General features: G+C 40.3%; 6 protein-coding genes and 1 non-coding gene across 17 annotated transcripts; 4 read left to right on the forward strand and 3 right to left on the reverse strand.

The window, feature by feature from the left end:
• Positions 1 to 6,203: 6,203 nt before the first annotated feature.
• Positions 6,204 to 61,590, forward strand: TTC23L (tetratricopeptide repeat domain 23 like). 3 transcript variants are annotated; one of them, XM_059173764.1, is made up of 13 exons: positions 6,204 to 6,339; positions 7,771 to 7,845; positions 11,302 to 11,482; positions 13,409 to 13,532; positions 24,526 to 24,682; positions 26,179 to 26,304; positions 28,707 to 28,884; positions 30,797 to 30,905; positions 40,254 to 40,381; positions 40,694 to 40,843; positions 42,582 to 42,664; positions 56,776 to 56,882; positions 59,056 to 61,589. In XM_059173764.1, the coding sequence occupies exons 2-12, from the start codon at positions 7,778 to 7,780 to the stop codon at positions 56,855 to 56,857; spliced, it is 1,386 nt and encodes a 461-aa protein (XP_059029747.1). In that variant the 5' UTR covers positions 6,204 to 6,339; positions 7,771 to 7,777; the 3' UTR covers positions 56,858 to 56,882; positions 59,056 to 61,589. The 3 variants fall into 3 exon arrangements, with proteins under 3 accessions (XP_059029747.1, XP_059029749.1, XP_059029748.1); XM_059173765.1 differs by lacking the exon at positions 6,204 to 6,339 and adding an exon at positions 6,347 to 6,931; XM_059173766.1 differs by lacking the exon at positions 40,694 to 40,843 and having other exon boundaries at positions 59,056 to 61,590.
• Positions 61,591 to 62,210: 620 nt separating this feature from the next.
• Positions 62,211 to 70,498, reverse strand: RAD1 (RAD1 checkpoint DNA exonuclease). Of its 3 annotated transcripts, none has more exons than XM_059173770.1 (6): positions 70,298 to 70,498; positions 69,576 to 69,818; positions 68,442 to 68,550; positions 66,876 to 67,134; positions 64,875 to 64,973; positions 62,211 to 64,424 (listed from the first exon to the last, which is right to left on the reverse strand). In XM_059173770.1, exons 2-6 carry the CDS (start codon positions 69,768 to 69,770, stop codon positions 64,418 to 64,420), a joined length of 669 nt encoding a protein of 222 aa, XP_059029753.1. In that variant the 5' UTR covers positions 69,771 to 69,818; positions 70,298 to 70,498; the 3' UTR covers positions 62,211 to 64,417. The 3 variants fall into 3 exon arrangements, with proteins under 3 accessions (XP_059029753.1, XP_059029751.1, XP_059029752.1); XM_059173768.1 differs by having other exon boundaries at positions 62,211 to 64,521; XM_059173769.1 differs by having other exon boundaries at positions 62,211 to 64,521; positions 69,576 to 69,839.
• Positions 70,499 to 70,564: 66 nt separating this feature from the next.
• BRIX1 (biogenesis of ribosomes BRX1) lies at positions 70,565 to 82,147 on the forward strand. The gene is made up of 10 exons (XM_059173767.1): positions 70,565 to 70,770; positions 73,840 to 73,951; positions 75,141 to 75,184; positions 77,122 to 77,192; positions 77,473 to 77,522; positions 77,630 to 77,703; positions 77,843 to 77,893; positions 78,038 to 78,139; positions 79,449 to 79,577; positions 79,813 to 82,147. Exons 1-10 carry the CDS (start codon positions 70,612 to 70,614, stop codon positions 80,080 to 80,082), a joined length of 1,062 nt encoding a protein of 353 aa, XP_059029750.1. The 5' UTR covers positions 70,565 to 70,611; the 3' UTR covers positions 80,083 to 82,147.
• Positions 82,148 to 83,479: 1,332 nt separating this feature from the next.
• On the forward strand, positions 83,480 to 104,120 carry DNAJC21 (DnaJ heat shock protein family (Hsp40) member C21). The gene is made up of 12 exons (XM_059173763.1): positions 83,480 to 83,758; positions 89,365 to 89,458; positions 91,347 to 91,470; positions 91,761 to 91,883; positions 92,267 to 92,571; positions 93,368 to 93,519; positions 95,497 to 95,584; positions 98,209 to 98,367; positions 98,789 to 98,831; positions 101,827 to 101,999; positions 103,077 to 103,152; positions 103,634 to 104,120. Exons 1-12 carry the CDS (start codon positions 83,662 to 83,664, stop codon positions 103,796 to 103,798), a joined length of 1,599 nt encoding a protein of 532 aa, XP_059029746.1. The 5' UTR covers positions 83,480 to 83,661; the 3' UTR covers positions 103,799 to 104,120.
• Positions 104,121 to 125,182: 21,062 nt separating this feature from the next.
• On the reverse strand, positions 125,183 to 160,025 carry AGXT2 (alanine--glyoxylate aminotransferase 2). Of its 2 annotated transcripts, XM_059173771.1 has the most exons (14): positions 159,878 to 160,025; positions 153,544 to 153,629; positions 151,861 to 152,045; positions 148,977 to 149,100; positions 147,649 to 147,743; positions 146,089 to 146,182; positions 145,326 to 145,419; positions 141,395 to 141,495; positions 140,737 to 140,829; positions 138,286 to 138,418; positions 135,984 to 136,075; positions 134,318 to 134,467; positions 129,540 to 129,638; positions 125,183 to 126,482 (listed from the first exon to the last, which is right to left on the reverse strand). In XM_059173771.1, exons 1-14 carry the CDS (start codon positions 159,963 to 159,965, stop codon positions 126,366 to 126,368), a joined length of 1,551 nt encoding a protein of 516 aa, XP_059029754.1. In that variant the 5' UTR covers positions 159,966 to 160,025; the 3' UTR covers positions 125,183 to 126,365. The 2 variants fall into 2 exon arrangements, with proteins under 2 accessions (XP_059029754.1, XP_059029756.1); XM_059173773.1 differs by lacking the exon at positions 153,544 to 153,629 and having other exon boundaries at positions 159,878 to 159,954.
• Positions 160,026 to 172,170: 12,145 nt separating this feature from the next.
• Positions 172,171 to 344,213, reverse strand: PRLR (prolactin receptor). 6 transcript variants are annotated; one of them, XM_059173776.1, is made up of 12 exons: positions 311,455 to 311,554; positions 306,597 to 306,681; positions 214,341 to 214,403; positions 194,534 to 194,646; positions 191,637 to 191,769; positions 190,097 to 190,266; positions 186,350 to 186,519; positions 184,109 to 184,250; positions 182,752 to 182,851; positions 182,179 to 182,248; positions 179,402 to 180,374; positions 172,171 to 179,305 (listed from the first exon to the last, which is right to left on the reverse strand). In XM_059173776.1, the coding sequence occupies exons 4-12, from the start codon at positions 194,601 to 194,603 to the stop codon at positions 179,226 to 179,228; spliced, it is 1,908 nt and encodes a 635-aa protein (XP_059029759.1). In that variant the 5' UTR covers positions 194,604 to 194,646; positions 214,341 to 214,403; positions 306,597 to 306,681; positions 311,455 to 311,554; the 3' UTR covers positions 172,171 to 179,225. The 6 variants fall into 6 exon arrangements, with proteins under 6 accessions (XP_059029759.1, XP_059029757.1, XP_059029758.1 ...); XM_059173774.1 differs by lacking the exons at positions 306,597 to 306,681; positions 311,455 to 311,554 and adding an exon at positions 343,577 to 344,207; XM_059173775.1 differs by lacking the exons at positions 306,597 to 306,681; positions 311,455 to 311,554 and adding an exon at positions 303,635 to 303,760.
• A 13,550-nt stretch (positions 344,214 to 357,763) lies between these two features.
• LOC131832858 (U6 spliceosomal RNA) lies at positions 357,764 to 357,873 on the forward strand. Its single transcript, XR_009354216.1, has one exon. It is a non-coding gene; the product is annotated as a U6 spliceosomal RNA (small nuclear RNA).
• Positions 357,874 to 576,716: the final 218,843 nt, after the last annotated feature.

Raw genomic sequence — 576,716 nt, forward strand, 5'->3', positions numbered from 1 at the left:
GTGCACAGCTGTCTCATGGCTCTTCAGTTCAAAACTGCCTCTCGGGTGTCTGCAGTCTTTGTAATCATTCAAAAGCTTCTGCTAGATTGTTTTTTTTCTCTTCTTTCCTTTTCCTTTTTGGAAAAGGCAATACATACACATGCTAAAAAAAAAAAAAAAAAAAAAAAAAAAAGCCAAATACCTGCTATCAACTATCACAAGGATAATTCATTTCTTAGAGAACTCTTTAGGGTGAATTCTCACAGGTTGAGTCATAATTAAAACAGCAAATGATGGGGCATCTGACTCCGGTTTTGGCTCAGTTCATGATCTCATGGGTTGTGGGATGGAGCCCTACAGCAGGCTCTCTGCTCAGCGGGCAGTCTGCTTGAGAGATTTTCTCCCTCTGTCTCTCCCCCACTCTAAAAATAGATAAATAAATCTTAAAAAAACAAAACCCAAATGACAATGAAATGGGTGCAATTATTTAAGCAGATAATGTTCTTTATCATAATACAGTGGGCCATCCCCCTTCCCTCACAACACGGTTCTCCCACACTGACTTCAGCTCTCGTCACTACACACCGTACATGCTTCATTGGACCTCGAATGCCCCCCACCACCACGAAAAGACAAAAGAATTCCATGAAAACAATGCCAATGGCACATGAAGTTATTCACTATTTTATGTGTACCCAGTGCATGCACCCTGTGAGAACTTACTTCAACGGAGACCGCTGTTCAACTCAGATGATTTCTTGGAGAAACACAACTCAGCTGGGCACTTAACCACACTATACCCAAACGAGTCTTTTTTTTTTTTTTTTTTTAAATTTATTTGACAGAGGAAAAGCACAAGCAAAGGGAGATGCAGGCAGAGGGACAGGGAGAAGCAGGCTTCTCGTTGAGCAGGGAGCTTGATCCCAGGACCCCCAGATCATGACCTGAGCCGAAGGCAGCCACTTAACCGACTGAACTGCCCAGGCACCCCCAAACCTGTCTTCTTAAATAGAAAGAAATGCTTCATACTGAAGCTGGGGTATGAAAAGAAACTCCCAAGGCTTGATGACTAGATGTCAACAGAAATACACTGAAAATAAATCTTTCTTCTCCCAATCCTTGGTTCACCTCTCCAGGGACAACAGCTGTTCCGTTTCTTGGATGACCTGAGACATTGCATGTCTGTCTGTACCTGTAGGCAGGTATTTAGTGTTGCCCTTTAAATATGGAAGTATACTTTATACACTCTTCTGGACAATACTTCAAAAGATAATTAAGGGGTCCCTGGCTGGCTCAGTTGGTACAGCATGTGGTTCTTGGGGGTGGTGAGTTCAAGACCCGTGTTGCGGGAAGAGCTTATGTAAAAAACAAACAAACAAAGAAATGGTTGTTCTCCGTCGGCACACACACCTAATTCTGCAATAATATCCATCATGTGGTACAAGGATGCAAAGAAAAAAAGGGGAGAAAAGTGCCTGCGTCATCACAGTGTGTGAGAAAGACTGGCCCTTTTCATCACATTGGTGGAATAAGACTCATCTATTTGTTTTCCTTAAATAAACTTGAAGACAGACTGCAAAGCCTTTAATAATTAAACCCACCCATCTTCTGATAAACACATGACATGCTGTGTGGGGGGGAAATGCTCGCAGAACATGTCAGCACAACCCCATGCAACGTGGCAGAGCTGGAATGCAGGGTGCTGACAGCAGCACAGACTCTGCAGCAAAGACTGGGGTGCTGCTTTGTGAGCAAAGTTAAAAGGTCAACTGCAAGGCAAAGAGAGGGTTGCTGGGCAAAGCAACAGACCAAGGCATTCGGAGGAGCAATTTATGCTCCGCTCAGGGCCAAGAACTCAAGCATGAGAGTTGCCCATCTGTGAAACAGTCCAAGGACAGGAGCTCATCGGTAATGGTTGTGGGAAGTAGGCCACTAGAGCCCCTGCGTTGAGAGAGCAATTGATGGGGGTTCCAGCAGATGGAGAGGCTCCTCTGAAGAGTTAGTCCCCAAGAGAAAGAGGTGAGTGGAGGGAAGACACTCCCACACGTTCATTATAAACCAAGTCCCCAGATGGGAAGAAACAGGATATTCAAGTACTGAGAGGGGATGTACTGGATTACAAATGGGAATGTGTATGGGAGAGAAAGGAGCGAGACCCCGCCAAATAATGGGAGCTTCTGAACAGAAGGATAGATAGGAAGTGCTCCCTACGTCACTTCCGGATGTTTTTAAACCTAAGGAAATCAAGTCAGGTTAAATACACTGAAAGGCGGTGTTAACAGTGTATTTATCTGTTAAAGCAAGAGGAGTCAAGAGACTTAAAGATGCCACACTGCTAGATCTGAAGATGGAAAATGAGGCCACAAAGCAAGAACGCACGTGGTCTCGAAGCCAGAAAAGGCAAGAAAACAACCCCCTTCCCACCCCGAAAGCCTCTAGAAAGAATCAGCCTTGCCCACATCTTGTCTCTGGCCCAGGGACAGCCATCACAGACTTCCGACCTCCAGAACTAGGACATAGTAAACTTGTGTTGTTTTAAGCCACAGAAGTTTGTGGTCATTGGTTATGACAGCAACTCCTGTTTCCTAACAGATAGACACACTAAGGGGCCAGATTCTCTGCTACTGGAGCGTTCCTGAAGATGGTTGCAAGTTTCTTAAGTGTTAGTGAACATTGATAATAAGCCAGACACTGTGCTGAATGCTAAAATCTCAAGGGTAAATCATAACCACTACCGCCCACAAGGAGTTCACAACTGATCAGACACGGCCCACTACCCAGTAGGTATTCAGTCTTCATGGGTGGGTGGGTGGATATTTAGATGAAGGGATTGCCTATAGAGCCCTGCACACTTTGCTGTTTTGCTGACCCATTCTTCTGTCTCCTCATTCTTAATTGCCCCTTTTGCTTTTCCTTGAACCCACCAAACTTGCTCCTGTCTCACAGCCTTTGTACTTGCTGTTATCTTAGAATGCTCTTAAACCTGACATTTGTATTGGTTGCTCCTTTTATTTACTCAATACCAACTTGTCAGAGAAGACTTCCTTAACTACACTGTAGAAGCTAGCATACCCTATACTTTCTAGATCCTTTATCTGGCTTTGTTTTTCTCCATATAATTTGTTACTTCCAAATAAGGTGGTTTACCCCGCTGAGAAAGTCCTAAAAGGGAGTCCTAAAACCCAGCCCACCCTCTGTTCCCATAGCTTTACTGCTTAGCAGGGGGCCTGGGTCTGGCTAGAGGAAGAGGGTCACCTTTTTTTTTTCTAATTCACACAAAGTTGTTGCCTATTTCCCAAGCTCTGTGCCTTTTTCTAACTTGGAGAGACATCAGACTATTTACTAGTAGTCCTGTCTTTCTTCACCTAGAATAGAAGCTCCAGAAGAGCAAAATGTTTGTCTGTTCACTATTGCTTCCCTAACACTTAGAACAGTACTGGGCAAGTAGCAGGTCTTCTTCAACGTGCATTTTTCCAGGATGGAAGGACAGATGCATGGGGAGTGTGGGAAACTCACAGAGAAGGTGCCTGGGGTGGCTCAGTCATTAAGCATCTGCTTCCAGCTCAGGTCATGATCCCCAGGTCCTGGGATCAAGCCCCCCCCCCCCCCATTGCATCGGGCTTCCTGCCCAGCAGGAAGCCTGCTTCTTCCTTTCCCGCTCCCCTTGCTTGTATTCCCTCTCTCACTGTCTCTGTCAAGTAAATAAAATATTAAAAAAAGAAAAACTTTTTTTTTTAAAGTTTATAATTGTGACCATCAAGATGAGATTGTGCAGGTGGTAGTATGGGAACTCAGAAGTAAGGTATCTAACCTTGTCTTAAGAGGACAGAAAATGTGTTTTAAGAAATTATATAGTCCAAAGTAAAGTTTATTTGGTTTCCTTGTCCTTAAGTTTCACAGTTCTTGGAGTTAAAATAATTTGGAGTTAATCACAGTTTATTTGGGGATGGAAGAATCTAGAAGTACCCTGTACGCATGCTTCCCCTATGCGATTCTGCAACAGCAGTGCTTGCCTTCTTCTACCTCAGGATCAAGTGAGGAATTGTGAGGGAACACACTATAAAGGCAATGTCCACCCAGATTACCAGCATCCCATTCCAGAGTTACTGAACAAACCTAGAGCACATTTACCTGTAACTAAGGTTTGTATCTGGGGACAGGGTGAAGACGGCAAGGCAAGGAAAAAAAACAGCACACAGGTTTGGAACTCTAAGAGTTTAACTTTTTTTTTTTTTTAATCTGACTTCTAATTTTACAGGTGAATTGCTTCTGGTCAAAGCTAATTATTATTATTTTTTAAAGATTTTATTTATTTATTTGAGAGAGGGAGTGAGCACGAGAGGGAGGAGGGTCAGAGGGAGACGATGACTTCCCACTGAGCAGGGAGCCTGAAGTGGGGCTCGAACCCTGGACTCTGTCAAGGGCAAACGCCAACTGAGCTACCCAGGTTCCCCAAGGTCAAAGCTAATTAAATGGAGGTGAAACCAGACTCATTTTTAGAATGGGAATTCAGGGCTTGTCCTGTTACCTCACTTCGCAGTGATGGGTAGAAGCTGGTGTTCAGGAACCAAAAGTTACGTTTCATATACTTAGAAAAAAACCTCCTAGCCAATTCCTAAAATGAGAACATTAAAACTTTTCAGTGTGATGAAGACCAACTTAACAAGGTTAAGGGGGAATCAGTGTTAGGGAAAAGGAAACCAGCTCTTCCTTTTTATCCCCATATGTGTTAAATACCGTTCATACTCACAAAAATCTGCGGTTTGCCGCACAGAATCCTGGGGACTGGGAGGGGTTGGGGAAAACAAGTGGTAACAAACACTCTCATTGTCTGGGCAAGAAAACTGAGACTCCAGAGCTGTGATTTGGCCCAGGCCACATGGAGTCAAAACCAGAGCCCTGCAATCTTGAAGTGGAGCTCATGGCTCTCACCTTTGTTCCACGCTGGGAGTTCTCTTAGGAAACAAAATAAAGAGGGCGGGATCTTTCTAAAATTTTGGTGCAGGATCTTGAGGGTACAGATTTAAACTATAAGTTACAATGCCCTTCAGGTTTCACTTGAGAGATATTTAAACAAACTCATTTAAATAGCTCTTCCAACCTAACTGCAGAAAATCTATCTTGGCAGTCTTGGATCAAGAGCAATTAAACTTCAACCTGGAACTGAAAAGAACAAACAACAAATGTAAACACCACCTTTCAAGTTCTTAGCAAATATTTTCCTTCTCTCTCTACCGAGCCTACTTTTTTTTTTTTTTTCCTTTTAACAAGGGCATACCATCTTCAATTTGACTTGTCAAAGGGCCCTCGTTCACTGTAGGGTTTGTGATAACACCCTTGGGCTGGTACTGTTGGTTTGGTACTGCTGCAGAGCTGGTACTGTTGGTTTGGGTACTGGCCCCAACGGCCCTGCACCCGTCAGATTTGAATTATCATCATGGTGTATTTCAGGCTGCTGAAGAGGAATGGTCTAAGAATACATGCTGCAAAAATTAGGGCTATCTGTTGTTTGCCCAATGTGCCCCACCCCCCGAGAATATTGCTGGAACTGCTAATCAGCAGCTGAATTAGGGGCCCACTGCTCAAACCATTCATTTCCTGCACTCCACTTTCCTGATCAAGCATCGTTCAGATCTTACCAGGAGAGGCAACATAGACGGTGCTGACACCATCAACAGTTACCTCGGGGCCTTTCCTCTCCAGTCTGGAGAGCCAGAGCACCTGGGGGGACTTCGGGGATGCAGAGTGCGCGAAGGGGCGCCGAAAGGGGCGCCCATTTAGTCCCGTACGCAGCAGCTTTACGTAAGCGGGGTCGTGGAGCCCAGCGCCCTCTTCTATCTTGAGACGGGATTTCGCTCCTCTTCTTGCATCTTCGTGCCTGAAAGCTAAAGTCCCTTTCAGAAAAACAGCAGCGGACGACGCAACCGCAGCAAAAGGAAGCTTGGGGACGAGCTCCACGGTGCGCGCCTCCCGCTCGCGGAGACCGTAAAGCCTAGGGTGCGGCGGAAGTGCCCGGGAGCGGCCCGGAATTTTCCGGTCCGGAAGTGCCCCGCGTCGCCATGGCTACTGGCGCCGACGCTCCCGACTCTGCCGGCGGCGTTCCGTTCCCATGGCAACCCCATTGTCTCCCGAGCCGGAACCTGGGCTGCCGGCGCGCCAGGCCTACCGCGCAGAGAGCCTCGCTTCCGCCACGCACCTGTGCGGCGGCGCCCTGAACGAAGGACGCTGAAGCCAGGACGCGGACGCCGCGCGAGGAAGCCGAGCTCTCGGCTGAGGGGGACGGAAGGCTAGTTCCGGGGCGTGGCTTCTCTGCCCTCGGCCACGGGGGCGGCCCACCGGATGCGTCGCTGCTCCCCGCGGGTGCGTTTCCAGTTGGACCCTCTGTGGCGAAGGCACCACCCTCAAGACAGAAGCCTCGGGATGCTCGCCTGGGGCTCAGCATGTGGCGTCTGGGTTTACGAAGTTGCGGGGAAAGGAAGAAGGAAGCGATGTGCATTTGAGAGAGGGGCCAGAGTTTGTTGTTATAATTTATTCAGGGCCATATGGCATGTTATAGAACAGAATTTAGGAGATTGAGAACGCAAAACTACTAGCCCTGGCCATAGGTTTTTTTGTTTTGTTTTGTTTTGTTTTAAAGATTTTATTTATTTGACAGAGAGATCACAAGTAGGCGGAGAGAGAAGGAAGCAGGCTCCCCGCTGAGCAGAGAGCCTGATGCGGGGGGCTGGATCCCAGGACCCTGAGATTATGACCTTAGCCAAAGGCAGAGGCTTAGCCCACTGAGCCACCCAGGCATCCCTGGCCATAATTTTTAAAGTAGAGATTAGAAAGAGAAATTAATCTTCTGGTGTTTGGATTGTGGATGTTCTGGAGCCTGTGTAAGAGCTACTGAGCGCTCAGGTGGAAATGATTCTGCAGGGTGAGATGAAGAGCGACTTGGTGGGTGTTGATGGTCAGTACATAACTATGCATTTGGTTTAAATTTGATTTAAGTGATAGGGAGAGCTGTGAGAACTGAATTTCGCAAATAATTATAAATAAGATTTTTGTCCTGAGGTTTCAGTCATTTCCCCCATCAGCTATGGACAATACCCAAATAGACGCATGTATGTTCCTTAACTAGGACTTCTTATTAATAGTGGGATGGCCCTAGGGACAGGGAGAATTTACTGATATCGTTCATTTGATGCTTCGAACTGGTTGCTTTCCTTGGTTCTATCTGGCAGAAACAATATCCGACTTGAGTAGGAGAACGTATCCCCCCCCCCCCAAAGATCTCATTTATTCATCTGGCAGACAGGTCACAAGTAGGCAGAGAGGCAGGCAAAGAGAGGAGGAAGCAGGCTCCCCGCTGAGCAGAGAGCCTGATGCCAGGCTCCATCCCAGGACCCCGAGATCATGACCTGAGCCAAAGGCAGAGGTTTTAACCCACTGAGCCACCCAGATGCCCCAGGAGAACATAGTCTTGATGAATCGGGATTTGTAAATATAGTGGCTTTCAGGGGGTAAAAAACAACAACAACAACAACAACAGCAAAAAGTCAAGGATTTTGGAGGTACAGGAATAGGAATTAGGAGAAAGAAATTTAATTCAGACTTTTAATATGACAAATGCCTTTAATTTCTGCCTTCTAGGTATCTCTGTACATGAGTGGAAAGTCTGTTTATTTATTTCAGATGGGTTATATATTTGGGCAGTTTCAATTTAATGTTAATAGCCTCCTACAGAGAGAAAATAGACTTCTAAGTCTTTTTTTCCCTAAAGCCACTCTGACTTGTGGTTCTTGGCAGTAAGAAGATGAAAGCCAGCCCCATCCGCATTCCAACTGTCAGCAATGACACCGACTGGGACTTCTGCTTCCACCTGTAAGTACCACAGAAGCTTGACATCACCCACAGTTACTGGCCTGGAATACTAGGACCTCCCACTTAAGGCAAACCTGGGCTACGGAGCTTTGCATGCATATTACATTGAAGAGGAATTTGAGCTTCTGTGGTGTGGTTTAATTAACAATTCTGCTATGTGATCCATTTGTACTCATGCAAGCCATGCAAGAAGGAACATAATTGTTTTTCCCAGCCGAAGGGAATTTTTATTTTTTATAGATAGGTTAATTATAACAAGAATGATGAAGTCATGGAGAATTAACTACAATAAAGATAATGAGGAAATTAAAATTGTTTCATGAAATAGGCGATAATAAACTGAAACTTTCACATAATAGCTATTACTTACTTACTGAGCAAATACTATGTGCCCAGCACTGTTCAAAGTACTGACGTATTAAGTTATCTAATTGCCCCAATTTCTCTGTACCGGTAGTACTATTATACTATTATAATTTTGTAAATAAGGAGTATGAATCAGAAAAAGGTTAAGTAATTGACCCCAAATCCCACAGCTAGTGATTCAAACTGCATACCCGGATTGCAGAGTCAATTCTTTAACCATTTTTCTATACCCGGGTTTTTTCTATACCAACCTTGGCACTGTTGACATTTTCGGTTGGCTAACTCTTTGTTGTAGAAAGCTGATGTATGTATTGTCGGATGCTTAGCAGCATTTCTGGTCTCTACCCAGTAGATGCCAGTAGCACTGTCCCAGTAATGACAAACTAAGATGTCTCCAGACATTGCCAAATGCCCCCTGGGGGCAATATCACCCTTGGTTGAGAATGATTGATCTATACCAGTGTTATCAAATAGAAATATAATGCAAGTCACAAATGCGAGCCACATATGTAATTTAAGTTTTCCAGGAGCCATAGTAAAAAATAAAAAAGAAATAGGTAGATTGAATTTTAATACTATATTTATCTTGAAATATCTGTAATATTTTATAAAACAAGTAGTGAAATATTTATTTTTTTCTTCTTCTAAGTCTTTGAAATTCAGTATGTATTTTATACTTATAGCATATCTCATTTCAGATTAGCCGCATTTCATGTGCGTAATAGCCACGTGTGACTAGTGGTTACGTTTTAGTAATTTTGTACCACCTCATAAAATATCCTGAGGTTAAGAAGTGGTGTTCATGTAGGGTATCTTATAAGTAATCGGATAATTCATACTTGATATTACTAGTCTGAATTCATATTTATGATGGCATTATAAGAATAAGTTATAAACCTGGCAAGACAGACCTTCATTCAACCTGCCTATTCTTTTTATTCTATTATTTTATCTTTCACGTGAGCTGACTGGTCAGTATTCTCCAGTTACCTTTCTTATCTTTCATGACAAGAGGTTCAAAGCTAGTTTAGGGCTTTGCATTCTCAAGTCAGTAGTCAAGACCTCAATGTTTCTCCTTCTTTCGAGGTTGCTGCTGTTGAAGCTCCTGCCTTTGGAGTCAGCTTAATTTATCGAAGCCTGAACTTAAAATATTTAGGGCTTATAATTTTTAAGATCCATGATTGGCAGTCCTTGGTGATCCCAGGAGATTGAACTTCTGTTTCAGGTCTATGAAATATGAAGCCTAGGCAAAATCTTCTATTGAGGGACTCAAGTTTGTGTTAGTTTTCTTGACTCAGGATCTGTTGCCACAGATTCCCTCTATCTTCAGTATTTTTCAAGTGTTCTAAAGACTGTGTTTTCTTTTTTCATTCATCTGTGCATTTAATGAGCCATTATTTATTTTTATGGTAAGGCAGATATCAGGGTTTCAGGAACAAATGAGATTTAGTCCCAGCCCTAGTAGAGATTATTTTCCAGAGTCAAGGATGACTCAGAAACAAAACGAATGAATTTTGAACATGTGACTATAACGTGATTTGCACTGTAGTAGAAGTTTGGAGGACATTTCTGCAAGTCCTTTGCAGGGTGTCTCTACTTTGCTACTCTAGTACGGGACTCCAGCAGAGGTGACATCTGAGTTGGGAGCATGGAATTCGCCAGGTGGAAAGGAGGCAAGCTTAGCACCCACCTTCTGATTGCCTTGCATCCGCCATGTTCTCTGGCTTTTCCACTGAGTTTGCATGTCTTCTGAAAGCACACTTCTGTTTGTGGGCAGGTTTCTGGGCCTGGAGAAGTGTTGCTTCCCTTCCATGTGACCCAGTTTGCTCATGTGCCTCTGGGTAGGTTATTTAGAACAGGAACTCTGAATGGATATTAACATGTCATTTTTCAAACCTAGCGTAAAAGATTACACTTGACATTTGTTTTTCTGCTTCTTTTTTTTTTTCTTTTTACAGTAAACATCTATTACTTATCTAATCAGTGGAAAAGGGAAATAAATATTATTCTTAAAACTATGTAGTGGTTGAACTTTTAAAAGTCGTATAACTTTTAAAATTGTGTATACAAAGGTGATTCATTTGGAAGACTTGTTTATAATTAATTAAACATTCTGTTGCCACTCTTTAAGATTTCAGAATTCTATTTTTTCGGGATCACTTTGATTTTTCTGGTGATGTTAAGACATGGTTATGCCTTTTTTTCTGTAAGATTACCTCCTTTGACTTTTATCTTTGCCAGTTCCAATTACCCGTTCATAGTCATGTTCAGCATCAAAGTCAGAGATCTACATTGTGTATGTGAGACAGGAGAGGGGGCAGGAAGGAGAGAGGGGAGGGGGATGAGGGGGTGGGAGGGAAGGAGAGAGGTAGGAGGGAGGGAAACAAGTGTGTGTGGGGGTAGATTTTCAGCCACTCAGCTCTTTTTCAATACATTTATTTCTAATACAGATGGGAAGGCCATTTTGCTTTGGAATCTATTCTTGACCTGTGGGGTTCCCTCTCCTCTCCTTGTTGGGACCATATCCTCTTTAGTTAGCCACTACTTATAAGAAACATGAAAGATGACAGTGAAGTCTAGCCTCAAACTATTAATTCCCTTCCCATTATTTCATTATATTGATTTTCTTTCCTGGATTGGATCAGAATTTTAGAATGTAAAAGATCTTTGAGATCTTCCAATTCAACACCTTTGTTTTGTAGAAGAAGAAACCCAGTCATGGAGCTAATAAAATAAAAGTGCTAATATTAAAATAGTACCTACTAAATAGCTAAGTGATTTATGAGTATCATCTGATTTAATCCAGTCACCTTCTCTGATTGACCTTATTTTACAAAGAAACAAATAATAACTTGCTTAGGGTCATGTGGTTAGTAAGTAGCAGAGCTGGGACTCTGAGGGAAGTGGGTGGTTTAACAAATGTTTCATCTGAATCACACATTGCTGTCCTGATTCTGAGCTTCAAAGGGGAACGTGAACTTATCTCCAGACTTTATTCCTTCAAGTTTCTGTTAGAGCACATATCCCTACCCCCCTGCTTTGAGATACTCAGAGGTCAAATCTGAATCCACATCTCTCTGGTATCTACAGGTCCCAGCAAGCCAAGATCCCAGCATACCAGCAAAGAGACGAATTGTGTTCCTCTAGCGGGTCTGGAGAGAGTGAAGAAGACACTACAGCCGAGGCGAACGCTGTAGGCTGCATGTCTCTTCCTAAAGAGAAATTAGCCCAATCCCAGAAGAAAATAGCTCAGCTGATTAAGAAAAAGATGGTAAAACAAAAACCCCACGAGGTTTTAGTTTCCTTTTAAAAATATGTCCACGAAGACAGAAGCTCTGCCTTCAGTGAACATTGAAGGACTCAAAGTAAGGGAAGTTATTGTATTTCTTTGTAAGTGGAAGGGAACAAGGCAGAGCATAGTGGGGGAGCCCCCCTGCCCTTGGGTTCCACACCTGGCTCACTCTGCTTTCTTCCATGGAGGGTTTGTGCTCCTGGCTTTAAACTGAAAATGTATATTTTGTTTTTTGTGTTGATGTTTGATTACCTTTCATTTTTTAAAAGAGATTTTATTTGTTTTTCGGACAGAGAGAGAGACAGTGAGAAAGAGAACACAAGCAGGAGGAGTGGGTGAGGGGGAAGCAGGCTTCCCGCTGACCGGGGAGCCTGACATGGGGTTTGATCCCAGGACCAGGGAATCATGACCTGAGCCAAAGGCAGACGCCCTATGTACCTGAGCCACCCAGGCACCCCTTGATTACCTTTAATTAAAAAAACTTTAAAAAAAAATTTCTCCTGAGAGGCTTCAGAATGAGATTTTTGGGGTAACAGGAAGGCCAGGATAGTGAGGCAGGAGACTGAAAACAAGGGCAGCCAAGCTGAGGCCCAGGCTTGGATGCCAGGGGTTCAGTGGACTCCTAAGCAAACTAAACCACCGGAAAGGGGATGTAGCAGCAGAGGTCCAGGGGTGCATTTCTTAGAGTGAGGCAGAGACTTGGTAACTTGGACCTCAGAGCAAGTGCTCTTAACTCTGTACAGAAGAACAAGATCAGAATGTTCAAAATCCAGGAGCCTGAGACAGGATGACAGTGGCCATCATTTTTAGAACACAGGCACCAACACGCTCCCGGAGCGTGATTCATCCACTGAGGAATTCATACACTGACTTCCTGGCCAGGGGAAAATGAGCTTAAAGTCAGGTGTGGAGAAAAGGTGTGTAGATGGCTTTGGGAAAGTCCAGGAGACACCTCACAGGCAGATGATAGAAGCTGATACCCCTCTTGGGTAGATCTACCCTGTTGGGTAGATCTATAAATGTACTTTTGTAAATCGTCCAGAGGCCTTGAGAAGACAGTTGTCTTGGCCTGTACCCATTCATATTTCACAGAGCCAGGCTAGAACGTTTGCTTTTAGAAACAGAGAAGTACCATCTGCCATAGAGGACAACTGAGCGTTTTTAAGGCTTGACAAGTCCTCGGCCAGTTTGAATAATGACTAGATGGAGGTGGAACCTACAGATGGAAAAGGATTCAGGAGACTGATGTCAGTGCAGGGACAGGTGGACTGTAAAAAAAAAAAAATTATGAGGTAATTATTAGACTTATGAGAGTAGATACTGAACATGACAGAATTATTGTTAGTATTTGGTGAGAGTGGTTTTCCAGTTATAAGGCTAAGTCCATGTCTTTGGGAGACACTTATGGGATATGAAATGATTTGATATCTGATTTGTCTTCAAAATAATAGAGAGGGTGGGTAGATGAGGAGGGTAGATAGGAAACAAAATTGACCATGAGTGGATACCTCATGAAACTAAGGGAGCCCTTCTTCATGCTATTTTTGTATATTCCTAAAGTTTTTCACAATAAAAGGTTAAAAGAAGTCCCCGTGGCTATGAGGTTGAGTAGACTGGGGGAGGGGCAAGAGTGGGAGCAGTTGGGAACGGCCGTTTTGGTCAGCCCTGTGGAAGGTAGGGCGCTCTGAACCATGTACTCGTGGCAGAAGCGAGGAGCAGAGCTTAGTGTGAGGGCCTGGGAATAAGGGACAGCCACCAGGCCTTGCTGGATGGGTCAAGGGATGGGAAGGGGAGAGAAGAGAAAATGACAAAAGGTCAATTCAGTCCTATATTCCCGTGAGAAGAGCCTGGGCTAGAGCTTTCTTTCCTTTCCAAAAAGCATAATGATGTCTTTGCTCTCTGCAGAATACCCAAGCAAACAAGGAGCTGATACGCTGTGTCATCCTTTCTCGGATTATTTTTGGGGAAGAACACTGGAAATGTGCACAGGCCGTGGCCAGCCTGGCTTATGGCTACCTGACACTGAGAGGTACGTGGTTCCCCCCGCTGGGTGTGGTGGACCAGGCCTCGAGAGCCAGACTGCCCAACCTACAAGCATGGTGGGGTGGGGATGGCAGGGGCGGGAGACGTAGGGGAGAGCCCTTCCTGCCCCCAACTCACGCCTCAGCAAAAGGCGGGAAAGTCCGTGGATGAGGCAGGCAGTGTGGCAGGGATCTTAGAAATAAAGGTAATGGTGATAGGTGATTTATTGAGTACTTAGCCTGTTCCAAGCCAGTCTCATTTAGTCCTTATAATATCCCATGGAGGAAGATAATGTTATTGTCCATAGTGTACATGTGTACATGAGGCCACAGAGACACAGTGGGCTAGGGACGATATCAGAAGTTCCAGCCCCAGGTCCACAGGGAAAGGACAGGCAGGTGTGGACACTCAGCATCAAGGTGAGTGCCTGTATCAGGACCTGAGTGCCCCAGTAACAGGACCTGAATTCCGTGGACAGAACTCAAGTTCCTGGAAGGTCTAGCTGAGGAAAAGAGCAAGCCCTCTTCCTAGAGAAATGGTGCTTTCTGGAAGGTACACTGTACGGAAGAACAAGATGGGGATGCATTTGCTAAAACAGACCCAAGTGTAAGATCCACGAGGGCAGGAACATGGCAGTAGAGGCTCCATAAGTACTTGTTCAGACTGATAGAGGCACGAACATGTTTTGGAGCCAAGGACAGGGTCAGCACAGGGCTTTGTGCCCCGTGGCCAGCCATGCCATCCCACACGGACTGCATACCCTCCTACCACAGATCTCTTTGTACACATTCATATCTGCTTTGTTTACATGTTTGTGTCTCTGAAACAGAAGCTCCCTGGGAGCAGGGACTAGGTCTTCCCGATAGCGAACACAGTCTCTGGTGCACAGTATGGATCAGCAGGTGTCACTGCTTGACAGAACTGAGCCACTGGCCTGGGACTTTTTCAAGTATCCCTTGGACCTGGGTCTTCAGGTGGGGCCTAGCTTACCTAACAAGGAAGTAATTTAAGGGCTGAGATGGTTTTGAGGGCTACGGGAAGAGAACCAGTGTACCTAGGCCATCAGGAGCCTAGATAGCCGAAATTGGAGCTTTTGAAAAAGTTAAAATGGAATTCAATTTATTGTTAATTAAATCTGTTAACTTCAGAATGTGTGTTCTTGCTTAGGGCTCCTTGGGACCTTTTGAGCTCATGTTTCTAATGAAATTTTAGATTCATTTGGCTATTGAGCCCATGAGTGGTTGACGTTGGGGACGGTGAAGCAGTGGGCCACAGGGAGGTCACAGCGGGGCTCTTTCAGGCCTTAAGAACACATCTGTTGTATTCTGAGAGAAGGCTGACATGGCTAAGGGGAGGAGAGAGTCCTCCCTTCCTGGCGGAACAGGCAACCACTTATCTGTGAGACTTAAGGGACGTCAGGAAGGCCTTCAGCAAAAGAAAACCTTTGAATGGAGCTACGTTATTCTTCATTTGGAATTTCTCTGTTTCAAACTTGCTGCCTTCATAAGAGTACAAATTTAGCTTTGTGCCATTGGAGCACTTCGAGAGCTCCTATGAGAAGTCTGGTGGCACAGTGCTGGACACTCGTGATGTGTGAGTGAGCACTACCAGTCCCTGCCCTCTGGAGACACGGGATCCTGTAGTAGGCAGGGACAGATGATCGTAGAGGCAGGAACACAATTCTGGGGAAGCAAATGAGGCGGATCAGGGCTTCTGCCACTGTCAGGGAAGGCTGCAGAGAGATGGTAACGTGTCTTGTCTTTGAAACGTGAAGATGAGTTTACCAAGTAGATTTCAAGGGGAATGGTAGAGAACCCTGCGCTGGGCCTCCACATGCATTGATCTGAGGACTGGGAGCTGAGAGGGCCTCTGTGAGACTCCTCACAGAACACTATAGTTTCCCTTTGGACCCATGAGGTTAGGGTTGGACAGAAGGCACCTCAGGACAGACTGGTCTTGCCTGGTAATGGGATTGGAAGGTTAATCTGGGCCCAGGTATCCAGGAATTTTGGGAGTTATTAGAAGGTTTTAAGTGAGGTGGTGACATACTCTGATGTTGTGAAGGAGAAACACAGGAGGACGGGTTGGACTGATAGACTAAAGGTGCCAAGCACTCAGGCCGTTATCCTGCCAGACAAGAGGCGCTGAGGGCATTGGCCATGGTGGTTGGAATGTGGCAGAAATGACACGCAGAACTGGTGACCTGTAGTGGAGAATGGAGTGAGAAGCTGAGGGAAGGGATGAAGTGAATAGGGCATGGCCTGGAAGGGTAGCTGAAGTAGGGAGCTAAGAGGAAGAGCAGCTGACAGGGGAAGGGAGGAGAAGCTGCTGAGTTTGGGCTCAGAAGACAGGCCGGATCATTGCCTGCGGGAGGTGGCCACGAGCGTCACGGTGAGGTACTCGGCAGCCAGCTGGGAAGTGGAGCCCGAGCTCGGGAAAACAGCCAGTTTGGGAGGATCCACATACACAGGGGCAAACTGAGGCTGCAGCAGTAGATGCACTTGATCAGAAAAAGTAGAAAGAGAGGGAAAGAGGGCAGAGGAGGGAAGAGGGAGAATGAGAGCATCGGGCAGCCCGTGGAAGCAGAGCCAACGAAGGAAATCGGAGAATCGGGCGGGGCTGTGTCAGGACAGCTAAGGGGAGAGAAAGGATTTCAAAAAGAAGTGCGGTGTGGTTCCAGCAGTTTCAGAGAGAGGTCAGATGGCGTGAAGGCTGAACGGAGAAGTGGGTTTGGCAGTTGGCAAATCATGGCTACTTGATTTGGCACAGACAAGTATACTCCTTCGGCCCCAGGAGAGCCCGGATTCAGCGAGACCATCTAGGGGATTTTTGCTTAACTTGAGCCTTGCAGTGACGGCAGCTTGAACTGGAGAGGACGGCGCCACCACTGTTTGAGGGGGACATCTGCCTGAGCCTGGGCCGGGCCAGAGGCTGCCTCCCTGTGTTGAGAGAGATGATTATGGTAGGTCTGTGGAAGGAAGTGGCGTGGTAGCTTGGCCCTCATCTTCTGAAATCAGTCCATTCCATGAACAGTCATACCCGGACTCCGAGTTTTACTTTTCCAATTAGATTCCAGGTTGGATCCAGAGAGGCGATCAGGTCATAGCACATCCTCTTCTCCCTGAGCCACAGCTGTTCCTGCCACACAAATGGAGAACCCCATTTGGGTGGTATATTGGAGGCGGAAAAAAGCTTTCCTTTTACAGGAAGATTTGTTTGTTTTTTCTAGATGGGAGAAACAACATCCTCATGAGACAGGACCTACATCATAGAACAGTATTTTTGTACAAAGAGATACCCCTGGATTCTTGTTTCTCTCTTTTTTTTTCACTTTTTTCTTTATTTTTAAGAATTTTATTTACTTATTTGAGAGAGAGCATGAGAGGGGAAAAGGTCAGAGGGAGAAGCAGACTCCCCATGGAGCTGGAAGCCCAATCGGGACTCAATCCTGGGACTCCAGGATCATGACCTGAGCTGAAGGCAGTCGCTTAACCAACTGAGCCACCCAGGAACCCCACAATACCCCTGGATTCTTGTGAAATAAATTTTTTTGAGGAAGTGAAGTAACTTTATTTTTTTAAAGATTTTTATTTATTTATTTGACAGAGAGGTAGAGAGAGATAGAGAGCACAAGCCAGAGGAATGGGCTAAGGAGAGGGAGAAGCAGGCTCTCCATTGAGCAGGGAGCCCGATGTGGGGCTCAATCCCTAGGCTCTGGGACCATGACCTCAGCTGAAGGCAGATGCTTAATAACTGAGCCACCCAGGTGCCCCTAATTCTAGACTTTCTGAAACCTAACATAGAGTTTTTCCAGAGTAGATTATGATCATGACCTTTTCTTGAGAATAACCTCTTTATTAATTTATTTGATTTATTTTTTTTTAGGATTTCTCTGTTGTTTTTATTTTCAGTTTTTATTGTATTAGGTTAGTCACCATACAGTACATCATTAGTTTTTGATGTAGTGTTCCAAGATTCATTGTTTATGTATAACACCTAATCCTCCAAGCAATCCGTGCCCTCCTTAATACCCACCACCAGGCTCACCCATCCCCCCACTCCCCTCCCCTCTAAAACCCTCAGTTTGTTTCTCAGAGTCCATAGTCTCTCGTGGTTTGTCTCCCCCTCCGATTTCCCCCAACTCACTTCTCTCCCATCTCCCATTGTCCTCCGTGTTATTCCTTATGCTTTATAGGTAAGGGAAACCTCGTATTTCAGTTAGAAGACTTATCCAGTCTTTCCCTGTAAGTTTTTTTTTAAAGTCTTTGGTCCATAGAATAAAACAACCCAAGCTTTGAAAAATCACAAACCTCCACAAGGGATGAAGTGCTTGCCGAATTCCACTTAGTTTTTTTGTCATTGATCCTCAACTGCTTTAAAACTTGCAGAACTTAGGAGCCAGCCTTCTGCGTAGACGGATGCATGCATCTGTGCGTGTTGCTGCCTCCTCGTGCGTATGTGTGTTTTGTGGCCACCAGACCTCCTTGCCTCATTTCCTTGTGAGCCTCTGCCAGCCCTGGGGAGTGCGAGTCAAGCCAAAAGGCTGCTTTCTCTCAATAACCACTCTTCCGTGAGTTTTACTGAGGGACTTTGGGAAATAGAGCGTACAGAGGCACAGTCTTTGCCTTCAGAGAAGTCACAGCCTCGGGTGGGAGGTGAGCTACATACAGACAGAAGGCACAATGAGGCAAATGCCATGTGATTGATTTAAATACAGGACGTTCCGGAAGTTGGGTGGAATTATTTCTCGCTGAGGTGGCAAGTGATAGACTCAGGAGGGAAGTGCCATTCAAGAGGGCCTTTAAAGAAGGAGCAGGGTTTGGGTAGACAGAAGGGGTGAGCACCTCTGGTGAAGAACAAGGCCTGGAGGGATGAGAGCACAATGCGTATCTAGAAAGCAGTGGGCGGGCTGTCTGGCCAAGGACAGGACTCTTAAGAGGAACCCGGAAAGGAGGGTAGGTTGGCAGACCATGGTGGGTCTTACATACAAGCTAAGCAGTTTGTGATTTAGTTGTTAGGCAAGGAGGTTGACTGGCGATTTTCCAGCAGACAGATGAATACATCCAAGCGTGCTTTCGGAAAGGTGAATTTGCAACGATAGCTGGAAGGGAAGCTATCTGGTGATCTAGATGTGACAGGGCTGATCACAAATGGAATGGGTGAGAAGCTAAGGATTTAAGCGTCTTGGAAGGACAGATATGTTCATCCTTTATCTTTCTGGGAGTTTTTCTTAAGTACACACTTACAAAATAACCAGGATAAGATCATTCTTTGCAGCATTGTTTATGACCAGTGTCCCCATCACCAGAGGACTAATAACCCACAGCAGACTTTATGCAGCTTTAACAAGGGCATGGGAAAGCACCATATACTAGTATGGGAAAAACTCCGGAATGCATTGTCAGGCAAAAGAGAATATACAATACGTATGGGGTTTAATATGCCTTATTTTATGTAAGAAAGAAGGGGAGAGAATTTATGTTTATATTGACATAAAGAAACACTGAAGGATACATAAGACGGAAGTAAAACCAGTTATCTAGTGGGGCCTTTCAGTGGAAGGGAACAAGAGAGGACATGAGACCCTTCAACATTGACCTTGTCATATAATTTTAAGTTTTGAACCATGGAAATGTATTACCTATTTACAAATAACCTTTTATAGAAAAGACTGTGAAGGAAGAATTGGCAGGACCTGATGTTCGATTTGAGGTTAAGGAGAAGTGAGGCCCAACAATGACCATGAAGGTCATGCCCCCTGCGGGTGCCATAGAGACACTGGTTAGGAAGGTGGGAGGGCACGGGGGAGAGGAATGGCGGGCGCAGGTTTTGGTGACTTTGAATTGCAATAGAGAAATCCACTAGCACGTTTTTACTCCGTGCTTGGAAATTTGGGACTAGAACTTTGGGACTAGGAGGAGTGTCACAAGCATGGAGTAATATTCGAGAGCAGAACTGGGGAGGGGAAATGGAAGATTACAAGCATGGAAGCTAAGGTGGGCATGCTAGGGATTGTTAGAACTTCTGAGAGGGAAAGAGAGGAGAAAAGGAAGAAATGGAAAGTCAGACCCTTGGAACCCTCGGAGTTAAAGAACCCTCGGAAAGAGTTAGCAAAGAAGCAATGCGAGAAGGTTCAGAAAGGAGAACCGAGTTGGTGTAGTGTCGTCGGAGCCAAGAGGAGAAGCCAAGCAGGCCAGGGCATCTGCCTGAGAAGCTGTGACTGAGTGTATTTAGTAGGAGGCCTCTGGGGGCCTCAGCAGAAGAGTTTGTGCGGAGCGGAGGGAGCAGAAGCCAGATCCCAGGCGTGAAGGAGGGGAGCTGAGGCCAGGAGGCCAGACTGCGTGCGCTACTTACTGTGCATTGAAGAGCGAGGGAGAATAGGGTCACTGGCAAATACAGAAAAGTCACGTGAAGATAATTTTAGAAGAGAGAGAGGCTGAGACAGTTTCAGGAGTGAGGAAGGAGCCCTTTCAAGAGAAAGTTTGGCAGTTTGAAGAAATAGAACAATTGTTGGAATGGGGTTCAGGAGTCAATAACACAAGAGAACATGGGGCCTTTGCAAAGCAGGGCGTAAAGGCTGCTGGTTGGCGAACTAGAGGAAGGCACCAGAAGTGGGACTCAGTGGCTCGAATGAGCCCAGTGCTTCAGTGGCCGAGCAAGGGCAGCTACAGAAACAGTAAGGTGTTTTGTCACCTTGTGCCGGACTGTTGTCCACGAGTCCAGGAAGGACAGAATAGTGACACGGACAAGCAGTCTCCTGGTCTGTGGCTTATTATTAATGAAGCAGTAAATGAGTCAGCCTGTTATTACTGGGAACTTTCTAGGGATCCTGGGCTCTATTCTCAGTGTTGCAAAAGCATAAGAATCCTATGTTCTCTGTCCAGTTGGTTGAAAAGGACAAAATTGGTGCAGGAATTATAGGGAATGATTACACCTGGGTGATCTGACCTGCAGGAAACCATTCATGCTTGCCAGCAAGGAGGTTGTGTGTGAGAACTCGGCCTTTTGTGGAGATTCTAAGCAGCTCGATGACAAAGGTCCAGAGTCAGGGTAAATATGATAAATTGCTTCAGAGAATGGACCCTAGTGGTGGTAGTAGTAGTAGTAATGATGATGATGATATCATGATGGCTGATATCTACTCAAACTCCTTTCATTCCTGTGAAAATTCCGGCACACAGGAATGAAAGAATTTTCACAAATTAATTTTCACGAATTAATTAAATTAATCCTTATCAACAACCTACAGGGAAGAAAAGTATTTTCATTACCATTGTACTGGTGACTAAACGGTGGCACGGATAGATGAAGTAACTTGCTCAAGGCCACAGGTAGGAAGCGGCTAAGGCAAGATCGGTATCTGGGAAATCAGGCTCTAGGCCCTGCTTTTAATCGCTGTCTACGTGAACTTCTTAAAAATAGTTGATGATCAAAGGTGACAGCAGCATCTCCAAAAACTGGGTGGGTATCTCCGAGCAGATTCTTTCTGGCCTGAGACAGAGTGACAGATGTCAGTGGTGGGATCATATCTGAAACTAAAGCAAAATGATTTGATATGTTTGGTGGATGATACCAGCGCCCAGTTTCCAGTTCATCCCTGTCATTTCTGAACCTCAGGCTCCAGACATCCAGACTAGGGCCTGATTTTGACCTCTGTGCTTGGTGCACTCTTGGTGCTGGGAGAAGGTGTCCTTGGCTTGGGCGAAGGGCAAGTCAAGGGAAATGACTTGGCCTCTCCGAGTTGACACTGGAGCTGGGGAAGTGGGACTTGGAGTTAGGGAATGAGAGCACAGATCTATGGGCTTCTTCTAGAGACAGTTAGTGTGTGTCTCATGTGTATACATATTTGCAGTGTTATCCTTACATGAGAAGAGCATGTTCTTACAAATCTATTTCAAATGATTACTGATACTGATTCACACTACTGTCTGTCCTCATGAATTTTCTCATGTAGGAAATGCCATAAAAATATCACAAAGTAAGGAGTTTTTTGGAAACATAAAAAGAGCTCTCTCTTGTAAAGGTTGGGAAACATTGTCCAGAGCACTGATCTCTAAACCCTTGAGAATTAGCTCCCTCGTCACTTCAGATAATTTGAGCAAACTCCATAAATGTGCATTTATTATAAATTATGTCAGTGGTACTAATCTATTATATAATATTATAACTATTCATAAAAATAGAAGATAAAAATTGAAATGTTTGTCTTTTCTTTCCTACACCATTCCGGCATCTTGCGTGATGTAAGGGGCTACATGCCCCCCACTTTGAAGACAAGAGTGGATTCTGGGAGCAGTAGTGGAATGGCTTTTTTCCCTTAGGCCTGACTTTGAAGTTTAATGAGCCATTTTCAGTCAAGAGCCTAGTTCTGTTTGCTCAAGCCCAAGGGTCACCAGCTCAGCTTTTTCACCAGAAGGACCAAAGTGTGGGACGTGATAAAGCAGAGACAAGGAACCCTATAATTCATTAGCTGCTGAGCTTAGGGTAGAAGTGTTTAACGGGGGGGTCTCACAGCCCAGCACTGGGCACTTGGGGGGTACATGGTAGGCAGACTGGCAAAGCCTCAGGACAGCTTTCTCATTTGTTTTCCACTCAGGAGTCCAGAAGCAACATTGTGCTGACTCAGGGGAGGTTTTCAGTGGCTCAGCCAGTTTCACTTTTCTCCTTCCTACAGACTGATAGAAGCATCTAGATTGGACTCCTATACTTCTTTCTGACACTCTCCCAGGGGCCCACCTCGTTGTGGGAAACAGCCTGTTGGCTAAAAAGTCTTTCTCAGTTTCCTGTCTTATTTTCTTGGTCTGATGTCCTTGGCAACTTCAGTTGCTGCTCCCTTCCTCAAGACCTATAAAGACTCCCCATTACCTAACATGGAATCCAACCTCCTCATTTGGCATCCAGGACTCCATCTTACTTTATTTTTAAAGATTTTATTTATTCATTGGAGAGAGAGAAAGAGAGCACGAGCTGGGAGTCGGCGGGGGTGGCAGAGGGAGGAGGAAAAGCAGTCCCCCGCTGCTGAGCACAGTGCCCTGCACGGGGCTGCATCCCAGGACCCCAAGATCATGACCTGAATTGAAGGCAGATACTTAACTGACTGAGCCATCCAGGCTCCCCCAAGACTCCATTTGACCCATCCAATTCTAACCTTACGTGTCTTTACATGTAAACCTCTCCTTCAGCCAGGCTGATCTCCTTATGCCTTGACACTCCTACATACCCCACTCCATCCCACCAGTGTGTGTGTGTGTGCGTGTGTGCGCACGTGCATGCAAGTGTGTGCACACACACAGGGTTTTTGCTTATTCTGTCATTATGGCCTCAGGCTGATTACCCCAAGTGGACATCCTTCCTCATCCTTCTCCATCAGTCAAACTACCTGCTCTTCAAAAATAAGATGAGATCTTCCTCTTGTATAGAGATTTTACCGAATGCTTCTCCACATGTGGTCCTTAGACGGCCCGCATCATGTCATCCCCTAGAATGGTGGTTAGGAATGTGAATCCTCCGTTCTCACCTCAGAACCTATGAACCACAACAGGAAGCAAGCCCAGGAATCTGCATTTTATGAGGGTGTTTCTGGTGTGCAGGGCAGTCTGAGGGCTGCTGTTACCTGGTAACGTGGGGCACAGCCCTCTCTTTTGCCACAGACCTGCATTTTTCTCTTGAGTTAAGACCTATGGACAGGCACGTCTGAGTGTTCTACAGTGACTTCCTGGCTTTCAGGTCATTTGTAGGCCTCTCCCAGGGAAGCTCTGTTCTTCCTCCCACCTTCCCCTCCCTACCCTGGCCCTTGTGGCAGCTCATTAAGGAGCTCCTGCACATCCGGAATGTATGAGGGCTGGAGGCCTGAAGACTTCAAGTCATCTTGATGGCCATTGACCATACCTGCACTGAGAAACCGGGCTCGAACGGCTGAAGGAAGGACAGACTGAGGGCTGGGAGTGTGAAGTGGGAATTAGGGGCACAGCGGGTCTCCCTGATAGGACTGAATATGTTTCCCAGCCTGCAGAGAGGAGAGCTGAACGGGAACACCAGCCATGCTTGTCTGCAGTAGAGTGGAGAACTCCTAGGATCATGAGCTCTCGGCTGACCTTCCTCTTTTCTCCAGGCTTTCTCTTGTCCCATCAGGGGTCCCTGGACATGAGCTAAGTTGGAAGATGAAGACTGAGGTCTAGAAATTGAGTGTTGTCAAGTCTACCTCTGTCAGCCAACTGGACAAATAGCAATTCCAGTGGGTGCCCAGAAACTCTAGCCTCTAGTCAGGAAACAAGGGGAAGCATACTGAAAGTTCTGTCTGGCTGGAGTTTGGCGTTACCTTTGTCGTCTTAGCGAGGGGCCTCACTGCATTCAGGAATTGGATTCTGTGCGTGCGTGTGTGACCAATTAGTATAACCAGCCTCATCTTGGATTCAAAAAAAATCCCCAGATGGAAGTAATTGTATTCATAAGCCCTTGTATTTTTAGAATGCCTTTTCCAGAAAGCTCAAAGCATAGCAAACACTCTGTGGCATAACCTAGTTTGTTTCTGGACCATCTCCAGGTATTTGGTAAAGGAGCAGCTTCTATAATTACTGTCATTTTACATTTGGCGGATGGAGAATCTTTGTGGGTTGAAAAGGTCACATGGCATTAGGGGCAGAACTGGGAACAGGACACTCAGCTTCTACTCCTGTCTCGATCATTGATTTCCAAACAGAGGCCCACAGATTCCTGCTGTGATGGCTGCTTAAGAAGCACGTGTGGAATTAATTAAAAATATAGATTCCTAGACTTCCTTTCTCTAAAGATTCCAACTCAGTAGGTCTGGGGTGGGACCCAGGAATCTATATTCTCTACCAGTATTCCAGATGATTCTGATGCACCGCCAGCTCTGGAAACTAGTACTCCGGACCATATGCCAGCCACACTACCCACGTATTTCCCCCTAGAAAGGTCTTTGACTGAAACATGCCTTTTTCATGTTTTTCGTCTTGCCACCCACCCTCCAACTCCCCCAGGCCTCCCAGCTCAGGCCAAGAAACACGCTGAGTCCGCCAGGAACACGCTGCTGACCTGGAAGGACAGCACGACCTCAAACAAGGAGAAGAAGGAGATCCTGGACGCTCTGGTCATGCTGTACTATACCCTGGGGGTGGCCTGGCTCCTGCAGAACCGATATCCTTCCTTTCCTAGTGGGGGTCTGGTGATCCGGGCCCGGGGCCCCCTGCGCCTGCCAGACGGGCTGTCTCACCCAGGAGTCAGGGAGATCGAACCAGGCTCCATGGCTCTGTCCCAACAGCCAGCCGCCTCCTCCCTCGCTAGCCTCTTGTCTCCATCCAGATAGGTAGGGATGTCCCTCCTCTGTCTGTTCATGTGAACTTGGAGTTGAGCCGTGGGAGGGATCTCACTGGTGACACATTCCCTAGCCAGGTGAAAAGTTTTCGGCATCTGTCCTACCTTTCATTGAGCACCAAGAGGATCAGTGTTGGCAGTGAAGACGCAGGCGATGGTGGTGGGAGGAATGTCAGGAAGAGGGAGAATGGGTGGTAATTTACAGCACTGCGGGTCATGCAATCCCCTGGATCCCCTGAGGAGCTTTAAAAAGTATTGCTGTTTGGGTCGCACCCCAGAGATTGTGACTTAGGAGGTCTGGGGTGCATCCGTTTTTTGAAATTTTTAAAAAGTCCCCCAGGCGATTGTAACATGTAGCCAGAAACCTCTGATTTAATGGACTCTTGATCATTTTAGTTTTTCTGAAATGCTGTCAAGAATACTACCCGGGAAGCTGGAAGCCAAGCAAAATAGCAAAAAAAAAAAAAAATTGTTCTCTATATCCCAGGGCGAAACTGTTACTCTGCCAAAAGTTTGTGATTTTGACAGCCTTTTGGTACCATCTCTTATTGAGAACCGTTAAGGGTGTTTCATGTTCATGTAAACCACAGTTGGAATCGTACAGAGATGAGCGTGGCCTCTGCGGGGTGGGGGGGGTGCCACACACATTTGTAAAACATTCCTTATTTTTAAAAAAAATTAATGATGAGTCGTCTTTGAGACCATGTGCCCCTAGTCTCCCCTCTACACATCCTTGTCTCGCTACTCTTTTGGTCTTGATACTCAGCTTGCAAAAACTGATCTCTGACCTTCCTCTGTTATGCCCTTAGAAGGGGCTACTGAAAATGCGGCAAATAGAAGGATGTTTGGGAATTGAGGGGACTTCCTGTTGTTTGCTTCTTGCCAAAAACCTGCTTTGCTTGGACTTTCTAAATGATCCAGAAAGTCCCTTTCAGCAGACTTTGTTCCTTTCTTTTATCATTCATAGGAACCAACGGAACCAACGGGGGGGGGGGGGGGGGGGAGGGGGACTGCATGGCTCTTGCCCACGGGGGATGCCTGCGCAGGAAACATAGCCAAGGGTACAGTTTCTGTTCACACCTCCCATGCTCACCACCCACCCCAGCGCTGGATTCAGGCTATAGCATAGGAAACCCGGGGCTCTGTTCATTTTCTAAAGAATTCTTGACGACATACCATAAGGAAAATAAAGAACACAGTAAAGTGCCCATTTTCAAATTCTGCTTTGTTTTCCCAAAGGGCCCTTTTATTTGCTTGTCACCTGCTGTCCCTGGCAATGGGGGAGTTGGTGTGCCTGGCCTTTTCCTTGACTGTGTCACTGGCAGAGAGGCTTATTTCAACCTGCAGAAGGCAGAGAGAAACATGAAGGAGCTGAGAGAATTATTTAAGGGAGGTGTACGCAAATCCCAAGTCTCAGAGAAAGACCTGACCATTGCTTTGGGCAGGTAAGATCTGGGCTTTGAGAAGGAGGCCTGGAATTACATGATGGTTCTGTGTTCTCTCTGTAGAATGGGAGAAACATACTCAGGGTGAAAAAAAACCTAGAGCCTCAAACGTGGTAAAAGAGGCTTGTGTTTCTCAAAAGTACACCCCATGGTCCGAGCTTTGTGGGCAGTGCCCTTTAATCCTAAAATACCACGAGGTCCGGTCCAGCACAGTCACGATCTCAGTAGACAGAGGGCAGGCTGAGAGTAAACATACTGTCCACGGTGATGAGCTTTAAGTGTTGGACCCATGGTCTGAACTCAGGGACACCATGGGATTTGTTTAAGTCAGAACCAGACTTCGCTGTTTTGCAGCTGAGTTAGGTATCCTCAGAGATAATCATGATATTTACATAGGAGAGTGGGCCCATCAGATTAGCAGAAGAAAAGACTAAAAGGCTTACAACTCCCTATACAAATCTATTCCCTAGATTTCAAAAATATCTTCACACCCTTGAAAGCAATCTGTTTCCAAAACTGTAAGCGCTTGGCATGGTAGGGAAGGTGACTGAAGGGTAAGTAAGTGAAATACCTGAGTCACGTCTGCCTGCTCTAACCATGAATCTAGAAATCAAATGGAAAGTGGAGGGGAGGTGTTGGAATGCCCAGAGCTAATCTAACAAGGAATGTAAGTCCACAAGGCCATAAATTAGAGTGCAGTGAATGTCTGCTGCCATCACATGGGTCAGTGGCTAAGGTTTTTGTGCCTCATGGGAAAGATAGCTGTGTTCCTTTTTCAGAGTAAATTCTAGTGCATAGTTCATTCATTCATTCTGCAATATTTACCTAGTATCTATTTTGTACTTGCACTGTTCTAAGTGTTGGAACATTTACTAGGTATAACTGTATCCAAGACACTAGTCTTTTGAGTGCTTCACATAATTTATTTACTTCAATCCTCTACTATAAGCCCGTGAGGTAGATATTTTTATTTTCATTTCACAGATAAGAAAATTAAGGCACAGAAAGAGTAAATAGAGGAGCCGGCATGTAGATGGGGCCTCTGAATCCATAGCTCACCTTCTGCACTGCATCTAATTATGTTTTAGAGTGAACAAATCTGTACTAAATCCCTCCTCATTTTAAAGGTAGGGAAAATAAAGTGTGACTGTACAGGCCAGACATCTGGGCTAATATCTCCCTACAAGCTCTTGGTGAGAGGCATTTTTCATTCTGTAACTTCTGCTCTTATGGTCTGATTCATAAAATATTTTGGTAAAGAATTATCAGATAACAGGCCAGTACTCTTTTGATGGTTAAATTATAAATTGCAGAATGCCTTACCTAAAATAATTTAATACACACACATTTTTTTTTTTCAATTTGGAAATATAAAGATAGAAGCAAAATGTGAGGGGGAGGAAAATTGATTGTGTATCTGCTATATATTAAGTGATTTCATGTATAAATTTTAACTTAATCTTGGGTATTCTTAGCCTTGTTTTATTTGGAAGAAAATATAGGCTAGTGGAGTTTGACTGTTAAGCCAATAACTATTGAGAAACAACTTTGAACTACCATGTTCTCCTTGTATCTTACTGTGTCTAGAGGGATAAACCTGAATGGGATGCTATTTTATTCTCATTTTTAAAAATTCTATTTTGTTTTGGAAGCTTTGAAAATACAGATATGAAAAAGAAAATAAAAGTTAGTTTTAATTTCACCCCCTAAACATAACTGCTATGGGCATTTTAGTTAGATATAGATATAGATAGATATACATTTTAGTTAGAGATAGGTATATAGATAGATAGAAATATATATCAAGGTCAATTTCTAGGATAATCACATCACTTTTTTATAACTTAGCACACTTGATTTTTGCCCATATTACTTAGTCTAAAAAAGAGGCATGATTTTTAAAGTCTGAAGTATTTTATTGTATCACATGTCATAATTTATTTAACCCACTGCCTTTTGGAAGGGATATTTATGTTGTTTTCTCTTTCCTTTCTCATTTTTAACTGAGGAGGGCTAAACTAAACTAAATCAAACAAGACAAAGCATTAATTTTGCATTGGTTTGAAAGAGAGGGAGCGAGAAGTAATCAAATTTTATTTTGATTTTAGAAAATCTGTGTTTATGAGTAAATCATCCCACCTTTGTGAATTGCTGGAAGCCATTTTTTCCATTTGTTTTTTTATAAAATTAGACTACAGCATGCTATATGCATGGAAGCGAATGGTAGTCAGTGGAATCTGGTTGGCGAAATGCAGATTAATAGGAGTTTGTTTCTGCACGACTGGATTTTTAGCTAGCCACTGAGATGATTGGCCTATGAAGGCCAAATTGTTTTGTTCTTAGAATCAGTTCCTTTTGTGTCTGGACAACTCTCTGACTTTGCATCTTTGTCCCTCTTATAGGGCCTCCTTGGCCATCCACAGATTGAACCTTGCTCTGGCATACTTTGAAAAGGCAATTGGCAATGTTATTGCTGCGGAGGGCAGTAGGACATTGGATCTGGTCAGTCTCTATGAGGAGATCGCTCAGATTGAGCAGCTGAGGAGGAACCATGATCAGGCCATCCAGTACTTGCAGCAGGTTAGTAAGTTGGCTGGACCCCCAGCCCAGAGGCTGTGTTTGGCCCCAGGCCCTAGTCTCAGGGCCAGGGAAGCTTGGGCTTCTCAGAAGAACAAGGGGGTGGGATGGATTTCCTGGCAGATCCACAAGAGCCCTTCCTCAACCTTAAACTACAGGGTCAGAGGTCACTGACTCAAGGGTGGGTGTATCTGCTCTTTGACCTGATCTGAGACCAGATTTCCCATCCCAGGCCTCACCTCAATTCTGTGGGTACTAGGAACAGGTAACCAAGTGAGTCTGCTCCAGGGAAAAAAGCCATAGGGGCAACCAAACTTAAGTCTTTAGCAAACACAAAGGGCTTTTTTTAAATGAAAAAAATCATGATATTTTGGTGTAATGGTGTCATTTGTCCTCTAGGCTAGTCTAGCTGTTTGTATCAACAGGTCTAAACTTAAACTGACAAAAAGGTTTTTCACTTGGAGGTCACTAATTTGACAAATGCCCAGGGGAAAACAAAACAGAACCGGAAGGAATGTTGAATATATTATAATGAAAACAGTGTAAGGCATTTTTACCTGTCATGTACTTGAAACTTGCCTTGAAACTGCTTGTTGAACTCACCTTTTCTCTCCTCAAATGGGAATCTGGCCTGTGGCTTCAGGTATCTCCCAAAGTCAAAAGTGGATCAAAATATCTGATTTTCTGTATCATAGAAAATGTCCAATACAATTCAATGGAATATATGAAAACAGGCTGACATTGTAGCAAAGGCATTGCAGGTAATCCCACAATCCAAAGTTACTAGTATCATACAGTGGAGAAATGTTAGGGAATGCAGCTCTGTAAACATTGGTCAGATCAGAATAGACAAAACAATGTATAATCAGTGTTTCCCAGCAAAAAGTAATAGTTAACATCTATGGAATGCCTTTACTATGTGCACTTGAGGATGTAGCTTTTTAGTCCATGCAGTAACCCTGTGCTGTGGAGGCACTATTATCTTTTTTACGGGTGAGGAAACTGAAGCATAAAGAGTCATAGCTAATTCAGCTGAAGTTGTGTGTCTAACAAGTAGGAGAGCAGGGATTTGAACTTAAGAAATCTGAGCCCTCAGAACCTATACTCTTAACAGCTCTGAACTGTCTTAGCTCCATAGTGTTGTCTGATAATCACCGGAGCTCCTGAAATACCTTGTGGTGTTCACCCTGTGAACTGTGAAGCTTGGGTGGTTTTTGTCTTGCTGGTGGAAGCGGACCAGATGGTTTCTCTCTTCTTTTTCCTTCCATTTTAGTATGAATGATAATAGTAATAAAATCGCCACTTCTCTCATGCTTATGACATTCCAGGTGGTATTCTAAACACTTCACATATATTAATTCATTTAATTTTTTCAGCGACTTTTTGCAAGAGTCATTTGCGAAATTCCTATTTTATATTTGAAGACGTTAGTGACTTGCCCGATGTCATAAGCGGCTCAAGTGTGAAAGGAACCCAGGCAGGATGGCTTTCCGATCCACATTCAACTCCCCTGCACTTCCTTTGATAACAAGCCTTTGAGAGGCGGAACTAAAGTTGTAATTGTAATTTTGCTTTGAAACTTAATAAGAAATAATAATAGCTAATGTTTATCAAGAACTTACCATGTGATGGTACTATGTACGCCCAGCGCTTTGCATGTGCCGTCTCATTTAGTCTTTTCCAAACCCTAGTTGATGGAAGCTGTATATTTCTTCTACGTGTGAAGGTGAAGTTACTTGTTCAAGACTCACAGCTCACGGTGAGGAAGTAGCTGGGATTCAAACTCATCTCTCTTGTAACTCCATGGTTGGGTACATGCAGCTCTCAACTAGCAATTTCATGAGAGCTATTAGAAAATCCTCAGTAAAACACTGTTGTTTGGGTACTTCCTTGATCATGATTTTCTCTATTCCAGGCCCATTCTATCTGTGTTTCTTTGTTCACTGAAGTCAGCCCCCAAACTGCAGAGGCAAGCGCGTTACTAGCCAAGGCTCATGCCATGTCTGGAGAGGCCCAACACCGGGGTAGGTGGAGGGTGTAGTTGGCAGTTATCCTCATTTCCCTTGGGAGGGAAGCACACTGGCAATGGTCTATCTATCAATATTGACAGGTTATAATCAGCTATTCATGACTGTGATGGAAAAATTAGACTGGATGCCATTTTGTATGAAATCATTTACACATGGATTTAGGCACAATATCTCCACACATTAGTTGGAACATCAAAACCAATAAAATCATCTGATTTCTATTTCCTTTATTCCCTTAGAATCTCAGCAGAATTCACCTGCGTAAAGAGTAGAGAGATCATACATGCTATGAATGTGACCTGTGGCATATCAGTTGATGAGGAAATCCAGTGATAAAAGACAAAAACATGGGCTCCTTCTCCCTCCTCCTCCATTCTCAGCCTCCTTGACTCTTTCCCTCTGGCTGACAAGAGAAAATGTTTGTAGCAGCTAGAATTTTCATGACCTATATTCAAAAGTGAGGTGCTGGGGGTTCTGGAGGAAAACTACGCCATGAATTCACCCATTGGCAGTAGTCCTTTCTCAGGCAAGGTCATCCTTTGGAAAGTTAATAGCTTTGGGAAAGACACAAAAGAACTGGTGAGGAAGGACTGCAGCCCTGCTCAGAGGAGGTGACTGGGTCAGATTAATGATGCTAATGGATTCAGTGGCCCATTAGGAGAAATTTGGGATTTCTGAAGAATATGTGAAGAACATTTAAAAATGTTGATTTTTCTCTGCTTATCAAAGGAATCCATTTAGGTGTACATTATTTTCTAGTTGTGTATGAAAAAGAAACAATTATAGGAAAAGTTTTTCATCCTACTTTTTTCTATTCTTTATATTTCCCCATGCATTAAACAATTTTGTTCAATTTTCAGAAGTTACTTGATATTTTGGTTATTCTTTTCTTTTACATAAGTGTTCATTGAAGACTTTCTGATTCTGTGTTTTCTAGCTAATCATCTTCCTTCTTTAAACAATTTTCTTGTATATACTAACAGTATTTGTACTCCATCTATATGTTTGAATTTTTTTAAATAGTCTTCGTGGTTAAAAACACATTTAGTCTCTATTTGAATATTGAGTAAAAATTGATGAGTAAAAATTTTGTTGAAATAAGAAAATTTTATGCTTCTCGAGTTGGGAGATTCTAAGGCCGCCTTATTATTTTCTTGTATACTGATTTTTAACTTTAAAGAAGATTTGGATCTTCACCTCCTATCATTCACTAAATTCCGAATGGGTCCCATTTTAACATCAAAACTGAAAATGTTAATTATCCAGAAGGAAACACAGTATTGAAATCAAAATTCCTAAAACTAAAAACTGGAAAAAACTGTCTGAGCACATGAAGTTATACTAGGAAAGAGGTTGGTAGCTTTAATTATAAAAAGATCTAAAACTTGTGTCTGTCACAAAATACCACAAATAAAATGAAAACAACATAATCCAAGATGAACAGAAAACTCGAATAGGCCCTTACTTATTAAAAAAAAGAATCTGTAGTTAACTTTCTGAGAAAGAAATATCAACGTCCATATGATGTCACTGGGTAATTCTACTTAACATTTAAAGAAGGATTAACATCCATCCTATAAAATCTTTTCCAGAAAATTGAATAGGAAGGAACATTTCCCAGCTCATTTAATGAGGCTAACAGTACCCTAATACCAAAACTGGGTAAAGACACTACAAGAAAAAATGAGAACACAACTATAAATACCTTCATGCACATAAATGCAAAAAATCCTCAAGAAAATATATAGCAACGTATAAAAAAGAATAATATACCATGATCAAGGGGAGCTTTTTTCTTGAGGATATCAGGCTGGTTCAGTATTTAAACCTGAATGAATGTACTCTATCGTATTAACAGTCCAAAGATGAAAAGCATATAATCTTATCAGCTGATGCAGAAGAAGCATGTGACAAAATGCAACATCCTTTCATGATGGAAGGGGAACTTTCTCAATCTGATAAAAGGCATGTGCAAAAAACCTACAGCTAACATCATGCTTAATGGTGAAAGAGTGAGTTTTTTGCTCATAAGATTGGGAACAAGGCAAGGATATTCATTCTCATTTCTTTTAGTTAACATAATACTGGATGTCCTAGCCAGTGCGATAGGCAAGAAAAAGACATACAGCTTGATTGATCTTAAAAATTTTTAAGTTTATTTAAATGTGGGGATTGAACTCATGACCCCAAGATCAAGAGTCCCATGCTCTACTGACTGAGCCAGGGAAGTACCCCTGAGACATATAGCTTAAAATAAATAAAATGGTCCTCATTTGCAACAATACAGCTGTTTCTGTTGAAAATTCCATGAAATCTGCAAAACTCCTAGAACTAAAAACTGAGTTTAAGGTTAGCAAGATCACAGGATATAATAAGGTCAACACACAGAACCCAGTCATATTTCTATATATTGGCAATGTACAACTGGAAACTGAAATTTTTGGAAACAATAGCCACCTCCTCCCAATGGAACAGTTAGATGTAAATCTAACAAAATATGTATAGTATATGAATGCGAAAACTACAAAACCCTCATCAAAGAAACCAGAGATGACTTAAATAAATGGAGATATAATATATTCATAGATGGGTGACATACAGTAAAGTTGTTATTTGTATAAAAATTGGAGTATTGATTTAACATAATCAAAATCCCAGCAGGAATTTTTGTAAATATAGACAAGCTGAGTCTAAAATTTATACAGAAATGCAAAGAAATTAGAACAATTGAAACAATTTTGAAAAATAATAAAATTGGAGGACATACTACTTGATTTAAGGTTTACTATAAAGCAACGGTAATCAAGAGAGTTTGGTATTGATGAAGGGACAGAGTTCAGAGTCACTGGAACACAACAGAGAGTCTAGAAATAGACTGAATAAGTATGGCCAATTAATTTTTGACAAAGATGCTAAGTTCAGTGTGGAAAGTGTATTTTCAACAATGGTATTGGAACAGTTGAAACAATGGTATTCACATGCCAAAAGAAAAAAGAAAAGAAAACCCACTTTCATAAACATATACAAACATTAACTCAAAATGGATCATTGTCCTAAATGTAAGAGGTAAAATTTGCATTTATTTTACAATAGAAAAATAGAGGAAAAAATAAGACCAAACATTACATAAAGAAAACAAATGGCCGATTAATCACATGAAAAGTTTCAATCATAGTAATAATGAAGAAACAGCAAGGATACAAGTTTCTATCAGATTGTCACCACTGCAAAAAATGATAACATTTAGGATTGATGAGAGCAATTTGACACAAACTCTCAAGTATAATTTGACAGAATGTTACACATCTTAAAATGATACATATCTTTAAAATCAAGTTTTCACCCATCCTTTGTAAAAAAATTTTAAATATGAAAATGTCTATTGTGGGAAAACAGGTCTGTTCATTCACAGATGGTGGGAGTGATAGTATAAATTGATAGGAAATTTGCAATACAACCTGATAATACCTAGTAAAATCAAAAGGAAACCTATATAAGGATGTTCACTGTGGCACTGTAATTATTTAAAAAAAAAACTGGAAACAACCTAAATGTTTATCAGTGAGTAAAAGGAATATTGGGTATGTTAGTGAGATGGAATTCTATAGTCTTTAAGAGGATTAGACTTTATAAATAAAAAGGGTTAGAAACAACAACATTAAGGAGAAAATACCTTGCATTTGTAGGACATATATGTGGATATATATAAACATGACATGCCTACTTCAGATTAGGCAAAACTGCATCAAAATGTACATCACAATGGTAGAGACTTTGGGCTCTGCCTTCACAAAGAGGTCTGTGAATCCTTTCAACACACACACACACATTGAATAAAATGGTCAAAAACAGTCATTTGAGGGCACTGGAAATAAATAAGCAGACGACAAATGGCAAAGCATTCTTGAAAAACTGCTAGAGCTTTGGGTAAAGAAAGACTCTTCTTGGCCTTTCTGCCTGAGGCTGCTCGCACCCACCCACTGCACCCCTGCTCCCCCAACCCCACCCCCAGTCCATGAGAAGAGCTGGCTGAGAAAACCAGCAGCTTTGTGGCAGAGACCTCGGACTCAGTTCAGAGCAAGGGGCAAACAGATTCATCATCAAAGCCTGAGTATTTGGTAGCCCAAAGTTGCTGTCCTGGTTTTTTAGGAATTAGAGGCCACTCAGAAATGTTAACAGGAAAACCTGAAAATGAGAGCCAAGAAAAGGCCACATAAGCCCTGAGTCCACTGGAAAATGACATTATATGGGCAGAGGAGATGTGGAAAATCATGAGTGAAGGAGACTTGAAATGCAGCAGAGCTTTGAATGCACACCTCAGTCTACATACAGATCAATTGATAGAGAATAGAAGACAAACACTGTAAAGGTTTTTGAGCACAACCTCTTTCCGAGTCAGTCACTTGGATCAACTCTAAACTTAGCAGGCAGAGGGGTAATCCCAGGAATCCAGATCAAAATTAAAAAAAATAAGCATTAAAACACAAGCAAAGATTCTAGTCTGGCATGTAGGAGCTTGGAAGCTGTCGCTCCATCCTAACAAAAAGTAAAAAGCTGAACAAACTGGAAAACCAACCACTCTTCTTAGATCTGGCAGAGAGGTGAGGTCACAGGGCAAACTACTGCCCCTAAAACTAGAGAGACCAAAGCATCCAGAGAACCCCAGTTTGCCTGAGCGGATGCCTATCTCTACTGCAACCAGTACTGAGGTAGGAATACCTGACCTGTAACTGATAAATTTCTGGAAGCTCAGTGTGCACAAGACGGAGAGTTAAAAATTCCAAGTACCTGGTCATAGAGGAGGACTCCACACATTTGTGAAATTTACTTCCAGAAGCTTGACCAGGTTCTCAAAGTGAAAATGGAGAGAAATGCCCCCTTGCTTCCAACAGGGAGAGGGGATAAGTAACCAATTAAAAATATGCTAGAGCTTGCTTCTCAAGAAGGCCTGTCCTTAAGACACTATTTCACCAGAGTCTAAAGTATTGGGCAGGTTTTTCAGAGCCAAACGAGACTGGGGGAAGGAAATACCCAACTTCAGCCTCCTCTAGCCATCCTATCCTACCCAAAGGAAAAAGGGACTGAGAGGCACTTGTGAAGTTCACAGTTCAGAAGCAGAGGCTCACTGAAAGACTGAGAGCTAATCGTAGGACTATAGAATGCTTTCTCGCCTCTGCCCTCCAGCCCCAAATCTTACCACCAATTACTGGAGGCCTATTTGGAACAGTTTGTTTTACCCAGCACATCATGTCCACCTATTAAGAACAATTATAAGTCATGGTAAACAAAAACAAAAACAAAAAAAATCCCAAAACAAACAAAAAAACAAACCTAAAAAAGCACACAGTTTGAAGAGACACAGCAAGCATCAGAACCACACTCAGATATAGTAGGGATATTTGAATGATCAGACTGGGAATTTAAAACAAGGATGTGATGTCCAAAGGCAGGAGATAGGCATCCAAGCTCAAGATTAGGGAGAGAGACTTCACCCTTCTACCTTTTTTTGGTTTCTTTTTAAATTCTGTTTGAACCCTCAATGGATAGAATGATGGCCACTCATACTGGTGAGGGCAGATCTTCTTTACTCAGTCTATGGATTCAGATGCTGATTTCTCTTGGAGACACCCTCCCAGATGCACTCCAGAAATAATGTTTTATCAGCTATTTGGGGATCCCTTAGCATGGTCAAGTTGACACAAAATGAAACATGGCAGGTCTACTCCTTGTCAGCTTGATCCTTACAAGCATCTCCTCAAACATACTTAATTTTCAGATAGAGATATAATTGTGTTTAATATGCTGTAACTACCCTGGGTACTACTGGAAATGTACTAGTTACCCTTTCCCAGAAGAGATAAAGTCCTTCAATGATGTTTACTCTTCTGATATCCATAACTTGAAAACTATGATTAAAATGAATAATACTTAAATAGTGATATAATATCACTATGTCTTCTGTTCCATGAAAAGGGAATAAAAGAAGAAAAATAAGATATTTGCTTAAATGGGCATATGTACACACAAGCGTATTTATAACAAAATGAGGAAATACGACAGTTACAGTCCTCAGTTCTCTAAGTGGTCATCTGGTTGTAACTGCTGTAACTACCTTTTTGTACCACCTATCCTGTGTTCTCTTTGCCTTTAACAACCTCCTCACCTGGTAATGACTTTTTACTTTGGTGGGATGACCGAAGAAGCCTTCATTCCTGAAGTGAGTTCCTTGATCCAAAGCAATGCTGTGGAAAATACCATGATGGTGGGTGAGGCATTTGTGGGTTATGGATGGTAGTTTTGGTGGAAGCATTGCATACAGGGAAGGCAAATTTATATCCAGAGTAGATACCTCTTCTACTTAAGGACCATGAAGAAAATGGTTCAGTATAATCAGCTTGCTACCAGGTAGCTGGCTAATCACCTTAGGTAATGGTGCAAAAACAGAGGCTCAGTGTTGCTCTCTGCTGCTGGCTGATTGGGTACTCAGCCATGGATTTGGCAAACAAATGTCTTTGTTTTCAAGCTTGCTCCTGGTATCAAAATCTGTATTAGTCAGGGTTCTCCAGAGAAATATAACCAATAGAAGTAAAGGGAACACTGGTAAGTCTTAGAGTCCAAAGGCCCAAGAACCAGGAGCTTCAATATTTGAAGGCAGGAAAAGAGAGGTTTCCAGCTGAAGAAGAAAATTCACCTTCCTTTGCCCCCCCCCCCTTTTTTTTCAAATTGTTGAGGACAGATCTTTACTCAGTACTAATTCAGTTGTTCATCTCTTCCAGAAACCCCTTCACAGACACACCCAGAAATTGTTTTGGCAGCTGTTTGTATGTGGGCAAGGACATATGGGAAATCACTGTACCTGCCACTCAGTTTTTCTGTGAATGCAAAACTGCCTTAAAAAATAAAGTCTACTTTAAAGAAATCAAACATCTGAGCAAAGACATTAACATTCAGACACCTCCTAACATAGGAGGAGGTAGACTATAGTTAAGTCTAGGCAACTCATTAAAACCAAACCAAACAGGGGCACCTGGGTGGCTCAGTGGGTTAAGCTGCTGCCTTCGGCTCAGGTTATGATCTCAGGGTCCTGGGATCGAGTCCTGCATCGGGCTCTCTGCTCAGCAGGGAGCCTGCTTCCCTTCCTCTCTCTCTGCCTGCCTCTCTGCTTGCTTGTGATCTTTCTCTGTCAAATGAATAAATAAAATCTTTAAAACAAAACAAAAAACCTCACAAAAATATATCAGAATCTGTAGTTGCTACTATATAATGTCTAAAATGTATAGTTTCAACAAAAGAGAAGCATACAAAGAAAACAACCCATGGTTACATCCAGAAAAAGAATAGTCAATATGTCTTGACTTTGAGTGGGCTACATGTTGGATTTAGCAAACACTTAAGAGGAGCTATAAAATATCTTCAAAGGATTAAAAGAAACTGCCCAAAAAATTAAAAGAAAATGCAATGAAACTAGGAAGTCTCAACAGAGAAATAGAAACTATTTAGGATAAAAACAACCAAATGGAAATTCTAGAGTTGTAATATACAGCAACTGAATGAAAATTCATTAAATGATCTCAACATCAGATTTGAGATGGCAGAGGAGAGAATGAGATAGCTCAAAGGTATGGCACTGGAGATGATCTCCAAAGAGCAGAGAAAAAAGGTATTGATTTAGAAAAATGAACAAAGCATAAGGGATCTGTGGGACAATGCCTGGTGTATCAACAGACATGTAAGAGCCTCAGAAGGCAGAATGAGGCAGCAAATTATCTGAAGAAATAATGACCCCTAACTTCCCGGGTTTGTTATCTACAGATCCAGAATTCTCAATGCCAAGTAAGATAAGCACAAAGAGAATCACAACTAGGCACATAGTCAAACTGCTGAATGATGAGAAAATCTTGAAAACAGCAGTGGAAAAGCAGCTCTGTTCAGGGAAACAATGATATGATTAATGGCTGATTTCCCCTCAGAATAATGGAGGCTAGAAAGTAATGGGAAACATTCAAAATATTGGAACAAAATTCAATTAAGAACTGTATATTCAGGAAAAACTGCCCTTTGAAAATGAAGGTGAGACTGACTGGCTGACTGACTCAGCCACTCTGGCTCACTGACTGGCTCAGTCAGAAGAGCATGTGACTCTTGATCCTGGGGTTGTGAGTTTGAGCCCCAAATGGTGGAGAGATTGCCTCAATAATACTTTACAAAAAGAAAAGAAAATGAAGGTGAGATCAATATTTCCTGATAAAAAAGATTTGTTGGTAGCAGTCTTGGCCTAAAATAAATACTAAAGGAAGCCCTTAGGCCGAAAGAAAATGGGAGCACGTGTTAACTCAAATCCACAGAAAGGAACAAAGAGAACTGGAACTGATATGTGGATAATAGGGTATAAACACAACCACAAATATTTATCAACTTGTGAATGGTAAACAAAATGTGTATCTACTCCGCAGAAGGAGGAATAAAGTACTAATTCACGCAAGAACATAGATGAACCTTAAAAACAGCATGATGCATGAAAGAATCACAAAAGACTACATGTTATATGAATCCAATTATATGAAATTTCCAGAAGAGGCAAGAACAGAGATAGAACAAAGATCAGTGATTGCCAGACAGATGAGAGCAGGCGTTGCTTGCAACCAGCCATGAAGACACATTTTGGGGGTGATGGGTATCTTTTAAAACTGGATTTGGATCATGAGTATGTAACTACAAATTTGCTAAAACAGCATCAGACTGTGTACTTACAATGGTTAAATGTGTGGTATGCCAATTATATCTTAATACAGTGGCAAAAAATGTTAACAGTGCCTGCTTCTGAGTAGTGTGCATGAAGATGATTGTCATTTTTTTTTTGCTTCTATTGTATTTTCTAGACTGATTACATAAACATGTTATGTTTGGAATAAAAGACAACATTAAAAGTAAATTTTTAAACAATAACAACTCTATTTAAAATACTTTTTGAAACAAAAAAACACACACACACCGTTAGCAGGAATCCGAGTAAACAATATTCTCAGTCAGAGTTTAATTTAGCTAAATATATAGTCTTTCATTGCCTTGGAGGTTTAATATGGTAGTTATTTGGGGTCTTAGGATAAGGCTATTCAGACATGGCTTTCTTTTCCTACAGAAAAATCCATACCCTTCATCAATAGAATAAAATTACATCAACTGATACCATCAAATTATATCTCAGACTTTTCAAGGGTCTTTATGAGACCTGGAACGAAAACAGGCAATGACTTTAAGTATGAAATGTCTAATTGAGCCAAAGCTGTATTACCTACTTGTAAAAGCTAGCGGCCTGCCTTCAATGTTCTCCTTTTTTGGCAGATGCTGTTGAGATATATTTTATAAAGAGTATCAATGCATATCAAGCAACATTGGGCCCAACGGATTATGAAACAGTGACAACCATTGAAGAATTCTGCAAATGGCTTGTCCAGAATGGGGAAAAACAGGTAAATCTGAACAGGTAAATCAACAAGAAGCAGTGCAATCTTGAGCCAGGGCCTTAGATTTTATTTGTGTCCATTCCTTCATCTGTAAAACAAATATGATAGGCATGCATGAATTAACTGTTATTATTAAATGTAAGCTCAGAATGCTAATTCTTCACAGAAACACATGGATCACAGTCACAACATCCTGATCCTGGTGAATCACGTCAGTGTGGCGTAGAATGCCTGCTCCATAGAGTTAATGGACTAGAACTGGCATACTCCTTCAGAATTACCAGGATGATTATAGAACTCTTTTCTTTAACTCCCCAGGAGGCTTATAGACTGCTAAAGGCTGCACTGAAGTCTCAGGTCATCAGCTATGGTGACTGTAGTGAAAAGGTGGCTGAAACTTTTTACAACATGGGCAGGATCTGCTTTGCCAAAGGACAGCTCAGAAAGGCGATTCAGCTGTTAAGGAAGGTGAATTCTGGCTGCCTTTTACATTTTCTCCCAGACCCCTAAGCACAACGTGAGGAGTGATGTGCACGTGCACGCAGTGTGTGTGCGCGCATGTGTGTGTGTGTGTGTGTGCACGTGCGCACACGCGTGTATTTTCATGCCCCTCCCCTCCCTCCTGCTTCCCTTTGCCTCCCTCCCTCCCTTTCTTTCTTTCCTTCCTTCTTTTTTCCTTTCTTCTCTATTCCTTTTTAATTTTTAAGTAAACTAAAAATTCACTTTCTTAGATGTGCTAAGGGAGAACATCCTACAGAAACTTTTGTTGTGCCCATGCCTGGACCAGAGTCTTTTATATTTATTTTATTTTATTTGACAAATAAAGACACAGTGAGAGAAGGAACGCAAACAGGGGGAGCAGGAGAGGGAGAAGCGGGCTCCCCGCTGAGCAGGGACCCCCAACATGGGGCTTAATCCCAGCAGGACCCTCGGATCATGACCTGAGCCAAAGGCAGCTGCTTAAACACTGAGCCACCCAGGCACCCCTGATTTGGGTCTTTTAAAGAAAATATGTTTTTCATGTCCCCACTTAATTTTTCTAATACATGATTAAAGTTACAATAACAGTTTTAATATATTTCTCTGCTAATTCTAACATCTGTATCAGTTTGGGGTTGATTTTGGTAGATTTCTCTCACTATACTATCTCATGTGAAACACACTTTCCTGCTGCTTTACGTGCCTTGCTATCCTTGTTTGGATGCCAGACATTGTATATTTGACCTTATTCGTGCTGGATATTTTTGTATTCCTGTAAGTATTTTTGAACTTTTTCTAGAAGTCATTTGATTTATAGTTTGGTCCTTTTAGGTCTTGTTTTTTAAGACTGAGTAGATGAGACGAGAGCAGCACTTAGCCAAGGGCTAGTATCCCTCCTTCCTGAGGCAAAAGACTTCTGAGTACACCACCCAAAGGCCTGTGAAAGATGAGGCTTTCCAGATTGGCTGGTTGGAAGAAAGCACTGCACCAAGCCCTGTTCCCTCCAGGCCCTTCAGCTGATTGTTACCCCAGTGTTGGCAGTTTTCTCACATGGATGTGCTCATCAGGACTCTGCTGAATAGTTAAGGGGGACCCACTGCAGATATTCCTGGATCTTGTTCTATGCAGCGGTCTCTTCTCTTTTACTGTGTTCTGAAAGTCTCTTGGGACTCCCAGCTCCTTCTCCTCTGTTTGTGGAGTCTGCTGAGCCTCACTTTTTTCCTTTCCCTGCATCATGGCCTGGAAAGGCTCTCAAAGCAATAATCTGGGGGCAGTCGTTGGCTTTATCTCACTGGTTGCCCTCTCTCAGGGACCACTGTTCTTTGTTGGCTGATGTTCAGCATCTTGAAGATGCAATGCAAATTTAGGACCCTACACAAATCTCATTTATGTCCATCCACTTGGTCATAGCTATTTGGAAAATCCTCAGGGAAACCATACTGCAGCCATATTTTGGCCCTGTCACTTTGGTGATCCATAGCCACATATGGCAGAGGGAGGTGCAATGAAGTAGAATGATACACATAGAGCATGGAAGTGTGCACAGCCTTCAATATAGGCTCTTTTTCCTCCATGGTTGGGAACCAGGAGGAGATGCTGTGCAGAAATTTGAAATGTAAACTTGTGATATCTCAATTCTACTAGTGCTCTCCTGAGTTTGGTTTATCATGAAGGTACTTGTCTCCTGATACTCTTTAACCTGCTATGTTTCTCAACTTACCTACAGTGTCTGATGATTCAAATCCTCTTATATGGAAGTGAGCACAGTAAAAGCAGAGACACAAGAGACCTCCTTACCCTATTGCAAAGGTGAGTTGTGACTCTGGTCATCTACCAGGTCATCTGTGTGGGTATGTGGGTAGTATGGCCTGATTCATTCAGTAGGGGCGATCACCCTTTTTGTTGTTGCTAGTAAGGCAAAATGCCAACTTGTACTATGGATTTGGCTAAATCCTTTGGAGGTAACCAGTTGAATTCTAGTAGTGCCTCAGGAACCAGTGTTATGGGGGTCTGCTGCAATAATACTTGGTATTTATAATATCTCTTTCAACGCTGAGCCTTGGAACCAAATCCCACAAGGTAGTGTCTCAGCTGACAACTTGTGACAGATCCAATATTGACATATACAAAGTAAATGAATACATTAAACTTGTTTTTTTCTTGCTGAACATACAAAATCTAGGTCCTTTGATATAAGGCAAGTTTTTTGGCAGGGGAGATTTATCTCCAGAGTCAGTAATAAAATAGTGTTTTGTGTAGACTTGCCCCCTTCTTTATCTTTGGCATATCATTGCTTTTTGTTCATCTCAGAATAATGTTGACCTTGAACTATTCTTTTCAAAGAAGGAAGATAATTAAAATTTGTTGGGTGTAAGCACCTATAACTGAGCTAGGTCATAGTCATGAAGTACTTAATCCTCACAAACCCCTAGTATGATAGCTCTCATCTGACAGGATGGAGCCCAATGTTCTGCAAAGGAACTTGCCTGCATTCACTTAGTCTTAGATGTTTGGGCCTAGGCAAGTGTGGCTCTAAAGGCCATTTGCTTTTCTCTTAGCACCCTCTAATAAGGAGGGGCATTGCTATGGAGTAAGAGTCAGGACCCTGACTGTAGTTCACTGGAGATGGCTCACAATGAATATATTTCTCACCAGGCTGGACTGGTGAGGGACAAGATGAGCAGAGAGAACACAGTCAGTCCATCCTATCCCCACCCATGAGTTAGAGCCACACTTCAACTAGGCCCAACAGAAGACGGTGCCCTGCTCTATTAGTATCCAGAGGAGGGTTCTCTAGCCTCTCTAGTAATGCCCATGTGAGGACGGTATATGGGGAACTTTGCCCCCTTCCTGCTAGTGGGTATGAAAGTATATTTTCCTGGTCAAGAACCATAACTATATATATATATATATATATATATATATATAGAGAGAGAGAGAGAGAGAGAGAGAGAGTTATATGTATTTATATAGTTCATTTCAGAAATGACCTTTCAGAAAATAATTAGTTATATATAGTTATATAAATATTTAAATATATAAGGTTCAGAAGTGAACTTTCAGAAGTTCATATGTGTGTGTGTGTGTGTGTGTGTGTGTATAGTATATATATATATTTTTAGGAGGGGGAAGGGGCAGAGAGAGAGAGAAAGAATCCCAAGCAGGCTCTGCACCCAGGATAGAGCCTGACTTGGGGCTTGATCTCACAACCCTGAGATCATGACCTGAGCTGAAATCAAGAGTCAGATGCTTAAGACTGAGCCACCCAGGTGCCCCCATAACAAAATAATAGGTGTCATATAGAACTCTTTCCAATTCCCTGGCATTATAAAATATATATACTGTTTCTAACCCTCAAATAATCCTGTTAGGTAGGTGTTTTATCTCCCATGTTCAGGTGATAGAAACAGAGTCAGAAAGTTTGAGTATCTTGTTTAAATCACCTAGCTGGTAAGTGTATTAAGATTTGAACGCACATTTATCATAGTTCAAAATGCACTTCTTTTTACTACGGGATAGGGATTCTGACTTTGATGCATTTGAGAATACATATGGAGACACCTGGTTAGCAGTAAGTCTCCAGAAGTGCATTTTACATGAGGAGAAACTGAGGACTGGTATTTTCCTAGGAAGAGGCAGAGCTGGGATTTTGAAACTCTAACAGCGGAATGTGCTCTTTGTAGGCTATGTAGCTTACTGTCTGAAGGCAGACTGTTTGGATTTAAAACTCGTGCCCCAACCTCACCTCTCCGACCTGGGTGAAGTTATTAAGCCTTTCTCGGCCTCTGTTTATTTATTAAGAAAATAATAGTATCTTGCTCAAAAGGTGGCTTTTCTGAGAGTAAGTTTATATATAATATAGCATACTTAGATCAAGTCTTGGCAGGCCTTAAATTCACAGTGGATAATAATTATGATGGTGATAATCTTTCTGAGATGCTGGAGGTAATAGGTCTGAATATTTAAGTGAGAAGCTTTTGTATGTCATGCAATTATTATTATTTTATTTTATAAGTAGTGAGTAAGGAGTATATATTAGTGGATTCATCCCTATCAGCTTAACCTGCCTCTGCCGCTTACTAGGTATGTAGCCTGGGGGGAATCACTTAACCTCCTTAAGTCTTGGTTTCCTCATCATTAAAATATAGATAATGATATACCACATCCAGTTGTTGTGAATTTTTGATAAAATAATGTGTAGAACTTGCATAGGATGGTGCCTGGCAGAGTCTATGCTCAGTCAGTGTCTGCAAAACAGCCTCCCCTGACCCCTTCTCCCTCAAAACTGGAGCTAAAGTTCTACTCAGCTTGTATTTAACAAGAGAAACTTCCAAGTAGCTGAAGTGACTGTACTTCCTCAGTAGTCTCAGGTCTTCCTTCCGGTCTCTCACTGTTCCTTGTTCCTTGTCTGTGGTTTGAAAAAAACAAGAGGAGAAGGAGAAATTAGGAGGGATTGGTCTAACCTAATTCAGACCCCAGGTAGTATGAATTTCTTCAGGTGCATGGAGACTGATCCTCTCTGTAGATGACAGTGAGACCAGGACCTGCCAAGAAAATCCATTAAAGAGGAAAAGTCTTTTGAAGGATCCTGCTGTAGGAGAAATGGAGTCAGTGGAGGTTTTTCTTCCACAGAAACAAGCCCATATCTCATTCCTCAACAACTGCTGAGCAAAGCCATAGGAGTAGCTGCCAAAGTCCAGATGTCAAAAAAAAAACCAGTACCAAAATTGTTCTCTTTGCTCGAGCCTCTTGCTGGAATAATTAATCCCAGATGTCCTGGAACTCTGCTCATTCTCCAGTGTGCTCTTGTGCTTTCTACCCCACCTCCTCCGGAAACCCCATGACAACATTCACTGAACGTTTATTGCCAGGAGCCCAAATTCTTGGCTTTTAAAGTCTCTGCAAAGAAGTGAAAGCAGACATGGCCCCTTGAAGTAGGAGTTAACTCTAAGATTAAAAATGATAGTTGCAAGCCTCAAGTAAGATTTTAGTGTCTTAAAAAGGCAAAGAACATCTCAGATTTGGGAGTAAACTTTTACCTAAATCACAAATGTACTTCAGTTTTAATTATTTACACATCAGGCTCCTCCTAAGCACTAAAAATACTTATATGTTTCAGATAGAGTCCTTTCAGAAAAAGAGACACACATGCCTAGATGACTAGTCTGTAGTAAAACATGAATAGAAATATAAATAAAGAGGACAAGTAATAAATTGGGAGACCAGAAATATGGGTGGAAACTGTGCACACCGGGGGTAGGCTGCTGGGTTTTCAAAGCATAGTAAAATATCAGCAGGTAGCAGAGAAGTCAGAGGACGGCATTTAGGTAGCATGAATAAAAGCAGGGGCATGGAGATATCTGATATTTCTGAGGAAACACAAGTGACTGAGGGTGGTTGTGGTTTAAGGTACATGAGTAAGAAAATGCTGGAGATGAGTTTGGAAAGATCAATTAGGGTCAGATTATGTGATTTTTCTGTGCCATGCTAAGGAGTTTAGAACGTATTTAGTAGTTAGAAGGATTTGAGCAAGATGTGACATCATCAGTTATTGGCTCTACAACATTAACTCTAACAGCAATGGAAGAAGAGATGGGACCTAGCGGGATGTTAGAAGTAGGGAGATCAGTTAGGAGGCAGATAGAACAGTTCAAGGGGGAGGTAGTGGTGGGAACTTAATTATCTAAAGCCATAGTAGGAGGAAGTTGGGGAGGAAGGATTGAAAAGCAATTTATGATCTGTTCTAACAAGACCTTAGCACCAATTAGATATGATGTGTGATGGAGGCAGGAGTCACAGAAGGCTTTGAAGTTTCTAGTGTGGACCATTGGATGAGTGGCAATGCTACTAAATGAGATAGTGCTGACAAGTGGAGATCATCTGGAGGATGTCTGGAGGGTCTGAGGAAGATGATGATTTCGATTCTGGATATGTTAAATCTGAGGTACCCACACTGCATCCACTTGGCAATGTCTGGTCCAGGAGCTCAAGAAGATAGATTCTGAAGTGAAGAGAATGGGTAAGAAACCCATGGAATATGTATATGTGAAATGAAAGGGCTTGGGAGGGAACACTTACACTTATTTTAGAGATAATATATGCACTGTGATTTAGAATCAAAACAGGACTCAAATTTGAGCTTTCCCACTTGCAGTGAGACTTCCTGTGTCTTCCTTTCTTCATCTGAAAAAAAAAAAAAAAAAAAACTGAAGGGGCACCTGGCTGGCTCAGTTGGTAGAACCTATGACTCTTGGTTTGGGCGTTGTGAGTTTGAGTCCCATGTTGGGTATGGAGTTTACTTTAAAAAAAGTTAAAAATTAAAAAATAATCTTAAAAATGTGAATAAAAAGAGCACTCTATTTAAAGTGCTTTACTTAATGTTTGGCACTGTGAAATGTTTGGCTTCTGTGAAATGTTAATTGTTGTCATGACTAGTATTATTTTGGAGTCATACAGAAGGAAGACCTTCTGTCTTCTTTGGAGATTTTACTTTTAAGATTTTGTTTATTTATTTATTTATTTAGAGCTTAGGGGAAAGTGGGGACAAGCAGAAAGAGAGGGACAAGCAGACTCCGTGCTGAGCAGTGAGCCCAATGCAGGGCTTCATCTCATGGACCTGAGATATGACTTGAGCTGAAATCAAGAGTCAGAGGCTAAACCGGCTGAGCCACCCAGGTGCCCCTAGTTTTTTTCAATGATAACAAAACAGTAGGAAAATCTCAAATGTCCACCAGTAGAAACACTAGTACATGTTTATGGTCAATATAATGAGGTCCATGTTTATGATCATATAATATGGTCATTCAGAAACATGAAGTAGAGCTTTGAAGAGTTGTAGAAAAATATTGTAGATATATTATTGGGGTAAAAAAAATATTGTAGATATATTATTGGGGTAAAAACATTGGAGTATTATATGTAGTATCACCCATAAATATATATAAATATGTATTAGTAAAGGTAACAGTAGTTATCTCTGGAGATAAGATTATGGGGAACTTTCAACTTCTATATTATATATTTGTGTTACTTGACTTTTTCTTTTTTTAACAACAAATATGTATTATGTGATAAAAAGATATATTTTGAGGTCGCATGGGTGGCTCAGTGAGTTACTCTGCCTTCAGCTCAGGTCATGATCTAAGGGTCCTGGAATTAAGCCCCGCATCGGGTTCTCTGCTCAGCAGAGGGCCTGCTTCCCCCTCTCTCTCTGCCTGCCTCTCTGCCTACCTGTGGTCTCTGTCAAATAAATAAATAAAATCTTTTAAAAAAAGATAAATTTTTATTTTTTAGAGATTTTATTTATTTGACTTTGAGAGTGAGTACAAGCAGAGCAGAGGGAGAGGGAGAAGCAGACTTCTGCTGACCAGAGAGCCCAATGTGGGACTCGATCCCAGGACCTGGGATCATGACCTGAGATGAAGGCAGATACCCAACCGACTGAGCCACCCAGGTGCCCCTAAAAAAGATAAATTTTTAAAGTGTACGGCATGTGTGTCAAATATTAAGAGACAAGATAATGTCGTGTTGAGAGAATGGACTACAGTCAGATGCGTGGGTCATAGTCCCAGCTCTGTTATTTATTAGTTGTCTGACCCTGGACACGTCACTTTACTTCTCAGTTTCCTTATCTATAAAAATCTATAAAATGTGGGGGGGAGGAGTCAAGATGGCGGAGAAGTAGCAAGCTGAGACTGCTTCAGCTAGCCGGAGATCAGCTAGATAGCTTATCTAAAGATTGCAAACACCTGAAAATCCATCGGCAGATCGAAGAGAAGAAGAACAGCAATTCTGGAAACAGAAAAACAACCACTTTCTGAAAGGTAGGACCGGCGGAGAAGTGAATCCAAAGCGACGGGAAGATAGACCCCGGGGGGAGGGGCCGGCTCCCGGCAAGCGGCGGAGCAACCGCGCACAAAATCAGGACTTTTAAAAGTCTGTTCCGCTGAGGGACATCGCTCCAGAGGCTAAACCGGGGCGAAGCCCACGCGGGGTCAGCGTGGCCTCAGGTCCCGCAGGGTCACAGAAGGATCGGGGGTGTCTGAGTGTCGCAGAGCTTGCGGGTATTGGAACGGGAAAGCCGGCTGCAGAGACAGAGCTGACAGTAAGCTCGCAGCTCCGTGTTACCTTGAACCGGTCGCAGGCTCGGTGAGCTCGGAACGCGGCCGGAGGTCAGGCAGACGGGAGTAACTGGGCGCGGTTCTCTGAGGGCGCACTGAGGAGTGGGGCCCTGGGCTCTCGGCTCCTCCGGGCCGGAGACCAGGAGGCCGCCATTTGTATTCCCGTCCTCTGGAACTCTACGGAAAGCGCTCAGGGAACAAAAGCTCCTGAAAGCAAACCCGAGCGGATTACTCACCCCGGCCCCGGGTAAGGGCGGTGTAATTCCGCCTGGGGCAAAGACACTTGAGAATCACTACAACAGGCCCCTCCCCCAGAAGATTAACAAGAAATCCAGCCGAGACCAAGTTCACCTACCAAGGAGTGCGGTTTCAATACCAAGGAGAGCAGCAGAATTCCAGAGGAGGAGAAAGCCAAGCACGGAACTCATGGCTTTTTTCCTGTGATTTTTTTTAGTCTTGCAGTTAATTTAATTTTTTCTTTTTCATTTTTTTTTTTTTCTCGCCTTCGGGTAAAATTTTTTTTTTAACTGTTACCTTTTTCTTTTTTAACGACTTTTTACTAGTTTATCTAATATATATATATTTTTTTTTACATTTTTCTTAGGTGTTTTCTTTTTTTAAAAATTCTTTTCTTTTCTTTTCTTTTTTTTTCTTTTTCTTTTCTTTTTGTTTTTTTTTTCTTTCTTCCTTTTTGAACCTCTTTTTATCCCCTTTCTCCCCACTCACGATTTTGGATCTCTTCTAATTTGGTTAAAGCATATTTTCCTGGGGTTGTTGCCACCCTTTTAGTATTTTACTTGCCCCTTCATTTACTCTTATCTGGACAAAATGACAAGACGTAAAAATTCAACACAAAAAAAAGAACAAGAGGCAGTACCGAAGGCTAGGGACCTAATCAATACAGACATCGGTAATATGTCAGATCTAGAGTTCAGAATGACAATTCTCAAGGTTCTAGCCGGGCTCGAAAAAGGCATGGAAGATATTAGAGAAACCCTCTCGAGAGATATAAAAGCCCTTTCTGGAGAAATAAAAGAACTAAAATCTAACCAAGGTGAAATCAAAAAAGCTATTAATGAGGTGCAATCAAAAATGGAGGCTCTAACTGCTAGGATAAATGAGGCAGAAGAAAGAATTAGTGATATAGAAGACCAAATGACAGAGAATAAAGAAGCTGAGCAAAAGAGGGACAAACAGCTACTGGACCACGAGGGGAGAATTCGAGAGATAAGTGACACCATAAGACGAAACAACATTAGAATAATTGGGATTCCAGAAGAAGAAGAAAGTGAGAGGGGAGCAGAAGGTATACTGGAGAGAATTATTGGGGAGAATTTCCCCAATATGGCAAAGGGAACGAGCATCAAAATTCAGGAGGTTCAGAGAATGCCCCTCAAAATCAATAAGAATAGGCCCACACCCCGTCACCTAATAGTAAAATTTACAAGTCTCAATGACAAAGAGAAAATCCTGAAAGCAGCCCGGGAAAAGAAGTCTGTAACATACAATGGTAAAAATATTAGATTGGCAGCTGACTTATCCACAGAGACCTGGCAGGCCAGAAAGAGCTGGCATGATATTTTCAGAGCACTAAACGAGAAAAACATGCAGCCAAGAATACTATATCCAGCTAGGCTATCATTGAAAATAGAAGGAGAGATTAAAACCTTCCAGGACAAACAACAACTGAAAGAATTTGCAAATACCAAACCAGCTCTACAGGAAATCTTGAAAGGGGTCCTCTAAGCAAAGAGAGAGCCTACAAGTGGTAGATCAGAAAGGAAGAGAGACCATATACAGTAACAGTCACCTTACAGGCAATACAATGGCACTAAATTCATATCTCTCAATAGTTACCCTGAATGTGAATGGGCTAAATGCCCCTGTCAAAAGACACAGGGTATCAGAATGGATAAAAAAACAAAACCCATCTATATGTTGCCTCCAAGAAACACATTTTAAGCCCGAAGACACCTCCAGATTTAAAGTGAGGGGGTGGAAAAGAATTTACCATGCTAATGGACATCAGAAGAAAGCAGGAGTGGCAATCCTTATATCAGATCAATTAGATTTTAAGCCAAAGACTATAATAAGAGATGAGGAAGGACACTATATCATACTCAAAGGGTCTGTCCAACAAGAAGATTTAACAATTTTAAATATCTATGCCCCCAATGTGGGAGCAGCCAACTATATAAACCAATTAATAACAAAATCAAAGAAACACATCAACAATAATACAATAATAGTAGGGGACTTTAACACTCCCCTCACTGAAATGGACAGGTCATCCAAGCAAAAGATCAGCAAGGAAATAAAGGCCTTAAACGACACACTGGACCAGATGGACATCACAGATATATTCAGAATATTTCATCCCAAAGCAACAGAATACACATTCTTCTCTAGTGCACATGGAACATTCTCCAGAATAGATCACATCCTCGGTCCTAAATCAGGACTCAACCGGTATCAAAAGATTGGGATCATTCCCTGCATATTTTCAGACCACAATGCTCTAAAGCTAGAACTCAACCACAAAAGGAAGTTTGGAAAGAACCCAAATACATGGAGACTAAACAGTATCCTTCTAAAGAATGAATGGGTCAACCGGGAAATTAAAGAAGAATTGAAAAAAATCATGGAAACAAATGATAATGAAAATACAACGGTTCAAAATCTGTGGGACACAACAAAGGCAGTCCTGAGAGGAAAATATATAGCGGTACAAGCCTTTCTCAAGAAACAAGAAAGGTCTCAGGTACACAACCTAACCCTACACCTAAAGGAGCTGGAGAAAGAACAAGAAAGAAACCCTAAGCCCAGCAGGAGAAGAGAAATCATAAAGATCAGAGCAGAAATCAATGAAATAGAAACCAAAAAAACAATAGAACAAATCAACGAAACTAGGAGCTGGTTCTTTGAAAGAATTAATAAAATTGATAAACCCCTGGCCCGACTTATCAAAAAGAAAAGAGAAAGGACCCAAATAAATAAAATCATGAATGAAAGAGGAGAGATCACAACTAACACCAAAGAAATACAAACTATTATAAGAACATACTATGAGCAACTCTACGGCAATAAATTTGACAATCTGGAAGAAATGGATGCATTCCTAGAAACATATAAACTACCACAACTGAACCAGGAAGAAATAGAAAGCCTGAACAGACCCATAACCAGTAAGGAGATTGAAACAGTCATTAAAAATCTCCAAACAAACAAAAGCCCAGGGCCAGACGGCTTCCCGGGGGAATTCTACCAAACATTTAAAGAAGAACTAATTCCTATTCTCCTGAAACTGTTCCAAAAAATAGAAATGGAAGGAAAACTTCCAAACTCATTTTATGAGGCCAGCATCACCTTGATCCCAAAACCAGACAAGGATCTCACCAAAAAAGAGAGCTATAGACCGATATCCTTGATGAACACAGATGCGAAAATACTCAACAAAATACTAGCCAATAGGATTCAACAGTACATTAAAAAGATTATTCACCACGACCAAGTGGGATTTATTCCAGGGCTGCAAGGTTGGTTCAACATCCGCAAATCAGTCAATGTGATACAACACATCAATAAAAGAAAGAACAAGAACCATATGATACTCTCAATAGATGCTGAAAAAGCATTTGACAAAGTACAACATCCCTTCCTGATCAAAACTCTTCAAAGTGTAGGGATAGAGGGCACATACCTCAATATCATCAAAGCCATCTATGAAAAACCCACCGCAAATATCATTCTCAATGGAGAAAAACTGAAAGCTTTTCCGCTAAGGTCAGGAACACGGCAGGGATGTCCATTATCACCACTGCTATTCAACATCGTACTAGAGGTCCTAGCCTCAGCAATCAGACAACAAAAGGAAATTAAAGGCATCCAAATCGGCAAAGAAGAAGTCAAATTATCACTCTTCGCAGATGATATGATACTATATGTGGAAAACCCAAAAGACTCCACTCCAAAACTGCTAGAACTTATACAGGAATTCAGTAAAGTGTCAGGATATAAAATCAATGCACAGAAATCAGTTGCATTTCTCTACACCAACAGCAAGACAGAAGAAAGAGATATCAAGGAGTCAATCCCATTTACAATTGCATCCAAAACCATAAGATACCTAGGAATAAACCTAACCAAAGAGACACAGAATCTATACTCAGAAAACTATAAAGTACTCATGAAAGAAATTGAGGAAGACACAAAGAAATGGAAAAATGTTCCATGCTCCTGGATTGGAAGAATAAATATTGTGAAAATGTCTATGCTACCTAAAGCAATCTACACATTTAATGCAATTCCTATCAAAGTACCATCCATCTTTTTCAAAGAAATGGAACAAATAATTCTAAAATTTATATGGAACCAGAAAAGACCTCGAATAGCCAAAGGGATATTGAAAAAGAAAGCCAACGTTGGTGGCATCACAATTCCGGACTTCAAGCTCTATTACAAAGCTGTCATCATCAAGACAGCATGGTACTGGCACAAAAACAGACACATAGATCAATGGAGCAGAATAGAGAGCCCAGAAATAGACCCTCAAATCTATGGTCAACTAATCTTCGACAAAGCAGGAAAGAATGTCCAATGGAAAAAAGACAGCCTTTTCAATAAATGGTGCTGGGAAAATTGGACAGCCACATGCAGAAAAATGAAATTGGACCATTTCCTTACACCACACACAAAAATAGACTCAAAATGGATGAAGGACCTCAATGTACGAAAGGAATCCATCAAAATCCTTGAGGAGAACACGGGCAGCAACCTCTTCGACCTCTGCCGCAGCAACATCTTCCTAGGAACAACGCAAAAGGCAAGGGAAGCAAGGGAAAAAATGAACTACTGGGATTTCATCAAGATCAAAAGCTTTTGCACAGCAAAGGAAACAGTTAACAAAATCAAAAGACAACTGACAGAATGGGAGAAGATATTTGCAAACGACATATCAGATAAAGGACTAGTGTCCAGAATCTATAAAGAACTTAGCAAACTCAACACCCAAAGAACAAATAATCCAATCAAGAAATGGGCAGAAGACATGAACAGACATTTCTGCAAAGAAGACATCCAGATGGCGAACAGACACATGAAAAAGTGCTCCATATCACTCGGCATCAGGGAAATACAAATCAAAACCACAATGAGATATCACCTCACACCAGTCAGAATGGCTAAAATCAACAAGTCAGGAAATGACAGATGCTGGCTAGGATGCGGAGAAAGGGGAACCCTCCTACACTGTTGGTGGGAATGCAAGCTGGTGCAGCCACTCTGGAAAACAGCATGGAGGTTCCTCAAAATGTTGAAAATAGAACTGCCCTATGACCCAGCAATTGCACTATTGGGTATTTACCCTAAAGATACAAATGTAGTGATCCAAAGGGACACATGCACCCGAATGTTTATAGCAGCAATGTCCACAATAGCCAAACTATGGAAAGAACCTAGATGTCCATCAACAGATGAATGGATCAAGAAGATGTGGTATATATACACAATGGAGTACTATGCAGCCATCAAAAGAAATGAAATCTTGCCATTTGCAACAACATGGATGGAACTAGAGCGTATCATGCTTAGCGAAATAAGTCAAGCAGAGAAAGACAACTATCATATGATCTCCCTGATATGAGGAAGTGGTGATGCAACATGGAGGCTTAAGTGGGTAGAAGAAGAATAAATGAAACAAGATGGGATTGGGAGGGAGACAAACCATAAGTGACTCTTAATCTCACAAAACAAACTGAGGGTTGCCGGGGGGAGGGGGTTTGGGAGAAGGGGGTGGGATTATGGACATTGGGGAGGGTATGTGATTTAGTGAGTGCTGTGAAGTGTGTAAACCTGGTGATTCACAGACCTGTACCCCTGGGGATAAAAATATATGTTTATAAAAAATAAAAAATTAAAAAAAAAAAAATCTATAAAATGTGACTAAAAAAATTAATGTAAGTAAAACTGCTCAAAAAGAGGCCTGACAGAGTATGTGCTGATTAGAGGTGATGATGAAGATGATGATGATGCTAAGAGAATGAGGACTAATAAGAAGCCATTAAGCTGGCAGATAGAGAATCACTAGTGTGATTAGAGCAAGCTATCCTAGTAGAGCAGATTTTTGAGATTACCCCAGTAATCCAGTTCTAATTGTATAACAGCCAAGGTCATGGACTTTAGAATTAGACCTATCTTAGAATCCAGGCTCTGCCATTCGAAGTGTCGTTCTATGTGCCATTCTATGTGTCATTAGGCATGTTATCCTAAGTCTCAGTTTCCTCCAGTGAGGACTAGAACAGTATCTATAATATGGAAACGTAATGAAGAACAAATGAGATTTTACATAACACACTTAGCACAGTATCTGGCTCATGGTTAATAAATACTAGCTCGATAAATAAATAGTCAATAAATACTAGCCACTTTTACAACTCAAGCTCGTCATCCAGACATATTGGAAGGATGAGACTATGGTGCACCAATTTCATTTTTGTTATTTTTAAATGTTTCTAGGACAGCCACATGGCAAAAAGCTATTTCAGGATTACTTTTGAAGGGTCTTAAGATGTAGAAGCCAGGAGAAGCAGCAGGGAGGGCCATCCTTTTCTCTTCACAAGAGGGGAAAGAAGGGATGCTCACTGATGGATTAGTGGTCTGCTGTCCTCTTGGCCATATGACCAGACCAGAACAGCCTCTTCTGGGCTGAGGGGCTAGGGAGGGAAAGCCAAGGAAAGTAGGGTTTGGGGAGATTATCTCCAGAGAGAAGTGCAGCAAGACAGAGAATAGCTCATGTGCTGTGTCAGCCAGACCCGCCTTGGTCAGGACTTTCATGATGAACTTTATGCTGCACCTGCTGGTTTCCTGGCCACTGCATTCCTATTCTTTTCCTATCATTTATCAATAAATGTTCCAACACTGCCCCTACAAAATTAGGGGGCAAATATTTGGGCAAACCTTGGTGTATGAATGGGTGGGAGGCAAATCTCCTCTTGCATCCTGGTGCCAAGGAGCAGCAGCTTGTTTAAATCAGGGTGCTGGGAATATCTGGGGGCATTGGGGCCGATGGGGAAGTGAGCTTATAGCTCCTCACCTCAGGGCCTTCCTGAAGAGGAACAGAGGCTGCTAAGTAACAGAGCGCTAGTTTGGGGAACCTTGTCTGTAGCAAAGCGGGGGAAGAATTCTACAATCTACAGCCTTCTGCCACGTCTACAAGTATGGATTGATAGGAAGATACAGTGTGGAATAGGGCAAGGAGATCAAATATTTTTCATCTCACGGGCCCACTCTCTCAGTCCTAGAGTGATGCTTGAGGTTCCCAACCAAAAGGCTGGGTTTGGTGAAGCTGATTTATCAGTATTGTCACTGTGTATGGGCAGGAGAATGGCTGACCCAATGTCACACCTTTGCTATTTGGGCATAACGACAAGAGCAGGATACTCTGAGTGAGGGGCATCTCATGTGTGAGGACCAGCTCGGCTGTGAAAGAGCCACGTGATCTTTGGCTCCCTGAACATTCTGAGTCTCTTTCCTCCTCTTCATTCATTCCTTCAACAAACACCTCGTGAGCACCTGTGAAGTGTGAGGTGCGGTTGAGATGAGGGCACTAATAACGATAAATAAAACACGGTCATTACTCTTGAGACAATAATCAAGTAGGAGAGGCAACCATGAGAAATAATGACAATATGAGAGAGTCCCCTAGTAGAAATCTCAGTACAGTGCAAGTGGAAAAGAGAGACAATCTAGGAAAGCTGGAAAAAGACTTCACTGAGAGGGTTACATCTGAGTTGTTTCTTGAAGGGCGAGTAACAGTTCATCCAGGTGGAGAAGAGAAACCATTCCAGGAAGAAGGAACTGTATATGCAAAGGCCCTGAGGTGTGACAGAGGACAGTGTTTGGAAGCAGTGGTAAGTTCTTTGTGGCTGCCATACAAGGTAGTATTTCCTGGAGGGTCTCGCAGGGACTGTTGATTGTAAGGGATGAGTCAGGCAGTGGCTTTGAGGGGGAGGGAGGAAGACTCTGGGGCAGATCAGTTTAGGAAAAAACAAAGTAGGGTAAACAAAGTAACAAATGTTCATTTCCTGGACTTCTCAAAACTTTTAATATGCTAAGGTTCCCTACTGGCATGTTGAGAACAAATTAACTTAAAAAAAAAAAAAAAAAACAATATTCATACCTACTGAAATGGTCAGTGACTTAAATTTTGACAAATAAAACACAGTCTCTAGAACCAAAGTAGTGAAACTATCTAAAATTTGGTTTTATTATTTTTTATTTATTTTTTAAAGATTTTATCTATTTATTTGACAGACAGAGCTCACAAGTAGGCAGGGAGGCAGGCAGAGAGAGTGGGGGAAGCAGGCTTCCTGCTGAACAGAGAGCCGGATGGGGGGCTCGATCCCAGGAGCCTGGGATCATGACCTGAGCCAAAGGCAGAGGCTTTGACCCACTGAGCCACCCAGACACCTCTAAGATTTGGTTTTATTTTAAAGCAAGGGTACGTGTAGCACATGCTTGAACCGAGGGTACAAGAATGCTTTTGTAGTTACGAATTTGGGCCCCACTTCAGGACATAGTAAAGTCTGTGAACACGGCTACCTCACCAATGAACTATTTTATCTGACGACAGAAACATGACCTCAATACGTCCCTATGAACTAATTTTCCTTTATGATTCATGGTGGTTGAGAGCTGGGTCTGGAGACAGACAAGCCTGTGTTCAGACCCCAGAACCACCACTTTCTAGCTGTAGGTCACCCTGGTATCCTCATCCACAGAATGGAGATGAGAGTAGTGCCTGTCTCTTAGTGTAGCAGTGAAAATAAAATGTATGTGAAGTGGTGGTCAGGGTGGCCCGCCCTTCAGTATTCATGTAATAATAACTACTTTTACTATGACCGAAGCCTGGGCTTTGAGTTTATTACCTTCCGGTTACACCATTGATGCATGGCGCACAACGAGAAAGTTAATAACTGTTGTTGGTGAAAAGCTACCACCTTTTCTGGAGTGGGAAACATTTTGCTGGTTAACATCTCAAAAATGAGCTGGAGCTTATGAGCCCTTGGAAACAGACAGTCTGACACCATTACTTAAACCCAAAGAAGATAACGTGTATCCTGTGGATGAAGTCCTGTCCTTTCAGTGACCTGGAGATTTCAGGCAAGGAGAATCCTGCCACCCTGTGGCGGGAGGGGAGCAGGCCCAGGCCGACTTCTAGTTCCTATCACCAGCAGAGGTCTCTCAGATTTTGGCCCGCCTCGGAGTTTATGAGACCCTAGGCCATTGACTTAATTTGCGCCTAGTTCTTCTTCAGATTTGCAATCACATTATCTCGTGGTTTACTGAGAAGGAAGTTAAAGTGCCAGATAGCTTTCTGTATTTTATGCAGTCAGTAGTAGACAGATAATGAATCTGTCTTTAGTGGAACTTGCATGTAAGAAAAGTCTCATAAAATTTTGCATCTCATGTTTCTGTGGAACAAATACTTTTTTTTCAGGCAAATAGTGGTTATGAAAACCACACTTTGCAGGCTTGAGGTCTAAATAGAAGATGACTGAAGAACACTTAATAGAAACCAGGTTTCTGGACCAGATTTCTTTTGGACCAGATTACTTCTAACTCCAGCCCGACTTCTTCAGTATTAGGAAATCAGAGTGTGGGAATCTTAATGGCTGGAAATGGGGAAGAAAGATCCTCTTTGTAGCACTTAACAGGGCTTCTGAGCTCTAAGATCTGTGTATTCATAGGAAGAGAGCACCTGAAAATTATGAACAATATAAAAGACCCTAAATTCTACAAATTTTTCAGCTGTGATTAAAAGCGATCCAGATATCTAAGATATCCTTGGCTGCTATCTGAACTGAAGGAAGAGCTCTGCTCTTTAGGGAGAAAAACCAAGACTCTAGAATCATTTTAGAGGCCTATTAGAAGAGTCAGCGTTTTAGGGGGATGGGCACATGGTGAAATCGTCCATTGCCTCAGACTCAGTCTAGCCTTCTAGCTTAATAAATTAGTGATCTGGGTCTGGAAGAGATGGCAAAAACAAAGAAAATGCACAAATGCTTTCCTCCTTTCCTTTAGGTCTTCTGTTATCGTTAAGAGAAAAACCTCTATACTAAGATAGCCAACAATAAAGCCAACTGTTGATAACAAAAATTCTGGACCACAAGATATATTTATTAACACGGATAGCAATGGCAGACCAAAGGTGGAACTAAGGACTGTAAAGAAAAAAACCCAAAAAACAAAAAACGGTCTACCGAGCAGCAGCATTACAGGTAAAACACCCAGGGCCCGTTAGAACACATGGTCCTGATCGAGAACTTGGGGTGGGGAGGTAGGAGTCAGAAATCTTTTTCAGCCTGATGCTTTTAGTTTCTTAGTGACTGGGATTCCAATACTCTTCTTACCTTTTATAGCTCAAATTTCATTCTTTTTAGTTCTGGCTTTTAAAGAAGATATCTAAGTTGTTGGTGGATATTTTAATATACTGTTTGGAAGTAGTTTTAGTCATAACCTGTTTTAGGTCACTAAAACTGCCCTGTGAAGAAACATTTGATCTTCTGGAAACATTTGCCCTGGTTTCATGCCACGTGAAGGGTCAGAGTTTTTTTGTTTTGCTTTTTAAATATTTTATTTATTTATTTATTTATTTGTCAGAGAGAGAGACAGACAGACAGACAGTGCACAAGCAGGCAGAGGCAGAGAGAGAAGCAGGCTCCCCACCGAGAAACCCGATGTGGGACTCGATCCCAGGACCCTGGGATCATGACCTGAGCCGAAAGCAGTGGCTTAACCCACTGAGCCACCCAGGTATCCCCAGAGGGGGTGTTTTGATTCTTATTATAAATGAAGAAACTAGGGATAAGAGAGACTGATTTGTTCAAGGTCAGCCTGGTGATTATAAAGCTGACTTCCTGAATCATAGATGATTACATCTTCCATCTTACTCTGCTGCCCTCAACCCCAAACTGGATTTAAAGAGAAGGAATGTTCAAGGTGCTTAAAAATAAAAATCCTTACCCCCTGAACAAATGTGTATCCAGGAAAAGAAATCAGCAATCTCAGATTATATTCTTTACTGTCTTCTTCACCTACTTAGGGAGAAAAATCAGATTCCTGTGAGTTTACAATATAAGAAACATTTTCCCCTTTCATCGATTCTTGGTTATGTTGGCAGATTTAATGGAGCTCAAAGACTGTCTTTGGGGATCCAAGTGTCTTCTAACAACATCTCTCCTTCACTCAGTGCTTACAAGAACATTTTGATTGTTCATTCAGAAAATAATTATTTTTAAATTTCAGTCCTTTGTTCAGTCTGACCTCATGATCAACCAGAACCCCGAGCAAGGTATAGTGGTGAGTAGTGTGCTACGGCCTAAGCACACATATAGCAGTTGATCCAATGACTTGTCTATAGACTGGTAGTCTCCCTCCTGCAGCTGTGTCCTCCCTTAGCTGATTCCCAGAGAGCTTTCAGTTTGGCACTCAGTTCTAAGGTCTCAGACTTAGCCCTGGCTGGAGATGGCTATGGCCCACTGACCTTTACTGCAGCGCTTGTGAACTGGTCACACAATCTGTCCTTGCTAATTTTAGTCCTGTCTGGAGACGGGCCTGCTGTTCTGACCCAGAATATTCTGGACTAAAGTTGCCTTAGATGAGTCGCTTCCATTTTTACATATCCAGATGAAAATGGGTTTACAACAATGACTGTGATAAAAAACAAAAGTACCAGACAGAAGTGGCAATTTGGACTCCATTTTGCATGTCACTAAAATTTTTAGAATTAATATCTTGGGAGACCCCAACGTCTTAAGATTCGACTGACACACCTGTATCAATAAAACATTAGCATGAAGTGTAACACTGCAAAATAAAATGTTATGGTGCAATCCTGTTATTGCGTTCGAAATTAGTTTTAAATACTTAAGTATTTCCAGTGTTTACTGTCAGTGTAAAGTTGCTAGTAGTCCATTTTGTGAGATTTTGATGTTAAAATGTTTAATTAAATGGTGGTGATAATGACTGGTAGCTATAGTTTTAATTCGCAACTTTTAGATTCTTTTAAAATTAGCTAACAGGCACTGAAATTTTTGAGGTGGTTGGGGGTTAGCTATTTCCCTACAATCTCTGCAACAAATTAGAAAAGGAAAAAAAATCAAGCCCAGATCAAACTGCCCCACATACAGATTTTAATAAACATTTGCCAACATACATGCAACCTATTCCTTGAGGTCAGTAAAGCCCCACTTCTCTCTTTTGGTAGCTCACCCACCAGTTTCCATGAAAGGCCCATGTAAGACAAACTTGACAATATTTCAGAGGTGAGACTATCCTAATCCAGTCAGCAACAAGCAGCCAGAAGTGTTTGGACAAGATGTCAGGAAGCAAGACCCTTTAGGGTCAAGCCTTAGGCACCAAGCCTAAACGTACAGGCTACAAGCCTCACTCGATTCTTATGTGCTTTCCATGCACACATTTAATCATTCCACACTTCCTGGATATCTCTAGTTTTGCCAATGAGAGCCACTACTATTATCTATTATGTTGATCAACAAGCTATTAATTTCAAAAGTAATACCAACTTGAAACATTTACTAATCATCAAAATCTCTGGTGGGGACTGTGCTGTGGATAGCACAAGCACATGGAACAGCTGCCTAAGGCATCTCTGAGCAGGACACTAGCTGTCACTGCTGGAGACGGAAATGCACGTGAGAGCTGTCTGCTGCCACCGGCTGTGCGTGGAGCCCGACCTGTGTGTGCAAATGCTACCCATGACAGAATTAGGAGAAGAAAGAATATACCATTTCCCCAGTTTTTCTGGATCCAGTAGATTTTGTTTCACATGGGGAGAAGGGGAAGTCAGTGTGATGACATGGAAGGGAAGAAGGGAGAACATTGTTCAGAAAGATTCCCCAGCCTAAACTGTGAACACCTGCCAGACGCCGCCCTCTCAGCAACTGTAACGAATTCTTACCAGCACTACCTGATACACTACAAAAACTCTGTGGCTTCTTATACAAGTGATTGTGTTACAAAATCTATTTTTATTAGAAAAGTAGAATTTTAAAACTCCTTTTGTTTTTATTTTGAATCATTTCATCAATTCTGGGTGGAAGCACACCATCATCAAACAGGAAAAAACATTAAAAATGGAGAAAAAGATTAACTACTCATTCCTGTAGTAAGCACAATTTAATAAGAAAATGAGATAAACTTCAAAAAGGCAGAACTAAAGGTCTTAAAAATAAGATTTTATTTTTCTGTGTGTGTGACACATGAAATGAATGTGCCATCACCAACGCGTCCTGGTCGGGCTGCAAAAGCACTCCCCCTAGCGGACCATCATAGGAATTTGAACAAGTTAAACTAGTAAATTCCTAGGTCAGAGGGAACACACTAAATAGGAAATTGTTAGATCAGTACCTTTCCGTTAGGGTGAGAAAAACTTACATTCCTTAGCTTATGAATTCTAAAGAGCTAAAGAAATGTGCAGCTAAAATGATGGTCTTCAATGTGCAAAAAGTCAATCTTTCCCTATTAAGCCAATATATATTTTAAATCCTTCACAGGTCTTTTAAAATATGTTGGATTAAAATCAATTCAAGGCTAAATAGCTGAAATGACAGTGACTAATAAGATGCTAAAAGATAATCTGAAATGGAGGTTCTTTCATCTAACAAGTATTTGTTGAATAGGTTACATACAAGGCACTGTTGTAGGTACAGAACATACCAGTGAACAAAACCCAAAAATAACTGCCCTGTTTTAAAGGAAAATTATAGTCCTTGAAATTGACTGATTAATTATTTCATAACTAGGTTTTTTAATTTGTCCTGTTCTTGATGTTCATCTAAAAAAATGTGTGCACAACATTTAGTAGATTCATCCATTTTCTTCTTGAACATGTACCACACTTTATAAAACTCCCAACTCTTCTTGCACCTGCCGGCATCCTGAGATGACTTGGGGGGCTCAGAAATTATCAGGGAGTCGCTCTGGGCTCAAAACCCAGAACTGTCCATGTGCCGGAGAGCAGAGCCCACAACTGTTCTGGGGGTGTGTTTTCCTGAAGTGCTTTGCTGAACTACTCTCCAAACCAATCTCCTCTCGTGCCATGTTGCCTATTTTAAGGTTGGGCATTCCAAATATACCCCTTGATGAATGTTTTCGATGAATATTATTCAATGGTTCTTAACCATCAATAGCGGGGGTGGGGATCACAGGTCCCAAGGATTGGCATTAGTGGGCATGGGCCAGGGAGGCTAAATAAATCCTGCAATGGGGTGAATTTTTTCCCCATGAAGAACTGTCCCACCCACAAAGGCCAACAGCGCCTGCCCAACACTGAGTGAGCTGTATCACACGGTACAGGACCTTTATTTATGTAATTTTTTTCTACTAGAAAATAAGCCAGATAATTTTAGTATTTCATTTTATTAAATATCTACATGCCATAAAAACTGATGGAAAACTACCCAAGAAAGTGCAAAATCAATTATTCACTGGTTTTCTCCATGTTGGTTTGGATGAGAAACTTTTATAAGCAAACAGAAGATATCTAATAAGTACTTACTACAGTACTTACTGCACTGAACAGTAGCAGAGAACAAGAAGAAATCCTCTAACTCTGAAGACTGTTTTATATCTTGTTCATTGATTTCTTGAAAATGTGTACTTTAAATCATATAATTACTCAGACTTGTTTGGCAAAGCCTAAACTTCAGAATATCACAGAAGAAATCACATGTAAAAGTAATCACTTCAGTGCAATTAAATACTATTAAAACAAACAAAAAATGCATCCTTCAAAACAGTTGTTGAAACATTAGCATGCATCAGAATTTCCTGCGGTAAAGTTTTCTTAGGCTACAGATTGTTGCCCCACCTCCAGAGTTTCTGACAAGCTTCCAGGTAATGCTGAATGCTGTTGATCTAGGTGCCACACCTTGAGAACCACGTTTACAATATATTCTTCGGAATTCAAACTAATAAGCAATGCCCATACGTTGATGCTTTTTCTAATAGTAAATAAATAAAAGTATATTTCCAGTATGGATTCATCAAACTTTAAATTTTTAGACTCTTGAAATGTCTCACTTAAATAGATTGTTCATCTTGGCTCATGATGAGGAGTTCAAAAGACAACCCCAGGACAGTCCAGTAGTGTGTAATCTATGATTACATGAAAACATTTACTTAACAAATACACAGCAACTCTTAGAGTACATGAACCTTATTCCCATCTCCTTCATGCTTCTTTCCTTTAGAAAACCCAGTCTCCTGGAGATGCTATATACCCAGAATGAGAAAGTGACCTATCATGAATGTTTGGGTGGAGGTTACAGGGAAGACCATACTTAAGACTCTGATTCTGGAACTTCCTCGTCAGGGCAGCAGTAATATTCCACAAAACAGATCTGTCCGTCTTCATTTCTAATCATATACTGTAATGAGAGGAATCCTCGGTTATCTGTTCGAATAGATACCTTACAAGACAGGACTAAGGCCTTTGTAGAAGGTTTCAGTAAAGAAATCTTGTATCTGTAGAGGAGCAAATAAAAAGCAGTTCTTATTCGGACATGTTTGAAGCAGTGCTCATAACTCCAAGTAAAGGACAAAAATTAGCCAAAAACTACCAAGTAACAAACCTAAGGATAAAATCAAATACTTATCCAATTTGCTAATATCTTTTGTTTATAAAATTTCAATCACTGTCACGACCCCAAGTACCCAAGTAAACCCAGTACTTGGGTTTACTTATAAAGATACTATCATATAAAGATACTATTTATATCTTTAGGATGCTTTACCTTTAGCAATGGATTGAAAGTTTTACGTTTAATAGATATGTGATATTCAACCTCACCTTCACCACCAATATATTAAGAACTGACCTGTTGACCTGGGTCTGGTTACAATGAAATGATTCCATCAAATCAGAATCTTTGGGATAATCAAGGTGGGAGCTTCCCGCATTCCCAAAAGTAGATAATCTATAGTTAAAAAAAAAAAAAAAGCAATTCATTTATTCATTGGTCCAACAATAAGCCACATTAGGATCTCAGTAAAGAAGATGCTTCCTTAAGAAGCTCATTCTGGTGAATGAAAGAGATACATAAACAAATGCTCACAATACACTACCAATTATAGTAATAAAGAGTCTCGCAGGATGCTGTGGAATTCAGAAGATCTAGCAACTAATAAACAGCTTTGGAAAAAACCAACCACCAAAGGAATCCAGGGGTGTTTGCCTCAGTTTCATTAGCTTAATTCTACTCTTTACACTCAACGTTTCTTCACCCTTAAATCAGAAATACGTAAAAGGAGAGAGAGTTTGAGGAGTGACGGCAGACCCTGAGTGGAATCACCAGCAAGCCTGGGGTCCTGTTCGCCGTCCTCACCACCACACCCCAGAATTCTGGCTCTTCTGTATCTTACACTGCTCTTTAGGCTGTTGCATGCTTTTCCTTGCGTGGCAGGATCAGCAGTTTGTGTTTAGCAATTTGTTAATGTTTATGTTTGTTTAATCTGCAAGAATTTTTCGATCATTTGTTATGGGGTTAACACATTGGTAAGTACTGTGTGAGCACAGTGACAGAGGGCCTCGGTGCTGGTCTTCCTCAGGTTCCACCTTTTCTCTCCTCTAACTAACCTCTTCTCTGAGCCATCTTGTCCATAGCCAGCTTGGATGATGCTCTCACATCTCAACTGCCATTCTAGACTGACATCCTGAACTCTATGTCCAAGTACTCCCTAGGGTCTGAGACACCTCAAATTTAACAAATTCAGAAAAAAAATGTCAACTCCTAGTTCCCCACCACCAAATCATTTCCCATACGGGAGATGAAAGATATCAAGATCTACCTAGTTGCCTATGTGGAGAGATCCCTTAGGTGGGCATCTCTGAAATATACTGTTTAAGTGCCCGGAATTTTAATTCCCATCAATGCTTAAGTAGAATTTCCATTTTGGTTAATATTTTAACCAAATTTTGAGCCAAATTTTTAACTGCCGCATGATAAGGGCCTGCTGTTTTTCTAGAGTAGATGTAAAAAGAACACACCTCTCATCCCTTATGTATTTTTAGCTCCTTTATTCTTATTCTTTATTTTTTAATATTCTGATGTAATTCAAAAGAAAACTATTTAAATCCCCTTTCCAAATTGATTCTAATCCTGAAAATTTCATAATTTGTTGGTTCAAAACATTAGGAGCAACTTGAGAGTTTCTGACATTGTATTTCTGCTGAAAATTGCCCTCCCTTAGGAAGCTTGTAGCGATTAATTCCCCCCTCAGTACTCAGTACTGTTCTCTAAGCGTCTGTGTGCATTATTTTGGTACTTAGTGGCACACAATTCTGTTCCTTCTATGCTGTTTCACTTATATTTTCTTCACCTTGATTTTAAGCCATTCCTTTCCAAAGTGCTTAAAAAGGTAGCTATGCACACAGCAGGTGACTAATAGTGAATGAACCATGTATAAAAAACATTGGCTTCCTTTTGCATCCTATACTAACTTGAAAGGGAAGAAAAAGATACCACATGATACAAACATCTTTGCCAAAAGTTTAACCCCAAATTTTCCTCGTGACGTCAATCTATAAGCAGTAAGCGGTAAGCAGTACAATGAAAAGACCACTAGTTTATGAAGTAGGAGACAGGGCTATTCACCTACCAACCAACACTACCTAACTATGAAGCTTTAAATACTGAGTGATTCTTCCTGGACTGCAGGTTTCCTGATCTATAAAAGTATGAAGTAAGAGTAAAAGCTCTCTAAAGATCTGAAAACTCTAAGAACCTGGAGAATGAAAGTTCTGCATCCTAAGCAAATGTGTAAGCAGGGAAAGAAAGTAAGACTACAGTATTAATTTTCATTGCCCTGTGTTCAAGTACCTGAAATAAGGCTTGTCGGGAGACATGGTGATCTGTAGCACCTCACTTGTCATATCCAATTCAGAAAATGCTTCACGGAGCCCCTCTGACTGCAGAATAATCTTATTGATAACATTGGTGCTGCAGAAATCAAAATCCAGAGTCTCCTCAGGCTCCTGAGTATTGATTTTACAGACTGTCACCACTCCTCCTTCTTCCAGAAATAGCATCAAAGGGTAACCATAACCTTGGTAACACATCCGAAGTGCAGTTAAAGTCCCTGCAATGAAAATAAATCATATGTTGGGCTCAGCTTTATAATGCAGGTTCCACTTCTCCTTAAATGATACATAAAACTCCTGAAGATTATTTTACTCTGCCCAATTTCTAGCACATATGTATGCATCTCTTTCTAAAAAGGGATCATATTTTCCCTGATAACAGTTACATGTAGGCAATTCAAACGATAACTAATAAAACTGGCAAAGGAAACAAAACATAACTCTTTGAAATCATTTTCCAGCTTGCCAAAACACCTCAGAAATAGCTTACTGATTTTATATATGTATAATTTCCAGGATGGAGATTTTACATGGACCAATACTGCAAGTAACAGAATTACTGCAGAACAAGCTATGCTCTTTCTCAAAGGTGCAAGGTGTGCAACAGTGGACTACTTTGATATTGTCAGTACGATAATATCAGTGTATTCATTGAGATAAGGATCCTTCCAACCTTTCCTTTTGGGAGATAGTATGTACATTTCCTCAAACTAGGAGAAAAAGGGTAGTTAATGGTGGTGTGGGTTTTAACACTATAAACCACTAGAGAGAAGGAGGAATAGGACTAGACATTCTAGCTCCTTTTCTCCTTCTGGATGGAGAGCCACCATGAGGAATGAGGGAAAGCAGATGCTTTTATGAAAAACCAGCTAGGGAATGCTGCATTAGGAAAAATATATGATAATAATGGAATTTTCAGTACAAAATTAAAATATATTTTCTAAAGAACCACACTGAGCTTTCCCTAGCTAATCTCTAGATTCCTGAGAAATAAAATCATTCTTTGGGGGATTCCTTGTAATTTTATATCCATAGCAACAGAATTCACTAGTCCTAAAAAAATATATATATTTTAAACATTTCAGGAGATAGACAATTTATAAACAGGATTAAAGAAATAACAGCAAGCCCATTTTGAACACAGTAAACTAGGTGTGAGGAGAATTGGTTTCTCTCTTTCTTGGCCACTAAACCGTAATCCTGAACAGGTTAGAAAAAAAAAAAGCATTTAATACATATTTTGCAATGTTCAAGTTAATTAACACATATTCAAAGTCTTCTCTTGGTCAGTCCAAATTTAAAACCCCCGAACTTCGTAAATTAAAAAATTACTATAAATACTTTTGTAAATAGGAAAAGAACTATAGTTTCTACTATACTTTCTATTAATGTAAAAAGTTAGAATCCATGATTGTGACTAGTGAGAAATGAATTTGCAATTTCCAAGATATGTTTCTTACTTCTAATAACCTTTCCTGTATTTTTCTGAGCATTTTCTTTTTGTCATTATAATAAAATGGCTCACCTGGCATAGGACTTGATCCGAAAATTGATAAACAGTCTAAAAGGACAGTTAAATTTATTCGAAAAGTAACAGATTCTTCCTGAACTATAAACTCTTGAAATATTCCAGCCTGTGAAGAAAAGTAAACATGAAAGTGCATATATATTAATGAAAACTCACAGACAAGGTTCTAGATTTCTGTATTTTAAAAATAATATTGTGCTGATCCCATGAAAATAATTTCTGATTACCCATCAAAACATCTTCAGCTTTTTTTTTTTTTTAAAGATTTTTTTTTTTATTTATCTGACAGAGATCACAAGTAGGCAGAGAGGCAAGCAGAGAGAGAGGAGGAAGCAGGCTCCCTGCAGAGCAGAGAGCCCGATGTGGGGCTCGATCCCAGGACCCTGGGATCATGACCTGAGCCGAAGGCAGAGGCTTAACCCACTGAGCCACCCAGGTGCCCCACATCTTCAGCTTTTTCAACTATTACCATTAGAATGCTACTACTCAGTAATTAAAGGTGTAACTGACTTCAGTACCATGCACAACTTTATGAAAGGTCTTTGACCTAGCTTCTTAATCTAAACTATTGCCCACAGGACTTTCCCTTTTCTCATCTTTTGCCTGTCAACAGTGCTAAAGTCATCTGGAAAATAGCCAAACAATTTGATAATGCATGAGTGATAGCAGTTTTCAATTTCTTTTGAGGACGGGAACCATGTCTTATCTATCCCTCTATATAAATGTTGGATTAGGGGCGACTGGGTGGCTCAGTTACTAGTGGCTGCCTTTGGCTCAGGTAATGATTCCAGGGTCCTGGGATTGAACGCCCCCATGGCATCTGTCTCCCAGCTTAGCAGGGAGCCTGCTTCTCCCTCTCCCTCTGCCTGTCACTCTACTGCTCTTGTGTTCTCTCTCTCTCTCTATATATATATATCAAAAAATAAAATCTTAAAAAATTTTTGGATTAAATCTGAAATCCTATCTGAACTATACATATATTGCTTTGTAAGGGCACATTATAACCAATAAAATGGAAATACTGGTCAAGAGCATATACTGGAAACAAATGTTTGGGTTCTTATCCCAACTCAACCACTTGCCCACTGTGGGACTGTTGGCAAATCACTTAAAAGATGCCTATTTCCATACCTGAATGAAAGCATTTGCTTGCACACACTTTGCATTTTCCACTGTAACCTTGATTCCGTTTTTAGTAGCGAAGCACGTAGCATGCTCTCGGAAATGAATAGCCTTCAAGATAGTGGAGAGATTCCTAACGTTGTCAAGGCTGGCCACTAAGCTGTAGTCATTCTCGTCTTGGATCTGTGGGGTTAGGAGGGGCATCGTCCACTGCACATTGGTCCCAAGGGATGTTCCCGGAGCCAACACTTGCTGCCGAGGAACACGAAACACCTGATGAGATTCGACAATCAAGCTCCGGTCAATGCGGGCAAGGCCCGCGATGTCAACCCTCGCTGAGGCGAGGCCTGGGCATCGAACTCCGCCGGTGGCACCCCATTTCTGCCTCTTCGACTCTCTGTAACTTTGGGGGAAATTACTCTTCACTCTAAGCTACGATTTCCTCGCCTTTAGTAAGGGGCCAGTAACACAGAAAAAGTAGTGAACAATGAGAACAGGTAACTAACGAGGTAGCTCTACTGGGGGGCGGTCCCCCCAAACTTGGATTACGTGGCCCCGCTGAGTCGGGTTTGAGCTGTCCGGCACCCCTAACCTTGCCCCTAACAGAACAGGCGGCGGAGGGCGGCCCCCATTCTTCGGGAGATCCTGGAGTCCCACACAACCCCATTCCCCAACCCGTCAAGAGACGGCATCTATTTCGTGACCCCGGGATCCGGGCACGGAAACCTTACCTTTCCAGCGGGATCCGGACGCCCGAGAGCCCTTCGCAGCCAGGTCACCGAAGAAGCCAGCCGCGCCTCTCAGGTAGCTTGGGGAGAAAATGCAGCGGATCCCGCCACTCTTTTCAGACCAGACAGCCACCTCGGCCACCGTCACCACAGAGATAGAGGCGGCCTAGAGAGCCGCGCATGCGCCATCAGAAACCGGAAAAAAGTACCATCGAGCCGGGGGACTGCGAAGCCGAGCGCTCTGTACCATAGAGATCGGAAAGGGGAGCGAGCGGCAGAGCCGGAAGGAAAGCCGAGACCTGAGGCGTTCAGGCAAGATGGCGGCGACCAAGAGGAAGCGGCGTGGAGGCTTGGCGGTTCAGGCGAAAAAACCAAAAAGGGATGAAAAAGCTGCCAAGCAGCCAGCTAAGCTGCGCGACATGGCAGAAGAGGTGGAAGAAGAAGAGAGAGACCGTATCCCAGGCCCCGTTTGCAAGGTAGAGCTTACATCCAGGTTACACCTGCAGCTCTACACGCCTTCCCTGGGACTACCTCCCTGATAAGTGCTTTGGTAATTTCCGAGTAGCCTGTTACCGGAGCTCGGTTTCCGCTCTCGTCCGGGTCAGACAGGCTACCGCGCTTAGAGCTAGCTCTCATGCACGTGGCCGTCTTCTGGAGGCAGCGGCCGAGGAAGCGCGCTGGCTTCCGAACGGTTCACAGGGAAGCAACCTTTGGGGTATTCAGTCCCAGTGTTGTGTCTTCTGATTACTCCATTTCCCCCATTTGGGGTGGTATTACTTTTCCTTAAAGTTAGTTCTCGCTATTGAGTATATATCTTCCAATGGCTACTAGTCCCCTTATTCCGCCATAGTTAGTTTCTGTCATTCTGGGATCCTGAAGCTTGTCAGGCGGTCCTTTTTAAAAAATTGCTGCCCTTGGGATAATGGCTTTGACTTGTCTGATCAGGTTTTTAACTCTTAAGGGTTGATGAAAGCTAGACGAGGTAGAATGAACTTTTCTTGTATTCAAATATTTTTATATACGTCAGGTACTGTCCGAAGTTAGGTTTCCTCTGGCTTTGGGATTCTAAACTAGAATAGGACTTTCTTTCTGAAGTGTTGGGAGATTAGAAGAAAACTTAGGAACGCATGTAAGTTCATGGTTTGTATTCAGAAGAAGGTGAACACAAGTTGTTGGGCCTAACTTCCATTCCGTAAGCTAGATCCAGTACTTTGGAGACAGAGGTGGTCTTTGATTTGTTTCTGCTTTTGATTCTGTTTCTACTTTCCTGCCCCTTAGCATTGTACTCTAGCAGGTAGTAGGTGATAAATGACCATCTGTGGTGGAAAGCACTAGGAAAGGAGTTAGCTCTGAGGAATGAAAGATGAGTTTAAATTCTAGCTCTACTGATAGTTAATGTCCATGTTTTGAGCTCTTTTGTCATCTGCAAATTAAGAGGAAGAAAATGTGCTTTACTTTTTGTGAAGAATAAGCTGGACTGCTAGAGGATTTTCAGTAAATGTTAGTGCTCCCACTCTTCCCTTAACCTGGAAGGAAATACAATAGTATCTATGACCTGAGTCATTGTATGAAAAATTCTCTGGAAGTACAGAATATAGAAATTACTTTTACCCTTGGACAGTCATGTAAGGGATCATGAAGGATTTATTCCTTGAGTGGATTTCAAAGTAGGGGCACATTTCCAGTATTCAGTATTCAAAAATGAGAGGGAACTGTATGAGGGCAAAGAAGAAAAAGTGATCAAAGGCATTGATGTGGAGGAAAAATGCTGAAAATCTAAAAAATAGAGTCAGATTAGCTAAAAGGGTTAATTTAGAGCAATAGTGAGGTAGAAATAGAAATATATTTCAGAATCCAGTGTTAAAGCTATGTCATATTGGAATTTGTTTAGAAAATCCTGGTGGGTTAAGGATGTGATTGAAACAGTGCTTTAAAAAGACTAAGCTGGGGCGCCTGGGTGGCTCAGTGGGTTGGGCCGCTGCCTTCGGCTCAGGTCATGATCTCAGGGTCCTGGGATCGTGTTCCGCATCGGGCTCTCTGCTCAGCAGGGAGACTGTTTCCTCCTCTCTCTCTGCCTGCCTCTCTGCCTACTTGTGATCTCTCTCTGTCAAATAAATAAATAAAATCTTTAAAGAAAAAAAAATGCTCTAGGTAGTATTTAAAAGAAAAAAAGACTAAGCTGGTGCTAGTCCACCAGACCTTTTGGAGAAACTCTTGTCCGGGAAGGCTAGCCATTTTAGGAGATTTAAGATAATAAGAATCTGAATGCGGGCACTGTGAATAGGAAGGCATTAAGAGAAATTGAAAGAGAAATTGACAGCATTTAGTAGTGCCTATGATATAGGAGAAACAGGCAAATAGATAATTCAAAGCCAGGGGGATAGAAATGATGGTTGCATCATTAGAAAAACAGGAAACTTACTAGATTTAAGATTTAGTATTCTAGAGTTGAATTTGAGGTATTAAGTCAAATACTTGGATTATTAGGAGTGGAGAGAGTTCCTTACCTTTCTATAGATTTGACAATTGAATTTATGGAATGATTATGAGAACTCTGTAGTGAGAGACCTGAAACCAAAAGAGGACTAGGAAAGAGTTTTTCAAGTCAGGAGGAGGAATCGGAGAGGTGGAAGAAGAAAGACCAAAAATGAAGAAAGTCAAGGAAGGTATTTCTGGGAGGGAGCCGTGGTCAGTAAATACCACTGAGAGATTGTCAGAATTGTTTAGCCTGTTACCTGGAAGTTTTTAATGAATATTATTGTGTCTCTACATACTTACATACAAGGAGTTAACTTTTCATTGGCTGTGTTATTTTATCAGAACCAGGGGCTATCTTTAGCTTGTTTTTTAGGTAGGGGATCTAAATTTTGAATATTAAGATAAAATGGGGACTTTTCAAGTTTACTTTTTTGCATCATCACATGTTGCCATGATGCTTTACCATTTCTATCCTATCCTATATGACAGATATGTTGTGTTATCTGTCATATAGAATAGAAATGGCAAAGCATCTCAGTAAGGGTTTTATGCTGTTCTTGCCTTTGTGTCTTTATTGATTTGCTTGCTTGTTGACTATCTTCCCACATAAGAACAGTGGCTGACTTCATTAGAAAAACAGGAAACTTACTAGATTTAAGATTTAGTATTCTAGAGTTGAATTTGAGGTATTAAGTCAAATACTTGGATTTGACTAGTAAATATTAAATTAAATATTAAATTAAATATTAAATTAGTAAATATTAAATATTTAGGATTGCAGTAAATATTAGTAAATATTAAATTAAATTAATATTAAAGTTTTCTTTTGAAAGGAATATTGACTGAGGAGTTTGTTCTGGGTTCAGGCGTGGAAGGATTCTATGTATAGTGAAACATCTCAGTTCTCTGAATTACACATATGGGAGAGAGGCAGAATTAAGGATGTAGTCTTGATACATTAGAGGGTGTGGCGTATTTAAGAACTAGGTACTTCTAAAACTATCTTTAAAAAAAAAACAAGGTATGAGTATGAGATTTAAAAATCTTAACATTTTCTTTTTCTTTAGGGCAAGTGGAAAAATAAGGAACGGATTCTTATCTTCTCTTCTAGAGGAATAAATTTCAGAACGAGACATTTAATGCAAGACTTGAGAATGTTGATGCCTCATTCTAAAGCAGGTGCCTTTATATCATACGCTTTTAATATTCTTATTTATAAACTTGTCTCTATATTCTCACTTTAAGTCATTATTTAACCTTGTCACTTGTTCAGCCTAATCAGGTAAAGAACTCTTTTGCCTTAGAACAATGACAAGATTTTTTTAATTAATATTTTGTTAGATATACTTTATTCACTAAACATTCCCTTCACTTTCTTAGATATCCTAGTTATCAAAACATTTCCTGAAGGTCCAGGAATGCCTTAATTGTAATGTTCTCAGAGGTCATGATCTGGTTGTTGTTCTAAATAATTGAGGACTTCGTGTAACTGCATTTTTTTTTTTTTTAAGTTGGCTCCATGCCCAGCATGGAGTCCAGTGCAGGGCTTGAACTCAAAGCCCCAAGATCAAAACCTGAGCTGAGATTGAGTGTCAGATGCTTAACCACTGAGCCACCAAGCACCCCACTATCTGGCATTAAAAACAAACAGAAAAACCTGTTCGTATTAAAAAGTTAATGGGCTGGAGTGGGATTTCAAGCACCTTTAATTTGGGGCTCAACCTACGTCTAAATGCCAATATATTCTCTTTAGCAGTGGTGTATCTTGCAGGCAAGTGAAGTTTCAAATTTAGAACTGTGGCAGTACCCTCACACAGCTGTTTTTGTGCCTGTGTTGGGAGGAGTTTTGGCTTTCATTCTAGGTTATAGCTTTGTTCCTTAGACCACTATTTCTCAAACTGGGGTCTGCTCTTATATCTTCATATCTCTGAAACTCAGAAAAGATTTAACTTATATTGTTGCTTTTTTTTTTCTGTGATAATCTGAAAAAGTTTTTTCAATCCATTTCCTTCGGTTCAAATTTTGGTTTCTTCAGTGAGTGTTCCTTAAACTGCAATCCTAAAACATAGTTCAGTTTGTGAAAATGTTTCCATATGTGAAAGGGACCTACACAATATGTAAAGTTGATGAGAAACACTGCTTAGATCATACTTTATGATTCTCAAGAACTATTCTCTAGTCATTTTTATAAAAAATGAACAAGATTTTTAAAGAGGTCATGTGTTTTTAGGTCTAATAATTTTGAAAATTAAATCTCTTTTAAATTGAAGATTGTAAAAACATTTAAAATACTTTTTTAGAAAGCATGTGTGATATGTTTGAAGTAGCTTTGAAATTTTTTATTTACTTTCTTTCTTTCTCTTTATAGATACAAAAATGGATCGTAAAGACAAGTTATTTGTCATTAATGAGGTAATTTTAGATAGTAATTGAAGTAAAATATTCTAGGAACTCTACTTAGGAATAAAATATTTTGGAATACTAAAGATTGTTCATTTAAACAATAAGTTAGTTATTCAGTGACTGTTTTTTCCCTAATATTTTTATTTATTTATTTGACAGACAGAGATCACAAGTAGGCAGAGAGGCAGGCACAGAGAGAGAGAGAGAGGGAAGCCGTCTCCCCGCTGAGCAGAGAGCCCGATGTGGGGCTCGATCCCAGGGACCCTGGGATCATGACCTGAGCCGAAGGCAGAGGCTTAACCCACTGAGCCACTCAGGCGCCCCTATTCAGTGACTTTTAAATTGTTTTGTAAAAGGTAACTCAGATTTTTCCTGACTCCAGTAATCTGCCTTATAAATTTTTATATACTCTCTATATCTTACAGTTTGAATACTGTCTGTTTCTCACTATCTGAGTCTCATAGTGATTCAGAATATGTTATTTCTTGATCATTCTTGTATTTGTCTTATTTCACCAAACATTGAAATTTCTGGAAGACAAGGATTATATATTTTTTTCTCATTATATATAATACAGTGCTAAATTTATAATGGGTACTTAATATATTTTTCAAAGATTTTTTTTATTTGACACAGAGAGAGAGCACAGGTAGTCAGAGAAGCAGGCAGAGAGAGACGGGGAAGCAGGCTCCCTTCTGAGTAGAGAGCCTTATGCGGGGCTTTATCCCAGGACCCTGAGATCATGACTTGAGCCGAAGGCAGAGGCTTAACCCACTGAGCCACCCAGGTGCCCCTATAATGGGTACTTAATAAAAACTATCAACTTGTACAAAATAAATAAAATGTTCATTAAATATTTTTAAAACCACACATTTTAGAAAGTATTTTGCTAGTATTAAAGGTGAAACACGTGGTAATTGCTCTTAAGACACTACAAGTTATTAATAGGTTAATTTTTGAAGGGTTGTTGAAGATACTAAATTTATATTTTAAAGCTAACTTTTAAAAATTTAGAAGAATTGTGTTTTAAGATCATTTTCTTTCGTGATTAGCAAGGCTTCTTTTATTCATTTAGCATGGATTTTTGAACTTCTGTTATAAATGGCCTTATTCTACTGCTGCGGAAACTGTTTAACAGAATAATGCCCCCTTTCATCCAGTGGAGCTTACATACTAATGGGGGATTCAGTCCGTGAACAAGTATAATTTCAAGTGAAGATAGGTGAAAAAAAGTTATGAGTTTCTAGCAGTTGAAGCTTGACTAGGAAACAATCAACTTAGTGTTGTTGTTTGTTCTAAGACCAATAAGAAACAAAAATATTGGACCTAAGAGTTTTTAAAGCTGTTAGGTTTAAAGTCTCAAGTAGTTGAGGTTGATGAGTACTATATTAGGTAGTTTATGAATGTTAAAGTAGTATAAGCCTTCAAGATGTTGAAGTTTAATTCAACTTGAAATATGTTTTGAATGCTTCTGCCTTTCACCAGTCCCTTAGTGATTTCACAGAATGGAAATCACAGAAATGATAATACAGATTAGGAAGAAAAATCTTAAATTTCTTGAGCTTAAAATCAAAATGCTAAAGAGTTAAAAATAAAAATAATCATTATATTGGATGTAGTTGGCTCTTGAAGGACTGTATTTTCCTAAGATTGATAAGGCTAATTTTAGTGTGCCTTACCCCTCAGGTATCTTTTTTTGCTCTTTGGGGATTGTATGTGGGAGTATGGTTGAAGATAGAGGCTCCCAGTAAGCAGAAGAGAGACCAGAGTATCTAGTTTACTTTAGTATACCTAAGGGAAACTTTAAATGTTTCTTTTTGTGAAATTACCTAGATTTAGACCTTTGTAGCCTATTAACCTGTTTAAGTACTTTTGGAGGAATATAGGTATTAATTGCTTTTGTTCTCATTTTTACTATCTACTTCATTTTTTCATACTTTGTTTAGGTTTGTGAAATGAAAAACTGCAATAAATGTATCTATTTTGAAGCTAAGAAAAAACAGGATCTCTATATGTGGTAAGATAATGTGTTAAGGAAGATTTAGGTGGAACTGTTCTTGTAAATGGACTTATTCTTTTTAAATCTCTTAGGGTATAGACTCCTTTTAGTCTTTTACATAAAAAGAAGGGGCCAGGGGATGAAGCAAATTCATTTGGTTTCACAAAAGTTGAAACCTTTAAAGAAAGTTAAATGTGTGGATGTTACAAACATGGTATGGTGTCTTTTATTAAACTGAGGTAGTAAGAATTTACTACATTCTAAATTCTAATTAGTTGAAAAATTTCATATTTTTTAGGCTTTCAAATTCACCTCATGGGCCATCTGCTAAATTCCTCGTTCAAAACAGTAAGTTGACTCAGTTTAAGACTTTTTTTAATGACAAAATTGAAAATGCTCTTTTGAGACAATTGTGCTAAAGTTATAACTACTTTTATTGGTGTATTTTTTTCTAGTCCATACCCTAGCTGAACTAAAGATGACCGGAAACTGTTTGAAAGGTTCTCGGCCCCTTTTGTCTTTTGACCCCGTAAGTTTCTCATTAGTGTATGAGGTCTAATTTTCTTACTCTTTAGTGAATATGGTTTGTAATTCAATTTATCAAAAAGTCCACAATTTTAAACAAAACACTGCTGTTGTCAAATAATATGTTCACTTTATCTTTATAGGCTTTTGATGAATCACCACACTATACTTTGTTAAAAGAACTCTTAATTCAGGTAAATATCTTTTCTAGAAAGTATTTTCAGTAATATAAATGTGTGTCTCCTTTGGACTTTTTGTTAATTTAGCTATCTAAAACATACATGATATGCGCTAGAATAAGACATTAACTTTTCTTTTTTCTTTTTTTTTTAAACTAGATCTTTAGTACACCACGATATCATCCCAAAAGCCAACCGTTTGTGGACCATGTATTTACTTTTACCATTCTGGATAATAGGATATGGTTTCGGAACTTTCAGGTTAGCTTTAATTGATTTTTAATTATACTTTGAAATGAAGTGGGGTATATAGCATCTGTAAAAGATGCAAATAATAAGTTCTTTTGTTTTAAATAGTTCTTTGCCCTCACAGACTTGTAGCAGTTAACTGCTGTCTCATACTTTTCCTACTTCTCTACTTAGTTTTTTCCAATGGCTATCAGTTGGTTTTGGAGTAAGGGTTTGGTAACAAGCAACTATATATTCAGTAAGATATAAATTTATCTCTAAAAAGGTTAGAATCTGTAGGTGGAGGTTGTTAAGACTTAGAAGAACATGATCTCTGTAGAATGCATTCAATGAGAACTGTGAGATAAGTCATACAGTGACTTGTTTAGGAGGAGAGGTGATTCTGGAAAATTGAAGGAGGAGTTTGGCAGAATAAGAAGTCAGAAAGGTAGAGAGGCGTGCTCGCTTCGGCAGCACATACACTAAAGAAAGAGAGGTGGAAGGAGCAGCTTGTGAAGTAATCTGGGCTCTTTCCTGCATGTGTTATGTTGGATACCCTGCAGTGTGACTTAAACATAGCCCCGCAGCCTCTGAGGGCAGACATACCTGAACCAACAGTGTTGTGTTTGTATTTGTAGCTCAGAAGTTGCCTCTTAATTCCACAATCAGAAGCCATTCAAAAGTAAATTTGGCCATATATCCTTTTATATACCCTTTAATCTAATTTGAATTAGACATATAAATACAATTTGAGAGGGGTGCCTGGGTGGCTCAGTCCTTAAGCATCTGCCTTTGGCTCAAGTCACTGATCCCAGAGTCCTGGGATCAAGCCCCGCATCAGGCTCTCTGCTTCTGGGAAAGCCTTCTGCTTCCTCTCCCACTCCCTCTGTTTGTATTCCCTTTCTCTCTGTGTCTCTACCAAATAAATAAATAAAATCTTTAAAATAAATAAAGAAATACAATTTAGGAATTGACTTACATTTCGAAAGGGTTATCCATAGGGTACTTTAATGCAATTTGTTACAGTGGTAGCAGTTTTAAAAACTCATTTAACCACAGTTTTTCAAGAATATGTGTGCTGTGAGAAGCAAGATAAGGACCAAGTTGAAATTACTAAATTTTGAGAGAACACCCTGGAAAAAAGTTAGTATTTTCTTGTGACAACTACCTGTAACTAGTAATATATTTCAGAAAATACTGAGAATTTGGCACTTGCCAAGTTTCACTTCCACCTTAATTTAATTGGTTCTAACTTCTTTTAGGCATATTTGTAATAAGGTTATAGCCAGTGTAACTTTGACGAATAGTATATCCAAACTAAAATGTTTCCCTTTTATTAAAGATAATAGAAGAAGATGCTGCTCTTGTAGAAATAGGACCTCGCTTTGTCTTAAATCTCATAAAGATTTTCCAGGGAAGTTTTGGAGGACCAACTTTATATGAAAATCCTCACTACCAGTCACCAAACATGGTAAGCTAATTTTGTTGTTCAGTGGTCCCTTGACGCCCAGAACTTGCTGGCCAAAGTGATTCTGTCAAGTGATTTCTGTTAACTGTGAAACTAATTTTTTTTTTTGCTGCATACTGTCTTGCAAATTAGTTTTCTTTTTAATGACAAGAGTGAAGGGAAAATAAGTCTCACAAGTGAATGTCCATATGTAGTATGTTTTTATTTTGAAAGCATCTGATATTTTTGTTGTCTTTAGCATCGGCGTATTGTAAGAAGCATCACAGCTGCAAAATACAAAGAGAAACAACAAGTGAAGGATGCGCAGAAAATGAAAAAGAAAGAACCAAAGACTATTCTTCCACATGATCCCACTGCAGATGTTTTTGTTACACCAGCTGAGGAGAAGCCAATAGAAATACAGTGGGTAAAGCCAGAGCCCAAAGTCGATTTGAAAGCAAGAAAGAAAAGGATTTATAAAAGGCAAAGAAAAATGAAACAGAAGATGAACAGTGGGAATGCAAAATGAATCAGTGGATAACTAACTTTTCAGTAATTTTATATTTATTTTGTATTCAGTGTGTAAATACATTTTATTATCCAGGACTACCTTATATCTTACTAGTGTGGCAATTTAGACAAAGAGATACCAAATTAAAATTTGTGGCTTCAGTGGTGTGTATGTTTTTCTGAATGTCACCAAAACTCATCAGTTCATTTCTGTTTTTCTTTTCAAAGCTTGTTTGGTATTACTGAAAATTCAGCACACTTCAGGTTTAGGCTTGCTTTCTTGGATTAAAATTTTGGATTTAGCGAAGCTGAAATTCAAACAGATTTATTGGGTCATTATTACTTGTAAAACAATGAATTAGGTACTTAGTTTCGGATGATAAAGTGCAGATAGATTGGTAGAAAAAGCATCTTACTGAGAGTCCCTGAGTCCCAATGAATGAGGCCTTGGAAAAGCCAATCCTTGATCTTGATTTCTCACCTCAAGAAAGTACAGTAGGATGTCTGGGTGGCTCAGTCAGTGAAGCGTCCGCCTTCAGCTCAGGTCATGATCCCAGGGTCCGTCCATGGAGTCAGGCATCATTGGGCTCCCTGCCCAGCAGGGAGTCTGCTTTTCTCTGTGCTGCCCCCTAGAGTAGGTGTGCGCTCTCCCTCCCTCTCACAAAAATAAATACAATCTTAAAAAAAATTTTACAATAAATTTTAGGTTCTGAGAATCAAATGAGTTAATACGTGTTTGGAAGTATTTGTAGATTATAGATTTAATTTAGAAGCAGTGGGTATAAATGATAATTTAATAGTAAAAGGAAGAAAAGTGGAACAGTAGTTGGAGGGCACTAGAATATTGAGTTGATATTTGAGTTGCTCCCCTAATGAAAGAACTGAGGTGAAGAGCACTGGGCTTACCCTTCTAGAGGTCAGTTAGTAGGAGGGAAAGACAAGATTCTGGGTGCTAGTGGCTGTGGACAGGTAGGTGGCCGCTGAAGAGACTGAGAGATGTGCACATGTGTATATCATGTGTTTGGTGTTCTGTGACCCACTTATTTTTATATCCTATTAATCACTTCCTCATGTCTTTATTATACATGACTAATAATTGCATCGTATTCTACTCTGCTATACTGTACTATCTGTCCCTTATGGGATATTACAGTATTTCAGGTATGGATGCTTATGGCAAACATTTCTTGACATAAATTATTTTGTACCACCTTGTGGTTTCCTGTAAGTGGAACTCGAGTGAAAAGATGCCCCCCTAAATATTGTACTTCACCAGAGGTCAGTGTTCATCTATTTACTTGTACCCTTGTATAGTGAAATAACTTTTGTCAGTTTGGTAGGTTAAAAAAAGAATACCCTTTTTTGGGTAGATACTGGTTTTTCTTTTGTGACTAATCTTGTTTTTGTGTGGTAGTTATCTTTTACTAATTTGTAAGAACTCTTCTATGGCAGGATTACTCTAGGTATCTTTCCTAGTTCCTCAGTTGTGTTTTAATTTTGTTTATTTGGAATCTGTAGGCAGAACAATCAATTTTCCATTATATTTCATTTTTTCTTAATTTCAAAGAAAGGTCTTGAATGTAAAATTAGGCCACATTATTCTGAAATAGTCTAAATTAGGCTACTTACCTTGAAATCTATACTAATCAGGTAATTCAGTTCAGAAGTTCACTTTAAGTACTTGTGCATAGCTAGTGAAGGCCAATTTCGGTAAGTGCAGGGGGAGAACAAGCTTGTTTATTTAAGCAATTGAAAATAGCCTGGGATGAAAAGAAGCTGTATTCAGGATTTGTATTTAAACACCCACATCCCAAGAAGTTAATTATAGGTTATAAAATAGACTGGCTCAACAAGTTGTTTGAATGAAGACCCAAACTTTTAAGATTTTCTGAGGTGTGTGTCGTAGAGTTTTAGTGGCATTTCTTTAACAATTTTGATGATCAGTTTCTACATATTTTCCTGTCCCAAATTACTTCCCTTTCACGATCATATGTGTAGCTCATTTGAATGAGAATTCCTTTTTTTTCAACTCCTGTTCATTGAGAAGTCAACTTGTTCAATAAAGGTAATCCCTTAAACTGAAATTCATATCCAGTGTAATTGTCTCTATATTTCTTTAACTGTTAACAGGCAGAAACAATTTCCTCTTCTCTCAGGAGGAAAAATGCAAGTGACTCGGGTTGTAAGCAAAACCAGATGCAGTTGGAGGAAGAAAGATTCTATTGTTTGTCACTTTTTATCCTCCTACCCCTAGCCCCATTCTCAAATGGGGAAAGTTTCCATTTTCACCTTTATTCAAACTTCTCAGTCCCTATCCATTGTCAATTTACAAACTAAGATGGTGTATAGTATCTTCCTTCTTTGAAAAAGAGGCAGGTGTGTGAGTAGGAGTTGGTTGAACAGTGGTGTGTGGAGAAACTTGATGAGGTTTGGGGTTGGTTTTGATTGTGCAGTGGGCAGGGTATTAGGGAAGCAAGGAACCACCTTGTACAATAAGACGTTAGCAATAGAGCCAACCCTTTACATGTGGTTGATAAAACCTACACCTAACAACTGACCTATGTAAACATTCCACATTACAGTGAAATATATTGGTGTATCTATTAAACCAATGTATTTTAAGGACAGTTAGGATACTATTTTGACACCTTATCAAATTGGAACAGTTGTACGGATCTCCCATGCTGTAATAACGGTGTGTCGGTTCGATCAACAAAAACTGGTTAAATACTATACCCTAACAGCATTCTTAACAATCTAGGAAATGCAGGCTTAGAAGCCAGAAAGTGTTAGTGGATGGGTCAGCACAATTTTATTCATACTGGTGGTAAAACATTTGGTATGTTATTTTTAAATATGTTGATGGTCTCTCAAAATTTTCCACTTTAAGGCATCCTATTTACTGTCACTTCATTGCCTATTAGTCAGAATGAGCAGTATTAGAGATCGCGATAAGTGGCAGCTGAAGAGAATTGAAGTTAAATCCTGCATTTGGTTCACCTGAATCCTGCCATTGGTCAGTTGGGGAGGCCAGAGCAAAACACTCGACTACTTCGAGCCTAAGTCGCCTCACCCGGAAAAACGGGGGTCCACTGAGAAATCGTCTTCAGAAGACACGGTGCTTTCCGGAACCTTCTATCAGACTCCTATCAGCCCTCCGGTGGCCAGCCCAGTTAGTGCTCCTTACACAGACGGCTACTGTGCCCCTCACAATGACTCCCGCCGTGGCCCCGCCTCCCACCTGTCGGGGCCCCGCCTTCATCCCGCCGCGGCCCCGCCCCCCACCCACCGAGGCCCCGCCTTCCTCCCGCGCCGCTTTTTCCGGAACCGAGCCCTCCCCCAGCCCATGAGAAGCCGCGGCCTCCGGCACCGCCCCCTCCGCGCGCCCGCGTGCCGCAGCCCGCGCCGCCTGTCGCCGCCGCGCGCTTCCGCCACCCCGCGCCGCTGCCGCCGCCGCCGCGCTCGCTGGCTGGCCGGGTGTGGGCGCCGGACTCCCGCTGCCGAAGAGGACCAGCAGCGCCGCCGCCACCCCTTCGGCCCGGGCCCGGGCCCCGGCCCCGCCCCGGGCCCCGGCCCCAGCCCCTTGCCCGGCCGGGCGATGAAGTGTCACTACGAAGCGCTGGGGGTGCGGCGCGACGCCAGCGAGGAGGAGCTCAAGAAGGCCTATCGGAAGCTGGCCCTGAAATGGCACCCGGGTAACTACTCCGCAACCGTCGCAGCCCTTGCAAAAGCCGGGCCCCCGCCACCCTTCGCCCCCCTCTTCCCGGAATAACTCCGGGACCCTGGCCAGTCTCAACCCGCCCGCCCTGTGACTCGCCTCGCCCTGGGAGCCCCGTTCGGGTCCCCGGCCAGGTGCCTCTGCGCAGTGCTCTTCCCGCCGGGCGTCCTTCCCGCCCGCATCGCTCACCCCAGGCTTCCCTAGAGCCCCGGGCAGCCCGTCCCTTCCCAGACGTCCCCCCGGCCCACCCACCAACCCCGGCGCTACCCGCAGTGGCACTTGCTGGGGAGGACACATTCTAGCGACTTCAGCGGCTCCTCCCACCCCTAAGCAGACAGGAGCCGGAGCCGGAGACCTGGGCTCTCGAGTTTGGCCCTTGCTTGAGTTTCTGCCGCTCAGCTACCCTAACTTCATCACGGAATCCCAGCTACCCAAGTGTAATTTATGGCCCTTTATTGAAATTAAGGCAAAGAAGCTGGTAAACTGTCTTATATAGCCGTGCTCCCCGCCCTTTCCCAGTAAGCTGTTGAAATACGGACCCTGTACTCCACTTCAGATGTTTTGCAGATGGAGAGTTTTAATTAGGTGTCTTCCCTAGTGAAGTTCGTATGTATACTTAGAAGTATGCTTCCTTTGGATGTTTGATTTGTTGTAGTTCAGGCCTGTGTGACTTCTATGAAGTAATCTGATCTTTCAGACTGGGAAACTAAGGCTGTAGTTGAATATCAGCTTTCTGAGTTTGTAAGAGGTTTACATATTAGCACTAATCAATAACAATCAATTGTTTCTAGAATCTCCAGTATATGCAAGTCACCATAGTAAGATTCTGAAATGCTAAGATATCCCTTGGAAAACATGCTGTAAACCATGGAAAGTTCAACACAAGCGCAAACAAAATAGCACAACATACATAATTGGTAGTTGGATTAACAGAACAAGTAATAAATGCCCCAGGAAGCCAGGGGAGGGAGTTCTCACTATGTCATGAGAAGCAGTGAGGTTTCTCTTTGGCAGAAGATCCTAGATTTTTAGCTGGATCTTAGGGAAATGGAATTGGGAAAAGTGAGCTGAAGAGTAGACGGAAGAGCATCATGGTGGACAAAAGGTGGTCCAGGGGACGGTTTGACTGACGGCAGTATTTATTGGAAATCTGAAAATATGGTTTGAGAGAAGAGCTGAAGGAAGGGCCTACGACCCAAAGTCAAAAGGTAATGTCTGTAGTTGGTGGAACAAGAAATAAAGGTATGGGTTTGTTACTTAAAATGGTAGCGATTACCAACAGAGGAACTAAACAAATATATATATTGGAAAGGAAGAAGCAAGGTAAACATTCATCAGAAATTGAGTTAGGAATTAGAACAAAGTTGGGAATTTCTTGACTCTTCTGGGCTGGAAAAGTGTGAGGAAGAGGATTAATGCTTGTGACCAAATGCATATATAATTTTGATGATAATATGTATTTGAGTGTAGTTTTTAGATTAGATCATAAAGGGTCTTGAATGGTAGGCTAAGGACTGTGAAATTTGTTTTTTCCAGTAAGAGAGGGTTGAAGCTGGTTTTATTAAGCTGTCTTGAGGCGGTGCTGTGAGGGTGTCTGAGTGCATTGAAGAGGGACGGGGACAGAAGTCAGGTAGCATCCACTATGGCAAGGAAGGGCTCACACCAGGATGGGGGTTAGTGGGAGGGAAGGGCAAGGCCTGGTAGAAGAGATGCTGTGAAGGAGAAATGATCAGACTTGGTGATTAACTGGAAATCAGTGCAGAGAAGGAAGAAAAAAGTAGGCAAAAGTTACTAAAACATCAGTTAAGTATTTTGAAACCAAACCGGTTAGAAACAAAGTGTTTTCTCTGAATGTCATCATAATCATAGCATCCTAAATATCTTTTGTTTGAACATGCCTATACATTTAAAGGATACATACTTTCCAGGTAACACATGATTTTGATATATTTTGCCGTGCTGACTTGTTAATTTAAGTCTGTCAGTCAGCAGATGTTCAATTCAATCTCTGTGTAAGGTCCTGTGTTAGGTGTTTCTGAGGTTAACATTTGGGCTTTGCTTCAAAGAATAATTTGTACTTCAAGAAGAAAGGCTGTTCATTTTTCATTGTTAAAGGTATTTCTTTGTGTTTTTGTTTTTTTGTTTTGTTTTGTTTTGTTTTAAATTGAGCAACTGAAAATAGTTTTCAGTAGGGTCAATGTTACTTCCTAGTGAGATCACTCCTCTTGAGGGGAAGGCTTTTATTTGATGACTGCTGCGAGCACTTGACTGTGTGAATGAGGCTGGAATGGTCCTTGCTCTGCAGGCAGGTAGAGTCATCAGGGAGTCCCAGGGAAACAGACAGTTTCAGTCTGGCAAGAGAAGGGTGGTCTGAAGGCTTATGAGCATACGTGCCTGACCTGGACTGGGTTTCTGTGTGGTGGGACAGATGTGTATCCCTGAAGAAGTGACCTCTAGGGCGAGACTGAAAGCCAGAAAGCAGGGAATACAGGGGGAGGAAGGCCAGACAAAGCATGGCAGAGTACAGGAAGGGCAAAGAGCAGGGTATGGCCAGGTAAGCAGCAGCCAGGTCTTAGAGGTTGGGGTCAACCGAACGAGGTAGATTGATTTTAACCTAAGGGCAGTGGGAAGCAGGGGAAAAGGTAGGTTTGTGTTTGTCAAGTTTGGAGAGAGCAGATTAGAGCAGGCAGTTTGGGAGGAGGGCGACCGGGAGGTCAGAGTACATTGAAGTCACCCATGGTGACCATAAGACCCGGGAATGGAAACTCTGAGCCAAGGGCTGGAATTCTTAGTAAGTTAAGGGGGAGTGGTTGAGTGATATGTGGACAGTAAGAAGGGGAAGAAGGTGGGGTTGGCCAGTGGTTTGAATCTGGATGCAATGCTAGTGTGCCCTTGGGGATGAGGAAAGGACCAGCAGCCAGGAGGATGCCAGCTCTAGCACCAGCCCTGCCGCATGAGGGCTGTGACTGAAGGAGCCCAAGAAGGAAGTCCTGCAGGGAAGCCGTGTTCTCGGGGAGCCTGGTTTCAGTCAAGGCAGGACTTAAAAGGCTCAGTCCATGGAATTTTCCAGAAGGTGGTGTAAAAAAGTTTGGGAGGGAGTAGAAGAGTGTGAGTGAATGGAGAGAAAAGCTCAGAGAGTAGTGTGAGAATGCCTCTTAAACTTTGATGACTGGCTTTGCAGTACCTGCGGCCTTTGGGTGTGGCTGATAATAAATATGGGCTTTTTCTTTATTATTGCTTTTGAACTTACTGCATTTATGTGCTTAGATCTCAGGTTAACATTATAGTCAGCCAGTTCAGGTATATTTAAGTGAAATAAGTCATATGACAGACTGAAAAAAATTAAAGACTTAAAGACGTGTTAGTAAGTAAGAGGCGAGATCTTTTCAGCGGGTACATTGATGGACTTTCTGTGTTTCAAAGCTTGAGCCTTCTCCAAGCTTCTTTGGGGGAGGAAGGAAGGGTGTGGGAAGAAACAGGACAACGAAGTACAGAACTGATTAAAAGGTGAAGAAGAACCACCCACGTACCTCCCCCAGTCACCTTTTTTGATTTATGTGGGAAGATTTATTTGCTGGCGTTTTCTGCCATTCTTCTTTAATTGGGACTGTGCTGTTTTGTTTATGACAGAAAGTTTATGAATGGTTTGATGAAGATGTAGAAATCATGAGTATTTTTGAATCATGAAAGATACAGAAATCATGATTCTTACCTTGAAGGCTTAGCTGGCTGTGTTCAGAGCTGCATGTGACAGGAAGGTGGCGACAGTAACTCAAGTGAAGAGTTTTGTTTTTCATACCTAGCAAGAAATCCAGGGGACACCCGTCTTGGTAGCTCCAACTCTTGACGAAGCCCTCAAAGACCTGCTCCATTTTCCTGATCCCGAGGCTTGAGTGCTTGCACCTAGTGTAAGCGATTAAGCCTCAGAGGGAAAAGTTTCTTGCTGTCCCATGTTGTGGTGCAGAGACAGGCAGGTGAGCCACCATGGAGCAGTTCTCCCCAGCACCTCTCAGGTGGGCCCTCACTTACTGTCCAGGGCGGCCTGTGGCCCAGGAGGGGGAGAGAGACTGTGAATGGTTGGCTTCTTGATTATTGGTGCCTACAGTCTTTGGCTGTATTTGAAGTAGAGGATTACGACGTGCCATGAGAGATGGGAGTATTTAGTCCCGGGAGAAGGAGGACTCGGAGATAACCATTGGCCGTCTTCAGAGGGGCTGCACTGCGGAAGGGCATTTAGACCGGCATTCGGTCGCTTGCCACTTACAGCTAGGCTGCGGGGGTGGACGGTTTTTTCAAGTTAGAGTTACCATGATTCTAAAATAATATCGAAAGCTTTTTCTGTGAAAGCATCTCAGCAAAGAAGGGCTATGGCCAATGACTGCACTTGAGCAAGTATTGTCCGTGATAGTGGTTGAACAGAAAACTCCCTGAAGGACTGGACATCCCGCATGATGGTACCTAGAAAGAGGCGGCAGGATGCCCTCGAGGGTCTTGTTCTAAGGCTGCAAAGTTATTCCTAGGAAGTATGTTTCTGGCCTATTTTTCCTCTGGCCTCTTAGAGGGCAAATACTGAGTTGTAGCTTACAGAATTTTGGTATGCTCCAGAGTGGTCCGAAAATATTTCACTTTCTGAGTATAGTAGTTATCTATTGCTACGTAACAAATTACCAAACACTTAGGACTGAAAACAATAAACACAGCAGACATCCATTATATGGACTCAGTTTCTGAGGACAGAGGGTGGGGATGGCTTAGCTGGGTGGTTTTGGCCCAGGGTTTCTCGTGAGGTGGTATCCTCATTGGGAAAACCCGCTTTTCAGTCTCCCTCCCATCGTATCAGGCCTGTTTCCTTGCTGGCTGTGGGCCAGAGGCCTCCGTTCTCCATGTGGGCCACCCGAGTGTCTTCTCGCAGTGGCAGCTGGCTACTCCCAGAGCAATCCAAGAGAGCGAGAGCCCGAGGTGGAAACTGCAGCCTTCTATAAACTAATCTCAGAAGTAACTTAGCGTGCCATCACCATTTTTGCTGCCTTGCTGTTGGCCACACAGACCAACCCTGGTGACCTGTGAGGGGGCTCCACAGGGTGTGAATGCCAGCAGGTGGGGAGCCTTGGAGGCCATCTTAGAAGCTGCCTGATGCTCTCTGAATTCATAGTTACAAGAAAAATAATTAGTATATATTTTTAAAGCTTTACAAGATTGTGGGGTGTGTGTTGATAAGAAAGAAAAAACATAAAGTCTGTACTAAATAATAACATTCCTTCCATGACTGATTTTACATATATATTTTGCTTTTTCAAAAAATAAAATGTGTGCTACTCAAGGTTTTCCGTTTGTGGATATCCAGATTGAGTACTCAGTGACGCACCAAGGCTTAGGGGAAAGCATACAGTTTCTTCTCAAGTAGATACTTCTCGCATATCCTTATTATCAACTCTCACTAGGACCTCTTTGCTTTTTCCTGATTGTTTTTCTTTGTTTTGCGAACTCCTCATCTATTTATGGCATTTGTGGCGGAAGAGGTCCCTTTTAGATTCTGTCCTCTACTTGTTTGAAGACTGACTATCTGGAACTTTATTTTAACAGATAAAAATCTGGATAATGCCGCAGAAGCAGCTGAACAATTTAAATTAATCCAAGCAGCCTATGACGTGTTGAGTGACCCTCAGGAACGAGCATGGTGAGCATCACGCCGTCCCTCCTACCGTAGTGTATTTTGTCGGGAAGAATTATCAATAGAAAATTTTAAAAAGTGGATATTTGTCAAATGTTTCGGTGTGTTCTGAGGCATCTGTCCCCTATTCGTTATAGAAAATGCAGTATTAGAGTTGGAAGAAAGCTTAGAGGTGAATACTCCAATTATTTCATTTTAGAGGAGGTAGAATAAAGCTTGGCAATATTAGATAGATTGAACCTTGACCCTTGGGAAGTAACTTCTTATTAAACGGGATCTCTTTGGTGTATGACAAGTTTACATGGTTAGGAATGCTGACGTACCCTTAAAACAGTGTTTCAGAGCTAGAATTGCAGGATTTACCCAAGAACTACTTTATATGAAGAAATGGAGTTAAGCTTCTATGTCTATGACAGATACTTTTAGGTATGATGACCTGATAATTTAGTAGCAATTTCAGACAAAAAATTCTTTTTTTAAAAAAGATTTTATTTATTAGAGAGAGAGAGCATGAGCAGGGGAAGGGGCAAAGCAAGAAGCCAACTCCCTGCTGAGCAAAGAGCCCGATGAGGGGCTTGATTCTGGGACCCTGGTATCATGACCTGAGCCAAGGGCAGATGCTTAAAGGACTAAGCCACCCAGTCACCCCCAGACAAAAATTTCTATGTCTAAATTTAAGTTCTCAGATTTTTTTTGAAGATTTTATTTATTTATTTGATTAAGAGAGATCACAGGTAGGCAGAGAAGCAGGCGGGGGTGGGGGGAGCAGGCTCTCCGCTGAGCAGAGAGCCCGATTCGGGGCTTGATCCCAGGACCCACTGAGCCACCTGGGCACTCCGAGTTTTCAGATTCTTGATGAACTTTTTGCTACCAAGGAGTAAGTTTTGAGCCCTGACATGTCTGTGCAAGAGCCTGCTGTTACAAAGAGCAGGTGGGTATGCAGGGCTGCTGCTCGAGTCTTGTGTGTGTCAAACAGCATAAAACACGGCAGGCTCTCAAGCGAGAAAGGCTGTAAGAAAAAAAAAAAATCTTTAAAAATTGTCCTTTAGGTGAAAATCAGAGAGAGAATCCTACATTTTTCTCCTCCTGAAAAATTTGGAGATCTGCACTTAGGAATGCTTTTGCTTTCCTTTAGGAACTTTGAAATTCTTTCCTGCCTCCCTTGGCTCTGTGCCCTTCTCCAGATCTCAAGTGGCCTTCTTGTTCGAAGGGCTCTCTTGTCCTTTTGTGTGAAGGCCCTGCTGTTGACTCTCGTGTTGCCTGCAGGGCAGACTGCACAGTTACTAGGAGTATGGTCCTTCTAGTGCAGGAGGAGGCCTCGTTTGGAATTCTAGCTCTGCTGCTTACCGGGTTTGTGATTATGGATAAATTATTTAGTATCGCTGAGAGTCAGTTTCCCATTACATCTTTGGGGTAAGAACTGACGTTACAGAGTTATTACAGGGAGTAATTGTGTGTATGTGAAACTTGTAGATTGTTTATATAAACCTAGGAAGACCAGTTTTGGTGTTTGTTGGTAAATCTGATCACAAATATATAATCTTAGTCTGTGGAGTAGATTAAGTCCCATGCTGACCAATTCAGTAGTATTTCTTACCTGTAAAAATGCAGCTACCTTTCTGGAGGAGTCATGGAAATTCCCTGGCTTGTTAAGTTCACTGTTCATGTGGGCGAGTAGTGTACAGTGCCTGCCTCATCCTTGAAGTTGCAGTCATAGTTTTAATCAGCTCTGTGAAGGATTATCAAGTCTTTTCAGGTTGATATTTTAAAAAAATTTGAGTGTGGGTTGGACATATTAAAATGTCTAATAATATTTTGGCTGTTTCAGATTCAAGAGTCCTTCTGAATTCTCATTTATTCAGCGATCACTAATGACGCTAATTTGTTTGTTTAGGTATGATAATCATAGAGAGGCTCTCCTTAAAGGTGGGCTTGATGGGGAATATCAGGACGACAGCTTAGATTTGCTTCACTACTTCACTGTGACCTGTTACTCTGGTTATGGAGATGATGAAAAGGTAAATGAACTCACTCTTAATTTCCTATCAAGCACGAGACTTTCAAACACAAAGAGAAATCATGTTATTATTGGTGAAAGCAATGTTCGAAAACTGAAAAAATACTGCCTTTGTATTTAAACTGCTGGCATAAGAAAACTGCAGTTTTCAGAAACCTGCATGTTCTGTCATGACAGAGCTTGGGCCTGTAATTCTTTAACATTAAAGTTTTTCATGTACGTTTTAAAATTGTATTCTGTGATCAGCGTATAAAAGTATTAAGAATTTGTTTTCCTACTGATGTTTTTTAGGGCTTTTATACAGTTTATCGTAACGTATTTGAGATGATTGCGAAGGAGGAGCTAGAATCTGTGTTAGAAGAGGAGATGGAGGCTTTCCCCACTTTCGGAGACTCCCAGAGCGACTATGATACGGTAGAAGAAAATTGCATTGCCATTTTATAATTTGCATTTACCAGTGTGTTTTCTCCCCATTTTTTAATTTGAGGAGAGTGGACCCTGGTTCTTGGTCCCGCACTGTAACCAACCCTGCCCCAGTCTCCCTTCCTGGAGGGGCTTGTGGCGCCCTCGGAGTGGTCTCCTTTACTTTTCCAGGTCCCACCCCATTCAGCGCCCCACTCGGTTTGTTCTTGAGGGCGATTCATTCTGTAAAGCCCTGAAGGACTGTCTTTTCCGTTGATGAGTAGTGATGTGATGTGTGTGAAAACAGAGATGTGTTGCATCACTGATAATTTGCTGCCTTGCTGGAGAAAAAGAATCTTAAACCTCAGCATGTTACTGGTTTTCTTGGTCTCTAGGTCGTCCATCCTTTCTATGCCTATTGGCAGAGTTTCTGCACTCAGAAGAACTTTGCATGGAAGGAAGAATATGATACGCGACAAGCTTCGAACCGCTGGGAGAAACGAGCCATGGAAAAAGAAAACAAAAAGATTCGCGACAAAGCGAGGAAGGAGAAGAACGAGCTGGTGCGCCAGCTGGTCGCGTTCATCCGCAAGAGAGACAGGAGGGTGCAGGCGCACCGGAAGCTCGTGGAGGAGCAGAACGCCGAGAAGGCCAGGAAGGCGGAGGAGATGAGGCGGCAGCAGAAGCTGAAGCAGGCCAAGTACGGGAGGCGCGGCCGGGCCCCTGGCTCTGAAGAGGTGTGGGGCCCTGGGACCGGGCCTGACGGGGGGGCAACCCCCCGTGTTCTGGCTTCATCAGCCACCCTTGCACTGCATGTTTGCCTTCAGAGGCCCTCAATACTTGAGATCCTTTCCAGACTCTTCTGAGACATAATAATAATGACCGCCCATTGATCTCCTCTGGACGAGGCCCTGTTCCAAGCACTTTTGTCCTAGCAGTTCTGTGAAGTAAGTTCTGGCTTTTTTCCTCGTCCTTCTGAGGAAGCCAGGCAGGCAGGCCCAAGATCCCAGAGCTGGGAAGTGGCAGACGTGGGCTTCGGCCCGAGATGGCGTGCAGTGTGCCCACTGTGCCCCACCTCGCGGTCCCTCCTCTTTGATGGCACACTCCAGGGCTTTGGTTCATTTTTATGCCTTTAAAGCTTTGTCTCTCGGAGTTAGTGTAAAAGCATTGTGTCCAGAGCACTGTAGCATTCTTTTAAAGATGATTCACTTCTTCTAAATTCTACTCACCCACCCTTCATTTTCGGAAAATTGGCACTCTACTTGCCACTTAGGACTTAAAAATGCCTCAAGACTTTTTACTAACTTGCTAGGAGGTCTAGGTTTCAAAACCTAGTTTTCTAATAGGGGGGTTAAAACCACCCACATGACAGATAAGCCACTGGCCCCCACTTGAACTCCGCCCTGACAGTGCAGGGGGAGCAGTTCTCCAGGGCCGGGCTGGAGGCCTGCGGGGTAAGCAGGACCGGCGTCAGTGGGGCTGTGCTGTGTGTCTAGACTGGCCGAGCAGTACAAAGAGCAGAGCTGGATGACCGTGGCCGACCTGGAGAAGGAGCTCAAGGAGATGGAGGCGCGCTATGAGAAGGAGTTTGGAGATGGATCAGATGAAGATGAGATGGAGGAATCTGAGCTCAAAGATGGGCACGATGGTAACTACCTTCATTGGGAAACTTGAGAAAGGGAATGCCGTGCTCCGATGTCATGCACTCAGGATGCTTGCAGGTGGCAGGCAGGGGTGGCGCGTGGGGGGCAGGGACGTGGCTGCATCCTGGGGACTCCTGTGCTCCCTCGCTTCCTCCACTGCTGCCAGGACTGTGTTGCCAGGGTGTTCCTGTCCGTTTGCCTTCTAAGCAGAGCTGGAAATCTGGATTTTTATGGGACGTCTTCCGGTTTTGAAATGTGGCAGACAATTAAAATGAAAAACAATATTTATAGGCCAAGCAAAGGTAGTCCATTGATGTTGATTAAACCCTAGATGATCAGAATAAGAAATAAGAGTTTATCTGATTAATAACCTCTTTTCTGAGCGTGCTTTAAAGAGTCTGGGCTTCTGCCTGCATAAATAAGTTGGCCGGTGGGTATATTGACTGTTGGTTACTTAAAAACCTGTGATGAAGCCCAGGAGGTCAAGTTTCTATAGCTTTTTCCAGAAAAGCTGATATTGTACAGGAGTCTGTGTGGTGTATATAAATTCTTCCTCTCATTTCTGAGAGTTTCCTCCCACTGTGCTGGGAAGTGTCCTTTCTGTGCGTCTCTTGTGAGAGCACAAGGCCTGTGACTACCTGAACACGGAGGAGTAGGCATTGTGGAGAATAACCTGACCTTCCGCGTAGTCTCTAGCTGTCGCGTGAGGGATAATGTGGAAGGATCAGTTCACCTTATCTATAAATGTGTGGCTGTAGACTAGTTGGCGAATGATAGAATGGTGGACTTTTATTTACTCAAAATGATTATGAAATGAAATTTTTAGAAGTAGTATGTGTGAAAGTCTTGAAAATTATAATGCATTCTGGAAACATGAGGTGACATAATTAGAGTTTTATATAAAATTTATGAAGTGCTTTCACATTCAAGAAAGAGCTTGCTCGCCCCTCACACAATACCCCGTAAATTTATATTTTGCTCATAGAATTAATTTCCTTTTACTGAAGAGGAAAATATGACTCTGAGAAGCTTTGGCATGTAGACCTGCCATATGACCATTTTTAGATCCAGATTTTGACTTCAAAGCTAACATTCTTTATTAACTATTTGATGAAGTGTTTATATATAATGGAAGGGTACAGGTAATTGCATACTAATACCATTTATTAAACATTAATACTAGGTAGAATGAGTTTTGATCATTTGTAATTTCAGTGAGAAAGTGTCTTTCGAAATTATGTTAATGTGACTTACAAAGAACCAAAATGTAGACTAGAAGAGATAGCTTGGGATCCTTATTAATCTAATTGCATGATCCCTTTTATTGATCTCTATGGCAGTTTACCTGTTTATTTCTTAAGAAGACAGATGGGATTTTACAAGGACTTTCAGTTCAGCATTTTAGTTGCTTAGATTTTGTGGACTATATTGATAGTAATTATTTCATTGTAACAAAGTCCCAAGCTTATTTAAAAAACAAGGGTGTAAAGGCATGTTAAAGTTTATATATAATAGGTTCTTTTGTGACCACCCTGTCAAATAATGATGGAGTATTTCAGGCTATGTTTATTTAAGCATTTAAGAGTAGATTACAGTTACAAATGTGTTTGCATCGAATCTTGCTCAAGGGGTCAACTGAAAAATCTGTTGAAAAAGCTGCTTTGTGGTAGAACTGTGAAAGTGGCATCTGATTTTCTGGACTTAGCTCACACTGAGAACTTTGAGAGACTTTGAGTCTTCTCAGTAGACTTAGGAGAAGAACTGCAAAGATAAAGTAGTGATTTGGAAGCCTACCTTTATAATTCAGGACTGCTTTTGAAAGGTCAGCTCAAACCCTGGTAACCTTATTTGGTTTTTGTAAGGAAATACAATTTCTACGTTGTGTGCGAAATTTGTTTGTTACTAAAGACATGTAATTTGCTAACACATTTCAGATTTGGGTTCTTATTGTCGGGTTTTTACTGTTGGCTTCCTTCTCGTAGGCAAAGACAGTGAAGAAGCTGAGGATGCTGAGCTGTACGACGGCCTTTACTGCCCAGCGTGTGACAAATCTTTCAAGACAGAAAAGGCGTAAGTTTAAGATCTTTGAACTCCCCTTTTCTTCGGAGGTGAACCAGAACACTGCAAGTCCTAAAAGGGAAGTGCTCATAGCAGGGGTTCACCAGCCCTCCTCTCTGTTCTCTTGGGGGATTTCTTTCCCCGAGAGGAGGACGTAGGATTTGTGCCAGTGGTTAAGCACACGGCACTGATTCTCGTGCACACTGGCAGTCCTCCGTGAGAGCTGCTTCTTAAAACATGGACGCGTCTCCATGTCACTGCTTATTGCGATGAAGGCACAGTCACAGACGAGGAGGCTAGACCAAAGCGAGTCTCTGCTGTTGGTGGCAGACTCCATTCCAGCTGTCACACTCCCAAGCAGGCCAGTGTCCCATTGCAGCTTAGGAACTTCAAATGTGTCCTGCCTGAATTACATTTGCTGAAGCAGAGGGACTTTGCCTTTTGGAAACGAGGAAGAGAGAAATATTTAAGTACTTATGAAGAGGAGAAAGAACAGGACAGCAACAAAACTAGACTCAGCAAGGGACAAAGAAACAAAACACATGCAGGGAAGGAGAGGGGAGACTGGAGGGTGCAAGTGGGGGTGTGGGAGGCGTGAAAGGCCTTGGTGTGGAGCCCCGAGGGGAAAAGCTGTTGAGTAGTAAGAGAAGTGGCAAGGGCAGAAGAGTTAGAAACGGGAAAACAAAAGCAACAGTGAAGGAGATTTAAAATTGATTTTTTTATTTAAAAATAATGTCAGACTTGTAATGACGTTGCAAGGATAGAATAAAGCACCCAATTCACCTGTGGCTGGTGTTTTGCCCTATTTGTGTTCACCCCCTCTCCCTCCCCTCACCTCCCCTGCTCCACACAGTTCTTCCCGGAATAATTTGAGAGTAGATTACATACATAATGCTTGTCTACGTCTTAATTACTTCTGTATATAGTCCTAAAGAAGAAAGCCATTCTGTTAGATGGTCGCAGGACAGCTGTCAGCTTCAGGAGACTTATAACCAGGCTGTGGTCCTTTCTTCTCCTTCACCACCTGTATTCCACTTCTGTCTCGAGGTCCTGTCCAGTTTCTCCTCCACTCCAGTCAGGATCCGGTCTAGGATCAGAGGTTGTGTTCATTTATTTGGTCTTGTTCAATCTGGATCAGTTCCCTTGTCTGTGCCGTTGTTACTCCAGAGTACAGGCCCTTCAGAACGTTTTTTTTTTTCGGGGAGTACTTATCATCTTGAGTGTCGGTCTCCTCATGATTGGATTCTGTGTCTGGCTGGCTACCGTGTCAACATGCGGTGCTGCTTTCGGGCCTTCAGTTCTGGAAGCATATGACGTCTGTCTGCCCTTCCTTGGTGGTGAGAGTTTTGATCACCCAGCCAGGACGTCTTCTCATTTTTCCACTGTAGAGTTAGTGTTTTTTTCCATTGCAACAGATTTTACTTTATAGTCCATTTAATCTGTGGGGAGACACTTTCAAGTTAGACAAGTGCCTTGCTCCTCATCAGTGTCCTAGATTTGGCATTCATTGATGATTTCAGCTTATCCCACTTGTCACATAATGGTTCCAAAGCGGGGCTTTTCTAGAACCAGTGCTCCTTCTCCGTTATTAGTCCTCAGTAGGCCTTCTTCCATCAATAAGAGCCTCGCCTCTGTCTAGCTATTACCAGTATGAATTTGTGAAGTTTTTCAGTGTTCTATGATTTCTTATTGTACTTTTCATGCTCAAACTTTTCCAGATATGATTAGTGAGAGTTCTTTCAAGGTGGCTCCTGTGTCCTTTTGACAAGTCCCAGTCATTTTTTTGAGCACTTATTTTCTGGCACACCATGTTCCTGTTTCTCTAAGAAACCATGGTATGAAGGAGGATTTTAGTGGGAGGGAAAAGTAGCAACTGAAGCTAGAAAACCCAAGTCTGAACAGCTGAGTTAAGGTTGATAGTACAGATATAAGTTTCCTACTTTCTTGTTCATCCACTGACTCTGGTACTTCTGTCTTGTCAACCCTATTTTGTGGAATGTTACTTCATGGCCCACAGATGCCCTGAAAGAGGCATGGCTCGGAGAGTTTTAGGCAGAGGGGTGTAGATGTGTCTGAATTCACATTTAGGATGATGCGAGTGAGAAGGGAGAGCCCTATTATAAAGGCGAAAGACAGTTATTGAAAAAAGCAAAAGGGGGTAAACTACTCTGGTACCTGAGACCCTCACGTCATAAACCCAAGTGGTCTTCTCTTCAAGTTAGAATGCTGTCTTATAAATTCTCGGGATCTTCCAGAGCCCACATTGCAGCCTGGAACATGCATGTGTTAGGCTAATACTCAGTGATTAAGAGGAAACAGTGGAGAAGACTTGAACTTTAAGATAATAGAGAATTTGAAAAAAAAAAAAAAGCAAGATTGGAAGCATATATGTAGATAAAAGGACGGACGGAAGGGAGCGTGCTGGGACAGAGGGAAGAAGAGCTCAGGCGTGGGCTGGCTGTGTCCTCCTGCCTGAGAGGTCCTGACAGCGTTCTTCTGCTTCTCTTTGTAGCATCCCCCCAACATTTGCTTCCTTATTGGGAAAAATAAATTTTACCATGGTTGCATTTATTCAGCCACGTAGTTGGGCACATGTGAGTCCTGTTGTGGTTACTAACGTCCGATTGTTTTTCCAGCATGAGGAATCATGAAAAATCAAAAAAGCATCGGGAAATGGTTGCCTTGTTAAAACAACAGCTGGAAGAGGAGGAAGAAAATTTTTCAGGACCTCAAACTGATGAAAATCCATTGAACGCCAATTCTGAGGAGGAAATAGAAGATGCACCAAAACAAAAGTACTTCTAAAAATTCTTCTAGACTTACTTATCACATTAGAGATGAGATTGCATTTAAATGCTGTTTTATCTAAGAAGTTATTCTGTTATGCTAATATTTTCCACATTTTTTCCTATGTAAGGGAATTTACAATATCGAAACGGGTAAAAACATGATGTCAAGTATAATTTTACAGAATATATTATGATTGTATTAAAAGCAGTTTTATACCAAGGGAATTGATAGGCTAATTACTATCAATGGAACCACTGTTCTAATTTTCTAACAATAATGAGAATATTTTCTTTTTAAGACCTTATGCTATTAACTACTTTTAAAATTTTACTTCTCTCTGTATCAGTAGTGTTTTAGTATTTTTTTTTTAACTTAGTAAGTAGTCACAGTTAAATATTTGATATTTTTATTTATATTTATTCTTAGGCTTTCTAAAAAACAGAAGAAAAAGAAACAGAAACCAGCACAGGTATGTTGAAAAAGTTTTATTAACATTAAATATCAAACATAAAGTTGGACTGCTTTTGTTGTTTTAGTATAGTTCATATTAAAGAGAGGGATTTTCACTCTATATTTTATGTTGATTATAAAACATTGAAGGAAGTTGAAAACAATTTTCTTTTTTTCATCACTTTCCTCTATTAATATGTATGTGGCTAATTTACTTAATTACTGTTGTCGGTGTATCTTCAAATATTGCAAGTGGAATGAATTCCCTGATACTAACTGAGTGATCATATTAAAAATCTGGACACATATGATGACTGGGTCTTTAAATCTCTAAGACAAGAGTTAAAATCAGAAATATATGAAAATCTGAGGGTTGATTTTTGTACATCTAGGGTTTTTTTGCCAACAACATAAATGAAATTTTGCAAAAGGAACATTTGACTAGAAATGTGTAATATTTATGATTCTTGAAAAAAATGTTTCTTAATATTACTCAGAAATGTAAGTAGCTTAAATATGTCACACTGGCATCTAAATCCAATCTCTTAAGAATATTTTTAAATTGGGGGGCGCCTGGGTGGCTCAGTGGGTTAAAGCCTCTGCCTTCGGCTCAGTTTATGATCCCAGGGTCCTGGGATAGAGCCCCACATCGGGCTCTCTGCTCCGCGGGGAGCCTGCTTCCTCCTCTCTCTCTCTGCCTGCCTCTCTGCCTGGTTGTGATCTCTGTCTGTCAAATAAATGAATAAAATAAAGAATATTTTTAAATTGGGGCACCTGGGTGACTCAGTGGGTAAGCCTCTGCCTTCAGCTCAGGTCATGATCTCGGTCCTGGGATGGAGCCCCCATTGGGCTCTCTGCTCAGCAGGGAGCCTGCTTCCCTCTCCCTCTCTCTCTTTCTTTCTGCCTACTTGTGATCTCTCTGTCAAATAAATAAAATCTTTAAAAAAAAAAGAATATTTTTAAATAAAAAGTTATTTTGTTCTTATAGATGCATGACAATCCTATAGATGTATAAACACACAGCGAGCTTCTCCTTTACTATTCTTTACTAAGGATATTTGGTGGTTCTAAAGGAAGTGGAATTGATTTCTGCACTACTTTAATATAATCTAATTATATTAGCTTATATTAAGTATTAAATGTTACAGTTCTTTTTGACAACTGAAAATATTTTTAAGAAAATTTAGTTAACACATTACTGATTTTTCATAAAACTTGAGATTTGGCTTATCTATTTAAATGGTTATATATTTGAAAGTAGTTTTTATCTGTCTCCTGTTCCAAAAATGATACATGACACATGAATTTATCACTGTTAAAATTTGTGACTTGGAACTTTTGCTTCAATTATAAAACCACATAGCAAGTTCTGTGTTTCTTTATAAAATGACTCATACTTACTGTCTTCTACCCAAAGACTCAATAATCATTAGCTTAGAACATTTCCTCTCTCATTTTTGTGTGCGGGAACCACTAGAATAAACACAAGATAAGAGAGATTTATACCTAACCCAAGCCTATCCTGAGTAAGGAAGCATAGGTCTTATAGGTTGCAGTAATAAATATATTTGTGTTTTCTTACCAATGAAAATGCTTCATTTACTACCCCATTTTTTTCCCTCCAAAGCTATATTCCTTTATAGTAATACCTCTTGTTGATTTCTGATTCTGTCAGGAAGAAAATCCCACTTCAGATCTGGTTTTATGTAGCACTTTTCCTGACGTTTCCTCAGTTCTTTTTAAAAGGAGGGTAGTGTGGAGATGTGAACCCCTTGACTGAAGAGCAGCAGGCAGCAAACACAGAGAATCCGCAAACTTCAGACTGGCAGAGTTTTCTGTATGGGCAGGAAAAAATAATTTGCATGACGTAGTAAGATGGTAAAAGGAAACCCAGAAAACTGCAATTGAATGTAAACAGAGGACCCTGGCTGACAGAAAGGAGGAGTCCAAGTCACTTTTGAGGACAGTCTTCTGAACACCCTCCATGAGAAACATTCCAAAGACAAAATTACTTGCAAAAAAATAAATCTTGTACTTAGTAGATATTTTGGTCTAAGTGTAGCCTGAATCTAATCATAAGGAGACAACCAGAGGAAGCCAAACTGGGGGACAGAATAGCCAGCAGATTGTCAAAATCCTGAAAGACAAAAAGTAGGGCTGTGGGAGTTCTAGGACAAAGGAGATTCAATGGGCATGACCACGACACACAGCACGGGGTCCTTGATTTGCCACACCTCTCAGGGCCCCCAAGGAGAGGTTGTTACTGGGTTGTGAATATGGATTATGGAGCCCACACATCAGCCTTAAATTCTTGAGTACAAAGGGCATTCTGGGGATGTAGGGGCAAGCGTCATGATATCTGCCTGCTATTTATTTTTATCCTTCTGGGCTTGGGAGTGGGGTGTGTGTGCAGAGAAGAGGGAGGAAGGGAAGGGAAAGCAAATGTAGCAAAATGTTGCCCCAACCCAAACCAACAAAAATAAACACTCTTCACATAGTGGAGGCATGTTGGCCAAGCTTTGCCTTTTTCATAATGCTTATTTGCTCTTTTTTTTTTCCCTAACTATAAAAGTAGTAGGTGCTCATTGCAGATCATTTGGAAAATATGGAGAACTATAAATATCACCCCTCATTCTGCCTATAGATACTACTTAGTATTGAATTCGATTGTAATCAGACATTATGTGTAATTTTCTTTTATATTTTAGCTAATAATTTGTAGGTTACTGTTCTACAGAATTGAATCAGTGTCTTTGCAAACATGATTTTTAAGAGCTTCGTAATTCCCTTCATAATTGAACCATTCACTTATTGAACATATAGATTGTTTCCACTTTTTTCCTACTCTAATGTTTCTGTAGTGAGCATTCGTGTTTTTAAATTATTATTTGCTTTTTCTTTTTACTTCCTGAAGATCTCCTCATCCAGAGCGTACCCAACATTATAATTGTTTAGTATAATTACTGGGGTTGTTCCTGTAATTATTTTGTAATACATACATGTTTTACTACTAGAAGTATGATGATAATTTCAATGAAAATGGAACTGGAGAAGAAGTAAAGGTTGAATCAGAAGATACCAACTTAAATCAAGACCGTGCCAAAGAATTAGACGGGAGTCACCAAGAAAGTATCAGTGTCACTGAGACTGTCGAACTCTGTGATGATCCAAAAAGTGAAGCTAAGAAGTAAGTCAGGTTGATGACGTTTTCTAATTACTGTTGGTGGAAAGAATATCTTTTCGGATCTCAAATAACATCTTTCCCATGGTTGATGAAGCAAAGCAGGTCTGTTGGTGACCTGTACATTTATCCAGACAGACGTCCCAACGTAATACAGACAAGGCACGTTGGGAAGAAGATGCCGGAGGAAGGTGCTAACGGACATTTTAGCAACATGGCCCAAATCAGAAAGTCATTTTGATCCAGTTTATATCCTGTTGAGGCTCTTATTTTATCCTTGAGCAGTAATCCTCAAACAAGGAATCCAAGAACAATTCTCCTGATGAGGCCACATCCCACTTGCCTGGAGCGTCTGGGACCGTGTGTCCACGCTCAGGGCTGTCCTGTGTTGGGCCTGCGCTGCAGGTCAGCAAGGTCTGCATCCAGAGCCTGGAGCCTTCCTGCTGGCAGGAGCCTGGAAGGTGGTGCCCCATAGGGTCACAGTGGCTGGCCAGAGGAAGGCCTCTTTCAGCGGGGAGAGCATTCCTGGTCCTCTCCTTCCTGCCATGTCTTACTGTCTTGGTCTCTGGCCTCCTCTGCTCCTCTAGAGCAGAGAGTAATTTCTTATTCCTTGAGGGAAAATCTGAACAGTGAGTAGCCTCCCTGTCTAGGACCACGAGAAGGAGTTCAAACAACAGAGTCAAGTGCATGTCTGCGTTGCCAGCATTTAGCATCGGAGCAGGGGCGAAGGGTTAGGGCAGCGCCCTTAGGGGTTTAGGAGCTGAAGGAAACACCATGATGGAGGCCTGGGGTAGGCCTGTAGCTTTGGGGAAGGAGCGCAAGGCCATGTGCAGTCCTGTAAGGTGTTGTAGCTTGTGTTTCAACAGTTGTAAGTAAATGCCGTAGCTTTTGTGTCACATTTAACATCTACTGTGGTCTTTAAAGTTGCTCAGGAAAGCTATTTATTTGAGATGTGAAAATTAATTAGATTGGCCATTAAAATTAATGAATTAGCCTTTCACTTGAGTCTTTTTGGGAGCAAAATAACAATTAAAAGGGATACGTTATTACTGGATTGTAAGAACTCTATAATTTATCTTCCAGTGCTCCTAAACCCAAAGGGAAGAAAGCCAAAGACATGAAAAAATCTGTCAAAGTACCTGCTGAACCACAGACAGTGGTAAGTCAAAATCATATTGACATTTTTCAGTGGACCTAGTTTCAGCAATATCATCTAAATTCTTAATTCTGATTCTAAAGCCATCTTTGGTGAGCCCTTGTGCACCTACTAAATAGGTGTGGATCTGTCAACAGTTTTTCTTGATGAATGTAGAATTTATATCTGTGCTGCTATCCCTGTTGTTCTTTAAAGTAAAAGGGCACAGTGGGAATACCAGATCCAGCAGAACAGCTACTGCTCGGTTTTCCGTTACTTTGCAAACTGAAACCGCTCAGTGCATACCGTGGAGTGGCTCATCTTAACGTTGATGCTTTTGGTTGATGGGACTTAACTTCTCACTCTTTTGAGCCTGAGTGGCGGTAATTTTGTTAAAAAGATTTATTTGGAATTATTTGATACTAAATCTCAACATGAAAACCTAAATTATTGCTCTCAGGGAATAACGTTTGCTCTTAACTGATATTTTTTCCCCCCTCTTCAGGGTGATGTTCTTATCAGCTGTGCAACCTGCCACAGTGAATTTCCATCCCGGAATAAACTTTTTGACCATCTAAAAGCCACAGGTCATGCAAGAGCGCCTGCATCATGTTCTTTAAACAGTGTAACGAGTAGTCGAAGCAAGAAAGAGAAACGTAAAAACAGATAGAAATCCTGCCAACGTTTTTTTCTTTTTGATTGTCTCTAGATTTTGAAACCAAAAACTGAACTGAAGTCATCTAAAGAGTTAAAATTTCAGTGATCTGCAATTTATTGCATTGTGGAAGATTATTTTTTATCTTGTAAAAACATTTTTTTGTTTAATATATATTTTTTAAACATTTCATTAGTGATTGAATTCTACTTTGCCATCTGGATTGACTTGAATGTTTCAAAACAGGTACATATTGTAAAGTATGCGTTCTTGACTTCTGTTGGCTCACATGGACAGAAATGTACAGGGAGAATTAAATTATTTTAACACATACAAATGCTCCTTTGTGTTTTATTTTGGGGATTTCACATAGTATTTTTATATGATTCAGTGCTTTTTTATTCTTTTAACGTTTCATGATCTGTCAAAGACTCAGTTTTAAAATCATCGTAGTTTTTTTTTCTTACCTGATACCATGACTCCAGCTCTGCTTTTAAAATTATTTCTAAATAACCTATTGTTGATTACTGTATTTTTTTTCCTCCAGGACAGGGGTAGGTAGAAATTAATTGAACATATATGGTTATGTTTCAAGACTTATATCTCAAGGTATAACCATGGTGATTTGAGATTTTATAGGTAATTCTCAATAAGATATATCTTTTGGTGTTTGGCCCTGATTTAAATTGTGGAGGTGGAAGCAAATCACTGTGTGGCACTTCCTCCTTGGCACGGTGACGGCCGTAAAGCATGACGGAACCAAGGGCGGGTGGTGCAGAATTTGTACTGACTCTTTAACAAAGGATATTCTGCCTTGGGCTTTTTTCCTTCACTATTTTCACAAGGTTTTACTTTTTTTTTTTTTTTCATCATTTAATGGAAAACAACTTTTTGAATAAAAGTTTTTTCATAGGGCTGGTATTTATGCCATCTATTCTGTAGCAAAGATGAATATTAACTCGAAAAACAGAACAGTTGAAAGTGAGTGTGGTCACGAATGTGGATCAGTGATGAGTCAGTTTTAGGGTGAGGCTGGATTAAATAGGCAATTCTTACACTTGGTCTTGAGAGTGAGCAACTTTGAACTCAGTGGCTTTAAATACATACTCTGTGTTTAGTGAAGTTCTCACCTTATATCCTTGAACCTTCAAGTGAAGGAATCTTCAGTTAGTTATGGGCTCTAATACTTGAGTCTCTTGGCAAAGACTTTTCTGAACGCCTCATGGATAGTACTGAGCATAGGGATCACACTGTGTGATTGACTTGAAAATACACATTTGTATTTTAATTTTTTCTTCATTTAGAAATAGTAGTAGTATTTTTAAAAGATTTTATTTTTTGAGAGAGAGAGCACAAGTGGGGGGAGGGACAGTGGGAGAAGCAGGCTCCCCACTGAGCAGGGAACCTGAGAGCGGCTCGATCCCAGGACACCCTGGGCAGAGGCAGAGGCAGAGGCTTAACCAACTGAGCCACCCAGGCGCCCCATAAGTTTTCTTTATTGTCTTCCTTTCTGTTTCTCTACTCTCTTTTGCTAATTCCTCCTAATTGTCACGCACTACACCCTGTCCCTTTCTTGTCCCTTCAGGGGAAATAGAGCCAGTTCTTTGGGCTCTTCCTCCCAGGCTTGGTCTAAAAAGTTGCCACCCTCTGCTAATTAGAACTAGGTGAATTAGCTGTAATAAGAATAGGAGTACTGGGGGCCCCTGGGTGGCTCAGTGGGTTAAGCCTCTGCCTTTGGCTCAGGTCATGATCTCAGGATCCTGGGATTGAGCCCTGCATCGGGCTCTCTTCTCAGCAGGGGGTCTACTTCCCCCCCCATCTCTCTGCCTGCCTCTCTGCCTACTTGTGATCTCTCTCTGTGTCAAATAAATAAATAAAATCTTAAAAAAAAAAATAGGAATACCTATCAACAAGAGGGCATACTGATCACATATTATTGTACAGAAGAACTATGAAGTCCTCTGGACAGGCAGGGAATGTCCTTGCTTTCCCTTGTGCCCACCAGGCAGGTGTTTAGTTTCTGCTTCATGTGCGGATTGATTGGGGTCACTCAACCATATTTTGAAAGGATCTTCATCAGTTGTGACTGAAAGCTAGATCTCATTTGTAATCCTGTGCATATGTAATGCTGACAAATCGTTTAACTTCTCTGAATTTCTTTCTCCTTATCTCTAACACAGTTCTCAGCATCGTATTTTTTCTGTTTAGCACAGAGGATTATCAAGAAGAGCAGATAAAACAGCAGTATTAATCTCTGTACCCATCATGGCGCTCATACTCATGACCCCAAGCCGTGGGATCTGAGCAGCCAGGTGCCCCGGGCAAAATAGTATTACAAAAGTGCTTTTTAAATATGAAAGCTTTATACAAAATGTTGAATTTAAAAGAGTTGAGTCTTTTTCAGTTAAGATACTTGCAGACTGAAGTGTACATGCTGAATTAAACGTGTATTAAGTTTTTACAGGAATGTCCTTCCTCATCCACTTCTGAAGAGGGAAACAGAAACATGTATTATGCTGAAGGTAAAATATTTTTGGTGAATCACAGACATTTGATTTCATTTTTCTGAAGCAAAACAGAATAGTCTAAAATATGTGAGCACATGTTTTACACTGGCCTCATTCAGGGTCAGTTGTGAGCGCCATCGGACTGAAGGAAGCCGAGCTGTGGAAGATGCAGGGAAGGTGGGCTCTGCCAGGAGAGGCTGAGGGGAAATCCTGTCTTCTCTCTGCACTGTGTTCAGTGGTGCCAGAGCTGGGCTTCCCTAGAAAGCCTGGTGAGACTTCGGTTTCAAAACAGGAGCAGTATCCTTAGCAGAAGTACACTAGAGAACAGGACTGTGTCAAAATTAAAGCTTTTGTAGGACAACAGGCACCCTAAGTAGAAAGCTTCAGCCTGGGAGAAATGGTTAGCAATATTTATATAATGAAAAGGATTAGCATCCAGAAGACTTAAAGAAGTACCTCCTACAAATCAAGGAGCAAATGACAGACACACATTAGTAGAGCAGTTCTCAAACTTTTTGGTCACAAGACCCCTTCACTCTCTCAAAAACTGAGAACTCCAGACAGTATTTGTGGGTGGGGCTTCTATTTATTGATATTTACTCTTAGAAATCAAAATGGATTTAGGAGTATTTATTAAAAAAGAATACATGTTAAGTAACAAATATAAAAAATAACTTTTGAAATGGAAGTTTAATGAGAAGAGAGGTATTGTTTCACATTTTAAAAAATATTTATTAGAGAACATAAGTTGGGGGAGGGGCAGAGGGAGAAGCTGGCTTCCCGATGTGGGGCTCAATCCCAGGACCCTGGGGCCATCACCTGAGTAAAAGCCAACCAACTGAGCCACCTAGACAGCCCCACTGTTTCACGTTTTTGAAGACTTCTTTGTCTAGCTTGAAATTAAGGACTCATACCGGCTTCTGCAATCAGTCTGTTGTTCCGTGTTTGGTTAAAGTATATGAAGAAAATGGAGCTTCATCTGGGTAGGATACTGGAAAAGGAAGGACTTTGTGGGTCCTTCTGGGTCTCCCAGACCACAATCAGATTAATTACATTAGAAAAATGGGTAAAACATCTCAGAAAAAGCTGGAAGAGTTAAACAATGAAAAGATGATCGTTGTTACAGATAACCAGGGAAATACGGCTAAATAATTGTTCTGTGCTTTCAGATTGGCAGAAGGCAAAAAGTCTCACAAGGTCAAGAAGGAATGTTGGTGAGGATGAAGAAATGAGGACACGCTCATTTCTTTTGGAGTAAAATCAATTGAATTTGATGATGTGTGTGAAAGTTGAAGATAAATAGTATAGCCTCTGACCTCAGGCTCTGTAACCTGAGGCACAGGACTAGAGTCTTGCTCCCCAGTGCCCGCACCGCCGCAGCCTGGCCTTCCCCTGGGAGCTCGCTCCTGAAGGCGGTGCTCAGGTCCCACCCTGGACTTGCCCAGTGAGAGTCTGCAGTTAAGATTTCTCAGGTGATTCATCTGCTCCTTAGAGCCTGAGAATCGGGACTGTCCAGAACCCTAGTACTTGTGTGCCAGCCTTATTACACGGATGCTCGTAGCTGAATTGTTTGTATCTAGGAAAAGTGGGAAACAGCCTAAATGCATGAACAAGAAAATGGAGCAATTATGGCCCATTTTAAGATGGCAGACAACGGAGCAGTTAAAACGGGTGAACTTGATCTGTAGTATCAGTGGATAGCTGTTGTGGGGAAAAAAAACAAACAAACGATGAAAACAAGCTGTCAGAAGATGAAAGATGCCGCTTATGAGTTTTAAAAAGTACCGTTGTTAGTGGTGAATTGAAAGCAGGGTAGCCTCACTGGGAAACATTGTTCTGAAAAGTAATAAAGTAATGGCCTCCAGAAAGGGAGGGAGCGCAGCGGCAGGGGGGTGTGCCGGCAGGATGGCCTCGTCGGAGTCCACTTGATTTTAAGGCCGGAAGGAAAAGTTTGGCATTTGTTTGTTCATTCTGGATGCTGGGTAGGGAGGGTTTGTTACTGGTTTTCATGAAATAAACATCCAGGGAAATACGGATTAATGATTCCCTTCTTGCCAGCAAGATACACACTTACAAAAGGGAATTTAAAGGGTTTAGGATGTACATCTGATCCCTGATGTGTTCTGTAAGGACATGGTCGCAGAGGCCATCACTAGTGTCTCAGTCAACTCTGATCTCTAGTTGGGCACAAAGCCACTTAGAACGTGATTACCTTCCAGGCCGCATGGCAGTCCGGTGTCACTTCTAGCCAGTGACTTGAGCGACTTTTGGGAAATGTCCTTCAAGATGTGGACTGTCCTTATCCCTTTCTCTGGCCACTTAAGTTAAGAGGTGGTGGCTGGAACTCTGGCCCCGGTCTGGGACCCCACGTCCTCCCAGGGCTGAGCAGCAGGAGCACAGCATCTTCTGTTCTTGACACATTGGAGAAGACCCTGCAGGCCCTAGACTGGCTCCCTCTGCATCCCAGAGAACTCAGACTCCCGCATCACCAAAGCCTTTGTTCTGTGCTCAGGGTCCCAGGTGGCTCAAGCCCTGACTGATGCAGGGTGTGCACCCGAAGGAGAGGTGTGGCTTCAGCAGTGCCAAGGACTTGGGCTCTGAACTCAGAGATCTCCGATGAAATTCCAGCACCAGCATTAACTAGACCAACTTGGGCAGGTCATTCAAACTCTTCAAGCCTTTTCTTTTTCCTTAATCTGCAAAACAGGGGTGGCTGGGGGTTCAGTCAGTTAATGTCTGCCTTCAGCTCAGGTCATGATCCCGGGGTTTGGGGATCGAGCCCCACATGGTTCTCCCTGCTCAAGGGGGAGTCTGCTTCTCCCTCTCCCTCTGCCGCTTCTCCTGCTTGTGCTCCCTCTCTCTCAAATAAATAAAGATCTTTACCAAAAAAAAAAAAAAAAAAATCTGTAAAAGATGTGAGACCAACCTTGCAGAACTGTGAAGGTTAAAGTCTTCAGGGGTGAGCACGGTGCCTGCACAGGGTAAGCATTCAATAACTCAGATTTCACTTACTTTGAATCATCTCTTCTGCTAGAAATTTTCCTGCTTCAGCTATTTACTTTGATTTCTGGAATAATCCGAAGAGTGAAGTGATGACATGGAGGGAAATCCATGAGTATATTGATCCTAGAGTGTATTAAAAAAGTACTATTGTATATGTTAAGATTCCTGCCGAACTGCAGCAAAATCTGTATAGGCTGAAGCTGGAAATATGCTATTTCAGTGTGGTGGTGTGACGCCAATGGAAACTGTGTCACAGATCAGTGATCTTAATTATGTTAGAAGGCTTGGCGCATTTGTACACGTAATTGCCATTGAAGCCACTCAGGGCCCCAACATCATTAATGTACTTTCAGATATAATGTGCCTTTTGAAAATAGAAAAGGCTCACATGATCCTTTGCATTATGGATCCTTTGAATGTCACTCTTAGAGAAAGCTGCTAACTATTTCTAAAAATGAAAAGATCATAGTATCTCTTAGCATTTGGATAACGTGGTATACAGTTTGTACAATCTCTTCAGATACTTTTATTCAAATTTAATAACTCCTGCTCTTGTGAGTCCAAAGGTAACAGTGGCCTCAGCATGTTATGAAGCAGAATTTCCAACAGAACTCACTCTCAAAAATGTCTTGTTTTGGGGCACCTGGGTGGCTCAGTGGGTTAAAGCCTCTGCCTTCAGCTCAGGTCATGATCTCAGGGTCCTGGGATCGAGCCCCGCATCGGGCTCTCTGCTCTTCGAGGAGCCTGCTTCCTCCTCTCTCTCTGCCTGCCTTTCTGCCTACTTGTGATCTCTGTCTGTCAAATGAATGAATAAAATCTTTAAAAAAAAAAAAAGTCTTGTTTCCAGGGCACCTCTGTTGGCACTAATTTTATTGTTCCTGATTCCCAAAACGACACTTGTTCCAACCTGCCAGCTCACCAGGCAGGAAGTACTTTTTGAATGGCTTACAAGTCGTGCTCTTGCTGGTGAGACCTCCAGGGACAAGTTTTATTTCTGTTCTGGAGTTGAATCTGCATTTTTTTCCAGAAAGGAGCAATAGTTTTCCAGAAAGTGTTTGAAACTAGGGTGTTTTAGCCATAGGATGAGGAAAGGCTGCTTGAAAAACATTCCCAGAATGCTCAAAGGAAGGCAGACGTCACCTGAGATCCCACATGTATCCACATTTTAATGAATACTCCTAAGACTATTTCCAGGCAGATAAAGATTCGTAAGAACTGAACTTATCCTCTCGATACTGTTTCACAACTTCCTTCCCACTTACGCACGTACCCTATGTCAACTATTATGTATTATGTCAAAGACTGCATGATAAAGGATTATATATGGTTGATAGAACTGATCATTTAGGTCTTAAAATTGTTCACCACGACACTGGGACCGTTATATTTAGATTTACCTTTATGCTGCTTGTATTTTTCGCCCTTCAGATAAGCTCCTGGAAGGGGAAATGTTGAGTCTAAGGGATTACCCGCTTAAAATGTTGACCCGCATTCCTGGGCGGCCTTCCCCCAAAAGCCTATCTGCTTGTTCTCTTCACGGTGTGTCAGAGGATAACCTGGCCTGGCCACAACACATCTTAAACAGAAACTGAAGTGAAAGAGTTGAACGTTTTGAGTGAAGTCATTTTCCTCTGTGACAGCCACCATTGGCCTGTGGCTGAGAGTCCGGAGGGTGGCACGTTCTCACAGCAGCGGGTGACACGGCTGCACCGAGGCTCACAGACACCGCTCTCACCCCCAAGACCACCCAGGTATTTGGCATTTAATGTAATTCCAGAGTTCTCACACAGATGAGGAGAGATCTTAATCATTTCTGGTTTTGATCTGCTTATTTTTGGTCTGTCTTGGGACCTTCCTGGAACAAAAAGCAAAGTGGCATCAGCCAGTGTGGACAATCTCTCTCGGGGTCTCTGTGGTTCTGCTTTGAGCAGTCCATTAAGTGGAGCATCTCACTTCTCAGGAAGCTTCCCTGCCAAAGAGGCCGGCGACGCCCCTGGTTCTCCTGGAGAGGGGCGGGTGATCACACAGTACTTCACGCATCGGCTTTCTCCTCAGACATGAATCATGTTTTGGAAAGGTAGCATGGAGGAAGATGGCAGATTGCTGCAAGGAGTTTTGAGGAGAAATCCCCTCAGCCTGAGAGAAGGTTGTGCAGCTGGACAGACACATCCTCGGTGCTCTCCCTTCCACTCTCTGGAGGTTCCTTGACCTCAGGCCCCTTGGTTTCCAGTGTTCGACCCCCTCAGGGAACTGGACATGGGCCTGGGATCCAGTGTCCACTCCCTAACCCCGGTACCTCCCTCATGGGTCCCGCCTCGCCCTGCTGTTGGGGGCTGCTCGGGGGCCCTGCCCTCTTTGTGTCCTGGGTAACAGTGAGGAGATCCTCAGAGATGGTGACAATTTGAGAATCAAGCAGGGAGCAAGCATCCTTTTGAGGCACCTCAAAACCAAAAGATGGGGATAGCTATTTCCTTCACTGAGGACCAGATTGGAGAGGGGATAGGTATGCAAGTTAGGGTCATGTGGGTTCAGATCTCAGTTCCAGACTTTATAAGGTTTGTTAACCATGTGGCATCATATCAAGTTTTGAGCCTGTTAACTTCAGAGTAAAATAGAAATGAGGGCTGCTATGTCCTAGCTTAGTGGTTAAAATCACTACATTTCATCTACGAATGGTGTAGCAGAATGCACGGTACGCAGGTGCCCATGAACCCTGCTTTCTGATCCTGTCCCTGTCCCCCGGAGGGCCCTGAGGATCATGGATCTTCTTGCCAATCGATCTGCTCCCAGAGCTCCCTGAACAGGGTGTTTTCTTCCCCAGATCTCCATATATTGACGTTTTATGGGGAGGCAGAACCATGATCTTGATTTCATGAGTTCCCGTGTCCTGGGGCCACTGCCAGGGCCAGTAACCACTACCTCTAGTCCTGGGACTCCAAGTTCACTTCCTCAGTGGCCCCCCAAAGGAGATGAACATGAAAGAAACACATCAAAAATGGGGGCCCTCTTCTCCCAATGGAGACCACGAAGCTCTTTCACTCTGGAAATGTCACCAATTCCCTGGGATCCTCAGCTGAAAACAGGCATATGTGAAAGCCACAAATTGTCTATTTCACGGCAATGCCTGCAGCAAGGCTGCTGTGTGTCATTCTGTAATTTACTGAAATGTTCTGTATCGGGTGGAGGACCGTGTGCTTCCAAGACCCTGGGCTCTGCAAGGAAACAGGCAGTTTTGAATCCCTGCACTGCCCACGGGCTATGTGACCTTGAGCACATTAACCTCACTGTGCTCCAGCTCCATCTGTAAAAGGAGGGTGAGAGTGTCGTATTAGTTTCCTCTTCTGCTGTAATACATCACCACAAACTTGATGACTGGAATAAAACACATTTATTACCTTAAGATTTTCGAAGCCAGAGTCTGTAGTGAGTCTCCTTGGGTTGGAGTCAAGGCATCAGTCCCCAAGAATGGCCCCTTCTTGAGTCTCCAGGGAAGCATCTGGGTGCTTGCCTTTTCCAGCTTCTAGAGGCCGCCCACATTCTTGGCTTGTGGCCCCTACCAATTTCAGAGTCAGCAATGGCCACTTGACTCCTCTCCTCTGACTCTGATCTTCTTCCCTTTATAAAAACCCTTGTAATTACAGGCCCACCTCCCAGGATGATTGCCCATCTCCAGATCTTCCCTCACCTCTGCCAAGTCCCTTTTCCCATATGAGGAAACGTCAGCATGGGTTCAGGCATAAGGAGGTAGATGTCTGGGTGCGGGCGGGTGGGCGGGGACACGACATGTTGCCTGCCACAGGCCCCGAGCTCAGTGCTGCAGCAGAGATCCAAGCGGTCATGTCCACGAGGCAGGAAGCACTAGGCACTCAGCCTGAACACAAAATCATCCAGGGAGATGGCTCTGCCCTCCAGCCCCACAGGGCAGACCCTCACTGGCTCTCCATTTGCACTTGATGAGAAGTGGAGCCATCGAAGGCCAGGTGGAGATTTGCACTAGGCTGGATTTCTCTCCTGCCTCAGGATTGAATGCATTTCCTCCATCAGTACCGCCATGGCCCTTCTAAAGTGAAATCACGTGCAGCTTGGAGTTTTTGGAAGCAAAAGATTGCATTTTTTTTTTTTTAATTTGAAATTTACCAGCTTCCTAATATTTTTCTCAAATCCTCCTGTTCTTTGTAGGAGACAGACTCAACGCAGCATTATACGCAACAATCTCAGGGGACAGTGTGGGGACAGGGGCACGCGTGTGTGTGTGTGTGTGTGTGTGTGTGTGTCTGTGATTCACTGTTCTCCCAATCCTGCTGAGCATAACTGTCCAGCCTCCCTCCGCTCCTATTCTCGTGCTAGAGGAGAGTGAATGGTTATTTGATTGGTGGGTTTGGCAGAGGAAGTGGGTGTGGGTGGCTTGGCCCTTTGTGCCTCTTCCTCTTTGGGTTGTCTGGTGTCCCTGTGGAGTGGGAATGTTCTGGTCTGATCCAGGTCCACAGTGAGGGCAGCCAAGCAGCATGGGCTCTGCTCCCACGGGGTAGCCGGCAGGGAGGGCATGTGGGGTGGTGGCAAGGCCCGTGGCTGTGAGTGCGGCTGTGAATTGGGTGGTCTCGGGCTCCCTCTGGGCTTTAGTGATAGGAAACCATTGTAGCCACACACCTTCCACTGATGGATAATAAAGCTGATTTTTTGATGTTCATTTGCTTTGGTCCATTTCCTCTCAGTTGGGAAAAAGAATACTATATCGTGGGTTCCCCCTTAGGCTCAGAAGTACAAGGATGCCTTTTGCACTTAGAATTCAGCACACCGTTGACTTTTGGGGACTTGGGGCAGGAGAACAAATGGGGACCCACATACCAGATGTCAAAATACTTTAAAGCTATAAATCAAGCTAACAAACTGTTAAGTTAAATAAACTTTAACCTCCTACCCTGCTAATTATAACTTTATAATGACCCCAAACGTCAGGTTCAGATTTTGAGCCCTCGGATTCCTTGCATTCCCTACCAGGGAGTGGTGGCATGGGGACACCGACCCCTGACTTCTCATGCCCCTGTCTTCCCAGCCTCAGCTCTGTCCAGCTTTGTGTAGACAGCCCAGGACCCCTTTGCAAGTTCCTTCTAAAGGGTAGGGGGGATGGATGGTGGGGGAGGGGTGGGGGGGGGTGCTGCCCCTAACATTGCTTTGGAGCCATGGTGTTTAAATGACTCCTTTTCCATGAAGCTTCCCCAGTATCTCCTCAGTCAAAGTTTTTCTTCCTCTGAATTCCTCTACCATCTGACACTTACATTCTTCCTTCAGAGCCAAACAGTGGACTTTCGGAAGGGTACCCTCCATTCACCACCGCCGGGAAGCTGCCTCCTGAAGTCACCCTGCCCAAGGCAAGCAGAAATACTCAGGGAGGGCTGTCGTCTGTTCCGATCCTCTAGTCCATTTCCGAATGGAAACTTCAGCCTGTTAGACCCAGGTCTTATTTTCTTTAAAATTTAATTAACATTTAGTTTAATTCTTTTTCCTCGTCCGTATTAGCACAGCCTCGCGTCCTGAGAGGAGGAAGTAATGACCTCTCTCCATTATCACCCTTTGAAGGGGGCTCATAATAGCATTATACATTTTTAAATAGTCTATTTGGAAATTTTAGGGGTTGATTTGTTACTTCTGTGGAAGCCTTAACATCCAAACCTTCATTGCTATATTTTTTAACACACGGTTTACCTTATTAAGCACAATCTCTCAATTTCTTGATCGATTATCATTTCTGCCTGACACTTTCCTCATGCGCCATCAGCTTCATCACAGGATGGAAAACAGTGTGACCTGAGAGGAGACTGGCCAGGGGGGAGGCCGAGATGCCCCAGTCAGTGCAGATTCATGGAGGCAAGCCGTCAAGGGAAGCCTAAGGCATTTCCTGACACCTTCAAGGAAAGAAAGTCTTCCATAGTCCACATTCTCAGGTCCTTCCAATTTCCCACATCGTTAGCGCCACTCGCATCCATACCCACTTAGAAACATGCCTGCTCTCCAGGACACCTTGGAACACTGGACTGAGCGAGTCTGTGACAAGCACATCCCGAAGTCACCGAGCCCAGACCCTTCAAAAATCCACTTCAGCCCTGTTCCTAGGAAAAACTATACTACCGCCCTCTCAATGTACCTGCTACTTGTTTAAAATTTCAGGGAGCAGCAAAATGCTAGCGCCGATATGGATCTTAGAGTTTATCTATCTAGTTCAACCTGCTCATTTTACCCAGGAGAGCGCATGCTTCAGGGAACAGAACGTCCCTTATTTTGGTAAGGGCTCTCAGTGGACAGTGAGCACTGCTGGTGTTCACAGCTACTTGCAGATGTAAAATTCCAAGAGGCCCTGCAGACCCAGGGTCCGGTATTGAGAAACCCAGCCACAAAGAGAAGTCATGTGTCCTCTGTGCACCAGTGAACATTTTTTTCGCAACCAGATACAGAGAAGTGGCTTTAAATCCGCTGGCTTTAAAGCAACAGATTCCCTGTGTCATTGCATTGCTTTATGTAATTTAAATCTCTATGTTAATCCTGCATTCTGTGCTTGCTGGAGAAAATGTTGCCTACAAATGAGTATCTTTGCAAAAATGTTTTTAAGCTCATAAAGTTTACTGTTTCCGTCATTTCCAAGTGCACAAGTCAGCGGTGTTAAGCACATTCACAGTGTTGCACGACCATCATCGCTATCCATTTACCCATTTTTCATCACCCCACACAGAAACTCTGGACCTGCTAACCAGCAATTTCCCATTCCCTCCTCCCCCAACCCTTGCTAACCTCTATTCCACTTTCTTTATCTAAGAAGGTGCTGCTCTGGGTTCCTCACATGAGCAGACCCATAGAATAGTTGTCCTTTTGTGGCTGGCTTATTTCACTTAGTGTCATGTTTTCCAGGTTCAGACAGGAGGTAGCACGTGACAGGACTTCCTCCCTTTTTAAGACTGAATAACTATTCCATCGTTATGCATAAGCCACAGTTTGTTTATCCATTCATCCAGAAAGCACATTCCAATTTCCACCTTCTGACTTTTCTGAATTTGGCTGCTACAAACACAATTGTACAAATATCTGTTCAAATCCCTGCTTTTTTTTTTTTTTTAAAGATTTTATTTATTTATTTGACAGACAGAGATCATAAGTAGGCAGAGAGGCAGGCGGGGCTGTGGGGAAGCAGGTTCCCTACTGAGCAGAGACCCCCGACCCCATGCGGGGCTCTATCCCAGGATCCTGATATCATGACCTGATCCCAAGGCAGAGGCTTAACCCACTGAGCCACCCAGGTACTCCCAAATCCCTGCTTTCAATTCTTTTGGAAATGTACCCAGGAGTGGAACTGCTAGATTGTATGGTAATTCTGTGTGTTTCTCTTTTGGGGGAACTACTACACTGCTTCCATAATGGAAAACATTCCCACCAGTAATGTACAAGGTTTCTAATATCTACATATGCCCTCCCAGTACTTGTTACTCTGCATCTGTATGTGTTTGTATGTTTGGGTAATAACCATCCTAACAGGTATAAGTGATATCTCATTGCGGTTTTGATTTGTATTTCCCTAATGACTAGTGACGTTGAGGTTTTTTTTATTTTTTATTTATTTTATTTTATTTTATTTTTTTTCCTAACGTGCCTATTGGCCATTTGTATATTATCTTTGGAGAAATGGCTAGGGAAGTCCTTTGCCCATTTTTGAGTTGGGCTGTTTTGTTGTTGAGTTGTAGGAGTTTTTGATATATTCTCGATTCCTAGTCCTTATCAGACATATGATTTGCAAACATATTACCCCATTCTGTGAGCTGTCTTTTTACTCTCTCAACACTGTTCTTGATGCACAAAAGCTTTTAATTCCAATAACCCCAATTTACCTGTTTTTTCTTTTGTTGCCTTATCCAAGAAATCATTGTCAAATCCAACGGCATGAAGGTTTTTTAAATTTGCGTTTTCTTCTAAACTTTTAAAGTTTTAGCTCAATATTTAAGTCTTCAGTCCATTTTGGTTAATCTTTGCGTATGTTGTAAGGAAACGGTCCAGCTTCGTTCTTTTGCATATAGGTATCTGGTTTCCCCAATACCATTTGTTGAAAAACCATCCTTTCTCCATTGAATGGTCTTGGCACCCTTTTCAAAAACTAACTGACCATTTACAAGAAAGTTTATTTGCGGGCTCTCTATTTTATCCTATTGGTCTTAAAGTGTGTCTTTGTTCCAATACCACACTGTTCTGATTACTGGAGCTTCATAGTCAGTTTTGAAAACAGGAAATGTTTTCAAACATCAAAATCCTTCAGTTTCGTTCTTCTTGTTCAAATATATTCTTTTAAAATGGTGCATTGGGACAGTATGCAGTTCTAAAATATATTTTCAAGAGTGGCAAAACCTGAATTTACAAAACTTTGATACAGAAACTAAATGTTTTTTGTTTTTGTTTTTTTTTGCTTTTTCTTTGCTGCACTAAAAGGATTAAGTGAAGATACATCTTGCTTCCTTCTATCCAAACTCACCACCTCCCCCCACAATCCTTCCTGATGGGTTAGATGAGTAAGGGAGGAGTTGATTCTAGGGGTAAAGATTCTACTTCAAGAAGCACAAAGAGAGGCCTACATGTAGGGGAAGGCAATGCTTCTGGGAAGGGAAAAAGCTTCCTTCTAAAAAGAAGATGGAGGGTGAATATTGCTAAAAAGAAGGAAGGTGTGTCTAGGAGTTGACTCCAGGACTGTTACCAAGGATGAAGAGGGCCGTCTAGTCCAGGTTGGTGGAACTGGCTCAGGACCCCTAGAGGAGCATGGATCAAGTCCCGGTGCCAGGTCCTGGTGGGTGGCAGTGCTGAATGGAACTTGCTAGAAGAGTGGTTTTTAATGACACCTCTGCTAAAGTTCACTTACTATATTGATGTACCCCTAGTACCATCCGAGGAAGAAAAAAAAATCCTAAAAATATTTTATTCCTGGCATAATTTCATTCTCTCCTCCTACCTTTTGCTTTTTAAAATTTTGCTCCAAGTGGCAATCAATGATGCTTCCACACTGAGGCTCTGAGCTAGAACAGAGAAATAGTTAGATAACAGGAACCGCCGATGGTTTAACTCTTGCATGGGTGAGGATGGGGATGACTGGCAGGGTGGGCCATGCCACAGGGAAGGAACAGGGCAATTAGCAAGACAAAGAAGGTCCAATAGGTACCGAGGGCCATTGCTGAAACACTCCCAACTAGCCATGACGGCCAGGGCTGGGGCAGTTAGAGGAGATGAGGAAGCTGTGGCCAACAGGTATGGGGTAGCACAAAGGGATGGCAGGGAGGCAAGCTGGAGCTGGAAGTTTGGGCTGGGTGGGTGGGGAATTACCAGCACCAGGAACTTAGAGGAAGAAGGGGGCTGGATCAACCTGTGTTCCAGGATGGAGAAAGAGAAGGCAGAAGGCATTTAGGGGGACTGTTCAAGAAGGTGCTGACAGCACGAGTCTCTAACCCATGAGGACATTGTTCTGGAGGTACTTTTGGGAATCCTCAGCATCTAGATAGTCAAAAGCCTGACATCATGGTTCATGGATGAAATCACTCAGATGAAGTATACAGAGATGGGGAAAAAAGAGCTTAAGCTAAAAATCCCTGGGGTATAACAGCATCTGGAAGCAAACTGAACAAAAACCAATGTATAAGAATACAAAAGACTCAAGAGGTGGTTAGATGGTGGGAGAGTATGGAACCATTATGAAAAAAAAAAATAGAGGAAGAGAATTTTTAGAAGAAGAATGTGACCAACAGCCACAGAGACGCCAAGTAAGGTGACTGCTGAAGACATTCTGTTGAGTTTAGCAGTTCAAGGGGTGTGTTAGTCAGTGCCCTCCAGAGAAACAGTACCAATAGAACTGGGGTCCCCTGGCTGGCTCAGTTGGTAGAACATACAACTCTTGATCTTGAGGTTGTGAGTTGGAGCCTTACACTGGTTATAGTGATTACTTAAAAATAAAATCTTAAAAATAAAAAGAACCAATAGGATCTAGCTAGCTAGATATTTAGCCATCCATCTATGTAAATAGATTTTCCATATGTATATATATCTATGTAGAGAGATATATTGCTATATCTAGAAAGAGATTTATTATAAGTTATCGGATCACATGATTAGGGAGGCTGGGAAGTCCCACAGTCTGTCGTTTGCAGGCTGGAAACTGGCCAGCTATAGTTTGAATGCCCGAGAACCCAGGAGAGGAGACAGAGGTGCACATTCCAGCCTGGAGCTGAAGGCTTGAGAACCAGGGATGCTGGGCAGAAGGAGCTTGATTTTTCAGCTGGTCAGACAGAGACAGGGCACATCCAATCTTCCTCCACCTTTTTGTTCTAGTCAGGCCCTCAGCAAATGGCGGGATGCCCACGCAGGCTGGGAAGGTCCATCTGACTATCTAGAAATCACTTAAATAAATAAAACGTTTCCACTGTCCACCAAGCCAAATGCTAATCTCTTTTGGAATCACCCTGATAGACATACCCAGAAAGAAAAGTTAGTAAGAAATCTGGAAAAATCTCATGGCTGGTCAAGTAGCCACATAAGAATGACCCTTACAGGGGTTCCAGGGGACTTTCAAAGATTTATTTATTTGTTTGAGAGAGAAAGAGAGAGAGAGAGAAAACAAAATAACTAGAGATCAAGTGTGGGTTTGAAGTGAGGCAGAGGGAGAGGGAGAATCTCAGGTAGACTGTGCAGTGACCATGGAGCCCAACATGGGGCTTGATCTCACGACCCTGAGACCATGGCCTGAGCCGAAACCAAGAGTTGGATGCTGAGCCTACTGAACCACCCAGATACCCCTCGTTACTGGTGACTTTTAAAAGAATACATTTCCAGAGGCCAGCCTGCGGGACACTGAGGAGGTGGGCAGGAGGAAAATTTGGAGCCGCACCCCACAATTTCTTCAAAGCAACATCACTTTTAAGAAGAGGAGATGAGCTTAAAGCATTTTTTTTTTTCTATAGGACAGAGAAGCGCATTTATAGGTTGAGGGGAAGAAGAAAGAAGAACCTAGAAGGGGTAAATCCAGCAGAGAATGAACGATTTATGCAGCAAGATCCTAGAGAACACGGAGTGATTGAGGGGGAGAGAACAAAGGTTTCTGTGAAATAACAACCTGTCCCTGAACTTGGCTGTGGGCTCATGAAGGATGAGGAAGCGGCGGGTGGGAAAGCCTGTGGGCGTGGTGGGGGCAGCAGTGCGGGGGGTGGGGAGGACCACAGGAGGGTGAGCACAGGTCCTGGGAGGGGGAGACCAGTGTGAGCACAGCAGGGATGTGAACTGGGGACCTGAGGAGACTGCTAGGAAATGGAACACCCCCTTGGAGAAGGTAGGAGAGGTATCTGGGAACCCTTTCAATTCCTTCTGTGGATATAGGGTCTTCTCACAATTCATCCAAGGGAGGCTTCCTTACTTTCTAAAATAATCCCAGGGGCATGTGGCTGGCTCAGTTCGAGGAGCACGGGACTCGTGAACTCCGGATTCTGAGCTGGAGCCCTCTGTTAGGTGAAGAAATCACTTAAATAAATAAAACGTAAAGAAATAAACAAATAAAATAATCCTAGGTACTTCATTACCTGAAACTCTATACTTATGTAATATATTTCCAAATATATATTTCTATGTTATATATGTTTCTAATTACATATTCCACATGTTTAAGAATATGTACTATATATATTTCTAAACATAAAGGTTTCCGAACACACATACACATAAGCCTGTATCAGAGGGTTCATTGTTTATTTCAGATGGACTAATTGCTCTCTTCAGCTGTTGGTGACATTGCAGCATCTATGGATAAAAAGCAGAGTTGGTTCTTGCCTTTTCTTTGAGGTGCACTGTGTTAGGCAGGCTCATGATGATGGAGAAGAGGTCACCTGCCAGTAGCGTCAAGTCTGAATAGGGAGAGGAGTTGTATATGGGAGAATAAGCATTAGCCCAAGGTGGTGAGGCCAAGCACGGACCAAGGCAGTTCTGTGTCGAAAGGCAAGGTACGCCAAGGAAAGAGTTAACATGAATTGAGCAGCTGTCCGTGTATTGTCTTATTTAATCCTCACCCGGGTCCCACAAGGTTCTATTATTCTCTGGACAGGGGAAGCTTCGGCACAGGAAGGGGAATTTGCTGGAAATAAATCAAATGGGGAGAGGGTGCAGGCTCACTCCCTCGCGTCGTGTTGCTCCGGCTAATTAAAAGTTCGTGTTTGCCCGAGCTGCCATCTGCAGTGACCCTCCCCGCCCAGTTCTTAATTAGATTGTGTTCTTGACATCTCTTAGTGTGGCTGCTCCTTCATCATGGACGCTAGCATGACACGTTGCCTTGTGCCAAACACTTCCTGTGTCTGGACCGGTACAAAGAAACCTTTGTTTCTGCACCTTCGCTCTTACTGAACAAGGAGGACTCTTTGTTTTTGCTGAGATACTTTGTGGAGTTGTATTCTGCTGTGCCCATTTTTAATGGGGCAAAGCTGTGACCTGTTTCTACTGCCTGTGCCCAGCAGGAGGGGAGCTTTCAGCTTTAATGAGCCCAGAGCGACGGGCTGACGCCGGGCCCCGCAGCCTTCTATCTGCTCTGCCCAAGACAACGATGCTCTGGGGTTGGCATTCTGATGACTGAGTGGCAAATGTTGTGATTTTTTTTTTTTTTGATTATTCTTTCCTGTTTCTTTATAAGAAAGGGAAGATGTAAGTGGGATTCAAAAGGTAGAAGAACTAAGTCCCCCATAGCTTAGAGATACCTTCTGAGGGTAGCTTGAATTAGCCGAAAGTCAAAAACTACACTGATATAAAACAATGGAGTTCTATAAAACAAATAAGAGCACGTTTGCTATTCTATTATCCCTTTATAGTGTTATTTTGCATCTCTTTATAATAATTAATAATGGTATAACCAAAGATTGATTTGATGGGGTCCTTTTTTTTTTTTTTAAATTTTAATTACTCCCTCCTGCGTGGATTGGCATTTGAATGTTTAAAGAGCTGCCAACATTTGACTGTTTTATTCTAATCACATGATGAACTGTCAATATGTTCCTTGTGTGGAAAGAAGTTTCCTGGAGTTGAGTGTTCATCACCTTCACTCTAGACCATTTTCACAAGGAAGGAAATAAAAAAGAGCTTGGCACGAATGTGGGCTCCTTGCCTTATGTAAGCTGGCTTACCTCCCACCTCCTGTGGGTAGAGCAGAAAATGGAAGGGGAAATGGGGGTGCGAAGCTCCTGCCCACGGCTCCAAATGGAAAGAGAGGAATCCGTCATGTCTATAAACTCGTGAGAGAAGTGAATGACCATCCAGCCTCGGAGGCCATAATTTTTGCCCTTTCTGCTCCATGCCTCTGATGGCTTGTGCATCTTAAGTCCCCAGATACTCTTCAAGAAAGAGGAGCAGCTTTTCCCCACCAACAGGCGCTCAGAGCCACGCCACCCTCATAGTCAGGGAATGAGGCCTGGGACCCTCTCACCCGGCAGAATTCTATTGCCGGATTTTACTCTAGAGGGACCCCTGGAGGTGAGAGAATAACAGTGCACCGTTAGGCATATGCAGGATCCTGTTAAGACTCAGGAAGCCCCAGGGAATATGTTTTAGGAATTTATCTGAACCACTAAATTCCTTTAGCCCATTTCTTCCAGGAGATGATGTCCTAGCATTGGCAGGGACCTGGACTAGAGTATGGAAGCATTTTGTTTTGCTTTGGCTTTATTTAAATTTGTGTTTTATTGTTTCTTCTGCACGTTTTGCTAAATTCCCAAATGGTTATCATAAATTTTATTTTCAGTATTCTTCCCTTTTACTTTATTTTTAAAGAAAATTAGTATTGAAAACGGGAAGGCTTTGAAGAAGAACAAAGAAGTAAGTCTTGGTTTCTTTGTCCAATCCCTCTGACCCCATAATTTCCTTGGACAAGGAAGAGAGAAATAACATTCCAGGTAGAGGGAACTACAGGATCAAAGAACCTATGTGTGGAACATGGAAGGAACAGCAAGAGTAAAGCTCAAAAAGGTGGTTTGGGGCAAATTGTGAGGACCCTTGAATGTCGTAATAGTTGGGAGTTTGGATTTTGTTCCATGGACAATAAGGAACCCTCGAAGTCTTCAGGAGATGAGAGATGTGATCATATTTATTGCTCAAACAGGTGGCTCTGGTATCAGTGAGGAGAATGGATTGGGAAGGAGTCTAGAATACCAGCTAGGAGGTAGTTTAAATCGTTTAGAAGAGAGAATGATGGTCCAAATTAAGGCAGTTTCAGTATAAATGGACATATAACCAATCTAGGATTGGTTACGAAAAACTATGTTGGAGAACATATTCATGAGACTTAGTCATATGAAGGGCAAAAAGATAACTTCAAAGAAAATAATGCCCTAAGTTTTGAGGCCAAGACCAAAAGGTATCACTAATCCAGAAGGAGTTTCTTGGAGGAGAGATATTCAGTGTGTTTTATGTCCGATATGCTGAATTTGAAGTGTCCTTGTGACATCCACATGAAGGTGTCTAGACAGCTAGAATCTTGGGGTTGGGGCTCAGAATAAAAGAGGAGACGGAAGATGAATATTTGGATGTCATCAGCATAGTCAGGACAGGTGAAATTCCTTGTCCTGGGAAATTCCCTAATCTACTTAGAGGAGAGAGTATATCATGGAGGAAGTGATGGCCCAGGAGAGACCCAGGACAGAACCTTGTAGAGGAAGAGTTGCCAGGAAGGAGACTTAGGGGGAGCCATCTGAGTTAGAAAGACCACACTGTAGAAGCCAAGAAAATTGTATTCAAGAACGAACGGTTGTTTAGAAAGAACATTCCGGGATGCCTGGGTGGCTTAATTGATCAAAGCGTCTGCTCAGGTCATGAGCCTAGGGTTCTGGGATTGAGTCCTGTTTCCAGCTCACTGCTCAGTGGTGAGCTTGCTTCTTCATCTTTCTCAATGGTTTCTCCTGTTTGTGCTTTCTCTCTCTCTCTCTCTCTCAAATAATTAAGTAAAAGGAAAAAAGAAGAACATTTAAAGGAAACGTTAAATTTTGGCCATGAGGAAGTCACCGATGGCCTTTTGACAAGATAGTTTCCAAGGAATGAAAGGCGGCAGTGAAATCTAGTCATTGAGGCATAGGCAGGAAGCAAGGAAGGATCACTGAAGCACAAAAACTGTTCTTGGGAGTTTTTGTAGTAAAGGGAAGAAGAGAAATGGAGCTTGAAGGGAAGAATTTCTATTTGCATAGTTCAAAGTGCTTTTACATTCAGTAGCTTACTTAATTCCCAACACAACTCAAGATGTAGGAAGGGCAAGTATTGATAAGCCTGGGAACAAAATGAGGTTTAAAAATTGGTTAGAAGGCTCAGCCATCACCATCTAGAGCAAATAAGTGGTGGAAGAACTGAGCTTAAAATTCAGATCATTTGCCTCTTAATTCAGTGATCTTTCCACTTGTCAAAACAGAGCACTTTGGAAATGTTTGCTGTGTTTGGAAACTGGATACAGAAGGGCAGGGAGCTCCTTGTAAAAGGGATTTTGATCTTTTATTTTTATTTTTTAAAAGATTTTATTTATTTATTTGACAGAGATCACAAGTAGGCAGAGAGGCAGGCAGAGAGAGAGGAGGAAGCAGGCTCCCCGCTCAGCAGAAAGCCCGATGTGGGGCTTGATTCCAGGACCCCGTGATCATGACCTGAGCCAAAGGCAGAGGCTTTAACCCACTGAGCCACCCAGGCACCCCAAAGGGGTTTTGATCTTATCCAGGGTGCAGTGGGGAGCAACTGGAAGGTTTCATACAAGGGAATGCCATCTTTAAGTCGATATCTCTGGGAGACAGATTTGGCAGTGAGGTGTAGGATGTGTTAGTGGAACAGAAACCCCAGGGGGTAGGCCACAGGAACATGACATCAAACTGGACACAGTTCAAATAAACATGTAATTGCATTCTGAGAAAGTTGTTTCCCTTTCAACTCTGTGGACCCTCTTCTGTTAGTGTTTGAGAGAGGGCATCAGTTTGCTGGGAGTTTTTGACCCCCTTCAAATACCCTCTAATCTCCTTTTGAATAAAGAGAGAACAAGCCTCAGACTAGGAACTTCTACCAGCAATGTTGTCTCCCTACAAATAAATCACGTTGCTTTGCGTTCATTTTACTTGAATGAGTACTTTCCAGTATGATAGGAAGTACTTATTTCCCATTTCTTATTATTATAGAAAGGTTACTATCAAATACATCTAAGTGAAACAAGTTAAACTAAGGAAAAATGTTAAGTCAATTCTAAGACAGGTGGTGTATCCATATGGGAAAAAACACTAGGAATGTGCATTCTAATGACTAAAGTTTGGAAAATTCTAGTCTTGGAGGCTTTTGCAATAGGAGTAATGAGGATTTAGTTCCAGATGAGGTGATGGAAGTGGAAATCGAAAAGAAGGCTCTGATGGATATTTTAAGGGAGTTAAAAAAGAAGGGGACAGTTATCTACCTGGGGTATTTTATGCATCATTTCTTAGGAGGCTTATGGCTGCAACCACAGATAATAAGTTTCAATCAAAAAGGCTGTGCAATGCACAGAGTTTATTATCTCATATAACAAGAGGCTCCAAGGTAAGAATCTAGGATTGGTTAAGTCAGAGGCTCATTGACCTTACTAAGGACTCAGCTTCCTTCTGCCTTCTAACCCCAGCAAAGAAGCTTTGTCTTCATGGTCTCAAAATGGCTGACATAGTTTGAGCAAGAAGATATGTCTTCTGGTGATGAATGAAAAGTAAACAAACCTTCACCTTAAGGCATCTCCACCAAAATATTTTCTTTCAGGATTCGTTGTCCCCAAGTCTCGTCACACGTGATGCATAAACCAATCTCTGGCAAGGGAAACTAAATGACCATAACCAACCTAGATAATTAGGATTTATTCTCTGAGTTAGGGCTAAAGATCCTTTCTTGAAGGATGGGTTTCTCAAGATAATGGGGGCTCTGGTAACACATTTGGCTGGTGAGCCGTCAACCAGGTCTTATACAACTTACACCAATTATGTAATGGAATTCCTCCAATTAACCCTTGAACAGAAGTGGGAAGTTCTTGAAGCTTATGGATTTTATTTTTAAAAGTTTGATTTAGCTCTTCTCTCCATGTGTTGGATTAAGGCAGACCGAAATACTTCCACTGCAAAATGAACATCTGGTTTAGTGATGCACATGGAGGGCGCGACGCGGAATGTCTGAGGAGACAAAGGGAAACAGAGCAACAGATCATCATAGAATCAAATATTGCTTGGAGAAAATGCACTAGGCTAAGACTCTTACCTTATTTTTATGACATGTCTTATATTTCCCTCCTGGGTTGGTCTCCTTCCTCCCCAGTGCCGCACCCAGGCCATTTCCCTTCTAGTCGCACAATTCTGGTGCCATCTGGCTCTGCCCCTCTTCCTTTATTGCCATCTGCTCACCTCCTGGTCTTTCCACCACCTTCCCTGAGGTCTCGGGCACCTTAGCTACCTCGCATTTCTGCGAGTGCTGAGGCTGGCCTCCACGTCTGGGTATACAACCCTACAAATTAGCTTCTCAGTTTCCTGATCGCTGTGACTCCGCACCCCCTCTGCCCCCTCCCGCAAGCTCAGCCTGCAAACAAGGAGACTTAAAAGTCTGCCAGCCCAAATTCAAACCACACCAAACAAAAAGCTGTCGCCTCCCCCACTTCTAGCCACTATACAAATGCTATTGTCTCCTTTTGCCCAAACTGAAACGCCTCAAAAGAGGTGTTGGGGCTTATTGGCCATTACTGTTCACTCTGCCCTCATCTCTTCGCATCCCAACCCAGGGCAGCCCGGTTGGCTCTGCTCCATCAGCCTTCTGACGCCACTCTCACCACAGCCGCCAGTGAGCTGGTAAGTGGGGAGCCTGGGTGGTAGGCATTTTTCAGTCCTCACCCTCCCCGCAGGGACACTGTCTGGGGCACCTGGGTCCCTCTCTCCCCTTGAACTTTGCCCCCTCCGTCCCACCTCATGTCTCTGGGGCTTGCTAACTCTCCGGGTACCTCTGCCCTTGCATTTCCTCCAACTGGGCACCTTGCCTCCCACCGATCCTGTAAACATTGGTGCCTCCCAAAGTGTGTGTCCTGCTCTCACTGCGTTTCCCATGAAGACTCCCCCACAACCTCCGAGACTTCCTCCTCTCACCACTAAGAGGCTAACAACTCAAAAAATCGTGACTTGGCCCCAATTCTCTCCTCTGAGCTACCAACTTGTCTGCAGAAACAGATGTCCATAAACTCCTCAGCCCAAGCATGTTCAAAGCAGCGTTCATCCTGGCCGTGTCTCAACCAAGTTAGACATGAGGCTTGGTGCTCGACTCTCCCTCATGCTTTGCATCCCAGTCTGTACACTCCACACTCCTGGAGTTGTTCTCTGAACGTCCCCTTAATCCCAACACTGTGGAGTGGGTTCAAACAGCACGATCAGCCACCCCACCCACCCACTCACTGCTCCCTGTCTTGGCCCCTCAGGTTTGTTCTTCCCAGAGGACAGAAAATCAGAAATCAGACTGCCTGAGCTTGGATCCTGGTTCTGCCACTAACTCTAGCTGTGTGACTTGGACGACAATTTACGTAACCACTCTGTGCCTCTTTTTCTGTATCTGTAAAATTGGAACAATAGCAGTATTTATTTTATAGGCTTGTTGAAAGGATTACATGAGTCAATGCAAAATGTTTATAACAATGCCTGACCAGCATTAAGGTTTTGTATTATTCCACTCAGTGCCTCAAGCCTTATGCCTCAGCCACACTGGTGAGCGTGTAGCTCTTCACACTCTGCAACATTTCTACCCAAGCTTTGGGTGTTTATTTCATTGTGTAAGGCTCAGCCTGGTTAGAAAATCTGGACCAGGAGTTCCTTCTCTTTCCTCCTGTGATACCCCTTTATTATAGCTGTAGATGAGCTTGCTACATTGTATTCTAATTAGCTGTTTATATGTCTTTCTTTCCTGCCAGTTCTGAGAAGGGGGGACTGGATCTTATCATGGTCACATTAGTTCTAGCATAGCAAATGGTGCCTAGCGCTTGAATATTTTCCAGATAACTAAGAAATAACTAAGTAAGTAAACAACTGTTTCATGTTTTTATAAGTTATAGGATTTTTAATCATTAATTTGTAGAGAAAAAATATTTGTGACAGGGACTAGAAATAACTCCTCAAGGATGTCCCACCAAAAGTGCTCATTCTGGTTTCGTTTGAGGTGGTTTGGTTTGGGTGGGAGAGCTTTAAGATTATTCCTTAACAGGTAAGGGGGAGGTTGAGGAAAAGTTACAGAGACAAGAGAACACAGTGATGTTCCCTTGAGCAAAGAGAGAGAGTGTCGGGAGTGAAGATTGTCAATCCAGATCTGACAGGAGAGACACCTCATTCCCTGAATCTTCAGGAAAGGAAGTAAGAAACGGATGTGGGGAACAGAGGAGTTTACATAGAGATCTTATTGAAGAGCTTCTGTGTTCTCCGAGAAGTAGGAGGCAAGCGCGTTCACTCAACTAAAATGCGGGGCAAGAAGGGAGCAGGGAAACCGGGAAGAAGGACCGACATTTAAAACGCGAAAAAAGATGACAAGGGACAAGAACAAATTAGGGGAGGAGCAGAAGCTACCCTAAATCTTACATGTCTGCCCTGGAACCACTTTAGGGGGAGGGTCCTGCTGGTGTGAGAGACATGGGGAGAGCATCAGCGCTTGCCCACAGCACCCACGGCGCAGGGCTGCCCCAGGACCGCACCTGCTGGGGCTATCCCTGGCCTTTCCAGGAGGGAGCAGGGAGAGCTGGACTCTGCATGGGTGAAGGGCGCTGGGAGGGGCTGATTTGGGGTTCTCATTAGGGATCCAGCCAGGGTGGTCTCGCACCTCTCCTGAAGGGTCACCTGGGTCAGCCAGCGCTGTTAGGTTCCTCCCGACTGGAATTGCTTTCACAGGGTTCGAATTAATTCATACATGAGAGAAATTAGTCACTGCATGATTGTGATGACTCTGCTGTGACCTGTACTGTAAATCCTCTGGTTGGTTGCGTATCTCTTGTGAGGTTTTTGTGAGACCGTCCTCCTAGAGCCCCGTTAACTAGACAATTGGAACACAGCGCCCCCGCGTGGTCTTACGGCCGCACTGCACCTTTTTCACGAAAAGATCTGAGCATTATGCCCCGAGGAAGTGGGGCTGGGCCGCGAAGGAAAGAGACCAGCGCTGGGACGTCAGGGAGACGCCCACTGAAAGGCACAGGGAAAGACCAGCCTTGCTCTTACCTGGGCAAAAATGCCGCCTCGGCCAATTAGAAGCCCCATGCGTTTGCAGTCGTCATGGATCTCATTGACTTCTTCCCGGGGAAGAGGCTGGCAGCTCACCTGCAAATACATTTTAAAATACATTTTCTAGGGTGCCTGGGTGGCTCAGTTGGTTGGACGACTGCCTTCTGCTCAGGTCATGATCCTGGAATCCGAGGGTCGAATCCCCCATCAGGCTCTCTGCTCAACGGGGAGTCCGCTTTTCTCTCTGACCCTCCCACCTCTCATGCTCTCTCTCTCTCCCTTTCAAATAAATAAATAAAAACTGAAAAAAAGAAAAGAAAAGAAAAGAAAAATATAGCTGTTAATTGCTGGATGGAGTCTTTGGGGGGGGTGGTGTTATTATTAAAAATATTTGCTTTTATCCCAATTCATTCCAAATGCCTAAAGAAAAAATGAAGTTGAATGCAGATAGTCAGTGAATCTTGGCTCTGCCAATGGCTATCCTGGGAATTTGGTTCTTTTCTAGCCAAATTTGGAGTCGGCTTTATTGATGTGGTAATTCTCAACTGTTCACTTTGTTTTGCTCATGTAAAGGGCTCATTTCAAAGTCCAGGAAATGGTTGCAAAGTTACACAAGGACATGAACGATCCAGGCTTTCCCTGGGCCATAGCGTGGCTAGGGCAGCTGGGGTGGTGCCGGCTGTCCTCATCTCCCTGGCTTGTGGAATTTGCTCTTTCTTCCCCAAGACTTAATCCTCCAGAGTTAGGAAAAGTAAGCCCTTGGCCCAGGGGTGGGGTAGAATGAGAGTGGAAGGGTTGGGGGATGGGGGGCTGGTCAGAGGCTGTTTCAAGTTATCAGGCATTGGAGGTTGTCTCTCCCTGGGGGGTCCAGACATGCCACTTCCCCTTTGGTGGCCACTGGGCTGGGGGCTGGCGCCTTTTCTGTGTGTCTCCTGTCTTCTGAGCCTGAGTACAGACGCCTCCCTCTGTCTTAGTCATTTCAAGTCTGGCTGTGTGTGTGCACCCCCTGGAAGCCTTTCCAAACTACAGACATTTGGGGCTCATGCTCGGCCTATGGAATGAGAAGGTTGGGGGCAGGCCGAGGCATCTGGATTGGTGAAAGGCCTGGCAGGTGCCTGTGTGGGAATTGCTGCTGTGATCCTGTCTTGAGCGAGGGTCTGTCTTCTGTGGCACATGGCTGTGGTAGCATCAACACAGGTCTGGCTCTGGTTCACATGTAGAGGGAGGCATGATCCCGGCTCCTGGGCCAGCCCCTATCATCCTTGTGAGACACAGGAGGACTCCCTATAGGGATCCCAGCTTTGTCCTTCTCAGGGCTTCCTACCCACCCTCCCTCTAGGCTTCAGTATCCATACCCCTCCCCCAACTCATGCCCCAACCCTTCCTTCCTGCTTAGATCTCAGTGTCTCAGCACAGAATAAGACTGGACCTCCCAGAGATGTTTGCGTTGTTGTCTGTCTTAAAGCTAAAGATAAAATTCAGACTTCCAGATTGCAAGATATGAGGACCTGGGATGGGGGATGAGACCAAGATCTTCTCACTGATGTAAAATGTCATCATGCATTCCTGCTTGCCCTTGACATTCTCTTCAAGTAGAAGGGGAAGACTGAAATATGACAAAATAATTGAGGTAATCTGCAAGAGCCGTCAGGTGGTCAGATACGGTGTGGAGATAGTGAGAGGTCGGAGGGCATTCAACACCCTCTGGAAAGGTTTCCCTAGGGAAAGTTGAGTTGGTGGGGTCTTGCTGGAGAGTCTTGCACAGGTGGAGTCTGGCTTCACTCTGGACTGGGCCAGCACCCACTCTGCTCCCTTGCCCATCTTATTATCCCCTAGCCTCAACTGCTGTGACGCGTTGAACATCTTGTATGCATTCCACAGAGAGGAACAGGGCAGAAAACTCTGAGGGACAGCCCCAGGACAGCTGCTCTGGCCTTGTGCTCAAGCCTGTGTCCCAGCTGCTTGATAATCGAGTGGGGAAGTTCTAACTGACCCCTTGGTGGGTGTGTAAATGTCCCTTCGTGTTTACCTTTTTCTTGTCCCCCCCAATAGATGTGCAGTTAAATAAAATAATCCATAGTTATCGAGAAAAAAACCTTGAACTGAAATGGAGGTGCATGAAGTGGAAAGTTTTCTCTCCCCCAATCTTACTCCTAGGTTTACCCCTTGTTGATAATTTCATGTGAACGAGACACTTTTTCTATTGTGCAAATACAGCTATATGCATATTTAGAAAAATGAGTCCTACTCATTTTGAAAAACATTATATGTTTTTCAATTTGGTTATAACAATTTAAATCTATCTTAGACATCTTCGCATGTCATTGTTTTTGGACCTCATCTTCTTTTTTTAAAATTTAATTTTTAATTTTTTAAACATATAATGTATTATTAGTCCCAGGGGTACAGGTCTGTGAATCGCCAGGTTTACACACTTCACAGCACTCACCATAGCACATACCTCCCCAACTGGACCTCATCTTCTTAAAGGTTACCAGATATTTCATAGTTTGTTGGTCATTTGTTTAATCATCTGTTGTTGGATATTTTTGTTGTTTCCAATTTTTTATGATTATAAACAATGCCACAAACATCCCTGCTCATCTACATCTTTCAAACTTCTATCAGTATTTATTTCGGGCATATTTTTAGAAGTGGAATCGCTAGGTCAAATGCATACATTTAAAATGTTGATAGATGCCAGCAAATTGCGGCATAAAGGGCTGTACCGATCCATGTCCTCACCAACAGCAAATGGGAGTTTCAATTCTGGGTTATGGCGGAGAATGTTATAGGCAAGTTCTGAGCTGTCGTAATTATACGAATATGGTCTAAATTGTTGCAGGGACTTGAGCTCAGTCAACACACACTTTTAAAGTACTTACCATCTGCATGTTTCCTGGCCTCAAAAGTGTATAACTTATTTAGGAAAGTAATATATCCTATATGAAACCTGAATCAACAAATATATCATTTTGAAAGATCTTTTCAGAGGCGCTTTTTAGGGAATGGGTGCTAGGGGGATTCTCTGAGGCCTCGAGTCCCTGTCTAGGGGAGACACAAACAAGCTAGGGAGAAGGTTTGATGAAGAGTTAGACCTGGAAGAAGGCTAGGTCTCCACAGGTAGATACAGACCAGAGAGTACTGTGGTCCATGGCTGGGGAAAAGTTTGAGGTGCATTGGATGTAGGGGAGTGAATGGCATGGAATGGACGTTGAATGGGACTAAGGAATGGACAGGCTGGGATGTAAAGCTGGGTGGTCAGCCTTCAGAGCCTATGCTTCATACTACCAAATGGCGGAGCTCATTCAGTAGATACTATTTGATAGCCTGTGTTATTTTTTCCATCACACAGTTTGCATACCTTTCCCATCGAACATGTAACTCTGCCATTGTGGGATGGATGTACCATAGTTTGGCTTGTCCTGTATCAGTGGCCATGTGGAGGCTGCTGAGGTTTAATCATGAATGATGAAGTCCTGGTGAACATTTTGTTCATGTGTCTCTGAGTCTGTGTGTCAAGGAGTACACAGAAACTGGGTTTGGAAGAGGGGGAAAGACAGGAACACTTTGTCTCTCGTTGTGTTTTTCTCTGTGGCGTCTGGACTTTAAAGCATGGATTCTTTGGGGGAGCTCCTGTGTTGGGGACTAAGATTGACTCTTCTGAGCCTTTAAACAGCTCTTGATTGGACCAGAAGCTGAAGATAAGTACTTGTGGCTTAGGAGCCAGAAGGCCTAGTCTCATGTTACTCATATTTTGTTGTTTTCTTCCCTTAGCTTTAAGATCCTGTTTAAACATTCCAGTTTTGTACTGGCTCCACTGTGTGGCATCAATGGAAGAGTCTTATATCCATAGTCTGGTCTGAGTCCTCTTCAACTAGGATGCTGTGTTAAGATAATAGCAAGAAGCCACTTAAGAGAAAGTTGGACAAGAGTTAGGGTGAAGGGGTTAGTTAGTCTGATTTTGTCAACCTGGTGCCAAGATTCTCCCCCTGTTGCTCTCCTCAGTGGGTCTAGGCTTTGCTTTTATGAAGGGGAGGGACACAGGCTGCAGGGACAGCCATGGAGACACAGGGAAGGATTTGAGAGACTTGGCAAAGAAAGGATCCACAGGGCTTGACACTGGAAACAAGGAGAGAAGGATTTTCAAGTTATTTTCTGGTGTGGAGGTTGGGTAATTGGGAGAAGAGTGGAGGGTGAGAAACGGAAACCGCGAACTTGGAGGAATAACTGGTTTGGAGGAAATAGCCAAGTTCAATTGTTGTCATTCTGAGTTTGAGGTCACAGTGGGAAATGTCATCAGAAAGTCACACCCTGCCTGGTTATTTGGAGATTGAAAAATATTTACAAACAGAAAAATTCAAAATCCTGTAGATCCTTAAAGTCCTCACCCCAAAACATCCTCACAACTCTTTCCCAGCCTTGTCCCTCACTTCCATGAGCTCTCTGGGCCACCAGCTGCTCCCTAAATAACTTCCTCCCTTCTCCATATCCATATGTCTGATTCTAAATATTCAGTTGTCACCAATATTCTTTGCCTTGAGCAGCAGGAAAAATATTAGCTCCCTGTTCCAAATGCCCTCCCTCTCTCTTCTAGAACTCTTGACCTGCTCGCTTTTGGCACTCCCCACTTGTCTTTGATGGGCTTCGCTGAGTCTCTCTGGCATTGTGTGCTCTCCCTGAGAATGAATGAAGTGACCTTGTGGTTCACCCTTCTTACTTTAATTCTTCCCAAGCCCAAGAAGTCACAGGGAGCACGGCAGATCAGAACCTACCTTGTCCTTCACCATTTCTATTCCTATCATGAGGCCTTTGCCTCGGACATCTCCGACAATCTCAAACTCATCCCGCAGCTCAGCAAACTTCTGTAGCATGTAGGTGCCAACGTCATGACTGTTTTCTTGTAGCTTTTCTTCTTTAATCACCTGTTTAAAGAAAGTTGCAAATGGCCTTGCATTAAAAAAAAAAAAAATCTAATATCGACCGAGAAGTATTGAGAGATAAATGTGTACGACCTTCTTTATAGAAAGTTGACCCGATACTTGGAACTCAAAGTCTAATGGAACCAGGTCCTGTACAACAAAGAGCTTTGCTGTAAGGAGAAAAAAGAGGCTTGGTAGAGCAGATAGGGTCTCCAAACACTCCTCATCTTCAGGGGTGATTAAAAATATAGGAAAGAGTAAAGACATGTCTCCACACAGTCTGTAACGCTGACGCCATTATCCTGAGGTTCATTACTACCTGGCCTGTCTGAGAAGTAGGATACAGTCGTGAAGAAGACAGTGCTCTGAGGAGAGACCTGTCACAGATTCTCATGGTACTGGGAGCTTACTGGCCTCTGTAGAGTGGCCCTCAGCCAGGCGCACACTATCATTGCTTGAGTGTGCCACTACAGGGCAGTGGCCTGGCAGACTGAGTGAAGCCCTGTGTGGGCCCAGAGTCAAGGCCCTGAAGATACGAAAAAATTTTCACCTACTTTCACTCATGGTAGACACCTGTGATATTTTATTTCCTACACACAATTACCATATTTATAGTTAGCTGATAATAATTACATGACTTAAGTCCTGCTTACTCACCTAAATCCTATCTACTGGCTCGCGGGGACGCAACACTTAAACAAAAAGTTGGCAATGTCTACTGAATGAAGCAAATGAAACACTCCTCCCCCTACTTTTCATTTTGTGATTTTATCCTATTTGAAGAAACTTTTTAATCAGCAAGGGAATTTTTATTTAAATATGCTCAAAATTTTTAAATCGGTGAGTCATGTGCCTTGTTCAAAAATCAGAATGTATGGAAGTGTATGCAGTAGAGCGGCCCTCGCTGACTCCTGTCCCCCAAACACCAAGTTTCCCTCCCCACAAACAACCACAGAGATTCGTTTCTTGGGCATTCTTCCAGTGATATCCTGCACACACTTAAGCAAATGCTCTTATTATGCACATTAGCAAAGGCATTTACCAGAGGAGACAGCAGGGAAATTGAGGGACAGGGTCTGAACAACAGCTGAATTACCTCATTGGTCCCGCTGAACGCAGTTTCTCTTTATGACTGTACCACCAAAGGAAGGAAGACAATAAAGGCCAGGCCAAAATTAACTCGAATTCAAGGATAGCAGTTGGTGACTATCCATCACATAGCACTCAAATAAAAAAGAAATTTCAATGCTGTCAGCTAGTGACCTTTTCTTCTATTTCCTATGCAGATGAAGTTGATTATAAATTATTTTGTATCTCATACTTCAAGCACCCAAAGTAGAACTTTAAAAAGGAGTGAAGGGGCAGAATAATCACTGGAAATCAAACTTAAATTCATGGATTAGTAATTACCTCTTCACTTGAATAATATGATGTGACAGAGGTCGGATAGTGTGTGTGTGTGGTTTTGAAGTATCCATTCTGTGAAATGAGAGACGTCAATGTGGCTGTTGGAACATACCTCGAGCACCGCTGACCCAATGGCACAGGCCATGGGGTTCCCTCCAAAGGTGTTGAAGTGAAAAAGGCGTGTAGCCAGAGACTTGGCAATCTCTAGGGGGAAAAGATAAAAGGTGAGTAGAGAGTTCCTATCTATAATCTCCCATCACACCATTTGAATTATATTGACTTTTGGGTTGTATTAATAATGTATTTCATGGCATCGTATCCAACGCATTCTTCGTTCACCAGAGAGTGGAGGTTATAAATGGAATTACGTGTCTCCCTGCCCTACTGACCCCTCTTCAGATGTTGAAGCCCTACATCCAATGTGGATATATTTGGAGATGGGGCCTTTAGTGAAGTAACTAAGGTTAAATGAAGTCACAAGGGTGGGGGCTTTACAGCACTGGTGTCTTTCTAAGAAGAGAAAGAGACACTAGAGCTCTCTTTCTCTCTCTGAGGAAAAGGACATGTAAGGACACAGCAAGAAGTTGGCCATCGGTGAGAAAGATCTCACCAAAAATTCACTTTGATGGCCCCTTGATCTTGGATTCCAACTTCCAGAACTATGAGGAAATAAATATCTGCTGTTTAAGCCACCCAGCGTGTGGTGTCTTGATATGGTAGCCCTCGCTGACTGATCCATGTGTCCAGTGGATCGGGAAAAATTGCTTATTTACTCCACGAGAAGTGTGATAACAAAATCTGTAATGTGTTGTGTGAGTTGAAAAGTACCTTAACGTTTGATTTATGAGAATTTACATGGGATCTTCATTATTAACCTTTCTTTCTATATTATACTCTTGGGACTAAGAAGGAAAAATTTTTTTCTTTTTTAAAACAACACGAAAGATTTCATAACATTATTTCTGGATTGTTTCTGGGTGAGCATATATTTGGTTCATTATACTTTACTTTCTACATCCACATTTTAATATCTGTAACAGGTAGAAACACAGCGTGTCTGATTACATATTGCTTCATTTTCCCTTGTTGTTGTGACCTATAGTTTAGAAACTCCTGCTTCACCCTGCATGTAGATGTGCTAATCACTGCAGGAATTTTGCTTATAACTGAGATTTGCATAAACTGTTTTTTGTTTGTTTGTTTTACCTGAAACCTGAGGAGATAAGGAAGTACAAACAGAAATGCCAATGTTATGCTTAAGATTTACAGGAACAAGGGACACATGGGTGGCTCAGTGGGCTAAGCCTCTGCCTTTGGCTCAGGTCATGATCTCAGGGTCCTGGGATGGAGCCCAGTATCAGGCTCTCTGCTGAGAGGGGAGTCTGCTTCTACTTCTTACTCTGTGTTCTCTCTCTCTCTCTTTCAAATAAATAAATAAAAATCTTAAAAAAAAAAAAAAGATTTACACGACACCACCAGATACCTGTAGATAAAGAGCAACTGACCAAGGACAAAGAAGTTACAAGACCTTTCTCAGATGTCTACAGACGTGGGTCACCTTTCTCTCCAACCCCTTCATGCTTCCTCCTTTTGCTAACAAACAAGGAATTTAGACTTCCTGCCCAGGGGAGACATTCCTTAGGATGATAATCTGCCATCTCCTCAGTTTGCTGGTTTTTGTGCCCCCAATCTCGCCTCTCAAATTATTGGCCTGTTGTGTGGAGAGCAGAAGGAGCTTTATTCATTCAATAAAAACACTGAAATATCAGAACACTTAATTACCCGTTAGTATATCTAAAGTGTGCTTCCTACTGGTGGGAAGAGCAAAATGGTTTAAAGACTTTTAATGATGAACGGTTCATAAAAATCATTTTCTGTAAAACCTCACTAAAACTGAAAATAGGGTTTATTCTTATGTTCATTTTATAGAATATTCTGACTAAATGAGATGCATTATATTTGGCTGTTTTGTTGATGAGACAGAAATAGAGAAAACTGTGCACTCTGGACCCTGAGTTTATAACATAGGGGAATAGCAAGCCCAAGGAAGAGTCTCCCTCAAAACATGATTCCCTTGGAAATTTCACAGTTATCTTCAGGTTGGTTAAAAGGGGTCTCTTGTGTGGGTTTTGTTTTTGTGGCACAATTTCCTATACCTTGTTGGAGTGTGAGAACCCTGCCTTGCATTGTGGGCGTGGGAGCATTAATCTTGCTTACAGCAAGAGCAAAAAGGACTGGCTTTCTTCCATCTCTTCCACTGTCTGGCAGACTCTCTCTCTCTTTATTGTTGCTTCAGAAATGCATGTAGAGTTCCTACCACTGTCTTCAACACACACAAGTTCTGAAACACCTGTTTTCTACCATTGCTGATGGGAGAGACCCAGAAGAAAATGCAGCTTCCCTGTTGGCCCTACCTGGGGTTGTCACAACTGCTGCCATGGGAAAGCCGTTCCCAATCCCTTTAGCCATGGTGACAATATCTGGCAGGATGCCATGGGTTTGGAAGCCCCAGAAGTGAGAGCCCAGTCTTCCAAATCCTGTCTGCACCTGACGGAAATCAATGCCAAGTCATTGGAAACCTTTTAAGAAATCATGGCTTTTCTGACTGTGACCACTTCCCTCTCCTCCTCTTCCTCTTCTGTATTGTCGCTGCCAGTCATCGGCATCGCCATCTTTGTAGGATCACGGACACAACACTTAATCTGTGTTTGAGCTTTCAGTTACCAGAACCCATTTACTAGCTTTGTGGGATTTTGGAGATATTTCTGAAGTCCTCTGAACCTATGTTAACTCTGTTAAGCAGAAATAGTAATAGCAATACATCACAGGGCTGCTGTGAGGGTCAGATAAGTAATGCACATGAAAGGAACATTCTGGGTAACAATCCTTAATAAGGATCTCCAGTGGGTAAGGCAGCAGGGGAGAAACTGCAGTTATAGGGAGGGGATTGGGGCTGGTACGGCTGCTGCCTGATAAAACCGGGGCACCAGCTGGCTCAGTCAGTTGGCCCGCTGACTCTTGCTTTCGGCTGGGTTTGTGATCTTGGGGTCCTAGGTTTGAGCCCGTGTGGAGCTCCATTCTCAACAGGGAGTCTACTTGAGATTCTCTCTCTCCCTCAGCCCCTCCCCCACACTCAAGCCCTCACTCACTCTCTCTCAAATTAATAAATAAATCTTTAAAAAAACAGTGATAAAAACACCCATGTTAGAAAATTCTGAAAGTCGGGGCGCCTGGGTGGCTCAGTGGGTTAAAGCCTCTGCCTTCGGCTCGGGTCATGTTCTCGGGGTCTTGGGATCGAGCCCCACGTTGGGCTCTCTGCAGGGCTTCCTCCTCTCTCTCCCTGCCTGCCTCTCTGACTACTTGTGATCTCTGTCTGTCAAATAAATAAATAAATAAATAAAATCTTTAAAACAAAAGAAAGAAAATTCTGAAAGTCATATATTTTAAAAATTCAATCTACTTTCTCTCATTGTTAGTCCAACTGTGGCAGCGTCACTAAGTGCTGATTCTAAAGGTTAAAATGGATTCTCTCGCTGATGTAGCAAATTGTAAATCTTCTTCTTCTTCTTCTTCTTCTTTTTTTAATAGCAGTTAACTTTCTTCAGGACTATGATTGGTTTGCATTCCCTAAACTCCCAGTGGCAGGTCGGGGAACGGGGTGGGATGGGTTGGCTGTGTGTATGTGTGCAGCACTCTGGGGGGCCATCCCGGCCACCTGGGGTTATCAAAAACCTGGCTGCACATGAGGAAATTACCAAAAAAATTTGCAGAGGGGACAGCCCAAAAGACTGCCATAAGGAATGTTTAGTTGAGCAAAAATGTTCAGGTGGAACACAGCAGGACTGAAACAGGTGGGAAACATAGTCACAAGGGCCCACCTGTTCTTGGTGGGTGGAAGTGCTTGTTTGTAGAATCATGACTGGACACCCAGCAATGATCCAGGGGCTCTCTGTGGTCCTGGGGACCATCCTCTGGTCCTTTGACCTCTGTTGCTATTCTCGGCAGACAAAAGACTACTGTCTTTGATATACCCTAATATGAGTGTGATTATGATGAAATTGTTACCTTTAAAAAAGACATAAGCTAATGCTTGCAGATTTGGTGAATTTTGTTCTCTTTGAAGTGTCCCCATGGTGCTACTATATGCTTTTCCTCCAGTGATACCTTAACGTTAGCTATTTTAGAATTTTTTTGGAACTAGTTTTTAAAGATCTGGAACGGTGGCCTTCTCCTTTCTTAGAGGCTGCATTTTTTTTTTCTTTTGTGGGGGGAGGGGCAGAGGGAGAGCCAGAGAGAATCTTAAGCAGGCTCCATGCCCAGTGCAGAACCCAAGCTGGGGCTTGATCTTACGAGGCTAAGATGGTGACCTGAGTCGACATCAAGGGTCAGATGCTTAATCAACTGAGCCACCCAGGTGCCCCATGCATTTTTTTTTCTTTTAATATCTTTTCCAAACAAGTTGTTTTTTTTTTTTTTTTTAATTAAGGTAAGATGAATGCTGCCAGGCTGGTTAATACTATTTAGGCAAAATTAGGATGAAAACTTGGTTATGAGATTAAATTTTCCTGTGTGGTTTTTGAGCTACCCCTGACACAGTCCCCACATGAGAATGTAGAAAGTGCCCACTAGCCACTCATTTGATAGACTCCAATTTGGATATTTAAGTTCTGTTGTGCTTGTTAAATGGACCAAATAAGCCACTAACCAACCAGTCAACTAGCAAAGGCTTTATTAATTCATACCCTCACCCTGGAATTCCCACCCTGGAGATGCTTTTGTCTTGGATTTCGGAGGGAGGTATGAAGAAGTTTCTCCCTGTGCCTTTCCTGCACTGCCTCCCTACCCACAGTCGGTCCACAGCTCACCTCATCTGCGATGCACACGCCTCCCCGCTCCCGCACCAACTCGAAGGCTTCCTGTAGAAACCCCTTTGGATACTGGACGACTCCATTTACCCCCTGCAAAAGATCAAACGAGGATGTCCTCTAAGAACAGCATAGTCCTTTGAAACTATTAAGGGGAAAAAAAAAAGAAGCTAGATCATTATCATCAGTAGTATTAGTAATACTAGAAATTTTTACAGTGGTCTTTAGAACTGCTCCAACTGTGGGTGAAGAGAGGGACCATTACCCTATGCCATGCCTTTGGGGAAAATGAAGCAAATGCTTATTTCTGAGAGTAGATACAAAGTGGATTAAGGGGATTTGGTAATATTGAAGAGATACTCCCCCTGGCAGTGTGGGTATTGAGCAACTAAAATTTGCTGGGGTTTCCATTTCTTCAGAATTTTAGGAATTCAGTAGTTTCATTTAATCTGTTCAACCCAGGAATGCAGGAGTGTTTGAAGGTCAGTAGAGGAATCAGGAGCCTTCTTTTTTTCAAGGAGACCAAGAGAATGAACTGAATTTGGAGAGGGACACAGCAATGGTCACTTAACTATTTTCAAATTCTCTAATGTCTGAGTTAAAACTCTCTGATAACTTAAAAGTCAGCCCAATTAATGTCTAAGGTCAATATACCCACTTGAATTGGCTCTGCAAAAAATCCAGCAATTGATTTGGCCACAGAAGTGTTCAGAGTATCTTTGAACTGTTCAATATACTGGTCTTTCGCTTGGCAGCAGTCTGCAAAAAACAAGAACCACCAACAAACAAACACACAAAACATAGCATTTGAAGATGTGAGAATGGCATTCAGTAGAATGGGGGGGAAACAGAAAAAAAGAAAAGAGGATGAGTAGATTGATTAGAAACCTTAGAATACAGTAAACAGGAAATGAAGGCATAGCATTCTGAAGGGGGGACTTTCTTTTGCAACAGCTTGCACTTTAGTTTGAGCAGAGAGAGTAGGAGAGCCATAAAAACATACACAAACCACTTCAGTCACTTCCATCTGGGGAAGAAATGCCCCAAAGTATCACTGAGTCTGGAATACAGAGCTATTTCACACAAGGATGCCTATTCTCTCAACTGGGTAGATTTAATTCAAATGTAATTGGAGTGTGGATTTTATCTATTTGAAAATGACTCTATTTACCTTTTATTGCCCCTTAATCTGATGTACCGTTTTAAAGCTATAGAGTGTTTTGGTCTTTAGAGTTAGCAAATATGTTTATAGAACAATTAGAATCTGGTCTAAAGAGGAAAGTACTGGAGTCCGATAATGTTCACCCATGGTGGCAGGGGCAGGAAGCCTTTCCCAGAGAGACTGCATCCATACACTACTGAAACTTCAGAAATTTTATCTATGTCTCTAATTTGATTCTAAACAGCACCACACAGCCCATATCCATGGACAGCAGAAGAGCCCCAGCCCCAGTGACAGTGAAAGCAATCTGGGAGAAGAGCCACCACCTGCCATCCCAGCACTTGCTGAGATGCGGGGAGGTTGTCTTATCTCCTGACGTCTAGAGAAAAGGGACAGAAGACTTCCGTCATCATCATCAACACGGAGGCACAAATTATATTTTATACCTCAGCTCTTCATTTGAAAATGGGAAAGAACACTCCCTGGTCCCAAACATATTTTAAGGTACATGTGGTATTTGGGAGAGCTGGCTCGACCAGGGTACCTGACATCTTCGATTAGTTGGAGTTGGGGGCTGGAAGTGCAAAGAAGGAAGTAAAGGAAAGGGAATCAAGCCCAGAAAGCACATTTTTTGTCATTGCTGGAGTTGTTTGATGAACAGGATATGCTAGATAAATAAACCTATGCCTCTAGAGAATGGATTTTTAAATTCTTAGTAAGACAGGAAGAGAAAACAGTCAAAGATGACTCTAAAGGATGGAACATATGTTCAAAAGATACAATTTGGACATTTAGCAAGCTGAGCTATAAATAGAGAGATCAGAAGGTGGAACAAAATCAACCCTAATGGCTTACATTTGGACAAAACCAAACCGAGAAAAGGTTTTGCTTAAACTAGTGGTAGACCTTTCATGGTTTGTCCCCTACTGCCCACAAGTTCAGTGATGAGAGGGGTCACCTGCTGTAATCAGCTTCTTATTTCATTTCACATTTCACATTTCCTTCTTGAGCTCATTGCTGTAACTCCAGGTCAGGCTGCTTCTGGAGAGGGATGGGGTGCAGTGGCATCACCATGACAACACCAAGGGTGTAAAGAGTGGATGTTCTCCTGGAGACCAGGCGAGCAACAGAGTAGAGACGGAAGTGTTTTTACTTTAGCTGCTAGGGTAGAAACCGTTAAGTGGAGTGAAAGGCTAAGAAAGAACAATTCTTAAGGAAAAGGAAACTCATTTTGCAAAAGGTGAGGAAGAATGACATGATAAGTACAAGGTCTGGGGTTTCTGGGGGCTGTGGACTTTAGGAGGTGAATGTCATCATGGGTGACATCTGAAGTTCAGGGCCTGGAATGAATACTTGGAAAGACAAAATCCTGACAAAAGGATAGAAGAAGGTAATGAAGTCTCCCACAGCAGTGACTAGATCAGGCTCACAACATGGACCCTACATATGCCCATGTGGACCGTGAGGACATAATCCTGAGATGAAAGAACATCTACCAAGATTGGCACCTGCATGCGCCCAGTGAACAAACCCTAAGAGGAATTGAGAACTGGAATCTTCTATACTCAAACTATTTTATACGTTGGCTTGCTTCTGCAAACCTATGAATCTGCCGTTTTACAACAAGGACCAAACACTTCTCAGCTCCCCAAAGTCCTGGGGGAGGCTTTTTGTATTCCTAGTCCATTTAAATATATATCAGTGGTGTCTCTTGAAGATATGAGTTAAGAAAACAGCTGACTTGAGATATGCCAAGGACAACAGTCCAGAGAAGCAGAAATGGATTCTGTCACTATCATTTAGCCTCCAAATGCCACTAGAGAGATGACCATGGGGTTCTAGCATTTTCAAGTTGGCTTGGAGCCCAGAAAGACTCAAAGAAGGAGGGGGTGGAGAGGATGGAAAGGGAGAGGGACCAGCGTGGGGAGGGAAGGCAAGAGCTATCTCTTGAGCACTTCTGCTGCTAGGTTCCACGCTCATGATTTTCTGGTTGGGTTGAAGTCCACGAGGTACATGAAACCAATTGTAGTTCTTGATGCCATTTAGGTTGGATCCACAGGTCTGTCTCTATGGGTACACTTGACATTGCTATTACCTGCCTCCCTGTACAGAAAGCTCCCTTCCCTTGATCTCATGAAGCCTAGTAATGAGGGACAGATACAGGTGCAGCTATCTCCATCTTCCAAATGAGAAGAAAGTTACAATAGGTGGAGCCTTTGCTCCTAGCTGAACCAGCCGGGGCTGGGAGTGAACTCCTGGTCTGCTGACTTCACGTGTCTCCTAAGTCTGGCCAGCAAAATGGGAATTGTTGTCAAGCCTGGGTTCATCCTGCTGGAATGTTAGTGTGAACAAAGATGGCCATAGGCTAGGAGCACTGGTTTGGAGTCAGAAGGCTTAGGGTGAAGTCCTAGCTCCCCAGCCTCCCCACTGTGGGCCTTGTTTATTTCATTTTTAAAATGGAGGGTACACACACACACACACACACACACACAGAGCTTTAAGTCTTCTTACAGTTTTCAGTTCTGGGACCACGGCACCTTGTTTCAATGCTCATTCTTTCCTCCTCCAACCTCCATTTTGCCATTATCCCATCTGAACTCTAAGGAGACAGGGATTTTTCTTCCTTTCAAAGCTCATTTTTGAAAAAGACTTCCATTTGCATTCTTTTTCTCAACCCCGTGAGCCAGACTATTTCGTCAAATACCTTCCACAGAAGCACTTAGCTCTTTCTTTCAGCACTACTTAGAAGCAGCTATTGAAAAGTCTTGAACTGTGCCGACAGGCACAAGGGGAAACCTGTTGATTAGCAAAGAAGAGAGTCTGCTTTCAAGCTTCCTCTCAGAACCAGAATAGGTAAAGAATGTCACTAAAACCGCCATGGGTAAGTGACAGCTTTCCTTTTGAGAACGCCTTTAAAACTTGCAAGAGATATCAGCAGCCTTTGGGAATGGCCTTAAGCTTTGACAGATGCTGTCATTTTGGCTGGCACTCTGAATCCCTGGGGCGGGGGGTGCGCTTCTTGTCTGGCATTTCAAGAGATTGCAAAAAGTATTCTCCTCCACCCTTCCCCACTGGGAATTGGTAAACAATTCTACCAGCCTTATTTTCTTTTAAAATTGATAGAAAAGCTGTTGCTAATAGAGCTAAAAGAACCCTTTTAATTAAGCACCAAGTGATTGTCTGTTTAGCCCAGCTATGATAGTGTGAGATGCTTTTCCTCACAACCAGACAGCATGGGAGGCATGGGAAATGCTGATTCTATGGGGGTGGGGGTGGGGTGGGGTGGGTTTCTAGTTTTGTTTCCTTTGACTCCTCCCATTTCCGTCCCCCCCCCCCATCTGTTCACTTAGGAATGGTACAGCCTTTCTCTAGTTTCCTTGCCCCTCCTGACCTTCCACCACCCACCTCCCACCCTGACCCCTTGAACCTGGTGCACAGCTGCATTTCCTAATTGTTTGCACCGGAGAATCTCGACAGTGGCTTCCTCCCCAAGGGCCACGGAAAACATCTGGGCACATTGTCTGCAAGTGACAAAAGAAGGAATTTGGCAAACTGGAAAGACAAGGTAGCCAATTTGAAGGAGAATGTGATGCCGATCAGGGTAAGAGGGCTTCTTAGTTTGATATTGAGATGCCTCCCTTGCTCCTCTGCCCCCTCAGATGAAACTCTAATATTTTGGTTTGAAAAGATAATTTTTTTCTTAGAAATCAGTTATGTGGGCACTTTACAAAGGAAACTGATTTCAATGTCAGCCTGGAACTTGCTCAAGAGTTTGGAGAGTAAGGGCATCTGAAAGAATAGGAATAATTAGGTATCTGAGTCTTCTGCTGAGGTGGGTATATATAGCAAGTGAGGACAGACGGTGAGTACAGGGTTGATGGTTCTATAGAAATCCTAGGCACTCAAGGCTCTGAGAACTAGTTTCAATGCATTTATTGGTTGTTTATTTGATTTTGTTTAAAAGCAAAACAAACTTTAAAAATCTCTATCACGAATTATTACTCAGACTCTGAAGGCTTTTCCAATAAACATTTCCTCCAAGTGGGCTTTGGTTCCACTAAGTCAAATTCAGCCCCTGATTAACGATAGGCTTTATACTCATTTCGAATCCTAATACCTGGACAATCTGATCAATCATAGCACCTACCCAGCAGACTTTTGAGAAAGAAGATAAAAATCCCAGAACTCACTGATTGGCAGCCTGTCCCACTGGGGAGCTCCATCTTGTAGGGCCCTACGTTGGTCAGGCCAAGTGTGTAAGGACTGCACCCATGGTAGCCTCCTCTACAGAGAAGAAACAGTGAGAAGATGGGGTTAAGTTCATTTTTCTTCAATTCAGTAGAACACCATTGACATGCAACTCCAGTGATTTCTAAGAAATCTTCTAAAGCTCTGCCAGGAGAATTTACTTATTTGTCTTTTTTCCTGGGGTCAGAGATTTGAAATGGTGAAAGGAAGCTTTGCAGGAACTCTGACCTTAACCGATGCCCTACTGGATTCCTATATAGTAATGAGACCCATCTTTCAGCACCGTGCCAGAGATTAGGTAGCCAATGAGCATTAATCTTCAAGGTAGTCACCTTGAGAAGCCAAGTATTAGTTCCTGAGATGTGGCTGCTGCACAAATTCCTCAGAAGCCTCTTTATTTGGCGTATAAAGATCACAGATTTTGTTTCTTTTTGAACCCAAGACTATCATATTTTGTCCATAACATTCTCATCACCAGTCTTGGCTTCAAAGGGGTTTTGATGGTTCCCCAAATCAAAGTCACTCTGACACGAGGATTTACAACTATTAAGACCATTCAAAAGGATGGTCATCTATCTTGAAGGAGGAGATATGAACGTGTGTTGAACCCCAGTAACACATGCCTGTTTTGAATAGATCAACACTTATCTGGACATGTATATTCTGGGATGTTTATTGGGTAAAACATCAATCACTTTTTTTTTTCTTGCTGTGTTTCTTTGTTAACAAATGTTTCCTTAGTTGCCACATGTGCATTTTATATGGATTATGCAGTATTGGACATGCTGTGGTATTCCATCTTCTTTTGAATGGAGACAGAAATTATGGCCAGACAGGTGACAGACCAGGACTACTTCTTCATTCTACCTACTTTGAGTATAAGCTGCTCTTTGACATAAACCTTATTATAAGAGCCTGTTTCAATGTGCTATATAAAATTACCCTGAGGACACAACTGCAAACAAAATGCTTAATTTTCTATTATTTTAACGCTAGTAGAGTTGCCAAGGGTTTATAATGAAGTTATTAAATTATCAGTTTTCAAAAGTCACCCAAAGAAGGAGAAATATACAGGTTAAATATGCATCCTCTGCACTTAAAGAGAAGAAAGTTAAAGCCAGGAGCGTCTGTGGGTGTTGACTCGGCATTTGTCCTGGTCAATACCATACCTTCAAAGTAAAAAAAAAAACAAAAAACACAAAAAACTGACATATGACTATCTCTTTAAATTTATAGGAAGATCTGTGACATAACTAGTACTCCAAGCTGTTTGTTACCCCAGTCAGGGACCCCTAACTTAGGGACTCCTAACTTGGATCAGGCCACTTTATATGGGTTTATCCAGTCATAAAATTCACTGGACTGATTCTTCCCTAACACATAAAATTAGAACAATACTCCTGGGAAAGCCCCCTTCCCCTCCAGGCTATGTTTTAAAGATGCCCATTTGGTATTGGAGTAAGTCAATATTATTGAGGTTGAATATTTCAGGGCGTGATTACCTGAAGGAAATAATGTCTGTGCTGTTTGAGTGTGCTCTGGCCATCAGCATGGCTAGATCATTGGCCTCTGAACCACTATTCACCAAGAAAATGACCTGGAGGGAAACAAGACACGTGACTTCATACGTTCATTTATTTTCTTATTACCCAATTAATCTGAAATTGCTAAAGACTGTGTGTCCCCCCAGCCTCTAATTATTAAGGCGAGTTCCCTGTAGACAAGCAGTTCCATCCCCGGATTACTATGTTAACTCTACAGCTTTTCACTGAACAAGCTGCTAAGTGCTAGAGATACAAAAATGGCCAAGGGATCATCCCGATTGTGAAGCATTCCAAGGTTTCACTGGCTCTCATCAATGTTCTGCAAAATGCCAAGATAGGAAAACCCGAGGCAGGATATGGAATGGTTAGTTGGTGAGTGCGTCTGAGGACTGGATTGCTTAGCTTTGAACTTCAACCACCTGAGTTCTGAAGGCTGGGACAAGGCAGGCCCCTTGACTCTGCAGCTTCACGGGATAGTCATAGCCTGTCTATTCAGTGTGTGTGAATATTGAAAAAACAAGCAAATGAGGAAAACGTGCAGCTCCTCCTGGTTAGAAGAAAAGGGAGAAATGAGGGCACCTGGGTCCTCCGGGCTCAGGGCCTGTACCCCTACTTCTGCTTCTCCATGAGCATGACTGGCCTGCACTTAGGTTGCAGCTGGTCCAGCTTTCTTCAGCTCTATAGTAAATAGAGAATCTAGAGAATACAGAAAGTAATCCTAAAAGCCAACCCTGGGTACTGTTCTAGGTACGACATATATTAGTTCAATGAATCTGGAAATGCAAATCTTGGCCAACACTTCAACATCTCAGTTCAGTTAAAAAGAGACCTATTCAGTCATTTTGGATGCAGAAAAACATCTCATTTAGCAAAACTATCTCAGTGCCTCCTAGGTTGAATGGACTGAATGGGATTTAATTTTAGTAAAAAATGGCTCCACTCTGTAAAATGAGCCATGCAAATGACTTTGTAGAGGGGCCCTGGAGCCAAGAGAAGGAACTTCCCCCTTCCCCCAGGAACACAGAGGAGAGTGTCCAGGGAGGAGGGCTGGGCTTCTGTGAAGCGACTTTTGCAGATCTGTGGCCAAGGACAGGCAGAGGCTGGGAGGTGATGTGTGAACATTGGCTGGCTTCACCAGCGATTCTTAAGTTCCTGTCTTCTTGATCCCTTTCAGATATGGCTATTAGCTCACTTTTTCAGATGCTCAAAGCATGGACCAGATTCGCTGTTCATATTCCTGCTTCCCTGGGATCATGAGACTCCTGTTCCTTTGAAGAGCATCGTACCTTTAGAGGCTCAGGAAGAAGTGCCGAAAGCTTCTCTGCGAACTCGTGGATTGGAGAGTGGAAGAAGAGGGAACTTGTGTGCCACAGGCGGCCCAGCTGCTTTTGTGCCACTGCGTTCACCTTCCTGGAGCAACAGGAGAGCAGAGATCCCCATGCTGCTGGTGGCCATGTTCCCCCCAACACACACACACTGGCCATTGAACCCAAACATGGGGCTACTTCTCAAATAGTTTCAAGAGGCTGGTTTCATCCACACGTGGGAAGAGCTCTAACCAGTAGAGCTGTCTGGCAATGGGATGGGTGGTCTTGAAAGGTTGTGGGTTCTTCACCAAGGGAGGTGTTCCAAAGGAGACCAGATGTCAATCTCTCAGGGATTGTAGAGGAGAAATTCCTACTTCAGGACACAGACTCTCTTTTAATTAGGTTTCCTTATTAAATATCCTTTGAACAGTTTGGAAACTAGAGATGACTAGGTGTAAGACTAAGTGTCTTTTCATTTACTCTTCTAAAGAGTTATAGATCCATCATGCATGTGTATATAAGGACCACATTTCTTTCTTCAAAGGAGAGTCAAGTATCTGATTCCTAACAGTGGTCAATGTTGATGCACATTTTGTGACTCTGAAACTATACTCTGTCAAGGATCAGAGGGCTCATGTTGAGGGTATGTAGGACCTGACTAGGAATACCTTGAAGAGACAGGCCAGGATGTTTGAACTTGATCTAAAGGACAGCAATGGCTAGAGTTAACATACCAGTTCTATTTGTTAGTAATAGTTGTTCACACATACACACACATGCAAGTTCGGGGCTAAATAAATAATGAAGAATTAAAAAACAAAAAAGAATAATTTGAGAAATACCAGATCAGACAGATTTCTTTACTGTAGGACTTGCCAGTGCCTTTGTTAGCCAAATACCCAATGTTTCTTCCTAGAAGAGAGATGTAGTTTAAAGTGTTTTTAAAGCTTATTTTTTCATGAGATGCTTTACCAACTGACCTCTCCTGAAATCAGGGTTCCACGACTCACTTTAGAAAATTGCAGAGTATCAGTAAAGTCAAACAGAAGAGGTGATTGATAAAAGTGTTGTTCAGTGATATAAACATGTGAGCCATATGAAGGTAGGACAGATCAGGGAAGGCTGGTAATGGTGAGGCCAGCCAGGAGGGCAAGGTGGTCTTCCAGGTGTAGGAGGAGGAAAACTCCTAGGAGGCCGGGAATTAGTGGGGTACCTGTGGCTATTAGTGGGGGAACTAGTGGGAATTAGTGGGGGGCCAGTGGGAGAGGCATTTCAACAGAGGGAAAGCTAGACTTTGGAATCAGGTGGGCTCAGGGGAGTGAAAGGCAGGGACAAGTCAAAGATGACCTCACCATTCTTGCCTGTAACGTCGGGGCAACTCCAGGATGAGTCAAGAGATGCAGCCAGTGGCTGCCAACTCCTGGCAGAGGACCCTTGCAGATTGGGAGGCTCATGTGTGCGCCTTGAATAAATGAATATGCAAGTAGAAACAGTATAGTGGAGGGTGTGAGGGGTTTGGCCTCGGTAAGGCTGAACTTCAGCTGACGGTGGACTATCATGGAGAGGGGTGGGGATGTCCTAGATGCTGTGTGAAATGTGGGGCATCCTAATGCCCAATCTGGGTTTATTGGAGTTATGATAGTAGCTTGGTGAGGGGTCAAGGTGAAGAGACAGAGCTGGGGAAGGCTGTGGAAAGGGTCACTCACTGACCAGGAATGGCCCCATTCTATGGCAGAAATAATAAGACATGAGGAGGTTATAGAGAGAAGAGCAGAAGGCTAGGGAAAGGGTCAGGGTGTCAGAGGGCAAGCTGCAGGGTCAGAGCGAGATCAGGAGAAGCACAAAGGTCATGAGCATCATTGAGTGGTCAACTAACAGGGACAACACCTAACATTATTAATGAAATCAAAATTTTTCTCTCTTTTGTTTTTCTTACCTTCTTTCATGTGTGCTTATCACATATTTTAGACCGCCTCTGAATTTTATTTTACAAGCTCCTTTGGACCTCACATGGGTTGAGTGCCTCCCAGAGACAGAAGCAGGAAGGAGAGGGTTGTGGGAGGAAGAGGTGAGCCTAGACCTGGAGGTAAATCTTGCTCCTCCCACCTGACAGCTGCTGAAGGGGAAGACCTTCACTCCTACTTTGACAGAAGGACCCAAACTTACTCAGTTGATTTCAGCTTGCTGCTGTATGATGGTCTTACTTGAAGTGAGCTTTGTTGGATGGATGATTAAAGGCAAGAGCGAATAGGCAGGAAATTGGGAGAGTGGAATCAAAAATAAAAGAACCATAGAAGAACCTGCCCAGGGTATTTGTGTGGGTGGGTTGATGACGAGGGTCCAGAGAATCCCAGGATTAACGGATCCATGCATTTCTAATGTAAATTTCCAGCTCTGATTACTCCTTTCTTAGCATCCTTTCTTTCCTCATCCATCCATCCATCAGTCAGAGGTGAGGAAGATCCTAAGGCTAGAAGTGATTTCTCGATTCCTCATCCCACACCCGACACCCAGCCGCCCCATGGGTTTACGAGAACTACTTGTCTTTCCCTCAGTACTTTGCCTCTTTCTGGAAAGCTGTCACTAGTGAGGACAAGTACACACATACAGCCACACTCCAATCACATGGCACACGCCTCATGGCATGAGAATGAATAAATCTTGCATTGCCGAGAAAACAAAAAGGGCAGTGTTAAGATTTTTTTGTTACCCAGGAAATAGGTAGGGAGCACGGTGGTCAGAAACCAGATATGCCTAAGGAGAGACAATTCGGAACCAGAGTTCTGAATCACCAACGTGATCACTAGCCGGATCTCCATATATTCTCCAGGAGTGAAAATGCCGGAATTTTAAGGATACTCACGGGTGGCAGTGACCGACACTGACAGTGACAATCCCAGAAAAGAAGTCCAGGTATCTGTTTCCCTCATAATCAAACAGCCATTCCATGTGACCCTGGTGAAGCAACAAAGGCTTCGGGAAATATGCCGTCGACATGGGAGCGAGGTGTTGACTGTGGATCTCCAGGACACGTTCATAGGCGAGGGACTGTAGATAGGCAAGATTTAAGGGTTTAAGATTTCTTTTTTCCTCACCTTCACATTTCTTACAAGATCAACAGCAGGGCCGAATGCAGCGTCTCGCCTCTATGCTGACCGAGCATAGGCTGCCATCCTGTGCCCACACCTGGGGGTATTTGCCCCACATCCTCCTTGCTCAAGGTCCTTTCTTCCTCTCCAGTACAGGAAATTATTAATGCGGCCCTTTGATCCCTTTCTAGATCAAATATGAAGAAGGAGGCTGAAATTTTCTACCTTTCAGGGGAAAGCCTTGTCTTTGAATTCATGTTAGCTGTAGAAAAAAATATAACGATTTTAGAAGTAAGTGTCTGTGGTAATGTTCCTCCCTCCCTCCCCCACTTCCTCCCTTTCTCTCTCTCTCTTTATTTTTCTCTTCCTTCCTTTTTTCCTGCAGTTTTTTTTTTTTTTTTTTTTTTTTTTAGATTTTATTTATTTATTCGTGAGAGACAGAGAGAGAGAGAGGGAAGCAGAGGCAGAGAGAGAAGCAGGTACCCAGCTGAGCAGGGAGCCCGATGAAGGACTTAATCCCAAGACTCTGGGATCATGACCTGAGCTGAAGGCAGATGCTTAACCATCTGAGTCACCAAGGGGCCCAGTTTTTTTTTTTTCTTTTTGAATGAAAAGGAAGTGAAGTGCTGGTGGTGTTCATGTTCTTACCAGACTTTCTCCTATCCTTTTCTTCTTTATGGGTACCTCCTGACTATTGACTCTACAAATTCTAACCTAGGAGTATTATGTAAAATGAAGCAGATGGAAAGGAAGAAAGGGAGGAAGGGAGGGGGAGAGGGAAAGAGGGAGGGAGAGAGAAAGAAAGAGAAGCCCAATATTTCTTAGTCTGAGAGCAAAATTATAATTTTATATTTTGGACGGGAGGACTCCTGAAGGTCAGATCACGCATTGCTGTATGAGAGTCAAAACAACATTTTACCTATTTTTAAATTTTTTACTTTTTAAAAGATTTTTAAATTTATTTATTGGTCAGAGAGACAGCAAGAGAGGGCACACAAGCAGGGGGAGTGGGAGAGGGAGAAGCAGGCTTCCCACAGCCCGATGTGGGACTCGATCCCTGGACCCTGGGATCATGACCTGAGCCAAAGGTAGATGCTTAACGACTGAGCCATCCAGGTGCCCCTCAAAACAACATTTTAGAAAGCAAATGTGTAGTATCACCTTTGTGATATATGTCTTTGTATGTCTCTATCTATACGTACATCCCTGTGACAAATAGAAATAGTCTCCTTCTTGTAGTCTTGGTCTGTCTCCGCTGTGTCCCGCACATGCACAATTCACACAACATCACTAAGTAGAGTAAGAGGGTTCAGACCCTCCCAGTGACTTAAGGGATAGAATAAGATGTGAGGGCTCAGTAGCAGGCAGGGCCATCTGTCTGTCTTTCTCAAGAAAATTAATTTAGCCCTTTCAAGAAGAACCATGCCCTTGGGTTTTCCTAAAATTCTGACTCTTACCTGGTATTTTTCAGGTGTGAAGTCACAGGGAGGCATTCTGTGTTTTGTATGAAGACCAAGCTTAGTCACAGATGTCCGGAAAGCACCTATTAAAGGTGAAGTGAGTTAGGGTTCTCAATTAAACCTCAAACAAGCCTGTTTGGAAAAATCACCTGTATGTATACACAATCTGAACCAAGATGTGTAGGCAACTTCATTTATTCCTTAGTTTAAAAGAACAATTCAAATTGACATTTAGTTTGGATTTTAAAAAACTGGGGTATCTCAATAACAAGTTATTGGGAGGAAGAAAAGGAGAATTTCTTTAAAACCTAGTCCACAAAAGCAGGAGGATATTTGGGGGAAGTCCTCTTTTTTCCCACTGTGGTCCCTCATGAGCTCCTCCACACCCTGCATGAAGGATGACATTTCTCTCTACTGTCCACCAAACTTCTGTGCATTCCTGGAATAGATCTTCTTTATAATAGAGGCACTTTTTAAGCCTTGAGTGGCATAGTGCCCACACCCTGCTGCCAATCCCAATTCCTGATACCAGATTGGACTTCAGTAATTAAGACATGAGTGGCTGTTGACTATCCTTGTAGAGAATGAGGAGAGATAGGTGTTAGGCAATGTAGTATACAAGACCAGTGCTCTAACCCCTGAGCTATGAAGCCAAGGCAATGTAGTATAATAACAAATACACACTAATAGGTCCAGAAGACAAAAACCATCCTCCAAAACCCAACACAAAGACCATGACAACACAAGACCAGACCATGGCAAAGTGAAGATAAGGTGAGCCAGGGGAATCACTTAATATTTGGAGCTAGAAGGGGCCTCAGATTTTTGTTGTTGTTGTTAAAATGCTAACTTTATAGATAAGGAAACCAGCCCCAAGTGGCAAATTAATTTGCTTAAGTTCACCAAGCTAGTTAGCGGCAGAACAAGAATTAAACTCCAAATATCTTACTCCCAGCCTACTTCTCTTTTTCTCATTCATTGGCCACCTTCTCCTCTCCTTTCCAGCACGGGTTTTGACCTGTCGTTAGCAGTGGGATAGGATAACGGAGTTACAGAATCTCATAGTTTGGAAGAGATGTCTAGAGACCTTGTAAGTACTCTTAGAAAAGAATACTGCTACTTTTGAAGATTCAAGGTCAGTATCAAGATCATTCTACAGGTGGAGAGAGCTGAGAAGGTCATCCCTCTTATTCAGCACGAAGGTTTGAATCCATAGATGAGATGTTGGTGTTTTGTGTAGTGATGAAGTCACAGTCCTGAGCAACACAATGAACATTTGTGTTTTTAAATGAAGCTGGAAAGTAACAGCTCTGAATATGGTTTTCTTCCAAGAGATCTCATTCACTTTTGTCTTCTAAATAATCACTAATGTCGTTAATTTGCTCTTACCTAAAAAACAAGTGACTTTAGGCTATCCATGTATTAAAATGAGAAAAAAAATAACAGTTTAAGTTTTCTGAGAATTTCACCTTTTGAAAAGCTTTTCATTGTGTATCTCTGCATCAGTTACTCTTTGGAAATGGCAAAAAAAATATTCTGAGTATTTCTAAGAATTCAAATTCCCTTCACTCTTTCAGTCCTTTTTTTTTTTCTACCTGCACAATTGGAGCTGCCCATTGAGAAGACTCTAAGTTCTCTTGACTCCAAAGCTATAGGGATTATGAAAGTTAGTTGGGGGTGGGGCAGAGTTGGGGAGAAGGACTGGATAAAGAAGAGCCCAAATTTCGAACAGTCAAGGCAGGTTTATTCAGTTCTTTTTTTCACCAGACTGATAGGAATGTGATAGTGGAGTGAGGGATCCAAATGAAATACATAAATTCCTGTTGGAAGGAAGGAAAGGAGGGAGCAAGGAAAGTGGGAAGAGAGAGGGAAGGAAGGAAGGAAAGGAGAAAAGGAAGGGAGGAAGGAATATTTGGAAAGGAGGAAGGAAGCAAGGAGGAAAGGAATTAGTCAACAGTGAAGTCCATCTAGATGACAGCTCATCAGTCTACTGCCTTTCGTAGCTCCCCTCTCACCAAACAACCCCAACTCAAAACTAATAGTAATGATAATAGCGGATGGACATACAGAAACCAAAGACTTTTCTTTATTTAGTATTCATTATTTGCTAGAAAAAAAATGCAAAGTCTAAATATCTGGATATATGCCTGCATTCTTTGTTCAAAATAGCTTCTGTTTTGAGGATGACACAAGAGTTGAGGGTTAATAAACTTCCAGGTTCTGAGAGATTGTGGGTGAGCACATACACACATGGAGGTTATGTGTGTGTTGGGGGGTGGTGGGGGAAGACAGACCCAAGAGAGGTGGGGGAAGGGGTAACTGAGATGTGGGGTCATATAATGGAATTGCAACAGAATTGATCTATTTCTGTATAGGCATTTTTTGAGGCTTCTTTGTTATTATAACTGATCTAATGTTGCCCTTTTAGGCCTGATGCTAAATACTGATGACAGTTAATGATTTTCATCCAATTCACCAATTTTCTCTCCAGTTCACCTGGACAACCCAAGACATTTAAAGGTGGAATTCTCTTTGGAGAACACCACTGCCATTGTATAAGAAATGCAAATTATAAATGGGGAGTTGGGTTTAATATTCCAGCTACTTAATTCTTACAGAGTTCCACAACAAAGTTACATTAACTTGGTTTTCTTTCCCCAAAGTATCAAAATACTATGATCATAGTATCAAACAGTGAAAATCTGTTGGGGCAAGATAAGGGAGGGAGATCAATTTTTGTGAGCATTTGGAAATTCTGGGCAGAAATTCTTTCTGTAATGGTAAAGAGTTTTCTAAAATTCATAAACAATTTTCAATACAGAGGGTATTTAATAAGATCTTCCTACCCTTTCAAATAAAAAAAAAGGGTATGAATTATTTTGTAATACACAATGAACATAGTTTGCAGAACATTAAGGTGATTGATTAAAATGCTAACTATGCCTTATTTCTGCATAGCGTATTAGGTAACTTTAAAAAAACTTGTCACTCCGGGTCCCTGGGAGGCTCAGTGCTTAAGTGTCTGCCTTCGGCTCAGGACAGGATCCCAGGGTCCTGGAATCGAGCCCCACATCCGGTTCCCTGCTCAGCGGAAAGCCTGCTTCTCCCTCTCCCACTCCTCCGACTTGTGTTCCCTCTCTCGCTGGGCTTCTGTCAAATAAATAAAAATCTAAAAAAGAAAAAAAAAAAAAAAAAACCCAAACCAAGAAACTTGTCCCTCGAGATATCTCATTTTCATAGGATAGCCAACGAATTAAGAAAGGAAGATCTTATTCACCTAAGGACCAAGGGAGGGACAGATTACACAAGGGACATTTGTAGTTTCGAGAGACTTTGGTAGGGCTGAGTGCTAGAGAGGCTGTCTCCCATGGAAGCATGCTGAGACCATGTTGAAGTGTGGATGAATGAGGGGCTGTGGTTGGTAGGGAAGAAACATTATGTCGTCTGCTTCCAGACCCAAGACAGGATCCTTTTCCTTCATAAACTATTTCACGTTCTGCTGGGAGTTACAGGGTACACTTGGCATTGAGCTAGAGCACTAGGTCCCTCTGAACTGTGTGCTCTCATTGACAGGATACTCACATCAGGTGCCTGCCTCCCACCAGTGAGGCCAGGGGCACAAGACCTCCAAAGGATGAACAAGGTGTCCCCTCTTTAGGATGTGATGTCTTGAGCAGATGCCTCGCATTGGGGGGAATGGCTGCAGACCCTCATCAGAGCCAAGACCTGCTTCCGAGGCCGTTCCTGCAAGGAGGGATGCTATCCCCGCTGGGCCCTCCTGATGTCTCCTCACATCCACTCCTGCCCATCTCCTCCCCCTCCCGCTGGTTCTTTCGGTTCCCTCCCTCCGTATCTTTCCCATCAGGGTCTTTTCCTTAAGCGAGGCAGGGTGGTTGCTGGTGTCTACAAGCAAGAAGTTTGTCCGAATCCAAGGCTGGCAGGTCCATCCCTCCTCTTGGAACTTTTGGGAGCAGGCCTGCCCCTCCTGGACCTTTTCAGGGGTTCAATCAGTTCTGCAGTTGGCGGCAAGGACTGCCGGGGGCAGGAGACCTCCCTTTAGGGTCCATTTTAATACTTTTCTTAGAAAAAGCTTTGCAAGAGTCTTGGGAAGTTTCTCAGCTGGAAATGGGCACCATTTGCTATCCATCAGCCCTCTGGCACACCCTTCCTTGTGGCAAAGTAGGCAGACATGGGAAAATGGTACCTTCAAGCACACAGCCCATCTCCCTAGAGACGATACACACTTAACGACTATCATTAGTAAGGAAGAAGGCACCTTGGAGATATTTTTTCTCTTCCTTTATCTTGAAACAAGTTTCTCCTATAACTCTGTGGACATGTTTAGCCCCAAGTGCCCGTGCATATCAGACATAGGCAAGGCTGAGTCCTTGACCCACACGTATATCATACAGACTATATGCAGGTGTTGTACAGGGATGGTGACATGTTTATTTTCACCTGCCTGGCCACACTTAACACCTGGTGATCTCCCCATCAAAACCAGACCCTGCCTCCCTCTTCTCCCATTTTAATTTTCTATCTTCCCACCTTAATTTGGTTTTATTCATCACGTGTATCTCTACTGGCTGTTTTCTATGTATTTATCTGTTGGTTTGTGCTCTGTTTCCCCAACTGGGATACAAAACAAAATCATGGCTTTTTGCCCACTGCCGCCCCCCCCCCCCCCCGTGGCTCTGTCCACCTGTGGGTCCCTAGTAGGCATTCAGATACTTTGCTTGCATGTGTATCTTGCACAGAGTGTGTTCCTAAGAAGGGGGTGGCCAATGAGTGTGTGTTGGAATGAACAAACCCAAGCAGGCATGTATCTAGGTACAATAGGTCAGAAAGTAGAAATAAAGCCCCAGAGTTTCTTGAAAGAGAAGGTGGAGCATGGCATGGCATTCATGTCTATGTGGCCTAAGTTTGCAAGAGGACTTTCCCTCTGTAGTTTCTCAGTGCAGCTATGTTAAGAAATCCCTAGGACTTGATCAAGAAGATTTCACCTGCAAGCTTCACCTGCTACCACCATCCGCCCAGCTCCCCAAGGACCAGGGGTTAGGCTAGGAAAGGGGAAGGGGGGCAGAGAGGGCACTCTCCCCTGCTTCATCAGCAGCTGGTACTTGCAACGTAGTATCCTCCTTATAGAGCACAAGACTCTGGGTATAATTCTAGCTCCTTCTCAGAAAATGACAGGGTTAAATGATATTCTGGCAAAATCCCATGATTGAGGAAAAGAGAAGCGCAAATAGGGTTGGAAGAAGTGTAGGGAAGGAGGGGCACGGTGGAATCATTCTGACTTAGAGTCAGAGTCAGACAAACCTGGGTTTAGATGGCAAGTTGTCACTTCTGTGTTTCTCTCTTTGACCAACTTTCTTAATTGCCTTTACTCTTCTGTCTCCTCAGCTGTGAAATGGATTGATAATACTCACTAACAAGTTTGGGTTGAAGATGAGAAGAGATAATCCTCTAAAGCATGAGAAGTATTAAATTTGAAAGAAGAGCGACTGTTGGGAAGACACAAAGCAAATAGGAGACAAGGAAGGAGAGAGAAAAGGGAAAGAAGAGAAAATGAAGACCACATCGATCGTAATGGGGGATGGAAGAGGCTTTCCTGTACCTGATTCGGGCCTGTGAGCACACGGAAACCTGCAGACAGCTGCTAACATTCACGTTCCGTGAGGGGAATTGCGGAGGAGGTGAGGTTCAGGGAAAATCACGAGCACAGAAGAGAGACTACATAAAGCCACCAATGGCTGGTGACCCCGGGTCTTCTCACATTTTGGGTCCCCGCTGGAGAGAGAGTCTGAGTGGAAGGAGAGGGCTCAGGGTCTAGTCCTAGCTCTCGGGTGTCTCTGAGGAAATGGCTGCACTCTTCTGAGTCTGTTTCCTTGTCATTGCTTGAGGTGATGGTACTACTTCCTGGGGGCATGGCAGGGGCAGAAGGCTTTGTGAGGAGGCTTAATGCCTTCCAAAGTCATCGGCCTTGAGTATCTATTTATTGCAGTTAACAGTTAGTCATGAATGGCTTTCCTTTTATTTCTCCTTTATAATACAGCTAAATTACCACATTGTTTTCATTTGGAAATTGTGCATCTTGGGTTTTATTATCCGTGGATTTCCGTTCAGGCGAGGGGCAGGGTGGGGGTGTAGTAAAATGTTGGGCTCGAACAAGGCAATGGATTTGCCAGGGTGAGGACTGCTAGGTCAGATGGCCTCTCTCCAAGCCCCCATGGTAGGCTTAAACCCAGAGCCCCAGGCAACAGGTTCTGAGCTCAGCCCAGACCCTCTAGCCAACCTTCAGCTGACCCATGTGCCCCTGGTTTCCACTTACGGCTCAAGGAAGGGCACATCTTGGGGATCCTGGAAGAGGAGGTCTGCAGGTACCAAGCTCTCAGCAGGTGTCTCCAGGCTGGAGTCATCTCTCCCAGTCAGAAAACAAGCCCCTGGCGAAGCAGGTCAAAGGAAGGGCTCCAACTGCTCATGGGCCAGCTGGACTTTGAGTTTAGGATGGAAGGGGAGGAGCTCTGGGGGGGAGGGGGGTCCTGGAGTGGTTACTGCCTTCACTTGGGACAAGTCCCAGAGCTCCTAGGGCAGGACCTCAGGGAGAAAAGTTCCCAGTCCGTGCCTTAGGGGAGAGAAAAGAAAAGAAGGTGGAAGAGAGAGAAGAGAAAGAAGGCAGGCAAACAAAGTCAAGGCCTTCTGGAGGAGTTTGGTTAGTTTTCTGTTCTAGCAGTTTCTTGTTAGGAGGAGCATCTGTCCGTGAGGGTGGTGGTGGCTGTGGGGGGGAGGGGGAGGTTCCAGAAATAGTTGAAGAGGCCAGAGACTGAGAAATGAGGAGTGTGAACCCAAGAGAGAAAAGGAGGATGTGTACGAAGTGAGTGGATGAAGAAATTGCTGTGGGTATGGAGGGTCTCTGAGGAGGAGAAGGGGACTATGGGAAGAGCGTGCTGCTCTCCGGGGAAGGATGAGGGGCACAAAATAGCTAGGAAGGCTCTGGACAACGGTGCATCCGAGTAGGGCAAGAAGTTGAGACCTGAGGAGTCAAGGTGCTTTATTCTTATGTTTTAATTTCTTTTCTTCCTTCCTTTCTTTCTTTTTTTTTAAAGCTTTTATTTATTTATTTGACAGAGAGAGATCACAAGCAGGCAGAGAGGCAGGCAGAGAGAGAGAGGGGGAAGAAGGCTCCCTGCTGAGCAGAGAGCCTGATGTGGGGCTCGATCCCAGGACCCTGAGATCATGACCTGAGCTGAAGGCAGAGGCTTAAACCCACTGAGCCACCCAGGCGCCCCTATGTTTTAATTTCTAACATTCCCATTTGTCCCTCCTGCGTCCTCCACCCCTACTATCTCCATAGGCAACTATTTCCATATTTAATATGTATCTTTTGGTTGGCATGTCTTCTTAGAAAACTGGTATTGTGTGGCTTGGATGTGTTTTCAATTTCTAAAAATATGTCCTTTCTCTTTTGCTCAGACCATGGTTTTAACCCATCCAGGTTGTTCTCATACTGTGGCAGACTGAGAGTCAGTGCGCCTGTGTGTGGCAGAACCTAAGGGGCACAGCGACAAGGCCATTTGGAACTTGGTGGGGAGGGTCCTGTACACAGAGGGTGCAGAGGGCTGGAAGAAAGAGGCAGGCTGCTCTGGATTGCTGGAGGGTGGGGGTGGGGTGGTGGGTGGTGGGGGAGGAATGGGGGATGGGAGAGTGGTGAGAAGAATGGGGGCTTAGGGGGGCCTCTAAAAAGCAGCAGAGCTTCTGAGGCTTTTCTTGGGGGCAGCCACAGGCCAAGTACATCTCTATACGGTCCTAGAATCTTCCCAGTTTATATAGAGGACTAAACTAGGTTAACTGGATTCTTTCTTAGAGTTTCTACCTCTGAGGTAGACCATACAGAGGGTTCCAACCATACTTTCTCCAGGCAGAGCCTTCGGAACAGCTCTCAGTGTGGGAAAGGTGAGCAGAACGTACTTTCTAGGACAAAGGAGGGATGAGGAGCTTCTAAGCGCCGGGGTCCAGCTTTGAGGGCCGCAGGAGGTACCATCCTCTCCAAGAGCTCCTGCCACAGTGGTGGGGGTTGGGTGCATATCATACAAGGGGACATCTTGCATGACCCCGCGGGGAGGCCATCTGGCTCAGTCACATTCTCCACGGACATCTAGGCAACAACATTTTACCCCAAATGCCCAGAGGAGGTGAGGGCCCCAGATAAGCACAGAAAGTGTTTCAAGTTCATTGTGTATTGTCCCAGGATGGGCTCCCAGCTCCCAGGCCATTCTGCCTTGCGGGCTCTCAGGAGTGGCTAGGGCAGCTGGCTGGCCAACAGTCATGTAGGCAAGCCCGTACTGGGGGCAGCCAGTCTGTCGTGCCTCGGCCAGAGGTGAGGACATGTTGAGTTGCTGAAGTCTGGAGTCTTCAGCTCCACTGGCAGTGATGGGTTTTGTGCTTGTGAACACTGTAGGCTGCAAACTCCTTTGACTTAAGATTTTTCTTGGGTTGTCAGCTTAGAGACTATTGTGGTGAGAGGCACCCAACACCATTGGGGGCTGCCTTGGGTGGGAAGCCAAACACCGCATGCTCCCTGACATCAAATAGAGAAGTTGCACCTTCATTATTTAAAAGGGAAAATGGGCGCCTGGGTGGCTCAGTCAGTTAAGCATCAAGTTCTTGGTTTTATTTCAGATCTCCCTCTCAGCCCTCCTTGGGCTCCCTGCTCAGTAGGGAGTCTGATAAAGAGTCTCTCCGTCTACCCTTCTGCCACTCCTGCGTGTGCGCTTGCTCTCTCTCTCTCTCAATCTCAAATAAATAAATAAATAAATCTTGAAAAACATAAAGGGACAAACTTTTTTAAAAAGTGAAAACATTTATTCTGATTATCATAATACAGGACACATTCTTTGTGAAAACAGACTCAAGTCTAGAAAAGCCCAAGGAAGAAAGGAAAAACCTCAACAGATCTGACCATTATATTTCAGTAAAGAATCTTCCAGAAATCCTTTATTACATGTGTACGCCTGTGTATACACAAACCATTTCATTTCATAACCTGCTTATAGTCAATAATACAGCCTTTTATGCAAAAAATATAGATCTGAGTCACGATTCCTACTTCTTTCACAATATGCTGTCACCTGTTTTATTTGATTTTGGAAAATTCTTTGGCCATGATTGTTTTAGTATTTCTTCTCCTGATGAGATTTCAATTGCACATATATTATACCTTTTGTAATTGTGCCACAGTTCTCAGAGGTTCTGTTATATTACCCCCTCCACCTTTATTCTCGCTGTGTTTTAATCTAGCAAGTTTCTATTACTCCTCTTCAAGCTCACGGATTCTTTCTTCAGCAGGGTCCCGTCTGCTCATGAGCCCATTGGAGACAGTCTTCATTTCTGTTACAGGGCTTTGGATTCCTAATCTTTCCTTTTGATTCTTTCTGAGAGCTTTCCTCTCTCTGCTTACATTATCCATTTGATACTATGTCATGTCTGCCTTTTCTATTAGAGCCCTTAACATATTAATCATTTTTACTTTGAATTGTTCAATAATTCTAAAATGTGTGTTGTGTCTGAGTATGGTTCTACAAAGTAATGTCTCTAAAACTCTATTTTTTTTTTTTCTGTCAGTTTAGCATCTCTTGTAACTTTCTGCTGGAAGCTGGACATGTTGCATTGGGTAATAGGATCTCTGGTGAATAAATCTTTGGTGGGAGGTTTTATGTTAATCTGGTTAGAAGTTGGGATGTGTTTAACGTTTGCTGTAGCTGTAAGCGCCAAAGGAGTCAAATTCCTGTAGTGTCCTTATTTTTGGATTTCTTGCTGTCTTAGGGCTTCCCTTAAAAACTCCATAAATGGGGTCAAGATCTAGCACCTCTTTGAGTTGTAATTCACCATCATTACACAGGAAACTTAAAATATTATGATTAGGTCTCAGTCTTTTAGTTGGTCTATGTCTCTGGACTGGGATGGCCATGTGTGTTTTTCCAGTGTAAAAAAAAATTTTTTTTAAACCTCCTACCCTCTACTGTCCTTCCTGGCCTTAATTTTCCCAATCTATTTCCTTGAAACCTTGACTTTCTTCTTTATTTCTTTCTCATCAGTGAGGTAGGAAACAGAGATGGGGCTGGAGAGGGAGAAATGACCTTCATGCAGTAGGCACAGGGCCCTGATCTGGTCATTTTCCCCAGAGAAGAGATCTTTACTAAAGTGAAGTCTCTGTGCATATTTCACAATGATTATTCTTCCCCTTCCCCAGCCAGAGCAATGAACGGAGCTTTACAATGACAACTTAATGATATTCCTCCTGTAGGTATGGCTCCTAACACTCTGGGGGGCCTCCGGTGACTCTAGAAATTAGGGAGCTTCTCATTCTCAAGCTAGTCCATACTCAGCAATTTGTCCAAACTACTGTTTAAATGTTTCTTGAAATTATGGCTCCAGTGGCTTCTGTTCCAGGTAAAGAAGGTCTACGCTGTGACTTTCAAGATTTGTTTGTATCCCTAGATTTCACAGTGACAAGCCATCCAGCAACTTTGATTCCTTGAGAGGTTCAAGAAAATTCATTCATTTTCCCTTTGTTCAGCTTCTTGTAAGGATGTTGATGGTTCAGCTATATGCTGCAGAGAAAGTTGGAGGTCTCCATATATTTTACTTAGTAAGTCCCTATTGACAGATAGCTGTATTTATTGCATATCCTAGGACATAGTATTTTGTGCTCTAAATGAACTAGTTACCGTTTTGGATAAATCCTTGAAGAGGGCTTTCCAGGTCAGAACGTCTGTACATTTAAAATGCATTCCAGTAAGAAGGCATCAACTAACACTGCACAAGACTGTTTTCCAAGATGGTGGGTCTTTTTGATCACTTTGGAATTACAGTGATATCCACTGATTCTGAAAGCTGGATGAGGGACAAGCTTAGACTGCCTCAGATCTTCGTGCTCTGTCTGAGAGTCACTTGAAATAGCAATCTAAGATCTGACCCGAGGTTCACAGGCAAAATTATGATTAGACAGATGTTATCTCAGGGAACCCTGGGTGGCTCAGTCAGCTAAGCATCTGCCTTTGGCTCAGGTCATGATCCCAGGGTTTTGGGATTGAGCCCTGCATCAGGTTTTCCCCTCTGTCTCTGGTGGCTGCTCCCTCTGCTTGTTCTCTATCTCTCTCTGACTCTTACAAATAAATAAATAAATGAAATATTAAAAAAATAATAAACCGGTGATATGTCTGAGTTATTAGGGACTTTAAGAGACATCCGCTCTGGGTCTTTTTCTTTTTCCTTCACACGGATTAGGTATAATTTTTTCCATTATATATGGGACTGGAGAAGATGAGAAAGGACCCCAGTTCACATGACTGGTGACTAAGAGGGGCAGGATGTCAGTTAAGAGGCTTGCCATCTCTATTTCTCATACAATGAATTATTTTGAAGCTTAATATGTTTTATCAGGTAGGAAAATATTGGAATCTCCCCTCGAGAAAGGTAACTGATAATTATGGAAACAATGGGAAAGCCATGGGTAAGTATTGGGGAAAATTATTAACCTGACAAATTCTGTTGTCAAGTTAATAATTATGGGGGATTTTTTTTTTTTTTTGAGCTCAGGTTTGCTAATGATTTATCAGTTAAGTCTGAGTGAACTTTGCTCTTTGATCCTAGTACTTCTGCCAGTAACAGAACAGGGTCCATCAGAATTACTGAGAATAAATAATACTTTTCTGAAGTGATCCTTTCTCTTTCCTAACTTGCTTAGGAGTCCTGGAGTGGAAGGAAAGGGAAAATTCTGGAAGGATTTCATATCACAGGTATCTTATTTCACTGTGAATGGACTCTGAAGGAGGGCAGGGGTAGAGTGCTCAGAATGAAGTACAGAGATGGCAGGTGAGTTCAAAGAGAACAACTGCATGGAAATGTGCTCTGGTACCAAAACCCTTAGCATTTCATATAGCACTGATTTTCTTGAAAACATTCAAGAAGTTCTCAGAAGTCACATGAAGCAAAGCTGAGTGGTTGACTTTGAAACAGTGGTTGGATTGTACTCTAAACACTTAACACCTCAGATCAGCTGCACAATGGCATAGGATACTACTTCCAGACAAAGGGTAAGGAAAAGATGCACACATCTTATATTTCAACAGAAATATATGAATACATTTTTTTTTCAGTTTCATTTTACAGACATAGACACAATCAAACTGAAATCCACAAGGACAGATTATAAGTCATATAATTATTTTCATTTGTATTACATGATGAGTTTCACAATACACAGATTCTCTGTTTTAATGCATCAGACAGTTTGGAACCATGTAAAGCAGTAAAATATAAAATAATATAACAGTTACGTTAAAGTCAGGAATGTTACATGGCCAGTACATCCAATATGCCACTGAAAGACAGTCAAAGCATGAGACGCGATATCTTTCATTTCTAAACAATAAGCAGCTTTGGAGAAAGGACTGTAGGACAAGAAGGGGAGGTAGTTACTTCTGAAAATTCAAATTCCTTTAATTTGTTTATTACGATGAACTGTTCGGACCAGGCTCATTTGGAATCATTAGACTTAATATTTTTAAAAGCCAGTCTGGAGAGCAGGACACACAATGGTTACCTCAGCTTCCCAGACTAGTGTGTGGTGCCCAGGAGGACAGAGAGTTCATCATAAGGATTCCTGTATCCTGGCATGGAGCCTGGCACACAGTGCCTATCAAGCATCACTTAGTAATGGGTTTGGTCCAATAATTGACAGGTAGTTGAGGAAAATCTGTATTTAAAAGGAGGATCTTGGGGCACATGGGTGGCTCAGTCGTTTAACGACCCACTCTTGACTTTGGGCCAAGTCTTGATCTCAGGATCCTGGGGTGGAGCCATGATTTGGGCTCCATGCTCAACAGGAAGTCTGCTTCTCTCTCTCTCTCTGCCCCTCCCTCAGCTTCTCCGTCTGCTTGCCTGTGCTCACTCTCTCAAACACACAAATAAATCTTTAAAAAAAAAAAAAAGGGTGGGTCTTGAACATCCAAATTAATCTCTTTTTGGTTAAATGTATGGGAGATATTTTATCTATATGTATTTTGCATAGGGCCCTTAGCAGCCGGACTTCTCCAGTTGCTCATTCCCTTGAATGTTGTAACCAGAGGACAATGTCTCTTCCAGTGATAGCAGAATGAGTTTCAGTGTAGAATTTGGCTCCCCATAGTTGGGTTTGCTCCTGACTGGGAGAAGAGCTGGGAGAAGGCTGAGTGCTTAAATACAGGCACTCAGATACAGTGAATTATCTAACCAGGATCTTTTATTTATATCCTGTTCTTATAATGATTATTACAAAATTGGCTGACTAAAATTGCAAATTACAAATTGAGTCACGTTGCAAAAGAAAAACAAAGGAAATTTTCCAGAAGAGCAAAAGGAACTGACTTATCACCTATAGGAAAAAATTCTCAAATAGAATGAAAAAACAAAGTCTAGCTATTTGCTGTTTATAAGATGTACTTAAAACATAGTGACTCTGAACAGTTGAAAGTAAGAAGATGGAAAGAGACCCACAATAGAATTAACTTTCTTTCTTAATAGAAAGAAAGCTAGTGGAGAAATATTAATATCAAAAAAAGAGACAAAACATCATTAAGGACAAAGAACATCATATTTAACAATTATAGACATAATTCATTAGGAAGATTGAACATTTAAATCTATATATACTTAATAATATAGCCTCAAAACAAAAACTGATAGAATTACAAAGAGAAAGGGGGAATTTCTATAATCCTAGATGATTGTAAGTTACAAATCACCTCAAAAAATTATATCTCAAGTAGCAAAAGAGATAAATCTTATGAACACAAAAATCTTAAAATAAAATTTTAGCAAGTTGAATAAAGCAAAGTTTGTAAAAATACGTCATAATGAAGTAGAATTCATTCCAAGAACATGAGACTAATTTAACATTAAAGCCTTTCTCCAAATTAATTCTGTAATAATTTATGTATTTACCAAATAAAAGGGGAAAGCCACATTTTTGTATCAATAGGTATAGGAAAAAAAAATTGTTGTCAGTAGATGTAGAGCTTTTAACACCAATTTGAGATACGAAATCCATACCAAATTAGGAATGAAAGGAATTTCCTTAATATATATGAGAGTATCTGTAAAAATATATAGGAAACCCTATACTTAATGGTGAACTTTTGGTAAAATTCTCTTTAAAGTCAGGAACAAGAAAGAATATCTACCTTCAACATCCTACCAGAAATCCAACCCCAAGAAACAGATCAGGAAAAAGATACAAGAGATGTATATACTGGAAAAGAAGAACAAAGTTGTTAACATTCTGATGATATTTGTAAATTACCATAGTTGTAAAAAAGGAAACCCAAGAAAACTAACAAACTACAAGAACTAATAATTAGAGTTCAATGAAGTTTCAGGACTCAGAATCGTTATTTAAAAATTGTGGTTTCTATATATAAACAACAACTTCTCAGAATACAATAATTTTAAAAAAGATACCATTTACAATAGCAACAAAAATTTTATAGTGCCTATGAATAAATCTACTAAAACACAAGCAGATATTTATGAAGAATAGCATAAAACTTTAGTATATACCACAGACAATGAAGCTGTAAACCATGTTCATGATTAGGACACAATAGTATAAAGGTCTCACTTCTTCCAGAATTAACACAAAAATTCAATGAACAAAATCTAATTCCTAACACAATTTTTTTAAAAGTTGATAAGCTTATCTCAAAATTCACATGAAAATGTCAAGAACAACCAGAAAAATCCCAAAGAAGAGATGGAGGTATAGGAATTAATATACCAGATAACAAGGCTGCATAAAACTGGGGTACTTAAAACAGGAAACATCAGGGCAGAGATAGATGAACCAAACACTGGACTGAAAGAGAAGTCTAGATGGAAGATTCAGACATATGTGAACCTTGTAGATGACAGAGATGACATAAAAGATAAGCAAGTACAGAGCAAATTAATTAGGACAATGCAAGTTAAAATAGCAACAGTGTATCATTGAATGCTCATCAAATTGTCAAATATCTGAAAATATCAGGTAATGATTAAGGAAGGAATGGAATCAACCACACAGCTGCTGGTGATGTATGTGGGTACAACTGCTTTGGAGAACAATTTATCAATAGTGAGAAAATGTCAAGATGTATGTTTCATATGATCCAACAATTACACCCCTAGATGTATAGCCTAGGGAAAATAAGTGAAGCTTGCATCCAAATAGCTCCAGTTTCTTGATTTTTTGGTTATATGATTGTATACATATATATAATTTATTTGCTAATCCCGATATTAATCAACTTTCCATTTCTATTATTATCAATGTTCCTTGCAGAGTCATTGGTAATAATAGAAATGCAAAGTTGATTAATATTGGGAGTAGCAAATAAATTATATATATGTATACAATCATATAGCCAAAAAACCAAGAAATTGGAGCTATTTGGATTTCATAAACCCAATGCTGAAAGAAAAAAAATCAAGGTGCAGAATGGTATATGTTGTTATATATGTAAAATTCATAAGCACCCAGGATAATTATATATATATATATATATATATATACACATATACATATATATATGTACATATATATATTTATGTGTGCATATATATGTGGTAAATGCATTTTTAAAATGGCCAGAAAGGGTACACAATTGCAGGATTGTAGTTGTCCCTGGAGAGGGAGGGGTAGAGAATTTGGTTACTGAGAGATATGTACTATTGCATCTGTGATGCTTTGCTTTTTTTTAAGGTCAGAAACAGAGTAAAATGTTAGTATTTGTGAAATTCAAGTGTTGGTAAATGTGTCTTTGTTATATCCCCCTCTGTAACTTTCAAGTGTGTATGAATTACTTTATGCAATCAATAGAAGATGATAAGTGGGAGATTAAATCATAGCTGAAGTTTTAGGTGAAGACAGGATAATTCTAGGTAGGAGGAATCGAACAAAAGAAAATACGTTTTGGGGGGCATTGAGATTTGTGGTTTAAACTTCATTTGGGAAAGTTGATTGTGTATCAGATTTGGGAACTCTCCTTTTGATCATTCTTGGTTGTTCCCAGAAGGCCCAAGGAACTTCTGAATGTTTCCAAGCATATTTGCATTTTTTAGGCTCTGGTCTGGCACATGAATACAGACTGGGTGATCTTGAGGGCAGTGGAAAAGGAAGATGTAGTTCTTAGCTGAGTTGGAAGCAAGATGTCAATTTTGATTTAGATTTGTTAAAAAAAAATACAGAGGTGTTGAAAGATAAGCATAAAAGGGCATGCCTGAAGTAAATCTCTTTGAAGAGTGTTCTAAGACAAATACTGCAGCATATGATATGTGTTTTATTTCCAGAAGGACTTAGCATGACATTTTCCCCTTCATTTGTTTCTTTATTGTTTTGAGAGAGAGGGCAGAAGGAGAGGAGGAGAGAGACTCTCCAACAGATTCTCTGCTGCGTTTGGAGCCCTTGGTGGGACTGGATCTCACAACCCTGAGATCAAGACCTGAGCTGAAATCAGGACCTGAGCTAAAATCAGGAGTTGCAGGCTTAATCAACTGAGCCACCCATGCGCCCTTTCCCCTTCTTTTAAAAAAACACATCCTGGGGTGCCTGGGTGGCTCAGCGGGTTAAGCCTCTGCCTTCAGCTCAGGTCATGATCCCAGGGTCCTAGGATGGAGCTCCACATCAGACTCCCTGCTCAGCGGGGAGCTTGCTTCTCCCTCTCCCTCTTCTGCTCCCCACCACTCGTGCTCTCTTTCTCTATAAATTTAAAAAAAAAAAAATCTTAAAAAAAAGACATCCTAATAAAGTGTGTTGAAGCAAAGGAAAAAGTTCTTAAAATTGTATTTTCATAAAATACTTGTTTGACATGTATATAGAAATATCTTCCAAAATCGTTGTTCAGGAAGTAATTTATTGATTCGGTTTAAACCAAGCCTCGTTACCATTGCAAAAACAGTTGCTCTAAAGAAAGGTAGAAAAATACACCATAAGGTCACATAGTTCAGTAACAATATCAATATTGATCATGTTAAGTAAAACTACTGGCAAGCGTCATCTAAGCTTATCTTGGAATTTGTAATAATTTACGGAGTGAATGGGTGTCACCTTAAAAGACACCTGTGACATTTTACAAATTGTTTCAAACACATTTATAAACACAGTAATAAAACTTCTTGTGCTCCCTTTTCTTATCCCAGTGTTCACCAACCCACATCCATGTAGTGTTTTATTCGACCGATGTCTTCTAGACTTTCCTTAAAACAACAAAAAAATCACATTCATAAAAATATCTGTGCTTCAAGTCTGTTTGTCAGCCTAAGTTTGAATGTGAACCTGATCATAATAAGAGAAAAATGCTTGAGTCTTATGCTGGCAGCACAACAAGTCCAGGGGTGAGGTGGGATAGGAGGGGGAGATTGTGGGTAAAAGAATTCCACTGTAGGTGTCAAGATCTCCCTAGTAGAACATGCTTTTCCAATCTCAAGAATGGGTTCAGTCTCACCTGTGTGGTTTGGAAGGACTCTCAGAGGCAAATGGGTTTAGTCTCACCTGCGTGGTTTGGAAGGACTCTCAGAGGCAAATGCAGCAGGAATCTGCTTCCCTGGCCTTTGAGGTCTTTTTCTGGGCCTTTTCAATCAACCTATTTCCTATATCCCTGCCCAGTCTCACCCTACCCCCAACCCACAACACTTCAAGATTGTTATTAAATGGAAGCTCTATCTCTCTGTCCCTAAAAGATAGGGAGGATGTAGAATGTATACCACTTGGTTAGTAAATTGTAGCAAGTCTGGTGAGGTTAAGGTTTCAGATGGGATTCTGACAAGAAGTGGCAAATTAGAATTTGTTTTCTTGCAGGACGTGCATTCCATAATCCTGGGAAATTGGCTATATATTTCTTTTCCTGCTCATCACTAATTATATGAATGTTGTGTCTGGTGACTGACATTCCAAATTTTTCATTTAGAAGTAAAAGTGTGCCCAAGAATTAAAGCATGTGTTACCAATATAAGCATGGTTAGTCTGTGGTTCTTCAATGGAGGCCATTTTGGAACGTGCTACTCACGTAAGAAACTCCTCATTGTTCTTGTGAGACATGGTATGAAAGAATTAGGAGACAGAGAAGAATCTCTAAGGCAGACCCCCACACTATTCCATAATTCTTCACACAAGCATGGACAGTAGGTGAAGGTTTCTAGATATAGACTCATTAAAAAGAAAAGGTTATCATTTTACACTTAATACGATGATTTTGTCAGAAACAATTGTTAGTAATGTGGACGAATCATCCCATTCAAAAGGATTCCATTTTAAAAAATGGTTTGGTCTTTCCTTTGTTTCAAGATATTTAAGAGTTTCTCATGTTGCTCATTCCATCTCACCTTATTTTTAGCAGCTTCTCTTATAAAAGTGATGGGGTGGAGGAAGGAAAGTGTATTTTGCAATCATATGGAAAGACGAAGACCAAGGAAGAAATTGTTTTGGTTCAATGTATACCAACAGTTGCCAGATTATAGATCCCTTAGCAGCAAAAATGCTTCCAGAAAATTGTTTCAGACACACACATGTTATTCTGCTTATTTACCCATCAAATAAAAATAAAGGAAGGGTAGGCAAGGGAAATAAACATTTATTGAGATAGGCACTGGACTGGGTATATTGTCAATAACATGAATAGAAATATAACGACCATATCATACGGAGGTGTCTAAGATTTTGTTTGGCAAGCATTGTTTTTGGCGTGCAGTAAAAGTGAGGATGTTATGACAATAGCAGTTAGCTTAATCTCCCATACTACTGGCAAGGATTTAATGGTCCAGTTTGTCCCCTTGAAACGGAAGGAGGCAAACAAATAAATCCACGGAAAACAGAAAGTACAATGTGCAATAACCGAAATCTTACAGAATTAAAAATTCAAGATAAATCAGACAACTATAGTCCTCTAAAATTCTTTAAAGCTAGAAAGCAAAAAAGGAGGCATTACAATAAATACAAGCAGAAATGTGGTTTTGAATCGAAACAAGACTATTTCTGATATATGGCTGACTTTTCCCATACCATTGGATATTTGATGACTAAAATCAAATAAGGAAAATATTTATTTCTAGGGGTGTTAGGGAAGTCAAATTGTGAGAAGTATCATTATCATGGCTTTGGGTAACCACCTCGAGGTGACTCATCATTGGGAAAGAAATCTGCACTCTGTGGTTTTGTTGGTCTTTCCTCTGGTGATTTACTAAGTCTTCTTTCTGGCCTTTATTCGTCAGCCAGCTTTTATAAAATGTAGAAGTGGTTATTGAGAAAACCTAGCATAAACCAACAAAGTGGTGAATTAGAAGGTGTATTCTCATGTAAAAACAAAATAAAACAAAACAAAAAAACCAAATCAAATCCAACCCCCAGGAGCTTATTGTAACCATCACTTCTAATTTCCCACTTCATGTTGAAGAATTTTGCTTGGTATTTCCTAGGGAGAGAGGTAGTGAGAGATCAGAAAATATGGAAACTTGCTATTACATAGTCTTTGCTTCAATATGGCTTTACAAGAAGACACAGGTCACACAACAGGCTGATTCTAGATTGCTTTGGTTTCCACATGAGACTCTTATGAAATTGTTTAAAATGAACGATAGAGCACAAAAGCAAGCCTCATGATGCAAGTAACACTCAAGAAGTTCTCAGAAGTCACATGAAGCAAAGCTGAGCGGTTGACTTTGAAACAGTGGTTGGATTGTACTCTAACACCTCAATTCAGCTTAACACCTCAGATCGCTGCACAATGGCATAGGATACTACTTCCAGACAAAGGGTAAGGAAAAAATGCATACATTCGCAGTCTCAACAGAAACATATGATTACATTTTTTTCAGTTTCATTTTACAAACATAGACATAATCAAACAGAGCCACAAGGACAGATTATAAGTCATTATATAATTATTACATGATGAGTTTCATGATACACGGATTATCTGTTTTAATGCATCGGACAGTTTGGAACCATGTAAAGCCGTATAATATAAAATAATATAACAGTTACATTAAACTCAGGAACATCACATGGCCAGTACATCCAATATGCCACTGAAAGACAGTCAAAGCATGAGACGCAGTAGGTATCTTTCATTTCCAAACAATAAGCAGCTTTGGAGAAAGGACTGTAGGACAAGAAGGGGAGGTAGTTACTTCTGAAAATTCAAAAACATCTTACCAGAAATTTTATAAAACAAATTGTTTTTCAGAGGTATCTTTGCCATACAGATTTTTGATGTCAGATTAACATATTAACAGGATTTTTTTTCTTCAGGATTTGTGAAATTTGCATGGAGAAACTCAGATGGTGTTTTGAAGTTTATCCAGGTGAAGCATAATTTAAATGTAATTATTAAAGGTTATTTTTGATGTTACTCCTTCCCTCAGCAAAGGTTTTAAGTGTTCTTGCTCTTTTATTTAATCAGGAGCAGGTAAAAAGTTAATTAATAGAATACCATTGTCTAAGGGTCTCTGTATTCATTGACCACAGTCACATAAACAGGATATGTTTTTCCACTTTACACATCTCAGTACTTCTTGAGATCAGAACAGAGATCAAAGGAATGGAGGTGGATAAAACAATAAAAGGCATGTGGTACTGTGTGTTATGTACATCTCTTAGCCATAAACTCAGAACACCGAATAGATTACAGTTTCACTTTGCCCAATAAAATTTGGGTTTAACAGACTACTGTTGGCATTTTGTGGAATCCTGAGATGCCCAGACCTCTGGAAATGTCCCATTTCCTAATTTTTTCATTTTATTGAAGTAGATACCATGATGATCTCAGACCCCTAATCACCTACTGAAAGACACAAGCCTAGGGAGAGAACTATTTGATTTGGATTATATCTGGTAATCATGGATGAAGTCCAGGTCTTAATTATAAATACAACTTCTGGTTACAGCATAGGTTCTCGAGCAATCATTTTGTATTTTTAAATTTCTACTTAAGACCTCCAGAACTGAGTCATCAATGTACATTTATGGCCTTTGAATTAATGAAGCAGTTAATGAATTGAGTTTGCAATTTCTAACTATGCAAATCTCTAAATGAGGTGACTAATGACCCTCAGTGTACAACGTGGTATCTGTGTGGCTGACTTAACATCTGACCTCGTCCTCTGAGGGGGCCAAGGTCCTTGTTGATGAATGACTTAGTTTTTAGTGGATCTCATAGTTGCTAGTGTACATAATTGAACAAATTATGTACAAATACAGAATTATGTACAGATACAGAAACAAATACAGGCCCTAGAGCAGACGAGCAAAAAGCCTACAAGTACAGAAAGCTAAGAAGAGAAGAAGAAGCCAGGATAGTCAAAGCAAATCAACCCGACTTGGACCAACAGATGCCTATCGTTCTCTTGAGCTTTGTGACACTGCATGTTATCAGGTTAAGGGCATGTCAGCAATACTTTCCTGCATTGCACCTGCGTCTTTGAAACCTTCGATTTTACTATTGTGCTTGAGCCGAAAAGGCAAAACAAGAAATTTGTCCACTGAAGCACACACAAGGCTTTCATCAATGGGAAATCTACATTAATGACAATTGGGGAGGGTAATGCAGAATCATTTGCATTTTTCTGTATGCATGCAAGCTCCCACTGTGCATGCATTGTCTTTTTTAGGCCCAGGAATGCGATTTGAAGCCTTTCAAAAGCATATCAATATGTTTTTAAATTGAGGAGTCTCGAGTCCCAGAGTAGGGGAGCCGGCATATCCTTAAATCCTAGCAATTTCTCGTTAGACAAAATAAGTTACACTATTCACATCAGCTCTATGGTAATTCATTTAAGCAATAAGTACAAAAATCTGCAGAACAGTTGCTGGTTGGACCTTGGATCATTTTGTCATTCCCTTTCTGGTTTCTCCATTCTTTTACATAAAACAAGTAAAATTTACTTTCCAATCTATACGCTTTTCTTGCAAAAACAGAACTTTTTTTTAAAAAATAAAAGTAAAGAAAGGCACTTTGTAAACTATATACAAATCTGTTTCTTTCTTGTCTACACTAAGGAGATAGAGAAGACAATAAAGGCAGGGCCAAGTCTTTCTGCAAGTGACTACAGCCATGGAGAATCTCAAGAAAGGGCCAGATCTCCTCCAGAGCCAAACCACGTCCCGGAGCTCTTGAACTCATGGCTTCTCTCATTCAGTTGGGCACTACAGGACAAGGGGTCAAACTCCTTGGTCTGATTCAGGTGGTAAGGGACTGACCCATGTTGGACCAAATCAGTGAAAGCAAGTTTTTGGTACATATCCACCTACCAGGATAGGCCTTAGGCACTTAGGAAAATGGACATTCTGTTAAATGTCAGGGATGCAGCTGATAATAACTTGGGTTCACGCCGAGGTGCCTTAAATCCATTCGTTAAAACTGACCAGAGAACATTTTGTGGTTGGGGTTAGAGATTCCATAGATCACCCATTGGCTAGCCCATCTCTATGTGCTTTGTAATTTGAATATTTAGGTGTTTGTTTATAAAACCATGACTTTTTATAATTCAGAGCGTATGGCTCTGTAAAAACCAGCGATGCAATAGTGGTTTATAATTCATCAGAAAGAAATAAAAACCAGAAGCCATTTCTTTTCCTAAAAATCAAAGGCTCATTCAGTATGTCTAAAAACAAAACAAAACAAAACAAAACAGCTCATGCATCTTCCCTCTACACACATACTTACATGTTATCTTAGACACTGATGCTGTATCTACATAATTTATAGCATGCTTGTGTCATATGTTAAGACCGACTAGAACTGATGATTTAAAAGTGAAATCAGAAGAGCCAATCCCTGGAGAGTGCTTGTGTGTCTCTGATGAAAGGCAATGATTAGTTAGCTTACTTATGATCAAAGCACTGGGTAAATTATCTTTGCTGGAAAATATTCAATGAGTCATGGATTCAAGGAACCAGAGTTTGAAAGGATAGTAGAGATGATTGGCCTGACTTTTCCTTCAGAGGAAACTGAGGCCCAGGAAAAGCAATTGTTCTGTTGAAGGCAACAGAGCCAGGACTGTAAGCTGGGTCTCTTGACCCCCAGGTCTGGATCCTTCCTCTGTACCAGCTGTCTCCTTGATAGGAAATACGCCAGAAGATGAAAAAAGAATCCCACTTGATTCTAATAAAGGGTGTTAATTGACTATGGAATTGTAACCTTGGCTTACTTAGTAAGTGGCTAACTACGGTATTTTGGAGATTTACTTCAAGGTGAGTCTTTCACCATAACAATTTTTTTCCCCCCAACATGCCGAGTCATATGCCAAACAGGTTATTTTTGAATTTTCAGATTATCAGAGTGATTGATGTACACTTTGGAGGACAATGGACTATTTTGGGAGAAGTTTGGTCTGGACTGGCTTGGAAAGGCAGACTTTTGGCAGAGTCTATTCCAGGAGGAGTATATTCCCTAGCACTCTTGAGGTTGTAAGTACTTTTGCAAAGTCATCGTCTATCACCTTGTAAATTTGAACCCTAGATAGATTTTTCAAAAAGTGTGCCTTCTCCTTACATAGAGGGTCACTGTGTACAAGTGAGACTTGACCTGTATCTCTGAGAGAGGATTGTGTCTGGGCACTAACACAGCTTTAGCAGAAGTCGTCACCTGGGACAGTGCTTCTCAAACTTCCTTGTGCACATGATTCATCTGAGGACCATGGTAAGATTGGGATTCTTTAGGTCTGGGGCAGGGGAGCAGAGAGTCTGCATTTCCAGGCAGGGTCAGGCAATGCTGAGACAGCTGGTCCTCAGGGCCTACTTTGAGTAGGAAGGACCTAGGGCACTGGATGAACTTGGGCAACTTTCCCAAATGTTCCCCTCACTCTTAATGCTGGTCTATATTGGGAGAAGAGAACTCAGATCGATTTACTCTGGCATTTCTGGAGGCCCTAGCGATGTGTTCACTTGCAAACATCAGGGCCATGGCAGAGTCCAGTTCCTGTCAGCACGGGCTTGCTGGAGGGTGGCTATTTAACTCCCAGAGGGGAGTTCCTATTCCCTACATCCAGCTAGTGAGTAAACACAGAGAATGGCTTTGCCATTAGATAAAATGAAAAACAGAGGGAGGCAGTTTGATGAGTCATGAATGCTCTCTTTTAAAAAATGGAGATCCGAGCCTTTGAATGCCCTCTTCTCTCTCTGGAAGGCTGCCCTTGGAACTGACATGGGGATTCTTGCTACCAGATCCTTGCCTTTGTAGCTGTTGCCACCACTCCACAGATGCCTGCCTCCTTAGAACTTGTATCTGAACGCTTCTGGGGTGAGTCCTGTCTCTGCCTCTGCCAAGGTTTCGCAAATGGATCTACTTCAGAGAGATACTAACTCCTGGCTTTGCTTACATGTTCTTGGCTGCCCAGAATTTCTCAAAACACCCAAACCAAAAAAAACCCTCCCTCTAAAACAGTATGTGAGAGGTCAAGGCTCACCTTTTTATGGTGGTTTTATGACTGTTTACCCGGAGAAGAGCAGAAGCCCCAGAGTAGCCCTAAAATGACAGAAGTGATTTCTAGTCTGTGAAAAGCCCTAAACTTCTGGGTTGATGACTGTTCAAAGTATCACAGAGATAAAAAGAATCAGATAAACTATAGTACGCTGTGCTGGACATTGAATATACTTCCTATTCCTCAGTGGGCTTTGGGTTGCTATGGCATTTTATACTACTACATACTGCAAATACTCATTATAACCTCAGAGCAGAAAATACCGTACCCACTAAATACGTAAACAGCTATACTGGGAAGATAGAAAATAGTTTTTTATTTTACCTAAGTGATAGAAAAATAGTCTTCAAAAATACATTGTGAAACTTACGGGTGTATATTAAAGTAGAATTTGTATGTACAGTAAGGCAGTATTTCCATTAGCATCCTGCTGTGATTATCTTTTAAAATTAGTCTTTGGGGATTTTTTTTTTAAACCTAACAGGAGACTAGGGTGTATAATAAATGATCTCTTAGGCTGAAATGAAACAGGAAAACATTTTAGAAGAATTTACCACGTGAAACTCATTTACCTGCTGCATTAGAAAATTTCACTTTGCAAAACGATTTTCTCTAGAGGCTTCAGAATAAAATACAATTTAGGGGTAGGAAAAAAAAAATCCATACTTATTAACAAACTCAAACCATTGTGAGAAAAAACCGGAGGCATCATTTTGGCTTGCATATTGGCAATGTATCACTAAGGGGATAGGAACCGATGTAAACAACGTGTCCAGTCTTCTGGAATGCATTCTTTCTTCAAACGGGTCATATTTGGTTAATCCGAATAAAATGAAAGAGGAGTGCAAAAGTTAAGCAAAGGTCCAGCAAAGGTTTGTTGGTTTTCAAAAGCGGTTTTCATGGCATTTTTCTCACATCTATCATCTTCCTGTGGTAAACAACTGTGAGTATTTCATTTCCTTCTGTCACATGTCAAACCATGAAAGCCCCTTCCAGAGGATATACTTAATGGCGCTGTCCCTCAAGAATACTAAACGGTGTGCTTTTATTTCATTGAACACATAATTTTATAACTAACAGCAAAAAAAAAAAAAAGTTAATCTACAAATCACAGGAGACAAAACGATTTGTTCTGGAATCAGCTGTTGGAGAAAGAGGCAGCTGGTTGAAAATGGTGCATGACGAGCAAACTATGGGCTGTATAGTGTCATTCTAACCAGTTCTCCAGCATTCTCTAGTAGGGTGCATTTCCCATACTTTGTAGTGTTACCTGAAAAAAAATCACATTTTAACCAATCATTCCGTGAATCAAGCTATCACTGGAAGGAGTGCATAAAACACGTGGGATCCAGGTAATCCAACCCACCCAGCTGGAGTCCACAACTGCTTGGGGCTGAGGAGAAGGAGGCCAGGTCTTCTCTGGCCGGATTCTGCTGAAGAGATGGTGGAGCCTCCTTGGCTGCTTCTTCAAACGTAGCCAGGTTCTGAGCTCGCGGATCCTGCACTAATACCAGGATGTTGTTATCCATCACCCGGGACACCTTGGCATACTCCTTACTGCCTTCGCAAGTACTGGGCTTCTCTGTCTGGTGGCTGTTCTCTTTCTGTTTTGGGAGCAGTGATAGTGCTCCGTCTTTGTTAACCTTGTGAATCTCCACGTAATCCAAGGGTTTCACAGAGATAAAAGGGGTTTTCTCCTGGGGCAACAGCCATGCTGTGCCTTGGTCAGTCTTGGAATGGAAGCTTTCCACTTCCTTCTGCTCAGCTTCCTTTTCCTCCCCTCCAGTCTTAGTGGTTTTTGAAGATCTTAACGCTTGTGTGTCTGTTTTGTCCAACAAGATGGCCGATGTCCCCGTCATGCCCAGGGCCAGCTTACACATGTCAGCGATGTTGTGGTAAGAAGATCTGGGGCTGTGTTGGCTAGGGGGTTGTGGTAAAGGCCATGTTGAAGATTTGGAGCCATCAGCAGGGAAATAGGGGATTTTGCCTTCCAAGTGTGCGCTCTGGGCGTCCTGAGTGCAGGTAACATTTGTTTGGGGATTCTCTGGCTTCTCGATGTCCTCAGGAGTGCTAAATGTGGAGGGATTTGCCCGGGCTTCCTCACACTTTTTAGACAAAAGGGAAGGGCTGTCGCAGCTGCCTCGGCCAGAGTCACTGTCTGGATCCAGGGATGTAGGCTTCTTATCTTGCCCCGGGTGTTCTTTCGAATGGGCCGGCATCAGCTGCTGGTCCTCGCTGTCATCCACTTCCAAAAACTCCACCAGCAAGTCCTCACAGTCGGAAATGGGAGGGAAGTCTTGGCACCCCAGGGCACTCAGCAGTTCTTCAGACTTACCCTTCTAGTAAAAGGAGAGACGGCTGTTAGCTTCCAAGCCCGCAGTCTTGAAAAAGGGTGTGTGGGACGTGCTAATGGTCTCCCAGAGTTTCCCAAATGTCAGACATGTTGGTATGAGGCTATCTATAATCACCTCCTGGACTACTACACATCCCATATTTTTCTTTCAGTCAATTCACGATTTTAACTTAGTGTCTTAAGCAGTCATGATTATGAGTTTAATGGGCTAGTAGTATACGCACAAATAATAAACATATACCTACAAATATGAAGTTTGTGAAACATCAAAAAACTACAGTGCTCATGCCTGCATTTGGTGTTTTGGGATCCACGGGCCCTGAGATCTGGTTGCTGGTCTCCTAACCAACTCCATCACCTTTTGGAGTCTGGCAGTGGTCAGCAGATTCTTGTCTCTTCCTTCTTTCTCAACTCTTCCTCTTCCTACTTCTTCCTTACTCCTACCCTACTCTTTTCTTTCCTTATGCTCCATTTCCTGTCCTTCCTCCTACCTCTCCCTCTCTCCCTGCTGTCCCAGTTTCCTTCCTCTCCTCCTCTCTGTTCTCCTCCTTCTCGCCTCCTCCTTGCCTCTTGTTTTCCACCTTTCTTCCTGATCCCTTGACTTTGGTCAGGTACTGGTATCCAAATCTTGACTCTATCACTTTTTAAAGAGTACTGACTTTGGATGGGCTTCTCTATGGTCCTTACTTTCTCCTTCTGTAAAGTGGGAATAACAGTACCCATCTGCGAGAGTTCTTTTGAAGATGAGAGGTAATTGTGATTAAGAATATGAAAACTTTGTGTGTGTGTGTGTGTGTGTGTGAGAGAGAGAGAGAGAGACACACACACACACACATACACACAACACAGTAGTTATTTTATTATTAAGTCCCTGTGGCCACAGGATCAAATTTTGAGCTAGACAGTATTTAGCTTACTTAGTTAAGATGTTCGTGCTGGCTCTATGAAGGTCAGTACTAGAGACGGGTAGTGGGGTAAGAGCACTGGACCAGGAGCCCAAGTTCTGGGGCTCTAATCCCTGTTCCAATACTTGCAATCAAACTGAGTGTAGTCAAGCCAAATTCCCTGGGACTCACTTTTCACATTCTTGCTATGTTGTTAGCCTCACAGTGGCTGGGTCAAGGGAGGTAATGTGCAAGCCATTGCTTTTAGATATGGCATTGTTAAGCTGAAGTCAAACTGAAACCATATATATCCATCTGGACAGAAACATAAAATGTCCTAACCCCTATTTTTATTCAAAACAGTTGAATTTAAATCCCTCTTGAATCAGCCTAAGTGGGCCTGGGCAAACAGCAGCCCCCTGGACTGATCCAGTCTCTGCTGAGTCCTCACAGTGAGCGACAATTACAATAGGATACTGCAATTGTGCAAAGAACACTCCAGTGAAAACTTTAATGGAAGTATGACAAAGGAGGTGGTGGTGGGTCCCTGTTTCATATTAATCAAAATATTCACCCTCTTTCTAAATTGGTTATTTGCACAAAATGTTTATTTCTGTGCTTATGAACAGACCTGTTCTGTTCATAAGTAATACTTACCTCGCAAGTATTACTATGTGTTTTCATGTTTTCTTGGCTTTCTCTCCTTACCCTCTGACATCTAGTGTCTGAAGGTAAGGACCCTCATACTTCCAGCCATCTTTCTGTAAACACATGTGCCAAGGAGCAGGGCAAGCTGGGCAGGGACTGAGCCTGCCAGGCTGAACTGATGGCAATTGTGTGTGCAAGTGTCCAGGTCATGATTACAAAGCAGTGAGTCACGCTACCTTCTCCACCTCTGCTACTTACCTCCAGCAGATGAGTATCAAATCCCTTTATTTTTGGTCCAGGAACTGGTGGAAGGATGCAGGTGATCATGCTATAAAATAATTTGTGAAGAAGAATTAGATGACTCACTTTCTCACTTTGTAATTTTTGAAAGACCAATATTCTTTAACTACCTGTTACATGGGCTATGGTGGACAGGAGTTAGATTTCTGGAGCTCCATGAGACTAAAGATCAATGGCAAAGACAATTAATAATTTTAGGGGCTGACATTGTAATTAGCTCTGGCTCCTAGAGGAGGCCGATGCCAAAATGAGTCGATTTTTGGGACTACTTATTTCTCTTGATTGGAGCTTCTCTTAATGGGAGTTTAACTAATGCACCACTGGGAGTCTCAGTTTGATGGAAAGAGCACCAGTTTCAAAGGAGTCCATCCTGTTCCCTTTGCTAACACTGATAAAAGATTTTCTATGGACAAACACACTGTAGCGAATGACTCAAAGGAAGTGTGCTTGACATATCATCTTTGCATTATCCTTTTTACTGCAATTCCTGACAGCCATGATTGGGAGGAGGGTTGACAGACAGTGAAGTACCTATGGCCTTTCAGAGCCACGGCTGCAACCATAATCAAACAGATGACTGTGGAGAGAACGGCCACAAAGATCCACACAATGGTATCTTTCATGGAGATGTCTAAAAAGCAAACAGTCAGAAAGATTTGATCTCGTCAAAGCATCATTAAAAACAAAAAAACACAACGAATAAGCAGAAGTTATGAACAAAATAGTTTCCCCCCACTTCCCTACACCTCTTTTGATTTGAATAGCAATCCAAAGAGAGTAGCATCAGTGACACATTTAATTTTTATTATTAAATCTTAGTATGTTGCATATATTTTTACAGTACTCTACTAATTTCAAAATTCTTTTACATATTATTTTATTTGATCCTTAGAGGAAATTCAAGGTCACATGGTCCATTGCAGTAATAATAATAAAGGCCATCATGTATTAAGTTCTTGCTAAAGCCATCGAGGGTGCTAAACTCTTTACATACACTGCCTGGTATATAAAGATGAGGACATGGAGGCTCAAAGAGCGATTTCCCCACAAACATGTAAACTATAAACTACTGTTGGGATTTGAACCTGGACCTTCTGCCTCTAGACATTGTGCTTTTATTTAATTAATAAGAGCCAAGGCTGAACTGGATGCACATATGAATCTTATGACCCACAATTTAGAGCTGTTTCAATGCCAAGCCAATGCAAGCTTTGTGCTTTGGCCGGGCAAGTTGGTAGAAGAGCTAGGCTTTGCCATGTGGTTCTGGGTAAGATCTCTAACTTCATTGAGCTTCATTTTCCTCATTTTTGATTCCTAATGCTAATCCTATTCTCTCTGAAGACCTGGGAAAGTTGGAAAGGGCAAGCAAGGTCAAGACTTTATAAACCATAATGTACTTTAGAAATGTAAGATGAATTATTCTCTTGTGGAGCACAAGCCACCATGTTTATTGGCACTTAGAACTGGGTGTCTCTTTCATACTGTACCTTCATACAAGGGTCAAGATGTAATTGACATCATGGACTGAAAATTGATTAATGCCTTTGAAGTGGCATACCACCTTACAAATTCTGGGACAGCTAGATGATGACCTTGAGCAAATGGAGAGGGCAGAATGACTGACCATCAAACCCTTTGAGACATGCCAAACCCATGTTTGTAGTCTTATCCTAGAAACAGGTCCTCACTGACAGTGACCCAGAGAGCAGTGCTACCTTTCCAGGCATCTTGGTACTAGATGGAGAGATGATAAACCCACCTCTCTTTATTCTTCTGGCCAAGGCTTAAAATAGTTTTTCTGTTAGTAGTTACTACATGCAAACTTACTGAATTTATTTTGTTTTAGAAATATTTTGGAGTATATGCAAAAGGGAGCCAAGACACTCACCATTAGGTATCTGGATAGAGCTCTCTGGGCTCCACTCACTCCAGAATCCATGGTCTGGCTTGCAGCGAACCTGGACAAGGTATTTCTGTCCTGGGTATAAGCTGAGAATCTTAAACTGAGTCTGCTGTCCAGCAAAATGAGTCTAGGGACAAACAAGGAAGATAGAAGTCATTCCCCTAGATAATAAACTATTGAAGAGCCGAGGCCAGCAGATTCAATTTTGTAGATAAATCTCTGTTCTTCTCACCATTCCATCCTCCTAGCTCATCTTTTCCTCCTCACAGGACTCACACAAAAATTAGTGGGTTTTCTACCTCTTCATGGGGAACTCCATTGACATCGAGTCAAATATTCTGCTTCCTGTCCTCTACCCACTTCTAAATTCTACTTTATGGAAGAAAACCAGTGAATACAATTGAAAAGTGGCTATTTTGTCAACCCTAATGACTTTATTGATTCATATTGCCAATTAGCTGAAGCCCCTAGGTGAAAGAGAACAGGGACTTCAAGTTTGTTGAAACAATAGTGTACAAGCAAAACAATCAAGGGATGAAGTTGTCAACTCTCTGATCCCAGAGTCAGTTTTAGCATCATTTCTGGTGGGTTAACCAGATGATTTCCATCTCCTGGCATGAGGCACCTACAATCAGCTCTGAAGTATTCTTGCTAAAACTTGTTCAACCCGAACCTGATCAAGTTTCTAGATCTAATTGTCTGGTTACAGGAAATACAGGGCCAGAGAAATTAGCCAAATGACTTCACAGAGAACTCCTCATACAAATGCATTCTATAGGACAAATGACCCACTCTCCCGAGTATGTTGAGATGGAAGCGACAGAACAACCAGCCACGTATGGTCTTAGAGTGGATTCTGGTTTGGACAAATTAGCTGTTAAAGGTATTTCTGGAAGTAATTGGGGGAATTAAAATATGGACGGGCTATTAAATGTTATTAAAGAACTTTAATTAATTTTCTTTGTGTAACCTTATTATTTTGGCTATGTTTGGAAATGTTCCCTTTTTAAAAATTTTGTATTGCTATCATTGCTAATGGGTTTGAGAGTATCTTTTTTAAAATTGAAGCATAATTAACATAGAGGTGTTACATTAGTTTCAGGTGTTCAATATAGTGGTTCAACAATTCTATGCATAACTCAGTGCTCATCACAATAAGTGTACTCTTAACTCCCTTCACCGATTTCATCCATTCTCCCACCCACCTGCCCTCTGGCAACCACCAGTTTGTTCTCTGTATTTGAGAGACTTTTTTTTTTTTTTTTTTTGTTTATCTCTTTGTTCTTTGTTCATTTGTTTTGTTTTTAAATTCCACATATGAGTGAAACCAAATGTTCCTTTTTGTTCTTTTTAGATTTCAAGTAGGTTCCATACCCAGTGTAGGGCTAGAACTCACAACTCTGAGATTAAGAGTCACACACTTCACTGCCTGAGCCAGCCAGATACCCCTCAAATGTTCCCTTTTTAAAAGAGAATATACAGGGAAAGGGAGGAAAAACTGAATTGGAAGAAATCAGAGAAGGAGACAAACCATGAGAGACTCTGGATTCTGGGAAACAAACTGAGGGCTATGGAAGGGGGCTGTGGGCGGATGGGGTAAATGGGTGATTAAAGAGGGCACGTGTTGTGATGAACACTGGGTATTATAATGCAACTAATGAACCGTTGGAGACTACATCAAAAACTAATGATGTACTATATGCTGGCTAATTGAACATAATAATAAAAAATAAGAAAATAAAATAAAAGAGATACAGACTAAAATATTATATAATATTATAATACTATACTATAAAATATTTAAGAGTAGACTATTATAATGCCTATAATTTACTGTATTATTTCTTCTTTACATTGAAGTATTTGCCAGTGAATAAAAATACCATTGATCACGGACCGGTTACACTGAGACTTTTTCCTCCTACTTAGTGCCACATAAGTACACTCACAAGTATCTCAAACTAAGATATCCTGAAGGACATGGGTTGGAGATCGGGTGAAGGACACTGTTCAGGGCAAGGAGCTAGCTAGCTCTGGGAGAGTATGGAGATGACCTTTATCAATCCCAGTGGAGGTGAGGAGGACCATCCATGCCAGGGTAGGTCACATCAGCATTGAGAGGGCAACAGGGTTACCCAAAAATGAGGAGGAGCGACTTACTCTCAGCGCGAGGGCTTCACCTTTGCCAAGGACCAGGTTCTTTCCAAAATCTTCTAGTTGACTTACCTCCCACTCAGTGGCTTTCTCGGGTTTTAACCGAATTTCATACTGGAGTGTGAGCCAACCAGATCTAACATCAACCAGGGTGGGTGGGTACCATTTCATCCACAGGTATGTTTTTTTGTCTTCTGGCTGTTTTAATTCCAAAGTTAGGTTCACAGGAGGGTCTGGTTCAACTGTAGACAGAAAAGAAACTCCATATTTAGTAAAAGTGGTATCTGAACACTGAATGACAAGTCTTAGAGGGGGCTCTCTCTACTGTTTCACTCCACTGTGGTTATGAGACTCTTGGCATTTGGTATCAGGTGCTGGTCAGCGGAACTGGGGTTAGGTTGAAGCAAGCACAATGCAAAATTTAAGAAGGCACACATGACCAACAAGGACAGGAAAGAGGCTCAAAAGTCATTGAGAAACGAAGGTCAAAGCCACAATGAGATACCGTCTCATACTAGGATGCTAGGATGGCTAGAATTCAAAAGGCGAAAAAACTAAATGTTGGTGGGAACAGTGGAGAAAGTGGCACCCTTGTACATTGCTGTTGGGAATGTAAAGTGGTACAGCCACTGTAGAAAAAAGTCTGAATATTCCTTAGAAAGTTAAATGTGCTATTACCATGTCATCCATCAATTTCACTCTTAGTCTCTACCCAAAAGAACTGAAAGCAGGTGTTCAAACAAAAACTTGTACCTGATTGCTCATAGTACACTATTCACAGTAGCCAAGAGGTGGAAACGACCCAAATGTCCACCAAAGGATGAATGGATAAATAATATCCATATTGTGGGACATGACTCAATCATTAGAGGGAAGGAAGTACTGATACATGCTAGAACATAGATGAATCTTGAGAACATTATACGAAGTGGAAGAAGCCAGACACAAAAGGCCACATACTCTATGATTCCATATACTTGGAATATGCAGAATAGGCAAACCTTTAGAGACAGAAAGCAGACTAGTAGTTGTTCTGGGGCTGGGATAAAGCAGGGGTTCCAGAGTAACTGGTTAATTGCTGTGCAGTTACCATCCAGAGTGACAAACGTGTTCTGGAACTAGAGCATGAAGGGTGCATAACTGTGGGAATGAACTAACACCACCGGATCACACATCTTAAAATGGCTAAGATGGTGAATTTTATGTTATGTGTATTATGCCACACACACACAAATAAGGAGGCACTTACTTTCAGGTTCCTGTAAGTACAACTGTGTGACTATCCCCTGAAGAGTGCCTTGGGTACCAGCTTGTCTTGCCCTAATCTCAGTCCTGCTGATCAGTAGTATTTTATTACTTCATTTATTACCTCCTCAAGTAAGTCTCATGCCAGGAGGGATGTGAGTGTGATTGTAGTGTATTGAGCATTATAACCTACAGTTGCCTAGAAAAGTGGACTTCAGAAAATCTGCCACTAATCCTAATGCTTATATGTCACTAAGTAAATATCTATGAAAAATCATTTTATCTGTACTTAATAAACCAACCTGAGAAACGCCTTTGATCAAAAACTATTGGTACAAGGGACGCCTGGGTGGCTCAGTTGGTTAAGCAGCTGCCTTCGGCTCAGGTCATGATCCCAGCGTCCTGGGATCGAGTCCCACATCGGGCTCCTTGCTCTGCAGGGAGCCTGCTTCTCCCTCTGACTCTGCCTGCCACTCTGCCTGTGCTCGCTCTTGCTCTCTCTCTCTCTCTCTGACAAATAAATAAATAAAATCTTAAAAAAAAAAAAAAACTATTGGTACAAAACTGCCAGCAAAATGTTTAAGCTAAATCCTTTAGAGCAAAGTTTCTCAACCTTGGCACTATGCATTTTGGACTGGACACTTATCTATTGGCACGTTGGGGTGGGTGGGAGGGATGCTGTCCTGAGCTCTCTGGTGTGCCTTGTGGTGTTTCTGGCCCCTACCCATTAAATGTCAGCAATACCCTGAGCCTGCTCCCCTAGGTTGCAATCATTGGAGAGGTTTCCTGTCATTGCTAAATATTCTGGGGGAGACAACACAGCCCTGAGTTGAGAATCACTGCTTTCAACCATCTTCGACATCGCTAAATGTAATTCAACAGCAGTACCAACAAGAACAGTAACTAAATCTATTTCTGAGATATTATCTGCCAATATTGTCATTCTGAACATTCTGAGTTATCCCTGGCTGATCGAGAAGGTACTGTGGTTAATACTGATTTAAAAAATAATCTCACGCTGGCACCACACCCAGCTCAGAGCCTGACATGGGGCTCGATCTCACAACCCTGAGATCATGACCTAGCTGAAATCAAGAGTCCGACATTCAACTGACGGAGCCACCCAGGCGCCCAGCATTGATTATTAAATGAATTCTATGGCTTGTCACCAACACTGTGTGCTGTAGGGTCATATGAGAGTTCCATAAACTCTCTGATTTTTTGGGAAATAGGGGCCAGCACTTTTTCACCAGAGAAGTTGTTTCCCAGAGCTCATATGAAATTGGTTCCTTCATCAATTTCACTTTGTAAAGGTACTACTCATCAGTGATTCTGTTTTTGTGCATGAATGTGTGCATGTGTGTGTGTGTATGTGTGTGTGTGTGTGTATGACTACTTTCATTGTAGCAATGGCTCCTTCCAGAACTTCTTTTGCCTTTGCTGTTTTGCCCTCCTATGTTAAATCCATAAGAGAGAGCCTGAGACAAAGGAGTTACTTAGCATGTAGCATCTTAAAGACTTTGAATCTCAAGAAAGTTATATGACCGGAATTTATTTTATTCCTATTTGCCACTGGAGTTGCTTTTCTCAGTTTCTTAAACTAAGCTCAAATTCAGTTTCTACCCCCAGGCTCATTCCAGTGATTTACTGCAAGAGAAAATATTCAAGTGTGTACTTTTCCAGTTTTTAAGGATAAACCACTGATAACATGCCTTTGGGATGATATGCAAGTGAACACTTGAGAATCCTAATCTGATTTTCCTTACTGAGTGGTGTTAGGTAAATCCGGAAGACTTGGGTAACCATGAACCTAATTAGCTACTCCCTAGATTATGATGCAAGATGAGGGCTGAACCCTGGCCTGGCCAAGCCATCTTTTGTCCTAAGATTCCTATGGTCAGCCATGCTACACTGTCCAGGCCACAGCAGTGATGCCTAATTACCCTACAACTCATGATTGATCGTGTAAAGCCAGATGCAGCGTTTGGGTTGACTTAGTTTTGTTTGCTAATGACGTCTCCAAACATTGTACTTGCGATCTTGGCCTTCAGACTGCTGTTCGATTAGTAGTTTTACTCCCCAAATTATTTTTAAAATAATAGCTCCAGTTACTAAGAAGCACCTGTATATTGAGGACTGAATTTGGGGCAAATGGGTTGGCACAATCCCTGTTGGTGCAGAAGCAAATAAACGCCTTCTAGGAGCTCTACTCCCTGCAGGAACTCTGTGTTCCATGGGGAGAGAGAAAGTCAGGGAGAAGGGGACATTGGTTGTGGGAGGAGGGCTGGAGGGAAGGAGTGATAAGGGACGCATAAATAGAATATTCCTTCTGGATGCAAGAAGATGAGAAGAAGGCTCAAGGGAAGGCACAGAAACATAAGGATCCCACATCCCAGTCCTACTCCCATGAATGACTTGATAAAAACGGGTTTGAAAAACCAGTTGAGAAAGATATTAAAAATTTTCTTCTTTCTTTCTTTTCTCCAAAAGCCAAGAAGACTCCAGCTGAGTCCTACCACTGGTAAATCCATAAGGGGTAACCCATTCCTGACCCGTTTTCGCCTTTTGCCTTACCTATGTAAGTCACGTCCACATAACGTGGATCCGAGGAACTGCTTCCCATCTCGTTTGTGGCATTTATTGTGATGATGTACATCGTCCATATGGAAGTGTACTTCTTGTTGAAGTAACAGGAATTGGGGCCACTGGTTATGTAGTCTGGACATTCATGTGTGGTTGTTTCTCTGCAATGAGTAGTGCATTAGCAGCAAATAAGGAAGCGGTCAACAGAGTTTAGTTTCTTTCTGAGTAGATCAGTAACACTGGCTTTTGGGGATCAGACTTTCAAAATGCAAGAACCAGAGCTGAGAAACAGCTCCCCAAACTTCTGTGTCCTGCCCATGTCAGCTGGGGGTGAGACAGGCAAGAGGGTGTTGGAGATGGTGGAAGGGTTATGTTAGATCCTCAACGACTCTGCTGCTCATTGACACCTCTCTTCCATAGGTTTTTGTGGGCTTTGTGCTGTATGCCCCCTGCCAACAAGTGCTTGAGCTCTCAATGGCCAAGGCCCGGCCCTGCGCAGGGAATGGCCACTGGTCATGTCAGGACTCGTGACCCTCCCCTATACATACACCGGGGGCTGTGCACAATGTGGCATTTACCGCGCACATGTGTCAATTGAATTACATTTCACTTAAAGAAGATGAAAGAGGTAAACATTGCTGTCAGTCTATTTCAGATGGCCTCAAGTCAAAAACAGAGTAACATTACTAAGAAAGGGGCCGTTTCAGGACCAGGGGGCCTCCTTAGGCTGCCCCCATGTAGACATCAGGGCCTCAACGCAAGACCCAGCATGAGGTGTGAAGGCTTTCTTAGCTTGGTTGCCAGTTTGAGTCCCTGAACTCAATTTACAAGATACCCCTCTGGGTCCCACAAGGGACGACACTGTTGCATACAACAAAGTATATTTGGGATGTGGGCCAGGTGTTGCAACAGGTAAGTGTTTTCTTCTCTGGGGAAGGATACAGCCCTCCTGGGCTTTCCGGGATGGTTTCATTGTGAGTAAAGCAAAACTCTGCCCAGAGAGGCCCTTGTTAAGCCCTCGACACCACCCTAGGTCCACATATGCCCTCTGGAAGATCAGAGATCCTGGCTCAGCAAATGCTAAGGAAACATCCTTATCTCCCTTTGCTTATGGGGCTCTTTACTTTCTCGGTCACGGAACAAGTTTGAAAACCTAATGTACTGTGGTGGTTACAGATTATACGATAATCCTTTGAGATTGCGAAAGTAAAAACCGGCCCAAGATTTACATCTAAAGGTGACTAGCCTTTAGGAAAGATCAATATGTGACCTTGGGCTACAACCTAAGCTTGGGACAGACACTAGGAATAATTCCAGGCTGTACTGCTGGTGTGTTGGATGATCTTATACTCATGGAGAGAGCTCCTCAAGGACATTAACCAGAGACTGTAGACACAGGCAGTGGAGTTCTTTTCCCTGGTGGTAGGAGCCTTACTCGTGCCAATCCAGGGAAGTGTGGTAACTCTAACTTTGGGCCCCCAGATTGAGAGCAGTCATGTGGGGGTTGATAGGAGAGAAGAAAACTTCTTACCCTTCCTTGTGATACGTCAGTGTGTAATTAGTGGGAAGCCCTCCATCTTCCCCAGGTTTCCACCAGCAGGTGAATGTTTCCTTTTCAGGAGAACGACATTTAGAGATCACAGGTTTTCCAGGAGGTGATTGTCCTAAAAGGAGCCAGAAGTCATTGGAGAATAAGGTGCATTCAACTGACCCTCCTACTGGTGACAGAAGCAGAGTGATGGGACCAGGTCAGTGATGAAGTGATGAAGTTTGGGATGAGGAGGCAGAGGGGTGGGGGGCTCAGAAATACCAGCAACATTCCTCTGTGGGCTGTCCTGATGTTGGCAGGACTGAGAGAGAAAGAGAGCGAGAGTGAGCGAGCGAGAGAGAGAACTGCGTGTGTATGTGTGTTCATGTTATGTGTGTGCATGTGTGTGTGTGTGTCCTGTGAGGCAGAGATGGCCACTAACCAGGACCGGTGACTAACTGTAAAATTCCAACAGGATGAACATCAAGGGTGGGCTGGATACGTGTAGACTGAAGGGTATGTGGCCCTTCCATGATCCCAGAGTCTATGCAGTTGACATCTTCCCATAGTAGAAGAGTGACCATGAAAAGCATTCTGCCCCAGGCACAGGCATCCTGGGACACTTTGCTGACACATTGCTCTCTAGCACTTCTCCATCCACTCACAAATCTCCATCCTTCTGCCATTCCCACAGAATTAACTCAATCCGGGACCTTCTGTTTTCTTCTTTCTATCGCTGACACTCCTTTGGTTGCTTCCCCCTCACCCCATCTTCTCCTTTCCTTCCTGTTTCCCTTCACTTTCCTTTGACTCCATTTGGCTTTGATCTCTGACCCAGTCTCACCATCTGTCTCGTTTATCTCCTCATTCTCCTGCCCTCATTTCTGATTCTCGTTTTTTAGTCCCTTTTGTCTTATATTTACCCCTTCCCTCTTGGGTCTTTTTGTGGTGAGGCGGCAAAGGGCTTCCTTGCAGTTCTATGAATCTTTTTGGGGTGGGGGGCATGGTAGGAGGTGGCGGAGTGACTCACTGCTCTCCTGGTTACCAGCTACCATTATTATCCAAGAGCCATACCTGACCCCAGTTGGAAGCCAGAAGGTGATGTGGAAAATACAATGTCAAGAGGATGGGGTTTTTCAGTTGCTTCATCCCCAAAGCTCTTGGTCAACTGCCTTGACCCCCTTCCTTGTCTGCCAAGTCCAAAGAGGAAGAGGGTGGCCCTGGGCCTTTGCCTTGTGCCTCCTGCTAGGCAGCAGCCCCATTGTGCCCATCCCCATAAAACCCCAGGCCATTCAGAGCAGGGGTTTTTCTCCGTTTTCTCTTATACTTGTCCCCCTGTCCCCGACCGCTGGCTCCTAGGCCACACGTTCTCTCTGAGAACTTTGATCAGAAAGATCAAGTCCGGAGGAGAACATGCATGGGAAGAGGGGACCCCAGGCAAAACTGGCCAGAAAGAAGAAGTCCATGGAATGATACGACACTGCACAGGCAGGGGCTGAGGACAGCAGGCCAGTCTTGTCAGTGGGAGCTAAGCTACCCTCGAGCTCCCAGCTACCCTGAAAACCACCAAAGGATTATAGGAAATCTGAAAACTCCATGCCAGCCAGCCTGGGGTTAGGTCGGCCAAAAAGTGTAACATTGTTTATGCTCCAGGGAAAATTTCTTTAGGATAATCTCATAGGTTGAAGTGATTCGTTTGTTGTGTGTGTGGGTTTTTGTTTGTTTGTTTGTTTGTTTATTTGTTTGTTTTGTGGCTGGGAATGGGCCTGTGGGGCAGAATTTTTTTTTTTCTTTTTTAAAAAACCCCAAACCCTATGGCTCAATAATGAGCATCCACAGAAGCCAATTAAGGCAACTGTTGATTGTTTGAATACTTCAAGTTTCCCTATGGATTATGCTGATCTCTGCTGTCCTTTTTCTCTCTCTGGAATCTTCTCTCTTTCACATTTCACTGGTTATTCAGGAGAGGAGAGTACAGTTGTGAAATTACAATTAGTCAAATGTTCCTTTCACTCACTTTAGCAGGGAGAGTGAAAATAAATGGACTGTCTCACTATTCTTAAAATGCACACAGACAGAAGGACAACCACGTAGATACTGTACCCACAGGTACATACGTATGTCCACATTAGAGCCCACCTCACAAACACACAGACAGCCCCCCGCCCCCACATATATGCAACTGCATACTAGGAAGCCCACTTGGAAAATACATGGAAATATACTGGTACACAGGGATACACTAACAGATGGAGACGCATACTGTTATAACAGAGAAGCATTTGCAATCAGATACACATGGAAAAGTTAGTACACATAGAATTATATACAAAAGTATCCCCACCCAAAAATACACAGAGGTGGGCACACAGAAATGTACATAGGCCAACATGCACGCTCTGGTTGTGAACTTCATCTCTCCCATGGGCACAGATAATAGAGTTAGTTTCCCATCATAAAACAGCGATCCCTTTTATCTTTTTACTGTTCTTCAAAGATTTTCCACATATTATCACTTCATCGGAGGTGGAGGGTACATCTTTGTCTTCACTTTGAAAATGTGGAAACCCAGAGAGATTGGGTGATTGGCTCAAGGTCACATAGCCAGTAGTAGCTGACAGAAGCTGGCCCCAGAGTCTGGTCTAGTCATTCATCCAAGCTACTTCCCTGAACTCCCAGGGTAAGGGTAGAAGGCAGAGCACAGAGACACGCTTTTGTGTTCACTGCCTTCATTCTTTTGCATTAATTTCTGCATTGATTTTAATGCCCAAAATATTGCAAATGATTTAACAGCTGCAAGTGACATTTTCATCGCTTGTAACTGCAGGGCTAGCTGGACTCCCCATCCTCTCGAAAAACACCCCAGGGAATTAGAGAGAGCAGGACAGTTCCTTACTTACCATTCAGAAGACCGGTGTTGAGAAAAAGTAGCAAAATGAAAACAACGGTGGATGCCACACTTTCCTTCATTTTGGCTCCTTTCTCTTTCTAGAGGAAATGTATCAGACGTTCGCTGAAAGAGAAGGCACCGGGCAACTCTTGTAAAGCAACAGGCCGGCCAGGCACATGCACTACTTTACTCTGGGTGTTTGCAACTGATCCTGGCTCCTTGCTTAATGTGAATGACAAAACAGGAGGAAAGGAATGTAGGAAAATATAACATGGTTGAATGGCTTGGCTCAGACGCACCCGTGCACACATGCTAGGAAAAATTCTACCACCAGAGGTCATCAGATGACAATGTTCAAGGGCAGCTGCGGGACAGCGCTCCTGCGCGCAGACCCCCAAGAAAAATTGTCCCCTTTCCACCTTTTGGTCGCTTAACCAGGTATCACCCATTTTATGCGACACAGATTGCATGCCCTACAAGAGAACCATTCTGGGAGGGCTTTGATCCAACAGCCAAAAATAAGTCCGCACACTCAGTAAGTAGCCTCAGTATGAATTCAAACTGGTCTCATGTATGCCAAGTGTGGGGGGAAGGGCTGTGTGTGTCTCTGAAAACATAGGCTGAGCAAGAAATTTGCTGGGCTGTGGGCATAACTGTGAACCACACAGTGAACTCCAGTGAACCTCCATGTGCTTTCCTTCTCCTTTTTCAAACAACAACAAACCCCAGTAATAATTCAAGTCCCTGGTTTTGGAGCATTAAATAAAATTTCAACCTGCGGCGGTTGAGAGTTTTGAACAATTTATTACTAATATTATTATTTTTACCCTTGGAACCAATTTCAAAGCCTCTAAGTATCCTTTTCAGAAGAAAACATTTTAAAAAGACATTTGAAAAAGGCTCATTAGTCTTGTTGGACTCCAAAAAACTCTCAGAAAACAACAGATTTGATGAACTAAGTGTAAATTCTTGGAAACACATGGCATATATTTTCTTTTACATCTTATGATTTTTATAACTCAAGGGAAGACCATCTAGAGGGCAAGGCTGCTCTTCTTGAGACATCTGAAACAGCTGGGTGTTGTTTGATGAGCCCTGAAGAGATCAGACTTCGTCCATCCCTCTTGGCCAGAGCTGGTTCCCCATGTCCCAGCTGGACACCGCCTCATGGACAGCTTCGAGAAGGCCTTCTCTACCTGCTACCGCCCCCTCTGAGACCTACTTGGACATAGAAATCTTAGTGACAACAGAGATTTGGGGCAACTAGACACCATCAAGTCCTCTCTTCTATTGGGCTCCTGTGAGGAAGCCAGGATGTTGCTCTCTGGGAACCTTCTAGTTGCTCTTCCAGGAATCCTTCCAAATGCCTCTCCCTCCCCAGGTTGCACTCTCTGAACTACCTGAGCCATCTAATCCCTTGGGTCATTCAATTTAAATCAAGTTGCTAAAGGATCACCAGGGGTGTAATCATGCGTACGGTGTCTGGAGCACTTACTACGGGCCAGACTGTGCCAAGTGTCCTCATCGTTTGCTCCATCAGCCCTCACGAGAGCCCCATGAGTGGCACAGACTATTACCTCCCCTTTGAAGAGGTGAGGATCTTGAAGCACAGAGAGGATTAGTAAATTGTCAGTCCGATGCCAATAGGAGAGAGAAATGTAATGAATCTGAGAGCATCTAAGAATAATCTTGATTTGCAGACTGTGAATGACAGTGCAATGATCCCTCCTTCTGCGAGGGGTCGGGGGTGGAGAATGGAGACAACAGCAATGGGCCCATACCTGAGGGAACAGTACGCCAGGCCGTGAGCAGGCATGGAGACAGGAGAGCCGGAGCTCAGAGAATTCACCTCAGCTGCCAGTCCTATATATGTCTGGGGCTTTCAGACACTTTGCTCCCACAAATATGACTTCATTAGGTCTATACAGCCCTGGAAGGCTTCTTTGTCTTGGAGATCTGATGACCTCATCCTGGCTTAGGGATGGGATTTGGCCCCATGGCTAAAGAAGTTCTAGAATATCCTTTTATTGAGACTTCTCTGCTCTTTTGGGCATTGCCTCAAAATGTTTGAGATCAACATGCTGTAAATCACAATTTTTAGGCAAGGTCTGGACAGCTCTACCAAATCAGGGCCGCATGTGTTTTGCAAAAGAAATGGCTAGATTGGGAGAGCAGGGTGGGGGCGAGAAAAGCAGGCATTACCATTGCTCATGCTTCCTGGTGTGCTGGCCCAGGCTCAAAGAAACTCTCTTAAATGGAGTTTTCCTATAAGAAAGCTTTAAGGAAGTATTTTATGGGCTAAAAAACAAAACAAAACAAAACAAAATCAAAAACCCATTTCCCCAGGGGATTTCCTGCACAGTCTTAGAATCTGGCTAATAACCACCATGCACTTTCTGGTGTTTTGAAATCCCCATTCCAGCGGATTAGATCTAGTGGTGTTGTTCCTGTGTTTCAGCAGTGGTTTCTCAACTCATGCTGTATCTTAGCCCCCGGCAGGTCAAATGCAGTGGGCTAGGTAAACTTTCACGAAGAAAGGTGATCTTGACTGCTAACTCCAGAGGGAGATATGCTGGATGTTAACCTGGGTCACGTATAGTGCTTTCTTCCAGAAGCAAGCATACCACCTGCTTGTCCACTGACCAATGTTTAGGGCTGATGGATACTAGGCTAGGGATAAATGTGTTTTTTGTTTCTTTAAGCCTCCCCCTGGCTACCCAGCTCCCACTGCAAGTGAGATCTTGATCAAAGGCCTCCTTGCCCACAGCCTGCTTTCAGTGATGGTTATGGGGGCAAATTGCTCCAAATATTTGGACTTCAATTAGGAAAAAGTCAGCCCCATAACTCAGTTCAAGACAATTATCTTGGCTTCAGTCCTCACTAGCTCCCTGGGTGTGATTGTGGTTTAAACATGCAAGACTCCGGACTGAAGAGCAGGTTTGTAGGAAGTCAGCACCTTACCCGTGATCAGCTGCCTTGCTTCTGAATCCTCAGAGACACCCCCCCCCCCCAACTTTGTGGTCCTCCCATTATCTTATTCAAATATACCTTCCCACAGTGCTATGTCCCACTGTGGTATGATCTCCATAAAATCCTCCAACTTCCCCATTTCATTCTGCATCAATGCTGATCCTGCCCAGGCCCTCTTTTCCAGAAGCTTCCCTTCATCACCCTCTTCCATTAAGCCAAGTCTCTTCTACAGAGGCCAAGAGTTGAAAAAAGGAATTTTATGCCTCACAGCTTCTTTTCAAGGAAATAAGAGCTACTCTTCCTGGATGGAAAATCAGGGCCATAGTCCCACAGTGTGTGCTGATCCCACTACCCACAGTGAAAAGGGTCAACCATAGGAGGGGAGGCAGTGTGGCTCAGGAGAGTAAGAAGTAACAGATCTGAGCTCCCAACACACCACTCCCCACTGTCTATCCACTGGCAGAGCCACTGTGTGCCCACCATCTGCATACTCCGGCCCACTTAGGCCCAGATCAATTCTGAATGCCAGGGATCTCAGCTCTATTGTTTTGTGTGACTTGTTCCCCAAACCTGCTGATCCCCTAAGTGAGAGCAGTCCCCACCTTGTCCTGCCTCATCTGCCCCTATTGATCCAATGTTCTAATCAGATTTTTAACCCAGTTCCCTTGACTGTAGAAATGGACCTACTATGCTAGGCAGTGACTCTGAGGACCTACTTAGCTATGGCAAGCTCAATTTCTGATGGATAAGTAGGGCCCACGTCAAGATTTGGATTTCTTTTTTCCCCTCCCTCCCTTCCTTTTAACGATTTACTTATTTATTTAAGAGAGAGAGATAGAGAGAAAAGAGGGAGAGCCAGAGAGAGAGAAACTTTAATCAGACTCCCTGCTGAGTGGGGAGCCTGATGAGGGGCTCAATCCCATAACCCACGAGATTGTGACTTGAGTCGAAACCAAGAGCTGACACTTAACTGACTGAGCCACCCAGACGCCCCAGGATTTGGATTTCTTTCAAGACCATCACACATAAGATATGCACACATTGTAAGTGTTATGTTTAATGAATTACTGCAAAGTGGATATGCCCATGTTATGACCAGGTCAACAAACAGAACACTAGCAGTGCCCCCAACATCCCCCTGGTGTCTCCCCCTGATCTCTACCCCACCCAATAGAAACCATTCTTCTGATTTCTAACATCACAGATTACTCTTGCCTACTTTTGTACTTTATAGAAATGTAATCATACAGCATGCCTTTGTGAGCGCGTGTGTCTGGCTTCCTTAATCCCACACTGCTCTATGACTCATCTTTCTGCATGCAGTTCTACGAAGTTCATTTTCACTTCATCTCATTTATCTTGTTTCATATTATGTTGAATGAAAGACCATTATCTATTTGTCCTACTCTGGATGGACATTTGAGTCATTTCCAGGTTTTGGCAAACCTCGATTTTGATAAGACTGATCAAGACTCAGATGGCAGGACAGATACCGTGTGACTTCTCTTATATGTGGAACCTAAAATAGAAATCTATCACCAATCTATATCTATAAAACTAAGCTCATAGATATGATGGTTGTCAGAGGCGGACGGGTTGGGGGGGTAGGGAAAATGGGTAAACTGTTTTTTTCTTATTTGTTTGTTTAAATAAACTGAATAAAAGATATATGAAATTAAAAAAAAAATTGATGAAGCTCCTAGTTTTAAGTGGATAAATTTACATTACTTACCAAAAAGGAAAGAAATTTATATGCTACGATTTTGCAGCATATAAATTTGTTGAAACAATAAAAAGAGTAATAAATAAGAACAAATGACCTGATGAGTTTTGTTGTATAAAATGTGTTTCAAGGAAGTTATTCTGAACGGAGACAAAAATACAAGACCTATTACAATTAGTGACCTTAAATATTTACATTTTTCAATAAGAAAGAAATTGGAACAGAAAATATCACCCATTTGTTGTATTTTTCTGAGCTTACTTGATACGTCATAAAGAATATTTTCACAATTAAGAATGTTGCGTATTTTCACAATTAAAAATGTGGGTAAGAATCAACTGCAAATTTCAATACTTCCGAATGAAGAAACTTTGAATAACAATATAGGACATTGGTGGTGCCTGGGTGGCTCATTGGGTTAAAGCCTCTGCCTTCGGCTCAGGTCATGATCCCAGGGTCCTGGGACCGAGCCCACATCGGACTCTCTGCTCATCGGGGATCCTCCTTCCCCCTCTCTCTCTGCCTGCCTCTCTGCCTACTTGTGATCTCTGTCAAATAAATAAATAAAATCTTAAAAAAAAAAAAGAATACAGGACATTATAAAACAACAAGAACAACAACAAAAACAACCAAGACTCAGATGGTGGGGAAGCCCCAAACTCCTCAAATCTTGCATTCCTCTGCAGCTTGAGTTTCCCAACATCAATGGTGAGGACACCACCTGCCACTTTTCCTGACTATGAACGCAAAACAAATTTCAAATGTCTCTCTTTTCCTAAAAATGTAAAAAAGTCTTATTTCTTATTAACAAATTTTACACGTATTCATCCCTGCTTTAAGAGTTAGGTGCTTCCTTTGGGGTCTGCCTGTTTGGGGTTCTCTGGCCACCGGGTCTCCTTACCTGCTGTTCCAATGTGGTTAGATGGCCTGAGGCTAAAATAACAGGGAGAGAACCGCATAGATATCCTTTGATTTCCAGGAGTCTAGCTGGTCGTTCCAATACTGAGTGCCAGTGTTCAGTCTGGAAAACCGAAGCCGTAATCTGCTCCGAGTGCGGATAGCAGCAGAAGGCTGAGATTAAGGCTCAAAATTAAAAGCATTATATAAACTTTGCCCAAATGTTTATATATGCTCAGTGACTGCCTGTAGAGTAAATGAATCCGTGAAGCCGTCAAGATGACAAAGCCCAACAAGAATCTAATAAGATATGGGAGGAAACTCTGCATGCGAGAGAAGAACTGGTCCTGTATTCGTCTTATCCAACACTAGATGTGGAGCCAGCTTAGTTTTCTGTCTTTAGGAGGCGAGGGAAGAGATTTTAAGGAGAAGGGGCAGCTGCTTTTTGACACAGACAGGGAAAGCTGGGGGTATGGTGCTCGGGGAGAGGAGATGGAGGGGAAGGGAGGCTCTAGCCCTCCCTGGGATCTTGGCAAACAGGCACCTGCAACAACGACCTGTTTCTGTGTCTGGTCCGGACAGCATTTTTACCCATTTGTGAATCTTCATCGCAAGACCCTTGCACATGTGACCATCCGTTATTATGACTTTTTATCACTGCAGTGATCAAGGGTACATTTTATTGCTTCTCCAACAGTTGTCCATCTTATTCCCTATTTGGAGACATCCTTCGGTGGGAAACATCTGGCACTTTCCACAAGGGAACCACTTTTATATAAAATGACCACTTCATGAGAGCCCGGCAGTGTGGTCTGAACACCATGGCCGTGCGGAAATTACTAGAAACAATACAAAGGCTGATGTACACTGTTCACCTCTGATTCCAGACACCCTCTCTCCCTCCTCTCCCAGGACCCCCAGAGGGAGCTCTGAGGGGGCACTTGGTGGAGACCGTGCTGGGAGACCGCCAGGATTCACATTAGGACAACCTAGGCAACTTCTTAAAACTACCCATTCCTGTGACTTCTCCCTAGAGATTCTGCCTAATTGAGGGTTGGGGCCACCTCTACGCAGGCATTTTTAAGAGGCTTTCCAGAACATTCCAGTGTGAAGTGAAAGTGGGGAAGCACTAACTGCCATAGTGTCATCTGACACAGGTCACACCTCCGCTAAGAAGCTCCGTTTGACAGGAGAGGAAACTGGGGCTCAGAGAGGTAATGGGCTCTGTCTGCCATCCCTCCGGGTAGAAGACAGAGCAAAAATGGGAATCCAGTCTTTAGATTCTGAGCCCTGTCTCAAATTAATACCACCACCAAAGAGCACACGACAAACCTCTTGTCTACACGGTGAGTTACAGTTAGCAAAGCACTTTGCACTTTCTCACCACTATCATATTTTATTTTTACAATAATACCAGGCAGTGGGCAGGGAATATTTACTCCTCGTACTCCTCCTACTGCTGTTACTACTGTGATATCATTGCTCCCATTTCCAAGATGAGAAAACTGAAGCTTAGAGGGGTCAGTGGTTTAAGCCAATAATGTTATCTTAAAAGCCTCCAGTGTGCTCAAAAATGTGTGGTGAGAAAACTGGCAAACCCTTACACAGGACATGCTATAGGCCTCCTCCTCACAACAAGCCTGAGATGCAAGCACTAGTAATAACATGCCCATTTTACAGATGAGGACACAGAAGGGCTCCATGAGTTGTCTAAGGTTATACAGCCAGTGAGCACTGTATGGAAGGGGATGAGCTCAGCCGTTGGGCTCTGAGATCTGTATTGTTAACCACCGGGCCATGGCCCCTAGAGGCCCTTGGGGCTGTGGGTTCTGAGCTCCTTAAAGGGGCCCTCTACCTGATAAAGGGTTCCCTCAGCGCACTTCCCCTATGCAGAGGTGGCTCTGGGGCTCTGGTGTCATTTAAAATTTTTTTAAAGAGTTTTATTGAAATATCATTGGCATAAAACACTGTATAAGTTCAAGGTGAACATCATGTTGATTTGCTACATTTAAATATTGCAATAGCATTACCACCTTAGTGTTAACACCTCCATCACCTGCTGTTGATGGGAACACATAAGATCCTGTTTCTTAGCTGCTCTGAAGTTTATAACAGCATTGTCATCTATAGTCATGGTGCTCTGCATTAGCTCTCTAGGACTTAGTTTTTTATTGGCTGCGAGTTTGTAGTAGAAGAGGCATTTTTAAATGCTTTGTGCTTTCAAAAATATTTTTCAGTTGACTAGGGTTGCCACACAATTTTCCATTAGTTTCAGGTGGACACCATAGGGATTCAACCTCTCTCTGTCACCGATACTCAGCACAAGGGTAGCTACCATGTATCACCGTGGGCTGCTATGAGAGTACCACTGACCTGCTGCCCTATGTCATGCCTTCTACGGAAGGTGCATTTCCAGTGAACACTTAGGTGGTTCTTAGGCAAAGAGGTGGGGAAGGAAGATGTGAAGGTGGAATTGGCTGCTTCTCCACCCCCTATCCTGTGATAGAATGTTTTAGTTTAGCCTGAAGAGTGCCGTGATCTGGAAACCTCTACCCACAGGTTTCCATGGCTGGAGCCCTTGGAGACCTGTCTGTAGGCGCTGGGACAAATGTCCATCCAGTGAGAGAAGCCCAAAGGAAGTCTTGCATGGGTCCTGCCCAGGGCCCTGGTCCCGTAATTCTGCTGTCCGCTCTGAAGACCCTAGCTCTCCCATGAGTTGGCCCAGCAGGTCCTGGATCTCTGCCCGATGCCCAGGCATCACAGCTCATCTGACTGCCTGCCTCCTTCCCTCTAGCGCAATCCCTCTCCTCCTCCTTCTTCACTCCCCTGCTCTTCTTGGGGGGGATGACTGGTTTGCAGGTCCTGGCTCCTCCTGATCTGACCCCTCTCATCTTAGAGAGTCAGAGAGCAGGAAAGCAGACATTCTCTTCTCCTCTTGCATTCTTGTTATCAGCTGGGTTTAATCTCTGCACATCACCAAAGGCTTCACACCTTCTCATTTGCTCTTTGCTCTGTAATTCTATTAGCTCTACCTGTCATCTCTGGCTCACTTGTGTCTGTCACCCATCTATGGAGTGTAAGAAGATTGGATTATACTCCTCAAATATCTGTTCTCTCCCAGGCAAAAGACTGCATTATCGTCATCCATTGTCATTGAACAGAATCCTACACCCTGTGGTAGGAATACACACCCCGTTTCAATGACTTTGGACTTGGCCGTGTGAAAAGCTTTGGCTGATGGGATGTGAATGGTGGTGCTTGTTTTTGCTGTGTCCCAACAGAAGCCCTAAATACAATGGAACAGTTTGGCTTCAGGCTTCCTGTGATTGTTCTCCACTTGGTCTCCAGATGTCCCAGATAAGGGCTGCTCCCTTAGTCTGGGTTCTTTAACAAGAACACAGGTGCAACCTAGATGAGTCCAGCAGAGGCCAGTCAAGCCTAGCAAGCCACTATCAACCTGCAGCTGCTGGGCTGTCCTTTTGCAGAGTGAGCTGCCCTACGGCACTGAGATAGCACTGTTTGTTAGCTCCGTGAAACTAATACTGGACAGGAGATTAGGAGGAGTACATGTTTTGCAGGACTCTTCAAACAAGATTATTTTCTCACAGAGGGATCTTTGTGGACTTTGTGTGTGTGTGTGTGTGTGTGTGTTATTAACCCATTCACAAAACGACTTCACTTTGCCATAAAAAATAAATCAATATAATATTTAACAACCTTGTCTATTATGTATAGTTTCAATTTGTAGAAATCTGGCTTGTGGAAGTAAGACAGGAAGTTAAAATTAAAATGGAAAATTAATTATTGGCCCAGTGACATTGCTTCCTTGGTTCCCAGCTTACTTGTCTCAGGAGGAAATGCAGAGCAGGAGTTCTAGAATTTTGGATATGAAGAAACCAAAAGACTTGAAAGGTCTGTGATCCAATCTCACTTTTCTATATGGGGCAACTAAAGTCTGGAAAAATGAAGTGCACTGGCGAAGTGCCTGATGGGAGAATTTTTAAAACAGTAAGAGTGGGCTTTGTGCACATCTGATAAAGTTAACATGTCTAAGAAGAACTTCTCAAGAATGTGTCAAAAGCATTTTTCCTCCTTATTTCCTGCTTTTTCCTATCATCTTAGAATCCTGGGAGACCATTCACAGGAGTGGTAAAAACTTAGGTTGTCCATCAGAAATTTGGTTTTCCTTTTCTTTCTGGGCATAGATTTAAAGATCACGGGACTGACTCCCTTGTAATTAGATGGGATCAGGTGACAGGGTACTGGTGTCTGAAAGTGAGCAAAAATGATATACTTCTAATCTGGTCACGGTGTTTGAAACTTTTCATACATTCTCTTATTCATTCATTCATTTTTTCTCTCTCTCTCATCTATTACTGGCCAGAGGAAGACGAACTTAAGGACTTACGGGTCTTAAGTGCCAGGCATAGCCAACAGATGGAAGGATCCCGCGTCCCCTGCTGATGCCTAATGAACTGTGACTTGGGTGACAAGTAAACCCTTGGTTATCAAGCTTCCAAGATATAGAGAAATTGGGTATTATAATAGCTAGTTTTACTTAGCTTGGCTAATCCGGGGAGAGTGGGTGCAGCTTAGTTTAGATGGTAACTACTATATTTAACCAAGCAAAAGACCTCTGACTAAGTGGGAAATCTCTGACATGTGGCCTACCGCCACTGTTCCATCTCGAATACCATCATCAAACTCTCAGAGTAACCTGTCTTGTTTCCTTCACATTTTCCACTCCCACATACTGTCACATTTATGCATGTTCATGGTGTTCAACAGCACCAGTTGGATGACTGGTTGACTGAATAGTTTATAAGGCCATAGGTAATATATTATTCTAATTCACGGACCCACTGAAAGAAAACTTGACCCTGAGCTCTGAAAACCATTCTTCCATTAATCAAATAGGCCCTTCCTATTACTGAGGAACAAGAGACCTTACCGATTCTTCCAATAAAGCTGTTCATGTATATTAATTTGAACTCAAGGACAGATGGGTAACAAAGCTAGCTAAGATGTGGTTGCCTAATAAGTGTGCTTTGAATATTGATGCATTTCTGTATTCCAAAGTAAGACAATGTACTTAGAAAAATATGCTAAAATATGATTAATAGCTTAAAAAGCAAATGCTATTGTCAATTATAAAAGGATATCTCCCTGTATTTCTTAGTCTACCAGACTCTTAGCACAACAACAAACAGTAGGTTCAACTCCCAACTGGTTGCTAGGCTTCCTGTACCAATGCACTTGCTCATAGAAGTGGAGTGGGCCTATGCAAATGTCTGCATACTTGGCCATCATGACCTTGGCTTGGTAGAATCCAGTAAATCACTGCTGAGTCATTACTTTACAATAACAACATCACCTCTTTGCACAATATGTAATTGATGCTGTGTTTTCCAGACAATCCTGAGACCACCGAAGGGGGGAAATAAAAGATGAAGAAGTCAATATTCAAAAGGGTAGTCAATTTCTCCCTATCTTTGTAAACACTCTTCTTGGGAGATTATCCATAATGATTTTCATCCTTGACCTAGCAGACATCCTATTGTTACATTCCCATGCTTCTCAACTCAGTTTTAGGACAGAAATTAATTTTAATATGACCACAAGGGCAATATGATTTGAAAAGGAAATTTGCTGCTTTGCTGATACTCAAAGTTCTGTTAATTGCCAATTTATTCACAAGTCAAAATATAAATGACTTGGGATGCATTTCATGGGTTTGCTTAAGGAGAGGGGTTGATACACACCTGGATTTCTGGTTTGTATTTCTAAATGTCCTCGATTGCCTAAAAGGCCCCACTGCAATCCCTGCCTCTTTTTTAAAGTTCCGTACATGTGCCAGGCACATGGAACCCAACTGAGCCCGCTGAGCCAGGATGAGAGGAACAGCACATAACATTCACTTTAATATTCTGTGCAGTTCAGAAGAGGGCTTTCCTGCTTCACAGAAATCTTCTGAGCACACAGGAATGCTCAGATGCCTACAGAATGAAAGATGAATAAACCAGGTGTGGCAGCCTCCAACAGGCAGCCTTCATTCTCACTCTCCACCCATCTGCAGCCCTACATCCTTTTATGTATTCACAAGAGCAAGTATTTGGGGGGTAGACAGCACACTTCACAACCTTCACTTGGCAAAAGTCCTTATAAGGCATCTCTGTCTTCCCCTCCAAAGTTCCTTTCCCCCGATGCTGTATCTCACCCATTTTATCTTCCTTCTAAACCTCTCTAAAATCCCCTCTATGGTCCCAAGCAATTCTATTCTCAGTTTCTGCTCTCCTGCCTCACTGACTAAAAATGCCAGGCTGAGTTCTAGAGAAACTCTACCTATCCAGTGTTCCTCAAAGTATACCCACATGGGGGTTATAGACTTTCCAGCATGTGGCTTACTAAAGTCTTCACCCCCAGAAAGAACTCCCTTTCTATGTAGGAATATAGCTGCTAGTTCAATGTGGTTTCTCCATATTGTTTCATAAACAGTGAGGATTGGCACAGGGCCATCCAACCAAAACTCACTTGCCTCCTTACCACCAGTTTCATCTTTCCTTCCTCCAGACAGGGAATTCCTTGGATAGTCCCCAAATGGGGAAAGCCCAACCTAGAACTCCTAGGACCTGATGATGACTCCCGATTTACCCTTCTTTCTCCCTCTATCTACCCAATTTAGAAGCTCACTGATGTCAAGATCTGTGTTTATTTTTCTTCTTCTATATTCCTCAAACATAATCAAAGCTCGATGCATAAAAGGGCTCAATAAATGGAATTTATTGGGTATTAGTTGCATGTAGAGGGAAGTGGAGAAGGATTTTCTCTTTTAAAGTGCTGTTAAGACAGTAAATAATGTGTGTTGGAGAGGATGTGGAGAAAGGGGAACCCTCTTACACTACTGGTGGGAATGCAAGTTGGTACAGCCACTTTGGAAAACAGTGTGGAGATTCCTTAAGGAATTAAAAATAGAGCTTCCCTATGACCCTTCAATTGTATTACTGGATATTTACCCCAGTAAAATGTAGTGAAAAGATGGGCCATCTGTACCCAATGTTCATAGCAGCAATGGCCACAGTTGCCAAACTGTGGAAAGAACCAAGATGCCCTTCAACAGATGAATGGATAAGGAAGATGTTGTCCATATACACTATGGAGTATTACGCCTCCATTAGAAAGGATGAATATCCAACTTTTGTATCAACATGGATGGGACTGGAAGAGATTATGCTGAGTGAAATAAGTCAAGCAGAGAGTCAATTATCACATGGTTTCACTTATTTGTGGAGCATAAGAAATAACACAGAGGACATGGGGAGATGGAGAGGAGAAGCATGTTGGGGGAAATTGGAGGGGGAGACGAATCATGAGAAACTGTAGACTCCGAAAAGCAATCTGAGGGTTTTGAAGGGGCAGGGAGTGGGATGTTGGGTGAGCCTGGTGGTGGGTATTATGGAAGGCATGTATTGCATGGAACATTGGGTGTGGTACATAAACAATGAATTCTGATACACTGAAAAGAAATAAAAAAAAAGTGCTGTTAATAATTGGAATATGTGGTTGAGAGAGGTAATGGCTTTTCCACCTTGGGTGGTTTAAAAATAGATAATAGTGGCAACATGTGATTTCATGGAAGTTTCAATTTTCAAAGTATCTTCATGTAAAATATTTTATTTTATTCTTCTTCCACCCCTGTAATATTTCAGGATGGTATCAGCTGAGTTTGGAAACACTTCTGGCTGCTCAATAATAGCAGTTGGACTGACACTTTGTCTTCTGAGTATAAATTGGTATAATCCTTTTGGTAATATATATTAAAAGTCTTGTGAATGTAGATACACTTTGAATTGAAAAATACAATTCCAGAAATTTGTTCCAAATGAACAGATATGTGCAAGAACAATTCCATACCAAAAAAAGTCCCCCCAACATTATTTGTAAAAAGAGAACACTGAAAGAAATCAAAATATCAAATGATAAGGGATTATTTAACTAGATCATGGTATATTCCTACAATAAAGTATTAGTTTATCTTTAAAAAATGTAATAAAAAATTTAATGATATAGAAACCTGCAGAAAACAAAAACAAAAACAAACAAACAAACAAACAACAACAACAACAAAAAGAAACCTGTGCAAAGGAAAAAGAAGACTGGGTATGAAAAGTCAATGTCTTTGACCTCAATCCTAAGATCTGTATCTCTCTATATTTTATGTGCACAGAAGAAAGACTAGCAAATATATATACCAATATATTTGCAGTAGTTATCTCTAGGAGGATGATTTTAAAATAAAAAAAGAGGGGTGCCTGGGTGGCTCAGTGGGTTAAAGCCTTTGCCTTTGGATCAGGTCATGATCCCAGAGTCCTGGGATCTGGATCGAATCCCACATCGGGCTCTCTGCTTAACAGGGAGACTGTTTCCTTTTGTCTCTCTCTGCCTGCCTCTCTGCCTACTTGTGATCTCTGTCAAATAAATAAGTAAAAATCCTAAAAAAAATTAAATAAATAAATAAAATAATGATTAATTTTCAAATAAAATAAAATATTCCTAAAATACTTAAAAAGTTATCATGTTTGTCATTGAGGAGGAAAAAATCATAATAAAATTTTTAACACCACAAAAGAGTCTCCTAATAAAAAGCTGTCCCTTCATGGTGTAAATACATGGAAAAGGGCCCCATCTGGGGACTAGAGAAACTGCTTATTTGGGTTGTGACAAAATTTTAAGCAGTGGGTGATAGCCAACTTCCCTGTGTTAATCAGTGTGTGGCAAATCTGGCGCCCCATCCCCCCACCCCTCACCCCATGCAGTAAAAAGTGTCTGCAATAGTTCTTGATGTCCCCTTGCCTGCTCCCTTGTTTTTAAGAATTCCCTCTACTTGTCTGAATTCCATTACCATGTCCACCTAAGAGTTCTTTAAAATACCCAGGGGTAGCTAGCCATTATTTGCCATTAAGCTTCTGACAAGTGGGTGAAAGGCAATTTCATGGAAAATCTGTTTTTTCAGAGCCTTAGAGAAGGGTGGGGTCACCTTATTTGAGAGGAGTTTAAGAAGTTCGGTAGGGTTCTCTCTCAAAAGCTGGCCACTGGCTTTATCCTGGCCCCTCAGCCTCTGTTCATCTGTGATACGCAGAGCAGGAGGATCTGGAAGTTCAAAGCTTGATGAGGAGGTGGGACAGCCCATGGGCTCCAGGGTTCAAGCCCCACCTCCTTGCTTGTTGCTCAAACTTGAAACCGCTACCAGTCCCCAAATCTCCCTCTCTTCCCTCACTTTGCTCCACATCTTGTATAAGCACATCCTGTCTCTACTGGATTTAATCACTCTTTCTCAGTCATGTACAATATGTTCTTCAAACTTGCTTCTTCCTTCAAAACATGTGAACTACTTATGCAGCAAGATAATTACTTGTCTCTCTTACGGGCTTATATTCCCTCTTTTCTCTTTTCCTTTTACTCCTCAGACTCCCTGGGAAAGAGCTCTTTCTTAACAAGAAGCCACTTGTCCAATCAAAGATGTTATGGTCAAGGTCCTTGAGTTTGGCTGAGCCTGGGGGTGGACTGGTAAATACTCCCAGGGCGGTTGCAGTAAGTGAGAATGGGGAGGAGGAAGGAAAATCATGATTTAGCCCTTTGTAATGCATTTTCAGAAAAAGACAAGGCCCACCTAGTTTAGTGGCTGGAACATCTATCCACCCAACCATCTGTCCGTCTATCCATCCACTCATCAATCCATCTTTCAACAAATACCCACTGAGCCCATGAATATGTTTTAACTGGGTGGCTTAGAGGTAGAGCTAGGCAGACCTTGAGAAGTATCTGTATGTTGCTGTAAAAGTGAAGCAATAAAAACAGTATGTTGTCACTAGGACTGTTGCTTTATTGGGCAGATTTAAAGTAATTGTTTATTTTGTCACTATCCTTACTGTTGTATCTATTTAATTATTCTTATCTTTTTGATTTTTGCTTTCTGGTTCTCTGGACAATGGCTAATTTAGTACTAGAGCTCACCAGAAACAAAAGTCTAATAATTACCCTGTATTCTTGTTTATTTCTGTACATGCTACTGTCAAAGGAAAATCCAGAATCTCATCTGCCATTTAGACATGTATGTAAATGGCTCCCATACAGTGAGAAATTCTTTCAAATCTGAAAATAAGTCATAAATATTTGGCACAAACTATTGAAAGTCCAATACATGGACTAATCTGATCCAGGTTATTGGATCTTTTTCTAGCAAGCAAAAGCCACAGGCATGTTTACCACAGCAGACTTGGACTTTTGGGACTCAAGAAAACAGTACTTGCCTGCGTCTCGTGCACAGGAAAGCGGACCCGAGAAGAACGGTGCAGAGGCTGCCGTGAACACAATTCCCATTCTGCCATTTTCTGGATATTGTCTCTTGTCTAGAAGGGGTCTCCTAAGAAAAGTTCTATCGGTGTGCTCATTCTAGACATGAGTTCACTTTGCCCTCTTGCTTGGCAGCTTGCGTGGGTCATTGGGAATGAAGGGTCTGCGGGGCTACTAGGGCTCTGTTGTTGGCTTGATGTTGGACACAAACCAGAGTCATGGTCTGAGGCAAGGTCACACCCTTTGGGGCTGACACATGTAAGGATTTGGACAGATACAAAATAACCATCACCTGGGGGAGGTGACAGGAACCACAGAGTAGGGGAGGATAGTTTCCAAAGTTGTTTCTGCAGTGAGCAATTGGTCAACTGTGGCACATGGCTTTCTCTTGAGTGTGAATTTCTTCTAATAGAAATTGATGATACAGTACATTTGCCTTGCTTTCCTTAGCCTGTTATTGTGAAGATGAGCTGGATTAATATGTGAAATGCTCCACACAATGGCACGCGTCATGCAGGAGTGATCTGCCATTATAAATAAAGGATGATAATTGCTCTTTGATCCACCATGTCCCCCAGACTCTCTGGAGGTCTAATTCCAGATGGAGAAGTTATTCATTTTCCCCTGGATGTCTTTGGATTTGGACTCTTGGATACTGAATGTATGCCTTATGCTAACTGGGGTGGTGATTTCCCTCTGGCTAGAAGCCCAGTGACTTCGTGTGTGAGAGGTATGCTTAAGCCCTCTCAGTTTAGGATTTGGGATAGGGTCTCTTGCTTCAAAAGGAGCACACAGAATCGAGGGGCCATACAATGGAGGAAATGGGGCCCAAAGCTGACCCCAGTCACTCCTTTATTTGCAGGTGTCAACAAAGGGAGCTTTTGACAGAGTGGAGGCATCTTTGGTTAGGGTTGGGCCCTTGGTAAAGCATCCAAAGTTTGCCTTTCATCCCCTTTCACTTTCTGTTTGGAATTTTGTTCCTTCTACTCTTCTTTATTCCTCCCTACCTAACTGGTGATTTTAGGGTTCCTCTCCAGAACTCCCCATTGCCAATAACAGCCTCAGACTGGAGGGGTGCTGCCTAATGAAACTTTCTATGATGATAAAATTGTTCTCAAACTGCTCTGTCCAATATGGTAGCCAGTAGGCACATATGAACATTTGAAATGTAGCCAGTGTGACTGAGGAAATGAATTTTAAAAGTTACTTATTTTCAGTGAACTTACATGTAAATTGCCATATGGGGCTAATAGTCAGTGTATTGGACAGTGTGGGTCTGGAGTTCAAGACCTCTATCATTTCAATCTTTCTGCAGCAATCCAATGACCTTGTCCTGTGTCTGAATTCCAAGGCCCTTGTCTTAAAGAAGTACCAATAAGCTACTCTGGTAAATTATTTATAAATTAAGGTCTTACCCTTCTAGGTCAGTGCATAGCTTTTGAGCAATGCCATACATTAGTGAAAGCAGAGGCTCAAATGATAGGACTGAAGGACTTCGGCAGGCAAACATGGTGGGTGAAAAGATTATAGGCATAGAGTTTTAGACACGCTTCAAAGCATACTCTGTGGGGGGGCATATACCACCTCCACACCCCACCCCTAGTTCTCTGGGCTGTTTCTAAACTCCCTTGCAGTCTGGAAAATTTAAGGTCAGAGTCATGCAGATGGGAGCTTGGGAAAAGGCTGGAGGTGGAGAGATGAAATAGGTAGAGTCGAGAGGATGCCAAGCTTTTGTTAAAAAACCTGGTGTGCCAGTCTGAGTGGTGTTCTGTTCCACCCTCAGGAGGAGATGCCAGGGAGGGATTGTTAGGCAGATCACTGGGGCAAGACTGAACGGCTGAAAGTTAAGTCAAAGAGAACAGACACCAGATTCAAGGCCACAAAATGGACTGTGGCATTTTTGTGGAGTCTTGGCAAGGAACTGCGAATCCAGGCTTAGTTTTAATCCTCTCTTGTAGGGAGATTTTCCCCTCTGAACTTCTTTATGAGCATTGCTTTTTGGTTGTTCTTTTCACCCTGAAACTGAGCTGCCTTTCTGTTTCTCTTGGATGACCATGGAAATGTTCTCAAATTCTTGCCCGTGTTTTCACAGATACTCATGGGCATCAGAGGCAGCATTTCAAACCAAACACTAGGTTGAGTAAAGGGTGGAGGAAAATGGGAGGTGGGTGCAGGGAAGGGAGATCGACCAGGGACAAAAGAGGCATGCGTGAAGATGAGCAGGAAGAGCGTGTACCAATCCAAGCACCTTGGGATTTACTCTTGGGCCTTGACTCACAAGTTGGTACCACAAGTACCACAGCCTCACCTGCTCTACACTCTCTGAGCCATGGAAAAAGGTATTTGCAGCTAAACCACTGCCAAGAATGGGTGTCTAATTGTTTAAAAATACCAAATTTTATGAAGCAATTAGAGACTGAATCACAAATCTTTAGTGCAATAGTGTGGTGTATAAAATAAAAATAGCAGCCAAATCCCCCCGGTGCTTTGCAACACAGTTCAGACTACACAAAGCTTTTCTGGAACTCTCTGTCCTCATGAATGGAAGGACTACTCACAGTATCCAGTACTATCCTGTTTTTCTTTGTTTTCCATTCCATTCAAACAAAATCTCAGAGGCATTTGGCATCAAGAGGCACAAAACCAAATTGGCTGCTAGTTATCTGGCTAGGTTGGCTCACCAGTTGCAATGTTACCTAATACTCTTGGGCAGGCTATATTATGCCCCCAGGGCCCTGCTGTGCCAGAGGATTTTGGCAACTTCTGTCTGAATACTATACATTTAGCCCATTTGCATGAAAAACAGGAGTTCTTGTTGGGCTAAGCCTCAAAGAGCTATTACTTTTTCAATTTTGGAAGACTAGTAAATATCCTGTGGGGACCTCAGGAAATCCTAGGACAATTTTGGCCCACAACTTTCTTCTACCAATGACCCAGTCAGTTTCATATCTTCAAGAGCCCATAACTTCTTCTGGAAGGCAGAGTGCGTTCTCAGGTTTACATGGTTACATTGGTCTCAGTGGGTCTAGAGCCCATTTTACTGTAGTATATACTGAGGAAAGCCATATGGCTTGGTTTCTCCATTGGGCAATGGAGTCTTGATACTCCACATGACTGATTTGTCAGCTGGGGCTGGCATCCTAGGGAGGTGGAATAGGGCCATGGTATTTGAGTTGGGATGAAGGGGGAAAATGTGAGTTAAGTACTCCTACCCAATTCCAATACCAAAATGGCAACAGGATACTATAAGTGAGGAGAGGCAACTTCTCACAAGCTATCTCACAATAGATTGTGAGATCCCAGCCAGAAGATTGTACCTGGGACTGAGTGGGCCATAAAATGATTTTGCTTTCCGATGGTAGAAAGATAAAATCTAGGGCCTTTCACCTCTGAGTCTTTCCAGAAGGTCTGTCATTGGGCTGGGAAAATGAAGACACAAGGCAGTGATGACATTAGGGGGCTGAAGAGGGCACAGAAAGCTATGGCACAAATTTACATAGAGCTGCTTGGGAAAATAAGAGCAAACAGTATTTCTTTTCCTGATTTGAAAGTAACACAGTCATTGTTGACAATCTCTCAAGGACAGAAAAAAACATAAGAAAAAAATAAAAATCTCTCATAATTGCACCACAAAGAGATATCAGCTATTAATAGTTTTGGTATTTCCTTTTAGAGAAATGGAAGGTTTTGAGCAAGACGAGTTGGAAGATTGAAAAGGTCTTTGAGAACAGCAGAATGAGACAATGTGGACATCGACCAGTTTGGAATTATTTTCTCTGTGAGCCAAGTTAGGCAAGTCCCCACCCTTGCCTGGTTGAAATGGACAGCAGGACAGATGGAAGTATGACAGAGGGACATGTGATCAGGTTGCCCTTACCTTCAGGATTCATGTGGAAAGCTTCTGTAGTGCTCACCTCCCATGAATAGAAAGGTTCTTTAGCTGAAAGACAAAATGACTCATTTTAGCTGAAGGATGACAAAGAGGGGAGATCATTTCTGAATCACTTCTCAGCGCCAGTGTGACCGCAATCACTGCCCTTTAGTGATAGGCATTCGATGGCCCTCGTTTTTTGAAATTAGTTTCTTGGCAACTTAATTATGAAGTAATTTCAAACTTAGAGAAAAGTTGCAAAAAATCTTAAAAAAAGAAAATCCCATAAATCCTACACTCAGATACCCTAACAGTTAATAATTTACTATATTTAATTTATCACTTTCTTCCCCGTATATGAAAATCATTATTTTTCTGAATCACTTGAGAATAAGTTGCAGTCATGATGCCTCTTAACCCCTAAATTTTTCAGTATATTTTCCTAAGACTAAGGGCATTCTCCTACCTTAACACTTAACTTACACTTAACAGTGCAATGATTAAGATCATTAAGAAATTAACAGTGACATAGTACTACTATATATCAGTAGATCTTACTCAAATTTTGCCAGTCATCCTAATTGGGACTAGATTGAAATTTGATGAAATTTAGATGAAATTTGGTCCTTGAGACCTTGAGTGAGGTTTATTGACAAATCCCATCATGGCCGGGGCTGAATTTCTGGTGTTTGTTGGCGCTCACCTGAAGCTCAGATTTGACACTGTCTCATGGGTTCATGTGAGCCTAAGCGGAAGAATGCTTTTCCAAGAGGGACTAACTTTTGGTGAAGATAAGGTTGTTCACTGAGCTGTTGGGTGTGGGCTTCTATCACTTGGGCCGTGCCCATCAGAAATCATGGTTCCCACTTTGCTCCTTCCAGTGTATCTGGCCCTGGGTTTTGTATAGGACATTCTAAACCCTGGGAATTGACTGGCCTGAGTCTGGGAGGCACAAGGTGACAACTGCCAGTACTACGGCTCTGAGGCTCTGAGTTAGAACAAAAATGATTCCAGGACTCGAATCAAAATTGGGCCACCGACATCTGCAGTTACTTTTTAAACTTTGCTTTTTAAAAAAGTTTTATTTTATTTTTTCAGTGTTCCAAGATTCATTTTTTATGCACCACACAATTCCTAATTCAGTGCCCAATTTTGTCTTGTGCGTTCCATGCTAAAAAATCTAGTTAGAGTAGCTAGCCTTCAAATTGGTTCTATGTCTTCAAAATTCAGAATCCTTAGGACTGTCCCCTGGGGAATCAAGTGTTGAATACTTTCTGGGCTGACACAACTGATGGAGGAGCGAGTGACAAGTGGGCCACTGAGGATCTCTCTCACACACACCCCTATTTCAGCATTACTACAACTGTCCAAAGGAATGTAGAGCCCAGACATCTTTGCGATAAAAGCCTATGATGTGTTGAGAGCCATTTGGACATGAGACAGCCAGCCCCAAGGCACCTGATAATGAGGTGTCTGACAAATCCAGAACCTGTAAGACAAACGTCTGGGGCAGCTGTCTTAAAAGCCACCAATTGCTCTTCATACGGTACAGCGATATTGAATTTTTTTGTTTCTTTTTTAAGACTCCAAACATTCTAGAATGCATTTTAGATTCTGAGAATAACTTCAGGACTTAAAGCCCTCTCTTTTATAAGGTCCTGGCTCTGTTCAGAAGAATCCAGACTTCTTTTACCCTCTTGCAGGAAACACCACGGGGTCCGCCGAGGCTAGGGAAGGGTGCAGAGGGTGTAGAGTACAGGACAAGGCCTCCACTAAGGGGAGAAAGTCTGGAATGCCAAGCCATAGCAGTGATGACTCTGGGGCAAGATCATAAAGGAGATCACGGCCCCAACACTCATTTCTGCAGTTCGACAAACGTTAACTGAACAATGGGCCTTGAGCTCACTTCATTCATCCATCTGTTTATTCACTCAGTATTTATTAAGTGCCTGGCGCATCATTTAGCCCTGCCATTCTCTCCCCCCAACTTCTGCACCTCCTCTCAGGCCTGCCCTGTGCCTTGTGGAGGTGACTTCTGATCCCGCACTTAAGCTTCAGCTTGGGCTCCACTCACAAGAGGCAGAGGGTGGGAGCAGAGCACATCAGGGTAATATTTTCCTTCCTCCCTGCCTTCCTCGTGGCTTGGTGCTGGCAGTGGTCGTGTCTCTACTACCACAGTTCCAGCTGGGCAGGCCTTCTTCCATGGCTCCAGCTCTCACTGGGTCTCAGCAAAATCCCTCCCTGCCATTCCCCCTCTATGGGGAAGCAGTGGTCACAAATTCCCTTGTTAGTTCCTTCAACCTTGCCCACAGGTATATCAATGGGTTCTTGATTGTATTCTCTTAAAAAATCCTAGCTTGGGCATATCATCATCTGATCCGACCCTTACCAATGCAGTCCTTTAATATATGCTCAGTTGTTTTCAGATTGCTTTGGACAGGCTGGAAGGATGTAAAGTTTTGGACATAGTTTCTAACACGAAGCTACAGCAGTGCAGGGTGGGGAGGAAGAATTTAACAGAAGTTCCTGGGGAAAATAATCTCCTTTATACATGCTAGGATTACATGTCAGTCAAAGATCAAGCTAATCTTAGAAGTGTGGTGTCCAGGACAAAGGAGGTGATATTGTGCTTTTATTCTGCTTCCACTAGATTCCACCTACAGTTTTAGGCACAGTTCTGGGCTTCCCACATATTAATTGTAAGTGTTTCAAAGCCTTCCATATACAGCAAAGGTCGAAACTTTCTTACAAGGGACAAATAATAAATATCTTTGACTTTGTAGGCCATAAGTCCTTTGTTGCAACTAGTCTGCTATTGTGCAAAAGCAGCCACAGACAATAGATAAATAAGTAAGCTTGGCTGTGTTCTAATAAACTTTATTTACAAAAATAAACGGGTAGTTGCATTGGGCTTGCAAGTCTTACTTAGCTAACTTTTGATATTTAGGGAAAAAATCCTCCCCTTCAGAAGGCAGAAGATAGATCAATGTATAGAAATCACAGAAAAATAGATCTGTGCTAATTTTAAGGAAAACCTTTCTAATTGTGACTACCATTCCCAAGTAGAATGAGATGTTTCATGAGAGAGTGAGTGGGTTGCTCACTGTAAGGGTTTAAAAAAAAAGGTTAAGTGTTGGAGAATAATTTTCTGCAAAACACAAGAAGTCAGATGCTGTGGGAGGAAATAGCTCCTACTATTAATATATACTCAGCATAGTACTGCCTACATAGAAGCTCCTATAGATTTTCTGTCCCTGGAGGAGAGACTCTGTCATTCCTGTCCTTGCATCTTGCCCACTCCTGAAATCCTAGTATAGTATTTCAAACATGGCAGGTGTGACTGATACATGTTTTGTCAACCTGGCTCTCTAAGTAACATCTTGCTGACAATTGAATGAAACTAATCTGTCTTTAGTACAGTCATCACTACGAGTCATACTAAATTAGTTCAGTTATCGTTAATAAGCTTCAATAGTTGAGGATTTTCACTGAAAAGAATGGCTGTAACAGTTAACATTTATCTGGTTTTGAAAATATGCCAGCTACTGTTCTAAGAACTTTAATAGGCATTCTCTTATTTAACTATCTCCCAAACCTATGAGGGATGTACCATTACCATCTTATTTTACAGATGAAGAAATTGAAATTCAGAGATGTCTCATAGCTGGGAAGTAGCTTTGCCAGAATAGGGATCTCTCTGATGCCTAATGCTATGGTCCAACCACAATTCCATCCTGCTTCTCACTCATTCATTCATTCATTCATTCTTTAACAAACATTGATTGGTTGTCTGCTATTTGCCAAGTACTGTTTCTTCGGTTCTAAAGACAGAGTTATGAATATAAAAAGTTCAAGTCCATGCTCTGTAGGAACTTATATTCAGGCTGGGATTATAGCAAGGGTAGATGCACCATTAAATGAGAAGATATTAAGTGGTAATTCATGAGGAGACACAGAGATTAGAAAGACAATGAATAAGTCTTGTCCATACCAGAACTTCAGGGATAATCCCCTATTTCTGAATTTACCAAAGTTCTTTCTTATCTACTGACATTACCCCAAGTTCAGTCTTTTGTCTTGATAAAGTTCAGATACACACAGATATTAAGAAGGAAGCTTCAAGCATCCTGGAAAATGATGCGGATCATATATGGCATGTGTATATATATATGTGTGTGATATATATATATGAAGTCCACAAAAGGAAAATAACCCAATAAAGCACTCAAGAATCATACTTCATGGGCATGTCGAATAAAATGGGAGACCAGAGGCAACAGATGGAAAAGGGTGGAAAGAGCTAGTTTGGTTAAACTAGCTTCTTTACAAAAGTAAAGAAGAAAAATAAACCAGTTAAAAAATGGGTAGAATTTAAAGTGAGGGGGTGGAAAACAATTTATCATGCTAACGGACATCAAAAGAAAGCTGGGGTGGCAATCCTTATATCAGATAAATTAGATTTTAAGCCAAAGACTATAATAAGAGATGAGGAGGGACACTATATCATACTCAAAGGGTCTGTCCCATAAGAAGATCTAACAATTTTAAATATCTATGCCTCTAACATGGGATCAGCCAACTACATAAACCCATTAATAACAAAATCAAAGAAATGCATCAATAATCATACAATAATAGTAGGGGACTTTAACACCCCCGTCACTGAAATGGACAGGTCATCCAAGCAAAAGATCAACAAGGAAATAAAGGCCTTAAATGACACACTGGACCAGATGGACATCACAGATATATTCAGAACATTCCATCTCAAAATAACAGAATACACATTGTTCTCTAGTGGACATGGAACATTCTCTAGAATAGATCATATCCTGGGTCACAAATCAGGTCTCAAACAGTACCAAAAGATAGGGATCATTCCCTGCATATTTTCAGACCACGATGCTCTGAAACTAGAACTCAATCACAAGAGGAAAGTTGGAAAGAACTCAAACACATGGAGAAGTGTCTGTCCATATCTTCTGCCCATTTTTTGATATGATTGTCTGTTTTGTGTGTGTTGAGTTTGAGGAGTTCATTATAGATCCTGGATATCAACCTTTTGTCTGTACTGTCATTTGCAAATATCTTCTCCCATTCCGTAGGTTGCCTCTTTGTTTTCTTGACTGTTTCCTTTGCTGTGCAGAAGCTTTTGATTTTGATGAAGTCCCAAAAGTTCATCTTCGCTTTTGTTTCCTTTGCCTCTGGAGACATATCTTGAAAGAAGTTTCTGTGGCTGATATCAAAGAGATTACTGCCTATGTTCTCCTCTAGGATTCTGATGGATTCCTGTCTCACATTGAGGTCTTTTATCCATTTTGAGTTTATCTTTGTGTATGGTGTAAGAGAATGGTCGAGTTTCATTCTTCTATATATAGCTGCCCAGTTTTCCCAGCTCCATTTATTGAAGAGACTGTCTTTTTTCCACTGTATATTTTTTCCTGTTTTGTCGAAGATTATTTGACCATAGAGTTGAGGGTCCATATCTGGGCTCTCTACTCTGTTCCACTGGTCTATGTGTCTGTTTTTATGCCAGTACCATGCTGTCTTGGGGATCACAGCTTTGTAGTAAAGCTTGAAATCAGGTAATGTGATGCCCCCAGTTTTATTTTGTTTTTCAACATTTCCTTAGCGATTCGGGGTTTCTTCTGATTCCATACAAATTTTAGGATTATTTGCTCCAGCTCTTTGAAGAATACCGGTGGAATTTTGATTGGAATAGCATTAAAGCCATTATCATATGGTTTCACTTATTTGTGGAGCATAACAAAAAGCATGGAGGACATGGGGAGTTAGAGAGAAGGGGCTTGGGGTAAATTGGAAGGGGAGGTGAATCATGAGAGACTATGGACTCTGAAAAACAATCTGAGGGGTTTGAAGTGGCGGGGGGGGTGGGAGGTCGGGGTACCAGGTGGTGGGTCTTATAGAGGGCACGGATTTCATGGAGCACTGGGTGTGGTGAAAGAATAATGATACTGTTATGCTGAAAATAAATAAATGAAAAAAAAAATTTAACCAATGACAACCCTGAAAGTAGGATGTGATCCTAACACTCACCATCTGTAACAGCAAATAGAGAAATTTCAAATGGAGTCAAAGTCATCATCAATAAAGGCATTCCATAAACTGCTGGAAACTAGATCTAAAGTGTTTGGGTTTCCCTATAAATAAAGGAACATAATAAAGGGCATATGTTTAAAAAAAAAACCTCAAATACATGGAGGCTAAAGAGCATCATACTAAAGAATGAATGGGTCAACCAGGAAATTAAAGAAGAATTGAAAAAAATTCATGGAAACAAGTGATAATGAAAACACAATGATTCAAAATCTGTGGGACACAGCAAAGGTGGTCCTAAGAGGAAAGTATATAGCCATAGAAGCCTTTCTCAAGAAACAAGAAAAGTCTCAAGTACACAGTCTAACCTTACACCTAAAGGAGCTGGAGAAAGAACAGCAAAGAAGGCCTAAACCCAGCAGGAGAAGAGAGATAATAAAGATCAGAGCAGAAATCAATGAAATATAAACCAAAAGGACAGTAGAACAAATCAATAAAACTAAGGATTGGTTCTTTGAAAGAATTAATAAGATTGATAAGCCATTGGCCAGACTTATCAAAAAGAAAAGAGAAAGGACCCAAATAAATAAAATCATGAATGAAAGAGCAGAGATCACAACCAACACCAAAGAAATATAAACAATTATAAGAACATATTATGAGCAACTGTACTCCAGCAAATTTGACAATCTGGAAGAAATAGATGCATTTCTGGAGACATATAAACTACCAAAACTGAGTGAAACAGAAAACCTGACCAGACCCATAACCAGTAAGGAGATTGAAGCAGTCATCAAAAATATCCCAACAAACAAGAGCCCAGGGCCAGATCGCTTCCCAGGGGAATTCTACCAAACATTTAAAGAAGAACTAATACCTATTCTCCTGAAACTCTTCCAAAAAATATAAATGGAAGGAAAACTTCCAAACTCATTTTATGAGGCCAGCATTACCTTGATCCAAAAACCAGACAAAGACCCCATCAAAAAAGAGAATTACAGACCAATATCCATGATGAACACAGATGTGAAAATTCCCACCAAAATACTAGTCATAGGATCAAACAGTACATTAAAAGGATTATTTACAATGTGGGATTTATTCCTGGGCTGCAAGGTTGGTTCAACATCTGCAAATCAATACATTATTGATACAATACAATATTAATGATATAATACATTAATAAAAGAAAGAATACGAACCATATGATACTCTCAATAGGTGCTTAAAAAGTGTTTGACAAAGTACAGCATCCTTTCTTGATCAAAAGTCTTCAAAGTGTGGGTATAGAAGGTACATACCTCAATATCATTAAAGCCATCTGTGAAGAACCCACAGTGAATATCATTTTCAATGGGGAAAAACTTAAGAGCTTTTCTGCTAAGGTCAGGAACATAGCAGGGATGTCCACAGTACTAGAAGTCCTAGCCTCAGCAATCAGACAACAAAAAGAGATTAAAGGCATCTGAATTGGCAAAGAAGAAGTCAAACTCTCACTCTTTGCAGATAATATGATACTTTATGTGGAAAACCCAAAAGACTCCACTCCAAAGCTCTAGAACCTATACAGGAATTCAGTAAAGTGTCAGGATATAAAATCAATGCACAGAAATCAGTTGCATTTCTATGCACCAACAACAAGACGGAAGAAAGAGAAATTAAGGAGTTGATCCCATTTATTCCTAGGTACATAAGATACCTAGGAATAGACCTAATCAAAAAGGCAAAGAATCTGTATTCAGAAAACTATAAAGTACTCATGAAAGAAATTGAAGAAGACACAAAGAAGTGGAAAAGTGTTCCATGCTCATGGATTGGAAGAACAAATATTGTGAAAATGTCTATGTTACCTAAAGCAATCTACATATTTAGTGCAATCCCTATCAAAATGCCATCAGTTTTTTTTCAAAGAAATGGAACAAATAATCCTAAAATTTACATGGAACCAGACAAGACCTCGAATAGCCAGAGGAATGTTGAAAAAGAAATCCAAAGTTGGTGGCATCACAATTCCAGACTTCAAGCTCTATTACAAAGATGTCATCATTGAGACAGTATGGTACTGGCACAAAAACAGACACATAGATTAATGGAACAGAGTAGAGAGCCCAGAAATAGACCCTCAAGTCTATGGTCAACTAATCTTCGACAAAGCAAAAAACAACGTCCAGTGGAAAAAAGTTTCTTCAACAAATGGTGTTGGGAAAAATGGACAGCCACATGCAGAAAAATGAAACTGGACTACTTCCTTACATCACACGCAAAAATAGACTCCAAATAGATGGAAGGCCTCAATGTGAGACAGTAATCCATCAAAATCCTTGAGGAGAACACAGGCAGCAACCTCTTCAAACTCAGCCGCAGCAACTTCTTCCTAGAAACATCACCAAAGGCAGGGGAAGCAAGGGCAAAAATGAACTATTGGGACTTCATCAAGATCAAAAGCTTTTGCACAGCAAAGGAAACAGTCAAAAAAACCAAAAGACAACTGACAGAGTGGGAGAAGATATTTTCAAACTGTATCAATCTAGTATCCAACATCTATAAAGATCTTATCAAACTCAACACCCACAGAACAAATAATCCAATCAAGAAATGGGCAGAGGACATGAACAGACATTTCTGCAAAGAAGATATCCAGGTGGCCAACATGAAAAAATGCTCCACATCACTCAGCATCAAGGAAATACAAATCAAAACCACAATGAGATACCACCTCACACCAGTCAGAATGGCTAAAATTAACAAGTCAGGAAATGATAGATGCTGGCGAGGATGCAGAGAAAGGGGAATCCTTCTCCACTGTTGGTGGGAATGCAAGCTGGTGCAGCCACTCTGGAAAACAGTATGGAGGTTTCTCAAAGAGTTGAAAATAGAACCACCTTATGACCCAGCAATTGCACTACTGGGTATTTACACTAAAGATACAAATGTAGTGATCTGAAGGGGTATGTGCAATCCAGTGTTTATAGCAGCAATGTCCACAATAGCCAAACCATTGAAGGAACCTAGATGTACATCAACAGATGAATGGATAAAGAAAAGGTGGTATATATACATATATACACACACAAAATGGAATATTATGCAGCCATCAAAAGAAATGAAATCTTGCCATTTGCAACGGCATGGATGGAACTAGATGGTATTATGGTGAGTGAAATAAGTCAATCAGAGAAAGATAATTATCATATGATATCTCTGATATGAGGAATTTGAGAGGCAGAGTGGGGGGTTTGTGGGGAATGGAAGGAAAAAATGAAACAAGCTGGGATCTGGAGGGAGATCTACTGTAAGAGACTCTTAATCTCACAAAACAAACTGAGGGTTGCTGGGAGAGGGTGGTTGGGTTATGGACATTGGGGAGGGTATGTACTATGGTGAGTGCTGTGAAGTGTGTAAACCTGGCAATTCACAGACCTGTACCCCTAGGGCAAATAACACATTACATGTTAATAAAAATAATTAATAAAAATGGGTAGAAGACATGAATAGATGGTTTCTCAAGGAATTCATACAGATGGCCAACAGACCTATGAAAAGATACTCAATATCACTCATCGAGGAAATACAAATCAAAACTGCAGTGAGATATCACCTTGCACCTGTCAGAAAGGCTAAAATTAACAACACGGGACACAACAGGTGGCAAGGATGTGGAGAAAAAGGAACTTCCTTGGGTTGTTGGTGGGAATGCACACTGGAGCAGCCACTCTGAAGAACAGTATGGAGATTGCTCATAAAGTTAAAAATAGAGCTACCCTACAATCCAGGAATTGCATTTCTAGGTATTTACCCAAAGAATACAAAAATACTAATTCAAAGGGATACATGCACACCAACATTTATAGCAGTATTATCTACAATAGCTAAATTATGGAAAGAGATGAAATGTCCATTGACTGATGAACGGATAAAGAAAATGTTGTGTGTGTGTATGTGTGTGTGTGTATAATGGATATTACTCAGCTATAAAAAAGAACGAAATCCTGCTATTTGCAATGCAATAATGTGGATGGAACTGGAGTGTATTATGCTAAGGAAAAAAGAGAAAGATAAAAGGCATATGATTTCACTCACGTGTGGCATTTATGAAACTAAACAAATGAATGTGGGTAGGGGGAGAGAGAGAGGCAAACCATAAGACAGACTCTTAACTATAGAGAACAAACTGAGAGGAGGTGAGTGGGGGGCGTGAAATGGGTGATGGGGATTAAGGAGTACACTTGTCGTGACACACAAGGAGCGTTGTATCGAAGTGTTGAATCACTATATTGTACAACTGAAACTAATATTACATTGTATGTTAACTATACTGGAATATCAATACAAAGTTGGGAAAAAAAGAAGAAAAATAATTTTTATTCCTCTTCTCTGAAACACAGAAAGATGAAGAGCCTGAGTCTACCCTCCAGACCCAAGTATTAAAAATCAGCATTTCTAACAAATGCTACAAACCAGAAAGTGTCTGACCTACATATAACGCAGAGGCAGACATGCCAAAATTTGGGTCAAGTGAGAAGGCCTTGTTTAGGGGGAAGAGAGCTGTCAGGATGCTTGGGAGTTCAGGGAACCAAGGGAAATTCCAGAATTTTGATTTGATTGAGATTGAAGGAGAGGGAAAAAGAATGTGCAGGGTAAAATAGGGTAAAGCCAAACAACTTGTCAGGTCCAAGAGGCAAGTCCTGACTGGGAATGGGGGACAGAGCCCAAAGGTCAGGAGCTAAGTAAACATGAGCCCAGAGAAAGAAGTTAGAAAGTGTGGGACTTTGTGTCTTTTTGGGTGCCAACAACGAGGGGCAGGCATGGATGGCCTAGTTAAAGGCACAGGATAGGAGTCAACTACTTTTGCAGTTCCTTTGGTTAGTAGACTGCAAAGTGATTTTCAGATTAGTGAGTTTTTAGAGCATCAGCACAATCTTTTTAGAACAATGGCTAGAAAACAGTACAATAGTAATTAGTTAACATTTACTGACTTGCCAGACACTGCCAGACACCAAAGCTTTGAAGGACTTTCATGCATTGTTTCATATAATCTTCACAAGTCCATGTGGAGCATTGAGCTCCTTAACAGATTCTTAATTAAAATGATTAAAAACAGAAGTGACATTTGAGGGAAACTAAAGAATGTCATCCTCATAAAGGAATATTAGTCATTCATTGATTCATTTACTCATATGTTTCTTCAGCCATTCGTTATTGAGCACCTAATATGTGTTGGGTACTGTTTAGGGGTCTGTGCATGGATGACTATTGATTTCATCGTTCCACAGAGAGGCAGGAGAAGGAGCAAAGGATTGTGAGTTGGAAAATCAGGCTTCCATTTCTAGTTGGTGTTGTGGTCCTTGGACATGTCACTTTTTTTCTCAGTTTAATGTCTTCATGTAAAACAAGAACCTAGGACCACATGATGCTTGAGATCTTCTAGAATTTAACATTAAAGAATTCAGTAACTTCATAGTACATTGCAATTTATAATGAATATTCACTTATATTCTATTGTTATACTCCCACCCCCATCAGGTAAATAGTAATATTTATTATAAAGCTTCAGAGGTGAATATTTTCAGGGTTTGAACCTAGTTCCTCTTCTCTTTCCACTGGAACCTTCTGCCTTCTGTGTATGAGTTCATGTTTAATTTCCTGAAGAATTATAAGAGAGCTGGGTGCAAATATCAGAGGAAAAGGAAGAGACATAGAGGACAAGGGGGAACTTGGGAGTAAAAAGGAAGGTGTGCCAACTCTCACAGGCTTTGTGCCTTGTTTCTGAAATCATTCAGGGCTTCTGTGACTGCTGAGAAAGTATATCCAAAAGCACAGGAAGAGAAATCCTCTACCTGGAGAAAATCACATGGAAGCATATTCGAGTTCAACAAAAGAGCAAAGCGCCTCATGTGACCATCCACATGCCCATTCCTGGGGAGAACCACAATGAATGGGTCATGTTAGAAGGCAGAAGGCCTGGCACCAAGAAGAAGAGTAAGCGTGAAGTGAGCTATCTGATAAGAGGTGAGCTCCCAAAGCAGAAACCATATGAAATTCTAGAAGGGTTGGGTGCTTGGATCAGGGCTGGAAGATCAGTTAGGGGACTGATTTCAATTCTGAAATGCTATGATTCTTAGAGACTCTAGACTTATAATTTAAGCTGTAGTCCATAATCTGTAAACTCCAGAATTTAGATATTCCTGAAATCATCTGCTAAGAAAATTCAAGGCCCCTTTCCAGCTACTGATATCCAGGCCAAATTCCTCAATTCGTATTTTTCTAAGAAGTTCCTTGTATGGATCCTTGGCAGGTTGACCCCCCTGGTCTGGGCATTTCTGCCCTCTTGTTCTTGACAAATATCCAGGATGGGAACTTCTCTGGAGGCCAGAACTGAAGCCAAAGTTGGATCAACGTACTGAAACGCTAGTCCTACCAGTCTGTAGATTAAGAGGGAGACCCCTGCATTTGTTCTCTGCCCTTGTTTTCCAGAGTGTTTCCCATCTGTTAGCTCTACCAGAAACATATGGGTCAACTGGTATTCTCAGAGGGTAATAACTTTAACAAGGGAAGGGTTGGAGAAGGCTTTCTAACAGTGCAGCACTGTGAAAGGTTAGAACTTTTATGACTGTTACAATCTGCCCAAGGTCACAGTAGAGCAGAACCATATCTAAAGCAATTTACTTCAGATCCTTCTGGGAGGGAGTGCAAAGTAAATAAAGACTATTAGTGATAATTTAAAAAGAACCAAAGTCCAGGTCTCCTTGACTGACTAGCAGGGAAGGGTAGAGTTTAGAGCTGCATTTTACAAACATGACAACATCAGCTTGTGATCACCAGAAAGCAGAGTAGTTTTTCCAGTCCAGTAAAGAACCATGGCAAAAATGTGAGTCTGCACAAATGGGCCAACGATCATCTTGATTGCGGCGACCACAGGTGGAGACAGGGATGAGGTGGCCACCAGCTGTGGGCCTGAACAAAATGGCTTCCTGCTTATTTTAGCTCAGAGACTGCAAGTGTAAATCCCCCTTCCTGAAGAAGCTTAGAGTATCTGCAAGCTAGGGTTATACTCCTAACTAAAAAGACAATAAAAAAACAACTGATGAAAATACATTATCCAGAATTTTCAAGGAATTGGCTTAAAAAAATAATCCCCAATTGATTGCAATATTAAGAACATTTAAAAAATATTACCTCCATCCTGATCCCTGAATCCCCGTGAGTGGGTTTATGAAAAGGTCCTTTATGCACGTGAAGCATTAATACTGTAAGTGGGGAGAGAACATACTCTTTTAATTAAAAGAGCAGATTGTTATGATTGTGGTAATATGGGTAGAAAACACCTTCGTACCTAGAAGTATAAGAGAATAAATAGTTCCTGGTTTTAGTATCCAAGGTTTAGGATTATTTAGGATTAGTAGCCAAAATTGTTTCTATTTTATACTGTATAATCAGGGAGATTGTTGAGAGAGGAATGTTAGAAGGAAAATCTGTATTAGTTTTCCTGTGACTTCAGCCAGTTGGGGACCATCGAAATGCTATTTGCCTCTAGCCTTGAAATGTTTTCTCCCTCACTCTTAGAGCAGCACATCTAATGACCCTCATGGAGTAACAAATAACTAGGCTGTGTCAATGCTGACATAAATGTGTTTTTCAACCTAGTTGTTTTTTTGACTATCAGATGTTCCTCCCCCCACCCCCCTTTAGGGGTAGTTGAATTTGGTGGAAGGCTGGGCTGTGCTTCTGTTTACTCCTCTGTTCCCAATACTAATTTAAAAGTGCTGATGGTTGGTGAGTGGTGATGGTAATGGGGACATCTGAAACCATTAATCTGAGACCTGAAATGTCAACATGGGCACAAGAGGCTAATTCCTTAGCTGATGGGAATGAGTCAACATGTCAACTTTAGTTGGAGGGTGCCCTGTGCAGCTTCTCCTAGTCCCATAAACCAAGGGGCCTGGATCCCCATACCGAGGAGGCCATAGCATCTAGCCAGACAATTTGCTTTACTTTGAGGTTTCTTAAGCCCTGCATTTGTTCCAACAGCTTCATCCTGGGATTCTACTTCTGTTTTTTTCCTTATGGGTTTTGGTGACATTTTCCAAAGTGGTCTTACTGCATCGATCATTCATTATGAAAACAAATTAGTGTGTGCTATCATGGTGATGTTCCTGCATACAGCATTTTGGTGAGACAGTCTAATGGATATGTAAAAATTTAGAACCAGACTGAAAGCCATAAAGTTGTGACTCAGGCAACCTTCTAGCCATGTGGCCTCGAGGATTTAAAGGAATTTAGTATCAATAGCAAAAAATTATTTCTATTTAAGTTTGTGGCAGTGGATGCCTGCAGGTTGACCTAATGATGATAGCATAATTAGATTATATTTTTATTTGTGTTTTTTAATTCTCTTGATAGAATGGATCTGTATCTAAAAGTGTTCACCCTCCCGTCTAATAAAATAACTTTAGACCGTATGAAATCTTGTCAATGATGCCAACACAGAACATGCCTACAAGTTCACGGCTGAGTGTGAGGCTGAGCACTCTAGCTGGTTTGATAGGTGTCCGCTGGTTGTACTCCCCCATCTAGTGTGTCATTCTCTTTCCCTGCTTCTGGCTCAGGTATGAATGAGGAGACATGGAAAAGAGGAGGGGCAGGGAGCAAAGAGGATCCTTGGGTCTTAGCTCGTATCCTTGAATCCATATTCAGGCAGCTCCTCCCTGAAATTATAAAACCCTTGCTGTCCATTCCCCTTATGTGGGGAGTTGTGGCCAAACTGAAGCCTCTGGAAATTTGGTGTGGCCATTTCCTAGCTTTTGGATGTTGGGCAAGTATTTAACCTGTCTCTTTCTCATCGGCAAAAAGAAGATAATAGTTCTTATTTCCCAGAGATGCTTTGAGGATTTCCATAATTCCTGCCGCACTAAATGTGCTATCAGTGTTAATTGTTAATATCATTAGCATGTATTATTTACTTGCTATTTTTGGATACTGTGCATCAAATGTCCACAGCAATCTAAAGAGATAGCTAATGGTATTCCCACCTCTCAGATGAAGAAATTCAGATTTAAGGAATTTACGTCGTCCTTGAGGTCCCATGGCTAGAAGGTTCCCTGTCCATGCTGTAGCAAGTGTCAATACTTTGGCATTGGGCCCCATTTTAGTTGTAGATTTGAGCTTATAAAACAGTTCCTGATCATACCTACAACTAAAATGGCACCCAATGCCGATTACAGAGATCATGGCAACTTGCCTTTTAATTAAAATACCTAGTGTGTCGTCCATCAATTGATGAAGGGATACATAAAATATCATATATCCATATCATGGAATATTGTTCGGCAGTACAAAGGGAATGACGTACTGACACTTGCTACAACATGGACAGAGCTCAAGAACATTATCCTAGGAGAAAGAAGCCAGCAACAAAAGACTTCATAAAGTATATGATTCCATTTCTGTGACTTGTCAGAAAAGGCAAATCCACAGAGACACAAAGTAGATTCATGGTTGTCAGAGGTTGTGGGGGAGGGGAGAAGGAGACTGGGAATTTATTGCTAATGTGTAATCAGTCCCTTTTTGAGGTGATGAAATGCTTTCAAATCAAATTTTGAAAATGGTTGCAGAACTCTAAATATACTAGAAACCACTGAACTGTAACTTTAAACAGGTCAATTTTGTGGTATGTACATGATAACACAATAAAGACGTTCAAAAGAAATGTTAGTGTTTTATTTCCCCCACTTCCTTTCAAAAATGGTTACTGTTTTTCATGGTCAGCAGCCCTCATTATCAGCATTACTCTTTTTTGAATAAACAGTGACAAATATGAAAGCACTTATTCCCCCTTTCCCTCTCCCCACCTCCAGAAAGTCTCATAATTAATCTTATCCTCACTTGTAACAGGTCTGTCAAGTATTTGACTGCTAGGAAGTCAGAGTTCCAGAGATAACTGTGCATTTTCAAATCTGCCTCCATCTCTGGCCCTACCCTGTGTTGCCTTTCTTTTCCTTCCAAAACCTCACTGCTGAGGACTCAGTTTTATTGGAACCGACCCAGAGCAAGGCCACTGTGGCTCCAGGTGCAAAGGGAACTGGAACCATCATAAATAAACACAAAGCAGGAGAGATAAAAACTGATGGAAACAAAAAAGATGGCGGCACATTCTCTGCTTTCTGGATGATGGTGGTGGCTATGCAGGCAGCCTCGATTTCAAGAGTGGACATCACAATAGAAGTTCCACTAGAACAGGGGTACTGACTGAGAGAACTCAGAAAAATTATGCTTGGCATTTAGGCATGGAAGGAAAAAATGTTTCCTTCACAATATCCTGGATTTGTCCCACATGCTGTTTAAGCCACAAATCAATGGCAAAACTGTCCCTTTGGATGGAGATCCCAATCCAATTTCTAGAGACCGAGAGATTTATTTTCCACTCAGCTTTCCTGTGTGCCTAACTGAGCTGTCTGGAGATGAGCCGCAGTGGAGCTGGCCATTCCGACAGACCCCTGACTCTTGTTATGTGTCTTGTTATGTGTCAGTTCAACAAGGACAGGGAGGATTTAGGCAAAGGTCAAGTAATCAACCATGGTAAATGGGGAGCTGGGGCTTAATGGGTTTTAAGATAGGTTGGAGTTTAACTGGTTCTAAGTTGAGGCTTAACTGGTTTTCACTGGATTTTAGGAGGCCCTGAAATCTGGAAAGATTCCAGCACCTTGGCTACATCCAGTTCAACATTCGGAGATCACCACATCACCTAAGTCTTGATAGCTTTACCCAAGATTAATGTTTTCTTCCTGCTTTGACATCAATTTCCTCTTTCTTCTTGTCTCTGTACCTTCCATCTTCTGTGTGGCAGAGTGGTTCACCTCCTTTCCATTTGCTCAGAAGGCAGGTACTACAAGCAGTGTGGTAGGAGTGGGTACAGAGCTTTGATTCTGTAAGTACACTTTCACTGTCCTAACATCTCCCTGTTCCTCATGGCAGGGGGTGGAGGGAGGGAGAAGAGAAGAGCAGAGCCTGTGGCACCAGGACCTCTACCAGAATCCAAGAAGCCCAGTGATTTACTCTGACCATTTGCAACCAGGCAAAGTTTGGATGTTTGCTTTACAGCGCAGATGGTGAAGGCAGAGCTTGCTAGATTCACTAAGGGTGTCTGGTAGGATCTGTTTGTGGATCTGAACATCCTCGATGACCAGTCTGTGCAATTCTGATGAGCACTCACCTGTTGGATGATTACCCTTCAGCAAGCTGACTCTGCAGGCAGGTAAGGCCCCAAATGCCCCCTGTCCCCATCTGAGAAAAAGCCCAGTAAATGGATAACTTGCTTGTGGTGGTGGTTGGATTTGTATGGTTTGACTTATTTGGCTTACAGCTCAATGTAGAATTAAAATGGCTACATTTGAAGCAGCTGTGGTTTCAGCAAAGCAGAGTGAATGAGCCAGGAGAGGGGGAAGAACTGAGAGGGGTGAAGGCCAACGCAGCAGAGCGAACTATGCGGGGTAAGCCATGAACCCTGAGCAGCCCTTCCCACGGCAAGCCTGGCTCTCCCCAGCCATCATTGTGTTGGCACACCTGGCTTCACTTGGGTTCCGTGGGTCATGTCACACAGGATGGAACATGGGTTTCTGAGGGAGCTGGGCCTGGCCATAGAGCATGGACTGTTCTCTCAATCCTTCTTGCCAAAAATCACTTTTCAGACAGAAAGGACATGTTAACTCTAACACAGGCTCCTTGCTCCACAGGGAACCTGCTTCTCCCTCTGACTCTGCCTGCCATTCTGTCTGCCTGTGCTCGCTCTCGCTCTCTCTCTGACAAATAAATAAATAAAATCTTAAAAAAAAAATCAAATTCCAGACATCAGGTTACTTTATCCCTACCCATTTCAGTATTAAGTCTAGCAGTTGTGACCATATTCTTATATAGCCATGGTGTTATTTTCATATCTAATATAATTAATAATAGTTATTTGGTATCATCTAATGTGAATCTGGTTGTATTTTTGCAATTCAAAATAGGAAAGAAACTAATAGTCTGTAAATTCTTGAGTTGGAAGGAACCTCAGATAAGCAACTGCTTATCAATACCCACTCGAGACAGAAGGCTACTTGTTCTGTTTTTATATATAATATAAAATGTTGGTACGTAATAAGGGACTCTGGTAATCACTCGGCTCAACTTTTCACTTGACAGATGGGAACATGGAAGTCCTGAAAAGTCATGTAACACACATGGTTATATGGCAAGTTAGAGACCAAGGTAGGGCTGTGACCCAGTTCTTTGATCCCCATCCCATAGCAGACTGTTTCTCCAGGAATGGAGATGCCACAGGCTTTCTTAGTAAGCAAATCTGTTATTCAATTTTGGAGTTACTGTCTCTGGCTCACTAAACTTCCAGTTAACTGCATTTTAATCTTGTTTCTTCTGTGGCAATAGAGTCCAACTAGCCTGAATTTTCTTTCTTTCTTTCTTTTTTTTCAAGGTCTATTTCATTTATTTGAGAGAGAGAGAAAGAACAAGCATGTTAGCGAGTGCGCACAGGGAGAGCAGAAAGAGGGAGAAAGAGAATGTCAAGCAGTCTCCATGCTGAGTGTGGAGCCCCACCTGGGGCTCGATCTCACAACCCTGAGAAATCAAGAGTTGGATACTTACTGGACTGAGCCACCCAGGCACCTCCTGAATTTTCTGTTCACGAATCCAGCATGCCTTCGGGGACCATCATTAAGTTGTGCGTTAGGCCCTTCCTAGAGACTGAGCAGCCCTGAGTCTGATCTCTTGCTCACAGGGTTTGCTTTCTCTCCTTCCAGGCTGTGCACCAGCAGATGAGGGTCTCTGGGCTACGGAAGCACAAAGTGAGTGGAAGCATGTAAAGGTCTTGCTCCAAAGAGCTCACACTCATTTTTGCCAAATAGTTAAGAGAACATGACTTCAAAATAGAATGTGCTCAGACACAAGGCCCTATGGTCTTTCAAACTATCTTTATGAAAAAACAAACCACAAAACCCTTCCCCTTTGAAAATGGAAAAGAAACCAGGGATCTGAGACAGAACTGGAATTGGGCGAGCTCTGGAAATGTTTACTGAGATGATGAGGTGTTGCTGGAGGGTTCTGATGGGTATTTTCTCCTTGGATTATCACACAAAGATCTGGCGCTGTCCAGAGTTTATTGTTCTCAACTGACTCTGGAGAACAAGGTGGTGACTGAGTTAGAAAATCCCCAGGGTCCAAAGTTGTATCTGGATAAATTAAAACACCAGGTTACAGAGTTGAAGATTAAACCAACAACCAAAAATCAGTGAATAAATCAATTATTTTGATGACAGGTTGCCAAAATGCCAGTCTGGCTGCTGTTTTCACTGAAGTAAGCAACTCCCATTCTGGTTGCCTCCTGGCAATAAATTACAGCACAACTTCAGTTAACTGGGGTTTAAGTCAATTAACTGAAAAAAAATGTGCTTTCTCTCACATTCTACTTTTTGATGAAAAGTAAAGAGGCGAGACAGCAGCCAGCCAGGTTCAGAGGCTTACTAACACAACCACGAAGACAGTGGTTCCCCCAAATCTGTTGCACATTGGAATCACCAGGAAACCTAAAGACATACTGATTCCTGGCTCCCATGCCCCCAACCATTCTGATTTAATGGAAGGGCCACCTGAACATTAGAATTCTAATGTATAAAGTTTGAAAACCACTCTTCTAAGGTTCTTCTTGAGGCTGGGGTGATACATTCTAGTCACCGAACCCATGTATATAACTTAGGGTCAAGGAACTTTTTTTTTTTTTTTTCCTTTGAATATATGGATCCAAAGAAGAGCAACCCATTTAAGCCTACATAAAGAATAATACAATTTAGTGTGGTTTAGAGTTTTGTGTTATTTTTCCTTAGTGTTTATTCTGTTGCTTTTAAAATTAAGACTCAGGAAACAAGTACTTCTTTATTATTTGGTCAGAAACACAAACTAATTCTATCCTAGTGAAATGAGCTAAGGAAAAGCTAACATCGGGAGAGAGAGACAGAGAGAAGCATTTGGAGGAGAGGCCCAGAGGGCAAATCAAAGCTGAGAGCTGCTTGCTGTCCAGGTCCCTTATCTTCCTCAGCACATGCATCCAGCATTTCTGGCTGTCTTGTCCAACAAGCCTCTCACCAGGGTTTTTGGGTAAACGGGTGTCTGGTGAGAAAGGAGGAGCATAAAGGCAACGAGAGGGAGACACAGTTGCCACGCTTTGGCTGATCTGTTCCATTTTATTGGTTCATTTCTGTTTCTGTTTCTGTTCTTGTTCTGTCTTAATTATGTGGAGCCCTTGAGCCCTGACCCTTCTTCCTTGTCCTGGATCACCTTTCCCACTCAACTCCATGAACCCTCATCCTAGGCTTCTGAATGTCAGCTTGTCCTCGCTGTACTCTGCCTTCTGCTTAAGAGGGACGCCATGCTCTGCCTGCTTTCTAGATGGCCTGTGGCTTTTTTAGCCAGAACCCAATCCCTGGATTTTCTCCTTCTCTTTGTTAGATGTGGCAATTGTGGTGCCTGCCCCAACCTGTACCCACCCCCGCCCCCACTGGCCTTCTCCATGCACCTGTGTTTTGACCAGGATCCCAGGGCAGCTATTATGCCGGACTGTTAGGGGCCTAGGAGGGTGTCTGGTGTGAAAAGCTCTCCCTGAAGTGGGGAGAGCAGAGATCATTAGGCACCTCATCTCGGGAATTTAAATGGGGAAATGTAACAACAAAAAGAAAGCAGCAGGAAGAGTAGAAGTTGAGAAGCTGTAAAGTAGAAAGACAGCAGAGTAGCCGAGATTCTAGAGTAAACAGAAACCATCAGCAAACCAAAATGGTGAATGTGCAGAACATAGAAACATACATAGAAAGCATAACATAGAAAAAAACTTTTGGGAATTTGATGAAAGCCATGTGGCTTCCTTTCCCAAATGTTGCCCCTCCCCGCAAATAAATAACAAACATGAAAAAAAAAAATATATATATAGTACATGACATATATATATATATATGTATATGTATAAATTTATATGTCATATGTATAAATTTTGTATATTATTTTGGGAGTTGATGGACTCCTGGAGGTCCCTGAACCTCCTTCAGGTTCATGGAAGTCAGTTAAAGAGCTTGCAGGGTACAAGGTAAAGAAGTGAGTTGGTTATGGGAAGAGAGACAAGTAGATCAGGAGGAAGATATCCAGAGCAGTTTTATCTTATTTTTTCCTCAATCCTGGCACTATTGATGCTTTGGCTGGGTAGTCTGTTGCTGTAGGGCTGTCCTGTGTTTTGCAGGATGTTTTATAGCATCCCTGGACTCGACTTATTAGATGCCAGTTCTAACTGCCTAGTCACGACCATAAAAAATGTCTCCAGATATTGCCAAATACCCCTGGGAGGCAGAACGGCCTCTGGTTGAAAACCACGGCCCTGGAAGGTCACTGATTCATGGGAAAGGCAGCACCAGGGTGAAGACCTATGAGCAGTAACTGGAGACATCTTGGAACTCAACTTAGATCTCGTGTCCAGTCCTTGAGTGATCCAGTTCTTACTAGACTCTGTCTCTGCTACTGATGGGCCCACCCTGAACTTTGCTGGCTTTCCCTATAATGGCCTTTCCACATGTGTCTCTTCTTTATCGTGGTTCTCCAACTTCAGTGTACATCAGAATCACCTAGAAGGCTTGTTAAAACACAGATTGCTAAACTGCACCCCACAGTTTCTGATTCATAGATTTGGGGAAGGCCCTGAGATTTTAAATTTCTATTAATTTCTCAGGTGATATGGATGCGGTTGATCCAAAGTCAATACTTTGAAAACTACTGTCTTCCAGAGCAGGGGCAGGAAAACACCTGCCCAAGAGTCCCCCTTGAGCTCTGAGAGCAGAGGCAGTTGAGACGAAGGACACGGACTGAAAAGATAAAGTGAGATCACATCAATGGCTGTGAGTCAGCGTTGTTCAGTACCCTGTGAGTGCTGACGCAGAGTACTATCCGCAAGCATTTAACAATTTAACAATGTAAACTTACTGTGAGGTACACTTAACACTTTTTTTTAAATCCTCATGGTGATTTGGAGATAACAATAGCTATTACTGTCCTCATTTTACTCCTAAATAAAAGGAGGCTGGCAGGGGTAGTGATGGGTCTAAAGACACACAGATTTTAAGGGACTGCACTGTAATTTCAACCCAGACCTGTTAAATAGAAAATCTGAACTGCCACTTCATGAGACTTTTTTAGAAGCAGTGTAGCTTTCTTTTGTTTCTGTAAAATCTATATGGGATTGCAAAATATAGATAAGACTAGCTGAAAGAAGATAAGAAAACATGTGGACCAGTCCCATCCATGTGGCATCGTAAGGCCCCTGTGGAGGCATCAGCACAGAGGTCTAGGACTCTTAGAAATCCAGTAAGAAAACCCTTGTCTTATACACTTCTGCCTTCCCACTGGTTTATGTATTTTAAAACAATCTCCTTTATCAAGGGTGCAGTTATCTGATTCATCTACACGTTTGAATGCGTATCATGAAAGGCTATTCTCTGACTTCAAAGAAGTCTACACTCCTTAAATAACAAGGCAAAAGAAAAGAGACACAGAAACAATTACTGAATTGTATCAGATCCTGTAATGGAAGAAGACATACTCCTTTTAGGGGGGAGCCAACAAGTAAGAAACATTTTAAAATATTAAAGTGTTAAAATATTAAAACGTCTAACCCCATTTTATAAACGAAAATACTTGTGCGCGCGTGTGCGCGTGCGCACACACACACACACACACACACACATTTACAGAGAGCTGCTTGACCATGCTCTCCAACCCCAAGTCCTAGGTAGGTGCCAAGATCCTGGACTGTATCATCCTGCACTTTGTTCATTATAATGCTTGCTACGTTGTATGTTCATTTTCTCTTTAGTGGTCCTTGTCCCCACCACCCCACAAGAACAAGGATAGTGTCCACCATGTGACTGGGCACTGTTTAGCACTTCGTGGTTACTCAATAACATTTTGTAGCCCATACTTGAACTTAGCAAAATAGGTAATCTCTCTAATATTCAGTGTTTACAGGGGGTGTGTGCTTAAGTACAAGCTACTTTTGGAAGCTTATACCAACCTGTGGGAATCTCTTCAGAAATGAAATATGCCCAATACACTGAGTGTTCTACGTAAACAATGAATCCTGAAACACGACATCAAAAACTAATGATGTCCTATATGGTAACTAATATAACATAATTAAAAAAAAAGAAATAAACATGCTGGCAAGAAAAAGAAGATCTAGAAATACAGACATCTTTCCTAGAGATTAGCATATACAGTTTCAGGAATAGAAGTCTAGAATCTAGAAATCTAGATTGAACTGGGCACCACAGAATTGGGGATTTCTGAAATATAACTTTCAGGTGAGTTTACACACGGCTGTACCAAATATTCCCAGGGTTTTAGGGGAGATCATCAAGCAATCTGGGAGAGGATGCAGAAGTCACATTGGATCCTTAGAAAATAAGAAGATGGAGGTATTAGCTCTAATGGCATGACTTACAGCCACGACAAGGAAGAAGGTTGTAAAATAATCTAGTACATTTAAGAGTGAGGACATCTGGGTAATTAAATAACAGTCTAGATTTCCAGTATGGGCCGGGCCATTTCTGAAAGCACGAATTGTTTGCCAGCACTTCTCAATGAAGTCTAAGAGGCAATCATGTGGAAGGCTTCTTTACACTCTCAACGCTAAGCAAGGAATAGCTGTAAAATTTGCCTTCAAAGCAAGTTCTAAATTCTTGAGCAAGATGTCTGCTTATTTGTGCAAATTAGGAACAGACAGACAGTTTTCAGTAATGGGTCTGTTATGGCAGTGGAAAGGCAGAATGTTAAATCACAAAGGCAGTTTAAGATAGTGTTTACAACCCAGACTGTCTGGTTTTGAATCCTGATGCCACCACTTACTTGCTGTGCAGCATCAAGTAAATTACTTAACTTCTCTGTGTCTAAATTTTTTCATCTATAAACTGGATTCCTGCCATACAGGGCTATTGTGAGCCTAAGTGTTTTAAAGGGTGCCTGGGACCTAACTTCACTTAACAAATATCAACTATCTTCATTAGGTGCATTTTAGCAGAGTTTCTATAAGCTATTTGTTTAATCTCATAGGGCTAAAGACAATAGAATAAAAAAGACGACAAATGCAATGATTATGTAAACTGCTGATTTATCAGGGGTTGATAACTTTTTCTATAAAGAGCCAGATAGTAAATATTTTCAGCATTGCTGAAAAACATAGTGCCTTTGTTGCCTTTACAGAGGTCTGTGGTTGTAGTATGAAACCAGCCATAGACACTGTGAAAACCACCACCACAACAAAAGACAGGCATAGCTGTGTTGAAAAAATGCTTCACTTATCAAAACAGAACTAAAATTTTATTTATAAATACAGATGGTAGGAGGGATTTGCCAATCTCTGATTAAGATAATTGTATATTGCTTTTGTTCAGGCAGAGCTATCTTTTGGAAACAAGAAATAAATATTCTGTTTTCTGCCTGAAATTCTTTTCTTCTATTTGCATGATTGGCTTCACCTAATCACCTTATGTAAATGACCCTTCTGCACACACACACACACACACACACACACACACAAACACGTTCTTATACACACCATTTGTTTTCTTTATAGCACATATCACAAGTTCTAACAGCTGGTATATTTGTTTGTCCATTTATTTATTTTCATCCTACTCTGGGTCAATTGTAAACTCAAGGAGCGTAGGACTCTTAATTCCCAGTGCCTACAACAACATCTGATGGATCCACAGTAGTGGGTCAATAAATATTTGTTAAATGAATAAGTGGAAGAATTACTGACCACAAGGACTAAAGCATTCTGATAGTTTAAATACCCATAAATAAAGCTAATAAAAAAAAACACTTATGTGTTCACTTAATTCTAAGAAAACTGATCTATGCATCTGCTTTCAAAATGCCAAGTCTATAAATGGGGCTTTCTTCCCCAAATCCAAGGGCCCAATCATGCTGGTTTTTCAGCTTATCAATTTACTCATGGCTGTCCATCGAAATATGTGTTCTGGAGAGCTTTTGAATTCTCTCATTCATTATTAATCATTTATTTAAAACATACATTTTATGTTATCTTTTGTCTATTTATGATGCCACAGATTTTGGAAAAGTTTGGAGAAAAACCCCCAACAGTGCCTGATTCAGATGCTTCCATCTTTTCCATTGTTCTATTAAACACAGCATAGGTTTAGCATAATGCCAGGCACATGGTAGGTGCTGTAGGGGCTGTTCTGTCTAAAATCACTGACCAAATGAAGAACGTACTATGTGTGTTGTGTGGGCACCAGGAAGGGTGACTAGGAGAAACGTAAAATCAGATTTTGGGTAATTTTGCCTTTGATTTTTGCAGCATTTATAAAAGGCAGAGTTCCAGGAATAAAAAAAGAGCAATGGGAACACTGTGTCTCTCAAATTATCATATGCATATTATTTACCAGCATGGTGTGGCAAGTAATGAATATATTAGGAGAACAGTGCTCATCCCCTTTGTATTCGTGTTAAAATATCAGCCTTGGCAAATCACCCAGAAACGACTAAGATGGGCTGTGGGAAGCTAGTTCACATATCAGCCTGATCCAGCAGGTACTAAAAATTGATTTCATAAACGTTTTGTGTTAACAGAGTACAGACTCCTTCTGACTGCACAGAAATGCCTACCTGTTTTTTTTCTAACACCTATTGCCGGAGTATTCAGTTACCCTGTGGGTGATTTTTGGGGGAAAACAAACAAACAAACCCCCCAAAACCAAAAGAAAAGACAGGAAGAGAAATGTTGCTCTTCAGGGTCCACAATTCCATTTGGTGGAATCATGGCAAGAAAAGTGGACAACACCTAACTTATGTCAACTACACGGTAAACGACTGCCTTCCTTCCTTCCTGTTAAGGGAACAAGTCTCTACTTGAGAAGTTGTTAGTAAGAACTCTGGGGCTGGAGGAATCTTTGAGGGTTTCCCATTTTTATCAAAGGCACCCTTTAGGAGCCTTTCTGTGGTTTACTCTGTATCAGACAATTTCTTGAGCTCTGCTTGAGCATTTCTATCACTTGCCCTATGCATCTATTCTTACTTGGCACACAACTATTATTTTGCATTAGTGCAACTCAGAGAAGATGTGCTTGCTTTGCCCAGTAAGATCATTTTGAAGACAGGGATCTTACTTCACCTCTGGATCTCCGAAACATGGCTGAGTGCCTGGCTCATGGCAGGTTCACAACAAATGTTTGCTGACTGAATTGAACAATAAACAAAAGCTTAATGCTACATGAAACAAAACTCACCTCTCTTTACTTAGAAACATCTTCTTTATAAAATGTGTAAAAAACATAAGAAAGAGGCTACAAGCGCCTTCCGCCTGGGCCCGCGGTGCCAGACACCTGCCGAGTCCGAAGCGGGCGTCCGGCTGAGCCTTCGGTCCCCAAAAAATTTGGAAAATCTTCAATAGAAGTAACCATTGTTAATAAAAGTCTATTACCGGGTACTGAGTCAAGATGGCGGAGAAGTAGCAAGCTGAGACTGCTTCAGCTAGCCGGAGATCAGCTAGATAGCTTATCTAAAGATTGCAAACACCTGAAAATCCATCGGCAGATCGAAGAGAAGAAGAACAGCAATTCTGGAAACAGAAAAATAACCACTTTCTGAAAGGTAGGACCGGCAGAGAAGTGAATCCAAAGCGACGGGAAGATAGACCCCGGGGGGAGGGGCCGGCTCCCGGCAAGCGGCGGAGCAACCGTGCACAAAATCAGGACTTTTAAAAGTCTGTTCCGCTGAGGGACATCGCTCCAGAGGCTAAACCGGGGCGAAGCCCACGCGGGGTCAGCGTGGCCTCAGGTCCCGCAGGGTCACAGAAGGATCCGGGGTGTCTGAGTGTCGCAGAGCTTGCGGGTATTGGAACGGGAAAGCCGGCTACAGAGGCAGAGCCGACAGTAAGCTCGCAGCTCCGTGTTACCTTGAACCGGTCGCAGGCTCGGTGAGCTCGGAGCACGGCCGGAGGTCAGGCAGACGGGAGTAACTGGGCGCTGTTCTCTGAGGGTGCACTGAGGAGTGCGGCCCTGGGCTCTCGGCTCCTCCGGGCCGGAGACCAGGAGGCCGCCATTTGTATTCCCGTCCTCTGGAACTCTACGGAAAGCGCTCAGGGAACAAAAGCTCCTGAAAGCAAACCCGAGCCGATTACTCACCCCGGCCCTGGGTAAGGGCGGTGTAATTCCGCCTGGGGCAAAGACACTTGAGAATCACTACACCAGGCCCCTCCCCCAGAAGATCAACAAGAAATCCAGCCGAGACCAAGTTCACCTACCAAGGAGTGCGGTTTCAATACCAAGGAGAGCAGCAGAATTCCAGAGGAGGAGAAAGCCAAACACGGAACTCATGGCTTTTTTCCTGTGATTTTTTTTAGTCTTGCAGTTAATTTAATTTTTTCTTTTTCATTTTTTTTTTTTTTCTCGCCTTCGGGTAAAATTTTTTTTTAACTGTTACCTTTTTCTTTTTTAACGATTTTTTACTAGTTTATCTAATATATATATTTTTTCTTTTTTACATTTTTCTTAGGTGTTTTCTTTTTTTAAAAATTCTTTTCTTTTCTTTTCTTTTTTTTTTTCTTTTCTTTTTTTTTTTTTTTTTTCTTTCTTCCTTTTTGAACCTCTTTTTATCCCCTTTCTCCCCACTCACGATTTTGGATCTCTTCTAATTTGGTTAAAGCATATTTTCCTGGGGTTGTTGCCACCCTTTTAGCATTTTACTTGCCCCTTCATTTACTCTTATCTGGACAAAATGACAAGACATAAAAATTCAACACAAAAAAAAGAACAAGAGGCAGTACCGAAGGCTAGGGACCTAATCAATACAGACATCGGTAATATGTCAGATCTAGAGTTCAGAATGACAATTCTCAAGGTTCTAGCCGGGCTCGAAAAAGGCATGGAAGATATTAGAGAAACCCTCTCGAGAGATATAAAAGCCCTTTCTGGAGAAATAAAAGAACTAAAATCTAACCAAGGTGAAATCAAAAAAGCTATTAATGAGGTGCAATCAAAAATGGAGGCTCTAACTGCTAGGATAAATGAGGCAGAAGAAAGAATTAGTGATATAGAAGACCAAATGACAGAGAATAAAGAAGCTGAGCAAAAGAGGGACAAACAGCTACTGGACCACGAGGGGAGAATTCGAGAGATAAGTGACACCATAAGACGAAACAACATTAGAATAATTGGGATTCCAGAAGAAGAAGAAAGAGAGAGGGGAGCAGAAGGTATACTGGAGAGAATTATTGGGGAGAATTTCCCCAATATGGCAAAGGGAACGAGCATCAAAATTCAGGAGGTTCAGAGAACGCCCCTCAAAATCAATAAGAATAGGCCCACACCCCGTCACCTAATAGTAAAATTTACAAGTCTCAGTGACAAAGAGAAAATCCTGAAAGCAGCCCGGGAAAAGAAGTCTGTAACATACAATGGTAAAAATATTAGATTGGCAGCTGACTTATCCACAGAGACCTGGCAGGCCAGAAAGAGCTGGCATGATATTTTCAGAGCACTAAACGAGAAAAACATGCAGCCAAGAATACTATACCCAGCTAGGCTATCATTGAAAATAGAAGGAGAGATTAAAAGCTTCCAGGACAAACAACAACTGAAAGAATTTGCAAATACCAAACCAGCTCTACAGGAAATATTGAAAGGGGTCCTCTAAGCAAAGAGAGAGCCTACAAGTGGTAGATCAGAAAGGAACAGAGACCATATACAGTAACAGTCACCTTACAGGCAATACAATGGCACTAAATTCATATCTCTCAATACTTACCCTGAATGTGAATGGGCTAAATGCCCCTGTCAAAAGACACAGGGTATCAGAATGGATTAAAAAACAAAACCCATCTATATGTTGCCTCCAAGAAACACATTTTAAGCCCGAAGACACCTCCAGATTTAAAGTGAGGGGGTGGAAAAGAATTTACCATGCTAATGGACATCAGAAGAAAGCAGGAGTGGCAATCCTTATATCAGATCAATTAGATTTTAAGCCAAAGACTATAATAAGAGATGAGGAAGGACACTATATCATACTCAAAGGGTCTGTCCAACAAGAAGATTTAACAATTTTAAATATCTATGCCCCCAATGTGGGAGCAGCCAACTATATAAACCAATTAATAACAAAATCAAAGAAACACATCAACAATAATACAATAATAGTAGGGGACTTTAACACTCCCCTCACTGAAATAGACAGGTCATCCAAGCAAAAGATCAGCAAGGAAATAAAGGCCTTAAACGACACACTGGACCAGATGGACATCACAGATATATTCAGAGCATTTCATCCCAAAGCAACAGAATACACATTCTTCTCTAGTGCACATGGAACATTCTCCAGAATAGATCACATCCTCGGTCCTAAATCAGGACTCAACCGGTATCAAAAGATTGGGATCATTCCCTGCATATTTTCAGACCACAATGCTCTAAAGCTAGAACTCAACCACAAAAGGAAGTTTGGAAAGAACCCAAATACATGGAGACTAAATAGTATCCTTCTAAAGAATGAATGGGTCAACCGGGAAATTAAAGAAGAATTGAAAAAAATCATGGAAACAAATGATAATGAAAATACAACGGTTCAAAATCTGTGGGACACAACAAAGGCAGTCCTGAGAGGAAAATATATAGCGGTACAAGCCTTTCTCAAGAAACAAGAAAGGTCTCAGGTACACAACCTAACCCTACACCTAAAGGAGCTGGAGAAAGAACAAGAAAGAAACCCTAAGCCCAGCAGGAGAAGAGAAATCATAAAGATCAGAGCAGAAATCAATGAAATAGAAACCAAAAAAACAATAGAACAAATCAACGAAACTAGGAGCTGGTTCTTTGAAAGAATTAATAAAATTGATAAACCCCTGGCCCGACTTATCAAAAAGAAAAGAGAAAGGACCCAAATAAATAAAATCATGAATGAAAGAGGAGAGATCACAACTAACACCAAAGAAATACAAACTATTATAAGAACATACTATGAGCAACTCTATGGCAATAAATTTGACAATCTAGAAGAAATGGATGCATTCCTAGAAACATATAAACTACCACAACTGAACCAGGAAGAAATAGAAAGCCTGAACAGACCCATAACCAGTAAGGAGATTGAAACAGTCATTAAAAATCTCCAAACAAACAAAAGCCCAGGGCCAGACGGCTTCCCGGGGGAATTCTACCAAACATTTAAAGAAGAACTAATTCCTATTCTCCTGAAACTGTTCCAAAAAATAGAAATGGAAGGAAAACTTCCAAACTCATTTTATGAAGCCAGCATCACCTTGATCCCAAAACCAGACAAGGATCCCACCAAAAAAGAGAGCTATAGACCGATATCCTTGATGAACACAGATGCGAAAATACTCAACAAAATACTAGCCAATAGGATTCAACAGTACATTAAAAAGATTATTCACCACGACCAAGTGGGATTTATTCCAGGGCTGCAAGGTTGGTTCAACATCCGCAAATCAGTCAATGTGATACAACACATCAATAAAAGAAAGAACAAGAACCATATGATACTCTCAATAGATGCTGAAAAAGCATTTGACAAAGTACAACATACCTTCCTGATCAAAACTCTTCAAAGTGTAGGGATAGAGGGCACATACCTCAATATCATCAAAGCCATCTATGAAAAACCCACCGCAAATATCATTCTCAATGGAGAAAAACTGAAAGCTTTTCCGCTAAGGTCAGGAACACGGCAGGGATGTCCATTATCACCACTGCTATTCAACATCGTACTAGAGGTTCTAGCCTCAGCAATCAGACAACAAAAGGAAATTAAAGGCATCCAAATCGGCAAAGAAGAAGTCAAATTATCACTCTTCGCAGATGATATGATACTATATGTGGAAAACCCAAAAGACTCCACTCCAAAACTGCTAGAACTTATACAGGAATTCAGTAAAGTGTCAGGATATAAAATCAATGCACAGAAATCAGTTGCATTTCTCTACACCAACAGCAAGACAGAAGAAAGAGATATTAAGGAGTCAATCCCATTTACAATTGCATCCAAAACCATAAGATACCTAGGAATAAACCTAACCAAAGAGACACAGAATCTATACTCAGAAAACTATAAAGTACTCATGAAAGAAATTGAGGAAGACACAAAGAAATGGAAAAATGTTCCATGCTCCTGGATTGGAAGAATAAATATTGTGAAAATGTCTATGCTACCTAAAGCAATCTACACATTTAATGCAATTCCTATCAAAGTACCATCCATCTTTTTCAAAGAAATGGAACAAATAATGCTAAAATTTATATGGAACCAGAAAAGACCTCGAATAGCCAAAGGGATATTGAAAAAGAAAGCCAACGTTGGTGGCATCACAATTCCGGACTTCAAGCTCTATTACAAAGCTGTCATCATCAAGACAGCATGGTACTGGCACAAAAACAGACACATAGATCAATGGAACAGAATAGAGAGCCCAGAAATAGACCCTCAAATCTATGGTCAACTAATCTTCGACAAAGCAGGAAAGAATGTCCAATGGAAAAAAGACAGCCTTTTCAATAAATGGTGCTGGGAAAATTGGACAGCCACATGCAGAAAAATGAAATTGGACCATTTCCTTACACCACACACAAAAATAGACTCAAAATGGATGAAGGACCTCAATGTACGAAAGGAATCCATCAAAATCCTTGAGGAGAACACGGGCAGCAACCTCTTCGACCTCTGCCGCAGCAACATCTTCCTAGGAACAATGCAAAAGGCAAGGGAAGCAAGGGAAAAAATGAACTACTGGGATTTCATCAAGATCAAAAGCTTTTGCACAGCAAAGGAAACAGTTAACAAAATCAAAAGACAACTGACAGAATGGGAGAAGATATTTGCAAACGACATATCAGATAAAGGACTAGTGTCCAGAATCTATAAAGAACTTAGCAAACTCAACACCCAAAGAACAAATAATCCAATCAAGAAATGGGCAGAGGACATGAACAGACATTTCTGCAAAGAAGACATCCAGATGGCGAACAGACACATGAAAAAGTGCTCCATATCACTCGGCATCAGGGAAATACAAATCAAAACCACAATGAGATATCACCTCACACCAGTCAGAATGGCTAAAATCAACAAGTCAGGAAATGACAGATGCTGGCGAGGATGCGGAGAAAGGGGAACCCTCCTACACTGTTGGTGGGAATGCAAGCTGGTGCAGCCACTCTGGAAAACAGCATGGAGGTTCCTCAAAATGTTGAAAATAGAACTGCCCTATGACCCAGCAATTGCACTATTGGGTATTTACCCTAAAGATACAAATGTAGTGATCCAAAGGGGCACATGCACCCGAATGTTTATAGCAGCAATGTCCACAATAGCCAAACTATGGAAAGAACCTAGATGTCCATCAACAGATGAATGGATCAAGAAGATGTGGTATATATACACAATGGAATACTATGCAGCCATCAAAAGAAATGAAATCTTGCCATTTGCAACAACATGGATGGAACTAGAGCGTATCATGCTTAGCGAAATAAGTCAAGCAGAGAAAGACAACTATCATATGATCTCCCTGATATGAGGAAGTGGTGATGCAACATGGGGGCTTAAGTGGGCAGAAGAAGAATCAATCAATGAAACAAAATGGAATTGGGAGGGAGACAAACCATAAGTGACTCTTAATCTCACAAAACAAACTGAGGGTTGCCGGGGGGAGGGGGTTTGGGAGAAGGGGTTGGGATTATGGACATTGGGGAGGGCATGTGATTTGGTGAGTGCTGTGAAGTGTGTAAACCTGGTGATTCACAGACCTGTACCCCTGGGGATAAAAATATATGTTTATAAAAAATAAAAAAAAAAATAAATAAATAAATAAAAATTAAAAAAAAAAAAAAAAAAGAAAGAGGCTACATTTCTATTTATCAATGACTAAGGCAACTGGAATTAAGAGAGGGGAATAAATAAGCAAGAACTCACCCCCCACCCCCCCCCAAGAATACTTGACACATTTTTTTAAAAAAATTATTTTATTATATAAGAACCCTTCACATGAGATCTAACTCTTACAAATTTCTAAGGGTACAGGATATTACAGTTGACTAAGATCAGACATGTAGAAGTTATTAATCTTGCTTAGCTAAAACTTTATGCCCATTGATTATTAACTCCCCAATCCTCCTTTTCCCAGGCAATGGCAACCATCATTCCATTTTTTGATTCTATGAATTTGACTATTTTAGATAAACAGAATCATGCAACATTTGTCTTTCTGTGACTACCTTATATCACTTAGCATAATGTCTTCAGAGTTTATCAATGTTCTTACATACTAATTTCCTTTTTTAAAAAGGCTGAATAGTATTCCATTGTATGTATATACTACATTTTTTATCCGTTCATTATCCATTCATCTGTTAATGTTTGCACATCATGGTTATTGTGAAAAGTGATGCAATAAAATGGGGGTGCTAATATCTCTTAGAGATCCCGATTTCTTTTGGATATATATCCAGAAGTGGGATTGCTGAATCATATGGTAATCATATTCTTGATTTCTTGAGAAATCTCTTTATTATTTTCCATAGCAGCTGCACCATTTTGCAGTCCCACCAATAGCATGCAAGGGTCTCAGTTTCCTACATTCTTCACAACACTTTTTTTGGGGGGGGGTGTTTGTTTTTGTTTTTGTGTTTTTATAACAGCCATGCTGACAGGTATGAAGTGCTATCTCACTGTGAGTTTTTTTTTTTTTAAGATTTTATTTATTTATTTGACAGAGAGAGATCACAAGTAGGCAGAGAGGCAGGCAGAGAAAGAGAGGGGGAAGCAGGCTCCCTGCTGAGCAAAGAGCCCGATGCAAGGCTCAATCCCAGAACTCTGGGATCATGACCTGAGCCGAAGGCAGAGGCCTAACCCACTGAGCCACCCAGGTGCCCCCTCACTGTGGTTTTGATTTACATTTCCCTGACTACAAATGATGATGAGGTTTTTTTTTTTTTTTTTCCCAGATCTTTTGGCAATTTGTATGTCTTCATTTGGAGAAATGTCTACTGCAAACCCTAGGCCATTTTTAAATTTAGGTTATTAGTTTTTTGTTTGTTTTGGAGTTTCTTGGTATCAAGTCATAGGAGTTCTGTCTGAATTTTGGATATTAATATCTTTTTTTAAAAGATTTTATTTATTTATTTGATGGGCAGAGATTATAAGTAGGTAGAGAGGCAGACAGAGAGAGGGGGGAAGCAGGCTCCCTGCTGAGCAAAGAGCCTGATGTGGGGCTCGGCTCCAGGACCGTGAGATCATGACCTGAGCCAAAGGCAGAGGCTTAACCCACTGAGCCACCCAGGCGCCCCTGGATATTAATTTCTTATCAGATATATGGTTTCAAATATTTTCTCCCATTCATTAGGTTGCTCTGTTATTCTGTTTATTGATTCCTTTTTTGTGCAGAAGTGTTTAGTTTGATGTAGTATTACTTGTTTATTTTTATTTTGTTACCTGTATTTTTGGTGTCATATCCATGAAATCACTGACAAGACCAATGTCATCAAGATTTCCATTGGTGTTCTTCTAGTTGTACAGTTTCAGGTCTTACATTTAAGTCTTTAAAATATTTTGAGTTGATTTTTGTGTATGTTGTAAGTTAAGGGTCCAATTTCATTCCTTCACATGTGGATATCCCATTGTCCTAGGGCTATCTGTTGGAAGAGACTGTCCTTTTTCTCATTGTGTATTCTTAGAACCCTTCTGATGATTGGTTGACCATATATATACTTGGATTTATTTCTAGTTTCTCTATTCAAGTCTATTGGTCAATATGCCTCTTTATGCCAGTATCATACTGTTTTGATTATTGTGACCTTTGTAATGTGTTTCAAAATCAGGAAGTGTGATGTCTTCAGCTTTGTTTTTCTTTCTTAAGATTGATTTCATTGTTCATGGTCTTTTGTGGTTCCATAGGAATTGTAGAACTGTGTTTGTTATTTCTCTAAAAAATGTTACTGGAATTTTGATAGAGATTGCATTGAATCTGGAGATTGCTTCTGGCAGTATGGACATTTTAACAATATTAAATCTTCTAATCCATGAAAATGGGGGATCTTTCCACTGTTCTGTGAGTTCTTTGATTTCTTTCATCAGTGTTTTGTAGTTTTTAGTATATAAGACTTTTACCTCTTTGGTGAACTCCTAAGTATTTTATTCTTTTTGTTGCTATTATAAATGGAATTTTTCTCTCATTTCCTTTTTGGAAAGTCTGTTGTTTATGTATAGAAATGCAACTAATTTTTTATGTTTATTTTTAATCTTGCACTCTACTGATTTCATATATTAGTTCTAAAAGTATTTTTATGGAGCCTTTAGAATTTCCTATATATAAGATCATGTCACTTCCAAAGAAGGGTATTTCTATCTCTTTCTTTCCAATTTAGATGCCTTTTATTACTTTTCCTTGCCTAGCTGTTCTGCCTAGGACTTCTAATACTATGTTGAACAGAAGTGGTGAGAGTGGCATCCTTGTCTTTTTCCTGATCTTGGAGTAAAAGATAGCTTTTTCTTTTTTAAACCTTTGAATATGAAGTTAGCCTTGGGTTTTTCATGTACAGCTTTTATAATGTTGAGGTTTCCCTTCTATTCCTAGTTTGTTGAGAATTTTTATCATGAGAAGATGCTAAATTCTGTTAACTGCTTTTTCTGCATGTATTGAAATAATTAAGTGATTTTCATTAGCTAATTTGCATATATTGAGCCATCTTTTGCATTCCAACAATAAATCCACTTGGTCATGGTGTATGATCATTTTAATGTGTTACAGGATTTGGTCTGCTAGTATTTTGTTGAAGATTTTTACATCTGCATTCATCAGGGATATTGGCCTATAGTACTTTTTTTTGGTGGTGTTTGTGGGTGTCTTTGGTATCAGGGTGATGCTGGCCTCATAACATGAGTTTGGAAGTGTTCCCTTCTCTTTAAATTTTTAGAGGAGCGTGAGGAAGAATTGGCACTAATTCTTTAAATGTGTGATAGAATCCACCAGTGAAGCCATCTGGTCCAGTTTGTTGGGTTGTTTTTGATTACTGATTTGATATCCATGCTAGTTATAAGTGTGTTTAATCTTTCTATTTCTTTATAATATAGTCTTGGTAGATTAACAAGACAGGGAGCAACAAATGTTGGAGAAGATGTAAAGAAATATTACTGTTGGTGGGAATGCAAGCTGGAATAGTCACTCTGGAAAACCAGTATGGAGGTTCCTCAAGATGTTAAAAGTAGAGCTACCCTATGACCCAGCAATTGCACAACTGGGTCTTGACTCCAAAGATACAGATATAGGGAAAAGAAAGAGCCCCTGCACCCCAATGTTCATAGCAGCAATGTCCACCATAGCCAAACTGTGGAAGAAGTCAAAATGTCCTTCAGCAGATAAAGAAGATGTGGATTATATATACAATGGAATATTACTCAGCCATCAGAAAGGATGAGTATATACCATTTACATTGGTATAGGTGGAACTAGAGGATATTATTTCAAATGAAATAAGTCAGTTAGAGAAAGGCAATTATAACATGGTTTCACTTATATGTGGACATAAAAAAATAGTGCATTAGGATCATAAAGGAAGGGAGGGAAATTGAATGGGAAGAAATCAGAAAGGAAGACAAATCATGACAGACTCTTGACTCTGACTGAGGGTTGTGGAAGGGGGAGGTAGGTAGGAGGATGGGGTAACTGGGTGATGGGCATTGAGGAAGGCACTTAATGTGATGAGCAGTGGGAGTTATAAGCAACTGATGAATTGTTGAACACTACAGCAAAAACTAATGATGTACTATATGTTGCCTAATTGAATTTAAATAAAAATAACTAGAAAAAATATAGTTTTGGTAGATTGTTTGGTTTTAGGAATTTATCAGTTTCTTTTTATGAATAAAAAGGGCTTTATGGGAGGAACTTATCTTTGTTATAATAAAACAATGTGCATAAGAAAGGAAATAACAAAGATTAAGTAGAAATAAATGAAATACAAAATAGAAAAACAGTAGAAAAATTAATGAGACTAAGAACTGGTTTTTGGAAAAGATAAAATTAACAAACCCATACATAGACTAGTTAAGTAAAAAGAGAAAAGACTCAAATAAAATAAGGAGACATCATAAGTGATACCACAGAAAGGTAAAGGACCATAAATACCATTATGAGTTATTATATACCAAATTACTCAATAATCTAGAAGAAACACTTTAACAGAGGGTTTTCTTAAACACCACTGAATTCATATATGGGTGGCAACATTATTTTCCTGATTAGGGGTTGAGAATGCTTCAATATCTCCCCCCAGGTGTATGCCATCATTATAACTCCTCCTAAGAATATGAAACCAGGCATAAATGTACAAGGTGGGGCACCATGCTGTCAATGGTTTAAGAATGTGAAATTTAATTCCTCTCTCTGCAGGAAAGGATGGAGACACAGATATATAGGCTTAGAGTGGTGAAAGGCAGCCTCAGAACTTCTTTGAGAGCAATGCTTTTGACAGAACAACTATTTACTTAACCAAGGCAATCAAGTTGGCCTTTTTTGCAGATCTAAATAATGTCCTTATTTAGTCCCCCTAAGCCTGCCTGAAGCATGACTTCTTTCATCCTTTGGGAAGGGAGTGGAAGAAAAAGAAAAGAAGAGGGAAGTGGAGACATCCAACTAGCCTGAGAATAGGAAAGAACCTTCAATTGCTTCAATGCATGAAGCGCGCACGCGCGCACACACACACACACACACACACACACACAAACTCCTATCTCTAAAGTTCTGGGGACCTAGAAAAGGAATGGATGTTGGGTAGAAGAGTAGGATAGTGACGCCAGACCCTCTTTCCAACCCTACCCCATCTGCCAGACCACTAAAAGCCAGTCCCTTTTGTTCCACTATACATCATTGATTCTTGATATAGTTTTTGGTTTCACAGCTTCTTATGTTAACCTAGCTAGAAAACACAGCCACAACTGGGAAAGATTTACAATTGTTCCTGATCCCAGGAGACCCACTTTTCTGCTGTCAGTTCCTTCACTGCTCACTTTGCCTGAGATTTACTCCTTGCAATGAACAGAAGGCTGGAAGAAGTGGAGGAATGAATTAGTCACCTAAAAGACAAAATAATGGAAAATAATGAAGTTGAACAAAAAGAGAAAGAATTATGGAACACAGGAACAGACTTAGGGAACTCAGTGACTCCATAAAACAATAACATTTGCATTATAGGAGTCCCAGAAGAGAAAGAAAAGAGGGCAGAAAATCTATTTGAAGAAATAACAGCCGAAAACTTCCCTAATCTGGGGAAGGAAACAGATATCCAGATCCGGGAGGCACAGAAAATTTCCATCAAAATGAACAAAAGCAGGCCAATACAAAGACATATTTTAATTAAATTTGCAAAGTGATGAAGAAAAAGTCTTAAAAGAAGCAAGACAAAAGATGTTCTTAACTTGCACAGGAAGACCCACAAAGTTAGCTGGAGATTTCTCAACAGAGACTTGGCAAGTCTGAAGGGAGTGGCATGATATATTCAAAGTGTTAAATGGGAAGAATCTGCAGCCAAGAATACTCTATTCAGCAAGGCTGTCATTCAGAATAGAAGGAGAGATAAAGAGTTTCCCAGACAAACAAAAACTAAAGAAGTTTGTGGCCACTAAATCAGCCCTGTAAAAAATATTACAGAAGGCTCTTTGAATGTAAAAGAGAGACCAAAAGTGACAAAGACAAGAAAGGATAACAGAAGATCTCCAAAAGTCATAATAAAATGATAATAAAATGGCAATAAATACATATCTATCAATAATTACTTTGAATGTAGATGGATTAAATGCTCCCATGAAAAGATATATGATGTCAGAATGAATAAAAAGGCAAGACCCATCTATATGGTACTTACAAAACACATTTTAGACCTAAAAACACATGCAGTTTGAAAGTAAGGGTGTAGAAACATCACATGAATGGAAGTCAAAGAAAGCTGGAGTAGTAAGACTTGTATTGGACACGCTAGATTTTGAAACAAAGACTAAAAAGAGACAAAGAAAGGTGTTATATGATCATAAAGGGGATAATCTAACTAGAAGATATAACAATTTTAAATATTTATGCACCCAATGTGGGAGCACCTGAATATGTAAAGCAATTGATAAAAAATATAAAGGAACTAATTGATAATAACACTATAATGGTAAGGGACTTTAACACCCCACTTATATCAACAGACAGATCACCTAAACCGAAAGTCAAGAAAGAAACAATGGCTTTGAAAGACACACTGGACCAGATGGACTTAACAGATACAGTCAGAACATTCCATCCTAAAACAACAGAATGCACATTCTTTTCAAGTGCACATGGAACATTCTGCAAAATAGATTACATATCAGGTCAAAAAAAAGGCCTCAACAAATACAAAATGACTGAAAGTATACCATATGGCTTTTTTGACCACAGTGTTATGAAGCTAGAAGTTAGCCACAAGACAAAATTTGGAAAGACCGCAAATACATTTAAGTTAAACGGTATGCTACTAAAAATGAAGGGGTCAACTAGGAAACCAAAGAAGAAATTAAAACAAATACATGGGAACAAATGAAAATGAAAACAACAGTCCAAAAATCTTGGGATGTAGCAAAAACAATCCTAAGAGGGAAGTATATAGCAATACAGGTTTACCTCAAGAAGCAAGAAAAATCTCAAAAAAACCCACACATAACCTTACACCTACAGGAGCTAGAAAAAGAACAACAAATGAAGCATAAAGCCAGAAGAACGGAGGAAATAATAAAGATTAGAGCAGAAATAAGTGATGTAGAAACTACAAAAACAATAGAACAGATCAAGGCAACCAGGAGGTGGTTCTTTGAAAAAACAAAATGTAAAGTTGATAAACCTCCAGCCAGACTTATCAAAAAGAAAAGAGAAAGGACCCAAATAAATAAAATTTAAAAAGGGAGAGGAGAAGTAACAATGAACACCACAGAAATACAAACAATTATAAGAGAATATTATGAAAAACTATATGCCGACAGATTGGACAATCTGGAAGAAATGGATAAATTCATGGAAACATATAAACTACCAAAACTGAAATGGAAAGAAATAGAAAACTTGAGCAAATACCCAGCATAGAAATTGAATTCATAATAACCTCCCCCCCCCCAAAAAAAAAGGTCAGGGCCAGATGGTTTCAAAGGCAACATTTAGAGAGTTGATACCTATTCTTCTCAAACTATTCCAAAAAACAGAAAAGGAAGGAAAGCTTCCAAATTCATTCTATGAGGCCAGAATTACCCTGATCCCAAAACCAGATAAAGTCTCCACTAAAAAAGAGAACTACAAGCCAATATTCCTGATGAACATGGAAATAAAAATTCTCAATAAAATACTGGCAAACCAAATCCACCAATACATTAAAAGAGTCATTCACCACAATCAAGTGGGATTTACTCCTGAGTTCACAGGATAGTTCAATATCAATCAACACGATACACTACATTAAAAAAAGAAAGGATAAGAACCATATGATCATTTCAATAGATGCAGGAAAAAAATTTCACAAAGTACAACTCCCATTCATGATAAAAGCCCTCAACAAAGCCAGTTTTGAGGGAACAGACCTCACATAATAAAGTCCATACATGAAAAACCCACAACTAATATCCTTAATGAGGGAAAACTGAGAGCTTTTTCTCTATGGTTGAGAACAGTACAGGAATATGTATTCTCACTCTGATTTAATGGAGCTCTGGAAGCTCTTGCAATCAGACATCAAAAAGAAATAAAAGGCAACCAAATCGGCAAGGAAAAATGTAAACTTCTACTCTTTGCAGATTATTTGATACTCCATATAGAAAACCAGAAAAACTCCACCAAAAAACTGCTAGAACAGTGTATCTCTATTAGAGATACATGGATTCAGTAAAGTTGCAGGATACAAAATCAATGCACAGAAATCTGTTGCATTTCTATACATCAGTAATGAAGCAGTAGAAAGAGAAGTTAAGGAATTTATCCCATTTACAATTGCACCACAAACAATAAGATACCCAGGAACAAATCTAACCAAAGAGATGAAGGACCTGTACACTGAAATTATAAAACACTGGTGAAAGAAATTGAAGAAGACACAAAGAAATGGAAAGACATTCCATGTTCATAAATTAGAAGGAGGAATATTGTTAAAATGTCTGTATTACCCAAAGTGATCTAGACATTTAATGTAATCCCTATCAAAATACCAACAGCATTTTTCACAGAACTAAAAGAAACAATCCTAAAATTTGTGTGGAACTATGAAAGACTCCAAATAGCCAAAGTAACTTTGAAAAAGCAAAGCAAAGTTGTAGGCATCACAATTCCTGACCTCAAGTTATATTATAAAGTTGTAGTCATCAAGATCATTGATCATAGAACAATAGAAAACACAGAAATGAACCTACAACTATATTGTCCATTAATCTTTGGCAAAGCAGGAAAGTATATGCAAGGGGAAAAAAGACAGTCTCTTCAATAAACGGTGCCGGGAAACCTGGATAGCAACAGGCAAAAGAATGAAACTGGGCCACTTGCTTATATCAAACACAAAAATAAATTCAAAATGGATGAAAGACCTAAATGTGAGATCTGAAACCATAAAAATCCTACAGGAAAACACAGGCAGTAACCTCTTTGACATCAGCTGCAGCAACTTCTTTCTAGGTATGTCTCCTGAGGCAATAAAAACAAAAGCAAAAATAAACCAATGGGACTTCATTAAAATAAAAAGCTTCTGCACAGCAATGGAAACCATCAACAAAACCAACAGGCAACCTACAGAATGGGAGAAGATATTTACAAAGTATATATATGATAAGTGGTTATTATCCAAAATATATAAAGAACTTATAAAACTCAACACCAAAAAATGAATAATCCCAATAAAAATGGTCAGAAGACACGAATAAACATTTTCCCAAAGAAGATATTTAGATGCCTAACAGACACATGAAAATATGCTCAACGTCACTCATTATCAGGGAAGTGCAAATCAAAACTACAATGAGATAATGAGATATCACCTCATACCTGTCAGAATGGCTAAAATCAACAACACAAGAAACAACAGGTCTTGGCAGGGATATGGAGAAAGAAGAATCCTCTTGCACGGCTGGAGGGAATGCAAACCAGTGCAACCACTCTGGAAAATAGTATGGAGGCTCCTCGTAAAGTCAAAAATAGAACTACCCTACAACCCACATTTATGCTACTAGGTATTTACCCAAAGAATACAAAAACATTAATTCAAAGGGATATATGCCTCCTGATATTTATAGCCACATTACCTATAATAGCCAAACTGTGGAAATAGCCCACCATTTCATTCATTCCACTGATGAATGAAAAAAGAAACTGTAGTGTATACCACACACACACACACACACACACACACACACACAAATGCGCACAGAGTGGAATATTACTCAGCCACAAAAAATGAAATCTTACTATTTGCAACCTTGTGGATGGAACTAGAGAGTATTATGCTAAGTGAAATGAGTAAGTCAGAGAAAGACAAATCACATATGATTTCACTCATATGTAGAATTTAAGAAACAAAGCAAGCAAGTGAAAGGGGAAAAAAAGGGAGAGATAGTGAGAGTGAAACAAACCAAGAAACAGGTTCTTAACTATAGAGGAAAAACTGATGGTAACCATAGGGGAGGTGGGTGGGGGGATGGGTGAAATAGGTGATGGGGATTAAGGAGTGCACTTGTGGTGAGCACAGGGCAATAAATTACTGTATTGTATACTTGAAAATAACACAACTCTAACTAACTGGACTTAAAGTAAAAACTTAAAAAAACACATAAAAACACGATACTAAAAGATAAGACCTCATGAGAAAAATATGTAAAATACATTTGTGCTTACAAAGCGAATAAGTAAGTAACACAAAATCAATCATAGGTTTAATTTTTCCTCTCTCTCTTTTTTAAAAAAGATTTTATTTATTTATTTGAGAAAAAGAGAGATAGAGTAGGAGCATGGGAGAGAGATGGAGGGAGAGGGAGAAGCAGATTCTTCTAGAGCAGGGAGCCTGAGTGGGCTTGATCCCAGGACCCTGAGATCATGACCTGAGCCGAAGGCTGACACTTATCCAACTAAGCCACACAGGTGCTGCTCCACTCATTTTTAAAGGAATAAATTTGGAAAGGTGTTTTTTTTTTTTTTAAAGATTTTATTTATTTATTTGACAGACAGAGATCACAAGTAGGCAGAGAAGCAGGCAGAGAGAGAAGAGGAAGCAGGCTCCCTGCTGGGCAGAGAGCCCGATGATCCCAGAACCCCAGGATCATGACCTGAGCCAAAGATAGAGACTTTAACCCACTGAGCCACCCAGGCACCCCGGAAAGGTGTTTTGATTAATTTCTCTAAGTATATGGCACTAACTTAAGTTGGAAAATTTTATTACTCATTCTCTTAAATAGTTGAAGCTGCTTTTTCCTTCATAGCAATTATTTTGACCTTAATTAATTAGAAAATGTTTCTAATTTCAACTTCACTTTGTGTAAACAATTAGATGTAATGATATTCCAACCATTAAACGTAGGTTGAATTTTCAGGGTATAGGTTTTTGCCATTGTTGTTGTTGTTGCATTTATTTGTGAAGCTTTTTATGATGCCAGTAAACAGAGTAGAAGGTTTGGCTCTAACCTCTATGGAGTAAAAAAGAAAAAGAAAAAAAGAAGAAAAAAAGAAAAAAGGAAAGGCTCTATGTTATGTGGGGTAGATAGTCATCGCTTACTGCCAAATAGCATGTAAAGTGAGGAGGGCAAGGATGGGAGACAGTGGGTGAGGCTGGACAGATGTGGAGTGGAAGTCCAGCTTCAGGGCTGATTGGTCACATTGATTCGCACAAACTAATTTTTAGGAAGTTGGGGTTTTCATTTGTAAGAGAAGACTAGTAACGTTTACCTGACGGGATTGTTGTGAGGATTCAGTAAGACCCTGTATGTAAGCATGGAGGGGGGTATATGGTACATGTCCAGTAAATACTAGTTCTTTTCCTTCTCTCAGAGAAGGGAGAGATTTTAGAAGCCATTTAGTTTAAACCTTGATTTTAAAGGAGAAAATTCTTTAAAGTAACAGTTTAAAGGCATTTGATGTTGCCAGCAAAGGAATCCCTAGTTTCACATTCAAAAATGTCATTATTTGGAGGTGCTTGGGTGGCTCAGTGGGTTAAAGCCCAGGTGGGTATTAGGGAGGGCATGTATTTCATGGAGCACTGGGTGTGGTGCAAAAACAATGAATTCTGTTATGCTGAAAAGAAATTGAAAAAAAAAAAAATAAAAAGCCCATGCCTTCGGCTCAGGTCATGATCCCAGGGTGCTGGGATTGAGCTCCGTATCAGGCTCTTTGCTTCCTCTTCTCTGCCTACTTGTGATTTCTGTCTGTCAAATAAATAAATAAATAAATAATCTTTAATAAAATGCCATTATTTGTACGTAAGCATGGAAAAGAAATAAATGATAGATAGCATGTACATTGAGGGATATAAGAAGTACACACACATGTAGAATTTTAAAGATGCAAGACAAACACATAAAACTTAAACATCCATACAGAGTTTCTTTAATTTTTAAGGACTGGTGAGGTTTCAAAAGTTTTAGAAGAATGTCAGAAGATGAATTTGAGAATAACTGCTTTGAACTCCAAAGCGCCAAGTAAGTGAAGTTGGTTACCATGATGTAACTAAAATTCTTGGAATTCAAAATGTTGTGCTGCTAAGTAACTTTCCTTTTAGTACAATCATCTTCCAGCTTAGTTTACATCTGACTGACCTTAAAAGACCTGAGATTTCATTAAAAGGCAAAGGTATCCTCAGAAGACCCATTGACAGTTTTGCTTGCGGTTTTGATAGTATCTGCTTGTTCCTTTTGGCTCAGCCAAATATGGTATGCGAGATCTGAGGGCTGACTGGTTGACCTAGTTTGTAAAACTTCACAAAGCCATATAGCTGTAACAAACTAAAATCTATGATAATAATCCTATAAATTCCAGTTTTTGCCTGCATACACATAAGATACTGGGATAGGCTAGCAGACCAGTAAATTTCCTATACAATTTCTCACAGGGGTTCTTGTCACTGTGGGTGCACTTCAAAAGTTAGGGGTCTCACTGAAGAGCTTTATCAATCCTGAGTTTTAGTTTTGCCAGCTACACATTGACTTAAACTCATCTTGAAGATATTTTTAGTACGTACCTTCAACGATTTCCATTGTTTACATTTTCTATTATTTGATTTTAAATAATTACTTGCCCTAAGTTCATAATAATTTAGAAAATTCCATTGGAAGATTTGGTGCATTGGATAGACCAAGATTAAGAGTGATTTTCTACACACCCAAAGTCACCCAAAGACAGCTGCCCAGGCAAAACCACAGTATCATTACTTCAGTCTATCACAGAGCTCATTTCTTCCTCATCATTCTTTCTCAGCAGGGAGTGAGGATTGTCCTCTGGTTTTCCATTAGAAACATAGTTTTCTAATTGAAGACTGAAAACAAATGGGCCCCAAACAGAGTTCCTGCTGGTTTTCGTTCCTATCATTGTTGAAATGTGGTTACAAGCTCTGCTTTTGGAAAATAGAGGAGACTTCTGTCCAGACTTATCTACAGTTTGCAGCCTTGATATCTAAGTCTCCTTTTAAAACAACAACAAATGGAACTGGGCTATAGAATCAGGCTTTCAGACTAATGATGCATGATTACTCTAAACTGGATTAAAGCCATTTAATTTATCACACAATGTATTGCCATGGCAGTGTCCAATTTAATAGCCACCATCTGCATTTTCTGGAAATACAGCTGCATCCCCGATAGTCTGTCATGAAATTATGGCCACAAAAGGGGGGATAGATGATGAACACTGAAGAAAAAGGGTTTTGACTATAATGGTGTATAAAAATGATAAAATCGCTATCATGGGAGGTAAGGAGAGAAAAAAGTCTTATGTCATAGTCCTTGGAAGGGGCAGGACAGTGTAGGATCTGTCCACCCCCCATCCCCTAACAAAGGAATCAACAACAAAGTAAATGAAATTTTAACTGGTTTTCTGAAGAAAAATCATATACTTTTTGAAGGTAGCTGAATCCTGAATTCTTTCCGGGAACTAGCCACTGATGTGTTGCACATAGTAGGCATCAAGCACATATTTGCTATGGATGAAGGAATGAATGAATTTGACATACAGAAACCAGCGCTGGTGGGAATTACAGGACTTCACCACTCGGGTAAGATGTCTGAAGCTGTGGTAAATATTACAATTGCCATTTGCCAGCATTTCTAGCTCTATTTTCTTGGCGGGCACACAGGAAGACCACACTTGCTTGCTCCATTAAACGTAGGCATGGCTATGTGAGCCGTGAAATGTGGGCAGAAGTCGCTTACGTTCCTTCCAGGTCGTGCCTCTAAGAGCTGGTATGGGATTTTCCATGCTGTTCTTCTCCTGCAGAAGTGTTGGGGGAGTCATGAGTGATGTGGAGAAGCTGTGAGATGGAAGCAGCAGCCTGGATTGCTAGGCCCACAATCCATTCTGGAGAATTGCCTGGATCCACAGTAGACTCTGAGCATGAAATAAGCCCTTGTTGTAAACCAATGCATGGCAGATGGTATGTTCCAAAGACGATCATGATGGCCCATAATACTGCTCATCCAACATGTTCTTCTTCCACGTGACTTGACTTTACCATTCTCCTGGAAGGACTCTATTTCTCCTCCCCTCTTTGAGCTGAGGGTCTGAAGTGATGCTTCACAACCTTGCAGACTGGGTCAGAAGAGACTCTTTTGGAACACTGGCTGTCTGCATGCTCCTTCTCCGAACCTGGCCACCCCAGACCCCAACCTGCACAGAAGGTTCACAGGAAGGTGCTCTTGTTACGCATCCCAGTGAGTCTGAGTTAGCCCAGCCAGGCACCCAACACATGAGTGAAGAAGCTTCTAGATGATTTCAGCCCCCAAGCCATTTGAGTGTTCCCAGCCAAGACCCCAAGTGTTACGCAGCAGACAAAAGACATCAATCTTATGTTGTGTCAGATTTCCTGACGTGCAGAATTTGTGAGCATTATTAATGTGATTGTTATTTTATACCACTAGGTTGGGACAGTTTGTCATAAAGCAAACGGTAACTGGAACATACTGATGGAGTTTGTTTGTGGCCACACTGTAATTTAGCTTATTTTAATACAGGTTTTTTTTTTTTTTAAGTCAAAAAACATAAATAACAAAGTAAGATAAAAAAACGACATTTTCAGTTTTTGGTAATAATGCCCTATATGATACTACCATAATAGGGAAGTTTTATAGGCTTAATCTGTGTGATCCATTCTCCTTAACTATAGACCACATTCCCAGTACCTCACTCATGTATGCAAGGCTTAATAAGCAATTTACTGGTGCATAGCAATTTTTCTTGTTTCATCCAGGTGAGATACATTCTGTACATAGCTGTATCCTTTTGTACCTCCAGAAAACAAATGGTACATTGGAGAATATTTACACATGATAAAATGCTATGTAGAAAACTGGAAAGCTCAAATTTTGGAATGATTGATACTTCAGGACCAGCATCTAAGCTGTTAGTATATTACAGGTAAACTTCAGATACTGTCATGTAAGTTGGGACACTTCTTAGTATATATCGCTCTTCCCCCTTCAAATTATTAGCCTCCCAAAATTTATCAAAACCACTAGGACAACTTAGGAGTTCATATCACATTATATTTAGAAGCACAGATGCCAGGAAAGGAAAAGCAGAGAGTAAAAGTGCCAACGTTGCACATAACAATAGTACTGATTAGCTTAATTTGAAGGTCCTATAGCTCTAGGGACAAAGGGACGCCATGAATCCAGACTAATGCAAGTATTGTCTGACTAAGGTCTATTTTACAGCTTCTTAATTAAACATTTTAAGCCATTTTCATTATTCATAATATGTTGGGAGAGATGTATCCCAAAGAAAATATAAAATTTATATTGTTAGTTTGTAGCAAAGGCAAAATAAATATTGCAACAAGGGAGGAAACCAATGCAGAACAAGGAACCAACTATATGCTGACGACAATGATGTATATTATGATTTCCTGTTACCCGTATCTCACTCACAGCAATAAGACTGACAGAATGGAGAGAAGTATATAAAAGCCCACTAGGGAGATGGGCACATTTGCCAAGTCAGCAGACAATCAAACAGAGGCAAGCTGCAGTATGGAAAAGGGCATTGAACTTGCTACTGGCAAGACTGGGAATTAAATCATAGCTCCTCTGTTAACTTGTTATTTGACTCTGACGTAATAACTTTCCTAGGTCTCAGTTTTCTTACCTTTAATATATGCAAAATAATATCCATCATGCAGAATTATTTTGAGGAGGGGTAATCATATGTATAAAATGCCTAGTATATTGTGAGCACTTAGTAAAGTGTTGTTGTCATATTTCAATAAGAAAGATAATTAGCAGAAACTCCTCCAACAAAAGCCACATGCATTAACCTTTGGAGTTTGTTGCTTCTCCGTAATTTGCTGAGAGAACTGTGATTCAGCTTTAGGCAAAGGCTTTGGAAAGTCCTCTGGTTTTGCCCTTCCTTTTGCTCCTGGGGCCAACTCATCAGAGATTTCGGCTCTCAAAACTTAGGTAATGATCATTCTCAAATCTGTCAGTTCAGGTCTGTGGGCCAGGGATTTAGAACCTTTATGAAGCTTTATTCTACACAAAAGCCATATGCAGAACTAACCACTAAGCCCTCATTTCCTTCTGGGCTTTCATCATCAACATTGAAATGACCATTTTTATATAACAAATGAAGGAAATGATTTTTCCTTCATTTTCTGTGTTGCACACAGACAGAGTTGCATTCTACAAAATTCTTTTATTTGCTCAGGGTGGGTTGCTGTTTTGTGATTGTCTTCTCCCCTCCCATGTCTCCCTCATGTCTCTGCCAGCTGCCCCCCATCCTTCTATCCCTTTACACACACACACAGACAGACAGACAGACAGACACACACACACATTATTACTTTTGCAAGGCTATAAGGAAGACAGCTGCCCTGTATCTGTCCTGAGGATAATGACTGCCCCATTTGGTTAAGTCTGAAACAGTAGCTAAATCCCAGGTGTCACTCCAGGTTGGTTCACTCTTATGGCAAACCCTGCCCCTGAGATTCCTTTCTTCCACAGAGAGCCCTGCTAATAGACTTCAAAATCAATCATACAGGGTTGACAACTCCATTAATTGGTTTGGATAATAATTTTCTCAGATTTCAGAGGATTTGCTGACACCTTCAATTCACTGCAGCTCACCAGCACTGGATCCCAAAGTGTAGGCTTAAATAAAATGCATGTGAATATATTTACTGTGCCAGCTGGAAGGAAGGGTTTCCGAGAAGACTCAGAGAACTACTGATCTCTTAAGGTGGAAGACGTTTTTGAGGTAAAGGCGTCTGACTTCTTGGTTTGCATTTGAGGAAGCAAAGATTCTGAGAGCTCGAACTGGAAGCTCCAACAGTTTAAGGTGTAGAAATTCTGGGAGGCTATGAAAGAATGTCTCAGCTCTTTTAGTGCCCAAATACTTCATGAGACATTTTTAAACATTACAGTTACTTAGTCTTATGTGGTCCTTCCTATATTGTACTTATTTACCCATGTACGTGTTTATTCTTTGTCACGATCATAAGGGATTCAAGGTTGTGTCCTTCAAATACGAAGACAATATTACTACCAGCAGGGATGCTTGTTTCTTGAACTGTTTTCTCAATGGGAGTGATAGATTTACACTCTCTGGTCCGATCCATTTTGCAATCAATTCCACGCATATGTGAAGCTGAGGTGACATGTGTGACCAAGAAACAGAGTGGAGCTAATTGGTGAACACACACAAAAAGAGCATCTCACGAATTTCAGCATATAACCAAATGAGCTAACTGGTTTTACTTCTTTGATCACATAAATCACAGCTAAAAAAAAAAAAAAAGCACCCAGTCATCAACTGCTCAGAGCAAGAAAGAACAATGAACAAGAGTATAAATTATAATACGGGTAAGACCAAGTATTTGTTTAAACTTTTGCTTAAGTGGAGGCCATTAATATTTAATGACACCTGGGATTTGGATGCTGGTTAGGGGCTGACGAGATGAGCAATCGTCATCCATGTTTTTAAGATGTGGGCACTGAGGCTTGAAAAATTAAAGGTCTTGCTGGAGATCCCAGAGCTAAGAAGGGCCATGCCCAGGGCCAACGACAGGACCAAGGGCTCATTCTACAGTACCGCAGTAATTTCAGACACTGCCCTTTTGATTAAAGGCATAAAATGAAGTTCAAACAAAAGATATTTATGATTTTGCAAACAAGTTCTGTCCAGCTGTGAATATTTTTTAGTGTACAAAAAATACACACGTGTATGTAGTTTTGCACACTGCTTGCATAGGACAATACAAGTTATCTCCCTTCTTATTTAAAACCTTTTGCTCTAATTGCACTTCATCCAGAGGTTTTTATAGACAGCTGCCAGTAATATGGTTTATAATTATGTTCACTCCTATGTACGGATAAACAAAGTAAATAAAACTTTTGACTTCATCTCTGGGGTTGCTCAAGCCAAAAATTCTCTGGAGTCATCATTGACTCTTTTCTCTTTTCCCTCCACAGCCAACCCACTGGCAAATCCTGTTAACTCTACCTTTAAATGAGATTTAAAAACGAAACCTCTTTTCATTTCCTTCACTGCCACCACTTTGGGTAAAGCAGTTGCGCTTTGCCTGGATGATCATGTGAGCCTTCTGGTTGGCCTCCCACCTCTGTCTTTGCCCCTTGTCATCTAGTTCCAGCACAAGACAGTATGATTCCTTTAAAACATAAGTCAGATCTGGAAGACATAAACAGAAAATTCTCCAAAGAAGACATCAAAGTGGCCAATAGACCATGAAAAAATACTCCACATCACATGTTATCAGGGAAATACAAGTCAAAACCACAATGAGATACCACCTCACACCAGTCAGAATGGCTAAAATTAGTAAGACTGAACAAAAAATGTTAGTGAGGATGGGGAGAAAGGGGAACCCTCCTACACTGTTGGTGGGAATACAAGCTGGTACAACCATTCTGGAAAACAGTATGGAGTTTCCTCAAGATATTAAAAATAGAGCTACTCTATGACCCAGCAATTGCACTACTAGATATTTGCCCTAAGATACAAATGTAGTGAAACGAAGGGGCACCTGCACCCCAATGTTCATAGCAGCAATGTCCACAATAGCCAAACTGTGGAAGGAGCTGAGAGTCCATCAACAGATGAAAGATAAGTAGATGTGTCTATGTACACACACACACACACACACACACACAGGCACGCACACACTGGACTATTAATCAGCCATCAGAAAGGATGAATACTTACCATTTGCATAAATGTAGATGGGACTGGAGGGTATTATGCTAAGTGAAATAAGTCAATCAGAGAAAGACAGTTATATGGTTTAACTCATATGTGGATTATAAGAAACAATGCAGAGGATCATAAGGGAAGGGAGGGAAACTGAATGGGAAGAAATCAGAGAGGGAGAAAAAGCACAAGAGACTCTTAACTCTGGGAAACAAACTGAGGGTTGCTGGAGGAGTGGTGGATGAAGAGATGGGATAATTGGGTGATGGGCATTGAGGAGGGTACATGGTGTGATGAGCACTGGATGTTATGCACAACTGATGAATTATTGAACAGTACATCTCAAACTAATGGTGTACTATATGTTGGCTAATTGAATTTTTAATATTTTAAATAAAACTTAAGTTAGATCCTGCCACCTTTCTATTTAAACCTTGCCAGTGACTTCCCATCTTGCTCAAATGGAAGTTCAAGTTTTTACAATGACCTATAAGATGTTTCAAGATCTGGCCTCCAGACCTCTCTCTGAGATCACCACTCCCTTCACGTGTTTCCCTCTAGCCTCTCTGGTCTCCTTGATGCTCCTGGAACACATCATGCATGTTCCTCCTTCAGGACTTTGCACTCGCCACTTCTACTGTCCACAATATTCTTTCCTCAAATATCCTCCATGGACTTCTTTCTCAGCTTCTTTGGGTCTTTGCTCAAAATTACCATGTCAGTGGGTTCTTCATGGGTTCTTTCCTTTGACCCAGGTAAGAAGGGCAACTGTCCCAGAACTCCCTCTTTAGAAAGCAAGGAGTATGCAGGGCTAAAGTGAGGTGTCTACTGAGAGCCCCCTCCCCAACTCCTAGAGAACATTCTGAGTAGCCAGAGTTCCCTGCCCCAATAGCCCAACCCTACTTCTAACACCATGCTGCCAGTGCCATATGCCTAAGCCTGAGAGGAGGGATGAGATGCAGCTGTTTATGGGGTTATGTGCATGAAACTGGGACTTCTGGGCTGGAGCATTCACTCATGTGTTTGAGAACCTTTATGGTATAGGACCTTGTTTATGTAAGAAGAGAATGGGTGGGAATAGGGAGGGACACTGCCTAGAGGCAAAACACTTCACATTCTAGTGCAGTACTCTGAGGATTTAAAAACTCCAAATCTGAGCATGGCCTTCCAAGATGTAATGAAGGTGTCAGGTCAAGATGGGAAGACAGTCTATGACTGATTTTATAATTTATCAAATATTTAGGTATATAGCAAGAGAGTTCTTTACTTATATCTTTCCCCCATGCCTTGCACATACTAAAGGTATGTCTACTCTTGCATGACTGCTCTATTTGCAATTGTTTCTTTTCACATGTACACTCCATCATACTCCTCCTTTCTTTTTATTTATCTCTTTAGCACTTATTACCATCTGACATACTATTTGTTTAGTCTATCTCCTATACAGAAAGCATAATTTCCTTTCATGGTGTTGTTTGTTGCTATCTCTAGCATTAAGGGTGGCTCCTGTACATGATAGATAACTCAATAAACATCTGTTGAATGGATGAGTGGTTGATGGCTATCTTCTAATAAGCACCTACATTTTGTATGTTTTACATGTGTCATACCATTTAAATTTAACTAACCATATGGGCCTACTATAAAAAAAATCCCACTATTATTTCCATCTTAAAGTGTTGTCTCAGGGGGCTGGTGTAAAAGAAACAATATCTAAGATGGTCTGGGTCAGCTTTCTTCCAAATGTCAAAAACATTAATTCCTTTATCCTTCCCTAAAGAGAACTTTCTGTAGCTGGACGGAGGGCAACACCTAGGATCTGAAATAGGTACTTCTTCCCCAAGTATGGGGGCAGAACTCTCACCGGCAGTCCAAATTTTTATCAGCACAGTATCTTCTAGACTTCCTATGCAAGGCATGAATTTTGGGGGCACCTCCGGGACACTCCAGGGAGGCTGAGGTACAGTTGCTATCATATCCAGTTTGACTAACCACGTCCTGATGGATCAGATGTCTCACCACGGGGAGGATGTGTCCTCTGCCCTTAATAGCAGCACTTGGGGATTCGCAGGGGTTGCTATGCCACATTCTGTATAAGCTCAGAATATAGATCAGAAAGGTGGGCACAGGATTACCACATGTCCATGCTGGATAGAACCATGGGTCCCATTAAACCAAACACCTTGTTTTACTCATGGGAGTCTGGGGTTCTAAAACCTTCAGGCTTCTACTCTGAGCATACATAGCCTCATGTCTTGAAAACCACTGGAAAGCTTAAAGAAAATAAAGAAAGATCCAAAGGAGTGAAATCCTAATGATTTTATCCTTGTTTTTTTCCTAGAGACTATAATTTCTCTTCTTGAAGAGTCACCTGCCTTCCTATTTGAACATTACTCTGGGTAAGTTTTGGCAGTGTTCAAAGGGAGCCTTCCTTGAAAAATACTTTTTTTTATGTGTGTGTTCTAATAGCTCCTTGCCAGCTGAGGAATTTACTGATTAATTTTCTATTAAAATTGATTAAAAATGTATTATTTTCTCACTATGTTCTTGCCATGGTATGAGGTTTCCTCAGCAAGCCATATATTTGCTAGCTTTACACTTTTGGTATTTAAGGAACCTGTGGGTTGTGCCAAAAATGATGATCCTTTTATCAGAATCGAGGCAGGCTTCCGTAAGGCAGTGATGCTAGGACTGGCATCGAAGTCTTTGCCCTGTCTAAATCCTCACGATAGCAGAGGAAGATGAACTCCTTTATCACTGTTGTCTTTGGCCCATAGTGGGTGGATCACCAGCCCCTTGAGCAAGAATCACAGCCCACTGCAGTTACTTGCACCTTGCTGTTTATGTGCTGTCCTCCTGAACTAGAGCACAAGAGTAATGAGAGCAAGATAGAGTCCCTTCATTTGCATTTCTTCAGCTCATAGCTCAGTGATGGAAAGAAAGATGACCAGGGAATGGAGAGAGAATAAGGAAATATCTAGAGATAACTAATGATTCACCAGGTAGCTTCTGATTTGCCTACTCTTTATGAAAACAATGTTCTTGCTAAATGCAAATGAGTAATTTATCAATGTAGTGCATAGCTTTTTGTTTTGTGTCTGCCCCCCATTCTTTCATTATCAAAACCTCCTCCTGCTCACTCCACACGATTCGAGTAACACTGAACAGGTGAACATCCAGCCTATGCTAGCCAATCAGAGTATTTCATCCCACTGGACTTATCGTTAAGTCCAAGGGTGAACACATGACTGAAGCAGGGACAACTGAAGTCTTTTCACAGAAACAGAAATAGATGCTGGAAGAGAAGCTCTTTCCTTTTGAGACTGTGAGTTGCAAAGACCTTGTGAGTCTGGAAATGCCAGGGTCCAGCTTTCTGTACATGTAGAGAAAGCCTGTCAGAGGATGAAGACAACACAGATGAAAGCAGAGATAATACAAAGAAAGGAAAGGAGAGATGATGTCTTCTTCTTCTACTACTTCCTCCTCCTTCTCCTTCCTCCTCCTCTTCCTCCTCCTCTTCCTCCTCTCCTCCTCTTCTTCTTTTTCTTCTTCTTCCTCCTCCTCCTTCTCCTTCCTTCCTCTTCCTCTTCTTCTTCCTCTCCAACTCCTCCTCCTTCTTTTTTAAAGATCTCATTTATTTATTTATTTGACAGAGACCCACTGAGAGAGGGAACACAAGCAGGGGGAGAGGGAGAGGTAGAAGCAGGCTTCCCACTGAGCAAGGAGCCCAATGTGGGGCTCAATCCCAGGATCCTGGGACCATGACCTGAGCCGAAGTTAGATGCTTAACTACTGAGCCACCCAGGCACTCCTGATATTTGTTTCTTAAATAGTGGATACAATTATGTCTGAAGATCAAACTATAGTTTTTTCAGACTTCTGAGCTAATAGTACTTATTTTTTGTGTGTATTTATTTTTGACCAGTTTGAGTTGGGTTCCATCACTTGCAACCAAAAAGTCTTAATGACCATAAACATAAAAATAGGCAACATGAAGCCAGCATTAGTAATTCTTGTGAGGTAGTATTATGTGTGAAAAGATTGCAAGAGCACTGTGGATTAGTAGTCCTCAGGGCCTTTTAGCCCATGGTAGGGGTCTGGAGTATAGCTCTAGAGATCCACCTAAAGCCTTTCATTTGTGGTGGTTCCAGCCAAAAGTCACCAGTGTGGCAAATAACTGATGTGATATCCTTTAGTTTTCTTTTGGCTTCCAGAAAACCTTCTTGGATCAATCTTTTCCTCTGAGGGCATTCCAGTCAAAAAGGGAAAAAGAGCAAAAAGCATTATTACCTTAGTTTAGACCTACTGCCCTCATCCAAGTCCTGCATCTGCTTAATCTCAACCCAGAAAAAACAAGTCACTAGAGGACTTTCTACCCTTCTGATACAAACAGTGTTAGTAGCAGAGAAAGCCCTTGGAGTCCAAGAGAATGCTTGGCTGAATGCTAAGTGAGCAAACAAACCAGGCCTGTCCAAGGAATGGGTCACTAGAACTCCCACTGATCCAAGGAAGGTGGTAGATTTCTTGAGGCAGTTATTTACATATAAACCCAAGTATTTCCTTTCATTGCAAACATGCAGTCAGTGATGTTAGCAAGGAGTTTGGGGGTATTTTCTGTATTTTCCACGAAATCCATGCCAATAGGCAACATCATACTCTCTTTTGACTTACGTTATTAGGTTCAATCCAAACCAGCACCACTCACTGACAGCAGAACTGGCATTTGTGGCCGGTTCTGTTCGTCAGAAGGAATTCTTCCTTTCTGTCCTTTTCTAAGTAAGTCCAATGAACTTTGTCATACTTGGGTTGACTTTTATATAATAAGAGACACTTCATAGATGAAATGTAAATTGACTTAACTTCACAGTTTAATGTGACAGCACCTCTGCAGAGGACAAATGAGTGAGATTTAAGGTTCTTGGTTGTGGAGTGGAGCCAGAGAGGATGGGTATCCTCTAGGATAAAGGATCAATTTTCTTCTGGGTTGAGATATATTACTCTACCATAGGTAGGCAGCTCTTGCCCCAGGCTAAATCCAGCCCACCACGAGCTAAGAATGCTTTTTACATTTTTAAAGATTGTATGTATGTATATATGTATTTGAGAATGCAAGAGAGAGTGCCTGAGCCAGAGCACACTCTAGTGAAGGGGGGGAGTGGGAGGAGCAGGGCCGGGGAGTGAGAGGGACTAGCAGACTCCACACTGAGTACAGAGCCAATGTGGGTCTCAGTATCACAAGCCTGAGATCATGATCTGAGCCAAAATCTAGAGTCGGCCACCCAACCAACTGCACCATCCAGATGCCCCTGGTTTTTCATTTTTAAATAATTGAAAAAAAAATCCAAATTGAAACAATATTTTGTGACATGTGATAACTGAAATTCATACTTCAGTGTTCATTAATAAAGTTTTATTGGCATACAGTCACACCTATTCCATTACATAGTGTCTGTGGCTGCTTTAATGCTATATTAATGGAGCCAGGTGGTTGCAACAAAGACCATTTGACCTGAAAAGCCAAAAATATTTGACTATCTAGTATCTTACAAAAATAGTTTGCTTACTCCTACCTGACAAAGGTCTTTCTTCCAAGGCTATGCATTATGTTGCTCTCCCTTGCCAGCCATCAGAGAAGCATAATGATTCAATGAGAGATCCACCAATTCTCATCCTGGCTTCATGCCCAGCCCCCTGTGTGACCCTAGATAGTGATTTAACTCCTGGTAGGGCCTTGCTTCCCTGCTCTTGTGTTCTCTTACAAAGCTGATTACTGCTCTGAAATTATTTGATCCCACAGAGGCCTAATGCTGGTTGCAAAGGGATGAACTAGATGGTTTGGATGCCCCTTCATCAAGATCACAGATTACTGCTAGGAAAGTGACCTCTGCAGGATCATCATTCTAGCAACAAACATGGCACTATTCCTCAGAGGGATTCTGATCCCTAAAGACACAACTTTACCCACATAAGTCATAATAAAGTTATTTTCAAAACTGTAGCCATAATTACAGAAGCAAAGTACAGTGGAAAATTGAAGGAACTGGTTGAATGGTATCCAGCTCACCAAAGGCTTTATCCTGAAAATATCTGACTTGGCATAAGTCATAGAAGATACACCGTCTATCTAATTCACAAGGCTCCTCACGTTACCAGGCAAGTTTCTTTTCATTTTCCGAAGGGAAGAGTGCTGATGTGGGATTATCTGCATACATGCCTCCACTGTCCTCTTGACTTGGCTGATGAGGACCCAGCCAGAGCCTGCACACTTGGTCATGCAGACGGATCCATATTGGAAACTCAAGCTTCACAGAGGATAATTTTCCAAGCAATAACATCTTTTCCTTGAGAACCTTGAAATACCTGTAACTTTAGTCCTATCCCAAAATTCTTGTGAGAAAAGAAAGCTAGAAGTGTTACTGGTGATACATTTTGCTGGGGCACCGGGGTGGCTCAGTGGGTTAAAGCCTCTGCCTTCAGCTCAGGTCATGATCCCAAGGTCCTGGGATAGAGTACCGCATGGGGCTCTCTGCTCAGTGGGAAGCCTGCTTCCTCCCCGCCCCCGCCCCGCTGGCCTCTCTGCCTACTTATGATCTCTCTCTCTCTCTCTCTGTCAAATAAATAAATAAATAAATAATCTTGAATTGTTGTGATGGGCCTAGAGGCTATGATGCTAACTGAAATAATTCAGAAAGAGAAAGACAAATGCTATATGACCTCACTTTTATGTGGAATCTGAAAAACCACAACAAAGGAACAAACAAAAAAAAGCAGAAGTAGACCCATAAATACAGAAAGCAGTCAGATGGCTGTCAGACTGGGTGGGGGAGATTGGGCAAAATGGGTGAAGGGGAGTGGAAGCTACAGGAGTCCAGATATATAGAACGAGTAAGTCACAAGGGTGAAAGGTAAGACATAGGGAACATAGTCAATGGAATTGTGGTAGCAGTGTTTGGTCATAGATGATAACCATACTTAAAGTGAGCATAGCATGAACTATAGTCTTGTCCCTTCACTCTGCTGTACTCCTGGAACTAATGTAACATTGTGCCAAATATACTTCATTGAGAATGAAACAAAACAAAACAAAACAAAACTGAACCTTGAGCTGCTGGGGATTTAGCATCTCATGTATTCTTCTGTGGATGTTATACATGGTCACAATAAATGGTTGTCACTTACCCAGTGAGTCTTGTGCATAACGACAAATTCTGGGCATTTAATTCTAACATTTGACTAGAGACTTTTTTTTTTGTATGTAAACTTTTATGCATTTTATTTATTTAAAATTTTAAATTTTTTAAAAAAATTTATTTTATTTTTTAGTGTTCTGAGATTCATTGTTTATGCACCACACCCAGTCCTCCATGCAATACTTGCCCTCCTTAGTACCCACCACCAGGCTCACCCATCCTTCCATCCCCCTCCCTTCCAAAACCCTCAGTTTGTTTCTCAGAGTCCACAGTCTCTCATGATTGATCTCCCCCTCCCATTTCCCCCAATTCGCTTATCCTTTTCTTCTCCTAATGTCCTCCATGTTATTCTTTATGCTCCAAAAGTAAGTGAAACCATATGATAATTGACTCTCTCTGCTTGACTTATTTCACTCAGCATTATCTCCTCCAGTCCCACCCATGTTGATGCAAAAGTACGGTATTCATAATTTTTGATGGAGGTGTAATATTCCATTATATATATGGACCAGTGGAACAGAGTAAAGAGTCCAGATATGGACCTGCAACTCTATGGTCAAATAATCTTTGACAAAGCAGGAAAAAATATACAGTGGATAAAGACAGTTTCTTCAATAAATGATGCTGGGAAAATTGGACAGCCACGTATAGAAGAATGAAACTCGACCATTCTCTTACACCATACACAAAGATAAACTTGAAATGGATAAAAGACCTCTATGTTAGGCAGGAATCTATCAATATCCTAGAGGAGAACAAACAGGCAGTAACCTCTTTGACAACTTCTTTCCAGACATGTCTCCGAAAGCAAAGGAAACAAAAGCAAAAATGAACTTTTGGGACTTCATCAAGATAAAAACCTTCTGCACATCAAAGGAAACAGTCAACAAAACAAAGAGGCAACCCTCAGAATGGGAGAAGATATTCGCAAATGACATTACAGACAAAGGGCTGATATCTAAGATCTATAAAGAACTCCTCAAACTCAACACCCAAAAAACAGATAATCAAGTCAAAAAATAGGCAGAAGAAATGAACAGACACTTCTCCAAAGAAGACATACAAATGGCTAACAGAAACATGAATAACTTTCTAAATTTTTTAACTTAAATTCCAGTTAGGTTAACATACAGTGTAACATTAGTTTCAGGTAACAGTATAGTGATTCAACACTTCCACGCAACACCCGGGGCTCATCACAACAGGTGCACTCCTTAATCCCCATCACCTATTTCACCTATCCGCCTCACTTGTCTCCTCCTCTGGAAACTACCAGTGTGTTCTTCATAGTTAAGTGTCTGTTTCTTGGTTTGCCTCTTTCTCTCTTTCTTTCCTTATGCTCATTTTTTTTTTTGTTTGTTTGTTTCTTAAATTCCACCTAATAGTGAAACCATGTGTTATTTGTCTTGCTCTGACTTAATTCCCTTAGCATGATACTCTAACTCCATCCATGTCATTGCAAATGGCAAGATTTCATTTTTCTTTATGACCGTGTCAAGACCTGCCAACCTTTTATCCTTCCTAGTAAAAAAAGGCTTATTAGTGGTTGCGGTAAAAGAAGTCCTGTGGCAGGAAGTAAAAGGTATCTATCTTAGCATCAGTATTTTGTAAACTTCAATTTCCTTTAGCTTTCTGATTGATTACACAAGAGCTTAAATTCAAGATTAGCTCTGATAACAAACCACAGAGTTCAAGCAGCCCAGATTCACTGGATCCAACCTTGTCTTTGACCAAAGAAGCATGTAGACCTCCAGGGTGCATTTTTCATATTTTTTTCCCATGCTTTGAGGAAGTATATGCAAGGATTTTTCTATTCAAAAGAAGCAGGAATACAAAAGTAGCATAAAAGTAATTGCACTGGATTCTTATTTTATGAAACTTTGTGAGAACAGTAAGTATATAATTACAAATACAACCCATTGAGAAGATTATTGCTTGAGACTGCAGTTTCAGGCTACAAGATTTCTCAAATCAAAGAGTCAGAGCTGAGAGAGCTGAATGAGATGATCTGGTTCAGTGGTTTCATATCTCAGATGAAGAGAGGCAGGCTGCAGGGGGGCGGGCAGTGACCTGCCCAAGGTGAGCACTGGTTGTAGGTCTGGATTCAGATTCTACTTTTCCATATGTTTAGTCTCTGCATCTACCAGGAAGTTTCCTCTACCCCATTTCCATTTTGACAGCTCTAAACGGAAATGATTAACTGTTTTTTTGTTGATGCTGTTATGGCGGTGTTCTTTTTTTTTTTTTTTTTTTTTTAACTCAAGCATAATTAACGTACAGAGTTATATTAGTTTCTATTCAGGTATACAATTAGAATGCTTCAACAATTTCTCAGTGCTCATCAAGATAAGTGTACTTCTTTATTTTATTTTTAAATTTCTTTTCCGTGTTCCAGAACTCATTGTTTATGCACCACACCCCTTTATCTTTTCACCCATTCCCTCACCTACCTCTATTTTTAAGAGTTACCACCATGTGAGTGGAGAGAGGGTACACTTATATATTCCAATCGACACCTGGAGTGAACATGCTTATATTTTCTAGCAGTGAGTCTCTTTGGATTATATTTTCCTCTATAACTGCAAGTTCCCTGTTCTTATTTGTACCTTTCAGACAGCAAAGGCCTGAGCCTCCTGGCAAGCCTGCTAGAATGATGCAGGATTTCTTTTGCCTGAACACTGGGACTCAATGTATCCAGATAAACACTACTTCCTGAGGAAGAACAAGGACACAAGATAATGACCAAGTAAACTGACATTTAGGCCACATGAACACAAAATGCCCTGAAAGAGTAAGGGCCGTTTCTCTCTTCAGTTTTGTTCAAGGTTGGCCTTCTCACAGTCAAATTTGTAAGGCACAGTCTGACATGTCACTTTCACTACAGGAAGCCTGTGTATTCCTGAAATTTTACATGTAAAGTGAATCAAAGATTCCATAGAAATATAAAAGAAGGTTTATGTCAACTTCCTAATGCTCTTCAAGTGCCAAAATTTCTTAACTTTTCAAACTTCAAGTTTCTCTGGCTCTAGCATTCCTGAAAAAATTCATTCATTCATTTATGGCTGTGTTAAATACTAACTGATTGCTTGCTATATAAAAGCACTGTACTTGGGAACATGGTGACGAATAGATAGACTTGGTCACTGCTCAAAAACAGCTCAAGTAAATATAGACACTGTTTTACGACTTGTCAGGAGGCTCGGCAATCCATATGCTTCAGATATCTGGCCAGGAGCTCTGCTTACTGAAGCTGAGGTTTAAGATGAAGTGAGACATATTTTGAGCCAAGACAAGAAACACGTAAGAGACAACTATTTTATTAAAAAATAAAAACTGCTGGGACGCCTGGGTTGTTCAGTGGGTTAAGCCTCTGCCTTCGGCTCAGGTCATGATTTCAGGGTCCTGGGATTGAGCCCCACATCAAGTTCTCTGCTGGGTAGGGAGCCTGCTTCTCCACCCCCCACCGCCTACCTCTCTGACTACTTGTGATCTCTGTCAAATAAATAAATAAAATCTTTTAAAAAATAAAAATAACAATTGCTGATAAATACAACAGTGATAGACAATGGTAAGTTTTAAGGAGAAAATAAATGTGGTATTGTGACAACCCATGAAGCCGATGACAGTTTACTAATGTGTGGTCAGCAAAGGGCTCTCTGAATATGAACTATGTAAGCTGGGCATAAGAAATGGAGAAGTCGGGACGCCTGGGTGGCTCAGTTGGTTAAGCAGCTGCCTTCGGCTCAGGTCATGATCCCAGCGTCCTGGGATCGAGTCCCACATCGGGCTCCTTGCTCGGCAGGGAGCCTGCTTCTCCCTCTGCCTCTAGCCTGCCACTCTGTCTGCCTGTGCTTGCACTCTGTATCTCTCTCTCTCTCTAACAAATAAAAAAAAAAAAAAAAAAAAAAAAAAAAAAAAAAAAAAAAAAAAAAAAGAAATGGAGAAGTCAATGCTTGAGAGCCAGAGAAAAAACCTCCTCAGCAGAGGAAATAGCAGGTGCAAAAAGCTCTGAGCTGTGAGAGCACTGGGGTTGCTTGAGGTACTCAAGAAGCCAGTTTGGCTCGAGTGTATGGCAAAAGGAGTCTTAAAGAAGATTAAGGAAGCAGATAGGGATTGATACCTCAGGGTCTAGAAGTTAGGTTTCTAGTCAAAGTACACTGAGAAGCTACACAATATTTAGCATGTGATACAGCTTTTTTTCCTGGATCATTTTGGCAACTCTGTGGAAAATGCAAGTGGAGAGACAGGGTGTAAAGAATGATGGAATCAGGCTTCTGGAGAAGGCTACTAGAGGATTAAGTACAGCTCAGAAATGATGACCTTATGACAGCATGGGAACAGTAGAACTGAGATGGGAAAAGAGAAGGGATTAGAGAAAGATCTTTGAGATAAAGATAATAAGACCTGCTAATGCATAGGGGGGTAGAAAAGTATAATATAGGATAATCTGTAAATTTCTGGTTTGAGCCTGGGTTGAGGATGGTTCACTTACGAGGGTGAGAGAAATAAGGAGATCACTTTGTACATTTATGTTTGAAATGTCAGTTAATGGATGACCTATTAAGCTTTCACAGCCCCCACATTTCCTGACTTACTTCTTACCTAAGCACTATTCAGTATAAGGACTTAGAGACTCAGACATTAGTCACAGTCTTTTAATGGGGCAAAACCCTACTCAGAATGACTTCCTCTATGTGTTCTTCTCTTCTCCAACCATCGCCTTGCTCCCTGCCCAAATCACTGCAACGTTTTTCTACAGGAACAAAAAACTAACGGGAAAACAAAAGGAGTAAAAACATCAGCAGTACACACTTGTATCCCATGCAGCTGCCTACTACTGACTCTCTGATTAACCTATATGAAAGTATCGGGGGAAATGGCTAAGACAAATTAAGATAGTGCAGCTCCATGAGCAGAACCAAATCCTACTGGTGAACATGTGACAGAATCACACTCTGAGAGAACACTGGAACTTTTTAATGGTCAGTGACCTTGGAACCAACTCCATCATGACAATCTTTGCAACATGACCATTTGCTTGACAGTAATGATTTCCATCCACACATTTCTGATGTATGACTTGAATACATGTGGGATCATGGTGGAAAATAATACTCTTTAGCATTCATGTGTTGCAAATAATATCCAGAGCTTTGATTGTTGAGATGAAACAAGGTATGTTTTGGGACATTTTAAGGTGGAATCCTCCAGAATAATTTCTTTTTCATTTGTCTTAGAATAATCTTTCATAACGAGTATGAATTTTTGTCCAAGGCTTCATGGTCATATTCCATGGGGGGGGTTATTCTAAGTAGTATGGCATATTTTATAGTTTTCTTGAATCTTTTCAATATTGGGATAAACTTACAGCCATAACTAGTCCTGTTTGGGGCAGCATGACCTGTAAATGTTAGCACTTGGGTTTTGTAATAACGATGTCCATAAAAGACACTATAGGAACAAAGTATTCAAGATAATAACTGCGGAATATCATGCTTTCTTAACTATAATCTCAATTTTCTCAACTTTCTTCCTCTCCCATGCTCAGTTAGATTTGGTAGTCTGCAGAGTTAACCAGGTGACTTAATCAACTTGGATGGGTGAGTCTGAGTGGATTTAGCCAAGTTTCTGGGATGTTACTGCAGATATTCAGAGCATTAGCATTCAACATTCTCCTATCAGTCTTGAAGAGAAATATGAGACAAAGCTCTGATATTTTATGTTTATAGTCATAAAAATGGGAGTAGATTTATTCTTAAAGATTCTCAAAGAGGACTTCAATGAGGAAAAGTTGTGAGACATAAATATAATGCTTGTATTGTAGAACTCTTGCAGTCCCTGCAGTAAAAGTAGCAATCTTTTCATCATCTGATTGTGTTTGTTTCCCCCTGTGGATTATGTTGGTTTTTTTTTTTTTAATACTGACTTTTTTGAATAGTAATCATTTATATCTCAGTGTCATCTGGCAGTTTGTGGCTAAACTTGACTCCTATCACATATCCTTAAACATATAACTAGAAATAGTGGTTTCTGACTTTTTAAAAATTATTATTATTATTTTTTATATTATGTTAGTCACTATACAGTGTGTCATTAGTTTTTGATGCAGTGTTCCAAGATTAATTGTTTACATATAACACCTAGTGTTCCATGCAGTATGTGGCCTCCTTAATAACCATCACCAGGCCAACCCATCCCTCCGATCCCACCCCTCTAAAAACCTTAGTTTGTTTCTTGGAGTCCACAGTCCCTCATGGTTCATCTCCCTCTCTGAATTCCTCCATGCTATTCCTTATGTTCCACAAGTAAGTGAAACCATATGATAATTGACTTTCTCTGCTTAACTTATTTCACTCAGCATAATCTCCTCCAGTCCCATCCATGTTGATGCAAAAGTACGGTATTCATCATTTCTGATGGCTGAGTAATATTCCACTGTATATATGGTCCACATCTTCTTTATCCATTAGTCTGTTGAAGGGCATCTTGGCTCTTTCTAAAGTTTGGCTATTGTGGACATTGTTGCTATGAACATTGTGGTGCATATGGCCTTTCTTTTCACTACATCTGTATATTTGGAGTAAATACCCAGTAGTGCAATTGTTAGGTCATAGGGTAGCTCTATTTTTAATTTTCTGAGGAACCTCCACCCTATTTTCCAAAGTGGCTGCATCAACTTGCGTTCCCACTAACAACATAAGAGTGTTCCCCTTTCTCCACATCCTCTCCAACATTTGTTGTTTCTTGCATTGTTAATTTTTGCCATTCTAACTGATGTACGGTGGTATCTTAATGTGGTTTTGATTTGAATTTCTCTGTATGGGTAATGATGAACAATTTTTCATGTGTCTGTTAGCCATTAGTATGTCTTCATTGGACAAGTGTCTCTCATTTCTTCTGCCCATTTTTTGACTTGATTATCTGTCTTTTTAGGTGTTGAGTTTGAGAAGTTCTTTATAGATCTTGGCTATCAGCCCTTTGTAGTATCATTTGCAAATATCTTCTCCCAATCTGTGGGTTACCTCTTTGTTTTGTTGACTTTTTCCTTTGCTGTGCAGAAGGTTTTATCTTGATGAAGTCCCAAAAGTTCATTTTCACTTTTGTTTCCTTTGCCTTTGGAGATGTGTCTTGAAAGAAGTTGCTGTGACTGATGTCAAAGAGGTTACTGCCTATGTTTCCAAATACACAAACCCTCTTTACACCTTAAAGAACAGTCAACAACAAATTAAGCCTATCCCATGTACGAGAAGGGAATTAAGAATAGAGCAGAGATCAATGAATTAGAAACCAGAGATACAGTAGAACACATCAATGAAAGCGGAAGCTGGTTCTTTGAAAGAATTAATAAGATAGATAAACCACTGGCTAGACTAATCCAAAAGAAAAGAGAAAGGACCCAAATTAGTAAAATTATGAATGAAACGAAAGAGATCACAACTAACACCAAGTAAGTAGAAACAATCATCAGAAATCATTATCAACAGCTATATACTAGTAAGTTAGGCAACCAAGAAGAAATGAATGCATTCCTAGAAATCTATAAACTTCCAAGACTAAAAGGGAGAGAAATTGACAACCTGAATAGACCAATAACTAGTAATGAGATTGAAGCAGTGATCAAAAACCTCCCAAAGAACAGGAGTCCAGAACCTGGTAGATTCCCTGGGGAATTCTACCAAACATTCAAAGAAGAAATGATACCTATTCTCCTGAAGCTGTTTCAAAAATTAAAAACAGAAGAAAAACTTCCAGACTCTTTCTATGAGGTCAGCAACACTTTGATCCCCAAACCAGGTAAAGACCCCATCAAAAAGGAGAATTTCAGACCAATATCCCTGATGAATATGGATGCCAATATTCTCAACAAGATACTGGCTAATAGGATAAAACAGTACATTAAAAAGATTATCCACCATAACCAGGTGGGATTTATCCCTGGGATCAAGGATGGTTCAACATTCTCAAATCAATCAATGTGACAGAACAAATTAATAAGAGAAGAGAGAAGAATCACATGGTCCTCTCAATTGATGAAGAAAAAGCAACTGACAAAATACAGCATTCATTCCTGATTAAAACTCTTCAGAGTATAGGGATAGAGGGAATATTCCTCAATGTCATAAAATCCATTTATGAGAAGCCCACAACAAATATCATTCTCAATGGGGAAAAGTTAAGAGCAGATTTCTGACTTCTGTGTGTGCTAAAGAGTTTTGGGAATCCACATAGCCTGACATTTGAGAATGTCTTTATATGGTAAATTCAATATTATAAAATCCTTTTCCCTACTCTTTAAGTGAGAAGTTCCACCTTACCTCTACTAAAGATAGAGTAGTTTGCTTCACACTGTTCAAACTAATATGCTAAGAACAACTATATATTTATTTAATACACATATATGTAATATAAATAAATACAATACAAATATATATTAAAGATATAATACATAATAAAGATACATATATTTTTTCTTTCTTCCTACCAATTTATCTACCTATCTATCTATCTATCTCTATCTATCTATCTCTCTATCTTTCTATCTATCTCTATTACCAAGTTCTTAAAGGTATTGGAGTCAACCAGAGGGATAGAAGATCCCAGGGATAATGGAAGCCCACTGAGGCAATTCTCACATTCGTCTGTGCTCTTTTTCTCTTAAGGCATTTGCCAATTTGGGGGCAGGGAATAGATGTGGACTAGTATAAAATGACTGGGATTGGAGTCTCACCAGGCAAAGAGCCGCCAAGGTGACTGAATCTTAAAAGGCAATACTGAAGAAGGAGGGGACCACAGAGAAGTGAGTCCAAACTAAAACTGAGAAAATACACAGCCAGGAACTCTGAACTCAAAGAAATACTAGCATAAATTCTACAGGCAGTAAGAACATGATCATGGACAGAAGCATGCTAATGCAGGAAAGAACAAAGACTACCAGAAAAAGCAAATACTGGGTAAATCTTAAATAACTATCGGCCTATTTAAAACAATAATGATGTCTTATGGGTTTATCAATATATGTAGAATCAAAATGCATAACAATAATACAAAAGGCTGAAAGAATTATAAATGACATTAAGTTTTTGTAAGCTACTTGCATGATCTCAGAAGGTATTAAAATACTAACAAAGCAGACTGAAATTAAGTGAAAGATGCATGCTATAACCCTTCAGTAGCTACTAAAACAGTTATAACAAATGACTACTTAAGGTAATAAAAAGAACAAATGGAATAATTTAGAAATTGTTGTTGATCAAAATTTTTAAAAGCCAAGAAGGGATTAATAAGGGAACAAAAAATAGATGGACAAAAAGAAAACAAATATTAAGATAACATATTTATTTATTTATTTTTTAAAATTTATGTTCAGCATAACAGGATTCATTGTTTTTGCACCACACCCAGTGCTCCATGCAATCCGTACCCTCTCTAATACCCACCACCTGGTTCCCCCAACCTCCCACCCACTGCTGCTTCAAACCCCTCAGATTGTTTTTCAGAGTCCATAGTCTCTCGTGGTTCACCTCCCCTTCCAATTTCCCCCAACTCCCTTCTCCTCTCTAACTCCCCTTGTCCTCCATGCTATTTGTTATGCTCCACAAATAAGTAAAACCATATGATAATTGACTCTCTCTGCTTGACTTATGCTGAGTGAAATAAGATAGCATATTTAAATTCAAATAATTTGGTAATAACATCAATGTAAATGTGTTAAATACTTCAATTATAAGATTGTAAGGACACAAAGTTTGAAAATAAAGGTATGGAAAAAGACACATCATCAAAATACTAATCAAAAAGAAAATTGGTACAGTTATACATAATATCAGATGAAGTAGTAGTAGTAGATAAAAGTAGTAGTAGTAGATAATAACAGTGATACCTCATAATAATAAAAGGATCCACTCATCAGGAAAGTAAAAATCTATGCTCATGTAATTACATACCCTTAAAATATATAAGGCAAAAATTTCCAGAACTGAAAGGAAAAAGAGATAAATACATAATCATAGGAGATGTTAATATACCATTCTAATATGAAATTGAACATGTAAATAAAGATTAGTAAGTATATACATAAATGGTTTGTATGATTAAAAACTTAACTGACATTTATAGAACACTATAGCCAACAACTGTAGAATGCATGTTCTTTTCAAATGCACTTGGAATATTCATTAAAATAGACCAAACACTAAGCCATAGAACAAATTTCAGCAAATTTCAAAGGGTTGAAGTCGCAGAATATGCTTTCTGACCACAGAATTAAATTAGGAATTAATATCAGAATAACTAGAAAATCCCCCAAATGTTTGTAAATTAAGCAATATATTTTTGACAAGCCTACAGGTCTAAGAAAAAAATCACAATGGAAATTAGAAAGTATACTGAACTGAATTATAATGCAAGTATTTCATTCCAAGAGAAGCAATGAAAAGACTAAGCCAATGAAAGGGCTAGGGTTGTCCTTCCTGAAAGAAAAATATGGCAGAATTACTAAGTAGTCCTGGGAATACTGAAATCTTGTTTTATTTATGGTGTGACTACATCACAGTTTTCAGATTTGATAAAATGATGCTACATGTTCTAATTTTACATTTCTCTTACTCAATTGATGTATAATATTGATATAGGACTTCAAGCTCACAAGTTTGTCCTCTATTCATATCCTACTAGGTTATCAGCAAATCAAGAATGGGCATCTCCAATCCTGGAAGCTCTGGATGATAGCAAAGGCAGAACAAATTCTTCTCAAGTGCTTAACTGAGACTCTTCAACAAATGATGATGAAGAAACCAATTCTGGTGGGTTGTGGTGAATCAATAATTGATTAGAATTCCCCTGACCAGGCTGATTTCCTGCAGTTGAATTGTGATTAATCAGTTTCATATTTGTTTGATTAATGCTGAGTTTTATATAGACTTTCCTTCTAACAAGAAAAATAAGACACTGAATTACTCAAGACAGAACATGGACATTTGTCAGATGTAGACTGATAGTATTTTGACGTCTTTACCTGACCATTTAACTCTGCTTAATCTCTTTCTGTGTATAGCTTGTGGAAGACCTTATTTTATTAGATATTAAGGTCTTCTTTATTATTTTATCAGTAAAGCAAAAATACACTTAATGCATATAAATATCTTGGTGTAGTAGTTGGGCCAATATAAAAATATGAATTTCTACATACCAGCTTTTGGTTCCTGAGAACAGTCTAGGAAATCTCAAGAAAATGCCTTTGGGACAGTGGGCATCCTAATGATGTGAGTTAATATTGACAAGATGAAATCATGATACTGTAAAATAGATAACCACTTCAACAGTACACCCTGTTTGCAATCTTGTTTGCAAGAGAACACTGCAATCTTAGAAGGCAGGTGCTATGCAATGCTCTCCATTTCTATACACCATGATCTCTTATGGTGGCCATTTTGCATTCATCGTCTGCTTTTTGCACTTTTAAAGACTTATTTTCTCAGTAGGATCCACGCTCAGTGTGGAGCCCAGTGCAGGGTTTGAACTCATAACCCTGAGATCAAGACCTGAGCTGAGATAAAAAGTTGGATGCTCAGCTGACTGAGCGCCCAGGTGCCCCTGCTTTTGTGAAGGCAAGCAGCCTGAGGCACCTCTCTGAGTCCATCTATAGCAGGAGTTTCCTGTGCACTGCCTACAGTTTGGGAAAGGTTGGGTCTCTGTGACTGGGAGTGTAGTTCTTTAAGATGTCACCTTTTAATTTCCTAAGACATGGCAGTAGAGATTGTCACTAAGGAAGACTATTCACAGAGGTTTATAAACATGTAAATTTTAGCTCAGTTAAGAGGCTCTGTTGGGAACATATCATTGTCATTCTGTAATGCATCACGTAAGAAATCACCCAAACAGACATGGTAGGATGGATGGTCTGTGCTGCCATATAGTCTGCAGTGTGTACGCTGTGGATTTGGATAGCAAAATTTGAAAGCAAGGAAAATCATGCCGATGAGAATACACTTGAAACCTCATTGGAAGTTCATCACATCCATGAAGTGAAAAGAAACCACTGTGAAGCTGAGAAACCTGCTGGTGGACAGCCAGGAGTGGAGGACAGGTCTCCCCACTCTTTTATTTGATAGCAGTGGCTTGTTTGTTTCAAAATAGAAATAAAAGAATCCTTGCCTATAAATGCCAGAAGTAGATGAACTAACCTCAAAATTTATTAGATCGTCCAACAGCTACTGGAAGCACAGGGTTAGCACCAGAAGCAAAGTCTGAGCCTAATTTATTGGGTCAATTAATTAGATAAATACATATTATCAACTATGTATCAGACACTATTAGAGGTACTCAGAATAATGTAATAAACAAATGGACATAGTCCCTGCTCTTGAGAAAGTCTATAATTTGATGGGAGAAGGAAAGTGCTTACTAGTTCTGAGAGTGGATTTAGTTTCCTCTTTTCCAGTTTGTTTTCTGTTTACTTGTTTGTTTTTTCCTTGTGTTTGCTCATAAAGGAAAGCCCACTTTTATCCCCAGGTCATGCTTAATGATGGAACTAAATGGCCATGAGCAATATTTCTTTAACTGGTATTACAACCGCTCTGAGAAACCTTGCCATATAACCACAGCAGACAACTCTAAGATCGCGACAAAAAGCCACACAGGGAATCAAAAAATAAACAAGAATGATAGCGACCCCGGCGTACATAACAACTTGAATGTTGCAGTATCTGTCCTGAGAGGAGCATTCCAAATTCACTCCAGAAAAATTTATGAATACTTCCACAAACAGCCATAGGATAGATGTGTTACTCAGTGCACTGAGTCTTAACAATGGATGATGTGGTGGCCTGCGGAGGGAGATGGCCAAAATAAGAGCTGGTTGCTTCTAAAGAGGGGGGGGGGGCTATTTATTCTCTCAGTAGGTGAGGAGTGTCACCCAAGTAACTCTTGTGTCAATAGGGGTAATGTCCACACTCTCCAGCAACAGGTGCATCCTGGGCACTGACCACTCAGAACAGATGCACTCGGTTGTGCTGGATAGGAAGAGGGAGACCTTTTTATCAATGGATATTGGGGTCCCTGATAATGTGGGAGGGACCAGGAATAAAGGTCTAGGGCAGCGGATAGCAGTGGAGGAAGCCCAGGGGCTAAGGCAGTGGGTATTTGTCTACCGGAAGAGGAAGCATTTCAACAAATTTACGGTCTGACCTTAAAGGTGCATGAATGTCAGTTGGGGTTGTAGGACACAGATCTGGGTTTGGGAACTGCTGGAGCTCAAACCCTTAAAATGTCTTTCCTAGAGACTGCCATGGTTTCTAAATGAGCTCTTAGTTCTACTCACTCTAGGAGATATCTTTTAAAGAAATTTTACTTTTTGAAAGAGTATAGAATTGTGTATGTGTGTGTTACGCAAATAATCTCATCTAAATGTGTGTTTTGAAATAGCAGAGCTTTTTAAACCAGAGCAAAACTGTACTATGTATTCAGTAAGCTATGTCAATATTGAAAGCTAATAATAATAATTATTTTTTCCCTGAGCCACTGCAATCAGATGGTTTAACACGAGGGGCTGGGGCAGGTTAGAGAAACAAGCTCCTAAAATAGCTAAACTGATGGGGAGGTACAAGCAGTCTGGGTTTCAGAAAGCATGGACATGATTCTCCAGACTCAAGGCTCTGTAACCCAGAGGCATGCTTTGTGCTCATGATCTGGAACAGGGGAGGGCTCCCTCTCTACTATCTGGACCTGGAGCATGCTCAGTGTCTACTACCCAGACTGTCCACACCACCTCCTCCCTGCCCTGCCCTGTCTGAACTGCTTCCATGGTTCACTTGCCTTCAGACCTCCAGAATGAATTAGTGCCACAGGAGACCAAGGGAGGCCAGGAGTGAGGTTGGTGCATTTATCCCCTCACTGCCTTTCTGGGCTGACCTAAGGCCACTGCTTTCCTCAAGGCAGAGCTTTCAACACCAGGGCTCTTGGGGAGGGCAGGTAGAATTGTCCCTGCCCCTCACCCCAGCGGCCAGAGGCAGTCCTGCGCTTGCCAACCCCATACCAACTACCGTCCTGAATACTTGACTCACACCTTTGGAAGGAGTTCCATTATCCAACCCGTCTCAAATTGCACCATTCCTATGGAGACCCGATGCTAGCCGAGGCAGCTCCAATCTCCTGCCAGTTCCTGGGTCAGAGTGAGGTCCATCTCTTCACACTGTAGGGGACACGCTTCCCTTCCCCGGAACCACAGTGGAGACCTGGTGTCTGCTTTCCTGCTGGAGGTGTTTTCTCTCCCAGGGAAACAGATAACACTTCATTTGTTCCAAGGAAAGTGTTAGTATTTTTATTTAAGCAGAAATGGGTTCTGCTTGGTGAAAAATGCAATAAACTCATTTTTGCTTCAACTTTGTGGATGAGAAGAATGTTTTTGATACTTGTGGAGTTATTTTTTCTTAAATATAAATATAGATATAGATTTTGTTTTGTTTCTGTGGGTTTTGTTATTGTGATTGTTCATTTTTAAAAAAAGATTTATTTATTTTAGAGAGAGTGGGAACAGGGTGGGGTGGTTGGAGGGGCAGAAGAGGAGGGAGAGGAGAGAGAATCTCAAGTCGACCTTCTGCTGAGCAGGGAGCCCAACATGGGGCTTGATCCCACAAGCCTGAGATCATGACCTGAGCCAAAACCAAGAGTTGGATGCTTAACCGACTAAGCCATCCAGATGCCTTAGCCTTGAAAAATCTTGTCTGGTAGATAAAGCATGTCTTATCTCTACCCTTTGACTCCACACTCTTCGCCCCTTTTGTCCTTATTCTCATCTTCTCCTACTCCTCTTCTGGACAGGAACCCCATCCCGTCTGTGGTGTCATTTATCAAGGTCTTGTTCTCTAGGGACATCTGTGCAGCTATTGGCTGATAAAATTCAATACCTTCCAGATGTGGGTTAATTTTTATGAGAGTTTCTTGCAATCTAGGAGACCTTCATTGTGACGGTACAGTGGCAGGCAGAGAAAATCAAGTTATTATTTTGGGCAAGGATCCAGTCATCACCTGCTTTTTCCTCTTCCACAGCCCTGATCCTGTTCCCTGGGAAGCACTGTTCCTGTGAAGACGCAGCCAAAGTAGGTCTGCTGGACCCTACAGAGCTCAATTCTAAGGGATTTGGCAGAATCACTTAGGAGCTCAAGTGACAAGATTGGCCTGAAGTCCACAACCCTTTATTTAAGGAAAAACACTAGGAAACAAAATGCAGAATGTTGCCCTCCTCAAAGGCTTCTGGCAAGAGTAACCTTCTAGTTCAGAAGTTAAATTCTTCCCAGTTTCCCTTTTAATTTTGGCAACTGAAACTTTTTTTTGCCTCTTACCCCTTCAAAAAGATATGTCACATTCAATTGAAAGACACTCCAAAGACGCTTCAGCAAACAAATTGTGAAGGGAAGAAGCAGTTGTTAACATGCAGTCCTTTCAAGAGTAGTTTTTTGCTGTTCTTCATTTTCTGTGTTGACACATACCGCTCCAGCTAATTTTCTATGCAGACAATGTGATTAGTTGAATACCCCACAATTAACTTGTTCACTCCTGTTGATGGTAACTCTTTCCCACATTTTTCTCTCACAAACAATGCTGCTGTGAATGTTCTCTAGCCTGATGGCAGGCACCAATGCAGACACTTTGCCACTTTTCTCCATCTACCACCCCTCTTTCTTTCACCTAGGTTCCAGTGAACCCCATTTTTTCCTGCCCCACATCCAAACCCTTCTATGTGGGCTCCATGTCTTGGCTCCTATTGTCTGACTGAACCCTTGTTTCTGAACTGTTTTGGGACCGGCCACCTTGGCTTTCCTCTTGGGAACTCTTTGAGGATGGGATTCTTGTCTTTCCCCTCTAGCTTCAGACTGGAAATTATGGGTAAGAGCCCTACCCTGAGCGTCACAAAGCCTGTGGGGCTTGTCCTACCCTGACTGACTTCTTCCTGGCTCCTGCCAGCCTCAGAGGTAAGCTCGGAGGCAAGAACGTGTCTGACTTAGTCAGTGGCATGTGCTCAGGTCAGGTGAGGGTTCTGGCATGTGGTATAATCTTAACAGTAATTTTAAAGTGATTTTGTGACTTAGCAAAGGAATATTCATTATGTTTACGACTGCCTTTTAGACATCCCAATTAAAGATAGATTGATCAATTGATTGATCAATAGAGATACATGGCTAGATAGAGAGATGATAGATCTCTGATAGGTCCAGTACCTAGTGACTATGTAGATTATACATGTGGATGCCTCAACCTGAGAGAGAATCTATTAAGCCAGGGGAAAAGGCCTTTTGTAGACTCTGCTTTCAGAGTTTCTGAGATTAAGTTTACTAGGCAATAGCGAGTGATGCCACTTTATGTGATTTTCTCCCAATGTCTTCCCAAAGGCAAGTCTCCTCAAGTAGGAAGTTATTTTTTCTGTAAGACTTTAAAAACTGCTCCTATTTTCTTCATCTGATCAGAGAGTACACTTTCTCAAGAGACATCCTACCACACCCACTTTTTTTTTTTTTCTAAAAGATTTTATTTTTAAGTAACCTCTACACCCAATGCAGAACTTGAACTTGCAATCCTGAGATCAAGAGTTGCATGCTCAACTGACTGAGCCAGCCAGGTGCCTCCCACTTTCTTCTTCTTATTCAATTATTATATGATTGCACACAAAATAAGAGAATACTGAAAAGGAAAAGCAAGAAAAAGATTTCAATCATCTTGAAATAAAAATAATTATTGTTAACATTTAGTCGTCTATTCTATGAGAATTTTTCTCATGTGAATATATATAATTACATAATATATATGACATGTAATAAAGTATATGTATATTAAATATATAGCATTATGTATTATATATGCTAAAATATTAAACATATTTACATGTATATATTACAAATACACACACATATGCACCACGGTCCCCATGTACATCTGCCTGATTGTTTTGAGAAACCACAATTTAATCTCTGTGGACTGTTTCTTGTTATCATTTAATTCTCCCCTAATTTTCTTGAGTCATCCATTTCTCTGCTTACAACTTCTCCCAATTATACTCCCCCCACCACCCATGGCTTTCTTCAGATCAAGGACTAATTTTACTACATACCAAATTAAAAAAAAATCAATAATTCCAAATTTCATCTTTTTTTTTGCCTTCCTTTAAGTTTTTTTTTTTTTAATTGAGAAATAATTCACAGGCCATAAAATTCACCCTTTCAAAGTGTACAACTCGGGAAGTTTTTGGTATGTTTTTAAGGTTGAACATTCATCTGCACCACCAATTTCAGAATATTTTTATCACCCCCAGAAGAAACCCTGTAACATTAACAGTTACTTCCTATGGTCCCTCCCTCAGCCCCTGGCAACCACTGATCTACTGTTTATCTCTGTGGATTTCCCTATTCTGGACACTTTATATAAATGGAATCATCAAATATATGGTCTTCGCTGATTAGATCCTTTCACTTTGCATAATGTTTCGGAGGTTCATTTCTGTCCTAGCCTGTCAACCACTGCTTCAGTCCCTTCCATGGAATGATATTCCATCGTACAGATTATAAAATTTTGTTTACCCACAAACCCGTTGATGGACACCTGGGTTGTTTCTTCTAGAGAGTGTGGATAGCACGCTTATGAATATTTGTGTACAAGTCTTTGTTGGAGTATCTGTTTTCAATTTGGGGGGATAGAGACTTAGCTTTGGAATTGCTGGATCATGTAGTTACTTTATGTTTAGTTTTTTGGGGACTGCCAAACTGTTTTGTGAAGTGGCTGTACCATTGCGATATGTCCATCAGCAGAGTGTGAAGGTTTTAATTTCTTCACATCCTCACTAACACTTGTTATTTATTGTCTGTCATCTTAATTACAGCCATTCTTGTGTGTGTGACGTGGTATCTCATTGTGGTTTTGATTTGTCTCCCTCTAGTGAGTGAGTAACCATGGTGAGCATCTTTTCATGTGCTTACTGGCCATTTGGATATCTTTTTTTCTTTTTAAGATTTTTATTTATTTATTTACAAGTAGGCAGAGAGGCAGGCGGGGGGGGGCAGGCTCCCCGCTGAGCAGAGACCCCCCCCCCTGATGTGGGGCTCCATCCCAGGAGCTGGGAGGCAGAGGCTTTAACCCACTGAGCCACCCAGGCACCCCCATTTGGATATCTTTTACAGAGATGTGCTTATTCAGATCCTGTGCCTGTTTTTAATTAGGTTATCTGTCTTTTTACCATACCAAATTTAACCTTTTCAAATACAGATTTTTGTCACCCAGTTGCAAAGTAGGCCTTTGTGAAAGATGGTGTTAAGGTGCATTTCTACACTCAGGTCTTCCTTGTCTTCCCACTTGTCCTTAGAAGCTGAATATGCTTGGCTCTTACATGTCATAAACACTCCTTATTGTAAGTTGATGTCTGTGCCACTGGCTGTGGTTTGCATTATTTATGGGGTCTGAAGATAGTTATACACCCTGTGAAAGAACTAGCTTGCAACCAGAATACACATTATTAAAATCTGGATGCGTATGCAAAATGCAAAATATTCACTGCATGCTCCATGGGAAACATCATGTTGAAGAGGTAGGTGAGTTACTGATGTTAGTTGTAACACTGTCTGGCCCTAAGGAAGGGCACAGAGCAGATAAATTCTAGCAAAGTTTCTCTACGAACTTAGTATGAGCAAGTCCCATCACTCCATTGAAGTATATCATAAAAAAAAAAAGGGCAGTTGGCTAGAAAAGATTTTTGTCTACGAATATACTAAAACCACATTTTAACAAGACACCTAAGCTTTTTCAGAGTGTGTAATATTTAAGGAAATAAGTTGTATTTATGAAAAAAATTACAAAACACTGTTAATAGTATTAATATACTCATTAGTTATTAGGTAAAAATTAAACAATAAAAATGCAAATATCACCCAGTCTTGGAAATTTCTGCCTGTGTGAATATATATCTCACTTTTCCTAAAGTATTGGGTTCTTGGTGTTGCGACTAAAGTTTCCATTGGTAACAAACCTTCTCCTAACAATGACATCATGGTGACTTTTGTGACCTTTCCAATGAATTTTTAACCTTCCTTAATTTTTTTTTTTTTTTTTTTTGCTGGTTTTCACTGTCATCATGATGAAAGTCCCGGTGTTTCACACCAAATATTCTTCACAGCTGTCCAATCCTAACCACTCCTAATCCCAGCCAGCCTCTCCCACCTCACACCATTCAGATTGGTCTGAAAATCTCTTCTCAGCCCGTGGGAATGATGCTTCTTCACCTTTGTACCTATATTGCCCACACAGTATCTAGCAGATGGGGAAGTATCTGTCAATGTTTACTGAGACAGTGAAAGGTTATATTTGCCATGCTAATTCTTGCTTCCTGTCTTGGCTTATGTGTTCATTCAGCCTTTAAACACCCATATCTGTTCAAGTTCTGCCCATCCTTTGCCCTACTTTCTCTGTGTAGTTTCCTCCGTGCTATAATCTTTTACTGATTGCTAGTTACAGACCAGGTGAGACAGGTGGTATAATAATGAGTAATGGGCCCTGTCCTCATGAAGCTTCCAGTCCAGCAGAGTGGGAATTCATATGCTAGTGAGGAGATAAAGAACTGTCTACCATGGTAAGTGTTTACAGAGTGCCTACATTAGCCTGGGAGGGTCACACAGTAATTTCATACAGCACTTCTCTATGCTTCTTGTTTTGACATTTATTGTGTACAGTTCTGTACAGTTAGTGAATTTCTTTCTGAAGATAAGTATCACCTACCTCCTCAATCCAAGACTGGAAGTGGTGTATAGTAGGTATTTAAAAATGTATCATTGGTTAGTATGTCCTTGGACAAAAGTAATGAGCAAAAGGGGCACCTGGGTGGCTCAGTGGGTTAAGTTGCTGCCTTTGCCTCAGATCATGGTCTCAGGGTCCTGGGATTGAGCCCCAAATTGGGCTCTCTGCTCAGCGGGGAGCCTGCTTCCCCCCGACCCCCTCTGCCTGTCTCTCTGCTTACTTGTGATCTCTCTCTGTCAAATAAATAAATAAAATCTTTTTTTTTTTTTAAAAAGTAATGAGCAATACATTCAGTTAAATCCTAAAATGTTCAGTTCTTGAGATTTCATAGCGATGAAAATGTGTCCTAAGAATTCTACTGGGATATATTGTTGAATGTCCAAAACCAGCCAACAATATTTACATAGGAATTCCACTGGTCATTCTGTTTATGTAGCCAATGGTGATCTTCTTAGGGCTAAAGTCAATTGAAGTCATGCTTACTAATCCTGGCATTGTTTTTTTTTTTTCCAAAGATTTTATTTATTTATTTGACAGACAAAGATCACAAGTAGACAAGAGGTAGGCAGAGAGAGAGGGGAAGCAGGCTCCCTGCTGAGCAGAGAGCCTGATGTGGGGCTCGATCCCAGGACCCTGAGATCATGACTTGATCCAAAGGCAGAGGCTTTAACCCAATGAGCCACCCAGGCACCCTATAATCCTGGTATTGTTCTACATTAATTAGTTAGGCATTAGAGTCTAGTTAGCCTAATAGCGGGAGGAGCCATACCTTTCCACTGCGAAGTAATAATGAGAGAATGATTTGGCACCCTTAATTTCAGTAAGATTGTGGGAGGAAAGAGCTCTGCACTTACAGTAATTTTGAATTATTTAATGTAACTGTTAAGTTCAGAAACATCTCTGGGCAGATCCCTAATAAGTGAGAGATCTCCCTCACATTATGTTATTCTTCTAAAAGTGTCCTTCTCCTCTCTTATTAAGTTTAATAATACCAATTTGCACCATCCTATTCTCTAACATCAGAACTCATTTACAGATTAAGTGCAATTCTTTGTGAAGTAAGGAATAAAGTGGAGGCTAAAATTTTCCAACCCAGTGAATTCCTTTTTTATGATTAAGGGGAATAGATCCTAAAGCCTTCTTAAACAGAAAGGCTTTTAGGAGGGAAGGAGACCAGGGACAATTACTCAGGCTCTGTGCATGCGAATAGAAGGTACAAGTTGTCCACGTTGCTCTCTTCCTTTGTCCACACACATTTAAATATTTCTCTACCTTTTGCTTTCTGGAGATCTTTTGTGGAGTTCAATAGCAGTGGTAAGGTCTCCAACTATTGTTTAGTAGAGTTGATAAGTTGTTGCACATGGCTGATAGTGGACTTAGAGTGTGTCATACTTACATCTGATCCCTGTTCTACCATAATCCACTAAATTTTTTGAAGACCTATCTACTATCTGGGAGAATCTAACCTGGAGCCTGTGTTCTCATACCAAGAGGTTCTGTGAGCATTCTTTACAGCTTAGTGGGTAAAACATTTTGGACAAGTGAAACCTTTGTGAAGAAAGTTTTGCTGAGCTAAACCACAATCAACATATATGCTAGGTCAAATAAAGAATAGCTTATAATTGCCAACCTAGAGACACCTATAACTGCCTAACTCTTCATCCCACAGTTAGTTGGCCAAAGTGATACTGTTGCCAGAAATAATTTTCCCTCCATAAATGAGGTCATATAACCTTCTGTGTAATGGACAGATCTGCTTGCAGATAGATTTTATGGCTAGTATCATAAAAAGTACAAGAAAGAGGAAAAAATAATAAAGAAATAAACAAATAATAAATAAATAAAATAATAAAGAAATAAATAATAAAGAACAAGGAAATAAGGAGAAATAATTTTCATCTTACACTTGATTCTAGCCACTGTTTCATCCTTACTCAAAATTTCAGGGGAAGCATGAACATACCAGTTGGGAGAGTCCTAGAGGATGGGCTTGATTAGAGAATGATTAGTACATATTATCCCCAAGCACTGAATCATGTCCCAGAGCACACTAATGAATCAAAATAGTTCTTAGTATTTTTTAATAATGATGGTTTTATAAACAACCCAAGGATAAAGGAACCAATTTAAATTCCTGTTCTTGGCACCATACAGTTTCCGAAGAGACCATCCAGAGTTGTCTGTGGTTTCGTTGTATTTATTGAGAGCATGAAGAATAAGCTCATTCCATCATATGCAATTGATCATTTAGTGTTAGGACAGAGTGGCCTTATTTCACATAGAACCAAAGTGGTGTAACTCCAAGACTGGAAAACATTTTTCTCAACAGCAGAAGACTTTTGCTGTTTCCCCAGGGATCTATTTCATCTGGACAACTAAGAAGGGAGAATCTCAAGAGCCACATAATATGTCCTGAGAGGGACAATCAAGATCTTTCTCCTTTCTTTTCATTAGTTGCCAGTTAAGCAAAGTGATTAGAGTCTGGGAAATTCAAAGGACCAAAGTTGGGATGAAGGGCTCCTAGACCCTCAACAAGGCCTCTCAGGCAATTATCAAGATGAGAAACTAAGCCCTCTTCTGTCTTTTTTTCTCATCTTTCCCCCTGGTCATACAGATCTTTTATGATAAGAAAAAAAGTTTAGAGAGTAGAGATAATTAAGTTGTCAATCAGATGTTACTGTACTGTCAACACCAGGGTAGACAAGTAATCTGGATGAAGCTTTGACTTTTCTCTCTCTTGGGGAACCAAGAAGCCATATCACAGTCCAAGGAAATAGTCCAGGGAAATCCTAGGAACTTGGCTACCCTTCCATTCTCCTTGGGCTTCACTACCCCCCCAAAATCACCAAGGTCCGTTTTTCTATTTCTTCCTGGGACTAGCTGTCATTCACTCCACTTACAGAATTAATCACTTCCGAACATGTATGCTTTCTGTTGAAAGCAATGCCATGCTGTTTAAATTCTCTTATGAACTTAAGAAATCATGATGATTTCTCCTTCTGCAACCACAATCATTAACATTTACTGAGCACTCACCATGTGCCAGACAGAGCTCTCAAGTTTTAGGTGCAGTAACTGACTCACAACAACAGTAGAAGTAACATGTTATTTCCACCTTACAGATACAAATGTGAAGGCATATCTAAGTTGGATAATCCATTCAAGATCATGGAGCTCAATGGGGACAGAGGCAGAACCTGAACACCTGTGGCCTTGTCTTCCACAGCCCATGGTCTTACCCACACTATGCTCCTGCCATTTGTGATCTAAGGTATTTTTTTTTATTTTTTTTTTATTTTTTATAAACATATATTTTTTATAAACATATATTTTTATCCCCAGGTCTGTGAATCACCAGGTTTACACACTTCACAGCACTCACTAAGGTATTTTTTAAAATATCTTGCTACCTTCTTAGCTTCCCTGCTTCTCAGGTTTTCTGTGCATGAAATAGTTGACGTAGAAAATCAAAGTTTGTGGGATACAGAAAACACACACCCACTTTATTGTTCATCCACTTAAAAAATCATTTTTACAGTTAGCAACAGTGAGTCCAGTATCCTGCCCAAGGGAAGGCATTTCCTCTCCAACCTCTCTGAATGGTGTTCCCGCTCTCCTTCCCCCACAACATGCCCCCCCACTGAAACAACACATCAAACACCAAGTAAGGCATCAGCCTGTGCAATGCTTCTCCACTCTAGATAACTCTAATTGCTAGAAAAACTTGGTTATCCTATAGCCTCCTTTCCCTGGCCCTACTTTTATCATTTGAAGAATAGTCACCATATTCCTTTGGGAAACAGACTCCCATCTCTCACATTTCTAGGTGTCATCAGTCTGTCTCCTTGTTGCCATCCACTGGATAATCTGTTAAATTGCCAATGCCCCTGCTCAAAGGCATATCACAGAATTGAACACAGGATTCTTGATGTGTCCTACCCTTAATCCTTGCGTTCTCCAATAGAGCTGGCAGGCCCATGGCATGCCTTCCATATCCAGAAAGCGTGGCCTGATGCCAGGTCCTGAGCCTCTCTCCTATGGATCCCATGCCGTTTGCTTAATTTAATTTAATACAGGCCAAGGGTCTCTAACGTATGGAAAATGGGGTCCCCTTAGGGTCTATGTGCTTTTCCTTTTACTTCACACATGGAGAGAGGCCACACAGTTCAAAAGAAATCTTGGTACTGTACTGTGGTCAGCTATAGACACACATGATGGCCTGTGACCCTTTGCTTTTAGATAGAGAGCCCAGAACTGAGTGGAATATTAAGACCTCAGGGTCTGGATGGATACACATCTGGGAAAAACAAAATAGGCACTGTTTCTGAAACACTCTGTCACCTTCTTTTGTCATAAGAGTTCAAAATATTTTTCCTACCTGTAAGTAGGCAACACACTAAACCCTGAATCTATTCTTACAGAAAAAGTCACTTTGGAGTGGATCCATCCTGATGGTCTGAATTCTCTCTCATCAGAAGATTGGCCTTTTCTTTGTCCCTTTACCTACAAGACTGTTGCTCTTTTAGGTTCCTAGGAAAATGTAAAAGAATTCCTGATAATGGTTGGCCGATTAAAATGATATCCCTCAGAAGAGTTATTTACCTCTAACTGAGGCACCCTTAACCTTTTGAGATTATGAAAACAGTGAGAACTTGGTGGACTAGAATGAATTAGACGTGGGCATGGGGACCCCTGCAATGCATGTGTGCCCATCTATTGTGTTTATAGATAAGGTCAACTTGGCCCACACCCTACCTCCTTCTTTTTCTCACAGGGCTTGGTTGTACTTGGTCAAAGCCAAGTACACATGGAGCAGGGACACACTGAGGCTGCAGTGGAGTTCTAAGCACTTTGCATATATTTAGTCAGCCTTCCAAATAATGTAAGTATCCATGAAGCATCTAAAAGGTAAGTCATCTGACTTACTCTTCACAGTTTACCCTAGTACTACCTGTATCACAAGTGCTAAGCAAATATAGGGTTACTACCAGTTTAGAGTGATGAGATTTCGGCACGATTCAGGCCAAGATCCACTTCTGTATTACAGCAATAAAAAGTTCTATTTCACATAAAAAATTTTTAGGAACATTAGAGAAACATTGATTTCAGGGCATTCTGAAGCATCCCAGACTTTCAGATTTCCTTAGCAGGAAGCGAACTGACCTAGGAGGCAACAGTCTTGCTCTCTAGACAAGGGAAATCTTTAATTACAGAAACCTGATCCATATACGAGAAAGAGCAAAATGAATCCCCACCTCCCTTCTGACCTAAATTCCAAAATGTGTTCATTTCATAGTGGGTGTACATAGGCAACAAGTCAAATTCTCCTAATAGTTCATCATCATTTAGAGTTCTTTTGTACTCTGAATGATGTTCTCTCTAAATAATCCCCAAGTCAGGCCAGACTACTCCAGTTCCTTCTAAGGTAATGTGATTTTTATTCCCTCCAAACACCTGTTTGGAGATGTCAAATAGGGAATTCTACTTTCCTAGGAAAACCTTGCAAGTGAGTTCTCGGAGGTTTCGGGCTTGGAGGCTTGTGTCTCTTCTGGCTGAAACCACAGACCTGATGTTTGTCTGTCTCTCTGTCCGCGCCGCGACAAGGAATCCAGTGGGGGTGAAGTCCTCCTGGAAATGTGCTTCTGGAAAATGCATGAGCCTTGCAACAAGACTGAATTCGCTCTCACTATGAATTTGGTTGGTTGTTAATAATTATCTCTGGACTCCTAGCAGGAGTGGTGCCCTGGTAAAATTTCTACATGACACTGCTGGGAAAGAGAGCTGGAGGCTTATCAAGGAGCAAGAACAGTTGTCTCCACTCTGACCACGTGTCTGTTACTCTTAGAGAAGCCTGTTGAGTCCTTGTGGTGAGAGGCTGGGTTGGGGAGGAGAAAGTTAGGGTGATATTTGGTTGCATCTCTTTCTGTTAAAATACTGGGAGCAGGAGAAAGTTCTCCCAAGTACATTAGTGCCCTGTATTTCTCCTGGGCAGTGCTGGTGTCTCGAGTATTGATAACTTGGCTTCACGGCTCTCCCATGGCGTGACACTATACTGCTGGCTGGGCTGCCCAGCCAGCCTGGACTGGACTCACCCTGGAAAGCTCTTTGAGATATAGAGGGTATGTCTCATCTTGACTCAAAGGAGCCCTAAGGCTCTCCGCCTCTGTATCCTTCACAGGGGATTGTGAGACCACTCACTGGGTATTAGCTGCTGGAGCTTTGGGAACAGAGGACCGCAAGCTGGGTGGCTTCAACATCTGACATCTGCTGTCTCCCACTTCTGGAGACTAGTTTTCACCGGAAGGGAACGGTCATGTGATACTGATTTGACAAGATGGTGACTGTAAAACAAAGCCATTATAGCCACCAGGAGCACAAAGAATGAGTTGCCCCCAAGCCCTTTCCTCCAGCTCGCATTCTCTTCTGACCAGAAGCCCAAGGAGGACTGGTGTGGAGAAAGGCTTCTAAGGGTATCATTTCCAGCCAATTGTATTGTAACAGACTCCAATGCATTCTCTGTGTCTACTATCTTGTCCCTTCTAAACTATTCTCCACATTTCAGCCAGGCTTTCCTTCTGGCTTTCCTTCTGGAAGTATAAATCTGATTGATTGCACACCTTTCCAGTCCACTGTCCTCTCAGGCAAAGACCTCAGTGTCCCTCCTGAGCCAGCTCTGCCTTCTCTGGTCTCACTCTCTCTGGGCTGTGCACCCAGGTCTCCAGCCACTTTAATTCCAGTGACCTCCTTGCTTGCTTGGTGCCCTAGCCCCTGCATTGGCTCTGTCGGGAACATGCTGTTCAGTGACCTCCTCCTCACAACCTTACCTTGAAGACTCAGTTCAGGTGTCAAGTCCTTAGGACTTCTTCCCAGATCAGCTCAGATGGGATCCCAGCTCCTCAGGCAGACCCACTGCCCAGGTATCTTTCAGGAGCCCAGACTTCACACTTTTTTACCACATTATGGGTCCAGGTGTCTGTGTCCCTCAGAAGCTTCTTGGGTGCAAGGACTATATTTCAGGTATCTTCCTGTTCCAGGCCTACCCTGTTATATGACTGGTGCTCAGTCAGCATTTGCTGAGAGAACACATGAGTAAGGGAGTGACCTGTAATTTTGTTATAAATAGTAAGTACATGTCTCTGGGCTCTGTCATAAATATCTGTTTTTAATGGCCCTGGGAATTCAGGGCTCCTTGTGAAAGAGCCAGAGCCTACCTCTGCCTGCCATTCTCAGCTCTGTGACCCTCTCTTTCCCCTACCTCCAAATTTCCTGGGGACTCTGAGACCCGTGTTTAGCTTTTACATTGGTTATGGGTGGATATTCAAAGGGGCTTCCATGTCTGTGGCTAACAAACAGGATGGGTGGGAAGGAAGGGCATAGACTAGGATGGAAGGAGCCAAGTCTGAAGAATGTTCTGGAAAGCCAGGGAGGAAAAGCATGAATGGGAAGAGAGAATGGGAAGTGTCATAGAGATGTGTATTCCCAGGGCAGAGTAGCCTAGGCTCACACTGTCTCTTTGCCACTATTGCCAAATGGTGGACTGTGCCCTGGATTTCCAGGCAAGCCCTCCATGTGAAGACAAAAGTAAATGAACAAGAAATTAGGGCAAAAATTCTGTGCTAGGAAGCATCTAAATTGCAGATACCTTAAGAAAACAGGTGCTGGTGAGGCGCAGACACTATCTTCCTCAAAGAAATTTTGGATACAGAAAATTCTGTTGCAGTTCCAGGGTGGGGGTAGAGGGAGGTGTTCTGCATATGCAAGCAATGCCGCAGACACCAGCCAGGTGCAGCAGAAGGGGCCACATGCTGTGGCACAAGGAGAGGCCAGCTGTCCCCAAGACTGACCGTCTGTTGTGGTTTGAGCTTGACTCTCCTCTGCTTGTGTTTTTGATTAGACAGAGAAGTTTGGGCTGCTCTTGCTGCCCCTCTAGGAACACGCAGAGTCAACACTGGACCGTCCACCTTGCAGACATGTCTTCCTTCCTCGGGGGATTGCCATTTGGGTGCTTCAAGGTGGGAAGGCAGCTCTTCCTCACTCTACCCAATGTTTCTACCTCTGCCCTCTAACTACCCACAGTAACTCTGCCTCCTCCAGTTACGTAACAGTGGGGACAAGGAGTCAATGTGTGTCTCCGGAGGAGCCCCACTATTCAAGAAGCCTTTGGGCCAAATAGCCACTATCTTCTTTTTTGTAGATACAAAATTCTCAAGAGTTCTCCACTGTGTGTGGTCACCGTGCAAGATACATGGGCATGCATGTGGGTAGAACAGGACCGGATCCCCAAACAAATACCACCATTGTCTTCCTGGCCCCATTTACCCTTTTTATTACACTGAGAGAAAGTGATATGGGTACCAAGGAACACCAATGCCATGCTCTAGGAGATGACCAGATTTTAAGCAATGACCTTGCACCAGCACATCAGGTCTGAGTGATATATACTCTTTTGCCCAGGGAGCATCATGGAGCTAGTAATTCATAACAGGCACACTGCTATTTGTCCTGCAATTTTTGACCTGACTTACCAGCTTCTCTGGAGAGCAACCCCTTCCACTCAGCTGCATTCCCCTGGCTGGGCTCCAACCATTCCCACCCATGGACCATAACTAGTGTGGCAGAGACTTTGCGCCCACATGGGAGCATCTTTCTGAGTAGAAGGCATGGCTCATCTTGCTCTCATAGCTGTTTCTTACCACCTGAATTACCCTGCTTATTCCTTCTGTTCTACAGAAACTGTGTGGGCTAATTCTACTGGCATGTGATTGGGTTGAAAAATGAGTGCACAGAAAGCTGGATTCCAATCCTATGGAAAGAATGCCTTTTTTTTTTTTTTTTAACCTGGTATGTTAGGTTGGTCCATATCTCCCTTGGTTCTCTTGCTTCCCTACAGTTGGTTTTGCTTGTGTCCACACAACATCTCACAAGGCAGGTGAAGATGGTGGCAAGAGAGATGCATTCTCAGTGCAGAAGATGAACGTCCCAGTATACTTTGCCCTATCCTGTGGCAAAGAGAGGCTCAGCCAAGTGGGCAGCTGAGACCCACTTCAGGGGCTTCAGGCTTTCTGATGATTTGGCAAAGTTCCTCTTTAGAAAAGATTTCTGGAGGTTTAGATGGCTCAACAGTTATTTACTGGCTATCTGCCACATGTTGGGCTCTCAGGTTGAGGCTGGCATGATTCCTGCCCTTAGGAAGTTTCTATAAAACTTTCTGTCTATAAAAGCAGGGGAGGCCTGGTGAGAGTCAGTGAGGCTCTGGCCTGAATACAGGTTTCGAGAACCTTGCCTTAGGCTGCTTCAGGCCTCTGCACTCAAGTTTGTTATTCCACTTCTCCAAACCTTTTTCTTCTTTCACATCTTGAGGCCCTTGCTAGTTTCTCTTCATCCACTCTTTTCATTGCTTTGCCATTAAAAAAAAAAAAAGACTTTACTTATTTGAAAGAGAGAGGGCTTATGTGTGCATATGTGTGCACAAATGAGAGAACAAAAGCGTACATGTCAGGGTCGGGGGTGGGGAGGGCAGAGAGAGAGAGAGAAAGGGAAGCAGACTCCCCGCTGAGCAGAGAGCCCGACATAGGACTCAGTCCAAGGAACCTGGGATCTTGACCTGAGCTGAAGGCAGACACTTAACCGACTGAACCACCCGGCCATCCTTTCCTTTTGCCCTTTAACTCACTGAAAAGTCTGCTTGAATGGATAAATAGGCTGTGGCACATCCATACAATGGGATATTACTCAGAGCTGAAAAGAAATGACCCATCAAGCCATGAAAAGACACGGAAGAAGCTAAAATGCATATTTGCTAAGGGAAAGAAGGCAATCCGAAAAGGCTACATTCTGTATGATTCTGGTTATATGACATCGTGGAAAGCACACAATATAGACAGTAAAAAGCTCAGTGTCTGCTGATGGTTTGGGAGAAAGGAGGGTTGAGGGAGCTGGGATTTTAGGGCAGTGTAACTATTCCATATAACTCTGTAATGGTGGATACCTGACATTAGGTGTCGGTCAAAACCCACAGAACTGTACAACACAAAGAGTGAACCCTAATGTAAGCTACAGACTTGAATTAATACTAATGCATACATATTGGATCATCATTGTAATGAATGTAGCACACGAATGTAAGTTGTTAATTGTTAATAGCAGAGGAATTTGTAGGTAGGGAAGACTGGGAGACATTAGAACTCTATTTTCTTTGCAATTTTTCTGTAAACTTAAGACTGCTCTCAAAAAATGACATCTGTTAAAAGAAACCAAAGAAAACCCCTCAGCCCAATCCCCCAACTTGAACCTGGCAAGCTTGGGCTCCGGTGGCTCTGCATAGCTCACTGGCTGGTCTCTTCCTTGTCTCTCTACTTTCCAGCTGGATCTGGAAATGTTTCCAACTCCACATCAAGGCAATGCGTCCCTGACTCCAGCATCTTTTAGTTCCCCCTGCCCTACCCCAGTTTGCCCCTTCCCACTCCCCTAGGATGGACAGATCTGTCATATGATCATGCTAGTATATTATCATGCTAGACTTTTGATCTCTGTGCCCAGGCCCAGGGAAGTGTGCCACACTTTCCTCTTGGAATACCTGAGCTCCACGGTGGGCCTTCATGTTGGTCTTTATCTTAACACAGAATGTCCTTGACCATTTCGTATCAAAACACAGACTGTTCCCTAAGACTTTGTACAACCACTGAGATCCTAGTCATGCTTCCTGCCCCCCGCCCATTCTCAATCTCACAAGAGAAAGTGGGGGGGGGAATCAAAATTGACAAAGAAAGGTGAAAGTCACCAAGGCTCACCTGTGACATTCCTGCTGCCTGTCTCACATTTCTGGCTGGAGCTTGCCACATCTTTGTTACGAGCCTTAGAGACAAGTGTTCTGAGATGTCATCCTCCCCTACATTTCCTACATGGATAAGGAGAATGTTGGGACTCTAACCTGTCATCCTTTTACAACCTGGGAAAAGGTACAACCCACTGTTAATAATTTATCTACATATTAAAGTACAGAGGTTTGTAATCATTGCTCAGTAATGGGGATAGGGCAGGTAAGAAAACCTGCTGCTGAAAAACATGAGGGCTTTTGTTTCAGCTCGTTCCAAGGGTCAGAGCATGGGGTCAGGGGAAGGCTTCCTCACCTATGTCTACTGGGTTTGGCTGGCTCCGGGGTTGGGAGAAGACCTTTGTCTTTCACAGGCTCTAAGCAAAAGGTAAAGTTGATTTTTAAAGGGAAAATATTAATATTAATATCAAGTTCCCAGAAAAAGCAGCCCATCAACTCCTGTGAAATACAGATGCTGAAAAAGAACAAGAGAATTGTTCTTTCAGATAGCATACTCAACAGTCCTATACTGAGCCTGGCAAGCTGAGAAGTCTGAACTTAATCCTGTAGACAGGGAGGAGCCACTAAGCTTCTGGGGAGGTGCCAAGAGTAGGACAGGATAAAAGGAAAGGAAGCGAAGAGAGGAACTTAAATAGAGAAAAAGCAAAAAGAGTGAGAGAACAGTCCTCTCTTAAGGTTCTCCCTCACGTGCTGTCTGCCTGTTCAGAAACTGGACACACATGCAGAACGGGCAGCTCTTATAGGGGCAAGCAAATTTTGGGTTACTTAAGGCTCACTGAAACTCTTTTAAGAGTTCTCCAAAGCCTGACTCCCTGAGGAGAAGCACCTTCTTGGACCCTTGCTCCTCCTACCTTATCACTTCTTCCCACCAGAAGAAGCCAGTAAGGGGGGCAGTTCCCCACAGCAGAAGCTAATTGGGGCAAGGGACATCTGCCCTGAGTTTCAGAATCCTCACTGACTGTGAGGGTCCACCCTAGACTCAACTCCCCAGGTTTTGCAATAGTACCATCTGTCATTCACCTTATAGCGCTAGAACCCTGCTGCACAGTATGTGCTCAATAAACACTAGGTGAAGAAATAGGTGTATAAAATTGGAGCCACAGCTTCAGAATAATCTCTTTCGAACTGACTATGCCAACCATTTTCTTCTGGAACATCCCACCCCTTGTACTCTGTTTGCATTAAGGATTACAGCAGTAAGGATTACAGTGTGGAAGTGGTGGTATGAAAGCCATAGATTTCTTTTCTACTGCCTCCTCCAGCATGAGAAAATGCCCAGGGCATAGCAAACTGTTACACCTTTGGAAGAATGTCTACAAGTTTTCTGAAGAAGACATGCCAGAGTTGTGGGACACATTTAGCAATTCCCTGGATCTTTGAAGGAAAAATAGGAAAGAGAAGAAGTCAAACTAAGTTTTGCTTATCAGAATAGAAGTGTTCAATGTATTCATGGCTCTGGCCCCCAAAAGAAACCATTGCAATGGCAGTTAGGAGAAGAGAAGTCCTCTTATTCCTTTGAGGAGGTTGTCAAACTCCTTAGTTGGAATTCTTTATGAAGTCTCATTCTGAAATGTGACAGGGGTCTGGCCTTGGCAAGAAGGTGAAGGAGTCTTGCTTGGCAGAGGGTAGTACTATCTGCCAGGGGGATAGTAGAAAAGTGAATAAAGGGTAGAGTGTAGGTGGGATCTCCATGAACAAAAGCAGAACAAACCTCACCTAGCAGGCTTGTCTCCTCAAGAGGATTGCTTCTCTTGAAATAATCTTCCTCACTCCCTGGGCTAAGGCATGGAGACCACTGCACAGGAAGGAGGGCAGGGCATGGAGCTCCTGATCAGGAGCCTCAAGAGCAGCCTAAAGCCACTGGCAAAGAGACTCCAGTGTGTTTGCAAATGGACTAAGTGGGGACCAATCAAGCCCTTTCCAAGGGAATGTGTCTTGGGGGTAAGGATGTGGAGGTCTTTGGGCACCACTTTCCTCTATGACCCCAACTTTTTCTTACCCAAGGTAAATCATTTTGCCAAGAACTTTAGTCATGAAGAGAAATAAGTCACACATGGGAAAGGAAGAGGGTGAGGTCAGCTCTCCCCTTGTGCTTTGCTCTAGGACCTGGAGAGATTCACAGACTCAATGGAAGTGTTTAAAGATACAATCAATTCTTCACTCTTCTCTTTTCTGTCTTTGAACACCACTTAGTGAGAGGGCCGAGTCCTCCTCCTCTGGCTGCTTCCCCAAACCCTGGGCTTCACTGTGGGCTGGCTTCCTCCTGGCTCAGATCTGGGACTAAAGATGGGGCTAGGGCCCAGGTTGAGTTTGTATCCTTGCTTCCCCCATTCAGCTCAGCTTCCTACTATCCCTCCCGACCACCATGACTGCTGGTCCTCTCATCCCAGCCATTCAGTCCTGAGGCTGGACAGAAGGACCTACAGGGTGTAAATGTGGATGGCGGCTGGAGGTAGACCAGTGCGCTAACCCTGCAGCATCCACGAGAGACAATTCTGAGGCTGGGCTGAGACCCACCCCCTTCAGGAAGCTTCTGCCACCAGTAAGTGCTGCTCTGAGCACACATCTTTGTTCAATTGTGTACTGGAACAAAGGTACCAGAATCCAAGGCTCAGGGCTTTCTTACCACTTGGGTTTGCCAACTTGGATCTACATCAGCCCCTGGGGATGCTCCTTGGGCATGTAAAAGCATGCGGACGAGACGGGCAAGCAGAGGAGCCCTGCCCTGACAGTTGTGCAGCTGTTTTGGGCGTTGCAGTGGAAAGGCATATGGAACCGTTTCTCTAGCCAGCCCTTCAATTCCTCTTACAACATCCTTCGCACCCCCTCCCCCAGCTCCCCAGCGACGGAGCAGTTTTCTGGGTAGCCCAGATCCACTTAAGGAATTTGTCAATGGTGCTGACAAATTGTATACTCACCCTGGATTCATCTCAGGGCCCCTCTGAGAGCAGGAGGGTTGAGAAAACCTTATCCCAGAGAAGGATTCCCTTTTCCTGATCATACCTGCCAAAGTACCCAAACAGAATCATTTATTATTCGTGCATGGTTCCATGGAGCCCCTAGGGAGGCTACAAAGCTGATAACCTGGCATCAGACAGAAGGCATGTTTCTGCAGGATGCTTACAGAAGTCTCTCTATTTTACAGAACAGACAATGGCATTTTTATCTCCTCTTTGCCTTGTTCCTTTCTCAAAGACAAGGCAGGAATTTTGACTCTAATTTCCCTGTCCCTATTGAGTAATTGGCCATTTAATCTTAATTTATTCTATTCTTTTTTTTTTTTTTCTTTTAAAGATTTATTGAGAGAGAGTGAGAGAGAGAAAAAGAGAGCATGGCAGAGAGGAGTGGAGGGGAGGGAGAGAGAATCTTAAGCACGACACGAGGCTTGATCCCAGGATCCTGAGACCACCACCTGAGATGAAATCAAGACTGCTAAACCCACTGCACCATCCAGGTGCCCTGGTTTATTTTATTCTCTGTTATTTGTGATTAAGGAGGGGACAGCTGTTCTCTAAACAGAAAATATGCTGGCTGTTGAAAGAAACATTTTTCTGGTTTCTTGCTTTGTTTTTATTCCTAAATTCCACCACTTGGGTCTTTGTTCTCTCCTTCCCCTCCCTTTCTTTACGACTAAAAAGCATGTAACACCTATCTGGTTTAGGTTCTAAAATCAGTCACTTAGACTGTGTTTACCGCAGCTCTGATGGCATTGTCCTCAGTGAGCTGCAGACACTCTACAAGTAAGCTCATAGTCCAATGAGCCTGCCACTTCCCCAGCCTGCTGATCTGTCCTTCCTTGAACTCTTTGACCCTAAACAACCACCACCATTTCAATAACAGCAAAGTTCAAAGGAGCTAATTACGTGTCCTCTGCCTGTGAGGTCAGCTGGCTGTCCCCAATAGGCTGGATTTCTGGTTCTCCAGAGCTGGCCACAGAGAAAGCAGAGGCAGTCTCTTTGCAGGAAACCCCAGGGTCAGAGGGAATGGGGCTTCTTTTCTCTGAAGCAGGACCCCCTGACTCCCCCCTCCCCTTTCCTTACACCTCCAGCCAGGCTGCATGACTTGGGGACATAAGCAGCTTAAGATTTCTCAGAGGTGAAAATGGTTACATTTATGAGACAAATAACATATCTGGTTGAAAATGTTATTTTCTGAAAGGAAGAGTTGTGATCTACTTTGTGATTCTATATGAGGTAAAAATTTCCAGCAATTTCCTGTGAATCTGGTAAGGACAGAAAGGTTTTTAAGACATCATTCTTCCAGCTGTATGTTTACCTTAAAGGGAGTGAAATTTAGGAAACTTCTAAAATATTGTCTAAAAACCTTCCTTCAAATGTTGAAAATTGAAACAAACAAACAAACAAACAAACAACAAGTTGTCCAACATATATTCTTTCCCTTTATACTTTGTCCTTTATAGCTCTTTAAATAAAATCTGGTTATTACATGAGCAACAGTAACCACATAGCTTATTTTGATATTCCCAAATAAGGTGCTGTAGACCTGTAAAGGAGACTGAAAACTAGTATTTGGCATACTTCAATTCCTGCTATATTTTGTAGCTTCCTCAATTGTCATAAATTCCAAATCTGTACTCTAAGGCAGCAAAATTTCCAAAAACATTTTATCTGTCATTGCAACTAAATAGAAACCCAGGACTGAACGAATAGAAGAAAAACAAAGGCTTTGATAAAGTCCTTCCCCTCCTCCCCGCAAAAAAAATGTAGAGACAGAGGGCAGTGGTCCTGCTCCAGACCCAGTCCAAAGCGCGGGTGTGAATTTCAGAAAATGCAGTTTCTTTCCTGCAAGCATGGTCCTTTAAGCCCTGAATGGTTCTGATGACTGGCAAGAAGGGGGGGCTGCCGGGGAGGAGGGGCAGGAAACTGGGAACTTGAGTAGTTGCTGAGGTGACAGGGGATGGATGACACGACAGGAAGACCAGCATAAAACTTACTAGCTCTAGAAGTATTTCTCCCAGAAGCTCACTTTTTTCCATTGGAAATTGGGGATAAAAATACTTCACAGGGCAGTCGGGAGAAATAATATATTAATGCACCATCCCATAGGAGGCAATAGGTAAATGGCAATGGTCATGGTGGTCAACAACCCTGGACACAAGAGTAATTCAGTTCTTGGCTTTGGCCACAAGTTGCCCCAGGTTCTTCCATCTGAAAGCCATACTTGCTCCAGGGTAAGAGAAGACTGTAAGTCATTCTCAGAATATAAACACCCTCCAGGCAGTGACTGATAATGTAATTTGTTGACTGACAATGGTTTTGCCCAGAAGAGGAAGAGACTGCTCAAAAATATACTGTTTTGGGGAAGAGTGGGTGGCTCAGTTGGTTAAACATCTGCTTTCAGCTTGGGTCATGATCCCGGGGTCCTGGGATCAAGTCCCACATTGGTTGGGGGGGTGTCTTTGTTTCCCTCTGCCACTTCCCCTGCTTGTGCTCTCTCTCTGTCAAATAAATAAATAAAATCTTTGAAAAAAATACACTGTTTGTAGAGGGTAGCTTAATCTCACTCAATAAATTTTCAAACTACAAGGACACGGAGATACTCTTATGGACACACTCTCCGAGAATGAAACTCTTCTTAACCAAGCTTGATCTGCAGCTGTGGAGGGAACACGGGACTGAGGGAAGAGCCCAGACTTTCCAGCAGTGCTCTGACACATCAGGACACTGGGGGTACAGTCACAATTCCAACACTAAAAATGATACCTTCTCTTTGTACAGTGCTCTCCAGCTTCCAGAGACTCTAGGCTTGTCTGGCCTGATTGGGGATACTCCTCTCTGAGACATCAGGCCAAACAGTACTAGCCCCATTTTATAATAAACAAACAGTCCAAAGAGTCAACAGCTTTGTCAGAGATCACACAGAGGAATAGCACTGTTATCCCTCTGTTAGGGATACTGTTAGGGCAGAGTTAGAACTTGGATTCAGATTTTTCAGATCTTTTATCCTTCTTACTCAGGATTCTGTTCACAAGGCCCTGTTGTTTTGTTTTGTTTTGTTTGTTGTTTTTATTTTTTGTTTGTTTTTGTTTTTTTTCCTTCCCTCAAATTTTTGCTTTATGGATCTAGAAAATTCCATGGTTCAATACCTGGGGATGAATTCTGTCTCCATCAACCCATGTACCTTTGAGCAAGTCACTTCTGCTATATAAAACTGAGTTTTTTCTTTCAGTGGGGATGAAGATAGTGGCCCTCAAAAATTATGAAAGGGTAGAAGCAATATGGTACCTGAAGTTATTAATATGGTATCTAGCACATGGTAAATGTTAAAAAGTCGATCCTTAATTTTACTCTTGTTGTTGCTACTTATCCTTCCAGGCTTGGGTTCTTTCCATGAAAATTGGAAGGCAGCCATGAAGGAGAAAGAAGAGGCTTGCATATGGCATGTGTCAGAAGACATGTGCCCAAGCCCTGGCCTGGCTGCTGCTTAGCCGCATGGCTAAAGAGCACACCACTTCACCATTTTGCCTTACTCTCTTCATCTCTAAAAAACGAGACTGATAATACATGCCTTCTGGAGTGTCTGTGAGAGTGGAATGAAAAATAAATCCCTGGAAGTATTCTGCAAAGCCAAAGTGATGTGCAAGAGTGGGCAGAAATCCCTCTACTGGAAACCTTCTCTCCCTCATGTCCCATGTTTTCACAATGAAGTATGTTGCCAAAGAATCTTTTATCTCACGAGAGCGGCAAAAAAACATGGATCCATCTTCTATGACTCAGGGAAACTGCATTAAGCAGAGGTCGAAGTTCAATCACTCACCCTCCTGGTGCCATCTTCAGAATCCATAATGAAAGGGGCCTAAGTATACCAAACACTGCTTTGGGGCAAGGGGATAAAATGAAAGGGAAGAAGTAAAAATTCAGCTGGACAAGAAAAATAAAGGTGGAATTTTCACCTGTTGGGACAGGTCAGCTTTTTGAGGGCAGCCCAATAGAGAAAAAAAAAAAGCATGTGACACTGATCCATGCTTGCCTAAGTTCAAAGCTTGGAGAATGACTAATGAGTACTGCAAACGAAACTTTATGGCAAGAGAGAATAACCTGTGTTGGCTTGGAACACAGACTAGCCTTAGGGAGTGGGCTTATATGATTTAGTGTCTACCGAGATGCCTCAGAGACATTAGCAGTTCTAAGATGACACTCAGTTCTTAGTGAAACCACTGGTTTGGGGAAACACAGTCCAGTGCCTTGCAAAACCATGATCTTATAGAAATACGTAGTTGATCCTTGAGTGAGATTTCTTATACAAAACCAAAGCAGAAAGAGGTTCAGGGACGCCTGCGTGGCTCAGTCATTGAGCAACTGACTCTTGGTTTCGGCTCAGGTTATGATCTCATGGGTCGTGGAATTGACCTCAGGGAGTCTGCTTGAAGACTCTCTTCCTCTCCCATTCCCCTTTCTCTTTCTCTCTCTAAAATAAAATAAATTAAAAATAAAGAGAGAGAGAAAGAAAAAGATTGACTCCTTATTTCCAAGTAGAGGACTCTGAATCCTTTTTTGGGCTCTCTGGCTGGGTCTAACCAAACAACCATCCCTGCCTCCACAACACAACAGGCAAACAAACCAATTCTCCGTTCAGTCTAGCAGTTATCTCTGCTTTCTACAGCTTCCCTAAGGCAATAGAAGCTGGGGCCAGATTTATAAATGCGTCTGAGAAATTTATCATGTGACTCAGGCATTTATGGAGGGAAGTCTTGTTTGGCCACCCCTACACATTTATCTTGCTACTTCTATGTTAATCCCGGCAGCATCACATTACCTGAGATTTGCCCTGTTGTCAGGATGCTTTGACTTGTAGCTGTCTCATCAGACGTAAGCTGTGCATAGCCTCCTTTTGCTCTAACCCAAGACTGGAAAAGTGCTAACATGACAACTCAATTTAACATGTGCTTCTTAAATATTAACTATGTGTGAGGAGGGGAAATCTTAGACCAGGAATGACGCAGTCTAACAGCAAAACAAAAGATAAGATCTCTCCATAGAAAGCTATCCAAATCTCTCAGTGCCCCTCCCTTCTGTAGTTTTTGTTGTAATTAAAACTGAACAAAATAGCCACGCATAAAATAAAGGACTCTCTTCAAAGGGCCGTTACCAAACAAGCCTCAGAAGCAGGAGAATGTGGGAAGATCCTGGGCCCATGTTTTTTCATCTGTACTATAATCAAAGAAACACCTCTTATGATCTATCCTATAAACATGGTCAGAGGATTAAGGAAATGCTGTTATAGGTATTTGCCATATGCATATACACATACACATATGTGTATATGTGTATATGTGCATATTCCATTTGCATATACACACAGATACATAGATCTACATATCTATATATAGGTATATAATATATAAATATATAACATAGGTATATAATATCTATATGCTCAACATATATTAAAATTTCAGAGATATAAGAATGAACATGAAGATGATAATGATTTCCAATGATTTCCAAAACATGGACTGAGTATCCTTTCCATATGGAAAGGGTGAGTATGATAAAATGGAATACTAATGTCTTTGTGCAGGCCAGTATTGCAAATTATTTCATAACACTTTAGAGCTGGAGAAACCTTCGTAGGCCAGTCTAGCTCAGCCTCAGACATCATGCTTTTATTCCAGCTTAGCATCACCCTCCGACAGTTATTCGATCTCTGCTCAAACACATCTGGGTAGATGGAGATCACTACTTCGCATAGTAGTTGCAGGGTATCATAGGGAAAGGTCTCCAATGTAACCATGGTTTGACTTAGGATTTTCCCAATTTAAGGTGATATTAAAGCAATATGCATTTAGTAGAAATCATACTTTGGACTGTGATTTTTGATCTTTTCCTGGGCGAGGGATATGTGGGAAGAGCCTTTCTGGTGATATTGAGCAGTGGCAAAGAGCCATTATGAGAGTGAACAAATGGTGCACTTACAACCTTCTGTCTACAGACAACCATGCTATTTTCCCTTTCAGTACAATATCACATAGATTACATAAGAGTCAACCCTTCATTATAAAACAATCTTTGTGTTAGATGATCTGGACCAACTGGAAGCTCATGGAAGTGTTCTGAGCACATTATAGCCTAAGCAATAATGTTCGATACGTTAGGTGTCCTAAATGTATTTTCAACTTAACAATATTTTCAACTGACCATGGGTGCACTGGGACATGGCTTCACTGTAAGTCGAGGAAGTTCTGTACTAGTAAATTGAAAGCTTTTCTTTGCACTCATAGATATGTCCTGCTCTAACAGTGCCCACTGTACTGGTTCTGTGTTTCGGAGGAATTCTGCCTCCTCCACATAATGGATCTTTGATGTTAAACTTCCAGCAAATACTGACTCCTAATAAGGTATCAAAGGCTATAGATATTCAAAACACAGGAGGTGACTTTTAAAACCACAATATCTGAATCATATTGTGGAGTTTACTTAACATTCAAGCTTCCAAGGTAAATGATATCTTACTCCTTCGGTAAGTACAAAGTAAGAAGACAGCCTTAAGGAAGGCCTATTTGGATGTTATTAATATCATTGCATAAAGGGAAACACTTGTAGGGCCTGTCTGTCCTGGGTTAACTTCAACTTACATTTCAATTTCTTTGCCATTCTCTTCATGAATATTTAAACAAAACCAAACAACCTGTACTACTCAGGGGCAAAATCCATCTCTCTGATTTGCAGTATTTAACTTTCAAAGTCTCGGGTAGTGAGGACAGTTGCGGTGTTAGTAACGTCTCAGAGTAGCTTCCTTCTAGCACTTCACTGCTCTTAACAGGACGAGGCTGCCCAGTCCCAGATGCCTGGTTTCAAAAAGCCAGGAAAGGGCAAAGGAAAAGATACTTGGAAACATGACCAGGGGTATCTTTCATTCCTTGATCCCAAGACCTGTGTTACAGACCATTCATCCTTTCAGTTTCAAACTTAGCCAGTTATCAGACATATTCTCGAACAGAGCCTGTCCTTACCAATGCTCATTGCAGTAGAACACACAAATGCATGAAGGTCTCTAGATTCAAGGGGGATATGTGCTGTAGTTAAGGCTAGAGACTCTGAAGCCAGGTTGCCTGGGATCACCTAACTTAACTCTTTATACTTTACTTTCCTCATTTGTTAGATGGAGATAATAATAAGAAAACTCACTGATTGCTTCTGCCAGACAATTTATGTATTTGCACTCAGTGATCTTTGGTCAAATCCAGTGTGGTGGTCTTTTGCTTTTGGAGGGACGGAATGTAATCTTGCAGAGAAAACCATGCTTATGAAACAAGAGATCTGACTTCAAATCTTCTACTAACAGTGACTCCCATGCATCACAGAAGAAAGCACTGAGCACAGTATTCAGCTCTTTACAGTCTGACCCAACCTGTTTTTCTCAGCTATACTTGCTGTCCTTTCCTACTTCTTCCTCGCGTGTTTTGCCCATCAGGCTACTTGCAACTGCGCCAGATCTCAGGAACATGTGACGTGCTGTTAAGTTTGCATGTGCTATTTTCTCTATAAAATCTCCTCTTTACTTTCTTCTTCTGCTTGTTCAGTAACTGCCCCCAACTGCATCCATGACTTTATCACAGCTCTTTCCTCCACCAGACTTGTGCATTTTTGAGGGTGGAAAATGGTCCCCTTTTCATCTTGGTGCCTTAGATCATATCCAGCACAAAATGGGCAAGAAATAGCAATTGGAAAATGACTGAGAGATTAAATGCATATCTTTTAGGTAATTCTTTTAAGAAGGATGGTCATAATATGACTTGTTTCCACTTTAGAAAAATATGTCAGGGCATCTGTTTGAAAGCAAACTAATAATACAAGATATATTAACAAAATACACGATACGAAAGCAATATAGCCTAGGTCATTCCTCTGCTCCTGTGAAAGCTGACAATTATTTTAGGTGACTCTGAAACTGCCAGTGGAAATTCCTCCTTTAATGAATTCCAATAAGGGATGTTGTATAATGACCCTAACTCCTGGCCTCGTTCTTAAACACGTTACAAATCCCTGACGGTGTCTCGGTGTCAGCTGTGTTCTTGGTAGATTTTGCTCCATAGTGGGAAGGAAGATGATCTGAGCCCACACCACATCTTTCATCTGGCTTTGGAAGGAACACCAATTACCAATTACCAGGTTACCTTGTTGATGTGTTGCCTCAAATGCGCCTCTGTTTCAGAACAATCCTTTCAGAAAGACTGAGCTGTTCTTCTCTACAGGCAGTAGAAAAGTGAATGGAGTCTAGTGCTACGGAAGTTGGGCTCCTGGCAAAATATAGTTAAAAAAATCCTTTAGCTATCTAACATGTGGTTATGCCAGGGGGACAGTAGCTGCAGGAGATGCCACGCTCAGCAAGACATTCTGCTGAGTGTGTACTAACAAGACCCACTGGATGGAAGAAAAGAAATGATGAACCAAGATTTCTTGAGTTCCTACCATGACCAGGGTCATTCCATTGGGTCTGAAATCATCACAAGGGGGCAGACAGCACCCTGTCATGCCAAAACTTTGGATTCAACATGTCTGCCCATTTGTGGTCTGAAGTATTATCCAACACTCATGGCATAAAAGGGAGTAGAAATCTACTAAGTGATGGTTCAGTGGCTATTAGTACAGATCTCATGGGGATCTGTGCTAATCTAACACAGCTTTGCTAAGAACTTATCATACATATGTTTAAAGAGACCAGTAATTCATAACGGAGCAAGAAAAGCATTAGTGGGGCTACCTTACTTCTTGAATAGGGTTTCTTAATAACAAAGATCCTTTTGTCATCTAGTGGACAAACATAGGAATTTTGAGTCTTTATCAAAAGCTCAGAATTACTATGCTAAATATTTTGAGCAGGTAGTTGATCTTTTTCTCCTTGAACCTTTATCTTTGTTTGGTATCCTTGGGGTTGCAAGTTAAGATTGAGAAAGTCAAGACTGATGTTTTTCTTTTTATTTATTTATTTATTTATTTATTTATTTTTGAGAGTCATGAAGAGAACAATCTAGCTCTTATTTTTATTGGTGGTGATAAGAAAAATCAAGGGCAGGGACGTATGTGTTTCTTAGAAGCACTGTTTTATGGGGCATTGTTTTCATGGTACTTTAGGGAATATATTTCCAAGGCTAATTGTGTGAAACTTTTCTCTCAAATGAAGATTATAATTTACCTGTGTTGCTTCACTTCTTCATTAGAAAAGGATCCTGTGTATAACACATACTTACCTATGATGATAAAATAATTAATAGCTATGTTTTGAATCCTATGGCTAGGATAAGTCTATTTCCTGAGGAAGCAGAGTTTGTGATTTTCATTGCATGCAGCAGAGGGTTCCTACAGGATGCCTTGAGAACCGCACTGAAGCCTCAGTCTTAGTTCCTGTATTATTTAGTGTTATTCTTCAAAGACTCTCACCTCACTCTTCTTAGTACCCCCAGATAACAATGTAATATAATTCCAAAGTCAAGAGCTTTCTTGAGAGACAACAAATATAATCCTAAGAGAAAAAATAGATTATTTTTATTTATTTTCCAGAGAAAGAGAGAAGGAAAGGACAAGGAGGGGCAGCAGCAGTCAGAGAGAAGCAGGCTTCCTGCTGAGCAAGGAGCCTGATGCAGAACTCGAGTCCAGGACCATGGGATCATGATTTGAGCTGAAGGCAGACGCGCTTAATGACTGAATCACCTAGGTGTCCCTCTTCAAAAGATTTTTAAACAATGTGGCTGACTTTCAAATTCCAAAGAATGGACTCACTGTCCTGCACATGGCAATGGTAGAGGTAGGAAGAAGACCTTGAATTCCCCAGTGTAAGAAATCTTGTCTTCTATAACTCTATATATCTACTTTTTAGTACAGTTCCTGATACATCATAGGACCTCAGTAAGCATTCATTGTCTTGAATTCAGATGCTACTCAGAGATAATAATGCCACATCTTTGAAGACATACACCTAATCTTCCTTTTAAGAAAATAACAAAAATAGGATTAATTAGATTTCTGTCACCCTTCTTTCCCAGGATATTTGGTCCTCTGTGAGAGGTTTCTTTTGTTGAGATAGCACTTCAAAATGCTAAAGAATGATAGAGAATTCATCATGCAAAATAGAGAAACATGACAGTTGTTCACACAAACTTGAGCAGGATTAAGTGAGGAAGTTAGCCGAGATTCAAGGGGGAAATGTGCAGAATGATAAAATTTTAAAACTTAAAAGGACATAAGAAGACATTTATTAGATTTCTGGAAACAAGTACCTATTTTGACTACTTAAATAGACATGGGTTGGAGGAAGGAAAAGAAGAAAAGGTCTAGACAATATTAAAAAAATCAAGACCTATTGTCAGACTGTAGCCAGAAACTCCAAGGAAATGTGAGGACTAATGGGACCCCTGGCACTGAAAGGTGAATCCCATTTACTAATAAACATACAATTTGCTGCTGAAAACAAAACAAAACCTTTGGCTTAAAATAACACTGGCAGATAGTTCACTCCCTTTTTGAAAACTGTTCAGCTACCCTTTTGCTGGTCTTCAACCCAGCAGAACATCCCCTCTATATCCATAAGAAAATCTCAACCTTCGGGGTGCCTGGGTGGCTCAGTGGGTTAAAGCCTCTGCCTTTGGCTCAGGGCATGGTCCCAGAGTCCTGGCATCGAGTTCCGCATCGGGCTCTTTGCTCAGCAGGAAGTCTGCTTCCTCCTCTTTCTCTTCCTGCTTCTCTGCCTACTTATAATCTTTGTCAAATGAATAAATAAATTAAATATTTAAAAAAAAGAAAAAGAAAATCTAAACCTTCGGGAAACAGTGAATTGGGATATTACAAGAACAGGCAGTGGCACATTGGATCCTGGAATATATATCTGACAGGTAAAGACTGTGGGGGGAAAGAGGAAGAGTCCTAGAAGAAAGGCATCTCAAAGACAATGAATTTCTGTGGTTCCTGTGTTGTGGGTAGGAGAATAGGTGGTGCAGAAGAGAAGATCTTACCTCAATACACAAAACTACACCAGTAGCATTCCTGTTAGATGCTGATAACTAGGACACGTCATTCTGCCCTCCAGCTGTGAACCAGAAAACTTATAGCCTGGTACATAATGAGCAGGTCCCAGAACACACTGCACATGCCATGTGTTCACAAATAATGGGTCCAGGTGGATTCAGTTTCATTCCTGGATGAGTAAACATGAAAAACAAATAGCACAGACAGTAGGTAAAGTATAAAACAAGGAAACTGAAACATCCTCTCAAAGACAATTTTAGAAAACCATTTCTCATTCTCAGTTGATGTAACAAAAAGACACCATGAAAGTGGACAGGTAGCTGTTATGAGATAAAAGGCTGGGGAAGACCAGGAGGATGGTAGGGAAACCAAAAAATGAATGGTATTAATATCATATTAATATGTCCACTGAAGGTAGTAAGAGGTAAGACTGACACTACAGGACACAGAATCAGATACTTCTTAAAATACAGAGGCCCTATGTTGCTCTCCTTAAAAGGAAGCAATGAGATGAGATGCTAGATACATAAAGTGAGGCACAAAATCAAATTAGGGCTATTTTATACTCATGAAAAAAGGACCAGTAATCACCATGAGATTATGCTACGTGCCTAGTGGGAGGTCTAAATGAGAGAGTGACAACGCCAGTGTCACCAGGGATACAGAGCAACCGGAACTCCTAAATTGCTGGGAGGCATGTAAAATGGCAACAAGCACTTCAGAAAACTGCTGTCAGTTTCTTAACAGGTAAATATATTCTCAGTCTTTGACCTCCAAATCCCACCCCTACAGAATTATAAAAAAAAAAAAAAAAGAAAGAAAGAAAGAAAAGAAAAGAAAGAAAAAGAATACTACGTTCATGACAAACCTAAAAAGAATGTTAATAGCCACTTTATTTATTATAGCCCTGAACTGAAAATAGCCCAGGTAACCAAAAGCAGGAAAATCTATCAACAAATCAGAGTGTATCCATACGACAGAATAGTATTCAGTAACACATGAAATGAATCAGTGACACAAGCAACAACTTGGACAATAACCATGTGCACAGAAACAGATAACCATGTAATTATCCAAGAATGCATTGTAAATATGACTACATTGCTGAAGAGATAAAATAACTCATGACAGAGAAGTGAAAGAATATAAAATATGTAACTGACCGTAACCTGAATAAAAAAATGTTTAAAAATCTAAAAAAAAATCTAAAAAACTCATGCAAGAAGTCTCATACATAGTATTATTGTTTAATTCCATTTATATGATATTCAGAACAAGCAAAAAAAATCTTAAGTGATAGAAATCAGATCAGAGGTTGCCTCTGGGTTTGGGATTCCCCAGGAAAGGGTATGAGGAAATTATGATGGGAATGTTTGCTAGGGATTGATAGGGATGTGGGTTACTCGGATATATGAGTTTGGCCAAACACATAGGGTCCTTGTATTTCATTGGATCTTAAGTTACATCTCTACAAAAAAAGCATTCAATTTTTAAGAATGTGTTTTTAAAAAGAGGATATATTATGGAGGGCACATATTGCATGGAGTACTGGGTGTGGTGCATAAACAATGAATTTTGGAACACTGGAAAAAAATCAAATCAAATCAAATTTTTTAAAAAAGAGGATAAATAAAACATAACTGAAGAAACATTCAAAAATCACAAAAGGAGTTGTGAAAATAGAAAACTTCCCAGGGCTAATGAAAGGTCTGATTCTGAAAATTGACATGATTCAGCACATTCTATTAAAATCCAAAAAAAACCTCACACCTAGATGTGTTATGACAAAATATTTGAATTAGAAAGTAAAACCTATAAGTCTCAGGGAAAAAAATTATGAAGAAACAAAAATATGAATCATCTCAGATTTTTCCACCACATGACTAAATGTAAAAGGCAAGAAAGATGTTTGAGACAAGAATTTCATACACAGTAAAATCATTCTTTATGTTCAAAGAAAACAGAGGTTTGTTTAAACAGATCAAAGGATTCAAAAAATATGATGCTCTTGCTTCACTTACAATAATCCTTTTTAAAAAAATTTTTTTTCAGTGTTTCAAAATCCATTGTTTATGCACCACATCCAGTGTTCTATGCAATACATGCCCTCCATAATAACTCTTAAAGATCTCATTAGCTGCCTGAGAGATTAATTAAAATGAGTCAAAAATAAGAAATTTATAGTGTAAATGGCCATGTACACAGAAACTAGATAACCATATAACTATCCCAGAATATATTGTAACTATGATTGCATTGCTATTAAGTAAATAAAAAAATTCATAAAGAGCAGTAAAATAATATAAAATATGTAACTGACAGTAACCTGAAAAAAATGTCAAATTATTCTTACAAATGTTAAGAAATGGTTGAAAGGAAGTAAAATGGATTGACTGTCTCATCTTTAATAGGGCTATTCAAGCATATCCTTTCATTCTGAACCTAATTATAAAAGTAGATGATCTCTATGACTTAAGTATAAAATACAGGGGCAAGTGTTTGAAAAACTTTAAATCCAATCACTCATAGAATAAAAAGAGGGTAACTGTCTTCTAAATTATTGGGAAAAGTAAAAGCAAAACCAAACCATAGTCCATGTGGCAATAGATTTAAAAAAAAAAAAAAAAAGGACAAGGGTGAACAGAAAAACTGGATCAAATAAATATTAATGTTGACTGTTATGATTGGTGTAAATTTCCAACTGAGAGAAAAAGTCTTCTGTGGTCAAATACATTTAAGAAATGTTGGGTTCAACTCAGTTCAGCTAGTTTCTTTATTAAAGATCTCACACCATTTATTTGTGAATATGAATTATTAATCCCTGGGAGAGAGGATTTCATTTGTAACATTTCCCATGCTTGTTTTATTAGCTCTCATTGAACATACTTTTTAAAAAATGTTAAATAACAGACATTCTTCTTAAAATTGATACTAATGATGTTCACTATTCTCACGACTATTTAATAGATGTTGGAATCAATGCTAGAAGACATCAAATAAAAATTGGAAGGGCAACTATCGGAAGGAAGAAAATTACCATTAATGGACATCATGATTACAAATTCTTATTATCAAAAAAAAATTCTTATAATCAATTGAGAGTTAGTTAGACAAAAAGAAAATATATGTACATTAGTAGTTTTCTTTTAGTCCAGCAATATCAGAGAGAAGATATGAAAAAAGGTCCATTCATAAGAAAAAAACTAAAATTGTAAGATATGTAAGAATAATTCTAACAAAAAAAAATAGCCTATTAGAGTAAAACTATAACATTTTAACAAGAAATGTAAGAGAAAATTCAAGTCCATGGGTAAATGTTCAATGCTTCCTAATGGGCCGACTCTATTAAAAAGATTGTCAGGGGGTACCTGGTTGGCTCAGTGGGTTAAAGCCTCTGCCTTCCGCTCAGGCCATAATCTCAGGGTCCTGGGATCGAGCTTCATGTGGGGGGGGGTGTCTCTGCTCAGCAGGGAGCCTGCTTCCCTTCCTCTCTCTCCGCCGACCTCTCTGCCTACTTGTGGTCTTTGTCTGTCAAATGAATAAACAAAATATTAAAAAAAAAAAAAAGATTTTCAGTTTTGGGGCACCTGGGTGACTTAGTCATTAAACATCTGCCTTTGGCTCAGGTCATGATCCTGGGGTCCTGGGATCGAGCCCCATATCAGGGGTCCCTGCTCAGCTGGAAGCCTGCTTCTCCCTCTTCCACTCTCCCTGCTTGTGTTCCTTCTCTCACTGTCTCCCTCTCTGTCAAATAAATAAAATCTTTAAAAAAAAGATTGTCAGTTCTTTCATAACTGATCTACAGGCTTAACGCATTATCCAATTACCAATGAGAGATAGTATGTGTGTGTGTATACACACGCATATACGTACATACATATACATATATTTATAAACACACACACACACACACATGCTTTTCTAACTTTTAAAAATCATTTTAGAGTTTACCCAGAACACACGGACGAGAGTAGATAAATTAATCTTGGAAGTGAAAAGTGATGAGAGGATACATGTCCTAACAGTTTAATTGTTTCATAAAACTCAAAACCAGTATGGTGCTGGCCCCCAAACTGACTGACATATGGCAATAAAGCTAAATTATTCTGCAGTAGACCCTAAGATATGCCTAAGAACGGAATATATAATTTATCCAGGGAAAAGGGGTGACTGATGCAGCACATTCTTTGTCCATCATCATTCTCTCTCCCTGAACTACTGTCAACAGTGGGCTCCCCAGTGCTCTTGCTCACATCCTCTACCATCACTCCCCTCCCCTCTGGCACGTACACACTCCACACTGTGGTATGCACAGGGGACATTTAGCATTTAGGTCACTGAACAAGAACCTTTGCACATACTGTTTTTCTCTGCCCCAACTGATATCACCCAGTCTCTTCATTCCAACTGACATCACCCTGTCTCTTCATCCTCAGCTAGAAAGCTGCTTCATTCCAGTAGCCTTCTCTTAACTCAGAGCCCAGATTAGGTGCCTCACGCCACCCTGTACTTCCTCTCACAGAGCTTATAATGTGCCATGTTACACATAAAGTGTAATATAATGTGCCTGGCTCCTGTCTGTCTTCCTCATTAGACTATAAGCTCTGAGAAGCCAAAGCCATCCCTGTCTTGTTCTTTTTTATTCCCAGTATGATGGTTTCTGCCTGAGACATAACATTCATGAAGTATTATTGAATAAACAGCTATCAAGGTATAACAAAGGAAAGCAGGGATAGCTTTCAAGCCATAAAAATCTACAATGTGTTTATCAAAAAAAACTTTACACAGAATTAAAAGACAAAGACCAAACTGGGTAAAAACATGTATAATAAATATTATAGAAAATAGGTTAATACCCTTAAAATAGAAAGAGTTCATTTTTTAAAAATTGAGACAATATTGAGAAACAAATAGAAATCTTGATAAGAGACATAAAGCGTAATTCATAAAAGAAGACATATGAAAGGTGGTAAATGTCAGAAAAAGATAATTTTGCCTAGTGATCAAAGAAATGAAAGTTAATATTATTTTAGACTTATCAAATTGGCAAACTCAGTAAATTCCTATGAGGGAATGTTAGGACGGCTTCAAAAACATGTTTTCAGAAACATATAATTGATTATCATGTAACATTAAGTTTTAAAAAGAAGTTTCGAAAAAATATATATTATTATATATATTAATTAATATATTATATAAATTAATTGATATTATATATATTAATGAGAGAGGGAAAATTTACCATTATGTAAACAGTAATTTTTTCTAGGTGGTAGGATATGGGTGATAACAATTTTCTTTATTTCATTCTATAATGCCAGAAAAAAGTAATTAAAATTTTAAGCCCATATAAAATTTCATTTTTCTAACCATTCACTGACTCCTCGCATACTCTATGATATGCTGAACTGCAAACATTTATATTTTTATGAAAAATTACCTTATTTTATCTCCTTAATGTATCAAATAAAATCAGACTTTCTCAGACTCCAATGATCTTAAAATATTTCTTTTCCCGGGGCAAATTTGATTGGCTCTATTTCCTCATTATACTGTAAGCTCTGCATGGGAAGAGACCATTCTGCTCACTATTATTTCTCCAGCCCTTGGCATAGTTTCAAAAATTGGAAGGGGAGGTGAACCATGAGAGACTATGGACTCTGAAAAACAATCTGAGGGGTTTGAAGGGTCGGTGGTGGGAGGTTGGGGGAACCAGGTGGTGAGTATTAGAGAGGGCACGGATTGCATGGAGCACTGCGTGCGGTGCATAAACAATGAATACTGTTATGCTGAAAATAAATAAAAAAAATACAAGACATAAAAAAATAGTTTGATATATTTGTATCATGAATTTTGCAGAGTTACTCGCAAGGATAATTATGATAAATTTTAATTTGAACGTTGGCACATAACTTTTTCTTTTCTTCCAGTTCGGGGATCGATCTCACAACCCTGAGATCATGACCTGAACTGAAATCAAGGGTCAAAAGGTTAACCAACTGAGCCACTCAGATGTCCCTGCACAAGCCTTCTAAAGACGACACAGTCCCTCTATAACTGATCTCACTAACCAGGTTAACTTTTCCCACTGGGTCAGGAGGGCAGAGGAGAGAATTCAATGCAAAAGTAGATGTTCCCAGATTAGTAGTGTAGTCCTGTCAGGGCAGCAGAGCTCATTCCAGAGCTGTTTGGCCCATTGTGCTGAAGTTATGTCCCAAATTTCTCCCCTCATAGAAATGTCATTTGTGTAAACTCTGCTTGGTTGGTTTCCATCACAGACTAGCTTTTACCAGAGCTCCTCACTTTAAATTTCTACAGGATGTTAGCTTTGCTTTCACGCTTTCAACCCTCCAGAAAGCTTAAGTGTGGTCCACAGCTAAGATTTAAAGGGATTATGGAATGCATCAGTAGTCAGTTCAGAGTGTTTTGCAAGAGCCAACGTTTCCTTTTCATGTGATCCACTTTGCTCTTCCAAAAAATCCTCTGGGTTTTCTCAATTTCTTCCCCACTTTCACTTTTTTTTTTCTTACTTTGTTTACTGCTTGCTGCAGGCAAAAGGTACAACTGGGCAGCTTTAGGAAGAGATGATGTGACCAAGCTGAAACCCTCCGGTCCAGTCTAGTCACTACACTACAAGGACCCCCCAAAGCCCAAAGAGACTCAGTGATGGAGGTGTATAGTGAACAAGGATATGAGGGAGGACGACATTGAAGGACAAATAATGAAGATTACAACAATTCAGTCTACCAAGATATAAAGCTATCACAGGATATGGTTGATAGCAAGAGACATAGGGCTAAGGTAAAAAGATTTATTCCCAATACAGTAAGTACCTAAAATCTCTTTGCATCAGAAAGAGTTAAGGAAGGGGAAAAGGGGGACGCCTGGGTGGCTCAGTTGGTTGAGCGGCTGCCTTCGGCTCGGGTCATGATCCCAGCGTCCTGGGATCGAGTCCCACATGGGGCTCTCTGCTCAGCGGGGAGCCTGCTTCTCCCTCTGCCTCTGCCTGCCACTCTGTCTGCCTGTGCTCACTCTCTCTGACAAATAAATAAATAAAATCTTTAAAAAAAAAAGGGGGAAGAGGATTTACTACATTATCCATTAGAAGGTTAAGAGACTTGTTAGCTCAAGTCATGTTTGTTACTGACTACAAATATTGATAGAATAAACAAAGATTTTTTTTTTTTTGTTTAAAGATTTTATTTATCTCTTTGACAGACAGAGATCACAAGTAGGCAAAGAGGCAGGCAGAGAGAGAGAGAGGAAGAGAAGCAGGCTCCCTGCTGAGCAGAGAGCCCGACATGGGGCTCGATCCCAGGACCCTGGGATCATGACCTGAGCCGAAGGCAGAGGCTTTAACCCACTGAGCCACCCAGGTGCCCCCAAAGATTTTTAAAAATTCACATATGACCACATATTTATGATGTAATATTATTTAAATATTAATAAATCAAACAAAAATTTAGATACAATCACATCTGGTGTGACATCAGTTTCATAATGTATTATATAACATTAACTAAAACATTAATATATTAAACAGAATTTAGTCTGAATTAAATGTGTGTTATGACAACAGATGGACGTTGAGGCACCAAGAGAGTTCAGAACAGGGGTCAGCAAAATAAAGCTCATGGGCCAAATCTGACCCCTTGACTATTTTTGATAATGAAGTTTTATTGAAAATTGATCTCTCTTCTGAGAGTAGTGCCCAGAATATTGAGAACATTGTTAAGGCTGGAGCTTGTAGTTGAATGTAGTTCCCATGTGACAAACTGATACCAGCTGGAAGGCAAAGAGTTGTTATTTTGGGGTTGGCAATATTAAAATCCTTTCCTATTTTCTAAAGCATCAAATCCCTTAGAGAATTGAAATTTTCTGTCAAAACCAAGGGGAAAACCATCATGAACCAGCAGTTCATGATGAAGATCTTGACTTTGAGACATGATGTTTGAGCACTTCATGCACATAACTAGGGCTCTGACTCAGTCCCCAAGTCCAAGTATGAGATTCATTAAGGTGATTTCATTTTTAACCATCATCATCAATAATCAGTGTCATCCTTCCTCTCCCACTGAATGTCTGCCATGTCTGGGCAAATTCACCCACAAAATAGAGGTCTCCATAGCTCCTGCCTACCTGCACAGAAGAAAGATTCCTGGAGAAGCTTAATGCTTTGCCTCTGAATAATGTCCTAGGTCTTTGGATAATCAGAGCTACCTATCACATTGTATGATAATCATGTCCTATTGGAAATTCATTGCTTCCAAAGTGAAAAGTTCCCAGTCAATGTCCACTTTTGTAAAGTGGGTCTCCATGAAATACCACTGTGGGAACTGGTTTTGCATTTGACCTATTCTTAGTTTCCCGAGAACTTTGTTGAGAATCCATAAGCATTCCTTATGTTCCACTTGAAGATTTCCCTAAGCCGCCATATGTGATTTTGATTTTTAAAGAAACCCACAACCTTTCATGTGGTTACACAGACATTGTGCCCTAGGTTTCCAAGTATTCCTCTTGCACATTACTGATTCTCAGTAGTGAGAATCAGGATATTACTGATTCTCACCTTAACAATACAACACAGGATATTTGGAGCCCCTGTTACTGCTGTTCCTATACCTGCTTTAGTTTTGCAGATTTTTGCTGTTGGATTCTTACTACACACTTTGTTCACAAACTGAAGTGTCCTTTTCATACCATCAGACACAACTGTGTTCAAGGAATTAGAAATATATGGAAAGAATAAAAATGAAACTGAAAACAACAACAAGCATCTAAACCTAATTGTTTCTTCTGGTGCAGTCCACAAACTAGTGCCACACAACCACCAAATCTGAGGCTCCCACCGTGGGACCACAGGAAAGCAGGCAGTTTTCGCCCTTGTAATTGTTGGGTTTTCCACAAAACCCGTTATCATTTCATCTCTCACAAATGGAAACAGACATGCTTTGTTAGGTTGGTTTTTCCATCCTGGGTGCCTGGGGCCCAGTTCTTCTAGAAGCATCCAGCCTCTGGCCATACGGGCCTTTGTCTGGTCTGAGGCCAGCCTGACACCCTTTCTAGCATGAGTGAGAAGCCATATTTTCACCAGCAATGTGATTTCTGCAGCACATTTCCAACATTCCCCATTGTGCTTGCAAAGGTACAACCTATTTCTAAGCTTTTCCATTCGTCTTGGCTTTACTGGAGGAAGAACAGGTGCTTCTTCACTTCCCTCATTTCTCAGAATTGCACATTGCCCAACCAGCTCTGCTGGCATCAAATGTAGGGCAGCTGGAGAAAGTGTATTTAGCTAATCTCTGAACTTCATCTCTCTTGAGGAGTTTTCTTGAATACTTAACCAGATTTGGGTTCCAAAGGTCCGTGAACTCCAAATAATTATGTATCTGGCTATAAGCGCGGGCCTGAAATGCACCATTTGGGGCTGGGTGTGCAAGTCACCAAATCAACAAACTATTGTCATCTCTGAGCCTTTCTTCTATGTGCGATGTGCTGCTCTAACCATCCAAACACATGGGGTCATGGGAGAAGGGCTCAGGCTCATTTTGAGGGCCAAGGATAGAGAAGGTGTATGTCATCCTTTATTGTACTCCATCCTCAAAGCAGTCCTGGAATGTAGGCACTATCATCTCTGTTTTCACCAATAAGAAACCTGAAGCTTAAGAGAGGTTTAGCAAACTTTCTATGGATCCTTTCTAGTGGCATGACTTTGAAGAAGACTCAGCAGAAAGAAGGAATATGCTGCTTTAGTACGCAGGTAAATTTTTTTTTTTAATTATTTAAATTTATTTTCAGCGTAATAGTATTGTTTTTGCACCACACCCAGTGCTCCATGCAATCCATGCCCTCTCTAATACCCACCACCTGGTTCCCCCAACCTCCCACCCTCCACCCCTTCAAACCCCTCAGATTGTTTTTCAGAGTCCATAGTCTCTCATGGTTTACCTCCCCTTCCAATTTCCCTCATTCTCTTCTCTAACTCCCCTTGTCCTCCATGCTATTTGTTATGCTCCACAGATAAGTGAAACCATATGATAATTGACTCTCTCTGCTTGACTTATTTCACTCAGCATAATCTCTTCCAGTCCCATCCATGTTGCTCAAAAGTTGGGTATTCATCCTTTCTGATGGAGGCATAATACTCCATAGTGTATATGGACCACATCGTCCTTATCCATTCGTCCATTGAAGGGCATCTTGGTTCTTACCACAGTTTGGTGACGTGGCCATTGCTGCTATAAACATTGGGGTACAGATGGCCCTTCTTTTCACTACATCTGTATCTTTGGGGTAAATACCCAGTAGTGCAATTGCAAGGTCATAGGGAAGCTCTATTTTTAATTTCTTGAGGAATCTCCACACTGTTTTCCAAAGTGGCTGCACCAACTTGCATTCCCACCAACAGTGTAAGAGGGTTCCCCTTTCTCCACATCCCCTCCAACACATGCTGTTTCCCGTCTTGCTAATTTTGACCATTCTAACTGGTGTAAGGTGGTATCTCAATGTGGTTTTAATTTGAATCTCCCTGATGGCTAGTGATGATGAACATTTTTTCATGTGTCTGATAGCTATTTGTATGTCTTCATTGGAGAAGTGTCTGTTCGCATCTTCTGCCCATTTTTGATATGATTATCTGTTTTGTGTGTGTTGAGTTTGAGGAGTTCTTTATAGATTCTGGATATCAACCCTTTGTCTGTACTGTCATTTGCAAATATCTTCTCCCATTCTGTGGGTTGCCTCTTTGTTTTGTTGGCTATTTCCTTTGCTGTGCAGAAGCTTTTGATTACACCATACACAAAGATAAACTCAAAATTGATAAAAGACCTCAACATGAGACAGGAATCCATCAGAATCCTAGAGGAGAAGATAGGCAGTTATCTCTTCGATATCAGCCACAGCAACTTCTTTCAAGATATGTCTCCAAAGGCAAAGAAAACAAAATGTAAATTCTTTTATAAGGACTGCCAGCTAGAGGTGCCATGTTGGTCTGCTGATTAAATGCAGGAAGGAAGGGAAGTGGTTGAACTGAATGACACAGATGGGATTTTTGAGAGACTTACAGGCTCATTAATCATGCTAAGCTCAGACCCCACACTGAGTCTGTGCCCTTGGAATTTTGCCTCACTGTCTACACACTTGTTGGTCTCCCCATTAAATCACGGGTTCTTTGATGAAGGTGAAATTAATGACTCCCATGAATGGAGTGCTTTCTTGGTGCCAAGGGTTCTATATACTCTCTTCTTGTCTTATTCTCCCATCAACTGTGGAATGGATGTATTTGTGTCTTGATTGTAGAGATGAGAAAGTAAGGCACAGTGCGGTAACTCTCACTCTAATATAAATCCATCTGGATTATTTGTAAAATCACCTTTGAAAGCATATGCCTTCCAATACCCACACATGGGCATCTCATGTAAATTCATCTCCTCCTCTGTACTTGTTGGATGAACCCTTCTCCCCGAAAACTCATCCTCTATTAGCCACACTTAATGATACACTTGAGTTTAGACAGGAAGTTCTGGGACCAATATAGAATCAGTGTTAGTAGGACTGGGAGGTCTGCAATAGAAAGCAGGCTCTGGTTTCAAGGGATCATAGTATCTCAGTTATGAAATAACTAAAAAAAAAAAAGTCCATATTCATATAGCTAGTGTATCTTCATAAAAGCATGGCATATTTTTGATAATTATCCACTAAAAATGATTACCCATGGAGGCAATGGCTGGCTGTGAGATAGGAGAGAGAAGTATTTTTAAATGAACATTCTTTTGCACCTTGAATTTTATTTTGTTTTATTTTATTTTAAAAGGATTTTTTATTTATTTGACAGAGATCACAAGTAAGCAGAGAGGCAAGCGGTGGTGGGGGGGAGCAGGCTCCTTGCTGAATAGAGAGCCCGATGAGGGGATCTATCCCAGAACCCTGAGATTATGACCTGAACCAAAGGCAGAGGCTTTAACCCACTGAGCCATTCAGGTGCCCCTATACCTCGAATTTTAAACCATGTACAAAAATAAATAGAGTTTTAAAAGTCACAGGTCTGAACAGTGTTATGATTTCAGTGATGTCCTTTGAAAAGTAAAATCAGAAAAGTTCGCTAAGAGAGAAATAAAACTTCTAGTCAAACCCTGAATGACGTGATGGATGGAGTCATACTTGTGACTAAACAGATCCTATCACATTGCTCTGATATTTGAATGACTTGGTTTCTGGACATATCCACATTAGTACATATTCACTCTCACTTTTTGCTGAGTACTTAGTCAAACCTGTCCAATAAAAGAGGATTACCTTTTTGGTTTGAAATTACCGTATTGGTTTGAAGATGAATTTTTTTTTTAAAGATTTTATTTATTTATTTGACAAACAGAGATCACAAGTAGGCAGAGAGGCAGGCAGAAGTGGGGGTGGGGGAAGCAGGTTCCCTGATGAGCAGAGTGTCTGATGCGGGGCTCGATCCCAGGACCCTGAAATCATGACCTGAGCCAAAGGCAGAGGCTTTAACCCACTGAGCCACCCAGGCGCCCCTGAAGATGGATTCTTTTAAGTGAAGCTATCTATAGGGTTCTAAGCTATTTGGAAGATATTCAAAGACTCCAAATGGCTTTCAAACTTTTTAAATTAATTGGTGTCTCACTGCAGTCTTTCTAACTTAAATAAGATGAAAATCTAATGCAACTATAACTATAGTTCTCTTTTTCCTTTGTACTTTGGAATTTGAAAGTTATTATAACCATAGGAAATATCTGACATATATTGTATAACATTTTAAAATAATACTTCTATTGAAAAATCAAACAATCGAATGAACAGTTTGATGACTTGATTACATAAATTCAGCACTTCTAATAAATGCATTTCAGTTTCTAGAGAAAATTACACTATGGCAAATGGAGCAAAAAAATGCCTTCTATTTAACTGAAATATGTAATAAATTAAAACTTCCATCATAGAAGATGAATTTTTACAATTATTGCCTCTACAGTTATTATTGAAGAATTCACTAAAGGGATAATATTTAATACATTTCTTTGTATAAATGTCAATTCTGTTAAATTCATTGCTGATACTACCATTATGAAAGAAGGAAGGTCTCTTACTTTCATGCTGATTATTGGAAAACCAAGTAACTTGAGAGAATTTTCTGGAAGAAGATATGCAATGGAGGGTAGAGAAAATAGTCTGGACTACTGTGTTCCCCAGGCTTATTTCACTTATAATAATGAAACTGTGGAGAGAATCTTCAATATTTTTAGAGTAAAAATGTGGTAACACATAAAGTATCATGTCATCTGCAAAGAGTGAGAGTTTGACTTCTTCTTTGCCAATTTAAATGTCTTTTATTTCTTTTTGTTGTCCTAGCAAGGACAACTGCATGTAGAAAAATGAAAGTGGACCTTTTTCTTACACCATACACAAAGATAAACCCAAAATGGATATAAGATCTAACTGTGAGATAGGAATCCATCAAATCCTAGAAGAGAACATAGCAACCTCTTCAATCTAGGCTGCAGCAACTTCTTGCTAGACACGTCTCCAAAGGCAAGGGAACCAAGAGCAAAAATGAACAATTGGGACTTCATCAAAATAAAAGTATTCTTCACAGCAAAGGAAATGGTCAATAAAACTAAAAGGCAACTGACGTAATGGGAGAAGATATTTGCAAATGATACATCAGATAAAGAACTAGTATCCAAGATCTATGAAGAACTTAACAAACTCAACACCCAAATCCCAAATAATCCAGTCAAGAAATGGGCAGAAGGCACGAACAGACACTTTTCCAAAGAAGACATAGAAATCGCCAAAAGACATGTGAAAAAATGCTCCACATCACTTGGCATCAGGGAAATACAAATCAAAATGACAATAAGATACCACCTCATACCAGTCAGAATGGCTAAAATTAATGAGACAGGAAAAAACAAATGTTGACAAGGATGCAGAGAAAGGGGAACCCTCCTACACTGCTGGTGGCAATGCTAGCTAATACAATCACTTTGGAAAATACTATGGAGGTTCTTCAAGATGTTAAGAATAGAGCTATCTCATGAGCTAACAATTCCACTACTAGGTATCTAACCCAAAGATACAAATGTATTGATTTGAAGGGGCACCTGCACTGCAATGTTCATCGCAAAAATGTCTACCAGAGCCAAACTGGAAAGAGCCTAGATGTCCATTGGCGGATGAATGGATAAAGAAGATGTGGTTCATATATACAATGAAATATTACTCAGTCATCAGAAAGGATGAATATCTACCATTTACATTGACATGGATGGAACTGGAGAGTATTATGCTGAACAAAATAAGTCAGTCAGAGAAACACAATTATCATTTGGTTTCACTCCTATGTGGAATATAAGAAACAATGCAGAGGATCATAAGGGAAGGGAAGGGAAAGCTGAATGAGAAGTCATCAGAGAGGGAGAAAAGCCATGAGAGACACTTAACTATAGGAAACAAACTGAGGGTTGCCAGAGAAAAGGTGGGTGGGGAATGGGGTAACTGGGTGACGGGGATTAAGGAGGGCATGTGATGTGATGAGCACTGGGTATTATATGCAACTGGTAAATTACTGATAAATTATTGAGCATTTTATCTGATGACACCCTTGCTGGGGTAGGTTTCTAAAGGCCAGCCTCAGATGATCTTGAAGAGCAACCAGAATTTGTTTCACAACTTATTGAGAAACTTTGAGTTCTTTCATCTTTTGAGAAGAGACCAATAGGTGGGCACAACACAGGAACTGAGTGGTGGGCAGAAGAGGAGATAGGGTGAAGAGGGGGCATTTTTCCAGCAGCTCTCTGGGGCGGGGAGATTCTCTTCCCACCTTGGCTGGGTGGCTTAAATGCAGAATCCTCCTGGAGGGAGAGGGGCTGAATCATCCAGCCTCTGAATTATGGCATTTCCTCTCCAGTTCTGCTTCCAGAAGCCCTGGCCCACCAAAGCATCTCTTCGTGGCACATGGGGATTTTTGCAGGGGAAACAAGTCTGATTTTGAAAGTAGCAATTTCAGTTACAAAAGAAAGAGCGAAAAGGAGACAGTCACTAAGCACAACTTAGTGACTGAGAACCTGGAGCTCTGCTTCCAGACTCGTGCAAAACCTGGCTTTGTGACTTACCAGCTGTGTGAACTTAGGTGTGACTTCACCCTTTTCTCTCTTTCTTTCTTTCTTTCTTTCTTTCTTTCTTTCTTTCTTTCTTGCCTTAGTTTCTTCATTTATAAAGTGATAGTGATAAGAATACTGAGTCAGAGGGTGGCTGGGAAGAATAAGTGTGAATTTATAATGTGAATTATAAATGTGAATTCTTAAAACAATGCCTTGGATATTGTAAGTGCTCATTCCATGCTTGCTATTATGATATCAGCATTTACTTGGGAAAATGGACCAATGGCAAAAAGCCGTGTGTACATGTCTGATGGCATGAAGAATTCAGTAAATGCAACCAGAGTCTCAAAAAACTCGGAAAAAAAGATAAATTTAGGAATGTGAATGTGACTTTTCTAGCCTTTACAGAAAGCGTAGTAATCAACAAAACAGTCTTATGAGACAGGATGACATTTTAAGGGTTAGGAGGTAAAAAGCAGCAAACAAATTTCTCCCTGGACAGGAATTTGATTTTTTTTTTTTCCTGCTTAAATAAGCTAAGGTAAAATCCCTAATGCTTCCAAATAGCATTAGATGTTACTCCATTTTGGCTCGTAACCAGTGACCTGAGTAGGGATGGGGTGGGAGCAATGACCTCAGACAGGACTAGGTCTGCCGTTACTGTTGCTGGCCTTATCCACCTGGACGGCCTGCTGACCCTACCTCCAGAATCACTCCTGAACCCCATGCTTCTTCTACTCCCCTGCCCCCATCCTAGCTGATCCATCCTTCCCTGCTGGACCTGCCACATTCCCTCTCTGCTTCCAGTCTACACTGCATTCTCCACCCTGAAGCCCAAGAGAGCTCTAAAATGCAATGTAGAACACGTTACGCTCGATTTTTGTCTTATTTTATTTTCCCTCCCTTCTCCTATGATCATCTGCTTTGTTTCTAAATTCCAAATATGAGAGATCTTACAATAATTGTCTTTCTCTGATGGACTTAGTTTGCTTAGCATAATACTCTCGCGACAAACCCTAAGAGACGCTTAACTCTAGGAAACAAACTGAGAGTCACTGGAGGGGAGGTGGGGGGGATGGAGTCACTGGGTGATGGGCACTAAGGGGGGGGCACATGATGTGATGAGCACTGGGTGTCATATGCAACTATGAATCACTAAATTCTACCTCTGAAACTATACTCTGTGTTAATAATACATGTTATAAGGTATGTTATAACACACTATATGTTAATTAATTGAATTTAAAAAAGAACACATCACTCCTCTCCTTAAAACCTCCCAATGATTTCCTTAAAGAACTTAAAATCCTAACTTCATCCCATGACCTCTACCCTCTGGGCTGTTTCCCCATCTGACGCTGTATTTCTTCCTCCATGAGATCCAGCCATAGTGGTCTCCTTTCTGTTTCCTGAACGTGACAACCCTTTACCAACCTCAGGGCGTCTTGTTGTTCCCTCTACCTGGCCTTCTTTTTCCCTGACCTCTGTATTGCTTTGACACTGATGTGTGAGCTCAGAGGCCAACACATCAGAGAGCACACCTCTTGTGATCCTATTCAAAGCAGCCCTCATCAGACGCCACACCCTTGACCTCCCTTCATTTGTCTGCAAAGCACTAACCAACTTACTGGATTTTAATTATTGGCTTCTCAATGTGGAGTATCTTCTTTCCTCTCAATGACGTATAAATTCCTTGTGAGCAGAAACTTTATCACTCTTCTTCCAGGTCATGTAACAGCCTCTGGCTGTAGTGGGCCCTCCATCAAAGTTGAGCGAATGAAAACTGGGGACATCCATGATGCTTGGCTCCCAGGAGGGCTCTGCTGATGCTACTCTCTGCATCCTCCTTCATGATTTCTTATCTTCTAACTCTGCAACCTCAACACTCCAGAAAACTACAATGGTATATCACTCTCTTTCTTTCCTTCCCTCCAAATCTATATAGAAATTTGGTTGCTTCCTTTTTAACCATTTTTCATTTGGGAGAGGGAGGGAGAGTGAGAATGGGCAGGGTGAGGGGCAGAGGGAGAAGCAGACTCCCTGTTGGGCGGGGAGCCCAACGTGGGGCTCGATCCCGAGACTCCAGGATCATGACTGAGCCAAAGGCAGGTGCTTAAATGACTGAGCCACCCAGGCACCCAAAACTTGGTTGCTTTTTGGCATTAACACAACCTTCTGAGAATGGTTAATTAGACCCTGGATAATTATTCTCAAATAATTGTTGTCAAATTGATTCCACACCCATTTTCTGTATCCTAGGTTATGATATATTTGGGTGACTTGTAACTGTTTCTTTCCACACTAAAATTCATGACTCAACTAGCCTACCGTGGGGCTGGGAGTCCCCTGCATCCCATATGATTTCTCAGGGCTGAGATGGTTTACACAACCTAGTTAGTTCTTGGCCATTGCACGTTGTAAAGTCTATCCAATGACAATCCCTAGAGAATACTGCTGTAATTATATTTTTAATAAGGGTGTGAACAAGAATGGAGTTAATTGGCTTTGAAATGGCTGAGAGAGGAAAGCAAGTATTGCTAAAGATCAACATAGCAATTGGGAAATTTAATGCATGAGTGGCAGGGATGCTTAACCTCTATCTCTCAATCTCATAGTTATCAAGCTTCTGGCAATCTGATCTCCAAATTGCACTTACAGAAGTTTTCATCATGAGGCTATGCTGGGCATTTGGAGTTTGGAGTTAGTTTAGATAGGTAGAAGACTTAATATTATGCTGGAGACCATGTTTCCCAAGGAGTAGAATGACAACCCAAATATAGTTTGGATGGTTCTCTGGGGTCATGTGATCTAAAACAAGTCAAAAGGAGAAATACGAATAAGAAATTAAGATTTGGATTTTAGCTGAGCAGTAAGATCAGCTCATACTGATGCACATTATAGTCACCTGGAGAATTGTAAATAAATACAGATGCCCTGGCTGCATTCTCAAAATCTTGATTCAATGGATCTATGGATGGGGCCTGGGGATCTGTATTCTTAAAGCTCCCGAGATGCCTGTCTCGAGCAATCGGTGCTGAGGACTACTGTTCTAGAGACTTTCTTTTTGCTCTAACAGAAGATATGGAAATTGTTCTTAAATCGGTAATGGATTTGGAGATGGATAAAAATGAAATAACCATTGGTGGAGGGTGCAAAATTAGCTGCCCTTCTTAGTTCTAAAGAGTCTAGTGCCCAGACTCTAGCTTTCTTCTGCTACCTTTCATAAAGACCTCCCAGCCTCACAATAAACCCAGAAGTTCCCAAAACACGTAAATAATTCTTTTAAAAATGCAGCTGTAAAAACAGCTGGGCTTTCTTCTCTTCTTTTCAGACGTGTAACAAAAATCAATATCTTTTCCATGAACGGGAGTTTTGGAGAGGAATTAGAATAGCCCACAAGCTATGGGACCCAGGAGACTTCACTTCACAGAGGTAGGGCTGGAATTTCTATCATAGGCCTGGCCAGACTTTCACTGGAATAGGAACTCCCAGATGATAGGGATGGTCCTCCGGAGACTGCTGTGGCTGTCCCTGCCTCTGCTGATACTCACCATCCCAGTGCTGCAGCTTGGGCCAACCTGTCATCTCTCACCTACTGATCTGTAACACTGACTCATTCACTGAAGAAATAGCATTGCCAGGACAGAGTATTCTAACAGTAGCACAAGGCTGGGCTGCCTCGCTTTGGGAGCCAAATAAGATACGGGGAATGCAGTGGCTGAGAATTCTAATTTCACCTCCATTGCCAGTTAGCCTCAAGGTCCAAGGCAAGTAATTAAACTCTATTGCCCAATTTGTCAAGTTGAGGAGGTGAGGGAAGTTTACAGATTATTGTAAAATAGCTACCGTGGGCACAAATGGGCACAATGATAAAGCCCTTCGCAAAGATTACACCAAGCCTGGTGGATCCAAGCGGCTATGACATACCAGCTGTCACACACTTAGCTAGGACTGACTACAAGACAGTGCAAGAACACACAGAGTAAGGAAATAGGGAGTGAATTACAACTTTTAGCCACTCCCAAGTGGATAGGATCACTATGGATAACAGTTACCAGTGAATTAAAAAGACTACATAGAAATATATAGATATATAGGGGCGCCTGGGTGGCTCAATTGGTTAAGCATCCGACTCTTGATCTCAGCTCAGGTCTTAATCTCAGTGCCATGAGTTTAAGCCTCGTGCTGGGCTCCATACTAGGCATGGAGCTTACTTAAAAAAGAAAAGAAAAGAAAAGAAAAAAGAAATATACATGTATATCAATTTCCATAAAGACCACAATTCTTGATTGTCCATTGACTCCCCTTTAAAATATTACCCTTTAAATTTTACTTCCTATGACTATGATTTAAAAACCTTGTGTTTTTTCCTCAATGGTTTTCAACTCTGATTTAGAATATTCATTTTAGAATATTCTGGAGAATTTAAAAAAATTAAAAAAAAATTTTTTTTAATTTTTTTAAAAATTAAAAACAACAACAACAATAATACCAAGTAGTCCCTACTCCTAAACTGATTAAATGAAAACTGTGGGAGTGCGTTGAGGAATCAGTATGTTGTAAAAGTTTCTCCAGCGATGCCACTTGTTTTTTTTTCACAACGACAAACCATCCCTGCACATTCCTATTGTCATGGGCCTACATGGACTACGTGCATGTTTTCTTACTGGAAAAAATACCCTCTCTCCCCAGCTCCATTTGTCTTCAGCCTCAGTTTATGTCCTTTAATGTCCATCTCATACCTTCTGTTTCTCAGGTACACTGCCCTCTGGAATCTCCAAATTCTGTTTCATTCACATAACTCTTGGAGAATATTGTCTGACATTGCTCCTGGTGTTTTTCTGTTTATGCCCATCTTCTCAACAAGATAACCTGCTTCCCCAGAGCAAAGACCTCTGTTTTGCTCTGTTATTTTCCCTATGGAGTCTGGCACAGACTTCTTGGCTTAGAAGATGCTGAAAGATGCGGCTCCTGTTGATATAAATTTACTAAAATACACTTGTGCTCAGCTTCACATTGTCATCCCCCCACCAGATGTAGATTTCAAGTGAAAATGAACAAACACTATTTGCATATCCAAAAGAACATCTCTTCTTCTTCTCCTCCTTTTTCTTCTTTTTAAAAGATTTTATTTATTTGTTTGTCAGAAAGAAAGAGCACAAGTGGGGAAGCAGTAGGCAGAGGGAGAAGCAGACTCCCTGTTGAGAAAGGAGCCCAAAGTGGGACTTGATCCCTGGACTCTGGGATCATGAACCTGAGCCGAAGGCAGATGCTTAACCGACTGATCACCCAGGCATCCCAGAACATTCCATATAATGTTTTGCTCAAGCTTTTCCATGGGGAAAAGATTCAGTGGTACCCATGGCCAACATCTGCATAGCTCATTTCTTCATGAGCATTTTATGTGGCATTATCTCATCATCTCTGAACTTACTATAGTATTGTTGGGGGAAGCAGGGTGAGGGCTAACACACAAACCAGTAGACAAAGTAGAACCCAGACCTCCGATATCTCAAGTCAGAGGCTTCCTCTAATAACTTCAGAAATCGGACTGCTCTCCCTTTGGCATACATGAAACTGCAAGAAAAAACCACATCTTTACTTTGGTGATATGATATTCAAGGACCACTTTAGCCAGCAGACAAAAGAAACCAAAATGGCCTTCTGTTATATTCTTGGAGCAGTCCTTCTGGAAACTGGGACTGCATGTTGTTCAGGCTGCTTTAAGCGAGAGGAAGAGAGGAAGCAACATCACCCCAGTGAGATGTCTTATTTGATGGGCTTTACACACAAACATGAAGCCCTAGCTGTCTCCTAATCTGATTTTACGAGTGCCGGAATGACAAAGACATTGTCCTGGGAAGTAACTTTAAGGTAAATCTAAATTTAGATTCAAAATGACCCTTTGGTCTGAGATTTGTCCATTGGGTAAGACTTGAGAAGTCTGAGCCAAAAATGAGAAGAAATGGTGTTAGAAGAAGGGAGGAAACTTTCCTATTATGTATTTGTCAACTCATTGGTCTATACCAGTTGTGTTAAATGCGAACATAATGCAAGTCATATGTGCAATTAAATTTTCGTATTAATTGCATTAAGAAATTAAGAGGAAACAGATGAAATTCATTTTAATAGTATATTTCATCTAAACGAAGCATCCAAAATGTTACCATCCTAACATATGATCAGTGTAAGAATTAATGAAGTGCGGTTTTTTTTTTTTTTTTCCCTAGGTCTTTGAAATTAGGGTATATTTTTACACTTACAGCTCTTCTCAGTCTGGACTAATCACATTTCAACTTTTCAGTCATCACACGTGGCTAGGGCTAGTGTGCCGCACTGAGCAAGTTTAGACACACTCACTATAATTTGGGGCATGAGATACAAATCGCCTGTCAGCATTTAGTCACCTAATACACTTTTGACAATTTCCGTCTATTAGCTCCTTGCAATCTTCTGGAAGAGATTATTTCAAAGGCCACATGCTGTGTTAGCAAAAGGTTTTAGGCTTTGGAGCAAAACAGACTACCGGGTTCTAAGACCAGCTTTGTGACCTTGTGCTAGCTGCTTACCTGCTATGAATCTTGGTTTCCTCTACTATTAAGTCAAGACAAAAATAGCTAACTCGCCAGATGGTTGGGGAGGTTAAATAAGATAGGAGGTAAGTACACAGCACAGCCATGAAGAGTATGATAGGCAGTCAATGAGGAATTTCTCCTACTTAAAACTCAAATTGATTTGCAAGGCTCCATCTCACTATCTTTGAGGCTCTAATGTTTCATTTATTCCACTTCCAGCTCTTTCCCTGGAGGTTTTTCTGAGAAGACAGCCCTTTCCGCAGACCTTCATCAGGCTGGCTCCCTCTTCTTATGCAGGTTTAAGTTCAAGAGTGACCTCTCTGTGGACACCGTCTCTGCTGCCCTCTTCAAGTTGCCTCCAAGCCCTGCTCTCTTGAGCCCCTGGCCTCTCTTTACTTTCTTCATGGCATTTTTTCAGTATCTGAAATTATCTTATTTCTGCGTTTGCTCACTGCCTCTGATCTGTCACTCTCTCTACCACAGAAGCTCCACAGGAGCTGGGACGTTGTCTGCCTTATTCAGAGCTCAGCAAGTGTTTGTTAAATGAATAAATGAGTGAATAAATAGTTCACACGGGGACGTAACTGTAAATGGTGTCCTGATTCTCAAAGTAGTCAAGAGTGAACATTACAGAGCTCTTTTCAACCTAAAAGAGAGGCTCAGGGAGTTGGTGGCTGGAAGCCAGCCTAGCCTGCCCCCGCCTGGTGTTGCCTAACTCGACTTCCAGCTCAGTCTGGAAAGGGTTGGGAACATCCTTCTTCATAGGCCATTTCATTGTCGCTGCCTGTTAATATGTATCACATGCAAAGTGTATGTTCACTCTGCTTAAATCATCTAGAAGATTCGGTTATTCCTGCTCTAAATGCTCTGAAGAAGAACTGGGTTGGGACGCAATTGGCATGAAGCAACCTTCTGATGCCAGGGAGCGTGGAGGCACGAGGCAGTGCAAAAAGAGTGAGCGTTCAAGTCCAACAGACCTGGGTTTGGATCCTGGTTCTTCTGTCTTTTAGCAGCTATGCAGATTGGACAAGTTATGCACACTTTTTTAAGTCTCAATGTATCTGTAAAGCTCTACATGATAATCCATACCCTGCAGCGTTGCTATGAGAATTAATTGAGGTCATATAGCAAAGTGCTTAGTCCATCTTGAAGGCTCGGTGGAAAGTTGGTATCAGTATTGTCATCTTTGCCTTGCCAGACTATCCCTGTCCATCTTTGGAATGGCCACTTTGAGGGTATTCAATTTCCTTTTAGGATTCTGATACTTCTTTCCTACATCTCAATGTCATCCAGCTTCTTGGAACCAAAGGGCCAGTACCAAAGAGAGAGACAGAGATGCAGAGATAGATGGAGAGATGGGATAAACTGAATTGGCTATATCTATGCCACCCTTCGAACAATGACAGTGGAGACAATTTTCTGTACAGAGACAGTCTTGAGGGTTTCTGGAGATGGGTGCAACCATGAGACCTCTGCAGTGTCCATGCAGCAGTGTCTGTTGCTAGAAGTAGAGAGCTACCTATGTCATGTTCAAGATTACAGGCCAAAAGAGAATTGGGAGTAAGGGTCGAGAACATATGTCAGTCTGGACACACTTTATTTGCTGGCCACACAGAGTGCTCTGCTTGACAAAGGTGAAGCAGTAAAGCCCGCTGTGTATTCTGAATCCACCCCTCATCTTTGAGAATAATTAGAGCAGAATTGACTTCACTCCTTCTTTTGTTGACATAAGCCCCATAGAAGAGTAAGTTGCTCCAGAAAAGTATAAAACTATTTAACACTTACTGATAACTTCATGTTAATATTAATAATACCAGCTTCCTACTGACTATAAACCGGGCATTTCCATTTCTCATTTTCCATTTTCCTAATAACTGTGCAAGAAAGACAGTATTGTTCCCCATTTACAAACAGGGAAAGCGAGGCTTAGAGTAGTTCAGTGACCTGTCCAAGTGTGGGAGCCAAGATTTGAAGCCCGGTCTGTCAGATTCCAAAGCTCCATGTGTCCTCTGCTGTACCCTGCTGGCACTGGCAATGGAAGACTTGGGTCCCACAAGACAGGAGTCCTTAGTACTTAATTTTATTTTTTTTTAATTATTTTTTTTCTTTTTGAGAGGTAAGGGGCAGAGGGAGAGGGCAAGAATCTTGAGCAGGCTCCATGCCCAGCATTGACAAAATTAAGAGTTGGACCCTTCACCAACTGAGCACCCAGATACCCCAATACAAGTCCTTAGTACTTTAAAAGAAAAGTGCCTAGGTCCAAAAGAACACTATTACTATCCCTACTACACACAGGGGAGTGAACAGCGCTCTGTTCCAAAACAAAGCTTTTGGCTTCACTGTTTGACATCCAGCTAGGTGACACGAAGATCCATCTTTGAGACAGTCACTTTCTACAGGTGGCCCTAGAGTGTTGTGTACAGGACTGAAAACTCCAGGGTTGAGGACCTCCCCTTTGGAAAGTTATGAAAAGAGTTTGTGAGGAAGGTTCCCCAGAGGCAGAGATTGGTGAAACCTTTGGGAAACCCTATCCCAGGAGCTTACTCACGGCAGGAGTGCTTTCTCCTTCAGCAGCATGGCTGACTTCAGACCCCACCGGAGGGCTGGCTATAGATTATTACTTACATTGCCAGCCCAGCGGCCAGCAGAGGTTTAGCTGGATGGTCTCAATACAAAAGGTTCTCAGAAGGAAGGAAATGAATGTTTATCTGGGGTTCAGGTCTTCAGGGAGCAACTACAAACCCTGAGGGATTGCTTGCAAAACTTTATGTACATTACATAAGAATATTTTTGCCCCTTGGGAGAGGACTCACAGCTAATTCTCAAAAGGACCCATGAGTTCCAATATTTAAAAACCACTAAAATTAAAAATTTCATCTGCTTCTTCCTTATACCATCCAGCATATTTACCCCATATATTATTTATAATATAGAATACATACACTATATAATGTATAGTATATAGTATATATAATTATATATAAAATACACTATGTATATACACATATTATGTTTAATGATACATACATACACACACACATACACACACACACACACACGTGTATATATGTGGGATGATTAATTTGCTTAAATATTGCAAGAAAGACGGAGGCCCAGAGAGGATGACTGCCTTGACCGAGTTTGCACAGCCAGAGGAACGGCTAGGAATAGCAGCACTCCACTGACCAAGAAGCAGGAGACTGGGGGAGAATCTTTACCAGCCAACGCGATGAATGAAAACAAACGAATCTCTCCAGATTAATAATACTATTTTGCCACCGTTTTCAAGTCCGATCACAGAAAACCCTAAATTGCTTATTAGGGCAACGTGCGCTGCTTCGCCAGGACACAGGTAGAGGTCACTACAAGGATATTCTCCTGCTGGAAGGGCTGGCACTCCCGCCCCGCTGTCCCCCGCACGGCGCCGGGCTCCGCGGTCCCGCGAGTGTGCCGCTCCCCGCCGGCGGGCTCCGCTCGCCGCTGCCTCCCGGGCTGGAAGGCCTCCCTCCCGCCCCCGCTCGGGGCTACGGTTCCGGCGGGAGCCTCGGACCTGCCGCGGCGCTCGCTGCCTTCGCGCGGGAGCCCCGCCTTTCGGGCCAGCACCGGCGACCCTGAACTTTCCCCACCGGCTGCCCGGGAGTCCGCGGCGCCGCCGCCGGGAGACCCCGTGACCCCGCGGGCATCGCCTCACCTGCCCGAGCCCCTTCCCGCTATATTTTCTTTTCAGTTTCACGTAAATAATTTACATTGCGAGAATGGCACGGTCACGCCGAAACTCACTCTCCAGGGCGCATCCGACGACGCCTTTACAAAAGACCAAGGTGCGCTGCTGTCAGGGGGAGGGGGCACTTTTAATTTCTCTCCGAGGGGGCAGCAGTGCTGCCTGCGGTCAGAGCCCCGACTTTCGCACCTGCGGCCGCCGCCCGGCAGCGCCTCTGCCCCCTCAGGCTGGGTTCTGGTGCTTTCCGGGAGCCGCAGCCCGGCCTCGAACCCGCAGCCCCCAGCGCCGCGCACCTGGCCGGCCTCGAAAGCGCAGCCCCCCGCGCCCGGCGGGCATCGAACCCGTAGCCCGCAGCGCCGCGCACCTGGCCGGCCTTGAAAGCGCAGCCCTCCCGCGCCTGGCCGACCTCGAGCCCGCAGCCCCCGGCGCCGCACGCCTGGCGGGCTTCGAACCCGCAGCCCCCGCGTCCGCCACAGGCCCAGCCAGGCGGTGGCTACTCACTTTTGCCTGGGAGCCAAGTCTGCCATATCCGTCCGTCAGCACTTCCTGCAAAAGGACGTGGAGATCATTGTGTGTAAAGCTGTTTGGCGGACAGCGGGTAAAATCCAGAGAGAGGGAGAGGATCCACTAAAACGGAAAGCAGCGGGGGCGGGGGCGGGGTGGGGGCGGGGTGGGGGAAGCCCTGCAGACCCGCGCTCTCGGTGGGTCGCTGCCCGGGCGCCGCGGTCCCCGCCGGGTGGCTCTCTGAGAAGCTCAACTCGGTGCACTTGTTCACTCTTTCTTCATTAGAGGAGGAGTCAGTGTTGCAACACTTATGTTCCTTTGCTGGAGGCAAAACAGTGATTTTCTTCAGCATGCAAAATGTCCAGAACCTGCCAGGTTTGCAAGGTGAGGGAGGTGCTTGGGGGAGCCGGAACACCCCAGACACCTGGAGAAGAAATAACTGATCATCCCAGATTGGTTTCGCATGATCGGGGCCATACAGCTTCCACGGAGACTGACTGCTCCAGAAAACACAGAGGCAAAACAATCATAAAAATGGCTTAATACATCGAATCGCCTCGAAGATGGTATTCCTGCCAGCAGTCAAGATAGGGAGCGTCTCCATGTCAAATTTCTTTCCTTATCTGAATAACAGCAGCTTGACAATATTGGACGGGGCTCCAGGGAGTTGAATCTCCCCTTCTCTAACAAGAAGGAGGGGTCAGAGTGAAAGGGGCAAAAGAAAATAGTCAGTAACCTGAATAGGGTTTCGCTTTCTTTTTTGATACCCCAGAGCCCAAATTTCCAGGGTGTAGTGTTTCCACCGCACGAATAGAACAGAAACAGTGGTAGGGGCACCCTTTTCTTATTTTCTGCAAATGCAGATTTTTTTTTTTCTAATAGTTTTTTTTTTTTTTTTAATTTGGTCATAACAAAACCATGCACAATTGCAAATTTTTCTCTTGCAAAAAAGTACGGAAACCCATAGTAACTGTCTGAATCAAACAGTTACCCACCAATTACTAAGTGGGAAGTGTGTTTGATGCCCTTGATTACTGCTGCAGCTGATTGCTTCCTAATCCAGAGTGGGTATCAAGGAGATATTCTAAACGAAGCCTCTCGAGTTTCAGAAATAAAAGTTACCGGAACATTGGGCTTTCCCCCTTTGATGCCACTTTTCCTGTCACCCCAGAGTAACTGGCAAGTAATATTCACTGGCAGCCACTTGCCAGGTCTCAGGAAGAAGTTAAAAATCCCAGGATGCTTGGTGATCTTTTTGGACCTGAAGACCACCGACATCACCTGATGCTTCCTGTTCAGTAACATGACCAGAGATTCCATCTGGTTCTCTGAGTCCTGGGAGAGATGCATCTTTCATGCACAACCCTCCACCTGCTTCCCGTGATACTCCAGATACGTTTGCCTCCTCTCCTGGGGGTCACGAAAACATGCAACTCCTATTTATTTCCTGAACCCCTGGGTGACATGAAATCTTCGATGACAGAATATTTCTATATGACCTTTGCAAGGCAAAGGATTACTCTGTTTCTTGGAGTTGTTCTAGTCAGACAGTTTTCATAGTTGGTGAAAAAGATAGCACACTGGGTAAGTCCGGACTGTGAGCTCTTGAAAGGTGGGGACCTCGCTTTTCTTCTTGGGGTTCCCAGTCAGCTGCAGGCCGGTCCCCCCAGCTGTGCTCCTGGCTTCTGGTAGGTGAGATTGGTTGTTGAGTGATTAGTGGGCAGCTCACCAGGAGAGAAAGGCAAGGCTGGCTTTCTGCTCCGTGGTGTGGTGCACAGACCCTGTCCCTAAACCACAAGCAGTCACTGTGCCTCCAAGACCCTGCTCTGTGGCTGATTGCTTTGGGTGTGGGTTTGAGTCCTTGCTCTTCATACACATTTCCTAAGCTTCAGTTGCCTCACAGTAAATACTAGGATACAGTAATACAGGCCTCAAAAATAATAATAATGATGGTGGTTATTAATCACCAGTAAAAGAAATAATAATGGTGATAGCATATGTAAATATCTGACAAATAACAGAAAATCTAGAAACAAATTCTTTTCCCCCCTCTTCCTCTCTCTTTTATGACCACCTTCCTCGAATATTTAATCCCTTCTGCCCATGGGCTGCTTCATCTCAGCCTATAATGTGCTCCTATCGTCCTTGACCCTGGTGACCTGTTTGTGCTTTACCATGTTCTAGTAACTTTTATTAATTTAATTCACTCCTTTCTGCACCTGTCAAATTTAGTGGGAAAGAATGAACTACACTCCTCTGCTTCCCTGACTCACTACCCTTTCAATGCCTTCAATCAGTGGTTGTCAACCTTGACCGCACACCACCATCATGGGGGCGGGGGGCATGTTTCAAAGCTACTGTGTCTGGGTGTCACTTGAAAGGCTTCTAATTCAGGAGGTTTAGGGTGAGGCCCTGATTCTCTGTTTCTCCAGAGATGCGCAGGCACAGCGCACCCTGGCTTGCAACACTGCCTCCAGCCTCCTTCCTCCCGAAGCTGTCCTTCCTGGATTCTCAGCCCCTGCCCTCCCCAGACCCTTTCTGTCCCTGACTTCTCTGGGTTGCCTCTTGTCATGTCTCTCTTCTTTCTCCTCCTTCATGGCTGGGGACAGTCTTCCCTTTGGTTCTCCATCTTTCTTCTCTGAGGATTATACTTTTTTCTCAAAAATTAAAAAAAAAAGAAAAAGAAAAAGAAAAATGCTAAAAAAAAAAAAAAAAAAAAAAAAGAACCACAAGGGTGAAAAAAAAATCACTCACATCACAGCACTGTTAAAAAAAAAAATCTGTATCTCTAAAGTCAGATATAACCTTCTCAGATCACACACCCTCCTCCTATCCTCTGATCTCATCTCTAGAGGTGACTGCGATGAACAGATTGGAGCATATCTGTCCCTTTCTTACATGTATGTTGTTATGTCTCCATATGCACATGCAAATATTCTTTAAACTAAAAATGTAACCATTTCTGTGACGTGTCTTTTTTAAGATTAGTGCAATTATACATTCTAGGTTACTGGCTACAGACTTCACTCGTTCTTTTTTTTTTTTTTTTTAATTTTTTATTTTTTTATAAACATATATTTTTATCCCCAGGGGTACAGGTCTGTGAATCACCAGGTTTACACACTTCATAGCACTCACCAAAGCACTCACCCTCCCCAATGTCCATAATCCGACCCCCTTCTCCCAACCCCCTCCCCCCAGCAACCCTCAGTTTGTTTTGTGAGATTAAGAGTCACTTATGGTTTGTCTCCCTCCCAATTCCATCTTGTTTCATTGATTCTTCTTCTACCCACTTAAGCTCCTATGTTGCATCACCACTTCCTCATATATGGCTGTCTAGTTTGTAATTTATTCTAGCATTCTTCCTTTGTTAGATCTTCAGTAATTTCAGCTTTTTATTGTAAATAATGCTGCCATGATTATCTTTGCATGTACCTTAGGAGAGACATTTAGAAATGGCATTGTTGGGTCAGAGGGAATGAGAACTAAACACTGCCAAGTTTGCTTTCCAAAACTGTTAGAGAAGAAAATCCTGGAAGTGAGATTACTGAATCATAACATAGGTAACTATTCCCCAAATATTTAGCAATATACATTCTTACTGATTTACCCTCCTACCAAGGATGTTTTTTCACATTCTTTCAGCCACTGGGTTTTATCAGTCTAATTTTTCCAGTCTGGTAGGCAAAATATGGTGTCTTATTGTTTTAATTCACAGTTTTCTGACTTCCTGGGAGGTTGAGTCCATATGTTTATTATTTGAATTCTTTTTTACGCTGTGACTGTTCAATCCTATGCCTATTTTTCTTCTGATATGTTTGTCTTTTTAAAAATCAATCTTTGAGGTTCTGTTTCTATTATACACATTAACACCTAGTGAAATCTATTGTAAACATTTCTCTGTCCTATTTCCCTTGATTTTGTTTATGGACTATTTTTTTAATGGACATAAGTTTTGATTTTTCATCTTGTCAAATCTGTCCATTATATTCTGGGTTTTCTCTATTGCTTCTTTGCTTCGAATACTGTTAATTTTTTAACAGTAGATTTTTAATCATCCTAGGAATTTTTAAAAAATATTATAAACATTATATTTATTATATTTTATATTATACTATTATAAATATAATATAAATGTCATATATATTAACTACATAATTGATACTTAATTATAATATATTTAAATCAAAATGTGATCAAATATATTAATTAATATATTAGTATATTAAATATATGTGAATTGCACATTAAATATAATTATATATTTTATTTATAAATATGATAAACATTAACTTTCTTCTGAATGCATAGTCAGTTATCCCATTACCCTTTATTGAAAAACCATGATTTTGCCAATGATTTCTAATGTCAATATCATATGTTACATTTACATATATTTTATATCTATTCTGAGTACTACTCTGTTCTGTTTGCATGCCAATAATGCACAATTTTGATAACTCTATTATAAAAATTGTATATTATAATGCCTATTAGTGCAAGTATTTTATCATAGTTTTCCTTTAAACATTTTCTTGACAAATGTGATATATGTATTTTTCATAAAATTTTAGAATCAATTTGTTCAAATTAGAAAAAAATTCTTTGGCATTACATTGCACTTATTTATTCATTTGAAAAAAAAATTATAGCATTGAAGCATTAATTCTTCCACCCAGGAAATATGTCTCTGTGTTTATCTAGGTCTTTTAAAAATATTCTTCCGTTTTTTCTTTAATTTTATGATGTCATTTTGCACAATAATTTACTTAATCATACCATCTCAGGAACATTTCAGTTGTTCCCAAACTTTCACTGTTACAAATAATATTACAATGGGCATGTCTGTGAAAAGACATTTTGCCTTTGGGGGATTTATTTCTTTAGCCCAGAATCCCAGTGAGACATAATTAAGTCAAAGGGCATGCACATTTTTATGGTCCTTGAGATATAAACGCTTATCTTTTCTGAAGCCTTCACCTGTTACTGTTCCCTCTGTCACAATCTACCTCCAGTCAGGCACAAAGCTTTTGATCCCTTTCCACTGCTAATGCGCTAGGTCATGCCTTCATCTTTCTTACTTCTTCCCCTTCCCTAGCCCCCTACTGGATGGCCCCACTCGCACCAGCTTTGCCTGTGTGAAACTCAAATGCTCCCACGCTGAATCTGATTCAATCAATCCCTGAACCAAAATTCTTTAATGGTGCCTATTTTCCCTGGACTAAAGTTAAAATGTCTTTGCTTCTGCTGACCTTACTGGTTTGGGGAGTAGTAGCTCAATAAATATTTATAGAGTGTGTGAATACCATCTTCCCTTCTTGGCATGTTATTGCTCCCAGTCCTCACCTACTCAAAACTGTACCCATTTCTCATCTTCATATTCAAAGTCACTTTCTTCTAAAAGTTTTCCCAGAAAGCTCCAACTCTGAAGGCAGTTGCTTCTATCGGTTTGCTTCTATCAAGTTGGTTTAAAATATACCCCTCTGTTTTACATCTAAGAATCATTGTGAGGCTGATAGGAACTGACGTGTGAATATATTTGGTAAATTATAAACCACGTGTAAATATAAGGCATTACTATTATTAGATAATATTTTCTTCCTTCCAAGGAAATTCTCACCAGTGAATAAACAGGCTAAGTACAATGAGCCTTTATCATTGTGGGAATGGGAATATTTTTCTCCAGGTGGAAGATGCTAAGAGAGTTGCTCTGTTGGCTGAGGAGGATCCGTGTCTCCTAACCTCAAAGAGGGAAACTGAGAATATTGAATAAAATGCAACTGTTGTCAGTCTTTGCCATAGAAGCATGGATTTCTTACTACCCAAAGTGTGGTCCCTAGACGAGCTGCGTTGGCATCACCTGGGAACTTGCTAGAAATGCAGGATGTCAGACCCTACCTTTACCATCTGAATCTGACTTTGTGTTTGATACTATCTGCTACTTCAGGACTAGAGTTTGTAAAGCTCAAGGGACAGTAAAAGGAGTGTTCCTCCTGAAGTGCCTGACTGGTCCCGGAGGGAAAAAATTGACTTTGACTTATATGCTTTTTCCATCTCTATCTTGTTTGTGTATTTGGGAAGGGATGGAGGGAAATGTAAGCACAACCGAGTGTTACAAATTCCACTTCTCAGATTGTAAAACCGAGAAATCCTATGATTGGAAACATGCTGTCAGATGAATTTCTAACTGCGTTTCTGATACAGGATCAATATTGGTTTATTTTATTGTATGTTAAATTGCAGTAAGAACACTTAACATGAGATCTACTCTCTCAACAAAATTTTAAGTGTGCTGTATACAATATATTGTTAACTGTAGCGCCAGTATTGTACGGCAGCTCTCCTAGAACTTACTCATTTTGTAGAACTGAAATTTTACTCCTCTTGAACAATAACTTTTCATTTTCTCCTCCCTCCAGTCCCTAGGAATTACCATTCTACTTTCTGCTTCTGTGAGTTTGACTCTTTTAGTTTTTAGAGATAGATTGATTGATTTGAGACAGACAGAAAGAGAGAATGCGCATCCATGTGCGCGCACACATACGTGTACACGTGCATGTGCAAGGGGGGAGGGGTAAGAGAGAGGGAGAATCCCAAGCAGATCCCCCACAGATCATGGAACACAAGGTGGGGCTGGATCCCAAGACTCTGGGATCAAGTCCTGGGCCAAAATCAAGAGTCCGATTCTTAACTGATTTGAGGGACCCAGGCATCCCTGTGAATTTGACTATTTTAGATACCAAATAGAAGTAAAAGCATGCAGTTTTTGTCTTTCTGTGGCTGGATCCTGTCGCCTAGAATCATGTCCTCCAGATTCATCCATGTTCTTTCCTATGGCAGGATTTCCTTTTTCAGAGGCTGAATAGTATCCCATTGTGTGGATATCCATTTTCTTTATCCACTCATCTGTTCATGGATACTTAGGTTTCCCTGTCTTCGCTATTGTGACTAATACTGCAATGACCTTGAGAGCACAGATAAACTCTTTGAGATCCTAACATCAATTTCAGGGATATATATTCAAAGTGGGATTGCTGGATCATATGTTAATTCTATTTTTAATTTTTGTGGAACCTTCATAGTATTTTCCATAAGCAACTACACTATTTTGAATTCCTACCAACAGCACACAAGGGTTCTCTTGTGTAGTCCCTTATGATCCATTTTATTCTCTCCTGTCAGATGTAATATTTCCCTTTTCCCTTATAATATTATTTATTTGATTCTTCTAATTTTTCTTACCTGTGAACGATTTGTCTGTTCTTTCTTTAAAAAAAAAAACTTGACTTTGTTGATTTTTTTTCTATTTGTTTTTCCATTCTCAATTTCATTGATTTCTTCTCTAATCTCTATTGTTTATTCTCTCTGTTAAGTTGTGGCTTGGTTTTTTCTTTTTCTTCTTCTTTTTTTCAAGTTTCTTGAGTTTTAAGGTTGGGTTTTTGTTTTTGTTTTGTTTTGTTTTTTTAGATTTTTCTTCTTTAATGCAGGTGTTTATTACTTAAACTTCCCTCCTGGTTCTCTTTTCACTGTATCCCATATGTTTTTGTATGTTATACTTTTGTTTTTATTTGTCTCAAGTAATTTCTGTTTTTCCTTTTGATACCTTCTCTGACCCAATGGTTGTTCAAGAATGTGTTATTTAACTTCCACATATTTGTGGATTTTCTAGTTTTCCTTCTCTTACTGATTTCTAGTTTCATTCCACTTTGCTTTTGAAATGCTACCTGGTATGATTTCAATATTCTTACCATTGAAATTAAGACTTGTTTTGAGACGTAACGTGTGCTTTTTCCTGGAGAATGTTCCATGTGTGATTGAAGAAAATGTGTATTTTACTGCTGTTGAGTGGAATGTTCCGTCTGTTTCTGTTAGGTTCACCTGGTCTTTAGTGTTGTCCAGTCCCCTGTTTCCTTACTGCTCTTCTGTCTGGATATTCTGTCCATTATTGAGGTCTTTTACTATTATTATGTTACTGTCTGTTTTTCCCTTCAGATCTGTCAATGTTTGCTTTATTTATTTAGGTGCTCTCTTATCAGGTGAATATATATTTATAATTGTTATATCTTGATGAAATGATCCTTTTCTCGTTACATAATGTCCTTCTTTGCCTTTAGTGACATTTCACTTAAAGTCTATTTTGTCTGATATAAGTTTGCTCATCTCTGCTCTTTTTTTTTTTTAACCATTTTTATGGCCTATCTTTATCATCTCTTCACTTTTAGCCCATTTATCCTTAAAGTTAAAGTAAGCCTGTTGTAAATAGCATATAGTTGTTTCTCTCTCTCCCTCTCTACCTTTTTTGTATTAACGTATTCATCCTTTTGACAGAGAATCTAATTCATTTATGTTAAAGTAATTATTAATGTGAAAGGATTTATTATTGACATTTTGCCATGTTTTTGTCTGTTTTGTAGTTCTTTTGTTCCTTGTTTTTTCTTTTGCTTTCTTCCTTTTGTGTTTTGTTGGGGTTTTTTGTGGTAATATGTTTGATTTCTTTCTCTTTATCTTTTTTTAAAACTTTAAGAAAAAGATTTTCTTTATTTATTTGACAGACAGAGATCACAAGTAGGCAGAGAGGCAGGCAGAGAGAGGAGGAAGCAGGTTCCCTGCTGAGCAGAGAGCCCGATGTGAGGCTCAGTCCTAGGACCCTGGCATGATGACCTGAGCAGAAGGCAGAGGCTTTAACCCACTGAGCCACCCAGGCGCCCCTCTCTTTGTTTGTCTTTTATAGGTTTTTTTTGTGGTTACCATGAGGCTTACATAAAACTTTTTATAGCTATGAGTATTTTAAACAGATAACAACATTACTCCTATAGTATATAAAAATTCTACACTTTGACCTCTCCCCTCCTCCATATTCTTTATGGTGACAATTCACATCTTGTTATGTTGTATATCCATTTCTTTGTATATCCAAATATTTGTGGTTATAGTTATTCTTAATACTAATCCCTAAACTTTAATATTAACATAAAAAATTATTTACATGCTGCCATTCCACTATTACAGTATAGTGTATTCATCTGTGTAATTACTTTCACCAATGAATTCTATACTTTCATATGCTTTCTTATTCCTGTTCGAGGTCCTTTCATTTAAACTTGAAGAACTCACTTTAACACTGTGCAGATTACCAAGCATTTAATTTAATTTAACTTAATTTAATTACTGAGGTGAACATAAAATCAACTATTCTAAAGTGTACAACACAGTGTAATTTATTATATTCACAATGTGTGCAACCATTACCTATCTCTAGTTCCAAAACATTTTTATCATCCCCAAAAGAGAACCCATATACACCCAGTAAGCACCTATCCTTCTTCCCCCAGTCCTTGGCAACCAGTCTGCTTTCTGTTTCTATGGGTTTATTTATTCTGTTTATTTCATCTTAACAGAATCACACAATGGGTGACATTCTTTGTCTGGCCACTTTCACATAGCTCACTTTTTTTTTTTTTTTTTTTTTTTTAGGTATATCTATGTGTCATAATTTCATTCCTTTCTGTGACTGAATAATATACAACATTTTGTTCCCATTCATCCGCTGATGGACATTTGAGGTGTGTTCAACTTTTGGTTATTGTGAATGAATTACTTAATTTTTTGCCCCCACTTTCCTCATCTGCAAAGTGAGGATAATAATTCCTTACGCTCAGGGTCACTGTGAAGACTGGAGCGAATACAGGTCATATGTCTGGTTCTAAGTAAGTAAGTACTAAATAAAAACTATTGGAATCATTTCTGTATGTGTGAGATCAGAGAAAAAGCTATTAAAATAGGCCTTTGGTTGGTTTGCAGACAAGATAAATATTCCTATTTTTTAAACCCTAAAGACTCAATCAGTTCTTCTCATCTTGTCTTATCTGTTCATATTTGGGTTATAAACTTCATTTTTCAGGTCTCCTTACTATAGAAATTATTCATCTTTTTGCTATTCTCTTTACCTATCTGCTTTCATTTTTTCCTCTGAGTTTTGTTCATTCATTTTTTTCATTCATTCTTTCATCCATCAACAATTACCAGTTTCAGTTTTAAATGCTGGATTATAGCAGGAAAAAAAAAATTAGACTCAGACTGAGATGTCTTCCATAGTATGATATTCTGGAGTTGGGGGGAGGAGAGATTAAAAACCAACAAACCCTATGTCAGGTTCAAGGTATATGCTAAGAAGCAAAACAAAACAGAGAAATGGGATAGAGAGAATTTGAATTAAGTCAGAGGATCCTCTCTGGTCAGATGAGTTCAGCAGTTTTCTGAATGAGGACCCGGCGATGCTTTTCTGAATTAAATGTCCTGTTGGGAGGGAAGAGGGAAGCCACTGGGACATTTGAGCAACATAGCTTGAGCTGACTTTCACGTTGGGTAGAACCCTTTGCCTGCTGCCATGTGCTATTGACAACTGATTATGCTATTGACAATTGTTATCTCGGTCTCCTTCCTTGGTTCCTTTCTCTGAGATTTTGTTTCATGAGCCCTTCCTGAGAGTTCACTTTCTTGATGAAGTCTTTCAGATGCAGCTTTATAAGCTGAGACCATCCCTTTCACCTTATTCCACCTCTTAGCTCTTTGGGGAAGAAGGAAAACACCACACAAAAGAAGCTTTCACCACTGAATTTTCACCATCTCGACAGCCTCTGGTGACAAGGATCTGTAGCTGGAGGCCACTGCTTCCTTCCTGGTTAGACGTGAAGACTTCCCTGATCTTTGTCTTCACTGGGGACTAAGGTGTGAGAATTAGGCAGAATCTTAGAAGTGTTTTCTAGAGCAAGACTACCTTTTGACCTTTTGTCTTTGCCAATGTGCATTTTTCCCAACTAAATTCAGAAGTAGGGAAGGTTATTTTTGGTAACTGAAGTGAAAGATCAACAGATAACCAGTTCTTTTGGGGATTCAGATTTGGAAATTCCATATCCAGTTCTCACTCCCCTGAACGACCTTACTTTCTCCCAAGGGCATTCCATCCACACTCAGGATAAAGTGACATGGTGAAAAAAGCATTGGACTAGGATCCAGAGGTCTGAATCTTAGACTGGACTGATACTAACCAACCATGGGTTTGTTAGTGAATAGGTGTGTTAAAATTAAAAACCAGATACTTGCTTTGAAAATTCCTTGAGTAGACAAAACCAGTTAAGTCATAAAAACAAAACTTAACCTAGTTTATTTTTGCAAGATTAACTTGACCTGGGTCATTTTTTGCTTGTGCCTCTAAAAATCATAAGCGAAACTTAAACTGTTTCTCAAGGTGGATATAAGGTAACCATTGACCAATTTCTCATTGTTTAAGAAAATTCTAATATTATAACCAATCACAGTGAAGAATAAAACCACAGCTTTCCATTATATAAGCTGCTTTATAACAGTGTACCCTTGAGCCTCTTTCCATGCTTTGGTTTGAGTGCTCCTGGTTTGCAAATTGTCTTTTTGGTGAGTGCACAATTAACTTTTACTAGGTAGTACTTCAGTGATTCACTGGTTTTACTTTTGTTACTTTTGAACTTGTGACAGGTGGTAGAACAGAATGAGGGAATAATATGAGCTCTAGAGTCAAACTAGCAAATTTGAGTGTGTGGCTCTACAACTAATTGGTTATATATAATTAGGTAAATTATTTACTTCCTATATTTCATATTGTCCTTTTCTATCAAATGGGAATCATAATTGTACTTACCTCCCAGGACTGCTTGAATATTAAACGAGATAATTGAACTAAAAGCACTTAGAACAGCATTGGGTGTGTGGTAATGTTTATGGTTAGTATAACCGTTAGTATGGTTAGTTGACAAGTCAATCACCTAAGCTGTGTTCAAGTGTTTGCAATCATTTATGGAACGTCTTATAGAACTGATGATGTTTGGCAGAGGAAAAGCGAGGTAACTGGTTGGCTTTATTCAATCATAAAAATGATTGTCACATGAAAAAGATTCTTCTGAATTGTTTAGAAAGTTCTTCAGAGTTTAACTAAAAATAATGGAGAACTTTCAATATAATCAATTGGACATGAGAATTAGAATCATAATTTTGCAAAGCAGTGAGCTGTCTGTCACTGAAAGAGTTTAAGCAAAGATGGGCTCTCTGTTTGGATTAGCATAAAAGGGATTCCCTTCTCTAAAATGTGATTGCAAAAAAGTCAGAGGAGTCCTTTTTCCCCATAACAACCCAAAAGTTATTTCTCATCCCCGTTTCTTCTCTTACTGTTTTTTTGACCCCTCCCCTTCCTTAAAGGAACAAATGAGTGTTTACCAAATAGGTGTGATGGTGTCAGTAGTGCTCAAGGCCAGTAAAGCTATTTTTTAGATGAGAAAACTGTTGCTGAAAGACAATTGCATTGTGTCATGGGCAGCCAATGAAAAAATCCAGATCAGCTAATGACTGGAAATGTGAAAGCTTCCAGGGCACGCCTAAAGCCTGGCACTAAGACCTAATTAATAATGGGAAACCATGCAAGTTAATATAGAAAGCTTACTTTATTCTTTATTTTTAGAAAGCTTGCTTAAAAAAATAAACATATATGTTTATATATATAAGTTCTGAAATGTTCCCACACAACCCCTGACACTTCTGTCAGCATCTCTGCCTGCCTGCTATTACCACATTTCCTGACTTTAAATAACATGGTATACTTTTGAATCAGGTTTCCAGATGTACAACCCTCAAACAGTAATACATCATCAGAAAACAAAATGGTGAGGTTAAAAGTGACTACTTAGATATGCCTCCTATATCTCAGACCTCTCCCATGAATCTCCTGTCTTTTCCTGTTGTCGTTCCATTGGTCATCTTAGTCAATTAGGGCAGCTCTAACAAAATAGCCTAGATATTATGGTTGGTGTGAACAGAAATTTACTTCTTCTGGTTCTAGAAGCTGGATATCTAAGATTGGGGTATCACCATGGATGGTCAGGTTCTGGTGAGAGCTCTCTTCCTCATTCATAGAGAGCTATCTTCTTGCTATATCCCTACATGACTGAAAGAGGACTGGTTGCCTTCTTCTCATTGAAAGGGCATTAATCTCATCATGGAGGATCCACATTCATGACTTCATTTAAACCAATTTACCTCCCAAGGGTCCAGCTCCAAATACCATCAGACTGAAAATTAAGGCTTCAACGTATGAATTTGAGATGATACAAACATTTAGTCCTTGCACTGGTCTCCTTACTCTTGTTCCTGGGCCTTGACATTTGTTGTTCCCCTTGTCTGAAACGTACTCTCTCTTCCATGTTCATATATTTTCTCCCTTCCTGTCTTCAGGCTTTTCCTCAAATAGCACTGGTTTCTTATCAGTGAGGTCTTCCCAGATCTCCCCATTTGAAATTATCTCCTATGGACCTCCCTAACCTCTTTTCCTATTTAATTTTTTATCACAACTTGTATCATCTTCTTTCACAGTTTTGAGTAACCCCAGAAGTAGACACTGTGCCAAGATTTCAAGGGTAAGTGATTCCTTAAGAGATGCTCCAAAGTTACACCATTGAAGTGCAGAAGAAGCTGGGGTATTTTTATGTCAACTTCCATTAGTCATTGGCTGAAGGCTTCTTGGGGATAAAGTATTAATTTCTGCTTTACTCAAGGTGGACAAATAAGCTTTCTGTGACTTTGGAAAAAGTCTCAAAGCAAAGACATGCAGATCTCAGCTCCTGGAATGGGAAGATGCACACCGAAGTGGTAATATGATATGGTATTCAGGGTTATGAGTGCAGCACCAGTATCTGCTACACCATCTGACATACCATATAGTTTATAGGGATATATCATATGTATCACATATTATAACATATGTGTGTGTGTGTATTCCCACTTCCAGAATGTAAGCTCTATGGGGGCAAGAATTGTCTGTTTAGTTCTCTGCTGAACTTAGAACAATGCCTAACAACCTGGTACATGCTAGTGTTGAATAAATACTTTTAAATGGATTAATGGTATAGATCAGAGATTTTAAACTGTGCATTGTGACCTGCTTAGCAGGTCATGAAATTAATTTCACAACCATCAGTAATAGAAAGAGAGAGAAAAGAAGTATATTGCTGGTAGTAAGGGTAAGTACTGTTTTATAGAATTTTGCACTATAATATAGTGATTTAATGTACATACTATAATTATTCAATTAAAATAAAACATATAAATTAAGTTTATATTGGGTCCTATTATAAAATGTACTTTTCACTCAGTGTTGTCATTTTTGACAATAACGATCAAATTTTCACTTTGGAATTGGAATGATACTGAGAAGATTAGTGGGGCCCCTGCACAAGGATGACATTCAAATTCATGAAGGGTCCCCTACTTTTGGAATGCATTTGAATTTAAATGACCATCAGCTTAAAATAGATTGCTCTTGTGTGTGTATGTGTGTGTGTGTGTGTGTATGCTATTATAACCACAAAACAAACACCTATAATAGGGACACAAAAAACATAGCAAAAAACAAACAGCACTGAAAACCACCAAACCATAAAAAGACCAAGAGAAGAAGGAAGGAACAGAAGACATCAAAAATAACCAAAAAACAATTAAAACACAATGTCAATTACACACCACACAAAAACAATTAACACGATGTCAATAAATAATACCTATCAATAATTACTTTAAAGTGAATTAAATGATGCCATCGAAAGACATAGGGTGGCTGAATGGATTAAAAAGAAAAACAAAACACCGAGGCCCATCTCTGTTGCCTGTCACAGGCTCACTTCAGATCTAAAAATGCACAGAGGCTGAGAGTAAAAGGATGGAAAAGAATATTCCACAAAAAGAAAGCTGGAGTATATATCAGATAATACCAGTCTTTAAAATAAAGACTGTAACAAGACAAAGAAGGATATTACATAATGATAAAAGGGTCAATCCAAGAAGAGGATTTAACATTCATACATATTTATGCACCCACACTAGAAAAAGTGAAAAGTATAAAGCAAACATTAGCAGACATAAAGAGAGAAGTTGACAATTATACAGTAATGGTAGGGGACTTAAAAAACCCACTTACATCAATGGATAGATCATTCAGACAGAGAATTAATAAGGAAACGACCTTAGATGACACATTAGACTAAATGAACTTATTATATACAGAACATTTCATCCAGAAACTGCAGAAAACACATTTATTTCAAATACACATGAAAAATTTTCCAGGATAGATCACATGTTAGACCACAAAACAAGTCATAAAAAACACAAACAGTTTAAAATCAGATCAACCATCTTCTCTGGACACAATGGTATGAAACTAGAAATCAATTACAAGATGAAAACTGGAAAAAACACGAACATGGAGCCTAAAACAACATACTCTGAAACACATAGTGAAGCATTCAAAGAGGAAATCAATGAAGAAAACAAGGAGGAAAGCAAAAAATACCTTGAGAGAAACTGAAAATGAGAATGCTATTTTCTCAGATCTATGGGACACAGCAAAAACAGTTCTAAGAGGAAAGTTCATAATGATACAGGCACCTCAAGAAACAAGGAAAGTCTCAAATAATATGACTTTATACCCAAGAAACTAAACAAAAAATAAAAATAAACAAAACTGAAAGTTAGTACAAGGAAGAAAATAAGATCACAGCAGAAATAAATGAAATAGAGACTAAAAAAAAAAAAAAAAAAAAAAAAAAGGAAAGATCTATGAAACTAAAAAGATTCTTTGAAAAGATAATAAGAAAATGATGAACCTCTAGCCAAAATAATAAAGAAAGAAAGAACAAGATCTCAAATAAATAAAATAAAAAATGAAAGAGAAGTTACAAGTGATATCACAACAAAAAATAATAAGGTATTACTATGAACAATTATACAACAACAAATTGCAAACCTAGAAGAAATGGATAAATTCCTAAAAACACACAACTTTTAAGACTGAATCATAAGGAAATAGGAAATCTGAAAAGACTAATTGCAAGCAATTAAAATTGAATCGGTACTTTGAAGGTTTCTTAAAATGCAAAAGCCCAGGACCAGATAGTATTATAGTGAATTCTATCACACATTTAAAGAAGTTGTAGTATACATACATGTGTAAAGATAATGTAATATTACTCAGCCATGTAAAAGAATGAAATCTCACTATTTACAACAATAAAGCTAGAGAGTATTATAAGTGAAATAAGTCAGTCAGAAAAAAACAAATACCGTGTGATTTCACTCATAAGTGGATTTTAAGAAACAAAACAGATGAACCATAAAACAGACTCTTAACTCTAGAGAACAAACTGAGGGTTGTTGGAGGGGAGATGGATAGGGGGATAGAAGAGATGGGTGATGGGTATTAAGGAGGGCATTTGATTGTGATGATCACTGGGTGTTGGATGTGATTGATGAATCCCTGAATCCTATACCTGAAACTAATATTACACTTTATGCTATCTAACTGGAACTTAAATAAAATTTGGAAGAAAAAAAAAGAATAAAACACCTAGGAATAAATTTAACCAAGGAAGTGAAAGATCTGAAAACTGTGACATTGATGAAAGAAATTGAAAACAAATTCTTCAATTAATTAAAGGAAATAAGTGAAAATAAATGCAGAGATAGACTATGCTAATGGATTGGAAGAATTAATATTAAAATGTCCATTTTACTCAAAGACACCTACAGATTCAATGCAATCCCCATCAAATTACCAAAGGTATTTTGCACACAACTAGAACAAGAAGTGCCAAAATTTGTATGAACCACAAAAGACTCTGAAAGCCAAAGCAATCTTGAGAAAGAACAAGAATACTGGAAGTTTCATGCTCCCTGATTTCAAACTGTATCACAAAGCTGTAGTAATCAAAACAGTATGGTACTGGCATGAAAACAAGACAGTGGATAGACTAAAAAGACTCTAGAAGTAAACCCACTCATATATAGTCAGTTAATCTATGATAAAGATGGCAAGAATATGCAATGGGGAATGGACAATCTACTCAATAAATAGTACTGGGAAAACTGGACAACTACATGCAAAAGAATGAAACTGGACCACTTTTTTACAATACATAGAAAATTAAACTCAAAACTGGTTAAAGACATGAATGTCAGATCTAAAGTCATAAAATTTCCTGAAGATAACATGGGTAGTTATTTATGATATTAGTGTCTGTCTTTCTTTCTTTCTTTCTTTCTTTCTTTCTTTCTTTCTTTTGTCTCCATCTTCTCAGTTAAGAGCAGCAAAACCTAAAATAAAGAAATGGACTTACATCAAACCAAAAAGCTTTTGCACAGTGAAGAAAACCACTAACAAAATGAAAAGGAAACATACTGAATAGGAGAAGATGATTGTAAATCACACATCCAATAAGAGGTTAAGATCCAAAATATATAAAAAACCTACACAACTTAATATACAAAAAACCAAACAACCTGATTACAAAATGGGCAGAGGATCTGAATAGAAGACCTACAGATGGCCACAGGCCAGTGAAAAGATTCTCAATATCATTGATCATCAGGAAAATGCAAATCAAAGCCACAATGAGATATCACCTCTCAGTCACCCCCGTAGGCACAGTGGATCTCCGTTCAGTTGCATCAGGTGGGGTGTGGCTCTAGGTAGGGTCTGTTGAAACCAAACCAAACCAAACCAAACCAAACCAAACCAAACCAAACCAAACCCCCACTAGTTTGCTGGGACCAGAAGAGTCAGGATGAGCCCTTTGGGAAGTGAAAGTACACTACCCAAAGGATGTTTTCCTATTAATTTCAACAATCCTGTGTAGGGAGAATAAACAGAGGGAAGATGTGGAGGGGTGGGTGGGGGGAGAGAAGACAGAAGGGACCAGAAAGGCAGGGAGGAAGGGAGAACGGAAGGCAGGGGAGGGGAAGGTGGGGGAGAGGACAATAGAAGGAACAATTTTTTTTTTTGGTCCCCTGACCTGGGGGCCTGCTGTCTTGATCCTTTGCAACGAACTGGCCTTTTTTGGGCCAGGAACACAGATCCCCTCGCCTACAGGCAGGAGCTCCTGGCCCCGGCCTAGGCCTATTTTGATCAAAACCATCCATCCAGACGGAGTCAGCTCTTTTCTGTCCTCAGACAGGTCCTTGGGGTGGGTTCTTGGGTTGGTAGGAGCAGAGCTAGGAAGAGCTTGTGGCCCCACTCTGAATAAATCATCAGCTTGCTGGCTGTTAGCTAAAAAGTGGGGAAGACACCAAATCTAAAAGATTATCATTTGATCTGCTGTTCCTTCTCTCTCTCTCTTTCTTTAATTTTAAAAGGAGAGTTCACTCTCTCTCTGTCCAGCCTATGGTGTATCAAACAAGCTGCTTCCTTTTGGAGCAAGGAAAGCCTCCATGAAGGCCGAGGGGGGTCGAGCTGCACGGCTGGGGCACCATTTGGCAGGAGGGGTGCCTGCCCCATCAGCTTGGGCTGGAACAGCCATGGCCAGTGGCTTCTCTCAGCCCTTCCAGGCTCTCTCCCTCAACCTGCGGAGCTCCTTTGTTGGCTGGAATCCTGAAGCCAACTTTTGCTCCATATGGGAGGAATGGGGCGGGCAGAGGCTACTGTCTACCTCGGGATTCACAATTAGAGAAAGAGATGAGCTGGGCGGTTGGCAGGGTCTCTATTCCTTGCCCTCTTCACCGTGTCTCCTGTTGTCTAATAATTCTGGGGCAGGATGGGCAATTCAGAGAAATCCTCTGTGCCAGGGCCCTCCGTGTGGATAGGCGGTGGCTGCCAAGGCAAACAGCACACTCCGCTCCACAGAAAGGCAAGCCCCGCCTCTCATCGCTCGCACGAGGAAGCCGACCTTGGCACAGTGCGGTGCGCGCAGGTGGGTGGCACCAGCCCTCTTCACCTGTACTGGGGATAAAATGATTTGTTTTACTGGAGTTGTGCTCCCTGCCCTCTATCATTCAGCTTTAAATGGGTAGTGGATCAAAGGTCTTAGGCCAAGTGGCGATTATACCTTTGCTTGAGTCAGTTGACTTATCGTCTTCCTGAATTCAAAAGGCGCAGGACCTTGAACGTCTTGGGATTTTACAGTCTTACCAGAAGTGAGGTTGTTCTCAAAATTGTCCTGATGTTTGCTCCCCTCCTGATAAATACCTTTAAAAAAAAATTTTTTTTTTTTAAATTTATTTGAGGAAGAGAAACTGAGATAGGGACAGAGGGCATGAGACAGGCCCCCCGCTGAGCAGGGAACCCGACGTAGGGCTCCATCCCAGGACCCTGGGACCATGGCCTGAGCCGAGGGCAGACCCTTAACCGGATCACCCAGACGTCCCTGATAAACACCCATCTTAAAAGGAGTCTGTCTCTGTTTTTATAACCTACACAAATCTTCCAGGAGATAATACTTCTGGCGACGTTTAATGTCTGTTCATGCTGTTGCAACCTGAGCCGATCGCTTGGTGCAGGGTTTCTATGCTGCTACAATGTCACTTCATTTATAAATAGAACGGAGGCCTTAAAGGGCAGTACTAGCAATGAAGCGGAATGTCGCTCATATACTTCTTTCAAAAATGGAGAGGTTTTAAAATTTTTGTATTGTGTTAATTTTTTTATTGAAGCATAATTTTAATTACTTGTATGTGTTAATTTTTTTATTGAAGCACAATTTTTAAAATTTTTGTATTGTGTTAATTTTTTTATTGAAGCATAATTTTAATTATTTGTATTGTGTTTATTTTTTTATTGAAGCATAATTCACAGTGTTCTGTTAGTTTTAGGTGTACAACATATTGGTCCAAAAATTCTGTCCATTCCTCAGTGCTCACCACAATAAGTGTAGTTGCCACCTGTTACCATACAGTCATCACAATATTATTGACTGTATCCTCTGTGCGGTACTTCTCATCTCCAGGGCTTACTTATTCTATAACTGGAAGTTTGTACCTCTTTATCCTCTTTCTTTATGTAACATGTTCTTCACACCCCCTTCTGGCAACCACCACTTTCTTTGTTTTCTGTATTTATGAATCTGTTTGTTGGGTTTGCTTTTTACAGATTCACATCTGTAAATCTACTCAAGTTGCTATTTGTCGTTCTCTGACTTGACTTACCGTAATATCCTCTAAGTCCATCCATGCTGTCATAAATGGCAAGGCTTCATTCTTTTTTGTTGCTGAGTAATATTCCATTGAATATATCTACCACATCTCTTATCCATTCAGTTTTTATGGGCACTTGGTTTGTTTCCATATCTTGGCTACTGTAAATAATGCTGCTATAAATATATAAAATGCTGCTATGCTATAAACATAGATCTTTTCGAATTAGTGTTTTCAGTTTCTTTGGGTTAATGCCCAGCAATGGAATGACTGGGTCATACGGCATTTAAAAATCAGGAGATTTGGGGCACCTGGGTGGCTCAGTGGGTTAAGGCCTCTGCCTTCGGCTCAGGTCATGATCCCAGGGTCCTGGGATCGAGCCCCACATCGGGCTCTCTGCTCAGCAGGGAGCCTGCTTCCTCCTCTCTCTCTTCCTGCCTCTCTGCCTGCTTGTGATCTCTCTCTGTCAAATAAATAAATAAAAAAAAAATCAGGAGATTTTACTAAAAATGTATAGTTGCAGCTTTTCTTGAAAGAACACTGTTTGTCTCCCCAGGGGCTCCCATTCCCATCTGTCAACAGTCCGCTGGCCCTGAGCGGTGGCTCCTCTGTCACATGGTGCTGGCTTCCTGTTGTCTCCCGGACCTGGAAGCCAGCTGCTTGCCAGTTGTTATTTATTATTTCACTGGTGTTGTTGTTTTTCCTAGACTAGACAAACATTTTTCTTTGTCTAGGTTGCTACTAAAAGTAATAAAATAAACATTAAACTGATAGAGCCCCCTGTTTCTAGGGAACATGTGGGAAGATTCTAATGGTCAAAGGGAAGGATGGTTTTATCTCCAGACTCATTTCTCTTGTTTGTGTCGCCTTCTGACTGCTGTGCGAATTCGTGACTGTGACACCATGTATATTCATTTTCAGCATTCCACACATTCTGAAAAGGCAATTCACATGCTATAGCTTGTCTTTGGTGTTACCTTCATCCTTTTCTGATGCTTTTTATGACACCTCAAAGAAACTAATAACAAATGACTCAAGAATGTCAGAGACCAATGGATCAAAGGTAAGCAGTGGAATTCACAATGGTCATTAGCAAAGGCCAAAAACAAAATTTAGAAATAATAGGAGATGTGTGTTTTTCCCTTTTTGCTGGAGAAACACATTGGCTGGCTGAAGAAACACATTGTCTATATTTTGAAAAATCACTGTTAGGTCTCATCAGAGACCACGCTCACTTTTCATCACATGTGGGTTTAATTTGCATTAATTTTCTTCAGAACCACATGTAAGATTCTGCAAAGGTACTCAAGTTGCTAATTATGAATACCTTTTATTTCCACAAAAGCTTCAAATTAGAAATTTTAGGAAAGTGCTTCAAGGCAGAAGACAGGTTCTAGAACAAAGCCTCAAGATATCAAATTCAGAAACTAACTTTATTCCTGTTGGTCTGGACTGGAATGCAGATAGAGTGATAATGAAAAAATTAGATTTTATTAAATGTTTCCAGTTCTGGGAGAGTTTCATAAATCCCTAAGGTCCTGCAGACTACCCCCTGCAGTGAATCCCAAGAACCCATCATCCCCTTCTTACCACTTGCCCTGGGAAATAAAACCTAAGTGAGCGAAACCCATCAACATCAGGCAGCTGTTTTCTATGCCAGAAAGGTGTGAATCATCCAGAAGGAGACATGGAAAAGATGCAGTTTTTAAGAGCGATAAGCTGTGAGGAAATGAACGGTGTGGGTGGGTGGGGGGTGGGGGGTTTGGAAAGAAGGGAGTTTAGAACCTCAAGAATGGAATTAATCTGTTTAGGATTTCGAGGGAGAGTTATTTTGCCAGAATCTATATTCATGTTGGCATGCGAGAGAAATAGAGACCAGGGAAAATTTGAGAGGTGAATATCTAAAAGGGGTATACTTTCTAGATTTTAGGGAGAGAAAGAAATCCTCACAGACAATTATTTAACATTTACCATTTTTTTCTTTATCGTTCATTCTGTGTGTGTGTGCACGTAGACATAAATACATCTCTCTCTCCCTCTCTCTGTATCTGTAGCTGAATCATTGCATTTCACAGCGCCTTATCTCTCACTGGCATGTGTCTATTTCTTTATCTTTTTGGAACTACTGTTAGATTTGTTGTTACAAATTGTTACAACTATTATAGTTGTAGTAAACACAAGACTACATCTCCAAATGCTTTAACATGCAACATCTAATACAGACATTCTTCTGTAGAACCACAAAAGTATAAAATTTAAAATCCTTATCTAATACACAATCCATACCCAAATTTCCAAAATTGTCCCCAACTGTCCTGTACAGCTTGTGTTTTTCCCAGACCAGGATTCATTTAGGGAACATGTTTTGCATTTAATTGTCCATTGTCTTTTTATTCTAGAGCAATCATCCTGCGTTCCATGACACTGACATTTTTAATGAGTCCATTCTAGTCGTCTTGTGTCTTCCTGTATTGTTTCACAAGTGTGAGTATGTGTGTGTGCGCATGCATGTGTACATTTGTTTTGATTGCACTAACAGATCTCATGATTTAGGAGCATGGGCTTTGAAACCAGATGGTTGGAATCATAGGTTCACCTACCAGTTTCAGGATCTTATACACGTTAAGTAATCTCTCTGCACCCCAGTCACAGCTAAACAATGGGCATAAAATGGGTGTAATCGTTGCGTGAATATTTATGCACATATTAGTGGCTAGCTATTGTTTTTGCTAGAGAATACATTAAGCTTCAGTCTTACAGTAGGTGGGAGAATTTCATGTGATTTTGGATATGTTTCAGTTACAAATAACTTAAAACTAATTTATTCTTGATTTAGAATAGTAACAATTATAGTAATATATCACCTCTTTTTAAGATAAAACTATGTAGTCTCTAATTACTATATCTAATGGTACAGATTTAAGATGATGCCAACATTATATGGTTAATTTTAATGGCAAGTGCATAAAGGTTAATTGTGTGGTGTTGGGAGTAAAAATATCTTGATTCACCACTCACCTTGGCTACTCACGACCCATTTGAGCACATCACTTACTTTCTGAACTGTCATTTCTTTAGCTGGTAAGTGGGGATAATCACAACTATCTGAGAGATGTGTTTCTAAAACTCCAGGTTCTTTCCCTGCCACTCAGCAAGCCCTTTAAAATGCTTGCTTTCAGAGTATTACTGTGAAGTCTTCCATGGAAAGAAAAAATCTGCTCACTAACTTGCTTTCAATAGGTGTTACCAACACTCCGTGAAATGACTAAAAATTACTGAACATTGGTGATTTAGTGACAATTCATTTTTTATTAGCTAGACCATCCTCTCTCTTATACATTTCTTATACCTCTCTCTTATACCTTTTTAGGTGATATACGTAAATCTCTGCCTCATAGGGTAAAAGCACTTGAAGATTTGCATTTGTTTATGGAGGTTGTTTTGTTTCATTCTGTCACTAGTCCAAGTTGGTAAGCATTTCAAAGAGAGGCAAGACAGCATTTGCAAAGAGCCTGTGCTATGGAGAGAGTGAGAGAGACTGGTACCACCCCTTACTAGGTGTTTGGGGCTGGGAAAATAACGCAACACTTTGGGACCAGGGCTTCATGTGCACCTACACCAAGGAAGTGTCTACCTTTCTTTTTTGCTTTTTAAGATTTATTTGTTTATTTGAGAGAGAGCGTGAGCACAAGTAGGGGTTTGGGGGGAGGACAAAGGTAGGGAGAAAAGCAGTCTCCCCCGCCTAACAGGGAACCTGATGTGGAGCTTGATCCCAGGACCCTGGGATCATGACCTGAGCTGAAAGCAGACACTGAACTGACTGAGCCACCCAGGTGGCCCATGGAAGTATCTAGCTTTCTACATGCAAGTTTAGGGTGTCTGGAAAACTACATCTCTCCCACAAGCTATCTGGAGATTGACATTCTTTTTTTTTTTTTTTTTTTTTTTTTTTAAACATCTTATTAACAAATTCACAAGAAGTTGAAAAAACTGTGTAACGGGGTCTGGTGTACCCTTGCTCCAATTTCCTCCACTGGTTACATTTTATTACATTTTATGTAGCGAGGCTGAGACACTGGAGCTTGACATTCTGTATTAGAAAAGATCACCTTTCGTTCCTCAGTGAGACAAAGACATATGATGCCATCCTCTTTGGAAATGGGAAAATAATGACTTAAAGATTGCAGTCTTCAAAAGAAAACAGGCAAAGGACGACTGAGTGGGTGAGACACAGCAGAGAGAGGAACTGAGATTGCCGCCTCCTCTTCAAACCTCATCAGAAACAACGGAGGCAGAAGCGACTCCACGGCTGTGAGGATTTCACTGACGTACGTCTACCGTGGCAGACAGGTTTGAGAAGGCGCTCGTACGTTTTGTTTGCAGTGTGCTACGTGGAGAGGTTGAAGGGAAAGCTTTCAGCTGTGTCAGTTTCAGGAAATGTTCATACTCTTCAAAATATGGAGAACCCCCCGGAAGCTTACATTTCTGTATGAAGATATTTATCATCTTAGAAATTAAAAGTGTACCGTAGGGTGATTAACATAACACAATAAAAAATATATAAAAATCTGAAGTATTAATTCCTCTGAAAATAAAAAAAATATGTTCTGTGTTAATAGAGACATTGTTATTTATTTATTCATTCATTTATTTTTTAAAAAGATTTTATTTATTTATTTGGCAGACAGAGATCACAAGTAGGCAGAGAGGCAGGTAGAGAGAGACAGGTGGAAGCAGGCTCCCCGCTGAGCAGAGAACTTGATGTGGGGCTCAATCCCAGGTCTCTGAGATCATGACCTGAGCCAAAGGCAGAGGCTTTAACCCACTGAACCACCTAGGCGCCCGAGAAACAGTTTTTTATTAAAAAAAAAAAAAAAATATATATATATATATACACATACCCCCAACAAAACCATTGTGTGAGAAGTGACATTGGTTTATATTTTTGTCAGTTTCTTTTACATTTTGGATTAATAGAAAATAGCTGGAGTTTATATCCGCCTCTGCATTCCCTCTGTTTTGATATGTTACTTTGAAATGGATAAAGAAAAGCTGGTTTCATACATATATATAGTTGAAAGAGATGTTTTTGTATTTTTTAATATTTGAAATATTTTATTTTTAAAAAATATTTTATCTATTTATTTGACAGAGAGCACAAGCAGGGGGAGCACCAGAGGGAGCTGCAGAGAGGGAGAAGGAGAAGCAGACTCTTCACTGAGCAGGGAGCCCAATGTGGGGCTGGATCCCAGGACCCCGAGGTCATGACCTGAACTGAAGGCAGATGCTTAACTGACTGAGCCACCTAGGAGCCATTAATATATTAAATAGTCTATTCAGATAATTCCAGATACAGTTCTTTGACACTGCACTGAAACTCAACAAGTGGCAATTCCTTCAAAGTTAGCTGTTATGTGGAATCTGACCTAAAACCATACCAGTAAACTTTTGGGAGTCTGTTGTGCTGGAATGTGCAGTTGTACGTTGTACCCTGAGTGGATCTTTTATGCACGCAAGGCCCTATAATATCACACCTAGGGCATGTCAAAAGTATTGCTTCACTGGGTTATCAATGTCTTCCAAATGGTGACACATTTCATCCTACAATATAAAACAAAAATCACATTTGTTAACACCATTAAGTCTTCAAGTATTAGGGAGCTGTCAAGCTCACAGAGACAAATTTTCTAAATTTCGAATTTTCCCTGGAAGGCTCAAATTTTGTCATTGACAACAAATGCTGTTAGTTGGGTTTTTGTGTTTTTCTTTTTTTTTTTTCTTTCTTTTTTTCTTTTTTTTTTGACTTCACAGGTTTACTTTGTTCATTTCTGAGGTGATGTCTGTCAAATGCTTGAGTCTGAATAGCCACAGTTTGTCACGCCTTCTTTCAAGTAAAGCTGATGTTCCCTGAAAACAACAACAACAACAACAACAAAAACCTCCCAAAACACCAAAACAAATCTCAAGCCCCAGTTGGTTTAGCTTACCAATCCTGTGGGTGCTTTCCCTCTCACATCCCTCTCACAGGGTATGAGGAAAAGTATTAACGTTCCATCCCACAGTCTGGAAAATTTGTATGCAAGGTTTGTGATTTCATAGCGTTAGTAAAATTTCCTGCCTCATTAAGGACATTTTTAAGTAAAACTGGCAGTTTTGAGTTTTGAGTTTTCCCTGTGAATGTGTGTCTGTAAAGGACACCGTGACTGCTAACCCAGCAGGGGCCCCATGTTGATTTACACTGAAGCGTCAGCAGTTTTAGCCATTATGACCTGCATCAGTGCAAATATCAAAACAGTGAAAAAGCAAATAAGTGCTGCGACTATTATGAAAATAGTTTTGACCTTGTAGTCCCAGCCCTGAAACTGTCTCAGGTACCCCCAGGGGTCTGTGGACCATACTTGCCAAGGCTGTGGATCAATCTGGTTGTAATTCTGTTGACAGGCTTTCTGCTAGGCTTTAGGAAGAAGACTACATAGTCTGACCCTCAGTTTTGGAGGCTAAAAATTCGGTGGACAAGACAGATATGACACAACTAGGTAAAAACCATTCTGAATGCTGAGGAAGGAGTAATTCTTTTGATTGGAGGAGGTGGGGGAAGTCTTAAGAAGATCCTCTGTGCTGGGTCTTGTAAACCACATACGATTTCCACGTGACCAGCAGAGGACACATTAATTTAGCCTAGAGCAGTGGATTACAAAGTGTGGTTCCTGACCATCACGTGAGGACTTAGAAATGTAGAGTCTTGGGCAAACCCTACTGAATCAGAGACTCTGAGACTGGGGCCCAGCCATCTGTTCAGGTTCTGATGTCTGCGGACGTTGGGGAACCACTGGCCTAGAGCTGAGATTGTATATCTTTAAGAAGAAGTCTCACCTGCATCAGAATCCTCTTGGGTGTGGGGTGCTAGACCTACCTTCCTGGGCCCTACCTCAGTGATATGGATTCAGAACCTATAAAGAGGAGCCTAGGAACCTGGGTGTGCACAAGCTCGCCAGGTGATACTGACTAGAATACGAGCATCATTGACCTGCAAAGATGAGGCTGAAGGAAAACTTCTGAATTTATACCAATTTTTTATTTTGGTAGAAGGAATTTTGGAGGAAGGGATATACACTTACATTGCACCTAATTTCCATTGTAAATTCTATTCATTTGCATTTTGACAGGGTCATGAGTGATCCAGGAATTCTCTGTAGATCCACCAAGTAGACACAGTTCTTTCTGGAAGCCTCTCAGTGGATTAACGATCTTCCCAACTTGTGGTGTGGAGTTGGGGGTTGAGAGCGAAGTAGGTAATCAAGTGCATAGGTAGATGCAAAGAGTAATATATCTACTGGCAGAAGAGACCACCAGAGTGAAGGCCCACATTATGATTCTCTAAGGGAAGTTTGCCCTGCTGGTAGCTCCTGAGGACATCTGGATAGCTGGTTTTGCTCTTCTCCAAGTTAAACATGTTAAGAGACGCCCACAACTTAATTCCTGTGATTAGAGTAGTTACTCTAATCAGATATGTTATTTTCTCACTCTCTATATAAACTTGAGTTAAATAGAATGTCGCTGTTAGAGCATAGGAAGGGAATGCTGATGTAGGATAGTTCATAAGTAAGAACTCTTGGAGAATTCCTGTGTAACCAGCTACATGGATGAAACAGGGTGAAGAGTGGGCAGAATCGGAGGAAAGGCAGAGTTTGAGGAGGAGAGGGTTTTTTTTTTTTAACTTTTCTTCTTCCAAAAGGAAAATAAAAGCCATTTGATATGCTTATTATAGAAACCTTATAAATGAGGTGGGGATAGAAAAGGCTAGGTTTTTGGCAGTACTTGGTTAGTGTCTTCAGTTTGAAAATGGCTGGACGTTCGTTCCCTGTGTTTTATAAAGTGCTTTGGGACACATGTACCCTAAAATCAGAAAAAGACAATATTATATATTCAATTCCCAAGTCCTTCTCCCTGCTCTATGTCCCAGAGGCCATCTAAATAAAAAGGTCCTTGTGATTAGATAAACTTAAAAAAAGTCCATTTTCCAGTTGGAAGAAAATTTCACATAATCAGAAGAGTCTGTTCCTGCAAACAATGCGATTTAAGAGAAAAGGTGTTGTGGAGTTGTGGGTGAAGGAAGGGAGTTCTCAGAACCCGCCTCAAGGCATTTCAATCAGAAACCTACGCTTCTTATAGACACTTTCTGGTCCCATTTGCATTGGAACATTGGTTTCTGAGGTGCTTGACAGAAAATGAAATTGCCCTACCCCATGTGCTGTGAGATGTGGGGCGTCGGGAGTCGTCGCCCCCGGGGCAGGAGATATGTTCCTGAAGTGCAGCCAAACTGACCCAAGGCGGGGTGCCTGGGTGGCTCAGTTGGGTGTGCATATAACTCTTGATTTTGGCTCTGGTCATGATCTCAGGGTCATGATCTCGGGATCATGAAGTGGAGCCCCAGGTCGCCCCAGGCCAGACTCTGTTCTCAGTGAGGAGTCTGCTTGAGAGTCTCCCTCTGCCCCTTCCCCCACTCATGCATGCTCTCTCTCAAATAAATAAATAAATCTTAAAAAAAGGGAAAACTTGGGGTGCCTGGGTGGCTCAGCTGGTTAGGTATCTGCCTTCAGCTCAGGTCATGATCCCGGGTCCTGGGATCGATACTGGCACTGGGCTCTGTGCTCAGCAGGGAGCCTGCATCCTCTTCTCTCTCTGCCTCCTTGTGATCTCTGTCTGTCAAATAAATAAAATCTTAAGATAAAAAAAGGGGGGTGGAAACTTGGTCAAAAGGTAGTGCTGGACCAGAAAACACAGTTTTTTCTTTTTATTTCAAAAGAAAAGCCTGTTCATGACAGTTTAGAACACACACAGTCTTGTAAGAAATCATTTGGGAAGAACTTACTCATGCTTTCATCAAGAAAAATAAACTCCAGCTCACTGGCACTCGGAGTCTTTTCTGATTTGGAACTGTCCGTGTTGGTGAGACTGGCCACATTTTCCAAGCAGGGAGAAATACCACTTCGGCTGACCCACAACTGCAACCTCGCTGATACTCACAATCCGTCTGGCTTGAGCAGTGTAAGTAAGTGTGAACCCGATATGGCTCTCTTGGCAAAACCTGCCACGCCCGAATGAGCATCTCCTAATATTTCATCTCACTACGAATTAAACCCAAATTTATTGTGAACGGTCCATATGCGAAGCCCTGTGTGTCCTGGAGCCAGGGGAAGTTTCCAAGTAAGGAGAGCTCTGGTCCGCGTACCTCGGGATGTCCAGTTCACAGGAGGAAGACGACCATGCATGTAAGCAATTTTAATATAAAGCAGATTCTGATAAGTGCTACAACGAAGGTGGAGACTCAGGGTCTCACAAATTGTATAACTGCATACGTAAAGTACTGTACACACTCGCGCACACATACCCTGAGTGCACGATACGTTTCTAAAGCCCGGTCTGCTAATTCATGTTAGATACCTTCAGTACTTCTATTCCAGCTTCACTGAAAGAGAGGGAGGCACATTTCTCTAGTGACTGCCTGCTTCTTGGTGGGAGTGGGCGTGGGGGAGAAGATTAAAACATATTTAGGAGATTTATCATTCAATGACACCCGAGAAGTGCTATTTGAAACCTCAGACAAATTTTATCAGACAATCTTGTTTCTTTAGAAATGTTGTTCCCCAAATCCAGATCTGGATCGTCCTTGTCTGCGAGGAAATACATGTGTGATATAAAGGGGATGAGGGAACGTGAGGCATGGAAAGATGTGTGAAGTCCCAGGAGAATCTCCCGAGGCTAGTCTGAAGGTGAGAGCCAGGTGAACAGGGGAGGTATTTGGGACAGTTTTCCAGATCACGTGGGCAGAGCCGGCAGAGCTCCTCTAAGTGTGATTCGTTGGCAAGAGCAGCAACATCAGCAAAGACTCACAGTAGGCTTCCCGTTACAGCATATTCTATGTTGGAAACACAAACGCAACCAGACACAGATGACATCGCCCTCCAGGGCCTCCCAATATGTTGGGAAGGCAGATCGAAATGGGTCAAAGGAAAGATGAATGATAATAGATGAGAAAAAGAGAGGGGTAGCAGAGCTTCCCAGGAGGAGGATGGCTGGAAGGTGCCATGCTGGGTGGCTGGGAGAAGGCTTCTAGGAGGAGGTGGGATTGGGGTTGAACCTTCAGGACCAGGTCAGGGGGAGACAGCCAGCAGGGATGCCTGCATTCCAGGCAGAGAAATATCCAACATACCCACGTTTACATCGTGTTTTGCATCCAACTTCAGGGGACATTATGACCCCTCTGTAGTCCCATGGACCCTCTGGGAGTCCCTAGATCGGAGGTTAAGATGCTTTTCTTACTTGTTTATGAAGTCTCAGTATTGCATGCTCGTTGAGCAACATAGGTTTCCTTTTTTTAATCATTTGTACTTATTTATTTATTTGTTTAATATTTTATTTATTTGAGAGAGAGAGAGAGAGAGCAGGGAGGAGAGGGAGACGTAGGCTCCCTGCAGAGTGAGGAGCTCAAAGTGGGGTTCGATCCCAGGACTCTGGGATCATGACCTCAGCAGAAGGTAGATGCGTAACAGGCTGAGCCACTCAGGTGCCCCACAGGATTCCCTTTCTGCTAATAGAGTAGGAAGCAATATACACAATGCTAGGTAATCAGGGCGAAAATCCTTCTGCCACTCAAATTTCTTTATTATAAAAACTAATTACTCAAACATAAAAAAAAGTACTCCTGTGTATATGCCCCATTTCCTTTGAGTGTTCTTTGAATGTGGGTGCTTGATTTGTGTGTTTAAAAGCAATGGCTGTGGTTTCACTTAAAACGGAGATGGTTACTTGCTATTCTTTCTTGCAACCAGGTGTTTTTAGGTGTTTTCCCTCCTACTCCTCAGTAAATGAAACTACAGGCACTCATAATTCAATCACAGTCATCTAGAAATAAATTATGGTTACAAATACTTTACATTTTATAAAGTTACTGTGTTTCAATACCTCTACCTAATACTCATGGACTTTTAATAAAATTTGAGGCAGGTGGAAGCTGACATTGAGATTAATTTCACTGTAGAACTATACCATCCTCCTAAGTTTGATGTTAGAGTCTGTTTTTCAAGAATAAGTATCTATATTCTACTCACACTCTTCACCTCTAATGAAAGGACTTTTTTTTTTTTTTTTTTTTTTTTTTTGCATAATAGTTCCTTCTTCTCAAGGGTTCTGGGAAACTATGTCCAGATTAGTTATCATAAAGTAGAACTCACTGAGGAGAATAATTTGTCATTTTTCCACTCTATGTTCAAGTTAGAGCAGGCTCAGTAAATGGATATGACACGAGTTGATTTAAGACCTACCATACAATATCATGCAATATTACCAGTGGTGGGTTCAGCCTTCACCAACGTGACAGCATCTCCTCAAAGGGACTGCACATCTCCTCTGAAGGAGAACCCACACTTGAAAACCAGGGATGTCACTTGTTAGCAATATAAGGGATATCTGTGTCCCAGACCAATTGCCATCTAGATGATTCACCACCGGGAAAATGGGTACTAATAGGAACACATTCTGACTAGTGACAAATGATGCAATACAGTATGAACCAAACCATTTGCCCCCATCCGCACAGGTCTGGATTATTCAAGAAACAGGTAATCCCACAGTCATCATATAATTCTTTCAGAAGTAACAGGGAAAGGCTGGAGTGTGTACAACACTAGCTGCTTAGTTTGCTGGCCTAGTGAAAAGTGAAAATACAGGACCCCTTATTCAAAATTTATTCATAATTTCAAGAGGGCAAGAGAAGAGCATTAAACCAAGAAGCATGGAGCCCTTCTAAACACAGGATTCTGTGTGACTGCCTTGCCCTTATCTGCAAAAGGAGGTAGTTGTTAACTAACTTTTGTTTATGCAGTCTTCTAAATTCAATGTTTTATTATTCTTTTTTTAAAAAAAGATTTTATTTATTTATTTGACAGAGAGAAAGAGAGAGCGTGCCCAAGCTGAGGGAATGGGAGAGGGAGAAGCAGTCTCCCTGCTGAGCAGGGAGCCCAATGTGGGGCTCGATCCCAGGACCCTGAGATCATGACCTGAGCCGAAGGCAAAGGTTTAACCCACTGAGCCACCCAGGCGTCCCACATTTTATCATTCTTATTACAACTTCTTATTTGGTCTAGTGCTCTACAATCATGAGATTAAGAGACAATTTTCCCTAAAGCCATTTCTCCCACCCACTCTCTACTGATGTTTCTTTCATGATTACTATTGTCCTCATACTTTCTCAGTCATCTTGTTTTGTGTTTCCCTCCACTCCTTTGTTCAGTAAACCATGCAACCTTGTCCATTATAATGTCTTATGTTCCCTTAATCCTTACCATTGTAATGGCCAAGACCATGTTCCAGTCCTTGTTAGTTACAACAGCCATTTTTTTAAGGCTAGCCTGACCATCTTCATTGATTATATAATTCTGCATAACAAGTCATCCCCAAGCCTATCTTTGCAGTTTTTCTGTCTCAGAAATACAGCAATAGGTTAACTGAGGGGTCTGGCTGAGGATCTCACTCGTAAGGTTGTAGTCAGGGTATCCCCGGGGTGCAGTCATCTGAAGGTTTGGTAGGCTGGAGGATGTGTTTCCCAGTGACTCACACCTGAGGACGGCAGGTGGATGCTGGCTGTTGGTGAGAGCGCTCATTTTCCTCTCCCAATGGACCTTTCCATTGGGAAGCCTGAGTGTCCACATGACACAGGGGCTGACCTCCCTGAAGTGAGGTGTCCAAGAGAGACTGTCATGCAGAAAATACAAGTTTGAGAACCTCATCTCAGAAGTCACACACTATTCTTTCTGCCACATTCTATTCTTTAGAAGTGAGTCACTTAGGAGGGCCTGGGATTCTCAGTTGGTTGTGTCTGACTTGGTTTCTGCTCAGGTCATGATCTCAAGGCCCTGGGTTCTAACCCCATGTTGGGCTCCCCAGTCAGCCAGGATTCTGCTTGAAGATTCTTTCTCTCTGCCCCTCCCCCAACTAGATCACATGCATACACACTTTCTTCTCTCTCCCAAATAAATAAATAAATCTTTAAAAAAAAAAAAAAAAGAAGTGAGTCACTTCATTCAGCCCACATTCAAGGATGGGGGTAGAATTAGGCTTTACTCTGTGAAGAAAGGAATGTCAAAAATTTTACCCACATATTGTAAAAACATTACATCATCTTTTTCTCTATGTGCTGTAAGCAACCTTATAGATTCCTTTCAAATCCAGCTTCCTAAACAAAGACTTTCATTAATTTACCTGATTTAGTTGATACATTTTGGATCAGAAAAATGTAGTGATTTTAAAGTGCCAAAGGATGACTTAAAAAAAAAAATCCCTTATTTTTCTACTTAGCAAATCTGTGATCCATCATATTTCTGGACCTTGTGTTTTCTAGCCAGGGCTGCCCAGTCATGAACCCCCGCCATACCTGGGTCAATGTCAGGTGTGGACCTCAGGTTTTTGTCCTCACTCTTCCTCCAGTTTGAATGTTCTCTGCTCCAGCATCTTCAGGTTCAAAATAAAATCCATTCAGATTTTCTGTAGCAAGTCTGTCAGAATCAAGGAACACACAGTGTTTCTCTCTTTGATTTCAGTTTTTAGCCAATCAGTGGCAATTTATTAGATACCAGTCTTTGACAATATAGGCAGTTGTGCAGAGTTAGGGATATAAAGGTGAACTTGTCTTAAAGTTTTGGAAGTATTCCTTTCTAATGTTCGTAGCCATTTCTTTGAACTTTCCGTTTGGCAGATTTCTCAGGGGTCTTCTTCACTGGGCCTAGTGCAGTGCTAGGCATATGCTGGGTATTCAATAAATATTCACTGATTGAAGAAGCAAGTCAAGATTAAAAAGGTGAGGCTAATTATCTCTTGCCAAAAAATGACATTTTGCTCCTGTTTCTTTAAAAAACAATGATAGCTACTTGGAAGCACTTGAGAGAATTAAACCTATTTTGTCTTAAGCTGGGGTTTTAAGACTTGAACGTTAAACTGATTACAGCAGCAAAAAAGGCAACAGCTTCAAACTGTTCACTGGTTTTCTGTTACCTTCCTCAGCTCATTTGCTAGTCTTATAGCTGCTTGTCATATTGTCACTCTGAATTGATCTCTGTTTGAGATTCAAATTAGCTCTTCATGAATTTGAAATCATCATTTGGGAGAGCCAATGTTATAAGGAAAAAGGCCCTTTCTGAAAGTTTCGGGAGACCCCACCGCAACCTTCTATAGGAATATTCTTGCAACTGACTGTCAAATGTTCCAATGTCTCTTGTTTTGATTTTCTATCTATACTTGACATGACTGAGGAGCAAATCGTTGTAGTGAAACATTTCAGCTGGCAGAGCTCTGCTTTTACAAATGCTCACTAAAAGCTTTGGAGCCAATCACGAGTCCGACTCCAGGAAAACCTTTGAGCATGTGGATGTGAATCACTCCTCCCAAGAGAGCAAACAAGGTGCTAAACAAAGCTGCCTGATGAAGATCTTATGAAATACAAGGAATTTTCTGTTGGATAGGTTTGAACTTTGTTTTTGTTTTGTTTTGTTTTATAAATCCATACTTACTATAAGCATCAATCAATGGGGGACGTTTACTTTATTTGGCCTATGGGAAAAAAACAATCTGACCAGCTTGAATCAGGACTGGCTCCTCTAGACTGTTGAGGAGAGATCTTGCGGGACACACTGTATTAGTAGGCTGTATTAACTAATTAGGAGTCCTTAGTGCTGAAAGAAAGAAATTTAGAGATCATAATTGTAGATACTTCTGAAATTAAGGCTTCTCCACCAGAGTCAAAGATAACAACTGTGTCTTCTGATTTTCTCCCTGGGAGTGTAGTGTGGCTCTATGGTCTGTACTGAAGTTCATCTTGTTAAAAAAAAAATCAGCCATCAACTAAGAATGACGTGATTGTCTCTTAATGTTTTACCTACACAAAGGCAGTATGGAGTTGTATTATATTGTTTCCAAACGCATCCTTTCAAGCTTCAACTGCCTTGGAGTTGGATATGGAGTAAACTTCTTGATAGTGCATTAGCTAAATGCTAGGAAAATTAGAAAGTAAGCATAAACTTTTGAGAATACAACAAACAAACAAAACCAGGACACATCCTTTTTAAAAGGGGAAAATGGCAAGAGAGTCCTTTCTGAGATAGAGGGCGTCACTCAAACCTTCTTTAAAACATGACTTGATGGTCATATTTTCATTTTTATGACACGCCTTTCTGCACTGATAAGAACACATCATTGTCCGTGGACTTTCTCTTTCTCTAAAAACAGATTGTCACCTTTCAGTTGTGTTCTGGGTTGTCTTAACGGTTTATGTGCGCAGATAACTGAGCTTAGGTAAAGCTACATTGATACGACAAGAGTGCCTATAGGCATTAGATAACCAATCTTGTAACTCTGGGACAGCAGGACATGCTGGGCTGTTCTGCCCCCCAACACAGTGGGTGAAACAAGAGCTCGGCCTCTTGGGAGGCATTGCCTATGGTGCCTCTGCAGGTTCTGGTCCCTCTGACTTCTCACCTTGGGCTCCAGTTATGACTCCTTCTTTCCCACACCGGACTTTGGCCAGGGAAGCAGTATGCCCTGGGGACACAAGCCAGGTTCTCAAAACTTTTTTCCCGGGAGGTCTGAATCATGGCTGAAAGGAAAGTCACCTGCAGGACAACTTCTCACGAGGATTTGTGGTTCAATTTTTTAAAAAAATGACAATAGCACAGATAAGAGATTATGGAAAATTTGGGGTTGAGTGTAGTTATTACTTAATTCCTCTCTTATCCACTGATCTGAGTCACAGTGACCTTCTTGAGAATCCTCACTAAGCAATACATCAGTATTTTTAACAGTATTTCTGTCACTGAACGTATCCTGGGGGCTCCATTGGCTTTAAGAATCATTAGATACTTATTAACCCTAATAATATTGAAGAGAAAAGAATATAACAAATGAGTCTACTGGGACCTGCCAGTCTAGGGGATCTACTGTGATCTCTGCCCCCAGCTAACTTTGTGACACTAGGTCTGATTTAATCTGTACCTCAGTTTCCTCATGTGTAAAATTAGGGAGCCAGACCAGATAGTCTCAAAAATCCCTTCTGTATAATCTTGTGAATTTATAAATTCACACAAAGACTTTATTTTTTTACTTTTATTGCCTTTATTTTTCATGATTATCAAAATAATTTTTTTAATGAAGAAACTTTCCAATATTAACTTTGAATTCACTTAATTCTACCATAAAGCATTCTGACCGTCACTTTTCAGAAAGCCTACAATGAAAAGAAAATAAGCTCTAGGAGACTGTTGCCTCACAGAATACACAGGGATTAAATAAGGGAATTCACACGAAGGTTTAGCATAGTCTCGAGCACTTAGTAAGTTCTCAATAAGTGGAAAAAATTCTTATTGCTAGTGGCATAGTCATTAATCTATTCAATAAATGTTAGTGCATATATGATCTAGTGGAGATACACAAAATATCTATAAGACAGACAAGTTTATTATCTTTGCTATTACTGTTTATGGAGCCATAGCAATTCCTAAGCTGACCCAGGTGGTTTTAGAACCTGATGAACATACATCCATGAGCCCAAGTGCCCTCTTCTCTTTGGTCCTACCCTGGGAGGGGCCAGGAAACAGCCCCATAGATGGAATGAGTCTGGGTTATTGCATCAAGGGAAAGAACCTTCTCTTGCTCTGATTTGCCAAAGAGTCATGTGGACAATTTCTCATATTTCTACTCAACAAACTGCACTCCAGGCTTATGTTAATAAGTCTTGGTCCCCACCCCCTTCCAGAATATAGGGGCACTGGGCTTGCTTAAGGTTATGTTACTATCCTTTCCTCAAATCATTTACTAGTATTTTTTACCCCTTTTTTAAGAGCTAAGAAACAATAATAAAGTGTAGCAATATGGCTGGTAAGCCCATGGATATATACTAGTTAATCATTCTGTACTTGGATGCAAGTTATACCTAAAATAAAGTGATCCTCCTACCTCCACATTCAGAAAAACTTTAATTTGTCACATCCGTGACAGGAGATTTGACAGTGAGAAGTCACTAGTGACAACCTTGACGAGATTAAGCCTGGTTCTACTATTTTTGTTCAGTTTTTCATTGAGATTTTTGAAAATTCAAAAGGACACATTTACTTTTTATTTCCTAGTGAGGTTCTTATATAAAATCTTCCTAGCTTTCAAATATATAAACCAACACGTAATAAAGCACTAATTTTTTGAGTTCTTTTCCCTCAATCTAGGCACACATTTGGCCACACACAATGAAATTCCATTCCTAGGGGCAACCTAATCCAATTAATGGAATTAAGACTTTGTGATGCTCAGATGCACGGATGGGCTCCAAATCATATGTGACTCTGAGACGCTTTTCTACTCTTCTTTCTCCCACCTGTCCTCCCCCCTCCTTCTAGTCACACACCGGGGGGAATGGGATATTGGCAAGTGGGAAGAATAGAATTTTTTCTTCTTTGCTGCCACTAATTCCAATGCATGGTAAGAAAGGTAGCATCTTTGATGACATTAAGTGCTTTAATTAACAGGAAGAAATAAGAAGAGTTTTTTGAGTGTTGTACCGAGACATCCAGAGGGATTTTAAATGCCTTTCCTTTGAAAGAGCAGACAACAAGTTAAGCTATGATCATTTTAGAAAGAGTATAAAAGTCATACTTTTACTATTAGTGTGTTTGGCTACCATCAACATTATGTGCACTTCTGTCTCAGAGCCGCATAACCCACCGTTGGGGGACAAAATCACCCTCAGGACTTTCATTCCCCTGTCACCAAGCTCTGCCTTTCTCCCAAAGTCAACTTAAATTAATTCTGCTGTTTTCTAGGCTCACTTCTCTCTCCTATAAATGGGTTTTATGAATTCAAAAAAGGACAAAGAAGAATGATCACTTCCTTAGTGGAGTGATAGAAAAAAGAGTTGAAAGACAGAGACAAAGATCCTTGAATTTGGGCCAGCTTTTACTTCTTGGCCCATTTCACTACTTATTTTGTCACTGATTATTGTTTATCAGACTGGCAGTTTGCCATGAGCTGTGGAGGACACAGCAATGAGTCAAGGAAAGAAAAATATGTACCCAATTGAATGTAATATATTCTATAAATCAAACATTTATTTATGTATTTTTATTAAGACAAATTTACTTATTTTAAAGAGACAGAGAGAAGAGTATGGAGGGGCAGTGAGAGAAGGAGAGGATCTCAAGCAGACTCCCTGCTGAGCACAGAGTCTGATGGGGGACTGGATCTTATGACCCTGAGGTCATGACCTGAGCTGAAACCAAGAGTCAGATGCTTCACTGACTGAGCCACTCGGGGCTCCTCAAGCATGTATTTTTAAACTTAAATTGAATTATGATGACAAGCTATTTTCAGTGCTAGGTGCTGGTAATACAAAGAGTAAAGACAGTCTTGACCCTCTACTTTAAAATATGTTAAAAATAATAAAGATAAAGTGCTTTGGGAATCTTAAGAGGGAAAAGTATAAAAAGTCAGAGAATTTTTTTTTTTTTTAAGGGAGATTGGGTGCTCATAAGGGAAATAAAATTATCAAGATGTTCATGCAAAACTTCTGTCCAAGGCCGCAGATATTGAAAATAAAAGCAGAAGCCATCTTTTTAATTTTGGTTGTTATTTGTTGCTCAATAGAAGATAAAAATATTTTAAAAATTCATTAAAGCAGCTCTGAGTAATGGTTCCTGGATATACCTCAAACTAAATAAAGGACATAACAAGGAGGCATGAGAAAGCTACAGAATTACTTGTCAATCAAAATAAATCTCTATGAAATGAGACAAGAATTAAATTTTCATCATGGAAATCTGGGGCTTGGTAGAAGGAGGAAATGAACTGGATTGCTTACAAGTAAGTTGAATACACATCCCTCTTTTTTAAACAATCAGGTTTAAAGCATTTAAATAGTTTAAACAATTAATCCTTCTGTGCGGTTTTTGGAGATAAAGCAAACTCAAGCTGTGCCCTCTAAGAATCCTTGTGGGAAGAAGTGCTTGAAATGACCTCCCAGGTTCCCCATAACACTCTGCCCTGCACGAGACAGCCAGTTCTACTGGGTCCTACCATGAGCTTATCTCTTTAATTCTAGAAAAATATCTAATTCTAATGCTATGTATCTCAAGAAGGAAAAAAAAAAGTCCAATTAAAAGAGATAATTACTTTCTGGCACAACTGTAGGTTTGTTTCTGGCTGTCCAAAGATTAATGACCACAGTCCATCATGCCTTGTCTTTTCCCCCAGCAGCTTGCACACTGTGCCTCTATAAATCTCTTTTCTTATCCAAATAGGAAACTGTGAGATTCTGAAGACCTCATCGCTCTTGGCCTCCCACTGTCTGGACAACAGATATGTTGGCATTCCCAATGGGAAAAGTTAATTAAGTCTTTCTCCAACTCTCAGGCCAGAATGGAATTACTCTTTTGGATTATGGCATTGTTAAGTGGTTTATTACATCTTTGCACTAGAGAAGTAATATTTCAACTGCTAATTTTGCCCTGGGTCCATAAGCCAGGGACTTTGTCTTTCTTAAGAAGAGGGGATAGACATTTAGAAGCATGCTAGTGAGCCCTATTGCTCTTGGTTTCTGTTCTCCCTTTATTTTTCTTGAGGAGAGAAGTTGTTCAAATGATGGTGGAAATTAAGAATAACTTGGACTGGAAAAAAAAAATGGATAAATTGATGTCTGAGCTTCTGAAACTACACTTTGATTTTGAAAAATTAATGTAAAAATATCCCATCAAAATTTGTTTTGGTTTTCTAAGCTTAATGTAGTTCAAACTTGAAAGTAGATAGATGGGGACACCTTGGTGATGCAGTTGGTTGGGTGTCTACCTTTGGCTCAGGTCATGGTCCTGGGCTCCTGGGATGGAGTCCCACCTTGGGGTCCTTGCTCAGCAGGGAGTTTGCTTCTCCCTCTGCCTGCTGCTCCCTGCTTGTGCTCTTTCTCTCTGGCAAATAAATAAATAAACAAATAAATAAATAAGATCTTTAAAAAAAGTAGCTAGAAGATAACATTCCTATCATGTACCCAGCATCTTTTGGCCACTAAGACGTCTATGCGTTAATGTTCGGAAACATCTTAATGGATCCATAAAGGTACACTGATATGGGCCTTTAAATGGATTTACAGTGGGAAATAAGGAAGATCATACTCTTGTCAAAATCTGATCTTTTTAAAAAAATTAGACTTAGATATTGATCCCACTCTCTCCCTGTTGTGGTCATGTTTTTTCTATTAAGACGATGAATCTTAGAGTTTTCTAGAAAACTCTTGTGTGAACTTACCACTTTAGTAGTAAGGTTGTATTCTGGTACACTTAAAAATGAGGGCTTTTATGAAATCTGGAGTTTTAAAGAACATAAGCAGAGAAGATTATACTTTACTAAAGACTCCACTATATTATCTTACTAAACATCAGTTTTGTCTTATCTGTCAAAATTATTACTCAGACTTTCAGAATAAAACTATAGTTTAAAAACTGATCCACCAGAAACCAAGTAAATAGGACTTTAATGTGTTTATTTTTTTCTCTATAGTCTACTTCTATGATAAAGAGGAAAACCACAAGAACGAAACACTGATTTCAGGAATTTATTTACTTACACATTTATTTCCATTTACATATTTATTTACATATTTACAAAGCAGCGTGATTTACACCCAATCATCCTCCTTCCCTTATTCTCTTTCTTCCCTTCTCTGAGCTCCTAAATGTTTACTGAACCTCACCTGTGTCCCAATCTTGTGTTAAATGCAGCAATGCAATGGTGAGCAAGGTAAGCCAGGTATCAGGCCTGATGGAGGCTGCATTCCCCTGGAAGTAATGAGCAAGCAAGCGGGACATTCCAGTACAGCCCAGGGACCACAAAGGAGGGCACTGTACTCAGATTGGGAATTGGGGCAGGGACATCTAAGCTGAGATCTCAGGGATCAAGAGCAGGTGCCAGCCAGAGAGGGTGGAGGTGTCTTCCACCTAGAAGGTATAGTGCGTAGGAAGGCCCGGGTATGTGGGAAAGAATATAATCTTTGAGAAATTATAAAAACCTAGACAGAGCAGAAAGGCCAGTCTGGAGGAGTGGCAAGGGGAAAGGCAAAGATAGAGATGGAAAGACTAACTGATTGGAAGGCTGTTAATAGTCACCAAGCTATTGACGGTATGACTTGCACTGCCATGGTGGCTGTGAGACAGAGCTTAGGAGTTGGTTTCTGGAGATATTGGAAAGGTAGCCGGTAGGTGGCTTTGAGGAATGAGTGAGTGTGCATGTGTGTGTATGAGCATGTATGTGTGTGTGCAGTGGGCTGTGGAGAAAGAGGGGGAGGGAGATGTAAGGCATCCTACAGAATTTCTGGTTTTGACAACCAGGACAGTAGGATGATGCCTGAGATCTACAAAGAAGGAGGAGGAGCTGGTGTAGTAGAGATTGTGACTTCAGTTCAGTGAGAAACCAGAGTCAAAATGACCAGCTGACAGTCAGTTACATGATTCTGAACATGAGAAGACAGACCACAGTTGGAGATGCAGAATGGGGGGTGGGGTGGTCATTGGCACAGAAGTGGTTAGTAAAGCTCTGAGAGGGAGTGAGGCCCCAGGAAACATGGGAGGGTAAAGTGAGAATTTAGTGGGATGCTGGTCCATGCAGGCATTGAGCTCTCAATGTTTCTCTCTTGGGCCTCTTCTCATCTACAGAGATTTCTGATTATGACTCCCTCCTAGGGCCTTCCATAGTGTATTGTAGGGGGAGCTGCTTTGGAGAACCACCCCACACCTAGGTGGAGTCCTGGCTCCAAAGCAGTTGGCTCAAGCCACACAGAAAGTGTGTTGACCCATTTCTCCATGGAGTTTGTTCCCGGGTTCCAGAGAGGGGCAGGCAGTTGTGGAAAGAGTCAAACTATTTGGGTATGAGTTGCTTTAAAAGCTGCCACTTTTCCCTGGGCATAATCACACCAGTTACATTCACACAACATGTTTCAAGCTGGGGAGAAAATGTAGGATGATATCCCACTCCAATGCATATAGGACTGTGCATCCGTTTTCTATAGGATTCCTTCGCATTGTTGGCCATCCATTAGTACATACAGAGTGCAAGACTTTTCATCTTAAACTAGACATCAGTTTGCTCTCAAAATAAAGCTAAGGGCAGTTGTGTTTGTGTCTGGTGGTCAGTCTCTGCATTTAAGCAGGTGCAGGAAGAGAACAGCCCTTGCTAACTATAAAACCAAGTGAGTTCATTACAATAGTAAGTAGAATTACCCACCTTTATTTCTCTACAACCTATGTGCTTTTTGAGAATGCCCACAACTATTGAAAGGAAACAAGGGATCTGTCAGAAACTCACTTGAAAATATTAACCACAATAAAGGGCAGCCATTATACATTCAATAAGATTTCCAGACAAATTTCTGGTGATGTTTATAATGATTCCCTTAGGTAGGGCTTTCATTCCAATCGGAGTTCAGAATTTCATTTTTGGGAAAATGGCTTGAAATAATTGAGCACCATAATGAGGCAAAGCTATGTAATTCAGGTTGGTAAAAGCAGTATTTTAGAAAGACACACAGCTCAATAAATAGAAAATAAAAGCATGTGGGTGAAATATCTTGAGAATTAAAGGTGAAGGGAAAAAAAACAGAAAAATTGGTTATGCCAGAAAATGGTCAGGAAACTGGGATTTGACTTGCATGATAGTGGACACCAACACTTACACTGCATTGTTCGATTCCTATGTAAGGAGTGAACAGCACGTGTATACACTGAAACGCTGTGGGGATTAATGTGTGCTTAAAGTCTTACAAAGAACCCAGATGAAAGACTCTGTGTGTAAACAAAGCATTTGCATTGTTTAATTTCACCGTGGCTAAAAATTCAACAATACCACAAAAAAGCATCAGTCTCTGTGAAGGAACTTGAACTTCAAAGAAAGAGAGCCAAGTGCTTAGCATAATGGACACATCCTAAATTTCCCTGTTTCAGATTTCCTTGAAGGCTGTGATTTTTTTTCTTTTAAAACGCCCTGGATCTGAAACAGCTAAAGAACATTCTCTCCTTATAAAGGTGGTTTGTTCTGAAATTACAGACCAGTTCGGTCTCTTCCTTCGCTTCTCTATGATGCAACAGCACACTCCTTCGGAGGTGTGGAGGGAATGTGCTATACTGGCCAGACCCTTCTCGGGCATATCCAAGGCACTCAGATTTTCATGTGGGGATAATTAACAGGGAAATATAAAATAGAAAAGTTCAGGGTTCTTAGTGTAGACTTAGGTTAGTGTTGTCCTAGCTTGTGTTATGACAACACTGAAGCCTTTTCCTTTGTCATTTGGCCAGTGGTAAGACCGTAAATGTGCAACCACAGGTAGAACTGTTGTCTACGGTTTACACGGGCTCAGAGTGATGACCTTGACCACTGTGGGGCATGTCACTGACGTTTTTCAAGGGCATCTGTGCTGGCTGATGTTCTCAGTTGACGTTCCCAATAGGAAGGGACTCTTCCTAAGAGCAGTTTACCCAGATAAGTGGAGAAACCAAAGAGAATAAACCACCAAAAATAACAGACCACAAAGAGGGTGCAGATGGAAAACAGTCAGACCGAAGAAGCAGAAAGCCACATTATTACATAAACATTTCTGTTAACTAGTAAAGGCAGCAGCCAGCCTTTTCTGGTACAAACTAGAGGAAAACAGAACCTTCTGCAGAAATTACTGAGGCACTATCTGAGTGCACAAAGTTGAGGAACCATAGGTGATTTTAAGTTCTTTGAAGCAGGAAGCGGATGTCCCCAGAAGGGGTATGGGGCATGTGGAGGAGGTTTGAGAGGAGCAGAGGACAGGTTCTTCTCTTCAACACAGGGGATGAGGGGCATCTCTAAATTCTTAGGGGAGAGAAGAGTAAAGTGACATAAAACTCTCTTAAACTTATAAACCATCACTTTTAAGTGTATATCTCAATAGAGAGTATAGTCCAGGCCTTCTCACAAATCTGATAAGATCCTGTTTAGATGCAAGGACACATGAAGTGGGTGGTGCCTCCCCAATTATTCAAAGGAGATTATGGTGGCGGGGTGGGTGGGGGAGACTAATCTAGGCAAGAAACACTCTTATGGAGTTCTTTTAATGAGGTACACTTCTGACTGAAAGAGCTCAATGTTTGAGGAAGGTCCCTCTTCTCTTTTCTCATCTGTAAAATAACTGAAAAGTAGCCCCCATTTCATAGGAGTATTGTGGAGACCAGATGAGAAATGCACATAAAGTCTAGCAAACAAAGAGTGTTTAGTAAATGTTTATGATTATTCACCATTGCCCCTCACACACAGGCATGTTTGTGTGAGCCCCTATACAGAGACACCCAAAGGAGCCATAATCCAGTTTTTAAAAAATAAGAGTCTCGGAAAAGAAACTGCAGATCAGAATGAAAGCAGTGTGTAATTGGTTTTGGAAGAGGAAGGATCATTTTTCTCCTCCCAGCATACAACAGATCGCGTTACTATATTCAATGATCCATGAAGATAGATACAAAGATAATAAACTGGCTGTTTTTTTTTTTTTCCATTCAATTTTGAAGAGAAAGTTTCTGCCTGTGAATGGTGCAATTTGTGAGGGCAGGAAGGCATTTTTATTCCCTTAATGTGTATTTTTCATTTATATGGATTCCATCTCATATGCAACTACATAAAAAGGTTAGTAAACAGTCCCACAAGAGTGTTCAACGCTAACATTTCTATCCTGGTTACGTTAGCAGTGATAACATATTTTCCGGAGTGTGTTACTCACATCACACATGACTCTTAGAGGACTGTGCCCATTTGTAGCAGGAAAACTTGGTAGCATATGAGTTGGAGTTAGTTTGGAAATGTTTTTGCTTTCTCTCAGATGTCCCCTGGCTTTTTATTACTGCTATACCTTTTGGCAAAATCTTTTCTCTGCTCCTGTGTTTTCTAATCCTTTATCTTCTCTGACTCTCTGCCAAAGAAAGAGTCCGGTTACATTTGAGATTTGGAAGCAATTACAGTCCACGTGCTCCCTGTTAAAGTGGCCAGGGAAAGGGTGCAGTTGGGAGGCTGCAGCTCTGTCCTGACGAATGGTCTCCCATTTTCATTCCCTTTACCAGCAAGCACTTGTTAGTGGTTGCTCAGGGCATACTAAGTTAATGGTGTCAAGACTGTTTCTGACAGCACAACATTTCTACCCAGCATCTTTTGCCTGTCTTTTACAAATACCTGCCTGCCTTGCAGAATTTGAAAAGTTGGCCGGCAGTCATTGCCAAGTGTGAACCAAAATGACAGTTGCAAGTTTGTGGACCATGGTTTGACGTGGGCCACAGGGAAATGCTGAAGCTGTTTGAAGGTGCCAGGCTGCTTCATGTGTGTAAAACTGTGCAGCCAATAATCCAGGTGTTCAACTTGGATTGAACCCAACAGAGGATGTCTACATTTATAGTCTTTGCTCGATTTTTTTCAGCTGGGTAAGAAAATTGGCCAGCTTACTTAAATTACAAGCATAGCAGGTGGTCAAAAGAAGTTTATTGGAACCCTACAGAATTGGTGTCACTGAAAGCAATAATTTTATTCAGCTTTCAATCGACCTGTTTGTGGTTTCTCACTGTATCACATAGCTTTCTGAATTTCTTTCAAGATTTGTACAGATTTTACAATGCTTAATTAAAAGAGCATTATATTCCTAGGCTGTTCATAGTCATAGGTAACTGGGCATAAAGAAGGTTCCAAAGGTCCTAGTGGAACCATAATGATTTGATTTTATAGAGCCTTGCCAAAGCAAAATTAAATGGAAGTAAATACAAGAATGGGGTGTTTTTTATTTTTAAGGAGAAATCACTCACAAGTTCTACTGTTAAAGATGTTCTATGGAAACATTGCCCTACTATCACAAAAGAATGATGACAATGAACATTTATTGATTTCTCACTGAGATTCAGAATAAATGCCAGGTACTTCCATGCATTGAGTCATTTGAACCCATGATGGGAATACTTTGATTATCCTCATTTTGTATATTAGGAAGCAGGCTGGCAAGAGTCAGAGAAGGAAAACAAAGTTATGTCTGCCTAGCTTAGTGCCTATAGACTTATATACTGCCTCTATGCCCCAGAGAAAGTTCTAGAGACCTGTGGAGAAGGCATGAGTGACCATTCTAGTATCATGCACTGAGTTCTGCTTCAGAACCACAATCGTTGTTCCGGTAAATTAATACCAGTATTTTCTCAACATGCAGCTAAATTACCATCCCTTTGATGTTATGATTGAGGGATCCATGATTTATTACCCCCACTTTATTTACAAGCAATAGGTCGGCACACACAGTTGTCTTTATCAAAGAGAAGAAATAGTGAAGAAAATAGACTGATGGACCATGAGTCATGAGACCTGGATTTTGACTCACTGTTCTACTAATTAACTGTGTGCCTTTGGGCAAGTCACTCTACTTTATTTATTTATTTGTTTTTTAACCTCAGTTTCGGTTACATTTGTCTACAAGATAGGACAAGACTACCTGTGGTTGCATTTTTACTTGGCAGGAAAAATTGCATAACTTTCTACTTCCAGACACTCTGTAGGAATCGGGGACATGGGAATTTAGCTAGCTTCCCCTGTGGTGTTCACTCAATTCTGGCCATATTAGACCTCAAATTCTCTGGGGCAGGATCTATGATCGCTTAACTATTTTTTTGGAAGGATTGATAAGACCATCTTTTTGGTAATGTTATTTGATAATGACAGAAATAAATCGTGGGGGTAGAGGGCAGTAAAGTATATATGAAAAGACAATTTTAGACCTCAGACAACAGGCAACTCATGACAGAAATTCATGAGAAAAGGGAAACCAATGAGGTGAATCCTGTGTTTTCAGGGCAGGTTTCATTCCGAGGCTTCTTCTCTTGGCTTGCAGATGACACCTGTCTGTGGCCTTATGTGGTCTGTCCTCTGTGTATGTTTATGTCCTAATCTCCTCTTTTTACAAGGATTTCAATTATATTGGATCAGGGCCTAACTTAATGACTCATTTTAATTTAATTCCTCTTTAAATAACTTATGTCCAGCTATACTTACATTCTGGGATGGCAAGGTGAAGACTTCAACATATGAATTCAGAGGGGAGAGACACAGTTTGGCTCCTGACACAGAGTATGAGGTATCGGGTGGGCTTTGGAATAATATTGAGTGAAGGGAGATTTACGTAGGCGTGGGCAGTGTTAGGAAGAGGAACAAGGGATGATGAGGAATCTGATAGGAAGCTGTTTGTCTCCTTCAGACCTGCTGATAATCTATCAAGGGATAGATTATCAAGCTGGTTTCATGAACCAGTGGCTTCATGATAGGATCTGTGGGCACTGGGGACCTGTCCTCCAGGGAGGAGAACATATTCTTACCTTCTTCTCCTCTCACTTATGAATTTCTTGCTCACATTGGCCTAACTCAGTATGCAGCTGAGAGTAAGGGCAATGAGGGGAGGCAGTGGTTCAGGGTTGGCACCCCCTAGAGCCCAGATCTTGAGAGAGACAAGCAGGTAGCAAAAAAGGGAGCAAAAAAAGAAATGACCATGCCTCCAGTTTGTAATGCTGAGAGACTTCATTGTGAATCGATTTCCATTTTATTGAATCCTTTTTCTGCATCTGTTGAAAAATAATCCTTTTTTTTTTTTTTAACGCAGTAAGTTACAAATAATTAGTTTCCTGTTTTTCTAGGATAAATCCAACATGGTCATAATATATGACCTGTTATATTTATTGCTGGTTTTGGGTGCTCATGTTCTGTAGAGCATTCTTCCATCTGTACTCATGAGTGAGACTGGCATTGTGATTTTCTTTGTTGTACTTCTCTTGATTAAATTTGATAACAAGGTAAGGTTGGCCTCTGAACATGACTTTTGAGCATTTTCCTCTCTCCCTCTCTCTCTCTCTTTTATTACCAGGAAGAACTTGTATGAGCTTGGAATTATCTGTCCTCTAAATGACAGGATTCTCTAGTAAAGCTATGTAGATCTAGTAATTCCGCGTGTTGGGGAAATTTTATCTACTGATTCAGTTTCTTTAAAGGATATAGAAATGTGTCTTTTTGAATAACTTTTAATAAGTTGTATTTTTTACAGCATTTACCTGTTTCACTCAATGTTTTAAAATATACAAAAGGTCATTCACTCTGTTTTTAATTTTGTATTTAGATTTATATATCATTTATTAGTAAATGTCTGTATTCCTAATAATGCTTTTTGCTTTGAGCTCAATTTTGCCTAATAACTTCATTAGTAATTCCCTGGTCATTTTTTCCATCTTTTGACTTTAGCATTTCTGCTTCTTTAAATGATGGGTATGTCTCTTTTGAACAGCATGTATCTGAATTTCTAAAACTATTTGCTGAGTAATAAATCACGAGTATATTGCTCAATGATTTCTCTCTCAACTGAGAACTAGACTCTTGTGTAACCAAGACTCAAAAGAAGAAAGAAAACCCTACTGCTTGGCCAGATCCTGCATCTGTCTCCTTTTCCAGTCTTGTCTTCCTTTTCCTCTCACCAAGTGCGACCACTATTCTCACTTCTAACCTCATGGATAATTTTTGCCTGTTTTTGTGCTTTATGTAGATGAAATTATACATTATACTATCTTTCATGTCTGCCCTCTTTTACTCAACATGTTTGAGAGATTCATCCATCTTGTTGCATATAATTGTAAATTTTTCAATATTATCACTGTATGGGATTCTATTGTATAAAATATACCACACGTTATGTCTCCATTCTCCTGCAGAATGAGTGTTTGAGAAGTTTCTGGGTTTTGGCTCTTATGAATATGTTGCTCAGGAAACTTTAGTTTATGATTTTCTGTGAAGTAACATTTCCATTGGGTATATACTAAGGCTTAATTCATGCCATTTCTTCACAATATTGATATATTTATATTAATTTTCCCATCTTATTATGTGCCTCTTATTTGTACCATTTTGACCTGTTTCTTTTTCTTTTCTTCCTCACTTTGTTTTCAATTATTTGAGATTGTTTTTCTTTTTCCATTTTCTCTCCTCTACTTGTTGGGAAGTTATATATTCTATATCCATTCTTCTTCTGGCCTCCCTGGCTTTTTTTTAACCCATATGCTTAGTATAACACATTTCATCTCTACTCTTCCTTTGAATAATAAAAGAGTTCATTTTTTCCATATCCCCATGCAGTTTACAAGCTCTCCTTGTTCAGCTTTTTATTTGGATTATCAGTCAACTATAAAACATTGGAAATTTTTATTGGTTTGCATTCTGTCAATATTTGCTTGGTATTATCTACATATTTACCAATATATTTGTCAATGGTTTCTTTTATTGTGCCATAGACCTCCTATCTAGCATAGTTTCCTTGTGCTTAAAGTACATCCCTTAAAATTTCCTTTTAAGAGTTCTTTTGGCAGTGAACTCCTTAGGTTTATGACTGTTTACAAAATGCTTTGATTTTCCCTTCAGGTTTGAAAGTTTGCTCATGTCTGGCTCTTGTCTGACAAAGAGTGTTTTCTAAGCGGAATACATTAATGTTTTTTACCCTCTTCTGGCTTTTATTATTACCCTTGAGAGTAGGCTGACATTGCTGCTTCTGACAGTGGGCTGTTAATTATCTCTGGCTACTCTTTTCCTCTGGTATTGTGCAGTTTCACTATGAGACATCCGAGACTAGATTTATGTGTATTTATCCTATTTGAAAATCAAGTGGCTTCCAGGTTCTTGGGATTGGTATACTTCAATAATTCTTGAACATTCTGTAATTATTTCCTTGGATATTGCTTTTTGAAGATTCTATGAGCTCTTCCAGAAACTTAGATGAAATCCATGTTTATCTTCTCACTCTACTTGTGTGCCTCTTAACCTCCCTTTCATAATCTCCTGAATGGCACTTTAGATTATGTATTTAGATTTATATTCAGATTTATCAGCTATCTCCTCAGTTCTGTCTAACCCGCTGTTTAATCCTTCAAGTATTTAACTTCAGTTATGTATTTAATTCCTGGTGGTTCTATTTAACTCATTTTGAATCTTCCTAGTGTTTATAATTTCTTGTTCTCTGCTATATTTTCAAATTATTCTCGTTTCTTTAAATATAATAATAATAATGTCATTTTGTGCTTTGTGTTTTATTTTTATTTATTTAGGGTTTTTCTCGTATGTAAGTGTTTTATATTACATGTATCTGAGGTTCGGGAGGGCTATTTAACCTAGATTTCAACCATTGTATCTTTTTGTGTGTGCATGTTTTACAAATTTTGACTGTGGGCTGTTCATGCTCTTCAGATTTTTTTCTTTTCTTTTTTTAAAAATCATGTTCAGTTAGCCATTATATGGTACATAATTAGCCCTTGATGCAGTGTTCAGTGATTCAATGGTTAAGTATAACACCTAGTGCTCATCACAGCACATGCTCTCCTGAATGCCCAACCCTGTTACCCCCTCCTCCTACCCTCCTCCCTTCTGATACCCACAGATTGCTTCTCAGGGTCCATAGTATCTCATGGTTCAACTCCTTCTCTGATTTGTCCCCCTTTGGATTTCCCTCCCTTTCCCTATGGTCTTCTGTGCTATTGCTTATATTCCACATATGAGTAAAGCCATATGATAATTGTCTTGCTTCACTTAACATAACCCCCTCCAGTTCTACCCATGTCAATGCAAATGGTGGGCATTTGTCATTTTTGATGGTTGAATAATATTCCATTGTGTATATGTATCATGTCTTCTTTATCCGTTCATCTACTGAAGGGAGTCTCAGCTCCTTCAACAGTTTGGCTGTTGTGGACATTGCTTCTATGACCACTGGGGTGTATGCACCTCTTCTTCTCACTACATCTGTATCTTTGGGATAAATACCCAGTAGTACAATTGCTGGGTCATAGCGTAGCTCTATTCTTAACATCTTGAGGAATCTTCATACTGTTTTCCAAAGTGGCTGTACCAACTTGCATTCCCACCAACAGTGCCAGAGGGTTACCCTTTCTCCACATCCTTGCCAACATTTATTGTTTCCTGTTTTGTTAATTTTTGCCATTCTAATTGGTATAAGGTGGATTCTCATTGTGGTTTTGATTTGTATCTCCCTGATGGCTAATGATGTTGAACATTTTTTCATGTGTCTGTTGGCCATTTGTATGTCTTTTTAAGAGAAGTGTTTGTTCATCTCTTCTGCCTATTTTTTGACTCGGTTATTAGTTTTTTGAGTGTTGAGTTTGAGAAGTTCTTCATAGATCTTGGATATAAGCCCTTTATCTTTAATGTCATTTGCAAATATCTTCTCCCATTCCGTGGGTTGCCTCTTAGTTTTGTTAACTGTTTCTTTTGCTGCACAGAAGCTTTTTATCTTGATGAAATTCCAAAAGTTCATTTTTGCGTTTGTGTCACTTGCTTTTGGAGATGTGTCTTGAAAGAAGTTACAGTGGCCAATGTCAAAGAGGTTACTGTCTGTGTTCTCCTCTAGGATTTTGATGGATTCCTGTCTCACATTGAGATCTTTCATCCATTTTGAATTTATCTTTGTGTATGGTGTAAGGGAATGGTCCAGTTTCATTATTCTATATGAAGCTGTCCAATTTTCCTAGCACTATTTATTGAAGAGACTGTCTTTTTTCCATTGGATATTTTTTTTCCTGATTTCTCAAATATTAGTTGGCCACAGAATTGAGGGTCCATTTCTGGAGCCTCTCTTCTGTTCTGTTGGTCTCTGTGTCTGTTTTTGTGCCAATACCATGCTGTGTTGGTGATCACAGCTTTGTAATAGAACTCGAAGTCAGGCAACGTGATGTGCTCAGTTTTGTTTTTCTTTTTCATGCTTCCCTTGGTGACTTGGGGTCTTTTCTGGTTCCATACAAATTTTAGGATTTTTTGTTCCAGCTCTTTGAAAAATGCCCATGGTATTTTAATAGGGATGACACTGAAAGTATAAACAACTCTGAGGAGGATAGCCATTTTAACAATGTTTATTCTTCCAATCCATGAGCATGGAATATTTTTCCATCTTTTTGTGTCTTCCTCAATTTCTTTCATAAATGTTCTGTAGTTTCTAGAGTATAGATCCTTGACCTCTTTAGTTAGGTTTATTCCTAGGTATCTTATGGTTTTTGTTACTATTGTGAATGAAATTAATTCCTTAATTTCTCTTTCTACAGTTACATTGTTAGTGTATAGAAAAGCAACTGATTTCTATGCATTGATTTTGTATCCTGCCACATTGCTGAATTGCTGTAGGAGTTCTAATAATTTGGGGGTGGAGTCTTTTGGGTTTTCCACATAAAATTTCACATCATCTGCAAAGAGGGAGAGTTTGATTTCTTCTTTGCCAATATGGATGCTTTTTGTTTCTTTTTGTTGTCTGATTGCTGAGACTAGGAATTCTAGTACTGTTAAACAATAGTGGTGAGAGTGGGCATCCCTGTTGTGTTCCTTATCTTAAAGGAAAATGATAATGATATTTGCTGTGGGCTTTTCATAGATTTTTTTAATGATATCGAGGAATGTTCCCTCTATCCCTATACTCTGAAAAGTTTTAATCAGGAACGGATGTTGTGTTTTGTCAAATGCTTTTTCTGCATCAATTGAGAGGATCATATGGTTCTTGTATTTTCTTTTATTGATGTGCTCTACCATGTTGATTGATTTGTGAATGTTGAGCCACCCTTGCATCCCAGTCATAAAACCCCTTGGTTCTGATGAATAATCCTTTTAATGTACTGTAGGACTGTATTACCTAGGATCTTGTTGAGTATTTTGGCATCCATGTTCATCAGGAATATAGGTCTGTAATTCACTTTTTTATGGGTGTCTTTGGCTGGTTTGGGATCAGAGTAATGCTGGTCTCATAGAAGGAGCTTGGAAGTTTTCCTTTTGTTTCTATTTTTTGGAATAGCTTCAATAGAATAGGTATTATTTCTTCTTTAAATGTTTGGTAGAATTCTCCTGGGAAGCCATCTGGCCCTGGACTTTGATTTTTGGGAGATTTTTGATTACTGCTTCAATTTTGTTACTGGTTACTGGTTGCTGGTCTATACAGATTGTCTATTTCTTTCTGTTCATGTCTTGTTAGTTTGTAAGTTTCCAGGAAGGCATCCATTTCTTCCAGGTTACTTAATTTTTTGACATATTTACAACTGTTAGGTTTTCTTATTGGATTGACCCTTTAAGAATGATATAGTGTCCCTCTAGATCTGTTATTAGTCTTTGGTTTGATTCTAGTTTGTCAGGTATAAGAATTGCTACCCCAGCTTTCTCTTGAGGTATGAAATTCTATTTGGCATGAGAAATGGCTCTCCATCCCCTCACTTTCAGTCTGTATGTGTATTTAGGTTCAAAATGAGTCTCTTGTAGACAGCATATGGATGTGTCCTGTGTTTGTATCCAAACTGAAACCCTGTGCCATTTCATGGGAGCATTTAGGCCATTCATGTTGAGAGTTACTACTGAAAGATATGTGTTTATTGCCATCCTACTGTCTGTAGGATCCTATATCCCCTTTTCTATGGATTGTTTCTGTATACTTCTGGTCCATATTACCCTTGGGGTCTTTCTTCTTTTACAGAATCTCCCTTAGTATTTCTGTAGGGCTGGCTTGGTGGTCACATTATTCTTTCAGTTTCTGCTGGTCCTGGAAGCCCTTTTCTTCTCCATTCGTTCTGAATGACAGCCTTGCTGGATAAAGTATTCTTGGCTGCATGTTCTTCTCATTTAGTACCCTGAATATGTCTCACCAGACTTTTCTAGCTTGGCAGATCTCTGTGAATAGGTTTGCTGTTATTCTGATGTTCCTCTTCTGTACATAAGGAATCTCTTCCTCCTAACTGTCCTTAAGATAACTTCCATGGTTCTAAGATTTGCCAGTTTTACTATTACATGCCAGGGCATTTGTCTGCTCTCCTTGATCTTTGCAGGGGTCTTCTGTGCCTCTAGGACATGAATGCTTGTTTTGTTCCCCAGGTTAAGAAATTTCTCAGCTATGATTTGCTCAAATATATCATCTAGTCCTCTTTCTTTCTCCAGCCCCTCAGGGATCCCAAAATTATGACATTGGAACAATTCATGGCATCATTGATTTCTTTAATCATGTTCTCATGGATTTTAAGCTGTTTGATCCAGACCACCTCTTATTCCTTCCTTTCTATCAGTTTATCTTCTAGATCACTAATTTGTTCTTCTGTCTCATTTATTCGAACAGTATCTAGTTTATAATGTTTATCTAGTTTATAATGTATCTCATTCCTTATATTTTTAAGTTCAGCCTGATAAGCTCTCATTTCTGCCCTTAGGGAGTCTATTTTACTGTTAATGGTTTTCTCAAGCCTAGCTATTGTCTTCATAATTGTTACTCTGAAGTCTATTTCAGACATTTTGCTTATATCCATATCCATTAGGTCTGCAGGAGAGACCATTGTTTCTGGGTCTTTTCTTTGTTGGGAGTTCCTCCTCCTATTCATTCTGTTGAGTTGTGGTTGAGGGGCTGTTCAGTCGAAAATATCAACCACAATCCAGGCAAGGTGCATCCTGGGAAAGTTCAATTGGAAACCACCACGAAAAAAACCCCAGCTGAAATGAAATCTAAGAATAAGATTTATAAAGTACAAAAGGAAAAAAAAAATCCACAAAACCACACACACACACACACAAAGGTGGGAAGTAAGGGAAGGGGGCTATAATCCCTCTATGTGGGCGAGGAAGGATGTTTCAGTTCTTCTTGGGCGTATTTTGCTTTCTTTGTTAGAGAGCACTATTTCCCAGAGATAGAGGGAAATTAAAACTAGTGTATATATAAAGGTAGTATTGAAAAGGGAAAAAAAGACTACATTGAAACTTTATATATATATAAAGAAAAAAGTATATATGTGAAAAGGTCAAGTTAAAAAGTTACTATGGAATATGTTGTATTAAACATCTACTTGAAATGATAAGTAGGTTAAAAAAAAAAAGAGGAGACATGAGAATTAAAAAAAAAAAAAGGAAAGAAAAGTTGTATCTAAAAAATGCACAGGCTGTGAGGCAACATCAGGAGCTTACTATTTCCCCTGGTGTTGGGGTTTTACAGTTTTTATGGGGACCCTTGGGTTGTTGTCCTCTTGTTTTTCCAGCGTGTCTTCTGGGGGAGGAGCCTGCTGCATTTTTTCAATCAGTTCTGCTTGGACAGAGTTGCCCTGCCCCCTATCCAAGGGCTGGGCTCTGTGGAAACCAGTTTGTTGGGCTTTTGTTCTCTGGTATCTTTTCAAGCCTTTTTGGAGGGTCAGAGCAAAGGAAGATGTCTACACCCCTACCTCTGGCTCAGAGGAGAGAAGCTATGGTCTCTCCTCTCTGAATCCTATAGAACACATAGTCTCCCCTCTCTGTAAGGGCCACTGAAAACTGCAGCCTCCCATAGGCACTGCATGGCCCCAGCGATCTTCTCAGCGGTGGGCCCAGGCCCTTCTTTGTCTCTCCCGGCTGTGCCTCCAAAACTGTGAGCCATCCTGGCCACCCAGTCCCAGTATTTGCCCCTGAAGCCCCTGTGTTCTGTTTGAGTGCTCTTATTAGTCCCTTCCCACTCCACTGCTACTGTTCTCCAAGCTGTTGCTGGTGCCCAGGCACCTGGTGATTTTGCACTGGGGTATGTCTAGCTTCTGGTGGTCCCCTTCCCCTGCTGTTTATCCTCTGACATCTGTCCATGCAATCCCACCTCTGTCCTTTATACCTCTCAACTGATGGTCCTCTGCCCCTGTAGAGATCCAGACATATAATCTTACATTTCAGGCTGATTTCATGGTTGTTCACAGTGGCTTGGTAGATTATTTAGCTAAATTCAGGGACTGGTTGAAACAGAGTCACCCACTTGCTCCTACACTTGGATTTTTTTCGTGATACTTCTTTGAGTACTGAGATTATTTATATTTGGTTGTGTTAGTCATCTGGCCATTGTATTTCATCAGTCCAGTTAGGCTAGAATAGGTTAAATAACAAAAAATGCCCTAAATCTCAGTTTCTTAACATAGGTTAGGTTGATTTTTTTTTGTTTGTTTCATTTTGTTTTGTTTAGTAAAAGTCTGTTGTAAGTTCAGGGAACTCTCCTGGGCTTGTGATCTCCATCCAGGCCAACAGAGTCTCCTATATCTTGCAGATGTTTTATTTGAAATACATATCCATGGTGGTAAACTCTGCTGGGGAAGACAGAACTAGATCATGTCTCCTTGTCACCAGTTCTGCTTTTCTCCTGACCAGAAGAACCTTGTGTCTCATCTACTTATACCTGAATTGGTCAGAATTAGTCATGTGACCCTGACCAGATACAAGGAAGCTGAAGAAGCTGAGGAAGCCCTTGGGATATCTGCAGACATCACTGACTGACACAACTAAATCCAGCAACACCTGATTTAAATTGTCCATTTGAAACATTTGCATCAAAAAAGGTAAATATGAAACAGCATTTGCTTGACAGTCACTTGGAAAAAAAAAAAAGTTCTTACAAGAGATTTTTCTTTCATCTGGCACTGAGATTGAGAGAAGCATGGTGTCATGCTGTCCTCTTTGGCAGGGAAACATTTCTTACTTGTTTTCTCTAACACTTAGAAAGCACTACATTTTGAAGTTCAGGTTTATGTGGAGCTCCTCTATTAGCTTCCCTAAACATCTCCTATCTCCTGTATCATGTAGCATGTGCAGGCAACCAAATCCAGTGGAAACCCTAAATCTTTACTGTTTGGCAGCTAACCTCAGGTCAAAGTTGATTTTGCCTTTCCAGTTACCCCCTAAGAGTCCTGCTTACAATTTCTTTTGTGAGATCAGTAGATTCCTTATGTTTTTGACAGCTCAACTATACATTTAAGATGATGCTTTAAAATTTTCCTCAACATTTTAACTGTTTCCATTAAGGGCATCATTCAGGCTATCTAATCTGCCATATTATCATAAACAGGAGTCCAGGAGTGATAGAGTTTTAAATTATTTAGTATATTCTTAGTCATATATTATTTAATTTATACCTATAATGTCCCCTTAGTTAAAACCAGGAAGAATTAAGTGTATTAAATTTGAAATAAAACTTAATGAGTAACTTAAAAATGACCATTTTTCTGCAACTGCGCTTTAAGATGACTTATAATAACTCTATAAGTTGCATTCTTTTTGTCAATTAGTATAAAGGTATAAAATCACCTTTAATATTTCAAAAATCTATATTAAAGGGAGAGAATATGAGTAACTTTCATTTGAATTTTCATTTAATAATACCAAATAGTTTTTATTTCTTTAATGTTAATTATCCAAAAAACGTGATTGAAAATCCTTTTGTCTTATCTGGTTGTTTGAAGTAAAGCAGATACATAAAAATAGGGCAGTTGATTTTTTTGTAAAACAAAATGAAATAATTAAAGATATAATAACATTTTTGTTGATTTCAATGCAAGAAAACTACCAAACTTACATTACATTTTTATACTTACTAAAAGCAAATATAACATCCTTTAAAATAAATTTGTCAGTAAATCATGCATTTCTCCTGACTTAAATCTAATTAAATCATATTCATCTCCAATTACCTGTGAAAAGTCATGTTTAATGTTTTTATATATTGTAAAACTCAATTTATGAGTTTTTACTTTTACTTTTATTTTCCATTTTATTTTAATTTTTTACTTGAGTATAGTTGACATACAATTTTACATTCGTTACAGTGTACAACACAGTGCTTCGACATCTCTATATGTTATGCTATGTTCACAATCTAGAATATTTTAATTTACTCATGCTTAATAAATTTCATGGCAGAAAAAAACACAAATGATTAAAGCGATTCCTATGGAGTTCAGAGGATTATGGATAACAACAGAAAGAGTCTAAGAACTCAAACAGAATGGAAAAACTGCTGTCCTTGAGTCCAGGTGAAATTGAGAACAGGGAAAGTGAATGCCTTCCAGTCAGGAGCAACAGGGGGCAAAGAGAGTTGCTGAGTCATCCTAAAGGTGGGAAATGAAATTGTCTTCACACCCACAGGGACAATAAGATAACTCAGGTGTTAGACCTGAATTGACTGCACTGTATCTTGATCTAGTCTCTTATTTTCCTAAGACTCTATTTTCCATGGTGGGGTGAGGGAGGGGAAAAAGTGGGAGGGTGGGTGTATGTGGGGGAATCCAGCATCTGGCAAGCCTATTCTCATTTCTGCTCTTTACAATAGACACCTTCCCCTGCCCCTGCTTTAATTTTCTTCCAGCTTTACTGAGCTATAAGTGACACACATTTTATAAATTTAAAGTGTAAATGTGTTGATTTGATAGATACTATAATATGATTACCACTATAGCATTAGCTACTCATCAAGTCACATAATTACCATTTCTTTTTTGTGATTGGAACATTTAAGATTTGCTCTTGCAGCAACTCTCAAGTCTGACAGTCTTGTTAACTATAATCACAAATGTTGTGCTTTAGGAAATACCCAGAGCTTTTTCTTCCAGTTGGAAATTTGTTCTCTTTGACCAACATCTCTGCCAGCCCTTGGTAACTACATATAAGTGACGTCATACAATATTTGTCTTTCTCTGTTTGACTCATTTCATTTAGCATAATACACTAAAGGTCCATCCACATTAGATGCCCATTTCTTTAATTTAACCCAAGTGTGTCTTACTGGTTTTTTGTTTTGTTTTGTTTTGTTTGTGTGTGTGTGTGTGTGTATGTGTGGTAAATCTAAGAAAAGCTTAGCAGAAGTTAAAAGAATCAGATCTACGCAGAAAGTTTAAAGGAGACCAGATAAAAGAAAAACCAAAACCATGAGCCAACAGGCTTGCTTGCAGCATGATTGTTTACTGGATTGTTAGATGCATTGTTTAGTCAAAAGGAAGGACTTTTCAGGTGTATTGGGTGCCTGGCATGGAAATTAGCAACCATTGCAGACTCTGGTAGCAGAGTTGTCTTCTTAAGCCAAAAGGATATTTAAATGAGACCCAAAGGGAAAACGAAGGTCTATTAAATCTTCCCATAGTGCAGTACCAGTTACTCCAAGATTTCTGTAAATAATACAGATTTATTAAAACTCATCAATTCTATCATATACATATAGTCTGGTAAAGCTGCCTCCCTAAGCTTCCTTCATTTCTTTCTAAACTTTCTTTTTAAATTTGTTTTTGTTTTTTTATTATGTTCAGTTAGCCAGCATGTTTCTAAATTTTCTACGGAATGTTCAGTTGTTTGCTAGTCTGAGGATGAGCCATGGTTCATCAGGGGACCCCTCATGAAGGGATTTTGTAAAGGCCTTGTTTGTGTTTTCAGGATAAGGGTTGTCAAGGGAAAGTAACCCTTTAAAAAATGGTTATTATTTAAATTTTTCATGTACTCCTTACTCTGCCATATCGCATGGAAGGACACATTCCTTGTGCTAACAGGAGGTACTGCTTTAGGAAAGGCTGTTATGAATAGTTAGGTACATGAGAAAATCCTGTATAGAAAGTGTTTCTCACTATTTTTCCAATATTTCTAAAGTAAATAGATTTTTTTTCAACTTTTAATGGCATATACAAATTGGAGGAGATCCAGATTTGCTCAAAAATTATCTCTTCATGAAAAACCGTGCACAGAATCCTATTGGCATGGCTGAATGTTTACATTAATCAATAATATTTGGACTTATCAAAAATGAGAAAGGGAAGGAAATGACTGGAATCCAGTAAGCTATATGCTACTGTGGTGATGAGATGCGACTCAGGTGTCAGCTGTTTGCAGTCTGTACCTTCTCTTACCTGCGAAAACAAAAATTCCTTCCAGGTATTAGAAACGCAGGATCTAGACCAGTGTTGTTCAATAGAAATATAATGTGAGCTACATAGATAATTTTACATTTTCCAGAAGTCCCATACAAAATAAAGTAAAAAGAAACAGGAGAAATTAATTTTTAATACTATATATACTTAACAATAAATCCAAAACACCATTTCAACAAATAATCAATATAAAAATATTAATGAGGACTGCTTCAGCTAGCCGGAGATCAGCTAGATAGCTTATCTAAAGATTGCAAACACCTGAAAATCCATCGGCAGATCGAAGAGAAGAAGAACAGCAATTCTGGAAACAGAAAAACAACCACTTTCTGAAAGGTAGGACCGGCGGAGAAGTAAATCCAAAGCGACGGGAAGATAGACCCCGGGGGGAGGGGCCGGCTCCCGGCAAGCAGCGGAGCAACCGTGCACAAAATCAGGACTTTTAAAAGTCTGTTCCGCTGAGGGACATCGCCCCAGAGGCTAAACCGGGGCGAAACCCACGCGGGGTCAGCGTGGCCTCAGGTCCCGCAGGGTCACAGAAGGATCGGGGGTGTCTGAGTGTCGCAGAGCTTGCGGGTATTGGAACGGGAAAGCCGGCTACAGAGACAGAGCCGACAGTGAGCTCGCAGCTCGGTGTTACCTTGAACCGGTCGCAGGCTCGGTGAGCTCGGAGCGCGGCCGGAGGTCAGGCAGACGGGAGTAACTGGGCGCTGTTCTCTGAGGGCGCACTGAGGAGTGGGGCCCTGGGCTCTCGGCTTCTCCGGGCCGGAGACCAGGAGGCCGCCATTTGTATTCCCGTCCTCCGGAACTCTACGGAAAGCGCTCAGGGAACAAAAGCTCCTGAAAGCAAACCCGAGCGGATTACTCACCCCGGCCCCGGGTAAGGGCGGTGTAATTCCGCCTGGGGCAAAGACACTTGAGAATCACTACACCAGGCCCCTCCCCCAGAAGATCAACAAGAAATCCAGCCGAGACCAAGTTCACCTACCAAGGAGTGCGGTTTCAATACCAAGGAGAGCAGCAGAATTCCAGAGGAGGAGAAGGCCAAACACGGAACTCATGGCTTTTTTCCTGGGATTTTTTTTAGTCTTGCAGTTAATTTGATTTTTTCTTTTTCATTTTTTTTTTTTTTCTCGCCTTCGGGTAAAATTTTTTTTTTTAACTGTTACCTTTTTCTTTTTTAACGATTTTTTACTAGTTTATCTAATATATATATTTTTTCTTTTTTACATTTTTCTTAGGTGTTTTCTTTTTTAAAAAATTCTTTTCTTTTCTTTTTTTTTTTTCTCTTTTCTTTTTGTTTTTTTTTTTTCTTTCTTCCTTTTTGAACCTCTTTTTATCCCCTTTCTCCCCACTCACGATTTTGGATCTCTTCTAATTTGGTTAAAGCATATTTTCCTGGGGTTGTTGCCACCCTTTTAGTATTTTACTTGCCCCTTCATTTACTCTTATCTGGACAAAATGACAAGACATAAAAATTCAACACAAAAAAAAGAACAAGAGGCAGTACCGAAGGCTAGGGACCTAATCAATACAGACATCGGTAATATGTCAGATCTAGAGTTCAGAATGACAATTCTCAAGGTTCTAGCCGGGCTCGAAAAAGGCATGGAAGATATTAGAGAAACCCTCTCGAGAGATATAAAAGCCCTTTCTGGAGAAATAAAAGAACTAAAATCTAACCAAGGTGAAATCAAAAAAGCTATTAATGAGGTGCAATCAAAAATGGAGGCTCTAACTGCTAGGATAAATGAGGCAGAAGAAAGAATTAGTGATATAGAAGACCAAATGATAGAGAATAAAGAAGCTGAGCAAAAGAGGGACAAACAGCTACTGGACCACGAGGGGAGAATTCGAGAGATAAGTGACACCATAAGACGAAACAACATTAGAATAATTGGGATTCCAGAAGAAGAAGAAAGTGAGAGGGGAGCAGAAGGTATACTGGAGAGAATTATTGGGGAGAATTTCCCCAATATGGCAAAGGGAACGAGCATCAAAATTCAGGAGGTTCAGAGAACGCCCCTCAAAATCAATAAGAATAGGCCCACACCCCGTCACCTAATAGTAAAATTTACAAGTCTCAATGACAAAGAGAAAATCCTGAAAGCAGCCCGGGAAAAGAAGTCTGTAACATACAATGGTAAAAATATTAGATTGGCAGCTGACTTATCCACAGAGACCTGGCAGGCCAGAAAGAGCTGGCATGATATTTTCAGAGCACTAAATGAGAAAAACATGCAGCCCAGAATACTATATCCAGCTAGGCTATCATTGAAAATAGAAGGAGAGATTAAAAGCTTCCAGGACAAACAACAACTGAAAGAATTTGCAAATACCAAACCAGCTCTACAGGAAATATTGAAAGGGGTCCTCTAAGCAAAGAGAGAGCCTACAAGTGGTAGATCAGAAAGGAACAGAGACCATATACAGTAACAGTCACCTTACAGGCAATACAATGGCACTAAATTCATATCTCTCAATACTTACCCTGAATGTGAATGGGCTAAATGCCCCTGTCAAAAGACACAGGGTATCAGAATGGATAAAAAAACAAAACCCATCTATATGTTGCCTCCAAGAAACACATTTTAAGCCCGAAGACACCTCCAGATTTAAAGTGAGGGGGTGGAAAAGAATTTACCATGCTAATGGACATCAGAAGAAAGCAGGAGTGGCAATCCTTATATCAGATCAATTAGATTTTAAGCCAAAGACTATAATAAGAGATGAGGAAGGACACTATATCATACTCAAAGGGTCTGTCCAACAAGAAGATTTAACAATTTTAAATATCTATGCCCCCAATGTGGGAGCAGCCAACTATATAAACCAATTAATAACAAAATCAAAGAAACACATCAACAATAATACAATAATAGTAGGGGACTTTAACACTCCCCTCACTGAAATGGACAGGTCATCCAAGCAAAAGATCAGCAAGGAAATAAAGGCATTAAACGACACACTGGACCAGATGGACATCACAGATATATTCAGAACATTTCATCCCAAAGCAACAGAATACACATTCTTCTCTAGTGCACATGGAACATTCTCCAGAATAGATCACATCCTCGGTCCTAAATCAGGACTCAACCGGTATCAAAAGATTGGGATCATTCCCTGCATATTTTCAGACCACAATGCTCTAAAGCTAGAACTCAACCACAAAAGGAAGTTTGGAAAGAACCCAAATACATGGAGACTAAACAGTATCCTTCTAAAGAATGAATGGGTCAACTGGGAAATTAAAGAAGAATTGAAAAAAATCATGGAAACAAATGATAATGAAAATACAACGGTTCAAAATCTGTGGGACACAACAAAGGCAGTCCTGAGAGGAAAATATATAGCGGTACAAGCCTTTCTCAAGAAACAAGAAAGGTCTCAGGTACACAACCTAACCCTACACCTAAAAGAGCTGGAGAAAGAACAAGAAAGAAACCCTAAGCCCAGCAGGAGAAGAGAAATCATAAAGATCAGAGCAGAAATCAATGAAATAGAAACCAAAAAAACAATAGAACAAATCAATGAAACTAGGAGCTGGTTCTTTGAAAGAATTAATAAAATTGATAAACCCCTGGCCCGACTTATCAAAAAGAAAAGAGAAAGGACCCAAATAAATAAAATCATGAATGAAAGAGGAGAGATCACAACTAACACCAAAGAAATACAAACTATTATAAGAACATACTATGAGCAACTCTACGGCAATAAATTTGACAATCTGGAAGAAATGGATGCATTCCTAGAAACATATAAACTACCACAACTGAACCAGGAAGAAATAGAAAGCCTGAACAGACCCATAACCAGTAAGGAGATTGAAACAGTCATTAAAAATCTCCAAACAAACAAAAGCCCAGGGCCAGACGGCTTCCCGGGGGAATTCTACCAAACATTTAAAGAAGAACTAATTCCTATTCTCCTGAAACTGTTCCAAAAAATAGAAATGGAAGGAAAACTTCCAAACTCATTTTATGAAGCCAGCATCACCTTGATCCCAAAACCAGACAAGGATCCCACCAAAAAAGAGAGCTATAGACCGATATCCTTGATGAACACAGATGCGAAAATACTCAACAAAATACTAGCCAATAGGATTCAACAGTACATTAAAAAGATTATTCACCACGACCAAGTGGGATTTATTCCAGGGCTGCAAGGTTGGTTCAACATCCGCAAATCAGTCAATGTGATACAACACATCAATAAAAGAAAGAACAAGAACCATATGATACTCTCAATAGATGCTGAAAAAGCATTTGACAAAGTACAACATCCCTTCCTGATCAAAACTCTTCAAAGTGTAGGGATAGAGGGCACATACCTCAATATCATCAAAGCCATCTATGAAAAACCCACCGCAAATATCATTCTCAATGGAGAAAAACTGAAAGCTTTTCCGCTAAGGTCAGGAACACGGCAGGGATGTCCATTATCACCACTGCTATTCAACATCGTACTAGAGGTCCTAGCCTCAGCAATCAGACAACAAAAGGAAATTAAAGGCATCCAAATCGGCAAAGAAGAAGTCAAATTATCACTCTTCGCAGATGATATGATACTATATGTGGAAAACCCAAAAGATTCCACTCCAAAACTGCTAGAACTTATACAGGAATTCAGTAAAGTGTCAGGATATAAAATCAATGCACAGAAATCAGTTGCATTTCTCTACACCAACAGCAAGACAGAAGAAAGAGATATTAAGGATTCAATCCCATTTACAATTGCATCCAAAACCATAAGATACCTAGGAATAAACCTAACCAAAGAGACACAGAATCTATACTCAGAAAACTATAAAGTACTCATGAAAGAAATTGAGGAAGACACAAAGAAATGGAAAAATGTTCCATGCTCCTGGATTGGAAGAATAAATATTGTGAAAATGTCTATGCTACCTAAAGCAATCTACACATTTAATGCAATTCCTATCAAAGTACCATCCATCTTTTTCAAAGAAATGGAACAAAAAATGCTAAAATTTATATGGAACCAGAAAAGACCTCGAATAGCCAAAGGGATATTGAAAAAGAAAGCCAACATTGGTGGCATCACAATTCCGGACTTCAAGCTCTATTACAAAGCTGTCATCATCAAGACAGCATGGTACCGGCACAAAAACAGACACATAGATCAATGGAACAGAATAGAGAGCCCAGAAATAGACCCTCAAATCTATGGTCAACTAATCTTCGACAAAGCAGGAAAGAATGTCCAATGGAAAAAAGACAGCCTTTTCAATAAATGGTGCTGGGAAAATTGGACAGCCACATGCAGAAAAATGAAATTGGACCATTTCCTTACACCACACACAAAAATAGACTCAAAATGGATGAAGGACCTCAATGTACGAAAGGAATCCATCAAAATCCTTGAGGAGAATACGGGCAGCAACCTCTTTGACCTCTGCCGCAGCAACATCTTCCTAGGAACAACGCAAAAGGCAAGGGAAGCAAGGGAAAAAATGAACTACTGGGATTTCATCAAGATCAAAAGCTTTTGCACAGCAAAGGAAACAGTTAACAAAATCAAAAGACAACTGACAGAATGGGAGAAGATATTTGCAAACGACATATCAGATAAAGGACTAGTGTCCAGAATCTATAAAGAACTTAGCAAACTCAACACCCAAAGAACAAATAATCCAATCAAGAAATGGGCAGAGGACATGAACAGACATTTCTGCAAAGAAGACATCCAGATGGCGAACAGACACATGAAAAAGTGCTCCATATCACTCGGCATCAGGGAAATACAAATCAAAACCACAATGAGATATCACCTCACACCAGTCAGAATGGCTAAAATCAACAAGTCAGGAAATGACAGATGCTGGCGAGGATGCGGAGAAAGGGGAACCCTCCTACACTGTTGGTGGGAATGCAAGCTGGTGCAGCCACTCTGGAAAACGGCATGGAGGTTCCTCAAAATGTTGAAAATAGAACTGCCCTATGACCCAGCAATTGCACTATTGGGTATTTACCCTAAAGATACAAATGTAGTGATCCAAAGGGGCACATGCACCCGAATGTTTATAGCAGCAATGTCCACAATAGCCAAACTATGGAAAGAACCTAGATGTCCATCAACAGATGAATGGATCAAGAAGATGTGGTATATATACACAATGGAATACTATGCAGCCATCAAAAGAAATGAAATCTTGCCATTTGCAACAACATGGATGGAACTAGAGCGTATCATGCTTAGCGAAATAAGTCAAGCAGAGAAAGACAACTATCATATGATCTCCCTGATATGAGGAAGTGGTGATGCAACATGGAGGCTTAAGTGGGTAGAAGAAGAATAAATGAAACAAGATGGGATTGGGAGGGAGACAAACCATAAGTGACTCTTAATCTCACAAAACAAACTGAGGGTTGCCGGGGGGAGGGGGTTTGGGAGAAGGGGTTGGGATTATGGACATTGGGGAGGGCATGTGATTTGGTGAGTGCTGTGAAGTGTGTAAACCTGGTGATTCACAGACCTGTACCCCTGGGGATAAAAATATATGTTTATAAAAAATAAAAAAATTATAAAAAAAAATATATTAATGAGATACTTTGCAATCTATTTTTGCTCTGTGTTCAAACTCCATTGTTCATTTTACATTTCAGCATATCTCAGTTCTGACTAGCCACATTTCAAGTGTTTAGTAGGCACATGTAGCTGATGGCTACCATATTGGATGGTGAGGTCTAAACCCTGAGTCTAGACTTTGTCTTCCACTGGTTCCAGTGGAATCATTATGGCTTAGGTTTCTCTCTTACAACCTGCCTTTCTGATATAAACAATGAGTTTCCAGCTTGGATGAAGGTTAAGTGCCTTTAAGGCTAGGGAACCATAAGATACAATTAACCCAGTCAGCTTGGACCACTTTGGTATAAAAGCTATCAGAAGCCCATAGCTCATGTGAAGAAACATTCACACATTTGCTTTGCAGCTATGGTCTTTGAAGCTTTTAAAATTTCTCTGCCCAACCTCCTGACTCTAGCTGTCCAGGCCCCTGCCTGTGCTGGGTTTCCCATATGTCTGACAATAGGAATGTATTCTTTTCAAGAACTTTGTCAGATTTGACTTCCTTTATTTTAATTCTTGATGTTTTATGAGTTGTTATCCTCCTGTCATGCATTACCTCCTCGCCTCTTGCTAATTCTTGATTTCCCTGGTCAGTTTCCTTGCACCCTGAGACAATCTCTGACATTCCCATAATACTTTCATTGGGGCAGAACCCTCCCCCCGCTCAGTTTTCTAGCCAGTTTGGCAGAACAGAGGAAAGAAATGTAGATAGATAATGCTGTTTATTAGATTCAGCAGTCTGAATAGCAGCCAATACAGTGCAGGCTCAAGCAAGATAGAAGATCCTTTCTTTCTTCTGTAACATCCAGAATTAGGTGGTTCAGCACGGGTAGAGGGGTTATGCTCCATGAGAGTGCTGGAAGATTTTCTGTTGCTGTCATCTCTAGGATATTGACTTTTCCCCCACATGGGATTATTTTCAAGAGCAGCATGATCTAGGGGGAAGAAATAGAAATGATTAATTCTTCAAGGATGCAACATGGAAATTGCTTTCAGAATTTCTTCTCACATTCTTGTGGCCAGATTTTAGTCACATGGTTATAACTAGCTGCATGGGATATCGGGATAAATGGGCTTTATTCTAGGTGGTCTCATACCCAACTAGAAATGGAAAGTTCTATTTTTCTGAGAAAGAAGGGATGAGTGAGTGTTAAGGAACAGTGCAGCCTCTTTCTTACATAGGGTATGTGTTCTGCCATAGGCTAGCTGGTGATACAGAACATACAGCACTTTTCAGTAATTGTAGAACAGTGACCATCTCAGACAGATGGGGAAATGCATGAAGAGATGCCAGATGTAAATGAAGGCAGTGGCTCCTTATGATCCCTGGAGGTTGAATGGGTGGGGTAGAAAAGGATGAAAATGAGGGCCAAAGAGACTTAATGTGATAGAAGAAAAATCTCATTGACCATGGAGTAACCCTGCAGTGGACTAATAGACTCTAGTCAACCATTAGTTCTTGCTCCTTTGGCATTCCTAAGTTTAACCTTTTTTCACAGAATCATCTAGCTAGTTTATCCTATTCCAATCAGTGGAATTTGTATATCATGGTCACCACCATATGCTTAGGGAGAAGGGAGGGAAGTGACAATGTGGTGACAGAAAAGAGAAGAGGAAAGAAGTTGGTATGCGTGATCAGTTGACAAAAAATATATGAAAACTTTCATCTTGAGAAAAACAAAAGCTTCAACAGACTCTGGGGGTAATACTTTGCTGGGGGGGAGAGTACTCTGGTAGAACATTCCAGAATAAAGGTCCTGTGTGGTGTTACTCTCTGTCACACAGCAGCGTCTCTTGTTGCACCATCTTCAACATCTTAGGGTGAACTGTCACATGAAGGGGCACATGAAGAAGGGACCACAAATGTGCTCCTTTGCCCTCTCACCCTGGGTTCTGTGCACCTTGTGACCATAAGTAGAACTGGTTTTCTTAGTGGAAGGAAAGCCTGTCTTCCCTAATGGGAGTTACCACCAGGGAAAAATGACATTCCAGGGACTGGAGCCAGAGCAGGTGCTGAGGGCACCCCCTCATCAGAATGTACCCTCCTGTTTGCCATCAGACCTGTCTGCGGGGGCCCTTCTCCCCTCCTGCAGCAGCTGTGGTTTCCATAGTACCGCTGGAGTCTTTCCGTGTCTGGTTAAATTGATTCCACTGCCGTGCCAGCGAGAACAGCCCACCTTGCCAAGATTGACTCCTGTGAAAGCAGCTCTTTTCCTTTTCTAGATGTAATGAGTTGGAATGATGCCCACAGGGCTCTTCCCTGGGTGGTCCCCCCCGCCCGCCAAATTTGGTGGACTTGGGTGCCTCTGATATGTTGCTTTGCCCGTCTGCTGATTATCTTGGCTTGCTCTGATGTGGCCTTCTGATAATCAAAGAAGCCAAAAATAGCAGTTGTGAGGCATGGGGTTTGGTTGATTTCTTGTACACTGCGGCAGATTGCAGACTGAATGGAGCCCGGCATCAAGCGATGGTCTTCTTGGTATTATTCAACCACCCACTCAGAAAGCAAAAACTACTGTCACAGTCACTCTCTGTCCCTGAGGTGTGATGCAGCTGTGGACCTCAGGAAGGCTCAACATCTCTCTGACTGTGAAGTACATTTCGGACACTGGTCTCCTCCAGGTATCTGGAAGCTTTCTTCACGTCATCCATTAACCTCTGGAACATCTCTTTAATATCCATGCCCACCCCTACCCATGATTTACACACCATTTAGTGAGATGGAAATCAGTTATTGGCTTGGCTCAACACTATTCAGATATCTCTAATAGATGCGTGGCCTCATTTGGAATATTCTTTGGTTTAGGCTGTGTATGAGCCCATCTGAAGATTACGACTCTGTTTGGCCCAATTCTATACACACAGAAACTTAAATGTTCAAGTTTTTGCCCCGGAAAAGGCTCTCTTGTGTATGTGGCTTGCCAGGTTAGGCAAAAGGGGGCATATCCTCCAGATTGGCAAATTTAGAAGTCCAGAGAGGGAGCAGTAGAAAGTTTAGATAAGCTACTCATCTTTCCAAGGGACATAAATCACTGGCTTTGGCCCATTATTAAAGAACAAGTTGCCCTGGGAATGTCAGAGCTAAAATATATTAGTTAATAATAAATTCCAGTGACTCAGATGGATGACATTATTTACTGTCAGGTAAAAAAGAAGTAACTCAACCACCACATTTCCCTCAGCTAAAGCCTTAGATCATCCAAAGTTGGAAAGGAGCTTACTCTTCAATTATAAAAGTTTTCTATGTTACGAACAATGCTTGGAACTGTCCCTCTGTATATCAGTTCTATTACTTAATAAAGCATAAATCAGTGTAGAGGTTTTGCTAAGCCCGAGGACCTGTACATCTAAACTGATTTGTTTTTCATTATGTTTTGTATTTTTCAGGTAGTTCCTGGCACTTTGGCTTTCTACTTTTTCACATTTGTGTCTCTCCTCATGTGAGGATAGCATGGAAAGATGTGGCTGTGGGTTTCCAGTGGGAGAACTGGGCTCTCCAACTCTTAGTGTAGAGTGTGGCCTCTGCACTGGGCCTTTCTAGGTCTTAGGGGCAGAAAGCAAGGCAGGAAGTATGTGGGACCGTAAAACCCAGTGACCTGCCTTCTACCTGCTGTGTGACCTAGGGAAAATCACTTCATCTCTCTGAGCCTCATTTGTGTTTTGTATTTAAGATTTGTAACAAGTCTAGAATAAACAACAAATAAAGCAGGAGAGTAAAAGTAGAAACACAAGTCAAGGTGACCAAAAAGTCACATTTATGAACTGCAATTAAGGTAGGAAGGTATAAGTAGAAAAAATAATCCAGGCAGGAAAAAGATTACATCTGATAAGATGGTGTGTCAGAACTTGAAAATGAAAGCAAGTAAGTGTTGGAATCTAGACTAGGGTTCTCAGCTAGAAATGAAATCAAGCCAAAGTATATGGGAAACCAAGGCAGGCTTTAGGCAAGGGTCTGGGTAAGGGTAAGAGACTAGAAACCTGAATGAAGCTAGGCAGGCTTTTTAAGTAATGGGCTTCTTTATTTGCTTGAATGAATTTTAACATGCTCACAGGCCTGATCCTAGAGAAGACAAGAAAAGATCGGCGATGGTGAGATGGGAGACAATTCCTGACAGTATGGAGGAAAGAATCCCTTTCAGATGCCATGCTCTCTCCTTAGGAACTGAAGTCACTTCTAAAAGAGGGGCAAAAGTGGGTGTTCTTCATGAGTAAAACAAGAATAAAATAATGTATTTTGAAAATATATCTCTCCAGATAAATATTTCATAAAATCTAGAATTTGTTATTTTTAAAAAAGCTTTGTTTCTATAAAGATGTGTAAATTTCTATGACATTAATCGGAGTTTTTAAAAATAGCATATTATAATTTAGGAATATGTTTGTCTACCATTTGGATTGTTCTTAGTAGGCAAATAAAGACAATTAAGTAAATATTTAGTTACCCAGAACTATAGAGTACAGAGCAATTAAATTGGGTTTGGTAAACATTTATATGTGCCTTTTTTTTTTTTTTAAGATTTTATTTATTTATTTGACAGAGATCACAGGTAGGCAGAGAGGCAGGCAGAGAGAGAGGAAGGGAAGCAGGCTCCGTGCTGAGCAGAGAGCCCGATGTGGGGCTCAATCCCAGGACCCTGGGATCATGACCTGAGCTGAAGGCAGAGACTTTAACCCACTGAGCCACCCAGGCACCCCTTATATGTGCCTTTTATATGTGCTATTGTTTAAAGGAGTAAATGTGATCTTTATGAAAACAAGAAATCCTTTCACAAGGGGAATGGTACTCCACTATGATCTAATTTGTGGATTTGTACACTCATATATCTGGTGAAGTATTTCTTATCAATGTTTTCATTCAGAACATTTAGTCCTATGGGCACCATTTAAAATATTAAGCTGTGCAAAAGATTGAAATATGGAGGCACATATCACTGATCTTTACAGTAAATGGATTTAATCCCTTCTGATGGCTGAGTAATATTCCATAATATTTATTTATAATTAATTATATATGTGGAACTAATTATTAGATAATAATTAGTTCCACATCTGCACCCTCCAGGACAGTAGCCACTAACCACTTGTGATTTTTGAACATTTGAAATGTGGCTAGTGTAATGAGAGAAGAGAATTTCTAATTCTATGTCATTTTAATGTCATAATGAATTTAAATTTGGCTATAGTATTGGACAGCACCAAAGGAATCTTGTGAATTAACCCATTTGGTCTTCCCAGCTAGAAGCATTTTTAAGCTGAAGATGTCATAGGAGAGCTAAGTGGAATAAGATTCCTTCTAGCAATGTCTAATTTTGAGTTCATAAGCTATGGGAAAATGTGCCCATGTAAACTGGGCAAATCTATTTGATGGGTTTTCAGCTTCATGGTTTTCCCATGCCTTTTGAGTGATGTTTCCCTATGTGTGAGTTAGGATATGCTCTCATAGATTCTGGGGAAAGCTTGAGAGATACAGAGATCTGGCTAGTGCTGAATCATTCATTCTTTGATGTTCCTGAAACTGGATATTATCCAAACCAATGTCCCCCTGGAATTATATTCTTGCTTCCCTCATTTTACTAGTTATGAAATAGAGGCTCAAAACATCTGTGAGCCCTCCAATATGGAAAAAAAATACTCTTTTTTTTGTCCAAATGTTTCTCTTTCTTAATCAATAGAAAATCTTAGGGTACTTTTTCACCTCTGGAAAACTCCAGAGAACAAACTTGAAAGCCATCAGCAAAAGACAAACACTCAATTTTTTACATTTTAATTAATCAACATATAGTGTCATTTATTTCAGATATAAGGTTCAGTAATTCATCAGTTGCATATAATACCCAGTGCTCATCACATCATGTGCCCTCTTTAAATACCCATCACCCAGTTACCCCATCCCTCCCACCCCATCCAGCAACCCTCAGTTTGTTTCCAGGAATTAAGTCTCTCATGGTTTGTCTCCCTCTACGACTTCTTCCCATTCCATTTTTCCCTCCCCTCCCCTATGACCTTCTGCAGTGTTTCTGATATTCCTCATATGAGTGAAATCATATCACATTTGTCTTTCTCTGATTGACTCATTTCGCTCAACATAATGACCTCCAGTTCCATCCATGTTGATGTAAATGGTAGATATTCATCCTTTCTGATGGGTAATATCCCATTGTATATATGAACCATATCTTCTTTGTCCTTTCACCTGTCAATGGACATCTCAGCTCTTTCCACAATTTGACTATGGTGGACATTTCTTCTATGAACACTGGGGTGCAGGTGGCCTTTTTGATCACTACTTTCTTTATTTTGGGGGAAAACACCTAGTATGCAATTGCTTGTTTTAGGGTAGCTCTATTCTTAACATCTCGAGGAACCTCCATACTATTTTCCAGAGTGGTTGTACCACCTTGCATTCCCACCAACAGTGTAAGAAGGTTCCCCTTTCTCTGCATCCTCGCCAACATTTATTATTTCCTGTCTTGTTAATTTTAGCTATTCTGACTGGTGTGAGGTGGTATCTCATTGTGGTTTTGATTTGTATTTCCCTGATGCCAAGTGATGTGGAGCATTTTCACTGTTCCTGATTTGTATGTCTTCTTTGGAGAAATGTCTTTTCATGTCTTCTGCCCATTTATTGACTGGATTATTTGTTTTTGGGGTATTGAGTCTGATAAGTTCTTCATAGATCTTGGATAATATTCTTTTATCTGATATGTCATTTGCAAATATCTTCTCTCATCCTGTCAGTTGTCTTTTAGTTTTATTGACTATTTCCTTTGCCTTGCAGAAGCTTTTTGTCTTGAAGAATTCCCAATTATTCACTTTTGCTTTTGTTTCTCTTGCCTTTGGAGACATGTCCAGCAAACACTTGCAAAGTTTGAATCAAAAAGGTTGCTGCCTGTGTTCTCCTCTAGGATTTTGATGGATTCCTGTCTCACATTTAGGTCTTTCCTCCATTTTGAGTTTATCTTTGTGTGTGGTATAAAAAAATGGTCCAGTTTCATTCTTCTGCATGTGGCTGTCCTATTTTCCTAAAACCATATTTATTGAAGAGCCTATTCTTTTTCCATTGGATATTCTTTTTTGCTTTGTTGAAGATTAGTTGACCATAGAGTTGAGAGTCCATTTCTGGGTTCCCTATTCTGTTCCATTGATCCATGTGTCCATTTTTGTGCCAGTACCATACTGTTTTGATGATTATTACAACTTTGTATTATAGCTTGAATATCAATGGGGAAAAACAGAGCATTTCCCCAAAGGTCAGGAACAAAGATGCCCACTCTCACCACTGTTGTTTAACATAGTACTAGAAGTCCTAGCATCAACAATCAGACAACAAAAAGAAATAAAAGGCATCCAAACTGGCAAAGTCAAGCCCTCACTCTTTGTCGATGACATGATACTTTCTGGAAAACCCAAAAGATCCCACTCCAAAATTGCTAGAACTCATTCAGGGATGCAGCAAAGTGACAGGATATAAAATCAATGCACAGAAGTCAGTTGCATTTCTATACAATAACAGTGAGACAGAAGAAAGAGAAATTAAGGAACTGAACCCATTAACAATTGCACTAAAAATCATAAGATACCTAGGAATGAAACTGATGAAGGAAGTAAAGTATCTGTATTCCAAAAATGACAGAACACTTATGAAAGAAATTGAGGAAAGCACTAATAGAAAAACATTTCATGCTCATGGGTTGGAAGAATAAATATTTTGAAATGTCCCTATTACCCGGAGCAATCTACATATTCAATGCAATCCCTATCAAAATACCATCAATAGTTTTCACAGAGCTGGAACAAATAATTATAAAATTTATATGGAACCAGAAAGACCCTGAATAGCTAGATGAATGTTCAAAAAGAAAACCAAAACTGGTGACATTACGATGCCAGACTTCAGGCTATATTACCAAGCACATTTTAAAGCACAAGTTTTATCAAACCACAAGAGACTCTTAATCTCAGGAAACATATTGAGGGTTGCTGGAGTGGAGGGGAATGGGAGGAATGGGGTGGCTGGGTGATGGACATTGGGGAGGGTCTATGCTATGGTGAGTGCTGTGAAGTGTGTAAGATTGATGAATCACAGATCTGTATCCTTGAAACAAATAATACATTATATGTTAATTAAAAATAAGTGTAGATCTTTGGTGAGATCTTCATCATTAAAATAGTGTCTTTGAAGACTGAGTTCATGGGGATCATCAGGCTTGGATTAGTGAAATGATAAGGGTAGTTAACTCTCTCAGGAATAACCTATCAAAAATCTGAATAAGATGACCTATGCTCATAAATTAGATGCACAATGAATAAAGAAGTTCTAATGAAAAGTTGAAAAAAGCATGGAACATAAAATTAAGGTTAAAAATACCCCTAGATTTTAAATACTTGAAGTTCTGTGGATAAATCCACTGATGGCCATTGTCTTGAACTAGAGATCTAAGAGTTGGTTTAAATAGCATCCTTCCTTCTTTATTTAGGCCCTGGTGTGTGCTGGCACTGCCTGTGGAGGCCAGTAACCCAGATTGGACATGTCTCTTTTTGTCTTAGATACTGATAGGTCAGCTCAGATTTGTGGCCTTCCTTCTTTTCTCCATTTTTGACTATTAGGCGAGAAGAGAATTATGAGCAAAAAAGGTGTCACGGAGCCCAAACTCCATAACTGATTCTGGTTACTGGCATTTTAAATTAACAAAAACAAAACCTTGAGAATAAGTTGGATTTTTTCCCTTATCTTCTTTTTAGTGATATAACCATCTATTTTCATTAGAAAACTATTTCACAAAGTCACAAGAAAACTTAGCAATGGTTATTTATGTAGAACTAATTTTTTTTTTTAAGTAAGCAGCCTAACATCACAGAAAGACTCCACTGAGTAACTCCTCAAGTTATTGGCCTCTGGTTAAGAGCTGCTTGGACTGTAGAGGTGGTCAGTTTCATTTGGTCATGGAGAGAGGATTTCAAGCTGAAACACAGCACAGAGGATTAAAAATTAGAGGTCCAGGGCCATGCTTATCAACCAAATATATCTTTTTTTTTTTTTTTTTTTTTTTAGATTTTATTCATTTATTTGAGAGACAGAGAGCGAGAGAGTGAGAGAGTGAGAGAGAGAGAAAGAGAGAGCACAAGCTGGACGAGGGGCAGAGGGAGAAGGAAAAGCAGGCTCCCACTCAGTGGAGAGCTGGAGAGCCTATGCAGGTCTTGATCCCAAGACTCCAGGATCATGACCTGAGCTGAAGGCAGATGTTTAACAGACTGAACCACCTAGGTGCCCCTCAACTGAAGATATCCTAAGTTAATAGCAATATGGCATTGCCAGAATGTTCGGAAAATATCACAAGATTCAAGAACAGATTTTTCAGCCATAAAACCTTTCCTGAGAGTCAGTGTAATAAGCTGCAATAAGGATTTACCAGGGAAACATGGTGGTGAATGAGTCCTGCTCAAACCGTTTGTCTTTTAGATAAGAAGCAAACTGACACTGAAAAATGCTTCACAAACTTTCTTTATTTGTTTGTTTTTAAGTGCTAACAATCTGTGGAGGAGAAGGTAGAGGTTTTTCTACTTTAAATAATTAAAATGTTAAGAGGAGTATCTTGTGATTTTTAGTGGGTGATACATTTAAAGAAACTTCTGTTGTCTTTTATTTTTTTCTCAACCCCAATTTAGCATCTTGATTAGATTTATGTTAACAAAATGAGTGCATTTCAGTTATATATTTGTATGTCTATGTGATCCATGCCTCAAAGAAAAGCCTTGAGGGATAATCTATAGCTAAGGAGAGTGAAGTCTTTTTAAGCATAATCTTGGAATAAGATATTTTATTTGAATTGGTTAAAGAAATTCTTGAATTTGCACTTTTAGAAGACATAAGAAATTACTTTGGACTATATAGGTTTAGGAAGTAAATGAGATAGCATCAACTCTCAATCATTTTAAGACCAGGAAAGATAGTATATTATTATGGAGGGAATGTACTGCAGGGAGCACTGGGTGTGGTGCATAAACAATAAATTCTGGAACACTGAAAAGAAATAAAATTTTAAAAAATGAAAAAAAGTTTAAAAAAAAGAAAGTATATTAGTTTATCTATTATTACATAACAAGTTTCCCTAAAACCAACAGCCTGAAAATGATATAAATTAATTATCTCATACTTTCTGTGAGTCAGGCATTTGGGAGAAGCTCAGCGGTTTGGTTCCTGTTCAGGGTCTGTCATGAGATTGTGACTGAGATATTTGCCAAGGCTTCAGTCATCCAAGGCTTGACTGGGTGAGAGGATTTGCTTCCAAGTTCATTCCTGTGGTTGTTAATGGAACTCAGTTTCTCCCTGGCTGTTGGCCTCAGTTTCTCTTCACACAAGGGCCTTTCTGTAAGGAAGTATGAATGTCTTCATAAAATGGTAGCTAGCATCTCCCAGAGTAAGCAATTTAAGAGAAAGAGTATAATGGAGAAATCACAAGGTCTTTTATGACCTATTTTGCGAAGTGACATACCATCACTCCTACCATATCCTATTGGTCACATAGACCAACCCTGATAAAACATGGAAGAGAAATATACAAAGGTATGAATACCAGTACATGAGGATCATTGGGACCATATTGGAAGCTGGCTACCACAGAGGGAGTGATCTAAAGGAATGGCAAACTTGATTTTAATAGATATTGGTGGTCCAAAATATTTGGCTATAGAACTACGACTTAAGAATCAAATTTTCATTTTCCCAGTGAATATATTCATATTTTGAAAATTTCCCTGTGCCTAAACCAATGGATTTGGAAATATTATCATTCTGCTCCCCTACCTCATAGGAATGATGTTGTAAGAAATGGTCATACCAGTGTAGGCTGGAGTGATATAGAAGGGAACTATTTTACGATTTTCCTTTTAAAATCTATGTGTAAAGAAAGTTCAGCTACCTCTGTTGAGTTGATATATACTGGCTATCAGCAATACTCTATATAGGAGCTGGGGTTTTGGCTTCACTTTGAATGATCATTTTATAGGTCCCCTCAGACTTAGTGACAGTTCCTGAGTAGCCTCAGGGGTTGGGAAGATTGACTTATTGTCTAGCCCTTAGATTTCTTTCCGAAAATTCACATAACATGACAATGGCCCTAAACTACAAAAAACTGGAAGCCATGGTCTTGTTCTAAGTAAAGAGATCTGTCTATTGATTTCTGTGTCTGGAACCATTTTCATAATTTCCAATGCTGGAATACTAGATGGTTGTAACTTTCGAACAATCAGTTGTATATAAAAATAAATAAATAAATAAATAAATAAACAAAGATACAGGTAGGGCAAGTAGGCATTGGAGACTAATTCAGCATAGTTTACCTTGTATTTTTACCTGACACTTGTTCTTGGGAACATACTCCCTGATCTTCTACCTTATTCCACATTGTTTTGGATTCATTCAGCAAGAGGCCCCAAGAGTCACAAGTACTCATCTTCAGGGCCACCAACACGACAGATTTTTTAGGCAGAGCCTGGATGCAATACAGTGACTGCAGGCTATCAGACCAGATCTGAGTTTGAGGCTAGTTCTCAAGGCTTCCTCCTTTCTCTCATGCTCACATCAGCCTTGCTGAAAATTTGCATGGGCACGTCTATTTTCTTTAACCTTCATGTTCTTTCTGAGGAAACTCCCCCTACATGGAAGCTGCTCAATTGAAGGCTTTCATTGGAAACATATTCAATATCCCAAATCTAATGCTTCTGTCAGTTTGGGGGGGACAGAAAGATGATTAAGTTGATTAAGTGACAAACTGAGGCCAAAGAGGTTGGAAGAACCAGGCTACCTCACTAGAACGGTACCTCCAGGAGGACTGTGAGCTCAACCACTGAACTGCTTTTTAGAGGAAGACGGTTACCCACCAATCTTGCCTCAAGGACAGTGATTTTTTACTTTCTTATTTACTACAGAATCTACTTCAGCTTGAAACTTTTAAACCGCAGCTCAAAACAACGACTACTTTAGAAAACTTACCGAGGTCAAGAGGGACATCAGTGCAACCTAACAGGAGGAACTGAGAATTCACCTGACAAGTCTTTCTACGCCATTCTTGGAAAACCCCAGGCAGTGCTTCTCGATCATATCATTTTATATTCAGAATCTTTTCTATTTTTTTGAGGGAGGGAAGGAGAGACAAAAAGAGGGTAAGAGAAGTGGGGGAGAGTGAGAAAGGGAGATAGAGTGAATCTTAAGCACATTCCATATCCAGTGTGGAGCCTGACATGGGGCTTGATCTCATGACCCTGAGAGAGTCAGATGCTTAACTGACTGAACCACCCAGGCACCCTATATTCAGAATCTCAAATACCAAACCATTAGGGGGGAAATTTTGAATTTTGGGGAGCACTAATGTACCAGAAATAACTGGCATCAGGAAACTGATAGGCCAGAAAATCCCACCAAATACTTAAAAATGAGAGGAAGGTCTGTAGAATTGAAGAGAGCATGTAGAAGTAATTGGGGATGTTTGGGTTATATTTAGTATTAGATAGTTTGGTTATTTTCTGTACATCCTCCAGATGAACAAAACAAAATTTACTTTTTTTTTTCTTATTCCCAATCGTAGGAAAAACCCTACCAACCTGATAGTCCTCAAAAATGCAGTGAGAGAACATCTGTCTCATCAAAACTCCTCAGCAAAGTGTTGCTCTAGAGGACAACCTAGATATTTCTAAAGGTAACACACTTGAGCAAAAGATTTCCCATTCTTTGAATGTCCTGCTAATGCAAGCATTCTGCAATGACAAGATGGTATTGTGGAATGACTTTTTAGATTGGTTTTTTTTTTTTTTTTTCAAGGAACTGGCAATGTTTAATTAGGTTTCAGCTAACAGACTTTAAGACAAATGGCTGTGCTGTGGCTAATTGTTAGCATATACTGATCTGGGAGCATCTGATGAGAGTGGGTCTGTCCCTTGTGACTGTGGGTGACCCAGACAGGTTCATCTGTCCCTGTTTGTGAGCACCCAAACCACCTGCTTGGCTTGAATAATCCCCTCAATCAGATTGCTCAAGTTTACCATTTCTGAGTTCAAGCTACAGGTGGTATGGATTGAAAATCTAGAATTTTATTATCAAATTAATCAGTAATAACAACTTCTTTTATTTGTCAAAAGCAGGTTTGCATCCATTATGTCAGAAGGCCTTAGAAAACATACCACATTAGACCTGAAATGAATCTCAGAGAATGTTTTCTCCAACCCACCCAGTTTGACATGAATGAATGAAGCAGCAGAGAGGAGGAAGGACATTCCTAAAGCCACCAGATTTTAGAATGGGAGGCTAATACCCAGGTCTTGTAAGTTTGAGTCTTCTGCTTGTGTCCTTCTCTTTTCTGTTCTCTTCCCATTCCATAGATTGCATTAAATCTACAACGAACTCCAACTCTTTCAGGGTTGGATGTCAGGAAGTCTTCAACTGAGCAGGTGGGGGTGACCTGCTCTGATGGGGGGACAGGTGTGGCCTCCTCACCCTGACAGCAGTGGGTGGCCAGCCTCCTGCTACTTCTCCACAGAGGAGAAACAAACCAAACAGTGTAAATCTTTGGAAAAAGACAAAAGACATTCAGAGCAAAATTTGAAAAAGGGAATAATCAAAAGTGAATGATATTTTAGTTTAAAAATGCTTATATAAAATACTTAGAGATGGTTACTTCAGATATTTATCATAATGGGCAGGTAGGCTGACTACATTTGCCTTAACAACTGAGGAAGTAACAAACATTAAAAGAAGTTCTTGTCAGAGGTGCCTGGATGACTCAGTCAGAAAAGCATGTGACTCTTGATCTTGGGGTCATGAGTTTGAGGCCCCCATTGGGTGTAGAGATTACTAAAAACAAACAAACAAGCAAACAAATAAATAAGTAAATTAAATTTTCATGAAAATTAAGTGTGTTTTTGATATACAAATAAGATTAGCATGATGAAAAGAAATTTGTGATTTGGAGTATATGTAAGAAAAACAGATTAGAAAGAGCTAAAGCATCTTTTATTATATTTAGTGGAATATTAATTATAGTGTGAAGTAATTTTATCAAAAACTAATGATAAAAATACTAATAAGGTACTGTATGGTGACTAACATAAATCATAATAAAAAATAAAATAATTTTATTTTCATTATTCTTGGTTTGTGAACCTATGTGTTATTGGAAATGGGGTTAATGTTCTGTATAGATTGCTTGAGGCTGATTGAAGACAGGACTTTCTGTGCAGTCTACCACAAAGACAGTTTCAATTGAAAACCAGAATAGAAACGGCATGGTTAACAGTTTCACATTTATTTTCAATAGCAATGCAATTTCCTTTTCGAAACTGCAAAGCAAAATAAAACAAAATGGTGTTACTCTTGCCGAAACACTTTTGCCACCTGCCTTGAACTCTTGATTGCTAGCAATATTTTAGGGTCCTAATTAATGTCCAGAAAACAAAATAGACCATGAAATAAAAAAAATAAATGATTTTATTATATATAAAAAATATTATAACCAGTGGGACTGGGAAGTTCATTAAATGTGCTTGGATAGAAGTTAAAAAAAAAAAACTTATGAAAAATAAAACTCAGGAGGCTGGAAAGAAAGGTGGAACTATGTCTCTCCATGAGCCATACAAGGTTGGCCCTGGACCAGTCTTCTAGAGGGGAAACACAATTGACACCCTCAAGCTTTCTCGCAACAGGACTCCAAGGCATCATCTATTAAGTCATAATGTGGTCATAATGTGGTCATTATGTGGTCATAATGATACTATTCCTGACTGATTTATAGAAGGTGAAAAACCCTGTTTGCAATATAACAGAGGTGAGCATAGCAACTAACACCTTTGATTCGACTGTGGGCCAGTAAGAATATTAAAATAATTTCTATGCCCTGGCCACAGAAACTTCATAAAGTTTAGTATCTGTTTCAGTTTTGAAAGAAATTTGTTTAAGGACTGTGATAGATTTTAATTCAAACAGATCATTAGTCTAAACTTTTCTGCCTCACTGGACAAAACTCTGTGTTTGCTAACCAAAATATCCTAATCTTTTCTTCAGGGAGATTATAATTAATCCAGGTGGAAGTCCACATCTTTGGGCTCCATCCAGACCTGGATGAACAAGATGATATCTGCAAAGATACAACACAGTGCTGGCATGGAGTAAGTGCCCCATAACGTCACTTAAGATGGTGGTGATATGGGGCCATCAACAAACCCTCAGTGGTACCCTATGCCTCATTTATGAAAGTTCTCATTAGTCAGTGTTGCAATTGCTCACTTAACTGTTTCCCTTCAAAGTCTGCAGGCTCGGCTCTATGAGGGTAGGGACAGTGTATTTCTTATTTTTTGATTGATCACCAATTGATCCCAGCACCTCTTCTGGCCTGTAACAGGTTCTAATAAGCAATTTTTAATAAGTGGATAATTGACACAGTAATTTAGGGAAGAAGACTTACTCACGGTGGGATTCTGGGAAAGTCACCCCACCTCTTTGAGACATAGGTCCCTCAGTTGCAGATTGGGATAAGAGATTTGGGATCATTAGCATAAAAGTGCTCTGTAAAGTTAATGGTTTTTTGTTTTTGTTTTTGTTTTTGTTTTTTACAGAGATAGGGGCTGGTTAATAATGGCAAAGTGAAAATAGATACTAATGGTTTACTTCTAGAAAGGTAATATACTCAAGAAGTAACCAATCTGTGCTTAGTCCTAAAGCTTAGTCCTATAACGGCCCAATACATAGCCAACTGTCCAAAGACTTGCAAATGGCTTTCTGAACCTTAAAAATCGTCAGATATTCCCTCACTCGGATATCCAGATTCACATAAGTCTGAAAAACAACTGAAGGTCATCTACAACATCCATTGATCAATGTCTAAGAACCCATGGCTTGGGCCCAAGCTGCTTGGACTTCTCCCATGAGGGATGCTTGTCAGGCCTTTGTGCTCATATGGTGGGTCCACCCAGCAGATCTCATGTCATCCTTCTAATCATTCTCTCTCCCAGGAAGCTCCATGTTCATGGCAGGATAGTAACAATTGTACAGGACCATTTCCCCCCATTTCCAATTAACCCTCAGCACGTCAGAGAGACTGACTCCATCTCCTTAGAGGGGCTCCTCTCCAGTGATGTGTGTCTTAGGTAAAAAAAGTCACTGATTATTATAAAGTCACTGACTCTTATGAAATACTAACGTCTTAAGGCCATGTTCTAAATTAAAAACAAGACTGAAAAAGGAAATCTTAGTTAGAAATAAAACTACCAGTTAAAACAAGAATCCTTAGCTCTTCTAGACAACATAAATATTTCAGCACAGTTCTGCTTGACAATTTCATAGAATTTATTCTTTGCAACGTGAGACCACCGTGGTCTCACATGAAACAGAAGCTAGTTGTCAAATAAAATAAACCTTTCTTAAAAATGAAAAAATTAATTGATATGATTTAGCACTCGGCAGTAACCCCACCTAAATGTCACTGAAGAAATGACAATGTATTGCTGTACTTACATAATACACTTAGATATTAAAAATAGCATGTTTCAGGAAAAAAATTAAAATGGTAAATATATTGAAATGCTACATGAGCTACAACAATATACTAACATTTACTCTCACTTTATAATACTTTCTATAAACTGACAGCCATTGCTTCAAATAAGAGAAGGAAAAATTTTTACCTTCTGGTAAAAAAAAAGAAAAAAAAAATCCCTAAGAGACAAAATGTAAAACACAAACCACAATCTCCTTACTGGATAAAGCATATAATTTTCCTCCTTAGGTGTGGATTTAAAACAGCTGCCAAGCCTACTTAATTATGGACCCTTAGAGTCAAAATAAAAATGATGGATTTTCATTTTGATAGCAACCACATCGAGTGTTTAATTAGAAAGTATGGCTAATTATTCCAGTTCTTACTTGAAAATTTCCCTCAGAATTGACTGCATATTGTTTATGAAAGGCTGTGAGCTCAGTACTCAGCATTTTGGGTCTCTCTCTCTCTCTCTCTTTTTTTTTTTTTAGATGAGGCTTTTCTCCAAATGTAAAAAGTGATTTCTCGCCCACTGGTACACAAACACTAATTCCATCTGCAGAGAAACAGATGTATGAAGGTGTTGATAGAAAAACTTTCATGTTTCAGGACAGAGATCTGAAAGCAAAATGACCTGGCCATCATCTTGGGGGGTCAGTTTTATGACCAACATTTCTCATTCCAATTCTTTAGTCTTTTGTTGGGAAACACTGAAGCCATGGCAGTGGTTTTCCAAGGAAAGCATTCACTTCCTAGAGGTAAGGGGTGGAGGCACCCACACTATCTGCTGGTTTGCAGAGCTGGCTTTCAGAGCACAGAATAAGGCAAAACATCAGTCAGTCTCCTAAATTCAAAGCTAGAAAAACAACAACTTGCTACTATAATAGCACTTGAATATTTGGGAAGAATTTTCATTTCATTAATCTTATCTGAGCATCACAACACTAATTTAAGGTGGTTAAGAAAGACATTCATATTTCATATTTAACTGATGAAGAAATTAAGTCATTGGATTACTTTGGTCCCATCAGATACCTGCGGGGTGCTGGGGCGGGGTGTGGGGTTGGAACCCAAGGCTCAGCACTCCCAAGACAGCGTTCTCTGCCTCAAATGCATTGCTTCTGGTGTCTTCTTGGAATGGGCTGGAACCTAGAAGCTACCAGGAGGAGGCTCACAGGGCCTGTTTCAGGGTTGTCAAAAAAAAATACAGGATACCCAGGGAAATCTGAGTTTCATATATATAACCAATACATATTTTAAACATTAGTATGTCCTATAAAATATTTGGCACATACTTCATTTAATAATTATGCATTTTGGATCTGCAATCCAAATTTAATCTAAATTTTTCTTAATCTGGCACTCTTTTCCTGTTGCCCCCTCTGATTGGGTAACAGGTTAGAAAACAAATAGTGACTTGCACTATAACCTAGTGTCATGGGTTGAATTCTGTCTCCTTAAGAGGACATGTTGAAGTCCTAACTGCCCCTTACCTCAGAATGTGACCTTCTTGGAAAAAGGGTCATTACAGAGGGAATCAGGTTAAGATAAGGTCATTAGGGTGCTACTATAAATATTCAAGTGCTATTATAGTAGCAATACTAATCCAGTATTACCCAGCATGACCTAATCCAGTATGGACACAGAGACAGATGTGCACAGAGGAAAGACACGGTGGAGACACAAGGGGAGAAGAGGGCCACGAGACTGGAGGGGTGCATGTAAAGCCAAGGGACACCAAGGATTGTCAGCAAATACCAGAAGCTGGAAGAGGCAAGGAAGGATTCTCTCCTAGAGGCTTTAGAGGAAGCATGGCCCTGCCAGAACCTTGATATCAGACATCTACTCTTTCTGGAATTGTGAGATAATAAACTACCATTGTTCTAAGCCACCCATGTTTTATGTACTTTATTACAAGAGCTTTAGGAAAAAAATACACCTAGTCTAAGGTGGCTGGTAGTTTACATGTCTTACCCCCACATTCATATAGGACATCAGCTCTGAGGTGCTTCTTGCATACACTGTTTCTTCACTTGGGAACGTGTTTGGCTGCTGAAAGGTTCATGTTTTGCAGTAAGTCCTGCAGCCATGTTGAATCACTATGATTTTATAATATTACTTCACTCATGGTCTCACTGGAGTTTCTGGTTCACCCTCCTTCCAATACTCAAGTGTGAATTCCTCTCCTATCTGGGGACATACCCCACATGTCACACCACAACATGCTAACGACAGATGGATCTGGAAAGGTTTACCAATAGATTGGTTTGAGCCTTTGTTACAATCCAATCAAAATCTCCCAAGTTCTAATTTTTTCCAAAATATTTGCTATCTTGGAATGGTGTAATCAGAGCCACAAGAGGGCATGAAATGTGACAGCAGAAACTAGCTCGGATCAAGGATATCTTGCCTAAAGGACCGCCATTCTGTGTATTCTCATTCCTCCTCTGTTGGGAGCCGGTCATCCTGAGTTCAAAAGACTGAGCAAATTGCACTGTGTGGTGCCCCAGCAGCCAACTAATTACTTGCATTGCTTTGCTCATTAACAGATTATTTCTTTCTTTTCCTCTCCAGTGAAACTTAATGGGCAGGGAGCTTCCTCTGAGGTTAGAACATGACTATAAACTAGATGGACATATTCACCTTTTGATGCCCCTTATCCCCTCATTGCTTTGGAATCACTGAAGACAAACATATGAAGCATACTGTATTAATCTGACACAAACATGTTGCTTGCTAAGGACATTGTGATCCTAGAAGACTGCCAAGTGCCATAGAGTCATTGTTCCCCCTAAAGTTGGGAGAGAAGTTCAAGATCCCTTCTCAAATATTGCACCTTCAACTTCCTGATGTGTGCCCCTGAGTATACAACCCATGCCTTCGATCTGCCATGGTGCAGCTCTTCATTGTTCTGGTCTCAGCACAAATGTCCATCCTCAGGGGCTCTTATGAACACACCTCCCCTCTTTTTCCATAGCTCTCTGTTATCTTCATTTTCTTTTCATTACATTTATTACTTCTAAAATTCTCATTTGTTTATTGCTATTTACTTATCATCACCACTCTCCACTAGAGTGGGAGTTTCATGAAGGTACCTAGCTGGCCCTCTATAGATATTCATGGAAGGAAAGAAGGAAGGAAGGAAGGAAGGAAGGAAGGAAGGAAGGAAGGAAGGAAGGAAGTTAAGGAAGGAAGGAAGGAAGGAAGGAAGGAAGGAAAAAGGGAAGGCAGGAAGGCAGGCAGGCAGGCTAGCTTTATAACTCTGGTCAGTACTCAGTTGTCTATAAAATTGGCGCAAATAAATGGTCTTATAGGGATGTTATGAGAATGAAATGAGATAAATTCTAAACATAAGACCTTTGCTTATTTTAGTTCTTGTAAGAGCTTCTGCAGTGAAGTACTTAATACCACCCCCGTCTGACAAAAAAGAAGCCTAGGTTCAGAGAGGGTAATTAATTTGCCAAAGACCGCAGAGCTGGCAAATGTTAGCGCCAATATTTGAATCCAGGATTCTAGATTCTAAAATCCTTAAACTGGTTTTCCAAACTGCTAACAAGCTGTACAGATAAACTTAAAATGAAAAATTTCAAGGAGGTCCAAGTCTGGATTCTGTTTCTTTTTTTTCTTTCTTTCTTTCTTTCTTTTTTTTTTTTTTAAGATTTATTTATTTATTTGACAGACAGAGATCACAAGTAGGCAGAGAGGCAGACCGAGAGAGAGGAGGAAGCAGGCTCCCTGCTGAGCAGAGAGCCTGATGTGGGGCTCGATCCCAGGACCCTGGGATCATGACCTGAGCCGAAGGCAGAGGCTTTAACCCACTGAGCCACACAGGCGCCCCAAGGATTCTGTTTCTTTTATCTGGGCCCCAATCTAGTCTAAATTTTATCTTAGTCTACAACTTCTGGGAACTGGAAAAAATTGAGAGTGATATAAGAACCTGGGATCAGCATGTTTAGGAAGGAAAATGGAAAGAGAAAATAATGATCTTCATTTAATGAAGTAAGGCTTATTGGTAAATATTTAAAGACACATTCAGAAATTTTGCAAAATCTGCCACAGTTGAGTGAATTAAGGAGGAAACATAGGTAAAAGGGAAAATAGACTGTGCAATTTTGGAAGATGTGATGTGATGACTGAAAGCCCATTCTAATAAAAGCTACAAATGGAGTGGACACGGTGACAGGAGACCAGAGCTAGTATTTGTGAGACAGAGGGAAAAAAAAGTCAAAGTAACATCTTCTTCCCATTTCTCTCTAATTATTGAAAACACCTTGAACAATAAAAGCCATCCAGTACTCTGAATTGGAAAGGTAAATGGTGATAAGGTTGACATAGTTCAATGTCACTTGCACTCACACACACTCCCTCAAGCACACATACATCCTTTTCTTATGTTCTTAAATATGTCATTGAAATGGAAAAAAGGAGATTAGAAAGAGAAGTAACAGTAGAGGAAGGAAAAGAGCACTGATAATTTAGATCATGTGCTCAAGATAGGTATTTCCAGCTCTTAAAAACTTTGTTCCCTTCTTAGTTAATTTTTTCATTTCTGAAGTGTTCCAGCCTCCTTGAAAAAATTTACATAGCATATGGCCTAGTGAGGAATAAACAGAGAAGATCTAGAAAGCAATTTGCAGGTCACTAACTGCTATATAAATAATAAACATATAATAATGCTAATAGCTTTAAGTACCAGCGTAATTCAGAGATACTGTGAGTTCCATTTCAGACCACCACAATAAAAGTGAATATCCCAATAAAGTAAGTCAAATGAAACTTTGGTTCCCTAGTGCCTGTAAAAGTTATGTACACACCATACTATAGCCTATTACATGTGCAACAACATTCTTTATGATGAAAGAAACATACCTTAATTTAAAAATGCTTTCTTGCTAAAAATGCTAACCATTTTCTGAACTTTCAGTGAGTTGTAATCGGTTTTGCTCGTGGAAGGCTTTGTCTCAGTATTGATGGTTGCTGACTGATCAGGATGGTGGTTGCTGAAGGCTGAGATGGTGGTTGGGGCAATTTCTTAAAATAAGACAACAGCAAAATTTGCCCCATTGATCCATTCTTCCTTTCAGGAGGGATTTCTCTGTAGTGTGTGATGCTGTTTAACAGCATTTTACGCAGGGTGGGATTTCTTTGAAGATTAAAGTCAATCCTCTCAAACCCTGCTGCTGTTTTATCAAAAAGTTTATGTAAAATTCTAAATTCTTCATTGTCATTTTAATCATCTTCACCAGGAATCGATTCTATTTCAAGAAACCAGTTTCCTTGCTCATCCATAAGAAGCAACTCCTCATTTTTTAAAAGCTCTATCATGAGATTGCAGCAACTCTGTCCCATCTTCAGGTTCCACTTCTAATTCTAGTTCTCTTGCTATTTCCATCTTATCTGCACTTAATCCCTCCAGTGAAGTATTGAACCCTCAAAGTCATCCATGAGTGTTAGAATCAATTTCTTCCAAACTCCTGTTCATTTTGATATTTTAACCTCTTCTCATGAATCAGCAATGCTCTTAATGGCATCTAGAATACTGAATATTTTCTGGAAGGTTTTCATTTGACTTTGCCCAGATTCATCTGAGCAATCACTCTCTATGGCAGCCATAGCCTTACAAAATGTATTTCTTAAACAATGAGACCTGAAAGTCCAAATTACTCCTTGATCCATGGGCTGCAGAATGGATGTTGTGTTGGCAGGCATTAATATGGCATTGATCTTATTATTGTACACCCCCATCAGAGCTCTTGGCTGGCTAGGTTTGTCAATACTTGGAAAAGAATCTTTTTTTTTTTTTTTTCTGAGAGGTAAGGCTCAGCAGCAGGCTTAAAATATTCATTAAACCAAATGTTCTGTCACCAGGACTTTGCTGGTCCACTTAAAGAGTAGAGGCAGACTATATTTAGAATAATTCTTAAGGGTCCCAAGGATTTTCAGGATGGTAAATGAACATTGGCTTCCACTGAAAGTCACCAGCTACCTTAGGTCTTAGCAAGAGAGTCAGCTGGTCCTTTGAAACTTTGAAGTCAGGCATTGACTGTCTTCTCTTCTCTGGTTATGAACATCCTAGATGGCCTCATCTTTCAATATGATGCTATTTTGTCTTCATTGAAAATCTGTTGTTTAGTGTAGCCACCTTCATTAATTATCTGAGTTTGATCTTCTTGCGAACTTGTAGCTTGTCCATCAGCACTGGTTGCTTCCCCTTGCACTTTTATGTGATGGAGCTGGCTTCTTTCCTTAAACCTCATGAACCAACCTCTGCTAGCTTCACACTTTTCTTCTGCAGCTTCCTAAACTCTCTCAGCCTTCAACAGAACTGAACAGAATAAGGACTTGGCCTGGATCAAGCTCTGGTTTAAAAGAATATTGTGGTTGGTTTAATCTTCTATCCAGGCCACTAACACTTTCTCCACACATCAGCAGTAAGGCTGATTTATTTTTTTATCGTATGTGTGCTCACCGGATTAGCACTTTTCATTTCCTTCAAAAACTTTTTCTTTGCATTCACAACTTGGCTAACTGTTGGGTATGGCTTTCAACCTCTCTCAGCTTGCAACATGCCTTTCTCACTGCTCTCTCCTTTTAAACTTCTGATATAAAGTCGGAGACAATAACTTTTCCTTTCACTTGACCGTTTAGAGGCCATTGTAGGGGTTATTAATTAGCCTAATTTTAATATTGTCCTGTCTCGGGGAATAGGGAAGCCTGAGGAGAGCGAGAGAGAAAGGGAAACAGCTGGTTGGTGGACCCACTGGAGCACAAGACATTTATCAGTTAAGTTTGCCATCTTATATGGGTGCAGTTTGTGGTGTTGCAAAAATAATTACAATAGTAATTTCAGAGATCACTCATCACAGATAACCATAACAAATATCACGATAATGACAAAGTTTGAAATATTGTAAGAATTACTAAAATGTAACTTTGGTAGACAGGAAGTGAGCAAATATTTTTGGAAAAATGATGCCAATATATCTGCCCATTGCAAGGTTGTCACAAACCCTCAGTTTGTCAAATACACAGAATCTGCAAAGTGCCCTACAGTGTAGTGAGATACAATAGGGTATGTCTGTATCCTATCTGATCTGCCATGCCCTCAAATAAAGATGTGATGGAACTGGGGTGGGAGGGTAATCCTTTGGCAAAATGAGAAATGGAAAAATATTTAAAAAGAGAAATGCACATGATTTTATAAATATCTGGCCATAGGCTTGAAGTTAAGGGAAACAGTGGTTTTGATCTCTATCTGAAACCAAACATTTGTTGAAAATTCTTATTCTTGACAAAGCACCTCCATCAGGCCTTTTAAGAACTAATTTATAGAGCTAATATACATTTTCCAACATCAATTAGCCACTTTCAATTACATTAATTTCAATATTTAAAAGAATAGAGAACAAAGGATTTAATTTTCTCTAAAATAAGCTAACTAAGAAAAATCAGAAAGAGCAATTTAGTCATACAATAAAACTGTTTTTATATTAATTAATTTTTTAAAAGTTTTTTTAAATTTAAAATATTGTTAACTCCTTATGAATTTCAGAGGTAGACAAATTAAGTCCATAGGCCTGTGATACTAATATTTTGTGACCAGCACTGGAAGAAGGACACTGGGTTTCATTCATTCATTCATTCATTCATTCATCAGTCATTCATAGTCTATCTTTGTATTCAGGTCATGTTCCCAAAAGGGTTGGAGGTGTGCTAAGTTCATACAATGAGCTGTGTCTTCAACATTTACGAAGAGGAAAAGTGAGTTTTTCTCATGATTTATACTGGCCTCTTTGATATTCTTCCTTGATGTGCCTCAACATCTCAGGCAGGCTCTCACCTCAGATCTTTGCACTTAGAATACACACAATCTCTTCTGGGATAACCACATGGCTTATGTGATTATAATCTCCCCATCTTTAGGTCTTTGTGAGACATTCCTTCACCACACAATTAAAAAATTCCTGGGCTCCCTCTACTTTTGCCATGTTAGCATAAATTAAGCTCCCTCCTCTCCTATTTTCTTTATTCCATAACACTTTGTATCAGTTAATATGGCCGAGATGCCCCCTGTCTAAGTTCCAGGGGGCCACAGTTTTTTGTCTGGTTTGTTTCCTGTTGTTTTCTTTTAGACCAAGGGCTATATCTAGCACAGAGGAGGCAGTCCATGGTCCAATGTATGAATGAATGAACAAGAGAAATATATTCCATACTATATACTGTGAAATCATCAAACTGTCTTATCAAGAATTACAATGTTACTGGGGCACCTGGGTGGCTCAGTTGTTAACCATCTGACTTTGGCTTAGGTCATGATCCCTGGGTCCTGGGATCAGGCTCCACATCGGGCTCCCTGCTCGGCGGGGAGCCTGCTTCTCTCTCTGCCTCTGCCTGTTGTTCTGCCTACTTGTGCTCTCTACCTCTCTGTCAGATAAATAAATAAAATATTAAAAAAAAAAAAGAATTACAATGTTAGGTGTTAAGGACAGAAGTTCAGTGATTGAGCCTTTCATAGAAGGCATCTTGGAGAAAAATTTCTATATAATAAGGTGTCTATTTTCAGTTTTCTGAGTAAGGAAGTAAGATTCTTCCCATGACAAGGGACTTAAAATCTCCTCCCTTGTCAGTGTGCACAGAGAGAGGCCAGACTCATCCAACAGAACACCCAGATGAGACAGAGGGAGTCAGACTACAGGGGCCCCAGTACTGTGTGAACAATTCTGGAGTTGATGAGCAAATATTAAGATCATCTTTTAGTGATTCATTTAAAAAGAAGTAAGAAAATAAGAAGAAGGAGAAGAGGAGGAGGAGGAGGAAAAAGAGGAGGAAGAGGAAGAAGCAGAAGCTGTCAAGATCCCATATCTGCAGGACCCCTGGGTGGCTCAGTGGGTTAAAGCCTCTGCCTTCGGCTCAGGCCATGATCCCAGGGTCCTGGGATCATGGCCTTCCTGGGATTGAGCCCCACATCAGGCTCTCCGCTCAGCAGGGAGCCTACTTCCTCCTCTCTGTCTGCCTCTCTGCCTACTTGTGATTTCTCTGTCAAATAAATAAATAAAATCTTAAAAAAAAAAAAAAAAAGATCCCGTATCTGCTAGCCAGACTGCCCAAGGCCAGAGTGACATGAGAAACCAGAAAGAGGAACTAATCTCTGCAAGGAATATTTCCTTTGCTACTCTAGTCATGAAATGTTCCTTGGTGAGGAGGAACTAAATACTGATTGATCTAACATTCTTGAAGGTTTATAATTCTATGGATTTTAAAGTCTTGATTAACACCAACTTCACAGACTTATGTGATAACAAAATAATTTAAATGAAGAGCTTGTCACAGTGGCTGGCACTCTTTCTATTAGTTTCTTACAACCCACCTTGTAGGGTTTCTTATATGTCAGGAGGAATCATGGAAAATCTTGAAATTGCAAAGTTAAAAAGAAAAAAAAGCTGCCAGGTTATCAGTGATATCCATTGTCTTTGAAATATTTTACAACTCTGTAAATTGAGGAAAAGCACAGTAGTGCAGGTTATTTTTGTCTATAGAAATGCAAATGATTTTTACCCGGTTAAGGTGCAATTGATTAATATCCCAGTAATTTTTCCCATTATGTTATGCTTCTGTTAAGGAATTCATTTTAGTAATCGCCTTTATATTTATCTGCCCTTTGGATTCTCTCTTGAATGGATTGTGACTTGTTACAAGTTCCCTTATTAATTAACAGTTTAAACAAAATTTTGATAAGTTTGCATCTTATATTTTATGAGGATTATGACTTTATTGTTACTATGTCCTCACTGTATAAACTGGATTCAGTCTTATGCAGCAAGTCATTTTCTTGTTTTTGTCAACATTCTACGTGTGTGCTTCTTTTAATAAATATTCAGAGATGTTTAGTATGTTAATTTATGTTAATAAAAACTGCTCAGTCCTGCCACTGAAAACTATATAAATAGAAGAAAATGGTAGGAGAGGAAGTTGGATTTATATGTGCTAAGGAATGCCACAGGAAGGAAGAGTGGAAGGATCCAAGGTTGCGAAAGGTGTACCATGCCAGATGAAAGAGTTTGGATTTGGTTCTGAAGGCTCTGGACTCCATTTGAACCATAAGGACACCCCTGAAGGATTCCTTTAAATTTAAAGAAATGACAGCTCTCTAGAATGTTCTGTTACTTTTTTTTTTTTTTCTGAGAAAATAGGGTGCCATGGATTTGGTAACTTATTTATAGCTTAAAGCCTGTTACAAGTTACCCCCACTGGTGATGGCAAACCTCTCAAGTATTTGCCCTCCTGATTTCATGCCAATCACTGGTATTCCGATATTATTTGTCATGGAGAAAAAGAGATACTTGGAGTATGTGGACCAGACATCCCTGAGGGAATTAAGATTTGGATGGATACCCAGAATTGGCAAGAATAGACTAGACTATTCCAGAACTATTTCTTTAGCTGCCCTTGTCATCAATAATTTTTTTTGGTAAAGAATTCATATAATGCCCTTTTAAGGTTTATAACTGTATGTGTACACATATGTATGTGTTTTAGGGTCTTGATGAACACTTTCTTTATATTATGAGATAACTCAAGAAGATAATTTAGGCAAAGAGTTTATCATAGTGAGTAGCCCTATGATTGTGGCTGGTGTCCCATCTCTCAAAGCAGGAATTTGTCCTTTCTCTGTTTGAGTGCATCACGTGTTACACAAGCTAGGTACAAACACACAATTCCTACGGGAAGGGGAAGATTTTGAAACACTTGCTATTAATTAGTTTACAAGATTCCACCAGGGGCAAGGTTCTCTGTAAAATTCCTCAGCTCACGATGCAGGGAAATCCATAGATATATGGTACAGTCCACCCTGATTTTTAGGGCATGATCCAAACACTTGGCTTGCTTAAAATGAACTTTGTTGTTGTTATTTTTAATCTCAATGATGCTCTTGAATCAAGGCTTTGAAATGTTGGCACTGCTCTTAAAATCACGGTTGTGAAATACGTAACTGCGTTTCATTTAAAATAATTGATTTGAATGGAGTCAGAAATGGAAGGCAGGTGACAAAGTCCACATGGCATCAAGCCTCCCCTGAGCTTCTGTAATGGTCACTTCCTGACTGTGTTAGGTGTGGGGCAACTACCTGGTAAATAAGTCTCAACTCCCAGTTCTAACAAACCAAAACTCAGGCTCCACAGCTGTGAAGCATGTCCCACACTTTGAGGGAGAACTCTGGAAACATTCCAGAGGTAAACAGAAAATACTTCTTCAAAAGGGGGCAGCCTAAACTAGGTGCTATACAGGAACATGAAAAGGTAGCAAAATGACCCCTGGACAAGTGAAGACAGAGCACAGAGTCCCTGGCATTTTATTGAAGTAACGAGGTGAAAGAATCTTCTAGCAGAAAAAGAAGAATGTGGGCCATGTCCATTCAAGTTTCCTCCTGCCCATGAAGTGCCTTTCCCAAGAGAGATAGCCCATCAATGGAGGTGTAACAAGTCCAGGAACCAGAAACCTGGGTCATAGTGTTATTACTTAAATATGTTCTTTTGTCTATACCTTTGAACCCTGTATCTAATTCCACCATGTGAGCAACTTGAAAGGTAGTTGTGTAGATCAAATATAGTGCAAATTGATCCAAGAATAACAGTAACAGTTGCTTAATGCTCTGAGCTCTTCCCTCCCATAAATCTCTCAACAATCCCATGAGAAAAGCACTTATTATTTCCAATTTATACCTGAGGCTACTGATGTTTTGGGAGCTTAAGTGATCGGTCCACAGTAATCACTAAACTAAGGAAGTAATAAAACTAGGTTCAAGCCCAGGCAGCCCAATTCCAGACCCCATTGCTTGATCCCTATTCTCTAGTTGTACTGGCCTTGGGGGAAAACATAACATAACCACCAGATTTTATAAAACTAAGTCTAAGCATTTAAAAAATAATACTCCCTGGGATAAATCATACACATTAAATGCAAGTAAATATATATTAAATATAATGTATCCTTTCTTTGGGTCACCTGGGTGGCTCAGTGGGTTAAGCTTCTGCTTTCGGCTCAGGTCATGATCCCAGGGTCCTAGGATTAAGCCCCGCATCGGGCTCTCTGTTCAGTGCGGAGCCTGCTTCCCCCCCCACCCCCACCGCCTGCCTCTCTGTCTGCTTGTGATCTCTGTCAAATAAATAAATAAAATCTTAAAAAAAAAATAAATTTTTTTTTCTTTGATTCAATTACAGGCTATATATTTTCATCGTAGGTGCCCAGCAAGAAAGAATCTAGACTGTGTCTCAACAAAAGTTCTAGAAAATGATCAAAATTCTCACCAGCAGTGTCTAAATAGAGCAGTTTGATACTAATAGTTAACTTATTGAATATACACTGACAGTAAGCCGTTGTCCCAAGTTCTCTGTATGTGTTACCACAGCAAGTATTCACAAACTGCCTGTAATACAGGCTTTATTATTATCCCCATTTTACAAATGAGGAACTGGAGGCACACAGCTCACTCAGGCATTCAGGGGCATAGCTTAGAGCCCCCCAGTCTGTCTCTACGGTCTCTGTGCTAGAGTACCAAACTAGCCCTTCTTAAGAATCTTGAGTCTTGTCTATTTCCCCTAAGAGTGTCATTAGCAACTCTTTTTCACAGCCTAATCTCATGCTCAGTATTTACATCTATGTGCAGAGCTTTTTTGGGTTCTGGCCAAGAGGTTTCACAAAGCATATGTTATTTGATCAAACATCCCCCTAAGGAAGCAGAGCAGTTGTTGGAGTCTCAGTCAAGGAAAATGCAAAGCTAGAAATCATCATTTGCCTGAGGTTATGCAGCTAAAACAAGGCAAGAATAATCAGAAGACAAGTTAGCCCGCTCCTTGTCTGCATTACGATGTTATTTGAATGTTGACTGACAGCAAGATAGCACTTGTTTGGAGCTCCCATATGTCCAGTTTTTAGACTAATCAGATTCTAATTCAGGGAAATTGCCTCCTTTCCAAAAACCAGAGCAAGAAATCTATACACAGACCTGGTTGCCGAGACCCCCTGGCAAAAAAAAAAAAAAACAAAAAACATATTTCTTGTGTCTATGTTAAAAGCATACTCTACGTGTGGTTTACAAATGTATGAGGAACGAGTGGGCCCATGTGCTGGGTTAGTTTCTAGTTCTTTTTTCCCTAGGGAAGTGTTTCCCAAATTTTAATCATTCACCTAGCTACCTTTGTGATTTTTGCCTCATCAATATACTACCCAGGCTAGTTTACGTAATATGCGTTTTCAGTAAGCCCACTGATTTTATTTAGCCTAAGCAATAAACTCTGGTGTTACAGGTTTGCTATGTGGGTTATATTTTTTTCAGACATGCATTCAAATAAATACAAAATTACAAAAAATATTGATCTGTAAACCACCTACCAACATTTTGTATAAAAAACAAACATTTATTGAGCACTTACTACGTGCCACGTACCCTTTGAACCTCTTCACATGTATCACCCAGTTAATTCTCACAACAGTATCAGCAGGTGTTTGACTTACCCTTATTTTATAGACGAGGAAACTGAGGCACATAGTTTTGGTCATCTGCAGAAGAGCGCGGAGCTTGCCAGTGGCAGAGCTAGAGTTATAAATCCAGGTGGTCTGATGACAAGAGTCTGGGTTTTTAACAACCAGTGGTTTCCATTGTGGACTAAGCTGGGTTGCATGGGGGGTGGGGTGGGGAGGAGACAACTCCTGGAATTATGGGGGCATCCTGGGACAACACCTGACTCTATAAACCCAGGTTCATACTTAAGAACTGATAGAAGCAGAGTTTCTATGATGAAAGGAAAAATGTACTTTATGACGGTACAGAGCCAAACTGACTGAGACTTAACAGCTTCTTATGGGAAGGGATGGAGAATTATTGCCTTAGTTGGTTACCTAAGAACATACCACCAACTGAAGTCAGGGAATAAAAAGTTTCAAGTGGATCAGGAAAAGGAGGGCTTGGCAGTAGAGGAATGAACCATATGAACTCAAGGTTTTCTGCATCCCATCACTCTCTTAAAGCTTATTTGTCCCTATATTAACACACAAAGCTGCTTTTCTTCTTGAACAAGTTTAATGAGCTAGAGGGAAAACTGTGCAGCACTTGATACAGAAATGTGGTAGGAATTCATTCTGACAAACAGGAACAGACTAGGGGAATCAGAGGTGGTTAAATACTTTATCAATATAAAATTGTAACTTAGCTAGACGACAGGAGAATCTAAGATTTTTGCCAATCCTTTTGCCTTTCTATGGGGTGAAGCAGGAGCACTGGCTGCTGAGTGTTTAGAGCATCATTGGGGGTCTCCATGGGTATCTGGAGGTCACAGTGTAAACCTCTGCACTTTTGTCCCAACTACTATATCAAAATAAAGCTAAGCACAATTCTCATTTGAACCCTAGGCATGGAAACTGCAACAGGTACATGAATATAGGATTCCCAAAATGCTACCTCTGAAACTCGCATTCTGTTTCTATCTAGCTGATATCTTCAGAGAGTTAAACCTATATTTCCTCATAAATGTATATACATATTAGCTGTGTACCCATGGACATGGTGGAATTTTGACAGACTGAAATGGCATATTTAACTTAATCATCATAATTACCTCCTATCGATGATACTGTCATTTCCACTTTATAAATGGAAAAACAGGCTATGAGAGGTTTACTACATTGCTCTCAGCTAGAAAGCAGTGGGGTTGTAGTTTGAATCTAGGCCTATGGAACTGATGAAAGACAACCATGAAAACTTTTCTACTCCTTCATTGAGACATAGAGTCTAACTTCCCTTCCTTGAGGCTGGGTTAGCATTCGTGACTTTTTAGATGTAAAGAATGCAGTGGAATTTCTGAAGTTCTGTCATAAGTCGGCTTTGGAGCTTACGCTTGGGCCTCAGGGAAACCTTGTTCACAGGAAATTCTCTTTCAGGACACTCTGCCTTGGTAACCAGCCACAGTGTTTCCAGAAGGCTGGGTGGTCCCGTGGAGAGGCTCATGTGGAGACTAACTGTGTCCTACAGCTAAGAATCCTTGCTTAGCTCCCTCCCAGCCAGCAGCTGGCACTGATGGGCCAGTGATGTCACTGAAGCATTCTCATCCTCACGAATAATTTCTAGACCAGTTGAGCCTTCAGAAGATTGTAGCCTTTACTAATGTCTGATTGAAATCACAGGAGGGACTCCGGGTTCATTTCCTAGGCCTACTGTTACAAAGTCCCATACCCTGGGTGGTTTCAAACAACAAAAATTTGTTCCTTCATAGCTTTTGAGATTAAGAGTATGAAATCAAGGTGTCAGAAGAACCATGCCCCTTCAGAAAGCTCTAAAGAAGAGTGACTCCTAGCCTCTTCCAACTTCTGGTAGCTCCAGATTCCTTGGCTTGTGGCAGTGTAGCTCCAATCTGGCTGCTTGTATCTTCACAAGGCTCTCTCTGTGTGTGTGTGTGTGTGTATGTCCTCACCTTTTCCTTCTAAGGACACCAGTTGTTGTTTTGGGGCCCATTGTAAATTCGGGATGATTTCATGTTGAGATCCTGAACCAATTATATCATAAAGATACCATTTCCAATAAGGTTACATACTAATGTTCTAGGTGGACAAGAATTTGGGGGGACATTGTTTGATTGACTACCAGCACCAAGCAGGAATTGTTGAGTTGAGCTCTTTCTGAAGTTCATCCATAAGCTCATAGTTGTAATAAACTGTTTATTTTGAGCTACTAAATTTGGCAGCAAGAGAAGACCAGGTCTTTCCACTTTGCTATGCTGCTTCTTTTCACAGAGCCTGCAACATGGAAGGATTGCAATACACTTTATAGGCAATAGATATTTTAGAAACCATATTTAAAGTTTACAAACACTTGCACTCTTTATTTACCTTACAGAAAAGTGGATTTATGAACTAGCAAGTATAATACCTCATGCATATAGGCATCAACATATGTTAACTTTTTTTGTACTATTAAATGCTAGAACCATAAAGATTTATTTAATTGTTTCTTCTTAAACAAAAAGTCTTAATTCTGTCTTTATACACTTGAGCTAAGTGTCTAAACATAAAGATTTGTTTTCTTTACATTTGCTTTCTGTAATTTCTTGGGGCCACTCCAAAAGTTTAGACAGGTTCTTGGCATGGACTCTTAAGAACACATCCTGGTGGTGCATGCATGGCTGAGTCCGCTGGGTGTCCAACTCTTCATTTCTGCTCAGGTCCAGATCTCAGGGTTGTGAGATTGAGCCCCATGTCAGGCTCCTTGCTGAGCATGAAGCTTGTTTAAAATTCTCTCTCTCCCTCTTCTTCTGCCCCTACTCAGCCCCACACTCTCCCACCCTGCTCTCTCTCTCTCCAGAAACAAAACCAACAACACACCACCAACAAAAACACATCCTGAACTATGGAAGGATATAGCTAACCTGGCATCAGTCCCCTACATGCAACCAGTTTTTGCCAGAAGAAAGGCATGCACATGTTCTGCACTGCAATCAGTCACAGTCATTACTGCAGCCAGTATGTTCATTACCATAATTTACTTAACTAAGGCAGAGGTGGAGAACTATCAGCTTACTGTATTTATCTGTCCTGGAGATGACATTCAGTGGGCTGATCTCAAATCTAACCCAAGGGATAAAATCTTGTTGCATGTTGCATGTTATTTTTGGATGTATCAAATAATTTCCCCGACCTAATGGTTAGATTAAGAGCAGAACATCTGAAGTATTAGGGCTAAAGAAAAAGGAGAACACTGATTACATTGCTTATTTCAAATCAGAGAAAATAAAGCGTGAACATTTTCTAAACCAGCCATCCGAGTGAAGAGCAGTGATGGGGAAAGTTTAGTGACACCTAAGAAATTACTCAAACATATCATTCATGCCCAAATTCTCTTTCATTCTTTTTTGCGTACATCTCCCTTTCCTCTTCAGAGCTGTGATTCCCTGTTCCATCTCTCTCACCCGACCTCATTCTTGATCTACTAAGTTTTCCCCAGTGACTTTGTCCTTTCCTTTTTTCATCTGAACCCAGTGGCAAGTCACAGGTGATTGTAGTATTGTTTCAATGTATATAGTATTTGCTGAATGAAAAATTTTCTAATTCTTAATTATTTAATGGTTATCTCAAACAAAAATGAAAAATCACTGAATGAAATTATATTACTATTTACTTCTTTAGGTCTAATAACTGATTATTTTTGCCTACTTATTAATTGCTTAATTATGTCTTTTTTGTAGAAGAGTTTCTAACACAAAAGTACATTAAATACACTATCCTTTCTAGAAATAGAACAAACTTCATTAATTGTTAATAATTTTGGAAGACTTATTTTGAATTAATAAAGATCCTCAATTAAATATGTACATAACTGTTTCCATGAAGTTTAAAATTTTTACCCTAAGAAGAGAAAATTGTTGTTAAGCCAACACTGTCACTTAGTCTTATAAATTTGGTCTTTAGAGAACTAATGGGGTCTTTAGGGACCTAATTTATAGAAATAATGATGTGTATGAGGTGATATAATAAAGTATAATGAAGAAAAATGATTTCCTTGCCAGAAACTTTCCTGAAAGACATCCCAAAAGAAAAGTATTCAGAATGAGAGATTTGGACTTCGTGGTGTAGACTTACCTGCTGACAAGTTAGTATGGACCATGGTAAAAGTAGGGAGCATAGAGCTGCGGGTGTTCCAGCTGCCCAAGAGTGAGCCCAGATAGTCTTTATGCATGAATGGAGCACAAGAGGTTACTTGCCCTGGGAACTGAGGCTGGCATGGTAAGACATAAATGGGAAAACAAAAGACACATCATTAAAATAAAGCAACAACTATGATGGGGAAAGCCATTAAAGGGGGCCAAGACACATATAGATATGAGAAAATAGGAGAAAGTCCTAATGGCCATCATGTGAGCTAAATACTGTGTTCTATGGTTCAACAACATGTCTGTAATGATTGTTTGCAAACTGTACACAGTTATTCTAAGGGAGGAAGGCTTTAGGATTTTCTTTCTTTCTTTCTTTCTTTCTTTCTTTCTTTCTTTCTTTCTTTCTTTCTTCCTTCCTTCCTTCCTTCCTTCCTTTCTTTCTACTATGTTATGCTAGTCACCATACGGTACATCATTAGTTTCGGATTTAGCGTTCCAGGATTCATTGTTTGTGTTTAACACCCAGTGTTCCATGCAATCCGTGGCCTTCTTAATATCCATCTCCAGGCTAACCCATCCCCCCGCCCCCCTCCCCAGGTTTCTTTTACCTCTGTATTAAAAGGTCTGGTTTAAATGTGAATCCTGTTTTGCACTTGAGCTTTTTTTTGTTTTTTTCCTTTCCTTTTTTCCCCCTTTTTTCTTTTAAGAAGCAGAATATGCAGGGGCACCTGGGTGGCTCAGTCATTTAAACATCTGCCTTCAGCCCAGGTCATGATCCCACAGTCCTGGGATCAGGCTCCCTGCTTGGTGAGGAGCCTGCCTCTGCTTCTTTTCTTTCCTACTCCTTCTGTTTGTTCTCAATCTCTCTCTCTCTCTGCGCCAAATAAATAAAATCTTAAGAAAAAAAAAAAGGAGTGGAATATTCAGACAAACCTCATAATTTACACCACAAATTCAGATTGGGTCTGAGTTTAGCTTTGCCTTTTCACTAAACACAAGGACACTTCAATGAATGATCATCACAAAAACAAAATTAAAGATGATTAAACCACCAAATTAAAACAAAACAAAACAAAACAAAACTGCTCTCCTTGCATTCGAAGAATGGCCATGTGGCAAACAATAACAATCCTAATCTAGGTACACCACATGTGCTCAATAAATATCAGTTAAGTTCAATTTTCTAAAATTTATAATACATGTGAGCTCCACACTGGATTATAAAAACAAACAAACAAAACCAAAAGCTTCATTATTTCACATATAGTAGGAGATCGATTCAATTATACCCTGAAATCTGAATATTCGGAAAATTTTCTGGAAATCTGGTTTTCTTTTGTGAGCAATTACAGCTTCATTTGTAGTGCACGAAAGGGACCCCTTTCTCTACCCCACAATTTGAGTGTGCCTCAGTGAAGCTGTCGTTAAAAAGGCGAATAAAAAATAATCAGCAGAGGGTTGTACCAAGGAAGAGTGAATAGTACTAAGTTTCAAACTCATAATGTCCAAAACTGAAATTGTCATGCTCTCCTCAACTTCTTTCCCAAGTCTGGCTCTTGGATTGGGTCCAGCCTCTGCCTGGCCACGGTGCTTGATGTCTCACAATGAGCTTCCTGGTTTATATACAATCACATTGATCATGACACCTTTTATTATTTTCCTTTTAATTTTATCTCTCTCTTTCTATTTCTATAATTTAGATCCCCATCCTCCTGTACATGGATACTTCAGCATATTCCTTAGTCCAGTTTTATCATCTGCCAATCAAATCTATCTCCTGCGTTTTAGAATCTGAATTTCATCATATCACTCTCTTACAACCTTCAGTGGCTCCCTACTTCTGAGCCCAGTAAGTCTTGGTTCCCTGTATAGCTTTCAGTAATCTCCATTCTGTTTACATGTATAATATTTCTGTTGCATTTATTGTTTCTTCTTGGCTTAGAATCCTATATACCAGTAAGGTCTTTTTCTACAAAGAGTATGCTTTTTCCTTAAGCTGTGTCTTAGATCTTTTGTTTCCGAAAAACTCAACTTCATTTGTCTCTATTTACCTTCAAAATCAAACTTAAGTCCCACCTTCCTTCCTGATTCCTCTAGTTCTTACATCTCTTCTGGCCTCCCCCTTTCTATATAATTTAGTCCTTCACTGTAGTCCTTCCAAGAGAGTCCGTATTGCATCAGGTGCCATCACTTGGCTTCTTCAAGTGAACTTAAGTTTCCGAATGTAAACGTCATCTTCTCAAGAAAGCCTTGCCCAACTACATTTTCTACCTCCAATTCAGTTTAGGTCCCTAAATAATATGCTCCGTCAGAGTCCATGTTTTCCATAGTAGCACTCACCTACTTGCAATGGTTTGTCTATTTCCCTATGCAACCATGAACTCTTTCTAGTATCAGTCTAATCCACCCACATTGTGAACCACTTTTTTTTTTTTTTTGTATTCCCTGAAACTCTTGCTAGTGTGTAATTTTTAAAATTCATAAAACCTTACTTCTAAACATGAGAAAGTTATTAATGATAGCTGAGCTTATTTTTCATGGAACTGGGCATGCGGTCAAGCTTGCTTTGACATTAATTTTTAAAAACCTCCTCGGTAAACCACAATGGAAAACAAGTCAACAATCTCTGAGGGAACTTGACTCACCTGAGGTGACTCTGAGACTTCTTAAGCCTCAGGGTGAAGGCAGGGAGTCAGATATAGACAGTTCCTCTCTTTAGCCCAGGGCGTGACCTCTGCTGTGATTTCCAGAAAAGAACTTGTTCTTGTGATCCTTAGTTGAGCATGGAGTCTTAGAGAAAGAGTGAGGGCCGGGCATGAACATGGCAACCAGAACTAGTGACATCTCCAGCACCCATCACTCCAACCTATAGATCCTCTTGGGCCTGGAACACCATTACTTAAAAATAGTGGCACAAGGAGGAATGACACCTCATTTGTGGTTGGAATTCCTGAGGCACTCCCAATCCCTGAGGCACTTCTGACATTAACTTTTCTCCTGGTGCTCATCCTAACAACACACCTGGTCACAAGACCAGTCATCTTCTCAATCCTGAAGCACCTTTGTGCAAAATATGAGTTTAGGTGTCTTTTCTTATTAAAATGACTTAGAGCTTGTCATCCCTCCTTCAGCCTTTTCTTTAACTCAAATCTCTGAAACCTCACTCTTGGGTCTTTGTTTTACAGCTGTCTGATTTAAACCATATATATGTATGTGGGGAGAAAGGATCCAGATTCTTGAGGTCCTTCTGATGCCTAGCTCTCCTCCCATTCTCTCTTTGGTAGCTGCTATGAAACAGGGCCATTCGGGCGCCTGGGTGGCTCAGTGGGTTAAGCCGCTGCCTTCAGCTCAGGTCATGATCTCAGGGTCCTGGGATCGAGTCCCGCATCGGGCTCTCTGCTCAGCAAGGAGCCTGCTTCCCTCTCTCTCTCTCTGCCTGCCTCTCCATCTACTTGTGATTTCTCTCTGTCAAATAAATAAATAAAATCTTAAAAAAAAAAAAAAAGAAACAGGGCCATTCATTCATTGTTTCAACAAATAAAGAGTGTGTCTACCATGTGCTAAGAATGATTCTTAATGAGAAAACAGAAGTAGTAACTAATTCAGATTCTTGAAGTTCATAAGAAATGGCTCGGGGGGCTCTCTCTAAGAGATCTCTTCACATTATTTGCAATGGAAATCTGAAGTCTACCAAACCCTCAAATCCCAGTACATGAGAATGATCAATAGTAACACTCAACAAAGTATTTATTGTTCCTGGCCATGTAAGGCACACGTGATACAACCCTAAATAGTGTAAGGTCCTCCCCTCAAAGTTCAGGAGATCAGGGAACTCTGGTTCCTATCTGGAGAAGGAGAACTGATGTAGTATGGCAAGATGACAGAAGTTCTTCCTGGTGAAAATTGGAGGTGCAGTTGGTAGGCAGAGAAAGGTGAAATGTAGGGTGTGTGAGTCTCTGTGACCTGTACAGAAATTGCAGACATGTCACCTTAGGCTAATCTCCTTCTGTGTCCTTGTGCTCCTGGACTCTGATCACTTATCAGCTCTCTTCCAGTTTTTCTACCTGCTTCTGTAGGTTTCAACCTTCCTTACTGAATAGCCAGTCCTGCTAGTCTAACAGCCACTGATTAAATCAGCAGCAGTATTTTTAGACAAACTTCATTAAAGACTCAACACAAGGCCAAACTATGTTAGTCATAACATCAGAGCACAGCCACAGATTCCCTTTTCCTTCATTTTAATCAAGTGTATTTACATATATTTACAGTTGTCTCTGCTTACTCAGAAATGATCTTTTCTTCAGCTTAGTCATGAAGCCTTGGTTTAGTGTCTCTGTGTTCAAATAAAATTTAGCTCTTATTTATTTATGACACTTATAGTGGGGTTTCCTCCTTTTCTTCTTCTTCCTCCTATTCCTCCTGCTCTTTTTTGTCACAGACATCTCCCATTTCTATGTTTCCTCCTACTGTTTCCAGAAGATTCAAAATTTTGTGTATTTATTTATTGGTTAGATTTCCTATACACCCATCCATAAAAATACTTTGGAATAATCATCCTTTTTTAAATGAATTTTTAATTTTTTAAATTTCTTTTCAGTGTACCAGAATTCATTGTTTAGGTACCACACCCAGTGCTTCATGCAATATGTGCCTTCCATAATACCCATCTCCTGGCTCATCCAACCTCCCACCCCCGTCCCTTCAAAACCCTCAGATTGTTTTTCAGAGTTCACCATCCCTTTTTTTGACAGCCATTTACCCAGAGTCTTCTCAGAGATCTTGTGATTTGAAAATTAGATAGTTGGTATCTGTACTCTCCAATATGGTAGCTACTAGCCACACTGAGCTATTGAGCACTTGAAACATGGATAATGCTTCATGTGAAATGATGAGTTTAGATATATTGGGTTATTTAAAATTAGTTTTACTTATCTTTTTCCTTTTTAATGTGGCTACCAAAACATTCAAATTATCTATCTATCTATCTATCTATATAATTTAAATGTCTCTCTTTCTCTCTCTCTCTCTGTATATATATATATATATATATATATATATATATATATATATATATAGTTGATACTATACTTCTGTTGGAAAGTACAGACCAGTTACTTTTGCATAACAACACAAAAGAATCCTAAAATAATAGAGGGCAAGGCGTCGTGAACACTGCAGTGAGAACTCATGACAGTTCTATTTCTTATTAGTTTGGTGATCTTTGTCATGCTACTTATCTAATCTCAGATTTAGTTCCTTCCTTTGTAAAATGAGGGTAATTATAATTCTTATTTTTTTAACAGTTGTTGTAAGGATGAAGTGAGATGATGGTAAACATAGTTTGGCATGGAATCTAGCACAAGGGAAGCACTCATTCAGTAAAAAAATTACTACACAAGCTACTAAGTGCTGAGAAAAAATCTTCCTTTTAAGAAGATTTAAACCAACTGGTTTCAAGAAAACAACAGAAATTCATCAACATCTCTATTCTCTCCAGACTTGGCTCTACCATGAGGCCTTTATCACCAAGTATTGATTTCAGATTTCACATTGAAGGCGTTGTCCTTTGAAAGATTTTCTTTACATGCTTTTTAAACAACAAATACAAATTATAACATTGAGTTTGTGGTTAGCCAGTCCTTATCTGACTTGGACACTGACTTGAATATTACAAGTTCCTTCTGAAAGTACAAATATAGTACACTCATAACATTTTTAGAAAATAAGCACCAAATATTCAGTAGCTCTGTGTGACTGTGCATACGTGTTACATAGTGAATAAACACAAAATACCAAAGGGTACTCATCAGTGTTTTGCAGTATGGGCTTTTTTTTTTTTTTTTTAAGTTTTTATTTTATTTTATTTATTTGACAGAGAGAGACACAGCAAGAGAGGGAACACAAGCTGGGATAGTGTTAGAGGGAGAAGCAGCCTTCCTAATGATCAGGGATCCTGATGTAGGGCTCAATCCCAGGACCCTGGGATCATGACCTAAGCCAAAGGGAGATGCTTAATGACTGAGCCACCTAGGTGCCCCCAGTATGGGCTTTGCTAGGAGTTCAGTTATCTTTTCAGTTTCAAGGATTTTGTTTTGTTTTGTTTTGTTTGGATTTTAAAATATCCAGGATATCCTTCTCCTTGCTTCCCACCCAACCACACAATTTCTTCTGATTATATTTTAGATGATATGTGCTCTTGAAGTAAGAAGCCGGGAAAGGGTACCAGAAATTGTCCATTTTTAAAGTAAGAATTTAATGGGTTAACCTGCTTTACAGTTACATTAGATTTTTTAGGTGCAAGCCAGTGGTTGTCTTAAAATAACATGATTGGTAAGCATTGGTAAGCATATTTATTGTACACCATAAATAATTTAGCACTCACATACATACATAGGCACATTTAACATGAACTGGCATATTTATCTAAAGCTAAATTTATATATCTACTTCCTTGGCTGGAATCTTTCTTATCTTTCTTCATCATTGGAAGTGATCTCATCTAAAGAGGCTTAGAACAACACTGTATGCTACATCACGTCTTCCCAACTGGGTATTTTGCAGCCAGTATATTCATTTTCACTGTCATTTTGGTAGGCAGAAAGACGCCTCTAAAATCATTCTAAATGTAGCTGGACAGTCAACACAGGCAGATATTTGTAAATGGCCTTTTGGCGGATTGGTGTAATATATTGAGACCTCATTAGCATGTCATCACTACATGTTGTGCTGTGGTGTCTGCTGTTTTCCAAATGAACCAGGAATATCGAAACTTCAAATTTAATTCCCTTCCAACAACATTATTGCCTAAGAGCATTTATCATAGTTTTGACAGTTACTATAACCAACAGGGAACTGTCTGAGGCTTTTTGGAATTACCACATCAGCAAACTTCTCAAGCCCTGGGATGGAATTAAGAGAACTTACCATTTCCCAGGGCACTTGGGTGCAGAATATTTTGCAGGAGAAGAGTGAAATATGAAGAGGCAAAGCCTTGACATTTGAAAAGCAGGCAGTTTCATTTTGTTAAGATGACATTAGTCCATTGCTCTCTCCAGTTGCTGTTTCTCTGTAGTGCTGAAAATGTCAGGGGCCAAGGAGTTGGCTCACTCCATGAGGGGGAAGAAAGTGGGGGCTGGTGTGGCATCAGCAGCAAGAGTGGTAGCAGCCACATAATTGTTGCCATTTCCTGGTGATGTTTTCAAATGTCGATCTTCTTAGCTGCCATCCAGTACAAGAGTGTGCCCTCCAAAGTGGACTATCAAACAAACATACAGTCTCCAACTTCCAAGGTGAGAAAAAGGTATCTTAAAAGTGAAAGGATATAATCTAGTCATGGGGCAGATGTGGTCGTGAAGACTGGTCAGAAGTCGGGCCTTCAGGCGAGAGGTATGTACTAGAACCTGGTTGAGTCTGGTGAATAGCAGGCTGATACTGAGCTCCAGGAGATGGAACAGAGCCACCATGGAAGGCACCATGCAGACTTATTGCCAAGTCAATGAGTCTGCCAGGTGTGACCTGGGCCTCTTGCCTGCCAGGGTCATGCTATTCTGAAAAGCACAGAAATCTGAAAGGACAAATAGTGAGCCTGGTTGAGGTCGAAGAGGTTGCTGCCTGTGTTCTCCTCAAGGATTTTGATGGATTCCTTTCTCACATTGAGGTCTTTCATCCATTTGGAGTCTATTTTTGTGTGTGGTGTAAGGAAATGGTCCAATTTCATTTTTCTGCATGTGGCTGTCCAATTTTCCCAACACCATTTATTGAAGAGGCTGTCTTTTTTCCATTGGACATTCTTTCCTGCTTTGTCAAAGATTAGTTGACCATAGAGTTGAGGGTCTATTTGTGGGCTTTCTATTCTGTTCCATTGATCTAAGTGTCAGTTTTTGTGCCAGTACCATACTGTCTTGATGATGACAGCTTTGTAATAGAGCTTGAAGTCCGGAATTGTGATGCCACCAACGTTGGCTTTCTTTTTCAATATCCCTTTGGCTATTCGAGGCCTTTTCTGGTTCCATATAAATTTTATAATTATTTGTTCCATTTCTTTGAAAAAGATGGATGGTACTTTGATAGGAATTGCATTAAATGTGTAGATTGCTTTAGGTAGCATAGACATTTTCACAATATTTATTCTTCCAATCCAGGAGCATGGAACATTTTTCCATTTCTTTGTGTCTTCCTCAATTTCTTTCATGAGTACTTTATAGTTTTCTGAGTATAGATTCTGTGTCTCTTTGGTTAGGTTTATTCCTAGGTATCTTATGGTTTGGGGTGCAATTGTAAATGGGATTGACTCCTTAATTTCTCTTTCTTCTGTCTTGTTGTTGGTGTAGAGAAATGCAACTGATTTCTGTGCATTGATTTTATATCCTGATACTTTACTGAATTCCTGTACAAGTTCTAGCAGTTTTGGAATGGAGTCTTTTGGGTTTTCCACATATAGTATCATATCATCTGCGAAGAGTGATAATTTGACTTCTTCTTTGCCGATTTGGATGCCTTTAATTTCCTTTTGTTGTCTGATTGCTGAGGCTAGGACCTCTAGTACTATCTTGAATAGCAGTGGTGATAATGGACATCCCTGCCGTGTTCCTGACCTTAGCGGAAAAGCTTTCGGTTTTTCTCCATTGAGAATGATATTTGCGGTGGGTTTTTCATAGATGGCTCTGATGATATTGAGGTATGTGCCCTCTATCCCTACACTTTGAAGAGTTTTGATCAGGAAGGGATGCTGTACTTTGTCAAATGCTTTTTCAGCATCTATTGAGAGTATCATATGGTTCTTGTTCTTTCTTTTATTGATGTGTTGTATCACATTGACTGATTTGCGGATGTTGAACCAACCTTGCAGCCCTGGAATAAATCCCACTTGGTCGTGGTGAATAATCCTTTTAATATACTGTTGAATCCTATTGGCTAGTATTTTGGTGAGAATTTTTGCATCTGTGTTCATCAAGGATATTGGTCTATAGCTCTCTTTTTTGATGGGATCTTTGTCTGGTTTGGGGATCAAGGTGATGCTGGCCTCATAAAATGAGTTTGGAAGTTTTCCTTCCATTGCTATTTTTTGGAACAGTTTCAAGAGAATAGGAATTAGTTCTTCTTTAAATGTTTGGTAGAATTCCCCCGGGAAGCCGTCTGGCCCTGGGCTTTTGTTTGTTTGGAGATTTTTAATGACTGTTTCAATCTCCTTACTGGTTATGGGTCTGTTCAGGCTTTCTACTTCTTCCTGGTTCAGTTGTGGTAGTTTATATATTTCTAGGAATGCATCCATTTCTTCCAGATTGTCAAATTTGTTGGCATAGAGTTGCTCATAGTATGTTCTTATAATAGTTTGTATTTCTTTGGTGTTAGTTGTGATCTCTCCTCTTTCATTCATGATTTTATTTATTTGGGTCCTTTCTCTTTTCTTTTTGATAAGTCTGGACAGGGGTTTATCAATTTTATTAATTCTTTCAAAGAACCAGCTCCTAGTTTCATTGATTTACTCTATTGTCTTTTTGGTTTCTATTTCATTGATTTCTGCTCTGGTCTTTATGATTTCTCTTCTCCTGCTGGGCTTAGGGTTTCTTTCTTGTTCTTTCTCCAGCTCCTTTAGGTGTAGGGTTAGGTTGTGTACCTGAGACCTTTCTTGTTTCTTGAGGAAAGGCTTGTACTGCTATATATTTTCCTCTCAGGACTGCCTTTGTTGTGTCCCACAGATTTTGAACCATTGTATTTTCATTATCATTTGTTTCCATGATTTTTTTCAATTCTTCTTTAATTTCCCGGTTGACCCATTCATTCTTTAGAAGGATGCTGTTTAGTCTCCATGTATTTGGGTTCTTTCCAAGCTTCCTCTTGTGGTTGAGTTCTAGCTTCAGAGCATTGTGGTCTGAAAATATGCAGGGAATGATCCCAATCTTTTGATACCGGTTGAGTCCTGATTTAGGACCGAGGATGTGATCTATTCTGGAGAATCTTCCATGTGCACTAGAGAAGAACATGTATTCTGTTGCTTTGGGATGAAATATTCTGAATATATCTGTGATGTCCATCTGGTCCAGTGTGTCGTTTAAGGCCTTTATTTCCTTGCTGATCTTTTGCTTGGATGACCTGTCCATTTCAGTGAGGGGAGTGTTAAAGTCCCCTACTATTATTGTATTATTGTTGATGTGTTTCTTTGATTTTGTTATTAATTGGCTTATATAGTTGGCTGCTCCCACATTGGGGGCATAGATATTTAAAATTGTTAGATCTTCTTGTTGGACAGACCCTTTGAGTATGATATAGTGTCCTTCCTCATCTCTTATTATCGTCTTTGGCTTAAAATCTAATTGATCTGATAGAAGGATTGCCACTCCTGCTTTCTTCTGATGTCCATTAGCATGGTAAATTCTTTTCCACCCCCTCACTTTTAATCTGGATGTGTCTTCAGGCTTAAAATGAGTTTCTTGGAGGCAACATATAGATGGGTTTTGTTTTTTTATCCATTCTGATACCCTGTGTCTTTTGATTGGGGCATTTAGCCCATTAACATTCAGGGTAACTATTGAAAGATATGAATTTAGTGCCATTGTATTGCCTGTAAGGTTACTGTTACTGTATATGGTCTCTGTTCCTTTCTGATCTACAACTTGTAGGCTCTCTCTTTGCTTAGAGGACCCTTTTCAAGATTTCCTGTAGAGCTGGTTTGGTGTTTGCAAATTCTTTCAGTTTTTGTTTGTCCTGGAAGCTTTTAATCTCTCCTTCTATTTTCAATGATAGCCTAGCTGGATATAGTATTCTTGGCTGCATGTTTTTCTCGTTTAGTGCTCTGAAAATATCATGCCAGCTCTTTCTGGCCTGCCAGGTCTCTGTGGATAAGTCAGCTGCCAATCTAATATTTTTACCATTGTATGTTACAGACTTCTTTTCCTGGGCTGCTTTCAGGATTTTCTCTTTGTCACTGAGACTTGTAAATTTTACTATTAGGTGACGGGGTGTGGGCCTATTCTTATTAATTTTGAGGGGCGTTTTCTGAACCTCCTGAATTTTGATGCTCGTTCCCTTTGCCATATTGGGGAAATTCTCCCCAATAATTCTCTCCAGTATACCTTCTGCTCCCCTCTCTCTTTCTTCTTCTTCTGGAATCCCAATTATTCTAATGTTGTTTCGTCTTATGGTGTCACTTATCTCTCGAATTGTCCCCTCGTGGTCCAGTAGCTGTTTGTCCCTCTTTTGCTCTGCTTCTTTATTCTCTATCATTTGGTCTTCTATATCACTAATTCTTTCTTCTGCCTCATTTATCCTAGCAGTGAGAGCCTCCATTTTTGATTGCACCTCATTAATAGCTTTTTTGATTTCAACTTGGTTAGATTTTAGTTCTTTTATTTCTCCAGAAAGGGCTTTTATATCTCCCGAGAGGATTTCTCTAATATCTTCCATGCCTTTTTTGAGCCCGGCTAGAACCTTGAGAATTGTCATTCTGAACTCTAGATCTGACATATTACCAATGTCTGTGTTGATTATGTCCCTAGCCTTCAGTACTGCCTCTTGTTCTTTTTTTTGTGGTGAATTTTTCCGCCTTGTCATTTTGTCCAGATAAGAGTATATGAAGGTGCAAGTAAAATACTAAAAGGGTGGCAACAACCCCAGGACAATATGCTTTAACCAAATCAGAAGAGATCCCAAATCGTGAGGGGGGAGAAAGGGGATAAAAAGAGGTTCAAAAAGAAAGAAAGAAAAAAAATAATAAAAAATAAAAGAAAAGAATTTTAAAATTTTAAAAAAGAAAATGAATAAAGAAAAATATAAAAAGGAAAAAAAATATATATCAGATAAACTAGTTAAAAAACGTTAAAAAATAAAAGGGTAAAAGTTAAAAAAAATTTTAGCAGAAGAGAAAAAAAATGAAAAATAAAAAAATTAAATTAACTGCAATACTAAAAAAATCACAGGGGGAAAAAAAAAATCACAGGGAGAAAGCCATGAATTCGGTGCTTTGCTTTCTCCTCCTCTGGAATTCTGCTGTTCTCCTTGGTATTGAAACCGCACTCCTTGGTAGGTGAACTTGGTCTTGGCTGGATTTCTTGTTGATCTTCTGGGTGAGGGGCCTGGTGTAGTGATTCTCAAGTGTCTTTGCCGCAGGTGGAATTGCACCGCCCTTATCAGGGGCCAGGCTGAGTAATCCGCTCGGGTTTGCTTTCAGGAGCTTTTGTTCCCTGAGCGCTTTCCGTAGAGTTCTGGAGGACGGGAATACAAATAGCAGCCTCCTGGTTTCTGGCCCGGAGGAGCCGAGAGCCCGGGGCCCCACTCCTCCGTGCTCCCTCAGAGAACAGCGCGCAGTAACTCCCGTCTGCCTGACCTCTGGCCGCGCTCCGAGCTCACCGAGCCTCGACTGGTTCAAGGTAACCTCGAGCTGTGATCTTACTGTCGGCTCTGTCTCTGTAGCCGGCTTTCCCGTTCCAATACCCGCAAGCTCTGCGACACTCAGACACCCCCGATCCTTCTGTGACCCTGCGGGACCTGAGGCCACGCTGACCCCGCGTGGGCTTCACCCCGGTTTAGCCTCTGGAGCGATGTCCCTCAGCAGAATAGACTTTTAAAAGTCCTGATTTTGTGCTCCGTTGCTCTGCCGCTTGCCGGGAGCCGGCCCCTCCCCCCGGGGTCTATCTTCCTGTCGCTTTGGATTCACTTCTCCGCCGGTCTTACCTTTCAGAAAGTGGTTGTTTTTCTGTTTCCAGAATTGCTGTTCTTCTTCTCTTCTATCTGCCAATGGATTTGCAGGTGTTTGCAATCTTTAGATAAGCTATCTAGCTGATCTCCTGCTAGGTGATGTAGTCTCAGCCTGCTACTTCTCCACCATCTTGACTCCTCCCCCTTTTTGCTTTTTGATACATTTTTTGGATCACCAACCTAGTTGATCTGATTGAACTCTGCATATGGCCAGTTACCTCTCCTTGGAATTGACACCCTAGATTCTAGCCTCAGTTGGGCTGTTGCAATCCAGAGCATACTCATCCTTCCTTTCTCCACAGGACCTGGGTCTGGGATGAGCCATCTTGCCTGTACACAGCATCACCATCCATTATGCTCTCTTGGCATGCCCTGACCCACTGGTGCTCCTCATCAAAGTTGGGTTAACCTAGTTTATTTCTCTTGCTGATCTTCTTATTCTCACTAACTTAATGTAGGTCTGCAGAGGAAGATTCTGAAAACAAAATATTTGTGAGGAATTATCAAGAAAAACAAATGGGAGATGAAATTAGTGGGAAGTAGTAGAGGAAGAGGAGGAAGCCAAAAAGGGTGAGCCATCAAGCCAATCACCACTGTGGACAACTGCACCTGGATTTTACTAAGGAAATCTGGGAGACAGTATAAAACATGCACTGCAGAGTTATCCCACTCAAAGGACCTGGGATATTTGTTCAGCAGCCACTCTCTAACATCAAGAGCTCTTCCCAAGGGTGACAATTCTTGAGGTTTTCTTGTTAGCTTCACATGTAGGTCAAAGGAGCTCTGGTGGATAGTATAAATCTTCAAGCAAAGAGTTGCAGATGCTGAGAATTGGAAGTTGGTTTACTGCATGGATCATGGTGAGCTAAGGGGAAAGGTGGACATCTGCCAGTCCCCAACCATGGATCATACCCACCATCTTTCTCTCTCCCTCATAATGTATCTCATCTCATATTCTAGCCATGAAAGTCTCTATTTCAAGCTCTGATTTAGATTTGAATTCCAATTATGCACTTAGACTACTCAAGTTCAAAGTGAACAATAACATTCATTTGACCCTCATATGTATTTTGAATCCATAATACTCCTGATCCTGTACTAAGTGTTGAGGAGTCCAAGATGAATGCATCATGGTTCCTACCTACAAGAAGTAAATTTTTCAGAGCTTCCACTTCCACCTGCCTGAAGAAACCTACTTTATACATAGTGTCCTCATTTCTCTAAGATACTCAGGTTCACTACTCTGTCTTCAATATGTACTTGCTGAATCCATCATTCTCAGGTCTTTTCTATTTTCATCAATCATTTTTTTAATGTTTCTAGCTTTTGTTTATTCCATTCCATTTTAACTGCCATAATCCACCAGATTGTCTCAGTGTAAACTTATTTCTTTTATAGCCTCATTTACAGTCTTACCTCTCCATCTTGTAAAACCCTCTATGTAAATAAAATTTACCTCCTACACCACTGTGATGTGATGGATCTTTCTAAAATATGTCTGAACTGCCTTCCTGTTCCTTGCTTGTTCATGAAGATTCAAGACCTTCCCCAATTCTTCATGACTTTACCTTCTCTTATACTGTTACACAAATCTTCTGAAAAAGACAGATTAATCTACTCATTGTCACCCAATAAAACATGTACATTCAGTCTCTCTACTCACCACTAATCCCATTTTCCCATCTGATCTACTTTCTCCTGTACCAGATCCTACTTAGATGTTAAGGTGGAGCTCAGTTCCCATCTTCTCTTGAAACTTCTGACTAGCCCCATCCATGCTGAACCTTCTTAACACAATCTGTTATTACATCTACTAATTATTTGATGTTTTATCATTGTCTGGAGTATGTGACATTACTTATATATAATTTATTATATCTGTTTTAGAAATTGCAATAGCTATTGTTAAATACTTAAGTGTCAAGTCTCTTGAAAACTTTAATACTTTTAATTTTATAACAACACTGTGACATAGCTATTATTTTTTCTGTTTTAAGATGAAGAAATTGAGCATCAAATAGGATAAGGAACTTGTCCAAGGAAAAAAGAATAGGCAAAACTTTTCAAAATTAGAATTTGAAACCATATCTATTTGACTTTCTATCTTCCCAATGAAATTCATTAATTCATTCATATAAATTCATTAATAATAAGGACCAATCTGAATCTTTCTCTATAGACAATTTGTTACATATAATGGGAGTTCAATATAATTATTCATTTAAATTTGGGGAAATTTCCTTATTGTGAGGAGACTTAACTGCATTTTGCTTTATTTTTGTCCACTTAGTTCAAAAATAGTTAATGGCTCTAAAAAATTGGATTTATTCATGTTTGGAGAGTCCACTAGTCTGCAAACTCCATAAAATCATGAACAATGTGTGTTTGTTCATCACTATATTTCTGTGCCTACTGAAAAAATTACTTATTGAGTGAGTATTTTATGAACAGTAAAACCATAGGGTAGGCTTATGTTAAATCAAAAATTTGAGAACAACAAGCCATGACATGGACAATGGACAGCATATGGAGGGGTCATGTCTTTTTACCCAATCTGAAACCTTGTACTGTTTCATGGGAGCATTTAGGCCATTCACATTGAGAGTGATTATTGAAAGATATGATTTTATTGTCATCATGCTGCCTGTGAAGTCCTTGTTTCTATATATTGTCTCTAAATTTCTGTTCTATATCACTCTTGGGGTCTTTCTCCTTTCATAGAACTCTCTTAATATTTCTTGCAGGGCTGGCTTAGTGGTCATATATTCATTCATTCTTTCAGTTTCTGCAAGTCTTAGAAGCTCCTTGTCTCACCATCCATTCTGAATGATAGCCTTGCCAAATAAAGTATTCTTGGCTGCACGTTCTTCTCATTTACTACCCTGAATATGTCTTGACAGCCCTTTCCAGCTTGCCAGGTCTCTGTGGACAGGTCTGACATTATCCTGATAGTCCTCCCTCTACACATAAAAAATCTCTCTCCCCTCACCATTTTCAAGATGTTTCCTTGGATCCAAGATTTGTAATTTGTACTATTATAAGTCATGGCATTGGTCTTCTCTCAATAATCTTGGGAGCAGTCCCCTCTGCCTCTTGGACATAAATTCTTGTTTCCTTCCACAGATTAGGGAAGTTCTCAGTATGATCTGCTCAAATGTATCTTCTAGACCTCTCTCTTTCTCTCCACCCCCTCAGGAATCCCAGTAATTCTGAGACTGAAACATTTCATTGAGTCCCTAATCTCTCTTGGTTTGATTCATTGGGTTTAATTTGTTTTTCCCATGCTCCTTAAATTTTCTTTTTTTTATCATCTTTCCCTATATCTCACTAATTCATTTTCCTGCCTCGTTTACCCTGGCAGTCAAAGTATCCAGAGTAGACTTCATTTCATTCATAGCATTTCTAAGTTCAGCCTGATTAGATCTCATTTCTGCTCTTAGAGATTCTATATTGTTTTTAATATTTTTCTCAAGCCTAGATATCGCCTTGATAATTGTCACTCTGAAGTTATTTTCTGACATCTTGGCTATATCCATATCCATTAGTTCCATGGCAGAGGCCACAGTCTCTGAATCTTTCCTTTGTTGAGGGTTCCTCCTCTTAGTCTTTCTTTTGAGGGGTGGTTGAGGGAATGTACAGAGTCCAAATTATTGACCATAACCCAAACAAAATGCACCTGTCTTATGGGGATAAAGAAGATGTGGTCCATATGTACAATGGAATATTACTCAGCCATCAGAAAGTTTGAACACCCAACAATTGCATCAACATGGTTGGAACTGGAGGAGATTATGCTGATTGAAATAAGTCAAACAAAGAAAGACAATTATCATATGGTTTCACTTAATTGTTGAACATAAGGAATAGCATGGAGGACATTAGGAGATGGAAGGGAAAAAGGAAGGTGGGGGGAATTGGAAGTGGAGATGAACCATGAGAGACTATGGATTCTGGGAATCAAACTGAGGGTTTTGAGGGGGGTGGGGGATTGAGTTAGGCCAGTGATGGGTATCAAAGAGGGCACATATTGCATGGAGCACTGGTGTTATATGGAAACAATGAATCATGGAACACTACATAAAAAAATCAATAAGGTATTGTATGGTGATTAACATAACGTAATAAAAAATTATTAGAAAGAAGAAAAAATACCCTAAAATTAAAAAAAAAAAACATGACATAAAGGTATGATATGGTCTTAAAGGAGATTATATTCTAAATACCCAGGGCTGGACCACTGCGAACAGAGAAAACAGAATGTCCTCTTTGCCATAGGCATTTAACTTCAGACTTGGCACCTGCTACTAATGCCTTAGAAACAGGGCATTCAAGATTACTTACTCCCAACATACAACCTTTTTCAGTGAGCAAAAAAACTGATTCTGCCTTACTTTAGGTGACAGAACTTAACATTCAGTTTTCAGTTCTCCGGAAATAGCCACATCAACCAACTTTCTCCCTGTTTATTTTCCCTGAAGTATCAATACCTAAACAAAACACTGATCACTGGAAATTCCATCAGAACTTCTTAAACTGAAGACAGTTTAAACTAGAGACATCCATGGATGGTCTCTAAAGGTCCTCTGAACACTTTAGTATTGTCTACAAAATATTGGATGTATGTGTATTATGTTTTCTGGAGAGAATGCTTTACAGAATCAAAAGATTCTTTGTTTTTAGGAGTCTATTTCTGTTTTTGTTTGTTTGTTTTGTGTTTTAGTTTCCACACAAGAGTAAAATTTTATGGTGGTTGCCAAAGGTGGGAGGTGAAAGGATGGGCAAAGTGGATGAAGGGGAGAGGGAGGCATAGGCTTAATGTTAGGAAATGAATGAGTCACAGGGATGAAAGGCATAGCCCAGGAAATACAATCAGTGGTTTTGTAATAGCCTTGTATGGTGACAGATGAGAGCTACACCCATGGTGTCCATAGCAGACTGTACAGAGCTGTTAAATCACGATGTTATACATCTGAAGCTAATGCAACATCATGTCAACTATACTTCCATTAAAAAAAAAAAAAGATTCTCAAAGGAATTCATGACCCCCAAACAGGTTAAGCATTATTGCTTAATGTAAATGAGTAAATTGTAGTCTCGGTTATTAACTATTTATTAGATGGAGGCTGTGCTTTGTACACGCTTTTAGTACGTCTCACATCTCCAGCACAGTGCAAGGTAGAATGAAAAGGTGTCAAGACTTGCATTCAGCTTGTTATCTGGCAATTAACTTTCAGGTCTATAAGACAGAAACTTAGTTTTCTTGTCTAAAAACAACTAATCCCAAATCCTCCCCACCACCTTCTAGAGGGAACATTGCTTGCTATGCCACAGTCCTGAATTCCTGCATATGAGTTGTTCTTACATGTTCTGATGCTGGTAATGATTGTTTAACTATTTTGTTATTTCTTTGAATTAAACTAGACTTACCATTAACTAGCCGCTATTTCATCCAGTCATCTGTGTATCATGAATATCTAAGAGCAAGTTGCCTTATTTTGTTTATAAGTAAAGTCAGTGGCAGTGACCTAGATGGAGCCCAACTAACCCACATAAAATAGAATCTCTAGGTTTAGTCCTCTTCAGGCATTAAGATAACTGTGGGGCTGCTTGACCTCTGTGGGGGATTTTATCGAGTTATACATTTGACCTTTGGTAAAAATACTAATTTTTAAACGATCAGACCCGAGGAGCCCAATTCCTTTCTTTTCCTCGACTGCTGAATTATATTTTCATCATCACTCAGTAGCAGTGCCTTTATTCCAGTGCAATAACTACACCACGAGGAAGAAACATTTGCAAGGTTTACCACTTATAGGAGGGAAACACATTTATTTTTTCATGCTAAGGATACGACTGCAAAAAAAGACTTATGTCAGAATTTTAGCAACTTCCCATCTTCAAGTTTACCACAGTAAGGTTTGAACCTTAATTTTTCATTTTTTTCTCCTTCATCACTTTCTTCTGCTTTCTTCAGAAGCCTGAATTGTAAGCTAATATAAAAGAATTTTACTGTCCTGTTACCTTCTTCAGGAATGTCATCATCATTTTGTCACCTGAATAGAGTGATAGATTGTTTTATGTAAACTTTGTGTGCTGCAAAAAAATGAAAGAACAGACTTGTCACAGACTATCTTTTACCATGAAATCACTGGTTTCAACATGTTGTGGCAAAAATTTGCGAAAAATAAATAACATGAATGAATACGGAAACATTTTGTTTACATTTCTAGTGACCTAAAGTGAGACTAGCAATGGAGTCTGGACTTTTTATGCCCAACCAGCTCCTTCCTTTGAAAAATATTTTCCAAATTGACAAAAATTTAAGGATTTTTATGGATTGTTCCTCTCATAAAATATTAGTTAAATTAATTAAATTAGTTCACCTTGCACTCCCTGGTGGGTTACAGACTGGACAAACACATGTTAATTAAGGCTATTTTGTTGATTAAAAACATTTTCTATGGATATTTCTTAAAATATCACTGTGGCTGGTAATAAAACCAAAATTCCAAAACTTCCTTGTTACTGAAAAAAAGGTCAAATCCCCTTTAATGTTTACCAATGTACAGAATCTGACTATAATAGGAAAGTAGTCCATTTTTCTGTTTTTTGAACAGAAAATGTTCTTTAGGATAATTTTTGCTCACATATCACTGAAGTCTGTTTCCCATGGAGTAAAAAATTCCAGGAAGAATAATCATTGTGTGTTGGAGCACATTGTCTGGCTATAACTTTTAGCTGGAGGCAGAGTGATTTGGCAAAAAAGTATAGGCTTTGGGACTATAAGACTCAATTCAATTTCTAATTTTACTTCCTAGTAGCTACATGACCTTGGATAAGTTACTTATCCCTCTAGACCCTCAACTTTTCAGCAGAAAAAAAATTTCAACAATAAAATGTACCCTCTCTAGATCTTGTTTAATGGTGAAAAATAACACGAGTAAATTGTTTACTATAACGTGAAACTGTTATGTGCAGGATTGTATCTTTCCCAAATTCAACTGTTTGAAGCCTAACACCCACTGACTCAGAATAGGACTGTATTGGAAACAGGCCTCTAAGAGGTAACTAAGGTAAAACAAAGGCACATGGGTGGGCTCAAATCAGCATGATTGGTGCCCATCTAAGAACAAAAGCTTGGGACACAAACATGGGTGTGCACAGAGAAAAAACCATGAGAGGGCACAGCAAAAAGGGGGCCATGTATAAGATAAGGAGAAAGGCCTCAGAAGAAACCAACGCTGCAGGCACCCTGATCTTGGGACTTCTAGTTTCCAGGACTGTGAGAAAATAAATTTCTGTTGTATAAGCCACCCAGTGCGTGATATTTTCTATAGCAGTCCTCGCACACTAATTCAGGGTCATCACAGACCCTCGATGGATGTGAATTTTTATTGTTTAGTTTTTCCTTCGAGGTACCAGATATAAACATTGAGGCTGGATAAACAGGGTTGGCTCACAGTTAGTACTGAGCAACTTTTCACTAAATGAATTTAAAGGGCATGTGTAGCAAAGTATGAATGCTGCAAATATTCCCAGGCAGCATACTGCAATGCTAGAAATTCCTGGCTCATTTAAGTTAGAGTACTGAAGAGTCCTTTTAAGATACACATTAAGCCATTATCATCCATTAACATCTTCAGACAAATAATTTAGAAGATTTTTCTCTAGTCTGCAAGACAAGGATCATGAGAGCATAATAACCAGAGGAAGTAAGTTTTCAAAGGGGAGAGGGAAAAGAAAAGCTTGAGGACACAGGTTACTGAGGGTGAGGACACTTCTCCACAGACTTGCCAAAGGAATAACAAAGAGACATATCCTTGTGGTCACCAAGTTCAGGAGATGATCTCAAACCTCAAACCGAATTAAAGTGCTGACAAATGGACTTGGGGAACACTTATTTTCAAACCATAGTTTGCCTATGGAGCAGATTTGTTTATCCCTAGGAAAGAACATCGTTGTGTTTGTGTTTGTGTATGTGTGTGTGTTTTCTCACCCACATTTCCACTACAGAATCAGAACAGTCACAAGGGACCATGAGTTTATATTTACATTCAGACGTCAAAGGTTAAATGACATCTCAGCCTGGCTACCATTAAGACACGCATAGCAAGAAGAAAGATGCGTTTGAAGAAGTTTAAGAAGAAAACTGAAGAAGGGAGTGAGGAAATGAAAATATGAAGGCAAGTGGAGACTGGCCACAAGATAATGGAGACAAAGAAAATCCTAAATACAGAAGAGATCATAGACTCAAAAACCTCAAACTTTCTTCAAAAGCCTGTTATCACTGTTACTCATTTCTTTACCGTGTTTAACATGAATCTCAGTCAGTGCAATTTAAGATGATCTCCCCCTGGAGCATACTGGTTAATTGCTTTTTCTTAAGAATTCTCTTGAACTTCAACCATCTTTTGACTTGGAGGAAGGTACACTGAAATGAACTGAAGAAGAATAGAGAGAAATGAAAGACATGAATCAAATGATCTCCTTAAGGCAAATGACTTTTATTTGACTGTAAATCAACACTGACACTACCTAGTTACTTTGGTTGGGTTGTCAAGAAATAGGTAAATACAAAATTTTAAACTGGAAGGGAACTTAGGGAGACATCAGTATCCTCATTTACAAAATGATGAGTTTGGACTACATGAATCTAATGTCCAATCCAGCCATATTATTCCTGTGGTTTAATGACACAGTAACTTTCTTTAAATTTTTCTGCTTATCCAGTATTACCAAAGATTGCAGTGGCCAAGTGAGGATAAAATTAAATGACATGAAATTTATGGTTATAAACTGTCAAAAGAACATGGTGCTAAATCAGACCATTTTCCAGTAAGTTCAGTGTTGTCCATTTGGCTTTTACTTTTCATATGAGCTGCCCAAAGTTTAGGTGTGACGTCATTTCTTGGACAAGGACTCTTTTTAAGCCTAGTTCACCAAATGTTACTTTCATCTAAAATTTCTCTATTTGTTCCCCATTTTTTGACATTTCAAGATATTCACCAGCAACACCTTGTTATCTCGTAAGGACTACAGCAACCAAAGATGTGAAGTAAATAACTATGATTCTTCTGACAGAAAAAACTTTCCATTCAGGTCAAGTATCTAAGATGCCATTTTTTAAACTGGTGATAAAAATAAGTTCTCAGCAATAACACATACATGACTGCAAAATGATTGGAACAAAATATATCTCAAACACAATAGCTTGCTTAAATTTTTTTTTTAAAGATTTAATTTATTTATTTGACAGAGAGAGAGCGCGTGTGCGCACGAGCAGGGGGAGTGGCTGGCAGAAGGAGAGGGAGAAGTAGGCTCTCCGTGGAGCCGAGGAACCCTGGGATCATGACCTAAGCCAAAGGCCGACACTCAACAACTGACCCACCCAGCTGCCCCTAAAACAACTTATTTTAAAAACATCCTTCAGATCATAGAGTTATCAAAATAAAAACAATAGAACAGGGGCACCTGGGTGGCTCAGTGGGTTAAAAGCCTCAGCCTTCGGCTCAGGTCATGATCCCAGGATCCTGGGATCGAGTCCCGCATCAGGCTCTCTGCTTAGCAGATAGCCTGCTTCCTCCTCTCTCTCTGCCTCTCTGCCTACTTGTGATCTCTGTCCATCAAATAAATAAATAAAATCTTTAAAAAAATACTTTAAACAAACAAACAAACAAACAAAAAAAACCAATAGAGCAAATGCATGAACCCATGAAGTCAATGAGGTGTAAACTTCCAGTTCTCCTTGAGTTTTGTTAGAAGTGAAGATAGTAGGGTTGATGGCTTTAAATGATTACATTGGATGATAGCACCGAAAATGAAGAATGACCTCTACCAAGCTTAGTTTCCAAGCTTCTTAGGACCAAAGAACCATTTTATGTTCACTTTTTTAACTTTGGTGGCATTTCATGTAATACATTAACAGGCATTTTAAATACGTATGTTGTATACATGAAATAAAGTGTGAGTTTTGTGAATTCAGACAGATTAGAAAATTCAATATCTATCTAACTAAATCAGATTTATGAAGCATGGTTTTCCTTGGGGAGTTCTCATCTTCTACTGGCCTGGAACAGAAACAGCGGTAGAAGATGATGAATGAAAAATGGACTTGAAAAAAGGATAAATGTAATTCAAATAGCATTAAAAGCTTAATATTCTGAGCTATCTTTTTTTTTTTTTTTTAATAGGAGCTATGCTATGAAGTGTAAAATAGTTCAGGTAAACAACTAGAATTACATAAATGCAGTTGGGAAACTCATTTGATTTATTACACATATTTGCATGTGAGGTTATGTTATCATAGGCGATACATACATAAATAGCTAGCAAAGCTTAACTGAAAGGGGAATTATGTCTTTTTTATGAATCGATTGCCTAGCCAGGACTTGTTAGCTTGAGAAAGTTGAACATACAGCTTTGAGGACTGCGGTTTACCAGAGGGCTTTAGGGAGGAAGTATTTGGGGGAAGTCATGAGCCTTTCAAAAACATTGCAGGCCAGATATAGATTGGATTATGACTGGTTTCTTGTTATTGCAACCTTAGCGTGACATATTAATTTGAAAGATGGTATTGTTCCTTACTACCATCCTCCCTGAGAAGAAAACATTCAAGAGAACAGATGCAAATTATTTTCCAGGTCTCCCAGGGTTTCCAATCTGTGTCACTGAAGGGAAATCTACATACTTTACTCCCCTGAAATATTTAGTAACAACATTCCCAACATGCATGTTGTATGGTCTACTTTTGTAACAATGCTCCTGGGTAACTGAAATCAGCAATCAATTAAACAATAACAACAACAAACACTGCCACTTGATTGATCAAACTAGAAGAAGGATTCACTTGCTTAAATAACCCAAACATGACATTTAAATCAGGTACGTTATGCACAATCTTCCCTCCCTGCTGAGGGGCACGTGCACTTGGAGGAACAGAAGGATCTTGTTGCTGTCTGATAAGGTCAGAGAAGCTCAGCTAGAATGGAGGGATGCTTAAAGCTCATTGGTTTTGGCTCTGGAGCACAAGGCTGTTACTATGACTACAAAGCTGCAGTTGCTACGGCATCCACAGGCTCTTCCGATGTCAAGGCTTCGGGTGGCCCAGCACAAAAGGTATTACTTTATGTTGTTTTCAAGAAGTCTTTGAATAGTAGTACAGAGTCAAAATAATTCCAGGTAAACAAGGTTTCTTATACTTTTCCATGTAGATGGAAGCCTGTTCTTCCAAGTGGGTGTAAATGATCAGAAAAATCCATTTCTCCCAATGAGTGCATCAGAGAAATTGATTAGAATTGAAGGGAGACAAAATGTGCACAACTGGTATTAAAATACTGCTTTATTTGCATTGTCTAAATGTAGATTTTAAAGCATATGGAGACTTTTAAGATAATCTCACAAGACTGGCAAGCCATGTTAACCTATGCAGTGTTTGGTAGGAAAGGTCAGCAGTGTTACAAAGCAGGAAAACAGAGGGTCACACAATGCACCAGAATGGGAAACTCATTCACAATCTTGATTCTAGAAGAGCTAGTGTCAGTTCTTTTTTATTTATTTGCTTATTTCAGTTTTATTGAAGTATGAATGATAAGTAATCATTGTCAAATGTTAATTGACAATTATATAAACCATATGTATAAAAGGTATGCAGTGTGATGTTTTTGATATATGCATACATTGTGAAATGATGCCTCTAAGCTAGCTAGTTAACCCATGCATCAGCTTATATATTTACTTTTGTGCATATGTGTATGTGATAAGAACATTTACAATTTACCCTCTTAGCAAAAGTTAAGTATACAATACATTATTATTAATTATAGTCATTACCCTATACACTAGATCTCCAGAATTTATTCACATTCCCACTAAAAGATATTTTCTCATGGACACTTTTTCCTGACACCCATAGAAGATTGCTTCCCTGTAAAGTACTCCTAGAGTGTTCTGTCCTTTTTCATAGAACTCAACACTCTTGTAATAAATGTCCCTCTTTCTTTCTAGACCTTACAGGCACCATCACCCAACACAATGCCCATAACAGAGTTCAATAAATATGGGCTAACTGGGTTAAAAGAAATGTAAAGCTTGTTTAGAAAGGCATAAATTGTCCAGCTTGCTTCAAATATGAAAGAGTTCATGAGATGAAATAGTGGGACATAAGTCTGAGGCTATAGTTTCTAGAATCTTCCAAGTTAAATGGAGACATTTATATATGATTCAGTAGACAAGGGAAGGCAGTGTAAGATTCTGAGCTACGGTTCACAAGGTCAGCGCAGAGTATATTTATAATGCTTCCTGCTTGGAACTGAGGGCAGTCCAGCCAAGGCACACCATGTTTCTTTATCTTGCCTCTGTTATGGTGTCAGCTTCCCAGAGTCACAGCTATTGTTGCTTATAAACACAGACTTGGTCATAAGAACATTTGAAATCCAGCATTTCCCTATAATGTGATTTACAGATTCAGTTAATATTACCTGATAACACGGAGTTATGAAATTTTTACTTCTCTTGATGTTGCCAATGTCTTATTGCCAACTACCTCTGAACAAGAAAGGCCAACTTAAAAATAGCTCCAGGAAATGTGCTAAAAAATACACAGCCCTCTTTGGGCACAGCTTTGATTTCGTATGGGAAGGAAAAGCAGAGCTAAGCAACATTAGTGTCATTTCCCTATTTTTGACAAAGAGAAAAAATCAGCATTATTTTACAAATGTCGTTTGCTCTGAACATCAGAACCAGAGATGACATTGTAAATGAGGTGTGAAAGCAGATGGAGGAAGACTGTTTTTCTTAGTTTTGTAGCTTCTTTTCTTCCATTGGCAGTTGTTGGGTCCCTACATGTATCTTTCCTCATAAGATCTAGTCCCTTGTGGGAGTATGAGTCAATGATTGTCTGCTCCTGCCCCCCAAGCAGAGCTCCAAACACTTCTATTCTGGGCCCTGCCAGATCTTCATTGTGTATTAAGTATCTGGTTCTGTGCCATAAACACTCAATAAACAATGAGTAGTGAGAGCAATTAATACTGTTTTAGAGAGTTTTGTGAAACCCAATAAAATACTACTAATTGTTAGCTAAATGTATTAGAAAAACTACAATCTAATTTGTGGTAATTGCACTGGAACATTTTAGTTAAGATATGAGCTTTGGGAGTCTGGAAAAACATCCTGGCTCTGTCATTTACTAGTTGTGTGACCTCGAGCAAGTTATTATTGAATAATTTCCCCAATGTTATACACATATAAACACTTACTATATGCCAGCTACTTTACCCTGAAGTATCCTCATTATCATTTCTTCTTCTTCTTCTTCTTTTTTTTTTTTTTTAAGATTTTATTTATTTGTTTGACAGAGAGAGACACAGCGAGAGAGGGAACACAAGCAGGGGGCAGTGGGAGATGAGAAGCAGGCTTCCCGCTTAGCAGGGAGCCCAATGAGAGCTCAGTCCCAGGACTCTGGGATCATGACCTGAGCCAAAGGCAGACACCCAATGACTGAGGCACCCAGGCACCTCTCCCTCTATTTTTGATATGGGAAACTGAAGCAAGGAAGTTAAGCAACTCGCCCAAGGTTACAGTGAATATATCTTATAACTAGGGTTCTAACTCCAGGAATCTGGTTTCTAGACTTTACTCTCACACCATACATAGTCTCTAAGCCTTCATTACTTCTGTAAAATAGTTACTATGATAACTACCTCATGACATTATTGGGATTTAAGTGAGGAAATAAATGTAAAAAGCTTAGCATAGTCAGCCCAGAGTATATTCTCCTTAAATGTTAGTTATTATCATTAATGATTTGTGGAGTTTATAATCTTAAAGAATATTAACTGTATATTCAATGATCAGTTATCTGTGTGAGTATTACCTTTTTTTTTTACTCCCCTTTATGGATTGTCCATGGCATAATTTCAGTCTTATACTGGATTTCCTCTTCTAGTGAACTCTGGGACACTGAGCCTTCCTTTAGTTGATGCATGCTTAAGAAATATTGGTATTAGTACAATATGGAGGTGTGATATTGGTACAATGTGGTGTAAGCTTAGGTACCAGAGCTCAACACTAATTATTTTCAATGTGGTTGACTTACATTTTAACTATATTTTGAAGGTCCTTAAAACATTGGTATATATCTGTGCTTGATAAGAGAGTAGCCATTAATGAGAAGGGGAGATTTTTTTAATCAAAAGCTTTGGAGTATTCTGAAATAAACAAAGTTAAGCATTTATTTTTCCCAATTAGACACTTTTCAGCTTCACACAAAAGCTTTGTTGGTGTATAATATATGAACTCTTTTAAGCTCCCAACTGGAACTTCCACCCCTTGTTGGTTATTTTTACTGTTAACTGACTAAAGATCACTGAAAAAGATAGAAATAAAATATATCAGGTTTTCTGTGGGCACCTGCCCCTCCTCTGCCCCATTCAGAATCTCTTAAGAACCACCAATATGGCCCAAGAAGTAATTATATTCTTTGTTTTCTTCCTTTGAAAAAAAGGCTAGTGTAGTTTGGATGATAGCCTGCCTATTTCTATTCTTACCCAGAGCTATGCTGCTATTGATACTCATTGATGGTTTTATAGCCTTCCATTTTTTTAAAAGGTAAATTATTTTCCCAGTCAATTTTATATATATAAATGCCCATAGGTGAAAGTTTGTATGCTAAGTACTAGAGATATAAATGCCAAACAGAGAGGAACATAAACTGAAGGAATAGTGGGGAAACAAGATTCAATTAGAAAAGCCAGAATAGCCAGAGAGCTGGGAGGAAAACCACATATCTATAGTATCATGAAAGTCAAAGGAAAAGGTGGTTATTGGATTTAGGAATACCATTCAATTTTGATCTGAGGATCAGCACAGTTTAATTTTATTAAAAATATCTGTTGTTTCTGAGCGTGGGGTAGAAAGTAGATACTGGGGCTTTGTCCAGGCAAAGGGTCATTGGTGAGAGTAAAAGAAACTAACAAAGCTCTTAGCAGTTGTATAGGATGGATGATACTGGAAAACTGAAATATCTCAAACATACAGCTCATTGCCTATATAGATATTTATTTAATTTTGAAGCTGCATGGGAGGCTAAGGTCCAAAGCTTCTGGAAAGCAGAATGAAACTCCTGTGCTCTCACAAAACAGTGACTGCTCTAAAAGGATATCTGAACTAAATCATTGGCAGAACATCAAGGCCAAAGAGTCAAAGACCACCAGACTGTCTATAGAAGTCCTAGAGACCCATATGCTAAGTGCAATGATGAACTAGAGCTGACCAGAATTATAACCCAGCACTACCCAGCTCAACCTTGATTGGATCCTGTTAATGTATGATCTACCTGTCTATCAGAGGAGAGACTGAACTCTGTCCAGGGAAGATAATATCATCTGGAAACACTATAGTTCTTTTGTACCCAATAAAATTAAGATACTTGGCATAGGATGAAGCAAGACCATTTGATTGGCTACCAATAGAGAAAAAAGTAGACAACTGAAGTATACATCAAAGTGACTCAGAATTTGAGATCAGCAGACATGAACTTCAAGATAACTATGATTATCATGTTAAAAAAATGATGGGGAAAATATATGAAAAGATAAAAATTTAGATTTTACAGAGGTAAAATCTGAAAAAGAAATGCACATTACAGAGCTAAAAATATAATTAAAAATTTAGTGAATGCATTTTAGTAGAGTGGGTATATTGAAAGATTGAATTAATAAACTGGATAATAGATTAATTGAAAGTACCCAATGAAGTGTATAAGAGACAAACAAGAAAAATGAACAAAAATATAAAAATCATGTGGAAATGACACTACAGACAAAGGGATGATATCCAAGATCTATAAAGAGCTCCTCACACTCAACACTCAAAAAACAGATAATCACATCAAAAAATGGGCAGAAGAAATGAACAGACATACAAATGGCTAACAGATACATGAAAAAATGTTCATCATCATTAGCCATCAGGGAGATTCAAAACACATTGAGATACCACCTCACACCAGTTAGAATGGCCAAAATCAACAAGACAGTAAACAACATGTGTTGGAGAGGATCCCATTGTAGGTGGGAAAGCAAGTTGGTGTAGCCATTTTGGAAAATAGTGTGGAGACTCCTTAAGAAATTAAAAATAGAGCTACTTTATGACCCTGCAGTTGCACTACTGGATATTTACCCCAATGATACAAATATAGTGAAAAGAAGGGCCATCTGTACCCAATGTTCATAGCAGCAATGTCCACAGTTGCCAAGCTGTGGAAAGAGCCAAGATGCCCTTCAACAAATGAATGGATAAAGAAGATATGGTTCATATATACAATGGAATATTATGCCTCCATCAGAAAGGATGAATACCCAACTTTTGTATCAACATGGATGGGACTGGAGGAGATTATGCTAGTGAAATAAGTTAAGCAGAGAGAGTCAATTATCATATGGTTTCACTTACTTGTGGAGCATAAGGAATAACATGGAGGACATTAGGAGAAGGAAAGGAAAAGTGAATTGGGGGAAATCACAGGGGGAGATGAACCATGAGAGACCGTGGTCTGAGAAACAAACTGAGGGTTTTGGAGGGGAGGGGAGTGGAAGGTTAGGTGAGCCTGGTGGTGGGTATTAAGGAGGGCACATATTGCATGGAGCACTGGGTGTGGTGCATAAACAATGACTCTTGGAATACTGAAAAAATAAAATTAAATTTTAAAAAATCATGTGGAACATGCTCAAAAATTCCAGAGTTTATATAATTCGATTCAGAAAAAAACAAAAGATAGACTGAGACAAAAGCAATTTTTGAACAGATAGTGGTAGAGAACTTTCCATAACTGAGGAAAGACCTCAAAGCATAGGCTCAAGAATCTTAGAGAATCCCAAGCAGCAAAAATTCAAAGAAAATCCTATTAGGCACATCATATTCAAACTGGCTAAAAATTAAAGACTCAGAGAAAATCTTTAAAGTGATGGAGATAAAATACACTTAACCTTCAAAGAAAGCACAGTAATACTGATGGTTGACTTGCCATCATAAGACAAGATTGGTGACTGATGTCTTTAAAGTACCAAAGGAAAATAACAGCCAAGTTTAACTTCTATACCCAGAGAAAACATCCTTACTGTGACTTCCGGGTTATGCTGCCCTCAATGAACTGTCTAAACGAACAAACAAACAGAAGGAAAAAATTTCTCTAGACAGAGGTAAAATGAGCCTAGCTGAAAACAGAAATATCAGTGGGAGGAAAGAACAGATGAAGAGTAAATATGTAGGTAAATATAAATGAAATTGACCATACAAAACAATATTATATTTCTGTGGAGTTTATCTATTGCACTAAAGTGCATGAAAATGAAAAAGTGGAGAAGATAGCAAGTAGCCTGAAAGTGTTCTAAGGTTGCAGACTAATGAGAAAAAAATGGTAAAAGTACTACTTTATATTATTGTCAAGAATGCATGAGGTCAACTCTGAGATTGTGCTCCCTAAAGCCCGAGATAATGGACTCCTACACCCAGCATTAGCTTCCTTGGATATTACAAATTCCATTACCACATTGCCATTTTCTTGCAAGGATCCTCCCACTTCCACACCCTCAATAAATTTTCCTTGACCAAAATTAAGACCAGAGTTGACCTAAATCTCATTATTTTCTCTACCTTTGAGCAATTAATTAACTTTCAGCAAGTCAAGAATTTGTTTGTTCCATTATATTTTAGAAGAGAAAAGCTGCCAGCTGGTGTCTAGACTTTCAGCCCATCATCTATGTAATAGTTTGCTTCTGTGATATGCACCATTAAAATCCTTTTTATGGCCAGCCGGCTGATAGCTGTGCCCTTTCATTCTTACTTCAGAGTGCACTTTGCAGAGCTAAGGAGCAAGAGTATTTTACTTGTCTCTATTCTTCTTTCTTTCAATTTAATCTGTTTTCTTTTGAATGAAGAATAGCTTCCCTTCCAGGGACAGGTTTTCAACCCTTTCCATCAGGTCTATGAGGTAGTCATGAGCCTCTGTTTATGTTTATTTGTTCATATTTATATTTTATTTATCAAATATACTTTGCTTATATTGTCATTTTGTTCTTACCCACCTTTTCATTTGTTTTCTCCTATAAATTTCCATCTATTTCTTTCTCTCTCAATAGTAATGTAGGTAAGGGGGTGGCTCAGTTGGTTTAAGCATCTTCCTTTGGCTCAGGTCATGATCTCGGGGTCCTGGCATCGAGCCCCACATCTGGCTCCCTGCCCATTGGGGAGTCTGCTTTTCTCTCTCTCCCTCTGCTCCTCTCCCCTCCCTGCTTATGCTCTCTCTCAGATAAATAAATAAGATCTTTTAAAAAAATAGTAATGTAGATAAAATACAAACTCTGGAGTTAGAATGCCTTACTTCAAAATCCCAGCTGCAGTAACTAATATGTAATCACAGATGTATTTTCTTTGACCTTTCTTAACTTCTCTGCCTAAGTATCCTCATCTTTAACATGAAAATGAAGATAATAGTCTTATTTATTATTATTTGAAATTGGGGATTATTTGAATCAATATAAATGGGATTCTTTTTTTTTTTTTTTAAAGATTTATTTATTTATTTATTTGACAGAGAGAAATCACAAGTAGATGGAGAGGCAGGCAGAGAGAGAGAGGGAAGCAGGCTCCCTGCCGAGCAGAGAGCCCGATGCGGGACTCGATCCCAGGACCCTGAGATCATGACCTGAGCCGAAGGCAGCGGCTTAACCCACTGAGCCACCCAGGCGCCCTATAAATGGGATTCTTAATCATTTGTGTTGGACAGATGGTAACATGTTCAATGAATCCTAGCTATAATCTTTACTACTCCTTATTTATTATTATTTTTTTTCTTTTTGATATCCTGGTCTATGGCTTTATACAATGATTTTTCTTTATTTATTTCATATATAAGTTTAGAAATATTTCTAATCTTTGACAAATTTTAACAACAACAATAATAACATCTTTCTTGTATTGTTCTCAACATTTCTGTCTCCATGTGTTTTTTGCTTGTTGCTCTAGTTCTGCCCCTCAAGGCTTCAGAAAACAAAATATTTCAATTTTCCATGTATAAGCCCTTCTAAAGACAACTTTTTTATACCCTGTGAGTGGTTTCATTTTCCTTCTTTCTTTTATCCCTTTCCTCCTTCCTTCCCTCCCTCCCTCGCTCCTTCCTTCCTTCCTTTCTTTTTCTTTCCTTTCTTTCTCTTTCTCCTTCCTTCCTTCCTCCTTTCTTCCTTCCTTCCTTCCTTCCTTCCTTCCTTCCTTCCTTCCTTCCTTCCTTCTTCCTTCCTCCTTCCTTCCTTCCTTCCTTCCTTCTCTCTTTCTTTCTTTCCTTCTTTCTTGAGTAAGCTCTATACCCAATGTGGAACCCAACAGAGGACCCTGAGATCAAGACCTGAGAGATATCAAGAGTTGGACGCTACCCAAGCACCATTGGGCTACCCAAGCACCCTGAGTGTCTCATCTTTAAACTAAGTGTCTTCATTTTACCTCTCATTTCTTCTAAGAAACATGGTAACTCCTCTAGCACTTCATTTGCTAGCAGGAAAAGGGAATTGTAGCTGCAATGCTGATCTTTTGAGGACAATAAACATTGCACGAATGCACCTACTTTGCAGTTGAATGCAAAAGACCTCCAGTGTCTTTGTGTTCTTGATTTAAGAAACTGAAATTTTCTTAGATCAGCAAGCACTCACCCCTGTCTTATACAGAGCTCAAACCTCTACATTGGTTAATTTCAACAGGCTATAGGAATAGTAGAAGGTTTGAAGCTCTGACTAGCCCTAGTTAGCCAAGGGTTAGCCTACACCCTGCCAGGCACTAGAGTGAGCAGGAGTAAGCAGGGAGAGGCAATGTTGAAAAGAAAGTATAGTGTGGCCAAAGCAAAGAAAGAAAATGAAATGAGGCCAGACAGAGAAAATGTATTATGTTCCCCTGTCAGCCAAGAGTCATCCCCTAGTGCACATAGCTACAAAGAAGACACGATGTGAGGGACTGATTTATTTAGTGAATACTTCAAAAACCTGTTTTCAATGTTTGGAGTGTTGTCAGGTAAAGTGACAGTACTCTGACAAAAACTTTGCTCCTCCCTGTTTAATATGTCTGCAGGGTTTTGATACTTTGCTATTTCCCTCACCAACACAGTTTCTCAGAAGAGCTCTTCGATGGTACGGAGGTCTTTCTGTGTGACTCTTCAAAGTATTTTTCTTTTTTCCTGAGAAACAGTCATTACTTCTTCTGAAGTAAATAAACCAGAATGCTAAGGAGTTCTTGTTTCTAGTTCACAACTTCAACACCCCAGGTAAAGCAGCCAGCTGGATCGCTCTGTATTTTCCACCGTACAAAGCCACCCCACTTAGCTCCTGCCCAGCTGTTTCCGTCCTGCCTCTGCTCTGTGAACTACTACCCCAGTGTAATCAGAGCTGGTATGCTCAGGGATAGACTGAGTCTCATTTTGACAATTTAGTCACCAACTTTCAGCTGCAAAATTAGATAAGTTCTGAACCATTATAACATAAAGCAATAGTGTTTCTGCACACGTACAAACATGCACACATAAGTACACACACAGAATATTTTATATGCTAGGAAGTGGTTAAATATTCTTTACTCTTTAACACTCACATGGGATGGGGGCCTCAGGGAGAGGTTTGTTCATATCCTTTATTTAAAATGTTTGAATATGCAGCTGGCTGAGGAGAGCGTTCATAGGAACAGCAGATTCTCAGAAGTGTCTTTGAAACTTTATTAGACAGGAGCAGCCGGCAATGCTTATAAATGGAACCTGGAGTATCAGTAACTTAGCTCAGCAAAATCTTATTTCTCACTCATAAGGATGCATGCAATTCAGTTTGATTAGGGGGAGGAACAGGAGGACTCATCTGTCCCTCAGTTACTCAGAGGTCCAGGCTGATAGAAGCTCTACCATATAGACCATAGGCTTCTTGGATACTATGGCAGGGGAAAAAAGAACATGGAGATTTCATGGCTGTTCTTTGCTTCCTCCCCGAGAAACACACGTCACTTCTACTTATTTTAGTCCATTGGCAACAACCAGTCACATAGCTTCACTTGTAAAAGAGCTAGAAATTATAATTTTTTTATGTGTGTAAGAAGAGAGGAAAAGCAGATACTGGTTCTGTAAGAGAAATTTCTACTATGGATCCTAAGGACTCCTGGGTTATGCTAGATGTTTATCAAATAGTCTTACAAAAAATTAACACCTCCATTTGGTAGCAAGGACTCCGAGGGACAGAGGCAACATTACCTATATATGATGGATAAATGTTTATGTAAAGGATTTGAAGCTTAATTGCAGAGCTTTTGGGGTTTTCTTTCCTAGTAATATGTGTACCTGGAGATGAGAAAAGAGAGGACAAAACATAAATGCAGACAGGAAGCACTAACAATTATGTCTTTGGTAACATAATTCCATTTAGGATGGCCTAAATGCTTTGAACAATTTATAGCATTTGAATATTAAAAAAAAAAAAAAACCTCCTTTCTAAAATGAAAAGCATTAAATGATTTGAATCCTTGAATTACAGTAGAAATACATTGCTAGCATATGGAACTTTTTCAAAATTACACTTACATCATTTTGGAATTAAAGCAGCTCTGAGTGCTTCAGGAGATGGAATTTTTAGGTCCCACACATCGGGACATTTAGTTTTGTTTAGCCCAGAGTTCCTCTACACAGCCCCCACAGTTACCAACTCCACCGTGTCCCTGGACTGCTCAATAGCTTTCAGATCCCCAGCAAGCTCCCAATACAATGCAAATTGTAGAGCATATATTAGAGTCCAAGATCATGGAGCCCCTACGTCTTCAATTTAAAGACTTTAAAAATGTATTTTATTTGTGAGAGAAAGAGAGAGAGTGTGTGAGCGCAAGCAGGAGCAAGGGGAGGGGCAGAACAAGAGGGAGAGGAAGACTTCTGGGTGCCTGGGTAGCGCAGGACCCTGGGACACTGACCTGAGCTGAAAGCAGATGCTTAACCCTACTGAGCCACCCAGGCGCCCCCTACTTCTTCAGTTTAAACCTCTACTGTGACTTCTCTCTTACTCCATTCTTTTGGAACCCCAAACTTCACAGGAGCTGTGATCTGTTGGCTTCAGAGATTTTATTTGTATTCATTAACCATATGAAGGGAAAACAGCAAAAACAATTAGAATATTCTCATTGCAATTCTGCTGTCAAAGATAAGCTTTCTTTACCGGCAATGTTTTTTTTTGTTGTTGTTGTTTTTAATTTTAAGTACAAAGAATGTACAAAATCATCCTTGAATTTTCACAGATACATTGGCTGTCACATTCCATTTTTTCAAAAGCAGAGACGTAAACTTATTGATAACAATAATCAAAGTGCTGGGTCTTCTGTAGGATTTCTTTTTCAGTTTCAAATGTTATCTACACTAATCATGGCAAGTGAAATCCAAAAATATGTTAATGATAGAGGAATATTACTATATATAGTCACAATATACAAATAAGATCATTAATAATACTTTAATAATCCACTCTCAACTCCCTTCATTTCGACCCTTCTACATAAGCAGTACAAATAATCTGCCTTTCTGTTACTTCCTTTCTCCAATCAAGTTACTAAAACACATAAATGTATCAATAAGGACTTTTTTTTTTTTTTTCTTTAAAACAAGTGATGGAAACCCCAACCCAAACTCACTTAGATTAAAGAGCTGGCCTCGGGGCATCTGAGAGCTTCAGCTGTTTGAGCACGCTGGATGTCAGCTCAGGTCATGAAACCCAGTTCAGCCTAGGTTTCCAGCTCAGCAGGCAGTCCTCTTAAGAGTCTCTTTTCTCCTCCCTTGGCTCCTCCCCCTGCTTGTGTGCGCTCTCTCTCTTTCAAATAAATCATTTAATTTAAAAAATAATAAAAGAGCAGGTGTAGCTCCAAGTGTGGCTCCGATGGTATCTTCAGGATTCGGTTCCTCTGGGTCTCTCAGCTCCTTTGTGGGCAGGCTTCATCATGCTGGCAAGTGCAAACTGCCCTCCCTCTGGCCCACGTCCTGCCTGAGAGAACTGCCTCACCTCCTATCACCCAGCACTCGGAGCATTCTCTGAAAAAAAGGTTTAACTCCACTTGATTGGGTTTGATGGTACTGACTCTGTGTTCTTGAGCTCGCTCTGTTTCCCTGAGTTCATACACTCTACCCTGTGTTGGGAATGGAGACTCACAGGAAGCACAAGGGCTGAGATGGGAGTGGTAGACCCTTGAATGGGATTCGGGTGCTATTGCTCAAGGTGCAATCGATGAACGATAGGCACATAAGTCATATAGGCCATGGCTTTCCTACTGCTGTCCTCAAAGGCAGAAGCTATAGCTTGTTCTTTTTAATAGTTAAATAATATTTTATGGCATAGAATTATATACATATACACACACATATATGTATATATACAAATACATATGTATGTATCATACATATGTACATACATATGTATGTATTTGTATATATGTATATACATACATGCATACATATGTGTGTATGTGTTTGTATATATGTATATACATACATGCATATGTACATACATATGTATGTATTTGTATGTATTTGTATATATACATATATGTATATAATTCTATGCCATAAAATATTATTTAACTATTAAAAAGAACAAGCTATAGCTTCATACATACAAATACATATGTATGTATATATGTATATACATATATATATATATAGAGAGAGAGAGAGAGAGAGAGAGAGAGAGAGTGCAAGTGGAGGAGGAGGAACAAGGGAAGAGGGAGAAAGAGAATCCTCAGCAGGGTCCACACCAAGCATGAAGTCTTACTTGGGGCTCAGTCTCAGGACCCCAGGATTATGACCTGAGCCGATATTAGGAGTCCAACATTTAACTGACTAAGCCACCCAGGAGCCCTGGAATTATCACAATTTTTAAAACTGGATTTTAAAGAATTTTTAAATTGGATTTTAAAAGTGGATTTTAAAATTGGAATTTTTAAAGTGGATTTTCAGAATTTTTATTTATTTTCTATATCAAAAACAATGCTGTTATAAACATTTTTATGCACTGCTGCTTTTGTTTTTGTAAGCTACATTTTGAAAATGGCTTTCTTCATTAATGGCTACAGTTATGAATATATGCACATGTATATTCTTTTTGTAATTTGTTAAAAATTGCCAGATATTCTTTTCAAGAAGAAGACTACAATCATTCATACTCACAGTTTTTATTTGAGTGTGCCCATTTCCCTATATACACATGAGAACTGGATATTTTTGTTTTTTTTTAATTTTTTTCTCAAGGATTTACCTATACATTTTTTGGGGGGAGGTATGGAGGGGGACAGAGAGGGCCAAGCAGACTTTGCACTGAGCATGGAGCCCCCCCCCCCATGCCTGATCCCACAACCCATGAGATTGGAGTGAAAATTGAGAGTCAGTTGTCCAATAACTGAGCCACCCAGGTGCCCTATTTTCTGAAATTTTAGTCAAGTTTTGCAAATATCTTATTGGGTTGTTCGTCTCCTTATTGAGTTGTAAGAATTCCTTATATATCTGAACACAATTCATTTCTTAAATATACGTGTTATGAATTGCAGCACAATTTCATTTTGTCTTAATGGTGCTTTTTGAAGAGCAGGACTTTTAAGTTATAATCAAATCCAATTTATCATTTTTTTCCTTTTATGTTGAGTAATATTTCATCTTGTTGAATAATTTTTTGTTTAGCTCAGAATCATGTAAACTTTCTTTTATTTATTTTCTAGAAGTTTCATAGTTCTAGTTTGTATTTTGGACTGTGATCGTCTTTGAAATATTTTCGTGTATTATGTGAGGTAAATTCTGAGGTAACTGGTTTCTATCTGCTCTTGTGCCTGAGTCCCTGTCTGAAAATGTGCCTCGTAGATCTCTAAAACTGATCCCCACTTCACTCCAGCCTTTCCATCAACACCTCTATCCTACTCTGGGAATAGATGTGTAGAGATAAATCCCTGCCCAGGCCCAGTTCTCGCTTACAGACATCCTGGAGATGATGCTCACCTACAGGTAATGCCTGTTCCTTGTTTCCTTCACCAATCCTCTGTCTCCTTACCTTTGAGCAGCCACCTGGCTGCATTTCCATGTTTTTGCTTCTACTTCCAGTCCTGCACGAATCCCCATCTCCATTGTCCTCTTCTCCAGTGGCACTGAGTGCCCGCAGAACACCTCCACACAGTCTTTCTACCTACATAAAGCCACTTCTGTCTCAGATGAGCTGCCTAGTTCCATGTCTGGCATCTCGCAATCTGTGCAATCCGGACAATCAAACTAGAGCCTGCTCAGCCATGTCCAGGTTTGTGACACCTATCCTTCGAGCAGGTGGAAAGTCATCACTTCTCCTTAGAAGCAGAGATCATATCTTCCTCATTTCTATATATCCCTTGACCTCCCCTGTGATGGCTAATGTTATGTGTTAACTTGCATGGATCATGGCTTACCCAGATATATGGATAAACATTATTTCTGGATGCATCTAGGAGGGTTTTTCTGGATGAGATGAATATTGCTCAGTAGATGGAGTAAAACAGATTGCCCTCACCAGACTGGGTGGGCATCCTCTAAGCCCTCAAGGGCCTGAGAGAGCAAAGAGGCAATAGAAGGGAAGATGTACTCTCTCTACCTGACTGTTTGAGTTGGGGCATTGGTATCCAGCCTTTGGACTGGGACTTCCATCAGTGGTGCTCCTAGTTCCATAGCAAGAACACACACATACAATTACACCCCACATCCGCATACCTGTTGCTCTAGGAATGACTCCGACTAGTTCTGTTGCCCCCCACCCCTCTGCCCCCAAATAATGGAGAAACAAACACTTTGGAAAAAATATGTATTTGAAGTCTGTTTTATAAGAATTTTTTAAGTCCTAATGTTTTACTGAGACTGATGGCAATGAGCTGGAGTGGTGGAAAGAAAAATCAAATCTGTGATGCAGGTTGCACTTTTAAATTGAGGTAAATATCCAGTTGCTCAAGGGCTGATCTGGTTTGTGTGTAATCTATTTTCTTTCAAACAGTAGGTTTATGAGCCCATGTTGAGACACTCTGTGCAATTTAGAAATCTCAGTGCAGCTCAGACTTGCTGTCTTGGACCAGGCAGGACAAGACAGTCTGCAAGTCTTTGTTCTCAAAGGTCAGGACGTTGCATTACATTCATTATGGAAAAAGGTTGGCATAAGGATGGCAAAGGTAATAAAAAATATATTTTGCAAGAGAGTTTCCAAGTCATTCAACTATGTGTATTATCTTGACATTTTGCTGGGGGAGAGTACATATTTTGCCCTCACTAAACAGATTGCCATCTCATTTCTGACTATTGGAGGGGTATTTTTATTTGTTTTTGTTTATGTGTTTGCCTTTTCATTTTTGAATAACTCTCAAATTCACATAGGTCAAAAATTTTAAAATATATCCTCAATGAAATAACTCTCTTTCGTCTCAGAACTCCAACTACACCACCTCCCCCAAAGGTAAAACAGCCAAGCATTATTATTACTTTCCTGGTATCCTTCCTTAGGCTTTCTTTGCATATATAAATGAATGTGAAATTGTATTCTAATTCTGACTATTTTTAAAGAGAAAAGGGCTAGACTTAGGGGGACCACATTGCCCGCTAGCCCAGAACTTTCCCAGTTTTAGCACTGAAGTTCCCAAGTCTTGGGATACTTCTTATCTCTGGACAAATCAGGATGGTTGGCCACTCCAGATCTTCTACACAGTGTCTGGCATGAATATATTTTGAAGATGTTTTCATATCGGTACCAAGATCTTTCTCATTCTCTCTTTTAATAGATGCATAATTTTTTTTTGATATATCACTACTGTAGTTCAGTCTTCCCCTTTTGTAGTTCAGGATTTTGTTTTGTTTTTTCTGATTACGTGTCTACAGAAAACCTGAAGAGTCACGCAAACATAAAATCAAAGATAAAAGACCGTGTATAATTTCACTGCCCAGAAGGTCATTAAACAAAAGGGCCAAACTGGTATATATTTTCTTCTAGTCTTTCTTTCATGCATTTGTTCACTAGTCATTGGCTAACACTCTTCTATGACATAGCGGTTTCAGCAGTGAAAAATACAGCTACATAATGGCTTATTGTATCCCCTGTATTGGGGAGGAGCTAGAGAGCTATAAACAATACACATTTAAACAAAAAGGCAAAGAAATTTTAGATGTGAACAAGTGGTGTGAAGAAGATAAAATGAGCAGCTTTCTCCTGGTGGTGGAGATGAGGGGCAGAGTTTGCCTTCAGTGGTGGGCTCAGGAAAACACACACACACACACACACACAATCACAAATACAAATGAAGTACGTTAGTGAATGTTTATTTTGAACAAAAAAGGAAAATACAGTAAATACCACAAACATCACAAAATCAGGAAAATTCACTTCATATTTTTATTAATAAGCTGTCTAAAATGCTCCATATTAACTTTTGTCCTTCATTTTCTTTCCTATGCAGTCTTTGATTACTTCTTTCTGTAACATTTTCTATAGTATGAAGAGATTTTAACGTGCTTTCTTCTGGCATGATCCATAGAATTTGTTCTTTACTACTGTTTCAACCACAAAGCCCTTGCTTGGCAGTGTGATAAGAATGCCAAATTTAAGGAAGCCTCTGTTACATAAGCCATAAGGTTTCAGGGCATTTCAAGTTTGTTTTTGTATTAGACTCTTCTGGATTGATGACATTCATTAAGCAGTTTCTCTTTGATGTCCTCATTACAGTGGCATATTATGAGTTTTATGTTATCTTCATCCAAAACAATATTTCACATGAAATCAGCAAACTCCTTAAATAAATAGTTTGTGCACAGCAAAAGAAACAGTCAATGAAACTAAAAGCCAACCTACAGAATAGGAGAAGATATTTGCAAATGACAGATGAAGCCAAGATCTATAAAGAACTTCTCAAACAACACCCAAAAAACAAATAAATCAAGATCAAGAAATGAGCAGAAGACAGGAACAGACACTTCCCTAAAGAAGACATACAAATGGCTAATAGACACATGAAAAAATACTCCATATCACTTGGCATCAGGGAAACACAAATCAAAACCACAATGAGATACTACCTCACACCAGTCAGAATGTCTAAAATTAACAAGACTGAACAACAAATGTTGGTGAGTATGTGGAGAAAGGGGAACCTTCTTACACTGTTGGTGGGAATGCAAGCCGGTACAGCCATTCTTCTAAACAGTATGGAGGTTCCTCAAGAAGTTAAAAATAGAGCTATGCTATGACCCAGGAGTTGCACTACTAAGTATTTACCCCAAAGACACAGATGTAGTGAGAAGAGGCACCTACACCCCAAAGTTCATAGCAGCAATGTCCACAATAGATAAACAATGGAAAGAACCAAGATGTCCTTCAACAGATGAATGGATAAAGATGTCTTTCATTTACACAATAGACTATTACATAGCCATCAGAAATAATGAATACCTACCATTTACATCAATATGGATGGAACTGGAGGGTATTATGCTAAGTGAAATAAGTTGACAAATAAGAAAGATAATTATCATTTGGTTCACTCATATGTGGAATATAAGAAATAGCACAAAGGATCATAGGGGAAGGGAGGGAAAACTAAATGGGAAGAAATCAGAGAGGAAAACAAACCATGAGAGACTCTTGACTCTGGGAAACAGACTGAGGGTTGCCGGAGGTGAGGTGAGTGGGGCAGATGCAGTAATAGGGTGATGGGCATTAAGAAGGGCACATGTTGTGATGACCACTGGGTGTTATATGCAATTAATGAATCATTGGACTGTACATTGGAAATTAATGATGTTTTTATAAGTTGGCTAATTGAATTTAAATTAAAAAAGAAAACAAATAAACACAATGAATTATTACTTTATGAAGGCATACTTTGCATTATTGAGTATATTCCTTACAGGAAAACATTGCCTCTTCAGCCTGGTGTTAATCTAGGCATTGTGTCTTATTTATTTTTAAGCTTTATAATACTTAGATTTGGACATATTTCTCATAAGTAGCATATATAGGAACTTTTAAAACATAAAGGACAACTTCTGCTCTTTGACAGAGCAGTGTACTCACATAGATGTCTAGTTATAATAGAAACATTTGGTGTTCTTTGTTCTACATCTCTTTGATTTCCTTCTGTTTGTGTTATGATACAATTATTATTATTATTTTTTTAGAGATTTTATCTATTTATTTGAGAGAGAGAAAGAGCACAAGCAGGGGGAGGGAGAGGGAGGAGTGGACTCCCTGCTGAGCAGAGACACTGACTCGGGACTCGGAGTTGGATCCCAGGACTTGAGGACCATGACCTGAGCACAAGGCAGACCCTTAACCTACTGAACCACCTAGGCATGCCCATTTGTTTCTTTTTGTTTAATGTGACAGTATGGAAGGAAAGTAACCAGTATTTTATTCTCTGTAGTTGCTCTTAATTTTGCAAGTACAAGGTTAACCCAAGCTTATATTTCTGTAATTCTCAAAAGACAGTAACTGCATTTTTCCTTTGTAAGCAATAAGGAGTTTGACATGGATTTCTTTTGCTGTGTTTTCTCTACCTTACTTCGCTTTCCAGTGTTACAGATTTTATCTGGAATTGTGAATCAGCTTACACTCTGCATTTTTTTTCCCTGCCATCCTATCTTCTTTAAGAATTAAAGAAGGGGATGCTTGTCCTGGGTAACTTAAGCAGACTGGGCCACTCTCTGTGGCCATTGACATCCCTCAGACCTACCCCCTGCAGTGTGCCCCTGCTGACATCACTTCCGTTGGCACCCTGAAGCTGCCAGGGAGTTCTGTCCAGCCTCCAGGCTAGAAGTGGAGGCCCAATAGCCTCCTTCTGTAGCTTTCAGCCAATGACTAGGAGACATTGATATGTAAGTGTCCCCACCCTCTCACCTTTTGGGTGTAGTGACTCTGGTTCATGCATTTTGCATGGTTTGTGAGATTCAACTCTAGTTTTATCCTCATTGTAACTGGCTGGACAGCTCATCCTGTATTGGTTGCCTTTCCTTTCTCTCTCATTCTTTAACATGTTTCCTGTCATTCCAAATAAAATACTTGCTCCCAAATCCATGCCTCAGGGTCTCTTTCTGGGGGAATTCAAATCTAAACACAGATTCAGAAAAAAATAATTATACTTTATATTTTTATTTGTAATACTCGCTGGAAGACTTTCAATAAAACAATTTTCACATTCTTGATACCCTAATTTTGGTTAATTTAATAGCCAGATAGAATACATTTCAAATAGTTCTCCCCCTGCCAAGGAATATATAAGTAGAATATAATTTTGTTACTTGAGCATATAGGAATAGGTTTCTCTTGCTTTGGTAGACAACAATTTGACCAGGGATAGAAGCCCCCATCTTTTGCCGCTAATGTCCACAAACCATGTTCTGGAATAATCTTCATCTTTTAACATTGATGATCATCTAAGTAAGGTCAGGATGATTTTTGTTTCTTTGCAGCAACTTTTAAGAAAATTTATATTTTTGTGTCTGGATAGGTATAGGATTTTTCTCTGTTCTTAAAATAAAAATATTTCCAGTATATAACCACATATGATCCTATTTCCATTCACTTTTTATACAACTGTGTGACCTTCCTTTTTTTTTTGTTGTTTGTTTAATCTTAATAATTTTTTTTTTACATGAACAGTGAAGTTCATGGTAACTTCTTCTCTGCCTGTCTCTTTCTTTCCCCCTTGATTGTATAGTTCTTTTTTGGTGGGGGTGGTTATGTTTTACATTGATTTTAGTGAGAATTTGGGAGGTCTTTGGCTGATTGGCCACAGGACTGGCTACATGGTGTGTGACCATGTGGTTACCCTGGGCCTCCTCTGAGAAGCGAACCAGGAATAGGGTTTAAGTTTTCATCTGGAAATTCTTCATAACTTTATCTTTGAATCTGTGTTTTGTAAGTGAAGTCTGATGGATCAATGGAGCACACTCCAGGGACCTGAAGCCTCAGCTGGCTCGTGGTTCTGCCTTTCACAGCCCTACCTGAGACCACTTTGGCCCTGCTTCCCTGGGATCCTGGGCTCCAGGTCAGGGGAGGGGGGCTGGGCACAAGTGCTTTGTGTGCTGTGTTGTAGACAAGGGCCCAGGGCCCTGTGAGAATTCGGAGTTGCCCCACGATAGTCCTGACCTAAGAAAGCACAATATTAACAGCAAACAAAACAAAACAAAACAAAAAAAACCCCAAGAAAACAAACAAAAAACAACAATGACAACAACGACAAAAACCATGACAGGTGAGGACAGAGAACAAAATGCAGAAGAAAGGAAAATACATCTTATCCTGTTTTTTTTCAACTAGGAGGCCCCATTTTCCTTTCGCCCGGGGTCCCACACATTTGGGGAAGGCCTTCATAGAGTCACAGAAGTTGTCCCTCTCATGCTACATCTATTCCTACAGAAAATATTCTCCAGATCATACCCACTGACTGGGGGCTGGCTTGCACCACTTACTGGGCAGCAGAGACTGTACACATTTGACCAGCGCCCTGCGTCTGATAACTCTCTCTGTTGTTGCTTGTCTGAGATTGGGCGCATTGAGTATTTTCTTTCTTTTCTGTCCTCTTCATCCCTTCCCAAGTGCCTACGTGCAAGTGGAACTCTCACTGACCAAAGAGGAAAGGACGAAAGAATGGAATAGATGAAGGAACAAATGAGAGAAGCATGCAGTGTTCTCAGTATCACTGGTATTGGATTGGGCGTGTTACCTATCAGGGGGCAGCTTTTGGGGGAGGCCGTTTGTTGAGTGAGCCTTCGAAAAGCGTCTTGGCAAAGAAATGTGCTTCTTTGACAGTGGACTACTTCTGCCGAAAAAGATTCATCCATTAAGAATTTGGTTAAAGAGGGGCGCCTGGGTGGCTCAGTGGGTTAGGCCGCTGCCTTCGGCTCAGGTCATGATCTCAGGGTCTTGGGATCGAGTCCCGCATCGGGCTCTCTGCTCGGCTGGGAGTCTGCTTCCCTCTCTCCCTCTCTCTCTCTCTCTCTCTGCCTGCCTCTCTGCCTACTTGTGATCTCTGTCAAATAAATTAAAAAAAAAATTAAAAAAAAAAAAAAAGAATTTGGTTAAAGACTTCTTCTTTCCCCAACACCACATTCTGATATGACAGTGCTCCCAGACTTTTTGTTAAACACTTTCAGTCAGTAGATTCCTAGTCACTTTTTTTTTTCCACTTTAAATTGGTAGCCCTCCATAGTCCATAACAATGCGAAGTGTTTTGCACTCCCCAAACTGAATTATTTGATTTTGCCTTCACAAAAGATTCCATTTCTATACTGCCCCTAGAATTTTGCAGATTCACTTTAAAGATATGCTTCCATAGTTAATAGAGACATAGGTTTACTGCATGTTAATACCTGGGAGATGGCCAGTTAATTTGTCCAATGGTAATCTGGGTATGTAAATTCAAAGACTGGTTGGGTAAATTTTCTGATTATGCTTTCAATTTTATTCCCAAGTAATAAGACTTTCTCTGTGAGTAAGTGATCTAAAGCTTATTTCTCTACTACAAATTAAAAAAAAATTGGTTCATTCAGCTGAATGAATATATTCATGATCCGTTCACACCATGACTGAACTTTCACTGGTTGCCATTTTTCTGTGCGGCCTCAAATGGGCCAGCAATTTGAAATTAAGTTACTCTCACTTCTTACATAATTGCTGGAGCAATATAACACATTATTATCACAGAAGCTCTTGTACTAAGTGGATTTTAATGTATTTGTGTATTATCTATGGAAAATCGCAGAGAGGTGACCAGAGAAGTGATCTGAGTACCTACACTCATTCTGACTGGATTTGATAGCATTATTATGGCTTATTTTAATTTTTTTTCCCCCAGTGGAATTTTCTAGTGCCTCAGAACGGTAAGATACATAGCCCGGTGGCTGTCACAGGAGAAGATCTTCGTGCTTAGAAGGATCTGGGTAAGACTTAAAACATATTTATGTTTATTAAACATTGATCTAGTGCTTTAAAATATTTAAAAATCATTACTTTACACAAGCATCTGGTTATATCAACAGCAATTTATAAGAAACATCTCTGACCCTTTCCAAGATTTCACTGTCTAGCAGGGAAGACAAACATATCAATAGATCATTTAAACTCAATGTTGCAAGCCCAATGACAGAAATGCATATAACATGCCATCCAAATGCAGAGCATATTTTAAAATTGCTACCAGGGTTTTCTTCCCAAAACACAGATTCAATCTTAAAATCCTGCAAGAGCTATGGCTTGGTAACCAGGGTTTGCAAACACACATGACTGTGGAAGTCCAGCAGGTATAAATATTTGTGAAATAGAAAGGTATCACACAATAAGGGGTGGTGGAGTTTGGAAATTGTGGTGGCCTGCAAAGGACATGTGTAAACTAAGGGGTCAATTGCTACTCACCTCCAGCCATTTGTGGTCAAATGAGGCCCAATGTGGCCAAATCATCTCTGTTACTTCTCTACCCCCCCACCCCCACCCGCACAGGTGAAGCTGGAACTCTTGAATTTTATGTGAGGTCTCCCAGGTTTTAAAATGTTTTTAATTTTGTAATTTAAAATATAAACAAAACAAAACCCTGAACACACACATGCACAAACACTGTGACAGCCAATTGAACCACATCTGCAGACCTCTGGTTTGTCAACTTTGCCCTGTAAGAGAGTTAAAACATTTTAGGGACACATCCAAGACTTTGCATAATCTGGGCTCAATCTACTTTTGCCTTTAAACTCTAGATCATTTCACACAGAGCACGCTGTGGGTTTTGGAACACACTTCCTGCTCTCATGCCAGTTGTGTTTGATGTCTCTCTATGATGCCCTCTGCCTTCGTTCACGTACCTGGTGAAAATCCATTCCTCTCTGTAGGCCCAGCTTACACGCCAAGTACCACGCAGTTCTTCCTAGCATACTCAAGATATAACTAACTTCTGTGTTATCCCAGAACATTCTATTCCCACTACCAGTAGGATGCTTGTATCTGATTCAAAATCCCACCAGTTATGCACACACACACCCCAAATTTAAAATTCTTTATTTCTCTCCAATGGCTTTTCTTTTACTTTCATTAAAGTTTAATTATATATCATTTTAAAGGTTTCTAATATTTTTATGCAGGATTCAAAGTGAGTGGCATGAAGTTGAGCTGTGTTACCTCAGTCTGCTCTGGGACTACAATTCATTTTTTTTTCCCCTGAGTATTGATATTCTCTATCACCCTGGGAACATTTCTATTACTTTCTTTTTTTTTTTTTTTAATTGCTGCTATAACAAATTACCTCAAACTTCATGGCTTAAAATCCCCACAGATTTATTATTTTTTAAGTTAGAAGTTCCACATGAGTTTTTTTTTTTTTTTTAAGATTTTATTTATTTATTTGACAGACAGAGATCGCAAGTAGGCAGAGAGGCAGGCAGAGAGAGAGAGAGAGAGAGGAGGAAGCAGGCTTCCTGCTGAGCAGAGAGCCTGATGTGGGACTCGATCCCAGGACCCTGAGATCATGACCTGAGCCGAAGGCAGCGACTTAACCCACTGAGCCACCCAGGCACCCACCACATGAGTTTTGATGGGCTAAAATAAATGTGTCTGTAGGGCCACATTCTCCTCTGGAGCCTCTAGGCCAGGCTCTGCACAGCAACCAGGGGCTGACCTGCATTCTTGTATCATGGCCTCCTTCCCCGTGTGTTCCGAGCCAACAAGGGTGGGTTGAGTAGTTCTCACAAAACTATGAACTTCCTTTTTGACCTCCCTCTTCTACTTTTAAGGGCCTCTGTGATTGCATTTTGTCCACTCAAGTAATCCAGGATAATCTCTATTTTTAAGTCTGCCGATTAATAATTATAATTCCATCTGCATCTTTAATTCCCCTTTGCTAAGTCCCTACCATCTAAAGTTTAAAAAGTAGACAACTTTGAGGGGCCATGATTCTGCCTACCCCATCCTCTAATGGCAACTTATTCTTTTTTTTTTAAATTTTTTATTTTTTATAAACATATATTTTTATCCCCAGGGGTACAGGTCTGTGAATCACCAGGTTTACACACTTCACAGCACTCACCAAAGCACATACCCTCCCCAATGCCCATAATCCCACCCCCTTCTCCCAAACCCCCTCCCCCCAGCAACCCTCAGTTTGTTTTGTGAGATTAAGAGTCACTTATGGTTTGTCTCCCTCCCAATCTCATCTTGTTTCATTGATTCTTCTTCTACCCACTTAAGCCCCCATGTTGCATCAATGGCAACTTATTCTAACACCATGAAAGATAATAAAAAAAAAAAATAGCAACTCTTAATAGCCTATCTTTATAAACCTAAATCCATAAGCTAAAGGAAAAAAATCCTTGTTTTCCCAATTGACCTTTGCTGGATCTTCCAACAAGGCAGATATAGAAAAAACAAACAAACCCAAAAAATGAAAAACCCACAGGTCTGTGCATGTATCTATGAGACCAAATATATTTTAGTTCAAAAAAACAACCGACATGATAATACCTAATTTAAAAACTTTCTTCACTTCCCACTTTTAAAGGAGACCAAAGAGCTTTCTTCTATAAATCTATAGGTAGAAAAATTGCACCTATAATTGTGTATATATATATATATATATGTAATTTTATATACATTATGAAATAAATATATAATACATATTTATATGCATTTTAAATGTGTATAATTGTATAAGATTCTACCTAAAAATGTAAAGACTTTTATTGAATAACTCCTTATGATATTAATCTACAACTGAAATATGACAATTAAACCATTTTCCTGTGTTTTAAAGACATATTTCTATCCTCAGTGATGATTAGATCTTTTTTCATGGGATACATCCCTATGTCACTAATATCCTTTCCAAAGGCTTTAGGCCATGGTATACATTTGTTATAATGACATGTCTATATCTGAATGGAGTTCCTCCATCCTTTTTCAAATTTTGTGAAACTGATCTTCGACCAGTAGCTGATGGCATTAGTTCTTTCCATACTGTGTACTGCATGCCTTCTGTAGGCAGGTTAACTTGAGGCATTACTATAGAAAACTGGAGCAAAATTACATGAATCTAGTCAAGCCAGGACACTAAAGCAATTAACTTTGGCTCCAGTGGCTGCTATTGACTAAAACAAAAGGCAAAGGTTAGGCCAGCTACTTAGAGCCCCTGCAGCTGGGAAAAACAGACATACGGAAGTTTCCATCTACAGTTTGCTTGCTTCTTGCAGAAATCGGTTTCATGGATCCTGCAGAGATTCAGATAGCATCTGGGCCATTTGTGTGCAGCTCTCTCAGCTGACCTGGGCTGCTCTAATTGCAGGGAAGCTTCTGAAATGCTAGTGAACAACCCTGTGACTGATGTTGTATTTCCAAGGTCTACACAGATCCCTCTGGAATGTATTTCAATGCCAACCTAACAAAAACAAAGCAGCAGATAAAGGGCTGTCAACATGACAAAAACCCAGTTTCAGAGGGAGTTAAAAAATCTTGTATTAAGCAGTTTTGCTTGACCGGTTACTGAGGTCATGTGTGGATTTGGCCTCATCATTTATAGTTTTCTTTATTTCTTTTTTTTTTTTTTTTAATATTTTTGTTCTTTATTTGAGAGAGACAGAGCAAGCACAAGCAGGGGAAGCAGTAGGCAGAGGGAGAGGGAGAAGCAGGCTTCTTGCTGAGCAGAGAGCCTGATGCAGGCCTCCACCCCAGGACCCTGGGATCATGACCTGAACTGAAGGCAGATAGATGCTTAACTGACTGAGCCATTCAGGTGCCCCTCATTATTTAAATTTTTCAGACAAACAAGGATATGGGCAGGTTCAGAAGTCTCATGTGAACTTTGGATTGCTCCTACCCACAAGGTTTATGATTTTTTTTTTTTTTTTAGTTCAAAGTCTCAAATTCTTTAAGAAAGCTAATCTTTTCAAAGTAACTTTAGAATGTCTGGTTTGTCCTGGGCTCCGGGGAGAGAGGGAAAGAGAGAAAGGGGGAAAAAGCAATCAAAATAAATCAAAGTATTATTTAAGAAGGGCCCTCAATTTGTCACAATAAGCAGGGGATTTCAACACCCTTAGCCTGTATAAATGTCGTGTTACCGGTTTTGATGTACTGGTCACCCCAGGCTGCTCTGAGGTCAGCGTCGTGGAGGCTTCCCATGCCCGAGTCTGAGTCTATGTGTGTTTACAACTCTTCTTGCTTGTGACATTTATAGGGTTAGGAGTAAGTGGCACTGAACGGATAGCGATATTTTCTCTTAACTTTTTGGAACACTTTTTGTTGCTGTTTTAAGATTTTCTTTCAACATTTCACAGAAAAATAAGAACATTCTTCCTCACTCTTGCATTGTTCTTCTCCCTCTCTAGTTTCCCCCTCTTCTTTGTCACCCTTCCACTTTAACTGCCTCCTTCCATACCCCCTGCCAACATAAATCTCTCTATAATTTTCTTATTGCTCCCCTCAAACCCTTTTACACATGGACTACTTCTATGAGTTCTCTTCTCTGTAAACAGAAATACAAGTACCTTTCCAAAACTTGGAAGACTTGAAGGGTCCTTGTTGTCTGCTGCTCTTGGCCCACTGATAGTAGTGCTATGGTGTGGGTTAAAAAAGCCTAGGACCGTCACCTGGTCCCCAGTCAGCTTTCCACAGACATCTCCCCCACCCACACTAGTGTAAGGACTGGGCCAACCCTGTGGTTCTTAGCATTGCAAGATGCCTTGAACAAGCACCATCAGAAAGCTTCAAAAAATAATACTACATAAAAGCTTATTGCTTACAAGACCTGGAAATTACACAGCATTCTCAGGGCTACACAGCAAGGTTGTGGGTAGACCGATAGTACTTGAGTTGGGGTTTCTATTTTCGTGGGAGTGGAGGGTAGGGACTCCACTCTTTATTGGTGAATTTTAAAGGTAAGTGTGGAAATTTAAAGCATGGGAAGAGAAAAAGAAAGCAGCCCAGTGATCAGTTATGGATTTTGATGAAGATCTCTAAAACAAAGGAGCCTCAGTCTGGGAAGGCAGCCTGACTCTTTATCTGGGGTGTGGCTGGCGATGCGTTCAATAGCCACCTAAGAAGCAGATGCCCCCCCCCCCCCATCAAAGGTTAAGTCAGGTCCTTGTACTAAGACAGAAGGAAAGAAACAGCTGTCATGGGAGACAATTTGGTGAAGTCATGCTTCTGTCTTAGGCGGCATTGTGTACATACTGTTGTAATCAGGTAAAGAGCTGTTCTTTTGGGAACATAATTCTGCTTTACTTTTACTGCTGCCAGTTGCTTATCAAGTCTATGTTTTCTTGTTTTTCCTGGGCAAGAGCATATTCCCCAATTGCTCTTCTAAGCAAATATGTCCTGGTAACTGAGCTGTAGCCAGGGAATGTGGGAGGAAATAAGTGCCACTTAAAGGCCTGGACCATATCAACTTGCTGTAAGCACCATTCTCTTCCTCTCCCTTCTGGCTAGGAGGGGAGACCCAAGATGACCCCAGAAACCAGCTATGGATAAAAACAGAGCTCCCATCACCCAGCCTCTCTGAATGATCATGTAGAAGAGGGCCACACAACCTCTGTTCGCCCACATAGTAAACATGAGTAAGAAATTCATCTCTAAGTCATTAGACATTTCTGGCTTTCTTTGCCATAGAAACTAACATTATCCTTAATATCCTTCACTCTGTGAAACATGTATAGTACTTCATCTCACTGATCCAAGTTTATGAAAATAATGCCCTCTTTTTGGTATGCCCTGGATGCTTTTGCTGAAAGTATAAAAGGCTTTCTGATTTTGTTTGTTACTGTCCTAACTTCACTTTTATTTGACAATGTAATTTAATGTCTATATAAGATCCATTATTCTCCTATTTATTTATTTAGGCTTTATTTGTTTGTCAGAGACAGAGAGAAGGAGAAAGAGAGAGAGAGGACACAAGCAGGGGGAGTGGCAGACAGAGGGAGAAGCAGGCTCCCTGCTGAGCAAGGAACCCCATGCAGGGCTTGATCCCAGGACCCTGGGGTCATGACCTGAGGTGAAAGCAGATGCTTAACCAACTGAGCCACTCGGGCGTCTCTCAGTATTTGTTTTAATGTCACTGTCACTATTTCCTTTCAAGAAATTTTCAGCAACATTTAAATTAATTATACATAATTGAATTGTCTGTTTTCTTACTTGTGTGTTAGTGTTGGGTAAGAGAATTGTGAGAAATATTTTTTTTTTTTTTTCAGGTAAAGCCTCAAGTATATTTGGGCTATGTGACTTTGGACAGAAAAATTTTCCCCACTTTCTTACTTAGCCAAGGTAGTACAGACAGCATTTGATTGTATACAATATCTTGTCTTAAAAATTATAATGTTATGTCTTCCTTTTCAGATGTAGAATATGTTACCCTAGTCTGCCTCCTTTCCTCATCACTTGTTTCTCTGCCTTTGGATTTCATTAACGGCAAGTGGTTGACCCAATCTGATCTATTAGGGACCCCTGGAGCTCAGGTGCTCTTGGGGCCTGCTTCCCGGTTACAAATGGAGTCTGCAGGCCCAAAATTGGGGTCCAAGAGGTACATAAATATGATGGCTGCCTGCTTATTGAGGTCTCTCCGTCACAGGCAAAGAGATGTACCAGAGGAATGTAGGCATGATATAGTCACTGGGAATTAGAGCGTATAACTCTGTCTCAGACAGTCATCCAGTGCCTGGGGATTTGGGATTGTATCTTGACACTAGGGCCTGTGGAACCTCACTCTCATGAAATCTAGGTCAAGTCTTAGGTCAGCAATGATGATCAGGAGAAATGGGATAGGAAATTCATGACCATCAATATGGGAGTTTACATAAAAGACATAAATTGGAGGACAGAAAAAGACAGCTTGCAACGGATTATCCTCCTACCGCACCAACAGCAGAGTATTCATCAGAAGAGACTGAGGAGTGAGCAATAGACCATGATCCTTGCTTCCCACCCACCAACCCCACACTTCCAGAAAAACTGGCTAATACTGGGGCCACACCTTTGGCCTTGAGAGGAAGGGCAGTGCTGTGCCTCTCTGGAGGTGGTGGGGGAGGGGGAAATGTGTGATTTATAGTGTTTAATGATCACTGTGGTGTACATATTCCCACCAGGGCCAGTTTTGAGTTCCAACAGGACATCACTGAACTCTGAGCTGAGCTGGGAAGAGATGTGTGCAGTAGGCTCTTAGGAGCTGGTGAGAGCCTTGAGTACCATGTGAGATTATAATTCTACAACAGAAAATACTCAGGTGGGGCCCAAATGAGAGTGTTTTACTAGTTGGAAAGTGATAGCCTTCGATCAAGGAGTTGCCAGTTTTCCTGATGGATACCCAGTGGGAAGGAGAACTAATTAGGACACAATTGGTAGCAATTGGTAGAGAAGGCAGAGTGATTTCATGTTTACAACTTAATGAGTAGGGATTTGCAGTCAACCAAGTCTAAGAATTCTTGGATACATAGCCAAGCAGGAAACCAAGACAGAGAATTCCCTAAACAAAGGGGGACTTCAAAGGAAGCATAGTTATCTGGAGCTAAATCTAAAAGAATGGACTTGTAGTTTGGAATATAGTTTTAATGGGTGTTGTTGGGGGATCTACTTGTCATGAGAGGCATGGGGGAAGGGGTCTGGCTACAAAATTTTGCAAGTAGGAACTATCAAGTCTACAACCAGCCATTTCTGATGCTCTGAATGGCTGGCCTATTACTGGAAAAAAGTCAATAAAAACATACCCCTCACCCCAGTCTTTGGGTGAGACAAGGAAATCTGCCATCATCTTGAAGATTCAGAAGAAAGAAAAAAAAAACACCCATGAAAAATAATTTGTAAGCTTGGGCTCTTTGCATAAAAACCAATATATAGGGGCGCCTGGGTGGCTCAGTGGGTTAAGCTGCTGCCTTCGGCTCAGGTCATGATCTCAGGATCCTGGGATCGAGCCCCACATCAGGCTCTCTGCTCAGCGGGGAGCCTGGTTCCTCCTCTCTCTCTGCCTGCCTCTGCATCTACTTGTGATTTCTCTCTGTCAAATAAATAAATAAAGTCTTAAAAAAAAATATATATATATATATATATATATATAACTGATGTTCTCCTGGAAGCCAGGTGAGGCAAAGCAAAAGCAACTCTAGAAGAAAATGTCCACAGCCCAGGCACGTGAACCTCCCACCAAATGCAAGTTTCCTTGGGGTTGATCTCACACACACACAAACTACTACAAATGCATCACTGGAGAATAAACAGCAGATTAAAAAAAGGGGGGGAGTATTTGCACCTCAAGAACTAAAAAACTAACCCAAACTAAGGGTTTGATAGGGTGAAGAAATAGAACAAATAGACCAGAAGGGAATATGGGAAATGTGAATTCAGATTTTGTAAAGAATTGAATAGAAATTCTGGAAATAAAAATTTCATCACTGGATTAAAATAAAATCAAAAGTCAATGAGCATGCTAAATAGTGTATTAGACACAGGTGAGCATGAAATTGGACAGATTCAAGAAAAGTGCTCAGAACGCAGCATTAAAAGTAATAAATGAAAAATACAGAAGGCCATGAGTCATGTAGTACAGTGCGAGATCTGATAAGCACCACACAGAAGTCCCATGGGAAAAACAGCAAGAGGATAGGGCAGCTGCTGTGCAGCACAACAACCAAGCCATGCCCAGGTGTAGGTGGTTTTATGCCTAAATGCTTGATCTCAGCCTTTCTCCTTTTGGCTGCTGCTCTCTCTCCTTTGGTGACTCCATTCATTCCCACAGCTGTCACTACTGTCGATATGGTAGAGGCTCAAAAATTTATACCCTGATCCAGACCTCACTTTTGAATTCCAGACTATATATCCACTTAATTATATCATTTATAATTTCACAGGTGTCTAAAAATGAGCTTGATGAAACTTGAATGTTTCATATTCTCTAAATCAATGTTTTCCACATCAGTTAAACCACCAGCTCCATTCACCCAGATGTGAAAGCGAGGCACCTGGGAATCATTTTTCAAAACCTGCCTTACCTTTTCTCACAGGTCTTGTCCTGGCCCAAGTGCTGTTGACCTCCCGAAATCTCTTACACCACCACCTTGGCGCCCTTACCACTGTGTGTCACCTGCATTTTTAGGTAGTTTCCTGACTAATCTGCCCATTTTCACTTTTGTCCTTCCCAAACGATTCACTATACAACAGCTGTCCTTTAAGAACACATGTTAGAGCACATCATTCTCCTGTTTAAAATTTTCCATTTGCCTGAATCTCTTTGAAAACTTCAAGCTCCTTTATATGGTTGCGGTAGAGAGAAGAATATTCCCCTGACAACGGGGTTCCAGTCTGAATCCCCAGACAGATGGCTATGTAGGGCTGCAAGGCCAAGGGGTTGAGAATAAGAAGACCTCAAAATGGAACTTTGGGGGCGCCTGGGTGGCTCAGTGGGTTAAGCCGCTGCCTTCAGCTCAGGTCATGATCCCAGCGTCCTGGGATCGAGTCCCGCATCGGGCTCTCTGCTCAGCAGGGAGCCTGCTTCCCTCTCTCTCTCTCTGCCTGCCTCTCTGCCTACTTGTGATCTCTCTCTGTCAAATAAATAAATAAAATCTTTTAAAAAAAAATTAAAAAAAAAATGGAACTTTGGCCTGGATTCTGGAGCTGTGCCCAAGGTAATGACAAGCATCCTCAGAAGTGGAAAAGGGAAGAAGAGAGGCAGTCAGTGATGACACATGTAAAGGCTCAACCCACCGACCTCTCTGCTGCTTGGAAGGTAGAAGGGCACCATGACCCAAGAATGTAGACAGAAAAGGTTTTCTCTTCTAAGGCCTCCAGAGAGGAACACGGCACTGCCAATACTCTGAGTTTAGCTCAGTGACACCCATTCTTGTCCTCTGGCCTCCACAGATGTCAGTAGGATAATGAGTGTGTTTTCAGCCACTGAGTGTAGGCTACGTTGTTCCCACAGTGAGAGGAATCTACGCAAGGGCTCACAGGAGTGTGCATGGTTTGGCCACAGCTTCCTTCTGCTTCATCTGGAGTACTTGCCCCACTCACTGTGCTCTGGTCACCCCAGCCTTCTCCATGACCAGCCCCAGGGTCTTCCCAGTCCCCTCCCCTCTGCGTGGAGTGTCCTTTAGCTGGTGTCTTAGTTCAGGTTCTTGAAAAACAAACCCTGAGTTAAATTCTTGAGTTCCAAGAACTTAATATATTTGGGTGGTTATCCCAGGAAGCACAGAGAAGGGCCATGAGACTGAGGCAAGGCAGGACAAATGACCAAGAAAGTGTAGTCATGAACCATACTCACATGGCCACTACTGTGGACAGCCGGAGCCCCCTCCCACTGGGCAACTCTGGAAGACAGACATATATGCTAGAATTCTCCCAGCCACAGGCCAGGACGTGGGGGGATTTGCACACCAACTGCTCACAGACATTATTTCAGTCCTACTCTGTGGGGAGATGTTAACTCCCCAGCACTTTTCACTGCTACCTGAGAAAGCCTCCCGGGGAAAGAGATACAGGCTCTGGGCAATGAAGTCCCAGCCCGGCGCTGAAATTGAGTGTGCAGGGGCAGGACAGGGGCACTGAGGCCTTCGTTCCCTGTGCAGGATGTTGTTTATCCTGAGGCTTTGGCTTAAGCATATCTTTTCTCTCTCTCTCTCTCTCTCTCTCTCTCTTTTTTTTTTTAGATTTTATTTATTTATTTGACAGAGAGATCACAAGTAGGCAGAGAGGCAGGCAGAGAGAGAGGAGGAAGCAGGCTCCCCACTGAGCAGAAAGCCCGATGCGGGGCTCTATCCCAGGACCCTGAGATCATGACCTGAGCTGAAGGTAGATGCTTTAACCCACTGAGAGAACCAGGTGCCCCTTAAGCGTATCTTTCTTACAGAAACATTTCCTCCTGACCCTCCCATAGAAATAGGGTCCCTACCCTGTTCTAACTCAGTGTTTCCTTCTGTATCACATCAGTCATTTTTTCCATAACACAAATCAGAATTTTTCACTCCATTTTTCCCTGGTTGAATGGATATTGCCCCTACTGTGCGAAGCAAATTCCAGGGAGCTGGAGAGCAAACCTATAAACCTATGTGGGATATCATTGCGTATACACACAATGGTGAGCACCTAATAAATATTCAGGAAGTGAATATTTAGCACATTAATGGATGGACCAGTACCTAAATAGTGCTTTACCTGGCAGGTAACAAACCCTGGTAAGTTTCAGCTCCTTGTTTTCTTTGCAGGTTTGTTACATCTGGGATTATCTTTTTCTTCCATATGCTATACTACCTCCAAGTAATCCATCCAGTCTTCTGCTCCCCCACTTTCACATGCCAATGCCTTGTGACCCCAGCTAAATTCATAATATTTCCTACAACATCAGGAGAAGTGGATATCCTCTCAAGAACAAGAACAGGAGGAGAAATGGGGAAGGTCCTTTCCCTGATGGCTTGGGGAGCTTTCAGTACGTGCATTTAGGGAAATGATCATAGAGGCAGAGGGTGTACGTTTGATGGAGACGTTCCCTGAACGATTTTGCTATGTGCCTACTCCCTACAACTTTGATGTGAAGTGAGTGAAATCATTCCCACCATTTTATGATTCACTTCAAGCAATTATTGCCTTCCTTTTACTTATTTTTAATAATCACCCCTTCCAAGTGTGAGGCCCTTGATGTCACTTTTTCACTTCTGAATTCTCTCTCTCTCTCTCTCTCTTTTTTTTCATCAATTAAGCTTCAGATCTTACAAAAGTATTGACTTCTTTTTGTCTTTTAAAAGCAGCTGATTAAAATTATGGACCAAAGTGTCAAAATGTTTCTCTATTACAAGCCTCAGAGACATTGTGTGGCCTATGGCTTTTGCTCACAGAATTGTTCAAGTAGCGTTGCTTAAGCATTTGTTCTATAAATGCTGGGAATGACGCAATATTAAATAACAGCAATATCAGTTAATATTACAGAAATGAGGATCCATTCCATATTTTAATGGTATATGCAACCAGTGTGTGTGTGTGTGTTAAGGAAAAAGTGTTCTTGTCTCTACTTCTGCTTAGTTCAGCATTCTATTAGAGATGATTCCCAACTCTTTCCTTGAGAAGGATGCAGGTATAAACTGTGTAGGAACCAAGTTCCTTCTCTGATTCCCATCTCTATGGGGAATTTCACTCTTCATGAGCAGGTAAGGTAGGAGATCGTAGACGTGTCGAGGTTGAAGGGAGATGGTGACAGGGTAGAAAGGACCCAAGTAAGAGGTTACAAGACTGTGTTTCTCATCGCAGCTCTGGCACATGACCCAGCAAGTCAGAAGTGTTCTGTCTAACGGTTCAATAAGCATTCACAGAACTCCCACTCAGTCCTAGGCACAGCTTCCTCATCTGGGTAATCAAAGGGTTTCCATAAGATGATCTTTATGATCTCAATTTGTTATAAGTCTTTGACTAAAATAAATTAAATATAAACTAGAAGTAATAAAGACTCAACCTCATCATTTCTGAGTCTAGGGAACTGTTTAAGCTGTGTATCAGTTGGACATAGGAAAATAAATTATGATTTATGATATAGCAGGAAAGAATGTTTCCCTGGGTGAGATCAAGAATTATCAGGATGACAGGACAATGTTTCTTTCATACCTTAATGAAAGGGTGTGGTGCCGAGTGCTGAATTGTCAAATAGGACATCTCAACACCTATTAAACAGAGGGAACTTCTTGGAATCCACTGTCCACACAACTGAATTTATACAGGGTATTCTTTCCTTACCTACTTTCCCCTTCACTTTGAACACACAATTTAACCCAATTAGTTTCAAGACGTCAAGACAAAATTCTATAACAAGGAAGGTATAGACCCAGCACATAACAAAAAACTGGTGAGTCTAATAAGTATTACACTGAAGTAGTCAGTCTCCAGATAAGGCTGATCCATGTACCTAGTGTTGCCTTTAGCTAATATTTTTGCCATTATAGGATGTTCTTATGAGAATGATAACCAAAAGAGCAGGGCTTTCTTCTGTGTTTATATGAAACACAGAAATGATATGAAAGAAAGCTGGCATTGAAAAACAACACCCCATGTATATATTTAGATTCTTTAGGAATATGCTATTGAGCCCTTCTCTGCTCTCTTGTTGCAAAAAGCAAACTCTAACTGTTCATCTGGGCTTCATTTAGACTTGACTCTGACACCTATTATCATGTGCTATCGGGTCAATTTACTGTCTTTGGACTTCAATTTTCTCATCTAAAGATGAAAGAGGTTGGACTCAGTCAGTGACCTTCAATTTGTTGCTGTTGCATTTTTAGATTTGTTAAAATAAAACTTGTAAAATAAGATACTTATTGAAGTCAACCACTCGGGTCCCTTTAAAGAGTCAATGAGATGACGAACACAAAGTTCTTCCACCTGGCACTTAGGAATGGCTGGACAACATTAACGCCACTGAGTTCAGCTCACTCTTCCCCCATGCCCTCAGCATTATCATCCCACACTTTCTCTCCTGTTCTAGAGAAAGATTTTGAACTTCCTTCTGAAGTTCCGTGAGTCACGGTCTTTGTGGATTATTGGGGGCAGGCAGGAGCACATGTTGACTCTGGAGATTTCTCATCAACTTTCCTGGTCTCCGTGGAGTTGGTCTGTGCTTAGTTCCTGCTGCCCCGCGAGCCTGTGAATTTGTCTCAGAATGGAAATTGCCCCAGTACCTGCCTTTGGACACCCAGTCTATTTCATTCTTTCTCTGTGTTTCATGAATGCAAAGCAATTGGAAGAAGCTGACTTTTACTGAAGATTCAGGCTAATGGAGAGAAATTACCACATATAATAGTGCAGCACAGGCAATCATTTAAATGGAATATTAACATTGTTTCAAAACCCATAGCCTTTTTCTTCCACTGGGAACTTCGCTAGGCTCTGATCGCCAACGCTTCTTCCCAGAACTTTCCCTAACCACCTTAACCTTCAACAACCCTCAAATTTTCAATATTTCTTATGAAGGACAGTTTTATTTCTTTCTTTCTTTTTTTTTTTTTTTTTTACTCCCCTACCCAGAGTGGGCTTTAATGTTCTGCTAAACCAGGATCTACTACTTCGTGTGTCTACAGCACAGAACACAGGCAGAAGTTTTGCAATTATAATTTCTTCTTCAGCCTGGTCATGTATTTCAGGCTATGCTTCCATCCCTGGAGACAGGTGAGGGGAAAGAGGGAAGAATAAATATACAAAAGCAGTATATTTTCTTCCACTGTTTGGAGAGAGACTCTAGGCATATGACTTTCTTTTTTTGCTTTCCAAAGTAAATATTATCATTGCAGTTTTCATTATGACTGACATAGATCCGTAGACACCCAATATTTAAAACAGATTACTCGTATGCTGCTTTTCCAAAGTGAAGTTAGGAGAACGCGTAGCTCCACATACTGATGGCTCCAGGCTGTTCTTGTGGTGTCTCAGCATGACCCCCAGGGGCACTTTCAAACTCTGTGTAGGACTATTTTTTAAAAAAAGAAAAATCCAGCTGACAATTTTGTGAAATGAAATGGAAGTGAATGGCCAGGGATGCATGGGTGGTTCCATCGTTAAGCATCGGCCTTTGTCTCAGGTCATGATCCCAGAGTCCTGGGACTGAGCCCTGCATCAGGCTCCCTGCTCAGTGGGGGAGTCTGCTTCTCCCTCTCCCAGTTTGTGTTCCCTTTCTCGCTGTGTCTCTCTCTGTCAAATAAATAAATAAAATCTTTAAGGAAAAAAAAAAGTGAATGACCAGAAAATAGCCTTAAAATGAAAGACATAATTTAATCCCCAGTGTTTTATGACCTGCAACAGATTCAAACTGACTGTCGGATTGTTGTGGAAGTTTCTAAATGCCTACTCTTAATTTCCATACTTCTCTCGATGCAAATCCCTTTAACTAAGGGTTCATGGTATCAACTGATTTCTAAATTAGTACTCAGCTTAGAAACTGTAAAAGTTTCCTATAAAATCTTAACACTATAGATCTGACATGTATGAATCGCACCATGCTATAGGTGTGGAACACACAAGCCCATTTTGAAGGAAAGCTTAGTTGTGAGACATCTTTCCATCGTACAAAGTTTTCCCTGATACGTCTCACACTCAGCAGGCTGTCCCCACAGTGCGTGATATGTGTGGTGGTTCTCCAGCTGCATGGATGCTAGAGGATCCTTAAGTCCTTATTAAAATGGTTTATTTTCCTGAGCATTTTGGGTTTGGTTCAATTTACTTTGGGTCCCAAGGCTAAGATCCTGTGATAATTTAGCATAGTTGGATTTGTTTTATAAAATTCATTTGTTTTTCCCTTTTTTGATTTCTGAAAAAAGTTGAGTAATTTTTAAAATTATACATAGTATTATTAAAAACAGACAGGAAAATGCTGAAGTTACTTGAGTGTGTAGTCTTCTCCCCCTGCCCCCAAATAACCTCTTTGTAATAACTTAAAACAGGAGGGTTCCCTGGATCTTTAGAGTTTTGGCATTGAATGGACTGTCCAGAGCTTTCTTTTTGATGTAAGTGTTTATATTTGTTGGCATTGGGAGCAGGCTGGCAGATATAGGGCAGTGTCTTGACATTTCTGTCCTTGAGTGGGCATTCAGTTCCACAATGAGTCTGTAGACACTTTCCTGGGCTACCATCTCTCCTTTCAAACTTGACCTCTTCCTGTTCTTCCATTTCCACTCCCAAATCTCCCACCAGGGGAAAAACTTGAAAGAAGGAAGAGAGAGAACTGGTTCAATTGAGTCTGAGTAGAAACCCTGACACATGTCAATTCTATTTTTTTTTTCTTCCTTATTCACCTCAAGTTCAATTCCACTCTCTAGCTTGTTTTAATCCTCAACCTGGATTTGGAGGCAGGTGGTCCTTCTTCTATAAACACTTTTTAGAGTTATGACGGTCACCAGAAAAAAAAGAAGTATAAATCGGGCCAGTGGTTCCTAACAACTCTTGTTTTTTTAATATTCCTCAAGAGAGCTTTGGGTGACTCAGTTCAGGTTCAAGAGCAATCCCACTTGTGTGAGGAATTTAGTCCCTGCAGTTAAGCTGCTCTACAGACTCATAGGGTGCTAGGTGTTGTGTTAGGCACTGACAGTATAAATTGGGGTAAGACACACTTCCTTCCCTTGAGAAGCTCAGGAGCTCAGTCTGTTTGTTGGTTTTAGTAATGCAACTTTTTATTCATGCCTGCAGAACACGTATAAGCCCTAAAAAGCTAACCGAGTTTTTGTTGTTGTTGTTTGTTGCTACTTTTGCCTCCTTTCACTAAGTACCTTAGAATGCCAGAAGTTAAAATCCTTTTGCCCCTTGTAAGATACCTCTCTTATCCTCCAGACTGAGTGAAACATTCTTTGCATCTGTCCTCCTAGCACTGGGCTGTCACGAAGCAGAATGCCTACAGCATATCTTTGTCAACTCCCTCTTCCTCCAGTTTCCTCACTGGATTCGGTGTTTTCTGAAGGCAGGACCTGTTTCTCAGCCACCATGGGGGCTTTAGAGTCTATAAATTTCCTGGCACACAGGCTGTATACATGTTTATTGAATTGTTGGATGAATAAAGTAAGGAGAGGAAAAGCCTCCATTTCTCCCTTAAATTGCTCATAGCTAAGCTGCTATCAAAATAGGACATGTAGAAGTTTGGCTAGCTCTACAGTCACACAGCTCCTCGGATCTCCATGTTGGTTTGTTAATGTGAAGCACTTAAGAGCTCTCCGAGACCAGCATCTCACGTAAGTCCCATTCAACATGGGGCTCCTGGCTGTGAATATAGGATTACAGTGCTGCAGCTGAGCCAAAAATGGATAGAGCAGTAATAAAAGGCCCCCAAGTCCCCTGCCTCTGCCCTACTCCACACAAGCAGTTTCCTGTTGTAGCTGAGACACAGGACGTTTAAAATTATATCTATTGGCTCTACCATATATTAGGGGTATGACCTTGGGCAAATGGCGATCATTTTGAACTCACAGTTATCTCATCTGCGAAATGAGGTAACAATGGGTAAGGACCTCATAGTGCTGTTGTGAGCCATAGAAAGTGTTTATAAAGTGCTTAGAACACAGTTTTGAACATAATAAGGGCTCGATCAATGTTAGCCTGGCATGAAAGAAGATGTTGACATGTCTCTGAAAAAGGTCACTTTGCAATTACTAAATGTCAGAGGGCATGGTTTCTGAAATTTGTCCTTCATTTACACCTGTGTAATTGTTAGTACCTGGAGCACTGGATGTTACATGCAAACAATGAATCCTGGAACACTACATCAAAAATTAATGATGTACTGTATGGTGACTAACATAATTAAAAAAAAAGAAAAGACAAAAAAGGAAAAGAGTAAATAACTGCAAATCTCTTATAGCCCAGCTGTAGATTCTCAAAAGGAAATAGAACTGCAAGTTTCCATATGCTGCTAAGGGTGGCAAAGAGAAGGAGGAGTGTTTCTTCTTAGGGATCATGCTAACTTCCGTCATGATCTGGTGATCATATTTTAATCAACCACATGATTTCATTGAGAATAGAGGTGGCTTGAAGCTTCCTAATTGACCTTACTGTGGACAAGCAAGCTCTCTCTGATGCCCCCTACAGGCGATAGTCTAATTTCTGCTAGATCACCTCTGAGGTGTATTTCCTTCTATTTCTTCAAGGATGTGTCAACTCAATTCATTTTGGACAAAGCCAAGCAGCATGGCGAGAACTAAATAAGGTGTCTTAGATTTGATGGATTCTATTTATCTTTAACATGAATTTTCTAAAATACTTCATTCTTTATTTCCAGTGAAAGACTGAGCCTTTCCTGGATTGATTTCATGCGATTTAACACGCTTATCATATTGAGAAATATTATATGCATCTAGACTCAAAAGCAGGCTAAAAATCATAATGGAGAAGTTACATGGGCAAAAACATAAAATACAAAATTACAAATGAACTGCTTATGTGTTCTCAAAAAAAAAAAAAAAAAAAGATCCCCCCCCCACACTTGCTATAAACACAAGCTTTTATGTTTGCAGTTACTGCATTTTGGGAAAGATAATTGCTGGTTATTTTGTCACATTTCCTGTTGAGTTCAAATGTGCTTTCAACTAATTTTTTTTAAAGCAAAAGTCACTGATTTACCATAACCGTAAAGCAATACTGGAAGAACCCACAGTACTAAACTGTCCTTAGAAACATCTTTCATAACAGAAGATTTCAATTACTATAATTCTGGTGCTAATCTCAAGGTCCTTCTAGCAGTAACTGTCTTCCAGAAGAAATCTTTGTAAAGGAGAAATACATTTTTTAAAAAACGTCTACTTCATGGGGCTTCACAACAAATGAAGCTGCCACTCATTCGATGAGTGGGCATATATGTTCTTATTTCTTATTTCTTTAAGTTGGCTGAGTTTTCCCTGGGGCAGGTTTTACTGAAACCTCCTCTTCCTTCTACCCTCAACCTCTAAGAGCCAAGTAAGGAAGTTTTTGGGTGACTCTCACTCTTTTAGTTCCTTGGACTGATAGACGCTGGACAGTTTCCTTTTTATTTGTTACAAAGGCCTACAATTTCATTTTTCCTTAAAGTATTATGTACTGTATTTTCCCCCAATTACATTGAAATATTATCCCTCTCCGATCTCTGATATGATTAACAGGGTCCATTTGTTTGCTCTTTGTTTTTAGCTCTAGAAAATGCTCTGCGGTCTGTAATTGCCTCAGTGGGCCACAAGGTTACTGAAGATGAAGAAATGCCATCACCCAGGCTGCAAGCCACTCACAGCAAATGAAAGATTCCCAGCTAGAATAGAGCATGAACACTTATGCAAATCTGAGGCCTTGGACGTCTGTCTCTTCTCCTACAAACTGGAAATCATTTTAGCTACTCTATGTCTACTACTAAACTTGTGAATGGAGAGGTTGTCATGAGGTCCAGGACTGATGTTTTCCCAAAGGATTTTTAATATTTGAAATTGAAATCATGGCTAGTCTGACTTCTAGGACATCAATGCCATATTGATAACCTATTTCGCGTTGTCCTGAGATATGGAAGTCTGCAAGGAGAACTACAAAAGCTCTCCCCTTTGAAGAGTGGTAGGACTATAGCAAGCCATATAATTTGTTTCTAAAATGGGTTCTGTGTTAGTTTCCTAATGCTGCTGTAACAAATTATTGCAAATTTAGTAGTTTAAAACAACACAAATATATTCTTACCATTCTATAGGTTAGAGGTCTGACTCTGGTCTCCCTGGGCTAAAATCAAGGTTTAACAAGCTGCATTACTTTCTGGAGGCTCTTGAGGAGAATCTATTTTCCTGCCTTTTCCAGCTTCTACCCTTGTTCCTTGCTCATGGCTTCCTTTCTTCATCGTAAAGGCCAGCGGTATTGGCTTTTGCTGCCCATCCTTCCATAGTCACATCTCCCTCTTGCCACAGCCAGGAAAGGTTCTCTGCCTTTTTTTTTTAATTTTTTATTTTTTATAAACATATATTTTTATCCCCAGGGGTACAGGTCTGTGAATCGCCAGGTTTACACACTTCACAGCACTCACCAAAGCACATACCCTCCCCAATGTCCATAACCCCACCCCCCTTCTCCCAACCCCCCTCCCCCCAGCAATCCTCAGCTTGTTTTGTGAGATTAAGAGTCACTTATGGTTTGTCTCCCTCTCAATCCCATCTTGTTTCATTGATTCTTCTCCTACCCACTTAAGCCCCCATGTTGCATCACCAGGTTCTCTGCTTTTAAGGACCCATGTGATTAGATTTGGTCTACTAGAAACCATGGATAATCTTCCATCTCAATTTCCTTGACTTAAACACATTGGCCAAGTTCTTTTTGCCATGTAAGACAACACATTCACAGGATCCAGGGACTGAGATACAGACATCTTTGGAGGGCCATTATGTTGCCCATCACCAGTATATTTTCAATATGGCAAAAGTTGACGCTGTTGTGGTCTGTAATGGTACGTAAACTACTATTCCCAGAGACTTTTCCCAAACTCTCAATTCCATAGTTTTCTTTTTGCTGAAATATAGAGGAATGGAACTGCATGTTAAAATTACTTAGATTCAAATTGAGGAATTTGGAATGAAAATAACTGTGATTGGTGTATGTGTGTGTGTACACATGTGCGTGTGTGTGTGTGTCTGTGTCTGTGTTTGTGTTTTCTGAGAGGCTATTTTAATCTTTTCTCTTGCAAAATATCTTTCCCTGTGATTGTACCCTTCATCAAATGGGTCCGATACAAATTATCATAAACTGGAGGGTGATATCTGATCTGCTTTTCTTCCAATTCCAAATACCCGACCATGACAACCATAGTAGCCCACTCGTCTTTAGCACAGAAGACCTCATGTTCTTCAGGTGTAAGTGTGTTCTAACAGTTCTATGTTTGAAATGGCACTTAGTTTGAGAAAAGAGAGTACCACACTCAGGGATGATGGCTGACTGAAGGCTTTATATATGACTATTAGGCTAGGTTCTTCTCTATAAGAACATAGGATTTAGTGCTGCATTGTCTAAACTCCCTCCATCTGCCTGCCATTCCCAAACAGAGACAGCTACCACGCACACCTGCAGAAGATAGAAAACTTGCCACTTCCTAAGATCAGCCACACTGACATCCAAGAATTATCAAGCCATCTACCTCACTTTAGCTGCCATATGTCTCACCCTCCACACAGGACCTTATTTTTAAGCATTCCTCACAATAAATTTAGGTTGTTTTATTTCCCTCTGCCTTACAGATAAGGTGTCAGGAGTTCAGAGTAGCTGAGTAAACCATGTAAAGTCTCACAACTAAAAACCATTAGAGTTGGCTGGTTTTCAAAAAAATAAAAATTACAAAACATGCTAAACGACAAGAGAAAAACCACAACCTGAAGAGACAAAGAAATTATCAAATCAAACTCAGCTATGTAACACATTTTAGAATTATAAACAAAGAATTTGAATAAATATAGATAAATATGTTAAGGGCTCTTTTGGAAAAAAGAAACAACATGTACAGGAAGAGATGGGTAGTGTAAGCAGAGAGGTAGGCACTTTAAAAATAATCACAAGAAAATACTAGAAAGTAAAAACACAGTAACAGATATGAAGAATATCTTTGATGCGTTCATCAATATACTTACTTGCCTTGGCCATGGGGAATAAAATCCGCGAGTTTAAAAATAGGTCGATAGACATTTCCTAAACTGAGACGCAAACTAAAAAACTAAACAATAAAACAAAGTAGCAAGTAGCAAATAGGTTCTAGCAAATAGAACATACAAGAACAGTGGGATAATTTCTAAAGATATAAACTGCACACAATTGGAATAACAGATGGAGGAGACAGAAAGAGTGAAGAAGAAGAAATATTTGACATGATAATGGCCAAGAACTTTCCAACGTTAATAACAGACTCCCAAACTAGAAATCCAGGAAGCTCAGATTATAAGAAGCAGGATAAATGTAATTAAATAAAGGAAAAAAGAAAGCGAGTGAAAAATTCAAAGTGTTGAAAGAAAAAACCCCAACTTAGGTTTCCATTCTAGCAAAATTATCCTTCAAAAGCAAAGAAGAAATGAAGACTTTCTCAGACCCACACAAACAGGGAACTCATCATTAGCAGACCTGCCTGCAAGAAATGCTAGAAGTTGTTCTTTAGACAGAAGGAGAATGATATAGGTTAGAGGTTCGGATTTACCTAAACAAAGGAAGAGCAACAGATAAGTAATGAAGGTAAAATGAAATCTTGATTTTTCTCATTTTTAATAAATCTAGAAAGTAGCTCTTCATTTAAAGCAGTAATAGTAATAATGCATTGCATGTTTAACACTTATGGAAAAGTGAAATGAATGATAATGCTACAGGAGACAGGAAAGAGGAATTAGGAATGACGCACACTATACAGAATGGTTAAAATCCAAAATACCAACAATACCAGTTGCTAGTGAAGATACAGAGTGACATTCATCATTGGTGGGAATGTGAAATGGTGAAACCATTTTGACAGTTTGAGAGTTTCTTACAGAGCTCCACAGAGTCTTATAATTCAGCATACGATTCATACAAGTTATACAATTCAGCAATTCTTGGCTTAGGTATTTACCCAGCTGACTTGGAAATTTAAGCATACAGAAAAACCTGAATGTGAATGTTTGTGGTAGTTTTATTTATGAATCTTAAGTGCATATCAAGAAAAGAAATAAGGCAATGTTAATAGGTTACCCATTCTAAGATTCAGTTTGTATGACCTCACTAAAAAAGTTCTTTTTTCCCCTCCAACCTCATTTAAAAAGTTCTTTTTGGGATTTGTCCTGTTTCAGTATTTCTAGGTCAAAGTTGAAAAACAGAACTTTTATACTGGTCCCAAGATATTTTATAAATATGTTATCAACAATCATGTTATAAAAATTCTATTTAGACTTCAAAGTATTTACCAACTTTTCTTCCCCTTTTGACATTCCCATGTTCCAAAATTGCTTTCCAAAATACAAAAATAAAAATCTCTTTCTATGCTTTTGTTTTCACCAACAGAGACTGTAAGAAGGAAAGTACATTAAAAATGAGAGAGAAGAGAGGCAGATTTACACTTAGAAAATTAAGTTTACTGTGATTTAAGTTCCTTGAAATGTGAGCTACTATCAATTTATGGCTTTAATATAACTTTATAAATGCAAAAGAACATGCCAGCCAAAGGGTACGAAAAAGATAAAAGTACTAGATGGTTGAGGAGACAATGTAGCACAGTGGATAGATTAACTGTCTTCAACCACAATAGCACTGACATTTTGGGATGATGATTCTTCATGGGGGTGGGTGGGGTGGCTGTCTTATGTATCATAGGATGTTGACCTGCAGCCCTGTCTCTACCTGGTAGATGCCAGTGACATCCTCTTCACACCTATGATGAACAAAAATGTCCCCAGAAACTGCCACATGTTCCTTGGGGGGTTTGGAGGGGTGGGTGCCCAAAATCTCCCTAAGCTGAGAATCACCAGGACATGGCAAGGGACTTACAGGACAAAGTTGAGGGTTCAGTTCAACTTCTCCCAATTATTAGCTGAATGCTCTTGGGGAAATCACTTAACTTCTTTGACCTTTGGTCTCAACATGGCACTTAAGTAGTCTGAGCCTATTTTATATGATTTCTAAGTTCCAGTGGGTTAATATATAAAAAATGAATTGTAAATAGTATTGTCATTATTACTGAGTGACAGAAATATGAATTGCGGAGTGGAATAGAGACATAAAGAGATAAAGCTTAGCTTAGACAAGACTAATATAAAGAATAATACAAAGTTCTTAACTAGGGTTAATTTTGCCACCCAGGGGCCAAGTAAGTAAGTAAGAGACTATTTACCAAGCTATGAACAGTTTAAGGAGAGCAGCAAGTGATCCAGAGGCTTCCAGTGTGAACAATAGCAGAAAACTGTTGCCTCCACAAGGCAGGAAGAATCCTGTCTGCATAAATATGTATTGAATGCTAACTATATTGCAGGGATTATGGCTGGCAGTTGAGAAATCAAAGAGGTCATGGTCAAGTTCTGTCTCTTAAGAGGAAGAGACCATATTTCCAGAGCCTGGTGAGAACAGAAGCTCTGGTAGGAAGAGCAATTGCCAGGAGCTGTGTCATAGGTACCAGAATTTCGTGCTGGATCAGGAAGGGAGCAGGGGAGAGCAACCTCAGGCTCTGTCTTTCTTTCCTCTGATCTCCCACCAGACCCAATGGGAAGCCAGGGGACTAAGATGTCCAGGGATTGCAGGCTTCAGGGGTCATGCCTCTTAGGTGACAAAGCAAGACAGAGAATAGTAGACTTCTCTGCTGGGAGGGAGTTCAGTAGGGGAATGGCAAACACAGACTAACCAGCAGAATTGTCTTTCTTCTTTTTCCTTTAGCGTGCAGCTCTGATATCTATAGTCAGTGAAAGGCAGGGAGAAGGAGACTACAATCACAGTATCAACATCTGCATGTAAATATAAGACCCATTTTCCAGGGTAGTCAGCTCATCTTCTAAGCCATTGTCATACTTGGAAAATATAATCAGGACCATCTGATGTTCCAGTGTGATCTTTCATAAAGAACTCATGCTCGTGGTCCCCTACCACTGATTTGAAGGCCAGAATGAGTAGTATGGCTACCTGTAGATATGGGTTTATTGATAAGGCTATAGGAAAGAGGACTGAGTTCTAGCCAAGGAGTCAGTGTTTGAATGTAGTTGCAATCTCCACCAGGTGTGTGCTCTGGGAAAATTCTTAGATTCTCCACTTGCAGAATGGAGCAACCACACAGAACCAAGAGCAGAGCTGCTTGGAACTGGAGAGATCATCTAGTTCCATGTGAGCAATCTGAGGCCCTGAAGGGCAAAGCTGGCACATTTCTGGCAACTGTGGAAAAGAGCACATCAAAGCAATCTGAAGCCCAAATCAAAAATTTTGTAGCTGCAGAGAGGCTCAGGGGGTTCTGAAGAGCAGTTGCACAATTTGACCAATGGAGTGTTTAAATTTTGTTTTTCTGTTTGCATAAATATGTATTGAATGCTAACTATATTGCAGGGATTATGGCAGGCAGCTGAGAACTCAAAGAGGTCATGGTCAAGTTCTGTCTCTTAAGGAAGTTCTCAGCCATGTGAAGGAATTATCTGTGGTCTCATATACACTGTCAAGAATATTTCTGTTTTATTTGTATTGTTAAATCAATACAACAGGCTTGACTAGTGAAAGACTGCCATTTAATGCAATTCTGTCCAGGGTCCTTCAGAACCAGTACTCTCATCCTAGAAGACTCATCTTCTTTTGGGGATTATGAGCTCTGTGCTGTGATAATCTAAGCCCACTGGTTGTTGGGATGTTGTTTTATGTTTTCTCTAGCTACTCTTCATGTGCTTTCTTCTCAGATGTTTTGAAAGTTCTCCATATGTGCGTAGCACCTACCTGGTGTCACCCTTTCTCACCAGATCCTTCACACTTCCCTTTCCCTTCTCTCTACCTACTCTGGAAGTCTTTCCTCCTGGCACGTGCATGTGCGACAGTCTTCCCATGGTTTAGGTAATCTCTACTTTCTTTGGGTATTCCTGGAGAATCTTCTCCAAATTTATGCCTCTTTCAGTGATGGAATACTCAAATCCAAAAAAGTGTTTTTTTGGCTTTGATTTTCCACTGCATGTCTCCCCTGCCCTCCACATGGCCTATTGTGCCTGCAACCCCTACCTGGCCTGGCTCCTCTACCACCCATGGCAGCTCAGCAAGAGTTCTGCCTAGAACTTAAGGCAAGGGCCAAGGGCTCAGCCATGAGCTTGGAATGGGCCAGCCCTCTCAAACCTTGGGCCCTGACTCAACCCTTCTCATGTTGCTCTCCTCAACCATTTTCAGTGTTATATTGTTAAATATTTACCATCTCATTGGCCATTTCACCTGTGAATTATCCAGTGATGTAGCTGCAGATTTAGGGCACTCAAGCAAAAATGTTTGGAACACATTATGTTTATTTAATTGCAGAACAAAAATTTCTAGTCTCCTTGAAATTCAGGTGCCATTTAAATGATATTCATAACCACAGAGACTGAGGAGAGTCGAGTCCAGCAGGATATTTCTGGCTCCTTAAATCACTAGGACAAAGTTATTAAGATGGAGTTGGAAGGATGCCTCATGATCCTCATGGTTACCATTAGTTCTTTTTTGGCACCTGGCTCCTAGCATTATGGAAAGGGTCTGGGAGAGTCTTGGTAAGATGCAAACTTTTTGATAAACTGGCTTTATGGAGAGCAATACTTTATACATTTCATTATCAGTTATCTGTCATTGCACAAACTATAGCTGCAAAACATAGTGTCTTAAAACTGTAAATATGTATTATCTCATGCAATTTCTATGAATCAGGAATCAGGGAGAAACTTTGCTGAGAAGATCTGGTGGAGAATCTCTCCCAGGTTTGTAATCAAGATGGAAGCGACTTGCAGTCACCTAAAGGTGCCAGGGGCTGGAGGACCCCACTTCCAAGGTGACTTGTTCACATAGCTGGCAAGCTAATCCTTCTTGCTAGCAAAAGGGCTCAGTTCTTCATCATGTGGACTTCTCCAGAGGGTTACTTGAATGTCCTTATAACATGGCTTTCCCCAGAATCTGAGAGAGCAAGGCAGCTGCTGCAATGTTTTTAATGACCTAGTCTTGGAAGTCACTTATGTTCATTTCCACAATATCCATGAATCCCAGGAGCCAAAGTTCATGGGGGGGCCATCTTGCAGACATCACGGAGGGTATCTGGAGGTTCACTAGACATCAACCATGTCTAGTGGCATTCAAGACTTTCAATAAAATATAAAAGTGGTTGATAATCAGTTAACATCTTGGTAAAGAAAATCATGCTAGAATATCAAAATATGACTCTTAAAGAATTGAATTCATTACTACCTTCCAAGGCTTGTGAGACAACACTATAGTATAACCAAACTCCATGTGCTCTTGCAATTTGCTTTTTCTCATGTAGGTGAGAGAGTTTCTAGAAGACTCAAGCCTCAGTCATGTAACCCTGAAATTGTTAGGTGTGCTCATGGTTCAGTCTTAAATTCTTGTCGGCAACATCCTTCAAGATTAAGAACGTTTTCCTCTTTCAAAGAGCTATAAAAATCTATAGATTGCTGTTTCCAGGAAGGAACTTCAATGGCAGCTGTGTTTCTGTCCATGCTGCTTTTAATTTGTTGAAATGAGCTTGCTTCCATGACACAGAGCACACAACCTGCATTTCCATACTGCACATCTGTATGTGTGGTATCACATTTCAGTCCATATGTAGTCTTCCTAACAAAAATAATTTATATTGTATAAAAATATAAATAAAAATTTATAGTTTGTGGAAATCTGATATCCACTTTTGTTTTAGAACAGTGTTTTAGTTAAACATAGAATTTCTAAGGTGGTAGTATTCTAGGTACAGTTGGTCTGCAAGGATTTTTCCTGTTCCACTAGAAAGATCGGCATAACAGGCTTTCAGCCTGTGTGACTCAATGCAGCCTTTGGGAATAAGGAGCCAAGTGGGAAAGGATCGTCCCTTGTTAGGTTGAAGAATGAGAAGCTGCTTGAGATTCATCTTCTTTAGTTCAGTGTCATTCTTATGCCTTGATGCTGGTTAACAGTTCTGCTACATTTGTTTTCCAGGTACCCTGACTATTCCACATCATTAGAACCTAAATTTTCAATCCTTCTAAGATGTATCACTCTTAGAGTACTTATTTGGCACCTTTAAACTCATCCAGCAAAACATTCATAATGTCCAGAAGTTGGGCCATACCTATTTTAATTTACTATGAAAAATATCATTATACTATTTTTTCAATCAACCCTTTGAACTCTGTCTCTAAAGGCTTTGGTTCCAATGTCCAGCAGATACAACTTCAAAAGAAAGTCAATGGAAAGGTATAATCTTGGCATCTAAATGAAGTAGCACTTATAATTGGAAGGACTTTCTTTCCCTGTCATAAATGGTACCCTGGCACCAACACTGAAGAAATAAGCCCTAATTGATGTCATGGCAAGAAGCCAAGGCATAGGCTTGTAAGTACAGGGCAAACCTCTTAACCATCAGAAAGAAGTTGTTCGTACTGGTGCACATCTAAAAGGTTAGAACAGCCTTTTCAAGCAAAGAGGGTCATACTCATAAAACTTAGAGTCTCACAAAATGGAATCAACCATAGCGTTCACTACAACACAAGGGAACTAAACATTTTCTTCTAGAGAAAATCACCTAATGAATTCCATCTGCATGCAGTTAATTGGGGTAGTTTAAGGATTCTAAAAAAAAAAAAAAAATCTTAAATACTGGTGAGTTTTCCTTGGAGAATAGGATCAAAGTCATCACTCCGGGGAAATTATAATTAATATTACTTACTAAACAAGCAGGGTTTTTTTTTTTTTTTATGACAAAGCTTGACCACCATTTTATAAAGAAAAATAAAAAGAAAAAATAGCCCAGAGCCAAGCAAACAAATTATTAGCAAATATACCAATGAGAAATACTTAAAGTCTATGAAATTTAGATGCTTTGATCAAATATTGTTCAATTTTTAATAAGAAACAAACTAGTGTGTGATATGTCATACTTTAAGTTCATTTAACTGACGTGTTTGCAAGGAAGCAAGGTTAGAATTTTTGTGAAATTAAGAAATTTAAACTGGTTAACTGAATTTCAAAGTTTTTTTTAATAAATAAAAAACTAATAAGATGTTTTTTTAAAAAGGATTTTATTTATTTATTTGACAGACAGAGTTCACAAGTAGGCAGAGAAGCAGGCAGAGAGAGAGAAGAAAGCAGGCTCCCTGCTGAGCAGAGAGTCCAATGCGGGACTTGATCCCCAAACCCTGGGATCAAGACCTGAGCCAAAGGCAGAGACTTTAACCCACTGAGCCACCCAGGCACTCTTAATAAGATAATTTTTTAAATAGATTGAATACACTGGGTAAATGCAGTACAGCAGTTTACTTAAGTAATAGACAAAGACATTGGAAAAAAAGAATTGGCCTAATCCTATTAGGGTTTTCCCTGAGTATTTTGGAATCAAATACAACCTGTTCCAGTGAAGACTTAATCGAATTAAAACTCAGAGTATAGTTAAAAAAAAAAAAAAATCAGGAAGGTGGGGAGGAAGGTGGCAGAAGACCCTAGTCTGATTTATTAATAGTTGTTAAGGCATGTTGTGTGGTGGGAAATAATATGCTTCACAGAGTGAAGACTAGGTGCAAGTAGATTTGCAAGTTAGTCCTGGTTTCAGTGTGCATTAGCTTGTGACCTTGAACAAGTCACATCCTTTTGAGCTTGGATTTTTGTTCTGTAGAGTTGATTTAAAAATAATTGTGTTGTCCATTTCACAGTGCTGATGTAATGATCAAATGAGATCATGTATGTGGAAATATTTGTAGACTCTTAAATGCTAGATATATGTAATGTATTTGTATTGTATTCATGCATATGGAGTAGTAACTGATGAGCCGTTGCCTGGTACTGAGCTTCAGGGAATTTACTTTAATGAATACTTATTATAAGTTTGCTTAACAAATCAGGGTGCTGGATGGTGCAGTCGGTTGAGCACTCAACTCTTGGTTTTGGCTCAGGTCATGAACTCATGGTCGTGAGATTAAGCCCCTAGTCCAGCTCTACACTGGACATGGGGTCTGCTTGAGACTCTCTCTTCCTCTCCCTCTGTACCTTCCACTTGTGCGTGCATGCTTCTAAAGTGGATAAAAAAAAAATCTTTAAAAAATAAATTAAAGGGTGCCTGGGTGGCTCAGTGGGTTAAGCCGCTGCCTTCGGCTCAGGTCATGATCTCAGGGTCCTGGGATCCAGTCCCGCATCAGGCTCTCTGCTCAGCAGGGAGCCTGCTTCCCTCTCTCTCTCTCTGCCTGCCTCTCTGTATACTGTGATCTCTCTCTGTCAAATAAATAAATAAAATCTTTTAAAAAAAAAAATAAAATAAATAAAAAATAAATTAACACATCTACTTAGTTTATATAATTACCGCTTCCTGAATACTCAAAAGTTTCTCTTGAGTGGGCCACCTGCTTCATGGTTTTTTCTTTATTATAATGAATATAACATCTCTTTCTACATTAAAAGTACAAGGGAAAATTTATATTTGGCACCTGCCCCATCTGTTGTTTCAATTCATTTAAGAAGTGAATGGTCACTATCCCACTCTGTGGGAAATAATCTGATTCATCTTTCACTCAAAGAGCTTTTCACCAATGGGGACCTAAGCTATGATTGCATGTAACTAACCATAATATAAAGCAGATGAAAAAAATATCTATAAAAATGACCCAAAGTGCTATTGATGTTCTAGGAAGAGACTTTATTTCCAGAAAGAGATTTAAAAAGTTTTATATATTTGGTTAAATAGCATATTCTAGGCAAACAGAACCTAAGGCAAAGAGCAGTCTGATCTGGCTGGAAGACACTTCACATAGGGGAAGTAGAGGGTGCTACATGGCTGAAAAGATAGGCTGAGGTTTTATCAGCAAGGGAGTGGAAAGCAAAATAGGCAGAACAAAAAACCAACAAGAATAAAAGAGGTATTTTTTTATCCTCTTAGGAGATTGTGGTGTTGTTCTTATGACAGAAACAATATGGTGCTGGTATAAGGGAACTCTTCACAAAATGACATGAATAAGCAGAAGGGGAAAATAATCATTTAAGTCTCACAATGACTTCGTTGTCTTCTAATCCACATTTTACAAATTGAGGAATTCAGCTTAGAGAGGGTGAATATAACCAGATTTGTTGATACGGACTGAATTGTGTCCCTCACAAAATTTGTATGTGATTGCTATACCCTCCAGTGTCATGGCGCTAGGAGGTGGGGCCTTTGGGAAGTAGCTTTAGATGAGGTCATGAGAAGGGGGTCCTGGTCTGTTGAGATTTGTGCTCCAATAAGAAGAGACACCAGAGAACTCTGTCTCTCTCTGTGTCTCTGTGTCTGTGTCTGTCTCTGTCTCTCTCAGAGCTCTAACAAAGAGCACTTAAAAAGAAGGTAGCCACCTACAAACCAGGAAGTGAGATCTCATCAGAAACCAACCATGATGTCATCTTGATCTTGGAGTTCCAACTTCCAGAATTTTGAGAAAATAAATGTTTCTTGTTTAAGCCATCCAATTAATTTGGTTATCGCAACCCAAGATGAGTAATACACCCATGTGACCAGTAAGTCTGGGTTAAAATTCAGGCTCATATTTTTAACCTCAAGAGTAAATAAGAATAATATAATCTATCCTCCCAAACGAAGACATATAATAATAATAATAATAATAATAATAATAATAATAAAAATAAAAATAAATTGTAGCTAAAGTGTTCTAAATACATATATTAACTCATTAAGTCCTTAATACAAAGTTACAAAGTTCATTCTCTCATTATTCCTTAATACACTAACAAAATAATTTAATAATACATTTTAGAAGTAAAATTCAAACCTCAAAATAAATAAGAGAGAATGACTAAAAACCTAAGTGGAGACACCCTCTTAACAATGATAGATTGCTTTCAATATATGTACATGCCTGTAAGTCAAGTTTTTTTGTTTTATTTTTTGTTTTGGCTGTAATTAATTCCTAGGCTGCCTGTGTCCCTGGAACAAAATTTTTGTAATCTCATGCTTCAGTTATTCAGGGTGAAAATTATAATGGCCTTGAAATAGAAGAATCCAGAATGTGTGACTGACAAATACACATGGGACCCAAACATGAAGACTGACTGGCTCTTAGAAATATTTATCTGTTTAGAAACCTGAACTTGAAGTTTTGTAGGAAAATTCACAATCAGATGCCTGACCATCTGGGTATTCTGCAGCACACATAGCAATTGCACATTGCTAATGATCTGCCTAGAGAATAAATTATCTTATTTAAATAAATACCTGTCACAATAGGAAATTTGCCTCAGGGGAAAAAGACGCACATATTCATCAAGCTGGAAAGATTATGAAAGGACCCGAAAAACATAATTGGTGGGAAGAGAAAATATAATGATATGAGGGAATGTGTGAAAGAATAGTTCTTATAAAAGTACAATTGTTTTAAGTAACGTTATGAAAGAACCATTCAGAATAAATCAACAGTTTACTTAACCAAATCCACTCCTCTCTTCAAAGTTGCCTCCCCATGCCCACAAATGTTGTGAATTCTCTCATTTAAAAATGTTTCCTATATTCTTTATTTTGTTTCAGGAAACTGGCATTTTGATTTTAATGAAGAAAAACCTCATACCAGGGCCTTTCCCCAACACCAGAGAATTAGTTTTTAAAAGTTAAACAATTACAATTGTAATTCTTAGGCAAAATTCAAAGTTGACCCATGTTTTAATAATAATTGCTTTAACCAAATAGCTTCAGCACCTAGGAATCAATTCTTTGTTCATATCAAGCAAGATGGTGGATCTCTCACATCCATAAAGTGTATCCAACAAATACATGTATTCTTGCATTACAGCAAGATCAGATTAATCACATGAATAAAAGTAATACAATGATATGAATTATATTTATAGAAATATCTTCAGGTAATGGATACTATAAAGGGCAGTCTATTTCTCAAACTATGTTCTCAAATAATTGAGATAAGACCAAAATAACTCCTTTGTAAGAGATCTATAAGTGTGTGGATTTCTCATACTGAACCCCAAGATTAGAGAGACTTACAAATCAGCATGGAACTGGGAAATAACTCTCAACAGCAGGGATAAGGCCCTTCCCTAGATGAGCAGAGTCAAGACTAATTCTCCACAGACAGCGCTTAAAAAAAAAAAAACAAAGGAAGGATCTCAGTGACCCGTGCCTCCTTCCTCTATCCAAGCTCAGTCATCAGTTGTGTCTGAGAGTGTGCAGAATAGCTTCTAGTGTTAACTCATGTGAAGTTCCCTACTTCCTACTTCCCTACTTCCTTATGTGGAATGAAACATCAGAACTTAGGAAAAAGTGTTTACCTGCTCATCATATATACTGCAATAATTTCAGAAACGTAATCTCACCGAAGGATACTTGAATTAACAATTTAAAGAGTTCATCTAGTCCCAATCCCCAGAACCTCCTGTGTCATGCAAAAGGTAGTTATCCTATGTTGTGGAATTCCAAGAATAAATATTTAGTGATTCTGAAGATGTAATAAAAAAATAATTAGACCACTTTCCACTCCCTAGGATGGCTGTAATAAAAACTACAAAAAACAACATGTGTTGGAGAGGATGTGGAGAAATTGATCCATTGTGTATTGCTGATGAGAACACAAAATGATGCAGCTACTGGGGAAGACAATTTCACAGTGTGATATTGTGATTTATAATTTAAAAAGATATGTATTTGGTCTTTGTCTAATTTCTGGCAAAGAGGTCCTAAAAACCTTGGAATTTCCTAAATGTTCAGAGCAACAAAGTTGTCTCCTGTTATGTTAATGAGGTGAATTTTGGATCCTGTCTAAAAATGGGGGCTAGTTGCCAGGAGAACCAACCATGTGATTAGAAGGTTGGAAATTTCAATCCCATCACCCAACCTCCAGGGAAAGGAAAGAGCCTCAAGGTTGAATCAATCACCACTGGCCAATAATGAAGTCTCCATAAAAGTCCCAGAAAACAGGGTTTTGGAGAACTTCCAGGTGAGTGAACACATGGAGGAGTGGTCAGAGTGGCGCACCCAGAAGGGGCATGGAAGTTATACACTCCTTTCCCCATACCTTGCCCTATGCGTTTCTTCCATCTGGCTCTTCTTGAGTTACATCCTTTTATAAAAAAACAAAACAAACAAACAAAACAATAATCCTGGGGCACCTGAGGGGCTCAGTTGGTTAATTTTCTGCCTTCCACTCAGATCATGATCCCTGGTTCCTGGGACTGAGCCCTCATCAGACTCCTTGCTTAGTGGGGAGTCTTCTTCTCTCTCCCCCTCTGCCCCTCCACCAATCATGTTCATGCTCTCTCTCTGTGAAATAAATACATACAATCTTTAAAAACAAACAAATAACCCAGTGGTCTAGTAAGTAAAGTGATTCTGCTATAGCAAATTAATTGAACCCGAGAAGAGGGTTATGGGAACCTCTGATTTATGGCCAGTTGGTCAGAAGGACAGGTAACAACCTGGACTTGTGCTCTGAAGAAAGGATTCACAATAGCTATACTCTCAGTTTCAAAGGAGAAAGAACACTTTATTGATGTTATAAAAATCTAATAGAAACAAAAGGAAGAAAAGGGGGGCACCTGGGTGGCTCGGTGGGTTAAGCCGCTGCCTTCAGCTCAGGTCATGATCTCAGGGTCCTGGGATCGAATCCCGCATCGGGCTCTCTGCTCAGCAGGGAGCCTGCTTCCTCCTTTCTCTCTCTCTGCCTCTGCCTACTTGTGATCTCTGTCTGTCAACTAAATAATAAAATCTTTAAAAAGAAAAAAAAAGAAGAAAAGGGAAATCTGTGCATAGATGAGGGCAATAGTAAGCAGTAAAGGAGAGTAAGACAGTTACATTAAACCGGGTACTCACAACATCCAGCCTCCCTTGGTGGGGAAGCCCAGTGGAGACAGCCAGGCTGGAGTCCTGGGGAGAGGCCCGGGTGGAGCATCCTCCCCTCAGGTGACACTTCTAGCTGACCATCCCTATAAGGGTTGTTTTTATAGGGCGGGTGACAGGATATGAAGTTAAACATCTGTTTGCTTAAGTGCAGTTTGGAGGAAGCTGCATTTCTATGTTATAATGTCTTTACATCTTTAAGGAGCCTGGGCTAGGTGTGCTTACCTCCCCTCCCAGATTCCATTCTGGGGGGCCAGCCCAGCCTGGAACCAGAGGGCTCACAAACACCTCAATCCTAGGATCCCAGGACTCTAATATCATGACCTGAACCAGAGGCACACGATTAACCAACTCAGCCACAGGCACCCCACAAACAACATTCTTTAGCTTGCTGTGCATGCGCAGGTCATAAAAGTCAGTTATGCAGCACAGATCACACAAACCTCCAACCATACCATACAACCTGTAACTGACATCTGGAGTGGGGAAAGCAGATGTTCTTGTAGGACTAAACTCTTAACCTGTGGAACCTCATGCTACCTCTGGGTAGGTACTGTCAGAACTGAGTTGATTTCTTAGATACCCTACTGGCATCCAAGAATTGTTTGTGTGGGGGTCCCCCATATCTGTTGCAAATTGACTAATTGCAAATTGCTTCTAGAACATCCAAATGAGTCAGTTCCTCAAAAAGTTAAACAAAATTACCATATAACCTATCAATTATAATCCTAGATCTAAGTGATGGCTTATAACTTATAACTTGGCTAGGCTATAGTACTCGATTATTTGGCCAAACGCTAGTCTAGATGTTGCTGCAAAGGTATTTTTCAAGTGTAATTAACAAATTGAGCAAGACAGATTATCCTTCATAATGGAAGTGGGCCTCATTCAATCATTTGTTTTATTATTTTTAATTTGTATTTTTAAAATTTTTCAGATAGAGAGAAAGAGAGAGAGCGAGTGTGTGCACAAGCAGGGGGGAGGCAGGCAGAGGGAGAAGCAGACTCCCTGCTGAGCAAGGAGCCAGATGTGGGACTTGATCCCAAGACATTGGGATCATGACTTCTTCAGCTGAAGGCAGACCCTTAACTGACTGAGCCACACAGGTGTCCCATTTTTAAAATTTTTTTATTATTATTATTATTATTATTATTATTATTATTATTGTTTATCTGTCAGAGAGAGAGAGAGAGTCATTCAATTATTTGAAGGCCTTAAGGGCAAAGACAGGATTCTCAAAGAAGAAAGAATTCTCCTCAAGTAGGTAACATAGAAACAATTCTTGCCTGAGTTTTCAATCTGTCAGCCTGCAAAATTTGAGACTCAAAACAACAACCCTTACCTGAACTTCCAACCTCCTGGCCTGATCTCCAAATTTTCGACTTTCCCACTCCCATAATCATGTGAGCCAATTCCTTAAAATCTCTCTCTCTCTCTCTCTCTCTCTAGATATATACACCCATATATAGAGAGAACCCATAGGTTTGATTTCTCTGGTGAACTCTAAGATATACCCCAAAGAATTGAAAACAGACACTTAAACAAATACTTGTATGTTTATGTTCTTAGCAGCACTATTCTTTAAGCTTAAAGGTTGAAACAGCCCAAATGCTCATCAACAGATGAAGGGCTATGCAAAACATGGTAATCCATACAATGGAGTATACTTTAGCTACACAAAGGAATAAAATCCTGATATATCCTACAACTTGGGTGAACCTCAAAAATTTATGTTAAATGAAAGAAGCCAAATGCAAAAGGTCTTATATTGTATGACTCCATTTATCTGAAATATCAAACACTGGGAAATCTATATAGAGACAGAAAGCAGACTGGTGGTTGTCAGGGGCTGGGGACGAGGGGAATGGAGACCTTGGCTTAACAGGTATGTGAATTCTCTTTGATGAGAGTGATGAGACTGTTTGGGAACTTGATAAAGGTGAATGTTCTAAATGCTACTGAATTGTATGCTTTAAAATGGTTCATTCTATGTTGTATGAATTTCACTTCAATTTCAAAAAAAAATCAGTAGAACTTGGTGATGAATTAGAACTAGAAGAGCAGAAGACAGGGTGAAGAGGAAGAAGAAGCCAAAGTAGGTTTCCGGCTGAGTGCATGGGAGACCGATGATATCATGAATAACACCAGGAGATGTGAATTCAGAGAACAAGGGGAAATCAGTTTCGTATATGTTGACACTGGGCTAATGGGGCGTTTAAGTGGAAAGACGCTGAGGGTGCTTGGAAAAATTGAAGGACAAGGTGGATGACAGATTAGCAAAAGTTGTAATGGGAGAGAGGAGGAGTCCTGTGAGTAGAACTCTGGCACCCAACTTTCCACCCTTGGACATCTCATTAGTCTCTTGGTATTCTTTAAAACGAGTACCTCCATCTCCAAGGTGATTTCTGTGTAGTTACTACTACGATGGGCACTCTAACCACAAAAATATTAACTGTAAAAAGCATTTAAAATAGTAGTAGTATTACTGACATTTATATTATACTAACTAGAATATGGTATGCTATTCATTAGTAAAATATATACCGATCTAATTAGTCTCATAATAACAATGATTTTACATCTATTACATGAAGGCTTTTTAAACTGGTTTTCCATCCAATGTTTCTATCCTAGGTGGTATAAGAAATTTGAGACTCAAAGAGATGCCCTGCCCCAGATTGTGCTGGTAATGAGTGGCAGCCTGGCTTTCTCTCCTTCCAGCTCCCATGCTCCTCATTCTTCTTTTAGAATAGAATTCATCCTTTTGGTCCATCTTGCATATTCATTCATGTCCTTCCATTTGCCTTTGACCCAGTTTCAAGTCCTAAAATACTAGATATTCAGAGCTATTTTATAATATAGTAAGCCTAAAAAGGCTATTTGCATCATATAGCTACTTCACGTAAGTGTTAGATTTTAATTTAGTTAAATACCTGCTTGAACTATTACAGATAAATCTTTGGCCCATGTGGATATAACTTTGAGTAACAGCAAGTACTTGCAGCATTTTCCTTGCCTAGTTATTCTTTTCTGCTAGAAGCTAAAACAAGGAGTTTTGAACCCGCCTTAATGCTAATTTTTACCTGCTGGGTGACTGGCAAGTAATTTATCATCTTCAGCCCCAACTCAATATGGGAGGATCTCCAATAATCTCTAGAGGCTTTTCCAATGTGACATCTTATGATTTCATTCTCTGTTTTACTTTGGTAGGTCTACTTAATAAACTTTAAGTAAGTTTGATTTGTTTAGATTATTCTTGTTACACGAATAACTGTATTTTGCATGCTTATATAACAAGAAGGCTTATGTTGTGTTTGTCTAAAAATTATAGCTGTGGAAATAATACTGAAAGCCTTTATCCTAGGACTTCCCAAACACTGTCAATTATATTCCACACACAGTCTTGGCTCTGTAAAACTCTACACATATTGTATACCAACATATTTTTTCTCTTAAATTGCAAACGCATCTATAATCAATAGGATCAGTAACCTATGTGTTTTGCATTTACCCTTACTTTATATTATTATGTCATTCAGAACAATGTTAAAAGATTTTTCAGTGTGTAAAAGCTGCTTTTCCAGACATCTCTTTTAAAAAGAGAAGTAAGGCTTTTGCAAGAATACTGAAACTAAAATCCCCCTTTAACCCCTGAACTCCCAAAAAGGGATTAAGTACTATTGGAGATAAAAATAGCCAAGATCTGTTTTTCTTTTCCTTAACGTATGTCATCTTCAGAGGTCAAAGGGACTGGCCTTTCGCTGACCATTTTATGAATGAAATATGTTGGCATGCTAGATGCCAAGGGCTTTACCAGTGGGAGACATTTTGTATCTTAATATTGCTGTGGAACTAATTCATAGGAAAACAAAAAAAACACCTTCTTTTGAAGAAATATCTTAAAGCCATACTTATTTTGAAATAAATTGAAAAATAGCCCTAGAGATCAAAATTAATCAAGACAGAGAAGTTTATTTAAAGTGTTCTTTATAAATTACACTCCAGTATTATGAAAATTCAACATATTGTATTACTAAATTAGTTGAAGGTTAGCAAAATTCTGGATAGCCTGAAGGGACAGAGACACAGAGACAACCGATGACAAAGCTTTGTAAACAAAATTGCATGGAATATGGTGGGGACAGAATAGAAAAATATGATATTAACATTTTTACTGAAATGTCAGGGATACATTCAATAACAACAATGCACATGCTTTTGTAAATTCATCTTCAGATCTCTTTGAACTCTGTTGGGCTTTTTCCTATCCAGTGGACTCTTCTCAATTAAGCAATCCTTCCCTCAGTTCCTTTCAGCAAACACTTGCTCAGTATTTGCTGACGTCTGTTATTATCTGTCATTAACAGGCCTGGTGTTAGTCCTCAGAGACACAAAGTACACAAAAGACCCAGAGTCTGTCCTTGAGAATTTATAATCTAATAGGGGAATGTAATATAGTCAACTTTGTTATATCTTTGAATACCAAATACAAGAATCCTTGGCATCTATTTCTGACAACATCCCCAAGGGATGTTTTGTGAGGAAGGTGAGCCCCAGAGATTGTATAATTCAACCCTTAAGTTGCCCATACCCGTTATGGCTCTATCTTCTTGGATTGCCATTTCCTTAATTAAGCCTAATGCTTATTTATACACCAATACTCTACAAACAGAGATTTCCTTGCACTGAGATTACTCTAATTTCTGAAACTTTGGCTCTGACTACTTTTCTCAGTTTAAGTATCAGAGCCACAAAGGTGACCTCTGTTGGTGTCTTCATTAGCATGTTCAGAAACTTTTGTATGCACAAAATTAGCAGAGAAACGTGGAAATCAGGGGCTTTGGGTCTACCCTGAGATGGCTTTCTTAGGTTAATGGTACAGCCTTTGAAATTTTGATAAGTACTTGAGGAGTTTCTGACGTACATGGTCTGAGAAAAAAAACATGCTCTGAGAAACCTTGTTCTACAGAATGCTCCTACCCAGAGCAACAAACGTCTTTTAGTCTATAAAAGAGAAGATTGTGGGGCACCTGGGTGGCTCAGTGGTTTAAAGCCTCTGCCTTCAGCTCGGGTCGTGGTCCCGGGGTCCTGGGATCAAGTCCCGCATGGGCTCTCTGCTCAGCGGGGAGCCTGCTTCCTCCTTTCTCTCTGCCTGCCTTTCTGCCTACTTGTGATCTCAGTCAAATAAATAAATAAATCTTTAAAAAAAAAAAAAAAAAGAGAAGATCGTTTTCACAGATGTTTCTCTGCTGTTATGAAATATACTCACTAAGTCAAGTGTAGCCTGGCTAGACAGTGTCTTCACAACCAATATGGGTATGAACTATCATCCAACTAACAGTTCTTTGGAATGGAATTAAGAATTCAACTTTTAAAATTAAGGCTCTTTTCTACCAGGCACTTTTTTTCCTCATGGGCATTTTTTTCCTTTCTCTTCTAAAGTCTGCGGAGCTTCACACACATACATGAAACTCTATTTTCCCTTGGGCAGAACCATAGACAGAAATGATTTTCATAGTTTTCTATAAAAATGCCACTGTGGATGAGAGAATAGAAAAACTCATTTTGGATGTCACAACAAGTACATTGACCACTTTTCCTTTCCTGTATGTTTAGAAGTTAAATCAGTGAAGGAAAAAAAAAAGGCTGAAACCACAGATTAAAATACAAGAGGCTGGAAACCCATGGGAGAAATGGGAGAGTCAGGTGCTTTCAGCAATGTTGAGGAGTAATGACCCTGGAGCACTGTGAACGTGGGCACAGATTTCTCTGTAGCTACGGTCAAGATGTCTGTGGACTACTAGAACCTCCAAGCCACTGCACCTGTCCCATCAGGGAAATAAAGGCTTAAATGCAAAGACCCTGGCTCAATATAGGTACTGGCCAGTTATTGCAGATGTAGCACATACATCTTAACTCAAATCTGAATTCAATTTATCTTAAATATAATTCAGTAAGTATATTTTATTTAAATAAATTACATTTTAAGTATTCTTTTTTTTTTTTTTTTTAGATTTTTATTTATTCATTTGACACAGAGAGAAAGAGCACAAGCAAGGGGAGCAGCAGCCAGAGAGGGAGAGGAGAGGGAGAAGCAGGCTCCCCGCTGAGCAGAGAACCCCATGAAGGGTTTGATCCCAGGATCCTGGGATCACGACCCCACCCAAAGGTAGATGCCCAACTGATTGAGTCATAGGTGTCTCCATTTAAATAGGTATTCTAAGAGCTTTCTAGGTGCTACACTGTGTTATACAAAGTGATCACATTCTTCTAAGAGCTTTATAAATGTGAACTCATTTACTACTCATGGCCATCTGAGGTAGTACTATTACTATCCCCATTTACAGATGAGAAAACAAGAGTTAGATAATTCACCTCAAGCCAGACGTTTAGCACGAGGCAGAAGAGTGTTTGAACTTGTGTAGGAACACTGGGTACTGGATTACTGAATGAGCCCATTCATCTCCTCAACCACTTGACCATACTCCTGGGTGAAAGGTCAGAGGAAAACTGTGGATTTTGTCCCTCTACATATCTCCCCATTCCCCTTTCTTGGTGCCTCTCCTCTTCACAACACTGACTTAGTTCATTGACAACACTTGACAGCTGAAGGAGTATTTTACAAGTATTTGGGGTCATATGTATTCTCTCCTCCTGCAGATGAAAGATTTCTGATGATAAGGAGTGCGTGATTTCCTGTTGTGGTTTCTTTGGGAACCAACCCCTCAGCAAATCCCTCACCTCAGCTGTTGGAACAGGCATCCTCCTCAGCAAGAATTGTAAAGTCAATTGTGGCAATGCCACATGGGCTTCTGGCATTCTTTGCCCACTCACAAGGAGTTCCCTAAATCAAGTTCTTCATCCAGAAAACAAGTGAGGGTCATAGTGTTCCTCTGACCTTGAGGCCACCTGGTCTGGCCAAGAGTTGCATGAGTCTTTGGTCTCCTTCCCATCCCTACCTTCCTTGTCTCCTCACATTTCATAGGAACTGCTGCCTGTCTTCCTAACCACCTCCAATGTGCCAGTTCCTCTTCCATCCCTCAAACAGCATCAGAATGGCCACTTTTTGAAATCAGCTGGGCCATGTCCTTCCACTGGCTGATGTCCTTCAGTGACACTGCCTCTCCACCACCATTTTTTCAATTGTAGGGGGAAGAAGAATCAATTGGAGATCTGGTTAAAGATTACAGGTACCTGGCCTCACCCCAAACTTGTGACATCAATCTCTGGGAGATCAGCCTACAAGTCTGCACTTGAAAAATATTCACCAGGCATTGCTAACACACAAACTTTAGGAGAAACAGCCTACTTACGTGATAAAGTTCAGTTTCCTTAATGTGCTACACAGGTGATTCTCTAAGAAGAATGCACATTTCTGAGTGCCTCTTCAATTTTTCTTTGATGTCCTGTCTGCCATTGCAGCAAAAATGATAGTTTGTAGTTCCATGAATTCTCACACCATTTTCCATTTTCCTTTGTCTTTATTGAGCATTGCTATATACAGTAGCATATGTTGTGCATTGGACAACTCTAAGGTTTATCACTCACATGACTGAATGATGATGACCTTTGTTCACATCGCCAATGCCCAGAATACTCATTTGCTTCCCTTCTACCTGACTTAGTTCCCAGTTACCCTGTGAAACACAGCTCTGGCATTAGCTGCTCTTTCGAACCTAGGAACAGTGGCACAGCTTTATCATCACGGTTATCACATTGTATTTTTCCAGTTCATTTTTGCTTCTGTATCTTTCAGCAGACATGAACAGTTGGAGGGCGGGGTCTTATTTATCCACTTACCTTCACTGTCAAGCATAGTGCTAAACACAGAATGGACACTCAACTAAGGCTTATAGAATTAGTGAATAAAATGTGATAATCAGAGCAGCTTTTAAAAGTAAATTCATTCATTCATTCATTCATTCATTCATTCATAACTGTGTTTCTTAGAAAGCTGACCCTACATGTTTACATTAAAGTGCAATAATTTAAAAGACAAATTATGTATTTTAAGTAGATTTCTGTATTTTGGGGATGTTTTAGCAGCAAGTAAGAAAACTAAACTCAGTTAGAACTAACGAAGGCATTTAGTAGGTCTCATAGAAAGGTATCCTAAGGCAGACCCAGACCAGGTTTGCTCCAGCAGGTTAACCAGGGCTCAGCCTCCCTTTTGCCATCCACCATCCAGTGTCAGTCAGTGCACCTCCCATTGAGAACATGGCTGGCGTTCTGTCCCCTGTGGGAATCACATGCTCATTCCATTGCCAATCCCTGATAAAAGGATGAGAAAATTGACAACTAAGCAGACCCTTTTAAAAACTAAGGTCAATTTCCCAGTTCTCACAAAAGTGTTCGGTATTCAGTGGGAGAGGACAGCTTGGCGATTCGGGGGATGACCCCAAGAGGCACAACACATATCTAGACGACCCTCCCAGGATTCAGAGTCAGTCTGCTTTGCCGGTGGCAGCATCTATTCCAGGAGGCACAGCACAAAGGCTCTGGGTAGCCTTCCTTTATAATCAAGGAAGCCACCAACCCCAGGCGTCTCAGCAGTTCCTCTGCTCTCAGCTTGTTTTCAGGTTAGGGGAAACTGGTTGTTCAGCAAACCCACCCTGTCAAACAATTCCAAGAATCAAAGATTTGTCACCTAGCCCAGATCGCCATATTCTCAACCTGCCGCCTCGAAAGGCTGCCTCTGCACATAGGCAGTGGGGCAACTGGTCCCCGACTGCAACAAGGAGGGAAAGAAAGTCCTCTGTAATTGTCTGGAGCGGAGAGTCATTGTGGAGGTAATCACCACCTGCTGCAGATAATTTGCTCCCTTACTAGTGACCTTGAGAGGTTCCTGGAATCCGTAGGATGTGAGGACAGGGACCTTACCAACAACAGAATGACTAAGCCCATCAGGAATTTAGCCCGGAGACAGACAGAAGCACAGACCAGCTCCTGCCCCCCTCTTTCCATCCCTCAGCATTTCCTTTCCCCTTCCTCATTGAAGATTCAGGCAGGGAAAAGTTTCATTTCTAGGAGAGAAAGAATGTTTCTCACCCTGGCATGTGTCAAGTGCCACCTCTTATCTTCCTCCCATTTTTCTGTCCATATGAAAGCGATTTCAGGTCACCCCCCTCTGACCAACCTGAAAAGCTTCTCTGTTCATTATGTGAACCAAGTCACATTTTTCTGATTTTCTGAGGTTCATTTTAGTTTATTTTACTCTTCCACAATAATAATTTTCCATGGTTCCATTCAATTTCTTCTTACCCAGAATAAGAAAGAGTGGGAAAAAAAAAAATTGTATTGCATTTCTGTCTTGTCTCTCCTCTATTCCTGCTACTACTGTTCGGGAGTTTAATAAGTACCAAAGAGGAAAGGTACCTTAGAATGAAGGGATGAATGGTATTTTAAGGATTTCTGTGTGACAGGTTCTATGAGAACTCTTAAAGGCTGATTATATAAATGATCTCATGAATATGTAACTCACATACTAAGTGAACTATGTCATTTAATCCTCATGACAACCATACAACATAAACATTATTTGTATATCTTTTAATACCCATCTGTCATCTGCTGATGAGGAGACACTTCTTGCCCAGAGCGGGCTGAAGGCTGGCAGCGACAGGAAGCAGCCCACACTCTGAGAACGGGGCCGCCCCTTAGACTTTCCATGGCTTCTGGATTTCAAACCTATATGTTGTTTTGTAATAGAGATTTCCCTAGGCTATTGGTGAGGGGTTCCTGAGGTCTGAGCACGGGCTGTTTACACAGCATATGTCAACAGCGTTTCAGAGCACTGTTGAGCTCATACCTTCATGGTACTTTAAATGGAACAAATGGAGAGGTCATAATTTGAGTCCCATCAACAGACTGGTGGGTGTCTAGTGACTGTTCTGGCACATGAGATTTCGGGCCCAGAGAAAATGCAATGATTTCTGGTCTGATTTCTGTTATTCTTTAGCCCTGGAAGCACTGGGCAAACACAGCAAAACAACCAAGACAAAACAGATAAAGTGAACTTTATATGGTTTTTACGGAAGGCAATCCTGTGTGCTGGAGGTCTGTCTAAACATGCTTAAGGATGTAAATCACATCCGTGGGGGCATCCTGACCTCCCCTTTTAATTCTTAAGTATAAAACCAAGTTTGATGAATGACCGTGTTTTTCATAGAACATAAGCATTTTGTCAAAGCTTAGGAGTTCTTTTCAAAATGAGGAGATCAAATTTTCAAGCAAGGGAGTTTTATGTAGCTCCTTCTACCTCATTTTTAGTACACTTAAGCAGGGGTACTTTGGGACGACTAGAGAGGAAGAAATCCATGCCAGGCTTAAGAAGTGTATCATCATGCATTGACATATATTGGTTTTGGAAGCCAGAAAGCCTTGGGAAAAATTCCTCTACACATGGAGCTTCTATAATCTTGAAGGTTTTGTTGTTGTTGTTGTTGTTGTTTTATCTGTGGAAGGATCTGCTTTCTAACAAAGATATATTGTCATTAAAATCCCAGTGGGAATGTAAGTGGATGGGAACAAAGTCCTTGTGCCCAACAGTGTTTGTGAGAGATGCTGGAATGGTGGAAAGAATGTTGTTCTTCTATTGAAGACATGTGTGTCTCTACCCATCCATTTGCTTGCCCTACTCGTTGACCTGTCACTTCAACTCTTTGAGCCTATTTCCTTCTTTGTAAAATATTGACTCCTTACAGCTCTAAAAAGTCTCTACAACATTTTACAGTTGTTTAGAAACAATCTGGAGATGTTACTGAAAAAAATCCAGCTGCTCGGTTAAGTGGAATCTTGAATTTCTTGACTTTCAGAGTCTTGACTTTAAGTTAGCAGTCAAGAAACTATTTTGACACCATAATTAGAGCGGATGTTGGGGCCACGAGCTCAACTCTCCAGGCTCAACATATACCACAAATCAACATATAAATATACAATGAGAAAAATAAACATTAAGGACACTGGGGTGCAGAGGTTTACTGGCCAACGCACTCTCTCTCCGTAGTGACATCTCCAGGGACTCCAAATTATAGCCAGAAAACTGAGCAGTGATTATGGACCCAGAGCCAAGGCTCTTGACATAGTCTTGAGAGTTCTTCCTTCAGCTTATGGTGAAGCCTGCTGACTCATCTCTAACTGAGAAAATAAAAGGTTTCTTTAATGATCAGTTGTTTATTCATTCCCAAAGCCAGTCTCCCTCCCCCTCTCTCCCTCTCAGACTACCCCTGCCCCTTCAACTGCACTGGGTAACATTACATTGGAAGGTAACACTATTAGTCTTTTATGTTAGACAAGAGTAAGGCTAAAAAAAGAGAGAGAGACATTGAAGGAATGAGTAGCCTTCAGTTAACAAGCTTTTCTAAGACCTGCTATAAAGCAATTGATTAGGTTTCCATATTTTGGTAACTAACTTGTTCTGCTTGCCAACCTGAATGGCATCCAACTTACCTTAGATGGTTGAACTTGAATGTTCCCTTCTCCTCAGATCAAATGTTTTTAAACAAGCTCTTATAAGTGAGCTCATTTACTTCCACAGATGTTATCTCATGCATGAAGTATGGGATTTACTGGTTTAAGAGGGAAGTCTTATTCAAAATCCCTCAGGAAACTTCTTGAATTTAGAGTCAACACAGAGAGACCCAGCTGTTCAAACTGATAAAGAAATAAGACAGTGTCCAATAGACTGAAGATCCTCAAAGGCAGTAATGATCATACTTTAGTCCTGGGGTCTAGGTTAAAAATGCAGGTTCCAGAGTGTCAGGCACTGAGATTATATTCAGTAGGAATTTCAAGTGTTGCCAGATGATTTTAATGTGGCCAGGAAAACCCCCTCTTCCATGGTTACTTAGTTGCAAAGTCATCTTGGATTTTGATTTATTTCTTTTGGGAACAATTCCAAGATTTTAAGAAAAAACGTTCCAAATAGAGTCTTAAATTCTTAGTCTGGAAGAATCTCAGAATAAAAAAACTGAAGGGCTAAGTGGGCCCTGCTGAGGTTTAAGAAAGAAAAGCCTGCCACACAAATGTACCAGCCACTTCACAGCCGTCTTCAATGACTAATAGCAGTCGGTTCTATGAAATCTCTGTCTGTTTAAGTATATCCCATGGACATTAAATTTGTGTGGAAGGGGCTTCCGACCACCCTCATTTAAGTATCTAAAATATAGCCTTGGGTCTCACCCTTTTTTTCACGGCACTAGCTCAATATAAGTACTTCATAAATAATTGGCATGTGGTAAACACATTAATAACCCAATACTAGAAATTTCTGCTTTCTTTTCTGTAACACCTACTAGATTTTAAGTTCCAGTAGAGAGGAGGCCATGTCTGTCTTGTTCATCATGGTATCCTAAAATGACATCATAATTATTCACATATTTGCTGAATAAATAAGTAGAAATTAGGAGTAAAAAAATGAGATGAAACAGATATCATTCAATCAGGAAATTGAATTTCTTTACCAGGAAGTTCAGCATATGCCCTGCACAACTAAAACTTCTACTTTCCTTTCAGATTATATCCTTCTGTCAAAAATCAGAGTGATTGCCTTGTTGTTATTGACCTCATATTGTATATTTTCATGGCTGAATGGAAAGGGAGGTTCACAGAATAGAGACTTCAAGGAAGAATATTTTGAAAACAGAATTAAGAGCCTCACTATGAACGACGGGGCAGTTGTCACTGAACAATGTATGTACACAGGGCTAATAACAAAAGAGACACATGAAACAAGAAAACAAAACAAAAAAACAACCTCTCATCAGTATAGTGACAAGTCCTCCAAACAATACCTTTGTCTATTTGAAAGTCTGGGCAACACGAACAATACTGGGCCTGGTGAACAGTACAAGAGAGAGCCTGCTTATTCTCAATGTTGTCTCCTCTGCTGGGCACATCTTCTTCACTGACTTGCACATACTGGCCACCATAACCATCTGAGGATTTGTGGAATGAGAGGCTGTATTTTCACTAAGGAATCAACCAACATCCAGGTGTAGGGATTGCAGTCTGCCTGGGTTGCGTATATGACATGAGAACACCAGTCTATGTCCTGAAATCCTGGGACCACCAAAGAGCTGTTCTCAAAAGGGCATTTTCACATTTCTGTGGGTTTTTCTTTTTTATATATAATAGGTAAGTTGTATTAGTTTTCAATAGCTGCTGTAACAAGTGACCACAAACTTATGGGGCTTAACATAATATGAATTGATTATCTTACAGTTTGGAAGGTCAGAGTCTAAAATGGACTCACTTGGTTACAATCAAGGTGTTGGTAGAATATTGGGTTCTTTTCCTAATGGTTCTAGAAGACAGGTCATTTCCTTGACTCTTCCAGCTTTTGGAGGTTACAACATTCCATGGCTCATGTCCTTCTTCAAAGCCAGTACTAGTGTATTGACTTCTCAGTTCACATCCCTCTAACCCTGCGTATGTTGCCACATCCCCTCCTCTGACTCTTCTTTTGCAGCCCTCTTCCACATTTAAGGACTCTTGTGATGATGCTGGATCCAAATGGATAACCCAGGATAATCTTTCTGTTTTTAAATCTGCTAATTAGCAACCTTAATTCCAGCTGCCACCTTAAATCCCATTTGCTGTACTCATGCAATTCAGGTTCTGGGGCTACTATTTCACCTACCACAGGTCTAAGTTCTAAGTGAATGTGAAAATCAGGATACTCATATTAGGTTTATTTCACTCCCAGGTATGGACTTATTTGCCAAATAAATAACACATAGAATAAAAATATAGACACTTATCTTTATATTCTGTTACTGAAACCCAGCTTGTTTCTAACCTGCCTTCTCTAATAATACTTAACATTGGAAACAAGTACAGAGTGTTGAGTTTTTAGCTGATGATGAACTGCAAAGCACTGTTCACTGTGTGTGCATTACTCTGGACAAACAGTCTATCTCAGATAGCTTAATTTCATAGTGTTGCAGTACTTTCCAGGTTCACCAAAACAGTAGTTCTTTTCTTTGGCTACACACTAAAATCATTTAAAAAGGTTTAGCAATTCCGATGCACAGGCCATGCCCAAGATTTTAATTAAAACCCAGTATGTAGGGGGTGGGGCCCAGATGTAAATATTTATTAAAGTTTCCACAAAATTCTATCATGCAAACAGGAAAAAGTTTCACTGACTCTTCAAATATTAGTTCTATAGTCAAATTTGATAATTTGTTAGTCACTTACATTTTTTTCAGTTAAACTTAAAAAAGAAGCAGAACGTAAGCAACATGATTCCAAACGCTGCCATACAGCACAAAGAAGAAAAATAAAACTTCACGGACAGCATGTGTTTAGAAAATCTCAGGAGCTTATGAGTCTCAGGAGCAGTATGCAAGAATAAAACCCTACTGGAAGAGATTATGCTGAGTGAAATAAGTCAAGCAGAGAGAGTCAATTATCATATGGTTTCACTTATTTGTGAAGCATAACAAATAGCATGGAGGACAAGGGGTGTTAGAGAGGAGAAGGGAGTTGGGGTAAATTGGAAGGGGAGGTGAACCATGAGAGACTATGGACTCTGAAAAACAATCTGAGGGGTTTGAAGTGGTGGGGGTGTGGAAGGTTGGGGTACCAGGTGGTGGGTATTATAGAGGGCACGGATTGCATGGAGCACTGGGTGTGGTGAAGAAATAATGAATACTGTTTTTCTGAAAATAAATAAATTGAAAAAATTAAAAAAAAAAAAAAACCTCTTAAAAAAAAAAAAGGAATAAAGCCCTAATAATTAATGTGTGAATTTCATAGGGAGCAAGAAAACTTCACAATTCTAAAAGGCTGTAAATTTACTATTCAAGGACCCTGAGATGAGCACAGGGTTAAACCAATACTGAATTGTTAATGAACATTTAAATGTTTGTTTAATTTTTGTAAATTTAAATTTTTAAATTTAACAATTTGTTTAATGAACATTTAAATATTTGTTTAAAACAGATAATAAATTATTAATGGAAGCTAAATACCTCCAGAAAAAAAGGAAAGACTAACTGATGGGAAATAGTCTGCTACATAAATGGTGGTGAACATTTAGAATACTTTATTATTCAAGTGATTTTTAAATAGTCCAAAGTCCAAATGGATCTTTAAATAGTCTATTCTATGGATCTGAGTAAAATAGAAATGCAGAATAAAAAGGAAGTAAGTTCAGACACTAGATGTTAAACATTAGGACTGATAAACAAACACACTTTGCAGATGGGTTCAAAACATTTTGCCAAGTATTTATAAGCCTACATGCTTCTCTCTTCCATATATATGAAGGACAATTGTTAGTATTTATATAGATCAAAGATGTTCAAGTCAACATCAGAAATGCTCAGGATATACCAGAAATATACACAAGGAGCCATTAACTGACTTTGCTGGTGAGAGGAAGCATGGGACGGGGGCAGAGAGGCAGGGGGAAGATCTATTCTCAATGTTTGAAATGCCAGCACTTATGCCACACTTTCTCCAAGGTGCTTATGCACCTGAGCTGAGGCCTCACTGACCTCCCTCTTTTCCTGATTCTGAGAGCAGTTTTAGTCAGAAGAATACTGCATTAGATGTAGATTGATGCATAAGAAATTACTTGCAAACTTAGAGGCTTAAAACCATAAACATGTGTTAAACCTCATAGTTTCTGAGGGCTGATAAGTTCTGACTCAGAGAGTCAGGAGGTAGCTGCAAAGATGTTGGCTAGACTGCAGTCTTCTAAGGCTTGACTGGTCTGTGGAATCCTTTTACAAGTTGACCCTAGTGGCTATTGGTTATATATAGGCCTCAGGGCCTTCCTTGCCTTAGGTCTTGTCAGTCTCACTAGTGGACCTCTCCACAGGGCAGTTCACAACATGACATCTGGCTTCACTTCTAGGGAATTATCTAGGAGGGAGAGAGAGTGAGTGACTAAGATGGAAGAAACATTACCTTTTACAACCTAATCTCAGAAGTGATGTACCATCACACTGTCATATAATGTTGGTAACATAGATCCACTTTGGTATGATATGAAGAGGACAATACCAGGGTCTGAATACTAGGAGGGGCAATTGTTAATGGTAATCTTGGAGCTGCCTACTGCTAATACCATTTGACACTGTTTTACTGATCTTCTCCCCTGTTTACATTTTTAATTCCTTCATAGCAGGACTCAAGTCATATGATTTATTTTTTCCCCTAAGTGATTTAGAAGTTACGGGAAACTTTCATCCTGTTTTAATTTCCTTCACATCTATATAACTTTACTTTAGGGGGAACACAAAGTCTGATCTCAGACTTTTAGACTCAAATAGGACACAACGAGGGGACATAGAAGGGTAATCCAAGGCATAATACAGATAAAAAGATTATTTTAAATACTATTACAGTTTGACAAGATAAAATTTTTGCTTTTTTTTTCAGATATCTTTTCTCATATCTTGAGGAAATCTCATTTCATGGCCTCCTATATCTGGGTGATTTTCATGAGCCAGCTTTAAACATCTGGATATGTATTATTGTTTATTAAAGATCCAAGCATAGGGCTTCTGGGGGGTGGGGAAGCGCTGTCCCAGCAACTGAAAACTTTATCTTGCCAGAACAGCATAATCAGGCCTTTTTGGTCATAACCAAACCTCACTGAACACCACTGTTGACAACATTTAGAGCTATTTTAAGACATAAAAGTGAGTAGACATCAAATAATTTGTAAAATGTGTAACTATCAAAATAGTGATCTTTTTTTTTTTTTCATCTAGTGAAGTGTCTTGGTCTTTTTATTGCCCTGTGGGAATTACCTTCATTGACTTCTGCAACTCCCTCCTTGTTCAAACCATTAAAGACATTTACTTCAAGTATAACTCCAACTTTTCCTAAATGTGTAGAAGGACATGGGAGTAAGGAGCAATTATACTCTAGTTGCATTGGAAAGAATTTGTTTTTAATTATCTAACAATAGCAAAAGTCAAAAATTTTATTTAAAAGAAAAGGAGGAAGAATATTTAAGCAAAATACATTACTTTGGATGCTAAATTTACAACAGAGAATGATTGACTCTATATCTCATGCCTGAAATCAACCGAAACCAGCAGGACGCAGATGGAATGAATGCAAAACAAGGTCCTTTTTTCATTTGTAAGTATCCATTATTGAGGGAGCTTATCCACTCATTATTAAATGGCCTCATATTTTTGAAGCATTTTTACCTTTTCAAAGCACTTTAAAATTAATTATTGTTTCACCCACTCAACAATCCAGGAAATTGGCATTTAGAGCTAATTGTTCTATCCTTCATGGTTTCCATGACCCATAAACCTTTCAAGCTACCTTTTCTGTTTAGGTCATTGGTTTATGTCAATTATTGTGACTCAAGAGCTACTCTTCTCTGTTCCTCCTATCTGCATTAACTCAAAACCTTTTCTACTTGATTCTTATTCATGTCTCTTCTTTGAATAATTTTAAATCCTCACTACAGCTTCTTTCCTGTAATTATTCCTTCTCAGATCATGTTTACAGCTTGAGATGAACTGAGGTTAATCCTTTTGTGTTATTGGTGAGCAAATATATGACCCTCTCAGAGAAATTAAATTAGCTGGGGCCATCGATATCAGGGTCCAAAACATTGCATCTCATATATAGCTTCCTACTATTAAAATAATTATCCAATCTGACTTTATATTTACCCAATAAACCTTTATTCATGTTATCAGAGCCAATAGGTTCTCTCTTAGAAGATTATGGAAACACCAAGATTAACTACCTTGTCAAGAAATAATAACTAACATGGAGGACATTAGGAGAAGGAAAGGAAAAGTGAATTGGGCTAAATCAGAGGGAAAGATGAAGCATGAAAGACTGTGGACTCTGAGAAACAAACTGCGGGTTTTGGAGGGGAGGGGGTAGGAGGATGGGTGATCTTGTTTGTGGGAATTAAGGAAGGCATGTATTGCATAGGGCACTGGGTGTGGTGCATAAACAATGAATCTTGGAACACTGAAAAAATAAAATTTAAAAAATTTAAAAATTAAAATTAAATTATGCTTTGTCTGGGAAAAAAAGAAACAATAATTTTATATAATATTGAGTGACCTCTCTGTACTGGAGAGTACATTGCATGTATCATCTCATTTAACTCCTACAAAAACATAATGAGATGAGTTATTTTGTTATCTCACCTTTCAGATGAAGAAACTGAGGCACAAAAGAACTAAATCTCTTGCCCAAACTGACACAGCTACTAAGAAGTATGTTTGGGATCTGAGCTTTCCACCCATGTGTCCTCCACCATTATGTCACATTACAAGGACAAAGCATGAGCTAGCCTTTACTTTGCACAAAAGGATTAAATAAATCCAAAGTGAATTGTTTCAGGGCACATTTACAGTCTCTAGGGTGAGATGAGGTGCAGGGAAGATGTTTACAGTATGACACAGTTGTCTACATTAGTTGGGTGATGGAGATTGTGGAGGAAAATCTTTTATGGGTCAGAGGCAAAATGTTCTTCTCCCACAAAAAAAGACAAGACAGAACTGTCAGGATGGAGAGAAGGTAGTTGTATCTGAGACAGGAGATTGACCTTCTTGAAAAGTTGTTAGTGAAGACACCTGCCTCAAGGAGTAAGCGTTCCCCCATCTCCACCTTAAATATCACCTTGGTTTTCTTATGAATGCATGAGTTTTAAGGTATGTATGTACACAAGAAGAATGGGAGTATTTTGTGTGTGTCTGTGGGGGACTTATTTATATGTATAATTTGCAATGGTGAAGACGTGCCATCACTTCTGTACTATGAATATAAATATAAATGTTCCCGTACATATATGTTTTTTATTTGACATTAACTATCTCTTTCCTATAATCTTATGCTGACTCCAATATAAGTTCATGAGAGTAAAGACCTGTATCACTGACCACTGTATTGGAAATTCCTCAAAATTCCTCAAAAAATATTTATGTGTGTGTGTGTGTGTATATATATATATATATATATATATATATATATATATATATATATAAAATAGGTGCTTTGTGACAGGCAAAATCATAGCCAACCACCTTGGTAGAACTCAATTATTAAGTCATTCTACTGAGGTGACTGGCTATAATTTTGCCTGTCCTGAAGCAACTATTTTGGGCTTGGCACACCTAAATACCTAAACCAGTGACTGGGGCAATCTAATTGGAAAGGTACCTCTGACAAAAGTATTTGAAATTGATAAAGTGCTTTGTGCATTCTAGAAGACAGTATCAGCCTGTGTTTCAGTTGGTTTGAGAACAATCCTATAGAAATAATGTTATTACACTTGTTGGATGGATAAAGAAACTAAGGTACAGAGGGTTTGAATGATTTGCTTAAATTCATAGAACTAGTAAATTTCAGAAAATAGATTAAAAATCAGGGCTTCTAACCTCTACTCTTTTTACAATATCCTATGGCATGTAATGAAATAATGGAATTTTGACCATCACAAAAACAAGAACAAGGAATTCATGGGTCTTTATAGTTATGTTGTCAATGGTTTGGAACCAAAAGAATCAAACACTATAATGCATTTGCTATTCAAAATTAACAGAAGAATAAGAGATAACAAGCAATACTAAACAAAAGAATATGTTTGCTAATTCAAATTCTAGTGATGAATGATGGCTCATAAATAAACTAGCAAAATGTGGTGAGAACTCTCAGGATGTGAATCATAGAAAACAAAAAACTAACATACTAATGAAACCTCAGCATTGGATCCTTCTGAAAAATAATTAAAATGCCTCAAGTGTGGAGATACCAGCCAAAATGGTGGGGGAAGTCATAGAAAAGAAAGAAACAAAACAAACGGACTCTTCAGGGGAGATAACTAGAAGATGTAAATATCAGCTTTTAAAAACAAGTACCCCAGAGAATTCCCTGTGAAGGAAGCTCCCCTGTCATTTTAAGTGAATCCTTATCAATAAGTACTTTTGAAAATGAGTTCTTCTGACTGCAACTTCCTGAGAAAGGGGTAGCCACTGCTATTGATCTAGATTATCAGATATCCACCGGAGCCCCAGTGATGTGAAGGTGCCGGAGGCACAAATTTCACTCTTCTTTAGCTCTCCAACTTGGATGAGGAATGTTTTCAATTTAAACATGAAGGAGTTTTTCAGGGTAAACCATCCATAGCATTGTATCATATTGTCCTTTTACATTTGTCACAGTCTTGTATTCATTCAGTTTTAATTCAACAAGTATTAAGCGCCTACCCCATGGCAGGAATTAATGAATACAGGAGACATACCCATGTTTTCATTTTTCATTAAGTGGGTAGAGACAGGCATGCCTGGGTGGCTCAGCAGGTCAAGGAGCTTTCTTGGGCTTAGGCATTGATCTCAGGGTCCCAGAATCAAGTCCCACGTCTGGCTCCCTGCTAAGCAGAGATTCTGCTTCTCCCTCTCCCTCTATGTACTCTCTCTCATTCTCTCTAATATAAATAAATACAATCTTTTTTTAAAGTGGGGTGGAGACAGACAAAATCTATGCAGCATATTTTGGGAATATGTTCTACAGGCCACATTTTCATATGTATTTCATTGTTACCATCTTTATTATATTCATTGCTGTCTGATTTTTGTGTGTGTGTGTGACTCTCAAACATCAACCTTCTCTCCAGACTTTCCACCATTACAAGATTTGCAGGATCCTCTTTTTTTCTCACTTTGAATTGGGCCCAATCTTTAGTAAGTTTGTTGTGTATGTGACTCAATTCAGATTCCCAAGGCTTATATTGATCTGAAATTTAACTGGTGAGGAACCTAAGGGCAACTCAACATTGGCAATGGACTCCATTTCTCATGAGATGAATCTACACTCTTGATTTGGTGATGTATTCATTGTATACAATTCTAAATTCTATGTAGGATCCAGAACTGGGTATCTTGTTTATCTAAGTGGAATAAAATTCTAGAAGAAAAAGCTGAGCTGAAGAGGATCACTTCTAGGAAGTAAGTTTTTGGGTGGGAACAGTAGTATGTCACTGTTTCTATTAAGAGAATTATCAACTTTTTACCTATTTTCTCTTGTTTTATTTAATATAAAATATATAATAAATATTATATAAAATATATACTTTGTAAAATAGATGTATAAAACACAATTATATTATATAAAATATATATAAATAACTTTTAAATTTATCATAAACTATTACAGACAAGCAAAAGAAAGAAAGATTTACATGATACCATGGATAACTGCTTATCTCCCACTCCACTTCCATTGCTTACATTATTCACATTTCCTTCTCTTCCGCTTCCCCATAATTCCGTCACTCCCACCTTACCTGACTTCAAAAGAACCAACTCACAAAATATATGAATATTTAGCTCATTCCTCATTACTCATAGATTTCACCATATTTAGGAATTTGCCCACTAGCTAAAATTTATTTGTGGTCCCCAAGTTAATATTACCAGTGCTTTTGTAGTCCTTCATGGATATGCAGAGAACAGGATAAATTTTGAGTCATAAGACCCTATGTTCCTAACTCAGGCTGAGCAGGGAAACTCTGTGTTTTTCATCTCAGCTCCCAAACTATAAAGAAGAATCCATTTTGTGATCTATTTACTTCTATGATTTTTGCATTTTTGTGTTTTTCTTTGTGATTTCACTGTTTACAACAAATTCCAAACATAGGACTGAAGTGCTGTCTAGTGTTCTTAAGTGCAAGAAGACTGCAGTGTGACTTAATTTATTTACTTCTATGATTTTTGCATTTTTGTGTTTTTCTTTGTGATTTCACTTTTTACAACAAATTCCAAACATAGGACTGAAGTGCTGTCTAGTGTTCTTAAGTGCAAGAAGACTGCGGTGTGACTTATAGAGAAAACACCCATTAGATATGCTTCATTCAGGTGTGAGTTATAGTGCTGCTGGCCATGAATTCAATGTTAATAAATCAATTATGTATAGTAAATGAGATGTCTTTAAGTGGAAACATACATAAAACCAGGTTATGTATTGACCAGTTGACAAAAATATGCCCAGAACCTCACAAGAACCTAACTCTGTTCTTCCTAGGGACAATGGTTCAGAATTTGCTAATTCAGTGTTTGTGATATCTTAGAGAACATCAATATGGTAAATAATGAACATTGACTGTATGTACATACATGTATATGTATATATATACAGGTGTGTATTTGTTTGTATATCCATACTTATGTTTGTATATGTCTGTATCTGTATATCCATATATACATATTTGGGATATATGTATGTATCCCAAAACTGTATACGGTACTACTGTGCAAAAGTTTAACCCTTTTTCTCAAAAGTTTAACTTTTATAAAAATGGCATTCTTTCTTTTAAAAATTGTTCTTTTCATTCAAAATTATGTTTATGTAATTCATCCATATTCATCTGTGGAGCTCTAGTTCATTCATTTTCACACTAGCCATTTAATGAATATTTGTTGGGCACCTACTCTATGCTGGGTATTGGTTCTAGGTACTAGGGATATCACAGTGAACAAAACAGACAAAAATCCCTTCCCCTTCAGGTAGAGACAGACATTACTATCATTTAGATCAGTAAATATTAATTTTTAGTATATGATTATTTTATAATAATTATAGGGTACTGTAATAAGTATAGAATACTGTTTTAGGTGCTGGAAATGCAACATTAAATGATGTGTGTGGGTATGGATGATTGTACAGCATTTATCTTTTTTTAATTGATAGGTATATAAGTTATTTCTGTTGTTTTGGTTTTTTGCTATTACAAAAAGTGCTGTAGTGAAAATCTTAGTACATTTTTCCTGCACAGCGTGAGTCTTTGAACCGCTGTTCCTGCACAGGCTTCAAACATGTTCACTTTTGTCCTGTTAAAAAATACAACTTTCTTTCCATTCTGTAGACCAATCTAGTACACAGACGGCTTCTTGAGTAGACTGTTGTCTCCATTTTCTCATCTTCCATCAGCTTTTCAGTCCACTAGTTAGTTTTGCACAATCAACACTGTACCACAACGGCTATTCTCAATGATTTATTTGTCCATACAAAAAGACATCTCTTTTGACTGTATAATATTTGATCACTTGGAGTTCTTTCATATCATTAGCCTTCCTTCTTGTCCCTTTCCTTGACTTGACTCTACTCTAATTCTCTTCCTACCTAGTTATTCTATCCCAGCCTCCTTGGCTGGCTTATCTGTTCCCATGCAGCCTTTCATTGGAGATGACCACTGGGTGGCTCAGACAGGTGGTATAAGTGATCTCAGTCTCTTGCCCTTTCCTCTACTTGGCACACTTTCCTTCAGAGCCTGGATGTAAGATCAGAACCCTTCACAGGGCAGTGATCTGGGGGCTATTACCAATTGATACACAGTGCCCCAAATAATGTTCTTCCCCAGAACTTTGTCTTTTGGGGGGGGAGGAGAATGAGGGGCAGAGGATCAGGGAGAGAAAGAATCTTAAGCAAGCTCCTTGCTCAGCACAGAGCCCAATGTGAGGTTGGTCTCACAACCCCGAGATTGTGACCTGAGCCGAAATTGAGCTGGATAGTTAACTGATTTAACCACCGAGGTCCACTGGTCCTTTTCCAATCTTCTTTCTCACATTATTCACTCCCCTCATTCAAATACTTTTGATTTTGCTTTTATATTCAGGGATGAGATCTCTGCTAGATATACATTCAGGAATCATTGATATATGTTGATATCAATGACTATATATATACATATATATATACATATATACATCCATATTCATCTGTGGAGCTCTAGTTCATTCATTTTCACAATGACTATATATATGTATATATATAGTCATTGAAATAGATGATATCCTTGAGGGAAGGAAAGGGTAAAGAGAAGACAAAATACCATTCTACTAGGGACTCCACGACAAATGCAGGTCCAGATGAACGATATTCATATTATCTTTGAGGTAAATAACCAGTACTGCAATTTTAGGGTCATGGGGTAACTCTATTTTTAATTTTCTAAGGAATCTTCACACTGTTTTCCAAAGTGGCTGCACCAACTTGCATTCCCACCAAGAGTGTAAGAGGGTTCCCCTTTCTCCACATCCTCTCCAACACTTGTTGTTTACTGTCTTGTTAATTTCGGCCATTCTAACTGGTGTAATTCAGATTATGAAGCTGGCACAGGAAAAGGTGAAGTCAATCGTAATTCACTCAACAAACACTTCCTGAATATTTAGGAGGTATTTGAATGAAAATAGATTTTTTAAAAAATGAAACAGCAATGATAGGAAAATAACATCATCTGGACATCTGAAAAAATCATCACATGTGCTATACTGGAGGTTTATGGGGCTGACTTCTTGGCAACACAGAGAAAATGCCCCTCCCCTCCCCATACCCTCAGTGATCATTGCTGTGATCAAAGGCAAGTTCATACATCATGATCCTCTCTTTCCTGATTATTATTGACTGACTCAGGGATGGGCACTTGACCTAAGCTGAGCTATTGGGTAATGAGTTCTTTACCCAAATTTGCCTAGTGAATAAATTCTTGTTCTGTGCCCACCTTTTATAGTTAGATATGATAAGAAAAGCCTGAGCTAACTGTAAGAATCTACTGATGATGATATCTGAGAGTCCAGTAATACTCCATGTATTTCAGCACTGTAAAAATTACCAACAGGGGCGCCTGGGTGGCTCAGTGGGTTAAGCCGCTGCCTTCGGCTCAGGTCATGATCTCAGGGTCCTGGGATCGAGTCCCACATCGGGCTCTCTGCTCAGTGGGGAGCCTGCTTCCTCCTCTCTCTCTCTGCCTACTTGTGATCTCTCTCTCTCTGTCCAATAGATAAATAAAATATAAAAAAAATTAAAAAAAATTACCAACATATTTGACTTACCCTAATTTGCCTTAAATTCCATCAATGGAGTAATGTGGTCAGCTCTAATGTGTCTAGAACCCCTAATGACCATTCTGTTGTTAGGTCCATGAAGTCACTTCCAGGTCCAGAAAAACTCCCTTGCATTTATTTCCCTCCCTGAACTCTTACCCTAGAAACACAGTCTGCCTTTCCCACTTCCTGTAATGCTGACCTGAGTCATACTGTCTCTCGGGATTCTGCCTTCAACTCTATTCTGGAATATAAGGTACAGGCATACTTTCCCTAGTTTCTACTTTTCTTTTATGCCTTGGAAAAAGGAACAGCATAACTAGGCACAATTAGACCCATTAGAACAACATTTTGAAGGATTGCTGTTTATAAGATTTTGTTTTGAACACAAGCATAAGAAGCAGGTCATATAATCTATAATGATGCCCAGAGGGGTGCTTCAATTCAGGATATTTACTTATTTATTTGTTAAAGATTTTATTTATTCATTTGACAGAGAGAGACACAGTGAGAGAGGGAGCACAAGCAGGGAAAGTGGGAGAGAGAGAAGCAGGCTTCCTGCCAGGCAGGGAGCTCGATGCGGGGCTAGATCCCAGGATCCTGGGATCATGACCTGAGCTGAAGGCAGACGCTTAACTATGGAGCCACTTAGGCACCCCAACTCAAGATATTTAAATTTAACAAAATAGAACTCTGTAGGTTTTCTATTTTATGGTAAACTTATACTGAATAATTATGTTTAGCATAAATTCAAAATAATGGTCATTTGATATTAATTTATAATTCCCTCACAGACATATGTACATTCATCCACCAATTCAAGAGCTCTCTTAACATGAAGAGAATTACGTTGTTTAGGTTGAGTTCTCTATAAATTTTCCTACAACCAGCTTTTGCTCTAATCTAAGAGGGTAACAAATCGGTGAAAACATTTAAGAAAATAGTGTCTGATTTTTCTGGTCTGAGTTTCATTGATCTTCTTTGGGTCCTACACTACTTTCTGCACCCATCAAACTGCAGTGGCATGTTCTTCCTTACTCAGAGCCTTTGCAATGACCTAAAAAAAGTTCTTGGGGCGCCGGGGTGGCTCAGTGGATTAAAGCCTCTGCCTTCGGCTCAGGTCATGATCCCAGGGTCCTGAGATCGAGCCCTGCATTGGGCTCTCCGCTCAGCAAGGGGGCCTGCTTCCCTTCCTCTCTCTCTCTGCCTGCCTCTCTGCCTACTTGTGATCTCTGTCAAATAAATAAAATCATAAAAAAAAAAAAGTTCTTAGGCTTTGCTTTTGCACTCATTTAAATTATCCTCCTTTGCTTAAGAAGAGTACATTTGGAGTCCAATCTGAGTGCTTTGGACAGAAATCATAAGGGGAGCTGCTCCAACAAAAGCATCATTAGACATTCCCTTGGAGCAGAAGCTCAGGACTGTAATGGTCAGAATGTTTTTGAAGCTATTGTAGTATAGACTAGACAAGTATGCAGGTCTTTGTCTTTTATGAATTTTCTTACTAGTCATTGTGGAGAAATAGCCAAAGGAAAGCAATTCTCATACTGTAGGAAGTTGCAGAATTTCATGCATATGCAAAATTTTTGTAGCTATGGTTTATTATTTTTTCTCCCTGCATGTCATAGCAAGAACTGCCCTTTAACTTCTGCTGCCTGCTTTATTCCTGGAGGCAGATCTCATAAAATATTAATCCTTCCTTCTGACTTTCATTATATGGAAGTACACATCTAATTAGACAAGAACAATGGGTGTAAACCAGTTCACATGCAGTTGTTTCAAGGAGTTATTTGCACTTATGAGTACTTTCTTAGGGTGTCTGGGTTTTAGCTGACAATACTGAGAATAGTTTAGGGTAGAGCTTCCCACAGGCTTTCACCCAAGTACCTTAAAAGACATGAGAATTAACAAATACCCAGTAAATCTATAGAAATAGCCAGAAAACCTCCCTACCATACACAGATATTTGCATATTCATTCACCAATTAAAGAGCTCTCTTTACATAAAGAGAATTATATTTTGGGGTTGAGTTCTCTACAAGTGTTCCACAAACTATCTTGTGCTTTAACCTAGGCGGACAACAAGGTGCAGTATCAAAAGAACCTGAGACTTATGTCAGATCATCTTGGATTCAATTTTTGGCTCTTTAACTTACAATGTGTGTGGCCTTGGACAAGCAAAGTGTATCTCTGAGTTTCATGGAGATTTAATAATATCTTATTCCATTGGGCTTCTGTGAGATTACATCAGCAAAATGAAAGTTATTATACCTAATATAGAGCCCAGTGTATTTTAGGAACTCAGTAATTATTAGGTTCTTTTCCTTTCATTTTTCTCAGAACTTGAGAAACCAGAGGTAAGAACAACACAAAAGAACAGATGATTCTGCTAACTCAATAGGTGCCAAGAAGCAAATGAATCATTTGCTTTAAATGATTTAAATTAAAATGCTTTAAATTAAAATGATTCCCAATGAATCATTTCATTTAGTAAACCCACTTATTGAAAAGATATTCAGAATTCAATTTATGGAACAAGGCTTTTTTAATATCTGATTTATCTTCTCCGTTCACTGTCAAGTGAGATTGGTATCACCCACCACATTGAACTATCAGAGGGAATTTGGTTCAGAGTTTTGGAAAAGCCTCTACCTAGTTCCCTGAAGCCATGTTTGGAAGGGAAGTCCAAAAAATAAGTTGTTTTTATCTCAAAACTCTGTGTCAGAGTTTTAGATAAGGTTTAGCATACTTTAGAGCCTCCCATGGAAATGCTGGTACAGTAGGTCCAGTGTTAGGTCCTGGGATCTGTGTTCTTAATTCACCCAGGTGAGCCTCATTCAGATAATCCTATGGTCATATTTTAATAAACAGCAATCTTACAGTATCTGTTGACCAGGAGAATTAGGAGCAATATGACCAAGATGGCATCTTGGTTATGACTTTTACTAAAAGATTATTACCTGGTATGCTGTCCATGAACCTTTGCCATGAATTAGGAAAGTTTTTCTTTTATTTTAAAGTAAAAATGTAACTTGAATTGTGGTCCACTTCTTTATATGTTTTCTTGCCTAGACTCAGTAAAGCAGATTTTTTATCCCTTATGTGAATGGGCCTCATTCAATCAACTGAGAATCTGAATAGAACAAAAAGGTTGAGTAAGAAGAAACTTCCCCTGCCTGAGTGCTTGAGTTAAGTAAAATATTGGTCTTTTCTGGCCTTCAGACTCAGGCTAACGCATTGGCTTTTCTTAGGTTTTTAGACTATAACATACCATCAACTCTCCTGGTTCTCATGCCTTCAGCTCTGACCAGCACTACCTATCAGCTCTCCTGGTTGTCCAGCTTAACAATGGCAGATCATGGGACTTCTCAGCCTCCATAATCATGTAAGCCAATTCCTTTTAATAAGTCTCTCTCTCTCTCCCCTCCCATCGCTCTCTCTCTCTCTGTATGTATGTATTGTGTATGTCTCAGAAGTGGGATGACATATTTCAAGTGCTAAAAGAAAAAACTGTAATCCAAAAATGCTATATTCAACAGATGATGGAGAAATGAAGACCTTTTCAGCTCTGCCTTACAAGAATTACTGGAAGAAGTCTTCCGACTTGAAAAAAATTTTTTACAAAACCAATAATAAAAATCAATAAAACCAAGTTTTTTTTTTTTGAAAAGATAAACAAAGTCAACAAACATTTAGCTAGGCTAAGTAAAAATGAAAGATTCAAATAAATAAAATCAGAAATGAAAGAGAAAACATTACAACCAGCAGCACAGAAATACACAGGATCATAAAAGACTATTAGGAACAATAACATGTTAACAAATTGGATAAGATAAAAGCAATGGATAAATTCCTAGAACCATATGATTTACCCAGATTGAATTGTGAATAACTCTGAATGGACCTATAACAAGTAAGGAGATTGGATCAGTGATCAAAAAATTTCCAACAAAGAAAAGCCCAAGACCAAATTGCTTCACTGAAGAATTCTACCAAACACTTAAAAAATTAACACAAATCCTTTTAAAACTCTTCCAAAAATTGAGGGTGAAGAAACACTTCCAGACGCATTACCAACAATACCCTGAGACCAAAATCAGGCAAACAAAGATACTATAAGAAAACTATAGAACAATATCCTCAATGAATATTAATACAAAAATCCTCAACAAAATACTAGCAAAGAGAATTCAACAACACACTGAAAAAATTTTACATCAAGACCAAGTGGGATTTATTCTTGGACTGCAAATTTAATGTACCCCACCACATTAACAGAATGAATGTAAAAAAAAAAAAACCAAACCATATGACCATCTCAATCTATGCAGAAAAAGCATTCGACCAAACTGAACACACTTTCACGTGAAAAAAAAAACTCAGTGAGCTAGAAATAGAAGGAAATTATGTCCACATAATAAAAGCTGTACATGAAAACACCACAGCTAATTTCATATTCAAGTTGAAAAACTGAAAACTTTGCTTGTAAGACAAGTCACGTGCTCTTGCTACTTCTATTCAACATAGTCTCAAAGTTCTAGCCAGAGCAATTAGGCAAGAAAAAGCAAGAAAAATCATCCAAATTGGAAAGAAAGAAGTAAAATTTTCTCTGTTCACAAATAACGTGATCTTACATGTAGAAAACCCTACAGATTTCATACACACGCATTAAAAAAAACCCGTTAAAACTAAGAATCAAGTCAGCCAAGTTGCAGAATATAAAATCAACACACGAAAATCAGCTTGGTTTCTATACACTAACAATGAACAATCCAAAAAGGAAATCAAAATACTCCCATTTATAATAGCATCAAAAGGAATACAATAATTAGAAATAAACTTAACCAAGGAGGAGAAAGTCTTGTACACTGAAATCTACAAAACATTGCTGAACAAAGTTAAAGATAGGACACCTGGGTGGCTCAATCAGTTAAGTATCTGCATTTGGTTCAGGTCATAATTCCAGGGTCCTGTGTTTGAGCCCCACATAGGGCTCTCTGCTAAGTGGGGAAACTGCTTCTCCTTCCTGCTGCTCCTCTGTTTGTGCTCTCTCTCTATTGGACATATAAATAAACAAAACCTTAAAAAAATAAGTTAATGACATTAAAAAATCAAAAGATATCCTGTATTCATGGATTGGATGACTTAATACTGTTAAAATGTTTAAACTCCCCAAAGCAATCTATAAGTTCATGCAATTCCTATTGAAACACCAATGGTATTTTTTTCAGAAATAGGAAAATACCCTAAAATTAACTCAGAATCTCCAAAGAACAAAAATAGTCAAAATGATGAAAAACAATGCTGAAGAACTTAAAATTCCTAGTTTCAAAACATATTACAGAGGTATAATAATTAAAACAGTATGGTGCTGGCAAAGAGAGAGACCTATAAACTGATTGAACAGAACAGAGAGCCCAGAAATATACTCTCATGCATATGGTAGAATAATCTTTGACGAGGATTCCAAAACTCTACATGGGGGGAAGAATAGTGTCTCCAACAAATGGTGTTGAGAAACTGGTTTTCCACATGCAAACAAGTGAAGCTCATTCTTTACCTTATAACATATAAAAAAATCAACTCAAAAGAGATTAAAGATCTAAACATAATACCTGTAACTATAAAACTCCTAGTAGAAAACACTGAGGAAAATCTTCATGACTTGGATCTGGCAATGTTTTCTTGGATATGAAACTAAAAGAACAGGAAACAAAAGCAAAAATAAACAAATGGGACTACATCAAACTTAAAGAGTTCTACACAGTAAAGGAAATCAACAGAATGAAAGGCAACCTATGAAATAGGAGAAGATATTTGTGAACCATATACCTTAATATACCATAAATATACAATATTATGGTATATACCATCGTATATCATATACCATATAACAGATATTTGTGAACCATATACCTTAATATACCATATACCATAATAAAGGGCTAATATTCATAATATATTTAAAAAAAAAAAACCTCCCACAACAAAACTCTGAATAATCCAATTTAAAAATGGGTAGAGGAACTGATTAGACTTATCTCCAAAGAAGATATACAAGTGTCCAGTAAGCATACAAATAGATGTTCCACATCATTAGTTATCAGAAAAACACAAATCAAAAAATGAGACACATGCAACACTTGTTATGATAGCCATTATCAACAAAACAACACCCCTCCCAGAAAATGATAGGCATTGGTGAGGATATGGAGACATTCTTCCTTGTGTACTGTTGTTGGAAATCTGAAATGGTATAGCCACTATGAAAAACTGTGGAAATCCCTCAAAAAACCAAACTACCATATGAAACAATAATCCAGCTTCTGTGTATATATCCAAAACAGTTGAAAGCAGGATCTCAAAGAAATACTTGCACATGGATATTTTTTAAAGATTGATTTATTTGTAAATTTGTAAATTTGTAGGAGGAGAGGCAGAGGCAGAAGGAAAGACTCTTCAAGCAAACTCCCTGCTAAGCATGCAGCCATGACTCATGAGATCAAGACCTGAGTCAAAACCAAGAGCTAGGTGCTTAACTGAATGAGCCACTCGGGCACCCCTGCGCTGATGTTTATTTCTTATTCATAAGAACCAAGAGACTGAAGTAACCTAAATGTCCACTAATAGATGAATGGAATGAACAAAAATTCTTGTATGTTTTAAAGATTTATTTTTAATGTTTGTGGCACATGGGTATATGTTTATATACTTTATATAGTCTTTCTCTCTCTCTCTCTCTCTCTATATATATATAGATAGATAGATCTATATATCGTTTATACTATACTATTTAGGTATCTTTTCTCTTATCTGTCTCATTTATCATCTATCATTTATCTATCTATTTATCCATTATTTATTTTAAAAAATCTTAATGGAATAAGTTCATAAAGTGTTTTTTTGTGAAACAACTCTCTACCCTCAATAATTTTCAATCAACAGACTGGACATTTGAATATAGCAACTCTTCCTGCTTCTCTAGAGAGGTAAATGTTTGTTTTATAAGAATCTGTTAACAGACTAATATATTGTTAGTAAGATTGGATCACATTGGCATCAATATTTTAGTGTGTTGTGCTTTCAACATTGCTTGTAGAAAAATGGACTTGACCTTTGTCTGAGGGCTGCTGAATCAGACCTTTTAATGACTTCTTATTTATCGCACTCCCCGTGAAGTTCCATGATCATGCAATAACTTCAATATTTTAAAAAGGGAATCGGTACTCTTACGTAGAGTGCATTTGGATAAAAGGAACGAAGAGAGGAGCTGAAGCCCTATCCTGATAGAACATCTGGAAGGCATGGAGATCTTTAATATGCAAACATTTAACCTCCCCCAGCCTCACTGTGGGGCCCAACCAGAGGTACATTTGAGTGACAGGTCAAATGTGTACTTGTGACAGATCTGTGTACTTGTGAAAGCTACCTGTTCTAACTCACTTCTCGCATATTTATTTATTTTAAAGCTTCTAATAAAATTGCTGTCTTGTTTTTTTAAATATATATATTTTTTTTATTTGAGAGAGAGCAAGAGAGAGAGAGGTCACAGGTAGGCAGAGAGGCAGGCAGAGAGAGGGGGAAGCAGGCTCCCCGCTGAGCAGAGAGCCCCATGCAGGCCTTGATCCCAGACCCTGAGATCATGACCTGAGCCAAAGGCAGAGGTCAACCCACTGAGCCACCCAGGCGCCCTAAAATTGCTGTCTTAAAAAAGGGAATAAAAATGGAAGGATCTTAGACTTACAAAGCCAACAAAAAAAACCGATAAATTGTGCTGGCTTGAGTGTGAAGTGAATTTGTATAATATATTTGGATGTCATGAAAAAGAAGGCAAAATGAGAATGATAAAAATCAGAACATTTGGTTGTACCCACATGGCTCTCTTTAAAATACTTTTAAAAATTAGTAGCATTTAAATGTATTTAAGTGTTGATTGTATGCCTTACAGTTCTCAGTGCAGGGCTCTCCTGGTATCCCAGAGTATTCTCCTCAACTTTGAGCTACAGAGATGATCAGGAATGAAAATCTAAAGTCAATTTGCTTTAACAAGATAAGAATCTTAATTTTTCACTTTGCTTACAATAAATTGAGTTAATTACTTTTAAGATTTTCTTACTTGTATTGAAAGTAAGTATCATATTTATTCTTTTTTGTACCTTTCCTCCCATAATTCTTTCACTCTTAATTTTGAGAAGAAAACTGAAAAAAGCATTTTTTCCTAAATACTATTGATTTGTTAAAGAGCAGTGAATGAAACTCTGATTACTGTAAAGCAAGCAGTTTTAGGATGTGTGGGTGGACTGATGTCTAGATAAAAGTTATTAAATTTAGATCAAAGAAAGAAGATAAAACAATGGATTCCAATGAACTTAATCACTGTTTGAAGCCTAGCTTTGGGTAATTCAACATACTGATGATGAGAAATGACAATGTCAGTGATGGATGAAATAACCAGAAATATGCAAAATCATTCACTATCTATTTACTTCACTTAGAAAGTCTTGTAAGCAAAATTATTCCAGGACAAGAGCAGATTAGGGAAACTAGCCTTTACTGGGCACCTATTTTGTGCCAGCTATGTTACACCTGCAATTTCATTTCGTCCCTGAAATAAATCTTTTTTTTTTTTTAAAGGTTTTATGTATTTATTTGACAAGTCAAGGTGAAAGAGGGAACACAAGCAGGGGGAGTGGGAGAGGGAGTACAGGCTTCCCGTGGAGCAGGAAGCCCAGTGCAGGCCTGGATCCCAGGACCCTGGGGACCTGAGACAAAGGCAGACACTTAAGGACTGAGCCACCCAGTACCCCTCGAAATAAATCTTTAAGGTAGGTATGTTACAACTTCCCTTTACATATAAGGAAACAAACTTTAAAACCAGTGAATATCCTTCCTAGCTGGGAAGAATTAAGCTAGGAGAAGAATAGCATTTTATTACTACAGAGTTAATTATCTTTATAGAATGCTGTCATTTAAAAATCAGAGAAGGGGCACCCGGCTGGCTCAGTTAGTACAGCATACAACTCTTGATCGCAAGGTTGTGAATTCAAGCCCTATGGTGGGTACAGAAATTACTTAAATAAACAAATTTTTAAAAATCAGAGAGGGGTGCCTGGATGGCTCAGGTGGTTAAGTGTCTGCCTTCTGCTCAGGTCACAATCTCAGGGTCTTCTGATGGAACCTTGGATCAGGCTCCTCTTTCTCCCTCTTCCCCTCCCCTTCTCATACTCTCGATGTCTGTCTCTTCCTTTCTCAAATAAATAAAATCTTCTAAAAAGTCAGAAAATATGGAAGTTAAAAAGTATTTGTGAGCACTGTGTATAAACATTTATAAAAGTATGCTATGGTCAAGTTTTTCCTTTTTTTAAATTTAAATTCAAGTTATTTAATGTATCTTGTAGTATGGGTTTCAGGAGCCCCAGTGCTCATCCCAAGTGCCCTCTTTGATGCTCATTACCCATTTAGTCCCTCCTTCCACTCACTTCCCCTCTAGCAACCCTCATTTTGTTCTCTACATTTCAGAGTCTCTTACAGTTTCTCTCTCTCTCTGTTTTTATATTATTTTATTTTTCCTTCCCTTTCCCTATGTTCATATGTTTTGTTCCTTAAATTTCACATATGAATGAAATCATGTATTTATCTTTCTCTGACTGACTTATTTCACTAAGTGTAATACACTTCAGTTCTACCCAATTGTTGCATATGGCAAGATTTCATTCTTTCTAATCACCTAGTAGTATTCCATTGTGTGTGTGTGTGTATACACCACATCTTTATCCACTCATCAGTCGATGGACATTTGGGCTGTTTCCAAAATTTGGCTATTGTTGATAGTACTTCTATAAACATTGGTGTGCGTGTGTCCGTTTGAATCAGCATTTTTGTATCCTTTAGATAAATATCTCGTAGTGCAATTGCTGGGTCATAGGACAATTCTATTTTTAACTTTTTAAGGAATCTCTGTTCTGTTTTCCAGAGTGGGTCAGTTTGCATTCCTACCAACAATGAAAATTTGTTCCCCTTTCTCTGAATTCTTGCCAACATCTGTTGTTTCCTGAGTTGTTAATTTCAGCCATTCTGGCAGGTGTGAGATGGCATCTCATTGTGCTTTTGATTTGTATTTCCCTGATGATGAGTGATGTTGGGCATCTTTTCATGTGTCTGTTAACTGTCTTGATGTCTTCCTTGGAAAACTGTCTATTCATGTCTTCTGGCCATTTCTCAACTGAATTATTTGTTTTGGGGGCGGTTTAGTCAAATTTTATTGAAATACTAGAATTCTTAACTATCAAATTTTCACTTTCAAACCTTCAGATTTGTGGCTTTTGAAATTGCAGTGAGAGGTTTAAAGAACTGCGCAGAACTAAAATGATAATAAAATAAAATAAAATGAAGTCTTCTGACTGAATTTCAGAAGTGTTTGATATGAACGGCAAGCTGGACAGATTGTTTTCCAGGTGTGACAAAATGAACTAAAGACTGAGGGTTTAATGATTTGGAAGGGGTTTGCTATAACTCAGGGAGAAGGAAAGTTTGCCTGAAGTAAACATAGGGAGTTGGGAAGGCAGAGATAAAAGTAACCTAGAGACCTAGACCCATCCTCTGAGAGGTTGTCAACATCAACACTGGGGTGGAGATGGCAGAGCTTTTGTCAAGGCATTATGAATACCCATCTTCTCACCTGCCCTACAGTGCTGTTGATCATCTTCTTAAGGTTTCTGCCAATGCCCAATGCCCTGCCCCAGATGGGGAATTCCTGGGATGGCCCAGGCATAGATATAGCAGCGTGGTCAGTAGTTGAAAAGAAAGCCATGCCTTCTCTGAGTTGGGCACACATTTTCTGGTCCATGACAGCCATCCAGAGAATTACTGCAGCCACACATGAAAAGCAGGAAGGTGGGAATCATTAAACACCCCATAGCTCAATCTCCCAATACCCCAAAATGTAGAATGATAGAAGGGTGAGGACACAGAAGAGTTCTTGTTTTTCTTGACCACTCTATGTCCATGCCTAGGAAAATACAATGTGTAACCTGGTAGAATTGGACTAGAGCGTTTCAACCTTCTCCATAGAAGGATGGCTTTGCTTATACCTTCCTTCCTCAGGGCTCCTGAGAGTCAGGAACGGTTAATGGGCAATAGTCCATCCCCAAATTTTTTATAGTTTTACCTGCTGCTGCTGCAGAAAATTCTACAGGGCTTCTGGCCTTTTATTTGCCTTCTTGTTCCACATGCATAAACCTAGGAGATTAGCCAGAATTTGGAGCAGATATAATTTCTGTGATATACTATCCACAAATTAGGATTAGGCAAGAGGTTAGTTGGCCAGAGGCAGGATTTGGAGAGCACATATTTCCCCCAAGCTTAGTTTAGGACTAGTAGGCAGGATGAAAGGCAAATTTCAGACTCCTAGCCCAGGACTGCTGATCCAATAAGAATACATTCATTATTGATTTACCTTAAAGCGATTAAAAGTACAGTATACAATAAGTCTCTTTTGCCAGCCCAGACATAAAAGATGTAAAATGTCAGTATGGGGATATCTTTAAAAATTATCACTGCTGAAGAAAAGAAAAATGGTTCCAGGTATTTCCATGATTTTGCTCTGTGGTGAGCTAAGTAACCAAAAGTCTTTTTTTCCAAAAGTGTCGGAAACACAGATGAGCCTAATCCAACACGTTTTTAAGTAGCCTCAAATAACTTCTATTTGAGGTTTATAACTTCTAAAGGTTATTCTGATGGCCAATGCAAAAGAAGTAGAACTGCTTTCTCTAGTATTTGTCCAAGCAGGGCCACCACCAGCCTAGGATGTGACCATGTGTAGTTTAGAAGACAGTGCTCCATCTGGATGAAGGCTGCCATTGCCGTAGCTGGTTGGGGAGGAACAAAAGTTGAATTTCAGCCTCTGACCGCCTTGGCCTCAGTGCAGTAAAACAGCTCTACACAGCAGCTCTGGTTAGATGAAAATAGTTAAAAACCTATTTTCCGGCGGATGAGACCTCGTTTGGGATTCTCAAGAAAACAGGTACACTTTGGTGTGTGAAGAGCTCCCTCTTAGTCCCTGTGAAGGCTTCATCAGGCCCAGCCTTGGACATATTACTTAAATATCTTGGGTCTCTAGTCCTCAATACTTTCTCATCCTAACTTTCAAAATACTTTAAAGCCTAAATATTTATCCAAGTTCCCCCAGGAAGAGAGTCAGGACCAACATCTGGGCTTTCAGGCTCCTGATCAATTATTCATTCGCCTCTCAACAAAGATTTCACAAAATGGAATTTGTATCCACTCAGGTAATTTACTTGGTTTTCAAAGACAAATGAGACTCCTTTGAAGAAGACTGTCACACAGATTTTACAGTTCAGATGTGTCACCTCTGTTAATGTGTTTATAAATCACAGGGGGAGGATGGAGTCCTCCCACCATCGGGAATTTCAAGTAGAACACAAGAAGCAGCTGAATGTGGAAAGTACAAAATCAATTTTCAAGGTAAGGTGAATAGATATGTAGCTAATTTTCAAAATAGTTCTTTAGGGAGACTTTTTTTTTCTCCCTGCAAAATACTATATAACCATTGAAAAACATTCAAACAATACAAAATATAAAGGGTAAGAAGTAAGACTCCCTTTTGTTAGTGTTCCCTCTTACCACAGGAAGCCACTATAAGTAACTGATTTTTTGTTTCTAAATTTTCTTCTAAGAAATTATACCCACAGATATCCATACACATGCCTTTAGATACTATTCTTAAGTAAACTTTTTAATGGAAGTATAACACACACATATTAAGGTAGGCATATCATAATTTCATAGCATAATGAAATGCCACAAGCTGAACACCCAAAATATAACCACCATCCAAATCAAAAAATAAACAGCAGCACCACAAAGATCCTCCAAATGTCTCTTCTCAGTAGTTTTTGTATATAATTACAACCATAAGATACACATTTATCTGTTGTTTACTTTTTCTAATTAACAATAATTTTTATGCCAGGAACATATACACTTATTATACCATGGTATAAGATTCCTTTGTATGGGTTTAACATAAGTTATTTAATAGTACTCTCAATAGACATTTAGTTTATTAAAATAATCTCCTGTAAAATTTTAAACTCAGAGTTTTTAATTTTTTATTTTATTGAAATAAAAATGATTGTTTCTGATCTCTGTTTTCTAAAAGAAAATCTAACTAACCATTTTTCTAACATAAGATTACAAAGATCCAAGCATTGAAAAAGGTCTTCCAGGGCCATCCAAATCTTCTTCTGAGTAATCTTTTCAAATGCTATTTAATGACAGCTCAAAAAGATTATTTTAGCTTCTCATCCCCTGATCTCTCCCAGGTAGAGGTGGGATTGGAGGGCATCAGGAAGACTGTTACAGTTTGAGTCCTAGAGCCAGTGCTTTCTGGGAAAAGCTTTGTAGCATTTACCAGTTTCTTTCGTGTCAGTACTCCCATCAAGACAAATTTCAAGTGACTAACTTGACCTCACTAAACACAGTATTGAGAAAAGAGGACAAATTTAGCTTTTATGAGCTGCTGCAAGGGAGTTTCAACACACCACTACCTGTGGTCTGAGGTAAGATAGTACCTATATCACTGCATGAAAAGGAGTCAAAATAACCATGAATGAGTGGTAGTTAAAAAAAAAAAAAAGTAGAGTGAAAATCTGAAATAATAGCCAAAAGTAAAGAGAAGTAAAGAACTGTCCTGGGTATTGCTTTGAACAGGATTGGGATGTTCAAGAAATGCCTTTTTGCTTTAATCAGCCACATAATATATGGCATATAAGTAGTTGAGCTGCCCACCCAACGCATAAATATTAACATTCTCTCAATATAACAATCATTAGTTAATGATCATTAGTAGGAGCGCCTGGGTGGCTCAGTGGTTTAAGCCGCTGCCTTCAGCTCAGGTCATGATCTCAGGGTCCCGGAATCGAGTCCCGTATCGGGCTCTCTGTTCGACAGGGAGCCTGCTTCCCTCTCACTCTCTCTGCCTGCCTCTCTGCCTACTTGGGATCTATGTCAAATAAATAAATAAAACCTTTAAAAAAATCATTAGTAAATATTAATGTTCTCTCAACATAGTAATCATTAGTTAGTAATCATTAGTAAATATTAACATTCTAACAATATTACAATCATTAGTAAATGTTCACCCAACACATCAATATTAACATTCTATCAATACAGCAATCATTAGTTAATTAGTTAATATGTATTTGGTGGAATTTTCCTTCTCCTTGCCTGCAATAGTCAGTGGGGAGAAAAAACAACTCAAAAAGGAACAAACAGAAATTGAGGCGAGGCAATTAAATAAAGCATCTCTCAAAAGTAATGGCATTTAGTTAAGATAATTTATTTTGTATCTATCACATACCATGGACTATTCTTGGTATTCAAGAGAACTGGAAAATAGGGAAAAAAAAAAAAAAGCTAATAGAAGACGGCTTTAAAAACAAAACAAGGTTGGATAGAGGAAGAACGCCCATTATGCATCCTAAGATTGAAAAGCAATTCTAGAGGCAGTGAAGAGTGGTGGGTGGAGAGATATGACAGCCTTCTGAGGCAAGACATAAAATACAGAGCCATAAAAGACTGATGAATTTGATCACATAGTTAAAATTTTGGAGATTGCAAAAATACATTGTCAACTAGCTGTGAATAAACTGACAAACTCAGATATCTCACAGTGTAAGGGTCAGTCCCGTCGAGGCCCCTCTCGCTAACCACATTAGTTTTCTATTACTTGCCTGCAGGAACCTTCTAGGGCTGCCACAACAGAATAATACTACCACTGAGTCAGGGGCTTAACAACAGAAATGTCTTTTCTCACAGTTCTTGAGGCTGGAAATCCAAAAACAAGATGTCTGTTGCAGATGGCCATTTTCTCTCTTGTTCTCACAGGACCTTTACTCAGGGGCAGGTGTGGGGTGAGGATCTGGTGTCTCTTCTTCTTATAAGGATTAGAATCTCCCTCTAATGACCATATATTAACCTTAATTACTTCCTTAAGGACCCTGTGTCCAAACACAATCACCTTGAGGGTTAGGCCTTTGACATATGACTTTTGGGAAAGTTCAGTTTATTACACTGAAGTAACAAATTACACAAAGTTAGCAGCTTCGAATAGCACAAATGTATTATCTCACAGTTCCATGGGTCACAAGTTTGGGTTGGTTTCTCCTCTATAGGTATCATGAAGATGAAATCAGGGTGTTTTCTTAATGGGTCTTATGGAGAAGCTCTGAGGAATGTCCGCTTCCCTGCTCATTGTCAGCAGAATCCAGTTCCTTGAAGTTGCAGGTCCACATCTCCATGCTGGCTGTCATTTGGGAGCCCGCCTTAGCACCTAGAGGTCTCTCTCAGGCCCTTGCATGTGGGCCCCCCATCTCAGAGCCAGAAACAGTGTGTCAAATCCTGCTCACACTTGAAATCTCTGACTTTTTCTTCTGTGTTCCCTCCTCCACCATCTACAGTTTATTTATTTAATTTATATTATGTTATTTTAGTTACCATACAGTACCTCATTAGTTTTTGATGTAGTGTTCCATGATTCATTGTTTGCATACAACACCCAGTGTTCCATGTAATACGTGCCCTCCTTAATACCCATCACTGGACTCACCCATCCCCCACCCCCCTGAAACCCTCAGTTTGTTTCCTGGAGTCCATAGTCTCTTATCGTTCATCTCCCACTCCAATTCCCCCACCCCTCTTCATTTTTCCCTTCCTTCTCCTAATGTCCTCCATGCTATTCCTTATATTCCACAAATAAGTGAAACCATATGATAATTGACTTTCTCTGCTTGACTTATTTCACTCAGCATAATCTCCTCTAGTCCTGGCCTTGTTGATGCAAAAGTTGGGTATTCATCCTCTCTGATGACTGAGTAATATTACATTGTATATATGGATCACATCTTCTTTATCCATTCATCTATTGAAGGTTATCTTGGCACTTTCCACAGTTTAGCTATTATGGACATTGTTGCTATTAACATTGAGGTGCGTATGGCCCTTCTTTTCACTACATAGGTATCTTTGGGGGTAAATACCCAGTAGTGCAATTGCTGGGTCATAGGGTAGCTCTGTTTTTAATTTTCTGAGGAACCTCCACCCTGTTTTCCAAAGTAGTTGGACCAACTGGCATTCCCACCAACAGTGTAAGAGGGTTCCCCTTTCTCCACATCCTCTCCAACACTTGTTGTTTCTTGCCTTGTTAATCTTTGTCATTCTAACTGGTGTAAGGCAGTATCTCAATGTGGTTTTGATTTGAATTTCCCTGATATCTAATGATGATGAATATTTTTTCATGTGTCTGTTAGCCATTAGAATGTCTTCTTTTGAGAAGGGCCTGTTCATGTCTTCTGCCCATTTTTTTGACTTGATTATTTGGTTTTTGGTGTTAAGTTTGAGAAGTTCTTTATTTGTTCTGTTTTTTTTTTTTAAGAGATCAAGTGATTAGACTGATCCCATCTGTAATCCTGGATAATCATCCCATTTAAGTTCTGTTACCTTAATCACATCTGTAAATTCCCTTTTGCCAATATAACATCTTCACAACTTCAAAGAATATCTTTAGAGACCCATTATCCAGTTTGTCACATCTATATCTATATTAGAGCTTTAAATCTCTCTAAGAGAGATTTATGGAAATGACATTAAACAATAATGGTGATAGCAGGTCTTGATTTGTTCCTGGTTTATGAGAATAGCTTTAGCATTTCATCATTCAGCATGATTCCGACTTTCAACCTGGGGTGTGTGTGTGTGTGTGTGTCTGACTTCCTGACTCTCCTGTTTGTTTGTATGTATATATGTATATATATATATACATGTATATATATATACATATATACACACACATATATATGTATGAAAGTATCAATTTATCTTTATTTTTAAACATCAACAATGGATGTTCAATATTGTCCAATGTCTATTGGTATCTGCTATAACGCTTATGAGTTTTTCTCCTTTAACCTATTAATATGGTGCATGAATAGTATTATTGGAATGAATAGTTGTTTTTTTTTTTTTCTTTTTTTACCGAATGGTCGTTACATTCTGGTGTTGTTTTAACCCACTGAATCACCCAGGAGCCCCCTGGTGTTGTTTTAATATGTGCTTATAACCATATTAGTTTTTTTGCATATGCTTTTAAAATATAATTTTCTATTTTGTCTTCTTTGTTTTAGGGTTATTGTGATCTCATAATAAGGAATGGAGTGATTCCCTTCTCTCTATGCTCTGGAACTATTTAAATATTATACCAATCATTTCTTTTTTACAAGTTTAAAAGAACTCATCTGAAAACTACTTGGGCCTAACACATTTAGAAACAAAATCTCTTTAATAACTTTCTTACTTTTTTCCTCTTTTTGGATCAGTGTTTCATTAAAAAAAAAAAATAGTGCTGCACCACAGTTTATTTCTCACTTCAGAAACCTATGCACATACTTTGAAAGACCAAATATACAAATATTTAAGGTTTTGAATGTGACCAATGTACTTGTTTTTTGCATGTATGCTCTCTGGATTGGATTGACAATAACTACTCACAGAGGGACAAATATATTTAAACTGTTTTAATAACATTCATAGTAGGGAAACTCTCAGAGGATGTTCAAAGGAATGGCAATGAAAAGTTAAAGAAATGTCATCAAGTTCTCAATATTCATTTATAACTTTTTCTCAAAATGAAGCTATATTTTCAAAAACAATCTTCAATTTTCATCAGTATTCAGTTCCAACAGCTTATCCTTAAAGGTTATAAATTTGCAATGTCTTCTGATAAAAGAAGTGAATTGAAAACTAGTAAATTTCCTAGAAAGGATCTTTTTAAAAAAAAAATTATTTATTCACTTGACAGGTAGAAATCACAAGTAAGCAGAAAAGTGGGCAGAGAGAGGAGGAAGCAGGTTCCCTGCTGAGCAGAGAGCCCTATGTGAGGCTCAATCCCAGGACCCTGGGATCATGACCTGAACCCAAGGCAGAGACTTTAACCCACTGAGCCACCCAGGAGCCTTAGAATGGATCTTTTGAAAGAAAGTAAAATTCAAAGTATCCTATCAATTCTGGAAAGTTTTCAGTGCTTGCTTTTTGCAAGGCTGTAATATTGAAATCATCACTTACTTCATGGTTAATTATAGTTAAATGATGAAAGAGTTCACAATGGTCTATAGAAACCATTTTCCCAAGCTTTTTACTTTCATTTTTGCCCATTTACTTTAACTGTCTTTGCAGAATATGTTGCATCTTTTTCCTGCATAGAAGTATTACATTTATTAAAAAGCTGAAGATATTAAGGAAAAGTAAGTCTGAATGTCCATTTTGCATCATGAAAATGTGGGAATGAAAAGCACAAAGATTTTTTTCCATAGCTCAAGTATCCCAACAGAATTTTTCCCCTTGAGAATCCACCCTTATATGTCACCTTGTAATCACACTTGTTTATGGCCAACTCATATGGTAAATAAAATGAAAAGGATATTCTCAAAGTTAGTGCATTAGCCATTATGTAATTCACAATTTTTATAGCATCAGTAAGCACACTGTTTAGGTCAGTTGATATTGTCAGGCAAGGAGGTTGATTTACAAACCAACACAGTTTTTTAATCTGGGAAACAACTTCAGAATGTTTTCCTTTGCATCATCAGATCATATTGCTGTAGAAAACGTCATTCCAAATGACATTTGTTGACAAAAAATAGATTTGAGTAAAAATTAAAATGATTACAAAAAGTAACAAGTTATAAACAAAATAAATGCTAACATTTTCTCTTTGTAACATCTGGTTTGTGGTTGACACCTTAAAATATCACAAGCTGAAGTGAGCATTACTTTTTTGTATTTTTAGCACACTTCCTTTTTCTGTTACTCATTATAATCAATCAATCGTGTTCCAAATGGATTCCTTGGTTTGACTAGTGCCTCATCATATCTTCTGGAAAAAAAAATGTGTCTTCTTTCCCATATTTATACTTCTCATTTCTTTTTCCTTTGTAATTGTATTTTGTAGTACATCCAGAATTATATTAAACTAGTTTTTCTGTTTCAGCACTACTGGCAGTTGGGTTGCATAGTTTTATTGTGGGGAAGGAATGGACTCTCACGTTCATAGCAGAATATTTTGCAGCATCCCCAACCTCAAACCCGTAGATGCCCATAGAGACATGACACGGCTCGAAAGGTGAGTTAGGAGGATGTTAGTAAGAGAGCAAAGAGAAGAGCAGTAGCAATTAGGAACCTGGATACCGAAGGCTGAGTTTGAACAGTGGAGGAGTGTAATCAATTATTTAGGTCCTCTCAGATGCCTTCTAGTTTGTAATTTGTGAATATTTATTTGCTTAGAAGCCATTTATGCAGTATAATTTCATCTATGAAAGATATGGAGATAAAAGGTGCCTAGGAAACATATTCAAAGTTATCAGCATTGCTGAGTGGAGGATTCACTGGAATTTTTTTCAACTTTAAAAATGTATATTTTTGTGGGATGCCTCAGTGGCATAGTCCTTTAAGCTTCTGACTCTTGGTTTTGGTCGAGTTTGTGATCTCAGAGTCATGAGATTGAGCCCCATATCAGGCTCCATGCTGAGCTTTAGATCTGCTTGAGATTCTTTCTCCCTCTCCTGCTTGTGCTCTCTCTCTCTCAAATAAATAAATCTTTAAAAAATAAAATTAAAAAAAGTTTTATGACCTTCTGGATTCATTTTTTCAAAAATTGAGAATATGTATTTTTATAATAAAATAACTGCATTTAAAATATTAATTTAGCAAACTTGGTAGTTGCTGACTAATCATAATTAGGTTAAAAGATAATTAAAAAGTCTTATAAAATAATAAAGCTATTTGTTTATGAATTGTAGAAGTGTCTTGTTCATATTTTTCAATTTTCTTACAGTAAGTATGTGTTATTCTTTTGTTGGAAGCAATTTTTATTTTTTTTAAGGGAAATATTTTGGAGACAGATTTTAACTAAAAGCTCTGAGGCATGATTATAGGAATAAGTTGCTAGTGAACATCTCAGGAAGTATTGTTAAGTTAAAAAAAAACCTGAAAATGTCCGAACTTGCTTTGTAATCCACTTTATCTCCTAGGAAATAAAGACAGCAAATGGGTAATTTTCTATTATGAAAGCAGGAAGAGCTACCTAATTTTCAGAACTCTGTGCAAAATGAAAACGTAGGTTTTTTGTTCAAAACTTATTAAGAATTTCAAGATGGTGACAGCAGAGTACTAGAAAAACATGGAATCTTTCTGAGTGCAGGACTCTGTGTCTTAGGACTCTAAAGCAGGGCCTGCCGATAGGAGTAATTTTTTCACCTTCTAAAGGAGAAATGGCAAAGCCTGGGAGAAAACGCTCATTTCACAATTTATGGTAGCCTGTGAAAGGGATGTCCTCTGTTTTAGAAAGATGGGCATAAAAAAATCAGAGAAAAAGTAGGCATGACTTCATGACATGAATCTATGAAACCATGGAACCTCAATTTCAGAGGTCTGGAAAGTTCTTGTCAATGTAATTCTGATGTCATAATTGCAAGTGGGAAAATGAGGGGCAGGTACATGAAAAAGAAAACATGCTGATTCTTCAGGCGTCCACAGATGCGGGATTTCAAACACTTGTGGACAAAGATAAAAACAGGGGCAAATAACCAAAAGAGAATGTCGAGGATTCTACAGTATTACAGGAAAAACTCAGGGAGGCCAAAAGTCAGAAGGATCTGAGTCTTGGGAGGGAGAGTTTACATACACACCAAGAGTGGGTCCGTATACCTTACGTTACAAGCAAAATAAAAGACCAGCAGTTGAAGTTAATGAACTATAGGTTGAATGTGAAAACTTCTGGATAATAAAATAACAAGGATACTTTGGGAACCGATTAGCTAAACTATGAGAATCCTGAGTAGCAGCTGGGAGTTAACCTGAGGAAAATTTTTTGAAAAAAAATTTTTGAAAAAAGAATATTTTTAAGATTGTTCCCTGTTCTCAGTGTATCAGTGACTTACCTTGAGAGACTAATGAATTGGGTAAAACTTGCATGAAGCTGAGAGATGGCTAATATTTTTGGTGATAGAAAAATTATCTTAAATAATCCTGATAAGTAGAATCATAGGTCAAATTTACTAAGATGAAGAAAAGTAAGTATAAAGTACTGAACTTCTATCAAAACACGAGCTGCAAAGATACACTATGAGAGAGACATGACTTACCAATAAAAGACTTCAGGGTTTAGAATTGATGTGATTAGGTTAATCATAGAGGCATACTATTTTAGTAACAAATGACTTAGCAGTGCTCTGGTTAGGTCACACCTGGAGTATTGGGTACAATTTAGAGGGCCATGATTTAAGATGGGAACGTTTGTCATTGTCGCATATAACCATAAAGAAGAGGTTGAAAGTGTGAACATAACTAAATCACAGTGAGTATGTGAAAGCAAGAGGAACTCTCACATCTTACCAGGGGCTGATGGTATAAACAGTGTAATCTCTTTAGAGGATGTTTTGACTGTGTGTAGTAAAACTAAGGACACGCACAGCCTACCCCACAGCATTGCAGCTCCTCTGTATACACTATAGAGAAGCAAGTACTGTTCTGAACCAGGATATGTGATCTGGAAGGTTCTCAGCATCACTGTGCATAATACTACCCTACTTTGGTAGTTTCCAGTGTGCCTCAACTTTAGCATGACTTTAAGAAATGTGCCCTACCCATTCATTGGCACACAATATGAAAAAAACAAATTACAGCTACACACAACAATAGCATGAATTTTGTAAATAGCATGTTGAACAAAGGAATCAGGGCACAAATGGATCTGTACACTGTATAAATCCATTATACAAAGCACTCAAAAAAAAAAAAAAACCAACAACCAGACAAAAGTCAGCTATAATGTTTGGGGGGGTAGAATATATATATATATATATATATATATATATATATATATATATATGTGTGTGTTTTAAAAGCTACCAAAAAATAAATAAATAAAAACAATGAAAGTCATTACCTTAAAGCTGGGAAACTGTTTTTCCCTGGGGAATAAAGGAAATGAATGTATTGGAGGCTTCGTAGGTATGGGCAAAATCCTACTTCTTGCCCTGAACAGTGGTTAGACAGATATGTAGGATTACACATTAGGCTAGTCACTAATTATACTGTATATTATATAATATTCACAAATTTAAAAAGATGAGGGCTTCAAAATCATATGAAGATGTTTTTAAAAATCTCATGGTACAGGGGCGACTGGGTGGTTCAGTCGTTAAGGAGCCAGCTCTTGGCTTTGGCTGAGGTCATGGTCTCAGGATTCTGGGATGGAGCTCCATGTCAGGCTCTGAGATCAGCAGGGAGTCCATCTGTTTGTGGGTTCTTTCGCTCCCTCCCTGCTTGCTCTCTCTCTCTCTAAAATAAATAAATACTTTTTTTAAAAGATTTTATTTATTTATTTGACAAAGACCACAAGTAGGCAGAGAGGCCAGCAGAGAGAGAGAGAGAGTGGGGAAGCAGGCTCCCTGCTGAGCAGAGAGCCTGACGTGGGGCTTCGATCCCAGGACCCTGGGATCATGACCTGAGCCGAATGCAGTGGCTTAACCCACTGAGCTACCCAGGTGTTCCAATAAATACGTTTTTAAAGAAAATATCCCATGTTATAAAAATTAGGAAGGGATGGGGTGCCTGGTGGCTCAGTGGGTTAAGCCTCTGCCTTCAGCTCAGGTCATAATCCCAGAGTCCTGGGATCAAGCCCTGCATTGGGCTCTCTGCTCAGCAGGAAGCCTGCTTCCTCCTCTCTCTCTCTCTTTCTCTCTCTGCCTGCCTCTCTGCCTACTTGTGATTTCTCCCTCTCTGTTAAATAAATAAAATCTTTAAAAAAAAATTAGGAAGAGAAAGACTCATAGGAAGGGTGATAATTATCTTCAGATATTTTAAAGGTTTTAATGCTATACTGGAAATTTTGGTTTTATTTGCTTCTTTTTACTTCTGTTCTGGGTTCTAAGACCCCTTTTCCTAGAAATCAACCCTCTCCATTTCCTCTCCTCACTTCATTTAAATGATTGATGGTACCCATTTTAATGCAGAAGGATACCTGATTTAGATCACAGGAGTCCATTCTCTAGAAAGATATATTTACAATCCAATAAGGCAACTAGAACTTACTGATTGAAGAAGTTCCTGGGTAAACTGATTCTACAGAAGCTATGTACTATTTTAGTCACTTTCTCCTAAAAACACACTGCCATGTGCCTGGAAGTGTTTAAGGATGGCCTGAATGATTCAAGAAGAGGTGCAAATAACAGAGAGAATTTAAGAACAGACTAAACATTTCAATTGTTTAAAAACCTGCAAAGTTTCTTAAAAATATGAATGCATAACTTCTTCTCCTCCTACCCTCTCTCTTACCAAGTTGAAATGCCTCTATTTAAACATTTCATTCTTCTTCTCTTCAAACCTCTAACCAACACAGCTAATACAAAATTCATTTTATTCATATTTAGATTTAAGAATGGTTACAATCATTATGTTGTCTTTCATTCCCTTTAACCTCTCCATATTTCACACCTGGGCTTTAACTGGGTGAGCATGTTTATCATTTTATGTCTTCCACCTTCAAACTTCCAACACCTATCTTTTTTTTTTTTTTTTTTTTTTTTGCTATTGTGCCTTTTGTTTCTTTAATAATGAAAAAAAATGTGTAAATAAACAACACATGCTGACTTTAAATGCCAGGTTTATATTTTCTAAGATGAGGAACCAACATTGTAGAACTAATAGTTCTACAGCACTAATTATTATTGACATTTGTGTCAGCAGTTGGGCACAGAAATTCCTCAAGTCAAAACTCTCATTAATCCATTGAAAAAAAAAAAGTGTCTCCAAATTTAGTTTTTTTCCCATAATGATAAAAATTATCCCTATGTTGAATAGCATTATTCAAAAAGAAACAGAAATAATGAGAGATGGGAAAAATATGCATTATGTATCATCCATTATTTGAAATAAATAGTTCAACTGTAGGATGGAAATGCATTGGTCTTTTATAGCATAGGACTTTTTGGTGAGAGAGGTACTTTCTCCCTAATTTAATTTTTATTTACCTGTTATCTGAACATAGCCACTAGAGTATTTCAGTTTGGGGTAATGAGTTTCATTCTTCTTTTTTTCTCCAGCCTTTATTATCAATAGAAAAAAAGTACTCTCAAAATAAAACTGGTATCCATAATAACTGCATTTTTCTATTTTTTGCAAATGACTTAAATAATTGCACAGACTGTTAAAAATTCCTCCATTTAAAATATTTAAAAATATTCTAGGACCCCTGGGTGTCTCAGCTGGTTAAGCATCTGCCTTCGGCTCAGGTCATGATCCTGGAATCCTGAGACTGAGCCTCATGTCAGCCTCCCTGCTCAGGGAAGAAGGAGTTTGCTTCTCCCTCTCCCTCTGCCTGCCCCCAACTCATGCTCTCTCACTCTCTCTCCCAAATAAATTAATAAAGTCTTTAAAAAAAATAAAATATTACAGAGTGCTCTGGAATTACTATTTAATATTTGAATTAGGGAATGCTAAAGTAGAGAAAGAAGAAGAGAAATATTTGTGTAATTTTGGCATTGAAAGTCCGTGCAGTTCAGTGTATTGGGGCGTTTGTGGTAGGCAGGCTCTAAAATGTCTCCTAATAATCCCTACCTTATAACATTCATGTGTTATCCACTCTTCTTGAATATGGGGAGGATGTATCAACTCACTTCTAGTGAACAGAATATGGCATGTGATATCATTTCTAAGACAAGATTAGAGAGAGGCTATGGGCTTCCATCTTGAGCATGTTCTCTTTTGATCTCTCTTGGATTTTTCATATGATAAAACCCAGCCGCCATCTTGTGAGACATCCCTGTGGAGAGGCCCTCAAAGCATGGGGCTGAGCCTGCCAACAGCACATAGGCAAGCTTAGTAGTAGACCACATCTTATTCAAGCCTTCGGATGAGAGCATAGTCTTAGCTGAAGGTTTGATGTAACCTTATGAAGGCACATTGCTAACCCATGCCTAGATTTCTGATCCATAAAAACTGAGATGATAAATGTTATAAATTGCTTACTTTGGGGGTGCCTGGGTGGCTCAGTGGGTTAAGAATCTGCCTTTGGCTCAGGTCATGATCTCAAGGTCCTGGGATCGAGCCCTGCATTGGGCACTCTGCTCAACAGGGAGCCTGCTTCCCCCTCTCCCTCTGCCTGCCTCTCTGCCTACTTGTGATCTCTCTCTCTCTCTCTCTCTCTCTCTCTGTGTCAAATAAATAAAGTCTTTTTAAAAAAATTCTTACTTTGGCAGCAATTTGTGATGCAGCAACAGGTAGCTAATACAGTTTTACCAACAGTGAGACTTGGGAAAAGGGTATATTTGATAATATTCTATGCATAATTTTACCTGGAAAATTAGGGCAAACTGGTTGAGGTCAGCAGAAGCAACAGCGTTTGGGAACTTGTTGAAAATGTATATTATTGGGCCCCATCCCAGAACTACTGAATTTGGAAGTGGGCCTGGCAATCTGGTTTCACAAGCCTCCCAGGAGATTCAAATGCACAGTTGCTGTCCTATGTGGTAACATGTCATGAAACTGGGGAGCCTGAAAAAAAAAATGTGAACTGCTATGATTTAATGCATTATACAAAGGCCTCCAGTGAACTACAGTTCAAAATAAGGAAAAAAGAAATTATTAATTGAAATGTGTTTCTGCATCCTTTAAAAAATTTCTATTATACTACTCATACACCGTGCGAAAGTGATTTTTTTAAGCGAAAAACACAATATGAAAGACTATATTTGTTATGGTAATACTCAGTGTCTTATAAAAAAATAATCTCTTGTGTGTGTGTGTGTGTGTGTGTGTGTGTGTGTGTGTGTATGTGTGTTGAAGCACTAAATTCCTCCTATGTCAGTGATAGTGTAGGATTAGTTTCTTTGTTTCCTTTCATTTTTGTGCTGGGGCTTTTTCTCCCACACCATTCCGACCCCAGCAAAGGATCAAGGACTCTGCCTGGCATCTCAGGCTGTTGGCAAAGCTGCTGCTCTCACGGGACAAGTTTCTAGCAGCAGAAGCAGGGGTCCTTCAGCTGAATGTACCATAGGAGACATGCAGGCAGCCTAATCAGAAAGTGGACATGACCCCTTCGTATGAGAGCTGTAAGTCCCCAGCTTTCACGTGGTTGCATCAAGTAGGACCCTCTCTCTGAGACCCATGACCTCCTCTGTGTTGGTGGTACCCATCCCCTAGACAAAGGCGCTTATGCAGCCTCCCAGAGATGCGATGCAATTCTCTTCTCTTTCTGATCATTTCCATGGCAAAAATTCTCCTGCAAGACTTCCCTTTTGATTCTCAGAAGGCCAATATGGAAATTAAAATGATTACTGAACGTAATTTTGTTTTTCTCTTTGCATTTATGATACAGCATTTTATTTCCCTTCAAAGCCACAGGGAGGAAGAGTATCTCAGACTGACAGGGAAAAAACTGGAACGGGTAAGAAATAAGAATCATTTCCAAGATGACTGTCTTAAGAAATGTTCCCACCACACTCAGAAAACAACAACAACAAAAAGGAAGTTAATCTGCAACTCATGTTGATCCTCCTTGTGTCTCATTTGTCAAGACTTAGTTTTGAATCACAGTGGCTTCATTTCAAGTAGGTCTTCTGGTGGGAACTATTCATGCTCCCTTTTGTTGTTAAAGGTTTTCTTTCTTAGATTGTTTCCCTCTAGCATATACGTGTCTGTTCTTGTAAACCAACCCAAATTCCTTTGGGGAGCAGACATAGTATAAATAATGAGTGCAGTAACAAAAATCTGGTCTCAGGGCATTACGTCCTGAGGAAAACTTGGCAAAGTTGCAAATAAACCTGGGTTCAAAAATGCCATTTTCTTTTTTTCAAGACTTTTTTTTTTTTTTTTTTTTTTGGTGTGAGAGAGAGGCAGAAGGCAAGGATACTCAAGGGAACCCCTGCTGAGCATGGAGCCTGATGCAGGGCTCGATCCCACCACCCTGAGATCATGACCTGGGCCAAAATTAAGAGGCAGGTGCTTAACAGACTGGGCCACATAGGTTCCCCAGAAGGTCATTTCTTTAAATATAAATGACTTTATTTATTTAATAGAAGTGGTAACCTTTGAAATAAGATGTCAAGGGATCAACCCAGCCCAACTATATTTCAGTTGTATGACTTAACTTTCTGGAAGCTCAGGGCTCAGTTTCCTCATCAGTAAAATGGGAAGAGTACTAATTATCTCTCTGATGAAGTAGTTGTGAATTTAGATATTTTATATGTAAAATGCTTGCCATAGTGTCTGCAGCTTAACAGATATTCAGTTTAACAGATGATGTCAGCCACTGGTAGTATTGTTATTAATCTTATTGTTTTTGGTTACTGGCAACTCTGCTCTAAAAAATGATTGGGAAGAACATCAAAAATATATGTAAACCATAAAATATCATGAATAGAAGGAAGCAAAAAAGATTAAGAACATGGGTGGTTATGATATTCTAGACGGATCCATCCTTTTAATTTTTTTCTGTATCTTCTTTGATACAAAATTGTTTCAAAGACAGATTGAATAATCTGTCTTTGTCATTGGAATCAATTCTCAAATCATTTTAAAGCTCTTGAGTTATTAGGGGGCTTACTTTTTGCTTCCTCATTTCCACTAGCAATCTAAATCGAGATTTTTCCTAATATCTGGAAATAAATAAGCATTATTACACACACTCTCAAATGCATAAAAGTGTGCACACACACACACACACACACGGTATAAATATTACCATGTACAGGGCACGTGAAGTCACAAGGTGCAGAATTAGAGTCTTTCACTCTTCAAGGGAGAAGATTCTTATACTAACCTGCACATTGATTTATGTAAATGACCATAAAATATCATATAAATGAAATTACTAGACAGATTTTAAGAAATCCAGAATCCTGGGGTGCCTGGGTAGCTCAGTGAGTTAAGCCTCTGCCTTTGGCTCAGGTCATGATCTCAGAGTCCTGGGATCTGGGATTGAGCTCCACATTGGGCTCTCTGCTCAGCAGGGAGCCTGCTTCCCCCCTCTCTCTCTGCTTGCTGCT

This window comes from Mustela lutreola, chromosome 5 (genome assembly GCF_030435805.1).
Source record: "Mustela lutreola isolate mMusLut2 chromosome 5, mMusLut2.pri, whole genome shotgun sequence".
NCBI lineage: Eukaryota > Metazoa > Chordata > Mammalia > Carnivora > Mustelidae > Mustela > Mustela lutreola.

Excerpts from the sequence above, each read along its gene's own strand:
- BRIX1 (XM_059173767.1), top strand. The coding sequence starts at position 70,612 with ATGGCGGCGACCAAGAGGAAGCGGCGTGGAGGCTTGGCGGTTCAGGCG. Across the intron at positions 77,894-78,037 it reads TAAAAGAACTCTTAATTCAG|ATCTTTAGTACACCACGATA; the intron begins GTAAATATCTTT and ends TTTTTAAACTAG. Across the intron at positions 78,140-79,448 it reads TATGGTTTCGGAACTTTCAG|ATAATAGAAGAAGATGCTGC; the intron begins GTTAGCTTTAAT and ends CTTTTATTAAAG.
- DNAJC21 (XM_059173763.1), top strand. The coding sequence starts at position 83,662 with ATGAAGTGTCACTACGAAGCGCTGGGGGTGCGGCGCGACGCCAGCGAG. Across the intron at positions 91,884-92,266 it reads CCCAGAGCGACTATGATACG|GTCGTCCATCCTTTCTATGC; the intron begins GTAGAAGAAAAT and ends CTTGGTCTCTAG. Across the intron at positions 98,368-98,788 it reads GAAGATGCACCAAAACAAAA|GCTTTCTAAAAAACAGAAGA; the intron begins GTACTTCTAAAA and ends ATTTATTCTTAG.
- PRLR (XM_059173774.1), bottom strand. The coding sequence starts at position 194,603 with ATGAAGGAAAGTGTGGCATCCACCGTTGTTTTCATTTTGCTACTTTTT. Across the intron at positions 182,249-182,751 it reads GTGGCTCTGAAAGGCCATAG|CATGATCACCTGCATCCTTC; the intron begins GTACTTCACTGT and ends ATTATTTTATAG. Across the intron at positions 180,375-182,178 it reads TTGATACTCATCTGCTGGAG|AAGGGTAAGTCTGAAGAACT; the intron begins GTAAGTAGCAGA and ends TCCTTTTACTAG.
- RAD1 (XM_059173768.1), bottom strand. The coding sequence starts at position 69,770 with ATGCCCCTCCTAACCCCACAGATCCAAGACGAGAATGACTACAGCTTA. Across the intron at positions 64,974-66,875 it reads CCCGACAAGCCTTATTTCAG|ATTATCTACTTTTGGGAATG; the intron begins GTACTTGAACAC and ends TTTTAACTATAG. Across the intron at positions 64,522-64,874 it reads AACCAGACCCAGGTCAACAG|ATACAAGATTTCTTTACTGA; the intron begins GTCAGTTCTTAA and ends GCTCCTCTACAG.
- TTC23L (XM_059173764.1), top strand. The coding sequence starts at position 7,778 with ATGAAAGCCAGCCCCATCCGCATTCCAACTGTCAGCAATGACACCGAC. Across the intron at positions 7,846-11,301 it reads TGGGACTTCTGCTTCCACCT|GTCCCAGCAAGCCAAGATCC; the intron begins GTAAGTACCACA and ends TGGTATCTACAG. Across the intron at positions 11,483-13,408 it reads AGCTGATTAAGAAAAAGATG|AATACCCAAGCAAACAAGGA; the intron begins GTAAAACAAAAA and ends TGCTCTCTGCAG.
- AGXT2 (XM_059173771.1), bottom strand. The coding sequence starts at position 159,965 with ATGACTCCAGCCTGGAGACACCTGCTGAGAGCTTGGTACCTGCAGACC. Across the intron at positions 134,468-135,983 it reads TTGGGTCAGCGGTGCTCGAG|GTGATTAAAGAAGAAAAGCT; the intron begins GTATGTTCCAAC and ends TTCTTTAAACAG. Across the intron at positions 126,483-129,539 it reads GAGGCGGCATTTTTGCCCAG|ACATTCCGCGTCGCGCCCTC; the intron begins GTAAGAGCAAGG and ends TTGTCTCCTCAG.